This window comes from Metopolophium dirhodum, chromosome 9 (assembly GCF_019925205.1).
Source record: "Metopolophium dirhodum isolate CAU chromosome 9, ASM1992520v1, whole genome shotgun sequence".
Lineage (NCBI taxonomy): Eukaryota > Metazoa > Arthropoda > Insecta > Hemiptera > Aphididae > Metopolophium > Metopolophium dirhodum.
In genome coordinates this window covers 22,583,688-23,052,809 of record NC_083568.1, presented here as the reverse complement: position 1 = coordinate 23,052,809, position 469,122 = coordinate 22,583,688, and the positions used below count along the sequence as shown (strand labels likewise).

Here is a 469,122-nt window from a genome sequence, read left to right as displayed (position 1 = left end):
GAAGGCACATCATTAAAACGAATTAAACATAACGCATGATATGGGTAATATTTTTTTATTAAAGCTAACAATTATTGAACATTATTAAACGTCAGCGGAAACCGTTGATCAATGACCATAATAGCCAATAATTGTTGTCTATTAAACATTTAATATTTTCGTGCCATGTTCGTGATTCAATATTATTATATATGGTTGGACGTGGCTGGATGACGGCTTTAGTGCAAATGTTGTTTTTTTTTAAGTATTAAATTATTATACGAGTTTCATATTAGGTGTAAACGTGTAATGAAATACATTATGTTTACCAACTATGGTGTGGCAGTACGTACCTATATACTTACAGAGAAAATTTAACAGTACATGTATAATGTACGTCATATTAACTACTATATATGTAGATTTTTATCGTTTTTATTTCTTTACAAAATATAGAGTAGGTATGTACCACGGTTGTATCGCATAATAATATAAACAGTACCTACGGAGAAAACGTAATAATATATACGTAAAATACATTAAAAAGAAAAAAAAATTACCGTAAAACGATTCGGAGATGGAATTTTCGTGTTTCACTTATTGCTCAAGAACTACGCGTGTATCGTGTGGGCGGATGCTTGATTTTCGAAACCAATATACACGTTATTATACCAATATGGCTATAATATGTACATCGAAATAGAAAATGGAAAAATAAACGCAATGGTAAATGTTAACATTTTTTTTTTTTCACAGTAGAATGAGAATATTGCGTGGTTTTTTAACAGTAAACACACATTATCTAGAAAAGTGTCTGAAACGTTTTTAAAAATGTTATTTACTTTTTATATATTTTCGAAGTGAATAGTTCATAGGGAACAGCCAACAGTTTGTGTTTAACACATATACCTACACCACTTTTTTACAATTTTAACTCTAATATTTAATCAACTAAAAACAATTATTATAAAAATGTGCCCCGATCAATCCCTCGCACATGCTGTGAAAAATTAATATATCTTGTCAGGATGCAAATTGAGGTAATCGTTGCGAATAATTATTTGGAATAAATAGAGCTGTCGGTTTGAGTATAAAATAAACGAAAGTACCTATAGGTACTTATATTTAAATTGCATCATAATATTGGTTACAGTTTTTGTTTTTCTAAATTATTATCACTCTACGATTGAATGACCCGACCCGAGTACCCGACAGTAGTCGACAACCAGTCAAGTTCGATTTTATTATTTTAATTTCAATCAAAATTAAATATCCATTATTCAAGTATTCACTTCTGTGGCGTGTATCAGTATACACACATGTATTTTTTTTTTCATTGTTTGATATTTTTCAAATGACAGCATACATTTTTAATTTCACGTTTCGAAGACGAATAATTTCGAACTAATATTATAATACGTAGTTTATTAGTTATACGCTTATAAATATAGAGTTGAATAAATTGGAGTGACACTGCAGGATTGTCCAGGATTACCCAGAAAAATGTCAGTCGACTACTTCGCTTACCTAAACATATTTAAACAATTAATTATAGCTTATTATAATATTATTATATTAATTATTATTAACCGATCGTTTGAAATTCGATTTTTATGCATAGAAATGATGAACGAAATATGAACCAAAATGGTCAATAAAAAAAAAAAAACTAGGAAAAATATCATATTTTTTTAATTTAATGCCATTAAGTCGTGGTTTCAAATCATATAAAAAAAAATAATTCCAAAAACGTTTAATACTTTACGAGATAACGATACTGTTAACTGTTAAAATAATCGCCCTATAATGTTGCATGACGTATAATGATGTTTTTTTTTTTTTTAATTTCATACATGCAATATCTTCGGTGGTGGTGATCAGGATCATAAATCTGTATACAATGAGTTATTATTCTAACGAGTATAATTTTGCTGGTAAATGTCCGGCGGCGGGCCGAATTTTTTATTTAAATTATTTTTATATAATACGTATTATGTGTTTATCATTAATCAACCAACGGCGCGTAATTTTGAATTTTGTCGGATCATGGGTTAAAAATCACGACCGGCCTCAAAATCCAGCGGTAATCGTCCACAAAGTTACTCGGTGTCCGCACCACGCAGGACCCCTTCCACACATTGTTGCCGGTTTAGCCGCGAAAAACGGTGATCGACGCCCCGCCGAAAAGACGGCCCTAAACGTGAAGCCGTCAACCGAAATATTATAATTATAATATTTTAAACGGTTAATACTTTACAGACGGCGGTGGCGGGTGTGTGCCGACGGCGATGATGTCCTCGGCGAAAGTCACGGAAGACGACTCTGTGACCGCTGTCGACGGTTTCCGACCGCGGTCGCAGTGTACGGCGATTAATGATGACCGGGACGAGCGATAATTTATACATAATATGATATCATTTTTTTTAATTGTCGAACTATAATAATAGTTCATACTGGAAGTTCTTAATATAAAAAAAAAATTATATTATTTTCTTCCGACACCGATACAAAATATATTGTACGAGTATGTATAATATCTTAATATTCGGTCCGCCCGCAATCAGATTTCATCGTCCATACTACGACTATATAATAATATTCGCGCTCGCTTCTCCGACCAGTTACCAGTAAAAACAATAATAACAATTATAATAATAATAATAAAAATTACAGTAAAAATTATAATCATACAATGTCTGTTCACGAGTCCGTACGTGTTTGCAGTATATGCGAGGACAGTGTTACGATCCGTCAGCCAACCCACCACGACGCGAGTGCGTTTGATCACAGATGTTGCAGCTGCAGCCTGAAAATTATAATAAACATAACACTCGTAACAGCCGCCTCCGTCGTCGCAGAGTGCAATATAGTTCGACCGCTCGACACCGGTGCAAGTGTTAGGCGATTTCTCTTCGCTCACCGCGTGTAGGTATACTGCAGCACTCGTCACGTTCACTCCACCTGGGAACACAAAATAATATGTAAAATTTGGTGTGCGAATTACTGCTGTGCACACGTCATTTGACGTACGCAATCTGCAGGTGATCACCGCGGCGCATTATTGGTAGTTTATTTCGATTTAGGTACCAAACTCAACGACGAACGTTTTCAATTATTGGCATATTGTCAGCCACCGATATATTGTTTACGATCGGCGTGCGTACGTAATGCAATTTATTTTATCGTCGACGAGTAAAACCATTTTGAATCTCCAAAATGCGAGTCGCATACAGGGTGATTCACAAAGTATGTTCACCCCCCCTTTTTTCCTTCAATAATGCAGTCGGGTTTTTTTAATTTTTAAATATACTTTAAGACCATATTTTCAAAATCTTGAGATTTTTTGTACTACTTTTAAGAAGTGCCCTATGGTGAAAATGGGTTTATAAGATGGACTATAATCCTTAATACAAACATTTTAATAACTAAGAAACTACTCATTTGAATTTTAAATAAAGTACCTACGTCAACATTTTCAAAAAAGTTATCCACTAATTAATTTACAGTAAAAAAGAATCGCCATAAAGAACAATACTTATGTACTTAATACAAAAATGCATAAATTTGAAAATATGGTTTTTTGAGTACCTATATTAAATTTAAAATTTCCAAAAATCAGAATTTAAATAAATTCATTATTAAAGAAAGAAAACGGGGATGAGCATGTCTGGTGAATCATCCTGTATATTCAAGTCCCCCGACCTCTCCGCGACGTTAGATGAAATTCGCAAATCGTCGCCAACTACTCTGAGGTGCAAAACGATTTATTTATGCGTTTCCCATTCGTATAATATACATAGCTGGTACCTGTAATATTATCGATATACTTTGCATTTCGTATGGTGAAGCGCATTTCAACAAAATTACAACGACAAACCGTGCTATAATAGGTACTGAGTATTTTTATTACATAGTTTACGGTTGTCATCGTTAACAAAAATAAATATTATATACAATAATTGTATTTTATTTGAGTACATAGGTACATAATTTATCTTTATTTCCTCTCGGAATATTGTCAGAAAGCTACTTCATAATGTAATCAAAACGAAAGATAAAGAAATTTCATTGGTTTTATATTAAAACAAATATAACTGTCAACCGCATTTGCTTGAAGCCGGCAGCTAACTTTTAATACATAAGTAGGTGCTAGATACTATAAATACATCAATATTAAAATGTATAATGTATAATATTATTCGTTGCTGTTGACATATTATTATGGAAAGGTTACTGAAAATAACGCAACGTAAAATTATAAATTGCAAAATATGAAAAATTATTGTAATTCAATCAAAATGATTGTAAAATAATCGTAAAATTATAAATTACAAAATATGAAAAATTATTGTAATTCAATCAAAATGAGAGGTATGATTAAATAATAATTGTATAATTATCTATGGATTGGCGTATTGTGTATACTGTATACTGTATGTGTCCTGGTCTGACGCGGTGGCTGGCTTCAGTCACAAAGTTTTCTGAAGCCGAGCATCAGCCGGCGTCACTAGTTCCCGGATGGGTAACCGCACGCCGAGTTTTAGTGACAAATCCTCGCCAGATTAACACGTGTTCTAACCAACCGTGCCCTACCCCCAAACCTAACCTACCGAATAACCTTCAGGCTATAGACCATGGACGGTGAAGCATTAACTCAATAAAAATTAAAAAACATATACTGTATGTACGAAATAAAATATATTCAAATATGTTTTTCCCGAATTTTGTTTATTTTAATCATTCTGGTTGATGTACAAACTCTAGACACGTCGTAGCTCCCAAGGGTTGGTTAGGTTAGCCTAATAAACGAGAAGCTCAATTTTTTTTAGTTTAATAAGCTTTTATAATATCACATTATTGTTGATGTCGAGCACATAGCACAATATTTTCTCTCACTTTATTTGCGTATGGATCACGTACGGACCCTAAAGATACAACCACGGACTAAGATATAATAATGGACTGGAAACGACATAATCAGCGGGGGTCGGGGGACGGACAAGAAAAGGTGTCACTTAGCTGATAGAATACTGTTCTTGAAGTTTTCAGCGTTACCGGTGGTTTTATTTGGCTACACAATTTGTATCTTAGTCCGTGTTAAATGAAGAGGGCGCTGTGAACTCCAGGAACACAGGCGACCCCCCGCACTTCGCTTCTTGTACATACATTCGTGGCCGTGATAAGCTGCTCGTTTCCAGTCCATTATATCTTAGTCCGTGGACACAACAGACGGCTAGAACATTCGGGAAAAAAACCGAACACGCCGCCGAACAGTGTCGCGTAATGTCTACGCCTGCGATGCGATAACGGCCTATAAAATATACACCTATAATGACGGGCACGAATGCACAAATAGGCATATATGCGTATAGAGTGCCGTCGGTTTTATAATTTTTTTTGTTTTTTTTTTTTTTTCGTTATCATCGTTATTTTATTTTTTATTATTTATTTTTTATTATGGTTACCATGCTCGCGATTCGGAGATTTATCGTCGTCGACCGTCGCGGCGACTCGACAACAACAACTTTCTCGGCCGACCGGCGGTGCGCTCGCGTAATGGAATCATAAAAGCGGAACAGTCGCGAGTATAGTCGTATAATAATAATAATAATATGTGAACACGCCGCCACTCGATAAAATACACACATCACTGTCACTGCCGCCGCCACTTTTATCGTATGTGTGTCATACGAAAGCCGATTTTCGGGCCGCGTCGAAAATGCCCTTTGTCCGTCGTGTTGCAGTGATATCGTACGATCGCGAGACCGACATCGTTTTCGTATTGTTGTTGTATTTTTTTATTTTTTATCCTATTACCACGGCCGTCCAATTATTGAACGTGGCGGGTTTGTGTGTTTTTTTTTTTTTAAATTCAGACCCTACTATGTTACCCAAACGTTATCTGTGAAACGAGATACAGTTTTCGTGACTTCGCGCGCGTTGATTAGTCGCTTTATAAAGAATCTTGGATAGGTACTCGTAAAAAATGGATAAAAACGGTTTCAGGATATTTGATTCAAAATCGGTTTCGTACAATAACTTTTGGCCAGACCTCTTGTCCAATTTATATTTCAAATTAACTTTAGGTCTCTACTGTAAAAAAAAAATCAAATTTCTAATCAAATAAGGGTTGAGCAGGTAGTCAGAAAATAAGAATAGGCATTCTAAATCAAATAATAAAATCATGAATTATCCCAGAGCTGTGAGAAGCAAATATTTAAAAAGTATAATATAGCAATTCACATGAAGATCAAAAAGATTACGAATAATAATATTTTTTATAATAAAAAAAACCATTGGAACCGCTGTCTGCCATGTCTGTAGAATATATTTCGAATGTACCTCGTCAAATAGTAGGTCACTGTAATGGATGATGTATTTAATTTGAAGCGAAAAAAATTGTGACAATGTATTTTTGATATATTTTGATGTAATTGCTGTTAGATCAACTTATAAGGAACCTTGTATTCAATTTTCAAGCTTTTTTAGTTTCTTATTCGTAAACGAAAATTTCATCATGCACAAACCAAAAAAAAGATGACGTTAGACACAAAGAAATACATCATTGTAAATCCAATATATTTATCACTCCACTCAGAATCTAAAATGTTGTATACAACTTCGCCAAATCCGAGAAAAAAACATCACCAAGTAAAAAAATATAATTTATTCAAATTATAAAAGTTAGCAAACGGTCCCACTCACGATCACGCTGCGTGGTTCATTCAAGGACATATTATGTTGGTAACAAATTTACTTAAAATAATTAGACAATATTGGACCAAAAAAATGTTGGACTAAATTAAAATTAAACGAACATACCTAAGCATAACTAATCATTGAGAAAATAACGAATGGACTTAATTAGGTCTGACGTTTAATCACAAAAAAAAACAAATAATATTAATATAATTAATTTTTGCGTTTTTTCGCTTTTGGTGAAGCCCGGAAAAACTTGCTTGGTAGTTGGTGATTATTAATAGAACAGCAGTGGTGTCTTCCCGTGTATGGATTAAGTTCGTAAATACTTAAAATTTCAGAATTCACCTAAGTACCGCACGTGTTATGGATTTTACAACGTATAGCAACATTTGGTTAATATTAAGTTTGCTATAGGAAAAATATGGAGTTTTCGTAAATTATTATATCGTCGACTTTCGGCCATGATTTTAGCCGGTCCTGAAGATATATTTAATCGGTCAACTAGATAATTTTGAATCATATTTTTTATCATTTCAACTGTGATACAAAATATATACTTTTCTATATCATTCTCCCCCCCCCCCCTCACAAAAAAACCGGAAGCATAAAAATAATGCAATATAATTGAAAAATGTAACAAAAATAGTGTTATAATATTTTGTTTCTATTCGCGGGGTTTCAGTGGAGTGTTAATATATCAGTTATTTGTTTACATAACAGCCCACACATATCCTGACACTTTTAGAATTCGATTGCTATTTGTTTTGATTTTATTATAACGATTTTGGTAGTTGAGAATTTGATCAACTTATTTCGTCATATTATTTGATTATTAATACACTGATTATAACATTATTTATTATGGTTTTGTTGACATTGGAATCAACTACACTACGAAATAACGAATGGATAAAATACAAAATTAAATATTTGTATCCTGTCGTGGCTTGTTGATATTCAATATTTCAACGTTATAAATATTATAATAATATAAGCTATAATCCATCATTTGGTCGCGGGGGTCCTATTCAAACTCTGAACCCCTACAATGTCAATCAAAGCACTTCTCCTTGCCCATCGATACTTGTAACATATTGTTGCAATATACCGATTGACGCAAAATAGAATTCAATAGGTACCTATATATTAGTGAGATACTATAGGCACCTAGATTAAAATAATTAAAATGTAGTTAAACTGATTTGACCATTGACTAGGTACAACTATAAATGAAAGGATGAACGTGCATTACATTATACCAGTAACTTATGCGGATGGTCGTTTGAAATTGTTTTACGGTTTCCGAGAATATAGTATGTGTATTTGAGTTTTAAAATTTAGGAAGTTAATTAATAATTGTATACAAGTATGTTATGAGCAATTTTTATCACACAAGTGCATACGCTGTATAAATTAAATTGTGGTCGTGAGGATTTTTTTTATATCAACTCCAAGAGAGTAAAATCTGAGAACTTATATTATAACGATTTTAGAATGGTGAGAACTTCACAATGTGTGTATCTACCTATAGTTATATTTAAAATGGAAATTCTATTATTATAATATGTATATTACAGTTATTACGTTCGAAACTGTTTTTATCGATGACCGTAAGGCATAATATACTAACAATCATAATATTAATAATAGTAGAAATAGAAACGTCTTAGTCCGCAAGCGAAATAGTTCAAAAACAAGATATATACAATATACATACGGTATTATTAAGTATTCAAATTTAAACGTATTTTATAGTTAAAATAGTGCAACTTTGTGTTACAAAACGGCAAAAGAATTTAAGTTTCAAATATAATGTAATATTTTTCCAAATCAATTATAATTATGTAGACCCCGCTGAGTCCAAAGCAAGAACAATATTATTACAATTTACTAATGATCACGTGAACACACTTTTAAAACTCATATGAGCTAAACTAAACTGATTATTATGGTTAAAAAAATAATGTTTGTATTCACTGTTGAGATGTTGATGCATGTCTTATTAATAAATGATCATTATTTAAATAAGAGTTGGAAAAACGTATATTATATAGTCATAAGAAAACGAAATATTTGTCATCATTAAATTATAATGATCAGTCGAACTTGCGATGAGTGAAATACACCTGACAAAATTTATTTTCCGAGTTGTGTTTGTTTTTTTTTTAAATATAATATACAATGCCTATTTCAGAAAAAAATTATAACTATTCGATTGGTCAATAATGTCGAAAATACTAGCAGGCTTGTTTTTTACCGCACATGTACACCGCCACTAGGCTGTATGATTCAACTCATTTAAGTACTAAAGATGTATAATATATGTATTATGTAATCTGTACCAATAATATTGATATTTTATAATATAAATAAAAAAATCGTATTACGTAATTGTTATGTAAGTAGGGAAGTACCTATATTACTAGTACTATGAATCGTCAATAACCAATATTAAGTAAAATTATTATTAGAATTAACTTATATTAAATATTGATATATTATAAACATCTAACACATTTTGTTTATTGAGATTGCGCGTTTAGTATTAAACGATTATATAGGTACAGCTCTAAATATAATATCTGGAACGAAACAAACAGGTTCTGCGTGTCTGAATTTTGGCTGATTTTTTACGATATTTTTTATTTTCTTCTTATCTCGTTTTCGTGATTTTATTACGTTAACCACCGCCGATTTATTGTATTATTATTGTCTCGGCGTACTATAACCATAACCAGAGGTAGCGTCCGACAGCGTCAAGAACTTCAGTGCCACTTTATAGTGGCCTGTTTACGGGATCGGATGAAGCAATCGCATTGACAATCTATTACAGATCGATGTCTCCGCGCGATCTTCGACATGATACGCATTATTTTTTCCCGGCAACAAGTGACAATGTTTATCAAACTTTCGAAAACAATTATTTTATACTTGTTGGCTGAATTCTGGAACGTGCTGTGAAAAATCCAACGTACGCCGACACGCGGTGGAACTTGTGTACCTGCAAAACGATACTCGAATACCGTACGAGATTCCTCAGCGGCTATATCTGTGCCGCCGTGCAATAAAATGTGTTTTGTATTAAATAAATTTCAAAAATCACTTTTTCTCACGACGATCGTTCCGAGAATTACCTGCACCGTCTTAACTGTTGTAGTCCATGAATACCCGCGCCGTATACATAATAATATTATAATATCGTTACGTGTGGGCAATAAATTAAAATTTATAAAAAAATAAATAAAATAGTAGTTGGCTTTATTATTTCCCAGAACTTTCCACCTGTGAAAGATCTAATAATCGACCATATCTTAGGAGAGACGGCTGTCGTCGGTCGTTTCCTGAATCTATATTACACGACGTACAAGATTGAGGTAGGCAGTTACGCCTGTTAGTAAATATTTTGAAGGAATGTGAAGGCAGAAATCCGCTCAAGTATATTAAGCAGTAGAGAAGTATATGCAGTGGTTTATTGATATTTTTTATTAGAAATAAAGTTTTCGACTTTTAGGTCATTATTATAGCAGTCTATATGAATTTACATAATTTATATAATTTTAATTCAACCAAATGTAACTTAAATTATTTAAGTTCAATGGTTACATATCGTATTGCATGATACGTAATATAGATATAGTTTTAATGGTAATATCATAATATTGTATTTTGATATCAATGAAAGTTATTGGCCCCCGCGGACGTCTCGAATAAACGGACCGCTGTTCTGTGTTTATAAGTTGCAGCTTCGACAACCGAACTCTGTTTTTAATTTTTATCATAATATTTAAACTCGTGTACGTAGATTATGCACATTCGAATTATGGATAAAATATGCTACACGTTTTAATTTCCGTTTTGTTCGTCAGCGTGCGTTCAAATCGAATACGCGCAGGTCCTATTATATACAAATTATAATGATTTATCGGTTGGAACGAATCAGCGATCGGCATAGTTGATACTGTCGAGACCGAAGTAAATTGAAAACGACGTTTGGTTTATATGTTTTCACTAATTTGTGTACTTAGCGTTTCCACCTAAATCTACAGCTGCTATGCAGTGAGTTATAAATATTAAAAGACAATATTATCTAGTAATCTACGAGTCATCAGAGGATGACTGTCTAGTAATTACTAATTAGGTACTCGACGTCGACCGTAAACGACTCAGCAAAACCAATATTCTTTTTAGGCTAGATTATTTAAAATAAAAAATACAATCTATTAGTATATAATAGTTCAGCTATTTTAATTTTAAAAAAATGTACTATGGAATCAAATATGTATGTAGAAAAAATTAATATATCCACATCTGACAATAATATGACGTGTATGTGAAACATACGTCTTAAAAGACAAATTATAAGTCATTAAAACTCAAAGTAATGCATTTTAAAATGTACTGTGAATATTTAATTTATTATATTTTAATACGTAATAAACTAGGCATGCTACTTGTATATACTTATACACAAGGAGTTAGTTTAGGATTTGTAATATAATTAAAGGTTGACAACTTTATGAGATTTTTAAAACGTTGTTTTATTCAGAATTTAGATTAACGTGTTGGTACAATAACACGAGTAAGTAGTAAAAATAATTATAATTATTCGATAAACAATTTTGGAAAAGAATATTATGCATCCGGTTTTACGAATGTCTACCGAGTCAAATCCGGATGTCCGTACGCTAAGTACCGACATTAAATATTATCTTATGTTATGTATATAAATATAAGTATATACTTATATAGTTATATACTATGTCATGAATACGAAAATTAAATTATTTAACTTCGGTTCTTCTAATTCATTCAGACAGCGGGATGATAATATAATACGGTCCTATAGAATAGCTAGTAATAATATATGATTGGACGTTACTATATCAACGCTTCAATCCATAGTCAATGAGTTGATTACTTAGTTCAACAAATGACAAATTGTGTATTGAATATTAAATGGTTCGAAAAAATATATTGTATTTATTATATTATAATTGTGTATTTGTATAGATTGAACTACAGAATAGACGATACAACTGTTATTTTATGATAATTTTACTAGGAAGTGGATCAATCATTGCCTACCCATATTCACTATATTAGCGAGATTTGCTTTTCCGACACGACCTAATGGCGTAAATCAAAATACTACACACTGGTCACTGACACAGTATTTTGATACGTGAGATACTGAGATATATTTATTACACATTTACATCAAATAACGCAATATACGAGTATATCAGTGAATTTATAAGCAATATTTTACACGTTGTTGGCAAGACATGTTCGATAATACGTACATAATATTATATGACATAAATCACGAGTGATAAACGATACATTTCGTATACAGAATAATAATGTCCAATATATATAAATACATAAATGAATTATTTTTAATAAAATAAGTAATAATATGAGTTCAAAAGGTATTACATAACGTAAATACGTAAAAAAAAACCAGTTATTGTTACGATTACGAGGAAAATCAATGTTTTGTTTTCAATCATTTTCCACCGTCCGTATTTGGTAATTTAAGTACCTATTGAAAGTTTGAGATGCGATTTGCATAAGCAGTTTACAGATTTAACAGTGCAATATTGTCAAACAACGGATACATTTTACGGTTATGACTGAATGTATATAGTGTAATTGGAATTTCGATATCATGTATTTTGATGGGTGTAACCCTATACACAACACTAATGGTTATCACTTTTTTTTGTATTTAAAAAAAAGTGTACGTTTGTAATTCAATATTTACATCGATAAATGTCTGAGTTATTGTAAATTGTAATATTATAATTTATAACAAAGTATTAATACCGACGGATGCGATCATATTAAAAAGCTGAACGTTACCTACATATTAAGAGTTGTAGGTAATTTTTGTTCATAGGTACTATATTATTAATTAAGATTAATAATTTTGATTTGTTTAAATATATAACAATATATAACTCGGAAGTATTTTGCTAGTTATCAGCACGTCAGAAGTCAACTACTGTGCATAATCAACAAACTTACAATTGGCGCAAATAGGGGGGGGGGGGGCTTGGGGGGGACTTAGTCCCCCCAAATGTCGGTAAAGTCCCCCCAGTTCAAAATCTAGTAACACTAATTTTTATATTCTATGGCCTATGGGGAGGGGCTTGAGTCCCTCCAAAAAATTTAGTCGATTTGCGCCTATGATTAACTTACCAACAATAATTCTTAATCTCAACCTTTGTTAAGTAACCTACCTATAGTTTACGAATAATTATATAAAAACATAATATTATGAACATCTATAGCAATGGACCACGGAGGTACAATAATTATTATATGTCATCCGAATCTTTGGCGCTGATTAGTTCTGTTCAAGATTACATCGCTAATTGTATTTACACGTTACACATAATATCATAGCATATTATTATAATTATGTTGGACGCGTCTCCGACGTGTTTTCAGAGAAACGCAAAAACGATGACGACGTCTTCGAAGGAAATAATAATAATAATATGATTTCGACGAAATAAAAAACCATTACCACGAACGATGGAAAAAAAAAACCGGCCACGAAACTGAAATAATAATAATCTGTATGTACTTGGGTAGTTAAAGGTGTACCAACTGCAATATATATATATATATGATATATCGCACAACAGTATAGCGTAATGCGCGGGTATGTCTATATATAAAGGTAATACCATTGAGTATAATACTGTAATATATTGTATAACACATACTCAATGGTAGTACCTACAATAACGACGATAATGATAAGGACACGGTTTTTACGATAGCAGGAGGAATAGGACGACGCACAAGACGCGTGTGGGTACACACGCTGAGGATCTCGGGGTGCGGCGCGTGTACTAATATTGCGAACACCGACCGCGGTCGTACCGTGATTCGATTGTCGGGGAAGACTTCGCGCGAGAGAGAGCGAGGAGAAAAAAAATGAGCGGAAGACGGTATTATAATAATAACATTACGGCACCTCGGGTTCGGTATAATAATAATAATAATAATATGTTCACAAGTTCGGTAACCGCTTCGTCGGCGATCGTGAACGCTTCGGCGGCGGCGGCGGCACACGTGCTCCGGCGGTCGAGCGACATTGTGGCGCGCGGCGTGTATACGAAACCGTGTGGCGCGTACAACTACAACAAGCAGCAACAAGCTCCGCCGCGCACCGGACAGTCGTCTGTCGGCATCGTTGGCGCGCGTACGCATTGCCGTCCAAGCATCCGCGCGGTCCACATCCGTCTCGTCGGCGGTGTCCATAATATCATTCGCGGCCTCTCGCGACCCTCTGCCCGCCCCTATTCGACGTCCGTGTCTCCGAGCCCGTCGCGCTTCCGGTTCCGGCCGAGGCCGATCGCGCCCATGTGATATGCCCGGTTCGCGTCGTCATCATCGTCATCGGTATCATCGAACGCGGCGGAATGATGGCCATCGGCGGCGACGATGACTCCAGCAGGTCGGTTGAACCGGAAACACGCGACGCGCGCGATACACAACAATGACGATAATATTATTATTATTGTTATTAATGATTCTAATCATTACGTATATTATAACGAATCAATTATTATTATCGTTATTGTTGACACTACGATATTTTTGTAACACGTCTATAAGGTATAGGTACGACTATTATAAGACATAATAATATTATATACGTCTCGCGGAGTGGTACCGGACAGAGATACGTGGTGGTTACGATTTACGATACATCGATCTATGAAAATCAATACTATACAAATAATAAAAAAATAAAAATAATAACAGTCAACATTTCTGTGTGTAAATAATAATTGAAATATATTTTTTAAATTTTTCTAGAAAAATATTAATAAAAGGTATTATTTATTTAATTTATTTAAGAGTTCTATTTAATCGAAACTCGTATCTGTAATCAATTGAACACATTTTGCTGTTACTAAAATTACTTTTTTCACTTTCATTACGAATGTAATTAGTAGGTACCTACTTACAAATAAAATAAGTTATTACGATAGTAGAAATGTTTAAACTAAACGTATATAGGTACATACTATAAGCGAATGATACACATGTACAATATAAAATAATATAATACGATAAGCGCATTGAATATTAAATTATAATTTATATTAAAATATAAACTAATTAGATCATTAAATCTTAAAATCTTACACATATTTTGGCCCATATAGCTAATCAACCTGAATGTTAACTACCTGTCATAATATACCTTAGTGCGCTCAAATTTGTCATTGATATCGCGCTTACATGACTATTACGATTTGATCTAATCACGCTCAAACGTCCTAATTATTTCCGATAATTTGATATTATTAGTGGTTTTTTAGTTTCTTTACGAATGTATTTAACGTTTTCTGCTGTCCGGTGCCATCCCGAATTATCCCATACGCGTTTTCGTGTCTTCACCAGGTACCCATGAATCGTTCTCACCGTTCGTTTGTAAATCGTTTGCTTTGTGCCACGCACTGAAATATTCACTCGTCGTCATATTCTTTCTCTACTGAACATACTATTATTGTATAGCCTACTGAAAATTATATCATCAAACGAAATGTGTGTACCGCGAACTGTCTGTGGAGATTGTCTATCTCCTCGAAAAATGTATATGCTCTGTTCAGAAGCGAAATCGTATAATGACCGAAATCGTCTTTTATACTATATGATACATACCAAATTTCAGTAAGTCTTAATGATACGATTGAAGGATTATAAAAATAGTATGATATAAACAGTAAAAAAAAATTGTTGGTACTCATTGAATTACTGATGAAATTTTTCACGGAAATCGTCTCTCTAAGGTTAAAAATAAATAAATTAATAGGTACTATCCGCTGAAGTACCCATCAACCTACTAATACTGCATACAACAGTTTCGAATAATATACTACCACATTAGTTTTAATATAGTGTATTATTTAATTAAAAACCATATTATGTGCAGTGGAACTTAACCTGGAGATAAATTGAAATTGAAATCGAATATCTGCTTTACCGATGGAATTGAATTTACCGTGGCAGAAAAAACCCTTTTTTAATGTACAGGGTCTAACGATTCTATAGATAAGTATAAATACGTATATACAACAGCATATAGCGTATATTAGTAACATTTTAATATTTTATTGATATAATTTTAACAATTATCTAAAAACTTAACTGTATTGTAACAATACAATTATTAGCATGATGATTTTACTAGAATTTTATTAGAAGACCGTTTTTAAATTTTTCTTAATACTGAAATACAGAAATAAACCCATATCAAACAATGTAAATTTAAATAAGTTTTGTTTTAAAAAAAATATATACAGGTATTGTTTGTGAATGCAATTTAAACACTTCTTTGAATTGTTTTATTTTTTTTTTTTTAGTTTCAACTGTAAACACAAATCTTTTTTAATGCTTCTAAGTAAAAACTAAAAAAAAAAAGCTTTATAATATTTGTGTGTGGGTGGTTAAAATTTTTCAAAAACATATTAACATTTTCAAATTACTTTCTCCATCTTCAAAAGAAATAGAAAAGAATACTTCATTAAAATAATATTAATATAATAATATACTGTTCGCGAGAACAAAACTGAGTTTTTCATTTTAAAATATAATAGTCACGACGTTGGCATAAAGGCTTCGTGTAAAAGTGAAAATCTATTTTACTAGATAACAGAATATTATAGTACATTTAATCGGTATAATAAAAACACTGATAAGTAATAACTAATAACAAACATCAGCCTTGCTATACGTTTAAATATCGTTGTCCAAATGAAATCGAACGGTGTATATTTATATATATTATATATATGCGTGAGTGTTGAAAAATTGCAATATCACAGTGTCCGTCCGACGACATTCATTAATAAAAACAAGGTCAATATATGTGGTGGTCATAAAATATGGATAAGATCGAATAGACGCATATAACGGGTTTCATACGTGATCTATGCTTCAGATGGATCATTGAGTAACGGTGCCCTAAGTCGCTTTCTATACATATAAATGTGTGTATAATCCACCTATATATGTATGTATGTATGTATGTATTTATGTATGTATGTATGTATGTATGTATGTATTTATGTATGTATATAGATACACTGACTTTTCACACTACAATGCATTACATGCAGCTTGTATGATATATATATAAGGTATTTAGTCAATTTCATTATGTACAAAATACAATAATTGGATCTGAGAAATACGTATAACCATCATGACTCATTGACAAAAAAATATGTTTGTTAGATTTAATTCAGATTTTTGAAAAAAAATATAGTAGCTTTCTAACACTAAGAATAAACACTATGTGTACAAAAACAAGTCATGTGTTATATACAATGTCATGTCTTAAGTACACAAGGAACGAAAGTGAAAAGCACATAGGTATTTTACTAATTTTATATAAATGTTTTACATTTTAAAACTGAATATAAAGTTATTTTTTAACTACCTAGTCTTTTTTATTGTAATATTCAGTAACATAATACACCTAATAAAATAATATTGGATTATTAATTCGTGGAGCATTTTTAAGATTATTATTTTGTGTGGGGCTTTCTCAATTAAAAATTTAATATTTTATCTAATCAACAATCATCTTATTATTAAACTGTATAGGTATACGATTGATTATACATAAAATAAAATTTATTTTTATTTTTAGGTTAATCCTTACATAACCTACATGCATAACACATAGATCTGAATTAAACTTTATTTTTCAATTTTTTTAAATATTCAATTTACAAGGATACAGGATTATTTAATAATGTATCTTGTGTTCTTGTCGGCCTCTTTTAATCATTCAGCCGTTTAATAATTTAATTTAACTCACTGAAGCAAACACATTTTAAATCTAGCATAATATTATGTAAAATATAATATACTGTATATTATAATAATATAGTTTATATAATAGAGATCGGTGACGAAATAGCTAAGTTGACCAGCAATAAATGCAACACCAAATAAAATATAGGTCGGTACGTAAATGATTTGTAACTTCTCGTGTTAATGATTTATGTATATTGTATTTTATGAATAACATTATTATACTTAATACAGATGAACAATGATAAGTTTGAAAATAAAAAAATTGAAATAATTCCCTTCCTATTTATGACCGTATCGAATTATAATCGCTTATTCGATAAGTCCGCCCCGATTATTTATATTACATTGTAATATCGTATAATATTAATATATCGTGTTGTCTTCATGCGTGTGGTGGTTTGCAACGATGATAGTAATATTATAATGTGTAACGCAGCGCATAAATCGCACGAAAATAATTAAAAATGCATGCGAATTCACGATCGCATCAAGAAAAAGAAAACATAATTTGATTAGTTGTCCAACCCGGAGAGTTTGGCCTTCTCGCGGCGGTGTCCAATCGATAAATCATCGTTACAGAAATCCTGTATCCCCCAGTTGCGAGATCGACTTAAAAATTATTATATGCACATCCAGGTCTGATTATTTACAAACTCCGCAGTAGATAGCTTAGTTTAGATTTTTAGAACATCGTGTTTCGAACAGACGTTTTCAATGCGTACGTCACCGATGCGGTAGTCGCATGTTATTATATTATAATATTATCGAAGTCCGATTTCGGCCACTAAATCATTAGAGGTATAGCGAAATCCGTCTCATAAGCTTGTTCTTCGAGTATTAATTCTATAAATCATAAGAGAGACTAAGAGAGAGAGAGAGAGAGAGGGAGAAATATAAAATAATATATTCTATACAAACTCACTCGTATCGCAACGCTCCCGGCTACGCGTTAGACAAAACGGTGTTTGGCCGAAGGTGTATGATCTATAAGTTTCGATTTCGACGATCGCGTCAGAGTCCTCGTCGATGGTTAAAATTTGAACTGAATATTATTATTATTATTATTGTGTTTCTCCATTTTGCTGATGCTGTTTCGTATATTAAAGTTGTACAAGCTGCGAGTCCGGGACGCGACATTTATCGTGCGTATTGTATTCAACTGCAACTGTAAATACAATATGTAATTTTCAACCTCGACACGTACGTCAAAATGGAAAATAATACAATAATAACAATACCCCGCGATACTTTTGACGGTAAAATGAGATTCGTGATTGACAATGATATTAAAAAAAAAATAAATATATATATATATATATACATCGAGATCAGGGTGAAAAGGAAAGAAATTGGTTGAAAAAAATGGGTTTACCACGTTTAGTGTATATATTATTTGCGTCGTGTCGTCGCCAAAGGGTCTTTGAATTTTTCGAATAATCTATATGTGTTCACTAGGGCGTGTAAAGTAAAGAAACTGCACTTTCATAAATGAAATACAAGACATTATAGAAATTGTTATACATACTAACTTACCTTTGGTATAGACGGTAAACAAAAAATTAAATTATAATTTGTCACGCTTGGGTGTATTTTTTTTTTTAAGATTAGAATCCTTTGATTTTTGGTCTACTTCGTATTTTGATATCACATTGTTTCTTAATGATCAACATACAAGTTGAATTATTTTTGTTATACTATAGTGTTAATAATTACTAATTATATATTATTTTTTGCAGTGATCAATAAATTTGAACTATATTTAATAGGCATATTATTTGATTGAATATATTGTCACTACTGTAATCTATATATTGACAAAAATGTCCACGATTTCAATTAAATATTTTTAACTAATAAACTATTAGGTATACAACTTATTTTTGAAAAGCTCAACTGTTTTTAGAAGGGTTGTATAGCAAATCAAGTTAGTATCACTTTAGGAAGTTTTATATTAGCATCATACGAGATTATTTCTAATTCATTATTTTTTGTCGTTTAATAGGTAGTTGTTTTATAATTTAATTGGCATGGGAAATTCGTAGATAAACTTAGAACTTGAAAATCTGAGATTATTAATGAATAATGATAAATTGCCATTGTCGATGTAATGTTTGTGTTATACTGTTACCTTAGTAGGTTATAATAATATAATATAACACAAGTAATACATGTAAATCCAGGAATATGTAGTTTTGAAATTCATTTTCTGTATTTTATGGTTGCAAACTACCCATGACGAATTAAACTCAACTACAAAGTATATATTATTATTATGTAAAATTATAAAAAAACACATTTTAGTTCTAGATAGTGTTTTGTTTTTGTATAATAACCACGGTTTCAGCATTTCCGGGTCCGGGGATTCTATACCTACTAACTAAGACATTTATATTATAAATTTAGTATAAGTATACTTAAACATAATAGCAAAACAAAAAAACATTAAATGTCTTTTAATAAAATTAAAAGCGTAGGAGGATTGAATAGAAGAATTTATTAACTTCACGTTCACTTAATCGCGGCATACCTATATAAAATTGTTTTTATACGTCCAAAATTATAATATTAATTAGGTTTTAGGATATTTATAAGGTAAACGAAATTCCAATATAATTCTTACAGTGTTTTTTATGTGATATAATGATCGCGTCTAAGTAATGATTTGACGTAAAATATTGAACAACAAATCCGAACGAGTTGTTTCTACGGTGCTCTTCAAAAGTTTCTGTACTAATAGAAAATCCAAAATGTACAGTTCGGTTCGGACTCTATATCTATGTAATATTTTTGTATTTTGTAAATAAATAAATAATAATAATAATATCGTTATAGGGGAATTATTGAAACGATTAATTTTTCCAACCTTTGTTGACGTACACCTCGTATACCATTGCAGTCTATTTCAACACGATTTCGAAATTTTTAGTCCGGTCGATAAAACTCGATGCAACCCCGACGACTGTAGTAAGTTATCTCGGATCAAAGAAAACGACCGTCGATAATACAGGAACGCGATTTCGAGACGGTAATGTGAGACGAATAGTGGAAAAACTCAAAACGTGTTGGTGTCTCGTTGACCAAAATATCGAATTTATACATAATATTGACGTATTGAGTGAGACGTTTTATGAAAGGTCCGCTCCGTTTAAAGGTTTAGGTAACTCCGATATAAGTTTTATCACTGGTCGGTGGCAATCAAGTTTCGCACACATAAATCCTGTCCTCGTATCCTTTACTGCACTGTTATATTATTGTCTCCGATCGTTTATGGCGCCATCGCCGGTGTTTTACCGCAGCTGCCGTGATCGTAGACTAATGATTTCAGTCAACGGTCTATCGGCTTCAATAATATTATGTCGATAACTTTTTAATAACAAATTTTATTTCGTCGGAAGAGTATAATAATATTCACATCTACCAGCACAGCCAGAAAACGCCGTTCGCATAATATTATTGTGCGTGACTTTGTCTTGTCGTTTCGGCCGACACATTGATCTCGAAGGCCGAGTCTGTTCATTTGGATAGACCCATATAATATAATTATGGCGACGAACAACACATCCGGAGCACGCAGACGGACATGTCATAAAAACATAAACCATTCGATCACTGACTTAGGGATGATAATTTATAAGAAATAGGTGCTCATTGCGACCCACCGCACTTTACGTTTTGTACATACATTTGTGGCGGTGATAAGCTGCTCATTTCCAGTCCATTATATCTTAGTCCGTGGTTATCACGTCAAAACACCTAATTTTTCCATTTATTCTACAGTGGTACCAATCGTATTGCCAAAATAACCACAGTTTCACAGAACTGAACCAAATCGATTTGGCGAAAGCGCTTCGATTGGCTACATCGGAATGGCGACACGACGCGGGACATGGCGATTGGCGGGACGGCTTTGTTTACCGCGGCTCCAGCAGAGTAGGGCGATAGCAATTCGTTTTATTTTATTTAATAAATTGTACCGAAATATTATAATATGAGTTAAGCTTATATTGTCGTGCGGCAGTGGCGGATCGCGGATGGTTTTCAAACCAACGATGGTGTATAGACGTGTATGGTGAACGATAACATTTTTTAAAAAAACAACAAACCTCATAGACGTGTTATAATATAATCTTATAGTAGACGTTCGATTGACGTGCGCCGTGCGTCGGGTGACATTTTCCCTCTACTATTCGATATCGGGTCTTTACATGCGAACATTTTATCCAGCTTCCTGGTTTCGACTTTCGGAATCTGGATGATTCCGTCTTATTGATAAATAACCTGTATAAGCACCTGTATTATATGTAAATTATTATTTTTAAGCACGGATAGGAGGAGGGAAAAATGTCACTCGTGTCGGTGCGTGTTTTGATTGAACGGCTGTCATCGCGCGTTCAGATGTGTGTGTGAACTTTTTTTTACAATATTCTGTGCCCGGTGGACGCGTGTCTATTGCAGCGGAGTGGTGGTGAGCGGCGGTGTTGTCGTCGGAAGCGTCGGCTGCAACGGAGGACCTGGTCTTTTCCGGTCCAGGAGCCTTCCACACCTGTTGGGTAACGACTCGGGCGTGGGCGGCAGCTTCAGTGACGGCGGCGGCGGATGTCCGGAAGGTGGTGTCGGCGGCCCAGGAAGTGGCTACCACGGCGGTGGTGGCGGCGCGCCGTTGCCGGGCCACTGCAGCAAGTCGCAACCGGCCGGCCTGTCAGCGCTCGGCGACATTCGGCAACTGGTCACCCTAAAGCAGCACTACTACCCTGAGGGTGGCTGGGGCTGGGTGGTGGCCGCCGTGGCCGTGGCCGCACACCTCCTCACCCATGGACTCCACCTCGCGTCTGGCGTGTTCGTCCAGGAGCTGGTGAACAAGTTCGGACCCGGCACCGTGGTACCTGCAGGTACTGTATACTACTTACATACCTTATAATTATAATTTAGTGGTTTTAATGAATTATTTAATGTTGCGTATATACCACTTGCACACTTCAAAATAATTGTGAACTGAAAATGCCATATTATGCGAGATTACGCGGAGAATAAACTCAATAATACATCGTACATTTGGCACACTGAAAATTCCAACCAGAGAATTTTTTTTTAAGGTTACTAGAATTATCTCTTGATTTCCAAACTAGGTACATTAACTCGAATTGCCTCTCACATTAGGTAATAGACCCTTTAGTACTCGAATTGCTTCCAATAAATGTAACAATATATCGAGAGTATTATAATATTATCTCATTAAATATTTATAAATACCTACAAACTAAGATTATTGTTTTATTTTATTCGAGATTTTGTTTAAAGTCTTAACTCGGGCAACAGTTGGATTATTTAATAAGTTGAACATAATATGTTGTATTCGTATACAATTTTGTACAATCCAAACTTAATTCCGTCCCAAATCAAAAATGTTAGGTACAAATCTTTTCATATAAGAACCCCCCTTTTTTGCTATAAATTATTTAGTGGAAATTTTTTTCGAACATTTTGATGTTCCTAATTCAAAATTCGAATGAGTAGTTTCTTAGGTATTAAAATGTTTGCATTAAGGATAATAGTTCTTAAAAATGGTTTTACATAAATATAAAATAGACATAAAATTGGATCTATAGTATTAATTATACTTGGGCCATTTTTACAAATCATTAACATTGATGGATTAACATTAATGACTACAATTTTCAAATCATAGACGCCATATCTTATAAACCTATTACCACTGACCTATTATCCTTATAACACAAAGTAAAATATCTTAAAAACTACTCGTACGCATTTAAATATCGATACGTAAAAAATTATAAAAAAATTATCTAATGTATAATTTATAGTCGAATATAGGGGTCTTCTCACTTGAAAAACAGTAGGTAGTAGAAAAAATTTCAAGAATTTGGAAATAATTTGGGTCTTAAAGTATATTTGAAAATTTGAAAAATCAGATTGTGAATAACTGTATTATTGAAGAAAAAATGGGTTGAGCATACTTGGCGAATGCCCTGTATATATACGTTTTCTTATATACGTTATTTTTATTTAGATATATTGATTATTAATATGGGTATCTTATAGGAGGCATTTTGAGAGGACCAACATTGTGTACACGAATTGCCTCCGACAACACCCGGAGGCAATTCGAGTAAAAATAAAACTTACCTATAGATTTGGGAGGCAATTCGTGCGATGCGCATTAGTTCACAATTATAATAATATTATGTTAATGGCTGGAAATGCGTGTGCCTACCAATAAAATATAATAGGTACCTACACGGCACGCGGCATAAGCTATATCAAAAACACATTTAAATGCACTTAAATGTGCTGTGCCGAAAATTCATTCGGTAGACCCTTTTTCAACCGTTAACAAACGTTACCTATATGATATTAGATTTAATATATATTAAAATATTTTCGTACAATTGTTTCGTGAGCTTTTGTGGAACGGGAGGGAAATGACGGTACAAGATACATTTTCGGGGAATATGCACGTATACGCTGCATTTGTTGTCGGGGATCGCCGTGGTTTTAAATTCGATTAATAATCCCCCGCCGCGGACAGGGTGTGCGATCGCTCGGATGGTGACTATTATTTTGGGCGGAAAATCGTGCGCGACAAGTCATTATATAATCATGGCCGTCGTTGGGGTGGGGGGGGGAGAACAGCCGCTGCAGGTAAACCATATTATACCGATGTCATTCTGCATTCGACTTCTGTGCGCGTTTTAATCACAGTTCGACGGTCACTTCATTCGTGCGCGTAAGTCATCATTGTCATTCCAAATGAAATTCCTATTGGAAAATTGAAGGCGAGGCGAGACGGATATAATGAGGCGGTGAGGCGTAAGCCGTGGCCGAGTCGTCGAATCCCCTTTTTTTGGATTAAAGAACCTTATACAGGATATTTATCACGTTTGATCCTCTGAACGGTCCTTCTAATTATACATCCCTCGCGGACTTTAACGCCACGTAGTCGCACGTATCTAAACGGTGAAGAATTTCCATTATTCATTGAAACATATTTATATATATATACTAGCTAGGTAGAGTACCGATCGAAATACATTTTAAATTAAATTATCATCGAATGTTTTAAATTTTTAAATTGGATTATCTCGCAATATTTATTATTAATTATTCCTAAGCGTGTGGATGACGATTATTAATGAGTTAATAATGACCCAATGGTTTATTGACAAAAATATTATGGAACCCTAATATACAGCGCACGCCGACACACGATTAAAAAAAATAAATCATATCTCTATTTTACGTGACTCTTAGCTCGGGATTATTGGTTGCTCGTATGTTGTTTACATAGTATATGTGAATCTTTGTAAAATAAGTAAATTACGTGACCTTTTTAATCGTAAGAAAAATAAGGTATAGGTACGTTACGAGATATATGTTTTTTAAAACTAAATTCTAAAAAATCTAGCTAACCTCCAAATGTTTAGTGTATTATGTAATTTAATTATTTCAAAACGTTATAGATAAAACATAACTAGGTTTAAAATATAATAAATTTTAAAATTTTGTTACTTGAAAAACTCGATAGCAGCACCGCATATATATAAATTATAATCATGTTTTGTGAAAAACAAAGAATGTTTGTTACTTTCCGAACTTTTATTTTACTATGGTTATCGAATTTCGTCAGACAATCTGGGTTAAGTATAGTAAAACTAACCGATAATCTTGGCAAATATTATTTTAATACATTTGACGCAATTTTAATGAAATTTGAATAAATAAATAATAAAGTAAATACCTATCCATATTATATACTTTACTATCATACTATAATTATCGATAATGTACTTTAAATTATAATAAATCTATCAAAATATATGAACATGATAATTTAATTTTTTGATGGTTTATGTAATAGTTTTATGTCTTATGTAATGTATAAAAATGTATTGACTTTAGTTATTAGTCATTACATTGATTGGATAATTTATTTAAATAACTATTAGAGATATTAAAATAAATTATTTTTGAATTTAATAATAATAATTACTTTCTTGCTTCAATAAAATAGTAAATATTACAATAATCATAATAATATTTAATATTCTAAAATAGGTACCTATTTTAGGGAACTGAGAATTAACAGGTAAACTGGTATATTATACAACAATTAAAAACATTTTTTTTCAACTTGAATTTTCTCCTCCAGGTTTTTTTGAAGGTAATTTCAAAATTAAATTTTAATTAAATAGTGGTTTCTAAAACATAATTTAGTATATTTAAAAAAATAGATAAATCATAAATAACGTATAAAATAATAATACCTATAAAGCAATTAATATCTTTAATTCTTTATTTCTATAAGAAAATAACTTTACTTTTATCAGTGTTCAAATATTTGTATCTTTTTTTATGATAAAATCGTGAGACAACTCGAGTATATGGGTTAGGCAATTCGAGTGACCCATTGTTGCTTATTTTCTCAACGATAATTGAAGTATTTTTTTCAAACTTTTGACAAGATGTCATTTGAATTTTGAATTGCCTCCATTCAATTGTTGTTGAGAAAATAAGCAACATTATATATATACCTACCGACTTTAAAGATATTATGCCTCATAATTTATATGTGAAATTTAGTTGTGTATGATGAAATAAAAAAAAAAAATTGATTTGAACACTCATGTTAAATTTATATTAGGTGGACGATAAAATGTTATTTAATTACAGTTACGACGGAAATATATTAGGTACTTAATTCATATTAATTTTAAACTATTAAGTTATTCTGCATTTGTCGTGATCTGAACATAGCTAGCATATCATGGAACAGTGTTATAAATATTGTGATGTGTTTATATTTTAAAATACAAACAAATAACGATAAGATAAACAAATCTATAATAATAACATATTCCTCAAAAAATTCTGAATAACTACTCTTTTCGTAATAACTTTAACGTCTCATATTATTGATGATTGACATTTTATAAATCTGATTCTTAATTACAATAACTTTAATAAATAATAACAACATCCGTTTAATGCATGCTGGGCGATGCAATTAAACCATCGTGAAATGCAAACGTAAATGATTTACTTTATTGGACGCTATTCATAATATTATGTTATATATTTTTTGTTATACTTGTACAGATGTAACCCGTGATGGTTTCTGCAAATATAATCAAGTATGTGGTTTAACTCTCGGGCTCAAATAATCTACATATTTTATATAGACTCTATATTGATTTCAATTTATCATATTACTAAACTGGTTTCATTTCCAGTTTTCATGGATTTTATTAATTTGTGTTCGAGTTACACTGTGTTTTTATATTTAACAGACATAAAATAAATAATATGTATGTAGATTTGGATTACGAGGCGAGTAACGTGGCCTAGATATCGCGGTTATGAGAACATTTTATTGGTGGATGGAAAAATATTTTTCGAAAACCATCGAGATTTTTGTACTAAATATAATACGCATGCGATTAATATGCAAATGTATCTTTTGATTTTTTTTTTATGCATATAGTTTTTACTTTCCATTATTTTATAATAGGTAGGTATAATATTATAAGAACACCAGAAATAATAAATTGTAATTTAAAAAAATAATATTTAATGTTCTAATAGATAATTATAAATTTGAACGTGACAAACAAATTAGTTGAACAAAATAATTACTGTCAAAATATTATTATTATTATTGTAAACGCAGCAGAAAGGTTAACGTTGGGAAACGTGTTACGACTTGGCAGGTCAAACAGGTGAATATTATAGTTTTAGTTTTGAAAGAGCCGCGTTTCATGGGTGCAGTGATTCGGCACGTCGTCAGTCGGCGTGTAAAAAACTGTAAGAAGGATCGTAAGACCCAAAAATCCTTTTCCAACAGCCAATTAAATATTATCGGTGAATATTTCGTCGGTTTCTCGTCGAGTTACTTTACCTACTAAATAGAATCATATATAATACAATAATATGATCAATAATTTTATTATAACATATTATAATAGACATAATATTAGGTCGATCGTAACGATCCTGTCTTAATAATACCTATATCGGGTACCTATATACAAAATTACCCTCAGTCAAATTTCTCACGCGAATTTAACAGTTAAATAATTAGGTATAATACCTCTCTATGTAAATCGGAAGGAACCGATTCCTATCGTATTTTAGATAAGAAAAAAACTATTTTGTTTGCCGCTCAACTCCGGCAGTGGTCGTGTCGCGTGACATTCTATAGGTATACGTGTTGAAGAAGACACAATATTGCTCGTGGAGCCGTGGAGGACGTCTCACACGAAGAAAATGGACCGCGTGGACATTACGATAAAAAAATATAATAGTATAATATAATTATAACAACGCGCAATTTAATATTGTATTTTATCCGTCTTAAAACGTGGGGCCGAACACGAATGTGTATAGCGCGTTCGTTGTTATTATTTTAATATCAACGTCAGTTAATAAAATGAAAAGCGACGGATGATTTATGCGCTCTCGCCGGTGGTCGTTAAGCAACCGGTCCGGCCAAAAAGACAATAACACATACACCCACTGGCCTTACTGCTGTGTGCTGCCCGCGTGCGTAATGTATTTACAATTGAAACGGTTTAGGTGTATCCTGGAACAATAGTTTCGAAACCGTCGTCGTCGTATTATAGAAGTTGTATATAGTCGTCGGCTCCGGCTCGGCGGATTATCATAAAACAATATAATAATAATAATAATAATAATAATAATAATATTATACGATGGTGTTAACAAGACATGTGGGTACACGAAAACATAATGTTTAATAAACGAACATTTATACGGTTATATTTTATTCTTTGGAAACAAATTTTTTTTCGACACGAGAAAAATCCAAAACTCCCGCGCATGTACGTAACATATAATTACCTAAGTATTATATCAGCAACGGACATGACAAGTAAAAACTCAATTAACATTTATTCTGAATATACGTAGAACGACCGAGCAGAATATACTATGCATATAACGCGTTTGGGATATACATTATAGTGTTATACATACATACGTTTTTTTTATTTCGCCTGTTCGCCTATAGTAGATAATATATTATTATACACCATGATTTACGCTTGCCATAATTTTTTCCTCTTAATTTGTTTAAATGTTCTGATTTTTGGAATGCTTTGACGTACGTCGGTATTATAATATTATTGAATAGAGAAACATGGGGGGGGGAATGAGACACATAACGTTTAACTTGATATAAATTCTTCATTTTTTATTAAAAATTTAAAAAACCTATACTTAAATGTTTTTTTTTTTGTTTGAGCCACAACTACTAAGGGTATTGGCTTACAATATTTACCACAGTATTTACATTATGAGATTAAATATAACAGTGTGAATCTTACAATAGAAAATATGTTAGAGCAGGTAAATTATACAAGAAGGCTTCTTGAAGAAAAAATTAAAAAATAAACAAAGAAAAAATTAGATTAAATTATATAGTTTAGTTATTATTCAGAATCTTAGGATTTTAGTGATGTTTTCTTGGATAAGTTCCGATGCTTCGTATAGGTGTTCAGGTATGTTTAAAATAGATAAATAGCTAGCTGAACAGTTGCAATAGTAAGGTATATCGTATATGCCATGTTTCACTGCTAGAGCTTCTCCACAAGTTGAACATTAAACTGGTTCTTTTCGTCCCTAAAGATAGCAGTATTTTAGCCATAACTAATAAGTATACTTAGATTTGTTATACCATCCAAGGAGTGTTCTGTAGTAATACAAATGAGAACAACTTTTTTAATGTATACTTTCAAAGCCTAGTTTTTTTTTATGTATCTAAATTGAAATCTGATAACGACTTGTTTTTGAGTTTGTATATACTGAGGATAAAATGGCCATGTGATAATAACTATGATGGAGGATTTGGGGGCTATGATGAATTAAAAATGATAGTAATTTATATTTTATAAAAATTTATACAAACATTTTATAATTTGTAGAAATTGTCTTAAAAGTATATTTTAATCATTACTAGAATAAGCTATATTACATTTGTTTTTTATTTTATGATAATCCATTATTATAGTGACTTTCATCCATAGTTCATACGGAATAATACTTGAAAAAATAACTCAGAAACTATTCGTTTGAATTTCAAATTACATAAATCAACACTAAACACAAAAAAAAATGAATACTTTACAATTGAAAAAAAAAATTGAATTTTTCATAATAAAAGAAAGAAAAAAGTTTGTATCAACACCAAAACACATATTTATTACTTTATTAGTATGAAAAGTCTTAGTATAAGAACTTGAAAATATGGTCCTTAAGAAGACACGTCACCCGCATGTGCTGTCTGTCTCCGTCGAGTGTTTTTTATTTTAATTTTGAAGTGAGTTATAGCGTATAAAACATTACAATAAAAACACTCAAAATACTAATTTTTAAGTTAAATATCAAAAAAAAAAAACCCTTCCGACCAACTACAGAATATTATATTGTTATCTTTTGAGTTTGATGATAGCTCATTTTCGTATTAAAACTAACGAAACTTAACATGATAATGGCTGAATTCGGTATATTACACACTCGTAAGGCGAAGACAACAACACAATATGCGGATGAGATTTATTAAAAGTATTATAGGTACCTACTCGAAAATTTCAAAAATCAGAATTTGAGTAAATTATGCATTATTAAAGGATAATTAATGACGGGTGTATACCATTTACTAGGTTAATCTACACGATTATCATTATTATAGTTGTAGGTTTATATTATCATCCGGTACACGACGTGAGCTTGACCATGACGTACTATACAACGGACAACGGTACGGAAAAGATAATAATTTAAGGTTATTGCATTAGCCGGTGGGTAATAAAATATATTAATACTAATAGGTATAAATGTATAATGTTCTCGTGAACGACTTTTCATTTTTTTTTCTGCGGAGTGTATTATTAAATTGTATATTTCCAGACGAATTTGAATACGAGAATTAAGCAAAATTGGTTATTGTTAGTGAAATCTATTCATCATAACGTCGTATCGGGTCCGTAACAATAATATAATATCACATTATAATATAGTTCGTACCTAGTGCATGTCTTCGGCGTGAAAACGATAATGTGTATAGTTCTCTATAATACCGAACGTTGTTATTACTCGTAGCGATAATGTATATAATTAGGATTTCAGACATATTTGCCTCGTCATATAATATTATTCTTTTTACACCCGCACACGTTGGATTATATTATAAATCGCCGTCGTCGAGTGGTTTCCACACAAGTACTGGGTACCGCATTATGTTATTATTATTATTATTATTATTTTTTTTTTATTATTGTGTTACCGACAATAAAGTCCCGCGGTTTCGTACAGCGCGAGGTTTATTATAATTAAAAAATAAATAAATAATGACCGATTATTAATTAGGACATTTTATACTCGCGTTCAACGAGTATTATTTAGTATTATTATAATCAAATTGGTAAACGTTTTCATTAGAAACTCAGATATTTTTTCGAGGTCATCGTCGATAAAATGCCGACATGCAGCAAGGAATTTACCCGGTAATAGTCATGGTGGATCGTTGCGGTGGTTCTTTCGCATCGCTGTCGCTCGAGTCCGCGATAAAAATATAATATCCTAACGCTGTCCTAACGCTGCTGACGAGAAACAATTATTATTATTATTGCGAACTGTCGACGAAAACGATTTTCTTTATTCGGTCGCATGCAATGGTATCATAACATTTATATCGCAGTCGAAATCGCCACCGTCGGCGATGCATACTTGATGTCATATTATATTATTTATTAATATGCCACAGAATAAAATATATTCTGTATTAATACGGTTGGCCGTGTAACGTACCATAACAGTAATAATAATTTTAACGACAATAATAGTTATAGTAATAATAATTCGTACATGTGAGTTTTAACGCAAGGCAATGTCTCACATAATAATATAATATTATTATTATATTATTATTGTAGTCCGCCTCCAGCGCTGTAAGTATATAGGTAGGTAGTATTAGGTCGATCACTGCTATTCGTATATATTAATATTGGTACTGATACTCAATTATTACGACAGTCGGCTACTGTTGTATATACTTATTGTGTGCAGAGGGGGGTTTCCGCACGAAGTGTGTGCAAAAGTCATACGTATAAGATATCGCATGTGTCGTAATACGTCGAGCGTACTCCACCATTAGGTGGCTATTATATTTTTATCCCACGAGATTAAAACACATTTTTCGTTCAGCGATTTCGTTGACATTTCAATTCCAAAAGCCGAATGATATAGTTCAGGAACAGCTTCAATTCCTAGATTACAATTTTTTGTTTCTTTGGTAGCGCCGCTATTCGTCGTTTTTGTCGGTTCATTCAAATTTTTTTTAAAAAAATGTTAACGCACCCTAAGAAAATACTAAAATAACATTACTACAACAGTCGTAAGTGTAAGTCCCGTTTTCATAAAACTGGCATATTTGACGAATTGGCTCGAGGTTTTCCTTTCAGTGCTTAAAGATCGATTTTGCAGATTTTTCTAACTAGAAAATAAAACAAACTAGCGTATTATGAGGTCCCCAACATTTACATAGAACTATATCGTGATGATGATTGAAATGAATAACTTTTTTTCTGTTTTTTGTTGCGTAGTGGTACCTACTGCATTAAAGTAGTGACTTTTAACCACAGATTATTGATTTTTATAATAATATTGTAGTACACCTGAATATATTACGGTTTCCATATTTTATACATTTATGTCCCCTTCTTATCCTTTAATAATACAGTTATTCAAATTCTGGATTTTTAAATTTGTTAGTATATTTAAAGTATATTTTAAACAAATGTAATAACTTAGACATTTTCATACATTTGAAGGTCAAGTGCCCGATGGCAATGCAAACTTCATTTTTTCAAAATATGAAAACCAATATTTGTGCTGTAAATCATACAGCATTCAAAAGTTGTTGCATATAAATTCAAATTTTAACGAGTTTGTGTGTTATTCAAGTTTATGTCATAATAATAATAATTCTCATTAATGGTTTTGTAATTTACAAAGGTAAAATATGTAGTCAGCTAGTACTTATCAAGCTAAGATATTTTTACGAATTATAAAAGGCAAATTAATAATTATATAACACAATTTAATATCATGGCCACCCATATATTTAAAACCTAATATGATGGACTAATATTATTCTAATAATATATTATAAAGTTTAATACAATACAGAAAACACTCATTCAAATGTCAATTTTCTACGTAAAAATCAAGCTAAAAAATTCACAACAGTACACAATTTAAACGACTTATGTAATTATTCAAAAATAATCTGGTCTTAAAATTATAAGGTATAATTAAAATTTCCAAAAATCAGAATTTGAATGAATTCAATAGTTAAGTTAAAAATGGGGGTAAGTATTCCTGGGGAGTCACCCTATATATATTTATGTATTGTCTTATATATTATATACTTTCAAAGTATTGTATCGTTCAATGTTTATTCTATAAACAAAACGGTACTTGTAGAATATTCAACAATAATATTAAACACGGTTTATAATAACACGACTTTCTTCAAATTTATTACGTAAAATATCATAATATTATGTTCTTACGTACAATATCGACTTAAGTACACAGGTTTATAGTAATATAGTATGTTTTGTTACTGATTGATTTATACTATACAGTGCCTGTCGCCTGTGAGTCTTATAACAACAATAATATTTTTTTTTTACTTTGGTACATTAAGGTTCAGACTTCAGTTGTAAAAAATGGTAATAAATTCTGTTCTTATACAATATAATAATACGGAATACATTCACGGATTGTATTTAATATATTAAGCTTAAATAGATATTATATAATAATATGCTTACTTTTCTATATTTTATTATGATTAAACGATTTTTGCCTGTAAGTCAAAATTTAATAATGCATAAAATGTTAACCTGTATTTTCACACTTATAGCTTAAATAAAATATGTACATTATACATTGTACATATACTAAATTAAATTTAAAAAAACCGTTAAGTATAGGTAACCGATCTGTTGTACTGTAGGTGTCGAGTGTACATTGCCATAAGGTAGGTCACTGTAATGGATATGTAACACTTGAATTCATTGTATACGATGAAAATCGTTTTTGAGCGAAGATGCATTATTATTTTAGTAACCATGGTTACCAAACACGCAGTTTAACAATAATAATATAATTTTAACAAAATATAATGGTATTTTTTTCCCTAGTTATTTTAAAAAGTGTTTGGAAATGTCATTTGACCCACTAAATAACAAATTAGATACAATTTGCTACAGTTTGCTAAAAAGTGTCTTCAAACATACACACAAATCATTGTAAAACAAATACTTATCTCTCCACTCAGAAACTAAAAAAAAAAAATTTAAAACTTTTTATACAATTTTCAATAAAGGTATGTTTATTTTAGCTGTTTTGTAGATGTTAATATGACGTAGAAATTAAATTGAACCAACAAAAAAAAAAAAATAATAATTTACAACACGAATGTTGTTAAGAAACATAAATCTATTAAATAGATCTAAATTGAATAAATTAAAACTTACCATTTTAAATGTATAGTTGTATACCGTGTAGAAGGTAAAATCCCATATAGCGACTTAATTATTCTTTCGGAATCCTGCAGAGTTAACCGAAAATAGTTGTAGCGCGGTGAACGAAAATTAGAACTTTTAATAGAGTGGATACGAATAACGTTTCTATTATAATAATAACGTCACGCCGGGTTGCGTACGTCGTTCATTTTGTTGCGAAATAAAAATTAGATCTTAGATACTTCTTATAGTGAATGTTCGCGAGTGTATGAATGTAGAATAGATAAAATATGATTTATACCGGACGTCGCGTACACGGTGCAAAACGTTTAGTGTCGTGGTTACCAAACCAGGACCTAGGGCAATAACAATTGTGACTCTAAAGATATTATTATTATTATTATTATGTTATCTGATCTTGCCGCCAGACGTAATCTCAATAACTTTTCGGATTAATGTCCGTTTTATGCAAAACACGTTCCTGTTGTTATTGTTCCGCGCGTCCTACCCGTATCTATAAGCGAGATGGTTAAAAGGAAAAAAAAACGTATTGGTTGATAATTTACTGATTTAATACCGATTTAAACAGCATAATATTCGACATTCGCGTATGTTAATTTTTCTACCGAGTAGATCTGCTGGTACCTTCTTTGTAATATAGGTGATAGGTGATATGTGTATAATATTCTATAAATAATTAAGTGGATTATCGTTTTTAATTATATTTTCCGTGCACTAGCTATTAATATAATGATATAGTGTAATGTGATATGATGTGATTAAGGAATTGACCAGAAAATATTATACATATAATTTGTCGTCGAGTTCAGAATGTATAATAATATTATATTATTCGACAGTTAGACTATATAATATGCATCGTTTTAATAGCTCATTTCGATTATATAGTCATTATATTATCAAAATGATCTGATAATAATCACTATTATCGTCAAAGCAATTTCATAATAACCACACCCGTGGTTCAAGCATAATTTATGTTTAAATATTTACTCGTAAAAAATCTATTGCATAATTTATAGTGAGTTCAATTCTTAACAAAAAAAAAAAAAAAAAATGTGACTTAAGTTAATTTTGAATGAGTCGTCTTTGGGTTCAATAAATGTACGCATAAAAACTTTTGATGGGTCTATATAAGAAGTATACCCAAAATGAAAGTAAAAAATTATTATGGACTTGGCACTTTTCTTAATAACATTTTTATATAAAATTTTTTACCTTCCAACCGGTATCCCTTGAACGTAAAGTTATAACTTATTATTTTGTAGTCACTCATAAAATGATTTATGATCGTTCATAACTCGATGATTTTTAACGAAAAAAATGCTAAAAATGGTTGGTACAAAACTTAATTAATTACGGTTGTTTATTTTTTTTTAAAATTGTATGTAGGTTCTGACGTACTGTCTTAACAGTCCATCATGCTGTCAAAGTATCGAACACGTATCATAAATTTATAGCAAAACGGATTTATATAATTTTGTAAATTTATTTTACTTGAATACTGCTCTATGAATTATTCCACTTGAATTAACTACCTAACCATTAAATTATAACTATTATATTATTTTCATGTTTTTTTCATTATCGATCTTTTTGATGATCTATTTTAATCCACATTACTTATAATCGTTATAGACATGTGTTATGAATAAACACGTGGAAATAATGGTCTACGGAGTACGTTTCTTACACTATAAAATAAAAATATCAATATCTGCATTAAACGATGTTAAAAGTGTAAATATTGCCTATATGCTGTTCAAATAATAATAATAAAAGGTAAATTCTGTAAAATGCTGGTGAAACCGTGTTTTATGGGTTCCGTTTTTACACCGACGTCAACGGCATAATATAAATCGAAACAACGTTGTATACAAATGGCGTACGATTAAATGTATGTATAGGGCCTAAATCTACCCGTATATTGCCGACGCGAGATTGACTATATAATACGTCCATTGGCCATTTCCCAAAATCCGTTTTGATCGTAAACTCACTCTCCCAGCATGTGTACCGGAAAAAAAATATAATCTATATAAATTTTTGTTCTTTTATAATACGCGTATATTATGCCGTGAATATATCGACGGCCATCGATGGGGGATCTTTGCGTATAGGAAAACATAATGTGGTTGGCGCGGAGAATATAGTCGATTTGGAAAAAAAAAGAAAGAGACGTTAAACCGTATAAAAGGCCTCGATCCTTCGCTATATATTTTCGTCCGTCGGTCGGTGAGTTAGTGACATAACCAAGGGGTTTCCTGTTAATATAATACCTAATATATATATCCGAAGATTCATATTGGCCGGTCGTTCATCACGCGAAACCAGGCGACAAGTTCAATTTTAGAAGTCTATACAGCCGCGTGCTTTAACGTTTTACTCGGCTGTTAAGTTTGATTTATCGTCCAGCGAGAATTCGTTTTGTCGTCCGGAATACTATTGTTTTTTTTTCTTCAGATTTGAGCCCAGCAATGATTTTTATCCTCTGTGCACAGATAGACGAGTTTGATTCTATATTAAATTGTTGAGATCGAGTTAATCTCAAACGTCGCATTGCCGCGACGCAGTAATGCACAATGCTTAATTGAAAATGCTGTTCCGCGGGACAAAAAGAAAAAAATATTATCTTTATAATATAAAATATAATATAATTGATCATATTATCATTATATTATTGTTATTGGATGCGTTTAATAATAATAATAATAGTAAAAAAATGTCCAGATACTACAGTACAGTAAAATTTTCGTACGTCACTGAATTTCCGTCGTTTGTGCTACTTTCGAACGACATTATAATATAAGTTCGTTATATCTACCTATACGTCGTATACTTCGCTATACTGTAGCTTGCTGTAAGTGCCTTTCAAAGCCCGGTCTTTACGCCGCCGTTTGCACTGCAGTTATCCATATTGTAATCGAACGATCTGCCTAATCTCCGACGAACATCTTCACTGCACTTCCGGGGCCGTAGGAGATCTAGATACGTGCCATTGTTTAGCAATTCGGTGACGATAATGCAACACCGTCGACATTATTGCTTTTCATTTTGCACTAAACGTTTACGTGAGTAACAATCTATACGATATATCTCGTGTGTAATAATCACGTGATTCCCACTTAATACACCAACGATCGACGAAAAAATACCACCGCAGTAATATTATGCTTAATTTATACACAAAAAAAAAAACAAAGAAAATAAGTATTGAATTATAATCTGCGTTCTACTTTAATTTTAAACTTAAAAAAACGAAGTAATCGTTATCCAATTGTCATTAATTGTTTTTAATTTATTTATTTTTCGTAATTGTAACCTGTTTTTATGTAATGGAAAAATCTTAAAAACCTAACCTAACCTATAGTGAGATTATCTATCATAATATTTGTATTATGTCAATATTAGTGCCAATTATGTATAGGTATTATGTACCTATATTATGAAATTTTTAGTTTTTGCAGAAAATATAGCGTTTTACTTTACTAAATCCTCTCCTGTATCACATTATTAATTATATTATTATATAATCTAATAGTACAGCTGAAATATACATTAATAATTTTGTATACAATAATATAATATTATATAATGTTTATTTTACGAATTTCAACCATTACAATAACAACAATGGCCTCTTGACTTTGTGGTAAGAAATAAGCTTTTATGGTTTGCAAAAGGGTAGTTATGTGCAAATGTGCAATAAATGTGTGGTGATACACACATAACTCTGGAAATTACATTCGCATTCAAATGCATTAGGAAATAATCCCTTCGGCGGAAATATGACTTTTTGCGGTCTCTGCTATATACAAAACCTTTAGAATTTCTATCCATCACTTGTGCGAATTCTGGCTAATAAAATTTCAAAATCTCATTTCGTCCAGTTTCATTAAATATTTGGACAGTAATTTCATTATCATTGTATGCGGTTTCCGAATGATTGTCAATTGTGGCAGGTTTTAAGTCATTATTGTCAGATTCCCGGTTGGTTGTAGTTGATTACAAACATTCCTGCGACCTCACACCAACCATTACTGTTACACAACATATGTTCAGATAATACAATTAAATTGAAAGGTTGGTGCCGTAAAGATAATATTTTATTGGCGTGAAAAATATAACTTTTGAATGATGACTTAGCTTTCACAACCAAAAATTTGGGCATTTTATATCCTCCCAATAAAATATATATCCAACAATGAATAAAAGTTTGGCGTTAAGTCTTGATAATATTTTAGTTTTACATAACGTACAAAATGCATTAAATACAGTAGTTTATACACAGTAAAATAGTTGTAATAATACTAATAATATTATAACGAAATGCCTTCCGATTTTTATTGCAATCATATTATAATAGTATTATTATATGAATTGCAACGTTTAAATAGGTACATAAACAATACATAATATTTTACAAATTAACGCAATATATATTATTATACAAGTAGGAGGATGTTTCAGCGGGGAGAGTAACATATCATATTATTTTAAATAACTGATAAGCTATCAATCGACTAATATTTATAGTTCTGTGTAGTATGTTCTCAGTTTACTGAAAAAAAATGTTTACGAATTAGTTTGTAACGTTAGCCTACATTATTATATTATTTACAGTTATTTTTCTGTCCAACACCGTTTATTCTAAAACGGCTGCACATAGAAACTTGAAAAACTAAATGTTTTTAGTACCTGTTAAATTTTGAACCCATAAACATATTATGGTGCGCAACTTTTTTTTACTGACCCCCGTAAAAAGATTTCCAGAAAAACCGGTAAAACAAGCACATAATCGCTACACTATAATATGATTAACGCTTCAACGATAAAGTTAATTGTTATTAACCTATTATAAACATATATTGATTTCTATTTTTAGTATGTAGGCACAATTTGGTTACGAAAAAAAACTAAATATTCTTTGCAACAATTTGTTACTAATATTATATTTAATTTCGAAAACAAATTGTACTGTCCTCGTTCTTATTAGGTTGGTTCTCGCCGAGTGCTTTGGAATACATATATACCTATAGTTTGGCATCTTAAATGTTGTGTTTATGCAACGATAGAATGTAAATTTGTATGACTTGTCAGTTATCACTTATGAGTGTATTGCGTTCAGTTCAACTCTCTGTTTTAGTTTTCAAAGATATCCAAATGTTAACTAAGCTGACGAAACGACCAAAGTCAGATGACTAATTTATTTGCATTCAAAGTAACCAACACATACAATAAAGTTCAATACAATTTATTGAACCTTTGGAATATTTCTTTGATGCCCTTTGTATTTCCTACGTTATATTGTATTGATAACACTTCGAGAGGATGAGAAAATAAAAAAACGATTAAAAACACCACGCATTTCTATCCAATTTATATTTTATGTTTTTGCGCGTGCAATATAAATTTGTAAATGTATTTCTATAAGAAGATTCAAAAAATACGTGATGAAAATGTTAAAGTGGGGAGAAAAACATAAATTTAAAAATATACTAGATTGTCATAGGGGGTCTCAGTGTGTATTTTATTGGTCACGTTTATTGAATTTAACGGTGTTGTAAGTTGTGTGAAACGCTCGTCCCATATTACACTCTGTGGATAAACATCTGAGCATCCAATTTTCCTACTTTTCCTTTGGCCCTTTCCGTTTAATTTCACCAGCATTACATGTCTGTTCAATCTCGATTCTAGGTTCTCTTTCGCGTGTTTTTTGATTTGCATAAGTATATCACTTTAAATGTCTGCGTAGATTTAAGTGTACTTGAGTGTGATACTGGAGTAGGGTGTTGCACTACTCTCATAAATCCCGCCACAATCTGAATCCACCGGCATGTGTCAAGAACTAACATTACACAGAAAACTTCAACATATATGGTCATATGGACATAAACATTTTTTTTTCGTGCTACAATATCCCAAACAAATTCACTACTCTTCGCGTTTTGTAATTTTGTTTTATATGCTGTAAATGCCACTACTGCTATCCAACCGCATTTTTTGAGATCATATCTTCGGCTGCATGTACTTATAATAGACTTAAACAAATGTATTTTGATATTATATATAATATTATAAATCATTATTCAACACTATGATTATAAATATATTTTCAAAATTAAATGCTTAAACATATTTAGAGCTTCATATTGATACTGATATTTAAAAATGATGTGATTAAATATGATTTTATTTTCATATTTGTGATTAAAAAGATCATTTGAAATTGTTCATTATTGCTCACTTTGGTTTTTGTTGATATTATAGTGGCCTTTGTAATCGCATTATGTTGATATGGAAATGTATTTAACCTATTTATAGATATATGTACTTATAAACATATATATTATTTAAAATTAAAAAATAATGGTAGGTACCTATAGTGTATATTATTAGTCTAAGTTATAATTTAAAAACCGATATTGAAGAATATATACTATATAGGTACTATATATATTTACAAGTTACATAAATGTTTCTCGTCCTTACCAAACCAGGTAAAATGTTGTATGTCCGTGGTAAAAATTATAGTTGTTATAAATATATTATATCATCAGATATGAATAATATACGATTTGATGCTAGTTTTAGAAGAGTATAATCGCGTGCTCACTTTAGACATAGCCACATAGCCACATAGATCGACATTTCTTCGACTAATAATAAAAAAATCACAGACAGAATCATATGTATTAGAAATTGAGGACTAGCAGTAATTTAAAACGCGACTTTCGAATCTCTGAAAATTTATCGAGGAAACAGAAAAATAAGAGTGAATAAAATGTAAGCAAGCATTTTTTTCACTGAACCTTGAATGTTTTGTGGTGAACAATTCTCTGGAATCGTTTTTTGAACTCAATAATTTATTATTGCTTACAATTATAAAGACCCACTCAGTGATCTATCTTATACATTTTAGTATCAGTATTTTTTTTTACTCGCTCATTAAATTGTTTTTCACGAAACGTTTAAACATAAAATTAACTTTAAAACAGTGGACATTCCTCGCACGTTTTAAAAGACAGTTTTTTTTGGTAGGGCCACTGTGGTGTAGGCGTTTTTAAAAGTGATTTTGTGAAGAAACTTGTTTTAGTAGTTTTTTTCAATTTAAAATGTGTTGATAGTTTGCAAATTAATAATCTTTAAACTATAATTTGTATTAAACTGTTTAAAATACGTACGCTATTAGTTAATTATATGCCATCAATAATTAATCAAACTACTCAAGTGAATTTTAAAACATATTTAACACAAAAAGAGTATCCAAATTTATAATTTTGATGATTTGATGATAACAAATTGTGAACATTTTGTCAAGGTATCAAAGTAACATATCCGATGTAATGCAATTATTTTGGGAGCTACGCGTACTGTTCATATCAACATTTCCATGGAAAAAATATGGTTGAACTTAAAATGAAATTAACTCTTTCTCCTCGGCACTCGGAATAAAAATTACATTACATTTCTATATATCTTTAAAATTATTTTTATAGTAAACAACAATTATTATTTTTCACCTGCTTTTATTAATAAATACTACATTATTTTTTTATACATACATTTAACAATATTTATTAATTACATTCCTTTGTAATAAAACAATAATTACTTATACTGTTGTAATTATATTGATTAGAATTATTCTGAATTCAGTAAAAAATAAATATTTCCATTTATAGAAAATTACCTATATATATTCTTCGTTTAAACCTGATATTTTATTAAAAAGAAAGTAAAGAACAATAATATGATCTTGTTGTGAAATTCACATAATAATATATGGATTGGAATTAGTATTACTTTCTTAAGTTCAAGTACATAATATTGTGAAATTTGGAGCGTTGATAATATAAGTATACATTAATTGGCGTACGAAAGGTTCCCCCCCACCACCCCATATCAATCAACTTCTTTAATTTTGTTCAACAGTTATATTCATTATTTTATTTACTAATTTTTTAATGCTTATTTGATAATTTAACTGTAATAATATAATATACGATTATAAATAATTACAAAACTAACAAGTCCTTATTACTTCCAAAATGTTGATTTAACCCCACTCCCTCTCAAACCGTATACGGTTATATTCTTAGTTATTTTATTAATACGTATTATTAATTCAACAGTTTTTGCAAAGACAATATAAAGTTTTAACAATTGATTTATCCAATTAAAAATTATTTATCCATTTAAAAAATAATGAAATAGTGTTATTTCTTTGTTTCATTATTTTTTAAATAAACATCACAATAACGATAATATTAAAACGCATAATTTATTTGGTTTTAGATTGAGTTTTTATTCTAGCGTATTTTGTTATTGGTTTTTTTTAATAATTTATTTATATAACCATGGTGGACTCATGTTCATCAAAATAATTTATAACATGATTATAATTTGTAGATTTTTGTTTTATGTTAAACATACCACGGTAATTATTAGATCATTCCACAACTTAATTAAACTGCAGGTTTAATGTTGGATAATTATACTCTAGTGAATAATTTTTTTTTCAAATCTGACAATAATTATAGCTCACTGTCACAGATTATGTGTTTATTATTAATATTGTAAAAACTAGGTCCATCAATTTGGCGAGTTTACATTTTACCGTTCAATCATTTTAAATTCCTATTAAAGCTGCTATAGAGTGCATTGTTTAATGATATTGTTTGATCAGAATAACTTTAAGACATCTTATTTAGTTCACTAATTTTATGGATAGGTTGTCTTAAGACTCAAGCAAACAGTTAAATAATAACAATCCCATTCACACCAACTACTATTACATAGTTTTAATGTTTTTGGAGTAAATACTGAATGACATTTCTGTATTAAAAGTTTAGCGAATGCTATAATTATTTTGTAAAAATACACGAACAATTTAATTAACTATATAGCCACCTAGCAGATTGCAAAAACATATTATACACGAATTCACAGTTTACAATAATTATTGAATAAGTATTATTCTAGTCCAATAGTATAAGTACCTATTATAATGGTTATTGGTAATATGATGGATTGCCAATATTAATTACGTCTTGACCATTTGAATAACGTTACATAAAAAAAATTTGATTGATAATATTTATTTACATTTCCATTTTTTTTTATATGATATTTCAAAAAAGTCTTAATAGCGCCTTTAAAAATAATTCAAAGCAACAATAATCGCTTTCATATATTTTATAATAATTTATAACTATTTCACTTATACCTATTTATTAAACTAATACATAGAAACCTTGCATTTTTAAAGGTTTAACAATGATGAACAATTACCATTGTTAATTATCTAGAGAATTATTTTTCAGTGATCACTGAAGAGTGGTATTTATTTTTACGCAGTAAAAGTTAACAATATTGTTAGTTTTGTATTGATATTATAGAACGAGAGGGGCGTTTAATTATTGAATACATAACATTATGTCCCTTCACCAGTTTATCCTATAAAATACTATTTTCCTTACACAACGGTTTGTATATAATACAGCCCAACAGGGTATCCCACTTGTGTCTCGTTTTAATCTGATTAATATCGTTATTAATATAAATTTGGTGGTAATGAAAGTGCAATTTATTTACGTATTTAACTTTTGTGTCAATACACGAAACTCTAATATTGACAAAAGGTTTTTAAACACATCAGAATATTATTTCAAACAGATAAAAATACATTTTATTTTCTGTATTTTTTTTTATTTATTGAGTACTTTTTGAGTTGAGTACCCTCAGAGTACGTGCCTAAATATTATTCCACAATGCTTACCCCCTCCCCAAGGCGATGCTGGAATAGAATACAACAAAATACAATCTACAATTCTTATCCGTTGCTGTCTCCTACTGGTTTGAAAGTTGAAATATATTAGGACGTCATCATCACTGTCAGATTTTGTCATTAAAAAAATGATCTGTCACTTACTCCGACAAAAGATAAAAATGTTTCTTCTTCTTTTTTGTTTGTCTATATTTGGATTTAAAAATGATCGATGACACAGCAAATTTAAATACCCACAATGCGTGGTAATAGACTATATGGGTTCATGTACAGAATCCATGATAGAAATGTCCATCTAAATCAATAATTGATCCACCCGAATACTATACGAGTTAGGAAAACAGCACTCTGTGAACATACTAAGTTTCTGGGTTCCATACATAATTTACGATCAAAACATGTAATATGACCAGTAATTAATGCTATATTGCCTATTCATATTATTCAATGTGTTCAAATTGACATTACCAAAACACTAAACACATATGAACAACCCTTAAACCAAACTGTTAACTGCCGTATGAAATAAATAAGTAGACATAGCATATAGTTTAGTAATACATTCTACTAAATTTATGCCAAATTACCAAATTTTGTTTTATAATATATAATATATCATAATATAGTATTGGAATCGATATAATAAAACTGAACATTTACCGTTTATCTATTTAGCAGACGAATTATCTTCTAATTGGCAAAGTATAATACAAATTCATAATAAATAATTACATATCAAAATTCAAGTACATAGATAACTACAGTTAATATATTAAAACTATATAATCTTAAATTAATTAATTGTAACATACCTATTACCTATTACCTACTAGTAAACTAAAATAAGGCTAGTATACTTATTACTTATGCATAGTAGTACCAATTATTGGTTATTATGCATAGGACATTTTCAAAATAAGAGATTTTAGTGTTTGTATCGTTTTATCTTACAAAATAAACATATATATCCTTTATCTAAGTATAAAGTGTTTGAAATGTATAGAATAAGTAAATTACATACAATTTTTTTTAGCATATGAACTGAACGATGAACGTAGTGATTTTACGTTTTATTTCTTTGTGTTATCACCTATTGGAGCAGTAAAAATGCTTTGATTTTCACCTTTGAGGGTGGTTTCTTGTCGGAAATTGGATTTGGATTTAGTTGCACTTGGATGTAAAAAGTAATTGTTTTCCAGTACTTTTCAATACAACTGAAAGAATAAAAAAAATTAAAATATAAAACGTGATTTAAAACATATATTATAAGATCCCACATAGGTTTTTTTTATAGTTATATAATATGCATGATTTTATTTAAAATTTTTTAGTTTAAATGTTGACGAAAGCACGAAAATCTTTAATTTTTGTAGGTAGCAAAAGATTGAAAATTTAATAAGACGTATCTGCTAAGCAGTTTTTCAACTGAAATTTTAAAATCGTATACATATATAACATGTTAAAATTAAAAACATAGTTTTAATGACATTTAACGAAATTAGATATTTAAATGCAAAATAACAAATTTAGTTAAAAGTAATTCAAAAATACTATTCTTGAGAAGGCTTGAAATATTCACTATTTATATTTATGTATAATATTATTATATTTTATACAAACAATGATATTTTCAAAACATCTAGATAAATAACATTTTAAGCTATTGCCGAAATAATATTTATTTATACGTCGAACCTATTCATACAGTTCAACGGTAAGTCAGCAATGACTCAAAACACGGCAATAACAATAATATTATTATTTATTTATTATAAATAAATATTATAGGTAGGTACTAATATAATAATTAAATATTAACAACATTATAAATTCAATGCTTTTGTCAAAAAATAGTTCAACCAACTGTATTAAACTAATATTAAAATAAATTACTCTAATAGCATTATAAATATATCATAAAATATACTTAATATAATATCAGACAGTTTTTGCTCAGAATCATTTTCGAGTGCATTGATTTATCACTGAATTCAAGTTTAACACATACATTATAGTGACTTCCTGGATGACAAGATAAACTTGTCTCCTACTGACGGACTGTAGAGCGGTTGTTTAAACTCCCCCCCTCATCAATCGAAATTCGTTTAAAATTATGTATATAATATGTAATATAGTCAATTCGTTTAAATTATATAAATTATTTAGTTAAACGGTGGCTCAACAATTATATGGTATTATTATAATATAAATAATTAAGCAATAGATTTATTTTTTACACATAGCAACAATAATATTCGTGGTCATAAATAAGATTATTATCATGTCATAAATTAAAATTCTTGAACCTGTTTTCAGTTTTATGAGACCATATAATCAGTATTTATAAGTACTTAATGCAATAAAATTAATCAATAATAATAACTTCATTATAGCGTAGCAGGTAGGTATAAATTAACAAAGAACTTACGGTGAGCAAAACGCATATACGCGTACTTTAACTCACTTTCTCCGGGAATGAAAGGCAAAAATCTTGCCACGAATATTGGCAGGTATATTAGACTATATTATTTCCGCTTGATTTCGATCTTCACGAATTGGATTCATAAAAATGAATCGATGTGATAAAGCCGTGTAGGTTAGGATACGAGTTTTAAATTCCTTTTAGTGACACTATATAGTCAAACCTTTGCAAAATCGACCGTATACACTGTACCTACCTGTATTGGTCTGTATTACAATAATGTAGTAGGCCAGAATAATATACAGCTGGTTTTCAGCACATAGACGTAGGTAGTGCACGATATTTTAATATACAGGCTAGTTATTGTTTTATTGTGAGACACTCGTTATTTTTAAAACTATCAACATTTTTTAAAATATATTTTTACCTTATTTGATAAACAATGTAGTTATAATTTGACCACAACATACATCATTTTAGATTTCACATTCTGAAAAAAAATATGCTTCTGAGTATATTTCAGTGTGTAAAATTCAAATATCTAGCGCATTCGTTTCACTATATATACCTACTGGTAGTGAATAACTTATACACCTATATAGGTGGATATTTAATTTTTTAATGGGCTTAGTCGAGTCGTGGCAAAGGAGTACTCCGAAAAATGATGGTCAACTCTTCGGTTTTGAATAACAAAAATCTCTCTTTATAATATATTCTTTAGTTTTCATTATTATCTATCGCATCTATAGCGTTGTTATTAATTAATCGGCAAATAATGCTTTAATGTTTCGTGTGGACGGAAATCGGGCGGAAAAACTCGTGTCGATCCGATCGGCATAGAACCTAAACCTATTCGTATCACGCAGTTTGATTTGGGACATCGTGTTTGGGGAATTCGTGATATGATTTATTGCTGATTCACCCGAATCACGTAGCCATACTGATATAGGTACACACAATTCATACAATATGTAAGTACGCGTCGCCTCCCCCCCTCGATTTGTAAATGTTTACTGTCCGGCAGTGATTGAGGTAATCGCGTTTGTCATGATTAAAATTCCGAGAAAATGTGTGAAAAAAACCTTTTTTATTGCTGCTCGTTGTGACAATGAACTAATACGTTTCAATTCCACAGACGGTTTGTCGATTGCGTTTTCGAGCACTGCCATATGGGTTTTGCGTTCAAACGTAATAGCTATACATATATACAATATTACAATATAGACGATAAAGTTTAATTTATTCATCGCCGTTACTTCAAATGGAAATTTCACAAAATAAAATAATTCCTGTACCTACCTATTTGCCTTTCAAAAAGTTATAAGGGAGAAATAATTAAATCGAAGTGTGAGATTTTCGGTAATTGTATAGTAAAACAATAAATTACGATATAAGGTACTATAGTACACACGAAACATCAATATAGTTAACGTTTAACATTCGTTACTGAAAAAGAATGATTTGTTTATCTTAATACAATCGTTCGGTTTAACTTTTAAAATGTGTTTAAACACAAAAATTGCTTTGACTTATCAACTTGAATATTTTTTACTACAAAATATATAATTTAATATTGTTTCTTATTTTAACCTAGGTTATTTTAAAAACCATACTATTATACTATTAGGGCGTTGTTTTTTTAAGTTAAGTTTTTTAATTAATACTCTATGATAAATTGTAACCAAGAAGAACTACTGTTGGGGTGAAAATATAATGTGTAAACTATTTTCTTGCCATTATATTATTATCATTTACTTGACGTTTTCTAAGGCGCGTAACCGTAATGTTTAGTTTTCAAAAATATTGAATTATAATTATTTAAAATCGCAACATCACTATAATATAATGAACCGTTTTGCAATATAAATATTAAAAAAAATATATCGTATGGCTATAATTTTTAGGTACCTATATTGCTATATATCAAAGATATTTATTACATTAATGGTTTTTTTTATATTTGATAATTTATATTTTTCAGGTAAGAAGAATACAATTTGCTTATGCTGAAGTGTTATACTGTATATTATTATACAATCTAAATTCGAATTTTCTGACATGTCAACAAATCGTAAGAAAATCATATACTTTTTTAAATTTTAAATAAAAAGTTAAGTCATAAATAATATACGGTGTTGTCAGATTTATAGTCTACCATGCAGTATTTTACATTCAGAGCAAGGTAGCGACATAATAATAATATTATCGTTTTGAATGACATTTTAGTAGTATATTTAGTATATTCAATTACCTACCTAAAACATATATAACAAATTTTAATAATAGCATTTAAAAAATAATATTTTTTTTGATAATTTATGTCTAAAAATTATCTTACGTGACAGGAATGAATTAAATGTTTACCGAATTTATCAAGTTTTAGATTTGATTTTATACCCTCAAGACTAGTATTCTATTATATTTTTTTTTTTTTTTTTTTTTTCTATTAACGTTACAAGGCTTCGACTTCTCAGGTCATTAGTCTATTATATTTATAATGTTAAAATGTTGCGTACTCACCTATACCCATCAAAATATTAAAACACGCTACAAGCAATATGCGTTAACTTAGTAAGACAAATTTCTTTATCAATTATTAAAATTATTTAATTAGGTACATATTAAAAACAAACTTTATTACACGGATCTGGAAATCACAAAATAATTATGTTGTACAATGGATCGTGTTATTATTTTTTCTATTATTGCATTACAAAACGAAATTCATCAGCAAAAATAAAAATAAAATATACAGGTGGAACTGAACGACTTAGATAAGTCATTTCTATACGTCTATTAAAATGTGTTTAAAGACCTGTGGGCGTACACGTTCGAATTCAAATACCATTTTTGTCTATCACATTCACATATTCACATATTTTTCATATTCAATTTAATTTAATTCATAACAGCATACGAATAAGTATTATGAATAGAATTCATATTTAATCATACTCTATAACGTTCCGGGCAGTCATATTATTCACATTATAACTGTTTATAGTTTTTACTTTATAATATTTTTAACTACACCGTCCAAATCGTATTAGAGTTGATAGTTAAATTAATACCAATATGACTATCTGAGGTATACATATCCTGAAACATAAATAATAATAATATTTACACTTTTTAAAAAGCATAATGCGTATGGCCGTGCGAGGAAAATGCATAATTTGTCCTTTATAACGGGTGCTTAAAATTAAAATGTATAAATAAAATGAATATATTTTATATATTATTAAAATAATATGAAAAGAGTTTACGTTTAAATACTGTTTATATGCATTACAAAATAACTTGCCTATAGTTATTTAAAATTGTAATCCTATTAGCGCATTATCATGTTTAGGTGGAACTATAAAAAGTTTAGGTAAACAATAAGTTTAAACATACACAGTTCTTAAAAATATTTATTAATATATTGAAAAAAAATAGTTTATATAAATCGTTAAAAACTATCTGTTAATATAAGTGCAAGACATGGTGTTTTTGAAAAATATTTCTATTAATTTTATAATATTGTCTTTGGTCTTATAGTTAATACGATAATAATATTTTAATATTTCGTACATTTTGTAAATCTGTTTTTTATTTGTATGTCATTTGTACTGTTTTGTACTGTTACCAGTCTTACTTATATTACTTATATTTTATTAGTTTAGGTACTAAGCCCTGCATAATATTTCGCGGATACTTCGTTTTCGTGTATTCAACTCTCGGATAATTTCACGTCACGATATGCATTTTCTTCTGATTACGACCAGTTATTTTCGAAAACAATTATTTACAATGTTATTTGGATCATTTACATTGCTCAAACACCATAATATGTTATAATATTATTATGTGACTACTGACTATATAATGACTCGACGAGTTATAAGAAAATATGTTTCGTTGCAAACGTCGTCTTAAATTATTCTTAGGTATAGGTACCTCATAAAATATGAATTATTTATTACGATACCTTTATTTCATCTTTTTTTCCCGAGTGTATATATATATACATATATATATTTAGCACGTGTGGACTTGTACATTGCCTACTTTATGGCCTCTTCTGGACAATAACGATAAGTTTCACGTTACCTCGCAAACGTCTGCTGCAGTGTTATTCGATTGCTTCGGTGAATATAAGTATCGTTCGCGTGTGTAAATACCATTAGGCGTTTCAACCGGTTCACTCCGTAGGAGACGATATTAGTAGTTCGTTCGTGTCGGTCGGACAACGACAATGGTTTTCGTGCAGACTCACCAGGAGTCTGTACCCGCAGGCGTTATTTTGTCAGACATATGCGATTGTTATTTTTTGTTATTCTTCGATCTCATATCAATCGCCAAAATATCGCATACGTAATATTAGTATTATATTAAAAAATAAGAGTTTTGCGGCGTCCCGGAGAAATTTTTTTAATAGTCGTAGTAAATAATATATTGATCGCTTGTGCGTTCATAAGGTACAACAATTTATATAGGTGACATTTATTTTTTTAGCTCCTCAATGAGATTTATTTATGAATGGAGCAATAATTATTGAGTTACGTATATTTAATTGACGGTTTTTGATAGGAATAATAGTTATATTGTTTATTTTTGGAATTGATGCATTGTACATGATTGTTGTTTAGAAATTTTATTTCATCAAATTATTAAATTAAACATAATGCATTCGAGTTGCCTCATAAGTCATAATTAATAACGTCCATACCAGTTATAATATTATTATTTGTGTGTTGCAATCAATCATTCTTTATAATTAATGTTTATTTTATTTTTTGTCGACATGAATTTATCAATAATTAAATGTGTGTCTTTTAAAACTGTTGAATATTCACAGTATAAACAAATATATTTATTAGTTTTCATAAATCCACGAAAGTGATTAAAACTGAGTCTTAAAATATTATTATTAAATAAATAAATAAAAATAGTTAAATTAAAATCGAGTTAACACGTAAGAGTATTATTATTTTTACCACAACAATTAATATAGATTATTTTAACTTTAGTTAGCTTTATTTACAAAATCTATAATAAATGCATAATAATCATAATATAAACTATTTTATTTTAATAAAATCAAATTATTGAAACATAATACATTGTCATCATAAATAAATATATTAATAGAAGTATACAAAAATGTATTAACATTCCGTAATAATATACGTACCTAAATAATATACGTATGTAGATGCAACGTACAACACGTAATATCTACATATACTTCATTAACATAAATAAATAAATATAAGTACATTGAAACCTTTATTCGAAGAGACCATTCAAATATTCAAAAACAGATACGTCTTATTAGTTGATGGTTTATTTTTTTTTTTGCGGCATAAAAGTAATACTTTATTTCTTTAAACATTCTTGACATTAGTCATTTTTATTACACGGATTATTATATTACTGATAGTAACTATTTCAAAGCGATGTTTCTGTAAATTTCAGTAATTGTCTTCCTACGGCTTTTTTTTTACATTTTATGTATCGCGTTTATATCGCACTGTTGTGTGTCATATACAATATTGCAATCGCATACTAATAGTATAATAATATAAGACTTTTCTTGTGTATCGCTTAATCTGAGCTTCACACGTTCCACTTGAATAAATTCCACGTGTGTGTCGAGAACTTGTAGTCACGACTGGTTATGTTCATGAATTTTAAATATAAAACGTTGTAAAAAAAAATTCAGAATAATCAAAATATAATAATAATAAAAAAACAATCTTGATAACACCATCTAAAAACGGCTACCTAAATTAGATTACAAATCCATTATAAAATTGAGTGTATTAATAACGTGCGATGTCCATTTTGCCACAGTTTTTACTAATCACAATAATGCAACTGGAAAATGTAATTTAAGAAGTAAATCGTTTTACTAAAGATTTAATAGACTACAAAGGAATAAGTGTCTATTTAAATAACAGCATAATGAATCTTAATTATAATAAAAATTTAAAATAGTATTAATAACTAATATTCTATCTAAAATCAATACATTATATTTTGTAATAACAGAAGTAAATCAATGTTTGAATTTTTACTTTATTTTAAATATTTAGTTAATTATATTACCTACCTACTTTAATAACTAATAATAGTCAAAAAAATCAAATCCAATAAATTATAAAGATTACATTAATAATATAATTCAAATAAATAAAACATATTATATAATTAGTTTCATTCCTATTTAGTTTTATTTTAATTTTAAAATACCTTTATTTTTTAATATTTGTTCAACTAGGTACCTTAAAAATAATTTACAGACATATTTAAAACTGTTAAATTAGATAGTAGATTATATTAATTATTTAAGTCTGAAAGATTACTAAATAAGTCATTTTAGAAGTTAATTGATATTTTGGATTGTAGGTACCTTCTTAAAAAAAAATTTAAAAAATATTGCATTTTATTTTAAGAGAAGTTCGTACAGAAACGTACACTAAAAAACATAAAATGTTGTATCTAAAATTAATGTAATTTACCTATTCTTGACCTATTCTGTGACATTATACACTTTTAGTGTTTATTTTTTATCTGTAATTTATTTAAAAATGTTTGTCTTGAAAAATGTATTGAAATGACAATTATTAGGTTGTATACCAATTTTCTAAGTAACATACAATATCATAGTTATTAATTATGAATTCAAGTGCCTAAATTGACGAAAACATTAATATAATAATATATTTGTGGTTATAAATATTGGTCCTACGTAATTATTTAAATGTATTAGTTGTATTATTATCTTTGTGTCTATAATGGGTCGACTGATATTTAACAGCAACGGTTCAACAGCCAACAGGTAGGTATATATTATCATGCACGTTGGTTTACGACCACTGTCTGTATCTAGATTCAGCATATTATACTTTCATAATATGTTCAATCAAAAGTAATATTCTATTACACACGATTATTCAAAAAGTATATACGACTTATGGTTACGACTGGTCACAATAGTTCACTTATTATGTACGAGAAAATACTTGTGTTGTTGTTTAAATGGCCTTGTGGCGTTACAACATTTATTTCCGATAAAGTCGATCATATATTTTATTATAATATAACATCAGAACGGTTTAAATTTAATGGTAGTCCGAAATTTGGACTGTTTACGCAGTAGTTTACATGAATCCCGAGGAAAAAAAACAAAGTGATAATCTAATCAGAGAATTAGCATTATCACAAAATATAATATTATACAATATATATACTGTGTTATCAATATTATAAAAATTATATATACATTAATTATACAATTAATTAAATATTTATTTTATCCAATTTCAAAACTGGGCGAGTTAGTCATTTTTTTGAACTAGTTAAGTCAAATTACTTTAATATAAAAAGTAACTAAGTTAGAATATAAGTTAGTTTCTGAAATTTACCAAATTTCAAACTTAGTTAGATAGAAGTTAGTTTGGTGAAAATTGTAACTTAAGTTAGAGTAGAAGTTAGAAATTAGTTTAAAATATAAATTTAAAAACAATTTTTCAAATGTAATGCATAATATAAATTAATTATTAAGTAGGTGGGTAATAACTTTCTAATTAGTTAGTGCCCTGCTTTGTTACTTTTTATTATACTAAAATTATATATGTATATATATATTTGTTTAAATATCATTTAATAAGAACAATACAAATATTATTATCATTAAGTAACAGTAATAGAATAAAGGTTAGATAATATAAATAAGATATATCGCAAAAATGTTGATTATATTATCAATTTGGTTTTTTTTTCCTTGATTTTTTTTTGTATACCAGTTTACAATGCTCATATTATTATATACGGAATGTAAAATATCTTCATATGCATATTATTGTGTTCATATGAAACTATCTGAAGGATTACTTTAGAATTAAGTGGAAGTTTTATTTCGGATTTGGTTTAGAGTGTGTCCAAGCTTACGCAACGTGATACGTCGCTTTTTTTAGTTTTTTTTAAATGTGACGAAACCCTCTTACTGATAAATAGATAAATTCAACGTGGTTTTTACTGACATTTTTTTTGTTTAAAGTATCTGGATATTTTAGAGTTTCGGACTTAATAGGTGCCCGAGAAGGTACTTCTGCGCCCCTAAATGTATTACATTTATAATTCATATGTATTAAACCATATTTATTAGACTTAATCTAGGGCCGATTACTTAAATTATAAAGATTTAATGAAACCAAAGATATTATTGTAGTTATTATGCTCTGTTATATTTCTTATGATTTTAATATTTCACAAGAAAATATAAGATATTAATGTACACTGTGTGTAAACACGTATTTTTGTTGAAATATAAACATATTAATTGTACATTTATAAAACAAAGTTTATTGAATAATTTTTTCTACTGTATTAATTTCTTTACTAATTTATTACTATAAATACGTATATTTATATGTCTATTAACTTAGAATATTTGAATAAGTACCACTTAATCGAGCTCTTCATTGAAATATAGGTATTTGTATTTTTGTAAAAATTTACTAGGTTTGTAATAATTTTGAGTTATTATATTTTGTGAAAACGCGTACTGTGAAAATATTGGTAGTTTTCACTAGTTTTGAATTAAACTGAGTACCAAAATTACAGAGAATTTGTATATTTTAGTTTCATAAGCTGGTGGTTGTAATTATAATATTATAATCAGTGTTATAGAATTAGTTATTTAAATATGACAATAATTAGAAAAAGATATTTAAGTACTAAGTACAAACACGTGGACTACCGTTATCGTGTGTTATCTGAAAAAAAATAGATGGTAAAATTAGCACAACTAAACACACATATAATTACAGCGAACCCGTTGAGTTATAGCTTATTACAAACCCGACTTTGAAAATAAATAAAACTGAAATCTGACATATTGATAATTGAGCCAAATTAAAGGAAGCAAACCTGCCCCAAGGCACGAGTTTTTAAAAATCCCGTATACAACTTTACAGTACTTATCTACATAATATGCTTAAGTATATTTATTGTATATATAAATTATAACTTATGGTATAAAGACAGGAAAAATACCTAACCCAGGGTGCAAAATTTCTGAATCCGTATTTGGTTAATAAAAATTGACCTACTTATTGAACAGTCGCTTGGATTGACGATGTAATGGAATTTTTATTATTTTATAATCTATACATTTGTCCATTAAAAAAAAAAAAAACATAATTTAAAATAATTCAATCATTAAAAAACTATGCGTTAACGGTTACACGTTAAACGGATACACCATCATGACGTACAATAATATTTCGAAGCGTAAACCCGCGTAGGCCCGCGTTTCAGAGAAACGGTTTTTGACGTTGACGTCGTCATCGATGTTATCTCGAACTATGAGTGTGGTTTCATGAAAATCCGCCACTTAGACACGTAATAGGTATGAGGACGTATACCGTATTATATGCATAATGGAAACGGTAAAGAGGACGATAATTATTGTTGAATAATATTATGAAGGCACACGATTGGAGTGACGCAATCGCCAAAATATATCGATAAACGACAGGTATATCAATGATAACGATTGTTGGTGCACAGGTACGAAGATAAGTACGCATCCCCTTATTTTCGTTGTATTTTGTTTCTGTATATTATAAAGAGTTTTAATTAGAAATCATTTCAGACTTGACATTATACTGAATAAGCGACTCTATTTGTTAGTTTTAACTTTATTTGTACCAAATTCAAAAATGTGAATCAAGACCATTTTTATGTAGGTACTTATTTACATTTTGCTACCCTATAGGCTATTTGGTGATGTCAATGCGTGGTTGTCGCGATGAGCGCAGCTTATAGTCTCAATTTTTTTTTGGCAAACATGAAGTGTTTCAGTATTTTTCTGCGAGCTTTTTTAACTGGTCACATTTTCATAAATAATAGCTCGGGGTACGGTCGTAATGAAAATTTTTTTAAAACTGGTGGATGCAGGATGAAGGTTGACATTATTTTATTTACCTCCATTCCTATCTGTGGTTACTACAAAGGTCTGTATTACGGTCGTTAATAATTTGCTTGCTGATATAATATTATATTATCATCACAATAATATATGCTTAGCCAATAACACGTCGTTAACGTATACGTGTAAATCGTAAAACGAATTCTCCCGATGCATTGGTACTTATACTGCAGGGATGGGTGGCGTGATGGTCAAAATATGATGGGCTAGGGTGTGAGGTCTATAATAATAATAATATATGGTGGCCTGCGGTCTGTACGAACATATTGTTATCGTGCCAGCGTGTACAAACGGTTGTATTTTGTACCGTCAAATTGACCGATCTCCGTGTGCACTGCTGCCGCGGGCGGCAATATTGTGATCGCACAAATCTTTTTTTTTTCCGACGCGACAGTACTTTTCTCCCCTATTTATTAATTTTTTTAGTTTTTCGAAGGGTTTTCTCCCCACCGGAAACACTGCGAGATTTTGACAACGGTATAACTACCAGTGTCCCCTGAACGTCAACTGTTGTCTGTTGTGCGGAGACACGTGTGCCACATTCCATACGACGGAAACAGTATAAACATTTTTTTTTATCGCCGTTCGCACGAACTTATGCGAGACGTACAGAGAATGTCAACAGAAATGTCAATCATTGAAAAATAGGCATAATGCTATCGTAATACATATTTTCAGTTTGTTACCTACATATTTTTGAATTTTCAATCCGTGATGTAAACATGCAGGTGTCAGCACGGGGTAATCAAATTGTTGGTGTTTGCACTTATACAGCGATCGTTTAGGCCCTGATTAAGGATTAATGCTACTGATTAATACATTCTTGCTACCCATTATCAATAAAGACTCTTAAGACTTAGAAGATTTTTTTAGTAAAATAACTAAAACTTCTTTTTTGATATATATATAATATATTTTATGGAGAGTGATTTTAATACATTTTGAGTTCAAACTGTTTGTTCTATTTGTTGATCATATAATATTACATGTGCACCTATGTCGACACTAACATTTTTATTTTTATAGTTTTATAATGACAAAAAACAACAATGTGAGTATATATAATTTATAAAAAATAATTAATTTGCGTATCTCGATCGGTGCTACTCTAACAATCTATATTATATTAAGTGGTATATTTACCGCTATCTAAAGGCTAAAACGTATACTATACTCGCGGAGCATTTATCTGTAAGCTCGCCAAAAACACACCCTAACCAATATCATATCGTCTTCGAATCGAGATTATTTAAAATTGCTGCACGTCTAGTATACCTACGCTATCCGTATACGATATATACCCACACGCTACGCCCACACGAATAATAAAATACGATGATAATAATATGTAGAAAAATATTTTTGAGTTAATCGACGATTTTACTGAGATTTTACTGGATTTTCCAAACTATATAATAAAACACATAATGTAAACGATTTGCATGACGTAACTAATTTAGAAATAAACATAATTTCATATTTTTTACATTCTCGTTTTTAAAATACGCATAATAACAAATAACTAATAGTAATTTGTTATTACTATTAATTACAACAAACGTAATACGCTTTAGATATGAAAGATAATATTCTCCACCAAAAACAAACTTCATCCGCATTATAATGAGTTAACAATCTAGTTTATTTTTTATATTTTTGATAACAACTACAGCCATCGAAGGAGAAGCAACAGAGACTACAATTAATTTACAGGATATTTAACCATATAATTAACAATATAATGGTATCGGTAACCGGGGAAACGGAATTCGTGACAAAACCACGTAGTCATTAGAGAGTGATACTCTTTTCAAATACCTAATTATAAAATTAATCCAAATCACACAAATGTATTTGTTGCATATTGGATGTTTCTGTTATTAAAAAAAATTAAACCACGAGGTTCAAAATCCTCTCGAGTCCCAACATTAATTTGATGGTATTTATGGAAACCTACGACCAAAGTTGTATTTGTTATTAAAATGTCCCTCGGCGCGTAATAAATAATATAGATTATTGTAGATTCTGAACGTAGTGAAGGAGCTCTATTGGGCTTACGAAGAAGGGTTTATTACGCCTTTTTTTTATTTTTTAGAGGGCAGTAAAAAAGCTCAAAAAGTTCCATGCAGTCTGTAGATTGGAAATTGAACAAAGATTTAGAGGGGTCATTTACCGAATTTATATAATACAATGATTTATCATTGCTTTCAAATTAAAAAAAAAAACCTCCCCTTATAGCCTACAAACCGTATCTGTACATTTTGTTTTATTAAATTCGCTTTTCTTATTCGCTTTTATCCGCTCATTGAAATATATTGTGTTGATTGCATAACGATAAGTCTTTAACTGTATTAAATCATACATCGGATGGGTATTAAGTACGACATAATCCAACCGGAATACGGTTTAATATTATATAGGGATCGGCTGAAAAGAACCGCAAACCGGTAGACCAATGATGATGACCATATATTAAATTGATAATTTATTCGTTCCTCGGGGCGTTGACATTGTGCCCGCGATAATGACGGAGTTCAATAATATATTCGTTTTCATCCACATGTCACCGCGTGGAAAGTGTCACGAGCAATTTATTTCATTCAAATCGCTGTACTATTATACAGTTGTCCGCGCTTCCTTTATAATATTCTTCTGCATTATTTTTTTTTAATGCCTATTATATTCATTACGCGGTTTTCTCGAACTTCCATTATAATAATATGGAAGCATACGATTTGTTCTGATGCAAGCAGACAGTAACGATTCATTCTTATTGAAAATATAAAATTTGAAATCGATTTGCTTTATAAATTGTGTATTTGTTTTTAACTTTTATGTTAAAATGCATTATTGTAAAACACTAAAAATATATTATCACATTGCTTTCTTTAACCTAATCGAATGAGTCCGTTCTAAATCTGTGTAACTATTATTATTATTTATTGTTCTCTATTTTTAAATTAAAAACAAAAAAAGTAGCCTTATAATAATACTACTGAAAAATTATAAGACGAGCATTTATTTGAATTTCAAATAGCAGCTAATAGAGTTTATAAGTTGAAATGGGGAGGGGGGGGAGGTAATCAAATAATTGTCTACGTTGAGTAATTGAAGACAGGTCTTAACTCTGAAATTGTTTTAATACGTAATTAGCATTTTAAATAACATCAATTTGGTTTTCTCCCTTAACGACACAACGGGTGGAATAAAATTCGTGGATATTTAAATACCCACAAGACGCATAATTTTGATTAATTCGATCTGTGGTTTTATTTCTGTGAACGCATATACTATGGGTGAATAAACATGTTTTTGTTTGATATTTTATGAAGCTACAATTTAATATGTATTTCTTTATTATTTTTTTTATTTTGTGCACCTTTGTATAACAATATTACATGCATAAAAATAATAACAATAATAATAACATTTATAAAATTATACCAATATAATATTTGAAATATTGATATGATTAATAAGAAAATATTTAAGTTAATCCTGTGAATTTAAATTTAAATTTTGAATTAAATTTGCATCGATTTCTGAGTGTATCTACCTATAATGCATCATTAGTATTATAATATAAAGTATACCATATTATATTTAAAATTTGTTTCAATAATTTGATCAAATCGTTAAAAAAAAATAATTTTGTTACAACTGCAGTTGAGTGAGCTATAATTTGCATACCACAGGTTTTGGTACATTAATGGTAATAATTAAATAATAATTAAGAAATAATCGCATTTAATAAATCTATCTTGAGCGAAGTTTGATTTAAGCCACACGTGCTTGAATCTCTCAATTTCTCCGAAACAATTTTGTAGTTTTTCTTTATGCCTACGATAACTATCCAGAGAGTGGAAAAATTACTTTTTCAAAGTACTAACTAGACTCGTTTTCCAATCGATACATATTAGGGCTACTTGTAAGTTTTGGCACTGATTCTCCCCAAAAAGTGTCCACTAACGTATAACAGAAAGATAAAAATATCATTGTGAAACCACCAGTAAATTGTGTACTTACTTGTTTCACAGTACATCATTACAGTAATCATATGATAATTTTAGCTACATTATGCACGTATTCGAATACTTTTTCTACTTTTAAATATTTATATTTATACATTCTAAGATGGTTTTATAAATACTGATATATTATAAAAACTCTAGATACATATTTTTATGGTCGTCAATGCTTTTATATAGGTACAAATACCATAAACAGAACGTATAATATATTAATATTTTATGATGTTTGTATGTATAGATTAATATTGAAAATAGAAAAAACTCGGGTCTGTCGTCTTTATTCTGAAAGTTTTGAAATGTATGACAAATCGCTAATCAATAACGTAAGCGCCGTGTCAATAAATAGCAATTAATCACTCGGTTTTTGCGTGGTAACCTCGTCACTGGTTTTTGGGAGGGGCTTTAGTGTCAGAAAAACTTGTTGTCCCCATTCCACAACACCGTCTTCCTATGCATTATGCATACTTACTGTAGAGGATTACCGTCTGGAATTTTTTTTTAATGGATAGTTTTCTCTTAAACTTTTTTTCATCCCTTTTGCATGAAGAAAAATAAATAAATATCAAACATACAAAAGAGCGTTAACAGCTGAAAAATATTGGTACAGACTACCAGGGCTGGGCTGGAAAATAAAAATTGGCCCCTGGGAAAACAGAAAATCCAGCCCCTAATAATAAAATATTTATAAGTTACCGAATTTATTCAAGCAGCCCAAATTTTCGCCAGTCCCAGGTGTGGGTTGCTCACCGGCCATCCTTGCCAATCCACCCCTGCAAACAACAGTAGAATGATTGGACGTTATAATTATTAGCATCCAATCTATTATTTTCTTGTACCTACTTGGGCATTCATGGCTAGAACAATAATATTATTATTTTTATAATATTTAACATACATACCTACACGTGTATAATACAAACTTACCAGTACCATATTATAATACTAAAACATTTTGAGCAATTCGTTTTTACATTTAGTACAACCTAACCTATGCCTATTATTTGTGAACTTTGACCTATACAATACGCTTGCCTCTATACATCGTATATTTTAATGAAGCCCATCCTAATATCATGAATAAACAAAAAAATATATATTTTTTATTGAAATATCAGTTGAGACTATTTTTTTTTGTTTATATATATTTTGACAATACAAGTACCTATATTACTACTATAACTTATATTATTAATTTCTGTGTAACAGTACGCAGGGTTAATTAATTTATCAATGTTCATATTAATTTTTTTTAATAATTAAGGGGCGACATTTCAATTATCGAAAATCGTTATATTAGTTATTGCTGTCATTTTTATTTTTTATTTTTTTAGTAATATTTGTTAAGTATATTATAAGCATTTAGGTACCTTGTTAATTTAAATGGTCGTAAATCGTTTATGTCGTATTATAAGGAATTGTTTTGTGATATAAATCAACATGGTAATAAAATTCAGGTCAATCTACTTTGAGCTCCGAAGAAATTTGAAATCGAAAATGAATCGGATTACTAAAGGAGATTTTGCTGGTTCTGTCATTTATGAAAGAAAAAGTTGGCTAACACCCAAAGTAAAAACAAACCCATATAGTAGTTGGCTCAATATAGTATTTAGAGAAATAAGTACTACATATTATATAGGTTAAAAGTAGTTCAGATCTAGATTACCTATTGGACACCTTGATAGCCGTTTTTTCCAAATCCATTGCATAATGTAAATTAGCCAAACAAAGTAGTTCGCAACACTCGTGTTACGTATTATTTGCATTAATTTAATATTTATTTTTCACTTACAGGATTATCAATAACAATACTTTTTGATGGATTAAAAATATTAATTGTGAGACTGTAGTTTGTACGGATAACGGCAAGAGTATCATAATATATCTGACGAAATGGAAAAATGTCAAATTTAATAACCACGAACAGGGGTCGTTCAAGAGTATTCCGTTATGTATTACATTAAAAACCCAGACGATAGTGTTTTTATGGTTTTTCTATATTAAATTGAAAAATGTTTAATTGTCTTTTTAGCCGTATGTTTAGTAGGTAAAATAGTTCAAAATTGAAAATGTTGGGTTTTTAATAAGTACATTCGGTTAAATGGCTTATGATTGGACATTTTCTTTTTATAGACTGAATTTGAGATCATAAAAACGTTAATTATTTCTGAACACGTACATTGTGTTAATATTATATATTTATATTTACTAATATAATATGCTGAGTGTATATTATAACATAATTTTATATTTTAGGATTAACAGGTTACACGGGGCGTTGTATAGGCAATTTTACTACTTTTGTGACAAAGAAAATCATATTTTTAAATATTAGAATATTATTTACTACAACATAAATGAACGGGGTTAATTTTGGAAGTATAATAATTTCACTGATTCTTGTGAGTTATTGAATTACAATTTATTAAAATATTGTAATATATACAATTTTTAATAACAACATATAAAATAAACACCTCGAAACTGTGGAAATAAAATATTTTTCCTAAATCGCGGCTATAAACTATTGTAATTTGCATAATATTATTATATAGATAAAGATAAATGCACTGTATAATATCTATTGTATATTATGTACAATTTAAATCTAGTAAATTTATATTTATTTGTTTAATGTATTTAAATTCTTTATAAAGTAAAAATACCTAATAAAGAGATAACATTGGTTATCCCATAATCGATATCGGGATTGTTTTCTTGCAAACGGACACTTAAGATATCTAATATTTATTTATAGTTTCCGTCGTATATCCGAAAATTAACTTAAATTCTGACGTTCAAGAAATTTCAAAAGGATTCCGAGCTGTTGTGAATTTCAATTCATTGAGATTAGAGTGTAGCTCTACCCGGGCTATTTACAATATTGTAATAACGAGAAAACGCGTTTATTTTATTATTCATTTCAACTATTCAGACACGTTCAGTGAATGCACTCGTATGTATGTATACATATTATATACCATATAAAGCAATATAATTTCGTAAGCATTTTAATATTTAAGATAACGGTTTGGGATTAATGAAAATCGTTTATGCTACGACTCAGATGGTGAAAAATGTATCATATCGAAGATTTCGAACTTTAGGAACAGCGAAAATTAATAATTTCAACGCAATTGCTTTTAGTTGCTATCAGCTATACTTAACTGCAGTTGGAAAAAATTTTCAATATCGGCAAATTGTTGGCCAATTATTATATTAAGAACGAACGCCATGCATGTCACTCGGTTACTTACGCAATTACATAATAGACATTATAATAAATTTTAAACCGCGACGTTTTACTAAATTATATGAAGACTTTAGTAGCGTTACGGATATGCTAATACATATTACTATTATACTCGTACGTTTTTTTTTATTTTTTTTTATTGAACTTAGGCCCGGCGAATATGGCCATTAGCTGTTGTTGGGGTTATAAACTGTGGTAGGGGTAAGGTTGGTACGGTAGGTTGATATTACGATTGTTTTTATGGTTGTTACGGTAGGTGTATGTGTGGCAATGTTTTTAACTACTATGAACCCGGGCGGTCACCCATCCGTGAGCTAGTAGCTGTGGCCGTCACTTACTCCCAGTCGCATTCCGCGACTGGTAGCAGCCAACGTGCCACGCCAAGCCATACCCGTACGTTTACTTCACATATTAAATGTATTAATTGTTTTTATCGTTTTATCATGAAATTAAAAGTAAGCGCACACCTGCATCCGACGCATGCGGTTCGTCAGTTTTAGTATGGTTTTGCAATACAAGGCAAAATAATTAATTGTCTCGAGTCTCAACAGTACCTATCAACGAGGTGCTTAAATTAATTATCGTAATAATTTTATACGGTGTGTATATAAGACAAGACACGCAAAAAAACGTAAATAGGGCTTTCAATTTATTTTTATTTTTTTTTTTAAGTAGGGGTGGGGGGCTCAAACTTTCCTAAATATTATGTTTTTTACCTTTGACATCTTTTGCAATATTAATAACATTATTTTTATGGTGGTGTTATTATTTATATTTTATTAAAATACGCATAAGTTATGTTATAACTCATAATTATAATTGTTTACAGTATTTCCTCCATGTGAATATTCCGTTTTAAATATCGTTAAATTGTTACTATTTAACAGTCCACGCACTAAATATAAATAAAATAACAAGTTATAATACTGTTATTTTATGATTGTGCATCTTATATGGTCAATGACATACAGCAGAGTAGAACCCACTTGTCCACCTTTTTTATACTTATAAATTCTAAAATAATCAAATATTAAATATTTTGTATTATAAAAATATATAAATATTCCAAAACTTAACGTGACCTACTAAAAATATAACTATGACCCAATTCTCGGGTCGCGATCGAGTTCGGGAACCTCTGCCATATCTGATTGTACCGTTTTTGTAGGCGTATGTAATTTGCGTCGGAAACAAAACAACAAAAAATAAATGCAATTTTCGCCACGTCTTAAAATTGATTTTGGTAATTTGCGTTCCTTTTTTTAGGTTGTATTTCACGCCACATAAAATTAGATAAAAGTCATTATGTAATCTGAGCAATTCTATATCTAGGTACTCCAGTTTTTGTATATTTGTATTTTATACCGGAGGCTGTCTTTAGCAGCCATCTGAAGAGCGTCAGATTTGTTTAGTCGTATATCGTATAAGATATATTATGACGTATAATAACAGTTATTAAACATGTAATAAAATGTGAGGTTAAAAGTTTAAAATAAGTATTATTACGATTTATTTAAATATATTGTAGTATTATCCACGTCTACGGTTAACGAAACGTTCATGTCTAACGTTTATTATAAATGAGCCTACTTAAGACTCCACTTCCGTAGGGTATAATAATTTATAATACTTTCTCGTCGTATCACATATTTTGGTAATTACGTGATTTAAGTCAGATACAAATAAAGTATAATAGAAAAGTTAAAGTTGTTCAAACTTTTTGCATACTTGTAAAAAAAAATATGGGCAGATGATTTTTATTGCTGTCGTTGCGGTTGTCATCATTTAAATGTATTGTTATTTACAAGAATTTGGCTAAATTTATGCTCGTGACTTGTATTCTTTAAACACGTGCAATGTCATTAGTTGAAAAAAAACAATATATCGTAAATATTTGCATATACCGACCAACATAAATCAATAATATATTATATGCAACGTAATTTGAGTTTGGACATTACGTTGATATCATGCGGGATTAAAATTAAAAATCATTTGTTTGAATTGTTTAATTTTTTATACGATTGTAGTTTAAAAATTTAAATATACCAACACTATAATAATGTCTAACGTCAAATCTTCGACCCAACACTTGCACGTTTATTTATTTGTATTTGAAAACATAAGACGATTATTATTTGTATGCTACATTAGATTATATTTTGTTGTTCAAATATTTGACAGATATTTTATGGCTCAATAGGATTTGATTTAAGTTTTTTTTTACGCTCCTTCGCTGAATTCAAATATTTTGTAACATATCTTATTTGCTATTCCAAAAAAGTTTACAGTTTTTATTTTTTTTTTACCAACTTCTAAATTTCTCTTTTTGATATTTACTTTTCCTATAGTCTTCCTGTATTTGACAGACAGCGTCTGTGAATTTTTTTTTTATGAATTTGATATAATATGTCAAACATTATAACTTTGTTATAAACATAATATTTACTCAAATGTACGCATATTTTTATTATCTTAATTTATTTATCACAGTATCGCATAACTTAAAGTATTTCACCCAATTCTATGTATATCGTAAATAACCTATGTCCCATATAATATATATACATAGTATATCTTACGGTATTCGCTCTCATGTGCATATCCATCCGCCTATAATACCTAAGTATGTCCAGGTCCCCTCCTTCTTGTACTTAAAAAACTATTCAAACGTTTAACGGATTTTAATCATTTTCAACTTTCGTCTTTTAATGTATTATAATTCATCCGTCTCCGAGCTTAGTGAAAGGAGGAATATAACAATTATCAGTATTTTTATTATGAGTGTCATTTTTATAAAACACTGAAAATTATATTCATCGAGATTCGTGGTTGCTTGTAAGTACAGAATAATGCAATTTATTATTTATATTTAAAAAATAAAAATTGGTATATACTGGAGTTATTGACGGAAGACACACACACACATGCGGTAACACGGTTCGTGTTCTTAATAATAATATCATAATATATATTATGTGACAATATGGTATTCGTTATACGAAATAATTTAAAAGAAAACTTTTTTTTTCCGTTCACGAATAAAATAAAACAATAATAAAGTTGTAGAAACGCAGTCTGAAAGTGAAAAAGACTACGGGAGGGAGATTTGTATTTTACGACCTTAACAAACAAATAATGCGATTTACTAGCCTCCGACGACCTCTAATCACCCCATGTCGATTTACGTGTATAATATACGTATATGTATCGCTACACACATATATAATAATATGTATGTTGTGTATTATGTGCTTTAGCGTGCACAATTCGCTCGTATTAGTTTATTTGTACGACATCAGTTTACCAAGTCGTAAACGGATCGGCATAATGAAACACGCGAAACCCTCTGGTAAATTGCCCCAGGCTGTTAGGTAAATGCGTATTTAAGTACTCCACGCTGTATCACAATATAATGCCTACTCTCCGATATAATAATAATAATAATAATAATATGCTATATGACGCATCGGTGTGGTTGAAAATTCCATTACGTAGCATTAAACCAAGAGGTCTATCTCATATTAATTCGATATCATATATAGTAGTATAATGCATGCAATACAGTACATTTTCAATGTTTTCCTCTAAATATTATAAATTACGTCGTGATTATACGTTCCATTTAAAAATCGATTTAAACAAATTAATAGTTAGGGAGATGAAAGAATATTTGATAAAACTCACATAAAAGTTTATTTTATCGTCTCGGTATTAATATAATTTATTTTTTCTAAACATACAATATAACGGAATAATGTTTTAAACTAATTGAAAACAATTTATTTTATAATAAACTATAAAGTAATTTTTTTTAAAATGCTTATCCGGTTTTAACATATATTATAACACATATTATCTAATACGGATGTAGAACCATCTAATATATTATACAACAATGAGATTATTCACGTTTCAATAACATTTTAAATCATGTTATCAAACGTGTAAAATATATTATCCTAAATTGCATATTTTCAATAGGTAAGTTCCTAGATAAAAATTCATGTAGTCGAATGAAAATACCTCCTAATCATGGGGGTAATTATTTGTGAAATTGTTTTAAAAACAAATTACACAACCGTAGGTAATTGATTAAGTTTCCCAAAACAGTGGACTCGTTAAGTGAAGAAGTTTATCAATTGTCCCTTACTCCTTCAACGATTCACTAATTTTAAGTAGCGTACTCGCTGAAATTTTATTAGCCCACAAAGGCTACTATTTAAAATAAGTAAAATGTGGATTATCTTGTACAATACAGAATGAACTATCAGCTACGTATAGTATAATAACGTTGAATAGAAAATTGTTAGGAACTAGATATTCAAGTACAAATCCAAAGTTTGTGTAACGACTTTTCAAAAAAGAAAAAAATTACACGTCTGTCAACGTTCACAATTTAAATGTATTTAACGTAGGGACACATTCATTGTTCGAATATCCAGATGGACGTATGGAGCGGAAATTTCAAGGCATATCCTGCTAGTATTTTTGGTCAATGTATGTTAATGTACTTATGTTTATGTATTTTTAGCCAACAAAATAAAAAAATGAATATTATAATAATAATAAAATTTTTTTTTAAATCGGTATTTCCATTTGTCTCGTATTTTATTTTATTTAACCATTATAGAAACATTATTTTAATATTAAACAGTTATAATTGTATATTAGGTAAGGAATAGTTATACATGTTAAATGGTTTTCAAGAAGTTAATAAATTATTTTGAAATTGTTGATATTGAAAATAAAATAACATTTTTTATCGTATTTTCAATAACTTGGTAGGTATTTGTTTTATTTTGTTTACCAATATTTTATTCACAGCATAATTTATTTTAAATCTGATTTGCTATTGTTTAATTTGATATTGTTGAGTTAAATATTTTAACTAAATAAAATTCTTCCCGTGACTCTACTAATAATATTTAAATTTTATTAATAATTAAACGCTTCAAATGTATTTTTGTTTATAATATTTTGGGACTACTAAATACTTATGATTTTATATTATATTTGGATAAAGTAGTTACTTTAATTACTTTATAGTTTTTAACTATAGCTAAATAGTTTTAAGTTCTGAGCAGAGCGATATTAATTAATAATTTTACAATAATGTGTGTTTTTTTTATTTTATTTTATTTTGTACTTGTGTATATTATTTGATTTTCTTTAACAGCATCTTTGATCATAGGAAAACGAATCTACGTAATTGTTAGTTTAAGGGGTCAAAAGTAAAAAATGTCCAATCATTTTCAAAAGTGTGAAGAAAAACAAACAAAAAATGAACAAGTTTTAACAATTTAGATTATTGTTCTATAAATGTCAATACAATTGTATTCGCTGGGTCTAAAAAACTTAAAATTTAATACAAGACTCATAATTTGTATTTATAATAGCAATTGATAAATATTAAAGATCCATATGCACCGCGATAACAAAATTTATCAAAAACTTGAAAATTTTAAAATGTTTTATAGTTAAAAATTATAAAATGTTCATTTTTTATAGCTATAAGGATTGGGAATTACAACATACATTTTCGTAAATAGATCATACTAAAAGTCTATAAACGAAATATATATACACAGTTATTTTTTACAGACATTTTAAGTTCAAATTTGGACAAAATTACATATTATTAAAACCAAGAATAACGAGTTTGATTATTTTGTTGTAATTTAAAAATATTATTCGTGTGTGTGTGAAACTTTTAGTATATTATTATATTTTATACACATAATTATATTTCAAATGTAATTTTTTTTTAGAAAAATGAATTTATCCAACTGTTGTACCTACTACCTAATGCTTAATAGTAAAATAAATGACTTAAATCACAATAATATCATCAAATATACTTAATTATATTATAGTCTGACAGCCCAGACTCAGAATCCTTTTTCGTATACAATGATTTTATATCATTGAATTTTAAAATAACACCATCCTCTACAGTCTCCAGTGACTCACTTGTTACCTACTGTACAGCAGAGAGACACCTACTTAGATACCTCTTTAAAAAAAAAAACACTTCTTGGTCTGGTTATTATAAGGTCTGTTAAATTGTTCATACCTTTTTTTAAGATAATATTAATAGTGACTAAAAAAAAAAAGTGAAATTTTTGCTAAGTTGTTCATAAACATATAAATCGTAAAATGTCAATACTTCGTAGACGTTTAAAATTTGATTTTTAATCTACACTTATTAGCATTTAGGTTGAATTTACAAAAACGTACATTTTTATTCTACATTTTCGATTAAAATGTTTAGTACAATTTTTGAAAACTAGATTGTACAGAATATCTACATATGTAGACAATCATGATTGCTTTTTATTTTAATCTTACATATTATATCATAAAGAAACGCTAAAAAAATTTATTACCTTTCTCAGTATACTGTTTTAGAGGTACTGATGTTTGTTTCATCATTGTTGTTATCATTTTCCTGGTACATCTGAATAGGTACCTGCTATACGTATGTTTCTTTTTTATCGCGTGTTTCAAAATATAAATTTGACCGGCGTCCTGGATAGGCAATTTAGCTACACCACTGTTTGCATTAAGAGTCTATTTCCCCGGTATAATGATAGTTTTCTGCTACGTTTTAAAGTAATATCAAGATGATGAGAATGCCTCTTGCGCTGAAAATGTTCCCTCTACTTTCGATAATTAAATATAATGAAATATATAGAAGTCATGTTAATAAATAGGATGCCTGCCTCTATGTGTTAGATTAAACTATATTATGTGTATATCTAATGTTTTTTGTAAATCAATTATTTATTACGAAACAGAGTTGATGATTTGCTACACAATTTTAACTTTTGATAATATATTGCTCGTGTTTGCTGTTCCATTCATGTACAATTCCTAAGAGTGGGTTATCCAGATAATATTATGATCTGTATACATTAGGTATATAATATATAATATTGAAAACGATTATTAATTGAATAGGTAGGTACTGAAATAATATTATAAATTATTGTTATAAGTGGCGTATATAAATGAGTCACGAATAATCTTCTCAAAATGTGTTATATATTATTTTATTTAAAAGTAGGTGGGTTTTTGGATTATTTCATGTCATGTTTTATCGTAATAATAATATTACAATATCATGGAAATCTTCGTTTAGCGGTATAAAAATGCAATATTAACGCAAACGACTACCACTAGATGGCTGCTGAAATGTACAGTGTCGTAGTCGCACAGAGAGCGTTATCTGGTTCACATTACGTGATCGTCCGAAATATATTATTATCGCTCAGCCTTCGAGAAATACATATTGCAATCGTGGAATTGTATCAAAGCAAATGACCCAATGAATCTTCGCGTGGAAATAAGAGAATCGTTCACATTTATTTCCGGAACATTTGAGACAATTTATAGTGATTTATCGTGTCTAATGAAACTACTAAAACTCAAGCAGACGATTTACTTCGAGCCAAATAGTGTTCCCTTTTAGCGTATCGTTTTTATATTTGTGAAATATTATTCCCATTGATTTGTAACCCTTGGAGTATTTTAGAATTCGATAACATCAAGTCAACGTTTATTGCTCACAAATGTGTAGTTAACGTCACATGATTCGCAATTTTTTAATACGTAATTTTTATTTTTATTGTAATTGGAAATAAATGTTTTATTTTAAACAATAGTTTTCACTATAATATTATCTTAAAACGCAGTCCACGACCGACTGTTTGGTATTTTTCTGAGCATAGGTTTGAGTGCCACCAACTCATTTTTGATTGGAGAAGTTTTTCTATCCCCCTGGAATTTATTCGAAAAATTTTTAACTTATCGTCTATGATTAACTTTATATTCAGTTTTAGATTTTTTCAAATAAAACATAAAAATATACATACTGCAGAGATAAAGAAAAGTAATTTTATTACAATAAGATGTGACTATAATAGATAAAAAATATTGTCAGTGATTATATTCATTTGGGAATAGGCGGGAAATATAATAGTGTTACTTTTTTTTTGTCGTTGATTTACATTTTGGTAATAGCCATAGTTTTAGCTAAAAATTATATTGTTTTCTATAATGGATTTGGACAACGCTAACTAAATTGTTGAAATATAATACGATAGTCGTGTTTAAAATTGTACAAATTATAATATATTATGTAGTCCGCTACTCGCAATGCGTATAATAATATATATTGTGCTCACCCCTCAAGCACGGCCTTTGGCTTTTCATGAGATGTAACTTTTGTGCCTAATTTTTTTATGCAATTATTGATATAAAGTTACAAGAATATACAATTATTATTGTATTGCGTTATAAAAATGTACCTATGCTCTGATCGATTTTCATAATATTTAATTTCAACAGTGTTCAAAACAGTGGACATAATTTAAAATCAAATCAAATCCGTTCCTGTATAGTATATAATATTGATATTGTGCTGTTTTTCAACACCGTAGTTATTTATTCCGGGTACGATTTTTATTTTTTATTATTGAATGAAAATAATTCTGAATTTTAAAAGAAAATCTTGGACTTTTTCGTAGACTTTTTCAATCGAACTTCCCCATACAAGCAGTATATTTCTATACATATATATATATATAGGAAAACAACTGAGCGTGGAAGAACGATACATGTTATACTCTTCGGACGAACTGAAGTTTTAGTTTCTATAGACGAGAGTGCGTACGAAGTATACACATAAATCATTTTGTATTCTCCACGGTGACTTGGTTGTGGACATGCCAGACAGATGAACGGACACACACGATAGGCATATGGTATAAGGTATATCTTTATTTATTTTGTAAATTTGTTACATACTTTTTTTTTAGAAACCTATAAAACAGACAGTTTCCTCGTGGCGAATATACTGAATGACTTTTTTCCAATGCGACTCTTGACATAAACTACACTACACTCGTTAATTTGTAACTACTAGCCAATGTCAACAATGTTGATTAAGAACAGTAAAAAAAAATAAAAACTCGTTAATTTACCCTAGGTTTTACATTTTTTCGGTGTAAGAATGCTGAAGGTTGCTTTTGGAAATATCGATTTACTTCGTAATTGTATTTAGATTATTCTAAAATAATATATAATATTATATAATGGTACTAGCTAATGATTATCGTATGTTTACAATTTATTACAACTGAGGTCTTCAACTCGCCATATATTTATTTGAGGCTCGCCAACAGATTTTAAGCATATAATAATATTTGTATATTCATTATACGTCAAAATAATATTATTGATAACCTATTTTTTTTTTTGCTTATTATCATATAATATTCTTGTGTATACGGCTAGCGAGATTTTTAAAAAACAAAAGGTGGCCCGCTGCCTAAAAATGTTGAAGACCCCTGGTTTAATATAAGTACACCTACATATTATATTACCTTTATAATGTAAAAATTAATTGTGTGTCGTAAAAAATTGGCTTTGACCTCCGAGTAAAGTATTTCATGGTGTTGAAAAAAAATTAACCCACTAATCGCTTTGAGTTGGCCAACTCTGTAATACATCAACTCGAAAATTTCATAAGCATATTAACATAACAGTAACGAATTGCTACAGCGTTGTCAATGTTGTCATCTTCCGCTCAAGCGTAATTAATGGATTGTTCTTATTTTTGAAATATTATGCGTTTTAATAGTTATTAAATGATTTTGATTTATTTTAAAAGCACCTAGTTAATAATATATTTTACTATTATTTTTACTCTGCATGATTAATTATCGTTTTATTCATGACATTTTATCAACCAACTTTATGATAATTTATTATCATTACAAGGTGTTCGATAAGTTAACTCGAATACAGCTACAGAATTAAAATATATCGCACGTTCGGCACACAAATTATTTAAGTTTACTCTTACGAGCGCGTTTAATTTCATTTCCATTCCCTCGCATTTATTTCGCAAAACAAATGAAAATTACTGAGCACGTAAACACATATTATACAAACATGAAATAGGAACAATATTATCATTATATAATATTGTTAACCTTTTTAGACAACATTTTCAGTCGAAACATTTTATATTTTCGCGTTTCTTATAATGATGCGTACAAATGTACTGCAGTATGCCTACATATACAGAATGATATTACTGATAATGATATTTACTATTGTTCTTAATACATGCATAAAGTAAATTAACTCGTCTGAATTTCGATTTATACAGAAAAACAGTATTATAAAAATCATCCATCTACCGTATAACAGTACCAATACAGTAAAAGAGGGGGGGGGGGTTCTAGTTTGAAATACGAGATTAAGTAGGTATTTTAAAATATCGTTCTGCAACCCCCCTCCCCCCCACAATATAAAATAAAAAATTTCAAAAATCACAGTACGAATGTGTAGTTCAAAGGTACAAAACACGAGTTCGTATTTGGTTAATCACCCTGTAGATAACGCTCCATTGAAGCCAAAAGTATACACTCGCGGTGGCAATAATAATATATAATAATAATAATAATAGGTAATAGTTTTTATATTATTATTATTATTATTATTATTATTACAATATGTAGCGTTAGCTGCGGGGGACCAATCACGAAAATGACCTTCCTCCTCCTCGTCCTACTCCTTCTCCTCATCGCGGCCGATCAACGTCAATGTACAATGTAGCATAATATTATAATATATACAACGATGCACACCGTAGTGTCTGACGGCTATTAGAAATCATTCTGCCGTAATCCATTTCCTATCTAAATATTCTACTCACGCGTGTGATTAAGAACACATTATATATTGGACCGTCGCCGTCGTCTGCAAGCGATCCGTCACCGGGTGCAACGGACGTGAGTTTGTGTTTGTTGAAAAGAATAATAAATAAAGATAAAACGAAGTAAAAGGTAAAGGATTATCGATGGTCGGAGCGTGGTCGGGTTAGCACGTCGCATGGTCCGATGTACCTACATAATTCATAAAGTCAGGACTAATACCTACCTACTAGCTACGGTCTGGCGGGGCAATGTATGCTGCTCTTTGCCGTCACGATTGCCAAACGTATTTTTTAGGTATCGATTTAGGGGGTAATACGAAAAAAAACCCCCCAAATAGAGAAACAGTACCTATGGTATAACAATTTATTGCTATATTCGTATCCATCAAACAAAATACTGAACTTTCACGTGCCTCGACTATAGTGGGTGTTTTATAAACACGCGTCTTGTTTTCTAGTTGATCCGAAATTTTGTCTCCACTTGTTTTTTTTATCTGTAACGCAATTTTGACACACATTACACGTACGCACTACGCGTATAATAATATTATATCAATAATATTTCATAAAAATATTATAATTATGTGAAAACATATTTTTAATTTTTACTAGTTGTCACCCATTCAATAGCCAAATAAGGCCAATAAGATTCGTTTTTACAAACAACTGTTAGTACGTGCATAGCAAAAAGGTATTTTAGATGAATAAAATATATTGTTATATACAAATAAATTTTAAGAACAGTCGTTTGATAATATACTAGATTAATTGTTTTATCATATGTGAACATATTTTAAATATTTGTAGAACAAATTTAATTTAGTAAATTTAAATTTAACAGTCACATTCCATCTAATAGACAATTTGTAATTAAATTTTTACAGAATTCAATTTCATTTACATTTGATATCCAGCAGTAGAATTGTATTTTAGATTTCGTGCAAGTAATCTATCGGGTGGCACTACTGATTGCTCTCCCTTATCTGTCAGTCTCGCTGTGTAAATATCTTAAATCAAAATTACTTATTGTACAGAAGTTGTATAGATTGTAATTCAATATTTTTAATAAAAAAAAAAAGAAAAGATTTCGTACAAAAAAAAAAACGCAGAAAGTCTGTTACTGTACCTGTGCAATTAACAGTACTTATACAAATTCATATTTTTACTACGCTAATCTATTTTTATTTTTATTTTAACTTATATTTACTATCAATTATTCTTATTGTTCTCTTTTTGTAACATATTGAATACCAAAAAAAAAAAAAATATAATATCTATTTTGGTTTTACGTTTCAGTTTTTGCATATTTAATGGTAATGGATATAACTTATATGAATCGCACGTGAACATTTGAATGGTAAAAGTATGTCGAATAAATGTTATGTATTGTGTTTATTGTTTAAATTTTTGTCTTCAGATTTTATAAATCGTTCATTGAACAAATGACGGAAAAAGAAAAACAATTAATAAATACAATTTATGAACACTGGGGTTGTACGGAGCACTTGGGGGAATAATTCAAAAACTTTGACCGACAATAATTATCTTTTATAAAGTATTTTTACCCAAGAAAACATTTAAAATTGAAATGTAAATTTTACTTTGTGCCTAAAAAATTAACTCCAATTAAAATAATTATTTTCTGTGCTTGTATTTTACGTATAATTTTATATTTGTGCAACGAATGAACGATCACAGTATAAATAATTGGGGACATCGCCTGTGAGGCATATTTGTTGACATTTCAACGCAAATATTGCTAATGGCATTGGTGTCTGCTGCAATATAAATGTATGAAAAAAAAATTGATTTTGGCGCCACTGGTTTTCAAAATGTAATTGTTTACGGTTTTCCAGTTAAACATTTTATTTAGTACCCATATCAATTTCAAAAAAAAAAAAAACCTAACCCTATATACTCTAATGGCCTACTTAACAAAACACCCTACTCCAAACATATTACTATGTGCTCGGATCATGTCCACATTTTGTTTTTACATTATTTCATTTACGGTTTTGTGAGTTGGCTTTTTAATTTGTGGAAATTATATTTTTATGAGTAACGTGAAGGAAATCTAAATTATGCAAGGCTGGGCATTAACGAGTTAAAAAGTTAAAGTTAAGTTAAAAAGTTAATTTTATTTTAACTTTTTAACTTAACTAGTTACTTTTGGCTTTTCATTAACTTAACTGTTAACTTACTAAATTTCTTTCTTAATTAACGTGAAATTAACGAGTTAATTTTTCATTTTAAGAAGTAAGTTAAGTTAATTTATTTTGTTTTTAATTTTATAATGTTTCACTATTTCAGTTTATTTCGTTTTCGTGGCAAAAAATATGTGTCGTAAATTGTTTAAAGTTTAAAATTTGTATCATTCGAATCTAACTTATATGGAAATACTGTATGAAGTATTAACACTATATTCTATAATTTAGTTTTGGGTTGGAAAAAAATTAAGTACGCTAGCGTTGTATAAACATATTAACTTTTTTTTAACTTAATAAAAAGTTAACAAAACGTTTGTATTAACTTTTAACTAAACTGAGTTAACCTATAGTTAAATTAACTTTTAACTTTTAACTTTTTGTTATTAGTGCATATTAACTTAACTGAGTTAAAAAAAATCATTAACTTGCCCAGCCTTGAAATTATGTGTTCCTAATTATTAAATTATATGTAGTTTATGTTTGTCTATTCAAATCTATCTTGATACAACACTATTTAATTTTACTTACTATATTCTTGATTAATGAGTTAATACGCAAAATAAATTAATAAAATAAATAAATTATAATATTTTGTTGAACAAAATAATTTAGAAAATGTCCTATATACACATGTTGTTTTAACAAAAATGTTATGTAAGCACACTTCCTTCTTTTATGTAAAATCGTCAAGTATGTATTGTGTTGTAATTATGTACACAATGTTACTATTGGTATTTGATAATATGATCTTAATTTATAAAATACAAATTAACTATTGTGTTAGATAAAAAAAATATATGTATCTATTATATATTCAACGTAAAATTCTTTCTTATTTAACTAATACCTACGTATATTATGATTAGGTAAAACGTTTAATGAAGACAAAATGACTTAGATTTCTATAAAAGTTATTAATCACATCACATTATATGGTATTATGAACCATAAACAATTTTATCATCCTAATTTATATTTTATAATAATGACGTATTCATGTTGATGTCTTATAATACCTTGTTTTAATATCACTACAGTGCGTTGTGTAAAATATATTATTTTTTAGCAAAAATATTTAGTGGTTAAGTATTATATTTCTGCCTACCTGCTAAGTTTATATTCTTTTTAATTAAAATAAACGTTTCTATTAGTTAAATTAATATTTATAACGAAAAAGCTAATTACATTTTACGTTAAGAGATAGTTTATACAGACAATTTTGAATCGTTTATTTTACGAACATTGCATATTTTATAAGTACAATGTTTAGTTTCAATTTAGTTTTAAGGTTTAACTATATTATATTTATCCAACACATGCACTGAATACTGCACATACCTCAGAAGTAAATATAATTAATATAAATTGCATTGTATCCACATGTTCGATCGAATAAAGTTTCATAATAATAATTATTGTTTTATGGTGTGTGTATACATAAAGTACTTATTTTATTATTATTATATAAAATCCATTAATTTTTAAAGGTGATTAAAGTATAAAACTCTATAAATATTATAGATCGTATCGGACAAATTTATAGATTATATTGAGAAAAAAAACATTAAGCCGTTTGTGTGCGTAAAATCGACTGTTACCCCCTTCCCTCCAACCATTATCGAACACCAACGTCCAACATAACCAACACTAACGGCTGTTCTTATGATTTATATTATTATAGTCGATAAAAATACCGATCCATCTGATTCGTAAGCTCATAAAATATATTTATATTTGTACAGGATGTATCTCATACCGTGTCCCTGTACATGTCGTTTTTGTTTTGTTTTTTTAAATAATACATATAATATTTATTTTCGACGAAATAGTTAAAAAAATATATAAATTTGAAAGCTGCATTTTTCACTCGTTCAAATTAATGTTCCTAGATATCAAATTTATCTCTATTTTCAAACACGGTTCCGGCATTTCTAAAAATATATTAGCGATCTGTATAAATAGATTCATCGGTTCAATAGTTTATATACTAACCACGGTAGTCCTATTTATTTTATTAAACTAAATAACAGTTTTAATTAAAATAACTGAAATCTAAGTCAACTTTACGAGTGTACATCGTGTGTTAGCCTTCCAGAGATTTCTGATTTTACAGCCACAAATATAATGCAATATACAGTAGTTTGATCATTAAAAACAAATTTCAACCATTTTGACGCTAGAAAATGGTAAAAGCTAATATATTTTATTACAGCCGTTTTGTTTAAAAATCAAAATCATTCATTACTTTACTAAACAACGAACAGTTGTATAGTTGTTTGAGTGAAATGTTCTGCTTATAATAATAACTTAAATTATAATGGTATACGATTGGAAATTATGCTGAACGGGGCGTTATTTGAATCTTACACAATAATCACAGTAAATTACTTTACGTACGTTTATCATCGTTTTGGACTAAAAAATTGCAAATATTATTTTAACATTTATAACCCTGCAAACACTGCGCTCTCGCTTATGATAAATAATCGACACTTATTGTACCATCCTGTATAGTACACACACACACATACACACTTATACTATTATTATAATTTATCAGCTGCAGCAGTGAACAATGCATTCATAATACACGCCCCGAGATATTAATGTTATAATATTCGCTTCTAATATTCCGTTAACGAGAATTTTTTTCCCACCGCAACGCAAAACAGCTATAATATATGGTGAATTGGCTGTTGCGATCTTTGGCGTTTTATACTGAGGGATTTCGAGTGGCCAATAAATCCGCCGCGAACACGCACGCAGGCTCTGCGCGGTGAATGGGTGAAGTGGCGTGGGTGTCGCGTGCTATAGTGCGGTTTGGCGGTCGGGGGTGGTTGATGGCGTGTGGAGGGTGGAAGTAGGACGCCTCTGATGACGACGACGACGACGACGGTATATATTATATTATTATTTTTATATGTGTACACCGAGTGTGACGGATAGGGTTCGTAATAATAACGGATAGGATTAATGGGCCCCCGAGGATGTGCCCCCCCCCCGACACCATCAGCGTAATCGTCGCGCAGTGGTTATATAATATTATAGTGGCGGGTTTGACGCGTTTTTGTTATTATTATCATTGAAGTCATTATAATATACTATATTAAATATTATATCACTGGCACGCCGCGTATATAATACTATATTTGCCAATCTTTCGTAGAACTTCGGATGCGAGCTAGAGATGTAGCAAAATACGGATACGATCAGACATATTGTCAACGCTCGTCGACCATAACATAATTATTGCGACGTGTCTGCAGCAGCTGTCGACCATTATTACGGTCGAGCTGCAGTGAATGATTTTCGAGCATAATTTCATATTATTTCAATGTACGCATATAACAATATTACGATTTGTGATATTTATACAATCGAATACAGGCGATATAATCACACGAGCTATTATCTATACCAGCAAATATCGTGAAATTGTTCGGATCTACTATTTCCGTCGTAGTTCACATTTCTAGTTACCAAACCTATCACCTATATACGGGAGAAAAAAAATATTTCTGACATATGATGTCTGTGCGTGCCTATACTTATCGCGAGTTATTATTTATTACCGTATGTAAGTGTTTTCGGTTTCGGCATCTAAATTCTAAATATTACTGTGATAGAAAAGAACCTGACCGGTCGCGTCCAATATAAATACTATTACTGTTATGTTGTACACAGTATATTATTATTATTATTATTATTATTATTATTTACCATACGATGATGAAAAAAAACCACGTCTGATACATATTATACGGGTATATAACACAACATACCTAGGTATTGTTTATGTCAAACAACCTTATTTATATTTTAATAATGATAATATATTATTCATCGTTCCGTATCATGTGAAATACATAATATTTTCATAAATAATCGCTTTAATTTTTGTATTTCAAGTCAAACCCAATACGTAGTTGGTCGTCATGTCACATGCCTACTGAAAAATACGCTGAAACGCTCAGACAAACGTCGATGAGATAATATTGTTTAATCAATTATTTAAACAACATAATATTGTGATACCTATATCTACCTACTCGAATTAAAAATAATAAACGTATTACATGCGAGAACGACCTATAAAGTATATAATAACGTAGCGTGTAATCGCAGAAGAAGTTCATTTTTTTATTACTTTATAAAACCACTATTTATTTATAAATATAGTGGTATAGTATAATACATATTATTATAATAACATAAAGTATCAAACTTAATTCAAATAGCGTGTGTGCATTGATTTTATGAAACAATTACAGTTACGCGTACACGCTACAACTAGAATTTAATTTTACAGGTTTTAGATACGTAGGTTTCAACGATTTAATAATTAATCAAAAATTACTGCTAGGCAGTGATTCAGTTGGTCTATTATTGAACTAGCCTGTTCAGAGATCGTAACTGTTGCAGTGTTCATATTTTATTTGTATATGATGCAACTCTATCTATATAATATGCAAGTGCTTATTATCCGAGCGATGTGAAATCTCACAACTGTAATTTTGAATAACAAATATTATAAAACAGTTATACTTTAATAAACTGATTTCACGTTATATATTATTCAATGCAATAGGTACATACTGTCTACATTAGAACGATAAAAACACGTATTAGAATAGTACCTAATGTCTGATATTGAATAAGTTCTATAGAATAATAATAATGTTCTCGTGCGATCTGATATTTATATCATAGTGTCAGATTTGTTTATTTAATATGCATCATTGTAAAAAGGAACGATCACTGCAACAGCTAAATTATTTCAAGTAATGATTTCAGAAAAGTCACTCATATAGAAATCGAAAGCGTCTCATCACTATCGTATAACATTATTTATTATACACGAATAATAATAACGGGCAAATATTATATTATCATATATTATTATATGTATGTGGGTAGAATTTAATTTTAATGTGTGTGTAATTATAATTACTAAATGTTAAAATCAATTGAGGCAATACAACAACTATTATACAGCCAATAGTGATTTTGGATTGCATGTTCAATATAGTTGATTAGTAATTAAAACTTAACAGGTTATGTTAATGCAATCTGCGTGATCGGCGTACAAAGATTTGTGAATTCCCACACATCAGTTAGATGTTTACTGTTTTGACAAAGCAAAGGGATTTGGGCACACGAATAATATTCTCATCGTTATCCGTATAAAATTATAAAAACCAAAAAACCAGTTTTGAACGGATGACATTTTTTTTTTGTTCGTCTACGCGCTTCGTCACCGGAAAACGCTTTTAATGGAAACTCGTGTGTGTGTTTTCAAAGGACAATAAAAAAAAATAAAAATAATAGAACAAAACAAAACTCCACTCTACTCGGAGTGTTTTTGAAAGTTATTGTTTCCGTGGAATAACAAACTATGTTAATTTGTCACTTTTTCTTTGGCGTTTAGCCAAGCAAGTGCCAGAAAAACCGTGATATTCTATTGTATTTATTTTTTAATATTAACGGCAGTGGTATGAAGCTCCAAGGTTTCTTCATTCTATTTCTCATTTCGTTTTACCTATTCACAGCTAAGTAATTTTTTATTTATTTTTTTATTAATTTATTAAATTAATTGATTTACCGTTTTTCTCTCAAACTCTCGGCTCAGTTTAAATCATACTTAAAATTGAATGAATTAATATTCAAATTAATCCGTATTTATAAATTAGCCAGTGTATTTTATACTCACAGTAATAATTATTATTGTATGAATAATACTGCGTCCCGGGTCAGGTAGGCCTCACGTAGAATAATAAATTATTGGAAGGACACAATAATATTATATTATTACTATCGATTAAAATATTAAAATATATACAACGAAAACGATTTAAAAATCATAATATTATTTGTTTAAAACATATTTATGCAAATAAACGTCAGGTAGGTATACATTACGTATTTTTTTTTTCGCTGTGGCGAGTCGAGATTATTATAGACAGTCCTACAGTTAATTAAAATGTATAAAGTTTTACCTATATAATACGCTCAAAGCTATCTATCAAAATTATAAATATTAAAAAATATACAATTACATATTATTATTATCTATACGTACTACTGCAGGTTCGCTATTTTGGTGTATACATATATACACATAATATTTTGATGAGATGAGTAATGGCAGAGTAATGAGATTTTAACCGTTCATATTGTAATAATAATATCTCGGTTTTTGTGAATTGGATTATTTAAAAAAACACACACATAATAGTATCATATTCGTATACGACGAGTCATTTCAAATACGTTATGTTATAAGACGTTCATTTGAAAATAGATTCATTTTATGTATATTTTTAATCAACTAAATAGTTGTTTAGCTTTAGACTACCTTGAACGGACCTATAAGCGGTAGGTACCTACCTAATGCCATGGTATCATAAAAATCAATTTATTTTTTTTAATGATTGTGTGTTTAATTAACTATTTAATATTATTATCCATATCAAAGTTATTATTGGTTGCTTTTACGTTGTAGCATAAAATGATATAGGTATAGTAGGTAGGTAGGTACTGTTATAGTGGTGGTACTGTCGAAAATACATAATATTATAATACATATACTTAATTTTACATTAAATTATAACTATATAATATATACCTATACGTTTTTTAATATATTTTGGATCTGCATTCTCGCAGCTATTGACCAATAAATATACGTTTATTAATAGTTCGTATTATGATGTATTACCTATTATAATATTTAAAGGAATTTGTATGATACACTATTCAAGCCGAAGTAGATTTTGTTGGCCGAGTGTCAGCTTTACAGAACAATTTGAATAATATTTTCTGAACTACCGTAAACATTGCACTTTGTTGACATATATCTAGCTAAGTGTCATGTTCTTTCTCGAAACATATTATTAAGTTTAGTATTTGTATATTATTAGGTTAAAACTGGAAATAGAGACATCATATTTTTAGAATCACATTAATAATCGACTACTGCCGCAGTAGATCTTTTTCTCATGATGCAACTAAACTATTTTTTCTACGCATTTTCGCGGCACGAGTAATCTTTTGGTTTCCTTTCATGCCGGCCTAAGTGAAATTACGTGGTTTGCTAATTTTTATCATTAACGACTTGTATATAAACTGTCAGTTTTAATAGGCTTTAGCCTTAATGAAGACACTATAAGTTATCGGTGCATGAATTAGTGTTAAAAACTGACAGGTCATCGCACGTGTTTGCTTTTTTCAATCCCAGATGAAATAATGATAATTTAGTGCCAAGAAATTGCAAATAATATATTACATAGCCTGCTCTCTAATGACTATAGGTAAATCCAACCGAAGTTTGAACTCGAGAGTGAACACAAAGAGTAAATTATAGGTACCTATACCAATCTAATATCGTATAAATCCGTTTAATTTTCATAGTAGGAACATAAATACCGTTTCGCGTATAGTTGCGTATGCATAATACACTCATAGATAAATCTATTTAAATTAATTAAGTCCCACGAATGAGACGATATGATAATTAAAATACCTATTCAAAACCTTGTATAATAGTTCATTATATAGTTTTAAAATGTATTGTAAATTACATTTCTGTTAAATCGATTGACATTACTTAACGTGAGGTAAAATGTGTTGCTTTTTACGGACTCACCAATTATACATACATTAATCAGGTGCGATTATTTAATGTGCAATTCGTGACTTGCAGCTAAATTTTTAAAATGCACTTGTACAATCATTGTAATTAATTTATGCCCAAAGTATTTCTATATAAAAACTGAACTGGTCCATATAGGTTATTTTTAGTTTTTTTTTTTTTTTTTAATTGGGAGCATAATTATTGCATTTATGTTATACTCGTACTAATATTATAATATGTAACATACGGGCGTTTTCGTTTTTAAATATAAAATATATTTTTAAGCTCTGGCCGAATTAAATTTGTTTAAAATACAACTACGATAAATCTTATAAATCTATGGACCTCATTAACTTTGAACGTGTTTTTATGTGAAAAATATAAAAACTAGGTATATTGATGACTGGTAACATAATACTAACATCGTACAATTTCGTATTATTTTTAAAAATATCAAATTTAAATATTATTAAAAAAAATATGTGGGAATTTATTATTCATTAATTTGTAAATAATTTCTAACGTTTTTTTTTATTACAAAATTAAAATCACAATGCCGTGTATTTTTTTTTTTGTTTATATACCATGATATTATACTACAGCTAGTCTGAGTTCTTTCAAAACTTACATATCCAGGGAATATAGGGATAATCTCAGCTGGATGTTAACTTCGCACATAAATTTGCTTAATACAATTGACATTTTCATATATATATATATTTACAAGCACAAAAATAAATCCAGATTGTAGTTGTCCAAACATCAATTTCGTCGAATGCGTGTTACTTAAGAAATAAAAAAGCAAAGTTATGAGTTTGTCAGAAAAATGGCAACCAGAAAATAAGCGTATTCACATGACATAAAATAATAAATACAGTTTGGTGTCTGCGAATTGTCATTGCGGTTGGGGGAGATAGGAATCGTTAAAAACATCCCTAAAATGGTACAGTACGTATCCGACCAAGGAGACGGAACTTTTGCGCTAGGCTCGTTGGCGCCAATTCCAGTTCATAAATAATAACTACGAGAATAAAAATAAAAATGCCTACTACTTTTTCTATTATGTAGAAGGACCATGGTAGTGGTTGGTTGGTCTCTGTCGTACTCGATGATTTTATATCATTGTTAATATTATTATTATTATGATCTAGTCGCAGGACTGAGATAGAAAATAGAATAAGAAAACGAGCATAATATACAATATGATATAAATGCATTACGTATTTTATCTATCGTGGTCATGTGACTTATCGGTGTTCGGAATAGGAGTGTCTGCTTGCATATAATAACAGCAGTGCACAATTTATTATAATATCGTATACGTCGCACATAAGCCACCAGCAGGCTATGTGTAGAGGACAGAATTCCGTTGGTTTTTAGCAAAACTTCTTTGGTGCCAAAACCGAAAACGGACCAACAAATCAACAGCATATGGAAAACGCTGAAAGTTGAAACTGTATTATACTCGCACAGCCGAATAAACGGTCCGGTGCTTGTGTATGCTTTTAGAATTTATTTGTATTTTATTAATATATCAACCTTCCTTACCGACAACATTATATTATGTTAAAATAATTTGATATCGTGTTGTTACATTTTTTATGCTATTCGTTTACGAACAATGTGCTTTGGTTATTATAACAATATATGTTTTGACATTTTTCCTTTTTTTTTTTCCAGGTGAGTGATTGGCTTTTTTTATTGATATACCGATGGATCGTTGAAATTTCAGTACAACCGTGTAAGGTATTTTTTATTTTATTAAATCTTTTTATTTTTAAGTTGTTTTTATTGATTTTTATTTAGAATTTAAAAACGTATATGCATTAGTGTTAAGCGCATAACAATATTATTATTAAATTTTTGGAGCAATCACTTACTTGTGTACCTATATTTATCTAATATAATAATATATAGTTAATACCAATTTTATAGATAAACGTTTTTGGTTTGAAATACATTTAAGAGCATTATTCAACGCAACTATTATAACTAGTGACACGCGTCATATGTATTTAAATATGTTCATTACAAGTACAACCAATACCTATAAATTATAGTAGTTGTCGTAAGACTCATTATAATTGCCTATTGCCTATACAAAGTATTGTTAGTACCTAGTAGTAACGATTAGTATAGTATTTAATGGACGTGTTAAGTATTTATATTATTACTATTAAACGAACTACTAAGAACAATACAGCTAAGGTGTCCAGATGTAAAACAAATCCCACACACAAACTATATTAACATATCGTGTTGTAGGACATCGTCATCGTAATACGTATCGAATAAAAAAAAATTTAAAAAATAAGTTTAACAAACAAACAAAGGGTATTACGTTTTCGGAATTATCATTCATGCGGTTACGTTTCCGTTTAGTTAAGCAACCGTGTCGATAGAAGAAGTAGAAAATAATATTGTGCTTCCGTTGGGTATAAGGTAGTAGTATAGAGATTCTCGTTTTGTGGAATGCCTCCCGTGCACGTGCTCGTGGAATTTAATTAAAAATACCTCCATAGATAATATATAGTACGCTCGGGCATTAATGCAACGGGAAATTAAACAAACCGTAGTTTTCGTCGAGTTTCAGGATAATATATGGGGCGATAGGGTTGTATAAAAATCCCTGACAAGTATTAACCGATCGTCTCCCAACGTGTCGCCAACCGTCATCCCGAAAATCTAAATGTGGGTCTCGTTTTTTCTAACCCGTATGCGGGCACTTGTGTTTTGTAATTTTTCTCTTATGATACCGCATAATATATGCCGCGGTATATCATAATATTGTATTTTTATTTAATGACAGCGTCGTATGTGTACGCACATTTTTGTTTTTTTTTCAACAACATATTATATTTTATTAATATGAAAACTTTTCATATCTCTTACGATTATAATATTATTATACTATGTATAAGGACGACATAAATCACGACGATGGATTAATTCGTTCATACGCTATATAATATTATTATAACAATATTATCATGACGTACATAAGTTTGACTCTTGGTCATAATATAATATTCGAATAAATAATACATTTGTTTATAAATATCTAAACGTCTGTAATTAGCAGACATATACGGTTAGTTATTACACTGTTTTTTCAAGAAATAGAATTTATATACACACAATCTGGTGCATCGGTACCTGTTATTACGTTTTTATTATTATTATTATTATTATTATTACTATTATTATTTACCCTGTAAGGCATATTATTTCATTATACGCTGTACTTATTTTCTCGTGACGGACATATGGGGCGGAGACATTAAAATGTATATACGAATGATGACGTACGCACGCTGGCGTATATAGAAGCAGCCAGCCCACGGCTGTTTGATTTTCTTCTAAAACTAACAAACACGTCTAATGCATCACAATTATGTATGGTAATTCGGCTTTCAGATACGGAATAGACAAATTGCTAATAATTATATTTATTTTTCTCTGTGCTTAAATCACGTCGTCCAGCCCCCCCCCCCCCCCATGTGACGTATAATATCCTTAGCGCTTACCGCATGCAAATTTAAACAATCATTATAGCAGACTACTACTCGTATTAATTATTCGCATATAAACTCTCGTTAGATACCTATACCTACATATACGAACTCGACAAAACGACTTACATGTGCACATTAAAGAAAACAATATTAACATGCACGGATTATAGGTAATAAATGTACCTATATCGTTATAAAATGTAGGTACATAAATAAAAGTTGGACGATTTTATGTCTTCATTATTGTACTTTTTACGATGGTGTAAGTATACGGATGGTATACTTCATAAATATTATTTTGAAAAAAAAATCGGTCATTATATAATGATATAATATTATGATAATTATGTCGAATTAAAAAGAGTTAATGCATGTTTATAATAAATAAAATACCGAAACCTTTTTGTTAAAACAACAGCAGTCTGCTGTTATGTAGGTACTCGTATTTTTATTTTATTTTTAGTCGTCATCGTTCGAGGTCGCTATAAAAATTACCACTTTCGTGTACATTATTAGATATAAGTAGCTAAAAAAAAAATTACTAAGTCCAAATGGGGTCAAATCCGCTTTATAATTTTTGGTTTTTATTATTATCCGCTATTTATTACCTTGTTGTTTTTGGCGTCAATTATAAGGATTTCTGATGGCCGTACACGCACATGCCCCATTTGGGACCTTTAACCTCGGGGTTAAAGTTCGATACGGTCAGCGTCTAATTTAAATACAGTCAACAATAATTAACATTTCATCTTTAACATATTAGTACCTATTGTTTTGTATACCTACGACAAAATAGTCTCATATTATGCTGAAGTGAGGCAATTGGTAAATACATAAAAGATTTTCAGTTTTTTAAAAGTATAGTTTGCATACAAATAAATTAAACCTATTGCCGCCAGTCCTATATCACATAATAATTTTTTCAATATTCCAAAAAATTCCAATCGTAGTTTATTACTCTAATACACGTTGTTATTGACAAGGAATTAAATTTTACATTTCTATTTAGTCTTTGGTATTAATTTTAGATATAATATTGCAAATCAATCTTATGCAGTTTGAACAAGAACAAAATATTTTATAATATTAATAACCATACCATTGTTTATCACCTGGTATACTTTTACACAATTGTCTACAACCTATCCACACAAACGATTTCATAAAAAATTAAAAGGACTTCTTATTCCAGTAGATTTTCAATGCGTGACTTTCGTGTTTATATTCAAATTAAAACATTAAAACCTACCTAATCAATAGGTGTTATGAAATTTTACGGTATCGGTGACTGGCGAATTATAATTGTATATCTTATCTTTCTTTATTGACTATTATTTGATTATAATACTGATAATTATTACGATATTACAAACGCGATTGAATATAATAATATTTATTTTTTCCTTTCTATCGTATTAGAGTTTCGGTAAATACTGCAAAAGTGCATTCATCCTAAAAAGTATATAATGTATAGCAAAGTCATTAAATATTTCGTGAAAACAGTGGATTGTGGATATATCTATTATTATAAACGATTACATTGTAAACATAATTTATTGAACTATTTATATTTTCTATAATTTGTCACTTGAGTCATGTACATACGTTGAGTATCGAGGGGCATCTTTGTAGGTAATGAACAAAATAGGTGATTTAGATACAAAAAATATTTAGTTGGATAAATGTTAAAAGTTATAAATAAATCAAATACTCATTGGCTTAAAAAATGATAAACCATAATTAATATAACATTAAGTATTGTGGGTAGGTAATTTGAATGACTATAAAGTATTACAACTACCTACATATGTACCTTTTTTATAAATATTAACTGATATAAACGAATATAAATCTTCAAAATAGTATATCGAGGCAGTTCTTCAGCCCTTATACATAAAGTGTAAGGCCTTTTTATAGACCTCTTTTTGTATCCGTCTCTGGTTGCGTATATGAGGAATATTCATGATATCACGATGACATTGAAAAAGTAACATAATTATAGTACCGATATATTATTATAACGGCACAGTTGCAATATGCGCACGTTGAGATTGATTTTATGCCAAATAACCATGCTATAATATCATAATAATAATTAATGGCAACGGTACCTATTTATGTTGAATATACCTCAAAACTATTATAATTTACGATTATTAACTATATAACCATTTGTTAGCCAATTCTCGCCACTGTGGTTTAGTTTTTGGCTAACAGTCATATTATTATATTATATAGCATCGTTTATAACGTTTTGAAGAACATATTGTAATGTATAATGTATTGGTATCAGAGTTATCAACCATTTAAGTTTCAACCACATTTATGGGTACTTAACGTTGGATTCGCAAAGCTGTCGTAACTACAAAACAACTATAATAGGTTATACCTATTCAGGCAAATTTTATCAGCGGCCGTTATTATCTATTATTACGAATTATCATACGGACTTCCAAGCGACCTACGCGGTCGGGCCAAATAGCATCTCTTGACGTGTCTTCGGCATAATTTTGCATTAACCAACTTTGAACTTTGACGTTTCAAGTCTGCACGTGGTGCCTCCACGCACTCAGCCGCCGTGCAACGGTTAAAGCTCCGTCGTGAAAACATAAAAACCAGAAAAGCGTTTCGTGACGCATATCATTACACGCACACACATACACACAATAGCCATAACATAATATAATATTGTTATGATAAACGCTGCACATACACAACATTATTGTAACATTTAACTGCACGGACACACACTCGCACGCACACTCGAGGCAGTGTCGTATTTTAGTGGATTGGGGGGGGGGGGGATATGAGTGGATCCCCCACAGTTGAGCCTAAGCTTTATTTTTTAAATTTTTGAATACGCATTATAAATAAAATTAAAAATTGATTTTATTACTATAGATATTGAAAAAAAATCAATTTAATAATCTTAATCGTGGGGGTACGCCCTCAACTCTCCTGTTCATTTAAATAATATTATTACATGCCACTGATTCGGAGACACGATGCAAGACCGAGACACCCGATAATTAATAATTATCACACACTTGGCCACTCCCCATCCAACAGGAATCAAGCTCGTATAAAACCATAATATTTATTATTATTATAATGCCCACCGCGCCGCGATGGTGAGGGAGGGTTGTGCCGCCGTCGCGGCCGCCGCGATCGCAGCCGCCGCCGTTCGAAGCTCGCAACCAGTGAGCAACACTCCAGTCTCGATTACACTGCCGTCGCGTTCGCCCTGACGGTCACCAGTGCGCGTCCGCGGTGGACATTTTTTACGCTCGTCACGGTGTGCCGTCTGTCGTTTTTCTTCTTTGCACTGTTTTATTTACATATTGTATCATATATATATATATATATGTATATACACCTACGTATACGATAGCGATATTTGACGATGGCACGTGCGCGAGAGTCGTTAAGGTTTTAACATCCGATTGCGCAATTTCGGAAGAAAAACTATTACAATATTTCGATCTAGTGCCGAAAATTACGAGTTGTCAGCTATACAGGCGTAGCGGGCACAGTTTCCGCGTCCATGAGGTAATCCGCCGCACACTATATCCGGCATTGTTTCGTCTTTGTAATAATATCATAGGACGTGGTGTCTGTCGACGGCGTGTGCACGCGATACCGTCTGCTGCGGTTTCGAAACCGATTTCGATATAGGCACCCATGTCGGTTTTTTTTACGTTTTCGACTTAATTCGTTCGGGTCATATTCCAACTCAAATCCGGTTTCATTTCTTCGCCGTTCGTCCTTTCTAGATCACCGTCAAACCGATGGCCAATATTTTATTCTTTTTTTTTTCGATCGTTTCACCACGAAAACCGGGTCCCATTTTTTGTTAAATTCGAATCCGTAACACCAAATTTGCCCGAGTAAAGAGTTTTTGAAAATATCATGTTACATTGTTTTTTTGCAATCGGAACTTTAGTTTATTTTCATCTTTTACCGTGCCTGTAAACTTTTATATGCTCGATTTTAAATCGTGTAATTCGTTACAGATTTTTAATTTAATTTAAATTTTATCTTCATCATTAAGTTATTAATGTTTTAATAGTTGATTTAAACTTATTACCTATATTACTTTTAAATAGTATTATATTTGAAATTTGTTATAATGAAAATCACGATCAATGATTTTAAATATTGATCTTAAATTAATTTTGTACTTCATATTTACATTAAAATTTTAATCCATATTTTTTTGTTTAAATAATAAATTTACTGTATCATATAAAAGAGAAATCCTATGTGTAGTTCGTAATGTAAGTATCAAACAAACGTTAAAAAACATGATATGATCAAGGTGATACGAACTTTCCATTACCATGTCTATATAGTATAGAAATATCTTTAGGTATTCTGAAATGAACTTTTAGGCATGGTAAATAGTTCATTTTGTCAAGGTTTTGGGTAAATAATATAGATCTATTTTTTCTTATATATTTCATTGCTGTATGATATATTTGTTGTTGTTCGGGCAAAATCATGTCGATACTGTGTCTACCTTGTATTTAAGCTATGATGAGTTAATTCGTTCAATTTTTTTTGTTTTGAAAACCAGCCTCGTACATAATAAATAACGTATAAAAAACCGATAAACAGGTTTTGAAGATGTAACGATGACCGCTCAGGATGGGGCGCAGGAGAATAACAATAATTGCGATTCAATATACACGCCTCCCGGGACGAGTTTCCTTTGATTCATAAATTCGGTTAGCTGAAAACAGATCAATCCCCAAGTTTCGTAGCGTTCGGGTCGTGCACACGTCACACCTATATTTAGCAGTCGGCTAGAACGAACTCTATATTTATTTTATAAATATAAATTATTATGACCATTCTAGATGATGGTTTGTATACTAACCTTGAACAAATATTACTTAAGAAATTTATGGCATAAAAAAAACCCGTAAGAAATTACTATAACATGGAAAATAAAAAACCATGCGTTTCAATAACTCACGTGCAAGCCTTACGCGTCGGAAAAACGATTAGACGTAAACGTAAACAATCGCGATATAAGCAAAAAAAAAATTTGCTAATTTATCTTACGTATATTATATAGTTTACCTATTATAGTACTAATATTATATCATCATATTACTATCGAAATTCGATCGTTTGATTTCGACGAAATTTTTTCGTGTTTTCATAAACACTTGTTTTACTTTAAGTAATTTTTTTTATGCCTTAATTTTTTTCATCTTCATAATATACTTAATTGTGTATCCCTCGCCCCCCCCTCCCACCGAATCGCCGGTAATCACTATGGATCCGTATTGCAGTCGGTTGTCGTCCAGCGACAGCTGCAGGGGCGGTGGCGGCAGTGGTGACGAAAACGAACGGCCCGCATAGTCGGCCGCCACGCAGAATCAGTGGCGGACTAGTGGCGACCGATCAGCCGACCGACCGACCGACCAACGACAACGGTGGTATATAATATAGTGATATAAACAACGACAGTGATCGTACAGTGGCGACGGAATGGCACACATGGAAGCAGACTTGGACTCGGGGCTGGCAACGTGCAGTGACCTGCCCAGTTGCAGCGAAGTCCTGTGTCCGGTGGTGGTCAAAACCGAAGTGCCCACCCTCAAGCAGCACTACTACCCGGAAGGTGGATGGGGATGGATTGTCGTGGCCGTGTCGTTTGCTGTGCACGTCCTCAACCAAGGGCTGCACATGTCCTCCGGCGTCATGCTTCCGATTGTCGCGCGCAATTTCCCTCACGCCTCTTTCGGATCGGCAGGTTAGCTTCGCACACGTTTAACATAACATAATATATTACCTAGGTACTTACATTTACAAAAACTCTCGTCTAATCCGACTTGGTACTTGTAAAAAAATATGTTTTGAGTACAATGAATTATCGCGCATTATTGCATTTTATAGCAACTATAGAAACGAGTAAAATGCACATTGTTCCGTGGCATATTCAAACTAATTTGACGTAGAGGCTAGATGTCCAATGTCTTGCATGTCCAATCACGTTGATAATTTCATGGAATCTGTGATTTTTCACTTAAACGAAAAACGATTAAAAATGTATTAAAAATTTCATAGGTTTATTTGAAAGGAATACATACACAAACGAATTAACTAGGTAGGTCATAAAAAGTAACTATTCATTCAATATGTAGGTATATTTTAAAATTAGAAGATGATTCACTTTCACTTAATGATAGTTCGGTAAATGTTGCTAAATTCATTGAATATTTTAGCATACTATTTTACTATATTATATTTACATAAATCCTAAGCATAGATGGTATTGATAAGGAGCACAGTTTTAGGTACATTTATTGGTTTTGTATTTTGTTTTCCAACTTTTAGTTTAAATAGGTTTTTCTTTTTATTATTTATACTGCAGGTCGTGTTTTGAAAATTTACGATTTTAATATTATTTTTTTGTATTTGTTTTTTTTTACACAAAAATTGAAAAATATAATTAAACTTTTATGTTTGTCAATATTACCAATCCATCAAGTCATTATATTAATTTTTCAACATATTTCACATCGTTTATTTTTTATATCTTATATTAGCTTAATTCCTCACGTTCTTTTTTTTGGCTTTTCATTATCACAAAAATATATTATGTATTTGGTACGCAAAGTATTAGTTGTTGTAATTAATTCATCAATCAATCGCGACTCGCCCATCAATTATTGTTTGTGTATATATTTAATGAGTTTATTGCATATAAGGTTCTAGTTCACGGTTATTATAACTTATAAGGCCATTTTACAACGCATGTGTTTGAGTGCTATTAAACTTTTACTATGTATATCTGAATCGTGAATAAAATGAGTTCGGAAACACCGTAACTATCCGATTAGATAAAAAATGTTATTAAAATATGTATAAATACGGATTTCGGATATCCGACATTTTACAAGCACCGAATATTTTTCCGTTCGCACTATAATTACGCTGAAATGTAATGTCTGCAGCTCTTACTCACAAACTTGCTGTTCGAAGTTGGTCTGGTTTTTAGGATTTTAGTCACTCGTAGTCCAGGATTTTCCTCAGTGGTGTTGTGTGTCTGATCCAGTCGTCATCCGACGGCGCATTTGCGATGAAACGTCAATAACGGCTGACTCGATGTCTAGATGTACTTAGTTGAAAATTTACCATCGATTCGAACTATCGGGGAGCTCTCAGGAAGGCATACACGAAACAACAAACTTCGTCCCGGATCTCTGAAACCCACCCCCCCTTTACACGTTACGTGACTTATTGTCTGACAACCCTCTACTATATGCTACACATAATACACATATTATATATATATATATATACGCTATACTTTTAACTTTGAAATCCTAGAAAGAGAGTAATCGCATTCGAGAAATCCCGAAAAGTAACACGATTGGTTTCTCGGACGGCCCCATATAGAATTATTTACTGTGTAGTATACGTTAATAGGGATTAGGAGTTGAGAGTTGATTAATTGTTTAGTTTATTATTTTATCTACCGCGGTTTTGAGAAAATAACAATTGTTTTTTTTTTTAGTACCTATAAGTACTGGGCTGGTGGTTTGGTTAGATATTCTGTATATATATTTAAAATTGTTTTATTTCAAAACTAAAATCAAACAAAATGGCCAAAAATATTATTAACTGTTTTGGAATGTTATCGAAAATGAACTGCAGTGATTATCGTTATGAAATATTGGTTGCGGATTCGAAAAAAAATAATGTTTGTTAAAATATATTTTATAAGATGTATAACTCATTTATTGATCTACAGTAATTATTATTCTAAACAAGTATAAATATCGTATACGACTTATCGATGTAAAATAAATTTAAAATTAAATCGTACGTATTAATATTATTACATAATATATTATTATTATAATATAGTGACGGTGAAATCGCTTAAAACTGCACCTAGTTTTTATGTTGCGGCTTGTGCATCGGACGCACACATTATAGGGATATATTATACCATACAAGTGACTCGTGTTTATCTTTAAATCGTTATCGATCGTGTAGGATATCAACATGCATATAATATACAACATTACAGCGTATTATATATGCGATATACGAGCGATTAAGTACAGACCGTGGTCTACTGCTGCAGATATCCTCACGAGATAATCGATGATTGTATCGTCTGAGTAACTATCTGCACGATTTAATGCTCCGACGGTCTCCAGTGACTTTTTTAAACACTAATGTGGTTTATTATGTTTCAATTTAGCATGCGTATTTTTCTATTCGATGAATAATAATAACCATAGCAAGTCTATTATAATAACGCGTAACGATCGATTTGAATCTATATTATAGTCTTATAATAACATTGTGATGTATTCATAAATAATTACCGCAGCATAATACGTTTTGAAAGACACTATGATATTTAGTTTACTGCGCAATGGTAATCTTACAAAAACAAGCGACAACGACTAGCAATTCACTTTCTTGCATTTCTCGAGGAGTGAGTTTTACAGTTGAGGAAGGAAATAAAGGAAGGGGAATAAACTTAAATGTTTTTCGGACGATATACGCAAACTCCTCGATGCGTATAACGTAATACATATATACTATATAGCATAATATTATTATATTATATACATATATATTTATTTGTAATAAATTATCTTGACAAAATATAATATTACAAACTTAAGAAGTTCGTTCTATTATTATTATTTCTACTATCGTCGTTCGGTAAACCATCATCTATAATAATTCTGTCTATATGGCCCGTCTATATTATATTCTGCGGCGATTCGAATTCATAAGGCTATTCAAACAAACTGTGGCATGATAAAAATTGTTCGGGATATTTGTATTTGCTAGAGCGATTTTTATATATTGTATTAATAGAATATATTTTATTTTTCGTGACAAAATGTATATTTTATACATTAGGTGCGTACACTAAGGCGATGTTTTTTTTTATCGCGTAGGTTAAACACAAGCCCGTCCGCGGATTAGGGTTCGTCTGTGTTATTGTTATATATTATGTATTATGCAAATACGCGAGTATAATGTATTAATGTATATACATATTAATGTACAAGCTGGGCGTACTTAGGCGAGTAAGTGCCGCAATCAGATGAAATCGCGTTAGGTAGGTATATATATATATATATATATATTATATATACAGACATACCTATTTAATAGTATATAATATATATGTATATGAATATTATTTGGGGCCAACTGTAATAAATTTTCGGTCGAGTTACATATGCAGCAGCGTGTAACCTTAATTAAACTATTTTAACGCGTATATTATACGTATTGTTGCCATGTATATTGACTGTTGTAGTCCTGTGCACAGAGTACATGAACATGATACGACCCGTCAATAAAATATTTTATTATTATTATATTCTGCAACGAGGAATAAAATACGATTGTTTTTATCGTCGTTTGATATACTTTCAATTATACCCAATACACTCCAGCAACCTACGCCCGCCGCCGCCGCGATGTCTCGAACTTTGAAGTTTTGGACGATGTTCTGAATCCGCGTGTGCTCCGGAATTTTTTTTCTCTCAAAGATTTTTTCCCGTTTGACTCGTCTTTTCAAAGTTCCGGGGCACGGAGCGATTATGGTAATTTTCGATGGAAAAAAATTTATATGTATATACGACCGACGTGTAAAACTCCGGGTGCCCTCGGGGGCAATGGCGGCCCATTAGATGGTTCGTTTGATTCGGAAATAATTATACGTCTCGTGCGCACGCGGCGGAATGAAGAAACGTTAGCGCGTAAATAATAACGACGACTATATTGCCATACACAGTATATTACAAGCTATATATGTACCTATATTATGTACACATGTGTATATGGCCAGAAAATGTTTTGACAATTTTACCGTCCGTATCGGTATGGAAAAGAGAGTGAGAGAGAGTGAGAGAGTGTGTGAGACACGGAGGATGGAGATCAATTCGGATTATTTTTTGTCGCAATTCGTATTTTTTGTCTCGATTAGTATTTTTTTTTTTTCAAACCGTCTCAATCGGACGAGTGGATAAGGTCATGTCGAGAAAGTGATTTCGTCGTGATTTATGCAGCTCTATAAATAATAACTGTATTATCTGTCCAGTGTACACGCGCTATTCTGTATATTATGTCTCCTCCAAATATTGACGTAATCATCAAAATAGTAATACCATGTCGTATATTATTGTCGAGAAAACAATTTCTGCAGTTTACACTCAATAAAAATAATATAATATAACCCAGCCGGCCCACTAGCACGGCATACGTCAGTACAAATGTACAATAATATGGTTAATGCACATCGTTTAACGGCCTGTGATTCGAAGATGATTATTAAATTTCACCCCGGATGAGTAATTGGCAGAAATTTAAAATTTTTCTTCGAGAACAAACTGTCTTCCATCTTGTGCACAATATCATAGTGTACCATATCGACGTGTTAATATATTATTTTCACAGTACGGCGGACAAACCAAATAATACTATTATTATAATAAACCTACGCTCCCTTAAACACGGTAACGGTCTAGATGATAAAAATATATTATAATAACACATCTAACATTTGCGGATACGAACCGATACCTGAAATACATAATATACGCATTACCTATACAGATTTTATTATTAGTAGTAGTAGTAATAGTTGTAGTGTATGTTTCACGATCGACCAGTTTGTATAATATTAGAAGTACATCGTACAAAATCGCATCTCGAGTCGTTGTGTATATTTATAGTACGCGCTTCATTGTATATTATATTAATATTATTATTATCTTACATCAGTAATTAATAATAATTGTTTGTGTGTTGTACAGGCGGGGTTGGGGTACAACTGCGCGGTACCTATCCGTAGCACGTGTGTATTTATAATATTATGATTATTTCGTACGAGTATATATACCTATTGTATAGAAATTATATAATATTATACCTACCTATATACTGTTTTAATTAACAGCTATAATATTATTATACCTGCACTTACGTTATTGTATTTGTAGTATACTGCTGTGGTGCGTTGCTACTTGATTTATAATGTGCAATTCAACTTTATGCAGCGAGATTTGTGTCAATCCGATAACGTCGATACGTTTCAGACGGTAAAATATGTTCATCCATTGTAATTTAAAATGTCACGTTTTTCTAATAATTCATCGGACACTCGCGCTTGTGACGCTCGCGTCGACGATGAAAAAAAAGAAACAGAAAAATATACGGTAATAATAAATAGACTTAAAAAGTAGGCGCGGACGGTACAACACTTCGACGATACTCGTTCCTATCGTAGTTGTTGACCACTTTTCGCTCTTCTCCTCGGTGCGATGCATGCGAGTCATAAATTATTACTAAACTCTTCGACATTTGAACGCGACGATCGATCGTCACATGAATAAACGATTGTGTACGATGAAGGATCCATCGGTCGAAGATGATCGATATCTTGTTAAAAACCAATAGTATGTCCGCCGTTGTTGTTGTCACCTTTGTTTCTTATGATGGTTTTATAATTTAGTGCTGAAAATTCTGAAAATTAACTATCATCGAGGATTGACGATATACCTACACCTGTATAATGTTATAATCGATTTACAATCCATCGAATTACATTAAACGTTTTTGACCAATTTTACTTCTCTGCAAAACGTTATCTGTTCGGTGAATTTCACCAATGCCATTGTTCGTATTCTAGGAAAATTAAGTTATTGTTATCTATATACTAAAAAAATATTTTTTGCACCTACATACAAATGTTTGATATATTCTTGAAGTTTTCTTCAATTAATTAATGTCGATGGTAATTTTTTATACATTAATAAGTTAGTGGTTAGTTAGTTAACCGGTTTCAACATTTTGAAATTTATCTATAATTATTTCTGGGATTTAGTATTTTTCCGGAATAAAAACAAGAAATTTCAAATTTTGATTTATGTATCAATCTTACTTGATATCGAGTTAATAAAAACTAGCTTCAAAGTTACTACTTTTCTGGTGAGAATATGTATAACGATGTGTTAAATATTTAAATTGTTTATTAATGCAGTACATTTTTTCACTTATAAAATGTTCAACTAATCAATTTCATTTTAGAAAATTTAACAAAATGTATACACTTGTTTTTATACAGTGATAATATAATCCGCAAATAAAAAAAAACTACGTAGTTATAATAAGTTATAACCATAAAACGAACAATTAAATTGCGTACAAATTTATTTTGGTATGCACAATGTGCTGTCGTGTATCACAAATTAAATTTAACATAATTGTATAATATAATGCCACAAATAATATTCTTAAACAATGTCATATTTTTATAACATGTATTATGGAATTCTGTATTCATAATAATAAAAAAGATACAATTTTAATTTTAAAATCGTAAAAAACCATTCATTTATCCGTATGCTCTAAATAAATTAAACTAAACGAGTTTTTGTGTAATATTCGTTAGTTTATTATTTCCTGGAGTTATATGAAGAATCCATCTGATTTTTTTTTTTTAAATTAAATAATCTAATTTAACTATCTAATAACTGTATATTATATTACATTATATTATATTATATTATACAGTATTTAATAATTTATGAAGTGCTTGCATTTATGAGTAGGTAGTTAGTTATTTTATGGATACTATTAGCACAATATATTATTATCCGAGAAAAGAGTTAATCGTTATGTACATCGTACATGTTTATGATCTACTGAATATATTAAATGCATATTTTAAAATAATCTGTTTACAATTACTCAACTTCAAAACATAATATATTATAATTCCTGAATGGGGGCGATTTATAGATAATTTCTCAGCAATATTACAATTTAAAAGTTTCAATCATGTAACTATTTCATAGTTTTTGATATTCAATACATTATTTTGAGTGCCTTTTTTTGGGGTTACAAATACTGAAATACGTGGTAAACGTTTATTATAATAATACTAAAAAATTAAAATTACGTTATTTAAATTTGAGTAAGGTCGAAAGCTTGTGGGTCGGTCATTCGGGGTGTCCACCCACGGCGGAGATCGAAAACCTCAAAGCACGTTGGCTGATACCGAGCAAAGTGAACGAAAGTCATTTGTTTTATTTGAATTTTATGCCAACAGTTTTTCTATTGAATGCGTATAATAAATCAAAGTTCTCCCTTCCCCTCTCCTCAATCGCAACTCAACGACCGTTGACCAGTAACCTGTGTAATCGCGCAAAACCACATCTCCAGTGACCCTCGGGCTGTTTCTCATCTCGTGTTTACACATTATAATATTATTATTATATTATAATATACATGCCGTGTAGGATACTTCGAACATTTCTATTAATATTTTATTTCATTTTTCTTGAGCATTTCAACCTACCCATTAAAACGAGAATTATTTCCATAGTCGTGAGGTCCTATGGTCAGTGTCGTTTTCCTTAAAAAAAATAAATAAAAAACACACACGCACACACTTATTAACCACTTTGTAACAAAATGCAAACGTATAAATTCTCATTAAGGTCTCCGCAGCACGGTGACGTGTTTACATATTATTCTTCGTGTTCGGTTAAGGCGCTCGTTAGCAATTGTTTTGGTTTTTTTTCTATCCTATCATTTCTAAATTAAGTGTACTCTAATGAGTGTTTTGATAAGTTCACGATTCTGTTTGCAAGTTATATACACCCATGACAGTTGCCAACTGCGAGCGAACCGTTATTTCTAGAAAGGGTGATGGTAATGAAAATAATATATATATATATATAGGTAGCTCGTCGTCTGATTTTGAAGTATTTTTCAGTGCCGCACGAACGCGTGCTGTTTTGTGTATGATCATTAAATCTTTAAAAAAAATTGACATAAATAAATATAAATAAATTTACGTTGGTTAAAAGATTTTCGTTATCTGTTAAGAACTCAAACAGAGATGGAAATTAACGTTTCATACAATGTTAATATGAACTTAAACGTTAAATTTGTAAAAAAAAAATATTATTAATTATTTGGATAATTATTAAATTAGTACACTATAAATAGGAACAGTAATCAAATCAAATAATTTAGGATATAATATGTGCTTAAACTATATAATATACATCAATGACAAAAATTAAAATTAAAACATACAGAAAGTAAATAAAAAAGTACTTATATCTTCTAATTTCAAATTTCCATTTTCCCAAATTTGCTTGTATTATTTTTAACATCCGTAATTGTATAAAGCTACAATAGTACGTTATCAGAAAAAAGGATATATTAATTATTATGGAACACATTATTTTAATTTATGTTTGTGAGTAATGCTAACCGATACAATACATAAACGAATGTAGTACAAAGAGTAGAGCAAATTTTTTATAACATCAGAGTTTGATTAAATTGCGATAATGCTCGCATCATATTTTTATGGTAACATTATTAAAACATAAAAAAATCTATTGGATCTATTTACCTACGTTCTATTATAGACCATCCGCGTTGAACCGTCAAAACGGACTTTATCTCGAAGAAACGTCATACGACTTCAACAACAACAATATTATACACAACACACATAATAATATTATAATGTACAGTGCATACGTATAGTTTTCTCGCGACGCCTACTTCCTGTGCACGTCCGTCTACACACTATATTGACGTCGTGTCGAAACAGACTGTTATATTTCTATTATTCCGCCCAAACACGCCTTATAATACTGCGTGCAGTCTCCTGCGCTGTTCGGGGAGGTGACGACGACGACCGCGACGATGACGACGACGAGAAGGACGAGGAAGAGCTGAAGATATATACCCACGTTTTGGCAAAACCTTCCTATCGCAGGCGAATTGTATACGCGTAATGTTTTCAAGGGGGTTGTGTGGGGGGGGGGGGGTAAGCGTTTAGGGAGAGATCGAACTGCTGGATAACCGGCGCAGCAGCTAGTAGCTAGTATATACGCGAGCGTCTTCCGAGAATGACCCTCTTAATTTATCGGCCAAGCAGCCCCGAGGAGTAGTGCCAAATTGAACGACGTCCACGAAACAAACGATAAGAACTCTCCCCCCCCCCCCAAGTCACTCTCCGTTTCCTTGCAGTTTCTAGCGCTATACCCTATATCGTCGAGAATCCCACCCTACCTCAACTCTCGAAGTTTTTCGTGAATCGTGCGCGTCTGAGAGTACGTACCTACCTGTGTATTATACAATTAGGTAGCTGGTACCTATACTTTAATATTATTAAAGTAAAACGACAGACACGAATGAGACCACCTGTACGCGTACCTACGCGTCTAAAAAACCGTTATCAAAAGTTCGAATTAATAGCGATTATTTTTTATGTAATTTATTAGCGTGTATAACTTGACGTATACACTATACATATCACTATATTATATTTTGTCGATTTTCATTAATTTTGCATAGCGTTTCGCTGAAACTATGTTTATTACCTACTCGGTTTACTATTATACCGTTTTATTAACTTATTTCATTAATTTGACGCTACGATGAAAGAACAGTTTTTGGCAAACGCGCATCACGAGGAACGGCAGAAAAGCAATTTCATTACTTCGATGAAAAACTTTTTGGTATCCGATTTCTAGTTAGTGTATATAACTTTGACATTTCTATTGGATAAGATTTCCGATCATCGAATTCCCAATATTTGAGAAGACTTTGTTTAGTGACAAAGAAGACGTCGCGTCGTATTATTATAAATCTGAATGTAATTTCAATCCGATGTCAATACAATATAATATCATATTATACTATTGCGATATTCTATTATATTTGATTACCTATATACGTACTCGTTCTACAGACTTTTGTTGCATACGCTAAGCCTACTTTGAAGGTTCTGATCGCGAATACGACGTATGCACGCAAACGTACAGACACCGCGATCGTTAAAAAACATATTTTCTTCGAAAATAATTGGCCACAGAGACCGGTATCAATTGAATTGGCTGCTAGTATTGACTAACATTCACTTCAGCCGTTCTAGAATCACGATTGTGCTCGATCGTTATCGATACCTTTTGATCAACACGAGAGCGTTTGTAACATTGTCAAACCAACGTCACAATATTGTGAGAACGCGATCGAAAATATACCGACAAAGTCTCCATTGTTAACAAAAAAAAAATACATATATATAGGTACCTAATACCTATACCTACCTATGTACATAAAATATAAATAAATTAAGTGATACATACATACTACATAATATATGTAGGTATACTATAGTGTACTATATACATACCATATATAGTATATTATACACATTACTATCTCCTACGCAGAAACCGTTGTAAGATTCTTACGATTTATAGGAAGATTTTTTTTAAAGTTAAAACTTCGTTGCTAATGAAGTTTGACAGTTAAAGGTATATCGTTATCGTTGTTATTATTATTTTTTTTATATATCGAAATTATTCTTTTATCGATTTTAAACTTAGTTTTATTTATTACCTATAGGTACTGCAATATTCGTTTAATTAAAAAAAAAAAAAAGTTTTGAATCAGTATTTTACGTGTATAATATAAAACCAGGGAAATTCGGAGCATTGGGACGGTAAAGCCACAATAAGTATAAATTGAATTGAAAACTCGTAAGGAAATAAATTTCAAAATATTATAATAATATAATTATTATACACTTTTGATTTTATTTTCGGTTTTTTTAAATAATTTTGAAAAAAATGGTTCCAGCAAAGTTTCAGTTTTATGACCTTTGAAAGGTGTAGTTATAGTTTAAAACTATAAATAAATAAATTGTGATGGAAAAAAAATATGTATGTTTGGACTGGATTAACAATGAAAACGAAAAGTTATCTCGTCGATGGACGTGGACATTTTAACTATATTAGTATATGCTCATTGCACGTACGCCTATAATATTATCATATCATCATCGTCATGTTTTCAGAAAAATATTTTGAACCGACGTAACAATCAACAGGCTCATTCGTAATGGAGTGATTTCGAAAATATATTATATTTTTATTACGACTCTGTGTATATATAGGTAGGTATCCGCGATCCGCCATTTCATCATAGGACGTATCGGAACCTGAGCATATCGCCTACAACTCGAAGTACCCATATAATAATAATTATTATTATTACTATAATACTGTATTTAATTTCTGCACCGGCGTCTGACGTCCACCGTATAATTTTTGAAACCGGTCCGGAATTACATTTTGATTTCTCCTGACGAATGGCGTACAATATTATACCTAGCCGAGTGTACCTACGTGCTCGCGCATCGCTGCTCGTGAAATCCGTATTAAAACGTAATAATAATAATATTACGAGGACTACCTGATTTTATAATGCCGATATCGAGAATCTGTTTGGAATATCTGCTCTTAGTAAAACACGTGATTAAATATTATTATTATCGACTCCTTATTTTCATGTCATGACAGCGATTAAACGGATCTGTTAGCTGCTGTCCCGAACAATTGCAACGATTTCGGTTTAAAGGCCCCCCGCAATGGTCAGTGACTACGCTAGACATAATTGTTTATATTTCACGTCTAGTCATCGAAATTGTGTTACAAGTGTAGTCCACATACTAGGTACCCGATTTTAATTTTGTTCTCTGATGGTACCTAGTTTTGAGTTAAAATGATACAATATTTAGGTAATATATGTTTTCGTTACCCACATTATATTGTTGTATATTTTAAACAGAGTATACTCTATTAATAAAATCGAAAAGCCAAAGTGGATTTTCGGTATTCCGCTTTTCCACCATGACGTTAAAAAGGCTTCCGCTTTTGATCCACCATCTTGAATTAATTATTTCCGTTGTAATGTGTACGTTAAGTACGTGGGATCCGTAGGGTATGCACAGGAGAGTCACCCTATAAAATATGATGCGCCCACAGCTGTGCGCGTCTCGTCATGTGCGTGGACGTCCATTATGTAAATTCGTTGTCAAAGACGTATATTTTTTGTGTGCTATTACAATACCGTTGTATGCGCCTGCATTAATTATGATTATATCATACAGACGATATAGTTTAAAAAGAAATCACTTATAGGTAAATAAAATACTTTTGCATATAGGAATTAAAAGATATGTCAATAATAATATAATTTTATTTAAATTATGGCTTTGTTGAATATTAATTGAAGCCCTAACTAATAAAAGTAAGTTTATAAACAATTCGTTTAGCGCTAAAAAAAAAGATGAAATATAACAAGGACAATAATATGTGACGTTTATAGTGTGGCGAGAGAGGAGAGACATAACGAGAACATATATTTTTACTTTCGAAAATACAAATATCGACCAAGACGTTAACGCTTGTGTGTGTGTTTTCCGTTAAAAAAACTAAATCCCCTTGTAAACTTGAGTAATATTCCTATTGTCATAAACACTAAAGGCGTAAGTCAAAATGATCGTCTTATCGCGCCGTCTGCACGACGGACGGACTGCAGAACAATAATTTGTAAATGGAAGCAGTATTACGATCACCGGTAGGGTATTATTTCGATCAGGTTTTCTCGTATATTCGACACGATCCGTAGTGGTAGTCATCGAACGTGTAATATAATTGTTAATTGTTATATAGACATTTTCTAGTCACTATACACAGTACACACTGTATATCTGTAAAAATAGTACAGGCATATATTATTATATTTGATCACTCGAAATGCGGAAGTGGGGGTTTTCGACTTTTTAGTGTTCAGATTTCCCGATCCGACAATAATATTGTAGTGATTAACGATTCTGGTCTGCAACTCCCTCGTCGTACCCTCGTACGTATTTTAACGTACTCATATTCCTTTCCGAAGACACGGATTTTTCGATTGATTTTAGAAAATTGACCTCGTCTAGTTCATATTGACACCAACGGGAGTGGGATCAGAGCGTGTATAAAATCGCCAAAATCGTTACATTTTCATCGTCTGTGTCTACGTTCCTCAGTCCTATAGTTCTCTCTCTCTCTCGTCCCGCTATAATAATTCGGATCATGTCACTCCTCGACGCTATAAATATAGTAATGTTACGAGTCGAGCGTCGTCGACGTCACCGCACCGTCCAGAATCAGAACGAGTACGATATGGGGATTTGTTTTTAATTTATCCAACAGTGTAACACGCAGAAGATTATTATGAGAATTCGTGTTTTCTACGGTAAAAATATTTAGATCTGTTTACGTTTTCGTGTGGTGTTTGCCCAAGTCCTTATAACATAACCTCCGAAACATTCAGCTGTATTGCGTATATGCCAAAAACGTTCGCGTACGAATATCGATTTTCGAAAAGCCGATGTAAAACGGTTACATAACTATAGTCATATTTTAATATTCGTATAAGCGTTTTAAGTTATGATAAAAGTAATGGGACCGCCCGATATTAATTGTGCCCCGCGAGACTTAACCACACTAGCTATATTATTGTACCCCTACGTACATTTAAAGTTTATAAAAGCTTGTTATTAACAAACTGTTTGTTCAGTTTGTAGTATATGCACGCCGAAATTTACGAAATTATATTCTGCTCTCGAATTTCTCACTACGTAAACGTGGCTATCGTTTAAAATTGAATAATAATTTAACTACGAAAATCACTTATAAGTAGATACGCTTATAATATAGACGTAGGTATTTAGGTACCTTCCTAGGTATTTAGGTGACTTCCTTTTAGTTCATATAGTTTCTTTTACGTATAATAGTATATAATACTCAAAATTATAAGCATATATTACCATACAATATTTTTTAGAATATAATATGATCATCCCTTCATGAGAGGGGTAATCAATAATTAATCGTAAATATATGATGGTGCACTCACGTTTTACGAGTAAATTCCTTTGAATAAAATAAATCAACAATATTATTTGAATGTGTTTAAATTACAGAGATGATCAGCTGAAGCTGTAACCAACGAATAAATTTAAAAACAATTGATTTTGCATTTAAAAATAAATAATAATAATATTACCTATACGAACATATTATTGTGTTTTTGCTTTCCTAAAAAGTATACTGAAATCCTACATCATGGTGTAGATGCTTGTCTTGATGTATTGTATATTTGAAAACATACATGGTAAACTAGGGTAATAACAGACACAAAATTCAAAGTAATAATGTCCTCTGCTCGCTTTAGAATAGTGCGCTATGTGCTATTAGTTATTTAAACGTGCACATTATGTAGTGCTTCGATCGTGTCGTCAATCCTGCGACTTTCCTGTGGGACAAGAAGACTATAAAATAATATAGATACGACTCTACAGTCTTTATCCTCGTACTCCGTATACACATGCTCTCCAACCCCCAACTTGAGACAAAAATCCCTGCGCAGGACTGCGATATAAATATTATTATTGTCTAGCAACCGTCGTCGTCCTTGAACTTTTATCTCCTGCGGGCTAAGTCTTGTCACAGACAGTTATTATTATTACTACATTATTGTAGTGTTTAATATTTTATATATATATTTATCCTACTGAAGTGTCACCTGGCGTGCCGTAAATCTAAGATATCGCATAGTAATGTGTGTATTATGACGGTTTACTTTTAGCTATCGGGCGCGCGGGTTCCATGCTATATTATAATATACTATTTACCTATTTGTTTCAATTTTCGTACAACAACAACAACAACAATCATTATTAATTATTATTATAGAAATATTTAGACTGTCGTCTTGCAGCTCCACGTGGATATTATGTGCTGTTTTTTTGCGGTCGTATTTTTATCGCTGGTACTCGGTATTGATTTAGCAATTAATTATTTTTGAAATGCCGACAAAACTATTGGTGGAAAACGTTTTCGTAAAAAATACACTTTTTATGTTTTATAGAAAGTTTAACTGATCCTATAATCCTCGGCTCCAACGTTCTATTATATAGAGTATCATTTGACACAGTCATGAAGCAAAAATATCCAATAAAATTAATTTAAGTATAAAATATATACAAAAATACAAAAACAGCGATTTCAGAAAATAGAAAACAGCCAGTTAAATTACCATTTTCTTATCAGAAAAGAGTATCTGAGAATTTACAATTTTACAAGTTTTTTAAAATTCATCCAAAGCCCTACCATGAAAAAGTAACTAAATTTGCGAATTATTTGGTTATCTAATATGTAACAAATCTCATCAAAAAAGTAGTGGCCAAACATTCAGTAGAACCAAGTTTGACTACAAACGCACGCGAGTCATTTACATGCATCAACAATAATATTGCTATTCATCCTATTCGCGTTTATATTGTTTTCAACCGTAAATGCTAAAGTTTAACGATGGTCGACGTGATATAACTTTACTTATGTTTGTAATATTGTATTAAACTATTGTTTTTACATCAAAGGTGAATCATGGACCTCAGTGAATTCTTAGTGCGTCCATAATTTTATTGTTGGTGAAAATTTAACGATAACTACACCAGCTAGATAGATAAATAGATAATAATATATATACCTTTTTATATGTATATGTATATGTATATGTGTGATTACATCAAACAGATATTTCACTACATTTTATGCGATGATAATATCACAATATTATTATTTCTATATATTTTTTTTCATCGTAGGTACATGTATTATAGTATATACAGTCTTGTAACGATATCTCTGTCCATTATAATAAGTACCTTTAGTACCTACCTAGGTAGGTATATTATGTACAGGAGGCAATACCCGTACAGAATATCTTACACACGGCATGTGTGCAATTATCCAATTATCGGTACTCAGAAACGACGGAAATCGCGTGCGATTTTTACGCCGTACGAGAACCGCATTCGATTTGGTACCGATCGAAGAACTAGATTTTCGGACGGACAACCATAATTGTCTTCCGAGTCGGGTACCGAACTATTTACGTCGATCAATGTACATACCTTGATCACGAGACCTTAATTCGTCCGCGCTCTAAGACATTATTATAATAATAGGTAGGTGGTAAAATTTACGAAAACAATGTCTAAAGAACACGTTTTACACTGTTGTCGTATAATAATGTGCTTCGTAAAAAAATCATATTTTTCACATTCTCGTATGATTTATTTATTTCGCGTCATTTAACGACCGGCATAAAATATAATTTCATGCAATTTCCATTTTATGTACCTATTTTTATGTTACGCGCACGGTGTTTAATATTCACTTAAATGCAAGTGAGTGAAATTAGTATAATAAAACTGTACATTAATAAACCATTTCATAAAATGTACGTAGTTAAATTATACCTGTGAACTCGGCATTCAGCTTCGGGGTTTTAAATCGGTAGGTAATTGATTTTTACAGAGAATTAATTACTTATAACACATAACACCATAAGTAAAATATTTTAAAATTAATAAAAATATGGATCAATAACACGTAGGTACGTGTTATTATATTTTATTGTCATGAATAATTCATAGACTTTAGAAGAAAAAAAAATGTTTTATGTGGGTATTTCATGAAAATGTTGAACTTTTAGACTACCATCGTGGTACTCAACTGCTACCACGGTATGAACCTTCAAATAAATTGATGATACATTTTCGATTTCCGTACGATTATAAACCGTGTGTCTATACATTTGTGAGCATTTATATGCTATCTTATTAAATTGTATTTTTTTTAATTATTGAATATTTTTTTAACCAGAGCTTATTTGAAACGAGTTTTGTCCGACGAGACTTACTTACGATTTCCACGAAAACTATTTTGACAATTTAAAAAAATTTAATAACGTTCAATTTGCTTTAAACTAAATTCAACTGACTTCCTGGAATCAAATGTATCATAATAATATGTAATATGCATTCCTTTGCAGTAATTATTTTATAAAGATATACGTCTTATACAACCTTATGACCATATTATTATGACTCATGACTGATTCGTGTTTCGTGATTATACGACATTGTTAATTGATATTAAAATAATAAATTATGAGTGCTTCTTTAACCAACGAATACCAACAAAACGTAATCTCTGCCAGTTTTTAAATTTTTCAAAAAAATAACCAATACAAAAACGTGAACATTTTGATTTTTCAATAATATTGTAATACAAAAACAATTATTTTGAAAACCCTTCAATTTACCAATCATTGTTACAATTATCACTCGTATTCAAATTTATAATTTATTATTGTTATAATTTTTATATAATATAATTTAATTTCAAATCACCTGAACTCTATGGTTCTATTTTGAGTTATTTCGTAAACGACCTTGATTTTGAAGCAATCCGATTCAACAACAGGAATATTGGGATGGTTATAAAACACACCAATAATTTCAGATCTCTTGTTTCTTTTAGTAATTTTTTTTTAAATCCGTGTTAGCGTCTTTTATCGCAACAGATTATATTTGTAAGTAAAACAAAAAATGCATTGTTGTTTCATGTCTTTTGTTATTATTTTTTTTTTTTTTTTTGACCTCGTGGTATACGGATTCAACGAACCAGAAATAAACGATTGAAATGTATCTTAGAAGAAAATAATAATTAAGTTTATATTTATGTATTTATATGCACACACACACAAACACAGACACATATATTATATTAGGTACATTGTAATTGTGTATTTTAATAACACCATGTTTTAATAATATAATAAACCGGTCGTATATTTTGCTAAGCGGTCTTTAAACATTTTCATTAATCACTGCGTTAACAGTTGATGGTAGTGATAATTACCGTTCAAAATTGTTTTTAAACTGGCAATAAGCGTAATACACATTTTTTTTTTAAAATACCATGTCATATTACAGGTAATTAAAATTCCTTTTAAGATATTTTTGATTTCTTTGATGATTGTTAATTATTATTTATCCAAAATGAATGATTACCTTTTCTCGTCTCTCTTATGAGAATTGGTTACCCTATAGGTAGGTAGGCACCACATAACATTTTATTGTAACGTATTTATCCAAGTTTCTTGATTAATTCCTCGCATAAAACGTGCAGTTCTATGAATAATTATAATCGTAATTAAAACCCCGAACCTACCTATATACGCAATTTGTATTTAGTTGGACCTACCTACTATTTTTATTAATATTATTTTATGCATACCTGCCAGATAGTATACCAATGATGCGGTTACCGTCGTTGTAATTTTTATACACTAGGCGAATAGTGGAATTTTACACATTCCAACGAAAAGCATTATTATTTTTGGTCGCCCCATTATGAAAATACAGTATATTATAATATCGTGGTGGTCCAATCCTATAATATGTGTATAATATATTATAACATAAAGGATTAACAGATATATATATTATATTATACATATAGCATAATATGCATATACACATAATATGATATGTACGTTAAAACAACTTTAATGGACGACGCTGGTGTTTTTAACCACTATACATACCTAGTAATATATATATACCCAATGTAGTAGTAATAATATAATATAACCGGAGGCCGCGGCGTTGATTGTTCCCATCTAAATTTTTAACAGAACCCATCGCGGCTGACAGCTACGAGCTACCGTGTTGACATATAGGAAACTGGTAATAGAACGAAATGTACACGTAGGTAATTGTGTGTGTGTGTGTAAGCAATTTACGTGAGTGGGGTGCCCTGGTACTGAGCGATGAAAAAATGTCGCACATCGAAAAATTGTCCTCATTCAGTGCGCACTATACGCCCGTTATTGTATATAACTGCGCGTGGTATATATCACTATTCATCGAGTTGTGTTTTGAAGCTCGGACAATATTTATAATCGTAAGTTATGATAACGCGACGCACTCGTGGGCCCTAGTGATCATATGATATTATATTGTGGCGTATTCAGAAAAATCAAATTTAGAGGGGGAGGACCCGAACACATTTAAAGTTCTAATAAATATATCAACATAATAATATTATATATAATTAGGTCCTATAAATAGGTCAATCGCATGCATATAATTGCAGTATGCGATTTGTTCGCAAATAAAAGGTATTATAAAGTAATAATTTTAAATACATACAATTAATAGTAAGTATTGTTGATACATAAACAAAATGTACTAAATATAATTTATAAAAATCGAATACGCCTATATAGAATCTATATTTGTCGACTATTTTCTCCGGAGATAACAAATATTGAGTAAAGCTTGCCATTCATTATCTCTTCTCCCGTTACATATCACAGATAGTTAAATATATTCTTTTAAGCCGCGATGAAAATGATCTTTATTTAAAGAACTAATATCTTTATATTAGTTATGGAAATTGTTGCATTTACAGTTAAAAGTCTTTCAATACTAATTTAGATACAATATTGTATATTATATTAAAAATACTGAGTTTATATTAATTTCCATGATTTAAATAAGATACCAACAGGTGGTGAGACGGCGTAAATCTAATTTATAAATTGATTTATATAGTAGCTAGTATTGAACAAACCATAGAATACAAACTATTATTGTTGTAGTATTAAATAATTTCTATAAAAAAGAAATCTTCTTTATTATTTACCAATAAATTCATATCATATAAATGAGTATTATGGTAGTTTATAATTGGTAGTTATAACTTATAAATGATTATTGTAAAATTTAGTACATCCACGTGACTAATAGGGGTGGGTCACGGGACACATACCCCGTAAATACGCCCATGGGCCCGACTATATTATAATTGTTGTACAATAATAATATTAACAATAACGCTATAATCTACTATCGGGGGTAAGTTTTTCCAAATGTATAAACTCGCGAGAAATTTTGAAGCGCACCCTGATCGCATGATATCGCGGAACAACTGAAATCCGTGTAAAAAATATATTATGGTACCTACCTACGCATAATAATTATAATATTAAATTCGTCCGTACAGAAACCGGAAAACAATTTGACCGGTCCGTCGTGTCGACGCCAAAGCGAAAACGCTGTTATACGGCGCCGCGATGTTCATGCTCTAATATTATAAGCGAGTGTAAAAAAAACTAATTGAAATAGCATAATATTTTATTATAGGTACACGTCAGTGCGTGGACAAGTTTCTTCGCCATGGCACTATACTTAGTGTAAGGTCGGGTGTCCCGTCATCTCATCGTAAATAATTTACCACATGACATTTTACGGCAAATGATTGATCGCAAGATTGTTCGTGGCAATTAAAATGAACTGGGTACATATAGAAACATATCGCAACTTATAACAGTATATATTATAGTGGCTATATTTTCTTATTAATAGCTACAAAATTCATATTTAATTAAAAATACAAAAATAATAATAGGTATAATTATAATAAAAACAACTTACTGTACCGACTTACAAATTTACAAAAGTATATATTACATATAACTATCTGTATAATTTTAAACGTAAAAAATTGCATGGTTATAATATTATCTGCCTATCAAGTTCATAGAAATTATTTTAATTTAGGTGCGTACCATTTGCCCACATTCCCCAAAAACTTGAGCTAACAATGTTTGAAACGCATTGCCAATATAATGTCAGCGAATTACAAAAATAGATTAATACACTATATATTACCATCATAGGTTATAATAATATTATTATACACTATATTATGGTACCTAAGTTATAAACCCAAACGAAATATAGCGACTAACTCAGCTGATCAATTGATCGGCGATTCACGATCAATGGTCTTACGATAAATTTGTCTTTTCGATCAATAGTGTCGTTCGGTATTACGTCGCATGATTGCACGATTGATTGTCGTGCGGTGAATTATTTGCGATCGACCGTCGGCCTCCGTACTGGTCGTTGAACAAAATATAAAGTGACCATCGGCACGCGTAGTCAGGTCGGATTAGGTTAATCTCTACTGTTTATCCCGAAACAAAATGTAAGTTTTATATTTAAATCGAATGAAAATGTTCCGAACACGCATTTGGCTGAATCGAGCGTCAATCATGACGTCGTAATAATATTATGATAATGATTTGATGAAAACATTTTACCAGGCTATGAACGAGGTTCGTTTGCATAAAAAATGGGCCTTACGGCTTCAAAATGTGTATGCTTATGGCTCGATATGACCGTATACCGCATACGCGGTAAATAGGTTTCATCGCACAGTCAGCTTAGAGTGCACACGCGCAACGATGCAACGACCTCGTTCGCGTTTCCGGTTTCTAGAACCTTTTTTAGTTCCGCGCGCTGGCCCATCGGTTCTCGCCGCAGTCGGCCCTCGCGCAGTTCGGTCTGCACAAACGCGGTTCTTCCGTTTTTGTTTCCGTTCCCGATAAACGATAGTATAATAATAAATTCACCGAGGTTCCGCTCGATCCGATCACTTTTCGATAATCAACATAAATCAACATAACATTATTTTAAACCGTTTGCTCATGAGTATGAGGCGAAAGACGTGTGCCGATGTGCAGCCTACACGCCCAGCGGCGTTTTTTTTTTTTTTTTTTGTCGGTTTGCTTACCACGTTTGGGGGTTTCAGCGATTTTTCAGCGCTAATTTCGTTACACCCAGCCGTGTCAGGAAATCGAAGTCTCGTTCGATCGTTCCTATAATAAATAATGTGCAGTGCGTCCGCGTACACATATTATAATAATGTTAAACGGTGTTTTTTTTTTATTTAACAGATCTTTTGCATTAAATCTTGAATAAGTATTCAATAATCGATTTCGTTTAGTTTGTTATTATTATGCCACGTCATTTTCAGGACCATATTTGAATTATTTCAATGCCGCGATTATAATAATATTACTGTCACGAGTATTTTCCGCAAGCGATTCAGCGGCACAGTTTCGATTCGACTGGTTCGGACGAATTGAATTAGACTACGGATTTTACTGTGCACACGATAATATGTTTTTAAATATTTCTATGCGGTCTGGTAAAACGTTGATATATTTGTAATCGAATGATTGTTGTATAAATTAATATTTGAATAATAATATTTAAATGTTCATCCGTGTGAAAACTCGACATTTTATAATGAACATTATTTTTCGGTACTCGTATTCGACATTTAATTATTTTAATCTTGAAAACGTAGTAGGTAGGGTAAGTTTACACATTTTAAGTTTGTATGCAATTATTTCGTAAAATGGAATAATTATAGACAGTTATTATAATAATAGTATTATATAAAACACCTTCCTGTATTATTTAATATTAGTTAATTAAGTTTAGCAAAATTATGTTAAATTAAAGGAATAATTATTTTAGTATCTTAAGTTTGTATTCCTAAACATATTAATGAGTACCATGTGTATGTTGCGTTATTTTTAAAACATTTCATAATTATTAATTGCATTGTACAAAATTACAGGATGGTCCATTTTACTAATTATCAGAGTTGATTTTTTGTGTACACCATAAATGAATACTCAGTGAGTCACTGAATTTTCCAAAAATTTAGCGTTTTAAAAAAAAGCTTTAATAACTAAGTAAGCAAATTGAAAAAAAAAACAATATAAAAACACAATTTTGACTTGTTAGTTGACAATAATACACTAAACTACCAACTGAAGCAAATGCAAGAAATTATATTGAATATTATATTATTTCATATTTGTGTGATCAAATAAATAATACAAAAAAGTGCGCCAACTAATATCGATTGAACTTTGAAGAAACTCAGATAATATGTTACATTACCTTACATTTTGTTAAATCTGAAATCATATAGATAAACTAAATATATATTTCTCATTAATTGTTTCGTAAGGATTATGGTTTACTTAAAAATAAATAATTAGGTACTTAATTTCTTAAAAACTCGTGCCAATAAATTAATTGCAAACATGTATATTCTGTTACGTTCTTCTAAAAACATATCATACATAGCATACACTATAAAAGGGGAAGTCAATGTGTATGTATATGTTGATACAGATGAGTAGCAAACCACAGTTTTGCCAAAAATGTAATGTTGTAATAAAATCACTTCAATAATAATTATCTAAGAACATTTTATTTTATCAAAAAACATATTATATCCATTTATTAGTTTTAATATTATAGTTTGCTTCAAGGACCGAGGTACACCGATTTATAATGATAATCTTTATTGGCGGAAATTAATTCCAATGTACAATACATTCAATCACACTATAGTCTACTTACATTTATAATCGTTTATGATAGGTACTAATAATAGGCTCATAATACATCAATATTATTGATAATACATAATTAATATTATGTGGCATAGTCAATAGTAATATAATAATAACGAAGTCAATCACTTGTTCTTTTTTTTTTATATTTATTAAGTATTCCTGACCGTCAGGTAACTTTTTAATTAGTTTTTTTTTTGAGGCTTTACAATTTATAATACATAAAATTATTTACAAAAATTTACATTGACTTATAAAATTGTACTTATAAAAGAACAATAAGGATGATAATATAGGCATAATATTTATTTATTTTTTAAAATTAATGTTGTTAAGTGAGGACATTATTGGGACAGTCAACCTCTTAAATTACTCAAAATGATGTTGGCATTTGGCACATGTATCATACACATAGTCTGTGTATAAAATCATCTCTGTTGAACAATTCGGGCAACGAATCCTCATCGCAGCCGTCTAAAAATGAATAATTACATTACATACAAATACAATCAATCGATATGAACACGTTATAGTAGTATAATATCAATATATATATAAGGTAATAGGTTTGATATAAATTAATATTTTGCGCACAGTTACCTAATAGTAATTAATTATTATTATAACTAGAAAATCTATAGTAAATATTATCGTAAATATTTATACGTTTGATGGTTAAGCTCTTGCCTCCCGCCAATGTGTCTGCATCTCTATATTATGTATATGTATGGGTATATGCGTGTAAAATGTGTATGTGTGTATGCATGTATGTATGTATGTATGTATGTATGTATGTATATAGTATATATATATGTGAAAAGTGTTGTCTGTGTCTGTGTAATCATTAAATAAATTATTACAATAATTTTTACATTATCCCGAATCTGGAGCCTTCCTAAACTGCCACAGATATAGTACAGGTATTGCAGCAATTAACGGGGACATTTTATCGTCAGATTAAGAATTTAAGATGAGTGTATTTACGTCATTGCTCTGTAGCATTTCACATTTCCACCTAAGTAATTTTCTCAAGTCGATTATAACCATCCAATAGGTACCCATCCTATCTTGCCTTCACATCGCGCAATACTTTCAAATATAGAAATAAGAGTGAAATACACAATTATTAGCTATATATATCTAAATATGTATTATAATGATATCGATGATAAAAATAGTGTAGAATTCGTTGTTAAATATAATACACACCATTGATCTATAAGCCCTAACCGCGCCCAGACAGCATTTTGTAATGATAATATTATAATATTATTATAATAACATTATAATACTAATATTATAATAAATTATAAATTATATGAATAATATTTTTGAACAAAAAATTGCTGTCTGGGTGCGATTTTCGTATTTTCTCTTAGTTAGGTAAAAATGTTACCAAAGAATTCTCGATGACATTATCACCATCTGTGTGGTTTCCGCTGCTACTAGTGCTACTGTCGCAGCTGCTACTGTCACTGCTACTGTCACTGCTACTGTCTTCGGCTTCCCCGACACCGTCAGTCGATGTTTCCGAGTTTGCCTAATAGAATTTAAGTTTTAAATATTAAATTAGACAAGTGAATCAAAAGGAGCCTGGAGCTACTGTAGGTACTATTGTAATCACTGGGGTTAGTCAGAAGCTAAGACTTCAAAACAAAAAAAATACATACCTTAACCAATACTTTGGTCTGGTGCTGGATAGGAAGATGAAGTCCTCCTATGTCCACGCGGTATTTATCTGCAACATTATTAAGAACATGATATTATTAAATATTTATATCATATTAAAGGAAAACACAATGACGTATTATTATGATCAAAACTCCGCAAACGTTGTGTTATACATTTTAGACAATTAGATATTTCGGTTGATTCTCTGTTGATTTTCAAACTTATTCAATGGGAATGATATGTATTCCGACCATCAAGAATTTCGTATCATCGTAGTTTGAGTTGTGAAAATAAATGTACGGAACGAAAAGGATGCATCCAAATTGAGTCTTGAATTTAAAATTGTCATAATATTTGGCTCCGGAATTATTTTAGGTATTACACTAGTTTGGTCCCTAATGTTTTTTGGTGTGTACTACACTTTTCTAACATTTTCCTTCCCATTTTAACAGACTTAGGACTGTCTATGATGTATTTAAACCAAACGAGTCACCGAGTTTTGTAATGCAACTATTATAATTTATAAACATCAAACTGTCTCACTGTACCTACACGTAGCGTCCACCGGTAGGTTTTTCTGTAAACAATTTCTAAGAAATTATCATATTTTAACAGTTCTTTTTTTTTCTTCATATTTTAGTTTCCCATTGTCGGTTCACTTTTCTGTGCCCTGGCGACTAGCATAATACATCTATAGCAATAGGAGTTCATTAAGTACGGTAATCCGTGTGCGAGCATATTTACCACAAAACCACATATCTTATATCCACATAATATTATATAATATTGCGTACAGGCGAGCGGAAAGCGAGCTCGCGTGAGTGTTATATCACATTATATTATGTATATATTGTACGTGTTTTGTCGAACGCGATTTACACCAAACGAAAACAACCGATGTACAAAATATAATAATATTATGTATTCCAAACTCGGCTCTCGCGTGGTCCATATTATAATATTATATCTACCTTTACCTGTTGCGCATTAAACAATATTGTTAAGAAGTTTCCAAAGACGAAGAAAAAAAACATACGCGCGGACTTCAAAATGTTGCAGTGGTTTGCTGCGAAATATCGCTGTTCTCAATCGCGTTTTTAGTACAATCTCCTACATAATATAATTAGTTTATATTGCTATGGAATAAGTATATATATCACGATAACGTTATCATGTTGTACAGTTTTATCTGAATAACAGTGATAGATTTATTCGACAGCATTAATATACTACAATCATCAAGACCAAACTATTTGTAAAATAAAATACTATAATACATTTTATATGTATATACAATAGGTATACATAATAATATATGAATTCTGCGGCACCGAGAAAGTGGTAAACCCAATCCACTCAAAGGTTTAAAATCATTGATTTAGACTTTACTATGTTGCTCTTCCCATTTCGTAAAAATATTCTTCTTTCTTTTGGATTTTTAATAAAAAAAAAAATATTCTTATTTCGGGCGCGTGTACACTTTTGCAAAAATACGTGCTCTCATATAATATAGGTAGGTAATAGTAGAATATCACATACGACCATAAAATGTGAACATAATATTATAACCAATGTTATTATTTTTCAAGCGTTTTTAATTAAATCAAAATTAGTAAAAATACTGTAATAAACGATAGTATAATCTCAAAAATATTGTATTTTAATTAATTTTAATTTTCAAAAGCATTTTACCAAAAATGTATTTATTATATCACACCGGTGGTGAATCTGACGGGTGGCTTAACATAATACTATTAACGGATTAACGATTATTAACACAAACGTGGTTTTGATTTTTCGTTACTAGTCTGGAATTGATTTTTATAATTTATTTAATAAATTCTATTAATATTTATTATTATTATTTTATTAACCAGACAGCAAAGCAATACTTTTGAAAACTTGCACATTTTGTCTAAGTGCTGCGTGATTATTACATTAAACATATTTAAATTTATTTTCAGACTATTATAACTACGTTATATCTTCACAGCCAGTGTAATTTTAAAATCATTTTTATTTAAATTTTTTTCGCAATTCTAATTTAAGCTTTATATTTTATTTAATTTACAGGTTACACGATTTTCAACAGTATTATTATTGTTATTAAGCGTTTCGATGCGTTCGTTTTTTTTTTTTATTTTTAATAGTTTAATAACACGTCTGTGCTTACGGAGTATAATTTAAACGGTGAATATTAGCTGAAGTAATGGCTTATCCTTATGAAGGAGCAACGTCAATTCGTCGAGGGCAATTTGCTGATTATATCGACATAATAAGTTAATGACATCTTCAGCGGTTAGTCCCTCTTTTTTTTCTCCTTAATAAACTAACTCACGGCAAGTTTAAACTGGGCCCGGAGATTTGATCTTTTAGCACATTTTCTGTTCTCAACCAATTATTTATCCGTCTCCTTATAATATGTAGTCGAGTCAAAACACTGTGATCGACGAATCCGATTATAAGGAAATAACGATATGGTTTGTATGTTCCATTACAATATTAAAATGTTTTCTACTTATATAACAACATAATCCGTTAAGTTTTAATCGCCGCTAATTTGTCAGCGGATTGGATAATATCTTGTAAGTAATATAAAAATATGTACCGGGTATACATTAAATGGATTATAAAAACGTTTGTAGACAATAAGTTAGTAAAACTTTTATTGTACGATTATAAAGTATTTTCGCAAAAGTTATATAGGCACTCGCGTGTGCATTTCCCTCGGAGTATATTACACGGCTGGCAAATAAACAACTACACCGATTCCTATAAAATACATTTATAAAGATATTATCGTAAAGTGTGAAATGTTTTTATAAAACATTAGTGCATTTCACATGGCTATACAATGTAAGTGGATGTTTTAGAAAAAAAGAAAAAATACTTTTATATTTATAATAATATTATATTGTTGTAATGTTAGCTCCCAATAGCACGAATTATAATGTTATAATTAAAGACCGGATTTATATTCTCTTAAAATACCTTAAATATGATGCTAATATTCTCGAAAAAAACCTTAAAATATTCTCATTATATTCTCTTAACAATTTAAAAAATATGCTGAAATATGCAAAATATACAAAAAAAAAGCAAAAATATGCAAAAATAATCAATAAACATCATTATATTTACTTTAATATGCATTTAAAATTTTTTTTTTTCAATTTTATATTAATAGTGAGTTAATTATTAGGTATTTAAAGTTTCGTATTCTAATGGAATATTATTGCACTTTAGTAAGAGTTGGAAATGATAAAATAAAAAATTGTAAATGTTCAAAAAAATTTTTCCTGGGTACCGTAATATTAAAATTAAAAATAAATACAAATTTTTTCTCACAATTTACGAAATATTCCAAAATATGCTAAATGAGTTAAATATTCTCTAACCCATAAAATATTCTCAAATATGCAAAAAAAACTTTTTTCTATGCATTCAGAATTGAACAAATCATCCACATTTTTTACTCTCATAAGACTGCATAGACCCAGTAACGATATGTAAAAACATATAAATCCGGTCTTTAGTTATAATATTTCGTCCGTCTCATTATCTTAATTTATTTTAAGTAAAGTGAACCTTAAACGTTATCACTATCAGTTCAAAAAATACGACATACCTTTCAGGTAATATTTTAAAATTTTTTTTCCAAAGAAAAACCCTTTATATTGTTGTACTGTGTTATTATTAACGATAAAGAACATTAAAATAACAATATGTACGTAGTGCGTACACAAATTCTTTCCGCTTTTGATCAAAACTGTGTATTGTATACGCATCGTTGAAACAACGGTTAGTATAGGTATCTACTTCATTCTATAACTAAAACAAAAATTCTTATAATCATAAAATACGGTTTTAAATTTTAAAAAAATAATACGTTTGGCTTTGGTAGTATCTTGCATCATATATTTTAATATTATACTATATTTATTTGACTCATATTTTCAGAATACCTCTATATGTATATATATTCTGTATATACTCGTTTCAAAGATTCTATTCGGTACCTATAATATTATTATGTTCATAAATTTATCGTTATAGAAAAAAATAGCACGATAATCAGATAATTCTAGAGTAGTGTTGTTTTGTTTAGAGATTTAGTGTTTTTCGTTGTTGTTCGACTTTCAAAGTGTACAATTATAAAACAATTTCCATAGTTTTAATCACATCGCATAGCAGTACCTGCAATAACAATTAAATCTATCGAATAAACGAGTAAATAATAATACCACGCCCGGAGGTGATTTGATAATATTCGTTCTGAGATATTATAAGCGTTATTATAATATATAAATATATAAAAAAAAAATCGAAGACGACGTGGAGGGCGTGGAGGTGTTATTTAAAAGTTATAATATTATTATGTACCATATTACCCCATACGAATATTATATATATAATATATGTACCTATATTATATTATAATATACTAGCGCGAGTGTATGTCATTATTATTATTACTTTTTTTATTGCTCTCTATAAGGTTTAACTTATTTTTCGTTTATATTCGTACCCATATTATATATTTACCTATACGCATTATATATATTGGAGGCACACATATTATACACTCATAGATAATAAATATTTTCTTCGGCCATTACGCCGGGTTACCTCGGCTATAATTTCGTCGGTTTAGCGCGGTCGTGTGTGCACGTATGTGTGTGGGTGTGTTTTTAAAAATAAAAATATATATAGGTATATAATAATATTATTCGTATGAAACACGTTCGCAGAACCAGAAAGTAAAGTTCAATATATCGAAAAGGATCTATATAATAATAGTATGTGCCCTTTGCCCGGGCACCGGCTAGCCGTCATCCGACCGGGAAATATCGCAAATCATCGAGGACGCTGGCCGGTCGCCCGGTCGTATCGTTTAAATTATTAACACGGCGAATTGGGGGGGGGGGGGGTAAGCACCGTACCTACCACCACCACCCGAGCGACTACGACGGGACTTCTCCGAAAGAGGGTGAAAACCTTTCGGACCCGGTGTATTTCACTCGGCGACCCACCACCGGACCTGCACCCTCAGCGGTCTGCTTTTTGCCAACACACACATATCATGATATTAATATACACCGACGCCGATTTTTCTATTGAAAACCGCACCATTATCGACCTATATATTGAGCACGAATCGGCCGTATAACAGGTAATAATGTTACGTAGGTATACAATACTAGTGCTGCAGCTGGATAACTCGACGTCCCGAATCCTGCTGCATAGTGAAGTTGATTTTACACATTACCGTGTCGTCCATAATATATTTTATTCAATAACATTATTTTTGTAGAAATGTTTAGGACATGGTTAGGGGTTGGGCAGTGTGACCTTTGATAATTTAAAGTTTTAAACATCGAGTATAACCATTTTACCTCTGTAAGTGAACGTTGATAAGTTGAATTTTACTGCCGTAACATGTGGTACTTACATTAAAAAGATATTTTTCACAGCATTCGGTCATTATTGGAACATTCAGATTTTAAAACGACATGTTAAATAATTATTGACGACACGATAGAGTGTAGAAGTCACTTACATGGTTTTAGCTGAATAATACCACGCCATGAACAAACCTGGACCTTATAATATTATGAAGTACATTATATCTTATATACAATTTGTTTGCGGTAAATATCGGCGATTTTGTGACAGCAATGCAGTAGATTAGCTGAGTTTTTGTGACATAAAAGTGACATGTAAGTTATTAGCGACATCCATTTCCACCACCCCACTACAACTAACTTCGTCCAAGTCCTAACCAGGCCCACCCTATACCCGTCTATGTACGAGTTTATATTAATTTTATGACGATAATAACAGTTACAACCACAACAACTACAACAAAAATACTTTTATACATCGACGTCATTATATATATATTATAAAACGGTTGTTGCATTACGCGTTGGGTGTTGATGGAATACTACGTAGTTAGAGGAGTTCAGGGAGTTAGTTAGGGGAGTATATACAAAATCCGAAAATATCGTGTCCGAACCCCATTTTAGGCAAACATTTTTTATTGGGCCTATATTTTAGTGGACGAATACATTTCAGTCGGCAGTATTTCAGGTGAAAAATAAAATACGTTTCGGACAAAATATTTATCAGCTAAAAAATGATTAGGTCAAAATATTTTTGACTAAATTGTTTTGAGCTGAAATATTTTCGGGTAAATATTATTTGGTTTAAATATTTTTCGGCTAAAATAGTGTTGGCAACATTATTTTCGGACTTTCTCTAGCTCCTCGTCAACAGTGGTGACCAAGAGGTTACATGATATTATATAATTATATTATTGATAACGCAAATCAATTTTTACTAGAATAATACTCGTAGCGGTGAGGGGAAACTTGTTTAAAACGATCGGATGACCTAACATGGCTAATTATTATTAAAATATTTAAAATTAAAAATATAAAACATTTGAGTTACCCGCCACCTGAGGATCTGCTTCAACTATTTGCATGGCGTCCTGGAATTCATGATTATTTTTAGCGAGCCTTGTTTTTTAAAATAATTAATTAGTAGTTCCGAGTTTACACAAATATTCAGTATAATATTACTATGTTGACTCTGATTGGCCTGATTAGGCTAACCCGACGCGAGGAAACATATGAGCAAATACTATAGATACATGAAATCACTGATCCTAAATGAGTTTTCAGGTGCCTATTCAGGGAACATTTATCAATATACATTTTCCCATACGTGATACATTTATAGAACTTTTTATACATTTAAACACAGTGTAATTGAGCTATGCGTGAAGATCGTCTGATTTTTAGGACATGTCCGACGTATACAGTGGACGCCCCCCCCCCCCCCCCAACACTTCCCTGGATATTAAAAGGCTACTTAGGTACTACCTATTGTATATTATACAAATATAATTATAGTTGAGCCCAGTCGGGGTTTCTGTTGAGTGGTGGCTGTAGTGCGGAGAAAATCGTGGTTGGAATGTCACTAAATATTATCGTCGAAATGCGTCGTTGCGGTCTAACCACGGATTGTAATAATTCCGCAAACAGAAAATTATCTTGTGGTGAAACCGTCGCTAATTCGTATCACTGTCATGTCGCATAATATATCAGCTTATCAACCGCACTGCCGTGTCACGATATGGCCGTTAATTACGCATAATTGTTATGCGTCCAAATTGTACTGGCGCTAATCGTACGTCGGTAACGGGGGTCGGACCATCGGGCAATCTGGTTATTCCCGAAGGGCCGCGTACTGACAGGTTATGGTGGTCGTGCCTGTGGTACTCCGATGTATCAACGACTAGTTATTTGTTTTAGAGACCGTTTTTCTCTTGGTTTTTTTTTTTAGAAACTAAAATATAATAAGTTATAACTGTTGTTGTTTTTGCTTTGGAAAATATGTACCTAATAATTATAATCGTGTGCAAGAAATCAATGATCTCAATCGGGTACCTGACCCGTTATAAAATATAATAATCGTTAATTTATTTAACAATTAGGGCTGTTTGGTGTTTATATATTTTATTTAAGAAAATGTATGTTAGGTAATGCACTTTTTAGTTCTTAAATAATATTTATAATATTATTATAATTGGATGGTACCATTGTACCAACGCTGGATGATTCCCCCTATCTTGTGCTTCATATGTTATTTGTATTATATATATAGTGTTATGTCAGTCATCTAGTTTACTTATTGTGTCATGCAATATATAGATTGTAAATTTTCTAAAATAAAAAAAAAAAATAAAAATATTATAATATTGTAGTATTTCGTGAAAGATATAACTCATATTTTAATATTTTGATTTAATTTCATGATTATTGACTAATGATAGTGATAGGTATTATGATAAATTTAGTCAAACCGTGGTCTATTGTTCTGTCTAGTGGTTTCATTTTTTCATATCTATAGAATTCACCCCACATACGGCCACGTTTTTTGAAGCATTGCATTAAAGGTAGGGGGTAGATTTTTGAAGATCCATTCTATATCAGTAGAAGTGGCGGTGGCGGCAGTGGGCATCGCTGTAGTGCTATGGGGGCTGCGGCTACAGAACAACTTAGAATCTATTACTACTTTCATTGTTACAGCAAGGGTGGCCTCGTTCCGAGTTGCTCGGTCTAACATATTATATAAATATTATTAAAATATTTAGTAATCATTATGTTTTAGATGAAAAAGATATTACTTACTAACTCATATTTTAATATTTTAATTTAATTTCAAAATTATTGACTAACAACTAATAGGTAAGTGATAAGTATTATGATAAATATAGTCAAACTGTGGCCTATTGTTATGCCAAGAGATTTAATTTGTTTTATATCTGTAGAATTCGCTCTACATACGGCCACAATTTTTGAAACATTGCATTAATGTTACATTGGTACGGGGTAGGTTTTCGGGGATCCAGAACCCAATTTCATACTACTAACATTAAGTATATTATACTGTAATTTTATTTATGCCCATACCTGCATATTATACCAAGAAATGAAAAATATAACCATCTTATAATCTTACACATGTTTAGTGTATACATGAACGTCAATCGTAGGTACATCATTTCAAATAACTTACAAATATAATAATAATATATAAGATAAAACGTTATGAAAAAATAATAATAATAATAATAATACGAAAACATGTATTGACTACAACTCAAACGCGCCGTTGCATGTATTTATCTTAGAGATCGTAACTGGGTAAATAAAATATATTTTTGTTGTTTTTATCACGACTTGTATATTTATGTTCTCCTGTAACATTTTCTCTTATCTGTGTGTATGCATGTAAAAAAAAAATACGAAACAAAACGAATGTATAATTATATATACATATTGTATATTATTAGAGAGAGAGAGAGAGAGAGAGATGCCTGTAAGTTAACCGATAACTTATGTGCATTTTTAATGTCAAAGCGAAAATCGAATAAAACGCGTATACGAAAACTTTAATAAGTATTATACACGTCTGGCGAATAAAAAAATTATCTCGGGCACGTAATGATTTTAATTGGATTTTTGGATGAAACACAGTAAAAGTATTAATATCTTTCTTATTATTATTATTTATTTTTTGACTCGTCCGCCGCCGTATACCACTCGAGTTCTACCATCGACGGTCGTAGTGCGTGCCTTAATTTCACGGCCCTGTACGGCGTGTTTAATTAACGTCGGTCGATGCAAAAACGTCGTCGTGTTCGTTTTCTCTCACTCCGTATAATTGTATTATGTGTTATACTGTCCATAATATGTACCACAATTTTATTAATATGTATATTATTATGATGACGGGCGTCGGCCGCCGTGTGGCGTGGTCGGAATCGGTTATTTTTGACGGTTCGCAGCGGGCAGTATATGCATGATTTTCGTGATTATTTTAAGTTTTTGTGGCGAAGAAAAAATGGCGATGAACGGACGCGAAAATTAACGAAAAAATCGTCGGTACAACATAGTATTATTTTAATATAATATTTTGTGGAGACGTGAGCTCGGTTAAATTTGATTATTTTACCGCAGTTGTTAAGCTCGAGTGACACCTTCTTAATTATAAAATATGTTTTTAAATTCTAATGGCTTCTTTGGTAACTTTTATTTAGGTGCTACTTTTACTTATGTACTATTATTTAGTCTACATACGACTGTTTAATATATGTACTGCAGATATAGTGCTGCTGTACTTGATTACAAATTTGTCATGGTTGCCGGTTGGTATATGCATATAGCCATATATAGGCAGTGATTATGGGGAAAAAGTGTTCATATAATATTATGTTTAGGCACACATTTTAAATAGAAGTTTTGAAAAGATAATGAATGCAATTGAACATAGGTAATAGCGAGGTGCCGAGGTATAGGTATTTCGTATGATTTTTTTTCGGAAAAATTGAAAGAAAAATAACAACACCAGCAGAAAACAATGCAATGTTTACCAATTATTAGTTTATCCTAAAACGTTTTACTGCTGTAAATTCCACATCTCTACACTAACACGCAGTAGGCACGATAATTATAACATAATAATAATAATAATAATATTAAGGCCGTCGGGCGAAGGACTCATTGCTGCTGCTGCACCCATTGTCTTTGTGCTCGCATATAATAATATAGACCGGTCGATAGCCCAACGTATAGTCAGACACGCGTCCACGGGAACACGACATTTCGTCAACGCGACCAGAGACTATTATTATTATTATTATGATACACTACCTATTATATTATATAGTCGCGGCAGTTGTATAAGATGCACACACAGTATTATAGGTGTACCTAAATGCACGTAATACATAGGTATTGTGTGTATGTATATATGGGAAAAGAAACCTGAAATGCCGAGCAACCGCAGAAGCGAATATCCCCTCGGGACGGACCAGTTTCTCCGCGCGCCGTATACACATAGTAATAGTAATAATAATAATATATAATATTATAATACGGTGTCAAATATCAGCAGCCTACATCTCGGCACTCTTAATAATTGGCCGAATTTACATTATACACATATTATTATTATTATTATTATTATAACGCATAGGTTAGGTTCCTATACATTTTTTACTCTTTTACCTCCTCCCGTTCTTTTACAAAATATTGTAATAACGATATCAGTAATAATAATAATAATATCGCGTCGGTACACCAGCGTGTGCGCACAGTGTGCACGTTGTATTATTATTATTATTATTATTATTATTATTATTATTGTAAAACATAACACTATTATAATATGATAGTATTATGCCTTTCTACACGCCAAACCCTTCTACACTTAAATTTATCATATCTGTGTGAGTGTGTGTGACGTAGGCAAAAAAAAACCACAAAAACCGCGCTGTCGTCTGCAAGATCTGTACCTATAAGGATGTGATACCTATTTCGGTCGTAATGATCGTTGCCGGGCATCATTATAATAATATTATGCCCACACCCTATAAACTCGATGTCGACGTCATCGTACACCAATGATTTTAATATTAGGGCTGACAATTTTTTATGCGATGTCGATACTTTTCCTAGTATTTTTCTTAGAACGCATCTCTGTGAGTACTTAAAGCTTTATTATTGAGGAACCCGATTAGTTAAATGATTTTTTATTTAGCATTTTTTGACAAATTTCCTTTTTTCTAGTTTTTAGAACATTTTCCACAATTTGTTTTTGAAGCGAACGTAAAAATATCGTAGCACACAATTCTTTATTTCAACGATAACCAGCCGGTGATATAGGTATGCTTATAATGGTGAGATAGTGTCGAACGTGTAGTAGGTATGAAATACTCGTAGGTTGACGATTTCATATCTTAAAATAATTTAAGTGACGAAAATAATAGGTACTTCTAGTTTATTGTCTTGTAACACGTTTCCATTATATAATTTTTTTTAACTCTAAGAAATACATTTTTAATCCATTTTTACAGTGCAAACTGCAAATGTTAAGACTTTCAAGGCATCTATTTTGGAGCACTAAAATCCTAGCTCTAATTATATAATTGTGTATAGTCGAATATAGATGCTGCCAATGACGCACGGTGATCCGTGACTTCAAAGTGGTAAATTGAATATTATATAATATGATGTATAATTCGAGGTGGGTGGGGGAGATGGATGGGATGCATTCAATAGTCTAAAACGGAACACACACACCCTTAATATATTTACCCTACATGACGCATCGGCGCGTTTCCGTACGGCCCGAAGCCGTTCTATTGTGTTGTCGGTACAGGTTATGTTATATGCCGTATACAGGTAAAAAGGTCTTAACAAATAATAATATGACATCGAGTGAAAAACTATTCGGTCGATTCGGATATCGTTATAAGTGTGTATATTTGAATGCGCCTGCGTTGCCGTGTGTGTGTGTGTGTGTGTGTGTGTGTGTGTGCGTATAAAACCAGCAGATAGATTAAAACGTTCCGAGTAATTATTATCTTATTTGTCGGTCGCTAACGAGCTGCGCGGGCCGTCGGGTGTATGAACACGAGCGGACGAAACGAACGAGTAAAAAAACCACGAGAACAAAAATGATATCGTAACCCGTTTAAAATATATTATATTATACGGCATGCGTAAACAGCTCGGGGGACACGATAATAATAATAATATTACGTATCCCGGTGGTGGAGATATACGATACCGGGGGCGGCGCCGTTTGATAGCGGGTTATTATGTCAGTCGTGCGTCGTTAAAAAAAACTTATACGTATTTATCTAGGCCGTTTTGTTTTGCTGTTTAAATATCATGTTTTTTTTCGCCGCGTTATTGTGTTTTATTTCCACTCGACTACCCAACTTGTACGCATAGTAATATAGTATTATAGTAAATAAGTATAATCCAATGGTATTGAGTAGGTAGGTATAATTTTAGTCGGAAGTCATTATCCTTCAACTAGTCCTCGAGTACAGTTAACTCGTCAATATTTGCTAACGGAAATTGATTGAAATATGCATTTTCAATTAAATAATCATTGTTGGTCTGCAATGATGAAGATAATTAATCATTATTTGAGTTTTTCATAATATCATTTAACGTATTTTCAATTCTGTCGAGTTTTTTTGTATTTTCCCTAGTTTCATAATTCATATTATTTGTCATTGTCCGAAAAATATATGCACAATTAATATTAAAACATATAAAGTATAAAATGTATATAGGTACCTATATAATATTTAGGAACATGTATAAATATGTAAAATGTATTAGGTAACTCTGATTTTTACATATCTGACGCGGTATCACGTGTAATGAACTTATACGTTATGCTCGCACAATACGTTATAATTATAATACATATAGGAGTTTCACGATTCACATAAGTGGTTCCACAACTCACAAAAGTAAAAATATAATATTTTATCTTTCCAATTCATATAAGAGGCACAGAATTATATGAAAAACAATTTTTTGACTCTAGATACTGTCTATTCAACTGGTATGTTGAGTGCTAGAATATAACTCAATTTTCAAATTTTTGCTTGGTACCTACTTAATATTTTTAGAAGACAATAATTTCATAAATCGTTTTGATGCACATTTACTCAGGAGTTACATAATGATTTCTCAATAAAAATAATCGACAAACTAAAACAAGTTATATGCATCGTGCTTATTAGTTATTATAATTGTGTACCTATTTACAATGTAAAATCGATATCCAATAATTAAATGTACATGCGTGTTTTAGTTGGTGAAAAAAAAATGTAAAACGTGTTTGTACTCATCGTGTGCAGTGTGCTATAGTATAGTATGCTTTAAGGAGATTGATTTTTATTAGAGATTTTTAAAATAATATTTTCCTTCTTAAAACGTCATGATGTAAATACCCATTTGACATTATAAGAGAATATAGTATGACGTGAGTATAACAATAACGATATATATTATATCACAACTTGGACACACGTGTCAAGTCCTAAGCTCCTAATTTGTTGAAATATTTATATCATAATATAATATTGTATAGGTACGGGACTTTAACGCACGTACAGACGTTTTTTTAGCTGTGTTTAAAATCGAACATTATACAGATTACCGGTTACCCACATTAATTATAATTATATCGTTGAAATTTTCGGTAAACTTGTTATATAATGCAAAATGCAAATTGGTATTCAATAATTACGACGTACTAATTAAGTATTAGGGTGATTGTAAACTCGGCCACGTGAAAAAAAATGTTCAAAAGGCCTACTGTAAACTCAGCCTGTGTTTATTTCAGGTAAAAATTATTTAGGTGTAAACTCGGCCCGGGTTTTTTCCAGATAAAAATTACGTAAATAAAAAATATACATATAATATTTTTGAGAACCATTTACTTAGAGGACACCATTGGGAGGCGATTCTCATTATCCTTCAGAAAATTATTTTCATTTTCATATTATTATTCATAGTATGAAATTCGTTATATAAATATAAAATTGTGTAAACATTTAAGTAATATGGTTCAGTATAAAAAAAATAAGTAAAATATATTTGCAGATTATTATGTCGTGCTTATTATATTTTATTGGTCAAAATTATCGGGCCGTTTTTAAAATCTACCTAAAACTCCCGGGCCGAGTTTACAACAAAAAAGATCCCAATTTACATTTGCCCATATCCCTATAGGTGCAATGATCCCAATGGCTTTATCGAACTCTCGAAATGCCAATACTTCATTAACCAGTATGTATATTAAATATATTATATTACCTGTTATTATCATATTGAAACCACGCCTACCTTAAGATATTTTTCTAACGAAGACTGTCGATTGTGTCCCAAACTCAGGTAAACCATTCCCCCACACGGTCGATAGATTGCAAAAAAAAATGGTCAACCTCATATATATGGCCACTATAATATGGCGTGAAGATCTATTTAAACACGAATTTATTTTTACTTGATTAGCTTACGAAAATTTGATATAAAACATATTTGTCATTGACACCTAATTTTAAATATTATATCTGTAAATTGTTTGCTAATAACGCTGAGCTTGGGAGTTGTACAAATAAGAAATGCTTATTTTATTTTAAGACGATTGGAACGGAGTTATTTTAAAATTAAAGTTTTTTATGTCGTTAAAGTTTTAATAGTAGTTAGTAGTTACCTACTTTTAACTACCTAATGTAATAAATATTATTCATATTATTATAAATTCATAATCATAATTTATTTAATAAATCTTAAATAAATTTTTAAGGAATCGATGATTTAACAACTATATAATTACTTAATTTATCGATCCATATAACAACGAATATAAGTATGAAAGTCATATTAAAATAGTGTAATTGATTATTATTGTTTAATATTATTTTTTTTTTTTTTATTGATCTTACGCTTCGGCAACTATGGCCATTAGCTATAGTGGTTTGTTTGTGGGTTGTTAGTGTCGGTAGGGGAAGGAACACGTGTGTGTTGGGTTTTGGCAGAATTTTTGATTGGGCACCTGTAAGTATCTGCCATGCCCGGGTGGGGGATGGCGGCACTTGTTCTCCAGACACCGTGACTTGCACGGAGAAAAATGCCGCCCGGTGGTCGAGGATCGAACTCGGCCCGGCTGTGCCGAATCCGTCGCGTTAGACCACTCGGCCACCTCGTCCCCCTTAATACTATTATACCCACAATAGGACGCAATCGGAACATAAAAAATGCAAAAATAAATATTTTACCTATCCGCATATAAAATATATTATTTATCATATTGTTATTGTAACATTGTAAAACAATTAAAATTGACACATATACGTAATAATACAACTAAAAAAATACGCAACTTTATACTCAGTGTTGACGAACTATCGAGAAACTCTGAATGGTTCGCAGACGATAGACTAGGTATAGAGAAATATAATTGGTACATTACAAAAAATATAATTTAATATTAGATACCCTGCAGATTTTTTTTAATACCTGCATCTTGTTTATACGATTTCTGGCAGTAAAAACTATAATAATTTTTCATCTGCTATCATGGTGCATCGGATCGTGAAAACGTTAAGTTACAAAGTAGATACGAACAATATTTATCGAATCATCATACCGAAAAAATGTCTATCATAACGCATATTATAATTATCTATATCATATACACATATTATGTGTGTGCGTGGGTGTGTGTATCTGCAGCGGCGACGTTTTGTGGCATAAAATACTAAGTGTACATAACTCACAAAAACGACGTTGAAATTAAACGGTCTTGCGATATGGCTCCGGGGCGCTCGTAAAGTCGACGGGTGGGTGGTTTGGATATATGGTGGGACGTGGTGGGGGGGGGGGGGGGTGTCCGTCCGTTCGTCCGTCGTCATAATGATATTATATACGTATACGATTGAAATAATCATCACACGCTCGGAACTCTGCAGCTGCTGATGCTGCTGCTGCTCAGATGTGTTATTACGATTTCCATTAGAAAACAAGGATCAACCGCACACGTACACACCGAATATATATTATAATAATATGCTATTATATGCACGCGCTCTTGCTGGTATCGGATCGGATTATCACGACGGACGGGCGCGCACACGAGTTCCTCTCCACCTCTCGCTCTGTTGTACACGCGTTTATTATTGTTATCAAAAGAAAGCCGAGAAAAATAACGCGCCCCCTTTTTTTTTCGTTTAATATTCGGATAAGACACGATTTCACGGGCACAGCATTTAGCACTTTAGATCAAACTCTAATTTTAGACATTTGTATAATATGTATGCTCGAGAAGTTTATTTTCGAATAATTAGTTTATTATAAATTTAAGAATGTTCCGCTTAAGTGAAATACATTTTTTTAAGTTTTTTTTCAAATTAATTGATAGCACACATTTTTTTCCGTAAACTGTAAATCAGATGATTTTTTTGATATTGTTGATATCAGTATAAAATAACTGTTACCGAAAACACCTCTCTACCAATACGGGGTACCGCTCCTCCATACATCCCTATTCCCTAATACTCGATCTCGAAAAATACCACCCCACAGATTTCACAGATTGTTGCGTGCATTTTCCGTTTACTATTAATTATTAATGGTGTGAGACGTACCCGCAGCGATAGCGGTAGACAGTGATGTACGCGTTACGATTTGTAAGGTTAGTGGTCATTGGTAGTGGTGTGGTAGCCTTGCAGCAGCTGTTGCACTCACAAACGCCGTCACCAGGGCCCTGACACTTATAAGAATTAACACATACCGTATACCTACAGTAATATTAATATTTGTTATATATTCGGAAATTGTTGTGTTATACATTTGTGTTTCCCTTAAATATAATATATTACATATCATGTGTGGCCTAATACTCAGCTAATAAATGTTATTACGTCATATATCACGAAGCCGATGGACACATTTGACCAATTACTAAACACCCGTTTTTTCTTCTTATAATATATCTTACCCCTATTTTCGGTATAGGACTTACTTTGCTGCGGTAGTGACGGTGGCGTGTAGTTAGTCTCTGTGACTGCGCTTGTGGATTCCCGATCTTGTGTGAATGTTACAGCAGGAGTGGCCTCGGTGTACGGCACAACTGGTTCATCGTGTGATGTATCGGTGGAAGTTGCTTGGTCTGAGGTATTATATAAATATTATTAAACTATTTAGTAGGTAATCATTATGTTTAAGATGGAATAAATATTACTTACCACAGTTTAATAATGGCCTTTTGTGTACTTGCATAGCTCTTTGCATCTGTATACTACCTCTAGTGAAGCCTATTGTTTTAAATAATTTATTTAATAACTCTGAGTAAATTAAAATATATGCTGTGTTATTACCGTGAGCTTTTTTTATGTGTGAATATAGGTTGTTTTTTTGGGTGTATCTCCTTGAACATACTCCGCATTTAATCTTTGTGGTGGAATCATGCTTTAACATATGTACTCTCAGACATATTTTTTTTCTATAAAATTTGCCACAGATAAAACACTTAAATTCATCCATTTTTAAAAAAATTAACACACAAAGCTTAAAAAATAAAACGTAAATGTATATAAATCTGATAGCAGCGTTTTATACAGTTGCTCTCTAAAGACTGTTTGACCGTCCTTTTATTGTAAACAACATGCTGGCCGGTGGCGGACCCTCGTTGCTTTTATTTTATTACATAGTAAAAAAAAGTAGTGGGAGTAACAATGATTGAATAGTATTAGGAAAAAATGCACATATTCGGGGTGGTTCATATAACGTACACACTCGATATTTCAGAAAAAAATACTTTTATTTCTTTTATCGTTATATCAACGTAAAAGGAGGGTCGAGACGGAACCTCTCAGCGGGACAGTCCGAAACTGGTTATTTGTGACGAAGAATCCTCCCCTAGTGAAACACGTATCACCAGTGCACTCGGTGACGACCGGTCGTCGTCGACATTCCACAACGAGAACACATGTATTGTGTATACAGACTGATAATCATGTTTCCTCCGTTAAACACCAAGATTGAAATGTTTTTTGTGTTAATGTTTATTATTATACACATTTATTAATTGGTACTTTTCTGTTCAATTTGTTTAAAGTAGAGCTCATCAAATTTGTGTCTAACGAGATAGGTATTGTCCAACACACTATTTCAATAACATAATCGGAGTATCGGAATAAAATATTATTTCTTCACCTCATAAAAAGAAATGAGTTCGATTGTAGAAGAAAAAAATTACGATTTCGATAAAAACGTTGTACGACGAATATGAGTTCTGGCTTTAAAATTAAATACTGACTGTGAATAAAATACTAATGCCAATCAACAACTATACCAACTTTGCATATTTTGATACCACTATATTCTTAAAGCACCATTTTTAATAATTTTAACTTCGTATAAATAATTTATATGAAAAAAAATTGAAATAAATAATATGTTGGTGCTGTTGGCGATATTACCTGTAGTCCATTAAATATTATACCGCAGTCACGTTCGTCTAATGTATTATTTTGACTTGGGTAAACGTGGGTTTGAGATCGTATACACCGATACTAAGGTTTCGTGGCATATGGAGATGCATTCTTGGGTTCACCGCTGAACAAACAAATCCCAGAGATAAAGGCAAGCGAGAATTGTTGTCCACATACGATCATCAGAAGGTTTCGTTGTTGCAAGTAATCAATAACGTTCGAATACAAAACATTCCAACGACTGCCATATTATTGAAATGAAAGGAATGCATTTAATGGGTGGAATACGAATTCGGACGCGTTACCTTACTATGACAAAAGATATGATTTTGTAACCAAAAATACGAACATTTAGTGAATCGTTGCCAAGTTGTGTGAGTGTGTGGCTCAGTCTATATACCTAACCTATCAATTATCAATTTTATGTCCGGCTTATCGTCCCAACGTCTTAAGGAGATAATATGAGCACACTACAATATTTTATTTTTCTCTCTCTGGCTCAAGTACAACATAGACAAAACGCGTTTACTCATGAATCATTATTTTTATATTTTTAAGTTATCTTAGAGTACAATTACCTATTACAAAAACAATAGAAAATAATACTTTTGAAGGTATGACATATCAATTTTTCTAAATATTGTCAAAAAACAGTTTAAATTTACAACATTCTTTTGTTAATTTTTAAAGTTGAATACAAAGTCAAATAAGAATAAAATATAAAATTTATATGTTATACCCTCAAAAATATTATTTGATTTGCAACATTATCGCAGTATTATTTATCAATTTGGATAAAATTGTCTGCAATCGTGTCATTTTCAGTGGTCCATTATGTTATACAGTAACCGTCAAGAAACGTGTTCTTAAAATAGATCTTCGACAATAGTGTTACACCACATTTTACGAATAGTTTAAAATAATATTAACATTACCCAGAGAAAATACAGTGATAGTAATGCGTAATGACTTATGGACAATGGGTCTTACTATTTCGTCAAAAAAGACACATTTCCCGTCATGTCATGGGAAAAGGAAAAAATTACTATACGGGTTGGAGACAAAATTGGAATTTATACATTAACCAATATCGTGAAAATAAATAGCCTAAAAATTTAAAACATATTCGTGAAAAATACGTAATTGATAAATTTGCACAGGAAAACAACAACCATAACTGATAATACTTCTGATTCCAATATAGAATTCTAATTTGACGACTAAATATTTTAGTAATATATATTTGATAGTATATTGTAAATAAAATATTACTGACGGTTCTTGCATATACTTTCCTATACTTATTTGAACGCAAACAATTGTAAATAATTAAATTAAATTATAATAATAATTTTAAAAAAGGGAATAACACTATTTATATAATATATTGTGTGAATATGATGACCTAAACATGGCTGTTTAAATTTAATATGAAGGTTCACGGTGATATAAAATTAAATTAGCGCGCGAACATTTGCTCTGCTTTGCGGAAGGTCGTTTGCCGTCCCAGGCAGGTTGGCGGGGTGAGTTACACTTGCGTATGATACGATCGCGTACGGACCTTTTTAACTACCTATTACGATTGTGTGCATATGATGTACCTACCAAACTTATTGCTACGTCCCCGTTGTTTACAAAAACAAAAATATTTTTGGAAAATAACGTTCAACTAATTTTTATGTCAGAACAACAATTAATGTTCCAAAGTTATCACCGAACGTTCAACGCTTAATTTTACACTTTTATAATCCAACAATATATTTTGAATATCATTAAGTCATTTAAAGAAAAGCAGTCTGAAAAGAATATTAAAATATTCACTATGAATATAAATATAATTAAAGCTGTTCCAACAAAAAACCTCCAACAAATGAACCATGTAATGCAACAACTATACAACCGATTTTAAATAGAATATGAAATTGTATTAATTTTTTTTAAGAGACATAGTTACTATAGATATACTATACCCATTTTAGACCCTGAAAAATCCCGGCGCAATTTACTATAATTGTTTTAGAAACCAAAAAATCCCGGGCGCAATATTTACTATTGTATATTTACTACCTGCTCAATGTGGGTGCAATTTACAAGCGCCCCTCATAATATTGTGGTACCTAGCAAAAGGGACAAAGTACGTAATTGTGAATCACCGGTTACAATAACTAGCTCGATCTTGTAATAGGTAAACGAACTGGTCGACAGACATATAATATACTATTGATGTCAATGTATTAGTTTTAAAAATCAAACTTCGTTTTGTACGAAACACTCGTCAAAACCTAAATAATATACGAGCTGATACAATATTTCGAACTGATATGCAGGCATAAATTAAAATTTTTGAAATTGTTGGTGCTTATTTCAAATGAATAATTTTAAAACGACCAACGCGTCGTGAAAACCATCGAAGAAGAAACTATAATATGTTTTAACGGAATTCGAAACACAATAAGATATATTGACATCCTTTGTAATGTTTGTACTGATCTATATATTACTATCATAATATTATGCGTACATTTTGCTTGACAATAATTGAATTATTAAAACGTCACTACATAAGAAGAGTGTTTTCTTACTTCAGACTCGTCGACGTCGTTATTGTTACGTATTTTATATATAAGATAGGCGAAGGTACACACACGAGCATTGACAAAGTACGACTGCTTTATTTATCATTACGCACGACGGCGGACACACATAATAATCACATAATGTTGTATATATATATATTTATCGTTACAGATAACATATCGGAGTATCGGACACACCGTACAATGTACATACATAACATCTTTCCCTTCTATATAATTTTAGTACAATAAATTAACTTATACAAAATTCATACAATTTAGAAAATAATAATAATGATTTAACATTTACAATTTTACACAATACATAATAAATATAACTTAAAAATTTAAATAGATAAACAATATATTTTTTTTTTTTTTTTTTTTTATTATTCAAGTTCCCTTGGATGTACCTCATCATTTAAATAACTCTTTTTCAATTTGTTTACATGCATTAATCTGATTTTATCACCAACCCGGACTAAATAACTGCACGTTCCCAACATTTTCATTATACGTCCAGTTAACCATTTCTGCCCTTTTGAATTATTTCGAACAAGAACTTTATCATTTATTTCGTACTTAGTAACATTAATATTTTTATTCTTTTCTACAATATTTGGTGGTTTTAATATGGACAAATGATTTTTTGGTTTAAAATTATATATTAAATCTGACGGACTACAACCTGTGCTTGTTGTTGGTGTGTTACGATATGATACTAAAATATTATTAATTTTTGATTGTATTCTTTTTACATCTCTCTCTACACACAAACTCTTTATTAATAATTTTTTTATCGTTTGCACTCCTCGCTCTGCCAACCCATTAGACTCTGGATTGTATGGCGGCGAATGTACTAGTTTTATACAATTTTTCTCACAATATGCTTTAAATTCATTTGCGCCAAAAGGTGGACCATTATCGGTTACCATTATCTCTGGGGAACCAAAACGACAAAAACAATTTTCTAAAACTTCGATTACTTTTGAAGCCGTTGTACTTCCCATTGCAAAACACTCAATCCATTTGCTAAAACTGTCAACAATGATTAATAATTTAACTTGATTTATTTCTAGAAAATCGATGTGTATTCTTTTCCAAGAATCTGATGGATTTTCCCACGGAATATACACTTTCTCACTAACATTCTTATCGTTTTGATTACATTGGCATTCCGTACACGTCTTAATAAACTTATCTATATCAATATCGATATTAGGCCACCATACATACGACCTTGCGAGCATTTTCGAACGAACAATACCCGGATGGTTTTTATGTAATAACATTAATACGTCTTCTCTTAATGACTTTGGAATTACTACGCGATTACCTAATATCAAACAGTCATTTACTAACGATAATTCTTCCCGTCTTTTATAATATTGTTGGCAATCTGATTTTAACGACTTTACCCCCGGCCAACCTTCTTTCGTATACTGACTTATTTCTTTTAATACTTCGTCTGTACTCGTTTTTTTGCTCACTTCCTTATACGTTAAAGGTAAATTTTCTAATAATAAAATTGAACAAGCATTTTCCCCAGTATTACTACTTATACAATTTAGACACATATTCGATCTCCAGTTTGAATATAACTTATCTAACCAAGATCGACCTACTAAAACTTTTTTTACAGAGTTTTCCGTTATAATTAAATATAGTTTAATATTTTTTTGATTTGACATCTCGACATTTACAAGTGTTTGACCTAAAACCTTGACTGGTTCACAATTTACAGAACTTAATTGAATATGTTTTTTTTCTAATTTACATGAATTATTAAAATACATATTAAAATATTTAATCGGCATAACTGAAACCGACGCTCCACTATCTACTTCAAACGGAATAAGCTTATTATTAACTTTGATTTTAATCACAAGTGGATTTCCCCCACTATTCTGAGACACATTATTTACTAAATCAATAGACTCTAAATTATTTTTAATTTTTGTCTTACACATTTTCGACGTATGACCTTTTAATTTACATGAAAAACATTCCCACTCTCTGGCTGGACACGTACGGACATCGTGCTTCCTTCCACATCTATAGCATTGACCAAACTTAAGACTTCGTGAACTTTGACTGCCGTGCTGAATTGACTGACCATTTTTTTGACCAGGTTTTGACGACTTCCCAGACCACGGTTTTCCACCAGAATTTCCGTTCCACTTGAGTTCCGACTTCGATGACGAATGTGTTTGACGAGACACATTTTTCCCATTATTGATAAAATTTACTTGTGATTTATTGTTCATTTGTTGTGTTTGATTACAAACCAACTCCGAATCCAAAGCAATTTTACATGCTTCTTCAAACGTTAGGGACTCTATACCAAGTAATTTTCGTTGACACGATTCATCACTTATCCCTACAATAAGCCGATCTCGCAGTGCATCGTTTAAAAACGAACCAAATACACAAAAACTTGATAATTTTTTTAATGCTGTTATGTACTCCCGAGTTGACTCACCCTGGTTCTGTGTACGTTGGTTAAAAATAAATCTTTCACTCACTACAAGACGACGTGGTGAATATATTTCTTCCAATTTGGACACTAACTCGTCGTATGACTTTAATTGTGGTTCCTCCGGCAAACAAGCATCTTTTAATTGACTATATGCTTCCGAACCAATGTATGCGATTAAATAGGACTTTTTATCAGCCTCTTTAACTTTTAAAACGGTCAACTGCGCGTTTAATCGATCTAAATAATTACTGAATGATTCCGAACCCGGTATGTATTGCGAAATATTCGACATTATAATCACAACAAGAAAATTAAATAATATTTTCACCGAATTTTCATCTTCGTCGCCAAATGTTACGTATTTTATATATAAGATAGGCGAAGGTACACACACGAGCATTGACAAAGTACGACTGCTTTATTTATCATTACGCACGACGGCGGACACACATAATAATCACATAATGTTGTATATATATATATTTATCGTTACAGATAACATATCGGAGTATCGGACACACCGTACAATGTACATACATAACAGTTATTAATACTCATTAATTACTATTCGGTACCTACTTAATTTAATTATTCTTTCTACGGACGATAGTGCCGTACCTACTTTATTATTATATTATTTTATACTGTTGCGCACTCGAACAATGCCGGCAATATCGTCGAATTTTCACGATTTTAAATATCGAAAACTTATAATGTCCTCTAACGGTCGCGAATTCTCGGCGGTTTACATATTTTAACGCAGCGACCGTTATAATAACAATACGTATATCACATTAAATCGTATTTTATTTATCATATGTTATTCTAATAATATCGGTGGAGTAGTGTCGATAGGTTAGGACCTATACACCGAACTACCCGTAAATCTAACCCGTATAGTGTGCACAATAATATAATATACCTATTGTATTACTATGGGATCGTATTATAATATTATATACCTACGCTGCTTGCTCTGTCTGGGACCGATTTTTCAAACGGCTGTTTTATTAAAAAAAGTCGATTATCTCCTAAGCATAAACCAAGTTAATAAACGGCTGTTCATCAGCACCCAATTTATTTTCGGTCCGACGGCGGCGTCGAATGATTAACCGCGAATCGTCGAGACCTGACGATATGTATATAGTTCGGTATCGACTCGATTAAGTCGAACACGGCACGCGCTTACATTTCTCTGGCGTCGAGCAATATTATTAAAATTGCTGCCGACAGTCGTGATTTTTTCGACTGCGTGTGTAACAATATTATAATATTATTATTAATATCGACGATCTACGAGACGGACCGGCCCCGCGGGGAGCGTATATATATTCTGAAATATTATCATTATTTTTGAGACGGTGTAAACGACGCTGACAAAACGCTTTTCGTCGACTTTCGGCGGACGCGTAATCAATTCCGAGGCGAAACCGTGTTTCCCGTCGAATCCATTAATTACGTTTCTAATCATCGTCATCGTATATAGGTACCTGATATTATATATATGCGTCCCGATTCAGTATTTTGTTTTAATAACACACACTCACATAAATATATATAATCTACATAATATATAGGTAATGAGTACGATGTATATTATAATGAATACGTGTGAACATTATCTCTACGATTCGTATATTTATATATTATTATACTTCTGCCCACTGACGACGTCACGACGACGACTGTCTTAGGTGTATTATAAGTATTCAAATAGTATTATTATTATTATTATTATTACTATTATTATTATTATTATTATTATTATTATTATATAGTAATATACGCCTGGCGTCGTCGTGGGCTCTGAATATTATTGTATACAACACACTACAACATAATAATATTATTCCGACGCGGAATTTTTATTAGGTACTAATAAATTAATATATCAAGGGAACATGACGTTTCCATTTTATCGCATTAAGAACGCTTGCCAACACGTATGTGTGTGTATATAATATGATATATATGTATATATAACGCGTACCGCAGCCGTATATTATATTATGATTATTATAATATTAGTCGTGTACACGACGAGAAATTACTAGAATTATTATTATTATTATTATTATTAATGTCGCGAGGAGAATAATATGATATTTTTTATAACACCTACTTTATTGATGTTCCACTGCGGGCAGACGATCGATATTTTATCGGTAGATTTGTGCGTATGAAATCGTATTTCGACGGTTGCCCTCGTAAGTCTGATTTAAAAATTAAAATTAAAAACCTAGTGCTATTTAAAAAGTATCGTATAACGCGCGTAACAGTGCGCGTACGACTCTTCGTATATAATAGTTATTTCTGTATAATATAATTTTGCTTGTATTTTACTATTTTTTTTTTTTTATCCATTTTATTACGTCCGTCTTTAATATTCGTAAATTAAGCTTAATCCCGTTTAATCACACCAAACATTATCCTCGTAGCAAAAATAGAAACGAATGAAAATAGTTTCGTCTGCGGGACTTCAATAAAACTCCTTCAGCGCGTACACAATTGCATCAGGCAACCACAGCAGTGCAATGTTACATTTGCAAATGCAGTTACGTGGAAAACACTAAAACTTAATAGTATAAATACACCGTTAAAAAGAAGAATTTAGTATCAGCTTAGAGTTTAGAGCCAAAGCATAAATTTGGCCACAAACTCCGAGATAAGATTTATCTAGGACGCGTCCGACATGTATACACAAATCTAGTTATATTACTGCAAGTGTAACTAAACTTGGCTCTTCCTAGGAATGACGTTCAGACGTTTAAATCTTCGGTTGAGACACTAATCCATCGGGCTATAGGTGCAATATGATGTCAATTACTGTAAAATATCAGCAGCGGTAAATTTATCTAGATGTATTACATAAATATAAATTGTCGGTTAATATATTAAACAAGCAAATATTTCCAGCGTAATATTAATTGATAATTGCCAAAACTTATCATTGAGCGATCGACGGATAAACGTCATTAATACAATATAATATTACATAATAAGTCATAACGTCACTTATCATAATGACGAAACGGTTTGGAACGAATTAATGCCACCCCCTTCAAAGACGGTGTATGATGGCGTATTTATTTAAATAAGCATTTAAAAAAAAATACTTAGATCCGAACGGTTAAGGTGCAGGAACATGTTCGTCAATATGTGAGAATCTACGGTTTGACCAACGGTATCAGTACCTAGGTAAAATATTGTATAAAATCGAAGATAAAACTCGCACGGTTTTCGTCGTTTTGATTTCATACGTCGATATCGCAAGTGCATATTCTATTGTAATATTCTTTAATGTGATTTAAAAATAGTAATATTGCATTATTATACTATGTGAGCTTGTATATTGTGATAGCCAAGAATTCGTTGGAAAACGATTTGTTTAAGTCCGACGTTATATTAAATTTGGCTGTTAATCAACCACAATGATAATGTATTTTGTGAGTATAATATATAATATTATAATGTACATCAAAATGTGAGAACAACTCTCTAAAATGTGAGTCGTCACGGAACTGGCTAGAAAAATGTACACCGGCAGTTGTAATAATTACGTCGTCGAATTGTTGCTTTTCATATTTTTGAATTGATCCAGTTTTGATCAGTTCGGTGTTTGTATTGCCATCAATTCAAGTACGGTCGGATGCGATAATAATACCCAAAGCTGACGCGACACTATTAATCATTTATAGATCTCGGAAGGGTATATTATCTCGAGCTAAGCTCTTTAACAACGTGACGTGCTTTTTACATTTTCAAATCGACTTTTTATTTTTACAAGAGATAAATGTCGTATACTATATAAAATGTTAGATTTAATACACTAACGGCATAACGAGTGTTACGCTTTCCGATGGAATATTATTGTACGCCAAATATTTGGCGAGGACAACTCAATCGAAATCCCCAACGTCGTTATTAAAATAATATTATACTGTGTTGACTTGAACGATTGTTAATGCGATCGTAAATCCGCAGCACGTGCGCATCTACCGAAATCGCTCCCCGGGAAATAGAGTTGTCGCTAATAAAATACAATATTATATTATGATATTTATATTTTTTCATCTCCGTTGCAGTCGTATGGCAGAGACGACGGGATAACTGTTCGGAACTATTATCGGTTGTCTCGTAATGTATGATAATATTATTATTATTATGAAGACGATACGACGATAACGCCCAGCTCTTGCAAGCCCGCAAAACCCCGTCGCAGATGTTCCCGACAATATTATATATTATACTATTTATGTGGAAACCGTAGTTTCGACACCGTACATAAACACGCATTATAGGTACATATATATATAAACGTATAATATATATTATATCAGTACATCACAAGAATAGCTAAATATATATATAACGTAATATATGGTGGAAAACGGAAAAGTTGTGACGTACTGCACACGTATATTACAGGGCGATTCACTTAGAATGAAACCCAATTTCTTAATTTTAACTATGAATATTATATTATATTCTGATTTTTAGTATCATACTTTCAAATTTTTGATTTTTTTTGTATATTATAGGTATACTATAGGTACTTAAGGAGTTGTGGAGATACATACTACTGTTTTTCAAATGAAAATTAAGAACCCACTTTTTTATTGTTAATTATTTAGAACATCATTTTTTTTTTAAAATATTGATGTAGGCACCCTAATGGCTAATTCAAATTCGAACTAGTAGGTTATCAGTTATTAAAATATTTATACTAAAGATAATAGTCCATAACAAAAGTTTTAAAAAAATATAAAATATATTATATAATATCGGATCTAGCATCTGTTTATTATACTTAGACCATATATTTTATAAATTATGAATATTGATAGTTTAATATTAATAATTACTATATTATATTTAAAATTATCGAAGCCACCATTTATTTCAAAACAATTATCATAAACCAATAATAACTTTATTAGTACAACAAGTTAAATAAATCAAAAACTACCCTTTCGAATTTTGATTTTGATGCCACAACATTTTTAGAAAATGAATCTGATAATCAATTTACTGTAGAAAGGGAGATTTGCATTTGAAAAACATAAGTTTATATCTCCTCGACTCATTTAAAAGTGTAAATAAAAATCAAGAATAAGAAAATATTATGGTCTTTATGTACTTAGTATTTAAAAATTTCAAAAATCAAATTTTTAATAATTTCATTATTGAAGAAGAAATAGGGGGAGGGGAGGGGGAGTATACTACGCTGTACGTGCAATATATACGATCCTCGTGTATTTTTCCCTCGACAAAACCCTTATTTACTCGTTTCCATATTATAATAATATAGTCCACTGTACAAACCATATAGTATGACATACCTACTCCAAACGATATTGACACGCCGCCGTGGCTCCGTCTTATATAACGCATTATATATTGTAATATATACGCGCATTATAATATTATATTGTAATGCCGTATCCTTTACCACACATAACATTATAATAATAATATATAAAATATGCACAAACAAATATAATAATATATTACTGGCACACAATATTATATTATATTGTATAATATATATATATATATATTATATAATATACATATATTACACGCCGTGGTACGCGATACTCGTTTATGTACAATAATGCTGCAATATCTGTAGCGTAAAAGGGTCCGTACGTGTATATTATATATATTTATAGGCGGGCGTGCGCCCCGTAAGAAAGGTTTTTCCGTCCTCCTCCGGTGGGTGGCATAAATCACACACATATAGTCACGGGTTTTCGACTGCGGCGGGAAAAACTTTCGGAGCCGGGCGGACGGGCGCGCGCGCCACTGTAAAAATTATACCATTGCCACGCGATTCACCCACCGGCGAACATGATAATAATATATAAGCCTTGCCACTGGAAAAACGGAAAAGTCGGTCGCGTTTATCATAGTGGCGTGGTCCGCGGCGAAAACTCTATAAATAATATAACGATAAAATCGAGATTATCACTGCGCCGCCTGGATCCGCCGGGGCTGCGTGTAGATCGCGGAGCAGAATTCCACCAACTCCCTCCCCCCCCCCTCCCTCGCAACCACCCACTGCCCTTTGGGAAAAATCAAACTGTATATTTTTTAAAAGACGCACGGGGTTTGGTTTGACGAAATCAAGTTTTTGTGTTTAGACCGACAAAAATAAAAATATTAATATGGAAAAATAACGGTTTTTTGTTTGGAAAAATTGGATATTGTTATAAGCCACGGTGTTTGGAATTTTGGAAATTTCGCAAACGATCTCGCGATCAATTTTATACCCGAACACGTAATTCTATAATAAAACTATTAAAATGACTCTAAAAAGTTTTTCACTCCGTCCAGGCGTTAACGAAAACCACGAAATTGCCATTGGCCCTTAAATAATATAACGGCACACCTGCGAAAACCGATTAATAAACGTTACATAAATCCCATTAATCGGCCGAGCAAATCGACCTTAAAATCGCCCATTTAACCGTCCATCTATGTTGATTTGTAAATGGTTCGCTGTAAGTATTGATTTTTGCTCGTTATCGCGAAATAAATAATATTATATTATATTATTATTGCACAGTATTCATCAAACGATCAGCTACGGTAATAATATTGAATCTTTGCGACCCTATTTACAACCGCCGAAGGAAAACGAAATATTTTATTTTTATTCTTCTCGTGGCGATTTATATAATTTTAACGATGTCGTCAATACGCTGATTTACCTACGCTGTTTACACAAGACATCATATTTTCTATGAATAGTATATTATAATTTGCAGTATATCGTTCGCCAACTATCGTACGGCGAACTGCACGTTAGCTCCGGGGCTATATTATTATGTACAAAGCGTGAAATTGTTTACGGATTTGTTTTGAATAAATAATAATAATATTCGATGATTTATGCGCTACCGCCAAAAAAAACAATCGAAGATAAATGGCCCTATATTATATTATTATTAATATCGGGAGCGTATAAAATCGTTATGCAATTAAATAAATCGTCTGTATCGCACTAGCCATCTTACTATTCAGCAAACTGATAATTATTCAGAGCAAATAAAACATTTTTAATGACGATTGTTTTTTTTTTCCTACGTCTCAGTTATATTGTTTTATTATTGTAATGAGTTTCAATCAAACGTAATCTTATCATTATAGCGTTTCAGACACAATAACGCAACAAAATAATACAACAAAACGAGAATGGACACCATTCATCCGTTCAAGAGTTAAATGTTGATACAGTTATCGTGTTGATCTACTTCAAAGTGGGCATTACACTTAATGTTTAATTTCAGACGTTGTTTGTATTTATAATTCATAAGCGTTTCCCACTGCGAGGAAATTAATTACAATTCAAAGATTAACATCAAATTCTCTTCAACGTTTCTATACAAAATATAGAAACATTAATAATATTGTTCGCACTGTGAATAATATATAATATTTTGTATAGTACGTTGCTTGCCTTAGTAATGTACATTTTTATTCGATTGTTAAGTTTCAATGTTTTTCGACTCACGAACAAAAGCCAACCCCGCCCCACTTCCATCCCTAACATGAACATCGTAACCTCGTCTTTAATTTATAATTATACTTAATATACATATAAATATCATATCCATCCCTCGCAGTTACTGCACCGTAAGTCGTTGGCTAATTTAATGCGATCATTATAGCAGTGTTTTCCACATAGTACTGAATCACACGAAGACGAACTAATATTATATGATATAATAACGTAGGTATGTTATGTTTGAAAGAAAAGTCGATAAACGTTTACGTGGAATACCTATATTTATAACAATTTGAAATTGATAAATTATACAATAAATAAAATATATATTCATTGAAACTGTACAGACACATATAGTATACACCGCAATGTTTTATAAAGGATGAATTTAATATAATAATATACGTCTTCATAACTACAATGTTAATAAATAATTAAAATTATTTTTGTTAACCGTTTTTTTCATACTCAGATTTTCTTTATTTTAACGTTTATATTATACAATATTAATCTTCTTATTCCATAATAGTAATACTGACGGTATTAATGTATATAATAATAAAATATGTATTTCAACGTCAGTTGGTGGATATAATTGTCATCTCTGTAAAATCTATTCGTTGGTCAACCATAGTGTTTTTTGCCCAATAGGTCATATTAATATTATGTACTTAATAATATTCATACTCGTCTGAGTGTTAATCCTTCGTATTTCCCCTTCGTTATATTAATAAATATTTTGTAGATACGTCAGTATAATATGACACACAAAATAGTTATAATATAATAATATTAGACTCGTCGAAAATTGATGTTAGTTTGTTTTATTTTTAATCGATCTCAATAACTGCAACTTTTCAGCCGCTATCAAGACACTTTAAATTTATATTTTTTTATTCTGTCACACATAATAATATATTGATTTGTTTTATAAAAAAATTAACATTTTAATGTTAGGAAACGATGATATTCGATATTCGGTTAAAATGTGTTGTCCTGTTGGGCCAATTTCTGTTTTTTTTTTTTTTTTAGTTATAAGCATAGTATATTTTCATGCATAAACATGTTTTTATTTTTATTTAAATTGACTCCACACCACTTTTTCAATATAATAAACAATGGTGACTATGAAAATTATTGTTAAATCGCTACGGAAAATCGATTGTACTGTATATACCGCGATGCCGTTATAAAGTTACAAAACAAGATGTATGTGCGTAAACTGCAGACAACGACGTAAAGGAACCGTCGAAGAAAATTAAAATTGATAACCGTAATGGATATAACATAATAATATAAATAATATGTATAGACAGTTCTCAGAACTCGAGAATTGTTTTCCACACAAACTTTTTCAGTCTTCCATAAACGATCGGATGACATTGCAAGCAATAAATGTGTGTGCGTAACGGATAAAAAACAACAACCACGAAAAACTACGAAAAACCAATAACTTTTTTTTGTCCAAACGGCGGCTTTCTGCAAGCTGAAGTAGAAAACACTGCGGGAGCATTTAACTTAGAGAAAAAAATACGGTGCCTCGAGATCTCGTCATTCGGCAATCTTCGGTTTTATGGCTTCGGTTATTACACGGTATTTTATTACGACAAGCTCATAAATTTCTAGTCAAATTCGTGTTAAACGCGTTATTAAAACGAGGCTATAGAGATACTATGAGGTACAATGATAAACCCGATCCAACAATAACGACTATGATGATGATAGTAATAATAAAAAAACACCTACGTATCAATGAACTCGATAACTTACTACAAGTATCCAACTGTACAGATGCGTATTATAAAACTGCAACTAAAAACGATCGACCTTAAAATAATAACCTGCAAAATATAATAGTTGAATAGTATATGGTGCGACGGACCATTAATATGATACCTACGGGGTGATTTACGAAGCAAAATATTACTCAACCAAATATTTTCCTTTAATAATGCATCTGTTCAAATAATTATATATTTAGTAATTTAGGAAGTATACCAAGAACCACATTTTGAAATACGTAGATTTTGTATACCATTTAAGAATAGTGTCCCGAGGGTGACATAAACTGAGTGAGAAACCGCTCTTGTTTAGCAGATGATTTATTTTTACATTTTAATGTTTCTACATAGAAATTCAAACGAGTATAGTTTCTAATTTATTAAAATGCCTGTAAAGAATAATAGTCCTTAACAATGGAATATACTTAAGACATAAAAATAGATGTAATCTTTATTCTAGTATACTATTATTATACTCAGACAATATTAAAACATTATATAATGTCAATAATAGATTAAAACTAATTAAAATAATTTTAAAATCCCCGTAGCGATTCACCTTTCATATTTTCCAAACATATTGCTATTAAATATTATTATCCTACATACACAACGTTTAATAACTCAAACACTGTTCGTTTGAATTTAGATGCATAATTCTCATTTTTAAAAGTATACTTACAATATATCGTCTGCTCAACAATTTACAGTAAGAAATTATGGTGCTCATTTGAAAAACATTAGTTTGTATCGCCACAGCCCACAGGATATTCTTTTATAATGACATAAAAAAATCGAGGGAATTTGAAATAGTGTACGGTCTTTAATAAAACTTAAAAAATTTAAAAGTCTCAATTTGAATAAATATATTTTGACTACAATAGGGTAAAATGAGGATCAGCATGCTTGGTGAATCACTCTGTATACGAAGTGATCAGAGATATATTATGTTGTAAAGACCGGGGATAACGGTTTGATAAAAATCGTATGGGTTTTCATCTATTTTCGTAGCATGAATAATATATTATGATCGCGCCGCATAAGCGTCACGAGTATATTTACAATTTTCTTTTACTTCGCAGACATTCGTCTCCGTTATATAATACTTCGTCACACAACTAACAGACACGATGTCCGTCAAACAAAATAAAAGTTTAACTGCTTTTAATTAACTTTAACGCAGTTTAACAGCCATTACGATAATGATCTGTCCTAAAAACCATGTTTTTAAATTTCTGTTCCAATATAAATTTTTAAACGTGTATATTTGATTGTTTTCACTGTTGGTATACTGCCGAATCGTTAAAAGTAAACCCGAGCACAGTATAATAATAGGTTTGTTCAATAAAAACTCGATTTAATTAAATCAAATTATTCACGATTTAATTCTCTTAAAAAAAAAAAATATATTTTATTCCGAAGAAAATATATTTTCTAATCGAAAACACTGAAGCAGCAGAGGTCCTGTGTAACGAGATTAATCTGGTGTTTGTTTAATATCACGTGAAATTGAATTTAACTCTTGAGTGTTGTATTGCCAAATAAAATGGTTTTCTGATCATAATATTACCAATCTCGTGTGATCCTAGTGTTGTAGGTACTACATAATTATAGAGAATTCGTATTGATTTATGTAAATAGTGTTTATTTACTCATTCGTTCTTAAATTGAAAAAATAAAACACTTAAACGGTGTATACTTATTTTAATTCCTGTTTGGTCTTATGTATATAATTTTGATAAATTGTATTTATATTGAAACGCGTAGATATTTTGTACAGTGTGGCATTTCAATTTAAATGTAAATAAATTTAAAGTTGTTGACGTTTTACTTAGGCACATTTTTATAATCATAATATTATAATCGTTGCTTTGCTTGGATCTAGGGCAATTTTTAGATTTGAACAACAATTTTAATATTGAAATAAACTGTATTTACGTCATATTATAATATTAAAGTAATGAAAATTACTATCAACTGAGAATTTATTAATTATAAACTTGATTAAACTATGTAAAATACGCGAATTATGCAGTAAAAGTTTATTATTACTAAATAATACGCTTTAACGAAAGTTTATAAAATAAAATTAATAACAGTCGACTAAATGTTTGTAGTACGAAAAAAAATATATTAAAATAAAAACTATTAGAGTACCCACACAAAATAGGTACTTATAATAACTAATTTATTAAACACCAATTCAAAACTAATGTGGTGTAATAATTATTATTCGATCCATCGTAAATAATTAAAACTATTATTATTAGCGTCAGGTACTGTATATACAAATACAAATAATAAAGTGTATGCATAATGGGCGTAGTATTCTATTGTTGTTTTTCAAAACATAGATATATGCTCCCAAATAGAGCGCTGCTATAACTTTTTTAATTCAATTGTATATTGGCTAAAAACTCGAACCATAAATGATTTCGTCCTCTCAATCGAACGTTGAAATAATTTATTATGTTTTTCATGGTTATGATGGTTATGACGACCTTCGGTCATCGTTCGTCACCTGTGCCATATATGATCAAATTGCGCTCACAAATTTATCACATTTAACATCAACTGCCTTTAATTGTTTAGCTATCCTAATCACATTTTGCCTATAATAATTCTAATATTCGATCATAGAACGCGAACGATTGTACAATATTATATTGTACGATTATTGTTTGTAACTATCTGAACTATCAAAGTTCCTGTATAATAATATCTATATATGATTTAACAGAAGAAATCAAATTTAAAAAAATTGTATTAATATTGTTACCTACGTTGTTCAAATTATTTTGTAATAATATAAATATGTTTTGGTAATCCATCCCTAATTAAAATATCCCTAAGAGCCAAGTCAAAGCATTACGAAAAATCACAACTTGATAAATAACAGTTTTTTATGATACACAACTTCTAACTCATTAGTCATTAGCATTATAATACGAGTATTTATAACTCATAATTCATAATAATATATTGGTTTTTATTTGATACACATTTTATAGTACCAACATTGCATATTTGTTGGTAGGTACGTTTTAATTCTCAAAAGTTCGCCTACATATATTATACTATTTATACCTATAGATAAATATTTTGTCAAACGTTTAAAATTTAAGCGAACTTTTCATTTTATCTTTTGTTAATAATCATTGTAAGTTTATTATTATTTGGTGTCTCATAACTTGTCTTTACGCATACAAGCTAAGTACAAAAGTTTATTTTTCGAACGAGTAGAATATAATATTAACAAGGCTGGATATTAGTACATTCCACGGTGATAATAATAGTATTACGTGTGTATAATATTATGGTGGTCCATGTTACCTACACATACAACTTTAATATTATTTTCGTTATGATAATAGCATATAAATAAATAAGCGCGTGTTGTAGCTACAAACACGGTTTTTGCGGAAAACGTAGTTTGTCATCTGTTTTATGTAACGTCGAAAGGAGAAAACGATAAAACCGTGTACACGCGGAATGAACCCAGAGAAACCTCTTGCTATATATACGATTTTTCGTCGTGTATATGAATGTGTTTTTTCGGTAATTTAGGAAACGATGCGTCTTCTTTATTGCTTTCGATGCACACGAAAGTGCATTGACATTGTGTTTATTGTTCATCCCGTAAAATACCCATTTTATTGTTAACGGTGCGCGATTTTTCTTCTGCAGCGGGCCTTTCCCGGTTGGCTCGATAACGTCTCGGGATTTATGGTTTATTTACTTAAACGTTGTCGTTTACTCTTTGCCCGGAACGAACGGGATAATGTATGTCCATTAAAAGAAGGAAACTAACTACCAACTACAGGTTTATGTCGGTTAAAACGTTGTGGGCACGATGAGCTGTGCATAATATTATAATATTATAATATGCGTATATCTAAATCTATATAGATGTGGTGCAATTCGCACATCGGTAAAATATTTTTATTCGTTCATCGGTTGGTTTCTTCATTATTCGCATTCTGCGCGTTACGCTTGGTGCGAGTGGGACATATTTTTTAAATACAACCATATTATCGTTTTTTCGTTACGTTATAATATTATAATATTGTCAATATGGAGAGAAATCATGTTATCTGAGTAATTATTTTATTATTTTTATTACGTTCGGTTAGTTGATCAAAATCCTAAGAAAAATAGTCTTAAAAATTCGAAATCAAAATCCAGTATTATACTTATCACAATCATAATTGTATACGACTTATTATAATACTATATTCTAGTAAATGTGCAAATTATAATATTATCTTTCTTTACAATTTAATTTATTACCTACTGTTTACAACGGCTTTGAAAATCTAAATCCAAGTCGTTTTTTTTTTTGCTAGTAAACCCTGTATACAAAATATTATCCTCATTGTAAACCTGTCCTCGTCCCATCTCTACGTACAATAGCTGTTAAATAATAATATCTCTGTACTTAAAATACCCCGTTAAAAGGTTTTGGTAACAATATATTTAACTACAGAATGAAAAATTATACGAATAATAAAATATGCAAAATGCTTGAAACTAACACTATTTCAGAATATGTATATTTACTTGACGAAAAACGGTCAGACCTTTAGCAGTTTATCAGTATAATATATAAATGGGTCATTCCTAATGAAGATTAACATTGAGGATTTTGGATGAAATCTCGCGCACGATAAATGTTGGGTCAACGAGAGGTTTTGGCTAAACGTTAACATTAAATGGTGACCGTCATATTATAAATTATACCGGTCATAATTGTTTGTGTTCCAGAACAATTTGTTTTCGGGCTTGGGTCAGTAAATATAATATATAATAATATTATGGACGTCTAGTAATAGAAATCGACAAAACCAAAACAGAGTATTTTTTTCTTCTTCTCGCCACGCCGTTTTCGAATTTCAAACAGAACCCATTCTATTTCACAATAATTAATGTCTTTAGAAAATTGTTCTACTAATCTCACAGACTTTATGACATCACTATAATTCTCGGTTTGATATAACAATTATACCAGACGTCAATATCGAAAACGATGCCAAAAAGAAACGATAATAGCATTTGAAAGTCAAATAAGTACATCGTTCGGATATCAAACTTGACATAATATTATTATTTTAGAACGGTTATTTAAGTACTAAATATTTTGTATGTTAGTAACGTAGGTACAATAATATGACGTGTGAAACCATAATACATTATTACGCCCACTATTGTGCGTCTTGAAGTCGATTTGTTCGAATTCCCGCGATAAAACCTACGTTTATTATAAGTATATTAGAGAAAATTAAAATGTATAATTTGAGGTTTAATGTTCGTGCATTAAACGGCCATTACATAGTACATTAAATTGTAATCCAATTTTATTATATATTATTATAGTAAGCTGGTCGTGATTAAAAGTTAATTTATTTTTACAATATCTATAATTAGTATCGACCGGCTTCATTAATAAATAAAAAAACACCATTATAAAATATTTACAAAGATACCTACATAATAATATAATATTTATTGAGCATAATTTTATAATATAATATTATGTAACGGTAGTAAACTGCTGTGCTTAGGTTTACGTCTCGGTTGTTATAATGTTTTCCTCTGAATAAAACAGAGAATAATAAATTACGATGTTGTATATCGTGTTCAAATGGTATTATAATATCAAGTTACAATTTGAGTACAAAAGTACCGATAAATAATTATACCGAGTTAATTTCTGAAAACGAAACTGTATTATTTTTTACTCTATAGCCACGGTACGAAAAAAACATACCTAATATAAGTACTTATTTCAAATGATCAATTTAATATACTGATGTAAGAACAATAGTTTTTGTTCAATGCACTTTGTAGTTTGTGTTCTACAACAATTTTGGAGTTTTTGTCGATTAGTTTAAGTGCTCCTAAAGTCCCAAACACATGTGGTATAGACGTATTATAGCGTGTGTACGTGTACACGGTACTAGGTACTTATATAGAGATGTAATTTTGGGAATTACAAAATAAAGAGAAAGAAAAGAGAGGACATCGAGCTTAGATGAAAACTAGATTTTGGCGTGACTATGAATGTCAGTGTGTTTTTTCCAAATTCAAAACAATTTTTTAAAGTTACAACGCAGTTATACTCTTTGAGTTATAACCTAATTATATCACGTTTTTTGTTCGTATGAATTTCGAAATCAATAATTTTACTTGCCATCATTGTTCCCTGTAACAAAATGTACCTACCTAGTATCTATGTACTTTATGAATTCACTGTTCGATAAATCCACTCGTAGCGAACCATTAGCAACTTTACACTAATATTACCGAAAACGCTCTTACGGTCATATTAATTGTCGTGGTACTGTTATTAGAGTTTACGACGACAAACATAATATTATATTACAAAAAATGCTCCTATAGTTAAGATGATTTCGTCGATTTCGATAGTCAATAATAATGTATAACGTTTCGCGTTTAGCCAACTATTATATCTCATGTTATAATTTAAAATTAATTCACATAATCTGTTAAATTAATATTGTAACTGTGTATACCTATGGCTATAATGTTATCTAATGAATAATAACTTATCATGAGATATGTTAATCTAGTTTCAATTGTTGATATTTTGTTCTTAAAAGTCGTAAAGTATTAATTTAAATAAATAAATAAATACGTTTAAACATCGTATCTAGGTAATAAAATAGAATACCAGTATAAAATTCATGGTCGGCGCCTCGGCGGTAGATTATTATACGGGTTATTGAAATATTTTCGACGACTGCAGCCAAGTTGTCTCTGTCTCCCTCTCACTTTCTTATACACACACTCGCCTATTGTGTATTATTATTATCCATTACGTCGATCTTCATCGATCGTATTATCTTCATCGTTTTGGTATACCAATAAAATACCTAGTTCAAAGTGTAATTACATTAATTATTACACCACAAATGTATATAAATTACACACTATATAGAATTAACCGACACAAAATGTATACAAACTATTGATACTTTTCGGTTCCGTCCGAATTATTATATATTACTAAAATGACGCACAGTAGTCGTGTGTTCTGTCAAACTTTCGACATTTTTCACCATCAACACATGCGAACTCAGACATGAATATTATTATTATATTATTTATTTTATTGATAAAAACCTGTTGCATTACTGCTCAACCGCCCCCCCCCCCCCTTCATCCAATGAAAACTTATCCATAAGGAATTAAAATCCTTCCCGAGATAACTGTTATAGGTACCTATATATTATAATCAGGTCACCCCGAACACGTTACAAAGGTATACGGTATACAAGGTCACCTACGAGTTTACCGATTTCCGGTACTATCGATAAAACCACGCGGGTTAATCTCCAAGAATAATTTATACGCGTTTATAATTATGATAATATATATCATAAGCCAACAGCAGCCACGGATTGAACGCTTGCAACTGTCCCCCCGGACAAATCCTTCCGACGGGATTATCGACATGTTATTATGCACCTAGTTTGTCTACCTACATGGTACTTTCCTTTGATACAGGCTATAGGGTGATACATTTCTAAGGCTGTTTTTTTTATTTTATTTTTTTACATTCATTAACACTTAAATATAGGTATAATATTTTGTTGTTTTCCAACCCACATTCTAAATGTTTAAATGCAATACACAACTATTAAATCGATATTTATTATGTTTCACACATCGAAATTTTCAGAAAAATATTCTACTTCTAGTGACCAGGTTATAAAGTTAAAAATATAATTCGTCTTTGAAAACGAAAACTATAGGTATACTGTACAGGATGAAAAATAGAAAGAAAAAATTGTTTCTACAAAAACGTAGTATTTCGAAAACTATACTATAATAGGTATATACCTATACTCTAAGCGAACGTTTATCGTTCGAAAGAAAATACAAACATGTTATTGTAAAACGAGTGTTTGGAGTTAGTAGCTTGCAAACGGACCACCCCGTATAATAATACGTCGTATCTATAGCCACCTACGCCGATCGTACACCGATAATATTAATAACAATAATATATTTAAAAATATGTAAATGTCCCGACGACGTTAATAATAATAATAATAATAATAATAATAATAACGAGGTGTTTGTATAATATGCGTAAGTTAACGTTTTTTGTGTTTGTGCAGGATGGCTGGGAGCAATGTCCACGGGAGTGGCGCTGTTGCTGTCACCGGTGACGATAGCTTTTTGCCGGCGGAAATCCACAAGACTGACGGCCGTCATGGGCGGCCTGATCACTGCGCTGGGATGTCTCTTCACCAGTTTCGCCACGCAGTTCCATCAATTATTCTTCAGCTACGGCACCGTCATCGGTAAGCGCATAATATATATTATACGTACTATAGGTACGACAACGATAGTACAGCGAATAACTTCGCATAACCCTCTAATCGACAAAACATCTTTAACCGAGTTAGAACCAGAGCGGTTTGGCTAATCTATTTAACGGATTTCACTATATTATAGTACGAATTATCGATTTATTGTCGCTCACGAGACATCGTAATATTATGGAAGTTTTACTGTACGTTATAATAGTATATTAATATGTTATATTTGAACGGCGTATTTTATGATGTAATATACTAATGTGTGAACAAGCGGGCGCGACGATTCGTTTTGAAGAAGGTTTTTCGCCATGGTGGGAAATCAGAAAATCGCAGAAAGTCGCGTATGGAAAATCGAGGCGCAATCGTGTCGAGCCTTTCGGATGGGTTACGACAAAAAAAGAGACGAGTTTGGCGGCGCATGCCTGCCATTGCTTGGTCTATGCCTAAGTCATACTGGAATTTATTTGGGGGAAGGGCGAAAGGAGACTCGGTCTCACTACTTCTGACCCATCTCAAAAAGCACCATCTTTAAAATCAATATTAATATAGGCATATATTATAATGTCCAAAACATGCGGCGGCGGTCTATTGCGTATATTTCCGTCCGTCCATAAATTGTGCGTTTTATTAGACATTAATAACATAGCGACTTCTTAGTCCCTAAATAGAGAAATGTCCATAGGTCTGGAGAGAGTAGCGCATATTTGGGTAAATAAATATATGTTCCGAGGAAACGATTAAATTGCATGTTCACTGTCCTTTCTCGATTTCGTTATTTGTATGATATTATCCCATGATACTTGTCGGATCGCATAAGCCATCATCAATCATGCGATTTGACATTACGCGTTAAATGTTAAAACATTTTGGTTATTAACTTCGAGTGAAATATTTATTAACGCAAAAGTTGTTTTCGTGAAATCGAGGGTAAACGATATCATAATAATAATATATAATAATGTGGTTGGTGTACACACGAGCGCGTTTATGCTCGATATTTATTTTCTGTAGAACGACAAAAGAATCAAGGACTCCTTGGAAGAAAAAAAAAATGCGAAAAGAAAGGGGTTCCTGTTTAAGTAGAACGTTTTCCGCACCGGTCTATCGTAATAATCTACTGTCGTCGTTATCATAACCGACCACAGCGGTGGACATCGAACGGAAAAAAAACAAAAATGGAAAACAATCTAAGTATCAAAATTCGACCGTTTCGTCACGCGACGGGCGTATGCGGACTACGCTCTACGATGGCGTCGTAGAGACGTGACCAAAATTCAATTGCTCACCATGGTATTATCATTACGACACGATGCTGTTGGTTTTATATTTTTTTTTTTTCCGGAACACACTCACTCGACCGCGATAAAACGTCACCGGCGACGAAACATATTATTATTATTATTATACGATACCTTGTGTACGCGTGCTGCAACGATATTATAACGCATTAATGGTTGAACGCCAAAAGTCACCAAAAAGTTGGGGACGAAAGTGATGTGCGACCGCGTAAAATTATTATCGTAACAGCAGTCATTCGAGCACAATCGATGACGAAATATTATTTATTATTATTATTACTATTATTATGTTAGGTATATTATGCCTCACGTGTCACACGCCACGTTGTGACACGATAGGTATATCATAGGTACGCGTCACTGCTTTCACCCGTCGCACGTATATAATATCCAGCCAAATACAGGGTGATCGCATATCACGCAACTCATACCCACCCCATTTATTTCTCACACATTTATTTAATTTCAGATGTGTTGACTTTTTGAGCATACTCATAATGTCCTTATTTTTAAATACGTAGATTTTTTATATCGTTTAAGGAATGTCACGAGGTGACAAAATATGTTACAATAAGTAACAACTAGTTTTTTTTCCAAATGACAAACGTTGTTTTTCTGTAAATTGTTGAGGAGATGAATTTTTCAATAATTTTCATGTATAGGTATCAAAATCGAAATTCAAATGAATAGTTTTTGAGATTTTTACATTGTGTACTCATGATAGGTTTAGAATTTATGGGCTTATGATGATTTTTAAAACGTTTCATAGTTATTAACATTAATGTTAATTTATTATAATTTCAAGATTTATAAAAACTGTCAAATATAAAACAGTTTAATATGTACTGGCTAGATTAAATATTACATAATATATATTATAAATTCTTAAAAACCATTTTTAAGGATTAATTATCCAAGTACATCAACATTTTTAAAAAAAAAAAATTGCTAAACGGTTTATTGCAGTAAAAAGGATCATTTTAAGAAAATATTTTTGTATCACCACAGGGCACTGTTTAGATGATATCTATAAATAAAGTAGATACTTCAAATATGGTCCTTAAGTATAGTTGAAAATTCTGAAATTCAGAACTAAAATAAATACATTGTTAAAGGACAAGTGTTGGGTGTACATTGTACATGTTTGGTGAATCACTCTGTATAGAAGAAGAAGAGATGACCGGACTGCTAATGCCTTTCGTTTTTTTTTTTTAATTTTCGTTTCGAACTCCATGCGCACCGACGTCGTCGTGGTCTGGGCAAATGTGTTTGAATAACAATTGTGTGTCTCGCGAGGTATATATTATGATAATAATAACGATGGTAACAATAATAATAATAATAATAATATATTAATGGAAATGTATACTACACGAGCGCAATGCACAACAATAGGTATTAGGTACACGCCGTAGGTTATAATGTGCACATGATATTCTGTGAGTCCGTATTGGAGGTGTAGGTACTGTCTAGGCAGGTAGGTACTTTGTCAATTTCTCTTTATCTGACCACGAATGCTATTACAACCGTTAATGCATGCGCATCTGTATTATACATTTATACAGGTCGTTTTTGTCGCCGTCAACCTACATTTTTATGTGACACGGAACACAAAATCTTCCGAATTCGGTAATCGTTCTTCGCCTTCAGTGCCGCTCGATTGCGCACTTTTACCTTTTTAACTGCGTAAAAAGCACCAAACGATTGCGCACACCAACTAACAAAAAGTTAAATTCGAGACATATTTTACCTTTCCAATAGTTTGTAATAGTTGAAAACAAATTTGAATACAATAAAATATGAAAGCGAGTGAAGTTGCCACTCCACATAATATATTGTCACATTGACTTCAAAGCTTCACTAATGTTTTTTTTTTTAATATAAAATATATTTTAACGATTGTGTGGTAAAAAGTTGTAAACACTTTAATTGTTTCATAATATATTGTATTAGTGTTGTCACCTGTCATCGACTAAATATTCGATTTGGTATATTATAATTGTAATAGGTATTATTATTTATAGTATAGTTAAGAAAAATTAATTAACACCAATGTCTCTACCACATTATCAAATACAAGAATTATTCGTCGACTACTTGACTACACACTCATATGAACAAAATAAATTGTATTATTATTTTAGAGTTGTAAGCCCATGTACCTAACAACCTTTGGAGACGCGCATGAGGTGATTATTTATCACAGTATATTTTTAATATAGTATAAATTATTTTGTGCATTTTTCGTACTCCATTGAGCAATGTTATCCTTTTAATAATTATCGTTCAATCACAAAAATGCCAAAATATAGTTTGTTAATTGTATAACACAAATAAATTAAAAATTAATTAATACTTATACTGTAACAATAAATTATTAATATAGTGACCTAATATTGACTGGACAACCAATTCTTTTATAATTTCTAATAAACATTTGGCAATTAGGTACTAAAGTTGTATTAAAAATATTATTATTATTTAAACAGAAAAAAAATCACCTAGCGCGTGCAGCTATGTGGTCTGATACCAGTATACCACGTGCTTCACTAAAGGTTGAAATATTACTATATTATGTATCAGGTATAGGTATATTGTATATGAAAACAAATTTGAAAAGGATAGAAAGAATTTTCAAATCCTGTACTTGGAAAGAAAAACTGTTCGACTGTTGCTCAGCCATGTTGAGATTTTTTCAGATTAAAAAATGCACAATCGTGTATACCTATACTTTATTATACGAGGACCGTAAAAAACGTAATTTTTTTGAGTCGTTATTTTATGAAATATAATAAAACATAACATCAAAATTCTTTATTTTTTCCCCATCTCTATATTTTGTACACTTCGTAAAAGTCACGTTATTATTATTTTCGAATATATTATGCGTGCACTACGACGGCTCATGAATATTAAAACAAAGAGGCCATACCACGACAATAATATATAAAATATTATATATACATCAACTGTTATCAATAATCGTGATTTGATTGCATCATAATAATATTATTCATCCGAACGATTTCGTATCCAACAGCGTTATTTATTTTGCTGCCGCCACACATTAATTTAAATTAGTCTACACACTGTACGCGCATAGAAAAATAAGTACCTTCTACGGCTTCCCATTTTTTTCAGAATTCCTCACTGTTCACTGTTAAAAAAAATATTGCAAAACGCATGCATTTATCATTTTGATGTTTTTTTTTGCACAAAATCACATAGTAGCATATATTTTAAGCTCGTAGCACGCGTAATATATTATGTTATTTTAGTGCTTTACCGCGTCGTGTCGTGCATGCGATTGTATTGCGTACAAAAATAGGATACATTTTTGTTTGAATAATTAACTGAGTGTATTGCGAAACTACGAAATATAAGGGGCTAAAGGGCTTTAGAACCCTTTCGCCACCCCGCTGGGCAATGTTGTATATAAATAATATAATTGTGTATACATTTGTATAGTATATTAGGTATTCCATACATATAAAATATAAATAAAATTGTTAATATTTTTATCAAATCGTATCAATTGTGTTATATATAATCTATATTATGTAATAAAATAATTAAAATTGGTCAAATTATTAATTAGTAATTAGGTAGGTACCATATAATATGCACACGTATACTATACTTACATATCATATGACTAGAGCATAGTCTAGAAGCTTTAAATTCAACCATTTTTTCGAAGTTTCAATCTATCTTCCTGCAGGAAGTATGTTTAATTTACTACCGGTTTTAGTAGTTTTTATAGTTTTGCAAACAAGAATAATGTATTTCATTTTTCGCGAAGTATTGACATGTGCGTGTGCAATCGAGAGTTGCATCCGGTGGTGGTTGCCCGACGAGGCATTATAGCGATTATCAGAAACACATACTAATGTTAATTTATTACTCACACATAGACATAGCCCAAATGTTCTTGTCCAGTGTATTGTCTAAATATTACTCCTTAAAACATGATACGCTGGAACTCCCTTAAAATAATTATCCATACAAAAATACAAAATAAAATACAATACCATGGTTTTTTTTTCACGACGAGTTAAATTATAGTTGCTTGAATAAGATTTTGAACATTTGCTGCACTGATGACAGATATCACTGTGTTTTTTTATTCATGACGAATTAGATCATATTTACGTGCACAAGACTTGGGACATTGTTTACACTGATAGCGAATGTGCGCTTTTCCATGTTTCTTTATACTGTGTTTACGAGTGTAAGTACACCTACACAATTTACACTTTAACATATTAATGGAATGAGAAAAAATGAGAGACAATATGGAAAAAATAACGAGTAGGTAGTACGAGTATACTACCTGTACTAGTCAGTTAATTGGTGAACTATAATATATATAAAAGCATTTAACGCGGTTGAAAATGAAAACGAGAAACACGGAATAGAGAGTAGAGACAAAGCGAGGACTATAATAGCTGGCAATGGTAGCTGTGCAGTGGAGACACGAATAGTTACTACTGACGCTATTATTTTTGCTTGTACGACAGCAGTTTGGTTCAAAAATGCACTTGTCTGGCGTCCCCCGATAATTAGTAATTAATTACTATAAGAAGCATTATAATATTATGTTCGTTTAATAATGGATTATATTATATTATTATACCAGGATCGTTAACAGCCAATAACTAACGTCATACTATGCGATTTTAATAGTATGTATTTATTATACTAGGTATATAATGTCCTGTGGCTTGGCGTGAGGCTTTGTAGGGGAGATATTGAAAAATAAATAATTTTGGCTTAATATCATTGTTATTGATACTCATATTTAGACAATATTTTTTTTTTTTTTTTTGGGTAACCCGCAGCAACATAGGCCATTGGGTGTGGGGGAGGGCACTGTAAGTTTTTGAATTGGGTAGGTTGGTACACGTGTGTGTTGTGTTTTGGCAGAATTTCTAATGGGGCACCCGTAGGTTTCTGCCGTGCCCCGGGTGGGGGGATGGCGGCACTTGTTCTCCGGACACCGTGACTTGCACGGAGAAAAATGCCGCCCGGTGGTCGAGGATCGAACTCGGACCGGCTGTGCCGAATCCGTCGCGTTAGACCGCTCGGCCACCTCGTCCCCCATTTAGACAATATTATATCAATAAATAAGAAGATTTTTCTTAATAGACCAGAAATAAACGTACCGTAAGTTAATTTACTAAACCGACCAATATATTCATGTGAATATTATGACCTTTTTAGATGGATGGATTTAGAATTATAATAATTTCATGCTATTATAAATTAAATACAATTACACAAATATAAAAAAAAAATTTAAATAAGTCAAAGAATAAAGATTTAAATAAATATGAGAAATCGTTGTCTCCGGAAGCTATAACTTGTAGAGGAGACAAGAGTCCGTATTTTGTAATGTAAAGTATCCCAGTTAACATGGTGTAATTTAAATACATGACTAATTATAGTAATTAACTGTACTTATATTTTTTTATGATATTATACATTATACGTGATACACCGCTAGGTTGTACTTAACACAATACCTGATTAAAGCAGTCGATATCTGAGTAATAACAGAATATGAATTAATGATTAATGATAACTTAGTAATAACAGATAATGATAACATGCAAGCGATAGTTCCCAACGCGTGGTGTAGGGGTAGTTGTCGTGGGTAGGTAGTGTGTGTGTGTGTTTATGGCTGCCAGAAAGGTGGTTATAACCGGTAGAAGGGGTAAAAGCATGTAGGCTACACGACATATCTGCGTTAGGTAGTGTGGAAGGTGGAAGTAGTGGAAGGGTGGCCCTGATGGAAGTGGTACTGTGGTAGTGTTGAGTCCAGATTTCATACCATACTATCAAAAATATGGAACTAATTATTTTCTAATTATTTTTTTTTTAAGTATTTAAAATATAACCACAATGATCAAAGCTCTGTCGAAAATTATATTTAATAACACTATACAATTGTTCTACCTTCTAACTAATAAACATATTTTTAAAAGTCACATAAATTTAAGTAAGAAATTTGAGTAGCCGCAGTTAAATGGATCACCCCATATTTATTATAGGTACTTAGGATGCAGCGTTATTATATTATACGAGTCGTGACGAACTTTCAGTCAAACTAAACTTCGTACGTTTTTAATGACTCCAATGACTCCGGTTATTTTTCATCTCAAAACCCAGCGACAGGCCAATTTTTTCAGTTATGATTAAATTGCCCGAATCAGAAATTTTTAAACTTTTCAGCTAAGGAAAAAAACTGATTTAAACCGGGAAACTACGAGCATAAAAACAATTGAGTTTTCTGAGAACACACTGTTTTTGTGGTAACTCAGATGAATTAAAATCCGGCTTTTCAGTGAAAACATCAGAAATACATCTAATTTAAAAGTAATTCCCATTATAGTTATTTCAAGTGCTTTTTATATAATAACTGTTGAGTAAAAAAATTTTACCGGTATACTTAAAGAACTTGTGACACTTAGGATCAAACGACAGCACATTAACCGAATGAATAAAAATAAATTGCACATGGAAATCGTACTCAAAGCATTGAGTGAACAGAAATTATTTTTTTCTAAGTTACTATAATGTCATTGGCGGGTTTGTATTACCGTATTCCTTTAACTACATTGCAGACTAGACGTAATATAAAAGTACAAAATATTATTTCGTTCACATGATCGATTTACAAAACAAAGTCTTGTGTTGCAACTAAACTATTTAACGTATACTGAGATTTATTTTTTTTTTCACAGCTTGATGACATAAATAATTCTTTAAAAACCCTTAATTCCTGTTATTAAGACTTACAATATATCTACCTTATCTCTCAATATCACTTATAAACTCATTAAATATTACGTAATCGAAATGTATATTATAAGATTTAATACTATTGTATACTATTAGGTATACCATTATAATTGTCAAGCTGTAATAATGTAAAAAAAGACTTACAATAACTCACCTCGTGTTAATAGTTTTTTATTAATAATAATAGTTTATGTTGTTTTAAAATTCATTGAATTGCGTACGGCACATGAAGGATTACGATGAGCAGATTTAAAAATATATCTATAAGATAATATGTGAAGTGATGACTGATGTTGGCCCAACAAAATATATGGTCATTAAAAAAAATATATTGATAAAGACTGAACGGTGTCTGGATAAAAAGGAACGAGTCAAAATAAATACTTTTCGAGAAACATAGAAAAGCGTTCACTCTTGTAAAGTATTAACTGTATTGACTGTAATTATTGCATTAATTCATTTTTCATAGATCATTGATAAGTAGAATATACAAAAATGAAAATATTTTAATAATGAAAACTGGGGGAATTGTATTTTCTAGATATAGGGAAATAATCGATCAATTGTGAAATTGATTTGTATTCTTTTACCCACGCACCGAGATCCAACTAAAACCATCGCCTGCATAAATAATATTTAAATGTCTTACTTTAGATCCATCATAACGGAGAATAAATGTCTCGGAGTATTTTTTTAAAATGGTTTATTCATTTTTTAAATTAAAAAAATGTATTTTTATAATTTTAAATTTACTCTTTAAACTCAGAGTTGCTACATGAGAAATGCTAATACGTCTGTACTACATAAAAACGTACATACAGTTCAACACTATACACAAAACAATATGTTATTTTTTTAAATGTAATATATACAATATACATATTCATAAAACAAACTGCTTAAGAGCCTTAAGATTCAATTTACATAATATATTATGTAGGAGAGCAATGTCACCTAAAATATTCAGATTAAACCAAAATAATTATTCGTGGAAGAAATAATATTGCTGGATTTGAATAACAATATATATTATATAGACAATAACAGCCACTTTATTTTAATGACTATATATTGCTATGAGTACATATTATTTTACATATTATATTATCATAAGGTGTACAAAATTAAACCTGGTGAACTTTAAACTAAATATAATATAACGTTTCAAGTTATAAAAAATAAATGGGTTTTACGTGGTTTAATTTCACAGGTCCTCACACAAGTAAAGCTCGTGACCGCTGTTTTAATTTTGTAATTTGTCCATTTATAATTCACGCAAAATCCAAGTACTGATAGTAGCCATTAGAAATTAAAATAAAATATAAATAATATTTAAACATACCTATTTTATGCTTTTAAAGTAATAGCAGCGTATGAGAAGTGTTATTATTCACGTGGGTCATAACAATGAATGTACAATAATGATCGTGGTGTTTAAAAAGAAAAAATAATTCAAACAATAAATCTTAAACAGAATTACTTTACGATTAAGATCTTTTTTAAAAGACTTTCGAGTTCAAGTGTACAATAAAGTAATTCCATTTAAATTTACATTTTTTTATTTAAACTTTAAACGCTTTATACCTAAATATAAATCTACGTTTCGAGATTTGAAAATAAATTATGACCTACCATAATTTGATTAGGTAATACTTAAAGTGGTAACGTGAATACTGAATAATGTTATATAAATAATATTATTGTATAGAAACATTGAAGTTACATTTAAAAGTCATGAAAGTACCAGTCATGTCGGACTGTTCGAAAATTCGTCAAAGGACTTGGTTTATTTCAAATAACAGACTATCGATCGCTCAAAATATGTTGTACTTATGCGCATTTCAAAAAAAATCTGTGGGATTCACTGTGAAAAAGTGAAAATAGTCATTAATAAAGTTAAGCAGTATAATTGGTTTAGTAATATCATCAACCAAAGGATGGCGATCCTGTCAATTATTTATCAAGTCTCCGTTAACGCATCACGCAATGATAAAAACTTTAAGACGACGAAAATAATATATTGTTGATACTCAAATAATTCTGTATAATTAGCGATCATTATTATGTTGTATAAAGAACTATTTAAAGATAACGGATAATATAGGTTCGAGTAATTTTTACTACAGTGGTTCCAGCAGACTTCTAGCAATGTCGTGGACAATAGATTGTTGTTTAACGAATGTAAATAGAATTCAATAGTCAAAACGAACCACCCGAAACGAATAGCTCGTGACAAAAGTGTCTTCTGAATGTAATTTAAAGGGACGGGCTGAGTTTGAATGAAAAACTTTGAATTTAGGTCACATGGGTGTTGAATTTCGTTCAAATGTTGTATTTAAGTGAAAAAAAACCACTTAGTTCCAGCATGATTAAACGCTGTTATTATTATTATATCTATACACGAATAATATGTCTTTGTACGCTGTATTTAATTTGAAAAAATAAAAATATTTTTCGAGAGACTATAAAATTATTAATTACCATAATATATAATAATATTATTATAGCGTACGCCGTTAATCCTGCACGAACGCGCGCATAATATATTATTATTATATCGCAGATGACAGACAAATTAATATTAGGTATATTATAATAGTCAAATTTTCATCAGACACGATGTCTCGAAATAGAATGTCATAAAATATAATTTATGTTTTTAAAATCGAGAACGTCCACTTTTTGAACTATTATACTTGCATATCGGGGCACGTGGTGCCATATATTATAATACTCGATCCAGTGATGTTATATGGTAAAATCAATAATAATAATAATGGTATGTGTGTCAAAAGGAATAAATAAACCGTTGTGATATTTTTTTTATTATTATTATTTCCACACAAAAACGTCTATAGAAGAGCATGTGAAAAAAAAAGTTATTCTCTCCTAACAAATTTGGAATTAGCATTTTTTTTTTCACGAACACTCATAATATAATATTTGCGTCTGAAACATTCAATTCGAGTTCCAAAGAAAATCCGTTTTATTACGATGTACCTAATAATATATATATATATAGATAATACGCATTTTACACCGTTATCCTTTTTGTTGAGTTTCTTCGAAAAGTATTTATTTTTTGCATTACACAAAATAAAGCTCATATTAATATACGGTAATATTATGGCCAGCAAAGAAAGCCTATATTACGAGAAACAGATAAATACTAAAGGTTGTTTTTTCTAATGCATTTTTTACACAACAGATTTTAATATTTTGAACTTATTATTAAAAGTAGGTACCTTTTTTTTTAATAACGACGCGAGTTCTATATTTCTATACGCATAATTATTTAATAATATACCTACCTAGTGAAATTAAACCTGAGTTATTACGTTTAGCCATTTGAGTTCTCACGAAAAGTACCGAAGGGTGGTAAATTGTTTTCGAACTTTGGCGAAAAAGATAATAATAATACCGTGCACAAAAATCCTGTTTTAATTGACTTATCAAAAACTTCTTCGACGACGAAAAAAGTTTAAAGTTTGAACTTTTGCCAACCATGGTCGCGACTACTGTTCGCAAAACATGGTACAGTTATATGGTAAAATTTTTGATCGCATTCTATATCCAGCCAACAAAACAAAAGTTTTGTGTTCCCTATACAACATAATGTACACAAGTCAATTATTCTGTTATCAAACCAAATCAATATACAAAAAAACCTAAATCATTATCCAATTATTATTATCAATGTTAATTTAGCGGAAAGTTTGCTTCAAATGCATATCGATATCATACATAGTATATTTCCATATAGGTACTTACACTCAATTTTCAATATGTTGATCAGTAATATTATAATATACCCTCTAACTATAAACACTTGACAACTAAATTATATTTTCTGTACAAATACATGTTACTATATTGGTGTGTTTAGTAGTGAACTTTGTAATAACATAATATTATACTAACCGAATGCCGTAATTTCCAATGAAAACGAGAAGAAAGCCTCTCCTCTACCCACCTCAAATTAATCCGCGGCCCAGACCCTACTGATACAGTCAACCTATTCAAAAGGGTATATCAACATATCCAATATCTACCATACAATATTATAAAATACTTATGTAATATATTTATCTTTATTTTAAGCCATTTCACTTGTATCCGATACCTCCAATCGCCGTTGTTGCCGCGTATATACTTTGTAATAATAATAATAATAATAATAATAATAATAAAAAAACTTTGTAATTATATGTTGAATTACGTAAACAATAGTATGAAGCAGTTGATTTAAGTTTAATTCCAATACAAGTTTAAAACGACGGACAAACCTAATTAAAATAATCTATTTTAATTTTATTCCACAGATTAGAAATACGATCTAGCTGAAATAAACTTAGTTATATGTATAAAAAAGAAATGATATCCAACCTAGGTTTTGATACTTAGTAGAATGTGATTTCGAAAACGATTCTGTTCTATCGAATATAACAATATTATCAAAAACAACGTCGGTACACATATTATTATCAACCGTTATTAAAATGGTGGATAGCAGTATGCCGTTTGAGTATAAGTTTATCTCTTAAGTAATTTCTTTGCATTTCTCTCAAACGCTGTAAATAATTTTCCTAAGAGTTTCTGGGCATAAGCTTTAAATCGGTTCGCCGATGTATAATAGTGATATACGACAATTACTATTATATATATGCATTTAAACCATGAACCGTAGCTATATCAAAATAATATGCATAATAATTATCGTTTAATGTACCAATGTTATACCTATAAAGGAACGCGTACCTACTATATAATTTTTACTTAAGGACTAAATTACATAAAGTAAGAATGTAATGGGTTAATTTAATAAATCCGTAAATCCACGCAAAACTTAATAACGCGTATTACATATGGGTAGCCATATAATATAGATAATTGCGTATGGTTTTCAATTAATATTCGGACTAATAATAGTTTATCCGTGTGCTGCAGTAGATCAAATCCAGAGCTTCATTTAAATTCAAAAAGCATACCATACCAGGTATACGATATAATATTATACTTGATCCATTTAAGTGTCTATACATCTATTCATTTCAAAAATTCTTTAACTGTTTTGTAAATATTATTTCTTTATAGTTTGATGAATTTTCATTACTAAAACAACATATAAAAAAAAACAAAAATATGTAACACCAGCGTGTCGTGACGACACACTATTAGCACTTATAGCGAATAGTGTGTCGCCACGAAAAATGTCATTATTTAAGTTTGTGGTCATTTATTTATATTAATTAAGTTGAGGTGTCGTCGTGAATTAAGATATAATATCGAGAACCACTGAGATATGTCTGAATCCAAAAAAAAGAAATATTCTGCTTCTTTATAACAATATAACAAAATAACGATAGTCTATTATTTTGTTTGATTGGATTTCGAACTTTTTGAAATTTGACTTTGAATAAATAAATTATATAATATTGTTATCTATACTATTTTTAATAATACTTATCTCGATCGATTCGTCTGATTTGCGTTTCATCGCGCAGCGCTGTTCGACCGACCGTTTAACGCTGTTATCAGATCCATTGAGAATTTTCATCGTATTGTTTTCGCCTGCGGTTTTTTAAAACGTATTTTTACGGTGCCGTTGAACTTAAAGAACAATAGCCTTACACGTGGAAGTAAAAGTTTCGTCTACACAAACACAGTATGTAGGTACCACCGGTGGTTAATCTTTTGCCAACGCCGCTTTTACACAGTTCCAAAACAATTCAACAATGTCATATGTTTGCAGTGGACCCTCAAACTTTTTACGAAAGCTTCGTTTTATAATAATCTCGTGCGGAGGCCGAATTACATATTTTTTTACATTACGGACGTCGTAATTTTTCGTTTACGGTTACGTCGGGCTTGCGTAACCGCACGATGGGGATGCTGCGTTGGGGTTTTCGCCACCATTTTTTTTATGGATCCCCGTGTTTTAAAACGTTCGTAAATTTAAATAAATTTAATGGTTTCACGATGTACGAGTATACACTATATTATTATAAGAGAGTAGGGCTGGTGTATCCATTTTACGATTATATTTTTAAGTGTCCAATTACATAAAACGTTTATTTTTATTTTTTAAAATAATAATATTATATCCTCCTTTATACTTTTATGTGTACCTCTTAATATAGTAGTGAAAAAATTATATACTTACGTCGCCAGCGTTCTAATGTGTGTTGAATAACGTGGTTTTTATTAGTGTTTTATAGCGCGGTATTCAATGTTTTTGATGTACCAACAGACCAAAAAAATCACGTGCGTCGTAAATAAAATATAAATGAAATAAAAAGTCGCCGCCAAAAAACATTCTTTTTTTGGCGGTGACGATTTCACGAACGACTTTTCCTGTAACACCACGTTTTACTAATAATTTTTTACGATTGTAGCGACGAACATAACGCACCAACATGTTACCGTTACCCTAGCTTGTACCACAAAGTGAACATTTTTCTTCAAAACTGAAACTACCATGGTTACCGATTCGTAATCACAGATATAGGTTGAAAATTGCAAATATTATGTGGTTGAAAATGGTTACGATCGGTTACTAACCCATAGAAGAAAATTCAAATTTCAAAGTAATTTTTTGTACGTAACGGTGCTGGCGTAACGTTACAGTAGCCGGGAATTGATTAGGTTACGAATTCCAAATCTTTGGTTACGAATCGGTTCGTTCTAAACCATAGTAGGTATCTATTCGTATTGAAGAAAAACGTGAACTTTGTGGTGCCGGGGTATCGCACCTGTGACAAACGATAATATTATATTATCCGCGTAGTGCGCCCGTTTGCGCCCGATTTTTTGTCATTCTCTGAGACCTCTCGCTTTTTATTCAATATCATTAATATATTATTCTCACATGTGTTCGTTTTATTGTCGCGTGGGAACCTGTGCACATGGATCGTCTGCAGCGACGGTGTCTATACGGTGTAATAACAAGCACGTGCCGCGGCGATGATGGAGACCGAAAATCCTTTTAGGAGACGTCGTTATTAATCCGGCGTAGGCGCATACACGGGAAACCTTAATGCCCCTCAGGGTGACTTACGCACGTAGTAAATAATAACAGACGTTCGAAAACCGACGGAGCTCATCGGGCACACGTTACGGTGGCACGTTAAAGTATACGGCCGAGTGAGTCCTCCATAATATGCAATATGACGTACTCGTCCTTCTCCTTTTACGCTGTCAATCCATATATAATCTCTTCCTTTCTTGTCTCTCTCTCTCTCTCTCTCTTTCTCTCACTCACTCCATCTCTCACTCACTACATCTCTCCCTGTCTCTGTATTTCTGTGTCCCTCAGTTTTACCTCCGTATCCGTGGTGCTGTATTATATCCGCATATACAGCGCAATAAATAAATTCTACTCACCAGCGAAAAAACTAAAACCATTTTTTTTTAAAATATATATTATGCAAAAACAACTTGGCATGAGATAAAGTGATGTTATATAGGTACGCAAAATAATGATATTATTACAAAAGACGGAGACAAATCAATGAATATTAATAAACAGTAGATTATTCTGGTAAATGGTTTGAAAAAAGTTTTCATGTACCTATTAAAAATTGCTTTTAAATAACTAAACACTCGAAAACTTGCTATCGAGATTAATAATATTTATCATTAAACGTATAAATAATAATATTTTTGTTTTTACACAGAGTAGGAAAAAGTACAATATTTGTTTTCCTGATATATTATTATAGTCATATTGACGTCTGGCTTACTTGACACTAATGTTACTATATAATAATAATCCACCATGCATTGTTATAAAAAAAATAGTGTTTATAACGATTTGTTCGCTTCATGTCCGTTTCAGGGATCGGAGTGGGCATGACCAGGGATTGTTCCACGCTGATGGTGGCGCAGTATTTTAAGCGGAAACGTGAGTTCGTCGAGATATTCATCGTGTCCGGCAGCGGGATGGGCATAGCCGTCATGTCAAGCTTCATCAAAGGAGCCATAAGGTATGTGACGATAATGACCATGAAAATGTTATATTGAATTCAATATTCATACCTTTTTTTTTGTTGGTTTTTTTCGATGATCGTATAATATATTTATACGTATGATATTAGTACCCACCACACCCCAATAACGATATCGTATACGCGATGGACGGAGACAGACTGGCCCGCGAGTTTATAGGTGGCGGGCGCCGGGAGGGATCGATTGCCTCGCGTGGCGACCAATGTTTAGGGCTTTTTTATGTGAAAATTCAATGAAAGCCAAGTTTGGTTATTAGTTTTTTCCTCATATTTTATTATAGTTAAATATATATTTAACATAATGATGACACAAAATCTAATCATGATTTATTGGCACCCCGTAAATTAATTTCGAGACGATTTAGGAACATATTTTCCAAGTGAAACTGAAGACGTCCTAGAAATGAAGAGCTTCAAGCTACTATAAAACATAAAATATTATATTGTTTCATTTAAGATAATACAAAATATTACGATGTGATGCGTATTAGAATGTTTATGATCACAATAGTTTTATAACGTATCATAATATAACACTGTACAAATCACCAATGTGTATAATGATTCATAATTAATAAAAAATATCTCAGTAGATTTCAAAACTCAGCATCATTCATACCAACCACGGAAGAATAACATAAAGCGCTACACTTGTTAACAGTTCCAATTTGGTTTTCGACAAAAAAGTTTCAATTATAAAAATTAACAAGTAAAAAGTGATCGACATGCGATCGTACAAATGCTTTTCTACTTTTATAAAAATTAGTTAATAAGACTTACGAAATATATCAAAACAGTCAAACAATTAAAATATATTATAATAAATTATTAAATAATAATTTATTTTTACATCAAGTATAAACTTCTGTCGAAACCGAACGGCAAAATACATTTTTTGAAAACTATAGTTTATATAACTCTATTATAATATGGCGAGTATCGGACACGTATCTTTAGTCCCCTCTTCGGCTGTCATGTAGAATTGTAAATATCGTCCTTTCGAACTCAAAACCTTTCACTATGATATCTTCATTGAAATAATATATTAATAATATCCCTATACGGAGATAACGACGGGCAAACAATATTATTTAAAAAGTGCTGATACTGGAGTTTGGTGTTTTATTTACACTCAAAAGCCGTGATAAATCACGAAAAACGATTCTGAGTGGAGCCAAGCCAAAAATGGTCAAGATTTATGTAAAACCGCACTTGCTCAAGTTCTTTCACCATTATTTTGCGGTTTTCCACGAGCTTCTCTCGAGATTTTTTTATTCCCGCGTTATCCGGATGAAAAAAATCACGAAAGCACACATCATTGTAAAATCAATACCTCCGATATCAATGTTAAAAGTACCTACTTAGGAATATATACTGAATATTCGACATTTTCCCGTTTTTATGATTTCCCTCAACTCGTTAAAGGAAAATATTGTATAATTTTTTTTTTTAAATTCTAGGGCGACAATATTATCGACACAAATTAAACTGATCAAATTTTGGTTTACACGCAAAAACTATATTATTATTAATGACGTCTAAAAACATTTTACGATATGATGGTGTTGTTATATAGTATCTATTTCTATTTCCAATTCATATTCAATTATTTTACGGATTTGTTGGTTCCTTAAAATAAGCGTACCGCGTAAAAACACTTCTCTTTTACCACTATTGGCTATACAAAAATTGAGCACTTAAATATTACAAATTAAATATTAATAAAACAAAATCTGTTCTGTAATCGGTCTACCAAATTTGTTCTTAACTAAATTCTTACAATAAACTTACGATATTATAATATTATACATAATAAAAAAATCACAGTATAATTTAATAAAAATCTATTACCGATGAAAAAATTCAATAGTCTGGTATGAATAAAATCAGTGTGTGAAATTTTAACGACAATAAATAAAAAAAAAGATAAATATAAAGAAGGTCTATAAAATACCTACCTATAAATTAAAATCTAGTTATTTGGAAAAAATTGATAAACTTATCATTGTTTCTGTTCAAAATATTATACTTATGGACTTTTTGACTTATATTATGTGTAATTATTGATGATTTGTTTTATTAACTATGGCTATTAAATATTATTATTATTATTATATCCATGTAATAATCACACGTATATATTTACGAGTTTGTATTACAACTATTATAAACTGTATTTTAGAGTAAGTACAGAAACAATCAATATTTTTAATAAAAAGATTGCTTACCGAAGTAAAGCTGCAGTTGCAAATCTTATACTATATTATGATGGATATTTCAAAATTTCGCAAAACAAGCTGAACAAAAACCGTTAAAAAAATTTAAATTGAAAAATTAAAATCCGTTCTGCATGGGATCACGACGACGGTCTGGTTCGCGTCGGTCCTTTAAAATCCATTATTTTTAAACGACCCGGCCCCCGGTCGTCGCGATAATAATTTATCGACGTGTCCCCCGCGAATGTCCCGTTCATCAATATCATCACGACGATTTCACTGTATAATATTTCAAAACATCCCCCCCCCCCACACTTACTTAATAATAATTCGATTGCGTTGCAGCGCCATCGGCTGGCGACTTGGACTCCAGCTGGTCACCGCCACGGTGTTCACCACGTTCCTGTTGGGCACGTGCTACAGGTCGGCGTCGCTGTACCACCCGCAGAGACGAGCCATCCTGCATCTGAAGAACCAGAAGCGGAAGATCAAGGACAAGAACAGGCACGACGACCGGCCGCCGTTCCTAGACTTCACCACGCTCCGCAGCAAGACCGTCCGAATCCTGCTCGTGTCCACCGGCATCAGCGCGTTCGGCATAAATACTCCGATATTCTACCTGGTCAGTGTCGTCTATTATAGTTGGGTATATAATATATAAAATGTATATATTGTATATTATACCGATTGGTTATTGCTTATAAGATAATAGTAGTTAACTATTATTAGATAATAATTTATAATCGCACGGTAATCGTGATTCGGGACTTATCACATATAATATATTATAATAGAAGTCTATCGATATGTATTTAATAAAATATACATTATTATAATATATTAGTTTGTGTACTAAAACAATAACTTGTTGCTAAAGTATGAACAAAACATCGAAATCCTTAATAAACGACAAAATTATGATCATATTAAAACTTTACATTTGAATTATTTGTACGGGCGCATATACTTTAAAACGTACTTGTCTGTTATACTAACCTATATTTTACTATGGCCAATATGCAATCGCTATAAGTTCTGAACGCTGAATACAAAATAGCCACCGCTAGAGACATAACTATACCGTGTTTGTATACCTACCATGTGGTTATGGTACCACTTACATTGTGGTGTACCGTGTCGTCGTATGTGCGAATGACGTTATCGCCCTTATACGCGGCCGGCGAATCGGAGGCGGTAAGACGACTGCGGGAGAAAGGAATAGAGATCAATATATTTCCGGAGTTGATAAACTTTTGCCAAACACACCGAATGCGATCGGAATAAAATTTAATTTTTCAACGTTACGCTTTTCGATTGTCATCATATTTCATATTGGTTACACTTTGGAGTTTTATTTTTGGAACGTCTATACACACACATACACATAAAAACCCACACATCCCACTACGGCGCTGCTAACAAAACATTAAATAACGACAACTCGACTGTGATGGCGGTTATCAATTTCATGCATGCATTCCATATTATGGCAGCGCGGAGCGGTAGTTGGGTTTTTCTTATACGTTTTGTCTCTCTACTTGTTTATTTGAGTATTATATATTTTTCATACATGACGTGCGTGTGTTCAAAACGTTCAAATTGAATTCACGACATCCTACAATTGTTGTCACATTTCGTTTCGTCTCGTAACTGTTGAAGTAGGTAGGTACTGCATTTCCACCAAATTTTTGAATTTTTTCTTTTATTTTGTATATCAAAGAAGAGTATATATTAATTTAAATGATATATCGATCACATCGTTCAGTCACACAAAAAATATTCATGTAATATAATAAACCTACTGAAACAAACAAATAGTTTTTTACTATCAATTCTTATGTAGTGCTGTAAAACTATAGCGTTTAATTGCGAATAAAAAATGATTTTAATAATTATGATGGATATGGAAAAACCCTATTGTACTTATTTCAAAGTTATTATATTCTTAGCATGTCCTTGGGCGTAGTGATGAATAATTAAAATAGGGTATAAAATATGTAAAAAGGCGGCTCGAACGTTGGCGAAGTGTCCAATAAAGTAAAATTTAAATTAAGTAACGGGCCTGAAACCGCGAGGTGCGAGTAGATAATATTTGGTCGGGGGAATCAAATAAAGTGCTAAAATAGTTCGAAATACTGTCTGCAAGTACTACGAAATTAACCGAAATGAGAACAAATTATACCAGTGAGACGAGCACTTAAAAACAATAGAAGTTTTAGATTTAGGCGCAATTAAGTGATAAAAACAAGATACAAGTAAAGTTTTCCATCGCGCCGCCGCCGTACGACTGGACACGATTTATGCGCACTCATTCGTCAGCCCAATATAAAAAAGGATTAGTCGTACAGTTGTTTTATGGGCTTTTACAACGCCAAAGCTATTTGTTCGGTTTACGACTGCGGATTTCAAACGCATAAAATAATTTTTGATTGCGAAATACCCGGAGTGCAACGAGTTCATAATATACACACACATTACATGTTATATTGTATATATATATATAATATGTTATATAAACGCGGACATGTAGCTACAGCAGATATCGTTAAAATTATAAACGCCCCCTCCCCCTCCTCCCATTCCTGTATCCCACAACGCAACCGTAATGGGGTGGGAAAGGACGTTTTAATTGTGTCTCGGAGGCGTACCTTTGATTGCGGATAGGACGACAACAACGACGACGGCGACGACGATGAATACGATTAACTTAACATTAATTTTATTATTTTGAGAAAATGATGTATTACTATATTATTAAACGGGACCAATGAATTCCTGCGGCGAAATACATTAACCCCGAGACCGCATAGAGTACTATAATATACAATAATGTGTGTGTGTGTGTGTACGCAGTAGTAGTATATATTATATATTATGTCCTAGTTGTAGTAGCGAAGCAATATAAACGACCGGAGCGTAGTAGTAAAGCACTCGACCGAGTGTAGAGTCGTGTGCATACAATAATATAATGTATACGTGTATAAAGGATAAACATGATATAAATCTCGTAAAGTATTTCGCGATCGTTTCGTTTTTAATGGACTCCGGAAAATATATTATTATGTATAGTCGTATGTGTCCCGTCGTTTAATACGTTTCCACGTTACTTGCATTGTACTCGTAATTATACAATTTATAATATATAGTTCATATTAATATTACTGCGCCCGCGTCGAGAGCAATAGCTGGTCTGGAGCTCGCGGGCTGCACCGCCCCTCGCCCAAAGCCCAAGGACTCCGATATAGTTTCTCCGATCAGCCTTCTATAAATATATTTAGCATACACACATAAAAACTTCATTACGTATATAAATAATGCGATGTGTGTGTAGGTCATAATAGTATATTATAGTTAAGTATTGATTTAAAACAGTTCCGAGATCACTTCAACGGTACCCTATATAGAACCAAAACGTTTTCAGCTATAACGAAAGTTGACTGTTGCGGAACACGGACCACCCAAACATGTAGGTGCCATTTGGCGTAGGTACTTAACGAATGCTACAAATGTTTTTTTTTCTTTTGGCAACAACAACGAAATAAAAAAAAATGCGATAAAATACGACGGATAGGATATATAATATAGGGGTTGCTCGTTCCGGCTCCACGCATGCGCCCGATATCGTCGCACAGGACACGTACATAGGCGGCGCAGTACGTGCTCAAAATACGAGTATAATGCGCCTACACTAGAAAACTAAAAACGAAATACTCAAAGACAAGAATTGATATTAACGGGCCGACAATATATTATTTTTACTGATTTCGACCGATTTTTCAGGCTCACCAGGCCGAAGAGGACGGACTCGGCGACTCGGCGCTGACGTTGCAGGTGCACATGGGACTCGCGTGGACGGTGGGCTGCGTGGCGTTCGGGCTGATCGTCGTCCGGAACTCGGTGGAGTGTCGGATCGCCAGACAGTACCTGTGCCAGGCGTCCGTGTTCATGTGCGGCGTGTCCATACTGGCGCTGACCACGGTCCGCGGTGACCGGCAGGGGTACGTCATGTTCGCCTGGGTGTACGGCATGTTCTGCGGCGGGTACCATTACTCGCTCAAGATGTACACGTACGAGAGGGTCCGGGCCCGGAACTTTGCCCGCACGTGGGGCTTCGTCCAGTGCTCGCAGGCCATACCCATCGCCCTAGGGGTGCCAATATCCGGTAAGTCATATACGTAATATATGTATAGTATTTTAACCCTTTAAAAAATTACTATATTATGCCACCGATCATCAGGTGTGTAATAATTATACATTGTATGAAACGAAACCGAACGAAATGCGAAAAGTGATGAGAAGTAGTGTTCTTTACTCGGCCAGTTAACACGACATAATTACAGAAATATCTCAGGAGTCTGGAGCAGAGGGTCTAGGTTAAAACTATGGACAACTTCCCGGAATCTGGGGTCGGTGTCGTGACTCGTAATTCCGGTTCCGGTTTCGATCTCTTTCCACGCGACGCGGCATAGATGTGCATAACGGGTAGTCAGAGGTCGCAGAAATAATAAAGCGCTCTCGTCATACATTGTTATTGTTGTTGTTGTTGATATTTCTGTTGGTATTATTATTATTATTATTATATGAGAGCAGTTGTTCGTTATAATATTTGACCACGCGTCATAAAATTTAACGACTGCGAAGTCGTGTTTTTCGAAAGAAAAAAAAAGGTACCTATTCGCGACCTAATGACGTAGTAAATACGTCCCATACGCATATACATAGACGCGTGTAGTATAATATAATATTACATCGTTAGGTTATTGGTATAATACTCGCGTAAATCTAGCGCTCAAACACCGTTCGCAACGTTACCGCGTGTTACCGCACTTGCTCGCATTTATTATAATAATATATTCCGCACGGCATGTATATATACGACGATATTCACATAATGTATATATATATATAAACCCACGTGCAATGTTATCCGTCGTAATATCGCAATAACGTACAACAGCTGAGTTCGGGTTGAACGCATCGATTCGGGAACGCACAACACAAAAACGTATAATTTCGCGATAATATGGTAATTTCGTCTCAAACATTTGGCGCGGGCGAACGCATATACTCATATTATAATATTATAACGTATGGTCATTACAACGTCCACGTGCTACCTACCCTGTACCCACGTCATTAGAAATACGATTTTAATGTGGTTTCACCCGAGAACGATAACTGAGCGAGGAAGGATAGTTTCTCGGTTTAAAAAAAATCGTTTTCCCCTTGGTTTTTTGCGATATTATAATTTTATTATTATTATCTAACAGCTATTTTTTTCCATGTCCAGGTTACATCAACATCGGCTACGGCTCCAAGACGGGTTACTACTTCAGCTCGGCGTGCGTGTTGCTCGGCAGCCTGACCATGTTCTTCATCGACCTGCACCGGCGGAACGTGGCCCGGCACAAGCACAACGAGTCGGGCACGAAGAAGCTGTGCGTGTCGGACTCGTGTCCGCAGCGCCGGAGGCTGTCGTTCACCGTCGAGCCCGAGGAAGTGGTGGTGATGGAACCGCCGCTGAACATGCAGGGCGTCGGGCTCGTCGGCAGCGCCGGTGGTTTGGGTTTGATGATGGGCGGGGGTGGGAGTGGCGGCAGTGGTGGCAGCGCCGGCGGGGGCGGTGGACCCAACGACAAGCCCGAGCTGACTTGCATCTCCGAGGAGGGCATCGCCGACATGGATCTGCCCGACAACCTGCTCGACGACCTCGACTACATCGGCGACTGCATCACGTCGTGCAACAAGGTGGAGAACTACCTGATGCTGAGCGAGTTCGAGAACAACCTGATCGCCGAGATGCCGGTCATCATGGACCGGAAGGGCCGCAGGTGGTCACTGGCCAAACAGGCGGAAGAGGAGACGCCCAGGGGCGGCAAGTGGCGGCTGGTCGCCGGACACAACAGCAGGATGATCACTGTCATCGACGAGGCGTCCGTGTAAAACGACCGCTCGTAATAATATTTTATATTCATATTATATTGTATTATTATTATTATTATTATTTTTTTATTATTATTTTTTTTTATTATCATTATTGTTGAAGATGTGTTCATTTTATTTTTATTTATTTGTTTACTATTATATTCTTTTATTTGATTAAATTGTAAAGTGACACATTATACGTTTGGGGGTCGTCGGCGTTACACGGATGTTTGCGGCGATCGTTTTTTGTAATCAAAAATAGTATAATTATATACTTTAAGCAGATATGACGTCATACATTAAAGGAAAACAGTTGACGTTATTGGATTTTTTTATTGTATAAAATTATTTTTTTATTTATATACGAATACAGTAGTGAGTAGTTGTCTAAATTAAATTACATGTTTGCCCCTTAAATTAAAATTTTTATACTTAATCGATATCTGATATCTATTAGGTATCTACTATGATAATATTATAGACCTGCGTTGACGTCATATTATTATATTTAAATTATATATTATTATTATTTCAACGAATTTGCTTGGTTTCAATTTTATCCTATTACATGAAACGATATTATTTTATATATTAATATCGTCAAACTGTATAAAATAATTTAATTACATAATATTATTATTATAGTACTATTATGTGTCATTGGCTGAATCTGTGATCTAACTAATTTATTACCTATAGGTATACTGTTATTTGTGAAAATTATTTTTGCTTACGGTTATAGTTGAATTCGATACAATTTTTCATAACTACAATAATATTATTATATTATGTACAATAAGCTTTTCTTTTTTTTGAACTACTTAATAATGATAATAACACTACTAATACGTGACACATAAACGTATTGTATGAATTGTATAAAAACCACCGCCAACGTCACATGTACGCATTTTGTAATATTTTACATAAAACTATAATAATATGTAAATGCTATTTAGTAGATCACATGATATTATGATGTTTTTCATTACGCATTTTACGGTTTTCGTTCATTATTTATTATCATGATAATCTTTTTTTTTTCTGCCACAGCTTAACTCTCGAACATTATGTATTGCCGTGTGCTATTAAAATATATTGTCAATTTAAACTCATTGATCGAGAAAAAATACAACTAACGAGTTCGATAAACCTATTATTCGACGAAAAATTCAATAGTAGGACGTGTAGGTACTGAAGTTGAAACAGAAAAATAAAATATTTTTGAAATTGTGTACCTAAGTTATTTCAATATTTCATAACCGAAATTGATTTGTACACTTGGTGGGTACTTTGCGAAAATTATTGTAAAAATCTATATGGTTTTAACAACGTCATTACTTCTTTATGTATTTCATGTCAATAGTTCAGTCAATTATTGCCGATTGGTCATTAATCAAAAACTTAATTTTATGTGAACGAAAATCAAAATCCAATGATGGAAAAAACAAAATTTATTTTAATATTATTACCTAAGTGAATTTATCAATAAAAAGAAAACCCACGATAGAAGTGTAATTTACTATAACATTATATGTCGTCGCACGCATTACATAAAAAACAACAATGTATAGCGATATGCAAATATATAATAAGCAAAACATACAATAATCACAACACTTTTATTAATTATAATATGTACTTTTAAAATTAATATTCGTAACTAATTTATTATTATAGTGATATGATATCCACATACAACGACAACAATTATAAATTAAATTATTCATAATATCTAATAACCTAAGTATGTCACTACCACCATAATAATACATATAAGTGATTTAATTAACGTATACCTATTCAATTTTTTTTATTGTCAAGAAATGTAGAAAAAAATCGAAATATCTTCATTGTATTTGAATAATAACATAATATTATATCATTATATCAATAACTATTAAGATAATGATGACCTTTTTGCTGAAAAGGACATTGAAAACTCATTTTGAAATTCGTTCCTTATGTGTAATTTAAATTATTTATTTTGTTATCATTGCTTACATAAAACTTATACAAGTACCTATGTGCAATTTTATTTAGCGAATTATTTATTTTTTGTATAGATAATTTTTATAGCAATATTTTTCTTATCGCTAATATAATAACATTTAAATTTAATAATTTTAGAAGTAAATGAAGTTAAGACAAATATCCCAAGATTAACTTTTACAAACGCAGGAATGAAAATTATTATGGAAATAATTGCATACAGAGTGTGTGCAACAAATTCTAAATGGTCTTTGGATAGGTGGAAGTGTAATAGTACCTTTATTGATAATACATTGTATGTTCGAATCAAAGTGATATATGTTTTTGGACACGGTTCATTCTAGACTGATCTTAGCGATTTAATTTCAAACTAAAAAAATTTTGTTTATTAGTCTAACATCGATAGGTGCCTCTATGTACATCATGTCGGTATCATCTCCTAATTAATACGTCGCATTATTTTGTAGTCAAATGACAATAACTTTTGGCAAGCTCTTAACTCGCCAGCTCCTTGATGATTATAACTTAAGCGTAGTTGTGTATACCTAGTGTGTCGCTATAGTTATTAAGCATTGCATTTTAAATGATTTGAACTAGATAATACGTCGTCATAATGTTATTATTGTTTTAGTATCCACTTTATAATATTATTGTAACGTAATGCTGAAAGTGATTTTGTTCATTATATTATATTTTGTCGTTATATATATATAAAAAAAAAAAAATGAATTGGTCCTGGATAATGTTTTATTACTAATGCCGTGTCATTTTGTCGAGTGAAAACTCTGTTTATAATTGTGATTACGTCGGTTTATAATATTGAAGTTGAATAAAATTTGTACTGTACAATAACTATTATTTTAAATCGTATATTATGTATTTTGTTATCCCACGTGTTGCATAATATAGCTAATGTGTAACGTCTTGTCATAAAATATATAATTGGCACTCAGACTTGTGGAAGTTGTAGTCTGCTTGAACTGAAGGGACTGGAACCGGTTCTGGAACCGAAACCGGAACTTAGGTACCAGAACCAAACATGAATTTTTAAATTAAATTTGTTCTTTTAGGTTCAAAAGCAAAATAATATTATCTATCGTAATTTAATAGTATTACTGTTTAGTGTTTTGTGTATAAACTATGTATGTCGTAAGAGTTTTCCAATATTTTTCATGCTATTAATTAAACCAGCATTCTGAATAGGTATTTAAAATTATTATACTTTTCAGTACCTAAATTAGCTGGAACCGGTAACAAAATTATTTTGAACCGATACCTTTAATTTTTACTATCAAAAAACCAGAACTGAACCGGAACAATAAAAAAAGCAATACAATGTACCTATTCATAATATAAGTCATTTAAATTGAGCAACTACATAAATACACAAAATATAGAAAATCGTGCAATAATGGTTTATATTATTGCAAATTAATATAAAATATAATAATAATAATATGCAAATTATAGAAAAATAAGTATATTTTTCCCATTGTCTAGGGGTTTCTGTTCCAGTACAGTATTGAATGTTCCAGTACAGTATTGAATCATTTTTAGACTATTTAGATTTTCTGCTTTTTTTATGGCAGTTATAAATTTTCAATTATTTGGGTGAATATAATTTTAAATAGCTGAAAATCCATTATGCAATCCATAGGTATATCGAATAATTGGTCTTTGTAAGGTAAAATTACACATATTCTTCAGCATAAAAATTCCAAATCGTTATTGAACATTTTTCCATTTTTGGTGACGACGTGGTACTCAAAACTGTGTTTATTTTATTTATTATTTTTCACGGGCTGGGCCGTTTTTACATATAGGTAGTCGATATTATCATATGCAGATACCTCTTTATGTGCAATTTCTAATTAAATTTGCAGATAAGATGAAAAAAAAAAATTAAAAAAACACGATTAACATGGTAACACATGCATAGTTTTACCACAATAGAAAACCTCAACAGATCTTAATAATTAGTAAAGAACAGTTCAACTCCTTCCGGGCTTATGTTATGGAATTTATGGTCCAGTTGAGTGGCCGGGTTTGAGAGAGGAATATTGCTTCCGCTGTGTTTATTCGTCGCATTAGTTCTCACGTGAATAATACCCACCGGTAGAACATAACATTAATATAAGCGGTGTTTGGTTCTGGTTAATAATTACTGTTGTTACCGACTCAACAACACATATTGTAACAGACATTTGCTCGGCATCTTTAACAGGGTCGTGGGGGTTTTCTACCCCTCGTCTATCATTAATGCACATACATGCTGGCACCCGATCATGCCAATTTTATTTCGTCAACCTCAGTTAATGAAGAGTAACCACGTGCACCCACTCCCGGTATAATATAAACTCCTTCGTCGTCCTATTCTTGTGCAGCCAGATGTAGCGAAACGTACTAAACAAATATTTGTAATTAATTTTGTCCGTGATAGGGAATGAGTAAATGTTTGTTTAGTTCATTTTACGTGCATCAAACTTGATGCAGATTCAATCGATTATACTTTTCACATTAAAGTAGATAAAAAAAAAAAATTGCTTTCGATATAAAGATATGACGAGCCCAACATACTAATAAAACACATTTCAAAATCAATTATCCGTTTTTTTCAAAGACTACTCAAACTCAAATATTAGCATAAATAATTATAAATAATTAATTTGAATAATGATGAAAAAAATGTCGATTGGAAATTACCTAAGTGTCTATTTATGTTTACGTCCACATCAAAAGAACGGTTTTTTTTTTCAGTGTCAATGTAATTTAAAATTGCAGTTTGATGTTTTAAATGTACTAGCTGCTATATATGTGTGTTTTTTTAGCTGTCAGCTATTTTTACTTTTTTGTTTAATTTAATCACTGACATGGCACTGCTGCAGAAGCCTTCCAATCGATACAGTTGCAAATAATATGTATACCATCCACGGCAAGGCGGTAAGATGCATAAATATTCTTTAAAATAACAATTATTATTTATTGTTGGTCCGACGTTTCGTATAACGCCATCTACTAAACGAATATTCTCTTACAATATAATAATATCGTTGCTTCGCCAGATCGTGTTACGGGTGCTTAGTAAAGCATTTGTAATTTTGCTTTTTAGAAATCAAGGACTTCATTTTCTGGATTTCCTTTCGATGTATTGATAATCTAAAAGTGGATTCCAAAAATGTCACAGCGATGTCTGAAAAAAAAAACCATTTGATGTTTGAAATGTACTGTGTTGTGTCGAGGTGTTTATAATTTAACTATTATAATAATATTGTGCATATTATAATGAATATCGCAGAATTAAAATTTAAAACTAAAGCAAACTATTTTATTAAAAAACAAATATAAAATCGTGTCTATTTCTCATTGACGACAAATACATTATGTCATAATATTAACTTGATAGAACTATCGACTGAGGATCTGGTTAAAGTCTTTCTGGTTCATTTGACACAAATCGTAAAAAAAACTATTTCATTGGGTCCATGATTTTAAGCCACGAAATCTAACAGTAACTAATAAACTTCGAGATTAAAACTGAGTATAATACTATAATCCCTAAGTTATAACTTTAGTACGACGAGTAGCTTTCGCAAATAAAACGTAACTATTATTTAACTATTTCAATAAACATTATACAATATTAGTATTATTACTATTATAATATTTGGTTGTATTTCAGTTGTAATAAAATTACCCACCCGAGTCACTTAATCAAAAATAATATTTCAAATCATCTCAAATTTATCTTAACACTCAACTTTCCTTGATATACTTTTATCGTTACACAAGTTAAAGTTTTTAATAGAATACCGGATGGTCTATTAGATAATTTAAGGCTTTTAGTGAAGTTGGTAAACTTAAGTTGGTCTAGTTTCTTCGTTTTTATATTAATGACTTAAAAACTTTTGAAGTAAGCAGGTAAACACATAAACAATAGCAGAGCTATTAAGTACCTACGTAGGGTTTTATTTCGAGAAAGATTTTTTTTCTTTCTTTAAAGACTGATCACACATCGTACACTTTAATACATTATAATATTGTATTTTTATACCATCTTGAATTTAGATGAGCACATAAATTCTGTAATTAAAATAATATACTTTGAAAGATAACGCTTTAATTGATCTTAACCGAATATTAAGTAATATACATTATTATTTACTACTGTTGAATATTTGCCATTTGGCTAGGTACTGCTATAATATTACAAATTAACAAAGTATTAGTGGAGGCTATTTGCATAAATATTTTACTAAGAAAATGTTGTGGTGTGGAGGGGAGATTTTATTCGCAGTTAAGACCTAATTATAAATTTATAAATGTACTGTTGCCCATACGAAAATTTAGTCCTAGAACCGCACCTGTAACACTGCGAGTTTATTTCCTAACATACACAATTAAACTAAAAACGTACAATTTATTTTTATTAAAATTATTAAATGAATAGTCAAAAATTAGAATTTTTAAAAGTGATAAAAAATAAAAGAGTTAACTCCCCCCACCACCATTGAAGTTATTTTTTTTACATAAATTATGGTATACTATCGTATGACGCCGATATGTCACTTCTCCTCCGGACACTTTGTATAGTATATTCAATATTTTACAGATTACCAACGAACGAGTGATTAATTTTATTAATGTCTCTATCTGGTGCAATATAAATTATGTATTTTGGGAATATTTCGGTTTTTAAAGTTGACATATCGATATCGATATATAAATGTACGAACAATAATATTATTTCCTACGTGTTACAGTGATCAAGAATTTAGTTTTCAATAATTAATTGTTTTATTATTATAATTTTTAACTTACTTACGCGAAGTATTTACAATAATTCTCCGAAACCAAATGATTGACTGTAATTCAATTAATTCTTAGTCACGTTATTGGGAAGATAAAAATTTGACCAACTTAAAACCCCAAGTAAAATTTTAAGGAGTATTTGACGGTTATTAAGACTTATCATCTGGATTGACGAAAGTCGATTATTGTCGTGCCAGATGTGTGGAGGTAGACACGGTATCACGATAAAACGGTTTTTGTTTTATAATTTTCGTATTATTACATCGTTTTTCGGTACGATATGCGTGCTCTAAATGTTTAATGTGCAGCCCTTTTATCAGATTAAAATTCAACTTTTTGCCTTACATAAAATTACGTTTTATCGCGCACAAACCATTTTCCGGCAAGACGTTCGTATAAAACGATGATGGCATTAGATTTTCATCAAACAATGATAATACCATAATAATATTCATAATTTTATAGCTATAATATACTTGTGGCGATATGGTCTAATAACAAGTACACGGAAAATAATAGTTTACGTCTTGTCGAAGCATAATAACACAACAACATCTTTACTCGCGGACTCACGCGCTTAAACATTGTAGGTGCACATCGTAGGATCCAGACCATCGAACAATATTTTCTGTTCCGCATTAATAGACACTGAATGCGTCCAATGCTCGCAAACGTCTCTATTATTGTTATTATCGTCACACAGTGCATACTATATTATATCGCTTATCAAAGCGAAAATAATTTATCGTTTACTTACTTACCTACTTGATCATCGTATGGCGCTAAATTATATATTGCATGATTATAATGATATGGTACGTCCAACATATTATTACAGGGGAAAACAAATTACCTACGTGACGTCCTTATTTAGCACTCTTCTCCGAAACAGTGTGTAGATTTATTTTTCTATAATAATTTCACGGTGTAAAAAAGACGTTTCCGCTATTATAGGTACTCAATGAACAGGATATTATGTTCTGTCCAATTTAGGTGACTAAAAAAGCGTACCTATACACGCGAAACGATCAAAGTTCGTCGTATGCGAAGTGAACGTCACATTTCGCGGATAAAGACGATTCAACGGAAATGGAAACGACACAATACTGTCAAATTATATGTGTTCCAATATAAATAATATGATATAAAAATCCGTATAAAATCCATCCGTTCACCATCGTGTCAAAAATAATAATAATAACAAATAATACATTCAATAATATTGACTAATAGGGATATACCAACTCTCGGAGAAATCACGAAATTTCCATATATAATTCCACTCGTGCAAAATATTATTCAATTTTATTCTGTGTTTAAATTTTTATATTTACGAAACCGACCATCAACAATATTTTAATATTTTAACTTTAATTTAATATCCAAAAATCAGTCAACGTCTGCTTGCAAGTCTCTGCGATGACACGTTCTTATAAAGACAAACCTAAACATATTCTTGTTAGTTTCTGAATGTTACCTATACGTGAAGCTATTGATTTTGCAATTGTATGTGCCTTTTTTCGTTTAACACTTTTTTAGGACAGAAATAAAGTTCAAAAAGTTTCAAGCGTCACCTATATATACAAAGATTGTCAATTGAACTTAGATTTTGTTTTAAACAACTTATTTTTTGAATTTCTCGGTAGTTTTCGAGAAATTCATGAAAAGCAATTTTAAAATCAATCCTTACCTAACCAAAACGTTTGGAGCAAACTATTTTTCAATTTTTCGGTAAAATGGTTTCTACTAAAAATCTTTGTTTGAATCCAAAGATAATTGAATGGGTTCAGAGTTTCAAACGTAATAACCCGATCCACACATTCAATTTTATATTTCACTATTTTTATCTATTGGCAAATTATATAATAAATTGAATTTTAACGTAGGCATCTACTAAATATAAAATGTAAAATTATTACTTCGAAACAAATATAACTTAATCCAATGCTCGTAGGTGCCAAGCATAATGTCTTTGACAATTTTACGAACAAAAATTCCAAGAACGCGAGTGTCTGTAATATTACGGGATAACGACTTCGACGCCACGTCTGATCGATCGCAAGTGGATTATAATAGACCACGTTCAAAACGAAATTTGTCGCTTTATTCGTAATTTTTAATTTTGTTTCACTAATAGCCTGGTACCTATACACATAATTATCATACTTTGGTATATACCTCAAGTGGGCGCGCATAATTTAATTGACAACGCTCCAAGCAAAATTATTCAACCACGATCACAATACATTTATATTATATAAACTACAGTTTCAATGTAATATGTAACCATGGTAACGTACACGCAGAGTCTACCGGTGGATCATCTCGGGGGAGCTGTCTGTTTGAATTTACGGTGGATTCTCGTTTGGAAGGAATAATAATAGAAAGACTCTGGAAGATTAAAAGGATACCTAAATATATATATATACAAAGTGTACATTTTATAAATATATATAGAGATATTACAACACTGTGCGGGATATAACATTTACGTTTAAGCTGTTTTTTAGATTGTATTACAGCGAAAGTATATGAGCTATTATGTGGCTTTGTTTTTAATTTATGTTCGTCAGTCGGCTAAATGGCAACCATATATACCTAGTACGTGTTTCAAGTTCACTTGTAACGTATAGGCACCTACTCGCTGACCAACACGATGCACACGTTTGGTCGATATTGCGAGACCAGAGGAGGTTTGCGATGCTTCGATTAAGACATGACATTTCGTAAACGTACGTAAAAATGTTTCCAAAACGAGTTTAAAAAATAAGACGCATTATTATACTCGGACGGGATTTTAACGCAGCTGTATTTTGTATTCAATTTTTATTTTTTTTTTAGTGTAGTACGACGATTATCAATATTAGTCTTTAGACGTATTGTTGAAGTTGGAATGTTGTTACGCTCAGAAAATACAGCAGAGTAAAAGAAAAATGTGCTGTTTACTTATTTAACTAGCCATTACTTTCGGTCCGTACGAGGAAAAAATTGATAAAACTCTAGAGACTACTTCGCAACGAATAATATAATATACCAACTACAGGGGCCTAATATTATTATTATTATTATTATTATTACTATTACTATCATCTCTTTAGGATTTCTAGACTAAACCAAATAATATGACCCGTGAAAACATTTTACATAAAAAATATGTAAATACGAGTTATATACCGTCGTGCCGTATATAGTCGCGTCTCACCGGAAAGTAATAGAAATTCTAAAATTTGAACGGATCCGGTGAATATATATTAATATTACCTATATATATATATAAGCGCGCGGGTATCTGGTTCGCCTACCTACTATTAAATTTCCAATCGATTGACAGTACATATTTTATATATGACTTATTGGAATATAAAAAAAATGTTATACCAACACATAATATAGTATAATGATAGGGCGTAGTAGAGACAAACGTCGTTTTAAAATCAATAATATAATATACCTATATAGGTATGATACGTGTGCAAGGTTTTGGCGTACTTGGTTTTTTCCTTTCCGTCTTTATTGCATATAATAATAATAATATCAAGCAGCGTATAGTATTACTACTTCGCAGCGGCGCGGTTGATACAGTGGCTGTTAACTCTCAGAAATAAACATCAACATTCGAGATGCACACTATATCATGATAATATTATGTAAATATATATAATACACCTACGCATTGCATCAATCGACTAACTGTTCAAATGATAATTATGATGATTGTGTGTCATAACGTCGTGCGCGAGTGACCTATTTATATTATATTATAAAACAACAGTTAATATTATATAACATTGTACGGAGTGCGTTTCACGACCCTCTGTGACTATTTTATTTATTTATTTTATCTCGTTACAGTTTTTTTTAAAAACGATTTGTTCCTCGCCCGAAATGTCTGAATTCGTGTGGTTTGGAAAATCGGAGACACCCGATTATTATGGGTTCAAAGGCCATTGTCAATGACTGACGTAGGTATAATATATCGTTTATATTTTATGAGTCGAATTTTGAGTTTCCACTAAGCAAAATTTAAAGCACATAGGCACACACAATCATTTGCGGGAGGATTAAAATAATTAGCATCAATGGCACGGTCACAAAAAAATGCCATGCCAATCAATATAATATATTATGATTATTATTATTCCAAGCCGTCTATTATAATATAATGCTCGTAATGAACCCGCTCACAAAACGGCCGTGATGTATTGTTTTGCTGAATCCAAAAGCTCTTAGCTATTTGTTTTTTTTATTATCATCATAATAAGTACAGCTATGCAAACCATGATTTATTTTTTATGGATGACGAATAATTTATGTTATTTTATTTTATCAGAATTCCAGTGAACTACAACACTGGTGTAACGGATCTCGCGATGAAAGCAAATACTTGTAATCCGCAAGATGGGTATAATCAATTATACATATAATATTATTTAAAAACTTTAAATATTTCTTATTGAAAATGTATTATATATCGTGTAGAGTTAAGCTATAATCGGGTACCTACTTATCGATTCGAATGCAATATTGCAATTCACTATTCAAGCGTTAAAATCTACATTCTATACATTGATGCATTATAGAATAATATACCTAGTACTATATAATTTGGAATAAAAATAAATTACAATGAAAAAAGTACAATTATCGCTAATGGTTTGTCATCATCGAATATCCATCATAGTAATAGCTGAGAATTCAAAAGAGTTAGGTACAAAAAACCAAAACGGTCGTAATAAATAAGTAAGAACAAAAAAATTGTGTCAATCGTTCAACATTATTACTGTCTACTCAATTTTTCAGTAAGTTGTAATAATTATATGTTTTTCGAATAAAGGTGAACGTTAATTGAACTTTACAACAAATGTATATATCTTCTATGTAGTAGAAGTTATATTTGCATAACGCAACACATATTTTTAGTGTGTTTTGTGTTTACATTGTACCTAGGTGCCTAATTAGTTTAAAATATGCATAGCATTTTGTATATACATATAATATAATATGTATTATTTATTAAATTCTATAAGTCTATAGCGGAATACATCAGTCCATATATATTATAATACCAGTGAACATGAGTACCATTCAGTTAAAGTATCATTACGAAGAAAAATAAAAACATTTTTTTTTCAAAAAATAATAATAATAAATCAATAAAAATGTATTTGATGAACCTAACATTCATAGATGCAATATCATGTTATATTATTCTTTTAGCGTTCCTGATATATTTCGAAAATTTATTGAAATTACAAAAATGTATATACTTCATTGGGTATAGTATGTATATTATTTAAAACTGAAAAAAGGAAAATCGTATATTTTTATTATTCTAAAGTAAAAGTATTGATATTTATCTGACACATTTGACTCTTTTTAGTTTTTTTATGTAATTTTTAACAAGAATACGCGTTTGGTTTGACTTAATTTTGTATCAAACAATAACATTTGAAATAAAGGTTGAGTCTAAAGTAAAATTAATTATTATTATAACGTCGTTCGGTGTATTGTGATGGCGAATGTTATTTGTTGTTGTGATATCGTATCGATCATATGCCACGAAGCTATTATTAATGCCGTGAAATAATTCATAGATAGTATAATATTGGATTTGATATTTGGGAGTGTTATTGCACTAACATAATATAATATGTCATAATATTATGCATAGCTATACCTACTAACAACTCACACGGACATGTGAGGCCGTCACTACAACACTCGCTCAACACTTGATCTTGGGGTTTTAAGGTAACTAAGACCTGTAAAAAAAAAAATATATATATATAGAATATTCAATACATAATACAAAATATACAATGTAATACATTAATATAAGGTAAGACCTAGAGAAATTGAAAGTGGTTGCCTAGGGGAGGGAAGAATCCTGAACCGACAAACTTGGAGAGTTGTGAGGACATATTGTTATTATGATGATAATGATGATATATGGGTGATTCAACAAACATATTCTCTCTCTTTTTTTACTTTAATAATGAATTTATTTGAATACTGATTTTTAGAATTTTTAAGTATACTCTAAGACCATAATATTTTAAAATTAATGAATTTTTTTGTACTACTTGTGGACCTGTGGCGATACAAACTTCTGTTTTTCAAATGGGAACCCCCTGTTTTACTGTAAATTATTTAATGGATAATTTTCTTAAAAATGTTGATGTACCTAATTCAAAATTCAAAGAGTAGTTTCTTAGTTATTAAAATGTTTGTAGTTAGGATAATAATCCTTAAAAATGGTTTTGCATAAATATGAAATAAACATAAATTGAATCTAGTATTTATTATACTTAGCCCATTTTTACAAATTATTAATATTAATGACTACAATATTTTAAAATTACCATAGCACCCATATCTTATAAACCCATTACCATGGACCCATTATTCTTAGAACACAGATTTAAATAACTAAGAAACTACTCTTTGAATTTTGAATTAGGTACATCAACAATTTCAATAAAATTATCTACTGTGTAATTTATAGTTGAATAGGGGTGTTTTCATTTTAAAAACAGAAGTTTATACCTCCACAGGAAACTCCTTAAGTAAGTAGTACAAAAAATCTCAATAATTTAAAAATATGGTCTTTAAATAGTATATTTAAAAAATCAAATTTCAGATTTTGAATAACTGCAGTATCAAATAAAAAAGGGAGTGATCATGCTTGGTGTATCACCCTATATACATATTTGTATGCATGGTGATTCTTCTAAGGGTAAAAACTAATTTTCACAAAAATTATTAACGTTAACATGGTACGCCCAAAATATTGTCCACTACTCACTATAGCTACTTTGCTCATTGATATATTTTCAAATAATAATATGTACTTACTACTCGTGAGACATTCAATTTTTATGCACAGAAATTCTTAGAAAGATAAAATATAATCTTCTTTTTTTCAAAAAGGTTGTTTTTTTATTACTTCAAATTTTGCGCACCTGCCTTGAAAAAATATTTACAAAATCTTTAACACTTGACTCGAGAGATTGAGTGTTTACCTTTGAAATAATCATACTGCAGCCGAATTATGCGTAATATACGATGTATGACGATCATTGGCGGGATCATGATACGTTTACTTCTGGCTGCATCCCGCGGTTGAACTCGCGTTAAGTGTATCAGACATTTTTAATCGTACAATTTCTTTAAATAATAATATAACCGCACAACAACTAAAATTCGCATTAATAAGTTTCACTGTCCGATGTTCTGCCGTCCACGGCCGTCCAGACGAAACCTATATGCGATTAAAATGCACACGACAACTAAAATATTTTTTCATACCTAACGCAATAATATTATAACGTGCGGAAGTGCAGTGGGACCAGTTTCCAATATTGTATATTATATTATTACAGGGTCGATCCCCAGCCGATTCGTCCCTGCCGGTCTTTTCGGAACATATTTTATTTATGAATTATTATTGTGATCACTGTTTTAATAGTAATAAATAATAATAATAATAATAATAATAATAATAGTTATAGTAATATCATGATGGATGTTTAGTGGATGACCCGCGTTCGTCGTGGACATGAGCTGCTGCTGATTATATCCCGCGTGTACACAATGGCGATAATCATTTTCAACGTTAATTATTATTATCATTATTATTGTTTGGTTATGGGGTCGCGTTAGCATTTTACTATAATAATATAACACCTCAATGTGTAATTTAATAATAACGCCGGCACACCACGGCGAATAGATACTACTACAGCCATGCGATATACACCATAATGCCATAATGGCACATCACGCCCATAAAATAACAAAAATAATAATGTTATATCAGTGAACTTTTATTTATAATAATACATTCCTTTAACAATCGGTTTCAGTTAAATTATCTCGATCGTTAGTGACTAAGTTTTTTAATAATTTCAATATCGCTTCATCATATTATTAGGTATGATGTGCGACGTGATCGGGAATTCTAAAATCTATATAATATTATAACACTAATCTGTGTCTTATCTCCAACGATTCTCGTAGTGAAATCACCACCTTGCTTGGAACTCGAATTTTTTAACGACCTGTACCTATAAATGTAAACAACATTTGTCGTTAAAGTCATTATTCAAAATTATTTTCAAAAATATATTACATTAATTTAATATTAAATAATACTCTGAAAACATGTGCGATTTCCCCCGAGGAATGTCAAAAATTCAAAGTAATTTAAACCGTCGAAGCATAAAGTACTTTTTACCATATTATAATAATAATATGTTCTGAGACAATAAAAAAAAAAATTTAATTATACACTTCACAATTATACGGTAACGGCGTACCTACCTAAATTAATAAATTTGAATACAAAATACGATAATAGGTAGGTAAATATTTTATACAATACGGTGGTATAATTATACTATTTTGTATATTTTGTGTTTCTAGAAAAATTTAAATGTACAATCGATTTTCAAAATGGTTAGATACTCTTTAATAATTACATGGAAAATGATGTTCAACTTGTTCGTAATAACACATATATTCTAACCCTGATTTTTGAAATCTTTACTTAAGGAACATTTTCTCAAATATTTATATTTTTTGTATACCATTTCAGGAGTGTCCTGTGGTGAAAACTGTTTTGTTTCAAATGAGGACCAACCTATGTTACAGTAAAATATAAATCTGATTATCCTATGACATTTTATTCTTCAATATTTGTGTATATTCTAATACATTATATATATATAATAGTACAGAAATTAAAACATACATTTTGTATGTCAAAAAAATATAACATACTATTATAGTATACAAAAATAATATTTATATTCAATCATAATTTGCGTGAATGATTTTAATAGTTTTAACTAGGGCAAAGACTTTTTATAAAATTATATCATCATTTTTTAAGTATTAAAAAATTTAAATGGTCAGAAATTACTATTTTTATTTTTCATCAAAAATATTATTAGAATTTAATCAGTATGTACAATATTTGAGTAATAAATTTTTAATAGTTTTATAATGTATAGAAAAAAGAACAATAACATTTATTTATTTGTAGAGTATTATATTATATTATATTGTTTTAGAATAATTTTAGAATTTGGATCAAATCAAAATTTAAATATGCACTTTACTTCTAAACAAATATGCAAATGCCTAAGGTTCCCAGCCTTACTTAAATTTATTTTTTATTTACACAAAAAAATATCTAGTTTCCTTTATAAGGTATTCGTTTATTATTTACATGTCAGATTATCCCTACAGACTGTTAAATAACCTAAGTCTTAAATAATTAAATTTGAAACATTTTACTATTAAATATTTATTTATTCGTAGAAGTAGGTAACTGACTCCATATCAAAGTGTAAAACATTAATTACAACTTACGATAGTAAAAAATCTTTTTTTTTATCAATATTTGACACTAAAATTAGGTCATGAGCTTTGTAAACTATCTTTGAAAAACCAAATCAATATTATGTTGGTCAATAGTTATACTTACTTAAAATATTCAGTTGTCAGAAATCCATATTTTTATTTTTTACCACGCTATTTTTATGCAAACTTCTTTTAAAATAATATTAGATTTGCTAATGCTAATGCATATTTCAATTCAGCACATTTAACGACGAACTTAAAAAATAGCGTTTTAATTTATCACCACGAAGAACAAAATTATTTTTGACTGACGTAAATAAAAAAGGTTTTCATGCGAGAATGATAAAATTATCGTTCGTACCGCATCGACATTAAAACAATATAAAACTACTATTTATGGTAACACGCAATGTTCTTCAAAGAACGAAAAACAACGCTATATTTGTATGTTTATTAATTCAGTAGCATATTATAGATGATTAAAGTAGGTCTAAAAATTATCCAATTTGTTTCTGTTTAGCCAAATAATTCACAGTAATTTTGATAATTATTTTATATTATCTGATATTGAAGTGTAAAACCAAATGTAAGTAATTTGCGCAAAATTTCGAATTTTCAAAATTATTAAAGTTTGCCATTTAAATCACTGAGACATACTAAATGCCCTTCAGATTATGCAATGCAATACATGTGCATTCGTATAGTAATTGAAAGTAGTATAGTTATCTTTTGTTTTTCTCAATTAATTTTCCGTTTTAAAAATGATTCAATATCGTAATTAGCAATTTAAAATAGCTTTTATTCTTCAGATTATGTAAAATGTATGGTGAATGGATCGATTTGCGGCTTTAGTTGTTTACCAACTTGAAAAGCACACATTCAAAAAACTTGGGAAGGCGCTTCGCTGTAGGACTCGAGTGTATTTCGTCATTGAGTAAGTCACTGTAGTTATAGAAATTTCGTTAAATTTGAATTCGATGCTAAATCATTGCATACGAAAAAGGATTCTGCGAGGAGACGGTGTGTAAAGCTCTATTTCTGAGGATACCTTAAATAATTTTATTTATATGACTATTGAACAATTATTTTAATTTTAGTTTTACGATACGCTGAGCCAATTGTTTTGCCAGATACACCGCATATGTATAATATAATAAAATTTATTTTTATAATATTATATCGTATAATTTAAAATTAAAATAAACAAAATTTGTTATATACTTGTAGGCAAATGGGCAGTACCACCTACCGTAGAACGATGTGATATAAAATTAAAAGCCTAAATATTTTTAAAAGTAAATCGTGTTTAGGCAATCATAATTTAATAATGATGGTGAGATGTTTTATGTTTCTATTATTTTCTAATACTTTTTGAATAATGACTAAATAATAGCAAAGATCGTGTGATGATAAATATTAACTAGGTATACGTCAAAATGCTTCAATGCTCATAAAAAGTGTATGCCTATTTATTATTATTTTTTTTTCAATTCTAGTAATAAAAAAATTACGAGAAATTATTTATTAAACTTTTAATCTTTGGGTGTTAAAATTAAAAATGTTACGAGATTTTAACTATAAAATAAATTACACACTTTCCTAATATTAATAAATTCCATAAAAATGTGAATTTTCAATGCCTGTACAAAAAAAATTCTGACTATGCGTTATGACAAGGTCAAAAAATGAATAGGTGTATACGTCTACAAATAACACAAAAATATCCAAAATATTTTGAAAATTTTACCACATGCTATTATGAATAAAGAGTGAACATTTCAAGTATCTTAGCTATTCATTTTTGAATTATAACATAAAAAAAAATATTTTTTTTAGAAAACTAGTTTACGGAAATATTCTGTTTTTTCTAAATATTTGTTTTATTTTATTTCACGACTATCTTGAAAATTACTGCTTAATTTTTACTTTTAATCACTCAAAGCACTAAACAAATTCAATTTTTTATCAGATGCACACCTTCAACAAGATTGAAGCGTTTTTACATTTCTAAATGTGACGTTAGACAAAAAAAACATTATTGCACAACCAATACATTCATCGCTCCGAATCTAAAATTGTCGAAATTTACTTTAATAACAATAAATCTGATACACTATTTTATGTTGGAAAACTCTTGAAAATCATATATTATGTTGAAATATATATATTATATAATTTTATTTCAAAAAATGTGTTGTTTTCGCATACAAAACTATCAACAAAAATATCAGAAACGACATTTTCGTTGTGGTTTTTGGATTTATGTACGGCTTTCGAATATTATTCGGCAATATATACAATTTATAAATATTTAAATTGAAATGTATATTATAGTTCGCGTTATTAACAAACAATAATTACAATTTCTTGTTGTTGGTTTGTGTATTTTAAATTCAAAACAGTTTTCATATTAAAAACACCGATTATTACGACAGTGTATATATAGATTAACAACTATCAAAGCTTATACTTCACAAACCAATCGTCGGACAGTTTTATAAATCAAAACGCTTACATTTTCCAGGTGTAACATTCTCTCACAAAATGCATAAGAAATCCTAAGTCAATCCCGATAATATGCAAATATATGCACAACTGAAGTATATTTTTTTCTCATTAAATAATAAATAAATATACGCTTGCGTCGACGCTTTTGATCATCCGTCCATACTTACATTTAGATATTTTAATTAAAATTTCCATTACCGATTATATACTTTAATTTCTAACGTTTGTTGGATTACGTTCGATTTTAATGAGCAGCCAGAGCTTATAAAGGCACACAATATAACTACCAAACCACAAATAGTTACTGCCGGCATTCGATAAATTCTGCTAAACCATGAAGATCGTCGTCATATTATTGTTATGACGATATTATGACGTGACCATCGTAGAAATTAAAAATCGTCTCCGGTTCGAGTCCAGTTGTGTTTGGGGAATCTCAATCAATATTCCTACAAGACGAAACACATCGAAATTCTCATAATTTGAATTCCAATTATTCCAAACGTGTTACGACTTACGAGTCTATTCATGACCCGATGACTTATACATCAGAGACGTTGTACCCGTGGGGTACCCATGATGCTTAACTGTTTAAGACGTGTTCGTTTGATTCTATATTATTATATTTTGTACGTGCTCTCCGTTTGCTCATCGTTTGCAGCGTAATAACAGTTTAATAGTGCGTTTATCAAATAGATACATGTCTTTTTAAAATAAATTATCAAAGGTTGCGATGCACGATACTTGCTTGCAATTTGGAGTGGGTTGAACGTCGATTGTAACCGTCCCGGTAACTCGATGTATTTTAGGTACTATGATAATATGTTTTCGACCTAGGCCATCGTCTATTCGAGATCTATATATTATCTAATAAACATACTTACAATGTGTTACAGTGATTTAAATTGTCGTGACTGAAAGTGGAAAGGTTCTAAGCGATTTACTATAATCTCCGAAGAAATAGTCTATTTTCATCGTCTGGACCTTAAACAATGTAATAGTGCGCTTAACAAATACATGTCTTCTTTAAAAAAAAAAACTATCGTACAAGGTTGATGAGAGACATCACTTGCTGGCAATTCGGAGTGAGTGGAACGTTGATTGTAATCGACCCGGCCACTAACTTTATGATATGTTGTCAACAGAAGCTATATTTTCTATACGAGATCTGTATAACATACATACAAACTTATATATCACATATAATCTATAGTGACGGCGATTGAAATTGTCGTGACTGAAAGTGGAAAGGGTCTTAGCGATCAGTGCCGGATTAAGCGGGGGTGTTGGGGGTGCATTTCATCGGGGCCTCAAGAACCAAGGTTGTATCAGGTTGAAATCCTACATTTTCTAACTTTTCATAACTTTGTATTATAAAATGAACAAATTTTATTATTTTAAGATGTGACTGAATAGTGACAGCCATTTATTTTGAATGGTTTGAATTTTAGATAGTGCTATTTATCATTGTTATTGTTTGTTTTAAATATTTATTTGTCTTCACATTAATATTATATACAGTATGCATCGCATACTATTTTCGTATAATCGTACTATTTATTTAATCTCGGAGGCTCGCGCAGTCGCGCTAGTGCAGTATCTTGCTGGACGAACTAATAAGATAACCGTGGTTATAATTATTATTTATTGTTTAATATAAACGGATTATGATTTACGGACATGCCTTGGTGCAATGTTATTGGTTTTGCGGATATGTTATTTTGTACTTTTGTCAGTTTTATTTTTTGCGTACCAACTCAATATTATGTTAATATTTCATTTGCTTATTAAAAATATAAATTAGGTACCTGATATAATTTACCCGCCTATACACTATCTTTTATTGACTTTTGAAAAAAAAAAAAACACGTCTAACAGACAATTTGAATGTCCATCGTGCTCGCGGGAGTGACGTGACGGCCTGCGGGGGCGGTCCACGCCAAGTCGTCGGGGTCTGCACAATATCATAATATAATCATATCTGTTGGCCTATACGTATATTATACTTACATCGTCGCCGCGTATACATAGGTAAATCGTACCGGCGAATCGTCCGGTGTGGACGCAAGCAATAGGGTAAGGCGCCGCGAGAAAAGCGAAGCAGAGTTTCCCGCGCGAAAACGCTTCGGCGGGACATCGGACGGATACGTCGCTCGGCGGTGGCCCTGGGCGTGCGCACCGGCACCGGAGGGACCATTTCGCCAGGGGCTCGGCACTACTCCAGTCGATCACCGAGGTGGCGCGTGTCATCGTCGTGGTGCGCAGCCCAAGAGTCACGAACACAGTCGTGTGTATATGTGTATGTGAAATGCACATGGATTATATAATAATATCGTAAGCGACCGTCGCGAGACGTATGGTGCGATATAGTTCGGTATATCGCGAGAAAACCGCCAAGAGCGCCAATTCAATCCGATCCGTTTCGGCGTAGTCGGTGTGTTGATACGACGGAAAAATAGCATTTTGAAAAATCACTCTTAGCGCGGATCGGTCGCCGCGGTATAACAGGTATAGGACCTACGTATAGTCTGTATCGTCGTGCTGGTCGTACCAAAATATCATCGTTTTCCATCGAGTGAAGAATTTTCCCGTGAAAATCTTTTCGCCCGACGTACAATTTATACGTATACGATAATAGTCGTCGTACGCGTTCCCTTATATTCACACTTGTCGGTTCCGTGCGATTGAGCTGATTTTTAATCTGTAAGTATTAACCTCTGTGATAATATTACGTATACGTCGTGCACTAGTATTACGATATTGGACGTACAATATGATAAAGATTGATATTGTTTATCACTGCAGCGGACTAGCAGAACACATTATTATATACGTCGCGTGTATAAGAGATGCGCGTTTTAGATATAATTTAATACATCGTATCTTCATATTCTGTTTATTAGATTGACTTACGTATCTGAATCGAGAGCGATATTTTTGTTTATTTTACTTTAATTAAATATGTTTCACTGCGCAAACTTGTTAAAAACACTTATGATAAGTATTTCAAACACCATCAATTGAATTTGGAATACGTACATTCAAGTATTTTATTCCTAAATGTATTCACATAATACGCCATGTATAATATAATATAATTTTTTTCGAGTATGATGTTTATTAAAATACGAAAAAATACCTTTTCTATTATGATTTATGATATTAATTATTATTTAGCAACTAAACAAGTTTTCTTCCATTTTTTTGGTACTGATTGTTGATTAGTGGTATTGTTGGTTATACAATTTCACTAAGTACACCAAATTCACATAAATAATGTGTGAACAATTAATTTGAGACTGGACAATTTTACAAAGTTGATAACAAAAAAAATTGTATTATTATTTTTGTAAAATCATAAACGTAAAAAAGTGTAATATCAAAAAAGTATTTTGCATTTCAAACAGTAAAATAAGTACTTAAAACCTAAAAGTTTTTGAAATATATCAGGATAAAAGTACAAAAATTGTTTTCTAAATAAAGCCAACGTTGTATTTCAAATTTGAATACTAATATCTTAAATTATAATCAAAGTTATTATTATTTTATAGTTTCCATACTTTGAACTTTCATTCAAATTTACTTAACTAATATTATACAATTATATAGACTCAGGTTTAAATAGTAAGTACATATAATACATAAAATAGTTTTTTAAAAGACCAGTAAATAACACTGTAAATGTAATTTCTGGAAATATTTCTTTCATTAATAAACCAATTTATTAATATAGTATTATTTACTCAAGTTGAATAATATACGCTCAAATGTTAACTAATATGAAAAATGATCGTATACGTATTTTAAGTTATAACTTTTGAAATCATGTTTATTTTAGTTAACATGTGATTATCAAAATTAATAAGATTAAAAAAAAATCTATTAAAGTAGAATATATTAAAATTATATTACATTAATACTATCATCGGTTTTTGAGAAAACTTAAGTGTAGATATTATATCAAAGACTAAAAATGCTGATGTAATGCTAAAAATATTAGTGCAAGTGCACTATTAATACAAATAATAAATTAAATCTAAACACACATATAATAGTATATTGTGCTAAAACACTAATTAATTATGTACAAAAATATAAAGTAAATTTAAAAATTTAGTTGATAAAACATAATTTTTGAGATTGTCATTAAGGATTGCACATGTTTCAATGATCCTCAAGAAACTATTCAATTGTACATCGTCATAAAAATACACTCTTGTCTAGTACTCAACTGTCTCGTTGCCCTTTATTCTCAAACACACTTTGGACCATGTATAAAAATTTATTCTGTTACTTTTATTAAACTAGAGTTTTAGAATAGTATATTAACAAATAATAACTAGGTGTACTAGGTAGCAGTGAAAAAATATATGTACATAAAAATATGTGTTTTAATGAATAATCATAATGGTAAATTTAATAATTCCATTTATAGGTGCCTACCTAAATAAATATTATATATTGTTTTAAATTTTTTCACAGTATAATATACATCAGAATAAAATTAATTTGGGTCCTTGAAATAATAATGCAGTTTTTGGGTTTTCTCAGTAGATTTTATGAAAATTGTGAAATAAAAATGTAAAAAAGAGAGACAAACCTGAATGTAATTTACAGCAAAGCCATTAGTTTTAACCAAATTTATTTTGATTATTTCGTTGTGATTCGGGTATAAAAAATTCAGAACACTTGACATTTTTATGAATTATTTAAATAAGTATGGTATTGACGTGATATTATTTTTAAACAAAATATCCAATTATTAAAATGTCAAAATTGTATTAATTTTTCAGTATTTTTTATATAAAATTTGCAATTCAAATTTTGAATACCTTCAATTTAACATGTACTATAATGTGTCAGTTTAAATATATTTATAAAAAAAAACCGTTATTAAAAATAAGTAAAATATTTAAGGTTTTATAAACAATAGAAAAACTATCCTAACAAGATGGCTAAGTTTATTTTTTTTCGTAGAATAGGTTTAATGTTATACATTATAATGAAAATATCATCGGAAAAAATCAAATAGAAATGCTCAAATGCATTTGTCGATGTGGCTATTTCTGATGGAAATCTCGGAAAATGTCAAATTTACATATTGTTTATTGAATGTAAGTTTCGTTAAACGCAATAATTTAGCTCTCCTCGATTTAAAATTAGTTATTCCTCTTTCCATTAACACGTTGGTTCCAAATATTTATTGTACATTTTTATTTATTTCAACTTTGACATTGTGATATGTTTGGACGTTTTTGATAGTTTTTATAAATATATAATATATATAAACCTATATTTTTTATATATCCCCTAAATTAGCGTCATATATTTTTACCGATTTGTCATCAAAATTGTGGCACACTGAAATGTAATTTCACCAAAAAAAAGTTCACGCTAAATCGTCCTTCCTGAAACGTTCTATAATCTAGATACCTGTGAATTGTGATACTATTGGTTAGGTTATAACATGGTAAAGATTAAAATATGTATAAAAGAATAATAAATCATTAAGGTTAATAGCAATCCTTCCACCGGTGGCTACCACCACAATTTATGCTAAAAGCTATGTATTAAATTTTATTTTAATACCTACCTACTATTAAAAAAAAACAAAACATTTTTACGTTTTGCCTATCCCTTCGTTAGTTTAGGTATGTATAGTAGTAGGTATATACTATATAGAATAGAATATTGATCGTGGCCACGTCACTGCATTGTATTATTAATTTTATTTCAGTAAATTAAATTCAATATTTTAATTTTGGCAGGTAGTAGCTAATATGTATCCAAATTGAAAATCCCATTCAAAATTAAATAACTAGGTTTATAGGTCAAGTTAATGTTATCAACAAATTATAAAAAATAAACCATCGAAAGTTGCACGAATATATTAATATATGAATGGGAACGTAATATTATAATGACAACATATAATATCAATAAACAAAATTTAGAACAAGATTGTTTATTTTTCAGTTGGATAAATTTGTGTTTTTCGTAAAACATTGAAGAATACAAATTTTATACTTAATATAAAATTAACCTAATCGAATAATTTTACAGTTAAATGTAAGCCTGTACCTGTGTAGTGTTAATGCGTTAACTATGTAGTTAATATAGTTCATTAAATATTAATTAATAGATATGTATATATTTTGAGCGAGAATTCATGTTTGAAATAATTGGAGAGGAATACATATTAAACAATGTAATAATTATTATTATCTAAAATTGAGCATAATAACTCTTATTAAACTATAGTATATATATTTTTCTAATATTACAACTTTAAACATTTTTAATAATATTAAATTGTTGTTATATATATAAAGAAAAAAATAAGATAATTTTCTTTCCATTCTGTACGTACGTATATAATATAGAACTTTTAAAAATAATATATTTTTCGTATTATTTGCTGCCCTTAAGATAGTGTCACCCGAGGCCCCCTTAATATTTGAGAATTGTATAGATTTTTAATATCAAATCAATTATTATTGTGACTCCAAGTCAAAATGAAAAAAATAATTACAAAAATTGTCATGTTTAAAATATTATATCAGTAAAATTGACATTTTCAATGCAAACGACGAGTAACTTTCCGATATGTTTAGAATTTTCATTAATTTACGATTGAGTTGACGCAAAACGAAATCGTTTGCGATCCATTAATGTTCGTCGTACAGTATAAGATACACGGCGTTATAGATTACGACGTACAGCTCGTAGAAGTCGATATGAACATTTTTATAATAAACTGTGTCTGCTTATTGTTTGGAACAATAAATTGTCTTACTCGATGTATAAAATATAAACTCTGTAATGTTTAGTTTACTATCTGGATAATAGTCCCGTTTGGGTCTCGGTATTGCTAATATGCCAGTCGTCACTATATAATAATATATTATGTGGGATGATCAATTTTAAAAATAATTTCATAACGATGTAAGGCGAGTGAATAATAGGGGACCATTTGTCGATATATGTTAATACTCTTATAAAAATCGAGCCCAATTTGCCGAGCGATTCGCATTGTATTCTTGATATTCCGGCCGCGTTCGCCCGTAGCTATTTGTTTTCCATTTTCAGTTGATATCGCGTATCTTTCAAGAAAGCCCCACTACGTGCAGGACAATATTCAAAACGTTCCCGGCCATTATTGCTTTTAGGACATAATATATTGTAGGCGTATTAGATGTGTATATATATATACACATACGCACGGGCGTATCGACGCGTACTACCGATTAAATAATATTATGGTAAAACGAAAAAATGCCCACCGAGTTTTGGCCGAACATTTTTCCCCGTCCAGCTGTAGCTCCGAAAGGTTTTTTTATGATATTATCATACACAGTGATTCACCAAACACGAACACCCAGATTTTATCAAACCATTACGGTTTTTGGAATTTTAAAGCACCACACTCTTTGAACGGAAAAAAAAAATCTGAACAATATAAAATATATTATGGTCATCAAGTTCCTATTCTAAAAAATAATCTAAAAATCAGGATCTGTATAAAATGTTTGTTATCAGAGGGGGCAAAAAATGTGAACTGAGCATGTTTGTCGAAACACCCTGTATACGCGTAATAAATATCATGTAAATATATGAAAAGTTGACTCACGGTGCACGGGCCGCCCTGCAGTGGTATTTGGGATTATCTAAGAACATTTCGAGTTTTTATGAAAACGGCGAACGGAATATGTTACAAAAGGCAAAGAACGTTTTCATCGCAACATCCACAAGTGCAATATGTCGAGGGTGCGCGTAATAAATGTGGTACAGCTTATTTCGTGAAAAATATCAAATACCTACTACATGTCTCGTACATATGTGTACAATTTTTATTTCATTTCTTCGCTTATGTTTATTGCGCAAACTGTTATGTTCAACAACGAATATAATAATATTATGTTGTTGTTGTATGTGTGTGTGTGTGTGTGTGTGCTCTACATTCTATTTGAACGAAACACTGAACGTGGTGTGGTGCAGCGCGGCAGAGGTGCATTCATTAAAATGGTTAAATTATAGGTTAAGGGGATGAGAGTGATGGCTAGTGGCTGTTGTGGTAGGGGGGAGGGGTCGAAAAACAATAAATTTAATGATCAAAACTAATTGAATTTGTGGACGTACCAGTCTGAGCGTGCGTTACAACCAATTATGCGTACCTACCGACTTTTCACAAGTGGCGATGAAATCATGTAAAACACAATATGGATTGGGTGTATAGATATATAGGTAATAACTGTTCTAAATCACTGGTGATTAGACGGCCGTCAGTCACGCTCTGCAGCAACGAGATTAATCAAAAACATATTTATATATATGGTATAATATTTGATATAATCTTAGATATTCATTTTAGTGTTTTGTTTACCGTTTTATGTTGTTAAACCCACGCAAATGTTCGGCACGAAAGTTCGACAAAAAGACGAGAGAAAAAAAATAAACTAGTTTTGGGTCGTAATTCGTGTAAAGACGCTGTAAACTTTAGACATCCTATTAACACATGTGTCACCGATGTGTGTCTCATCTATCAAGACTTTTTTTATCATTGCAAATTTTTTCGATACTTTTCATCGCTTATCGACACGTGTCCAAAATTCCTCTGGAAAATAAAATAATAAATAAAATAAATTGTCACGCACATGCATTCAGCGCAATTCAATACAAACATTAAAAATATAGTCGAACTAAAGCAAATAATGTTACAATCAATACAATCGCTTTCATTTCGTAAGGTGCATCGCAATGATTACCTGCCTATGTTGTGAAAAGAATTGAAAATTCCCTCTTTTAAAATATATATATATATATATATATATATATAATATAATAACATATACTACACTGCAGAGCTTACGGAAGTATGTTTCGTTATTATTATAATATTATTCTGTTACGTTAGCAAATTAAACGCCGATCGGATACAATGGAATTTTTAAATACAATTGCATCTACCTAAAGCCACGGTTGATTGTCCGTAACATATTTTTAATTTAATTACGATAATTCGCTATACAACTACTTAACCGTTTGCCAAACGAAATAAGTAAAACCGTCGAAGGAATAAAGGAATAATCTCAAAAATGTCAGGATATTCGGCCTTTACATCGAAAACCCTTTGACGGAGTTTAATTTAAATACCAAGCGTTAGATGAAGATATCCACAACGTCAGTCACTTGACCTTAAAATTTAAATTCTAAACTTCGTTCACGGTTTGTTCGATTAAAGAAATCATCGTATATCTGCACTTTAAAATACCGTGCCTACTTATATATTATTATGCAATAGTTTGGATGCTGAAAAGTTGGTAAATTAGTTTTAGACATTGGTAAAATCGTTAAAATAACTTAAAACAATTATACACATACTTGCATGGATTGTAGACGATTGAAATCTAAAATTAATTCTAAGGTGAAACCGATCTGCTATAATGCATAATATTTCAATATTTGTTTGATAGTTTTAATTTAAATGATTGATTTTTATAGAATGTGATAAACTTTCAAGTCATGCAACATTTTCAAACTATAATATAGATACTATAGTCTATAAGCATTTAAACTAATAGGTACCATAAGATGAATTTAAACATAATAACCGTAGGGTAATTATTATTAAATGCCTTCCAGCCAATGGAGAAAAAATGAAATCCTTAAAAATGTATAAATATTAGTTGACAAAATATGGTAGGCACCTCATTAAATTAAAATGTTCTATGTCACTATATTATAATTTGAATAATATTATTCATATATTTTATTTGTACGAGTACACAAATAATTGATCATTCAGTACAATTAAACAGTTTGAAAAAAATAATATTAATTAATTGCGCGCTTTTACTACAAGTCGATATATAACCCATGATGAATATTAATATTATCTAATATAACAACAATCACAAATATAAAATATAAATTTATAATATAATATTTATAAATAAATACTTAAAATATTCACCGAGTGCCCACATGATTTTATTGCGAAATTTACGACTTATATTCCGTCCATATAATATAATATTATAATAGCTACAAACAAATGATGGAAAACAGGTCCGTTGGCCAATCCTGTGTAGGACTACCTACTACAGTAGTTGTAGTCGGCAAAACGATGTAAAGTTAAATGTGTATTTAGTTCCGATGCAAAGGTATACATAGGACCAACGATGGAGTACAGATGAGCCGCGACAAGAAAAACAAAACTGTTGGATTAAACACTATAACCGCATCGGTAGACGGTCGACCGGATGCAGCGCGTGGAATAGACTATAAAAAAAAAAAAACGCCTTACTCGCGGCCGTGTAATATTGTATAATATTAACCACGTATACCATGCCTACCTCTTGGCCACGGTTATTAAAATGTAATTATCGACGAAACGCTCGTCTAGTGCGATCGCGTGGAACTTTTGACCGCGTTGCGGTTTATAAATACGTCGGGCGGATGTGCGCGCGACGCGACGATCGTGATTTATAGTTTGTCGGAGCTTTTCGCGCGACTCCGAATTAAGAACAGTATTGTCCGCCGGTTGAGAGAAATAAAAGAGTAAAGAGAAAAGAGATAAAAGATATAAAGGATAAAAAATAAAACATAAAAACGTCTAAAGGGCAAAAAAAAAAAATTTAAAAAAAAAATGGAAAAAAAGACTATAGTCGGTAAAAAAAATCCTATTGTTTCGGTCGCGCAAACGATACACGAGAAATGGATTTGCGTCGGTCGCGGTCGGACGGCGAGGGCGATGTGAACACGGGGGAGGGGGATAGAAGGGGGGGGGGTTGAGATGCGAAAGACTCGAGAGCGGTCTTTCGCGACGGCACAATAGGCGTGTGGCGTGTAAATAGTGCGTAAAACTTTTTCGTCACCTCTTTAAAAACGATCTCGACAGCATTACAAATATGTAATCCCTTTCGATTGCACTGCAGGTACCTATATAATAATATACGGAGAAAAAACCGAACCGAATAAAATATAAAAGTGAAATTCGCATCACGGGGATTTGCGAGTGTGTGCTCTTTTTTTTATTACAACCGCACAACCTTCGCACGTACGCGGCCGACTCGATTGGTACACAAAACTGTGGGTAATGCCATTTTTAATGTCGTTCCGGCGACATATTATAACAATACGAGACTGCAGTATACGAACTAAATGAATCATTGCTATGGTGTACCGTTTTAAAAGGGGGAGGGGGGGTGTGTACAATTTCGTACGTCGTAATTGTGAGACAATCTCAATATCCGTCGTGCTTCCGGACACACACAAAACTATGGCGCATTCGATCCCAGATTTGGGAAATGGTCCGTCGAGTTTAGTTTGACGGAATAGAGGTACAAAAACTAGATTTGATTTGATTTCTCTATGCAAGTAATTTTGGGTGTACTTAATGTACAGTATACGTCATATAACACCGTACCTGCGTAACTAAAAGGGCGCATTCCAAAAAAAATAAAAAAAATATTAAGAATTAATAAGATACGTATCCGGAGGGATAACCGTAATGAGTTTTTAAGAAATATCTAAAAACGAAGTCGAACGAGACGTTTCAAATTACGCGTTCAAACAAATGTACCTAGATACGTGTACAATTTAATATGACCGTGATACCGCGAAGCTTCCGTATTTCCGACAACTTGACTGTATAATATTATAGAAACGTTATTATATATTAATATTATAGTTTGTCCAAATATGTATTTGAGAAACTTTGAACGCCAACGTGAATTTCTCCGTTTTAATAATATTCGATTTGAATGAACCAACAAAACCCGTGAACGATCAAAAGTCTCGAGCACTTACAGAAATCGAAATCTTATTAATTCTAAAAGTCCGAGGTATAACATAATATTATACGGACAAGTTTTCGATTGAATCTCGATGAACTATATAACGCATTGAGCGTTTCTGTACGGCAACCATAGAGGCCAGCGAGGTGTACAACTTACATGAATATTATATTAAATTATCGGACGTACGCGACCGCCTTTTTTTTTTTTCTTCCCGTTGGATTTCGTTATAATATCGTTACCCGGTCTTTCGAAACCCAGCAGCTGAAGCACCGATAGTTATGCGACTTTTTTTTCTTCGAATCGAAATACGACAACACTTATTGGTGTGAATTGATCGTTTGCAGTGTAATATTATTACGAAACACATTGTGTCTCCTTTTTTTTTCCTATACCTACCGTACGTAACATTATTATTACGATTGTTTGACGGCTTTTAACTATATACGTACCTTTATTACACGCCTACTACAATAATATAATATTACATGCATATACGTAATTGTTTCACGTACATTTTCAAATCAAACAAAAACAGTCGGGGATCACGTACTATATATATACCTAACTACGGAATAATGTTGACCGTACAAATTTATCTTAAATTTCAGCCACTTATACTTTACAAGTGGTACGCGGGGTAACTATGTTTTTTAACCTTTTTAAGGGGATTGGACACCGACCGCTTTCAACGAGTTCAGTGCAGGCAATTTTCTAAGTTAAGTGCGAGTCATGCGAACGTGTGCGTAGTAAGCGATCATTGTGTGTGTGTGTGTGTGTGTGACCGTAATGTAAAAGATATATAGCGGTGCTTCCGCACGTGCACATAAACATGTTACCAATCTGTGGTCGACAAGTCCTATTATTCACTAAAACCGTGCACTTTTTGTCCATCGTACCGACAAATAAAGAATTAATGCGATTTGAAATCTGAAAACATATTCGTTATAAGGTTTACTAATGCCATCATCGATCATTACCACGCGTAACTCGATATTTTTTTCCAACACCGTAGGTAACCTATAATAATTAATGTTTAAACGTTTTTTTTTTTAATTTCTACATTTTAAAATAAAATCATAGGAAGGCAACGATGGCAGGTAATACCTACTTAATATAAGAGTTGAAATTTGAAAATAGTGGTATGATCGATCTCGAGTAAACACTTCATAACGAACATTCAAATATATTTTCAGAATTATTCCTATCTCAGACGAACCATGCGGGTTTCGTTGAAAAACGGTCGGTATTGAATCGCTTGAAAAAAAAAGCTACAAAAACATCGATTCCGGTCGAAATTTGAACCCGCCAACCTTATAAATCGGTGAGCGTCCAAAGACGATGAAATATCATGTACGGATCGCGGCGTCTTAGATTTACACCACGACTGCACCAGTACCGTGTTGCGCTACACCCACGACTCACAACTCACAAGCTCGTCGATTGCCACTCGGTACACACTCTATGTAAATATTTCAATCGAATATTTTGAATGCGACGGGGGGTAACGTTCAACGGGGGCACAGTCATTCGGTTTTGGTTGTTATATTCCGCTGTAGTTGTAGATAATAATATTATGCGATTCGCCAAGGGGGGTGCGGGGGTGAGCGTAAAACATTAGGGCATTAGTACATTATTACTACCCCCACCGTTAATACCTATATTATACTATATTGTAATACTATGGTGCGTAAATTATTATTAGTAATTTAAGAGATGACTTGCGTTGCACACTGCACAACCCGAAGGTAAACGCGCGCGGGTATTCGATATAATAATATAATAATAATATTAATATAATACAGCGGTGGTTTGACGTGACCCATTGTGCTACGCGTCCAAAGCTATGGCGTGTTGATCTCTGTTGAATATTTATAATATTGTAATATATTATTATTATTAATATATTATATTATACGGCCGTAGTTTTGCATCGCAGTTTCCGCCGTGAATGATGCGATACCGAAACCGACGGCGACACCTCTTCACCGCGGCGCATATCATATTTGTACAGAACGATCCAGTCAGTGCGTATGACAATATTAAATATTTGGTTCCGGTGTTTTATGTCGTTTAAAACGGTTATTGTTTTTACGGCAAAATCATTTATTATAATAATATGCGATGCTCAAAAAATACCGCCGCCGCCACTTTTGTGTTCGGGATTGAATATAAATCATTTTGAAATATAACGCGTGCGAATGGTTCTAATTTATTTTGTTTTATTTTTCGGTAAACAAATCACACTGACCAGATCGTGTGCGTTAGAATTTAACAGTTGTAATATTATGTGTGTATATAATATATTATATACCACACGGAGTGATGCCTATTTTTTGTTTCCGCCAAACAACTGTGAAATACACCCAAAACATACTATTGTGATGTGCATAATATTGTGTTTATAATATTATAGCTAGTACACGCGGTGATTTTTTTTAACCCAAACACCAATTTTTTACAATAAGTATTACCGTTCTTGGAAATATTTATTTTATAATATAATTTAAGTCATAATAAAAATTTAATATTTTTGAAAATAATAAATAATTTTATTTATAACGATAAAAATTATTGCAAAAATATTATAATTTTTATTCAAAAATGTTGATTTGCAATGACCCATAATATTGATTAAAAAAGTATTTCCAAAACATATTTAAACTTTTAGATTAAGTTAGTGTACCTTTAAAGTAATAATAATTGTTTACCTATTGCGATATACGCTTAAAAGTTAATAATGTATAATGTAAAAGTCACATGAATAAAAACGTATTGAAATTAATTTACAAGAATTATACAAACGAAACTTGATATACGAAAGTCGGTCAAATAACTCGACCGAATGGATGTCTATTTATATTTTATTACTTAATGTAAAGTTTAAAAATATCTAACAATAAATGTAATATTTGATGGACGCGCATAAAAAAAACACGATACAGACCGGAGGCTTACGTTTCTCTACAGGTTTTTTCTATCACTCCGTTTGAATACATTCTTATTGAATTAAAATAAAAATTATGAGTTTGATACAACTTCTGAAGTACGAAGTGCGTTCAGTTACCAATCAATTGAAGTGCGGCCGTATGAAACTTTTGCGCATTTTTTATTGAAGTGAAAAAAAATGCGAAACGTAACATTGCAAGAACAGCAATATCAGCTCTATCTGGTACCACTCGGTATCTAAAATATGTATTGCGGTGAATTGTATCGAGAATTAGACCGTACAATAAAATATTAAAAACAGCTGGCTGAAAATATGACTGGTCGCGACCGGGTATATAAAAGAATATAATACGAATCATGAACTGGAACGGACTTTATGAGATTGAAAAAGAGCGGCGAGAGAGGAATGCACCTATGTCGACATGATAAAGAACGGGCAATCAATAAGAATAGACGGGGAATGTCATATATATTGACTCAGAATCACGCGGATAAAACAAATAGAGGAATTGTCGGAGGATAATTTGAAGGAGTAAGTGGGAGAAGTAGAGTGTGCGGTCGCACCGGAGACTCGAAAAAGAAGTTATTGTTTTTCTACAAAGTTTTATATCGCTGAACAAAGGTTGAGTCGGTATGGCCGTTGCACGCGATATACCTATCTCTATATAGCAGATGACAGGTTCGTCCAATAATTGGATCACATTTTGCCAGTGGGGCGGAAATTGGACCGAGAAATGTATTAGATTAAAAGAGGGATATAGGTAATAGCGTATATAGAAATAATGGAGGCTAATACCAGGCCAAACTCTACAGTTTTCGCTTAGGGTTGGACGATTTGATTGGTACGAAATAAAAATTAAAATATGTCAGGGAAAAGTAGAACCGTCGACGATTGAGATACTCATGAGTCATAGTTGTTGTCTAAGAGGCGGGCTCTGCTCCTCACAAATTTCACATGTACATTTCATGTCTCTCGTTTGAAAACAAAAATTAATAGCAACATTGGTTTCAAAAATTATTTCATAGCATTCAAAATTGTATGTATCATATTATAAAATAACAAAGAAATTCCTTATAAATAAAGTAGCTACATACTTAGTATGTAACAAGTAAATACCTGTCGTGTCCAAGTATAAAGATATCATTATAACGGGGAAAATATAATATGGTAGCCGGTAGAGGTACGAAAAAATACAAAAATAAGGGGTCCACACCTAGGTCTATATTTATATAGTGTGCATATTTCTGAAAGTATTTTTCTGAAGACCCTATAGGCTAAAAATGTTTTCATCTCCATATATTCGTCTCCATTATTTTATCGTTGATTTGCTTTCTCTTCGGCAACCATGTGTTATGCAAAGACTGCACTTTTTGTTCTGCTTCTACCGATGGACAATATTCTTCTGAACACCGTTCGTTTTAAACACAGTAAAACAGCGTAGGTATTTTGAAGACACGTCTTGTAAATATACATTTACGTTAAGGTTCGCAATTATTACTATCTCGCCCAAAACCCCGAATATATACGACCCGCGATATATATGGCCCTTTATTACGACCCGCGAGCCGTGGCATGTCGTATACCGCGAGTGTTGTTCCGGTGAGTGTGGGACGCGCTTACTTCTTGGCGAATGATTTAACGGCAGCCAATAGTGTAAAAACGAACGAACGTCATTAGTCATCGTCAACAGGTCATAATATTATTACTATAAATAATATTATTATTACTGTTATTTGCGAACGGCGCGTAAAACGCGATTTCAGCGATACGCGTTTCCGACGGATTTGTTAAAACATCGTGGCTGGCTGGCTGCAATTACAAAGTTATAATTAAAGTCGTTAGAAATTCGCGGAGACACAGTCGCGAATAACGTGCGTACATGCATACATAGTCATAATTAAGCTTATCACTTAATTAAGCCCACATATTTTCTCTGGCTCGTGTTAAATAAATAAACGCATAATATACTTCTATAATGTCTAAAAATGTTAATTAAACCGCGGTCGTTGTTATTACTTGTACATTATTTTGGTTCCGAACGAAAATGTCCTTTCTGTGTACGTTGCGTTGTTAAACGCAGACTGTTGTCCGCTGTGGTGCTGCAGAGTTTGTGTCCCCGGTGGCTTTGCGGTACTGATAATATTCGCACCGTGATAATACCTCGGATATATTATACAAAAACAAGATAGCCGTCTTGTCTTTATACTACAGTTGTGACCAATGTTGAAATCGGCCGCCATTTATAAAGCAGGCAATGTTTACATTTATCAACATGCATATATATTTATCTATACATAATATATACTGTGATAATATTGTACTGTAAACATTGCCTGCTTTGTAAATGGCGGCCGACTTCCATGACAAGAAAGAGACGGCTATCTAGTTGTTGTATATGTGTCTATGGATAATGCATAATATTATTATTATTATTGTAAAATCGCGGTCGTGCCTGCGCAGCGACGAAAAAAACGCGATTCTCGATTAAAACATCTGATCGCGTCGCGTTCTCTCACCATACACATTACACACAAAACATGGAATGTACCTAATCGCGTAATCATTATACATTTGTGTAATATGTAGGTATATTATTAATTGTAAAAGGACATGACCTATCAAATTAACTCGGTGGGTTTTTTTCGCCAAAACCATCGCGTGATTGGGAGTTTTGCGTTGTTTTCGGAGGATATAATATATTACATTCTACAGGGTCTTCCGAATGTAGTCTGTGAAAACTGCAATGGCGAGGATGGCGTTAGGACTAGACATTGTAATCTCTCACACCATTTTTGACACACGACATGTTGAAAGACCCTATGAGCACACGTATATTTCATACATACGCAAGCGCAGGCCACACATTTATATTATATGATATGTTCGCAATCGTTAGTGTATAATAATAGGTTTTGTGTGTGGGTGTGTGTGTGACAAGGGTGAACGAAAAGCTTTCAGCCTATATGCTACGTCCTACATTGCGTTTATTATATTATGAGTGGTACAAGAAAAACACAAAAGTCAAGTACCAGAAAACGTAAGCCGCAGCAGCGTTATAAACAATAGTCAAGATATTAATTGTAATAATACCGTATACTGCGCCGTTCCATATAATTAATTGTATTTTTTCGCATGTATACTTAAAGTGTAACCATAAATCCACATGTCCAATGTTTCGTGTAGTTATTTGATTATATTACTATTGCTTTGTGACATGTAGTATTCTCTCACGAATAAAAAAAAAACATAATGAAATAGGTCTTTTACTATAGAGGGACCTATATAGTAACTTTAATTTGTTTTATGGAACTGAAAACTATCGTACTCGTATTAAACATGATATTATGACGTGTGTTCATCGTTATTCGAACACGAGCTTATCGTTATTGACTATAATAACGCTGCCTGAAAATATTTAAAATATTTTTGTTGGATATCATATTTAAATGGTATCTACTTATACACAATAAAATAATAAATTAAAGTTTGGCCGTTTTGTCGAATAAATGTATTCTGGCTATAATATTATATAAAATAATATTATGGTAACTTATCTGACACAAAATGAGTCGTAGGTTGGTGGATTGTCCCCGTACATCGGGAAGAAAAAACCGGAAAAAACAATTCTATTAACTTTTCGACCATTTTAACGTGAAGCGATTTGAACGGTGCTGTAAAGAATGCATAAGTCTTGCGTCCTCTGCCTGATAATGTTCGATATGTATGCATGTAAGGATGTAAGCATCAGCTCGATAAACCTCTGCGACCGACCGTGGTTTGTAATATGCTCACGAATTGTGTGTAAAATGTCGAGTATCAATTTTTGAAGTTCAAACGTTGAACGTTTCAATAACACGACCAGCCGTGAAATACTTGTGTGTAAGAGAATGTGTTTTTGTACAGAGATAAAATTCATTTTCTGCAGGTTTTGAATTTCATGGTGCAGAATTAAAAATACTACGCGTTTCTGGAAAAATAAAAAAAATGCAAAATATCTGTGCCAAAAAAGACAAACATCAGAGTTCACGCATATTTCGTGTGTTATAATATTATAATATTTCCGTAACCTATCTACCGCGTTCGTACAATTTTCATATTTCTCTCGCCAAACACGTTCTACACGGACTATTGCGTATACTCTCCTATCTGATTTATGATCTTATACCAGACAAACGAATTACGTACCTATAATTTAGTCGGTTACGATGCTGTTATAGTAGACCATTTCTGACGGTTGAAAATTTCTGAAAAAATGTATACCTGTAAATGTCCAATAAAAATATAATATGTCTGGACGGGCCAGCAGCATCTATATAATAAAATATTGATACATGCGCTCGGTCACCGATATAAAATGCACACCTAAAATATGAGTGCATAAGTAGTTCGATCAGCAGTACAATAATTTATTTATTAATTTATATATAGAAATAGTGAAGTCTGAACAAACCACATTAAAGAAGGTGTGTGCTTAAAAATAATAAAATAATGGTAACAAAGGTGCCTTGGTAAAAACGAGCTATATTTTTGGTTTGATCCAAATAAATAATAGTTATTTCCAAAAAATAATAACTCACAGGACTAACAATAATACATTTGTTAATTAAATAATATTCGGTCCTTTTGGACCAACAACAATATAAAGGAAATAATAATAAATAAAAATATACCTTTTAGAGCTGCTTTAACGATAATAACAAATAATAATAATAATAATAATAATAATAATAATAATAATAATAATAATAACAATAATAACAGTTACTCACAATAATATGTCTGTGCGAAGAATGGCCAGACGCTACTTGTGGGTACTTAATAAAAATTCACAATAATGGCTATAAGAGCCGACACAATGTTGCATATTATACAAAAATCACAATAATATTATATAATAGGTACATGGCCACCTAGATAATGAATGATTGGCCATTTGAGTCCACGAACAGTACAGTAAGCCACTAAATAGCTATTAGAGGTGAATGAATAATATTATAAAGAAACACTAATAGATGAAGGTATTGAAGCTTTCAATAGAATATATATTATTTTATTAGTCGACTGAAAAATAACAAAATAATAAATAAAATTTGACTATTCGAGGTGATTATCTCATGATAAGTGGAGATCCTCCTACACAATTTAACAATATTAAATAAATCTATGGCGATTATCACACATTTTTGGTATAATAATATGTAACACACTAAAATAGTCTAAAGAAATGTTTTTCCATTACGTGTGGTTCGGATATCGTAAGAGAATTAACTAACGAATATAGTAGTTAAATAAAAAATTAGAACGTGGAACATTCAATAAGTTGCAATAAAAACAATTCACTAATTTTCAAGTTCAGCAATTTACCAAAATATGTTCAATATTAGACATTTGCAAACTGTATAGGTTTTTTGATTCACCTGTATGCGAAACCTGTAGAGTATCACTAATAGTCAAACACCTGCTGACGGAATGTTATAAGTACGAATAAAAGCTCAGAGAATCCCCCCTCTCCATCTAATTATTGATACTACGCCTAAATAAAAAGCATAAGTACCAAATATATGTCAAACAAATTTTTAAAGCCCAATTGTGTGAGGGGTGGCTTGAAAACGATCTAAATGTATTATTATTATTAAAAAAACCAAACTGTACAATTAATCTAAAAAATAACTAAACCAAAAAAAAACTTTAAATTGAGTTAAAAAAAACTCTACACAAGTAACATGGTCCATGCAGCCGACGTTTATATAAATGATCAATAAAAAAAAAAATTCTTGAAATGTTCACTTAGAAAACAGGAGATGTTCTTTGAATCGAGTACAATAAATGACTTAGGGTTATAAACTGCAATATAAAATTAATGTCTCGTTTTAAGTATTATAATAATAATAATAATATTATTATTATATTATGGCGGGACGTGTTTTCAAGTATAAATTGTTGAATTCCATAGTAACGACCAAGTGTAATCCAAGTGTATTTTTTTTATTATTTTTTTTTATTTATATTGCGTTGGGTACGTGGGTCTCGCGTGGGCTGAATATGGAAACGTTAGACCCACAAGCGGGTATTACAACAGATACGAGTTCCGATCGATAAGCGACTTTGCAGCAGGTAAAAACCTATAATACCGCTAATAATAGCAGAGGGCGCATTAAGTACCTTAAATTATTGGATCGCTGCACAACTGCAAATTCGGCATTACAAAGGAATATATAATTATGTTGTATCCGTAATAATAATTGTTTTGTGTATCGGCCAGACGCGGTGTGTACCTACCTACGTACAATGATTTACAGTGCGAGCGTAATATTATAATAGCTCACCTTTATGGTACAAAATAATACCTATAGAGGTAAGCCTTCGGAACAAATAATATTTATTTTTATTTGAACAGTATTTCCCTCTTTTAAATTACACAATAATTACCGAATCGTATAATACCCTGCCTTCGTTATGATAGAGAAAATATACAGAAAGGTACGCAAATAACACGATTAAATTCGTGTCCAATACTTAATGTTACGAACGACGGTAATAATAATAATATGCGTCCTAATAATAGTTATTACTTATCAATAAACCTCATGGGGGTAAAAAAAAGAAAAAGAAACGTCACCTAAAAAGCCGTCTAACTCGACCTCAGTGTCTGCCGATGACCAAACTACGCGGTACAAATAAAAAGCACTTATTTGTAGGAGATGAGAAAAAAGAAGTGTTTAACCTTTGTAGTTCAGTGTACCTACATTTTATTAAAATTGATCCTCAGCATTAACCTCGAGACACGAACTAAGCACGAAGACGTCCTATAACGTCGATGTGGATGTACATACGCACACGTCAGCGTACGATATAACGCCATAGTCATTACATCGCCGAATTTTTTTTCGCAATATTTCAGTAATTTTTACCCACAATATTCAAAACCGGATAATTTGACGAACTCGTTCGGGTTTTCAAGTCTAAAATATTATCGATAAGTATAGCTGGTACAAACCACGAATATTGTCACCTAGTATATACATAATATAATAAACCGGCGGATCGCGATTAGATATTTTACTATTTATACAACGACGACCAAATATTTAAGAACGAGAACAAATAATCAAATGTCAAAGCATCGATTATTTAGTTTCGATAGAAAAGTCTCTAGTCGACGGTGAAAATCACACACTGGATAAAATCGTAGGAGTACAAAAAATAAAAAACGCAACTCATTTCAAGCACAGCGTAACGCTTAACTGCGTGGGTAATACCCATAATAATATGATATTCATATATTACATTTTGCGACTAAAACGATGTGGGTGTAAGAGTTTCTCTGGAAATCATGAATCTATTAATTTCCGGATTTTTACACGAATAGTATTGTTTATTATTACGTTATAATATTATATTATAATACGTCTTATACCTACCTTTTTATTTATATTTATGAAAAACTTGAAATTTCCAATGAATCCAATCTGGAAAAACTCAAAAGTTTTTAATAATTTTGATGGTTATCATTTAAATTATTAATTAAGCTTAAAGGTTAGCTTTCAATAGAAATATACTTACAGAATATTATACGAGTTTTCAACTGCGATCGGGTCCAGCACAAAGCAAAACTAATTCAGGTGAAGAACTTATAATAAACTTATATTACTTATAAGTTGTATTACTTATACTATACTTATATTTTATAATTTAATTGCATTTTAGTTTTTAATTAAGTCAGGTGTCACATTATTCATTCTTATGTAATATACGACATTATTATTAAATCAAAAATATCATACCAAATCCAAATTAAAAACCAATAGTTCATTAAACTAATATTAATCAGAAAATTGATTGAAATATAGTTTAAATGTAAATTATATATAAATGTATTTATCAAAAATCAACTCCAAGGGTTTTACGATAACTTATTTGTCTTTTATTTTAACCAGTTAGTGTTTTCCGTAAATAGTTTTCCTGATAGAAGGAGTGCTTCAAAAGTTTCGTATAAACCACTCTATAGATTAGAAATTGGACACAAATAGTACTTTAAAATTGTCGTTTTTTGAAATTCTCGTTAGTTAAACAGAAAGTTGTCAAAAAAAATAATACTGAAAAAGTTCGACACAACTTGAAAATTTACAGCATGTTAGTTGTTAACAAAATCGATTTTCACCATTTTTCCAGTGTAATTCAGACTAAACTTTCTCAACCAATCATATTTATAATTGTATTTTAAGGATGTCATGATTATAATTTTTGAAATAATATTTATTAACACAAATAACTTTACAATTTTATTTACTAAATGTATTTGCATATTGTTTCATGTTATAATATAAATGTCTGCGTTTTAAATAATGTAAAAAATGCTTTGAATTACAGTAAACCATGTTAGGATCGTAATCCAACGCAATTTATTAAAATGAAAAGGTACATACATCGACTTGTGCAAAACCACATTGACTTGAGCAAGACCCTTTGCATTCACAAATAATTTTTACTATTGTGAGTGAAATAATAAGTAATTTAATATTGCATTGGCTTTACCGTGATGTCTGTGTACATTTTTGATATTTGAATGGGTTATTTTCGGAAAACATGCTCCCGAGTGATAATCGATCGGATATTCTTTTAAGAATTTCCATATATTATAGAAAGACAATATTGAGCATATAGTGGGTACTTTGAATAGGACTTTTTTTCAAGATATATAAACAAGCAGTGTAGCGATTTTCAGTCTATGATTTCCACCTTGACCACTACTGTGAAAACTGAGCTCCACTCGGAGTCTCATTTTTCAATCGCATCTATGTATCATTGATACATCAAATAACAAAGAACCAGCACCGGTTGACTGAAACTTTGGCACTTGAAAAAAAATGTAACTTCGTTAGTGCCACTTTGATTGTTATCGTTTAACGTTGACCCTATAGTCGCCGTGTATAATTGAATGAACCGAAAGCTATATGTATACTTGTTGTATAGCCAATCGTCAATGGATACGTCCAATCAATTGTTGGAGTTATATTATGATAGTGGGGCGAAACTAACCAAACAATCAGAATTATTATAATAATATATTATTCATGTCTGAGGTCAACATCTATGCCGAAATGCCAGAAGGCATTATGTTGATTATCGAGCGTTTAGGTTGATTCGCGATAATTTAGTTTATATCGATTTTTCGTCACAATACGTAATAAGAACGATAACAATAATTCTTTGATTGTTGCATTTAACGGGTGAACTCCATTTCAAGGTTTAAAATAACAATAATAAATAATTTTTATGATTCAAAACTGAAAATAATAACTTATAGCGTTATTCGCAATAGTGATTTTACGATCATAACTCATGAGTCGGTAATTTGTCTCGGATAATCTATAAAACATATTTTTTTATTTAAAACAAAAACACATCATATGCAATATTATTATTATTGATCGTGTTTAATATAATATGTTTGTAAAGAATAGGAGTTAGGTTAGGTTAGTATGTGCTAAGCAAAGGGAAAATATAAAAAGGAGCAATATAAGCATCAAGATTTGAACGTTTATAAACTAATTTAATTAAAAATATGAATGTATTTGCGGTCGAGTTGTATGAAAAATCAACAAAATAATATAATTTTAAAAGTTTAGGTTTATTATAATTGTGTTTTAGAAAGGTAAAAGTTTAAAACTACCTATAGTACGAAGACAGGCACAATGATATCAATATAATAATACTATTATAGGTGTGTCTTAAAAAAACGGTAGGTAGGTAGGTATATTATTATAAAAATACATTGAATATTATGGAAATAAAATATAATTGTTTTGAGCATAAAAAAATATTATTTTATCTAAACCACTTCATCGGCATCATATGCAAATCATTATATTATACCTTATACGAGCAGCCAGTTTACTGTCTATATAATTCTTTAATCTTCCTATTCTCAGAACGCCAGCTTCAGCAAAGTATATTTAAAATAGAAATTACTTTGTCGCCAGTAACAGTACCACGTAAAAATCTAGTGAACACATTTCAATTTTAACTTAACAAGTAATTTAAACAATACACGCATAACACATAGGCTTCGTTGGGGTAAAATTTTAAATATTAAATTGTTTTCATCAAAGAATAAAAAATATCTACAACGTACATCGTGTGCTGTAGAATATTTAAATTTTCATAACAAGTATTTAATCCTTCCCCGTAAATTATTCAATAAAATAATTACTAAAAGCCAAAAATACACTAAGAATTTATTATTATTATTATTACATTTTTCACATAGATCAAGTGCTTAAAATGTTTAATGTAATACGTCGAGTCTGAATGGTATTATTATTCAATGTTATGGTTAGGTTAATAGTTTAATATTCTTTTTTTTAACATAAAATATTTATCAACTAATTTGTAGAATCGTTTAATTGAGGTAATTTATACAAAATAATTTTTTTGTTATGTTTACACTTTATAATGATTTATTATATCATTTATTATAACATCCATAAACAGGTAGGCAAAATATTTTAAATTTGAGTAAACATCGGCTTGATAACTTTTTTTTTATTTGAATTCATGTTAGGTATATACAATAACAAAACCCATTTTAAATTACATTACGCCGAAAAAAAAACAATGTTTGTAAAATTTACCCAATCTATTTTAATTCATGAACTTTTGTGTAAACGTGGGCGGTTGAAAAAAAAAAGTTTTATAGAAGTTACGTCAATGTAGTTAACTAAATGAATAAAAAAAATTTAATCGTTCAATGATATTTTCAACACCGTAAAGCATGATCGTCTAAAAACAAAATGTTCATGTACCTACGGCGTGGACTTAAAATATAATAACTAGTGCGTAATGTGTATAACACTATAATAATAATAGTAATAATAATAATAATAATATGAAGTTTCTAAATTACTTCGGAACTAAATTTACACGGAGACGGAGAAAATAATAAGCTGGTTTGATGTCACTAATCTTATGGCTCGCGCAGTGCGTCGTCCAAGTTTGAATAAAGTTACGCCCAAAAGGCAAAAGTCCAAATGCGATCCGAAACGCCCATAAACCGTTTAAATGCGTTCGCATTCGAAAATTCGTCTGGGGCATTTTTTCCCGCGGTGGACTTGACAGACTCTGTTCCGGTCGTGGCCTCCGGAACACAGTAATATATAATATAATACAGCCGTGCGGCCTTTTCGTCGTCGTCGTCGTCGTCGATATCGTACAGGTACGTCCTCCTATCGTTACACTGTCATTGTCGTCATAACACTATTTAGGGGCACTATGGTACAGTATAATCGCGATCGATGAGATTTGCGGCGGCGCGAATTGTGGTTATCGCGGAAACGAGAACGAAACCATCGCGAGCGTTCCGTCTACGGCGCGCGTAGCGCTCAAAATACGTTACGAACAGAATAAGGCCAGGCTATATTATATCCGATTTGTTGAAACAAACAGACGTAACAAAAAGTTACTTTCGGCATCGCGGTTAGTTAATTAATCATCGCCGGGCGGACGCGGCGGGAAATAATATTCGCACTGTATACTGTTGTTCCATTCGTCATTGTTCCTCATCGTACACGGCCACGAATATTTCCCTCCTCCTCCTCCTCACCGTCAATATCACCAACGCCGCCGCCGCCGCCGCAAAACCCCGACGAGAGTGTTATTATATTATATTATATTTTACGCATATTGCTGTATATAGGTGTCTCGTCTCCCCTCGTCGGCTATTAATAATAATATTCCCGCACGCCTATATAATATTATAATATTTATTATTTGCAGACCGATTTATTCGCGGTCGGCGATTAATTACCAATAATATTATGTATATTTATTGCGTTGTAATAACTTTAAATACCGAAAAATTTTATACAATGTTAGCGAATTTATAAATTATATGAATATTATTGTGAGCTTCGTTCTATTTTAATTGGTGACTACATTATACCAATACAATTATAATATTGTAATATTGTTCATATTAATTTACTCAATAATAATTTGAAATGCCTTTATACAGATTACAATATAAGGCAAAATTATTATTATTTCTATTGTAATTTTTTTATACGATCATTAGTTGTATTGTTATAAGCCCTATCTTCACTTATTTCTTTAACTGTTGTCTGTTTATGGTTATTTATTTGTAAAAATGTCATGGAATTGGTCTGATTTAAATACATAATACTAACGTCATGATAATCACAAAAAAATGAAAACCCGCATTTTTATTTTAACAATAAATTATACAGTTTTAAAGTTGATAAAAAATCAATAGGCAGAAAAAATTCTAAGGGGTGATATGATACTCTCATCTTTCCTCCTATAAGTACGCTCCTGAAATGTATATTGTAATTGAATTTACGTGTATCACGCGTGTAACAGAATATTTCGTTAAAATCTATACAGCAAATTTGATAGTGCACTTTGTTAGACAAACTTTTATCTTATGGGTATTTTAGTAAAATGTGAATGATTTTTTGTATAGCTACATTATCGTCTAAAGTTCTACCAAACCGATTTTCATGATTTTTTTTTTAAGTGTTTGGTGAGGAAAGTTCCAAAAATTGATTAATTAAATAGTCGACGGCGTCTTGTAATACTATCAATGCCACGTGGCTTATCGCATCCAATGTAGACGCACACAATATGTTCATAAGACCCACTTCCTAAGTCTTCTGTTGTGTATCTTTGTTGACATGGTGTATAATAGAGGGTTCCTCACAGTGACGACGGGGCGATGCGTCAGCATTACCGTTAGTATGGGGTTTTAATATTTCCACACACCGTACAAAATATTTGCACGGGTCAGCTAAAACTTTAACTTTAAATATTGAAAATAATATGTAAGGATGACATTTGGTAATAGCATTGATTTAAAATAGGTAGTCAAAATTAAATTTATTTTTTTAATATTTTTATGAGAAATTGTCAAGAGGTAGTAATTGCAATTCTTATATTCGTATAGAAGAATAAAATTCCAACAAATAACGAAATATTTCCAACAATGTCCAACAAACTCAACTAATGCACGTTATTGGATACTTAAGTATGGTATTTTAGAAATCTTAATCGTTAGCTTCAAATTTGTGATGTTTTTCATACGTATAATACAGTGCATTATATATCTAGAAGTTCAAAAACATCTATCATCATTGTACTCATAAGTCTATAAATAATTAATATCCATTTATGAATATTAGTATTTTTCTCGTTACAAAGTGTAGCTAAATTGCCTATCCAAGACGCCGTGTTACTATACATTTTTTATTGAAATGGATAAAAAAAAAACACCGAACGACATTATACTAAGATCCTTGTAAAATATTTAATTTGTTTAGATAGAAATCACACCTGATAAAAGAAATCATAAGTCTAAAATCCAGAGTTTATTTTATAACTATAAAATATATTGTATTCAGTATATTATTATATTGTATTAAACAAGTTTATAAATAACGTAATTTTATATTTTCGTCTTATATATTTAGTATAAAATTGTTTTTCCGAAGACACCCGACGCCCTTACACTTATCCCCGAAGGAAAATCTAAACACGCCACTGATCACAGTCGTTATCGCGCTTATTTCTGTACATTACATCATATTACACCTACAATAGCGGCACCCCTTCCAGCACCTGTACAAGAGCGATTTACGCCCTGCGGATACGCATTCACGCCCCCCCCTCCCACGACATACTCAGATATCTCACATAGTGTACGCAAACAGCACTAAAACTATCCTCGGATTTTATTACCAGGAGTACAAATATTCGAAGAAAATACCTTAATAATTGCTGCCGGCATAACGCGACCCGAGATATTTTTTTTACCGACAAGGGTTGACAAAATATCGTAAGACGTCACTGCCCCGCACGTTATATAATCATAAATGTTACTAATATCATCTTAATCGTCATCATCATCATCGCCATCATTGTCAGAGATTCGTTTGCCGGTCGTACGTGCGATGTGCCAGTTACATATTATGGTATGCCCGTTTCGCGCGCGCCGGTTACTTCCGCTTCGTCATTTAAAAAAAAAATCATTTTTTTTTATGCGGGCTCATTGGCGTAGGTACTGCCCACATGATATACTATAATATCACATGGTTTTATTATTATGTGTAACACCTCGTGGTTTTTTTTTTCTGTCCATTCAAGACGCAAATAGGATATATTTTGTATTTCATCATATTTATAAAACGTATAACGCGTAATACTATTATACCTAATGCTCATTTCGGTTTGTTATTTTTATCGATAACGCGCAGACACACTACGTAACGCATACGGCGCTTCCGGATATTAACCGTCAAAATGATTGATACACCGCCGACGACATCACCACCAACACGGTAGCGACGACGTGTCTCGTTCTTTTCGTCCGACGAGAATGACATTATTACACAGAGTACGTAGAGTGAACTTGGGAGGCTTATAGAGTCTTCGTCCTATTAAATAATTCCCAAGCCTGCCCCCGAAAAAAAAAGACCTTCTTGTAGAATATCATTATTTTATGACACAATAACACACCTAATAATGGAACATTTCGTTTAAAATTATTTATCATTTTTATACTAATTTAGTCTTGTATTCAATGGTTCGATTGACTCGAGTCTCATTGCAGTTACGAAAACAATAAATTGTATTAAAAGTATTAGATAGAAATTTAAAAAACCAGCACGTTTCTGATATATTTTGATTGTATAAATATTACGTTTGATCATTATAATATTAACTGATATTTACAATAATTTACGTGTCACAAGTCCTCACCAATTGGATATTTTTGGATGAAAATCGATGAGTCGATAAGAAACACTAATTATATAGACTCAACCCTTTAAAAATAATATAACATTAACATTAACATGGTAAAGGATATAATATATGTTATAAATTAGTTATAAAAGATTATCGAACGAAATAATTTTGGGGGGGGGGGGGGGGGTATCACTCCTCTTGAATACGACACTGGTAGCACGTGCGTGAAAACAATCTCGAACTCGGGCTACGAATCGGCCTCGTTACAACAACAACAACAACAACAACAACAATAACAACAACAATAATGATAATAATATTAAATGTTTACTATACACTACCACGACTTTAGCCAATAGTAGTTTCTTCGGCGGCCTGTCGATGACAATAATTATTATTATTACAGCGTGGCACTCCTGCGAAACGTATTTTACTGCAACGGCCGACGACTTGACGTCTCTACTCCTTAGCAGTCTTTCCTCGCCGTCCGTCGGCTAATTTCCCGACGTTCGGATTGCCAAGAGTGCACCTCGAAGAAAATTGCGGGAAAACTACCGTGGATGGCGTCGAAATATACGGCACCCGGCGCCCCCGTTTCTTGACGAAATCGATTTCGGTTTCTGTCACAAGTCGCTCGTATAATATAATATTCACAAGATCGTAATAATAATAATAATAACAATCCTTCGGAGATTGCCGAAACGTTCACTGATACTTATTTATGGGTTATAATATATTGTGCATAAATTATGCAGACGTCTGAGGACGGTCGACCGACTATTATTAGTGTCGTATATTAATTGAGTATTGAAAGTGCGTGTATTACTTAAGGTGTCCGTAGTCATGGAAATTGTACGACATTAAGACCCACAGAAAACGTTTTACAAGCTTATTTATTACACATAGGGTTTTAAAATTTCATGAAATTTATTTTCTTGAAATATTTCATGAATTTTTCATGAAATATTTCATTTTGATGAAAAATAAAAATAAAATGTTTATTATACCTAAAAGTTTATAGTCGTCAACTTCTAAGTGAATATTTTTAAAAGTTGGTTTATCGTATGAAACAAAAAAAATATGTAACATGTTTATGTATAATTTATAAGTTGTTTAACAAATCTATAATAGTCATTACAAACTATATGATCTAAGTATTAAATAATGAGCCCAGAGCACCTTCACATCACTCAGCCACATATACACACATATTATACGACTTTTGTACACTTTATAATTACTGAAAATACACTATTATTTCCTTCATTGTTGGAATTGACTTCAACTTTATAACAAACCATTATCTTTTGGATCGCTGATATACAATAATATTTTAAAACTCATGTAAAAAAATGTCTTTATTCTCAAAACAATGCCAGGAATATTTTTCAGCACTATATAATATAGAATATACAAATATGAAATAATAAACCAACAAAAATAATATGTTTTTTTTTAATTCTAAGTGTGTAATCAATTTATTGTGTCTAATCAACTATAACCGAACACGTTTAAAAGTAGAAAAAATATTTTTCATAATTTCATTGAAATATTTCATGAACGGTGAAATTTTCAATTTTGAAATATTTCAATTGAAAAATTTTAAGTGAAATATTTCAAATTTAGAACCCTAATTACACATCATGTTCCAAGACAAAAATTAAAAATATCGAATTCCGTTAAAAGCACAACCATTTACTGCGTTTAATGTTCGAACAACTGGGGCATTTTTTTTTTAAAATTGTATGTCGTTGTCGTCGCAGGTATAATAACTTAAATATGAATGTGAGGTTACTCAATTTTTATTTTAGCCTGCAGATATTTTGTAATTTTAGTTCAAAATATGTAATTGTTAAATACTTTTAACGAGCAATTTAAATTTTAAAATAATCATATGAACAATATTCAGTACCGTACCTTTTACAATACATTTTCGCCGTTCCTCTGCATTCAATTATTTCGTTTTTAACTTATGTGTTTTAATTTTAATTAAATTTTTTTCATTCATTAATTTTTTTTTTAATCAAACGGAACCTTTATTTTTTTGCGAATAAGAGTATATTGATATATACATGTCTCATATTATCTTCCAACTAACTTAAAGCTTATAATTGTATTTTTTTTATACTTAATATTTATTAAAGGTATTTGAGAACATAATATGAAGTGAATATACAAAATTATATACTAATATTTTATTTTATATTTTATACGTCCTGCTCCCCTCGTAAGTTCAGAAATAACCATTATATTAATTTCGTTATTGAAACATCGTAGCGGGTATAGAAAACGCGTACCTATTCAAAAACTTCACTTATTTATACATCATACATATATTTCTATGAACCATCAGAATCTGAAGGTAAAATTATTGTACGATTCTCGATGAAAAATATCAAATTTAAATTTAAAAATATAAAATATCTATATTTTGTTATAGTAAGTTGACAAATTTGTAGCATTTGCATATTATAATATACACTAGCATATTCCAATTAAATAATGCACTTATTTAGATTAAATTAATTGATGCTACGTTTAAAAAAAAATGGCTAAACAGTGTATGGTATTAAAAATGACAACATGTCAATTTAATAATTACGGCGATAAATAAAACATTAAATTAGACATAATACGTACACGTCATAGTTAGATATTACACCAAATTAAATTATTGAATAATTATTATTATTTGAGAGACAGCTGGAGTTAAATTATTTAAATATGGGCTACCGTTAAACATTTTCCACAAATAAATCATATTATGTATGCATACTAAACCCTTTCTTCATCAGCCAATTATTATTTGTAATATAGGTGGCAAATATTGGTTTTTTTGTGTCATGTGAATCAAACATAGATATGTTCTCCATATTTTTTTTTAGAAATTTACTTGAAATAATTTTGAAGTCTATACTTTAAAATATAATTAAATACATAATGCAGATAAAAATAGGAATTTATAATAACTATACATATTCTCAGTTAATTTACTTTGAAATTGAAATAAATAAAGTAGAGCATTTAATTAATCAAAAATTATGATACATGTTCACTCAGAAGAAAATAATTATAAATGTAGTCGTAATAATAAATTAGCCCACGAAAATTAATTGAATATAAAGTGAACTATAAATTTCAACGATAATTAATTTTCTTGCAATAGATTGACCAATTTGTAATAAAAAGTTAGATTTTTAAATGTTTAATCAATTATATGTTGTAGTACTTACATTACGTTTGTAAAAATCTGACATTGAATGCAAATCACTTTCCAGCTTGTGGTCCATGAGTTACAATAGCAATTAATTCATTTTCGTAAGATATTTACTGATGCCCTGAACTCGACATAATATATGGTTATAAACTCATTATTCTGTAAACATATCGACTTTATAAAATTTAATTTAATTTATCTACTTTCAGTTTTATTACGATTTTATAACTTTAAATATATGCTTTATTCTAACTTAAGATTAAGGTTGTTTTTTACACTAGAAACAAATTGAAAATACTCATGCAAAAAGTACTTATTAAGACTAATTAGATTAATTAGACACCAAAATGGTTGGTTTTGAATTTAAAAATTCGATGAATAAAAAATTACAAAAGTGAATTTAATAAATAAAAATTTGTCATTTGAGACAATTAGTTATCTTACTTATCTTAAAAAACATAAACTACACTGCCGAAAAATAACAGTTAAAATTACAAATGTATTATTCTCGAATTCTCGAAAAAGGGTGACACAATAACCACAAATATTTAAATTACTAAGATAAATAAAATTGCTCTAAAAACCAAAATGACGTATAGTTTGTATACGAATAGTGCATAGATTTTTACTGCACTCCACTGCATTATCATCCAAGGTTTAAACCTACCAAATTACTTGAATAAACTGTCTACTTATCTTACCAGTCGCCTTAAAGTGAAAATTGGAGCTTGAATGCTAGATAGACTTGGCGAGATGCCAAGTACCCAAGTGACAAATCTGTTAACAATAATCCAGAAAACGCCCCCGTGGCACAACTGTCTAAATATAGAAATGAAAAATTACCTACTCGAACCTTATCTCGACTTGATAGAGCCGTAGGACTTGTGTTATCTTTTTGGCGAATGACTATAAAAGGAATTAACAAATCGACGTGTCACACTGAATTCTGTCTTGATTACCTCCGTGCTGACGAAAATTCGGCTATACCTATATTTTGATCTTGAGATGATTGCAAATATCTTAAGATAATGACTTTTACCTAGTACCAAAATCAAATTATCAACACGGGATTTCGTGAACACCAAAATATACAGTTTTGTAACCGATATCATCTTAACCAATTATCGCTAATGGTAACACTCAGAAGTTTAATCTGATGTTTTCGTAACACCAATAATAATATTATTAATATAGTTGCACGTTGTTCGATTATAATATGCACTTCCCGCTTTTTGGTATTAGACACGCAAGATAATAGTAGACGAACAATAACATTTTACTGGTTAGTTTTAAATGCAACTTTTTGTTAAATTTCAACCGAAATACTACGAAATGTTAATTTGAATTTCACCATGCACCCTCGTCTGTGATAGTAAAAAAAAATATTATATAATATATATATGATTATCATAATAAAAAAAATCCAGATTAATGCGGTTTAGTGACGTGAATATTATGCAGATCAACACGCGATTAACGGTGAATAATGCGTTTTCTTTCTTCGTTTTATTTATTATTTCGTTCCAGCTATCAACGCTCGAGTGGGAATCCAATAACGTCTCCAGAATTATTATGAAAAAACAAAAAAAAAAAAAAAACAGAAAAAACCATTACTGGTTGTCAACGTTATTGCATTATTCAAATGAGTCATTAGAAGCTAAAACGCAAGCGCGCTCGCCAAAAACTTCATTTGTATTCTACGGCACACGTGAAGATGAATTATTATTGTCGTAATGATTTTTTTTTTTTTCATCGACACGAATTATTATAAAAATTAAAAAGCGCGAGTAGACTAAACGCGGAGGAAAAAAACACCGGGCGGACATGATATTTTTATAATCGATATACACGGCGCGCAAATGTGCTGCTCTTGTCGAACAAGACTTACAGGCAGGTGGGGTAGGTGGTGGCAAGCAGGAAGGTGATAATAATATGAACGGCCGCGCGAGCATTTATGTACCACAATAATACATATTATTACACATCTACCGCGGTATAGGTGTCGGCTGCAGTAATGGAAGCGTTTTGTTAAACGTTCTTTCTATCCGGTGGGCATAGGCGCCTACACACAAAATATTTTTTATTATTTTTACGCAACAAAAAAGAAAGTAGAAGTGAAACGAGAACGTATTATTTAAAACGAAATACTACTTTGCCGTCATTTTTTGTTTGCTTTGACTTTTCTCTTAATCTGCCATGAATATCGCGTTGTTTGTGTACCTATATTATACAAATACAATATCACAATATACAGAATTTACCTGCGTATTTCACTTACGCTGCTGACATTGATATCGTTGTCGCGTTGTACGTTTTTACTCGGCGCCGTGTAACGAAATAGAATAAAAAAATAATATGAAAAACGAATCAAGTCGCATATCAAACTAAACGTGAGGCAAACACATGCAATTTTTTCGAATTGTAATATAATATTTATTTTCAAACTCGCGATAAACGGATTTGTCTGTAATGTGTGTGTGTGTGTGTGTGTGTCGTATACAACTAAACATAAACTAAAATTGTTGGCGGAAAAACTGCACTATACGGAGTGCTATCATAAATATAAAACTAGTATAATTTAGAAGGTCAGCAAATAATAACATATATAGTTATAAATTTGTATAATTTTTTTATCGATGTACAAAAAGTTTATTAAATATTGCATTTTTTAACGCATTATTGTTATTCGATGATTTATTTTTGAAGACACATATTGGATTCATCCCTTAGGATCACCTGTTACACGAAATCAAAATAATATTTAAGGTGAGATGAAGCATAATAATAGTAATTAATTATTAATTATTACTATCCAACGATGTAATGTCACAATTAAAATTAAAATTAACTAAAAAAAATAAACAACAAGTACAAACGGATATCTTTATATTATACTTAAAATAGGTAGATTATTGTATAATGTATATACGTATATACAATATACATATATATATCGATATATGTATGTGCGCATAGTGAAATGAAATGAATTCTAACTAGGTACCAACCATGGTGATTAGGTGTGTATAATTATTAAGTGCGTATAATATTATAAAAACATTTCTCGGCCAAAAACTATTTCCAAGTTACATGACATTATTGTTCTTTTATTTATTTCAATCGAATTTATCATTACCATTTGGCGACATAAATAAATCGGGATTACACGAATACCGGTGAGCTATACGAATCTAAATCCAGGCCTCTCTCTTGCAGGCTCCAAAGTCTATAACTTTAAGACACTTAAATTTTATATTAAATCGCATCGTACGATAAAATAAATTATGAATATTATCTCGGTTGCGTGTTCGTATATTGTGATTCAATCGTTTTATGTTACGGCGGAGATCCGCGATTACATAATATTTTACGTGCATCGTATTCGGTTATGTTTTCCGCAGAAATCCGAATTCGAATGATGGATTTGATGATGGATAAACGAACGGCGCACGATCCGCAGCCCTCCGGGAGGGGTTCTATTTTTTCTTTTCATTTTTCGTCATTAGGATGAGTATATAATAATAATAATAATAGTAGTAATATACAATAGGCGTGCACTGTATTCTTAGGCGAGTCTTATGAGCACTCAAACGTGGTATTTTTAAGGCGTTCCGGCACGGAGACTGAACGTGAAGTGTGTTAGTTATAATTTAATCGAGTCTATTCTCAAGAGACATCCATTGGTTTTTCAATTATCTACAACGTATATATGCGTATAGTTTGGATAGTTCCGGGTCGATAGGGAATCAAGATAAGGGCAATAATATCGCGGGGTGAAAAAAGTTTAACAATCTTATTGTCGGCACATTCGTTTCCCATTTTACAGAAGTGATTGGCTTCAAATAAAAATCAAATATAATATAATATTCTAATCTTACTGCGCATTCGCTATAAAATATAATATTATTTTGGCACCCGAAAATCGCACACGGCTTATTTTTTAATATGTAAATTCAAAGCACATTTTTTATTTTTTTATTTAAACCACAATACCGAATCTGCCGAATTTAATTCAATAAACAAATTAATAGATACAAATTGCCAGTAATCGGTAAGCCCGTTTAATTAATATAGTTTAAAAAGTAATTTGTTTTTCAATTGGTCTGCCAAAAAGTACATATTAGAGATTTTATAAAACTAAATATTGGTAGTATCAATATAAATTTCAATGGATCGATAGCTGTTTTAACTATATTCAATTTAAATTCTCCGATAATATTTTATCCATGGTAATTTATTACGTCTCGGGGGGGATATACAAGCATGGTTAATTAATGATAAAATATTATTGTGGGAAGAATAACAAATGGCAATATCAAATATCTATTATACTTAGGTGGTTAAACATTTTAAACTCGATATCCTAGAACACAATTTTTAACTACACAACAAATAAGTATAAGTAATAGTATGACAATTTCAAAAATGGGCCTAGTAATAAAATTATGAAATATTTAATTATTATTATAAAAATGAGTTTACCTACAATAATAATATACTTATCTATCAATGGGTACTGTTTTATTAGCTATATTGATTGTTTTTAAAATCACCAATAATATTTAATAGTTTATAGTTATAGTTATATTTATAGTTTCTCTTTGCAATTGCAATTACAATAGTATAATGATATTATTGATAAAAATATTAATATCAATATACTTGATATTTTATACTTATACTTATAAAAATAAATATAATTTCAAAGAAAGTATTTTTTATTTCTACATGATTTTTTACACGTTTGTTGTTTTATAACCGTTTAAATTTTGTTTCCCGAATTTTTAATAGCATATTAATAGGTGTGCGTTATATTCGAAAATTTAATTGAGTAGTAAGGATAGTTGATGGTCTCCGTCTTAATATTTTATGATTTGGGTTATAATTATTAACTTTGCATCAATATTTAAAAAAATTCAAGTGTCTATAAACTTAGTTAAAATAAAAATGAATAAATCATATTATCCTTATTGATTTGTATTTATTAATATTGTCAAACAGCGCGGTATGACGTTAAATCATTCACTTTGGTAATAATACACACCTTTTCAAAAAAAAACTCAACAATAAAAAACAAAATGTGAGTTATAAGTGTATTACTTATATAAGTGAAGAGATTAAGTATATTAACATAGTATCCTTTGAGAACAGACACCTGCGGAATCTTTCCATCACAGACTTAAACCAGAAAAAATATTTTCAAATAGCACTTATCCGATTTCATATCAAACGTTTTCAGTCTTCGCGCGATGATTCGTTGTATAGAATTGCTACCTGAATTATAAAATAATATCTTTTTTATCATTGTAATAATATAATGTGTAAAATCATAGTAAAAATTTCGTAAAAAAATAATCATTTATAGGTTATCGATAAACTGGTTAAAATGTTTACAATACATTTCAATATACAAAATAATATACAAACTACGTTTGACAGTCGAACGAATGGTATGAAATTTACAATGACTGACAGCATTTCCGCAAGAATATCTATAAACAGGAACGTAATAGTCGGTTGTGCCGTTTCTCTCGATGTGACGTTTTTGATCGTGATATTTATGAGTAAAATAGATGAAAAGGAATCAAATCTTATCGTATTTAGAAGGTTACGAAACATATTATTATCCTGAGTGTTCCTTCTATTGCCTATATTGTGAGCGGTGCAACAAAGGTTGTAGTAATTTCAAAGGACGTAGGAAATGGTTTTAAAGACCCTTTAACCTTATTATATACTCTCAATGATCCTTTATTCAAATGGTCCAAACGAAAATATCTTTACACCACCGCGGACGTTCAAAGGTCAGCCGTACTGCACTAATATAATACAAAATGTTCAATTCATAGGTATACGCACTAATGAAATACTGAACAAAATAATTAACATAAATGTATATTAGCGATCACTATTTGTTGATTAATTTTAATAGATATTAAAATTTTACGGACCCGCGAAAATACCATTAGGAATCTTTACGCACGGACAACCGTGGCTTTTATAATAGTGTAAATTCGTTATTTTAATTAATTTGCAGAGCAAAAAGTATTTAGGTACGTCTGATAGGTCCATACGAATGATAAAACATTTTTGTTCAAATCAATCGACAAAATAACTTTATCAATCTATATTTCCACTCGGTACATATTTTGGTATAATTGCCAACAATATTTTTAATCCATAACATAATACCTGATCGTTATACATTTTTATATTGTTTTGATTTTTTATAACTCTGTCCATGAGTGAAAATGGTATCATATTATCATTGAATAAACGTGTTGTTTTCCACGGGCACTATAAAAACGACGTTCCAGTCAGTTGAACTTTATCCAGTCAAGTGTACTCATCATATAGGTACTCTGCGTTATGGACGATAGGCCGTAAAAATTATAAACATATGTGATAATATTTGTGTATAATACACCCCTCCAAAAAAATGTAATAATGTTGTATGAATCAAGCACTTGAAACGCCGCTAAAACTGAATAAAAGCATAATAAAACAGAACAAAAGCCAACCGTTTTGAAAATCATTATTTGTTGTTTAAGAAAAATTGAGTTAAAAATTATTTTGCGAGGGACACTATTTTTAAATATTTACTGTACCATTGATTTTATAATATATTATTATTATTATTATTATATATGATATTATAAATACAAATACTGGGCGTAATGCATATACCTACAATCTCACAATACATTTTAATAATTCATGTTTGTGCTGTTGTCCCAATGGCCGCAATACCAATATAAATATATATTATAATCACATATGTATACAAAAATGAATCCTCCTCACAATAAACGCAAATTAGTTGTTTATTCATCTCGTATATATACCAAAGATAGTCTTATTCTATATGCATATTACACGTATATTAATTCGCATATTTTGAAATTCTTCAGGTGGCTGTTTAATGAACTCTAAACTCTAATTAATCGACTTGTATATTAACGATATTTTCTTCTCCTCGGCAGCGCAGGGTCGAAAGGTACTTTATTTTTGTGAATTATCTTCTCGTATCTACAGCTGACAAAGCGTCGTCGAATTACGATTAAATAAGCAGGTCGTTCAAACGTATATCGAATTCAAACCATTAGTTTGTTTAGACTGTCATATCGTGTCGTCTTTGAAGCGCGTTAACCGTCGAACGCCTTCGGGAGAAAATCGTTTTACCGAAACGATATTGTTGTTGTACACGCGTTCGTTGTTTTCAAACCACATAATGCTCTAAAAGTCTAAAACAACACGAGTGTCTAATGCGGCTTTAATAGCTCCGCAGGTTTGGGTTATGAATTTAAAAATAAAAACGTTTAACATGAGCAAAAATTGACGAGGAATAAAACACCGCTCGTCGATCCGATCGCGTGCGCGCAGCCCGGTTAATGGATTTTTCCATTATAAAGAGATTTTACCTGGTGGGAAAAGAGGAAATCGGCCGCGTATGTGCATTGTGCGTTGCACGTGATCCGGTCGGCCGACGTTTATGTATAGGCAGAGGTATACAAGGCGACCAATTCACTACAATATTAGTTATAACAATGATATTGATAATGATAATACTGTGTGGTACAACAGTTGTACGACTGTGCCGTAATATCCCGCACGATCATTAATCCCGAGGACCGGCATGACCGGAAAAGGGAGTTTCCGTCAGGACGTTATCATAACACGTTGTAATATTTTTGTATTCATAATTTATATACGAAAGGAACCCTTCATTCTCATTCGGTCAATACGCATTGTTATTATCGTATATCGAGCACATATTAACATTCGGTGTCATTCTGCAGCAAGCGACAAAAACACAAGAGAAATAATAAAAAGTAAAACTGGGTATAATTTGTAAATGCACTCCGATTGACAATTATTATTATTATCATAGGCGCCAATCCATTAACATTTCTGAGGGGGGGGGGGAACATTTTTACATCAATGTGGGGGGGGGCTCCGATCGAACAACTAAAAAACTGTATATTTTTGGGAGGGGCTAATGAGATATTAGGGGGCCTGTGATTTTTATATTATAGTACGTTTGAAAAGAGTAAAAACCAATGTATCCGCGTGGGATGTGTAGTTAAGGTTAGATATGGATCTATGTCGGGGAAAGGGCAAGGGGCCGAGGATTCTTCAGAGTGCACACCAACACAGCACACATAAATATTTCCAATTTTTATTTAAAGAAATATTTAATCTCATAATTTGATAGTATATTTTAAAAATAATATCATTTATTCGTACCTATACCTATTTTTTTTTTATTATTATTATTGGTTTATAAGGTTTCAACTTCTGAGGCATTAGGCTACATACAATTTATAATTATGCATTTTTCAATTTATAACTTTGATATAGATATAAAGAAAAATTTAAAGATAGTAGGTACATATTATACCTTTACGTCTTGTTAGTGAAGGATTTTAAAAATGTACAAGATAAATATTTGTGTGGAGTAGGTGGTATACAATATCCAACGCTCTATAAAACAGCGGAATGATGTACTGACCAAAGTTATGAAATAGGCCCGAATCTAACCAGATGCCGAAACCGGAGTCCTTTGACCACGGTGGTCGACGGTCTCAATATCGTTCACGGTATTCTATATTTGCTTTGTACTTGAAAACGAAGGTAGTCACGTGAAAAAAATACTCCCGGATGAACGGTTATTATATCTCGTTAGTTCTGAGCACACCAGTTGTAAAAAACGCTTTGATTTATAAGGCACGGTAAAACCATACAAACAGTATATATTATTAAGGTGCATAACGTCCAGTATGTGTGGCTCTTGTTACAATATATATATATGAGTTTAAGAAAAATTGTTCCTCTAAATTTATGTACATGCGTTTGATTTATTAATATTTTAGTCATTTTTGAACCGATATACATAGTTTATAGCGACTGTGATGATTAAATTATTCCAGTTGGAAAAGGTTGTATTATTGTGCCCTTCTAATATGCCATTTACGACGCATAGCAACTATGGCAGTCCGTAGGTATTAGGTACTGCACATACTTCATAGGTACTCATAGGCGCAACTAGGCGGGAATAGGAGGCTTAGCACCCGAAAAACGTTGCCTTAAATTACGTGAAAAATCGGTTAAGAACGAATGTGCTGCAAGAGTGTTATTCAAATTCGACAATTTTGATTATCAAAATAGATGTTTTCAATATAATATTCATTAAAGAATGACGATAAATTGAAAAAATATAGTTTAAAAGATAGATAGTGGTAAATGTTTTCCGATCAAAATATATTATAATATAAATATTTTATACATACAAATATCAATCTAAGTTTATTTACTATGAGCCACTTACAACTAATACATGCAAACTACAAAGTTAGTAGAGTGGGTACCTACTAGCCGGGTGTATGTGAAATCCCACACATAATAATTAAGAAAAAATATTAAGGCTACAGCCCCTCCGACAAAATTTGGTCATATATATAGTTGCTCCTATGGTCGTAGTGGAAAACTCGACGGCAAGTGTTTGGAAAGTTTGGTAACCCTCTCATCGATTAGTGGTGTCGATCACGAAAACGCGCGCCGTTTGCTTTGATTTAATTAGTGACGAATTTAATGTATATAATGCATGTTGTCGAGTGCATTCGGCAGATGTTGTTGTCTTTGACGGTCGGTTATCATCGAGACACGTCCTCCATCTCAACCTACCCTTTTCCAAACTAGTAAAGACCCACGCTAAAGAGGGGGGAGGGATACGAAAATTCGGGGAACATTCTAAGCCTGGATTGGTCGTGTTGATTTCTTCGCGTTAGACATTTATTTTTTATTCGCAAAAGACGTTCAAGGTACGATAATTATTTCCAAAACGCATATACAACAAAAAGCGTATACAGCTATAATAGCTCCCCTCTCCACCCCCAAAACATTGTTGAAGGTCGAACAGATATCGTTTTGTTCGAAGATTGTTGTTATTTTAATGTGTATAATTTATTACGAGAACGTAAGTTGGACCGTAACAATTAAATTTGCGGTAAAAAATATATATACGTATATGTAATTTCCCGAAACATTTACAAAAGACGATTATAAATTTTGCAAGTGCAATTTATATGATTGCCGGGGAGCACAACAGTTGGCCGGGACCGACTTCGCGTTCTATACAAATAGACAATGCCAATCGATTGAAATAACATCGACCTTTATTGTTTGTTCGTCCTCACCAGAAGACTCGTTTTACTGTTTATAAAATAGGTCACTATAACCTTATATCGTCTTAATAAATTTATAACTGAATTACCAAGTTTTCCACACAAGGATGAGATAGGTTTTTTTTTTAACATCGTCGACCCTATAAAATATTTTTTGCTTTATAATATTATTTCGTAATTTCTAAATGTAATAGAGAAACAACACTATAGCATATATTTTTAACGCGTTGTTTATGCCGTCAGAGATCCCTCGAACCATTCAAGTTGAACGTAGTCGTTTTATTGGTTTTAGTATATAAAAGCATTATGAAGTCATTTTGTTTTCCTCTATGGACTATGACTCATATTTGTCCGTTATCTACATCAATATAATATAGACTTTACATTCGCGAATCTTCGGAGTAAGTATCATATTCTACATATTTACCATTACTCTACACTCGTGTGGAAAATATTTCGATTTGAAATATAATATTATGACGACGCATTAAACATTAGGTACCTATTGAAATTTATCGTATTATTCCGTCCACTAAACGATTAAATAGTTTTGCGCATTCAACGGCGTTGGTATTTGAACTCGAAACATTCATCACTGCAGATCTCGTATTTCCGACTTATTCGTCCCACTTGTTCTGTAAAGAACTTCGTTCTACAAGAGTTATGTACATATACTTCGCGAATTTCACTTTAAATATTGTCTGATCTCAAAACACACCGCCGAACGCCGATACAGCCACCGCGTGTTTCTTATACGTTTGACGTTGAGATTTCTTTTATTGTTCGCTTACTTTTCAGGGAATTGTATCGTAAAGTTTTGGTTATTATTTTGTTTTTATATAAACGTTCGGCAAACGTTTTAATATAGGTACGAAAACAAAGACCAACTATTCAACGTATTCAAAAAATAAATAAATGTAAACACACGTTGCTCTCGCTAGATTTTGCGCAAAGGAGTGCTGGCATCTGTTTGGAGTGAAAAGATTGTTTTATTTTTTTTTTCCTATACATAATACACTGTTATCACAGATTTTCTGATTATTCTGAATTTAACATAATAATATTATTATTATTATTATTGCAGTGTCTCCGTGTCGCGTTGCAGTCCAACCACGTCAAAAAATAGTGCATTCTACGCGAGTATAGGAATATCCAACAGGATAACTTCAGATTATTCGTATTTACACCAAACTGCAAGGACAAATAATATTCCTTTCCGTCGAACTGTTCGCGCATAAAATAATTCAGTTGCGTGTGTTGTACAATATTGCAATGTCGAATGGATTACAATAATAATAATAATATTTAAATCACAACATTTTTGCGTGGTTTTTTTATTCTTTAAATCCGATACCACGTGTGCAAATGTTGATCATTTTTCCAAATAAAACGAATACAATGAAACATAATAATGTTGTATCCGTCAAGTGATCATCATTTCCATATTTTCATACGTTTGTCGTTATTAAGTTTCTCGTTATCGATAGTTTTTAGTTTTAATCATTCAATTATTGTATAATGTAGGTATATTTTCCGAAGCATTCGATCTCGATTTAATTGCTATACAGGAGTTACATTTGTTGACGAATATTTATATTTTTACAAAATCGAAACTACTAAAACTAAAATATTTGTAAATACTGTTTTCATTGTTCAGAATTTATTATGTGTGTAAAAAACTTTGCGATTGAATCGCGTTTCTATTTTTTAATTCCATAAATTTGAATATTATATTATACAGTACATTTTTGTTGTAATTAATTTTTAAAAAAAAACCAATTTTATACCTGCTGATAAAAAATTTATGCATATGTAATTTTGTTTTTAGCTAACACAATTACATTTTGAGCGGAAAAAATCAATTTACACACCTCAATTAATTTCATTGTTAATCAATAAAAAACAAAACTATATTATAACCGTGCGAGACTTTGATATCATAAACAACGTGTCCACAGTGATATCGTAAGCATATTATCATATATCTTGTGTAGTCCTGTTGTCTATGACCGGTCGAACCACACACGACTTCCAAATATTATCATTGTTTAATCGCAGATAACGTCACACGTTCTGCGACGGAAATTAAATTGCTTTATTTCAGCACGCTTTTAACGTACCTATTTATTTCGTTGTGAAATCAGATAAATTATGCATTTTTTTTTGTTTTACTTTAGTACCCGAAAAAGGATGGTTTCATTTTCAGAAATAAAACCGTATATCAAACATGTTTATACTTGTGCGTTGCATATAGTTTATTCGAGTACGATAAAATATTAATGGGTACGAAACCTCTTACTGGTATTACAACGATTGTTTTATTTAGTTTCTAAACTGTGTATCCGTATCGCCGTATCGGGAAACTGATTTATCAGCTATTTCACAAAGAGATTTGGAGGCATAGAAACCGAACGCTTTTCCCCGGCGTATAATTCATTGCATTTTTTTTTTTTTTTTTTATCATACACAAATAATCGCGGCTGGAACATACTACCTATTATCTCGAAGCGTTGAAACAATACAAGGCGGATATAGAATTTCGATCACGTTTACCTACTACACTACTTTGCTCAGTTTAACGTAGGTGAAAATAATTTAAACTCGAAATTCAGACAATAGATTTAATTTAATTCAACTGAAGTACAACACGAGATTTTTTTAACTGTCAATAACTATATTTATATTTAATTATTTACCATAGTGTAAAACTATATTTTTGGTAAGTATAAAAGCATATTTAGTAATCAGTCCATTCGTTTTAACGTTTCGAATGTACGTCTCAAAATATGACAAGAGACGTGCAACTTGGTTTTATACCACAGATTTGTGTACCAACAGAGTTGTCTGAGAAAACTTGTCATTAAAATCACATTTAGATATACGTTTATTTAATCAATATGATATGTCTACTAACTTAATACGTTTATGTTCTAGTAATATATATATATATATAATATTACTAATATAGGTATAAGGTACATCATACATGCCTATTGTACGAATATAATATAATGTATCTGATGCTCAGTTTTTAACTATTTCAATTTCCATACACATAATGTTCATTTTTTTTTTTTTTTTTTAATATTTTTACTATAAACAATTGAAATGTAAGCGTTTTTATTTTTTTGTGTCAACATTCAGGAAATGGAAAATTCGAAAATTCGATATTACAACAATACGCATTTTTTACGTCGTAATGCGTAATGCATGATTATATATATTATTATACATTATGACCTTTGTACAATAATATGTTAAAGGTGATTTTGGATACAATTTTTCAATAATGTTTTAATGTCTGTGAAACTATATTGGAATATAATTTGTTTATTATGACGAAATGCGGGTAAGGTAAGGCCATCGACAAAATAATTTAAAATCGAAAATTTAATATTTAGCTAACAAATTAGGATTTCACTTATCTTGAATATTATTTATCATGCTTATTTATGTCTTTTTTCTTTTTAATTAAAAAATAAAAATAAAAATATTCCTAGTTTTTTAATTCGACGTGCTCTCGGGGATATTTGTCCGATTAGTCAAAAACTGTCAGACGCCGTGTATTCTTTATCAAACTTGTCAACAGTTAAATGATTTATTTGTTACCTTGTATTTTTGGTGGATACATCTACACGATTGGCCTTTTATTACACAACTCGTTGTTGATTAATTACAATTTAATCAAGTCGGTTATATAATGGTGACGAACCCGGAAATAATTGAACAGTGTAATGAAATTATTATTGTATGGCTATAATTGAGTGATTTGAGTTTCGTAAATTTATCATTTGTATGGAATGCTGGTAATCTTGAAGTTTAAGATGTGGTCATCCTATTATTTCTTTAGAAAGCTTATTTTGTTGTAGTGGGTCATACTATTAATAACGTGTCGAGATTATTATTGTGCTCCCAGGAAAATAATACAATATAACGTGTTTTATTCTTATTCGATTCCAACAAATGTCATACTAACTATTCGAATAAATAACACAACGATATCGTTAAAAAAAAATCCCACGTCAAACCAATACATTTTTAGAAGTTACGAGAAAAAACAAAAAAGTATTATCTATTATCGTATAAATTACATTTAGGTATCTAAACTATACACTGTTATTGATTTTGTTGAATCATTTATAAAATGTGATATTATCGTGTGTTGTGTATTTTTTTTGTTGAATGGACTCATCATTATTGATTCACTTTGATATAATGTACTTTTAAATTATATTTATTAAAAAAAAATTACAATAATAATTATACGAAAACTATTCAATAAATATATTGTATTGTGCCTTTTTTTTAGACTTGAGAGTTGAGATACAAATTATTATTGTTGGACAATATCATAATCATAAATTACAAAATCTACAAATGCACTTAAATATTTTATTATGACCAACTTTCGGTTTTCATGATTTTGACACCATACAAATTAATCGTTATATGTATCTATGTAGTTTTCAATTCTTTACCTAAAGTATTCAATTTGATTATTAACATAATCAATCAACAATAATTAAATATGTAGATAACACTCTTGAGTGTGAAATGTGGTAGGTACTTACTTATTTTATTTTCAAATACGTATCGGAAATGTTCAAAATAAAACCAGCCAAAATCGTTGTATTTCCTATTAGAGTCCAATGCTGAGGAATTATAATTAAATAACAATTTGTAATGACACCTTCCTATACCTGACTACAACTACTGCAATAACGGTTTACACGCATATTTAGTACTAAGTACGAATTAATAATAATTATAACGCACGTTATGAACAATATTAAATACAATTATACCTGTCATCTGTCGGCTCACAACAAGGGGTTCGATATTGTTGCGACACTAATGCAAAGCCAAAGATAGATGGTGCCGTAATTAAAACAATTTACAGCATTGTGTCTAGCTACATAATATTATTATTATTGAACACTGTGTGTATAATACGATGCCAAGTAAAATTTAATCAAGTCCCAAAGTGAATCTAACAATTTGAAAACGTGTAATTAAAAAAACCCGTTGTAACATTTATAATTGATGTGTGGAAAGGGTTTTACAAACAACTTCTCTGCAATAATTGTCAACGCAGTTGATTTTATTATAACTTATAAGCTTCCATTGTCGACATGGTGTTCCCGATATTATTTTTTTGCCGTGTTCGCGTTGGAATCGATCGGCCAGTGAACTATACCGTATAATTGAAAATTATTCATACAATTCGTGCAAAACTGGAAGTTATAAATCGTTGGTACATCACACCTAACAATCTATAACGAATAAATAGGTACTATTCGTTAACTAATATTAAAACAATTTTGAAATATTTAAACAAATATTAACAAATACTTTTTTCACGTATATGATATTTTTATAATTATAAACACAATACATATTCCGTTTTTGGATTGGCGAGGTTGGAAAACAATTATTGTATTATCATTTAAATATGAAATCATTTTTAGGAGTAGAAATGTGACCAGGAAAAAAGTTTATTGGCAACATACCGCATACGTCATACGCTCATTTATGAAAAATTAAACAACGACTATGATATACGTAGCTACAACGCCTATCCAAAATTCTATATTATTATTATTACGTAATTATTTAAATAATAAAAATGTAAATGATACGTAGAAAACAGATCAGATGACAGTATACTAATGCATTTAGTTTTATTATTATTAAAATATAATATATACATCGACCATTTTTAAGTTCTGTAACAGTTCGCGACACTACTTAAATTAGTTTTAATAACTATTGTTGCATTAAACACTGAAAACCCAGAGTAATAGCTTATCTTAAAAATGTTAACAAATCTGAAAATTTATTAAAGAAAAAAATTAAAAATAAACATTTAAAACAAAAACAATATTGTCCCTTCAAACTAACCTAACCATAACTACATATTGTACAAAAAGAAATTCAAACAAATATATTGTCATAAAAATTAAAAACTTATTCAAACTTGTACCCTTATAAAAAAAGTTTGACAAACGATGCATAGTATTTTTAAATTTATAGAAAAAAAAACATTAAAAAATGCGTAACTTTGTTATAAGCTTTCAATTTATTTCAAATAAAAATTGCAAATATTTGAATAACTATATATTATAAATTAAAAATTATATTTGCCCCAAAAAACTTCGAATTTTTTTTAAAACTTTTTTTGCATTTATGTGATATTGTTTTAAACAATTTATAAAAATAAAAACTATTGAGAGGTGTACTTACAATTTTTTTAATCATAATAAATATGTACCAATATCGATTTTGTTGAATATGGGTATGTCGAAATTTCACAATGGATTTATTATGTATTTGGTAATTACACATTGTGTTTAAGAGGTACACTGATGATAATATCAAAAGAAGAACATTTTGATTGATACTCTAATTTTCCATTTAAAAGATATATTGCTACCGAATGCCTAGTTGTTGTATTAATCCAAATCTAATATCATGTTTGGGTATATTAATGTAACACTAAAATTACCTAAATAACATTTTTATACCAGCAAGTGGTTTTTGACAGTATAATATCTTAAACTATAAAATAAAATATTACTGTTTCATATAAATATTGTCCATTCTAACATCGGTTAATTTATTTTAAAAATAATGTATTTCATATCCATTAATTGATCTTCTTTGGATATTTTATTTTTAATACCTTTCAACAGCAATATATGTCATCAAATATTTATTTTGGTTTAGCCTAAATCTACTTTTAGTTTGAACAAATCAAGTAATTGTATTTTTTTTTTATTATATTTTTTATAAAATGTTATTTCTTTGACTAACAATTTATTTAATAAGTTAAAGGAATATATAAGAGGATAGGTACGCTGTCGTTACAAATAGAGCTCCCGTTCTCAAGAATTATTGTAAATAAATAACATTCATTGCAAATCGTTTGATGCTATTTCACTAGTTCTCAATATTATACTTACCACAATAGTTACAAATTTTTATTTTATTATATTACTGTTATGCGTACCTATATCACTGCAATGAAAACATATAGTTACACATTTAGTTGTTAAGTTCGTGTACGCATACCGTAAAAATTGTACAAAGAAATAATTAAATTATGAAATGGATGAAACAAAGTAGGGTTTTATGTAAAAATGTATACAAACAAGCTTACAGGTACAGGTGATAAATAATCGTTTATTTATAATTATGCGAGTACCGTTGACATTATTACATTATTATTATTGTTCACGATATTCTAAAGTACATATTATTATACCATAATATACGTATTCTTATATTTTTGCCGTAAAAGATTAAACGTATTGTGTGTGTACCGTGTAGTAAACCATTATAATCACCTATTAAACTATTGTTTTGAAACTCGTTGTTAGTGTGTCTTTGTTACTGTTAGGTACTTTTAATTCCACAACTAGTTAACATAATTTTAAGCTCACACAGGGTGCCATAAGGTTATTATTTCATTGTTATATAAGATCCTCAATTTAGAATTAAATATCTATGATTTTAAAGAAAAAAAATATTTTTACATGATTCAAAGAGTTGAATATTGATAAAAATGAGTGAATTTTCACAGTGCATAACTGTGATTAAAATTTGAAATAATATTATAAATACCAAACTACCAATTCAATAGAGCGTATTCTATAATTACAAAAAAAAACATCCTGCTGCAGAATATTCTAATCACAAAAAATACTTTAGTTTGATTGGTACAGGGCGTGTTGTATAAATATTTGATCATTATATAAGATTCTCAATTTAGAATTAAATATCTACGATTTTAAAGAAAAAATATATTTTTACATAATTCAAAGTGTTGAATATCAATAAAAATGAGTGAATTTTCACAGTGCATAACTGTGATTAAAATTTAAATAAATATTATAAATACTACCAATTCCAAAAAAATACGTCAGTTTGATTGGTACAGGACGTGTTGTATAAGTATTTAAATACTTATACATAATTATGATATTGTGATATCTGTTTCTAAAACAATGACAAATCGCCCAAGCTACAAAAATGTTTGTAATAACAGAGTTCGGAAGACACGTGAGTTTAAATTTGTTTGTTGATTTCGTCGAACGCGAGAAAAAGCTTCGTAAAAAAAAATCTACCCCCTCGAGGCTTCAAAGTATCAACAACACTTGCGTGGTTTCCAATCGATATATTGGGTTACTCGATATTATTTTTTTTTAAGAACTCTCTTTCCGTCATAAAAGAAAAAACCGTTTGCAGACAAAGATAATATAAAAAGCGTTTTAAATGGGCCACTTATCAGAACCGTACAAAAACACTTTGTTTTTCGAAACCTTGAGAAAAAAACAAGACAAAATAAACGATGATGATGCGTTGCGTTTAAGAAATTATCATCGCGAGCCTATTGCACCGACGCGGTCGACACGACGTCCACTACAACTGCGATAGTTACCTACGTTACCGCGACCAGAGTAGGCACTCTCAAACCTTATTAGGTATAAAGTGTCAAGTGTCCGACAGCCGAAATATCGGAGTCGCAGACGACCCGCCGAATACAATATGCGACAAACACAATAATAATTATAATATTACATTATACAATACATTGTAATATCGTGTTATAGCTGATATTACACGTATGATAATGATAATGTTATTATCGTATCACCGCTGTGCCCGTCGTCGTCTTCGTATGCGTAGTTAAATTCTGTTGGCGGGACGTGTATAATATAATATTATAATATACGCGAAGACCTACCTATTACGACAGTGTGGTGGATGATTATAACCACGACAACAACAACAATAATAATAATAATAATAATAATGATAATCGTGATGGACACATTATTCCGGAGAAGAGCTGCACAACGTCTGCGTGCGAGTCCTTCGCGAAATATGATCATATACATTATATAATATAATATGTATGACGTATAATGTATGTATACGATATATATATATATATATAGATATAGTTACAGCAGTTATACGTGGCTTTGACAGTTTGCCGAGTTGGCACAATACAATGCACGTGGGGGCCGTCGGACTGGAGTCTTGGACTCGGGTCTGTGGTGGGTCTGGGGTGATTGTGACGGGGTTGGCAACGGGGGTAGTAGTGCGGGTTGTTTCGGATATACCTATATATATATATATATACGATACGCGACGTCTTGGGCAGGACGACTGCTCGTCATATTGCGGCAGCGAAATACGAAATGTCGATTTATATTAATTTCGGCCGTCGTTGTATATTATACGCGATTGCCGTACGCCCCGGGCCTCCAGAAACTCACACCCCCCCCCTCCCCGCCACGCCAACCACCGGAATCCGGGAGGGTTAAATTGTCTCAAGGAAAACAATACGGTTGAACCATAAAATATATATAATATACACAATACACATTATACGCCGCCAACGCGGTGGAAGAGACGCCGAATTCGAATGAGCGATAGCGTGACCGACAATGCGCGAATACGTAGGGTGACGGTTTTCAGAGTGACCACAACAACGATGTTGTGGTCGCACAGGTGTAAGTAATAACAACGGCATATACCACGATTGGCGTGGGCGGTAACCATAGGATTTCCAATACCCGTGGCAAAACAGCCCTTGGTGGGCCTTAGTGTTCTTACAATCGCGGTCTCGTTAATTTTTTTTTTTCATAATAATATATACTAGATATGCGAGTGACGTAAATTTACCGGGTAAATAAATTTACCTTAAATTTTATCAATTCTATTTTTACAGGTAAATTATTTTTTTACCCAAAATAAGGTTGTGTGGCCCTTCTAATCAAATGCAACCCAAAACGCCTATCCCGAATCGTAGAGAGATATATTTTTTATCAACTGATAATAAATACCAATAGTTATTATACCAATCATATTTTCTGTTTTTTCGACACTATATATAAGTAAAAGTTAAAAGTAAATAAATATAGATGTTTTTACTTTTGAACATAAAAAAATAAAGGAAATGCTGTGGTAATTTTAATTATTTATTAATTGTATTATGAATAATTAAATATTTAAATATATACTGATACAGAACAATAGATCCATTTTTAGTTCTTTATTGTTATTATTAGAAGAAACTAAATTCGTCAAGAATACAACAATAGAAATAACAATCGTATTTACTAACAAAAGAGGTACCTCTAAGATGTTTTATTATTTTACTTTAGATTCTATTTTATAATTTTTATCACTTTAATGGTAAATTTACCGATATTTTTTTTTACGTAAATTCTCCATCTCTGATTTATACACACCGACAAATTTACAGAATGCAAATATTAAATCAGAAAATCAATATTGAACAAAATAATAAAATAATTAATACAACGACACCCACTGAATACTAAGGGTTCCCACCATTACCCATATTATGCGATTTAATTTTAATACACATCACATTGAAAATAAATATAAAAAAAAATATTAATAATGTTTGTACACAAAAAACTATTGATTAATGATCCAGTAAAAAAATAGTACTTAACTAAACATTTTTTTATTTTTTAGATATAAGGAGAAAGTAAAGTTTGAAAGTTGATAGTGACCCACTAAGAGTCTTTCATCGTAGCTACTATAGCATCCAGGCCTACTAGTATACTACAACACACGTCTTGGAAAACATTTTCGTGACTTTTGATCGTATACGTCGGTTTTTTTTTCATTGAAAGCTACATAATAATATTATCTCAACTGCGAATAGGCTCATCTTTATTTTTTCTCTGTCATATCGATCGCATATACTGCCTTCTATATACCGTAAAGTTATGACTGTAAAACGTCAAAAACATTATCGACCGCGTTACGGCGATATCGCGCCACGCAGTTGTTTAAATTCTAAAAAAACCTCATCGAACATATTAAAATAATGATAATTTTAGAATAAAATATGATTATCGCGCACAACTAACGATACCTAGCTAGGTACCGAAAACACGCGACCGAATTCAAAATTAAAATATATTACCTATTCTACGATATTGATACAGAATTTTATGTTAAACACAAAATAACATAAACGAAACGCACGCAGATACGACGTAAAACTGTTATTGTAATAATTAAGTTGCACGAATGGATGAGATAATAATATTATGATATATAATATTATTTATGAGCGCAAAGGCAAAATTAAAGTAAATACGACTCGCGTCAGAGTCAGACGAGTGAAGGCGAGCCGTCAGTGTAGGTAAGAGTATACATCGTGGGGTGGTGCAGAAATAATATAATACAATATAATAATGGTCGTGACGGGGGTGACTTTTGATTTTCGGACGTCAACCTATAGGCAATCGAAAATATTAGAAAATTTTCAATTTTGTTTTTTTACGAACGTGCACGGTGGAAAACGTTCGGAATTTCTGTCCTCGATAAATAACAATAGTTATAATTATCATAACTATTCGAAATTCATAGATCGGAGGAGTTGGTATCGCGGTGATGCGACGAGTGTGTTTAAGAACAAAATAAAACGAAACTATTTCGTGACCTAACATCGCGTTTGACCATTTGAAACATTAGATTCTTGAAACGAGCCCCAGAGTGCTATATCAAAATACTCGGTTATCAACGATTTCAGAAATAGTTTTTGTTCGGACATTTTAAAATAAAAACGATGGGTGGCCCGTTTAAGTCAATAACGTTTTATCAAATCAGAGGAAATCGTGAAATAGACTTGAGGGAGATAAAAATCACGAACATACATTGCTCTATATCTAAATTATAGAAACAACCACAACGCCCTATATTTTGTCGGTGTGTGCTAATAATAATGATATAATATAGGTAAAAATATAATAATCTGCTTGCGAATAATTTGATAAGGTTTTTCAGTTGTTTTATGTTCCAGTCGCAGGGAGTGCCTACATACGATAATAATATTATTATGTAGGTAATAGGTATGTGAGTGTACATAGGTAATCGATAGGACCATGAATTATTAATTTTAATCAGTGTTTTCATAAACGAGTAGAGTTTGATACGTAAGTCGTTTTGACGAAGGTCTAATTATAAAAAACAGAAATCCCATACATTTTTATTTTATGTGTATATAATAATTAATTTATCTCCCTCGACCTCCCTCAGCTCGGCCAAGCTCTCCTCTCTCTCTCTCTCACCTTCTCTCGTTATTCTGTGCTAGCAATGTAAAAAATTTAATAAAACATCGGGTTGACCTGAAAAAAGATGAAAAAAAGATGAAAAAAAACCACTAAAACCAAGAACCGCTCAAACTTCAAATTATATGGTACGGTCAACGAGCGCGACGTTAGGTCGAGTCTTGTAAATAATTCCTCGCTAAATTATCAACTATACCGGATTTATGGAGCATAATATTATATTAATAGATCGTTTTATTTATTCGCCACCTAGTTACGGCGTAAGTTACTAATAATTATTATTGTTTATCGATCCGTCAACGTACTACTGTGATAACTGATAATATTATTACGCTAATCGCTGTGTTAAACGATCCACACTATAAAAAACACTGTAATTATATAGGTACACAGTATAGATGGTATTTCGTATATTCGGAACGAGAGGCCGTCGTTGCAATACTATAACACGAATGCCGAATGTTCCAAATCGTAATTATAAAATATTAATAATTATCTATCACTGCAGTTAGCTACCTTTTATTATTTAACCTCTTCCCACCCTCGTGATGTCCGATATTATATTATCGACTTAATATATATATATATATTTTTTTTTAATAACGATACAAAAATTATTACATTATACTCGGTTGGTAATTTTCATCTGTCCAAATGGTTTAAGTTTTTTGAACTCTTCAAAGTTTCAAAGTGTAATATTAATAAGGACGAATAATATTACTACACGACAATAATAATTATAATATTGGTACGCCATTTTGTTTCTCGTCATCTATAAGTTCATAAAAAATAATATGCGGGTGTCCCGTATACATCTGCCACCAGCTTTTGCTGTTTTTATGTTACCAAACACTACTAAATATGTGGAAAAAGTCTAGAATTCGTCAGGGAAACGCCCAAAAATTGGAAAATATTCGAATAAAAAAAATATATATATTTGAGAACAATACGGTCTGGCAGAGCCAGTCACAAACAGCGCTTTCGGTTAGACACACACTCCACCCTGCACATGCACACACAGTTTTGAGCTTACTGAGCCGCACACACGACACAACAACACAGCGCGCGTATCGATTTCAATAATAATTCAATTAATTTTAATGTTCAACTGAAATCATTTCTGTCCGACTGTGATTTTCAGACGATCGTCGACATGCCGCCGTGAGCGAACGGTCTGTGCGCGTGTGGCGGCCGGACCGGAAACGGTCGGACGATGTAGCCGGTGGCCCGGAAACAGCGGCGACGGCGACGGCGGAAGTCGCAGACGTGCGGAGGAGGAGGAGGAGGAGGAGAAGAAGAGATCCCGAAGAGATCGGTGATAGCAAAATGTTCGCGGCGGCGGCTGCGGCTGCAGCGGCGGTCAACGATACGACTGAGGCGGCGACAACCGCGGCGACCGCGACCACGGTGGCCGCGACGACGGCGTCCGACGCTCTGGCCACGGTGGCCGCGATTGGAGCGACCGCGATTTCCGGTGGCGCCGTGGACGGATTTCTCGACAACCTGGCCGACGAGGCGTGGTTCTGCGCGTACGTGGCCAAGTGCGCGGCCATGTGCTTCATAGTGGTGGCCGCGCTGTTCGGCAACCTGCTGGTTATGGTGAGTGTGATGCGTCACCGCAAGCTGCGCGTCATCACCAACTACTTCGTCGTGTCTCTGGCCCTGGCCGACATGCTGGTGGCCATATTCGCCATGTGCTTCAACGCCAGCTTCGAGCTGACCGGCCGCTGGCTGTTCGGCCGGTTCATGTGCGACGTCTGGAACTCGATGGACGTGTACTTCTCCACCGTGTCCATACTTCACCTGTGCTGCATCAGCGTGGACAGGTACTACGCCATCGTCCAGCCCCTGGACTACCCGCTGATCATGACCAAGTCCCGGACGGTGGTCATGCTGGCGTCCGTGTGGGTGTCGCCCGTGCTCATATCGTTCGCGCCGATATTCGCCGGCTGGTACACGACCGCCGCGCACGACCGCGACAGGGCCCGTCACCCGGACGTGTGCGCGTTCGTCGTCAACAAGCAGTACGCTGTCGTGTCTTCCAGCGTGTCGTTCTGGGTGCCGGGCGTCATCATGCTGTTCACGTACTACCGCATCTACCAGGAGGCCGACCGACAGGAGCGAATGCTCTACAGGTGCGTACCACTCGCTTACACCATACTCTAGTGCAGGGGGTCTTCAACCCGTGGCCCACCTTATCTTCATTTGAGCCCCGCTAATACGTTACTTAAGTATATAGCTTGTATTTTATAATAACTCGTTTTTATCACGAATGCGGTTTTTTTATAAACAATAGGTGGCCCTCCCTTCCAAGCCCTCTGCCGTTTTGAAGTGTATTTTACAATTTTTTAACAACCATAGTGCTATTTATCAGAATATAAATATATTATAATATAATTTCATTATTATAATTTTTTTTCTCACTTCTCTTTTGTTTTTAAAGATAAGTACTCTTGCTCTACGATGCGAAGTACTACCTCAGTGCGTAGAGCAATATTTCTAGTAGTATTCCGCTATTATAATACCTGTAATCTCTATTATGTTTGAGACTTATCATTTGACCGAATTTCAGCTGAGTGCTGCAAACTAGCTATATTCACATTTATGTTACTAAGAAAATGTTATAATATTTATGAATTATGTACAACAAGTGTTTTGGGTATCCATCTGTATAGTATTTCATTTTAGATTTTTTTTTCGATTAATTTAAAAACAAATACATTTTCGTCGACGGTCGAGGTTTATAAATGTGTGCACGCAATTCGAAAATTGAAAGTACTACTCTTTTGTTTAGTCGTACTTCTTATAGTTAATACTATACGATTACGTGTTAATATAAGACACGGAAGGTGAGTGCTAGTTGTGTTTGTCGAGCCAGAGAAGGATTTAGCGAGAGAACTGCGTGTGTACAGTATTTTCAACACAAGTTTAGACAGTTTCGTATAATTATTGCTATTACAAAAACAAAAAACAAAAACACCACTGCGCTAGACAGTGCGATCAGAAAATATACCTATGTACACATTAATATATTATATTATTAACCACGTGTTTACATAATATTTTTATTTACCTAATTCGTTTTTAACAATGTAGATACCTATACTAAATATGGCGTATAGTACCCGCGAGTTATAATTCAAATTAATGTACATTAGTTCCGATATAATGTTGTACGTAAGATATTAAAATATATGGTAATGTTTCTAATGTGTCCAACTTGCAATTTGTTCATATTGGTACATTATAAAGTTTATAATAATAACACCTACCTACTAATATAATAATATACTATATAACGGTTGGCAAACGTTTAGTTTTATCTTCCGCAAAAACTTTCGAAAACACAAAATAAATCCGATGTATTTATTATAATGCATTATTTATTTATTAATTTATTTACGCCCGGCAGGGTTAAAATACGAAGTTAATCAGTTTAAAAAAATACTATAGTTTAACAAAATTACACAATTTTACAGTATACAATTCTACATGGCATATTATAATGCAATTATATTATACCCCAACAGCCGAACAACATCAAATGTAATCAACATTTACAAGAGATGTTATAAAATTTAAAAAAAAAATTAAATAATAATCATAATATTAATTTACCTCACAAAATCTGCTGTTCAAAATCGTTCTTATGTAATACATCGAGGTTAGGTGATACCATCATAATATATCACCACACATCATCCGATATCAGTCTTATAATTAAAAATCATTAACTCACCTAGTCATTTATTGACAAAATTCTATCAGCACACTGCTAAAGTAAAATAATATTTCAGAACAAACTATGATTTCTAACTGTTGTATACATTTATATGATGGTAATTTTTCTTTTTTTTAATCGATTTTTTTGAAATTGTTACATAAACGGTACACATATAAATTTGGAGTTGTATAAACTGCAAATGTAGTTGAAGTCAATGCCAAACACATTTTCTCGTCGATTTTAGCTCAGAACTTCAGGACGGTTGTTTTTATATTATCATATTGTTCACACTAACATTTTAACGTAAACTCTTCTTGGAAGTTGGAATTAATACAACAGAAGATTTCGTTCGAAATTAATATTATTTCAGTCGTTCCTTTTTGTTATCTAATGTTATTTAACATAATTTAAGTGTGTTGTTTGTAATATGAAATTTAATATTTCCAACTACAAAAAAAGATAAAAGAACACCCTATGAAGGTTGAATTGAACTCTATTTTCATGATTAATTTTACAAACAAACAAAAAATCATGGTGATATAACAGCATACAATTTAAGCTTAATAACTGTTATGAATTTAACCATCATATCGTTCTCTAAAACCTAAACTTATCAGCAACTACTGTATTTTTCCATTTTACAGTTATTAAATTATATTTTACCTACTTATGTGTTAATAAATTACATTTCAAACATAAATTGTGTATACTTTTCACACGAAAACATCGTTCTGTTATGATTCTCATACTTATTGGCCAATCTTGAATGTATTCAATTCATAACTATTCATACCGTTAACCACCAAGGAAGTAGATATTAAATGCACATGCTTCTTCGTGATTGTCTCCCAGTTTAAATTACTTAAGTTTTGATGCATAACATCTTACCTATAGGTATTTAAGAATAATGTGGTATATGTATATGCAAACGAATTATAAAAACCTCATGAGACTGATAGTTAATACTAATTGATAAACTAATTCGATGAAATCGTAACATCGTAGGTGATAAATCTAATTTTAATATGGTTGCGCAAAAGATATTTTTAAAAAAATACGGTGGTCCTTCGTGTGGCAATAACCAGCCTTATGAAATTCATTAACATTAACAAGTGAAGTTTAAAAGAAAAAAGATTTCAATTTAAAAAGATTTTATTAATTAAAAGTAGATGAGAATGTTTTAATATAATTAATGTTTCTTATATTTTTTTTTTTAAACTTAACAATAAAGTTACATACGTATACCTCATCGATGAAAATTTAATCGAATAAAGTTTCCAAATTAATTAAATTAATGTTTATTTTTAAATATTATTACACCGATAATATTTGTAAAGCTCCGCCGATAACTCTGACGTATTTTATATTGAAAATATTTCAAATCTAACAGCATCATTATATAAAATGAATTATTATAAGTTCATATTATTCATCATCGATATTTTAAATATATTTAGTGTGTTAATATACGTAAACATAAAATAACAAACATAATATGGTCGACCACCCTCACGTCATGACGTTTAAAATTATTTCGACAAAAGACGACTCTACACTAAAATTATCTCGAGGAAATAATATTTCAAAAAGCGTTGATTCTAAAGATATTATATCTGAATAGGTATTGAGACATTACAGAAAAAATATTTTTAAAAAAAACAAAATTTAATTCCGGCTACATTGCATATCATTATAAATGTATATAACAATAATGGTTTGATGGACATTTTTGGATCACCTTGCACTTTATTATACTTTAATAATTCTATAAATAATACTTAAAAAATGAAAAGGTAAGAGTATTATGCATACTTACTCTTAAAGTGCCTAAGTATTATTTCAACAAATATTTGCGATTGATTTTTTTAACTCTTATTCGTCTTGCAATATGAGTGTAGTACCTACAATAAAAAAAAGGATCTTTTAAGCTTTTCAATAAGCTTTAAAATAAAAATAAAATACATACATAACGTATACTAAACTCTGTCGTAACGAAAAACGGTTTATTACAACAAAAACAATGACTTCCAACACGATACTGTCATGGTATGAATAATATTTGAATTTAGATTTTGCGATTCAAACACATACTTAGATTGAGAAATAACTATTGAATTTATTGCTTACATTATATTATGTTAAGTCAAAAAAAATTATTCCTTGTTGTATTTATCCATCAAAACTGATTAAAACAATATAAGAAATTATATCATTTTCCCCAACAAAGTGAGAGAGAATTATTAAAAACAACCATTAAAACTTTCACAAAAATACATAAAAGTTTTTCTTTAATTTAAATTATTTCGCATAAATATTAACATAATATTGTTTTTTTTTTTTTAAACTATCATATAATATGATAATTTTAAAATGTAAGATGAATGTAAAATAATATGTTGTATGTGTATTAGATTACACTAATTAAATCAATTTGGAAAAGTGATTTGATCCCGTTACAATATTACAAAATAGTCTTTTCACGTGTCAAATGTTACTCATTATATAAAAACTAAATTGTGTTGTTTATTTTAATGAAGTTGATCATAATGTATTTGTAAAGCATCCTAAAAATTTTTTTTTTAACCGAATTTATTGAAAAATATAAAGCAATATTGTGATTCGCAAACAATATTAGCCTGTGATTAATTCTAAACCTATAAATGTTGTCATATACAAGAGCGAGATTATAACACATAAACTATAAATGTGTTTACATTATAGTGTGTAGATAACTATATCAATTGTTATAAGACATAACATAATTATAATAATTACGCCAATTTTAAAAATTAAAAACTTTTTTGTATTTGCTTTTTTATCAAGAATTGGCTGACAACTTTTATTTGATCTTAAGTTTATCAACAACTGTAATACTTAATTTAAAATGTAATTTCATTCTGCTGTAGGGAAGAGCATAGGATGATTTACTTACCTCGGTAATATGCTTACAAGATATAAAAATAAAAAAATCTCAACAAAAATGTAATGTTTATAAAAAATGACAAGTGTATCATTCACCTAAATTGTAGTTATATTAAATTTGATATTATATTATAACATACGTATAAAGTAGGTTACATAACATAATGACAGCTAATAGTCGCTGGGTTTGAGTTCAATAAAAAAAACAGTGCATTATAATATCCACTAGAACAGCATATAACTTATTATCCTAGTAAAACATTGTATAACAAAACGTTTGTATGGTTAACAATTTGGAAAAATTAGGTTTAAATTTTTTATAGTCAGTTGTTCATTTTATTCAATATAATGTATTGCACGTAAACTCAATTTTAACATTAAAAATGTCACAACGAGCATAATGTGGGACTTAAATTGAAAATTGCTTAGGTTCTTCATTGTCCGCTTCTTTAGAATTGGTTTCAACAAAGCTTTTTTTTTTTTTAAAAAAAAAGTGTTACACAACTTACGAAGAATACTGAATGTATTTGATACCACCAGTAAGACTTTGTATTTACCATTTTACGTGGTTAATGTAATTATATTCATTATCAATTAATTGTATATGATTAATTGTGTGTGATATTATAATATTATGTATTGGGTGGGATAACGAATATAATTTTAAATCTTGAAATGTTTAATAATAACAAGCTTTGAGCAATTATAATGATATTATTTCCCCATGTGTATTACATAAATATATATCTCTCTTGATTGAAGATAATAAAATATTTTATTGGCTTTACGATTGAATTTTACTATTCGAGATTGTAGAAACTAAATGTTTAGTTCTTATTTTATCTCAAATAGTCAAAACACATAATATAATAGTAAGTATGGTACTTAAAGTACCTATTTACAAAAATAATTGATAAGAAAATATTCACTTAATTCACCCTATAAAAGGTACTTTTAATATTATGTATTTTAAATTCTTATTTATTTTATAAAATAATTAATAAGTACCTGAAAATAATTTGAACTGTTTCTATAGTTTAAAACAATAAAATTTAAATGTTGTTTTTATTAAATGCATAACCTAGTAACCTAGTTACTTAGTAATACGTAATCTTAATCTCGATAATGCAATAATTTTTGGTAATTAAACGTATGCGTTTAATATTGGGACTTATGATTATAATTAATTTTTTACCTTATTTTCAATAATCTACATATAAAACTAATACAATGTATTTATCTATACCTACGTGGGTTAATTTTGCGTTCCTCTATCAACAAATTAACTAAATGTATTTAGTTTTACCATTTGTGTACAACAATATTTTATTTACGAATAATTGGAATTTGGAAATAGGTTTTTAATTCTTGAATTCTAATATTCATGCATATTCATGTATAACATGTTTTCATATGCGATTAATTATTTGTTGCTACATTTTTTACAGTAGCTTTTTCTTGTACTTTATTATTAAAGTAAATATAAGATTTTGAATTATTCGTTTATTCTACTTTGAATAAGTTCATTTAATTAGATAATTAAAATCGTGTTTTGTTCGTTTTTATCTATAATATTTGGTTGATGTTAAAACATGAAGTTTCCTACAAATAATTGAATCCACTCGCATTATTTAGATGTAATCTATATCTGAGAGTTCTTTCATAATATAGATTGTTGTTGTGTTGATATTGTAATTTTTGTTTTATGATTTTTTAATTAACAAGTCATTTTTTGAAGTCCCTAATGGGTATAGTAGTACTCGAATTAGATTTAAACTTCAAATTTACCGTGATCAATTACATTAATATTTACTAATGTATACCCAATTCGATAAATAATATGATCCATAAATATCAAAAAAAAAAATTTCCTATATAGATATTAAAAAATAATTTGTACTTAACTAAATTTACTTGGATGGAGTGTGTTTATAACTATTTATAAAACAAAAATATTATACACAAGGTACTCTAACCAAATTATTTAATTTCAATTAATCTGCATGCATGATTTTACAAATAAAATTTAAATGATTTATAATAAATTATCACTAAAGCTTTTGGTTCGCATAATAGTTTTGCGTAATGAGGACGATTATTTAGTTTGTCAAAAATCATTTTTTTTTATACCATAAAAATAAACACAGTTCTTCTCGGACTATATTGTTCCAAAATATAAAACTTTGATTGATTAATATTAATTAAGATAGCTACTAAATTATCTTGCCCCCCCCCCCCGTATATCCTCATTCCTCAACCTACTATCTTGGCCCTATTATTGTCACTAAAAAAAGTTAAGTAACTCAAAAACTACTCGGTGGAATTATGATTAGTGTGCATCAACATTTTTGAAAAATATTATCTATACTTAACAATTCATATGTTGTAAAATAAAGTTGGTATCCCCAAAGGAGTACTCCTTGAATAGTAAAGAAAATCTAAGTATTTAAAAATAAGATCATTAACTATAGTTAAACGTTTAAAAAATCATAAATTCAATCAATTTTATTTTAAAGACAAAAAATAGCAGTGAGAGTGCTTGTTGGATCACTCGTAGGTACTCCATTTGAAAATTTAAAAGGTTTACTTAACCAATACTTTACAAGAACAATAAAGTTTAAAATTTTCAAGATGTTTAATTTATTGAATACGGTGTTGTCTTAAAGTTTATAGAAAACAATGTTCGGGTGCCTTGAAATAGAATATACTTTGCTATATTGTAAGACCCTGCGTTAATGAAAACCAAAATTTTCTCAATACTTCAACAAAGGTTTGGCCACAAATTTTATCTCAGATCTCGGGTTAGTCAACTATATTCCTGTATTCATTAATTATTTTTGGACGGTTTCCATTATGAAGAACAAATTGTATTTATAATTCGACTAGCTGCTTCTTATTTTGTTTTATGTTTATTCAAAGTAATATAACGTTTACTTCAATTACAACAATCGGGATTATTTAACAGCTAATATAACTCAATGCCAATTTACATCTCACAACAAACGTTTTGACAATATCGAAAGTTTATGATATTTTTTTATTATTGCATAATATCGAAAACCCAACTCAAATCTAAAAACATTAATATTTGAAAAAATAAATAAGCCACTAATACGGTGATTCATCAATTTATAATTGAGAGTGATTATTACGACAACCATAAAATTAATAATATTTTTAACGAACTCTCAGAACTTTTAGTCTATATGTATAGTACATAGGTAAAGATTAATTATTAAATAGCACAAAATATATTTATTTTTTTTATAATTTGCGTTCCCTCCTAGTTAATTAGTAATATTACATTTTCCTGAATTTGGATAGGTAGTTATTACTTTTTATTACGATCGAGACCATAAATCGAATTTCAATGGTTTTCTTCCTTTACTATTAATTTTACAAGTTAATATCGTATTTTGATACTAAAAGTATATTTTTTTTTATCTCGCATGTATTGTTTTTAGACGACCTTTCGACATTTTTATGGCACATAAAAGTAATATTACTACCGTAAAGATAGTCTGCGCTTCTGCGGTATTTAAAGCACCTATTACGTACGGTATATAAATAATTACACGGATCCAGTTTCATCCACTAAAGTTATTAGTTAGACAAATGTATAATCAAATATGTTTTATAAACATCGTCTGCAGTCTGTGAAATTACTTACGCTTCGGAGAGACGGATACAAATTATCTTTCGCATTTTAATAAAATAAACGCATAGGTACGTATTATTATGTATATAGGTAGGTATAATATGCGAAAAAAACCTTAGCCCAAGTAATTTCATCATAAATATTACCTGTTAAAAAATAAAGAAAAAAAGTCGATTAAATGTAAAGCAACGAGAGTACCTAACAATTAGATTACAAACTGTCTTAATTTATTGCCCCCCTCCCCCCCCCCCCCCCCAACACACACCACCAACACAACACCACCACCACACAGAACTAAACCACCTCGCGCCACTACCGCGCCATCTTTCGATGAACTCGTAATAATTAGTACGTCCTCTCATTTCGGATGTTGTCACGGAAAAAATAGCGGAAACCATTTCCTATCTGGTGTAAATGATTATTACTATTATTATTATTATTATTATTATTACCACTTCTGCTATTACTGTTGCTCGTCCACGTCGTCGACGACATTCGATGAGAGATTAGTACCTAGTCGTTCGGTGGCTGCGGCGACTGGAGAATGTACTCCACGCAGCTGACTTAATCTCGTCTCGGGCAGGAGAGACCGTGAACACCGTTTTCGAATTTTACCGTATCCGGAACACCCAGTGTAATTAACGGGCAGATTAATCACCTAGCCGTTTCGGCGGAAGCAGATAGATCCATTAAATTGCTGTGCGACTATTATGGGCGCCCGGCCGTGGGTAGACTCGATAGGGGGTGGGCGGGGGAGCGGTGTGGAAACGACACGCCAGTGCCTCTGGAGATGCGTTGGCCGGAGACGTCGATTTCCTCGAACTTACCTCCAGACCCCGACAAAACTACTGCATAAGTCTCACTCGAGGATATTAAAGTGCGACAATATTCTTAACAGCGGTACTTCAGTTAATCGTTCAGTAAATATTACTATATACGTACCTATATTGGGTTAGGCGAGTGTGTGTGTGCTGTTGATGGTTTCGAATTTGCATTTACAGTTAATTATCCACAACAGTTAAAACATAAAATACTGCTGAAGTTAATGCACTGAATCGAAAGTGTTTACCCATACGCGTTTTTTAGTATGATAATTATAATATCTTTACGGTCGTTAGTAAATTAAATCCGTTTAAATTATATCAAAAATCGGATTTCATATAATATTTCGGCAACTGGGATATATTGTGTTGTACAATACTATTATGATTTATGGCCAATTCAAAACTTTTTATATTATATTTTTTTATACTTGTTATAATATATTATTAAGTCTTATGAAAGTGTTTATATAATTTTTAGATACTGAGCGTGGCAATAAAAAAAGTGTAAAAAAAATAGTAATTTTTACGCAAAAGCAATTTTTGAAAAAAATCGATTTTATTATTTTGGTGTAACTCAAAAACTAATAAATAATAACCGTAGACAGTTTTCGCCAAATATTTATATTAAGACTTTCCATAAATTATTGTGAAATGTACAAAATATTTTGACTGTTTTTGTGCAATTTATAGCCATGCGAAATTTTTCTAATTTTGTAAATTATTATTCAGTTAGGAATTCATAACGGTTTTTATTTTAATAGCTAACATCAGACACTGCAATAAAAGATTCACAACAAGTTTTTCTTCTTTTATCAAAAGAAAAAAAAGTTCACTGGGAAGTTATGCTATTTATAGCCATAAGACATATTTTTTTTAATTATTACATTTCATTATTCATACAAGTATGCTAGAATGACACAACGTCTATGCCCAGAACCGTTTTTCGTATGCAATGATTAATTATCATTGAATTCAAATATAAATATATAACACATCCATTGCAATAACATGCTCGACAATTACTGTATAGCAGAGTATTATTCACTTGTCCACCTTTTTTAGAATGTACTTAAAATAAAAAAAAAATTTCCCATTAGAATTTTCTTTTTAAGCAGTGTTTGGTGTCTACATTATAGTTATAAGTATACAGTAAATTAAAAAATAAAAACAAGAATCTGTTGTATTTACGAGTTATTGAAAACAGCCAAGTTAACTTATACCTACCATATAATATGACATTAAAATATTGTAAATATGATCCTCGTCGTCTTTGTAAAATGTCTATGATTACTTACGTACCTATAATATTCATGATATTTTTTCGCAACTATTACAATTTTCATGAGTTTCAATTTACATACCTATATTAAAACATCTCCATTATATAACTTTAAAATATTGATATAGTATGATTAATATATTAATTATTATATAAATGAGTACATCCAACTTTTGATGTTAATATGTCTTAGGAAAATGTTGGAGCACTTTTTAGTTTTCAACTCCTCTACCAAATAAACAAACTTTCATCAAATCTCACCATCCTCAAATTCTATTTTTCACGGCAATTACTGAGAATTGTTTAAAAAGTGTTAATTTTATATTACTACCTGTAAGCAACACCTTTTAACATACAGGGTGTTCAAAAATTACGTTTTGTTATTTTATTCAAAATTATAGACCAGAGATACAATATCCCCCTAACATTGTGAACACTCTGTGTGTAGTAGAAATAATATACAATTTTTAAAGCATTTTCCTCCCTAAAAAAATGTACCCACGTCATTGTTAATCTAAAATGATAAGAATAAAAAACACTAAAAATGGTAGGTAATTAAAATGTTTTATGTGTAAATCCATTATACTACAAAACTAAATTCATGTTTCACTTTTTTTGACCTCATCAGATTATGTTTAATATTCGTTAACCGAGAAAACTTGTGTTGAGGTAACGCAAAAATATTTGTGGAATTTGGCCAAAATTTCGCACACTCGTCACACACATACACACGCACATACATACAAACACACACACTATATTATTATGTAATGGTTCAACCCTACACGGAGATTAGTTCATGTCCTGAACATTAATTATGTCAAACGTGAATGTAAATATAATTTTCAGTATTATTAAATGGTGCAAGTATTCAATTTAATGTACCTATTACTATATACTATAATAAATATATTAAAATAAGTTCAACAATAATTTTTATTTAATGATATCATCAAAGTTTGTTTTAAAATTCAAAACTAAATAGGTTACTAGCTATTTGGGTATGTGTTTGATCAAATAAGTGTATTCGTTTTTATTATTTTACTTGACAAATGGTTGTGTATTTTATTGAAATAATTTTTAAGTATAAATTGATGGCGTGAAGTTTACAGTGTGTTTTTATAACTATGCTGCTATGTGCAGTTATTAAAATGTTACCGTCTCAAAAATGGCGGCGATTACATGGAAAATGAATGTATAATTCTATCCATTTTTGTAACTTACATAGTTAAAAAAACCCTGTATAGCGGTAATTCGTTAACGATTATTGTGTCTTATTTTCTTATTTTTCAAGTCTTAATAGTGTAAGTAGTTTATTATACACACAGTTATAATGGTGGATATTATTAATTGTGACAAATAAAGTTATATTAAAAAATAAATAAAATTCGTAGAATATTAGGGAAAAATTAAAAAAAAGAGAAGCTATGATATACAAATAAAATAAAAATGTGTGTATATTTATTATACCAAAAAGATATTTGTGACCAGCCAACTTATTTATTTTGTCGTATTCTTGCAGTGATCATTTTAAGATTATATTTACCCTGTCTATAAATTTTTAAGAAATCAAGATTATATGGAATTAATATTTATGATCCCGCATCGTCTAGAACCAAACTTTAAAGTTTCTTACAACAATATAATAAAAAATCTATTTTAAAGTATAATGAAATATCTCTTTAACCTTCATCGTTGAATGTTTATTATGTTTATGAAAATCTAGTTATGCCATTGATATACTATATTATATATAGTATAATATAATAAAAGCTTTAGAAAAATTCTGAATTTTTTATTCATTTATGTGTGCGAAAATATTGAAATTGGATAATTGTGTTTTTGATAAGTTAAATTACTATACTAAATCTTCCTTGCTTAAATTCTATTTTAAAACAATATAAGACCCAATGTGTATAATCTTAAAAACTCGTTATTGGTTTTATTTTTTATTTGTCTAACTCAAGGTTAATGGAATTACCTTGTTTCAATTCGTGCTTTGAAATCCTCAAGTCCTCTCAGATTGTTTTTATACAGTATTATGGATTTACTCTGTTTGTTTTAAGTGAATAAGTTTCACAAACGAATGAACTTAATGTTTATCTCTTACCTATCATGTCGCGACGATTGACCAAACGGAGAACGCTTTATTTTAAGCGCCTCATTCTCGTGATGGTATAATTTCGGTCGATTGCTTTTAATGAAATCATCGTGATGCTTTCATCATCAAATCACTATAACAATCTATTAGAACTGGTAGAACACTAACTAATGTATTTTATAAATTAACCATAAAAGGTGATTTTTTTTTTAATGTATAATCATATCATACATTATACAGCAGTAATTGTTTGTATTTAATCAATCGACTTGAATTGAATGATCGTGACAACACTTTGATCTTGTTAAATGTTAATATAGAAAAATATATATTTATTCTATGACAGTTATTTTGAGTTTAATGTCTTAGATATTTAACATAAATGTGGCACATTTATCAATCTTGTATACAAGAAAAAATGTAACGATATTTACTTCGTTAAGATACTATAAAATAGATTAATTTAAAAAAATATACAATATTATATTTAAACTAATAAACTGCAAAGTACTATTCCGATGTTTTTTTTTTTCTTGAACAAATTATATTTTAATGTTTTCATCCACGAGCATTTTGTAGTATAAGTGAGTGTATACTTTTAAATTCATTAAATCTCCATTTTACGCAACGAATTTCTAAGAAAATCTCCAAGATTCACAGTAATAGATTTAAGTCACTTAACCGACAGAAATTATAATGATTTTTATTTAAATGAACCATATTTCTGAATAGACTTTTGAATTTTTTTGTCCCACACTCGTGCGTACTAACAACGACGCACGCGATTATAATATGCCTTACAAGACAAAAATGATATTATAATATAATATTACCATGCATACTATAGTAATGTGACTATAGTGTTAAAATATAAAAAAATTTCGTTTGCACGACGAACCACACGATAATTGATAACGTATTTTCTCCTCCGAATTAGGTATTGAACTCCAAACAAACCTTACCATTATTATTATTTGTATTATTTACCTTTGAAAATAATATAATAATTTATTATATCGCAAACTTATTTAGTAGTTTAGTACCTACTTATACATACATAATAATATTATTTTATACAAGTACCTAATATCGGGCGTAACACCGTTTTCACCATCACATACAACTCGTTTCTTCGTTTCTGTATTATTAAAATCTGTCATACATTAGTTTTAATTTAAAAGACAATATATGCAGTCAAGATCCGAAATAATATCAAAAATTCACCAACACTGCAGTAGATAACTTATTTTTGTTTGACCCTTTCTACGATTGAATGCGGGCTCGACATCCTGTTGTGATTCATCATCTCGCATATTGTCATATTATGCGCATGTCTCCTGAATGAACGATTCACGATGATCCTTTCAGTGACACATTAATTTTTGTTGAGTCTTGGAAACACAGTTTATTTGAGTTACCTACTAGGTAGGTACTAATAATTTCACCTGGCTGATTGTTCGCTAGCTATGCTCGTCCAAAACGAACGTACCCACGCTCTTCTTCGGATGTTAATTTTGATTCGACAACTAACTTAGTTTGACTGACTTCGACCTTTATCCACTAGACCCACAATTAATCGATCGCCACAAACGTCATCTAAAAGCGCACCGAATCCGCAGTATTTCCAGCCTTAATTTATTTAGAGCTCCAATTAATTTCTATACACTAATAAACCGTTTCTTCCAAATATTAAATTATGACTATTAAATTAGTTCATGGAATTAATTATTCATCCGGTGAATATGTACATACTTTAGGTACCTATTCTCCAATCGATTATATTTTTATATTATCCACTATATTATAATAATAAACAACTAAAACATTAACTACTCGACGATAACAGTATTTTCTTCTACTTTTACAGTCATGTAATGTTTTTACATATTTTTGCGGTGTTCAATTACATTTTTTAACTACTCGATAAATGTTTTATTTTACTCCGTCGCCAATCATTTTTTTTACATTTCCAAGAATATACTATACTTTACGAGTATTCTACTTGTATATTTCGAATTTAATAGCTTTAAGAATTAATACATTTTGACCTTAACATAAAAAATGTATACGATTGTGCTGTGAATTGTTGCTGTGTTATTCGAATACGTACAAAAAATACCATTTATTTTCAAATCAAATTTATTCATTTAAAAAAAAGTCTTTTCAATATTATATTGCAGGTAAATTAGATCACTAAAATCGAGTTCAGATGAGTTATAAATCCGAACAACGATGTTTAAAAATCTTAAAAATAGGTCACGTAATGTCGTATAAGTCAAAATATACACCATTGCGCATTGCTTTGGTTAATAAAAAACGATTATAAATATTAAATAAATCAACAAATGTCGTCGACTGTCGTTAATTCGGTCAGTAAGCAATTATTATAACCGACGACCGTGCTATATTATATTGAATCGAAATCGAGAAACATAATGATTACTGCTCAGGAATTTCGCCGACGGTCCTACACATAGATAAAATCACATTCCTATCGAACTTTTCCGAACTTTTCCGAACGAATCGCACGTCACGGATGAATATATTCGTCCGACGGAATTCCAGCGGGCATACAAGAATGTACACGTCTGCTCTGGGAGTGCCATATAATTTCGCGACGGCATCCAGCTATAACCAACCGGTAAAAGAATACGAAAATGGAGATTGTCTGAGTACTGCCAGACGGTTTGTCTCGTGAAATTATAGACGTGCCGTAATGGAAAATGTCAATACGATCCGTACACGTCGGTTAGGTCCGTCCGTCTCTTTTTCTATTTTGCGCGTTTTTATTTTTGACTGCACCACGGCACGTTAAAAGGCCAGGCAGACTCGGTGTCGTTTCGCAAAAAAAAAAAAAGAATAATAATATAATAATATATTATTATGGGTAGATATTATAATAATATTATTATAGCGTAACGATATATTTTATAGCCGCATTATCCCGTGTCTGACAATACGGTCGTGTAATAATAATATTAATGCAACATCGCATTTTCTCTCTACCGCGGATCTCACTGCATTACTTTGTTATTACTGTATATATTATTATTGCTAGGTAAAGTATGATGTGCTTTACTATATATATAGAACGCGTTCACACTTGACAAACGTTAGACATCGTTCTGACGTCGAGGGTCGATAAGAATTACAATATTAATATTATAATATGCAAATATTATGTGGTATTTAAACTGATGTATTCGTAGGATGTCTTCATATATTACAGGTACTGTCAAGCTGAACACAAAAATTTAAAATTCAAACTAGGTTTGGATCGGTCAGAATAACACGTCTTGGAAAATTATGTTTTCACTATAGAGTTATATTATTGACAGAATAGTTTTACCAGAAGATTTAATATTTTCGATACTCGCATAATATGGAGACACAATACGAAATTATTTATCTATTTATTTATTTTTCGAACATATGGGCAGAACCCCAAAGTTATTCTTTAAAGTAACTTTTTAGTTCATTTATACAACAGTTAAAAAAAAAAAAACATAGTTAATACATAGGTAAATAACTAAAGTATGTAAAATAGACTAGGTAATAAATTATGTATTGTTATTCCAAATCAACGTGTAATCAGAACCAAAAGGTGCTACCTCAAAATATCAAATTGTTTAGGAAAGCAAATTTAAACTCCAAACTGTTATGTTTTTTTTTTATAGAGAATGAACCATTTTTTAATGATTGTCAAATATTATAATTATCAAATAAAGATTGTCAAATCTAAAAATCACCACAGTTATTTTGCGTTAAGTTAAATTTGTTTTTGGTTATAAACTTAACGCAAAGCAAAACTTAATGTAAACCATGTTCAGTTACAAAACAAAAATGTCTTCAGATAGGTAGCACCTTTTGGTTATTAATATATTTTTTCACTTAGTTCGTACTTTTATTGTTCTGAATTTAATGTATGTTTCCCGAGAAACAAAATTCGGTTGAACAATAGAGGAAATGTGCTGTGATGTCGAAACCAAAATAATATGATGATACAATTATTTATTTTTTTGATTTGAATTAATAATATTATAGTATATTATGATTATTGTATGGTTGACACAACGAATATTAAATAGTACGTATTTTTTAATATCACTAATTAATTGTTGTATCATGTGGATATAACCTATTATTAGATTTAACACTCAAGTTAAAAACCTAAAGGTTCTATCCAAATAACTAGGTATTAAATAAGAACTTTATACATTGTATTGATTTAGCACCTTTGAGTCTCTGGATAACGCTTTTAATAATGTGGAAAACTAAGGCCTCAGTAAACTTTATGTATTAAAAAATAGATTGTCAAAAAAATCGATTTAATCTCTTTGGTCCTGAGTCCACGTAATTTCATGGTTGTTACTCTTCACTCATGTATATGTAACATCACGGTTTAAAATTTTTTATTTTTTATTTAATACAACTTTTAGATATTATTAGATTAAAAAAAAAAGTTCTAATGGTTCTACAATCCAACAAAAATACATCAAATCATAACTGTAATTTATAATTCTTCAATTTGGAATTCAGATATCATAATTTATCGGATTAAATTAAATCCTATAGTATTTAAGGAAGTTGGAAAGTTGAAAAGCTTGAATTTTTCATTGTGCCGTGTGATTAAACATTTATGAAATATAACAATATTATGTCCTCTTAGTTCTTACTCTTATTTCGACTTGAACTTAAAGTAAGTTATAACGTCCTCTGTGGCTGTACTGGTAGATTGTTAATTCAAAATAAAGGATCAATAGAGTTTATACGGTCTGAGTACTTTAAATATGTAAATACTCTTAAAACAGTCTAAACTATGAGTATGTTTCATAAGCTTCATCTTGTTGCTCGGCTCTTAGTATTAACCTTACGCCCATTATGTGAAGCTTATGTATCCTAAAGTAGGTACTATAATTTCGAAACACATAAAGATGTTAATAGTTCACGTAAGATTATGTGTTGATTAAATTCAATTTATTTGGATAATATCCATACGATTTTTATTGTGAGAGTGTAAAATATGTACCTACCTATTTCAAAAAAGTTGGAAGCGTTTTTTTTTATTTTATGATGTCAATCAAATTTTATATTGAATGAATAAAAACCCGAATGATTTCATCAAACATAAAGATGATAAAATAAAAAATGGACATTGTGTATTATGTACACGATTTTCGTGAACATAAAAATGAAAATTATATTCGTGACTGCGTCAGACGCATTAAAATAAAACAATAATTTATCCTTTGCAAGATTGTCGATAATGATGGTGTAACCATTGAAAACTTGAAAACGATGATAGCCGCTTACAAATCATGTATCATATCATAATTCATATTATCATATACTATATTCACTGTCGTAACTGAAGACGACTGGTCACCGGGGGAGGAGGGGGGTGTTAATTTGAAACCCTTTCCTCTAACTATAACTTAGAGAAACAAAATTATATATTGAAACCTTAAATTATTTCAAATTTCATATTTGTATAAAATGACTACATTATCCTGTCCGATCATAATAAATAAAAACAATAACAATGGCTTTCAAATTTAAATGAAATTAATAGCAAAGAAGCTTTTTCAAGTAATTCTATAACCTATACACCACATTATGCTGCCAAGTAGGACTTTCATGCATTTGCGATAATGACCACGATTATACGACAGACTATATTATAATATACTAACATTATCAATCGTTAATTAAAATTCCATATCAATATAAGTGATTATATTAAATGGCGTGCAGCTGAAAATTAAATTTTATAACCAAAATACGAATTCAGAATTATTATAAAACACCCAATCCAAAGATCATTCGATTGATGAAACGAAATGAAAATGGATCAAATTAGTCACTATACCTACTAGAAGTTACTTCTAAAAACCATAGGCCACTTATACGACTATAGTCTGGTAAATAGTAATCACCTGATTATTTAAAAAATAACTTTTTATTGACACGGTAATATTATTTCTAATATTTTTTTTTATAAAAGTCGTCTATAAAGGTTCAAACGTTTTAGATTTCTCCGGGAGCTTTGTGACATGTATATAGTGAAATTATTAGCAAAATATCGAAACAAAACAATGGCACTAGGGAATATATTCGACCGAGATAATTTTGCTCCAGGACACCAAAGAATACGAATGATTTCGTTCATTCGAATCATTTTCCCCGGAGTGAACTAAAAATAAACGACATTCGTGATTCCAGATATTTATTATTATATGATGACGAAAACTAACACAATATTTCTTTTGAAGGAGAAAAAGTTGTAAGCCCAATACTTAAAACTGCAGGTACCCGAGGAACAAGTACTACTTGACTTTTTTGCGCCAATGGGCGTTTATAATAAACCCAAAGACACCGAGTTTTATTCCATTCATATCTTACGGTAAAAACTACAAAGCAAAGGATCCATTGAAATATGCCTTTCGGTTTCGATGATAATAAAAACTGAGGTTTATATCAAGTTGAATTCTGTTCGTTTGTAAACAATAATAACCCACAGTGCTTTCGAAGTCACTACAACACTAATTTATTTTATTTTTAGATATTGAAGTTAAAAAACATTTTTCTCGACGTCAGTGCTTAATATATTGCTCAATGATTGGCGACTAGAAAAAAAACGAAAAAAATACACATTTAAACTTTCAGTGCGGGCACTATACAGGGTGTCCCACTGAGATCTGACAGATGAAATAACTTTTGTTCTAATTAATATTTTTAAAAAATTTCTTTTAAATATAATTCATAGACTATTGCGCTACATTTTTAGTATACATTTTTTATTTTTTATTTTTTAATACTGAAAATAAAAAACTTAAAAACTGATAAAAAAAATTTCCAAAATATCCAAAATAGCCAATTTGTAAATCTGATTTTCAGAAAAATGTATATCGTAAAAACATTTATTTAAGTCGAGTGGCTGATTTTTTACCATTTTTTTTAAATATCAATATTCTTGTTAAGTAATATACGATCTAGTTTATGTTAGAAACATTATAATTTCAAAAAATATAAATCATTTTGAAATTATTTTATATGAACATTTTGTAGCATAATTTCAAAATGATTTATATTTTTTGAAATTATAATGTTTCTAACATAAACTAGATCGTATATTACTTAACAAGAATATTGATATTTAAAAAAATGGTAAAAAATCAGCCACTTGACTTAAATAAATGTTTTTACGATATAAATTTTTCTGAAAATCAGATTTACAAATTGGCTATTTTGGATATTTTGGAAAAATTTTTTATCAGTTTTAAAGTTTTTTATTTTCAGTATTAAAAAATAAAAAATAAAAAATGTATACTAAAAATGTAGCGCAATAGTCTATGAATTATATTTAAAAGAAATTTTTTAAAAATATTAATTAGAACAAAAGTTATTTCATCTGTCAGATCTCAGTGGGACACCCAGTATTGTATATAATATGTATAGTTTTATTTATCGAATATCTAATTAGGTGCTGTTCTTTGAAAATCTCAGTGTTGCAACACGCCAGATTTAAAAATATTATAAGTATTAAGAATTCAATCTGTGACATACACAAAATTGAAAAAAATTTATAAACATGTAAACGCCCTATGCCTGGTTTGTAAATGCGTTTGTACGTAACGTATATCATATTTGCCTTACGTTTTTATTTAATTTAAAAATAATTGAAAATATTTATACAAGAACTGTACCTAAGCGTTGGATTTTATTAATTTATTTTACGGATCAACCATATTATTTAGTTGTACGCACAACGATATATAAGTAAAATATTATTTATTATTCCAATTCAATGAAATTATATGTAGGATATATATATATAAACACAATGTATAAAAAAAATGTACGTAACCGATTCACTTATTAAATTTTGGTTTAACGTAAATCATTTTCAAACAATAAATTCAATTTTATCGTACACTACTTATTACTATGGTTCTGCTCAATCGTATTTATACCATAATAGAAAAACACGAATAGAATATTATTGATAAATGTTTTCAGTTTTTCGTTATTTTTATTTTCGGTGATCGATCAAATCATATTTTAGTATGAATAATAATCAAACCAAACATTTAAGATTATAGTTATAGGAGGTGCACGACAATTAATATTAAACATTATGAACTTATGTGATGGAATATTATTCGGTCTATCGCATAATCGAAGCCCGGTAAACTTATTAATTGGAGTGTCCGCGAAGCCTCGGCTCTATTTTTTTCGTAGGTTTTACTATTTATTTATTATTACCATGAAGTAATTATGGAGTGATATAGTAGTGTGCAACAATACAACCACGATTTTAAACATTGGTGATATTGATAAAATGTAAAAACTATTATCCACTACCCAGATTATACAGCATGTAAATTAATTGGAGGGTCAGAAGCAGTATTATTTTTATAGCTACTGACTTTCTAATTGATTTACATACTGTATAGGTACTCGGAATTACTAGAGTTCAAAATGTTCACCTGAGTTATGACAACGCGACGAGACATAAATCGTTTTGAAATAATAATCAAAGGTCGTAACGTAGACGTTTAAATTAATACATTGCAAATTGTCCGAAAAACTCCTTTTAATTTAATATTTTTTTTTTTTTTAGGGGGGGGGCTAATTTATGATTAGGAAGGCTTAGCCTCCCCCCCCCCCCCAGATCCTCGAATGGGTGTATGACACTATATTATAATATTCGTATAGTTTCAGTATATTATATTTACGTACAACCTAATACCTATAATACCTACTGCATACCTACGTGATTATTTATGACTGTGTGATCGGGGATTTATAATATTATAATAAACTATACCTACCCACATGGGCGCTTACGTGCTCCGTAGAAGTAAACTCGCATTAATGTACGAAACATTTCTCAACGTAACCAAAAACCTGATGTCTTTTATGAATGTACTTTTTTTTAAAAACATTGATGCCAAAAAGTCAATGAGTAAAAAAAAAACTCACGACAGCGTGATAAATCGATGAAGGAAAAAACCCATTGCTTGTGTCTTACAGAATAATAATATAGTGTGGATATCAAAATCGCATTAAGAATACAAATAGGTTATGTGGCGTTAATGTAATATTATTTCATTTTGCATTACTCGGCGGACAAGTATTGTACGGAACACCTTGATAAGAGTAATGGAATCCTAAAAAGTTTTAAAAATATGAAATAAGTCTTAACCATTGAAATTTAAACTTTCTGAGCTGGCTTTAATTTCTTTGTGCTGTTTCTATAACAATAATAATAATATGAAATCCCGGCAAATAACTTTCCGTACATTAAATTATTTAAATACTAATTTTGCTCATGAGTTTAAATGCGTACAAGATACTCCTAACAAATGACGCAAGACAACTTAAAGTTTAAAGTTTCTGACTGTTGTCATAATTTTATAAATTGAATTTCTATTAATGTGTTTTAATATTTTAGACAAGACTCATATTTATCAAACGAAGTTTGAATAAGAAAAATAGAAATGTATTTAGATATTCGATAAAATTATAAAAACATATTTATATTTAATAAACTTAAAAACACGGAAAAATTATTTCTCGAGGTTTCCAATGAAAACTACTTTAATCACACTTTTAATACAATAATCAAATTTAAATTTACTTAAAGTAATGAAAATAACATTAGATGGTCAGGTATAATTGGCTATTCTTACAGCAGTAGTTTGGTTGTATATATAATATTATATACCTACTTAACGTTTATAATGTATAATCAATTTAGTAATAAAAGAACTCTTGGTATACAATATCGATATTATTATATCTGATATAGTGATACCACAAACCAAGGAAACATTTTTATTTGATACTTGTGACTATATTTTATTATAATAATATTACTAATCTATTAACCACAGTTTTACTACCACATATTTACGACTTACAACTCAATGTTTTTAATTTATCGGAATTTTTCCTTTTTATAAAAAGCTAAAAACAAACATTTTTAAATCATATATAGGACATAGGTATAGTATAAACAGTATAGTAGATATTAGTGATTATCTTTAAACTGTGATTGGTAATGTACTAATGTACATAGGTACCTAAATACGAAATGGAAAATTATATTTTGGAATAATATGAACAAATAATTTAAAAATATATTAAATTATTCATTATGCATCGAGAACTAATAAATTCCACGACAAACAACTTAGGTGTATATACACTTTTGGCTTGACTTTCCCATTCTTTCGTTGGGTCTGATTTTTGATAGTCGATGTATAAAAATCTGAACATTTAGTTAACATTTTTTCACTTTAGGTGTATAGGTACACACATTTTTGTAAACGTACATTCCAATTTCAAATCGCATACTATAAATAAATTACGACTCAATGCTTATGCGAACACAACGCACATAAATATACGTATAATACCTGTACATATTTATTTATTTATTTGTTCATTAACTATTCCTAATTAGAGCAATAACTTTTTTTCAAATGAAAATAAAATACTATCTGCTGCAGTAAATAACAATTCTAAAACTGATACATTTACATTAGTAAACTCACGGCGCATATGACGTCATAGATCCATCATTTATGTATACCTACCTAATAAAGTAATGTATTGGGGAGAGTATTATTGAGTGAACATTCATTACATAAAACCCTGCAGTGTGCTTGTGCGACGTTCAGTGTCTGTTATGGTATGTACGAATATATTCGATAGTAATAATATATGTATTACTATTGAGCATGATAAATTTAGATTTAATCTATATAGATCAAACAGGTAGAAATAATAAAAAAATGATTGACAAGTGTTAAATTTTTATGTAAAACAATAAATATCTCTATAGGTAAATTAAATCTAAAAAATGCAATGGTGATATTTCAATTATACTTATATTTTACATAAAATCATGACAAAATAATTGGTTAAACAATCACATTTTATATTCGTGGTAGACGTCAAGGGACGTCGATTGTTTTCTGTGAACTCTTTTTTCGGGTAGAAGAAATACCCACTCCGAAAGACTCTCGTGAGATAGAAGTGGGCGTCGCATGGGGATGGTACAGCACTGTAGTGGTTGTTTTTCGATTTTTTTTTTAGTAACTTATCCTATAGCGTAAGCATAACTTACTACCTGCAATCGTCAGAAAGTGCGCTCGTTAAAACACGCTCACAATCGTTGTTCGAATTTGGTTGTTTTCAAAATGTATCATCATTACCACATCGCACTTTCCTGTCACAAAGTGAGTAGAGCGTGACCAGTGGCCAAAATCAGGTCTCGTATCTTGTCCGCCATTTTAGTTATACGTTTATCATTAATAACCGTAAACCAAACCGTTGTACACCTGCTATGGTTTATATACAATCATAATGCCAATATTTTTTTAATCAAAGTTTGCGTGTTATTTAATAAAACAATTGCACGGATTAAATTTATGTACAAACAACAACAACAACAACAACAATAACAAAAAACAACCTTTTCGTATAAAATTCAAACTTGCTACCTATAATGAAATATACATTTTTTAAATAATATTATGAAATGGAATTGCACAATATAATATCTAGTATGTACAATTGTCCATTATAAACAAAAATACCTACATTATTTTATATTAATATATTATACCACGCTTACCACATATACTTTGATCAACAAAGCAGAAAAATATAATAAACCAACTTATTTTTAACGTAGGTACGTGAGAAATCTAAAATAATGAAACTCGGGATTTACATTTATTGATCAACAACTAAACCACTTACTATTATAACCATAAACAAAACTCGAGAATTTCGCCACGATAATACGTTTGAATCATTATTGTGGGTTGATGTTGTTCACACGTTCGTGTTCAATTAAATGTACCTACTTATTATAGTATGCTGATGACGTCTTAACACGACTTTGCAGTCTACATTTTACGCTTTTTATAATGATGGAAAATTACTATAAAATAAATGCAATAGGTAATACTTATACACTGAACTTGAGTTAACCGTTGGCTGGTGTGAGTGCGCTACATTAGTGGTTGTAACGCAATGTATTTGAAAATCATTGCATCCGTTTAATATTGCAGTTCTGCGCTCTGATCGAATTTCACAAGCTCTATTTTTTTGGTAGTTTTATACTAACAGAAGGAGCTAAGGAAATCGGAAAGTTACCGGTTCAAAACACCAACTAGAGAGCACTTGAAGAGTTGAAACTATTATTCAATATTCGTTACTGGAAAAAAAATGACTGAATACAAAATAGAAAATCAATACACATTCCGACGATTTGTTTAGAATCAAGATATTTTTTGATTTGTTTCCAAGTTCGCAGTGGAATTAACTATCGTTACAAATATAACGAATATAGACAATATGGGCAACATTGAATTTTTCGATTACAACGAGGGGAATTAATATTTCAATGCAATAATTAGGACCACGGAATATAGATTATAGACGTTTCAGATATTCGCAATAACGGAAGCATACGTTTTGAACAACATTTTGTTTTTGAGTGCAAACTTTAAAGTTCATATTTTTCAAAGCTTACTGACAGAGTTTTAGTTGGTGGTTTTGTTAAGAGAGTTGGACAGCTTAAAGACAACGTTTCCGTACTATATATTATGTATTTGCGGTTAAGATTTTAACTTTTTTCATATATACCAATACAATTGTGCGAGTGTATAAGGTTATGAACTTATAAGATATATATATTGATATATTATAATCGTACGATTATAAAGAAAAATAATTTATATTCGTAGATATTGAAAAGTAACTATGTAATATTAAATTTTGTTCCTACATTTTATCTCGTATTATTGTATATTACATTTTGTACAGTTTCATTAAAATTGATAATCTGTCATTTACACTTTTTTTAATTAAAATTATTCTCTAAAATATCTGTTCAGAATAATACTGAACTTGACGCACATCAATATTTTCCAACCATCGAATTCAAGTGTGAAACGCAACATTTATGTCCTTAACGACTCAGCTGATTGTATTCAAATACCGGTGACAAAGAAATTATTAAAAATAAGTGAACTTATACAAATCATATTGGTATACTAAGTAATATTAAATTGTAATGTTATATGAACTAAGAATATTTTATTTTCGTCTAATTTATGGTTAGAACATTTTAGATTTCATACGGTGCACACATCCACCCGTGTATCCTAATTAAAAAACTGTCCAACTAAAGAATTTTTCAAACAATCATTATCCAGTTAGAATTAACGTAGCATAAGAAAACGTTGGGAATAAACGTAAAAAAGTTTATATTCATATAGTGCTAAATGATAAAAAAAAATTTAAAATAGGATAATAAGTATTGATTGAATTCAAAATAATTTTGATTGCGAACGAATACTCAAGGATAGACGATAATACGAATACAACATTAACCATGTATAATTAATTGTAATCATACAATTTTCATAATATTTAATTTGGATATTTGGTAACTTGTAACAAATGATTATGTAATTCTTTTAAAATGTTTTAATTTTTCATTGGATCAATATAACTGATTCGCTTTTTAGAAATGAAAATAAAAACCAAAGGTCAACGGATCGTCAGTGTAGTGTAGGTACATATAATTATATGATTCTACGACAGAATTTCCAAGTAAAAAGGTTTACGTACGAAATGTTCGTTAAAAAACTACCCCGTAAAAAATATGCTGAACTGTATGCCCCTAAAAAATATCCCTTACTTTAATGTCCTTTATTAATATCATATTTGTTTGAATAACTCGCGCATAACATACAATATAATTGTACATAAACAGCAAAAAAACATAGCCATATAAATGAATAATAATATTAAAGACAATAATATGAGATATAAATATGTTTATAGATCCTACGGGGTTTCTGGAATAGTTTTTAAGTTAGAATCTCGAAAGGTAAGTTGAAACGTCGTTGTGCTGTCTATATTCACTATTAAGGATACCGAGTTGCTGGATATCTGTGTTCATCATTGACACATTTCACATCTTTTACTAATTGACTGTTTAATAATATCTTGAATGACCTACATTTTTAAATCATAATTTAATAAAAATACAGTACTTAAAATATTTTACATTTACTTCAACAAAATATATTTGACTGTACGATATAGTCATAATATTATTATCCCTTATACATATTACATATTGACCAATCTATTAGCAACAAATAATGATGTATTTTTCGAAATTTACTTGGTACATTTAACTGCACATCTAAAAGTGTCAGACTTCAATGTTTTATTAAATAATTAAAAAGTTTATTCCTAAAACTATTTTGAATCAATTACTCGTTATTAAAAGACGAAGCAACGTAATTATTTCTTTGAGAAAACTAATATTGCTTTCTGAACTTTTGAATTGTACATGACGTACTTGCACAAACGTATATAAATTTAATAAACTATAGACTATGACAAACACTGCTTTATAATTTATTAACGTAACAGACAAAAGTATTAAATTAATTATTTGCGATATACATGTTGTGAAGTTTTTAAACCTGTGTTTTGACAGCCATGAACAATTAGCAATTTCTTCAGATCCTAAAGTATAGCACGTGCTCTGAAATTTCATGCTAACCGTCGAGGTTATCAATTATCACGAACACGATTTCCGTGTGTCTCGTATAGTCGTTTGACATTTCGTAGTATTAAATTAAGCTTTTCAGTTTAACTAAAAACTAATTCCACTGACATTCACATCTTGTGGTGGTGGCTGCTGGTAGAAGAAAATGCAATACAATAAATAAAATACAGTAGGCGACCATAAAGTATAGGGCAAAAAGCGAACGATGACAGTGAAATACTTAATTTAAATTATAGAATAGATGTGGATAAGGTGCGAGCCCGTGAGTTGTCCGTGCAACTGATCTTTTTCTGGTTCGTTTGGATCGTCCTCTCGAAAAGTGGCGCAACAAAAGGTGATCAACAGAATGGAAGGGCGAAGCCTTGGAAATAGAATAGTTAAAATCGTAATGTATTTTACGAAGCCTGTTGTAGAAAATCGTTAAACGTTATCAAATATTATCATCAAACAATTATTATCCAACAAAATGTATTTATAGCCGACTCGGTGAATATTATATGATACTTAGTATAATAGTATAATATTATTATAAAAATACAGATCACAGCTGATGACAATATATCAATAAGTGTCTAACTCGAGTATAATTTACAGACTTATTAATTTGCGTTGGTATATGGTCATGAAAATTTAAACGAACATTTTTGATAAACGCTTCTATAAAATATTTTTTTCTTTATAAACGAGAATAATTCTCAAATTATTTGTATAAAGTGCAGTGGTGTGTTCATTGATCGTTTCCTACATTTTACATGTCACTCTTTCATCCATAGAATCATATTTTTATAAACAACAAAAATCTTTTATAAATTATTTTTATTTTTATTTTTATTTTTCCCATTAACTCGGAATATTTATTACAAATTATCTTGTATTACAATATTGTTTGAAAATAAGAAGTGCAATTTATAGTTCGGAAATTAAACTGCCATGTCAACACGAGACGTATTCGAACTATCTTTCATTGAAAATAATTTAATTAAACATTTACTTATCGGTGAAGTGAATATATTTACCGTGTTACCTGCATATTTCGTAAAGTTAAAATGTATCAATTTACTTACTATAAATTATTAACGAATTTAGGTTATATTCTAGATTAAATTGCCTTTATATACGTGTAATTAAAAACCAGGAAATAATCTAAAACTTAAAATTAATTATTTGCATTAAGGGAATTTTTACAAAGGAGAAAATTATATTTTGATAATTATTGTAACATGTAATGAATAATTTTAGAACATCAAATCTAAAAATAATTGCTCAACGGTGTCCACTGAAACAACAATGTATATTATTATTGTATTATTTTAAGTGGGTTAACTCGTTACATAAGTTATTTCTAAGTAGTTTTCTCAGTAAATTAATTTAAAAAATAGCACGTTAATATTCAATAAAATCTATGCATAATAATACAATTAATTATAAGAATTGATAAATAAAATCAAAAAGTCGGGCATGCTATGCCCTTATGTGGCTTACACGTTTTTGTTTTTTTTTTTAAAGGATTCTTACGTATATTTTTTTTAATTATTAAGAAAACGTACTTCTATAAGAATTCAAACAATTTTATCAAGATGGCATAAACGCTTTACTGAAAAATTAACCAGTATGACATTAAGCCGATACGAAAACGTTCTTATTTCTGTTTAAGCTAATTGTTTAATAAATTCCAATATAATAATAGTTACCATAATATTACCTATATACTTTATAAACGTTATACCTATTATACATTATTGCTGAACCTAAAAATGTAGAGGAAACGCTAGTATAAATTCTAATTAAAGGCCAATTGTTTATTTTTATGAATATAATATATTCAGTGACTTATCCAAATTTAGCGAAACAATTTAAATTAAATATCAAAATATATTGTCCGGAAATTAGTTATTTAAACATTAGCTTTTGAAAATATATTGTAGAATTTAAACAAAAACCAAGTTATTACAGTTTCTAGAAATAAGAATTAAAGTTTAAAAATACGTAAATCGTTCCAATCATCAAGTCCTTGTAAGACATATTATAATTTATAGAAGTAATTTCAAACATATTATGGATGCATATAATATTTGGTTGCATTCACTTTTTTACATAAAAATAGTTATTCGATGTCACTTTGCCAAAGTTCATGAATTGGAAATCTTGGTGACCTATTGTGAACGAGTGCATAAGCTTATTAATTTTTCAATTATCTTTTTTAAAACTCTAAACAGTTATTTTTTTCAATTTTTTAATTTATAACTTTTAGGGAGGTATAGTTGAAATAAATACTTATATTTGAATAGGTAATCAAATATTTCAATAAATTTATTACGTGGTGTTATATTTTCAAAATACCAACATTATTTTAATGATAAGTGGTCTAATTGCTCATAATATACCATTATAATATTAGGTATATATAATTTGTACTTAAACAAATCTATTTTAAATTGTGTGCAAAAGAGATTTTTAAGAAAAAGTTTAATAATCATTAATGAGTTTATGTTTATTTTAATATGATATAGTACCTATAACAGTTTAGTTTTTTTTTTTAAATTTAAGTTGAAGAGTTTTAAATTAATCTACCTAAAAAGGCATTATACAGAAATCATTTGAATTCAAATAATAAATGTGGTTTTTTTTATCATTGACCTCCTTTTAAATATTGATTGGTTAGTTTCGTTAATAACCTTTATTCAGTAGTCCAATACGTGAGTTTGAAATGACAACGTTTTATCATCAGTGATCATTGTATTTTGTACCCAGAAATCTATAATGTCAAAATATTTTTAAAAAAGTATAACGAAACGTAGGTTCTTTGTTATGCTTTAGAAATAAAAAAACGACCATTTGTTGGTTTTTAATTGTATTTTACTGTAGTACAACTAATTCTACTTTCCACTTTTAAGGGAACAAAGTAATACACAGTAATAATAATAATAATAATAATAATACACAAGACTTAAATATTATATTTTAATTGATTGTTAGGTTTCAAAATATCATAATCATTAGAATAGGTAATACATTAATACTATACACATTTTCGGCATATATTAGATCTTAAAATTCATTATTATCAATACCAACTGTTGCTTTTTATTCAACTATTAAAATACAATTAAGTCTTTCAATCTGGATTTTTTGGTCTCGGTTTTATTATTTTTCTTGATTTGGTAGTCAAAACGCGTGTTGTAAACTTTGTTAAAACCAATTACTTTTCAATTGTGTACTCAGCAAAATAAATTCGTTTTACGGTTAATATCAATATAACGTTTCAAATCACAGTTAACATTAATAATTATAATTAAACCTTCACCTTTCAACGCAAACACTGTAAAATCATATTAAATTGTACACATCCACCTAATATTGTTGAATGTTTGTTAATTTTATGTACGAAAAATGTGATTAACCAGAGTTAGTGAAAGCACCTTCACGCCAGCCAGGCTTCAATTAATTATTTGGACTCAGAAATATATCAAGTTAAATCATATTTTGTGGAATTAGAAATAACAAGTTTAATCGTATTTTCTAGACATAGAATGTATTTTAACATTATAAACTATATTCCACACTCAAAGAATATTAATAGATAAATTATTAAATAAACAATTTCAAATATATTTTATGGACTTCAACTTTTTCGACAAAGAGCTACATCCTGTTCCATCAACGATAGCCACTCAGTACTTGTGGCACCACCGTTACAATAGTTATTTTTTTTATTTTCTTCTAAAGTCAATTATGATTAAAGTATTGAAAAAAACGAAGTTTTAATCTCAAACTTTCCTAATAAACCAGTAGCGTAATAAGTAGGAATGATTGATTGCATGTTTACCGAATAACCCAGACTAAGAACTATTTGAATTAACAATTTGATTTACACAGATATATTATACCTATTAGGTGTACCGCCTTATAACATTTAGGTTATACAAATGAATCACTTACCAGTTACCGCATATTTGTATTCTTTCAAGTTTGACTTTCTTTGACAAGTCAAGTCCAAGAGAAGGTGTGAACACTGAGGTGGCCGACATTCAATAACAGGAAGATCAGCTTATAAATTTGATATTTTTGGTCGGAAAATGTCTCGTGTCGGTCGTTTACACAAAATTTTATGAATTTATCTACAAACGGATTGCATTCGATGTTTGGATGTGGAAATTAAAGAACCCGTGATGGACAACAGAAACAGAATTGGCCCCTACGTCGTTGGTTTCAACCGTTCTGCTACCTATCTTACCGACGATCCCAACGATTTGCAGTCGTCCGAGTTAGTTCACTGGCGGTACCTCTGCAGAATGTCAGACAACTCGTCGTCTCTAGAGATACTCGACTCTGAGCTGCATACCAAAGTCCAATCTCTCAACCGTCGGATCGTAGTCAAGAACGGTTGAAACCAACGACGGCGGCCGCAGGGACCAATGTCGTTTTTATAGTCTGTTACGGGTCCGTTAATTTCGTCCAAACGTAGAACGCAATCCGATTGTAAACGGCTAACACGAGAAAGACTCCGACCAGAAATATCAAGTTTATAAGCTGAACTTCCTATTGAATGGCTGCCGCTTTTGTTGGCATCATTGCAGGCTCTCCAAGTTAAAAGTATTATTTTCTTATTCCTTAATAGACCACTGTGTAAAGAATATACAACAATAATAATATATAAATATAATAGGTCCAATGATATAATATTATTATATTCGTATATGCCTATGAAAAACGATTCTGAGTGAAGACGGTTTGTCGGCTTGTAATATTAATAAGTACAACTTATAAGATTATTGTTATTTAAGTAATTTATTCTACTATTACTTATAACCAATACAGTAAGTTGAAATAATTTTTGACAACAAAGTCGGATTTGAAAATGTCAGTGTGTGTACTGTGTAGGTATACGTATATAATAAAATAATAAACTTTAAAAGTTTCAAATACCCACGAATAATATTTTTAAATTACAAAAAAATACTAAAATCGTTTATTCTTCGTTTAAATATCTTATTTCGTCTAAATTTGAACTTAATATCAATAAAAAAAAAAACTGTGTCTGCGATAACAGTGAAATCAATTCATTTATCTCCGCTCAGAATCTAAAATGGATAATAATAAACTAGTTTTCAACTTTTAACGACACATCATAAATTATAAACCCATTTGATACATATAATTGTATCCAAAAATAATATAATAACACTTTAATTATATTTAAATGTAATATATCTAGAATATAACTGATGCAGCCAATAATATACGTATATAAATATTAATATTTGAAAATAAACCTTAATATTATTAATTAGTAAATATTTTGATTTGTGATGGTCATTAATTATACATTTTAAATTAAATTGTACATTTTTTTCCATACCGACCTGACTGTATCCTAATAGAAAAAAAAAGTATGTAGCATTGATCAAACAAAACCAATATAAACACATAAAGTAGCGTATAGTAATAATGATAATATAATATATTGTGATATTTACACGATAAAAATAACGAACCATTGATCGTTTGTCCTGTAACACTCGGACTAGGTATGTATAAAAGGTACATAAATTATGCTCATCGTGTTGTTATTAATAATGAATTTTTTTTTTGGTACTGAAAATATCACCGGTACGAATGTCAGAGGCTTTGCTGCGCTGACACGTATCTACATACCTATTATAGTTATTTTAGTTGTGGTGTATTCAACACAGATCATTTTTGTTTTGAAATCTCCTTAAATCCATAAACCTGCCGCGGAAACATTTTAAGCCCTTTTCTAATTATATACCTAGTTAATATATATCAATGACTTATGTGCAAAAATACATCACATCACATTACTTTAAATTATACAGTTGATATTTATATTATTATAGTTACATAATTCAATTTCGGGATCTGGTGGTACCTACCTAATATAGTGTATACAACACAGTAATGGGAATATTATAATTAAAATTAAATCTCTGTATTCCAAGACTTACCAAAAATCATAACATTTACATGAATATAGTATGATTTAAAAATTAAATCTTTCGAAATAATACATATTATTTTCTATAGACAATTTCATAAAAAAGATATTATTGCTGCCTAATTTTGAAACAATTTCTTTGAAATAATACGCTATATTACCATAGTAATTATCCAATAAAAAAATTCTTTAGGGTATACAAAAAAAAAACTATCAATTAGATACGTTTCAACGTCGTTATTCCTTTTATTGTAGGAGTTGCTTTTTTAAATGAGGTTTTCAATGTCTACATAGCTACCAGAATCCAGAGTAATACCTAGCTAGATGATTATTATTATCATTATTATTACTATTATTATTATTATGACCTGACACAGTACATACACATTGTCTAGATATACCGGAACTCGGAAACCCCGTCATCGACGTAAATGATTAACCGTCGTCAAACGGGTAAGCACAGCGAGTTTCAGCTAATGAGTCTAAAACTGAACACGAAACGATTTTTTCCCCTCGGCCTAGGCTAACTTGGACAACAATAGAAGTTCTGGCGGTGTTGATAGTGGAAGGGTGGAAAAGGTCCGAAACAATTACTCAGTGTAGAAATCAGAACGAAAGAGAAAGTAATAGCAACTATTTTCTTGTTAAAAGTTATCGGCACGAAAAGGATTATACAGAATAGAAAATGCTTTGGAAAGGTCTCAGCTAAAATGAAATTTCCCCCAGGTAGACTAAGATAAAAACTATATTTTAAATCGTTTCAAAATAAATATTATTTTTTTTAACAAAATATTATCTCCTTTTTCAGGTTTTTGTGTATTAGTTATGTCAACCTACAGTGTATTTAAATACCTACCAAAATACAATATAACACAATACTCACATATAATTTCATATACATTTTTTAATAATTGTGACTTGACTTCCAATAAAAATATGAAATGACATTAACCACACAAACATAATATTAAACGAATAAACTAATTTTTGATTTTTTACAAGCTTATAAATTATTTGTCAGACTGCTGTGCGATATTCAATGATATAAATTTAAATTTATTAGAACTGTTTTGATAAATTCAAGTCATATTTTATGTTACAATATTTAAACTCATAACTCATATAAGAGTCATACCTAACATAAATCAAGAATATTCTGTTGAAATGTACGAACTAAAAGCGACAAATAACAGTGGATTTGGATACTGCAGCAGAGGTATCCATTTCCAGTGTTTCTAAAAACTTAGTTATCCCTCAATTTGTAAGCTGGGAAGTTTATATTATGATGACGTGCAACGTTTAAAGATTAATAATTTACTGCATTCGGTCAAATTTAATCGGGTATAATCATCGTTTATGTTTAGTCATTGCGTGCGATGGCAATAATATATATTGGCCTTACAGAATCACCTCTGTTAAGAAAAAAATTAATTTTAAATTTAGCACAAATAAGACGTTAGACGATCGTACAAAAAAATATTTAAATTTCAATACCTATCATTGATTATAATTTATAAATATTTGTACTACAAAGTATTACTAGACAGTATTTATCATCAACGGTATAATACCTTTTTAAAAAACGATTTAATTATAATTATAAAATATTTCAGAAATAAACAGCACATTTTTAATTTACGGTAGGTAATCAAAGAAAAACAACTGTATTCGTTTGCAGGTGGTCTGAAGTTAAAGTAAAAATTTAATATAGGCACGTTGTATTATTTTGAAATTAAACATTATTTAGCTTACCAGCAGTTACCATCTTAAGTAACAATAAATGTGCGGCTTATCATGATTAATGGTTAACACTTATGCTGGTGAGTGTAAGCAAACTTTCATAAATTAGTATGACTTTATTCTAATAGGAATTTCACATTTTTTTTTAATGTTTGCGTTAATACCAACTAAAATCGATAACATATACCTCTAAGGCTTACAAAATATTGGTATAACGTGTACCATAATAATATTATCTATTGTTGTTAAAAAGCTAAAATTACTGTAAATATAACGATGTTAAATCACTGCAATTACCAATGTGCATATATTTTTTTTTTTTACGTTTATAAAGAATAAATACAATTTATGAAAGGTTTTATCAGTTTGTTTCCAGTTAGTGCAGAAATAAGTACTTACAAATGTATGGCTGCACATTCGTAAAATTCGAACGATTTGTGTACATTCGTAAAAGAAAAAAAAAATAGTAACTCGGTAGTCGGTTAAATTGTATTTTCCTTATGTCACGCAGCCATTTCACTAAAAATTAGATTTTCTGGGTATGATTCCCAGTGGCGTATCCATGTGTGTGTGTGTGTGGGGGGGGGGGGGGGGGGGTTCAACCTCCTTCCGAAATTTAATGTTGGTACGGCATTTTAATACGGTGATTAATTTATAATATTAATTAAATATATTTTTTTCATACCCCCCACCGGAAATTTAATTCCTATATACGCCACTGAATATTACCCCGTGATTATGAATAAAAACCATTAAAAATCACCATAATGTTATGCAGACATTGCAGGATTTCATTATTTCCGAAGGCGGAAGGTGCACGAAACGTTAACAAATATGATAGACGTCTGTGTCAGGAATATATCCCAAATCACATTCCGTTCCGCTTCACAATTAATATTTACTGTCAAGAAAATACACAGATTAATTACACTTTTTTTTGTGAAATTAAAAATTTAATTATTAACATTAAATATAATTATGTTTGTAACAGCCAACAGAATTTAAGATTTTTTTTCTGCTTACATAACATATTTTCAGTATCCAGTTGGTAGTTATCCTTTTTTTCAAACAATTATTTTTTATTAAATAATTTTACGAATCTTTGAATATATTTTACATTAATTGCATTTTTAAATTGAATGCAATTAAAGTGTTAGTTAAGTTCGTATAGTCCCGATTATTTGTAGGTAGGTACCTAAGTAAAGTATAGTACATTTTTAATGTACCTGATTACACTATTTTACTTTAAAATTAAATCTATTTTATTTAGTGTTTATATTTTTCAAAGTCAAATAAGATAAAAAAATATGAAAAATTTAAATAATTAAAATAAATTGGTTTGGTATGCGTTTTATGTTATATTTCCTACTAGTATAAGATAAAAGTTCATTAAAATGTGTTTTACCTCCATTCATTAATTGTGTTTATTTTAACATAATATTAAAAAGCGAAATATGAACAATTGGCTGCAATTAATTAATTTTTATAAGCTTACTTGATTTATAAAATTTAAATAGGCACCTGTCTGGTATTTTATTTTAAAATCAAAATAACTTGATGATTATTTTATAATATATGTAATGATTAACATAAGATCGTACAGATTTGCTAATATCAATACTAATATTATTGTCAAATTCACATTATTGAAAATAATATAGTATAGTAATTTTAAATTTAAAAAAATTAAATAGGTATAGGTAGTATATTATGATGTAGTGTACGTTTGATAAATTATTCAAATACATATAATAGGTCGTACCAGGTACTATTATATACAATTCACAGTACACCAATAATTTACTGCATATAAGAATCGTTAGAAATCATTGAATTCTATCGTTTTTTATTTAAAAACAATTTGTATTTCATAGTCATAATTAATTTTAGCAACGATAACGAAAATAACACTCTTCAAACCTCGTAACTTTCTAATTACTGAACTTCATTAGTGAATATAAAATGAAATAAACAAACAGTCAAAGTTCAAATTTCCATCACTAAATAGCATTAAATATGACTAGATATTGTAAAAAGCATAATATTATGTCAGTTTCAACTTACCGGGTGCTAGGACGATGTATTATTAAAAACGATAGGTATGTGAATGGAATAACATTAGAACATAATATAATGATTGTGTTGTAAAATATTTTATAAGTGTTTGCACAATGTATTGTTTCTTGTCAAAATGTATTTAGAATGCCTAGTACAATAAAAGTTTAGATACTTAAAAAAATAAAATAAACTTTAGTATGTTTAGATGTTGCGTATAAATTATTATATAATTTTTATTGTTTTTTCATTATCTTATCTTAAAAAAATAAGTATTTTTCTTTGCATATGAAATGTTAAATACATTAATGATAGGTGACCTCTACTTTAACAATATTGTATGATGTCAGTCTATCTACCTACATAGATCTGTAATAATAATTATACTTTGATGAACAACATCCCTTCAATATTAATAGGTACCTCCTTAATAGAATATACCCTGGTGCTAATGGACAATAATACATTTAACAAAGATAATCAAGTTTCCATATATTAATTTGACCTATTATTTTTTTAACCGTTACTGTTATTTAATGCAATTAGAAAAGACCTCAACGTCCCATTACCTAATAATTGTTCTTTGAAAAACTTGATATTTCGCCAAGCTAATTAGGACTAAACAAAATGAAATCTATTATTCTACTCACAAAAAAACTATTAAATCTAAATAATATTTTGGAGAGATTTGTGGGATTAAATTCATAAATAATTAACACATAATATTCTATATTATATTATACAAGATTAATACGGTAAATTATTCATATAAATTATAATATTAAACGGAATCAATATTTTATAACATAATATTATAGTAAAAAAATGCAACAGCCTGCTATAAGATCGTTAAAATTTTAGAATCCAATAATCATCATAAATAACTATTATCCTTAAAAAATTGGCATCCATTGGAGTTCAAATAAATATGACTAAAAAGATGAAAATTACCTCAGATGACAGATTCATTTAAATATTTCGTGGCTATAAAGTCATCGTAATATTACTGACTGATATCGTAGTCGGTGAAATTTAAAGTCGTTTTTATTAAATGTAATACACGCCGCGAGCAAAATAGCATACTGAGAAAATCGTAATGAACTCCGTTTTTATGTCACCTCAAGCATCATTACATAAAGAAGAAATTGAAGAATTTCAATAGTAAAAAAAAATCTAATTCAAGTTTTTTTTCAAAAATATACAACAGCAGTTCAAAGCTATCAAAAAGAAAATCCAACAAAAAAGGCACCTTAGGCACCAATCATTATACAACGTCAACGGTATTTTCCGTTTGTTTCGGACATTTTTACACTTAAAATTATTGTTTTCAACAAATTGCATTGAAAACGCTTTATACGTGTAGAGCACCTATTATAAAAAAATGTAAATTGATATCTCACAGAAATAAATATTTGAAGTATAAAGTATAAGGAATATAATTAAGAAATTGGTAATTAATTTTTTTCGAAACTGGGATGTTAAAATATTTTTAAGCAATACTATTGTGATAAAATACGGTTATTTATTCACTCTTTAACTAGTCTGTCTGGGCACCCATGCCATTTTGTAATTCAAGCCCTAAAATTTAAGTCCCAGATCATAGACCTCGTATTTTAATTGAGGTTAGGTACTAGAATTAAATGTAATTTTTTTCTAATATACCTGTGGTAAAAAATAGATCATGTTTCGTGATATAAAAATAATAAAACGCACAATATTTTAAATTAGCGCGGAATAACTACTTATTATGATTATAACAGTAAGATGTTATTGACTACAAAAGTACAATTAATAATAAATAATTATTGCAAGTAGATATTGATCCAAGATATTGTATAGTTATTTTATGAAAATTTGTTTCATAGACAACATAAAAACTATACTTGGTGTATGGTAAGGAAATAATAACAAGTAGGTAGGTGTCAAAATTTTATGTGGAGGTGTCTAATGTCATAGGCAAAATTTTGAACTTTAGCGCCACTGGTAGTTAGTAGTTACTACTAGTAATTATATAGGTACCAACGATTAATATGTACATGTATTGTTAAGAGAGGGCCCAATAATATTGTAGCCACCCCCGAAATTCAGGTCTGCACACGCCTATAGATATGAAATATATATTACAGAATTAAATTAAACTTATTTATGTCATAATATTAAAATATTTATACAAGAATAATATGTAAATTGCTTATAAGTTTCAAAAAATAAATTGATACCAAAAGTCAATAAACATTTTTAGAAGTTCACATATAACATGAGTTTAAAATTTAACAAGTCTAATGTATGCAGTACATAATACTAGTAACTAGGCAGTACCTAGACAATTTCACTTTTTAATTTAAATTTTACCCAACACCATTGCAGTTGACTTGCAAGTCTAGTTTACATACAAGACTACAAGGGCCGTCATTATGTCCGTTGTAATAATTGGACTCACCCGAGTAAGTGCCCAAACTCCGGAAGAAATATACACATCGCGAACTAAGTTCCACTCGAAACGATGCGTTTCACCTGTCACCTACTCGCCCCCTATGCATCTTTCGCAAGACATTTATCATTTGCACTGAGGGTCAATTAGTGAGGGTATGCATTTTTCATAAACATACTTGACCGCACAAAAAAAAACCTGTTATCATTTTATTCCGTCCGTCGCAAATGAGACACATTCTCCTCACAATCAACTGAAAATATAATATATATATTATTACCTTTTAACAATGTAACAATGACAATATATTATTATGGGAACTGAATACCTAACAATGGTTTTTTTTTATTCATTAATAACCAATTCGCTTATGACATATTTTTTTAAAAATGTTCACGGATCAATTATTTTATATTATATTTAAAAAAATGATTTTTGTATTCGTGCAGTATTGTTTTAAACAATAGTACCTATATTACTCCATGCAATACCTATAATTATTGTATATATAATAGCCGATCTGTTAAAATATAGGCCAAACTCGTAAATGGTTAAAAATAATTTATATCAAATATCAAAAATATGCATCTGTTGTAAAACTTTTATTATTATTTACAATTCATTTTATTTTCAATAAAAATATTAAAGTGATTAGTAATAATCTACTTATTTTTTTAAGCATAAAATATTTCTTAAATTTATTTGAATATTTTAAAAATAGTTAGGTATTTAAAACTTAAGTTGAACTATACCCATGCTTATTAGAGGAGTCAGCGCAGTATTGGTTTTCTCTCTCTGACCCACGCACAACATAGCAAATTTCACGTTCACAATAATAATTGTAATCATATTACTTTCTCAAATTAGTGTTTAATTACTTTTTTATACAATTTAAAGGTAAGATTATAATACAGGGTGTCTCATAGACGTTTTATTATATTTTAATTTTAAAGCGAGTTAAGAGTATTTTAAGATTTAGATACATTTTACTATTTTAAAATACTCATAACAGTCATAACTCGCTTTAAAATCAAAATGTAATATAAACGGCTATGAGATCTTACCTTTAAATTTTATAAGAGGTGATTTCACTCTTGTTTTATAAATTAATATGATTATAATCATTATTGTGAACGTAAAATTTGTTATGTTGCGCGTGGGTCAAAGAGAGAAAACAAATAGTGCGCTAACATCCTCTTAATCGCGCTTGAATAGGAAAAACAAGGTAAACAATTAGCAACCATTTCAATAGTTTTCCTTCAAATAATAACAGTAGGTATTAAATCATAAATAATAAGAAAAGAAATATTGACCTCGAGAGACTTTATACTACTGCTTTGCAGGATTAATGTCATTATTATTGAGTTCGATTGATAGAAATAAGACTGTGTATAGTTTATTAATTAAATCCAACGTTGGTATAACTTTTAATCTATATTAATGCATTAAAGGTATAATTTTAAGGCATAGTTCCTATTTACAATACGTAATTGTACTACGCTTATTCTTACAATAATATATTGTTCGTAGTCAAATCTCTATGTCCAGTAAATGCCATTTCAATAAAACCGCGTTTGACAACTAAACCTATCGTTCATCATTAGTGGACGGCCGATCAATATTTAGAAAATTAATTTTCATTATTCTATGTGTAAATAAGATGAGAAAGTGGTCGTTCGGGTTATTCCTCTCACTTTACCGCTGTATTTATTTTTATTTTTTTATTTTTTGGCGAAACGTTCGATCGGTATGTTCGCCGCGGAACGAAGGATTCATTAGACTCGAAACAATTAATTTATAATTAAAACGTCAAAGGAAACGGATAAAGTGCTGCGCAGCCATGAACGCGACCCGTCTAAATATTACGTTACTTGTAAACATGTCGTATAACCTCAACAGATCACTGTAAAACATCACTCCTCGTTTAAGAGACGAATAAAAAAAACGAAACCGGCAGGTAGACGCCGCCGTCGTCGTACAATATAAGCCGACAATATTGATTATGCACACCGCCGAATCACTGCGCGATTTGCAAAGGCCTCGTGCCAACGATGTGTTATTGCGATAGCGGACGAGGATCGAGTCGCGTATGGTAATTGAATTTGCGGGCGATGAAACATATTATTATTATTATGTCGATGGTGAAAAACGATTTCGCGTAAAAATCTGTTCGTTGCAATATAATATAACATGGAAACATAATGTAAAGTTGCACAGTATTGAATATTATAATATGTGAACGCGTACTATTGTATTCACGTGGACCACGAGACATGGTCATAGACCACAATACGTACCTAAGTTGTGTACCGCGTAATATATTTAACAAAACAAAATATTTCTAGGTTTTTTGAAAACAATAAGATCTAAACTCCGACGACTACAATGTACAGTATATACACATAGGGGCTTATAACCTTTTAATCGTTATTACTGTATATCCCGGTCATTATAGCACGCATGAAGTACAAAGTTTAAACTTTCACATGGATAATAATATTATTATGCCAAAAAGTTCTGTGCAACTAAAATTTGGTTTTCGACGAAATATTATTACTACTCAAATACATTTTTGTTTTACATTTTATTCGCCATTAAAGATTTTTATACATGGATCCGGAAATCGGATAAAAATGATTTATTACGCCGTTTATTGCTATCTATCACATTAACATTGTATCTTACAGAACATCCATAAAAAAATATTATATGAAAATAATACATTTTGAATACATTCGGAAAAAATGAAACACTTCGAATATTGGATAAAATGGATACGATAATTTCACAACATCGTCTATTTTAAATCTTCAACTTTTCGTTCTCAGTGTTGAGGTTTCTGGGTTGTACATAAACAGTAAATATTGTATTATACCTAAAAAAGTAAACAATTGTCAGCCAATGGCCCAGATAACATGGCTTATCTTGATAAAAAAAAAAAAAAAAAACGAAGTAAATAAAACTTTTTCAAATTAAATCCATCAGCGTTGTTTTCAAACAAATAACTGATGACAAACACGTGTAATATTATACTGTTTATTTATATACATAAAATAATTAATTTGAGGTATACCATGCTTCAAACTTTTACAGAAGAAAAAGTAAAATTATAAAACTATTAAAATATCCTTCTTACTTTACTCGGTACTTAAAAAATATTTATTTATTATAGTTTATAACATATTTTAAGCAATATCAAAATATACCTGCGATTTCTACAAAAATATTAAATAACGATTAGTTATTATATTTCACTCAATATCTTAAAGTTCAAATAATATACTATATATGAACTTATGAATATTATATTTTTTACTAATATAATATTTAACAATTAACGTTTTACAAATAATTTTACACTATTTTGTATTTGATGAACTATAAACAATTTATTTACAACATTCAACATTCCAAAAAAACTCTACCAATATTATTTGGTTATGTATGAATCTACATACCTATACATTTTAATTGTAATTACCAATACACGGACAACTCCCATTTTGTCCCATCATTATTTGTTTCTTGCAAATTAAAAAATAAATACACAATTTGACCTTTGAAGTAGGTACTCGTAATAGAATATTTTTTTAAAAACTAATGAAATGATTTACTATTTTAAATTCACTCATATAAATTAAAATAAAACATGTTCAACTATTCGTTCAATGTTCAACTTTTGTTTACAATACGATTTTCAAAAAAACTCATCTTCAGCAATTAAACTTAAAATTAAATAATAATATAAAAATAAAATTGATTTTATTTAATAATAATATTACGTAGGTATTAAAATTAAATAGTTTATAACATTTTACATTAAAATAACATTAGGTAAGTGTTATTCTTCGTACACACTTGGAATAATTCCATTATTAATATTAAGTTCTTATTAAATACCAACTGAATATAATATTTCATATTATATAATTAATTTCGGTAGCTGTGGGATGTGGACCACGAAAGTCATCATAAATTGTGATATTATGAAAATACCTAACATATTACAATAATATATAATTATAAAAAATATGAACCCACGGGATGTACATAATATTCTTACTCATAAGCACACACTTAATAATATATATAATTTAATGGAGGTGTTTTGCTCGGTACAGTTGTTTAACAATCATTATGCAAAGACAAACAACCTTTGTGTGGCTTTTAAGATAATATGAAACGTAAACGTAGCTGCTTTTGTTAAAATTATAACCTTAGTCGAAATAAACTACCGTAATCAATTTTACGCTAATATTCTAAACATAATATTGCGTTCCACTTAAGGAAGACAAAAAAAAATTTAAAGGTCCCTTAGCAACATTAATTTTTCTGAATAACATTTCTTACTTTCAGACCACACTTTGGCAACTAAAATTATTATTAAGTAGGTACTATAAATAAAAAAAATTTTAATATTTCTTCATTTACAATATTATACTGCATTAAAATTATACGTTATTTTTAAATTTGATGCAATAAGTTGTATAATGAATAAATGCAAATTTTTAAAATTAAAAAATGTTTTTCGAGCTTCGAAAAATTAATTTACTTGTTAATCAAATAAGAGACAATTAATATAATAGTATATTAAATAGGTAACATACTAACATAATATATACACTGTAATAATAACCATTAACCAAGCTGTACATAGTGGATCAACAATTATTAATATTTTATTATATTTACTAATATTTTTCAAAATTATTTCGCTCGTGTTTAAATATTTATAAAATAGTATACCGTGTAATATTTGTTTGAAAATTTATCATAATATCATCGCCGTCATTCGAAAACCGTTATGAAAATATCCGAAACCACAAAATGATAAGTCCAATAACGGACGTGCCTTATATTATATGACTTGAGCGCCGTATGCCCGTATTTCATTAAAGTTAAATTCAACGAGTGTTAAATTATTTATGGTGGATATCGCAGTGAAAGTGTAAGTAATTGCTTGCGTAAACTGTCCGTATTTTATAGAATTTTCTCCCGCAGTCTAGGCCATCGAATGAGGCTTGTAAGTGTTCCCGACGTTTTATTTTTCCGGGATTTAAGGTGAAAAATGAGGTAATTTATTTTTTTTTCATTTGATGGGCTACAAATTCCGGTGCATGATATAAATAAAACAAGCTCAAACTCAATAATTCAAAAATAATGATAACAAACAATTTTTCACGTACAAAACAACCATAGAACTATTCAAAATATTGTATCCATCTAATAACATCACTCAAAAATGTATATAGGTCTACACATTTTTACACGATAGGTGTCAAATTATTTTCCTGTAAAATCATACCGCACCTACAAATACAAATATTCTTCCCAAATGATGTATCAACGCGATGTATTTGTTTTAACCATATTATTATTAAAAATCCACCCATATAGATTTTAGTGCAAAAACAACAGAACTGCAATTAGCGTTTTACGTTGAAGACTTGATTGTAGTATACAAAGTTATCAGCTAACGCACATACATAGTGTGTGGAGTATGAGCTGAAAACCACAGTTATTGTTCATCGCGGGATCTAATAATATTGCAGACTTTCACGGTAAACAGAACTACAGATGATGACTTTTGATTTGCGAGGCATCGAGAGGGTGCAGTGCAGTCCCTCGGAGAGCGTCGATCGTTCGTCCCGACAAGTGAAATCATTAACGTGCCAAAAAGGTTGACTTTGTTGATTGAAGATAATCGAAATTCCAAATGAACATTTTCACGAGACAATAATAAAAATAAAACTGATTCGGATACATACGACAATGTGTTTTAATGCCGAACGCCATACGCTTTGAAGAATAGAAATATTGAAACTATAAAACAGCGCCAAAATAAAGTATAAACAAGTGGCAATAAGTAGAAAAATTAAGAATATAATTTAAGAACTTTTTTACATTAATTGACTAAGTATGCTTAATACATTGAAAAAAAAACTTTAAATATTTCAAAATGGTTTTATGCAATTTAAATATTGATGATAATACTACACAAAGAGGTTATCATCTTAGTCGTCAGTAAATGATAAAATATATAACATTTAGGTAGGTATCTTTTATTTATTTATTATTTTCTTATTAATATTATAATTCATCTTTTTTTTTACTTAATGTAAATTTAATTTTTCTACCAGAATAATAGCTATTTGTTTAAATTATACAATGAACGGGTTTATATAATTATCATTATTATTACCTAGTCACGTTAAAATAATTAAGAATTTAAATTTCATTAATTTATGAATAATGATGAAATATGATAACACAATTTGAATATTTTTTCACGTTCAGTAATATTAGTATAAACAACTGAGAACATCTCACTGTTTTTACAAGAAGAACAGTGCCACAGCAATGTTTTAAAATCATTATGCACGAGGTGTGTGTTATTACACAAAATGGTTGTTCGAAACTGAGTATTTACTATAGTTCAGTGATATTTAATATACCTACCTATATAAAAAAAAAAATGGTTTTATTAGTTTTTCCAAAACTTAAGGGAAAAAGATTCGAGCTTCACGTGTCCAACCCTAACGAAGTTCGATCAATCAGTTTTCAGGAAAATGTCTAAAGGGTTTCATAAAAAAAATACGTTTGAAACAACAATTATTTACAAACCTGAAACTTATTCAATATACTCTTTCATCTTACCGGGTACACGCATTAACCAACCTATACCCGCTATCAGTTTTCAAGTTTCAGGTCATTTGAACATGCCATTTTTGTCGTTACACATAATTGACTATCATTTTTTAATTTTGGATAAGTTAATCTACAACGTTTTATGTCGGTGCATTTTAAAACACGTTCAGTCTAATTACTTAAGCCGTATTTAGAATTTTGGTGCCCTTATGTTAAGGGCAATGTTAAACAAATAGATACAAATGATAAAATATAATGATAAGTATAAGACCTTACTCGTTTCTTATATGCATTGTGCGGTACCATTGTGTGTATATGCGTTTACTATTTCACACCATTTCCAATAACAATATGATAAGTACTTAGAACATTTTTTAATTTTCACTCACAAGTCACAAATCGACAATAATACATTACGCCATTATGATTAGTGAAAGTAGTTGTATAGTTACCGTTAAATATATTAAGTAAATATTGTATTGCCACCAAAGTTCAGTCCATGCGGGGAGGGGCTATTACCCACCCTAATTACGGACCAGGTGATTATTCACTAGGGGAAACCGTGATTAATTCTCATTCAAAAAATACAAAAGTATTTCATTTGGCATGCCCCGTACAGGGAACTTATCATTCTATAATAATATTATGCAATATATTTATTAAAATGTATAGGAACATCGCTTGGAAAAATAAAACCCTTATTTTGATATGTATTATTTGCATGCGCTTCGTAACTTTTTGTATAGGTACTTATATGATATACCATACACATAGTTTTACTATATTTTGTGAGCCTTGTAGGACTATATCTCGGCAGGTAGGTGCAACGTGGAGTTATTTCTTGGCACGCGGAGACGTAAAACACTATAATAAGCACGTTATTAAAAACAGTTTTCCCCGGTTTTCCGGGTTTTCAGTTATATTGAACGTGTTAATTTATTATGACGATATGACATCATAGGCTGTATACAAGTAAGCATCTTATCGTTATTTCCGTGTCGTTAAATCGTACGGATCGGTATGTGTTGTGAATATAAACGATTTTTCTTCAGTCTGATAGGCGTTCAAATATCTGACACATGATTAGAATGAAAACTAAGCGGATTTTGCCATTTTTCAATTTACTTATGGTAATTTTGAATTCAAGTGGAACGAAAACATGTCACCGATAATAACGTATAGTGTACAGTAAATAAACTACCGGTACAGTCTTCTGAAATAAAAAGCGAGTTTATAATATTTAATATACAAATACGAAATGTATGAGCAGGTACGTAGATAGGAATAGCTCAACAAAGTAATGAATATTTTGACTGTGACGTGGCCTTTATACTTTCCCGCCATATCGCCCCTCAATTGCGCTACCGATCTTGTTTATACCGTGGTTCATGCACCCACTAAAATAATACATATTCAAATATAATATATAACGAATAGTAATTAAAGAAAATTTATCAAATTGATTTTTCGAGCTATATGTTTAAATACTTATGGGTTTTGGTGATTTATTTTAGTAATAGAACTGTACGTTTAGATTATTATTTTTAGTAAGAAAATACATATTTAAACATATAGCTCGAAAAACCAATTTGATAAATTTCCTTTAATTACTATTTGTTTTATATTATTTTCTATTAGTAAAATATGCGAAAAGGGTTTGTTCTCAAAAACATAATTATACTGTACAATAATCAAAACCCAGTTTTTGCTGTCAAATCACAGAATGAAAATGGACTTCAATTTTTAATAACCATATTTTGTTGAATATTTATAAATTGCGACATTTCAGATTGTAGAATTAATTAGGTATACATTTATAAGACCAAGCTATATAAGTACTTTAAGGCTTAATTCTTAAAATAGCATTATTAGTTATTTGAATTCCGTTATTGTATTGTATATTAAGAACATTTCGAAGTAAAATTAAAGTAACAAACATTGTTTTATTCTTTTGGAAATAATATGCAAACTAATAAAATGCATGTTTTACAACTAATTTGATTCGTTTTATTTTCAACCTATTTTTCATTCATATTATACTCCCGATTATTGTCACTGTTACAAAATTGTAGTAACCCAACTTTAACAAGGTACTTTATACCATAATCTTTTGATACAAATATAAAAGTGATTTGTTTTTATTTATATATTATTTTTAAAATCATTTCGCACTGCTACCACCATATTATTTAGGATAAATAGATACGATAAGTTATAATTTGTTGATATTATATTTATCAAAATGTATAAAACTACACTATTCTAGCTGACCTATATACAAATTATTTCAATCCAATAAATTCATAAAAAAAAATAATGGGGAACTATAGTTCATGGTGAATCCATAATAAATGGTCACAAACATTTGGTTTTTCTTTAAGGATTTACCTGATAAGTAATTTATAACTCTATAAACTATTGACAAGATTAATTTGCATTAATGTTCTGAAATATATAAATCGTCATTAAAAAAATAAAAGTTTTAGTAAATATACGTTTTCTGGCTTTTAATTAAGACGTTAAATATGCATTAATCATATTTAAGTCTCATTTCATAAACTTTTAACAGATCTAATATCCAACAAAATTAAAATTATTAGATTACTGAATATCTCTAACATTTCAAATTTTGAGAACCAGGATTATTCAGAAAAATATTACAATACTATCATACGAAGTCTAACATAATATGTAACAAGATAATAATTAATTTAAGGTTTAAGATGAATATTTTATGATTTCATCGTTCTTGTTTAGTTTTTTTATAGTTGTTTTTATTATTATTAATTTATTTATGCGTTCAATGGAATTTAAATCTTTACTGTACCAATATTATTTATTACATTGATAAATATGTGCATATTAAATTATACGAACCTATACTATCTTTATTTTAACAGAAAATTCAAATAGTATAATTAAATAATAAATCAAGGCGATATCAAAAAATTGCTATTTGATCGTCATAAACACTAATAAAGTACCCGGTGTATCTAAAATATAGTACTCTATTTTCTTATCACTTTAACAGCTATTTAAGCCATTACAAAGGCTCTATACTTAAAATTTAGTACGTGCCAATAATTTATCATTATCTGTTCATCTAAATTTTGATTTATAGTAGATGTCTGGGAATATAGATTCTTCTAGATAAACTATTGATACTTTTCCCATCTTTGAGTTGGAAAAGATTTGGTGTGTTTACATTCTCCTTAGCCTAAATATTGACCGAATTAAACAAAATCCACTTAAACAATGTTTGGCTAATAAATTTGAAACTTTCCAAAAGTATTTTATTACGTCCATAACTAATAAGCACACACATGACTACGTTTATACGATATTTCAGTGTCTGTCTTTAAAATTAAAACAACTTATATGATATCATATGTGTATAATATTGATTAAATAATTATTGAATTTAAAATCGTCCGATTTGTATAAAACTATAAAAAAGTGATTGAGACATTACAGATATTTTATTGTATACAATTACACAGTCATTATTTTCTGTAAATTATTTTTCTCATGCGAGTCATAAAGATACAAAATTATTTTTTCGTAACTTCGCTTGTACAATTTGTTGAGTATTGAATATTGTGACTTGACATTCAGAAAAATAGATTTATATATTTACTTAGCTGTATGTTATTATATAATATTTTGAATCTCATTAAAAATTCGTAGGCATTCAACCATATAGTAGCCTATACATTGACTTTTTAAATTTATTGAGTTTTTTTTTTCTTATAAAATGGACACTAATTTATTACCTCGGAATAACACTGTAAATAAAAACCATAGATATTCGGTTTTTAAAAGAGTTTTTATACTTACATAATTATATAATTTGGTTTAAGTGTAAAACGTAAGGATTAATATTACATTCAAATTACATTTGATATTACCTATCTGAAACATTTTATTTTTTAGAATAACAATTATATAATACATACCAACGATGACAATAATTTACAAGATGACAAATTGTATGAATAATAATTTATTGTTTGTTGATGTTTAAGTGGCAGTAAAAACAACAATTAATTTTGTATTACATAAAATGTATTTATTACTCTGTATTCACTATTCACTAATTACTTTATAAATTTATAAAACCCATTTTAAATATCAAAATAAAACTGTTTGAATATAAATGTTATTAAAAAACTCAAAGAAATTAATAGTGCCTATTTAATAAGCTTGTGAAATAGTAAAATTATTCACGAAAAAAAAGATTCTACATTTATTATTTCTTAAAAAAAAAGTGAAAATGTCTCTAATGTATTCTACCTTAATAGAATTATAAATTGTTTACAACTAAATAATCATTTGAGCTATGAAATACATATTTTATTAAATTCTAATTTGTTCGTTACAATCTTGATGAAAAGGTGATTCTTCATTTCATACTATTTCATTTTCATAAATTACATTACATATTAATAATTTAATCAACTTTATGCTATTTTATATTCATTTGTCGACTCGATACCATATAAATATTATGCAAAGAAATGTCTTTTCAAAATGGGTATTAAATCGAAATTACCGTGTTTATATTCACCATAAATATTAAATTTATGATATGTGAAAATGTTTAAATCGAGTTTAATAACGGTTTAAGTTTGTGATTACTACAGAATAGCAAAAAATAAATTTATTAAATTTGTGACGTTCGCTGCAAATATTATATAAGGTTATCGAAAAGCTGAAAAAATCTGTATTATAATATAATAGATAATACATTTGCTATGCATTATTGTATTATTACTAGTTTAGACAATTATTTTATTTTCAAAAGTATTGAAAAGAGTAAAAAATGTTAATTCAACCGGGTATAAACGCCCTTAATCATATTTTTTCCTGATCTATATTTACCTGTATTCAACCTTGATTGGAAGCATTGTTGTTACAATAACCAATCTCCTTCTATATTTTATGATATTATATACATATGTACATTGTACCTAGGTGGTATTGTTGTTTTCGTTTGATTTTATATACATAATATGTTTGTTCAAAGATATTTTTTTTATGCATAAAAGTTCTAGTGTTGACTAATTTCATATACCTACGTAGGAAGGTATTTCTAAATATTTACATTTCCATACATTGAATATTGACTGGTGTAAATATTATTTATGTGAGTTATCAAGTCGATATTCAAAACTGCGTTTCAATATTTTTGTTTCAAACACAATATTGTCCATAAAATCGCGGTAAAGGTAATTTTATAAAACGAATTAAATTGTTTATTCACATAATCGAATTAGATGTGTTTATATTATTTTTATTATAAAATGATTGGGAATCGATCACAGTCAAATCGTTTACAATTATATTAATGTATATTATCTATTCATTTTAAAAAAATTTTAGATTATATTACTTTTAAATAACACGAAATATTCATTAAAAAAAAATTATTCTATATTATAATTGTATAAATACATAAAATGTTTTTAATTGTACTTAAAAAAAGTTAAGTAATTTTTTTTAGGAATTATTTTAATCCATATTTCGTACGAGAAATATTTTACGAAAGAAAAGCCAAATAAAATTGATTAGTGGAGGGTACTTTAAACGTTAAGTAGGCCACTGCTTTGGGCATGCCACTTCACAAGCGTTATATTTTTACCAAATTGAAACAATAACTATCATCATAATCTGTACCTAAATAATAAAGAGGAAAATCATTTTTTTCATTTTTTAAGATTGATTTAAACTTAACGTAGGTGGTAGGTACTTAATATATGGATGTTTGAAAGGAAATAATAAAATATATTTAATGGAACTGTTTATAAATACATTTAAAAAAAATTGAAATATAATTATAGAAATTTTTTAATTTTATTATGCAACAATCATAATTGTATAACAGTGATTAAGGATAACTGACTTAATATTGTTATCTCAACAAAAAAATTTTAAATTTATATTTACTGCAAATACATTATAACTAGTCTTTCATGCGGACTAAGACAAACAGATTTTTTTGAGAGTGAATGAAAAAGAGAAAGAGTGTACGAAATCTCAGTATTCTTATTCATAATATATTGATATTATACTTTTTTGTAAATAATTTTTCATCAAATACAACTTTACTATACTTTTGTTGCACGCGAAGAAATAGAACAAAAAGTAGACAGAGAAAATAATTTGCACAGGATAAAATAATATGGATTTCTCTTTTTCCTCTTTCTTTTGAAGGACCGAAGTACGGAGTTTTTCCCCACAATAAAATTATGTTGGAAAAGAATATCTGACACAAAAGAAAATCATTTGTGTATTTTTCATAAATAACTGTATCTTTTCCGCGAGCTATACTAAACTGTATATTTGAATGTTTAAGATATTTACTGACAAATAATATACTGTAGTTTGTAATTATTTCAAAAATATTTTCAAAATAAATTTGCTTACTTTCTTTATTTTGTTTATGTTAACTTAATAACAATAATTGAAATACAAACTAATGTTAATACACCTTTTTCGTATACCTACTGCAAAATAGAATTTAATTTAATTTGATATCGATAAAAATTTTAATATTTTAAAATTTTAATTATTAAATCATAATTTATAAGTGGTGGCCTAATTAAATTGTATTTATAGTTAAGATATATCGTTATTTTGATAATTCAGTAAATATACTTTTGATATTTAAAAAAAAAACAAAATCATAAATATTAATTAACAGCGACTTATAACCAAATAAATAAATAAGGACAGCCTTCTTATGAATGTGTAAATACCATATACCATATTGATGCATCAGTATATATTTTGTAAAAGTTTCCGGATACTTAATCTTAAATTAACCTACTTACCTACTCTGCGTACGAAAACATAAAAACTAATTTTCATTATACATCTTCGTACCTGCAAAATGTGCATTTTAAATAATTTACTGTATTTTTATGTCACCGATTACAATTTTTACTTCTTCAATCTAAATCTCAAAATATAAAATATGGTAAGCGCGAAATTAACTACTAATTTATTATTATACTACGTATATATATATAAATGAGTTGAATTTCATTCATAAGTCAATTAGGTATACCTATAATTTTTTTAAATATAACATTAATAGTTCACTTTACCCGGTGTAAGTCTTACGCATTCAGATTAAAAAGGATACAATTTACATAAAATGTATGTATACTTATAATTAAAATAAATACATTAAAACATTATCTACACTTTTATAAAATTATTATAATCTAATATATAAAAATCTCATGGTTTTAGTGGTCGCACTCCTCCGTAACGGCTCGACTGGATTAAATAGCAATAGCTCATCATAAGCTATCAGATAATATGAACCGTACTGGTACATGAACATAAATCATGTTTAAAGAAAATAACTAAATAAGGAAAATTTAAATTCCTAAAATCGTGTATTCATGTTCGCTACCTACCCGTTTTAGATTAATATATGGGCCAATCGAGATGGTCTGAAAACATTAATGAGAACATTTTCAATACGATAGTACCAACAGTGAATATAACTTGTCCCCGTTACACTTAAGAATTCATTTTGACGTCATGGCAATTCATCTCGATAACGCCATGACGTCAACACGTCTCTACCTCGATTTGTTCAATCACTTTGACGAAAAAGCCAACAGGCATAAAACACATTTTCTGTTTAGAAAAATATATATTTTTTTCTTAACAATTTGGTCTCCAAACGCATTACGTTTGACAAAACGTTTTATATGAAGTGAAGAGTATCATAACAACAATACTGTGTTTTTTCTATCATGCCTCATCAAAAATAACCGTGAACTCCATACAAGGTACCTATCCTGTATATATAGCAGCTAGGGGTGTACGTGTATCTATAGCGGTGCTTATAGGGCTGTAGCCCGACCCTACATTTCAAGAAAATTTAAAAATGCTTTCAACGTTCTGTGAACGTATTACGTAAGATATAGGTAACCGTGTATTCAAATTGTAATTTGTATAATATTATAGAAGTTGCCGCAAAAGTCTAAAATGTTATATACCTGCGGCATCGGCATAATATTATATGCCGAACACTACTTTTATGAGGGATACTACTAATTAAGCCTATTCCTTATATAAAAAATTATCATCCCCCCCCCCCCCCCCCCATGCAAGAAAAATCAAAATCCCGGCTACATACGCCACTGATCCGAAAAAAGTTTGTATAAGTATTTATTTTTTGTGTTTTTTTTTTGCCGTTTCCAGGAGCAAAGTGGCCGCCGCGTTACTGAACAAGCACCTACAGATCAACGGCATAAGCGCACTCGGAGCGCTGTCGACTTCGGATGCGGTGAAGGACGTCGACGTGGAAACGGATCCGGACTCGGGAGCTTTTCGACCAGCTGCCTCGAGTAACAAAATGAAAAGGGAGCGGAAAGCGGCCCGCACCTTGGGCATCATTATGTCCGCGTTCCTGGCGTGTTGGCTACCTTTTTTTACATGGTGAATATTATAATATGATATTATGTATTAAACTATATAATATACCTACATGATAAGTTATTATATACATTTTTTTTCACATAAAACCGTACCTCTTTTGCTTTGTCCCGGAGTTTTTTTAAATGTTTTTTTTTTCATTTAATAACTTGTACCGGTATAGTACTCGACGTACGTTTTTCGTGCCTTCAGGAACCATCGGGTGCATCTGCGAATTTTTTACCGCACTCGAAAAAATTATTTAATATTACAAGTCCGGGCAGGTGTTTCCAATATTGGTTATATATTTCACACTGCGGGAGACAGCGATACACAGTTACGATGAAACAGTTTTCACTCGTAAGCAACAACTAACAACAAAATTCATTGAACATCCGTAAAAAAAAATTGTTATATATACGTGCGTGCAGCCCAAGCGAAATTAATGAAAAAAGTTGTAAAGGTATACGTTAATATAGTATCGACCATACTATATTTTCCATTACAATGGATTTTTTATGTACCAGCGTTGTGACATAAATAATACTATTTCCTAGGTATTTTATAATTACAACAATTAGGTATATAAAACTTTAATGATATAGTTTTATCAGTACTTAAACTAGGAAATATCACATATTGTATGTACCTCCCCTATATTATAATAATTAATAGCTAAGGGTTGTGTAACAAAAACCTCTTATTTTTATTTTTAAAATATAGAATATCATCTCGATTAGTTCAGAACACTTGAAGCACTTTTCTATACAAAAACTATTGAAATACAGCATTTGAGTTTCGGATCCCACGTCAAAAAATATTATATCCTTCACCACCTCTCTCATTGCAGCCATATTAAGTTGGCGACCCGACCCATCTCTCATCACACCGAACGCCATCATACCTCACACGCCACTCCACATAATAATATGTGATATTATCTGCATATTAATTTCGTTAAACCCTAGACATCTCTTTTTAAGTCTACCTCGTCAAAAATATTATAAACGTATATTTATAAGTACAAAAGTTTCAGAATCATATTTTAATAAAGTTTCAACTAGTATAAAAATATATAGATATAATATTATAATGTAAATAGAGAGTGAAATATCTGAGTATAGGTAGATATGCCAAGAAATCAATATACATTTTCATTTTTCACACCTACTGTGCAATACATTTATTAGGTAGTACTATTTTTATAATATTATTTTCTTTGCGTGCAGTATCAATGTCGAATCAATGAAAAAATTATTTATTATTCATTAAGTACTTATACCTACTAACTATTTAATAGCCATTTGATATTCTCCAACGACTTTTAGAATTTAATCTATTTACACGTGATCCCATTTCTCTAACCATTGAAGTGGATGTTACAAACTGTGAAGCAATGATAAATTATTTAATTTAGAAATCATTCTGAACAGATACCAGTTTACCCGAAAAACGCCCAAATGTTTTAATGTGGATGCTTATTTCACAGTTTTTCGTTATTTTGTCTACAACATAGACATTTTTACAATTAAATAATTCGGTTCTAATTTATAGTGTTGAAACTTGTAAGTTTTTCAGCTAGTGAAAAAAAATTATTCTTGTAAAAAAAATTCACACTTTAAATATCGTAAAATCAATAACTCTGCTACTCGCGGCCTAACACGTGACACGTACCTATTCAGTTTATTTTTAAAATAAACGCTATCGATTTTTCGTGTTTTTTTTAGTTACCTCTACTGTTTACCTTCATCACTGCACATCACTGCAAAAACGATTTCCCGTGTTCAATGTTGATTCGACGTTTCACTTCAATGAACTTGGTATCGAATTTGTTTAACATCAATGCACGAACACTCGTTATTGACAACTTGTTCTAGGCCAACATCAGTAAAACTATACGGAAAAAAAACCTACGCATAAAATGTACGCTAAAATAGAAACACAATTTTCCAGTATCCTATTTTTATTTATTCACGCTGTATACCATTTATAAACAAAACACATAATGATGTAGATTAATATTTCCAAATGGATTTTTCATTTTTTTCCATGTCTATTTCTCAAAAGTTGGGCATTAAAAACAAAAATATATAATATAAGATGTAAGAACAAAATAAAATGTGTTGTGTGTTGTATTTATATACTACATTGTTTTCTCTAAATTCTTATCGATTACAAATGTAAACTTTAGCTACTAGTTAAAAGTTAAACAGCCGATTAGTAGTGTACCATTTATTTTATGTGCCCTCTAGATAACACGCTTGACATTAACATTAATAACCTGACCCTTACGCAGCCGGTGCAGTTATCTATATTATTAAAGCAAGTCAACCAAATGAAAAATCCAGACTTTTTTTTGTTTTTTAAGTTTGTTTATTTATTTACCTACCTATACATGTACAACATTACTTGTAATACTTATATTTCCAAAACGAATCCATTCGACGGTAATACGATTTTTAAAAACGTCTCAACGAAAACCGAGGGGATTTTAATTAAAAAAATTGTAGGATAAAAATAATGATTTCCAGATGTTCAAGATCTATAATAATATATACTAAACTAAGATAAACTCTTAAGTGGTTTCCGCTGCATAAATGAAAACGGAATAAAAACGTAGGTATTAGATAATATAAAGGCATCATTAATAATGATAATAATTGTTCTAAAGGCTATCGTAGCAGAGTAAACCACATTTTCCTTTACAAAAATACCCCCAGAGTTGCAACACTGTGTAGGTACAAGATGTTTGGCTGAGGTTTGAATTTTACGAAGAGTAATAACTTACTTATAGATAACGTCTGATATTCCACATACGTTGCTTTTAATGTTCATATTCTATTATTGTCCTCTTTTTACCAAATCATCCAGTGAGGATAAAGAAGCGGAGAAACGGCTACGACGTGATTATAAATTATCAAGCACCGCGATCATTATAATGTACGTGCGTGCGTGTGTATATTATTATTTTTTTTATACTTTAGAACTTGAGCGGAGTTTTTTGTTTTCAAGTTACAGTGGCCCACCACACTTTCACTCATATTTTACTCGTTTGGTCGCTTCCTAAGTGTGCAAAATATTTTTTGTCTTGGTTAGCGTAGAACGCAACAAATTTCAAATAAGAAGTAGGTATATTTCATACATATTTCATGACTAATGCAATGACAAAACAATAAAAAAAGAATATGAATCTTTTATATTCGTTATTTTATCGACATTTATTTTATTAGATAATTTATTCCCGCCTCCACCAGTCACCCTTAAATTATATTATTGAATTAATATTGAAAATATTTCAGTTTACTTTCCATTTTCTACATCTGCAACGTTTAAAACTACATTTGGATTGTTTTGCTTACTACAGTTAGTAAATATAAATAATACAAAATACAAAACGTATTCCTACTGACGTTTCAAAAGTCCAATTGTTATAAATTATAATATTTCAAATAATCGCCTTTGAATGTTGAGTATATTTTTGAGATTAAATCGATGAACTAAGTTTACTCGTTTCACCGTCTAAGTGATTTCGAAAGTCTTTCCCAATTACATTACATCCTGCAGAATAAACTTACCGCTTCTTTATTATTTATAAAAGAACACAAATATTTAGTTGATATTTTCAATATAATTTGGTATTCCTAACATCTTCCCGTGTGCCTATATGTTTATCATATAATTGATTGAAAATAAATTCATCATTAACATAATATTATAATACTAGGTAATGGATTAACGCGAAGGTATACAAAACTAATAACCATACGGCTAATATTCTCCCATGACGAAACCCACACTTTGGGTCTCCTCTTATATAGACATAAATACATAATAATTTAAATATGTTGATTAATAATTAATTTTAAATACACAAAACACTACCTTCCTGGGCAATATCTAACGTACGAAGAAATAAAGATTTATTTTCAAATTTCGCTTTATAATAATATAGGTAGGTACCTAATATTATGGCGTACATTATTCGTTTTGACGTTTGCCGAGTTATATACCGCGTTTGAGAGTTGCATGTTGTGCGTGGGAGTGGGACCTATCCCAGACGTTGGTAGACAATATTTTTCGGGATCTATTTTTCAAAGTGCACCATCCCCCCCCCCCTTTCCCCTGTCTCATATAATATGACAATCTTAATAATAATAATTATTAGTTATTGCAATAAAATCGTATACAGGTATTTCATAGCATGGTCTATATATATTATAAACTATATGACATATATAACTCATCAACTCGTGAATGCGATTGCTGCAGGTACATGATGAGCTCGCTGCTGGAAGGTGGTTCGTGGATGCCCCGGTGGGTGACGGTGCTCGTGTTCTGGGTGGGCTACTTCAACTCGGCCCTCAACCCGCTTATCTACGCGTACTTCAACCGAGAGTTCCGGGTGGCGTTCCAGAAGACGCTGCAGAGCTGCTGGCCCAAGTCGCCGCCGTGGTGTCCACCGTGCCTGCGCCGTCGGTACGAGCAGTCTCGCAATGAGACGGCCACGGCGACCGCGGCCTTCGGCCAGCAGAACATGTACAACTACAGCAACGTTTCCGAAGTGCACTACATGAATCCGGCGACCATAGCTCTGCTCCAGAACAACGGCGGAAGTGGCGGCAATGGTGGCAACGGTTGTCGTACCGAACAAATCGTTCTATAGATTGATAAAAAAAAACAAAAAAAAAAAAAAAACAATGTATATGTGCCTATAATATAGCTAATTTTTCTCCCCGAAAATATACGCGGCGATCTGCATCGGAGCACTGGACAGACGAAAAACGGGTATATAGGGGTGTCGGCTTTTAAAAACAAGGGGTGGTGGTGCAAAGGTGCAGACACATCGAACCGAGCCGGTTAAAGTTGATGTTCAAATAAACTATGTAATATTATATAATATTATTATGTAGAGAGAAAATCGTTCTTCTAGGTAAGCGCTGGTGCAAGTGATTTATAATATATTATGTCATTTAAAAATTAGCAAAACACTTCCTAGTCTGACAGACACTGCGAAACTCCTGCTGCACGCAGACCTAAACACTGCTGTGTGTGCGCGCAACTGGTGACTATATTATTATTATTTGTTCACATATTATTATGCCTACACAATGTATTATAATAATTTTACCGTTAAGGCTAAAAGAAAATAATAATATTACAATAGTGTCAATTAAAAGTTTCCCGTGGTCACCAATGGCGTGAATTCAAAACTTAAACCGTAAATTCCTTCAGCACAGTCACAATACATTTCTGGCGGTGGTGACACTTGTGATTTTATTGATAGCACGGCGAAAGACCATAGTTCTATCTTGTATCATAATATAATTATTATTATTATATAATATATTCGTCGACGATATTTCATTGTTGGTCTGTGCGGTATGACAGCGCGCAGTGTGCGCGACCTTTTCCTTAAATAATTAAACAAATCTCTGACTGTTGTCGAGTCTCGTCGTCGCCAACTCAAACAGCCGAATAAAAAATATAATAGCATAACAATCAACAATATTATTATTTATTATAGTATAAAATATACACATATTACAATTACAATTATAAATATTAGTCCCGTTTTTCACGCCACAACCCGATCATAGGTGTTCATACTTCGTTTGCGTATTTCTATAATACCTAACAAACGCAATTTACAATAAAATGACCGCACAGAACCCGATAAAAACGAAATTTACTAAAACGAAAAAATTATTGCTTAGAATATTAATGTAATTCTGTTATTGTAATACAGCCGAGGTTTTTACACTAGTAAAAACTAAAATTCATATTTTATATCAAAAAAATAAAAGAAAAAACTATTTTTTATCGTGTTAAGTTACCTCTTACTGTCGTAAATAATTAATAATGAAAAAACTCTGCATTTCCTAATTTGGCACTTGGTGACCTATTTTTACAAATGCAAAAAGTTTAGCATGAAATAATTAAATATTTAATCAGAGACACACTTGTTTCAACTTTCCTCTTTTATAACGTAAAGTGGTTAAACAGCATAATATTGTACAGTTAATCTATATACCTCCCTTCAGACATTTTTAGTTTATTAAAATAAAAATAATAAACTGAGTCACTGATGTTCTCTGAGTGCCAGCACTGGCCGGTGCCACTAGTTCCCGGATGGGTGACCCCCCCGGGTGCTAGGTGGCAAATCCTTACTACACATACATGGGTTGAGAACCAACCGTATCAACCGTATCAACCGTACCCACCGTAACCCCTGCTAATAGTTAACAGCCATAGTTGCCGGGCTCAATATCAATAAAAAAAAAAAAAACTTCTTTTAAAATATAAATCACAATATACATTATATCTGTTTATATTTATATCCATACAGATGCCTTCCTTCGGCCAGTGTTATTTTTTTAAACAAATATTTAAACCGTCAACGTTTTTATAAAATGTATAATATAAATAAATACTTTTTTGTTCCCTGGCTTACATATTATGTAATAAAATAGATTCATGCAAGTTACATTTAAAAATACTAAGCATACCTACGATAATAATAATTTATTAAAATTATCAATTATATTTTATGTAATATAATAGGTACCTACGTATATAATACACTAAAACTTGTAGTAAGTATGACAAAAAATTAACTATAAAAGTTAATTACCCATATATACGCAATTTAATTAATCAATCAATAATACAAACAAACTAATTATCTATTAACTATCTACTTACTCAAAACATTTTATTTTGGTTTTTTTTTTTAGTTTTCATTTTACAACGATATAAATATATGGTATTGTACAAATTCAATTAAACTCTTATTTATTTAAAAACATTTTGTAATAAGTAATATATCAAACCTAGACTTCGGTTGGTTAATGTAAATTGTTATCGTACATGTGAGTTACGAATAATAATATTATCTTTTGATTGTCTGTTAAATATAGATAGATACATCGCACAACATTTTTTTACCATTTTAGGTACATTAATATCAGTTAAATCCTGCAGTTGAAATCGTTTTGACAAACTAAACAAGTTTAAAAAATCGGTAATTTATAAGAGAATGCAATAAAAGATTTTATTATCCATTGTCTGTCCATCTCATATTATGTAAATATAATAAACAAAGTTATAAATTAATGTCTTTCGAATTTTCAAAATTGTGAATCCTTAAGTTAAAATAAGTAATCTACAAGTTTATATTATTATTATAAATATTAATATATAAAAAAAAGTGTGTAAAATGTATATTATATTATTATATTATCTATGTGTTATTTTTACTCATTCGTTAAAAAAATATTTGAATTGAGCATCCTTATTTCACGTAAATTTATTATGTTTTGAAGTTCGAATACATGTAACATGTTTATGTTATTGTGTACCTATATTAATATATTATTGAATATTTTAATTATTACAAACATAAAAAACTCGAGTAAATAGATGTAACTATAATTTTTATGGAAAGTCAATTTTTGGTTTAAAATAATTAAAGAAAAATATTTACTTTTTTCTCATCTATAAAAGTAACTACGTCTTAAATGTAGAATTTTAATATATACCTAATTCAAAATATCATTAAACACTATCGTAAATTAGTCTATGCTACGTGTGAAAATGTGTTTACGAGTTTTATTTTATGTACTCGGTAATCTGTTATAATAAATTCAGATTTTGTACTGTATAGTGTATAGGTATGTCTTGTGAAATTATAAAATACAGATATTTCTGTTGAAACTCATACATTTTGACTCTTAGTGAGAGACTAGGTGCCACAGTGGCTTGCTTAGACCCCTCAAAAATAAAAAAATAAACAGTTCTAGTTACGCATATGACGAGAGAGAGTAAAATAAGTATTAACATCACGATTCACGAGTAATAATAATTAACAAATGAGGGATGATGATTGGCTACATCTGTGACTCTGTATTGACTGTATCATTTTGGGCATAACTATAAAAAGAACTACGAGGGATATGGATATTTGTTATATTACACATAATGAAATAATGAGGTGATTATGAAGTTTTTCGTAATATATATCTATAAGAACTCATCTGACAGTTTTGTACAATATACCTACTATATGTTAATAAGTAGCTAGGTACCTAACCCAATATTGTACAGGAATGTTTATCATCATGTTATATTATTGTACGATTGAAAATCGTCGGTAATTAAATGCACTTAACTAATAATACTATCTGTAATTGGGTATACCTTCCTTATTGGCCATCATAATATCTCTGTGTTTTGGTTTTAGCTGAGCGTGTATTGCGTGTGTGTGTTTATAATAATATTGTATCTTTGTTATTAGGTTGCTGGATTTATGCCGGGAAGGATGTTATTAGTTAGTAAGTATTTACGTTAGTAAGCGTTTTGGTTTAACATGTACGTGTCCCATATTATGTGTTTCCATGTATGTATAGGTTCTGTGTTAGCGAGTTGCTTATATCATTGGTGTTGGTGGTAGTCCCGTTTGAGTGAATTTCGGGGGAGTAAACTGTGTTTGTACAGATTTTGTTTCGTTAACTTACATTTTCTGAGACAGGGTTAAACCAATAAGAGGGTGAAAGTGGGTTAATGTGTCCCTGTACCTACTTACAGATTAGATGAAGTATTTAATGGATTTTCATCGTGGGGCACTATATGTGTAGGTAGTCATCTGCCAAATCTGCTTAAATAATTTTATCATTGATGGGTTGATCTGCACATCTGCTGTTGGCACCACAATACATGACAACATATGTGTGCATTGATCGAGTATGACGTGAGGTGTCGTGGGTATGAGATTTCACCTTGTTACAACGACAGCATTAGTGTATATATTATGTATACAACTTCTATACTAGGTATCGAGTAAAGTTTAAGCATGTAAATACTTTGTCAATAATTGCGTCACGTATGAACTGAATACTGATTTGTATAAACGAATGAAATGAACACTGATTGTATTATAGACAAATAAAACCAAGCCTCTTAAAAAAAAATTTTAATGGTTTTTCTTATCTGTAGATTGAAAATTGTTTTTAAATTGCAAAGTCGAAGAAAAAGTACAAAATCTTTCTGACACACATAATATTATGATAGTATAATCAATACGGTGGAAGAAATTTTCAAATGTATCATAATATTAAACTTAATAGTACATATTAATATCTATTTAGCAATAATGAAATAATCTGATGTGCAAGTTTGTTCGATGTAATGTTACCTATAATTTATCATATTATTACCTACCATATTATTATATTAAATAATGTTTACAGTTAATATTATACAGTATATTTAATTATAATATAAAATTATTCTATAACAGACCACTCCGTGTTATCTAATAATTGTACGATTAAAATGTGTTTATAGTTTTGAAGTAAAATATATTGTATATTATGCGACCGTCCTGTAGCAATATATTAGTAATACTGTAAAATATTATTATATTATACAGAATACGCCTATAATAATATCCTATTAATGTAATTTATATTTTTTGACTTTGCGCACCTACAACTGTGCGTATTTGAACCTACCTATAACTGCTACGTTAAGCTTTTACTTGATTTAGTTTGTTTTTTTTTATGTATGAAGGTAGGTACCAATTAAAAATTACAAAATAATCAGTATAAAATCGTTAATATGAGATTATTGTACGTGTTAAACAACTAATTGGACCAAAGCAATATGTTACAAAATAAGTAGTGAGATGAAAGTTTTTAAAGTTTTTACATTATTAATTTTCATGACAAAATAAACAAAAAAAAATCTAAAAATATGTACAAATTATCTTAAAAATAATAATATTTAAAAATGTAAGGGTAATATTTACATGTAAATTATAATATTATAATCTATTAACACATTTAATACTTCGAAAATTCATTACACATATAAACTGTCATAAGACTTCTCATCTTGTTTATACACTATTTTAATATTATAACAGTAAAATAAAATATGTTTCATCGTGCATTGATTGTATGTAATATACGTTACGATTTACCATTTACGACTATAAATATATCTGTTTTATATAATATGATTAAACATTTACATTTCGACATTAATTAGTAAGATACCTTTTAAGTTATATGTTTATAACCATTAGCATTATTTATGTGTTTCAGTGTTTGTTATTTGTGTCACATTAATGGTTGTTATTAAATTTAATAAATATTTAAAAATATATAAAATTCATAATTTGATATCTACACTGACCTAAACTGATGTTTAATAACATAAATATTTTTAAAGTCAAACAATTACACGCAAAACATTATAATATCAGATGCATGATCAATTTGACGCAAAATGATATTAAACTGGTATAAAAGTACATTACCATCTTGTAAATTATATTGAAAATACAAAAGTTAATAAAATATGTGTGTATACCGTAATCATAAAATATGTGTATTGCAAAAACGTGAACATCACATTCTCATATTATGATTCTCGTGAAATCCAAAACACTTTTGTAATATGAAATTTTGACCTGCCCGCATATTATATACATAATAAGAATTCATTACAAATACGGTCCAATTGCAGCAACAATAAGTAACAAAACTCAAAAGTAATAATAAAACACACAGTTCAAACCATAAAAAACAAATACATGAATTCACGAAAAAGTAATATCAAATTACGTTTTATATATCTAAGCTAATATATAAAATATGTATTTACTTAGATTTATTAACAGCGTTTTCAATTTTAAAATGTTTGACAAACATAATATGATCGTGTTCGTGTATACAATTTCTAACACACAAAATTTAAATGGAATTTTCTATTTGCGTTCTAGTTGTCGTTAAACGTAAAATATTACTTTCTTAGATTAGTGGACAAGTTGGGAATAGTACGAGTATTTATATTTTGTTTGTATTATAATAAGTGAATTTTGCTCTCAGTTTCTCAAAAACGTGTATCTAGTGATACCTATTACCTATACTGTGTAACTATAAAAGTAAAATTATTCGATGAGAAAAGCTGAGCAAGATGCCAAGATACACTTTTATTTTTGCTGAGGATTAAAAGCAAGTATGAATGTTGAAAAAAGTTACTTTGCTACCTATATTGTTTGTTATCTAAAAGTTTATTTTTTTCATCCATATAATAAATTAGGTACGTATTTTAAGACGTACCTACTAGTGGCGCACATAGGGGGGTGGACTCCGGGGTCCATAGTATTTTATTTATTTTTTAAAGATTCCCTGACATTATCATACAATTTTAGGTAATTAAATACATTTTTAGACCCCCCCCCCCCCCCCATGAATAAATCCCGGTTGTACTCGGTACCTACCCCCTATATTCAAAAATTTCAAAAATCCTGTATTGTTGAAGAAAAGGAGGTGAACACCCTCTAATCTTTACATAAAATATATTATAACATAACTGATTGGGTACACCGCGTAATAAACATTTTATACCTCAGTGCTCGACTTGGCAAAATTAAAGGACTTTTTTACTTTTAAAAAAAAGAACGTCCCCATTTCTTGTTAAACGTTATTGTGACGATGGGGTTATGCCCCCACACCCACACTAATAGGTACTCTTTTCAAATCAGATAAAAAATATTTATAAATACCTAATCAATTAAAAAAAAAAATACAAGTTAATTTAAGACAGGTAGGTACTTACTGTAGGTATCCAAAGACAAATTGTTGATAAAAATGCCACCAAATCGAGCACTGCTATATCTACAAAGTAGATTTTAAAATACTGTACATTTAATGTAATGTACCATGGTTGGACTTATTATAATACCCACTGTGAACCATGGTTGGTGCTGAGAGTGCAGACTGCAGATTATATGGAGGCAAGAGTTCATACTTCATCATATATTTTGTTCATACCACGGAATATTCATCGTATTATCTATGGGTATTATTGGTATCAGTTGATAGAATTGATAACATTGATATCAGTTATCATTATTTATTTTGAATTAGAAAATAATTTTTTATTTGTTGTTTTACAATGTTATTATTATAAAATATTTTATTTCATTCTATACTTTAACAATATTTTTTGGAGAGTTATAAGATTAAAATTATGAAAAAAAGAGTCGTAATAACTGGTATGGGTGCCATTTGTCCTGCTGGTGCCAATAAATATACGTCTTGGAAAAATGTTTTGTCGGGAAAATCATTTGTAAGAAAATTGGACAATAACCTTTACAAAAACATTCCTTCCAAAATCGCAGCGACTCTGGACGGACTGGAGAATTTACCAGAATCAGTGCCCAAGAGCAAAGTACGTACAATGGCTCCTTCGACTCGTCTAGCTCTAATTGCTGCACAAGAAGCAGTTGATGATTCTAAACTATTTTTGTCTACAGTCGATAAAGAAAATATCGGTGTCAGTGTAGGCGTAGGAATGGTGGACTTAGAGGATGTGTGTCAAACAGCAAAGGCTTTAGAAATTAGTTACAGTAAAGTCAGCCCATACTTTGTGCCACGCATTCTACTCAATATGGCTGCTGGCCAAATAAGCATGACTTACGGTATACAAGGACCCAATCATGCTGTGTCTACTGCTTGTGCAACCGGAGCCCATGCAATTGGTGATGGTTTTCGTTTTATTCAGTATGGACAAGCAAAAGCAATGATTTGTGGTGCTGCTGAGTCATGTATAAGCCCATTGTCAATAGCTTCTTTTTGTAGAATACGGGCACTATCTACTCAAAACGATAAACCAGAATTGGCATCAAGACCGTTTGATGTAAATCGAGATGGTTTTGTTATCGGTGAAGGGTCTGGTATGCTTATACTAGAAGAATTGGAACATGCTCTTAATAGAAACGCTCATATTTATGGAGAAGTTCTGGGTTATGGTCTATCTGGTGATGCTTCACACTTAACAGCACCACCAGAAAATGGCCAAGGAGCTTTACTAGCCATGACTAGAGCCATTTTAGATGCTAATTTAGATAAGACACAAATTTCATACGTAAATGCACATGCCACTTCAACCCCGGTAGGAGATGCCATCGAATTAACAGCAATTAAAAGACTTTTTAATGAGCACTGCATTAATGTACATGTTTCATCCACAAAAGGTAGTCATGGTCATTTACTAGGATCTGCGGGTAATTTAGAGAGTATTTTTACAATTCTTTCTTGTTATGAAGGTGTCATTCCACCTACAGCAAATCTAAACAACATTTGCAAAGAAGCTGAAAATTTAATTTGTGTTTCTAAGAGTCCAATGCAATGGAAACAAGAAAAAAGAATAGCAATAAAAAATGCATTTGGTTTTGGAGGTACAAATGCCTGTCTTTGTTTTTCTAATTTTATTTCATGATTACAAAACTAGTAAACTTTTAAACCTAACTATATGGATCACAAAATGCTAATGCTGTAAGTGATTTTTGATGTCCTTCATATTCACGTTCTATATTGCCACTTTCTACGTTCCATAATCTCGCCATGCCGTCTGATGAAGCTAAACAATAAGAAAAAAAATCATGAAATGTAATATTATGTATCCACTATAAAATGTGTAAAAAAAAATAGCACTGCCGATTAATGTAAAAATGTTGATGTATTTAAACCTGTTAATCAAATATAAAACTTAGTTTTATTATTTTACTATAATAAATATCTATGTTGTTGGATCAATACTTTACTAATTAACTGAATTAAAACAATAATCTAAATTAACTATTCAATGTTCTTCGTGCACCCGTGTGCATTCATACAACAATTGAATAAGAGTAATTTTATGAAAACGACTGTTTTGATGATTTATGAGTTATTACTTATAAGTTCACAAAAATTGTATAAATTACAATTATAGATTTAAAGATATACTCCTCTGTACAGAGTAGTAACTTTTCATTAATAAAATATATGAGTATATTTTTATTGTTTATGTTATTGATTTTTATTATAAAATACCAATAACATATTTAGTTAAAAATTCATGTTAAAAATATATAACTCTAGGCACTATGCATAGAAATATGATTAGCTTTAAATATAATAGTTAGGTTATTTTAAAATATTTGTATCACTACTGCCGCAGTGCCAACCAATTCATGTCCAGTTCAGTCTAACTGCTGTTGTTACATATTATGGTAATAACTAATAACTAATAAGACTACATCCAATGCCAGCCAACAATTGATGTCAATTATAGTCCATAAATATTCTTAATGTAAATTAACCATAGCTCTAATTTGTTATTAACATTCCCAATAATACCTGTTAATAAATGTTCTGAATCATTACTAAATGCGGTATCCCACACCCATCTCTGCCGCTCATCCTTTAGTTCTTGTTTCAAAGAAAAATCACTAGTTTTCCAGATAAAAGCTGATCGATCAGCCGAAGTTGTTACCAACAATCTATTAAAATTAAAGAAATAAATTACTAATTAATATAATTACAAGTCAAAATTCTTTATATATTATATGCTTACGTTGAATCAGGACTGAATTTACAATGAAGAGCATACTTCCTGTGGGCATTCATTTTGTGCTCTGGACTTAGTCTAGTACCATTGCCGTTATAACTCCATAGGTAACAGTTTCCTTTATTATTTACAGAAGCAACATAATTTGCACTAGAATCAATAGCCACACATTGTATAGAAGCATCAACTTCAGGTATCTAAACTTATGAAAAGTTACAACAGGAAAAAAATTAAAACTGAAGAACAACATTAATGTATTACACTTACAAGTTGTTCATTGTGATCAGTTTTCAAATCCCATAAATGAAGCAAGCCAGACTGATCACCTAATATTAACTCGCCTTGATTAGGATGAAGACATATACTAGTAATAGGTGCAGTTGTTTGAAATATACGCTGACATTGCAAATTTCTAGACCTACACAAAATTTATTATTATAACTAAATGTTATTTTGTGTAATTTAAAAACATATTTGGTACCTTAAATCCCACACACGAGCACTACAATCTTCACCACATGTAAACATCCATTTACCATCTTCGTGGAATCCAACACCAGTAATGTTTTTTGATATCCCTTCATAGTTTAAGATTGGATTTGGATTGCTTGAATTTAAGTCATACATACGAATATGTTGAAACCCTGTAAAACAAAATATCACAAATACATAAATAAAGATGAGATTTAATTATTTAAAAAAATTACCTGCAGCAGCTAAAAGTTGTCTGTCGGGTGTGATTTCTAATGCATTTACTTGCTAAATTAACTGGTCAAGGATTCTATTCACATCAATTATTTAAAAAAAATTATAAACAAAATACTTATTTTAATATAATAATTGGTTAAATCATGTAAGACAAACTAATACAAATGTTTATGTCATAGAACATTCAATGACTCTTCATATATTAGGTACACTGCATTTCAAGTGAATTACATGAACAAAAATAATGTATACCTATGCTTATTTAAAACTATTTGCAATTTGATTCGTTCAACTTTTATCTAGACTAAAAAGTTCAACAGATTTAGAGCAAGAATAAATATTTACGATGATGTTTTTAAGGATACAGAATCTAAATGTGTTAAGCTTCTATTGCAAACTCCCGTATTTGCATGCCATAACTTAATCGTGTGATCATATCCTCCAGTAGCCAACAGTACCTTTTCAGTTAATGTGTTGTCTACCATTATTAAACTTTAAATTAATACATTAAAAAAAAACATCTGAATGAATAATTTAAAACATTTTTTTTTTTTTGTTTTGTCGACAAGACTAATAAATCTAAAATTAATTTAACATTTTAACATTTTTAATATTATGAAAATGTAAAATATTGATATTTAATAATTGGACGTAAAAATATATTATGAAAATACGATTGAAAAATCTGAAATATAAAATATAAATTAGGATTTAAGACTTAAGAGTTATGACTTATGACTCAAATAATGCTTTTATTTTATATATATATATGTAGGAACATATTAATATAATGTTATTTTTATTATCTTCGTTCGTATCTTACTATATTTCTCCATATTATTATTATCAATTTAACAGTTTGTCAATTTGCCCAATTGGACATACGGGCGGCAGCAAGAGGCAACACTGAAGAGTCCGTCTCCTTGTCTCTATCTCACTCACTCTCACGAATCTCACTCATTCATGGTGTACAACATGGTGCAGACTGTTGACTGATAAGTTATTAAGTTACAACTTAGAAGACTACAAAACGTAACTATAATAATATAAAATTAACTTTTATTTAACATTTTAGTTATTTCATAATATAAGAGATTACTGAAATACCATAGAACAATACTGTACTACTGTCTACTGTTGTCTGATAGTAAAAAGTATTCCTTCTAATTTCTATAGTCGATAGACCATTGCTAATTTCTATTATTTTTACAGCTTATACCTATGACGTTCGACCGAGTGGCGAGATGACATGACAATATTCTTAAATAACACAAAATCTAATGAAGATTTAACTAAACCAAAATGGCTAACAAAGGTAAATGGGAAATATAAATTATTTAACTATACTTATACATATTGTAAGATAATAATGATTAATAATAGGTATTTGAGTCTACCTACTTTGTGAAAGTTGGTGGATACAATATTGTGAAATTAATAAAAATATTTCTAGTCAAGATTACAATATAAATTACATTTGAACATATTATTCTTACATTTAACTTTGAATTAAGATTGTTACTTGTAGAATTTATTGGAATAATATGTATTTTAATGTTATTAAAATTAGTAACTATATAGTAAATATTCATGGAAATAGAATTATATTTCTACAATACTATTCAGAAATGATCGCCATATGGTAAAATTAGAGCTGTTACCTATTACATTGAACAAACTTATTTTTGCTTTTATAGGTGGTCCTGAAACTGAAGAACAAACCAGATTAAGGTTTCAAGTAGAACTCGAATTTGTACAATGCTTAGCTAATCCAAATTATTTAAACTGTAAGTTAATTTTTTACAATAATATTTACAAATATTTTTAAAAGTGTATTTCTTATTTTTTAACTGTTCAGTTTTAGCTCAACGTGGTTACTTTAAGGATCAGTCTTTTATTAATTATTTAAAATATTTACTTTATTGGAAAGAACCAGATTATGCAAAGTTTATTAAGTAAGTATTGTTAATATTCAAACGTTATACCTTTAGATAGATTACTGATTAACTGATCATATTAATAAAAAATTAGTTTGTTTATGTTATATAAGTTATAAATTTCATCAAATAATATATTATAGGTACTATTATAAAGTAATATAACACTATTACATTTAACTGCTTGTATAAAATATAAATTATTAATTCATTAACACATTTTAATTTTTAACTTACCTTGATAAATCGATCATCTATTTTTTATTTTTTTTAACATTACATACTGGTAATCATTTATATAAAATTCTTGCCAAGCTTAAATATAAATGGAGAGTTATTAAGTGTAATCGATAGGACTGAATTTGATGATTTTGGCCTTATGTTTTCAACAAATCATTTAAATATTTTAAATTCCATTGATTTAAATTTAATTTCTGTAAAAATGTTGTGTTCAATTTGTTTTACTTATGAATTACCTATAATCTATATACTATGAACTCTTGTACGTATTAACATATTGGTGTATGAATATTGAACATCTATAGGTATTGTACTTATACTACCTACTTTTTTAATTTATAATGGTCAACTATATTATATTTATTATGAGTCAATTTAGTAATGAGTCCATAATACTTATTTTACAAATTCATTTACACAAATTTAAAAGTTTTAAAATATTATATCATGTATATACACCATTATGTAATACATTAGTTCGCGATCGAGCTAAATTTGTACTTTAAACTATTTTCTTTGGTCTTGTAAACCTTCAAATTTTGGTCAATTGTATTAACTAGGTATTTTATAATAAGATTATGTGCTTAGTCTTTTTAAACACGTGTCACTTCCACAAGACTATTGATTTTATTATAATATAGTATACTAGCTGACCCGGCAAACGTTGTTTTGCCATATAAATAATTTCCTAGTAATTTCTAGTGTAAACTAAAAATAGCTTGGAAGTATGAATTTAATTTGTAATAATTTATGTGGTTCGTTTGGCATTGGCAGCATTGAGCCCATTTTATGATAAACTTGGCCTCTGATTTTGAATGTAGAATTGAATTGTTGACCATTTGCATTAGTATTTCGAACTATTTCTGTTGCTCCGAATGATGTCATTTGAAAGCATGAATTGAATCTTCGAATTGACTTCAGGAACTCGTTAGAATCTGGATCCGTGCCGATGAGTAAGCCGATCAATGGTTCAGGTGGTGTTTCAATTTCAGGTAGTTGCACTTTTCCTGACGCGCAACACATCCCAGCTGGCTCATTTTTGAATTTCAGAGCATGACAATGCGGACATTCCTTGTCCATAGCACCAATTACCACTTTTGAATGAGCATAATATTCAATATCGGGCTCATACTGGAATGCTAGACGCGGGAATGAATCAGATATAAATGCTCGATGTACCTGTTGTCGTTGTTGATCATTTGTTCTTCGTCTTTTGACTGTGAAGCGGCGTGATTGTCGTTGTTCTAATCTTCTGACTTCATTGCGTTCAGCTCGTGTATCTTCTGGCTCTTCTTAATGCAATTGCGCCATTCTGACACGTGCATCAGTATTTTGTTGCTGGATTTGTTCTTCTGTTCTTTCGGATCTGTTATTTCGCAAGTTTCGAGCTTTACTTGTACTGCGGCTCAAATCAGCCCCTTTGCGTTTTCTTGGCATTGCTCACTGTACAAAACATCTAATATATAAAATTCTCGTGTCACAGTTTTTGTTGCCATACATATTGTTTATGCATCAAGTGTAGTAACGTTGACAATTGTACATAATGTATGTTTTGTACGGTGAGCAATGCCAATAAAACGCGAAGGGGCAGATTAAAAGGAAAAATGATTAAATTACTAAAATGTCTATTAAATAATAAGGGTTGATCGTAGAAGGGTGAAAATTGAGGATTGTATGTATTTTTGTATGTTGTATCTATTATTTTTTTTTTTTTTATATATATAACCAATACCTTAGCAACCATTTATAAACAATTATTTCTACCGTAAATTATCAAAATCCCTGTTTGAGCACTTCTTTTATTTTTTTCTGGACAACCCTTATCACTTAGGGGTATGAAAAATAGATGTTAGCCGATTCTCATACCTACTGAATATGCACAAAAAATTTCATCAAAATCTGTCAAGCCATTTCGGAGGAGTATGGCAACGAAAACTGTGACACGAGAATTTTATATATTAGATTATAAAATTTTAAAAATAATACATTTTAATCAATTAAATGCAAATCACACTTATTGCCTATCAGTTTGATTTTTATAGTATAATCATCAAGGCTGGGCATTACCGAGTTAAAAATTAAAGTTAAGTTGAAAAGTTTATTTTTTTTTTTTTTTTGGGTAACCCGCGGCAACATAGGCCATTGGGTGTGGGGGAGGGCACTGTAGGTTTTTATATTGGGTAGGTTGGTACACGTGTATGTTGTGTTTTGGCAGAATTTCTTATGGGGCACCCGTAGGTTCCTGCCGTGCCCCAGGTGGGGGGATGGCGGCACTTGTTCTCCGGACACCGTGACTTTCACGGAGAAAAATGCCGCCCGGTGGTCGAGGATCGAACTCGGACCGGCTGTGCCGAATCCGTCGCGTTAGACCGCTCGGCCACCTCGTCCCCCCAAAAGTTTATTTTATTTTAACTTTTTAACTTAACTAGTTACTTTTGGCTTTTCATTAACTTAACTGTTTAAGAAGTAAGTTAAGTTAATTTATTTTGTTTTTAATTGTATAATATTTCACTATTTCAGTCTATTTCGTTTTCATGTCAAAAAATATGTATCCAATTGTTTAAAGTTAAAAATGTATATCATTTGAATCTAATTTATATGGAAATACTGTATGAAGTATTAACACTATATCCTATAATTTAGGTTTGGGTTGGAAAAAAATTAAGTACGCTAGCGTTGTATAAACAAATTAACATTTTGTTATTGGTGCATATTAACTTAACTTAACTGAGTTAAAAAAATCATAAACTTGCCCAGCCTTGATAATCATCAATCAGTATACATATTAATTAAGAACAATTAAATGTATTAACATTTATTAATTTTAATACTGAATATAAAATCATAACATAATGAAGTATAAATTTATACTTTTATTAAATTACTTTAAATGTACTCACAAATATTTTTTTTTATTTTTACAGGTATCCTATGTGTTTATATTTTTTAGATCTTTTACAGCATGAACCATTTAGAAAAGAAATAGCTACCGCTATTTGTTCGAAATTTATTGATGATCAGTTGTTATTGATTTGGCAACATTACACTAGACGGAGAACCAAATTGATTCATACTGCATATGAGCACAATATGAATATGATGAATAAATCTGGTGCATCGAACATTGGACAAGCACAAACTAATGGCACAAACGGAATCATGCCAGCTTCTATGCCCATTCCCAAAGTCATGCCTCCTTAATTTATCATAATTTATCGTTTAAGATTATTTTATAACTTATCATTGTATGTATTTTTCCACATATGAAATGTGCATTAGGTTTTTATGTTAATAATACTGTGCAAATGTAATTATAAGTTGTTTATCTGAAAATAACTTTAAGTATTATATAATATTATATATATAAAATGTATTAAATTAAATTCTGATTGAATTGTATTAAAGTTATTTCTTTAAAAAAAATATCGTTATTATAATTTGTTATTTTATATTTGAAAATTGTACACGCATAGTATAATACATTAATAGTCAGTAAAATGTTATATTTGTAAGTAATATACTCAATAGCAATTTTTCAAATATGAGATACTTAATAAATATCAAATCAGTGTGTAAAAATTAATATAGTATAAAACGAGTATAAAATAACATAATACTGTTAAATGTTTCTTTTCTCAAACACTACTTGTTATACAATTCAAATCAACTCCATCAGGTCTGTAAATTATTGCTATCAAAACAAAATAAGTTTAGACACAACATTTCCAAAAAAAATGCTAAGTTTAAAAAACTATAAGATGTTCACAAAGCAACACATGATAGAACAGTGCATGTTACTGTAGATTAAAAATACTATTTATAATAATATTAATTATATTGTATGTTTCGGCAATAACTTCTTCTAATCTTGATATGCCATCTCTAAAATATAATGTAAATTAATAATTTACATTATATTTTAAATAAATTAATACAGTGGCACAACCAGGATTTATTGATTGGAGCGGAGTGTCCAACATTTAAAAATTTGTTTATTTTATTAGCTACTGTTTTTTTGTTCCTATCACAAGTATATACATACATTTTGTCGCATAATAAACATAATTATTCACAATTATTTAATACTTAAAATATCAATTTAGTTTTAATAACAATGTCAGGGAATCTTTAAAAAATAAACAGTTTGACATTAGCCGAGGGGGAGTCCCTGGGGGCGCCACTGAAACAAGTTTAGTAAGTTAACCATTTACCCTGAGATTATTCCATACCTACTTGATTAAACTAAACTGAAAACTGGTTTTCAATGTAAGTTAACTTCCCTGAAACAAAGCATGACATGATTACTAATGGATAAATAAAAGAAAACTAATGTAATATATTATTATAAAAATTACACCAACAAATAGGCTTTATTTTACAATATCAAGCAAAATATTTAATCAACTAAATGTGGAACCCAAGGAAAAATAATCAAACATAGTAAATAGACTTAGGCTAGGGTGATACCTACATCTCAGATTTGCTAGGACACAAGTGATTTTCAACCTTGTGTCCAGAGGAAGTGTATGAAAAGTCTCGAATTACATACTTTAGTTGTTGGAATACAGTGAAAAATTATTGTATTAGATAAAAATTTTAATTCATAATTACATTTTGAATTGCATGCACGCATGATTATTAATTTATAACAAAAACCTAATTATAAAAATATAACTATGGTGCCATGTAAAATATAGGTATACCTATTATTAGTTATTTAAATAAGCCATTCACAAGCATAACAAAAAACACCGGTAATCCTAGAATAACAGGCATTACAAAAAATAATCAAGCAATAATTACAATCGTAGGTAGGTACCTATACAAAAAACTTATGCTCTAAGCAATGTTACTTACTTACTTGCATGTGAAGAATTTAATAAACATCATCTAGGCTATAAGCAAAGCATCAATTGTTATTTGTTTTTAACTAAAATTAAAATACACATAAATTTACTTACTCATATCTAACATACTGTAGTTGAACATATAAATCATAACCACACATTATTTTAAACATTTAGGACAAAGATACCTACACCACAAAAAATACATCAGAGTATGACTTGCGAAAAAAATCCAAAATATGTGTTAGTATGAGGTCCCTTTTGCACTAGTAATGACGAATGAAATGATTCTAACTTGTAAGTAATTGTTCGTCCGATAGTCTTCTCCCAAAACTTATTTTATATAAAAAATGTTTTCAGTCAAATTGTTATTCAACTGTCCTTTAATTACAGTGTTCGGACTTATCTAGATAAATTTATCTAGATGAATGTCTAGATAATTATTTGTTCATCTTTTATCTTATCTAGATAAATAGTTACAAGGTATCTTAACGTTCATCTTAGATAATTTTTTTATTTATCTAAATAAATTCATCTAGATACATTTTTTATTGATAAAAATCGCGAAATTGTACAAATGCATTATAAATATTTATACAGATTCTCAAACAAAGTTTATGGTTTATAAATAATGTAATTATTTTTATTTATTATTATGTTCCAAGTGCCCAACTAAAATATACCTACTTAAATTTAAAACCCATTTTAAAAAAAATTGTATCTTTTTTTTACCTAGATACCTAAATATTTATTTATCTTTATCTTTATCTAGATAAATATGAGTGAAGTTATCTTTTATATATATCTAGATACATTTGAGTTCCATTATCTTTATTTTTATCTAGATAAAAAAACAATGCGAATATTGCGGCTTTAAACTATCTAGCTTAGTTTTGAAGTTGGTTCGGAATTGCTTCTACCACAAAAATCACTAAAAGTAAAATTTGTTTTAAAAAGCCATCAACAGGTATGTCGCCCACACATATGTTCGAAAAAAAATAACATTTTCCAAATTTATTTTCGTTCAACGTATAGATCGCTATTTAAATAACTTGTATATCGTGGTGTTTGGTATCATAATATAAGCTCTTTCCTTTCAAAAATCGAAGTAACACAAAAGTTGTTTTAAAAACTGTTTTCAATTCTTTTCTTAGTTAAACAAACATTTTTACAATTTTTTTTTGGCAAAATTGTTATTCGACTGTCCTTTAAACTTTCTAGCTTGGTTTTAAAGTTGATTCGGAATTGCTTCTACCACAAAATTCACTAAAAGTAAAATTTGTATTAAAAAGCCATCAACAGGTATGTCACCCACGCCTATGTTCGAAAAAAAGTAACATTTTCCAAATTTTCAAATAATAATATTGTTATACAATGAAATCAAAATTTATTGATCACACATATCGAGGCCCACTTCAAGGGCATTCGTGGCACACCGGTTGAAAATCACGGGTCTAGATCAAAATTCATTATTTTATATTTTTATTAAGGGCTGTACTTACACAACTGAACTTGAAATAAAAATATAATAATTTATTCTTGTTTTTATGTATATTTATCCTTTGGCCATCTCTAATGCATGCAAATTTTACTCTCCTGTGAATAAAATTATGTCGATTGGTAACTCTATGACGTGTAATATTGATTTATTTAACAATCAAATTACTGAGTTAACTGCTTCAATATATTTACTACAAATTAAATAAACTCAATCTTGTTATAACTTTTAGCTTTTTGTTAAGAATTTTTATTTTTCTTCTTTTTTGCTAAATAATTATATATTTAATATCTTTTATTTTAATACTTAATAAATTATTAATTGATAGATATTGTCATATTGATTTAATTTGTATATATTTATTTCTAGTTGTTCGCATTGATACTGTCACTTAATAAATTGTAAATTGGAATATTTTCCGTTATGAAGATTATTATTATTATAAATGTGAGATATCCAATAGGTACTAATTTATTTCATGATAATATTTAAAAGTTAAATAGGTACCAAATTAAAAATAATAAATAATATATTTACACATATACGTATGCGACGCAGTAACGCTATTATGATTAGGTGAATACGATTTTGTATAAAACACTATACACAATGAGGTCCATTTCAATGCCCCCCCCCCCCTTTCGAAATTTGAACTTCTGACCACGCCAAACGTTTGTGCATCGTTTGTGCAGAAATGTGCACCAAGTCCAATCGTTTGTGCACAAAAACTGAAAGCTCTATCCCTAAAACAAAATGGGGGGGGGGGGGCATTGAAACGGTAGCCCCCCCCCCCCCCACATTGAATAATTGGATTTTTGAATGTGCCAAACGTTTGTGCATCGTTTGTGCAGAAATGTGCACCAGGTCCCGACGTTTGTGCACAAAAAATCCCAGCGCTATCCAAAAAACAAAGTGAGGGGTATTAACACGAGGGTCTCCCTTTTTTGAAATTTTAAATATTTGTCATATTAATTAATGTTGTTTACGTAGGTACCTAATAGGTTTAATAGAATTTTACTATTGCCATGTAAACGTATGACAAATAAAATCTTCAAATATTTTTAATTTATCAAGAAAGCATTATCTTGTTCTAATGTTTTTGATTTCAAAATTGTATGAATAAATACAGTTTTTTCTTTATGCATTTCTTTACTTTATATTTTATATTATATTTTGCTGATGAAAATGTATTTATGGACAGGTACCTCAACTCGACGTTGCTGTATGTCCGGTCCAATAATGTAAGTTGTAAGACATTGTGTATATTTTAATACAATAAAAGCATAGAAAAAAATAATTAATAGACTATATTAATATAATACCTACTTAATTAATTTAATATACCTAACCGTACCTATACATATAAAAATATTATAATAATATATTATTTATGTTTGAATTCATTAGAACAATGGCGTATCAGACGTCGCTCCCAAACCGGTCGACATCCACCTGCATAACTGTGAGTTGAAAACGTCTATATTTAAAAATTGTTATAGTATAATATTTATCTAATAAATTAATTTTCTTTAGCATTCCGCAAAAATGAGCGGTATAGTTTGAAAACTTACCAAAGTTATCTGGTAGATGTCTATACGTTGGTGAGCAGCCGTCGCACATAGGTCTGATGTACCTATAGAACGTTATTATTGGATCGGTCATAATATTACGTTGAGAAGTTATCTGTCCATAAACTTATTTTCAGATTTGTAGACCAATTCCGTTGCCATTTTTTAATTATTCTTTGTTTTTATTAAGGTTGAGGTGTAACAGCATTTTAGGGGCTATTGTAATTCCCACTTCCAGGACTTTATCATACATACAGCCGACAGCCCGATGACCTACATTTTTGTGTATTCTGGTCTACCCTATGATGGCCGCGAAGTAACGATCACGTCACCGTTTATCAGATTGCCCAGTTTGTAAGAGTCTCCAACAATTTCATCGGATAGGTACGCCATAAACCGTGGCATAGCGTTGGGCCAGCATCATTTTGTCCGGATCAATATCTACAAAAATTACGTCCCAATTATTAGAAGCTAATAATATAAGTACTTAATATTTATTGTAATATAATATAATATTAAACTCATTATACCCAGTTATTACGATTAAGTAGAAATAATATTTTTCAAATAATATTACAGTGTCTTTGTCGAACAGTCAGCTGTACGAAGTTTCCGCAGTGCCACAAGAAGGGTCGACGCCGGTCGCTGAACATGGGAAGTCCTCAAGTCCACCTAGCATCGTATTGATGAATCAACAATACATCTTACATCTTACATCTAACATCTTACATCTTACATCTATCATTGCAATCTTATAATTATTCACCTGAATGCATGTAATCCTGAATGTACAGTTAATTTATTACTATCCATCTACAAAGTCAACACTGTATTAATAAAAGTATTTATTGTTAAAATAAAATTGAGTTCTATATTATTTGTAGGTACTTAAAAATTATTTGGGTATAAAGGAAACATGTTTTAATCATACAAAATTAGATAAACTAAAAGACAAAAATAATAAGTAAATACGTCGTGTAAAAAATAGTTTTTAATTAATATAGGTAGGACAGGTACCTATTATGTAGGTAGGTACTTATCCAAAACTCGTTTATCAGGAATTAAATAAAAAGGGAGGTCAATTAAAAAAAGGTGGGTAAGTGGATGTCGCTCTGTTGTACAGTAGGTTACAAGTGGGTCACTGTAATGGATGGTGTTAAATTTGAATTCAATGATATAATATCATTGTATAAGAAAAAAGATTCTGAGCGAAAACGGTCCGTCAGCCTATGATATTACCAAGTATATTTGATGATATTATAGTGAATAAAGTAATTTATATATAACCTATTTACGTGGAACCTTGTTTTAAATTTTTAATCCTCAGCTATAAAAGTTGAACATTTTATACATTTTTAACTACAAAATAATTATTAAATTATAAATTTGATAAATGTTGTCAAAATTTGAACTTTAAATGCTTATAAATAAAAATTGAGCCTATGTATTTTTAATATTTTTTAACTGCTATTAGAACGATATATCAGCAGCCTTATATTAAATTTTCATGCTTTTTTACCCAACAAATACAATTTTATTGATATTTATAGAAAAAAAAAACTAAAATAATTGAAAACTGACTATGTCCGTAAACAGCTCAAAAAGAATCAAATTATTTTCAAAATTTTATCGTGTATAGAAAATGCTAATATAAACATTCAGTGAAATTTTTAAGTATCTACAGTCATACGTTTTTTAATTACAACAAAATAAGAAAATCGTTACATGAGAAATCGAGTGAATATCAAATGTTGTAAAAATATGAATTTCAAACGTCCATAAAAATTTAATTTTACTTTCTTGTAGACATTTTTTTTTTGATATAGGTAGGTAAACTTATGTATAATATTGTATTACATTTTCGAATCTTAGATTGAAAAAGAAAAATTTTTATGAATTCTCAACTCAAAATAATTTGATAATTTTCGTGATTTTTCCGTATTTTGTCAATATTTGAACTTTAAATGCTTATAAATAAAAACCGTGACTAAGGATTTTTAATTTTTTTCATCTGCCTTTGAAACAATAGCCTAGGAACCTTCTATTAAATTTTCAAGCTTTTTTAACCAACAAATAACATTTTATTGATAATTATAAAAAAAAAACTAAAATAAAATGGAAACTGAAAATGTCCGTAAACAGCTCAAAATAAGTCAAAATATTTGGAAAATGTTATGGTGTATAGAAAATGCTAATATAAGCATTCAGTCAAAATTTAATGTACCTACGGTCATTTGTTTTAGAGTTGCACCAAAAACCAAAATCGATTTTCTCAAAAACGGACTTTGCGTAAAAAATTCCCGTTTTTCCTTTGTTTTTTACGTCGCTTTTAAATACGATTTATAAATATACCGTATAGGTATACTGAGTACTTATATAATAATATATAAGTTCTTTGGATTTATCATAGTAAATAATATATTTTATGATATCTATGGCAATCGTCAATTGTCGAAATTCGTCGGCGACGGTTAACAATTCTAATAATTTCAGCAATACTAATGTATTATAAATTATTATAAATTCGCAAATTTTGTTTGATCAGGTTATTTTCATAAAATATTTCGATACTTTCAAGTTTCAGCTCATCGGAGTGAGATGAGTAGATGAAGATGGATGAAGATAGCTTCTTCTTCGGCGATGGTGGCACTCTAGCTACGTTTCACCGGAAAAGTAGATGTTTACGAGTAAGTTTGTTTTCATATTATTACCTACTATTTTACATTTACTTTTTAGACTTAAATTAAATATTTATTGCCACGGACAATCTGTTAACTAGGTGACGTAGAAGCATTTATAAGTTTAATCCCAATAGCGCAATGTATAAAATACGCGAGACCGTCTTCGTTTTACCACGCCAAGTTTAATACGCACCTTTTTGCATGTTATACTATGTGCCGGGTATCACCTTAGGTTTGCGCGAAGTATTTAAAACAATATAATGTTATTAATCTTTATATTTTATATTTTTATATACATAAATACATTATACACCTCATATATTTTATTAGCATACTTACACCTTTTTTAGTGTAGTTTATACCCTAGATGGCTATAGATATAGGTATTAAATGTCTTGCAATTATATATTTTACTATAATTATTAATTTCGTTATAATATAATATAACAATACACTCTAAATTAAATTAGTTGTTATCAAGACAGACAGTCTTAAAACAAACTCTTTTCTGGACGTTTTCAAAACGTATTATGCTTAAAAAAAATTGCACAGTTGTCGTAGCAGTCAGTTGCTAGATCAACCCGTGTGACATCAAATAGGAATTATTCTTGTTTTTTTAAATAGTTTTTTCGAAAAATATATGTAACATGTATAGCTCATACAATTATGAATTTATAGTTAATGGAAATGCGGATGTTTATACTTCATAGATATTTTTTTAATTAATAATCGTGTAAATATTACCTACTCATCACTAGTATAAATTTTATTATATTACGTGTAAGATCACCAACACAAGGTGCAGACTGCGTTTAAAAAATTAAAAACATGAAATAAAATATAAAATAATGTTGTAGTAGAAGCTGGAAACTGTAGTTTATTTTAATTTATAATCCAATTAATGTAACCGAGAATGTAACTATTAAATTCATCATTGAATGATTATTCAGAGATCACTTTGGGATAAATGTAAATTAAATTAAAAATAATTAAAAAACATTTTGTGAAAGGAACAAGATTACTGCTAATATTTAAGTCTTAATTATTATTAACAAATAAATACAAATAATAGATTTTTTAATAGCTTTTTACTATTAACATTCAGTGTAAATATAGTTTCTGATCGACTTACCAATATGTAATAAACCTATATGTAATAAAATAATTATTCATATCAAATAATCCTAACAATTTAATGCAAGGATTCTCATAAATTGATCTTACAGCAGCCTTAAAATACCAAAAATACATTTGTACATCATTTACAAAATTTTAGTTCCCTATTATGGTGTAGGTATTAATACAAACAATAAATTGCTATTCGAAAACACAATTTCGTATACCTATTATTATTTACTAAATACCTACAATTAAATTAAACTAAAAATAAACATATGGTTTAATTGAATCTTTATTACGAATACTTATCGTTTACACAGACCACAAGAAAAAATAATTAAAAATATTAAAAAAAAAAAACATACATCATTGTAAAAATATAGTTGGTATTATAGTATTTGATGAATTTACTGTATACGTTTATGGCTTTATGTTAACTCTAAAATCCAGTAATCACATTTTTATTTAATAATTCATAAAATACAATATGCTCTTATAAAAATATTCTTGTGCTTCTGATATCTATTCACCACCTTAATCAATAATTAAATTGATAAACGAAAATAATAATTTAAATAATACCTATATCATATTATTATAACTCAAATTCAAAATTATAAACTATTTTGGTTTATTGTCATATCAAATTTTAATGAACAAATTGGTCCTTAACACAGAACTCTTTGATATAAAAAGTTGCATTATATTATATCCGTGGATTCATCATATTGACGTACCTAGTATAATATCTATCGTTTATTTATTTAATCTATGGCAAATCTCAAAGTCGTTGCAGAAGACACAGTCGATTAAAAATTCTAAAATTTCAATTAGCAAATAAGATATGAGCAAAAAACTTACTGCGTTTCGTATAATTTTATTTTTCTTAAATCACAATATTATAAGTTCTGGCTGTATTCTGGAGCGTTTCCTCATGGGCGTCGCAGTTCACACACGTCACGGATTCCGCCGAAGGAGTCGATAATTAAAGTAAGTTTGTTTTTATATTCTTTTGGGGCTTAAATTTACTTTTAAGACTTATAACAAATATTTTATGTCACGAAAAATGTGCTATCCAAGTGTTATAGGCGCATAATTTAGTTCCAGACTAGAAATGTATAAAATATTCGAGATATAAACGCCGTCGTCGTTTTTCCAGTCCCTGTTTGTAGAATAATTATAATTAATAGGTGCATACCTATACAGGGTACTTAATATAAATATATAAATATTTTGGTTTAATTTATAGAAATATGTGTTATGACTTATAACTGATAATAGTCATAACATACAATTTTAATTAATAACTGGTAATTTTTTTTCCAAATACAACGTTAAAAGTTATAGGTAACTATTAATTTAGGGTCACATACTTAACTTCTATTGTTCACCTAATATCTATATTCTATATCATAGCGATTAGGGATGTATAACCATGTACACATAAAAGTATATTCACGGAATGGTCAACTGCCTATCCTGACGTGTGCGCACTTATGAATAATATACCTACTCATATACTCGTATAGGTATATAAATATACCTATATAAATAGTGTAATACTACATACACGAATGTGTTACCTATTATGTCCCTAAAAGTTCAACAGTTATTATTATATTTATTTATTTTTTAAATATAGGTAGGTACATTACAAGACTCTAATTAAAATCACATTTTTTTTTTATTTTTTTGAACACAATGTTTTAAAAATTATTAATTAATATATAATTTATTGGTATAGTACTAAATAAATTAATGAAATAAAACAAACACAACTACTATAATTATTAGTAATAATAATATATCCACGTATAAATTATTAAAATACAAAACGAACAAATGAAAAACGATTCTAAGCAAAGATATCGTTAACTAATAAATAATATTGAGATTAAAGTAATTTAATTTTTCGGTAGAAAATCAGTATAAATATGAATTATAAATATTTTTTTATTTCCATACCATGACGCGTGTGTGAAAAATTGTTTATATTAAGTGTTTAAGATGTTAGATTTCGGTTCGGTTGATTGTCCACCCCCTCACTCTTCCGCATCAATGCATCAGAAATTATTATTTATAATATTTAAATATAAACTGCATTTTCTGAATTTTCTAAAACATTGCTTTCCAAGCAAAGAATTCGTTTCATATATTATCAACGAATTGAAAAATGAAATTAGAACATTTATATGGGATAAAGTCAATTTATAAAAAACTTATATACAATTAAATAAAGGTAATTTTTTTTCCTATATTTCTATTTTTTTACGTACCCATTATGTTCGATACTATAACTTCAGTCTTCAGTTATAGAAAACAACACTTGCCAATATGGAATTACTGTCGAATTTTTTTATTTTAAAATATTAAATAGCATCTGATCGACTGATGTGCTATAATGAAACTCAAAATATAACGAATACACTACCTATACACTTATCTAAATTCTATTTTATATTCGTTTAAATTGGACTTTTAATTTTTCTGGCCATTTTATTAAGCTTTGTAATATAAGTGCATTAAATCGTATTTTTCTTATTTTTAATGCATTTAAATCCACGTCCTATTTATAATTTAACGTTATTTTGTATATACCAATCGATTAGTATACACAATAAAAAATATAATATTATTGATGGGTTAATAGGTTGATAACTATTATGTAGGTAGGTACAGTTTTGTAAGTTCAATGTATCGCTCTTAATTCATAAAGTAGCTAAATGAGTCAAATGATTTTGTCAAGGGGTGGGGGGGAGGATATGGCTGATTTTTTAACATGCACTATTTCAAGGGCTCTTAACCTAAGGGGCGCACCACTCTAAGGAGGAGTGACACAATTTCGTAAGGGTGGGGGGGGGGGGGGGGGGAGTGAAAATGTTAAAAAAAAAAACACGAATTTATTTAGTTATTTTGTTATTTAGGTAATACATATTAATTAATAGGTATTTCTTAAATTTTTTTTATTATTTTATTTGAAACATTATTTTTAAATAATAAATATTGGGATCAATAAAACTATTTTTATATAATTACTATTTTATATCAATTAGAATTTGTTTATAAATCAAATAATAAATAAATGGTTATCAAGTAAAAAAAACCGTTATCTATATTATAAATTTGAATTCAATTTACCGCATTTGCGTCTAGTAGAAACAAATAAATGTTTTTTTGAAGATAATGTAAAAATATCCATCATCCATCGGTTAGGACCATATATATATTTTCTATGATTAGGACGGTGAGGTTATAATTATAAATAATCTATGGCAAATGACAATCGTCTGAGACGAACAGCGATTCCAATACGTACTCACATATTTTGTTCCATTCTGGTTATTAAGCTAGGTGCCTATTTTTATAAATGTCATTAATCTCAATACTTCCAGACTGAACTTTTGGATCGGATATATGAAGACGCGCGCTGCATTTTCCTTGACGGAGACGCACAGCTCTGACACTAGACAATATTATACACTCAAAGGGACCGCGTTTCGCCAGAAGAATAAATAATTACGTAAGTTTTTTCCTACTACTCTGTTGACGCGGTAGACCTAATGTAAATATTTATTGTCAGACAAACTTATATACCCGCTAGACGTAGAGTAGTTTTTAAAATCCAGTTGTTATAGGTGTACAAAAATTAGGATATTATGAAAAATACCTTAAATTATAATACTTTGCCTACAACTGTTAATTTATTGTTATAGTAGAATAATTTTTAAAATTTTAAATCAATGATTAGGTAATGCTTTTATAAGTAGGAAGGTAGGTTTTTATACCTACCTAACAAAATAAGAAAATACATAATGATTAATGTTATTTAATATGATTTGTAAGTACATAGCAGATTATACCTATCACTTGGTGACGATTATTTTTGTTTTATACGTTCTTCGTAATTCAGTTCCGTCACGATAGTTTTAGTTTTCGTTAAATGTGAAACATACATTTTCTATGCATACGGGATACGGGCATTAAATATTTGGGTTTTAAGAGAACACCTCAAACGTACGTTTTATTTTGGGGGTTTTACGGGATATACCTATAGGAAATTTTCTTCAAATTTTCACATTTCACTATTTGATATTGTGATATTATTTGTACCTAGGTTAAGTTTCTGTTTTAGAATCGATCGATATGTATGTTACCTAGGTATACATCACATTCTTTAATTTAAACTTGTGGTCTAGTATATGGTTAAAATTGGCATGCGACCAACAACTGGGGGCTTGTTCTGGAAAATTTAAATGATCTAATAAGGTTCATCTCATTATTTGAATTAAATTAATTTTTAAGCGATTGTTGTGTTAATTAATTTTTTAATTTATTTCATTCAACACACTCGTCTCAGTTTTCTAGTACCTCTAGATTTCTCACAAAATTCATATCGATCATCTCACAGCTTTCATATTCAAAACCAAAAAAATATGTATTTTTATCTTATTTCAATCTTTTTCATCGAACACCATTATATATTACAGATCATAAAGATACTAGTATTGTATACTAGATAAGTTTCAATTAGCGAGATGTAGAGAGAGATGGAGATGGAACGAGATGTAGACGGATGAAGATAGCTGTTTCTTCGACGACAGCGTGTGCTGCAGTACAGCTAGGTTTCACTGGAAGAGTCGATGTTTATGCGTAAGTTTGTTTTTATATTATTTTGGTCTTACATTTACTTTTTAGACTTGAATTAAATATTTATTGTCGCGGAAAATCTGTTAACTAAGTAACGTAGAAGCATATACGTTTACTACTGCCTGCCAAAGGCGCAATGTATAATAATAATAAATTATACGCCAGTCCGAACAATCCAAACGCTGTCTTACTCGTAGTCGAGTTCTAGTTGATAACTGACTTGTGAATAAATGTAATTTTTGTTAGGTATACAAATAAAACTAATAAATCCTTGAATACAATATTTAAAAATACAAACTCTGTGTAATAAAAATTAATATTAGGTATTTATTGGTAGGTTTATATAATATCTGTAGACTGTAACGCATAGGTCATTAGAATATTGTAGAACATTTTACTGCATAAGATGCGTGTTATTTCAGAAATGGTATTCGCCAGTGAACATTTTCAAACTGGGAATAATATATCATAAGCAGATTGAAATGTGTGAACGTTTCAGTGTTTCGAAGACTACGTTTCGTAGCAGATTTTGATTCCGTCACGGGGTATGTATTTTCTTATTACTCAGTAGGTTTTTTTTTATTATAGTTAATTGATCAGGGGATGTATTTATTTATTTATTTATTAATACGGACAAAAGTCCAGTTCACAATATATTTGTATAGATAACAATAATATAATATAATTAAAATATTAACATAATAAAAAATGAAAAGATTAACACATCGAATAAAAGTAATAATAATAATAATAATATTAATAATTATGATATATATATATAAATATTGCCCGAAAATTTTCAATATTTGTATTTTAACTATACTGGTATAACACTATTCGGACTATCAATAAAGTCGTGTTCAAAATTAGAAAATTGGTGAGGTATGATATTTTTTTAAGCAATTCTTTCGAGTAGGGAATTCGCTCAATGATATTTAAATATTTTCACCGATAATTAAGTACGATGACTTGTAGGTAACTAGAGACTGAGTGAATAGGAATTAGGAAGTGTGTGATATGGCGAAGATAAGGAAATGGGTCAACAGGATTTCAGAATGTTTGGTGTATGAAAGGGAAAGATGAAAAAGAAATGTAAGGTTAGGGTAGGTAAGTGGAGTCACAGTAGCAGATATGAGAATAATAAGTAAGGTGTTAAGGTACAAAGGAGATAGAATAAGAAATTAATTAATTAAGGGTAGTGTAGGGTAGTGTACATATTGTAGTGAAAACAAGAGAGAATAGGTTTAGGTGGTTCGGTCACTGTATGATAAGAGATAGTGAGAGTGGCTATAGAAGTTAATTTAACGGAGAAATGATGGGCGAGAAGACTGAAGAAGAGATGGATAGACAGAATACCGATCATATGGAGGTGTGGAATGAGAGTGGCTGAACCTGTATATAGCTGTGAGAGACGGGGGAAGAAAAAGTGTAAAGGTAGAATAGTTATGTTAACAATGCCGAATACGTAGGAAAAGATCTTGAATTGCAAAGGCCCTATTGACTCTTTGGCTTCAACGTTCATAGGTTTACCTAACTAACCTTCTTATGACTCATTAGGACACTTTGAATAAAAAGATCCTGAGTTGCAACCTGCAAACTTAAGTGTTTGATTATCGAGTTGATCCTTTGATTTGCTGACACCTTAATCCTTGTTATGGATGAAGCCCATAGATAATAAAGATATGGATAGTCCACAGGGGAAAGCAATTGAGGCTCCTTTATATTGATAGTCGATGGTCGATACTCGATATAAGTATACTTTATTTGGCCTCAATTTATTGTTCCCCTCGAAGACCGCTGATAAGACCATGATATGATGGAGCCATACCCAGCTCACTCGTGTAAACTTGTTGCCGGTTGGGATGTCAGCGCACTATTTGTTTTCCATCTTTGACCCACCCGTAGCATACCAAATGTACGATTAAGAAAACACTAAAATGATTGGGTCAGAGAGAGAAATAAATGGTGCGCTAAAAATCTGACATCCTCTTAGTGTTATCAAGTTGAAGAAGCAGTTGATTGTTGACAATTTGACATTTAACATTAACTGTGGTCAGTGCCGTAACTAGATTTGATTGGGCCCGTGTGTGAAAACTCTGTTGGGCCCCTTTTTCCTAAAAAATTTACTTATTTGAAAATCTCCATATTTATTTTCCTAATAAGACATTTTTTTTTAACAATAAGTATAACTTGTAGTTTAGAAACAACATAAAAATTAAATAATTTTACATATAAATGTGGGTAAATAAATAATATAATTATAACTCTTAGGTAGGTAAGTCATAAAAAATATTTTGAAATTTGAACATCATAAATGTAATTGAATAAAATAATAATATTAATTAAAAATGTTAAAAGTATAAAATTTTCAAAACTAAATTATAAGCTATCGAAGAAAATTCTTTTTTCTTGCTTTTAAATTTGCAAAGTCTTCAATGATTTTGTCTATATTAATATTTTCTGCTTGAAGTCTTTCAATGTTCAGAATAGCGATGTTAGATAACCGGTCTTGACCTATAGAGTTGCGCAAATAGTTTTTAATAAGTTTTAACTTTGAGAATGACCTTTCTGCTGAAGCAGATGTTACTGGTATAGTCATAAAAATGATTATACCAGTAAAAACATCTGGAAGTATGGAAGTTAAGTCATCTTTGATAATGATATCTCCTAAATTTTGAACAGTCATTTTTTGAAGTGAGTTTTCTTGATAAGTTGATGATAAATATGCTTTTAAAGAGATGATTTGTCTTGTAAAATCTGAACTTATATCATCTTTGTATTTAATGGTAAAGTCATACGCTGATTTTATTAAAAGTTCTTCAGACATTTCTACTAATGTTTGAGGAATAAGTATACTAAAATCTTCACAAGCCATTTGTATTCCTTTAAACAGTTTAAACCTTTCTCTAAGTTGCATCAATGTTGTATCAATTACTTGGTAAAATACATTTACCTTAAAATTATCTTCAATTACTGTAAGTCGATAATCACTATCTACTTCGTCAAAATGCTTTACAGCAAATCGTTGACGCTTTTTATCAAATTTAAATGGTATATTCCATGTTCACACAATTTTCTTGCGTTGTCAGTTATTTTTTCGTACTCTTGTCTCATTTTTCAGAGATGAATTTTTGAAAGATCTGAGTGGGCCCCTAAAAATTTTCTTTGGCCCTGGGCCCGTGTGTTCCACACACTTAACACACCCGGTTTTTACGGCACTGACTGTGGTAGGTATTATGATTGGAAGTAAAAGTAATTAGCAGGACTGTGAATTTAATGTGATGAAAAAGTGTTAAATATTTGCCTGCATGTATGCACTAAAAACCGGCAAATATATGCACTGAAATATTCAAAAATATGCACTTAAAATTCAAAAAAATACTGAATGAAAACGTTTTTATTAACATTTTTTTAAATTAATAAATTATAATTCAAATTGGTTTACAAAAAAAATTCTTTATTTACACACTTGGTAGGTAGGTATGTAGGTAGGTAACGGATAAACCGAAAATATAAAAACATTTTAAGAAAATAAGCATAAATACGAAGAAATCATGAAAACATGCAATTATATTAACTAACCCAAAAAAAAACGCATATTGGTAACGGTGTTGTAATAATAGGGATCTCCCCAAAAAATTACGTACTAATAGTTTAAACAAATCATAAAGGCCAACTGTAATAAATATTAATTTATGAAAAAGTATATTAAAAAGCATTATTATTATAAATGAAACAAAACTATGAACCATGGACCGTGACATAATATAGGTATTTCTATATTTTTAGCTCCATAATTTCTGTTAAAATATTAGGAAAATGTATTAAGTACCGTAAAAGTGCTAAATTTGAGCTATTACTTAAAATATTATATCCATAACAAATTATCATAGAAGGTTAGGTACTGTTATTCCACATACTTATTATAGTTTAATTTAACTACAACGTTCTAGTAGAGTCTGATAAAATTTGGTTCCACGACTTTGATCATACAAACTTTAAATACTAAACTATGGGTCTGAAATTTAGTTTATATAGATCTAAATAATCCAAAACATATATTGCTTCAAAATATAAAAATAAAGTGTCTTGTATTGTAGTAGGTAGGTAACTTTCAAAAAAAAAACTAAAAAAAATAATACTTGAAAGTTGAAATCTATGTATAATATACGTATATTGTAATTAATGTTCAAATGTTTACTATAGTACACTATAAAAAATTAACTTAAGTTCAATATAACACATTATAACAGGTGTTCAAATAAACATTTCATACCAAAAATGTTGTTTATTCACACAGTCTCTCTTCAATTTTAAATTTTTCTTCAAATCATCTACAAAATATAAATGTTTAGTAAATTGGAAGACTTGATTAAGTATTTAATCATTTATCTAAAAGAGATGTGCCGGGTCGCCACATTACTATATCGAGGGGCCATGGTGCAAGTGTCATCCATAAATATCATAATTAATAATCATAATTGCCTCAGTAAGTTGAGGGACCGTAGTTAAAGTGCCGTCCACCAATAAATGACCCGAAAAAAAAACGATTAATTCAAATATAGAAGGTACTTATATCATATACTTTTATCAAAGTATGATTGTGTTAGCCACAGTCTTGTGTAAATTATATTGTCTTATGTTTTCCCAATCTAATAATACAAAATACTGAAAATTAATGAAATCACAAATATTAGTAGGTACAATAGAGAGACTGTGCATTGATTTACAAATTTGTCTTAAATTTACTTTTTGCATAGAGAATAATATGAAGGTGGGCTGGGCATAGATGCTGATAAATCATTAATAGAGAGTCCAGTGTATCTTTCAGACAATTTTCTTCGGAGGGGCAATTATAATACGTATTATTTTATTTACACAATATCACATTATTATACTGTAATAGGTAGTCTGTTATGACTGTGAAAATTATAATTAAATAGATACGTCATACCCAACATTTCGCATAAAGTTTTACATACACACATAGTATTATTATTTTTTTTTTTTTTAATTGATCTTGAGCCCGGCAGCTGAGGCCATTAGCTATTTTTAGTTTTACTGTAGGTTATTAAGTCGGTAGGGGGAGGAACACGTGTGTGTTTTGTTTGGCAGAATTTCTAATGGGGCACCCGTAGGTTTCTGCCATGCTTCGGGTGGGGGGATGGCGGCACTTGTTCTCCGGACACCGTGACTTGCACGGAGAAAAATGCCGCCCGGGGGTCGAGGATCGAGCTCGGACCGGCTGTGCCGAATCCGTCGCGTTAGACCGCTCGACCACCTCGTCCCCCCATAGTATTATTATATATAACCTAACCTTCTTTTTAAATACATGTATGTTAAGTTCAATATAGGTACAAAAAAAAAAATAAATAATAATAATAGCTAGAAAAAAACATACTTTTTAACTTACTTTTTTATTACCTACACTGAAAAAAAATCCTGATCATATAAAATAATACAAGTATAAAGGTAAATTAGTTCAGTATAATTAAAATATGGCAATACAAATTCAAGTTATTTATTTAAATAAGATAATCATTGAAAAAAAAATATTTAATAGATATACCTACAATATGACAAAAGTAAATATACATTTAAATAGAATTTATACCATTAGGTTAGGTATTATAAAATATATTTTAGTAGGTACATATAAATTAAACTTTTTAACTGCCTTAAAACTATAAATTTAAGAATTTAGATTAACTGCAGACCTTTTAATAATATAATAGTTTACCTTATTATGATTGTCAATGCTTTGATGCTGATTAAAAACTGTACTAAATTATTAAACAAATATAATTTGATTTTTTATTGTTTTATACAAATTTCAATGAATTAGGTACACAACACACAGTAACAAATAACACAGTGACAGTCAATACACTTCACCGTTTAGACTATAGTAAAGTAATACTAGTAATAGGTACATTATCACCGTGAACAACAATGATACACATTACAAACTAATGAAATACCTACGTATAAATCTGATAATATTTTTGGTGTTTAATAATTTATAGTCACCGGTGTCCTATAATATTATCTATGTGATTAGTGATTTCTATCGGGGAAAAAAAATTATAAATAGAATACTGTGTTGACTCTTATCGGATGTACCTCTAATCTATTGTTGGTGATTCACTGTGGTATAGAATTTACATTTGTCTTCTGACTATTTGATTTTTTTTTTACTATTCTTCAAATTTTTCTCCGGGGGGGCACTAGACATTCTCCGGGGGGGCCTTGCCCCCCCCCCCCCCCCCCCCCCCCCCCCCCGGAGAAGTACCCGAAAGAAACACTGATAGAGACGCGTTGATCGCTTTTATGTGCTTCAAATTGTTTACACGAGTGAGCTGGGTATGGCTCCATCATATATAATAAAGATATAACATAATGGTCTTATCAGCGGTCTTCAAGGGAACAATTGAGGCCGAATAAAGTATACCTATACGAGTATCGACTATCAATATAAAGGAGCCTCAATTGCCTTCCACGGGAACGCGGCCTAAAATGTATTTAACATAGGCGTGGACTATCCATATCTTTATTATCTATGGGCTTCATTCATAGCATGGATTAAGGTGTCAACAATCTAAGGATCAACTTGATAATCAAACACTTAAGTTCAGCAACCTGCAAATCAGGATCTTTTTATTCAATGTGTACCTAATAAGTCATAAGAAGGTTAGTTAGGTAAACCTATGGTTAGTTGAAGCTATGGTAATGATAGACGACTACCATCACCGGTCGTGAGCTTTGCGATGATCTTTTCCTACTAACTATCAAGGTATTCGATATTGTAAACATAACAATGAAAGAAAATATTTAAATATTATTAATTTGGTTACGTTAGGTTAGGTTAGGATTGGGCAGGAAATTAGATGTTAACTAATTATCATAGTTTTTAGCACGGTCTTAAAGACTGTCAGCAAGAGTTGTACCAGTATAGTTATTAAAAACTTAAATACAGCCAACATTAAATAATGATTTTTTTACCACAACAAATTATAAAATGTATTTTAAAATATAACAAAATATTATTTTATCAGGGTTTTATAAGGTTTTCAATACTTATGAGTTTTTGTAAATAGAAAATGTATAAAATCAATAGTTTTAATTTAATATATGCTTTTGTGTTTTAATATCCTATTGTCAAAGAATTCTCAGGGTTTCCTTTCCACATTTTTTTACATTGTACTAAATCTAATTTTTTTCCGCACATATTTACAAAGACTAAAACAAATATCTGACTATGTTTTTATTTGCATTTAGACTTTATAGTTTGTAATTTAATATTGACTGTAGACCCACCAAACACAATATTATTTTAAATTAAACATTTTATGTCCTTCATAAATTACAATCACATAGTAGAGTCCGAGCAGGACCTTTTCTCATTTAATTTCTTTTCATCCTTTATAATTTACATTCATTTTTATACATTTTCTAATACATATATTACCGTGATACACCTCTGATCATAATAACTGTTCGCATTATTATAATGTAAAGAACACCTAGTTTTTGGATTGTAGTTAATGTGTATTGTAGTATTTAGCTTCCAGCGTATTCTTTTGTTTAGTGTTATTTCACCCAGATTTCTCAAACAATTTTTTTTTCACTTCATTGAACTCTAGTAGATTTTTTTGTATAAATATTTTTCAAGATTAACCGGCTATACCTAGGAGTACGCTGAGTACCTGTGTACATAATATATAATTTGAAAAGAGACTGGCTATGTTCTCTCACGTTCCCCATTAAATTTATTTCTTTATATATTTAACTTTTTTTAATTCTTTTATATATATCTTTTTTTTAAACACTAACAACCTGGTGCAATATGATTTTTTTTAAAAAATTTTATCTGCTTCTTAAAATGCGTTTGCCTGCGGGCGCCAACACCCTCCTTCAATATTTTTTTTATGATTTAACCTCTAGCCAAATTTTTTAAACATTGACAATCTGGTACCCTTTGAATAATCCTTGTATAATGAATTCAATATTTTAAATAGTTTTTTCAGTATAATATTCTGGGTATTTTAGATTGTACTTTGTAATGTGTAATCATACAGTTAAATTTATTCAAAATATTTTTTTGGTTTCCTTAAATGCATTTGCCTTTGGGCGCCAACACCCTCCTTCAATTTTTTTTTTTTTAGTAATTCAACTCTAGTTGAATATTTTGTATTGACGTGAAAATTGATAACTTGGTGCCCTGTAAATAATCATTCTTTAATGAACTAAATGTTTTGAATATTTTTTTCTGTTTACGATTCTGGGCATTTTAGTTTGAAGTTTGTAATGTGTATTCCTACAGTTAATTTTTTTCAAAATATTTTTTTGGTTTCCTAAAATGCATTTGCCTGCAGGCGCCAACACCCTCCTTCAATTTTTTTATTTGGTATTGCAACTCTAGTTGAATATTTTGTATTGACTTGAAAATTGATAACTGGGTGCCCTGTGAATAATCATTCTTTAATGAACTAAATATTTTGAATAATTTTTTCTGTTTAATATTCTGGGTATTTTAGATTGTTCTTCGTAATGTATAATCATACAGTTAAATTTATTCAAAATTTTTTTCTGATTTCCTAAAATGCATTTGCCTGCGGGCGCCAACACCCTCCTTCAATTTTTTTTTTTTTAGTAATGCAACTCTAGTTGAATATTTTGTATTGACGTGAAAATTGATAACTTGGTGCCCTGTAAATAATCATTCTTTAATGAACTAAATGTTTTGAATATTTTTTTCTGTTTACGATTCTGGGCATTTTAGTTTGAAGTTTGTAATGTGTATTCCTACAGTTAATTTTTTTCAAAATATTTTTTTGGTTTCCTAAAATGCATTTGCCTGCAGGCGCCAACACCCTCCTTCAATTTTTTTTTTAGTAATGCGACTCTAGTTGAATATTTTGTATTGCCTTGAAAATTGATAACTTGGTGCTCTGTGAATAATCATTATAGAATGAACTAAATATTTTTAATATTTTTTTCTGTTCACGATTCTGGGCATTTTAGTTTGAAGTTTGTAATGTGTATTCCCACAATATAATTTATTTAATTTTTTTTTTGGTTTCCTAAAATGCATTTGCCTGCGGGCGCCAACACCTTCCTTCAATTTTTTTTTTATGATTTAACCTCTAGTTGAATATATTGTATTGACTTGAAAATTGATAACTGGGTGCCCTGTGAATAATCATTCTTTAATGAACTAAATATTTTGAATAATTTTTTGTGTTTAATATTCTGGGTATTTTAGATTGTTCTTTGTAATGTGTAATCATACAGTTAAATTTATTCAAAATTTTTTTCTGGTTTCCTAAAATGCATTTGCCTGCGGGCACCAACACCCTCCTTCAATTTTTTTTTTTGGTATTGCAACTCTAGTTGAATATTTTGTATTGACTTGAAAATTGATAACTGGGTGCCCTGTGAATAATCATTCTTTAATGAACTAAATATTTTGAATAATTTTTTGTGTTTAATATTCTGGGTATTTTAGATTGTTCTTTGTAATGTGTAATCATACAGTTAAATTTATTCAAAATTTTTTTTTAGTTTCCTAAAATGCATTTGCCTGCGGGTGCCAACACCCTCCTTCAATTTTTTTTTTTGGTAATGCAACTCTAGTTGAATATTTTGTGTTGACTTGAAAATTGATAACTTGTTGCCCTGTGAATAATCATTTTCGAATGAACTAAATATTTTGAATATTTTTTTCTGTTTACGATTCTGGGCATTTTGGTTTGATGTTTGTAATGTGTATTCCCACAATATAATTTATTTAATTTTTTTTTTGGTTTCCTATAATGCATTTGCCTGCGGGCGCCAACACCCTCCTTCAAATTTTTTTTTTATGATTTAACCTCTAGCCAAAATTTTTAAACATTGACTATCAGGTTTCCTTGAATAATCCTTATCTTTAATGATCTTAATATTTTAAATAGTTTTTTTTGTTTATGAATCTGGGCATTTTAGTTTGTACTTTGTAATGTGTATTCCTACAGTTAATTTTTTTCAAAATTTTTTTTTGGTTTCCTAAAATGCATTTGCCTGCGGGCGCCAACACCCTCCTTCAATTTTTTTTTTAGTAATGCGACTCTAGTTGAATATTTTGTATTGCCTTGAAAATTGATAACTTGGTGCTCTGTGAATAATCATTATAGAATGAACTAAATATTTTGAATATATTTTTCTGTTCACGATTCTGGGCATTTTAGTTTGAAGTATGTAATGTGTATTCCCACAATATAATTTATTTAATTTTTTTTTTGGTTTCCTAAAATGCATTTGCCTGCGGGCACCAACACCTTCCTTCAATTTTTTTTTTATGATTTAACCTCTAGTTGAATATTTTGTATTGACGTGAAAATTGATAACTTGGTGCCCTGTAAATAATCATTCTTTAATGAACTAAATGTTTTGAATATTTTTTTCTGTTTAATATTAAGGGTATTTTAGATTGTTCTTTGTAATGTGTAATCATACAGTTAAATTTATTCAAAATTTTTTTCTGGTTTCCTAAAATGCATTTGCCTGCGGGCACCAACACCCTCCTTCAATTTTTTTTTTTGGTATTGCAACTCTAGTTGAATATTTTGTATTGACTTGAAAATTGATAACTGGGTGCCCTGTGAATAATCATTCTTTAATGAACTAAATATTTTGAATAATTTTTTCTGTTTAATATTCTGGGTGTTTTAGATTGTTCTTTGTAATGTGTAATCATACAGTTAAATTTATTTAATTTTTTTTTTGGTTTCCTATAATGCATTTGCCTGCGGGCGCCAACACCCTCCTTCAATTTTTTTTTTTAGTAATGTGACTCTGGTTGAATATTTTGTATTGACTTGAAAATTGATAATTTGGTGCCCTGTGAATAATCATTCTTTAATGAACTAAATATTTTGAATATAATTTTCTGTTTACGATTCTGGGCATTTTAGTTTGTACTTTGTATTGTGTATTCCTACAGTTAATTTCTTTCAAAATTTTTTTTTGGTTTCCTAAAATGCATTTGCCTGCGGGCGCCAACACCCTCCTTCAATTTTTTTTTTTAGTAATGCCACTCTAGTTGAATATTTTGTATTGACTTGAAAATTGATAATTTGGTGCCCTGTGAATAATCATTCTTTAATGACCTAAATATTTTGAATAATTTTTTGTGTTTAATATTCTGGGTATTTTAGATTGTTCTTTGTAATGTGTAATCATACAGTTAAATTTATTCAAAATTTTTTTCTGGTTTCCTAAAATGCATTTGCCTGCGGGCACCAACACCCTCCTTCAATTTTTTTATTTGGTATTGCAACTCTAGTTGAATATTTTGTATTGACTTGAAAATTGATAACTGGGTGCCCTGTGAATAATCATTCTTTAATGAACTAAATATTTTGAATAATTTTTTCTGTTTAATATTCTGGGTATTTTAGATTGTTCTTCGTAATGTATAATCATACAGTTAAATTTATTCAAAATTTTTTTCTGATTTCCTAAAATGCATTTGCCTGCGGGCGCCAACACCCTCCTTCAATTTTTTTTTTTTTAGTAATGCAACTCTAGTTGAATATTTTGTATTGACGTGAAAATTGATAACTTGGTGCCCTGTAAATAATCATTCTTTAATGAACTAAATGTTTTGAATATTTTTTTCTGTTTACGATTCTGGGCATTTTAGTTTGAAGTTTGTAATGTGTATTCCTACAGTTAATTTTTTTCAAAATATTTTTTTGGTTTCCTAAAATGCATTTGCCTGCAGGCGCCAACACCCTCCTTCAATTTTTTTTTTAGTAATGCGACTCTAGTTGAATATTTTGTATTGCCTTGAAAATTGATAACTTGGTGCTCTGTGAATAATCATTATAGAATGAACTAAATATTTTTAATATTTTTTTCTGTTCACGATTCTGGGCATTTTAGTTTGAAGTTTGTAATGTGTATTCCCACAATATAATTTATTTAATTTTTTTTTTGGTTTCCTAAAATGCATTTGCCTGCGGGCGCCAACACCTTCCTTCAATTTTTTTTTTATGATTTAACCTCTAGTTGAATATATTGTATTGACTTGAAAATTGATAACTGGGTGCCCTGTGAATAATCATTCTTTAATGAACTAAATATTTTGAATAATTTTTTGTGTTTAATATTCTGGGTATTTTAGATTGTTCTTTGTAATGTGTAATCATACAGTTAAATTTATTCAAAATTTTTTTCTGGTTTCCTAAAATGCATTTGCCTGCGGGCACCAACACCCTCCTTCAATTTTTTTTTTTGGTATTGCAACTCTAGTTGAATATTTTGTATTGATTTGAAAATTGATAACTGGGTGCCCTGTGAATAATCATTCTTTAATGAACTAAATATTTTGAATAATTTTTTCTGTTTAATATTCTGGGTATTTTAGATTGTTCTTTGTAATGTGTAATCATACAGTTAAATTTATTCAAAATTTTTTTTTAGTTTCCTAAAATGCATTTGCCTGCGGGCGCCAACACCCTCCTTCAATTTTTTTTTTTGGTAATGCAACTCTAGTTGAATATTTTGTGTTGACTTGAAAATTGATAACTTGGTGCCCTGTGAATAATCATTTTCGAATGAACTAAATATTTTGAATATATTTTTCTGTTCACGATTCTGGGCATTTTAGTTTGAAGTTTGTAATGTGTATTCCCACAATATAATTTATTTAATTTTTTTTTTGGTTTCCTAAAATGCATTTGCCTGCGGGCACCAACACCTTCCTTCAATTTTTTTTTTATGATTTAACCTCTAGTTGAATATTTTGTATTGACTAGAAAATTGATAACTGGGTGCCCTGTGAATAATCATTTTTTAATGAACTAAATATTTTGAATAATTTTTTGTGTTTAATATTCTGGGTATTTTAGATTGTTCTTTGTAATGTGTAATCATACAGTTAAATTTATTCAAAATTTTTTTCTGGTTTCCTAAAATGCATTTGCCTGCGGGCACCAACACCCTCCTTCAATTTTTTTTTTTTGGTATTGCAACTCTAGTTGAATATTTTGTATTGACTTGAAAATTGATAACTGGGTGCCCTGTGAATAATCATTCTTTAATGAACTAAATATTTTGAATAATTTTTTCTGTTTAATATTCTGGGTATTTTAGATGGTTCTTTGTAATGTGTAATCATACAGTTAAATTTATTCAAAATTTTTTTTTAGTTTCCTAAAATGCATTTGCCTGCGGGCGCCAACACCTTCCTTCAATTTTTTTTTTTGGTAATGCAACTCTAGTTGAATATTTTGTGTTGACTTGAAAATTGATAACTTGGTGCCCTGTGAATAATCATTTTCGAATGAACTAAATATTTTGAATATTTTTTTCTGTTTACGATTCTGGGCATTTTGGTTTGATGTTTGTAATGTGTATTCCCACAATATAATTTATTTAATTTTTTTTTTGGTTTCCTATAATGCATTTGCCTGCGGGCGCAAACACCCTCCTTCAAATTTTTTTTTTATGATTTAACCTCTAGCCAAAATTTTTAAACATTGACTATCAGGTACCCTTGAATAATCCTTATCTTTAATGATCTTAATATTTTAAATAGTTTTTTTTGTTTATGAATCTGGGCATTTTAGTTTGTACTTTGTAATGTGTATTCCTACAGTTAATTTTTTTCAAAATTTTTTTTTGGTTTCCTAAAATGCATTTGCCTGCGGGCGCCAACACCCTCCTTCAATTTTTTTTTTAGTAATGCGACTCTAGTTGAATATTTTGTATTGCCTTGAAAATTGATAACTTGGTGCTCTGTGAATAATCATTATAGAATGAACTAAATATTTTGAATATATTTATCTGTTCACGATTCTGGGCATTTTAGTTTGAAGTTTGTAATGTGTATTCCCACAATATAATTTATTTAATTTTTTTTTTGGTTTCCTAAAATGCATTTGCCTGCGGGCACCAACACCTTCCTTCAATTTTTTTTTTATGATTTAACCTCTAGTTGAATATTTTGTATTGACTGGAAAATTGATAACTGGGTGCCCTGTGAATAATCATTTTTTAATGAACTAAATATTTTGAATAATTTTTTTTGTTTAATATTCTGGGTATTTTAGATTGTTCTTTGTAATGTGTAATCATACAGTTAAATTTATTCAAAATTTTTTTCTGGTTTCCTAAAATGCATTTGCCTGCGGGCACCAACACCCTCCTTCAATTTTTTTTTTTGGTATTGCAACTCTAGTTGAATATTTTGTATTGACTTGAAAATTGATAACTGGGTGCCCTGTGAATAATCATTCTTTAATGAACTAAATATTTTGAATAATTTTTTCTGTTTAATATTCTGGGTGTTTTAGATTGTTCTTTGTAATGTGTAATCATACAGTTAAATTTATTTAATTTTTTTTTTGGTTTCCTATAATGCATTTGCCTGCGGGCGCCAACACCCTCCTTCAAATTTTTTTTTTATGATTTAACCTCTAGCCAAAATTTTTAAACATTGACTATCAGGTACCCTTGAATAATCCTTATCTTTAATGATCTTAATATTTTAAATAGTTTTTTTTGTTTATGAATTTGGGCATTTTGGTTTGAAGTTTGTAATGTGTATTCCCACAATATAATTTATTTAATTTTTTTTTGGTTTCCTAAAATGCATTTGCCTGCGGGCGCCAACACCCTCCTTCAATTTTTTTTTTTAGTAATGTGACTCTGGTTGAATATTTTGTATTGACTTGAAAATTGATAATTTGGTGCTCTGTGAATAATCATTATAGAATGAACTATATATTTTTAATATTTTTTTCTGTTCACGATTCTGGGCATTTTAGTTTGAAGTTTGTAATGTGTATTCCCACAATACAATTTATTTAATTTTTTTTTGGTTTCCTAAAATGCATTTGCCTGCGGGCGCCAACACCCTCCTTCAATTTTTTTTTTTAGTAATGTGACTCTGGTTGAATATTTTGTATTGCCTTGAAAATTGATAACTTGGTGCTCTGTGAATAATCATTATAGAATGAACTAAATATTTTTAATATTTTTTTCTGTTCACGATTCTGGGCATTTTAGTTTGAAGTTTGTAATGTGTATTCCCACAATATAATTTATTTAATTTTTTTTTTGGTTTCCTAAAATGCATTTGCCTGCGGGCGCCAACACCTTCCTTCAATTTTTTTTTTATGATTTAACCTCTAGTTGAATATTTTGTATTGACTGGAAAATTGATAACTGGGTGCCCTGTGAATAATCATTTTTTAATGAACTAAATATTTTGAATAATTTTTTTTGTTTAATATTCTGGGTATTCTAGATTGTTCTTTGTAATGTGTAATCATACAGTTAAATTTATTCAAAATTTTTTTCTGGTTTCCTAAAATGCATTTGCCTGCGGGCACCAACACCCTCCTTCAAATTTTTTTTTTATGATTTAACCTCTAGCCAATATTTTTAAACATTGACTATCAGGTACCCTTGAATAATCCTTATCTTTAATGATCTTAATATTTTAAATAGTTTTTTTTGTTTATGAATTTGGGCATTTTGGTTTGAAGTTTGTAATGTGTATTCCCACAATACAATTTATTTAATTTTTTTTTGGTTTCCTAAAATGCATTTGCCTGCGGGCGCCAACACCCTCCTTCAATTTTTTTTTTTAGTAATGTGACTCTGGTTGAATATTTTGTATTGCCTTGAAAATTGATAACTTGGTGCTCTGTGAATAATCATTATAGAATGAACTAAATATTTTGAATATATTTATCTGTTCACGATTCTGGGCATTTTAGTTTGAAGTTTGTAATGTGTATTCCCACAATATAATTTATTTAATTTTTTTTTTGGTTTCCTAAAATGCATTTGCCTGCGGGCACCAACACCTTCCTTCAATTTTTTTTTTATGATTTAACCTCTAGTTGAATATTTTGTATTGACTGGAAAATTGATAACTGGGTGCCCTGTGAATAATCATTTTTTAATGAACTAAATATTTTGAATAATTTTTTTTGTTTAATATTCTGGGTATTTTAGATTGTTCTTTGTAATGTGTAATCATACAGTTAAATTTATTCAAAATTTTTTTCTGGTTTCCTAAAATGCATTTGCCTGCGGGCACCAACACCCTCCTTCAATTTTTTTTTTTGGTATTGCAACTCTAGTTGAATATTTTGTATTGACTTGAAAATTGATAACTGGGTGCCCTGTGAATAATCATTCTTTAATGAACTAAATATTTTGAATAATTTTTTCTGTTTAATATTCTGGGTATTTTAGATTGTTCTTTGTAATGTGTAATCATACAGTTAAATTTATTCAAAATTTTTTTTTAGTTTCCTAAAATGCATTTGCCTGCGGGCGCCAACACCCTCCTTCAATTTTTTTTTTTGGTAATGCAACTCTAGTTGAATATTTTGTGTTGACTTGAAAATTGATAACTTGGTGCCCTGTGAATAATCATTTTCGAATGAACTAAATATTTTGAATATTTTTTTCTGTTTACGATTCTGGGCATTTTGGTTTGATGTTTGTAATGTGTATTCCCACAATATAATTTATTTAATTTTTTTTTTGGTTTCCTATAATGCATTTGCCTGCGGGCGCAAACACCCTCCTTCAAATTTTTTTTTTATGATTTAACCTCTAGTTGAATATATTGTATTGACTTGAAAATTGATAACTGGGTGCCCTGTGAATAATCATTCTTTAATGAACTAAATATTTTGTATAATTTTTTGTGTTTAATATTCTGGGTATTTTAGATTGTTCTTTGTAATGTGTAATCATACACTTAAATTTATTTAATTTTTTTTTTGGTTTCCTATAATGCATTTGCCTGCGGGCGCCAACACCCTCCTTCAAATTTTTTTTTTATGATTTAACCTCTAGCCAAAATTTTTAAACATTGACTATCAGGTACCCTTGAATAATCCTTATCTTTAATGATCTTAATATTTTAAATAGTTTTTTTTGTTTATGAATTTGGGCATTTTGGTTTGAAGTTTGTAATGTGTATTCCCACAATATAATTTATTTAATTTTTTTTTGGTTTCCTAAAATGCATTTGCCTGCGGGCGCCAACACCCTCCTTCAATTTTTTTTTTTAGTAATGTGACTCTGGTTGAATATTTTGTATTGACTTGAAAATTGATAATTTGGTGCTCTGTGAATAATCATTATAGAATGAACTATATATTTTTAATATTTTTTTCTGTTCACGATTCTGGGCATTTTAGTTTGAAGTTTGTAATGTGTATTCCCACAATACAATTTATTTAATTTTTTTTTGGTTTCCTAAAATGCATTTGCCTGCGGGCGCCAACACCCTCCTTCAATTTTTTTTTTTAGTAATGTGACTCTGGTTGAATATTTTGTATTGCCTTGAAAATTGATAACTTGGTGCTCTGTGAATAATCATTATAGAATGAACTAAATATTTTTAATATTTTTTTCTGTTCACGATTCTGGGCATTTTAGTTTGAAGTTTGTAATGTGTATTCCCACAATATAATTTATTTAATTTTTTTTTTGGTTTCCTAAAATGCATTTGCCTGCGGGCGCCAACACCTTCCTTCAATTTTTTTTTTATGATTTAACCTCTAGTTGAATATTTTGTATTGACTGGAAAATTGATAACTGGGTGCCCTGTGAATAATCATTTTTTAATGAACTAAATATTTTGAATAATTTTTTTTGTTTAATATTCTGGGTATTCTAGATTGTTCTTTGTAATGTGTAATCATACAGTTAAATTTATTCAAAATTTTTTTCTGGTTTCCTAAAATGCATTTGCCTGCGGGCACCAACACCCTCCTTCAAATTTTTTTTTTATGATTTAACCTCTAGCCAACATTTTTAAACATTGACTATCAGGTACCCTTGAATAATCCTTATCTTTAATGATCTTAATATTTTAAATAGTTTTTTTTGTTTATGAATTTGGGCATTTTGGTTTGAAGTTTGTAATGTGTATTCCCACAATACAATTTATTTAATTTTTTTTTGGTTTCCTAAAATGCATTTGCCTGCGGGCGCCAACACCCTCCTTCAATTTTTTTTTTTAGTAATGTGACTCTGGTTGAATATTTTGTATTGCCTTGAAAATTGATAACTTGGTGCTCTGTGAATAATCATTATAGAATGAACTAAATATTTTGAATATATTTATCTGTTCACGATTCTGGGCATTTTAGTTTGAAGTTTGTAATGTGTATTCCCACAATATAATTTATTTAATTTTTTTTTTGGTTTCCTAAAATGCATTTGCCTGCGGGCACCAACACCTTCCTTCAATTTTTTTTTTATGATTTAACCTCTAGTTGAATATTTTGTATTGACTGGAAAATTGATAACTGGGTGCCCTGTGAATAATCATTTTTTAATGAACTAAATATTTTGAATAATTTTTTTTGTTTAATATTCTGGGTATTTTAGATTGTTCTTTGTAATGTGTAATCATACAGTTAAATTTATTCAAAATTTTTTTCTGGTTTCCTAAAATGCATTTGCCTGCGGGCACCAACACCCTCCTTCAATTTTTTTTTTTGGTATTGCAACTCTAGTTGAATATTTTGTATTGACTTGAAAATTGATAACTGGGTGCCCTGTGAATAATCATTCTTTAATGAACTAAATATTTTGAATAATTTTTTCTGTTTAATATTCTGGGTATTTTAGATTGTTCTTTGTAATGTGTAATCATACAGTTAAATTTATTCAAAATTTTTTTTTAGTTTCCTAAAATGCATTTGCCTGCGGGCGCCAACACCCTCCTTCAATTTTTTTTTTTGGTAATGCAACTCTAGTTGAATATTTTGTGTTGACTTGAAAATTGATAACTTGGTGCCCTGTGAATAATCATTTTCGAATGAACTAAATATTTTGAATATTTTTTTCTGTTTACGATTCTGGGCATTTTGGTTTGATGTTTGTAATGTGTATTCCCACAATATAATTTATTTAATTTTTTTTTTGGTTTCCTATAATGCATTTGCCTGCGGGCGCAAACACCCTCCTTCAAATTTTTTTTTTATGATTTAACCTCTAGTTGAATATATTGTATTGACTTGAAAATTGATAACTGGGTGCCCTGTGAATAATCATTCTTTAATGAACTAAATATTTTGTATAATTTTTTGTGTTTAATATTCTGGGTATTTTAGATTGTTCTTTGTAATGTGTAATCATACACTTAAATTTATTCAAAATTTTTTTCTGATTTCCTAAAATGCATTTGCCTGCGGGCGCCAACACCCTCCTTCAATTTTTTTTTTTTTAGTAATGCAACTCTAGTTGAATATTTTGTATTGACGTGAAAATTGATAACTTGTTGCCCTGTGAATAATCATTTTCGAATGAACTAAATATTTTGAATATTTTTTTCTGTTTACGATTCTGGGCATTTTGGTTTGATGTTTGTAATGTGTATTCCCACAATATAATTTATTTAATTTTTTTTTTGGTTTCCTATAATGCATTTGCCTGCGGGCGCCAACACCCTCCTTCAAATTTTTTTTTTATGATTTAACCTCTAGCCAAAATTTTTAAACATTGACTATCAGGTACCCTTGAATAATCCTTATCTTTAATGATCTTAATATTTTAAATAGTTTTTTTTGTTTATGAATCTGGGCATTTTAGTTTGTACTTTGTAATGTGTATTCCTACAGTTAATTTTTTTCAAAATTTTTTTTTGGTTTCTTAAAATGCATTTGCCTGCGGGCGCCAACACCCTCCTTCAATTTTTTTTTTAGTAATGCGACTCTAGTTGAATATTTTGTATTGCCTTGAAAATTGATAACTGGGTGCCCTGTGAATAATCATTCTTTAATGAACTAAATATTTTGAATAATTTTTTGTGTTTAATATTCTGGGTATTTTAGATTGTTCTTTGTAATGTGTAATCATACAGTTAAATTTATTCAAAATTTTTTTCTGGTTTCCTAAAATGCATTTGCCTGCGGGCACCAACACCCTCCTTCAATTTTTTTTTTTGGTATTGCAACTCTAGTTGAATATTTTGTATTGACTTGAAAATTGATAACTGGGTGCCCTGTGAATAATCATTCTTTAATGAACTAAATATTTTGAATAATTTTTTCTGTTTAATATTCTGGGTATTTTAGATTGTTCTTCGTAATGTATAATCATACACTTAAATTTATTCAAAATTTTTTTCTGATTTCCTAAAATGCATTTGCCTGCGGGCGCCAACACCCTCCTTCAATTTTTTTTTTTTTAGTAATGCAACTCTAGTTGAATATTTTGTATTGACGTGAAAATTGATAACTTGGTGCCCTGTAAATAATCATTCTTTAATGAACTAAATGTTTTGAATATTTTTTTCTGTTTACGATTCTGGGCATTTTAGTTTGAAGTTTGTAATGTGTATTCCCACAATATTATTTATTTAATTTTTTTTTTGGTTTCCTAAAATGCATTTGCCTGCGGACGCCAACACCTTCCTTCAATTTTTTTTTTATGATTTAACCTCTAGTTGAATATATTGTATTGACTTGAAAATTGATAACTGGGTGCCCTGTGAATAATCATTCTTTAATGAACTAAATATTTTGAATAATTTTTTGTGTTTAATATTCTGGGTATTTTAGATTGTTCTTTGTAATGTGTAATCATACAGTTAAATTTATTCAAAATTTTTTTCTGGTTTCCTAAAATGCATTTGCCTGCGGGCACCAACACCCTCCTTCAATTTTTTTTTTTGGTATTGCAACTCTAGTTGAATATTTTGTATTGACTTGAAAATTGATAACTGGGTGCCCTGTGAATAATCATTCTTTAATGAACTAAATATTTTGAATAATTTTTTCTGTTTAATATTCTGGGTATTTTAGATTGTTCTTTGTAATGTGTAATCATACAGTTAAATTTATTCAAAATTTTTTTTTAGTTTCCTAAAATGCATTTGCCTGCGGGCGCCAACACCCTCCTTCAATTTTTTTTTTTGGTAATGCAACTCTAGTTGAATATTTTGTGTTGACTTGAAAATTGATAACTTGGTGCCCTGTGAATAATCATTTTCGAATGAACTAAATATTTTGAATATTTTTTTCTGTTTACGATTCTGGGCATTTTGGTTTGATGTTTGTAATGTGTATTCCCACAATATAATTTATTTAATTTTTTTTTTGGTTTCCTATAATGCATTTGCCTGCGGGCGCAAACACCCTCCTTCAAATTTTTTTTTTATGATTTAACCTCTAGCCAAAATTTTTAAACATTGACTATCAGGTACCCTTGAATAATCCTTATCTTTAATGATCTTAATATTTTAAATAGTTTTTTTTGTTTATGAATCTGGGCATTTTAGTTTGTACTTTGTAATGTGTATTCCTACAGTTAATTTTTTTCAAAATTTTTTTTTGGTTTCCTAAAATGCATTTGCCTGCGGGCGCCAACACCCTCCTTCAATTTTTTTTTTAGTAATGCGACTCTAGTTGAATATTTTGTATTGCCTTGAAAATTGATAACTTGGTGCTCTGTGAATAATCATTATAGAATGAACTAAATATTTTGAATATATTTTTCTGTTCACGATTCTGGGCATTTTAGTTTGAAGTTTGTAATGTGTATTCCCACAATATAATTTATTTAATTTTTTTTTTGGTTTCCTAAAATGCATTTGCCTGCGGGCACCAACACCTTCCTTCAATTTTTTTTTTATGATTTAACCTCTAGTTGAATATTTTGTATTGACTGGAAAATTGATAACTGGGTGCCCTGTGAATAATCATTTTTTAATGAACTAAATATTTTGAATAATTTTTTCTGTTTAATATTCTGGGTATTTTAGATTGTTCTTTGTAATGTGTAATCTTACAGTTAAATTTATTCAAAATTTTTTTCTGGTTTCCTAAAATGCATTTGCCTGCGGGCACCAACACCCTCCTTCAATTTTTTTTTTTGGTATTGCAACTCTAGTTGAATATTTTGTATTGACTTGAAAATTGATAACTGGGTGCCCTGTGAATAATCATTCTTTAATGAACTAAATATTTTGAATAATTTTTTCTGTTTAATATTCTGGGTGTTTTAGATTGTTCTTTGTAATGTGTAATCATACAGTTAAATTTATTTAATTTTTTTTTTGGTTTCCTATAATGCATTTGCCTGCGGGCGCCAACACCCTCCTTCAAATTTTTTTTTTATGATTTAACCTCTAGCCAAAATTTTTAAACATTGACTATCAGGTACCCTTGAATAATCCTTATCTTTAATGATCTTAATATTTTAAATAGTTTTTTTTGTTTATGAATTTGGGCATTTTGGTTTGAAGTTTGTAATGTGTATTCCCACAATATAATTTATTTAATTTTTTTTTGGTTTCCTAAAATGCATTTGCCTGCGGGCGCCAACACCCTCCTTCAATTTTTTTTTTTAGTAATGTGACTCTGGTTGAATATTTTGTATTGACTTGAAAATTGATAATTTGGTGCTCTGTGAATAATCATTATAGAATGAACTATATATTTTTAATATTTTTTTCTGTTCACGATTCTGGGCATTTTAATTGAAGTTTGTAATGTGTATTCCCACAATACAATTTATTTAATTTTTTTTTGGTTTCCTAAAATGCATTTGCCTGCGGGCGCAAACACCCTCCTTCAATTTTTTTTTTTAGTAATGTGACTCTGGTTGAAAATTTTGTATTGACTTGAAAATTGATAATTTGGTGCTCTGTGAATAATCATTATAGAATGAACTATATATTTTTAATATTTTTTTCTGTTCACGATTCTGGGCATTTTAGTTTGAAGTTTGTAATGTGTATTCCCACAATACAATTTATTTAATTTTTTTTTGGTTTCCTAAAATGCATTTGCCTGCGGGCGCCAACACCCTCCTTCAATTTTTTTTTTTAGTAATGTGACTCTGGTTGAATATTTTGTATTTACTTGAAAATTGATAATTTGGTGCCCTGTGAATAATCATTCTTTAATGAACTAAATATTTTGAATATAATTTTCTGTTTACGATTCTGGGCATTTTAGTTTGTACTTTGTATTGTGTATTCCTACAGTTAATTTCTTTCAAAATTTTTTTTTGGTTTCCTAAAATGCATTTGCCTGCGAGCGCCAACACCCTCCTTCAATTTTTTTTTTTAGTAATGCCACTCTAGTTGACTATTTTGTATTGACTTGAAAATTGATAATTTGGTGCCCTGTGAATAATCATTCTTTAATGAACTAATATTTTGAATATTATTTTCTGTTTACGATTCTGGGCATTTTAGTTTGTACTTTGTATTGTGTATTCCTACAGTTAATTTCTTTCAAAAATTTTTTTTGGTTTCCTAAAATGCATTTGCCTGCGGGCGCCAACACCCTCCTTCAATTTTTTTTTTTAGTAATGTGACTCTAGTTGAATATTTTGTATTGACTTGAAAATTGATAACTTGGTGCCCTGTGAATAATCTTTCTTGAATGAACTAAATATTTTGAATATTTTTTTCTGTTTACGATTCTGGGCATTTTAGTTTGTACTTTGTAATGTGTATTCCCACAATATAATTTATTTAATTTTTTTTTTGGTTTCCTAAAATGCATTTGCCTTCGGGCGCCAACACCCTCCTTCAATTTTGTTTTTTAGTTATGCAACTCTAGTTGAATATTTTGTATTGACTTGAATATTGATAACTTGGTGCTCTATGAATAATCATTCTTTGATGAACTAAATATTTTGAATAATTTTTTCTGTTTAATATTCCGGGTATTTTAGATTGTTCTTCGTAATGTATAATCATACAGTTAAATTTATTCAAAATTTTTTTCTGATTTCCTAAAATGCATTTGCCTGTGGGCGCCAACACCCTCCTTCAATTTTTTTTTTATGATTTAACCTCTAGTTGAATATTTTGTATTGACTTGAAAATTGATAACTGGGTGCCCTGTGAATAATCATTCTTTAATGAACTAAATATTTTGAATAATTTTTTCTGTTTAATATTCTGGGTATTTTAGATTGTTCTTTGTAATGTGTAATCATACAGTTAAATTTATTCAAAATTTTTTTTTAGTTTCCTAAAATGCATTTGCCTGCGGGCGCCAACACCCTCCTTCAATTTTTTTTTTTGGTAATGCAACTCTAGTTGAATATTTTGTGTTGACTTGAAAATTGATAACTTGGTGCCCTGTGAATAATCATTTTCGAATGAACTAAATATTTTGAATATTTTTTTCTGTTTACGATTCTGGGCATTTTGGTTTGATGTTTGTAATGTGTATTCCCACAATATAATTTATTTAATTTTTTTTTTGGTTTCCTATAATGCATTTGCCTGCGGGCGCAAACACCCTCCTTCAAATTTTTTTTTTATGATTTAACCTCTAGCCAAAATTTTTAAACATTGACTATCAGGTACCCTTGAATAATCCTTATCTTTAATGATCTTAATATTTTAAATAGTTTTTTTTGTTTATGAATCTGGGCATTTTAGTTTGTACTTTGTAATGTGTATTCCTACAGTTAATTTTTTTCAAAATTTTTTTTTGGTTTCCTAAAATGCATTTGCCTGCGGGCGCCAACACCCTCCTTCAATTTTTTTTTTAGTAATGCGACTCTAGTTGAATATTTTGTATTGCCTTGAAAATTGATAACTTGGTGCTCTGTGAATAATCATTATAGAATGAACTAAATATTTTGAATATATTTTTCTGTTCACGATTCTGGGCATTTTAGTTTGAAGTTTGTAATGTGTATTCCCACAATATAATTTATTTAATTTTTTTTTTGGTTTCCTAAAATGCATTTGCCTGCGGGCACCAACACCTTCCTTCAATTTTTTTTTTATGATTTAACCTCTAGTTGAATATTTTGTATTGACTGGAAAATTGATAACTGGGTGCCCTGTGAATAATCATTTTTTAATGAACTAAATATTTTGAATAATTTTTTCTGTTTAATATTCTGGGTATTTTAGATTGTTCTTTGTAATGTGTAATCTTACAGTTAAATTTATTCAAAATTTTTTTCTGGTTTCCTAAAATGCATTTGCCTGCGGGCACCAACACCCTCCTTCAATTTTTTTTTTTGGTATTGCAACTCTAGTTGAATATTTTGTATTGACTTGAAAATTGATAACTGGGTGCCCTGTGAATAATCATTCTTTAATGAACTAAATATTTTGAATAATTTTTTCTGTTTAATATTCTGGGTGTTTTAGATTGTTCTTTGTAATGTGTAATCATACAGTTAAATTTATTTAATTTTTTTTTTGGTTTCCTATAATGCATTTGCCTGCGGGCGCCAACACCCTCCTTCAAATTTTTTTTTTATGATTTAACCTCTAGCCAAAATTTTTAAACATTGACTATCAGGTACCCTTGAATAATCCTTATCTTTAATGATCTTAATATTTTAAATAGTTTTTTTTGTTTATGAATTTGGGCATTTTGGTTTGAAGTTTGTAATGTGTATTCCCACAATATAATTTATTTAATTTTTTTTTGGTTTCCTAAAATGCATTTGCCTGCGGGCGCCAACACCCTCCTTCAATTTTTTTTTTTAGTAATGTGACTCTGGTTGAATATTTTGTATTGACTTGAAAATTGATAATTTGGTGCTCTGTGAATAATCATTATAGAATGAACTATATATTTTTAATATTTTTTTCTGTTCACGATTCTGGGCATTTTAATTGAAGTTTGTAATGTGTATTCCCACAATACAATTTATTTAATTTTTTTTTGGTTTCCTAAAATGCATTTGCCTGCGGGCGCAAACACCCTCCTTCAATTTTTTTTTTTAGTAATGTGACTCTGGTTGAAAATTTTGTATTGACTTGAAAATTGATAATTTGGTGCTCTGTGAATAATCATTATAGAATGAACTATATATTTTTAATATTTTTTTCTGTTCACGATTCTGGGCATTTTAGTTTGAAGTTTGTAATGTGTATTCCCACAATACAATTTATTTAATTTTTTTTTGGTTTCCTAAAATGCATTTGCCTGCGGGCGCCAACACCCTCCTTCAATTTTTTTTTTTAGTAATGTGACTCTGGTTGAATATTTTGTATTTACTTGAAAATTGATAATTTGGTGCCCTGTGAATAATCATTCTTTAATGAACTAAATATTTTGAATATAATTTTCTGTTTACGATTCTGGGCATTTTAGTTTGTACTTTGTATTGTGTATTCCTACAGTTAATTTCTTTCAAAATTTTTTTTTGGTTTCCTAAAATGCATTTGCCTGCGAGCGCCAACACCCTCCTTCAATTTTTTTTTTTAGTAATGCCACTCTAGTTGACTATTTTGTATTGACTTGAAAATTGATAATTTGGTGCCCTGTGAATAATCATTCTTTAATGAACTAATATTTTGAATATTATTTTCTGTTTACGATTCTGGGCATTTTAGTTTGTACTTTGTATTGTGTATTCCTACAGTTAATTTCTTTCAAAAATTTTTTTTGGTTTCCTAAAATGCATTTGCCTGCGGGCGCCAACACCCTCCTTCAATTTTTTTTTTTAGTAATGTGACTCTAGTTGAATATTTTGTATTGACTTGAAAATTGATAACTTGGTGCCCTGTGAATAATCTTTCTTGAATGAACTAAATATTTTGAATATTTTTTTCTGTTTACGATTCTGGGCATTTTAGTTTGTACTTTGTAATGTGTATTCCCACAATATAATTTATTTAATTTTTTTTTTGGTTTCCTAAAATGCATTTGCCTTCGGGCGCCAACACCCTCCTTCAATTTTGTTTTTTAGTTATGCAACTCTAGTTGAATATTTTGTATTGACTTGAATATTGATAACTTGGTGCTCTATGAATAATCATTCTTTGATGAACTAAATATTTTGAATAATTTTTTCTGTTTAATATTCCGGGTATTTTAGATTGTTCTTCGTAATGTATAATCATACAGTTAAATTTATTCAAAATTTTTTTCTGATTTCCTAAAATGCATTTGCCTGTGGGCGCCAACACCCTCCTTCAATTTTTTTTTTATGATTTAACCTCTAGTTGAATATTTTGTATTGACTTGAAAATTGATAACTGGGTGCCCTGTGAATAATCATTCTTTAATGAACTAAATATTTTGAATAATTTTTTGTGTTTAATATTCTGGGTATTTTAGATTGTTCTTTGTAATGTGTAATCATACAGTTAAATTTATTCAAAATTTTTTTCTGGTTTCCTAAAATGCATTTGCCTGCGGGCACCAACACCCTCCTTCAATTTTTTTTTTTTGGTAATGCAACTCTAGTTGAATATTTTGTGTTGACTTGAAAATTGATAACTTGTTGCCCTGTGAATAATCATTTTCGAATGAACTAAATATTTTGAATATTTTTTTCTGTTTACGATTCTGGGCATTTTGGTTTGATGTTTGTAATGTGTATTCCCACAATATAATTTATTTAATTTTTTTTTTGGTTTCCTATAATGCATTTGCCTGCGGGCGCCAACACCCTCCTTCAAATTTTTTTTTTATGATTTAACCTCTAGCCAAAATTTTTAAACATTGACTATCAGGTACCCTTGATTAATCCTTATCTTTAATGATCTTAATATTTTAAATAGTTTTTTTTGTTTATGAATCTGGGCATTTTAGTTTGTACTTTGTAATGTGTATTCCTACAGTTAATTTTTTTCAATATTTTTTTTTGGTTTCCTAAAATGCATTTGCCTGCGGGCGCCAACACCCTCCTTCAATTTTTTTTTTAGTAATGCGACTCTAGTTGAATATTTTGTATTGCCTTGAAAATTGATAACTTGGTGCTCTGTGAATAATCATTATAGAATGAACTAAATATTTTGAATATATTTTTCTGTTCACGATTCTGGGCATTTTAGTTTGAAGTTTGTAATGTGTATTCCCACAATATAATTTATTTAATTTTTTTTTTGGTTTCCTAAAATGCATTTGCCTGCGGGCACCAACACCTTCCTTCAATTTTTTTTTTATGATTTAACCTCTAGTTGAATATTTTGTATTGACTTGAAAATTGATAACTGGGTTCCCTGTGAATAATCATTCTTTAATGAACTAAATATTTTGAATAATTTTTTCTGTTTAATATTCTGGGTATTTTAGATTGTTCTTTGTAATGTGTAATCATACAGTTAAATTTATTCAAAATTTTTTTCTGGTTTCCTAAAATGCATTTGTCTGCGGGCGCCAACCCCTCCTTCAATTTTTTTTTTTAGTTATGCAATTCTATTTGAATATTTTGTATTGACTTGAAAATTGATAACTTGAGGCCCTGTGAATAATAATCCTTTAATAACCTAAATATTTTGAATATTTTTTTCTGTTTACGATTCTGGGCATTTTAGTTTGTACTTTGTAATGTGTATTCCTACAGTTAATTTTTTTCAAAATATTTTTTTGGTTTCCTAAAATGCATTTGCCTGCGGGCGCCAACACCCTCCTTCAATTTTTTTTTTATGATTTAACCTCTAGTTGAATATTTTGTATTGACTTGAAAATTGATAACTGGGTGCCCTGTGAATAATCATTCTTTAATGAACTAAATATTTTGAATAATTAATTTTTTAGTTATGCAACTCTAGTTGAATATTTTGTATTGACTTGATAATTGATAACTAGGTGCCCTGTGAATAATCTTTCTTGAATGAACTAAATATTTTGAATATTTATTTCTGTTTACGATTCTGGTTATTTTAGTTTGAAGTTTGTAATGTGTATTCCCACAATATAATTTATTTAATTTTTTTTTGGTTTCCTAAAATGCATTTGCCTGCGGGCGCCAACACCCTCCTTCAATTTTTTTTTTTTAGTAATGTGACTCTGGTTGAATATTTTGTATTGACTTGAAAATTGATAATTTGGTGCCCTGTGAATAATCATTCTTTAATGAACTAAATATTTTGAATATTATTTTCTGTTTACGATTCTGGGCATTTTAGTTTGTACTTTGTATTGTGTATTCCTACAGTTAATTTCTTTCAAAATTTTTTTTTGGTTTCCTAAAATGCATTTGCCTGCGGGCGCCAACACCCTCCTTCAATTTTTTTTTTTAGTAATGCCACTCTAGTTGAATATTTTGTATTGACTTGAAAATTGATAATTTGGTGCCCTGTGAATAATCATTCTTTAATGAACTAAATATTTTGAATATTATTTTCTGTTTACGATTCTGGGCATTTTAGTTTGTACTTTGTATTGTGTATTCCTACAGTTAATTTCTTTCAAAAATTTTTTTTGGTTTCCTAAAATGCATTTGCCTGCGGGCGCCAACACCCTGCTTCAATTTTTTTTTTTAGTAATGTGACTCTAGTTGAATATTTTGTATTGACTTGAAAATTGATAACTTGGTGCCCTGTGAATAATCTTTCTTGAATGAACTAAATATTTTGAATATTTTTTTCTGTTTACGATTCTGGGCATTTTAGTTTGAAGTTTGTAATTTGTTTTCCCTCAATATAATTTATTTAATTTTTTTTTGGTTTCCTAAAATGCATTTGCCTGCGGGCGCCAACACCCTCCTTCAATTTTTATTTTTAGTCATGCCACTCTAGTTGAATATTTTGTATTGACTTGAAAATTGATACCTTGGTGCCCCATGAATAATCATTCTTTAATGAAATAAATATTTTGAATAGTTTTTTCTGTTTACGATTCTGGGCATTTTAGTTTGAAGTTTGTAATGTGTATTCCCACAATATAATTTATTTAATTTTTTTTTTTGGTTTCCTAAAATGCATTTGCCTTCGGGCGCCAACACCGTCCTTCAATTTTGTTTTATAGTTATGCAACTCTAGTTGAATATTTTGTATTGACTTGAATATTGATAACTTGGTGCTCTATGAATAATCATTCTTTAATGAAATAAATATTTTGAATAGTTTTTTCTGTTTTGGATTCTGGGCATTTTAGTTTGTACTTTGTAATGTTTATTCCTACAGTTAAATTTTTTCAAAATTTTTTTTTGGTTTCCTAAAATGCATTTGCCTGCGGGCGCCAACACCCTCCTTCAATTTTTTTTTTTAGTAATGCAACTCTAGTTGAATATTTTGTATTGACTTGAAAATTGATAACTTGGTGCCCTGTGAATAATCTTTCTTGAATGAACTAAATATTTTGAATATATTTTTCTGTTTACGATTCTGGGCATTTTAGTTTGAAGTTTGTAATGTGTATTCCCACAATATAATTTATTTAATTTTTTTTGGTGTCCTAAAATGCATTTGCCTGCAAGCACCAACACCCTCTTCAATTTTTTTATTATGATTTAACCTCTAGCCAAACTTTTTAAACATTGACAATCTGGTGCCCTTTGAAGAGTCCTTGTTTACTGAAATAAATATTTTAAATAATTTTTTCTGCTTAATATTCTGAGCATTTTAGTTTGAAGTTTGTAATGTGTATTCCCACAATATAATTTATTTAATTTTTTTTCTGGTTTCCTAAAATGCATTTTTCTGCGGGCGCCAACATCCTCCTTCAATTTTTTTTTTATGATTTAACCTCTAGTTGAATATTTTGTATTGACTTGAAAATTGATAACTTGGCGCCCTATGAATAATCATTCTTTACTGAAATAAATATTTTGAATAATTTTTTCTGTTTAATATTCTGGGCATTTTAGTTTCTACTTTGTATTATGTAATCATACAGTTAAATTTATTCAAAATATTTTTTTGGTTTCCTAAAATGCATTTGCCTGCGAGGACCAACACCCTCCTTCAATTTTTTTTTTTAGTAATGATACTCTAGTCGAATATTTTGTATTGATTTGAAAATTGATAACTGGGTGCCCTGTGAATATAAATTAAAAGGCAGTTATAAAGGCAACTGCCTTTTAGGAAACCAAAAAAAATTTTTAAAAATATTAACTTTAGGAATACACATTACAAAGTACAATCTAAAATGCCCAGAATCGTAAACAGAAAAAAAAATTCAAAATATTTAGTTCATTAAAGAATGATTATTCACAGGGCACCCGATAGTCAATGTTTAAAAAGATTGGCTAGAGGTTAAATCATAAAAAAAACATTGAAGAGGGTGTTGGCGCTTGCAGGCAAATTCATTTTAGGACACCAAAAAAAAATTAAATAAATTATATTGTGGGAATACACATTACAAACTTCAAACTAAAATGCTCAGAATATTAAGCAGAAAAAATTATTTAAAATATTTATTTCAGTAAACAAGGACTCTTCAAAGGGCACCAGATTGTCAATGTTTAAAAAGTTTGGCTAGAGGTTAAATCATAAAAAAAAAATTGAAGAGGGTGTTGGCGCTTGCAGGCAAATGCATTTTAGGACACCAAAAAAAAATTAAATAAATTTTATTGTGGGAATACACATTACAAACTTCAAACTAAAATGCCCAGAATCGTGAACAGAAAAAAATATTAAAAATATATAGTTCATTCTATAATGATTATTCACAGAGCACCAAGTTATCAATTTTCAAGGCAATACAAAATATTCAACTAGAGTTGCATTACTAAAAAAAAAAATTGAAGGAGGGTGTTGGCGCCCGCAGGCAAATGCATTTTAGGAAACCAAAAAAAAATTTTGAAAAAATTTAACTGTAGGAATAAACATTACAAAGTACAAACTAAAATGCCCAGAATCCTAAACAGAAAAAACTATTCAAAATATTTATTTCATTAAAGAATGATTATTCATAGAGCACCAAGTTATCAATATTCAAGTCAATACAAAATATTCAACTAGAGTTGCATAACTAAAAAACAAAATTGAAGGAGGGTGTTGGCGCCCGAAGGCAAATGCATTTTAGGAAACCAAAAAAAAAATTAAATAAATTATATTGTGGGAATACACATTACAAACTTCAAAATAAAATGCCCAGAATCGTAAACAGAAAAAACTATTCAAAATATTTATTTCATTAAAGAATGATTATTCATGGGGCACCAAGGTATCAATTTTCAAGTCAATACGAAATATTCAACTAGAGTGGCATGACTAAAAATAAAAATTGAAGGAGGGTGTTGGCGCCCGCAGGCAAATGCATTTTAGGAAACCAAAAAAAAATTAAATAAATTATATTGAGGGAATACAAATTACAAACTTCAATCTAAAATACCCAGAATATTAAACACAAAAAATTATTCAAAATATTTAGTTCATTAAAGAATGATTATTAACAGGGCACCCAGTTATCAATTTTCAAGTCAATACAAAATATTCAACTAGAGGTTAAATCATAAAAAAAAAATTGAAGGAAGGTGTTGGCGCCCGCAGGCAAATGCATTTTAGGAAACCAAAAAAAATTTTTGAAAGAAATTAACTGTAGGAATACACAATACAAAGTACAAACTAAAATGCCCAGAATCGTAAACAGAAAAAAATATTCAAAATATTTAGTTCATTCAAGAAAGATTATTCACAGGGCACCAAGCTATCAATTTTCAAGTCAATACAAAATATTCAACTAGAGTCACATTACTAAAAAAAAAAATTGAAGGAGGGTGTTGGCGCCCGCAGGCAAATGCATTTTAGGAAACCAAAAAAAATTTTTGAAAGAAATTAACTGTAGGAATACACAATACAAAGTACAAACTAAAATGCCCAGAATCGTAAACAGAAAATAATATTCAAAATATTTAGTTCATTAAAGAATGATTATTCACAAGGCACCAAATTATCAATTTTCAAGTCAATACAAAATATTCAACTAGAGTGGCATTACTAAAAAAAAAAATTGAAGGAGGGTGTTGGCGCCCGCAGGCAAATGCATTTTAGGAAACCAAAAAAAAATTAAATAAATTGTATTGTGGGAATACACATTACAAACTTCAAACTAAAATGCCCAGAATCGTGAACAGAAAAAAATATTAAAAATATATAGTTCATTCTATAATGATTATTCACAGAGCACCAAGTTATCAATTTTCAAGGCAATACAAAATATTCAACTAGAGTCACATTACTAAAAAAAAAAAATTGAAGGAGGGTGTTGGCGCCCGCAGGCAAATGCATTTTAGGAAACCAAAAACAATTTTTGAAAGAAATTAACTGTAGGAATACACAATACAAAGTACAAACTAAAATGCCCAGAATCGTAAACAGAAAATAATATTCAAAATATTTAGTTCATTAAAGAATGATTATTCACAGGGCACCAAATTATCAATTTTCAAGTAAATACAAAATATTCAACTAGAGTGGCATGACTAAAAAAAAAAATTGAAGGAGGGTGTTGGCGCCCGCAGGCAAATGCATTTTAGGAAACCAAAAAAAATTTTTGAAAGAAATTAACTGTAGGAATACACAATACAAAGTACAAACTAAAATGCCCAGAATCGTAAACAGAAAATAATATTCAAAATATTTAGTTCATTAAAGAATGATTATTCACAGGGCACCAAATTATCAATTTTCAAGTCAATACAAAATATTCAACTAGAGTGGCATGACTAAAAAAAAAAATTGAAGGAGGGTGTTGGCGCCCGCAGGCAAATGTATTTTAGGAAACCAAAAAAAAATTTTGAAAGAAATTAACTGTAGGAATACATTATACAAAGTACAAACTAAAATGCCCAGAATCGTAAACAGAAAATAATATTCAAAATATTTAGTTCATTAAAGAATGATTATTCACAGGGCACCAAATTATCAATTTTCAAGTCAATACAAAATATTCAACCAGAGTCACATTACTAAAAAAAAAAATTGAAGGAGGGTGTTGGCGCCCGCAGGCAAATGCATTATAGGAAACCAAAAAAAAAATTAAATAAATTTAACTGTATGATTACACATTACAAAGAACAATCTAAAACACCCAGAATATTAAACAGAAAAAATTATTCAAAATATTTAGTTCATTAAAGAATGATTATGCACAGGGCACCAAATTATCAATTTTCAAGTCAATACAAAATATTCAACCAGAGTCACATTACTAAAAAAAAAAATTGAAGGAGGGTGTTGGCGCCCGCAGGCAAATGCATTATAGGAAACCAAAAAAAAAATTAAATAAATTTAACTGTATGATTACACATTACAAAGAACAATCTAAAACACCCAGAATATTAAACAGAAAAAATTATTCAAAATATTTAGTTCATTAAAGAATGATTATTCACAGGGCACCCAGTTATCAATTTTCAAGTCAATACAAAATATTCAACTAGAGTTGCAATACCAAAAAAAAAAATTGAAGGAGGGTGTTGGTGCCCGCAGGCAAATGCATTTTAGGAAACCAGAAAAAAATTTTGAATAAATTTAACTGTATGATTACACATTACAAAGAACAATCTAAAATACCCAGAATATTAAACAGAAAAAATTATTCAAAATATTTAGTTCATTAAAGATTGATTATTCACAGGGCACCAAATTATCAATTTTCAAGTCAATACAAAATATTCAACTAGAGTGGCATGACTAAAAAAAAAAATTGAAGGAGGGTGTTGGCGCCCGCAGGCAAATGTATTTTAGGAAACCAAAAAAAAATTTTGAAAGAAATTAACTGTAGGAATACACAATACAAAGTACAAACTAAAATGCCCAGAATCGTAAACAGAAAATAATATTCAAAATATTTAGTTCATTAAAGAATGATTATTCACAGGGCACCAAATTATCAATTTTCAAGTCAATACAAAATATTCAACTAGAGTGGCATGACTAAAAAAAAAAATTGAAGGAGGGTGTTGGCGCCCGCAGGCAAATGCATTTTAGGAAACCAAAAAAAATTTTTGAAAGAAATTAACTGTAGGAATACACAATACAAAGTACAAACTAAAATGCCCAGAATCGTAAACAGAAAATAATATTCAAAATATTTAGTTCATTAAAGAATGATTATTCACAGGGCACCAAATTATCAATTTTCAAGTCAATACAAAATATTCAACTAGAGTGGCATGACTAAAAAAAAAAATTGAAGGAGGGTGTTGGCGCCCGCAGGCAAATGTATTTTAGGAAACCAAAAAAAAATTTTGAAAGAAATTAACTGTAGGAATACATTATACAAAGTACAAACTAAAATGCCCAGAATCGTAAACAGAAAATAATATTCAAAATATTTAGTTCATTAAAGAATGATTATTCACAGGGCACCAAATTATCAATTTTCAAGTCAATACAAAATATTCAACCAGAGTCACATTACTAAAAAAAAAAATTGAAGGAGGGTGTTGGCGCCCGCAGGCAAATGCATTATAGGAAACCAAAAAAAAAATTAAATAAATTTAACTGTATGATTACACATTACAAAGAACAATCTAAAACACCCAGAATATTAAACAGAAAAAATTATTCAAAATATTTAGTTCATTAAAGAATGATTATGCACAGGGCACCAAATTATCAATTTTCAAGTCAATACAAAATATTCAACCAGAGTCACATTACTAAAAAAAAAAATTGAAGGAGGGTGTTGGCGCCCGCAGGCAAATGCATTATAGGAAACCAAAAAAAAAATTAAATAAATTTAACTGTATGATTACACATTACAAAGAACAATCTAAAACACCCAGAATATTAAACAGAAAAAATTATTCAAAATATTTAGTTCATTAAAGAATGATTATTCACAGGGCACCCAGTTATCAATTTTCAAGTCAATACAAAATATTCAACTAGAGTTGCAATACCAAAAAAAAAAATTGAAGGAGGGTGTTGGTGCCCGCAGGCAAATGCATTTTAGGAAACCAGAAAAAAATTTTGAATAAATTTAACTGTATGATTACACATTACAAAGAACAATCTAAAATACCCAGAATATTAAACAGAAAAAATTATTCAAAATATTTAGTTCATTAAAGATTGATTATTCACAGGGCACCAAATTATCAATTTTCAAGTCAATACAAAATATTCAACTAGAGTGGCATGACTAAAAAAAAAAATTGAAGGAGGGTGTTGGCGCCCGCAGGCAAATGTATTTTAGGAAACCAAAAAAAAATTTTGAAAGAAATTAACTGTAGGAATACACAATACAAAGTACAAACTAAAATGCCCAGAATCGTAAACAGAAAATAATATTCAAAATATTTAGTTCATTAAAGAATGATTATTCACAGGGCACCAAATTATCAATTTTCAAGTCAATACAAAATATTCAACTAGAGTGGCATGACTAAAAAAAAAAATTGAAGGAGGGTGTTGGCGCCCGCAGGCAAATGTATTTTAGGAAACCAAAAAAAAATTTTGAAAAAAATTAACTGTAGGAATACACATTACAAAGTACAAACTAAAATGCCCAGATTTATAAACAAAAAAAACTATTTAAAATATTAAGATCATTAGAGATAAGGATTATTCAAGGGTACCTGATAGTCAATGTTTAAAAATTTTGGCTAGAGGTTAAATCATAAAAAAAAAATTTGAAGGAGGGTGTTTGCGCCCGCAGGCAAATGCATTTTAGGAAACTAAAAAAAAATTTTGAATAAATTTAACTGTATGATTACACATTACAAAGAACAATCTAAAATACCCAGAATATTAAACAGAAAAAATTATTCAAAATATTTAGTTCATTAAAGATTGATTATTCACAGGGCACCCAGTTATCAATTTTCAAGTCAATACAAAATATTCAACTAGAGTTGCAATACCAAAAAAAAAAATTGAAGGAGGGTGTTGGTGCCCGCAGGCAAATGCATTTTAGGAAACCAGAAAAAAATTTTGAATAAATTTAACTGTATGATTACACATTACAAAGAACAATCTAAAATACCCAGAATATTAAACACAAAAAATTATTCAAAATATTTAGTTCATTAAAGAATGATTATTCACAGGGCACCCAGTTATCAATTTTCAAGTCAATACAATATATTCAACTAGAGGTTAAATCATAAAAAAAAAATTGAAGGAAGGTGTTGGCGCCCGCAGGCAAATGCATTTTAGGAAACCAAAAAAATATTTTGAAAAAAATTAACTGTAGGAATACACATTACAAACTTCAAACTAAAATGCCCAGATTCATAAACAAAAAAAACTATTTAAAATATTAAGATCATTAAAGATAAGGATTATTCAAGGGTACCTGATAGTCAATGTTTAAAAATTTTGGCTAGAGGTTAAATCATAAAAAAAAAATTTGAAGGAGGGTGTTTGCGCCCGCAGGCAAATGCATTATAGGAAACCAAAAAAAAAATTAAATAAATTATATTGTGGGAATACACATTACAAACATCAAACCAAAATGCCCAGAATCGTAAACAGAAAAAAATATTCAAAATATTTAGTTCATTCGAAAATGATTATTCACAGGGCACCAAGTTATCAATTTTCAAGTCAACACAAAATATTCAATTAGAGTTGCATTACCAAAAAAAAAAATTGAAGGAGGGTGTTGGCGCCCGCAGGCAAATGCATTTTAGGAAACTAAAAAAAAATTTTGAATAAATTTAACTGTATGATTACACATTACAAAGAACAATCTAAAACACCCAGAATATTAAACAGAAAAAATTATTCAAAATATTTAGTTCATTAAAGAATGATTATTCACAGGGCACCCAGTTATCAATTTTCAAGTCAATACAAAATATTCAACTAGAGTTGCAATACCAAAAAAAAAAATTGAAGGAGGGTGTTGGTGCCCGCAGGCAAATGCATTTTAGGAAACCAGAAAAAAATTTTGAATAAATTTAACTGTATGATTACACATTACAAAGAACAATCTAAAATACCCAGAATATTAAACAGAAAAAATTATTCAAAACATTTAGTTCATTAAAAAATGATTATTCACAGGGCACCCAGTTATCAATTTTCCAGTCAATACAAAATATTCAACTAGAGGTTAAATCATAAAAAAAAAATTGAAGGAAGGTGTTGGTGCCCGCAGGCAAATGCATTTTAGGAAACCAAAAAAAAAATTAAATAAATTATATTGTGGGAATACACATTACAAACTTCAAACTAAAATGCCCAGAATCGTGAACAGAAAAATATATTCAAAATATTTAGTTCATTCTATAATGATTATTCACGGAGCACCAAGTTATCAATTTTCAAGGCAATACAAAATATTCAACTAGAGTCGCATTACTAAAAAAAAAATTGAAGGAGGGTGTTGGCGCCCGCAGGCAAATGCATTTTAGGAAACCAAAAAAAAATTTTGAAAAAAATTAACTGTAGGAATACACATTACAAAGTACAAACTAAAATGCCCAGATTTATAAACAAAAAAAACTATTTAAAATATTAAGATCATTAGAGATAAGGATTATTCAAGGGTACCTGATAGTCAATGTTTAAAAATTTTGGCTAGAGGTTAAATCATAAAAAAAAAATTTGAAGGAGGGTGTTTGCGCCCGCAGGCAAATGCATTTTAGGAAACTAAAAAAAAATTTTGAATAAATTTAACTGTATGATTACACATTACAAAGAACAATCTAAAATACCCAGAATATTAAACAGAAAAAATTATTCAAAATATTTAGTTCATTAAAGATTGATTATTCACAGGGCACCCAGTTATCAATTTTCAAGTCAATACAAAATATTCAACTAGAGTTGCAATACCAAAAAAAAAAATTGAAGGAGGGTGTTGGTGCCCGCAGGCAAATGCATTTTAGGAAACCAGAAAAAAATTTTGAATAAATTTAACTGTATGATTACACATTACAAAGAACAATCTAAAATACCCAGAATATTAAACACAAAAAATTATTCAAAATATTTAGTTCATTAAAGAATGATTATTCACAGGGCACCCAGTTATCAATTTTCAAGTCAATACAAAATATTCAACTAGAGGTTAAATCATAAAAAAAAAATTGAAGGAAGGTGTTGGCGCCCGCAGGCAAATGCATTTTAGGAAACCAAAAAAAAAATTAAATAAATTATACTGTGGGAATACACATTACAAACTTCAAACTAAAATGCCCAGAATCGTGAACAGAAAAAAATATTGAAAATATTTAGTTCATTCTATAATGATTATTCACAGAGCACCAAGTTATCAATTTTCAAGGCAATACAAAATATTCAACTAGAGTCACATTACTAAAAAAAAAAATTGAAGGAGGGTGTTGGCGCCCGCAGGCAAATGCATTTTAGGAAACCAAAAAAAATTTTTGAAAGAAATTAACTGTAGGAATACACAATACAAAGTACAAACTAAAATGCCCAGAATCGTAAACAGAAAATAATATTCAAAATATTTAGTTCATTAAAGAATGATTATTCACAGGGCACCAAATTATCAATTTTCAAGTCAATACAAAATATTCAACTAGAGTGGCATGACTAAAAAAAAAAATTGAAGGAGGGTGTTGGCGCCCGCAGGCAAATGTATTTTAGGAAACCAAAAAAAAATTTTGAAAAAAATTAACTGTAGGAATACACATTACAAAGTACAAACTAAAATGCCCAGATTTATAAACAAAAAAAACTATTTAAAATATTAAGATCATTAGAGATAAGGATTATTCAAGGGTACCTGATAGTCAATGTTTAAAAATTTTGGCTAGAGGTTAAATCATAAAAAAAAAAATTTGAAGGAGGGTGTTTGCGCCCGCAGGCAAATGCATTTTAGGAAACTAAAAAAAATTTTGAATAAATTTAACTGTATGATTACACATTACAAAGAACAATCTAAAATACCCAGAATATTAAACAGAAAAAATTATTCAAAATATTTAGTTCATTAAAGATTGATTATTCACAGGGCACCCAGTTATCAATTTTCAAGTCAATACAAAATATTCAACTAGAGTTGCAATACCAAAAAAAAAAATTGAAGGAGGGTGTTGGTGCCCGCAGGCAAATGCATTTTAGGAAACCAGAAAAAAATTTTGAATAAATTTAACTGTATGATTACACATTACAAAGAACAATCTAAAATACCCAGAATATTAAACACAAAAAATTATTCAAAATATTTAGTTCATTAAAGAATGATTATTCACAGGGCACCCAGTTATCAATTTTCAAGTCAATACAATATATTCAACTAGAGGTTAAATCATAAAAAAAAAATTGAAGGAAGGTGTTGGCGCCCGCAGGCAAATGCATTTTAGGAAACCAAAAAAATATTTTGAAAAAAATTAACTGTAGGAATACACATTACAAACTTCAAACTAAAATGCCCAGATTCATAAACAAAAAAAACTATTTAAAATATTAAGATCATTAAAGATAAGGATTATTCAAGGGTACCTGATAGTCAATGTTTAAAAATTTTGGCTAGAGGTTAAATCATAAAAAAAAAATTTGAAGGAGGGTGTTTGCGCCCGCAGGCAAATGCATTATAGGAAACCAAAAAAAAAATTAAATAAATTATATTGTGGGAATACACATTACAAACATCAAACCAAAATGCCCAGAATCGTAAACAGAAAAAAATATTCAAAATATTTAGTTCATTCGAAAATGATTATTCACAGGGCACCAAGTTATCAATTTTCAAGTCAACACAAAATATTCAATTAGAGTTGCATTACCAAAAAAAAAAATTGAAGGAGGGTGTTGGCGCCCGCAGGCAAATGCATTTTAGGAAACTAAAAAAAAATTTTGAATAAATTTAACTGTATGATTACACATTACAAAGAACAATCTAAAATACCCAGAATATTAAACAGAAAAAATTATTCAAAATATTTAGTTCATTAAAGAATGATTATTCACAGGGCACCCAGTTATCAATTTTCAAGTCAATACAAAATATTCAACTAGAGTTGCAATACCAAAAAAAAAAATTGAAGGAGGGTGTTGGTGCCCGCAGGCAAATGCATTTTAGGAAACCAGAAAAAAATTTTGAATAAATTTAACTGTATGATTACACATTACAAAGAACAATCTAAAATACCCAGAATATTAAACAGAAAAAATTATTCAAAATATATAGTTCATTAAAAAATGATTATTCACAGGGCACCCAGTTATCAATTTTCCAGTCAATACAAAATATTCAACTAGAGGTTAAATCATAAAAAAAAAATTGAAGGAAGGTGTTGGTGCCCGCAGGCAAATGCATTTTAGGAAACCAAAAAAAAAATTAAATAAATTATATTGTGGGAATACACATTACAAACTTCAAACTAAAATGCCCAGAATCGTGAACAGAAAAAAATATTAAAAATATTTAGTTCATTCTATAATGATTATTCACAGAGCACCAAGTTATCAATTTTCAAGGCAATACAAAATATTCAACTAGAGTCGCATTACTAAAAAAAAAATTGAAGGAGGGTGTTGGCGCCTGCAGGCAAATGCATTTTAGGAAACCAAAAAAATATTTTGAAAAAAATTAACTGTAGGAATACACATTACAAACTTCAAACTAAAATGCCCAGAATCGTAAACAGAAAAAAATATTCAAAACATTTAGTTCATTAAAGAATGATTATTTACAGGGCACCAAGTTATCAATTTTCACGTCAATACAAAATATTCAACTAGAGTTGCATTACTAAAAAAAAAAAAAATTGAAGGAGGGTGTTGGCACCCGCAGGCAAATGCATTTTAGGAAATCAGAAAAAAATTTTGAATAAATTTAACTGTATGATTATACATTACGAAGAACAATCTAAAATACCCAGAATATTAAACAGAAAAAATTATTCAAAATATTTAGTTCATTAAAGAATGATTATTCACAGGGCACCCAGTTATCAATTTTCAAGTCAATACAAAATATTCAACTAGAGTTGCAATACCAAAAAAAAAAATTGAAGGAGGGTGTTGGTGCCCGCAGGCAAATGCATTTTAGGAAACCAGAAAAAAATTTTGAATAAATTTAACTGTATGATTACACATTACAAAGAACAATCTAAAATACCCAGAATATTAAACAGAAAAAATTATTCAAAATATTTAGTTCATTAAAAAATGATTATTCACAGGGCACCCAGTTATCAATTTTCCAGTCAATACAAAATATTCAACTAGAGGTTAAATCATAAAAAAAAAATTGAAGGAAGGTGTTGGTGCCCGCAGGCAAATGCATTTTAGGAAACCAAAAAAAAAATTAAATAAATTATATTGTGGGAATACACATTACAAACTTCAAACTAAAATGCCCAGAATCGTGAACAGAAAAATATATTCAAAATATTTAGTTCATTCGAAAATGATTATTCACAGGGCACCAAGTTATCAATTTTCAAGTCAACACAAAATATTCAACTAGAGTTGCATTACCAAAAAAAAAAATTGAAGGAGGGTGTTGGCGCCCGCAGGCAAATGCATTTTAGGAAACTAAAAAAAAATTTTGAATAAATTTAACTGTATGATTACACATTACAAAGAACAATCTAAAATACCCAGAATATTAAACAGAAAAAATTATTCAAAATATTTAGTTCATTAAAGAATGATTATTCACAGGGCACCCAGTTATCAATTTTCAAGTCAATACAATATATTCAACTAGAGGTTAAATCATAAAAAAAAAATTGAAGGAAGGTGTTGGCGCCCGCAGGCAAATGCATTTTAGGAAACCAAAAAAAAAATTAAATAAATTATATTGTGGGAATACACATTACAAACTTCAAACTAAAATGCCCAGAATCGTGAACAGAAAAAAATATTAAAAATATTTAGTTCATTCTATAATGATTATTCACAGAGCACCAAGTTATCAATTTTCAAGGCAATAAAAAATATTCAACTAGAGTCGCATTACTAAAAAAAAAGTTGAAGGAGGGTGTTGGCGCCTGCAGGCAAATGCATTTTAGGAAACCAAAAAAATATTTTGAAAAAAATTAACTGTAGGAATACACATTACAAACTTCAAACTAAAATGCCCAGAATCGTAAACAGAAAAAAATATTCAAAACATTTAGTTCATTAAAGAATGATTATTTACAGGGCACCAAATTATCAATTTTCAAGTCAATACAAAATATTCAACTAGAGGTTAAATCATAAAAAAAAAATTGAAGGAAGGTGTTGGTGCCCGCAGGCAAATGCATTTTAGGAAACCAAAAAAAAAATTAAATAAATTATATTGTGGGAATACACATTACATACTTCAAACTAAAATGCCCAGAATCGTGAACAGAAAAATATATTCAAAATATTTAGTTCATTCTATAATGATTATTCACAGAGCACCAAGTTATCAATTTTCAAGGCAATACAAAATATTCAACTAGAGTCGCAATACTAAAAAAAAAATTGAAGGAGGGTGTTGGCGCCCGCAGGCAAATGCATTTTAGGAAACCAAAAAAAAATTTTGAAAAAAATTAACTGTAGGAATACACATTACAAAGTACAAACTAAAATGCCCAGATTCATAAACAAAAAAAACAATTTAAAATATTAAGATCATTAAAGATAAGGATTATTCAAGGGTACCTGATAGTCAATGTTTAAAAATTTTGGCTAGAGGTTAAATCATAAAAAAAAAATTTGAAGGAGGGTGTTGGCGCCCGCAGGCAAATGCATTATAGGAAACCAAAAAAAAAATTAAATAAATTATATTGTGGGACTACACATTACAAACATCAAACCAAAATGCCCAGAATCGTAAACAGAAAAAAATATTCAAAATATTTAGTTCATTCGAAAATGATTATTCACAGGGCAACAAGTTATCAATTTTCAAGTCAACACAAAATATTCAACTAGAGTTGCATTACCAAAAAAAAAAATTGAAGGAGGGTGTTGGCGCCCGCAGGCAAATGCATTTTAGGAAACTAAAAAAAAATTTTGAATAAATTTAACTGTATGATTACACATTACAAAGAACAATCTAAAATACCCAGAATATTAAACACAAAAAATTATTCAAAATATTTAGTTCATTAAAGAATGATTATTCACAGGGCACCCAGTTATCAATTTTCAAGTCAATACAAAATATTCAACTAGAGTTGCAATACCAAAAAAAAAAATTGAAGGAGGGTGTTGGTGCCCGCAGGCAAATGCATTTTAGGAAACCAGAAAAAAATTTTGAATAAATTTAACTGTATGATTACACATTACAAAGAACAATCTAAAATACCCAGAATATTAAACACAAAACATTATTCAAAATATTTAGTTCATTAAAGAATGATTATTCACAGGGCACCCAGTTATCAATTTTCAAGTCAATACAAAATATTCAACTAGAGGTTAAATCATAAAAAAAAAATTGAAGGAAGGTGTTGGCGCCCGCAGGCAAATGCATTTTAGGAAACCAAAAAAAAAATTAAATAAATTATATTGTGGGAATACACATTACAAACTTCAAACTAAAATGCCCAGAATCGTGAACAGAAAAAAATATTAAAAATATTTAGTTCATTCTATAATGATTATTCACAGAGCACCAAGTTATCAATTTTCAAGGCAATACAAAATATTCAACTAGAGTCGCATTACTAAAAAAAAAATTGAAGGAGGGTGTTGGCGCCTGCAGGCAAATGCATTTTAGGAAACCAAAAAAATATTTTGAAAAAAATTAACTGTAGGAATACACATTACAAACTTCAAACTAAAATGCCCACAATCGTAAACAGAAAAAAATATTCAAAACATTTAGTTCATTAAAGAATGATTATTTACAGGGCACCAAGTTATCAATTTTCACGTCAATACAAAATATTCAACTAGAGTTGAATTACTAAAAAAAAAAAAATTGAAGGAGGGTGTTGGCGCCCAAAGGCAAATGCATTTAAGGAAACCAAAAAAATATTTTGAATAAATTTAACTGTATGATTACACATTACAAAGTACAATCTAAAATACCCAGAATATTATACTGAAAAAACTATTTAAAATATTGAATTCATTATACAAGGATTATTCAAAGGGTACCAGATTGTCAATGTTTAAAAAATTTGGCTAGAGGTTAAATCATAAAAAAAATATTGAAGGAGGGTGTTGGCGCCCGCAGGCAAACGCATTTTAAGAAGCAGATAAAATTTTTTAAAAAAAATCATATTGCACCAGGTTGTTAGTGTTTAAAAAAAAGATATATATAAAAGAATTAAAAAAAGTTAAATATATAAAGAAATAAATTTAATGGGGAACGTGAGAGAACATAGCCAGTCTCTTTTCAAATTATATATTATGTACACAGGTACTCAGCGTACTCCTAGGTATAGCCGGTTAATCTTGAAAAATATTTATACAAAAAAATCTACTAGAGTTCAATGAAGTGAAAAAAAAATTGTTTGAGAAATCTGGGTGAAATAACACTAAACAAAAGAATACGCTGGAAGCTAAATACTACAATACACATTAACTACAATCCAAAAACTAGGTGTTCTTTACATTATAATAATGCGAACAGTTATTATGATCAGAGGTGTATCACGGTAATATATGTATTAGAAAATGTATAAAAATGAATGTAAATTATAAAGGATGAAAAGAAATTAAATGAGAAAAGGTCCTGCTCGGACTCTACTATGTGATTGTAATTTATGAAGGACATAAAATGTTTAATTTAAAATAATATTGTGTTTGGTGGGTCTACAGTCAATATTAAATTACAAACTATAAAGTCTAAATGCAAATAAAAACATAGTCAGATATTTGTTTTAGTCTTTGTAAATATGTGCGGAAAAAAATTAGATTTAGTACAATGTAAAAAAATGTGGAAAGGAAACCCTGAGAATTCTTTGACAATAGGATATTAAAACACAAAAGCATATATTAAATTAAAACTATTGATTTTATACATTTTCTATTTACAAAAACTCATAAGTATTGAAAACCTTATAAAACCCTGATAAAATAATATTTTGTTATATTTTAAAATACATTTTATAATTTGTTGTGGTAAAAAAATCATTATTTAATGTTGGCTGTATTTAAGTTTTTAATAACTATACTGGTACAACTCTTGCTGACAGTCTTTAAGACCGTGCTAAAAACTATGATAATTAGTTAACATCTAATTTCCTGCCCAATCCTAACCTAACCTAACGTAACCAAATTAATAATATTTAAATATTTTCTTTCATTGTTATGTTTACAATATCGAATACCTTGATAGTTAGTAGGAAAAGATCATCGCAAAGCTCACGACCGGTGATGGTAGTCGTCTATCATTACCATAGCTTCAACTAACCATAGGTTTACCTAACTAACCTTCTTATGACTTATTAGGTACACATTGAATAAAAAGATCCTGATTTGCAGGTTGCTGAACTTAAGTGTTTGATTATCAAGTTGATCCTTAGATTGTTGACACCTTAATCCATGCTATGAATGAAGCCCATAGATAATAAAGATATGGATAGTCCACGCCTATGTTAAATACATTTTAGGCCGCGTTCCCGTGGAAGGCAATTGAGGCTCCTTTATATTGATAGTCGATACTCGTATAGGTATACTTTATTCGGCCTCAATTGTTCCCTTGAAGACCGCTGATAAGACCATTATGTTATATCTTTATTATATATGATGGAGCCATACCCAGCTCACTCGTGTATACAATTTGAAGCACATAAAAGCGATCAACGCGTCTCTATCAGTGTTTCTTTCGGGTACTTCTCCGGGGGGGGGGGGGGCAAGGCCCCCCCGGAGAATGTCTAGTGCCCCCCCGGAGAAAAATTTGAAGAATAGTAAAAAAAAAATCAAATAGTCAGAAGACAAATGTAAATTCTATACCACAGTGAATCACCAACAATAGATTAGAGGTACATCCGATAAGAGTCAACACAGTATTCTATTTATAATTTTTTTTCCCCGATAGAAATCACTAATCACATAGATAATATTATAGGACACCGGTGACTATAAATTATTAAACACCAAAAATATTATCAGATTTATACGTAGGTATTTCATTAGTTTGTAATGTGTATCATTGTTGTTCACGGTGATAATGTACCTATTACTAGTATTACTTTACTATAGTCTAAACGGTGAAGTGTATTGACTGTCACTGTGTTATTTGTTACTGTGTGTTGTGTACCTAATTCATTGAAATTTGTATAAAACAATAAAAAATCAAATTATATTTGTTTAATAATTTAGTACAGTTTTTAATCAGCATCAAAGCATTGACAATCATAATAAGGTAAACTATTATATTATTAAAAGGTCTGCAGTTAATCTAAATTCTTAAATTTATAGTTTTAAGGCAGTTAAAAAGTTTAATTTATATGTACCTACTAAAATATATTTTATAATACCTAACCTAATGGTATAAATTCTATTTAAATGTATATTTACTTTTGTCATATTGTAGGTATATCTATTAAATATTTTTTTTTCAATGATTATCTTATTTAAATAAATAACTTGAATTTGTATTGCCATATTTTAATTATACTGAACTAATTTACCTTTATACTTGTATTATTTTATATGATCAGGATTTTTTTTCAGTGTAGGTAATAAAAAAGTAAGTTAAAAAGTATGTTTTTTTCTAGCTATTATTATTATTTATTTTTTTTTTTGTACCTATATTGAACTTAACATACATGTATTTAAAAAGAAGGTTAGGTTATATATAATAATACTATGGGGGGACGAGGTGGTCGAGCGGTCTAACGCGACGGATTCGGCACAGCCGGTCCGAGCTCGATCCTCGACCCCCGGGCGGCATTTTTCTCCGTGCAAGTCACGGTGTCCGGAGAACAAGTGCCGCCATCCCCCCACCCGAAGCATGGCAGAAACCTACGGGTGCCCCATTAGAAATTCTGCCAAACAAAACACACACGTGTTCCTCCCCCTACCGACTTAATAACCTACAGTAAAACTAAAAATAGCTAATGGCCTCAGCTGCCGGGCTCAAGATCAATTAAAAAAAAAAAAAATAATAATACTATGTGTGTATGTAAAACTTTATGCGAAATGTTGGGTATGACGTATCTATTTAATTATAATTTTCACAGTCATAACAGACTACCTATTACAGTATAATAATGTGATATTGTGTAAATAAAATAATACGTATTATAATTGCCCCTCCGAAGAAAATTGTCTGAAAGATACACTGGACTCTCTATTAATGATTTATCAGCATCTATGCCCAGCCCACCTTCATATTATTCTCTATGCAAAAAGTAAATTTAAGACAAATTTGTAAATCAATGCACAGTCTCTCTATTGTACCTACTAATATTTGTGATTTCATTAATTTTCAGTATTTTGTATTATTAGATTGGGAAAACATAAGACAATATAATTTACACAAGACTGTGGCTAACACAATCATACTTTGATAAAAGTATATGATATAAGTACCTTCTATATTTGAATTAATCGTTTTTTTTTCGGGTCATTTATTGGTGGACGGCACTTTAACTACGGTCCCTCAACTTACTGAGGCAATTATGATTATTAATTATGATATTTATGGATGACACTTGCACCATGGCCCCTCGATATAGTAATGTGGCGACCCGGCACATCTCTTTTAGATAAATGATTAAATACTTAATCAAGTCTTCCAATTTACTAAACATTTATATTTTGTAGATGATTTGAAGAAAAATTTAAAATTGAAGAGAGACTGTGTGAATAAACAACATTTTTGGTATGAAATGTTTATTTGAACACCTGTTATAATGTGTTATATTGAACTTAAGTTAATTTTTTATAGTGTACTATAGTAAACATTTGAACATTAATTACAATATACGTATATTATACATAGATTTCAACTTTCAAGTATTATTTTTTTTAGTTTTTTTTTTGAAAGTTACCTACCTACTACAATACAAGACACTTTATTTTTATATTTTGAAGCAATATATGTTTTGGATTATTTAGATCTATATAAACTAAATTTCAGACCCATAGTTTAGTATTTAAAGTTTGTATGATCAAAGTCGTGGAACCAAATTTTATCAGACTCTACTAGAACGTTGTAGTTAAATTAAACTATAATAAGTATGTGGAATAACAGTACCTAACCTTCTATGATAATTTGTTATGGATATAATATTTTAAGTAATAGCTCAAATTTAGCACTTTTACGGTACTTAATACATTTTCCTAATATTTTAACAGAAATTATGGAGCTAAAAATATAGAAATACCTATATTATGTCACGGTCCATGGTTCATAGTTTTGTTTCATTTATAATAATAATGCTTTTTAATATACTTTTTCATAAATTAATATTTATTACAGTTGGCCTTTATGATTTGTTTAAACTATTAGTACGTAATTTTTTGGGGAGATCCCTATTATTACAACACCGTTACCAATATGCGTTTTTTTTTGGGTTAGTTAATATAATTGCATGTTTTCATGATTTCTTCGTATTTATGCTTATTTTCTTAAAATGTTTTTATATTTTCGGTTTATCCGTTACCTACCTACATACCTACCTACCAAGTGTGTAAATAAAGAATTTTTTTTGTAAACCAATTTGAATTATAATTTATTAATTTAAAAAAATGTTAATAAAAACGTTTTCATTCAGTATTTTTTTGAATTTTAAGTGCATATTTTTGAATATTTCAGTGCATATATTTGCCGGTTTTTAGTGCATACATGCAGGCAAATATTTAACACTTTTTCATCACATTAAATTCACAGTCCTGCTAATTACTTTTACTTCCAATCATAATACCTACCACAGTCAGTGCCGTAAAAACCGGGTGTGTTAAGTGTGTGGAACACACGGGCCCAGGGCCAAAGAAAATTTTTAGGGGCCCACTCAGATCTTTCAAAAATTCATCTCTGAAAAATGAGACAAGAGTACGAAAAAATAACTGACAACGCAAGAAAATTGTGTGAACATGGAATATACCATTTAAATTTGATAAAAAGCGTCAACGATTTGCTGTAAAGCATTTTGACGAAGTAGATAGTGATTATCGACTTACAGTAATTGAAGATAATTTTAAGGTAAATGTATTTTACCAAGTAATTGATACAACATTGATGCAACTTAGAGAAAGGTTTAAACTGTTTAAAGGAATACAAATGGCTTGTGAAGATTTTAGTATACTTATTCCTCAAACATTAGTAGAAATGTCTGAAGAACTTTTAATAAAATCAGCGTATGACTTTACCATTAAATACAAAGATGATATAAGTTCAGATTTTACAAGACAAATCATCTCTTTAAAAGCATATTTATCATCAACTTATCAAGAAAACTCACTTCAAAAAATGACTGTTCAAAATTTAGGAGATATCATTATCAAAGATGACTTAACTTCCATACTTCCAGATGTTTTTACTGGTATAATCATTTTTATGACTATACCAGTAACATCTGCTTCAGCAGAAAGGTCATTCTCAAAGTTAAAACTTATTAAAAACTATTTGCGCAACTCTATAGGTCAAGACCGGTTATCTAACATCGCTATTCTGAACATTGAAAGACTTCAAGCAGAAAATATTAATATAGACAAAATCATTGAAGACTTTGCAAATTTAAAAGCAAGAAAAAAGAATTTTCTTCGATAGCTTATAATTTAGTTTTGAAAATTTTATACTTTTAACATTTTTAATTAATATTATTATTTTATTCAATTACATTTATGATGTTCAAATTTCAAAATATTTTTTATGACTTACCTACCTAAGAGTTATAATTATATTATTTATTTACCCACATTTATATGTAAAATTATTTAATTTTTATGTTGTTTCTAAACTACAAGTTATACTTATTGTTAAAAAAAAATGTCTTATTAGGAAAATAAATATGGAGATTTTCAAATAAGTAAATTTTTTAGGAAAAAGGGGCCCAACAGAGTTTTCACACACGGGCCCAATCAAATCTAGTTACGGCACTGACCACAGTTAATGTTAAATGTCAAATTGTCAACAATCAACTGCTTCTTCAACTTGATAACACTAAGAGGATGTCAGATTTTTAGCGCACCATTTATTTCTCTCTCTGACCCAATCATTTTAGTGTTTTCTTAATCGTACATTTGGTATGCTACGGGTGGGTCAAAGATGGAAAACAAATAGTGCGCTGACATCCCAACCGGCAACAAGTTTACACGAGTGAGCTGGGTATGGCTCCATCATATCATGGTCTTATCAGCGGTCTTCGAGGGGAACAATAAATTGAGGCCAAATAAAGTATACTTATATCGAGTATCGACCATCGACTATCAATATAAAGGAGCCTCAATTGCTTTCCCCTGTGGACTATCCATATCTTTATTATCTATGGGCTTCATCCATAACAAGGATTAAGGTGTCAGCAAATCAAAGGATCAACTCGATAATCAAACACTTAAGTTTGCAGGTTGCAACTCAGGATCTTTTTATTCAAAGTGTCCTAATGAGTCATAAGAAGGTTAGTTAGGTAAACCTATGAACGTTGAAGCCAAAGAGTCAATAGGGCCTTTGCAATTCAAGATCTTTTCCTACGTATTCGGCATTGTTAACATAACTATTCTACCTTTACACTTTTTCTTCCCCCGTCTCTCACAGCTATATACAGGTTCAGCCACTCTCATTCCACACCTCCATATGATCGGTATTCTGTCTATCCATCTCTTCTTCAGTCTTCTCGCCCATCATTTCTCCGTTAAATTAACTTCTATAGCCACTCTCACTATCTCTTATCATACAGTGACCGAACCACCTAAACCTATTCTCTCTTGTTTTCACTACAATATGTACACTACCCTACACTACCCTTAATTAATTAATTTCTTATTCTATCTCCTTTGTACCTTAACACCTTACTTATTATTCTCATATCTGCTACTGTGACTCCACTTACCTACCCTAACCTTACATTTCTTTTTCATCTTTCCCTTTCATACACCAAACATTCTGAAATCCTGTTGACCCATTTCCTTATCTTCGCCATATCACACACTTCCTAATTCCTATTCACTCAGTCTCTAGTTACCTACAAGTCATCGTACTTAATTATCGGTGAAAATATTTAAATATCATTGAGCGAATTCCCTACTCGAAAGAATTGCTTAAAAAAATATCATACCTCACCAATTTTCTAATTTTGAACACGACTTTATTGATAGTCCGAATAGTGTTATACCAGTATAGTTAAAATACAAATATTGAAAATTTTCGGGCAATATTTATATATATATATCATAATTATTAATATTATTATTATTATTATTACTTTTATTCGATGTGTTAATCTTTTCATTTTTTATTATGTTAATATTTTAATTATATTATATTATTGTTATCTATACAAATATATTGTGAACTGGACTTTTGTCCGTATTAATAAATAAATAAATAAATACATCCCCTGATCAATTAACTATAATAAAAAAAAACCTACTGAGTAATAAGAAAATACATACCCCGTGACGGAATCAAAATCTGCTACGAAACGTAGTCTTCGAAACACTGAAACGTTCACACATTTCAATCTGCTTATGATATATTATTCCCAGTTTGAAAATGTTCACTGGCGAATACCATTTCTGAAATAACACGCATCTTATGCAGTAAAATGTTCTACAATATTCTAATGACCTATGCGTTACAGTCTACAGATATTATATAAACCTACCAATAAATACCTAATATTAATTTTTATTACACAGAGTTTGTATTTTTAAATATTGTATTCAAGGATTTATTAGTTTTATTTGTATACCTAACAAAAATTACATTTATTCACAAGTCAGTTATCAACTAGAACTCGACTACGAGTAAGACAGCGTTTGGATTGTTCGGACTGGCGTATAATTTATTATTATTATACATTGCGCCTTTGGCAGGCAGTAGTAAACGTATATGCTTCTACGTTACTTAGTTAACAGATTTTCCGCGACAATAAATATTTAATTCAAGTCTAAAAAGTAAATGTAAGACCAAAATAATATAAAAACAAACTTACGCATAAACATCGACTCTTCCAGTGAAACCTAGCTGTACTGCAGCACACGCTGTCGTCGAAGAAACAGCTATCTTCATCCGTCTACATCTCGTTCCATCTCCATCTCTCTCTACATCTCGCTAATTGAAACTTATCTAGTATACAATACTAGTATCTTTATGATCTGTAATATATAATGGTGTTCGATGAAAAAGATTGAAATAAGATAAAAATACATATTTTTTTGGTTTTGAATATGAAAGCTGTGAGATGATCGATATGAATTTTGTGAGAAATCTAGAGGTACTAGAAAACTGAGACGAGTGTGTTGAATGAAATAAATTAAAAAATTAATTAACACAACAATCGCTTAAAAATTAATTTAATTCAAATAATGAGATGAACCTTATTAGATCATTTAAATTTTCCAGAACAAGCCCCCAGTTGTTGGTCGCATGCCAATTTTAACCATATACTAGACCACAAGTTTAAATTAAAGAATGTGATGTATACCTAGGTAACATACATATCGATCGATTCTAAAACAGAAACTTAACCTAGGTACAAATAATATCACAATATCAAATAGTGAAATGTGAAAATTTGAAGAAAATTTCCTATAGGTATATCCCGTAAAACCCCCAAAATAAAACGTACGTTTGAGGTGTTCTCTTAAAACCCAAATATTTAATGCCCGTATCCCGTATGCATAGAAAATGTATGTTTCACATTTAACGAAAACTAAAACTATCGTGACGGAACTGAATTACGAAGAACGTATAAAACAAAAATAATCGTCACCAAGTGATAGGTATAATCTGCTATGTACTTACAAATCATATTAAATAACATTAATCATTATGTATTTTCTTATTTTGTTAGGTAGGTATAAAAACCTACCTTCCTACTTATAAAAGCATTACCTAATCATTGATTTAAAATTTTAAAAATTATTCTACTATAACAATAAATTAACAGTTGTAGGCAAAGTATTATAATTTAAGGTATTTTTCATAATATCCTAATTTTTGTACACCTATAACAACTGGATTTTAAAAACTACTCTACGTCTAGCGGGTATATAAGTTTGTCTGACAATAAATATTTACATTAGGTCTACCGCGTCAACAGAGTAGTAGGAAAAAACTTACGTAATTATTTATTCTTCTGGCGAAACGCGGTCCCTTTGAGTGTATAATATTGTCTAGTGTCAGAGCTGTGCGTCTCCGTCAAGGAAAATGCAGCGCGCGTCTTCATATATCCGATCCAAAAGTTCAGTCTGGAAGTATTGAGATTAATGACATTTATAAAAATAGGCACCTAGCTTAATAACCAGAATGGAACAAAATATGTGAGTACGTATTGGAATCGCTGTTCGTCTCAGACGATTGTCATTTGCCATAGATTATTTATAATTATAACCTCACCGTCCTAATCATAGAAAATATATATATGGTCCTAACCGATGGATGATGGATATTTTTACATTATCTTCAAAAAAACATTTATTTGTTTCTACTAGACGCAAATGCGGTAAATTGAATTCAAATTTATAATATAGATAACGGTTTTTTTACTTGATAACCATTTATTTATTATTTGATTTATAAACAAATTCTAATTGATATAAAATAGTAATTATATAAAAATAGTTTTATTGATCCCAATATTTATTATTTAAAAATAATGTTTCAAATAAAATAATAAAAAAAATTTAAGAAATACCTATTAATTAATATGTATTACCTAAATAACAAAATAACTAAATAAATTCGTGTTTTTTTTTTAACATTTTCACTCCCCCCCCCCCCCACCCTTACGAAATTGTGTCACTCCTCCTTAGAGTGGTGCGCCCCTTAGGTTAAGAGCCCTTGAAATAGTGCATGTTAAAAAATCAGCCATATCCTCCCCCCCACCCCTTGACAAAATCATTTGACTCATTTAGCTACTTTATGAATTAAGAGCGATACATTGAACTTACAAAACTGTACCTACCTACATAATAGTTATCAACCTATTAACCCATCAATAATATTATATTTTTTATTGTGTATACTAATCGATTGGTATATACAAAATAACGTTAAATTATAAATAGGACGTGGATTTAAATGCATTAAAAATAAGAAAAATACGATTTAATGCACTTATATTACAAAGCTTAATAAAATGGCCAGAAAAATTAAAAGTCCAATTTAAACGAATATAAAATAGAATTTAGATAAGTGTATAGGTAGTGTATTCGTTATATTTTGAGTTTCATTATAGCACATCAGTCGATCAGATGCTATTTAATATTTTAAAATAAAAAAATTCGACAGTAATTCCATATTGGCAAGTGTTGTTTTCTATAACTGAAGACTGAAGTTATAGTATCGAACATAATGGGTACGTAAAAAAATAGAAATATAGGAAAAAAAATTACCTTTATTTAATTGTATATAAGTTTTTTATAAATTGACTTTATCCCATATAAATGTTCTAATTTCATTTTTCAATTCGTTGATAATATATGAAACGAATTCTTTGCTTGGAAAGCAATGTTTTAGAAAATTCAGAAAATGCAGTTTATATTTAAATATTATAAATAATAATTTCTGATGCATTGATGCGGAAGAGTGAGGGGGTGGACAATCAACCGAACCGAAATCTAACATCTTAAACACTTAATATAAACAATTTTTCACACACGCGTCATGGTATGGAAATAAAAAAATATTTATAATTCATATTTATACTGATTTTCTACCGAAAAATTAAATTACTTTAATCTCAATATTATTTATTAGTTAACGATATCTTTGCTTAGAATCGTTTTTCATTTGTTCGTTTTGTATTTTAATAATTTATACGTGGATATATTATTATTACTAATAATTATAGTAGTTGTGTTTGTTTTATTTCATTAATTTATTTAGTACTATACCAATAAATTATATATTAATTAATAATTTTTAAAACATTGTGTTCAAAAAAATAAAAAAAAAATGTGATTTTAATTAGAGTCTTGTAATGTACCTACCTATATTTAAAAAATAAATAAATATAATAATAACTGTTGAACTTTTAGGGACATAATAGGTAACACATTCGTGTATGTAGTATTACACTATTTATATAGGTATATTTATATACCTATACGAGTATATGAGTAGGTATATTATTCATAAGTGCGCACACGTCAGGATAGGCAGTTGACCATTCCGTGAATATACTTTTATGTGTACATGGTTATACATCCCTAATCGCTATGATATAGAATATAGATATTAGGTGAACAATAGAAGTTAAGTATGTGACCCTAAATTAATAGTTACCTATAACTTTTAACGTTGTATTTGGAAAAAAAATTACCAGTTATTAATTAAAATTGTATGTTATGACTATTATCAGTTATAAGTCATAACACATATTTCTATAAATTAAACCAAAATATTTATATATTTATATTAAGTACCCTGTATAGGTATGCACCTATTAATTATAATTATTCTACAAACAGGGACTGGAAAAACGACGACGGCGTTTATATCTCGAATATTTTATACATTTCTAGTCTGGAACTAAATTATGCGCCTATAACACTTGGATAGCACATTTTTCGTGACATAAAATATTTGTTATAAGTCTTAAAAGTAAATTTAAGCCCCAAAAGAATATAAAAACAAACTTACTTTAATTATCGACTCCTTCGGCGGAATCCGTGACGTGTGTGAATTGCGACGCCCATGAGGAAACGCTCCAGAATACAGCCAGAACTTATAATATTGTGATTTAAGAAAAATAAAATTATACGAAACGCAGTAAGTTTTTTGCTCATATCTTATTTGCTAATTGAAATTTTAGAATTTTTAATCGACTGTGTCTTCTGCAACGACTTTGAGATTTGCCATAGATTAAATAAATAAACGATAGATATTATACTAGGTACGTCAATATGATGAATCCACGGATATAATATAATGCAACTTTTTATATCAAAGAGTTCTGTGTTAAGGACCAATTTGTTCATTAAAATTTGATATGACAATAAACCAAAATAGTTTATAATTTTGAATTTGAGTTATAATAATATGATATAGGTATTATTTAAATTATTATTTTCGTTTATCAATTTAATTATTGATTAAGGTGGTGAATAGATATCAGAAGCACAAGAATATTTTTATAAGAGCATATTGTATTTTATGAATTATTAAATAAAAATGTGATTACTGGATTTTAGAGTTAACATAAAGCCATAAACGTATACAGTAAATTCATCAAATACTATAATACCAACTATATTTTTACAATGATGTATGTTTTTTTTTTTTAATATTTTTAATTATTTTTTCTTGTGGTCTGTGTAAACGATAAGTATTCGTAATAAAGATTCAATTAAACCATATGTTTATTTTTAGTTTAATTTAATTGTAGGTATTTAGTAAATAATAATAGGTATACGAAATTGTGTTTTCGAATAGCAATTTATTGTTTGTATTAATACCTACACCATAATAGGGAACTAAAATTTTGTAAATGATGTACAAATGTATTTTTGGTATTTTAAGGCTGCTGTAAGATCAATTTATGAGAATCCTTGCATTAAATTGTTAGGATTATTTGATATGAATAATTATTTTATTACATATAGGTTTATTATATATTGGTAAGTCGATCAGAAACTATATTTACACTGAATGTTAATAGTAAAAAGCTATTAAAAAATCTATTATTTGTATTTATTTGTTAATAATAATTAAGACTTAAATATTAGCAGTAATCTTGTTCCTTTCACAAAATGTTTTTTAATTATTTTTAATTTAATTTACATTTATCCCAAAGTGATCTCTGAATAATCATTCAATGATGAATTTAATAGTTACATTCTCGGTTACATTAATTGGATTATAAATTAAAATAAACTACAGTTTCCAGCTTCTACTACAACATTATTTTATATTTTATTTCATGTTTTTAATTTTTTAAACGCAGTCTGCACCTTGTGTTGGTGATCTTACACGTAATATAATAAAATTTATACTAGTGATGAGTAGGTAATATTTACACGATTATTAACTAAAAAAATATCTATGAAGTATAAACATCCGCATTTCCATTAACTATAAATTCATAATTGTATGAGCTATACATGTTACATATATTTTTCGAAAAAACTATTTAAAAAAACAAGAATAATTCCTATTTGATGTCACACGGGTTGATCTAGCAACTGACTGCTACGACAACTGTGCAATTTTTTTTAAGCATAATACGTTTTGAAAACGTCCAGAAAAGAGTTTGTTTTAAGACTGTCTGTCTTGATAACAACTAATTTAATTTAGAGTGTATTGTTATATTATATTATAACGAAATTAATAATTATAGTAAAATATATAATTGCAAGACATTTAATACCTATATCTATAGCCATCTAGGGTATAAACTACACTAAAAAAGGTGTAAGTATGCTAATAAAATATATGAGGTGTATAATGTATTTATGTATATAAAAATATAAAATATAAAGATTAATAACATTATATTGTTTTAAATACTTCGCGCAAACCTAAGGTGATACCCGGCACATAGTATAACATGCAAAAAGGTGCGTATTAAACTTGGCGTGGTAAAACGAAGACGGTCTCGCGTATTTTATACATTGCGCTATTGGGATTAAACTTATAAATGCTTCTACGTCACCTAGTTAACAGATTGTCCGTGGCAATAAATATTTAATTTAAGTCTAAAAAGTAAATGTAAAATAGTAGGTAATAATATGAAAACAAACTTACTCGTAAACATCTACTTTTCCGGTGAAACGTAGCTAGAGTGCCACCATCGCCGAAGAAGAAGCTATCTTCATCCATCTTCATCTACTCATCTCACTCCGATGAGCTGAAACTTGAAAGTATCGAAATATTTTATGAAAATAACCTGATCAAACGAAATTTGCGAGTTTGTGTTACAACTCATCCGGTTTAACGAACTGTCCGTTTATATTTATTATTTTTTTGTTCACTGAAATCAAAATATACAATATATTATATTTATAATACAATAGTATTGCTGAAATTATTAGAATTGTTAACCGTCGCCGACGAATTTCGACAATTGACGATTGCCATAGATATCATAAAATATATTATTTACTATGATAAATCCAAAGAACTTATATATTATTATATAAGTACTCAGTAAACCTATACGGTATATTTATAAATCGTATGTTCTTTTTCAGAAATCTTTGTGATCTGCAATGCACCTATTCTGATTTCTATTTCAATTATAGTTCGCATGCCAAATTTAACTATACAAACTGGTCCGCAAGCTTATAGACATTCTAATACATTCTCCCGCCAGTGCCAATAGACAAAGTGTTTGAGAAGTTATATTTTTTTGGTACCTAATTAATTTACAATATGAATTATTATAAGTTACCTATGTAGGTACTTGTCCAAAACTCGACTACCTGTAAATCATTGGTTTTTATGGTATAGCATTACGAAGTTCACGATTTTCGGTGTCTTACACACCTGTACAACGCTTAAAGTTTACCGAGCTTAAGTATTACAAATTAATTTTTTTTTTAATCTAGGTAAATCAACGTTTTAAAATTGATGATGCAAAAATAATTCTGACACCCACCCATGGTGGTTTTACATAACAAGTCGAGGGATGTTTTTGATTTTAATTGTTCGAGCAAGCGCAGTGTGGTACACCGGGTACATATAAAAATACCAACAATTTCAATTAGTTATAATACATATAACTTAAAAATAAGACTGACCGCCAAGTTCAGACTTCCCTATCGTTTTCAGTTAAAAACTAATGATTTCCGGCAATTATTTTAGACATATCGTTCTTAATTCGTTGTTACTTGTAATATATACATATGCCTATTTTAAAAATATTATTCGTGGGTAATTGAAACGTCTAAAATATATTATCATATACAAATACGGTAATAAACAAATAATAATAATTCAACTTAACCGGCTACGGTATTAATAATATTTAATTATATCAATATAAATATAGTATACAATATCCTAGGCTGACAAATCGTCTCCACTTAAAATCGTTTTTCGTATACTATGATATTATATCATTGAATTCAAATTAACCACTATCCATAACAGTCACCCACTTGTAACCTACTGTTCAGCAGAGTCACTTCCAATTTTTTTTTTTAGATTCTGAGGGAAGCGATGAATGTATTGATTTTACAATGATGTGTGTTTTTTTTTATTTTTTTTTGTGTCTGTCAAAGTTCGTTTTCGAGAAAATCGATTTTGGTTTTTGGTGCAACTCTAAAACAAATGACCGTAGGTACATTAAATTTTGACTGAATGCTTATACAGTAAAACCTGTGTAATATGGAACCTGAATAACGTGGAAACCTGACTTTTATGGAAAAATGTTACGGTCCCGGCGAACCTAATGTAGTTTTAAATACATTATTCTTATAGTTATTATTCTTATTACATTATTCTTATAATCATATCTAATTTTGTATGATTAAAATATGTTTCCTTTATACCCAAATAATTTTTAAGTACCTACAAATAATATAGAACTCAATTTTATTTTAACAATAAATACTTTTATTAATACAGTGTTGACTTTGTAGATGGGTATTAATAAATTAACTGTACATTCAGGATTACATACATTCAGGTGAATAATTATAAGATTGCAATGATAGATGTAAGATGTAAGATGTTAGATGTAAGATGTAAGATGTAAGATGTATTGTTGATTCATCAATACGATGCTGGGTGGACTTGAGGACTTCCCATGTTCAGCGACCGGCGTTGACCCGTCTTGTAGCACAGCGGAAACTTCGTACAGCTGACTGTTCGACAAAGACACTGTAATATTATTTGAAAAATATTATTTCTACTTAATCGTAATAACTGGGTATAATGAGTTTAATATTATATTATATTACAATAAATATTAAGTACCAATATTATTAGCTTCTAATAATTGGGACGTCATTTTTGTAGATATTGATCCGGATAAAATGATGCTGGCCCAACGCTATGCCACGGTTTATGGCGTACCTATCCGATGAAATTGTTGGAGACTCTTTCAAACTGGGCAATCTGATAAACGGTGACGTTATCGTTACTTCACGGCCATCATATGGTAGACCAGAATACACAAAAATGTAGGTCATCGGGCTGTCGGCTGTATGTATGATAAAGTCCTGGAAGTGGGAATTACAATAGCCCCTAAAATGTTGTTACACCTCAACCTTAATAAAAACAAAGAATGATTAAAAAATGGCAACAGAATTGGCCTACAAATCTGAAAATAAGTTTATGGACAGATAACTTCTCAACGTAATATTATGACCGATCCAATAATAACTTTCCATAGGTATATCAGACCTATGTGCGACGGCTGCTCACCAACGTATCGACATCCACCAGATAACTTTGGTAAGTTTTCAAACTATACGGCTCATTCTTGCGGAATGATAAAGAAAATTAATTTATTAGATAAATATTATACTGTAACGCACTATTATGCAGATGGATGTCGACCGGTTTGGGAGCGACGTCTGATACGCCATTGTTGTAATGAATTCAAACATAAATAATATATTATTATAATATTTTTATATGTATATAGGTACGGTTAGGTATATTATATTAATTAAGTAGGTACTATATTAATATAGTCTATTAATTATTTTTTTACTATGCTTTTATTGTATTAAAATATACACAATGACTTACAACTTACATTATTGGACCGGACATACAGCAACGTCGAGTTGAGGTACCTGTCCATAAACACATTTTCATCAGCAAAATATAATATAAAATATAAAGTAAAGAAATGCATAAAGAAAAAACTGTATTTATTCATACAATTTTGAAATCAAAAACATTAGAACAAGATAATGCTTTCTTGATAAATTAAAAATATTTGAAGATTTTATTTGTCATACGTTTACATGGCAATAATAAAATTCCATTAAACTTATTAGGTACGTAAACAACATTTATTAATATGTCAAATATTTAAAATTTCAAAAAAGGGGGACCCTCGTGTTAATACCCCTCACTTTGTTTTTTGGATAGCGCTGGGAGTTTTTGTGCACAAACGTCGGGACCTGGTGCACATTTCTGCACAAACGATGCACAAACGTTTGGCGTGGTCAGAAGTTCAAATTTCGAAAGTGGGGGGGGGGGGCATTGAAATGAACCTTACACAATGTAACAGAAAGGACTGACAGATTAAATTAACTAGGTATATCTAATATCTGTACTACCTAATACTTAACTCTAACTGTCCATGTAATAACTTTTATATTCATTTTTTTTAATTTTGTTTAATTTTATGGTTATTGTCAATATTATAGTAATATAACAACAACAAAAAATGTAATATTGATAAGAATTACAGTTATTGCATAGTTATATTTAATTACATTTGTCCGCCATTCTATTTTACGCCCTGTACCTATATAATTCTATACTAATTGCAACAGAATTTTTAATGAGAATAACAAAAGAAGTTTTTAATTAATTTAACAAATTAATAAATTTACATTGCCCGAATGAAATCATAATAATTATTGTATGATTGAACGGCGCCAAAGTCCAGACAATCTATACACTATGCGCTACATATCTTATACATATATAGACCAGTTTTGGTTATGGCTACCTCAGTATAATAATACTATTTAGTTTACAACGCACAATTATTATATAATATTGAATACATTAATGTAATATCAGAGTGTTATAGAAATTATGGAATGAAGGTAAATTGGTCGACCTCGAGTTACCTATCGTTAAAAATGTTTTAAAGGACGTGCGTATTCTATTAATCGGATCCCAAAGGTATAATATGAATTGCCATAAATTAACGTGTTAAACTAAATACATATAATATAATAATTTATAATATTATCTTATTGATTGCATTCCAGGGTTATTGAAACAACTATCCGATTTCTGTTCCAGTTGCGTTTGCAGTTGACTAAAATATAGAGATGCCGTATTTTATTATTGGTACCTAATAAAATATTATAATAATTCGTGTTAATATATACATGTATAGTATAGAATATAGATACATCAAAAATACTTTAATACTACCTATCATAACTTGTTGAAAAACCCAGTTAGGGCATATAAATGCATGAGTTCGCGAGTTCATCTTATTTTTGCTTATTTTCTCATTTTAATAATATGCTTTTCTCATTTGTACATTTTCTTGAATTTGGACGATACAGTTTTACAGTTGTAATTTTATCGCAGTGGTAATAATAACAGGATCATGTGTTAAACCCGGTCTGGAGTGGCATGCAATACCGTAACCTGTTGTTATCGCGTATCTACATCTGTGGACAAAAGTCAAACTTGAAACATCTTTAATCTTAATAAAATATTAACAAAATTAATAAAATATTAAACGGAGAACAAGAAAACGTTGGTAGTTTAGATATACCTGAAGACTTAACAAGTAGTGATATGGCATATTTCAAGTATGTCCCTACCACGTCAGCTGATGTAGAGCGTTCATTTTATTATTTTTATAAGTCCATTTTTTCAAAGTCATTTTATAATTACAATATTTATTTAAATTAAACATTTTTTCATCCAGCATATGTGGGTATAATTTTTTTTCAAATTGCATATTTTTAAATTTTATAGTGCATATTTTAAAGCATATTTCACTTGTTTTTAGTGCATAAATGCATGCATATTTAAGACTTTTTTAGTGCATGAAATGCACAGCCCTGGTTATAACTATTATAACTTGTATAATAATTTTGTTATTAGTAATTCATTACAAGCGATAAGCTGTGTCACTATCATAGATTATAGACTAAATTTACCAAAATAACATTTTTAATTTCATGTACATATTATATTTTTACCTATATGTACAATGTACTATGTATATAGGTACAGCGATGTTGATATATTTTATATATGTTATATTGTTATCAAATATAAAAAGGTACCTATAGCCTATAGGTCACGCGAGCAAATTGGCTTTAAATATGATAGTAATTTGTCTTTACGATTATTTCATTAATACAAGTTTTGCACCTGCTGAAATTTAATGGGATTACGCCAATGTAAGTACGCATATTTATCACTCGTATGTAGATACAAAACTGATGAGTTAGTGCATACCTACGACCTACACATACATTTTGGGTTCTGCCTACACGATTTGTATTTACTAATATAATATTATATGTACGTGAACGTCTCGAACTCTCTGCAAAACCATGGTTTTAAATCCCATGCAAACGATAAAACGAGATTAGATGTCCACGAAGATACGCATCCCTCCCACCAACAAGTAACCGAGTCGATTTCAAACCAGTGGCAATTTTTTGCAACTAATTTTCAACTGTTTACAGATATATTATTAATCAATTCCCAAAGCACAATATGAATTTGCATTTATTGCAGGTGCCTATGCTAACTATTGTCAATTGAAATCTGATACTATTATAAGGTAGGTATGTAGGTACCTACTAGCAGGGCGGCGGCATTACCCACCAAACTAATAATTAATAAAAATATTATACTATTTTTTTTATAATGTTGATTACCTATTAAGGTACATTACACCTACTATACTACAGGCCTGTAGCTGCTCTATACAGTATAAAATATATATTAAATAACTCAACGACACGATATTTCCTTACTCGATTTCCTCCTGTAAACCTCGCCGATACCAAACACTCAATACCGAGTGCAGTTTTCGAAGTGATAAAATAAAAAGAGTTATTTGTTGTACACGACGCGTATTTAAAAAAAAAAAAATTTTGCACCATATCTATATAATATGTTTACGTCATTCGTATATAAGTTATATAGGTACCTATAATTAAACATTAAATTGTAGACAACACGAATACTGGCCTAGGCTAAATACCCGAATTAGGTAATTTCGACAGAAACATAATAAATTAATAACATATATAATAGACAAGATGAATGATACATTAATTAAATTCACTTTTCATTATTCGACTTCTTTGCACGAAAAGTGGAATATATTATCTAGGCGACTAGGCCCGAGGCCACTGAGTAAAATATAATAATAATATGCCAAACCAAAAAATTAAATATTAATTCGTAAGAACTGACGGAATAATCAAAGCGTCGTTCCAATTACTTGTTTGATAAAATATTTATTGTCGAATTGAAGACAATCAAAATCGAAAACTTGTATTTATTTCTTGTGATACATCAAAGTAATAAATTCACTACCTACTTAATATAGTTACACGCCTATATCATTAATATAGATAAATATTAGCACGGTCAATAGTTTTATTATTAAAAAAAAAAAACATGCAGACACACACACACACATACATACACAATATAACATACACGAGGAATGATTATATAAATTTACTATTCATGAAAACTAAATTAGAACCTTGCAAATGGTCAAAAAGATGAAATATTGACGTTCATATTATATGTACACAATATGCATTTTCACCAATAAAAATTTATTATATTAAGCAAACTTTATTAATATTTTAAAACTAACATGTGAATGTACAGGTCGTGTTGTTTTGTTTGATCACAACAAATGGTTTTAATACTTTCACCGTAAATGACTTAGTTTACGCCGTATGAGTGTATAATACAAAATATTTCGATTGAAACTTATGCATCCATTTGTTTTTATGATTTTATCGTTTGACTAACATAGTTTTTCAAAAAAATGTCGATCACAAATAAAGACTTCTACGAAGATATAAGATCAACGTTAATGCTGTACAAAATTTTGGGACTGACGAGCCTTAAAAATGTATTTTATGGTCGAATAGATTTTCAATGGGGATCTAATCTTTTATGGCCATTGGTATGTATTTAAAAACTCGTTACGAATAGGTAGGTGTTATGTATAGCCAACACTATTGTAGGTATTATTATTTATAATATATCTATTACCTAGTAAGTACTAATTAATAATTATTATTACCTACTATCAGATTATATTTTGCAAGTCTCTACATATTGTAATGTATACCAACATAAAAATTGAAATGTTATTACCTAAGTAAACTTTTACAAGTTTACACTTTACAATATACTATAACTACCTAAATATTACAACTAAATTATTAATCAAGCAATTAAAAGCAATTGAAAAATACTCGTATAATTAATTTCGATATATTTATATAACTATACCTACAATCTACCCATACGATTTAATTTAATTCTCTATTATTTAGTTTTAAGCTCTACATTTAAGTACCTACTTACCTATATATAATTTCTAAATAATAATTTGTGTAATCCTCATCCAAACAACGTTGGATGTTCATAGATATTTATTGACTAATATAGATGAAATATGAATGATATATAAATTAGGTACCTACCTATATTAATTATAATTTATAAGTAGTGTATTAACTATTTTGATTTCGGAGCAATGAGAATTTTCAAATTTTTTTTCCAGTTTGAAGTATAGTAAAGATGATTAGTGATTAGTGATTACTATCAATTATTCGATATACCCACTTCATTACTTGTATAGGTAGAGAGTAACAGAGTTTTTGTAATAATGTCTTTTCTAGTTTTTTTTGTGGTAGGTACTAGGTTGATTCTGCTGCATTCAGTTGAAGTATAAGTTTAATTGAAATATAAGTTTGATGTAAACGCTGAATATTTATAACTTGTTATTTGTATGTCTATTGTATAAATATATAATATAGAATACAATGTAATATTAAAACAATATGTCACTCTAATATTTTACGAAATGTTATAAGTGAACAATATCATTGATTATGAAAAAAAAAAACATAATAATATATTAAGTAAATATAAGTATCTAGTTGATACACGAAGATATAGAATAGGAGATCTGACCACTGTGATCGAATACAGACGACTGAACGTTAAGTATTGTCATAATAACCGCTATAAAAATATGTAAAATAGAGTCGAACAACGAGTTAACCTTTCGTTAATAAACATTGATTCAATTAAATTAAATTAGAAAGTTAAAAAATTGCTGTTTGTTATTAAAAAAAAAAAAAAAAACCAATCGAATATACCGAGTTGAAAATAAGCAATAAATTCATCTAATACATATTTTAAATTTAAAATAAATGTTATTATTTTATATATTTTTTTTTTTTTAGTAGAATTTATACAATCTGTAAATTAGATTTTTTATAATAAGAATATGAGCTATAAGTAATAATAACAGTTGACATGAGTTGCTTGATAAAAGGAGTAACCCAGCGGCTACACTTTACATGATATTATTTTATATTGTTTAAACAATTGTGTCTTTTTATTTTTGAGTGAGATCAAAAATGAAAATTCCTAGTACTTTTAAAAATAATTGGGGAAAAAAATACGAACATTTGTTAAAATCTTAATATTATTATTAAAATAATTATTAGGTAACCTCGGTCATCAAAATATTCGACCGTCCTCGCTCAGAATCGTTTTTCATCATATACAATGATTTATCATCATTGAATTCAAATTTAACACATCCATTACAGTGCCAACTCAATGACGAGGTATACTTGACACCTACTTAACAGCAGAGCGGTTACCCACTTGATGATTTTTTATTCATTATAATAATATTATTTGTATCATGTAGCCAAACAATATTATTAACCTTCGTGATTATTTAATCAAAAATGTAATATTTTGTTCTAATTTGAAGACAAACCGCTTTATTTTATGCATATAGGTAGTTTTTTTTAATTATCCTTAAAACTAACAACACATCATAATAACTGATCTGAAATTCAAAAATTAGACAGCTTAAAATGTCTGCTGGAAGCTGCTTGAAAACCTGAAAAAAACATTAAACAGTACGATAGTACGATGTATTATTGTAATGCCATAAAATATGAATAATATTGCGACACGCATTTTTTATGAGCGGATGTAGACATTTTTAATCACACCGTGTTTTCAATATTTGTCGATCAAGGTAACGTACATAACGCCATGCTATTTGCTGGTGTTCAAAGCCATAAGAAATCCAACGGCTACTCTGTGGTTTTGGACGGTAAATTTCATGCTGAGGGAACTTCTAAGTCAACTGACGTCGATCTACGTCGACATGCGTTTGCCGAAAATCATCGAGAACACAAACCGGTTCGACTCGAAGTACGGTCGGCCTACGGAACAAAGAACTCGCCCCCGTTACTACGTGGTCGCCTATCTGGGATGTACGTTTACGTTGCTTGCGTGCGGCTGCATCGATATTTTGCTTAACAAAATATCGGCCAAAGTATTCTACGAGTCGATTTTGAGGTATGTAACGATTGCATCACCGATATTATATTAAAATATTTATTATTAGGAACCCACGAGCAGGCGCAGATCTAGAAATCTATAGAATGGTTTCGAAACGTGGTCAAAGATGTTTTTTTAGAAAGCCGACAAATATTAGAGCAGATAGTTTTTCAAAATCATTACAAATTATGATAAAATCAATCTCCGCCACCAGTCAGTTTTTAGGCAATGACCTATATTGTTGGAGTTGTAATTGACCGAATTCCAATAAAAATAAATGTATAGCTAATTAGTTTATTAAGAAACTAGATTATATTATAAATACAACATTGTATAAGACGTTCATGGGGGGGGGGGGTTAATCCCTTATTACCATATAGCTCTTACCCCCCCCCCCCTCCGATCTGCGTCTGAAGTCGCACACATACGTATTACGTATAGTAGATGGGCACACGGCACTGTTGAAATCAGTTATTAGGTGTGTTAAAGTCGAACACATTTTATTTAAAGGACTTACCGACATTCGTAATCGTGTATAATATGAACTGCAGTGAAGAAAGTAGTTTATATTTTTTTTTTTCACACGTAGGGAAATTGACCAACAGAGACAATAATATAGGCAGGTACATGTGCAGACGTGGGTGTATGGTGTTTTCTTATTATTATCATTATACAATGTTACATAACGTCGTAATATTATTGCCTACTCGAGTCTATAGATTATACTTAACAACCTATTATTGTTAAAATATTTTTCTTTATTTCATCATGTATTATATCGGCGCTACAAAAATAAATCGCGGCCGTACGGGTTACATAAGTGTGTACACGATACAGTATAGCACGTAGGTATATTTAACTGAAAGACAGCACACACCGGCAATGGAGCTACAAAATACTATAATTATATTATTATTTCTTTATGAAAACTAACACGGGACGCGTTTCTACTGACGATACTGTGGTGGAGTAGATTTGTCGAGCAAAATGTCGTCGTCCGGTACTCCGATTATCTATGAACAAAATATAGAACGCAACATTTTTCAGCGAACGATTTGTAATGTCCGTCCGCAAACCCACAAAAAATATAACATTATATCGACCTTTCTCTTTCTTTTTTCATTTTTTCCTACCGTTTGCTAATTTTTATAATACATTAACACGACACACGTAGGGCATCACTTTTTCTGAGACACCTACAGACTTCAGAGCGTGTCAATTCGTCGCGGGACGCTATACACAATTACTTAGCCACCATAAATATACGACTTACGAATCTCCTTCCCGAATCCCGATCAACCCTATCTAGCGTCGCCGGTCTCAAAATACCGAATGCCAAAAATTGGCTACTTATATTTGCATAATACACGACAGCTATTTTTTTTTTGCGTTGGGTGCTGTTGGGTAGGTATATCTACGATCTACCTATAAATGTTTGTGCCCCACTCGCCAAGCCATATTGTATTATTGTCTTTGTCTCTGCAAATATGAACCACCTATACAGTGTGCCCCAAAAGCACCACATAATCATCCTTGTTATCTCCGTGGCAAATCAGTTATATAATATCTAAATGAGGTTTTTTCAACAAAAATAATGTGTGCCATTAAATCGGAATTTGTTTTGATTACTATGTACCGTTAAATACAGCACTTAAATAATATGTATCCATCTTGTATATAGGTAGATGAGTGACGGTATCACAAAGATACTTAGGGCCTCGCGGGACTTGGGAGTTGGGACACACTGTGGTATATTGTTAATAATATCATAAAATCATTGTATATCATGCGTATACCTGCAGGCGCGGATCCAAGGGGGGGGGGGGGGGGGAAAGGGGCCATGCTCCCCTCGTAGACTGGTGAATTTTCTATTATATCTATTTTCGGCAGCCGATAAAATGCATTGTCCGTTTTTATCGTTCGCCGTCTGGGTTTTAAATAATAATATTTGCTTATTAGCTTACATAGTATGTACAATGTTTTTATTAGACTTAGGCTGAAATTTTATTTAAGATGCCCCCCCCCCCCCCCCCCACCTCCATCAATATGTTCTAGATCCACGCCTGTATTATACTGCTATATGCTCGATGGTTTTGTCATTTATTACCGCGCAGGTACATGAGTTCGATATTTCCGCTGCTGTACTTGCTGTTCTGCGACGAGATGTGCATTCGCTTCCGGTCGTTGCGCACGCGGTGGCGCATGGAAGTGGCCAAGGTGCTCGCGTCCACGCCGCGGATCACGTGTCAAGTAATGGAATCGGAGCGGCTGGCGCACGCGCAGCTCTGCGACCTCGTCGAGGAGGTACGCGTGGCATTCGGGCCCCGGATCACCACGTACCTGCTTTTCGTGTTCCTCGAGCACCTTGCCCGGTTCTACTTCGACACGTACGTGATGCCCACGTACAGGTACAAGCACTCGGCGCTGGAGAACAAGGGCGTCAGCATGCTGGAGTCGTTGATGTTCCTGGGTCACGCATGGATCGGTACATACCTGGTCGCCTATCTGTCAGACACGCTCACCGAATCTGTAATTAGATCCATAATATTTTGGGTAGTACCTACGTCACTGCGGGCACAAGACATAACGGCTGCAGAGATGGATAAGCCCCACTGGTGGGGATTTGATTGAATTTTAGGGGGGCTTTCAATGTTTTTTGGGAGTGAGTATGCCCCCCAAGCACCCCCCTCCACCAATTGCCACCTATCATGAGAACGATACAAAAATAGATTGATAGACCCGTATAGAAGACGGCACATGGCACATAAAATGCGTGTTGATTTCGTGAAATAATGGTTTTATTATTACACCTTCAGCGAACTGAGAGTTGAGACAAATGCCTTTTTAGTTTTTCAGAGTACGTTTGCCCACTGCAGTATGAAAATAAAATTACAGATCATGTTTTTATTGCACATGATGCAGGTACCAGGTACCTGGTATCTACATGTATCTACAGTGAATTCTACACAAACGTTGAAACGTCATAAACTATAACTATCATTTAAAAAAATAGAATATTATACACGAACATGTTATAATTATTAATATTTTAATAAAAAACCAAAAAATAATATAATAAGGTTAACCATCCGTTCACCATTGTATTATGGAATGTTTGCTCGGCGTGACACGCACAATTACATAACAAATATTATGTTTGTGCAACTACTCGTCACTGTACTGTATACACTATACAGTGTACCTGCCGTAATAGTTGTTCGATATGTAAGCTAACCTATTACACACGAAATAATAATATATTGTTGGTATTTTTCCTAAAGTTTCATATGACTGTGTAGTATTGCAATAATATCAAAATCAAACATTATATTAAAATATCGATATTTTCAAAAAAAATTTTGCTTAAGGGTATAAATTATTTAATTAAAAATTAAAATAACGATTTAAAAAAAACACATATTTTAAACTATGAAAAGCAAATGTTTTAAATGACGAGATATGCAAAAGTAAAAATATGATCAATTAACCATGCGGATTGGTCATGCTCATTTGGTCTGTCGACTATCGTCGTCAAAAAAGAAAAAGGCATAATAACCTACGCGGCTACATGTTTGTTGATGTTAATTTTTACAATCCACGCTAATAATTATAACAGCTAACTTTAAAGACATCTTGGGTGATAAATATTTTATGAATCCGTGACACATCAACACATGCTTTAACGGAGACAAGTAAATTATTATCAGACACAGTAATATCCCTACTACGAGCTTTGAAGAGGAACGCTCGTCACTGAATGGACTTTAGGGGGGCTTTCCATTATTTTTAGGGGGTGAGTTTTTATAAATCCAAAAAGGAGGTATATGTCAAAAAAAAGGTTGAGAATCTCTAGTATAATCTTATTTTAAATATTATAAAGTAATTCGAGACCACCGATATTATATAATATATACTTACGTATAACACCTATGTACACCGCAATCATGTACGCACAATATCATCATTATTCGAGATCATATTACCTGTCTCATTAACGAAATAGTTTCGCCTGACCACACGAACATTATTTAAACAACCCTGGTATCCGATACAAAAATAAATTTTCAACTATAACACGCGACCTCCTAAGCCATCCTCTAACTAAATAATAATATAATAAGGCAAACTTTTTATAAATGTAATTATTGCCAGGAAAATCATTGTCATTAAAATAATATTATATTATACAATTGTCTATAGAGCAAAGAAATAATAACAGACTTAAGAAACATACCGATATGGAAATTACCTCAAGACTGCTCTGAACAGGTATATATGACTTTTTGATTTATTTTAATTTTAATTTTAAACATTTTTACTATATAATTTAAATCTAAAACTATATGATTTATGTTATAAATAAAATCTTATACAATCGTATTTAACGTTTCAATCATAACAGGTATTTAATTTCCCTTTCTAGCTTACAAGTGACATTAAAACTATAAAAATAAATATTTTTACGATTATGGGTTACCTCCTTTACTTACATGTCAAATGTTTTTCGTATATTTATATTTTCATTTGTTTTAACCGCTTAAGAATTAAAATATATTTATTAAAACTCCAAATATCTACAGGTTGTAGACGAACATATTTTAAATTAAAACTCAAATGGTTATTTAACATTATAGTTATCTCTGATTTCTTTTATATTTTCCTACAAAAAGCTATTAAAAAAAACTTTTTTAAACATTGTTTAAGTCTTGTTATTGATTAGATCTCACTCTTTCGGCACAGGTGGATTTTAGTTTTGGAAAGGTTAACAATAACTTTTTGTTTTATTTTATATGTATATAGTATTATACGTATGATTACTATGTGGATAGATTGAAATCAATAAACTTATAATTAATAAAAATGATAAAAAAATATCGTCTTCCACCTTAATCATATACTTTACAAAGATTAAATAACATGTTTACTGTTTACGATGCTCAAGTTATAATAAAATATTAACCATATTTTTTTTCTTCAATAATATAAAATACTAAATACCAGTTATCTGTTGATACAGTTTAACTTAATATACATTAAATATTGCACAACTAGAACGTCTACAATTTAATCAATACAAATATTCATACCAAACACACATAATATTATATTGTATAGTTTTAGATTTTGTCAAGTTAATGTAATACGCAAAGTCGTGTATAGGTAGGTTTATGTATTTTAATGAATGTATTGTGCACTGTGCAGGTTACTTTCTTCATGTCTCAAGTACAGAATTCTCAAACCGTTATTACAGCTTCTGGTCTATTCACGGTCAATAAAACTATTTTATCGTCAGTAAGTATAATAGAAGCAATAAACGATCTTAATATAATAAATTGTTACTGTCGTCATTCGTGTAATGGTGTTCATAAAATACTAGTCGAATTGATTTTAGGTTTCTTTTGGTGCAGCAAATAAATTGCATCTGACTCCTGTGCTTAATAATAAATTATATTATTAAAAAATATTACATGAAAGTATATGCTTAAGGCTAACCAATTAAACCAGGCCAATATAACATTTAAAAACACTCGAAAAAAATAGCTTTAGGTATAATATACCTACCATGCCTACCCTACTATTCCCAAAACACATAAATTATTAACAATGTTGACAATCGAAACACTTAAAATTGTATTGTACTGTAAATAATAGATTTTTTTTATTGCGGTTGAAATATAATTTTGCGATTATTTAAAACCCATCACTATATAATGATCAGTGTTGCGTGTACTGCAAAACGTAGGTCCTATCTCTCTACAAAAAAATAAAAAAACAATATTCAAGTCTTCGTGAGTGACGAATAAGTTCTAAGAATATGCGGACACACGTCATACTAAGGACGGCGGGTAAACATGTATAATTCACTCCACCCCAAACTACTCGGGTGAAGTGTTGTGTAGACACGTGTTATTATTACAGTAAATATTATAATACTTACTATAAAATAATATGAGGCATTATTATCGCACTCGAATAACAATATTGAATACTCAGGTGGGCGGGGCTGTTTTTGTTCTTCAAATTTCCAAATTATTTGAATTGTGTATACTTGTGGCAGTGTCTATACACAAGTGCAAAGTACCCTTTTTCTATACATATTCATGCGCTATACATACAATATTGAATACACATACTCGTGTGGCACTTTTCAAATATTAGCTACCATAAAAAGTGTTTTTCTAGACAATATTACCTATACATGAAACATTGTAAATGTTGTAAATCCAATAGCTCTGGATGTAAAACGAGCATAATTATTATAATATGATATGGCTGTTTCTCATAAATCGTACGGGAACGCGAATATTGTCACCACACGTTTGCGTGTAAGAGATACCAATATATTATAGACATTAAGTGGTTTAAATGTGTTGACAAATCGTACATAACGCCAACGCGTTTGTGAATATTATTTTGCGTGGCATTGTACTCATTCAACGATAATTATTTATACCAACGTACATAATATTATATAGCAACAAGTAGTTCAGAATGTTTTATGTAATGATCAAAAATTATTTGAATATAACACAGCTTCGTTTTTTTTTTAATTTTCACGTAATAACGTATAATATTATAAAATGTTAAAATGTATAGGTACGTATTAAATCACATTCACCAAAACGAATCTTTTACAAATCATATTTTTTACATGCCATCAATATGTTTTTAAGATAGTAATATTTAAAATGTGTAAAATATTGTTACGTTTCGCACAACATGTAGGTATTATATTATTATGTATCATTATTCAATATTATTCATTAGTATTACTAATATAATATAATACTTATACCTACCCATATAATTGAACGCTCTGTAATTTATTCTCGCCTAATTATATTATCAAGGTTCGTTCATACTACACTGATACATATTTTAAGATGCAAACATATTTTTTGACATTCTAATAATATAATAATGATAATTTTTTTTTTTATTAAAAATATTTAATTACAATCTATACAACATCTGTACAATAAGTAATTTTGATTTAAGATATTTACATAGCGAGACTGACAGATAAGGGAAGGCACTCAGTTTTATTACTTGAAATTAAAATCTAAATTTTACATAATATACTGTTTGTATATTTACGTTCATTGTACACCGTTGTCACTAACATCAGTATATCACTAGATCAGTACACTTTTTCATTATTTAATGCTATGGGTTTGGAGTCACCAAGTCTCACAAATTAAATTTGAAATTAATTAATGTAATAAATAATAATGTATGCGAATATATTTCGGTGGATTATCGTTGGATTATTACCATAAAATATAACCTATAATATAGGTACCCGTATGAAATGTAAAATCGCATAATATAAAGCATGAATCGATTTTAAGTAAAATAAATTTAACAAAATATTATTATATAGAAAGTGTAAGATTTTATTTCGATGAATAAAAATTAATACATTCGGTTGTCATCAATCATTTTTAAATATTTTAGGAAATTTTTTGTTGGAAGTATTTTATAATTTGTTGTGTCCCATTCTACATTTCAAGGTTTCATTCTAATAACTATGCTATCAACCAACCACTCCGTCTATGTATGCAGATAGCAAACTTGGATCCCAAATTCTCTTTTTTATAGACCATGTACCATGTATATATCATTTGCTTAATTTGATTAGTTTAAGGTATTATTTAATATGTGTTTACTCTTTTATTTCTGTTCTTTATATTTTCTACCCAAAAGTTATATGGGCATTTATTAAATAAAAAATAAAATTTTAAGAAGAAAATGATCGAAAAAATAATATTATTACTACCCTTTAAATATTCAAACACAATTGATTATTATATGCGCGATTACATTGATAGTTAATGACTGTAAAAAATAAATGCAAAATCTGAAAAATCTGAATTAAAAATAAAATAAACACAAAGTGTCAATGTTAACATTCGGCAAATAGACATCACTAAAATAAAATATTTTCAAGTTTTCATAAGCATAATATATTTTAATACTTGGGTTTACAACTCCAAGAGATGATGAAATAAGTATATGTTATTTGATCATTGTACATCGTTTACCAAACATGTATAATTAAAACCAACATGATATTCAAATAATTTAAAAGCTTTAAGACATCGCAATTATATGTATCTAAAAATAATCGTAAGCATCTGTGATACCATGATTGGTGCAGGTAGTATTATAGGTACTTATCTTCAATTACTAGAATAGAAATTTGAACAGTTAAGCGTTTAAAATTTATGAATACAAAGTTGAATTACTGCAGTACTGCACGTTTTATTGTAATTTATACAAATATAGAATAAAACCTATAGAATAAATACATAGGTATTCGCAGTATTTACTTATAACATTATATGTACTTTCACTGTCATTGGTTAATCGGAAATTGTCTATATAGGTACACATTATTTTTATTTTTATTTTGATATTTGTATAGAAATTATGGTACGTGTGTACTGTGTATAGGTACTTAAATTTTGGTCAACTCACATTTTTGTGTTTTTTTTGTTCTTTTTTTAGATAATAATATCATTGGCTACGTACATTATAGTACTCATACAATTGGCGCCAGACTTGGGACGCGTATTTATCGAATAAATTATGCAATATAAATAATAATAAATAATCATAATAATCATAAGTTACGAATACATTTAGAAATGTAATTTTACTAAACAATAATACACTCGCTTACTTCCCACGCACACAGTGGCGACTCAGCCGATGCACTCTTTGGGGCACGCCCATGAAATAATGAAAAATAAAAACACGTCTCGAGGAATTTTTTCGTACACTTCAGGCATTCGTTGCCCTTCAAAAAATTCATATTAACAATCACCATCGCATATTATATTTACCCGTTTGGATTGATCTCGTTTTGGTCTGGTTAAGCATTATTTCGCCCAGGAAGTCAAACACTACGTAAATGGAACGATCGGATTTTTTTTTTATGATTATTATTATTTAATTTTACATCGATAATGTTTCCCTCCATTATCTTCGGTTCCTTAGGGCGTATCCGTTAACCTTGCTCGCAATGCAAGGCAATCAGGACTCGGGCGACGATCTTTTATAAATACGCTATCCACAGACACCAGATAGTACAGTTCTCGTTTACTAGTTGCCGTAGTACAAGACAATATTGAAGAAATCATGAGCCGATTTGTCGTAAGTACATTGTATAACACTATAATAAAATTATATATTATACTATTATACTTTATAAACTCCGCGGTGTCTGTATATAATACATTTGAATAGAGACTTCGTTCGATCGATAAAACTATTGAGTTATATTTTAAAGTGTACGACGATGCATTTATTTTAAAAATATTCTAAGTTACATTTTTAAACAAAAACACTTTGAAAACGACCGATAGCATTTTAACTGCAACTCTAATTCAATTCGTGCCATGCAAGTCTTGTTCACTATAGTACCTACCTATAATATGAATACAAATTATTCTCGTTTATCGATACTTTAAGCACATAGTATAATATTAAATATATGATAAAATCTAGTTGATATTGATAAAATATTGTTTTAAAATATACCTTTTAACGTTTCAATACGATACACTGATAGTGCTAAACACTAAGCCGTTTTCTTTGGTACGATACACTCAAATCGAGAAATATATTTATATGATTTCACTGCGGTGCGTATTTTTAAAGTTTCGAATCGGGTCTTATATGGCTTTTGTCGTATAGTTATTATATGATATTTTAAAGACGTAGAAATCGATATAAGTCCTTTAAAATAACATATGTTCGAAAGTTGTCGGCCCAACCCCGCGATATTGTACTTTGTGACGATCGTTCTTACACCACATACCCATGGCGATTGCAGGTATTTGTCTCGATGGCGTTGACGTCGGTGGCGTTGGCAGCCCCCGCCCAGCAGAACGCCGCCATACTGACCGACGCCCGGTACCTGTCCAACAACGGTCAGTTCGGTGCCTCTTACACGCAGGGTGACGGTGTGGAGTTCAAGGAAGAGGCGGACGCTGAGGGTAACAGACGAGGCTCTTACAGTTACGTGGACCCCAACGGCCAGAGGCGCACAGTCAGCTACACCGCCGGCAAGGACGGTTTCAAGGCCACCGGCGATCACTTGCCGGTAGCCCCGTCTCCAGTCGCTGCACCCGCCGCACCCGCACCGAAGTCGGGTTCATGGCAACAAGACCAATGGTGAGTACACCACCGGCTACCCATCTTCTGCCCCTTACCCAGTCGAGGGTCGTAGTAGACCGGTTGCGGACATTTAACTTTTCGGACTCGATATAATAAATAGAGGGCCGCACTCGGCAGCGTAAGGGACCGCGATGCACACGCCCAATTTTTTTTTCTAACATTTTTATATCGCGCGCGCCGGTTGAAGTGACGGCCAATTACGAGCGTCGTCTATAGCTCGGCTGACGACGCGCAATTTGCTAGCCGTGACAGTTTTATGAGTATAGAAGTGCTTGTTTCCATAATAGTTTCTGACTGTTGCTGCTCGCGATCTATACTTCAGCACGGGTGGACGTCCACGGTCGTAATCGCGGCACAGTTCCAAAAAGTATAATATATATATGAGGTTAGAGCGCGAGATCGCTACCATCGTCCGCGCACGTGTGTACATTGGTGGTACAATAATATCCGTGACTCTCGGTGGGGGGAGGATAAGTGTTTTATTTTTAAAAAAATTTATCCGATATAGGTACTCGATAGTATACGCGTTCACATTATTTTATTTGCACTTTTCGTTCATAATTATATAAAATATATAATTTCAATGCGCGTTCTACTATACCTACCTATATATTATAATATTATAGTCGTCCTCTGTATATAGGTACGATTATATTTTATACGTTTGCAGCCGGATATAAAACAATATAATATTATATATAATGGTGGATGGACGCGACGTATATGTATTATAATAATGGGTACTGTTTGTTATTATTTCCAACACTAAAACGATGGTCTTGACATACATTATACAATTTCTATAATGCTTAACAAATAATTACAATTTTATTATTTGGTTGAAAATGGATTGTTAATTGTTTGCCGCATTATTATGACAGTTTAAAAGTTTAAACCATATAGGTCCGTCGTAGGCTGTATCCTACAAACAATTACAATACCCTATATAACGTCCGTTTTTCATTTCATACTCGTATTATTAAACTGCCTATATTATTATACTATGCTGTCCTCTACCTATGGTGAACTTTAAGCCGAAACGTGAGTTTTTATTTTTAAATTTATTTCGATTTTATTTTAGGTCTCAAGCACCAGCGGTCCCAAACCAATGGAACCAAGCACCAGCGGTCCCAAACCAATGGAACCAATGGAACGCAGAAACAACACCCAAGTACGACGACGGACAGTGGAACCAATGGAGCTCAGAAGCCGCATCGAAGTCCGATGATGGCCAATGGAACCAATGGAGCTCAGACGCTGAAGCAGCAAAGTCTGATGACGGCCAATGGAACCAATGGAGTTCAGAATCGTCTAACGACGGCCAATGGAACCAATGGAACTCCGCTCCATCGACTGCGGCGCCAAAACACAGTCAATGGAACCAATGGAACTCCATCCCAACCACTGCCAAATGGAACCAATGGAACTCTGCCCCGACCCCACCGCCCACGTCATACAACGTCAACCACGCTTCCGGCAAATTCAACTTGAACAGATCTCCAGACGGTTTCAGCTACACGTTCAGTCAAAACTGATGCGCACCTTTAGCTAAGCCCTAAGCAAAATACTAAATGTAACATATTGTTCTTCAATCGATTTGTTTTTTATATAATATTATTAAAGACTAGTCCACGTTAAACAAAAAAATTAATAAAACAATTCTATAAAATATATAATACAATTTAATTATTTCTTTCGTTCCTGCGAGTTACAACATAATACTTATCACGCATAGAATATGGTTTCCGGATTATCCGTCGAAAACGTCATTAATTATACCTACTATACAAACAAACGTTTTCCAAGTGAACATTTTTGAAACGGTTTTCGACGTCGATTTTCACAGGTAATTCTCCGAAACATAAAATATAATATTCATGATCAATAAAATAACAAAAAAAAAACTCAACAACAATAACAACAATTCGCCGAGTTTTCATTCGCCAGCAGTGTACGCCGCATGCGATGACTATGGACCCGCAACGTCCACGGCGGGATCGGAACAGCCTGTCTTGTTCGTGCACACGAACTGTCCTTTGGTAGTATCATCCTGTCCGGCGAGCTGGTCGATATGAGGCACTGGAGTTTCCAAAGGTATTTCGTCCGTGGTCGCGTCAGTAGCGTCATCTCCATCGTATTCCCAAGTATTATCTTCCGTTGTACCATCCGACTCGGTCGTACCAATCGTGTACACCTCATCACCGTCGTCCGTCAAGGAGAAACTTGGATTATATCGATCGATGGTACCCAACCGTCCCGGAGCACATCTCGATGTCGTAAGTACTAAGAAGAATACAACAGATTTCGCCTGTAAACGATATAGCAATAATATATTAAATTTTTATTGATATCTAATGAAATAATTCATAGTATACGTCGCACGCAATTTATGAATAATCTCGGTTTCGGTAATTATAATAATAATAAAAAAAGATATTAATTGTATGTACGATTAGATCTTTTACTTACGAACAAAGATTTCATAGTAACCGAGAGTGCGAGAAATATAATTTGAGCATGAATTCAGTTGCCCCCGGGCTTTTATAGGAGCACGGATGAAAAAAAACAACAAGTGCGCTCCAGATCACGTAGTTCAATGTCAACTGGTCCATATGCGTATCTAAACAACCGACATTGGGCGTATTCGTCGTTGCTGGTTTTAAATATTTTATTCGTACAAAATAATTGTTTCGGCGTAATTGTTTTTTAAACATTTCATGATATTATTTTACGCTATGTACATGATATTATTGCTTTTTTTATTCCTGAAATTTCAGACCTGCAAGACAAAAGACTACTATTACGTCATATTTTATTGCTTATTATTGTTCAAATCTTGAGTTAACACATGCAGGTATGTACGCGTATACTTAAACTACCAGTGAGTAATGTTATATTTGTCTGTATTTTTTATTACTCCCTTGATTATTTCTTTTATCTTTATTTTAAACAATCAAATAAAAGAGGTGTTCACTATTCAAATATTTTTAATAGTTGCTTTTCCTATTGTAAAATAGATAACACAAAGTCGCTACCCAACTGAAAACAGCTGTTGAACTATTATGGTTTAAACGTCTGACTAAACAAAAGAATAATATTACGAGTGTAAACTTAAAAATAATAGTTTGTAGTTATGAAGTTAGCATCAAGCGTAGACCAAGAGATAAAAGTGGGAATATACGTTTAAGAACTCCATACGTTCTTTTTACTGAATTTCTGATTATAATTATTGATTCGTTATATAGCTCTTCAATATTTTCTCTTGAATTTATAAAAGGAGTCATAATATGACTGGTATTTTTATATTCATTATCTGCAACAATTAAGCTATTTCCCTATTTACCATTAGCAAGTTGATTATGAAAAATCGAATTTCTGAAAATTGTTTGATAATGGCAAGATCCTGGTCAGCGAGCTACAATATCCATTATTTTTAAATCCGGTGAAACAACTGTTAAGTCGTTTAATGAAAAATATAATTTTTGGTTTCGAAAATACTCAGCATTATGACTTCCTAAAATGTTATTGTAATTATTTTATGTGATACATAAAAAATATGTATCTGCTAGGTAGTAAAAAAGAGTAAATTTGTTCATAATATGCATCATCATAAGCAATATTTCTCATAATGTTTATTTTTATATTAATTAATCGTGTAAATTATTTTCATAATTAGGAGGTAAAGTATATATTATTAATAGGGAAATTTGAAATTTATCAATTGAAATATTTCAAAATTGAAAATTTCACTATTCTTGAAATATTTCAATGAAATTATGAAAAAAATTTTATGGAATAGTCCTGCAATAGCTGTGCTAACAGTCCGAATAATTATACAAGCAGAAGATTTACTAACACAAAGAAAGTCACCTGCAGTAATAAGAAAACTTCATGTTGCATAGAATCGCGGTGCAAGAATAATTTGTAGACGCTATAGACGCTATTGAACAATTCCTTAAAAAATATAGAGAAATTAAAACATATTTATAAATTATTTAAAATTATTAATCGGAATCAATCTAAATAGTATTGACCGATTCCACACGGAAAAAACAAAACAGTTGTTTGTACTATAAAAGTAGTAGGATTGACTGTACATTATAATTTCTATAGGGATAGCTATAAGATTAATCAGATTTACTAAAATTGAATAGTCAAGTTATTATAGCTATTCGAACTGAAATATGCTATTTTAGCTATATTTTTTAGTTAATTCAAACATTAAAAACTGCATTAACTATAAAATATAGTAAACCCAACCATAACTAATAACTATATTTCTATATTAATAATAAGTAAATAATTTTAGTTATTTTATCTATTAAATAGTTATATTTACTATAATTTGTTTAACTATAATATTATAGTAATTTTTTTTTCCCGTGCAACATATAGTAGGTTGCCATTTAAAAATAGTAAGGTGTATCATATTGATATGGGATAATTATAAATAAATATAGAATGGTGTAACGAATGCTGATTTAATACTTGCAAATACTTGCAAACTTATATTTTAATTTCTTAAATATAACCTTACTATTTATGTACAAAATAGGAAGTACCTATAATTACTTTTATAATCTATTTGTTTAAAGAAATACATTTTTTTTTCAAAGTTTTTCAAAGTTTCCCAAAGAAACATATGTAAAACGGTTTTCAACTTCAATTTTGAAAGGTAATTCTCTGAAACATAAAACATATTATATTTTATGATCGAAAAAAAACAACAACAATGCACCGTTGTACCAAATTTTTATTCACCAGCAGTGTACGCAGCAAGCGATGACGATGGACCCGCAACGTACACGACTGCAGTAACGAAACGGAAGTTTTGGGTAAATTACATTTGAAAAGTAATAAAATTACGTAACTTGTTACTTTAAATATTTTTATTTAAATTACATTCGTGTACCCGACATTATTTTTACCACGTTACGTTAATTTTTCAAAAATTATTACAAAATAAGTTCATAATGAATATATTATGTAGTAGGTACATTGAGCTGATGCCTAATTCTATAGCAGAAAACGTTGGAAACGTTTGATAACAGAGAAATTCGGTCTGTCTTTTTGCTGAAAAATGAAGTAAACGTTTGTAAATATTGCGAAAGCCATGACCCAGCGTTTTGTCTGTTCAGTTCCAATAACCAAGACCTACCTGGGTATAATAATATCAAACATTTGTATGTTTTATATATCTGTGGTATGTATGTATTTTACTAAAACAATTATATAATATATAATCGTGGTTTTCACGGACTTATATCACAGAGTACCATTGGTTTATTTATTTATGGCTTATACCACAATTATACCAAGTGCTTATGAATTTCAACCTTTTCAGCGTTTCAATCGTTGGCGTTCGCACTACAAAACGTTTTCCACTATAGAATTTGCTCGTTAATGACTTAATGTTTTACATGAAGAATATGCATAAGTATTAATTCCTAGAATCTTTAATAATATTTTTGATTATTATTTATTATAAAAACTTTTGGAGTCGTAAATAAATGTTATTGATTTTAATTTTTCTCTTATATCCTAGCCCCTAGTTTTTGTCTACATTCGTAACTAATTTCAATAACGTCGAAAAAACACGTTACTTCAAAAGTTACTTTTAAAAATTAATTTCGTTACAATTGCGTTAATTTAAATACAATATAATGCAATTACCACAGCGTTACTAGAAAAGTAATTTCGTTCCATTAATTTGTAATTTGCGTTACGTTACTACCCAAAATTGCGGAGTGACCTGTATTATCCGTATACAGTGTACACGTACTGTGCTTTAGTAGTACTATCCTGTCCGGTGAGCTGGTCCTTATCCTCTTCGCTTTCCATAGATATTATTTGGGACGCAAATTGTCCGTTCGTGTCATAGGAATCATATACCCCTTGGTCAAGGATAAGTATCGAATATATAGATCGATGGTACTTCCTGAAACACATCTCGATGTCGTAAGTACTAAGAAGAACACAATGGATGTCGCATGTAAACGATAGTAATAATATATTTTATTATTATTAATATCTAATGAAATAATTCATATGCGTCGCGTGCAATTTATGAATAATCACGGTTTTGGTAATTATAATAATAATAATAATAATAATAATATAAAATATGTGTAAGTACGATTAGCTCTTTTGACGGCAGATACTTACGAACAAAGATTTCATGGTAACAAAGAGTGCGAGAAAAATAATTTGAGCTTAAATTCAGTTTCCCGCGGGATTTTATAGGAGGGCAGATGAAAAAACAACAAGATATCACGTAGTTCAAAAGTCAACTGACCCATATGCGTATTTAAATAATCGTCATTGGGCGTATTCGTCGTTTTAAAATATTTTATTCGCACAAAATAATTATTGTTTCGGCGTAATTGTTTTTTAAACATTTAATGATATTATTTTATGCTAGGTATACATGATATTTATTATTGATATTTTTTTATTTCTGAAATTTCAACCCTGCAAAACAAAAGACTGCTATTACGTCATATTTTATTACTTATTAATGTTAAAATCTTGCATTAACACATATAGCCATACAGACATATATACAATGACGTATACAACCTTTGCTCCTTCATATAATTCAATTTGACTTTAGTTTATTGATTTATGATATAAAAATATATAATAATATTATAATATATTATATTATTTATGTTCTTTGTACTTACTTTAGGCCACACATTCTCGTTTATCGTATACAATTGATTACTATGTAAATGGTATATAATATCATAGTGCTGTACGTATGATTGTGATCATTGAGTAGTAGGTACCATCGTATGAATATTAATTTAAACACATTATACTAATGTAACTGATTAATCGATGAAAATTAAATAAACGCACTATATGGTTTTATAAGCATGTACTTATAGTACTGTATATTATGTAGACCTATAAAAAATATATAAATAATATTTGTATTTTTCATTTATTGTGTGTCTGTTTTTTTTTGTTTTTTTTTAACTTTGACTACATACTATAATAGGCTATTTTTTATTACCTACTCGATTTAAGCTATTTAAGCATTAAATGTGGAAACTCTTGTTTAAAAACTCTGTAGGTACCTACTTGTTTTATAATTTTACTTCAATGCGAGTATGAAACTATAAAAACTCATGATTTTGAGTTTTTTGTTTAATAACATACAATATGATGTTGCATATTGTAATCACATAATCTAGGTATTTGATATTATTATCTGCCTACAAGTATCATGCTGAATAATTGTGTCACATAACAAAAATGTAGCACTGAATAATAAAATAAAAGTTTTTAATTATTTTCACTTGTATATAGGTATATAGACACTTTGCATAATCCCATATTTGTAAAACCAATTGGGATGTAAGCCAATTGATTTTATTATCATAATTTTATTTTCTGCATTCCAGTCCATAGTTTATAATTTAAATACACATAATAAACAGGAAAAATATCGTTAATTTCTTGCAGAAATATTGCCAATATTACACAACGTCGTAAGTATACTATATTATAATAGGTAATATTTTATATATACACATTTTTACTTTTATTTATATTTTAATCCAATACGCATCGATGATCAAATACACAATCTATTTACGTATGTTGCGCATCGGATCATGAATGTTTTCTTTAATATTTTAATTTTCAATTGCATATTACGAGTATTTAAATTACTATTATAATATAATATAAGTATTCGTTGCATTATAATTTGTAACATAAGTAGATTATTTATTTTAAGACATTCATGCTTAATAGTCCTAATAATAATATAATATAAACATTAATTGGATTTAATTATTTATCATGAGTGCGTATTAGAAATATTATCCAGGCAACATTAACTGCTAATTTATATACTTTAATACCAAATCAAATTGTATAGGATAGGTAGGTACTTCTCTGCTTATCGTAGACCAGAGTTTAAAAAAGAATATTAATTCTCTAATTACATTTCATTAATCATGTGTAAGTATTTTTTTTAAAAAACCAGGAAAGTTGTATTTCTGTATAGTAGGTGTCGAGTGTACCTATCGTCATTAAATAGGTCACTGTATTGGATGTGCCAAATTTAATTCAATGATAAATTATTGTATACGAAAAATCACTATGAGAGGTGGCCATATTTCTAAAACTATTTCATTGTATATTTATATTGCAAAATCATAGCGCATATTTAATATAATAAAAAGTCAATTCCGAAGTACTGAAGAAATATGTCAATAGTAAAATAGTTTCGTGGTATAAATAGCTAAAATATCTTAAAAATAATTGAAAATATTGAAAATTTCATTGTCTGAACTAAAATAATAAAAACGTGTTGGTGAAAAGTTTCGAATTCTTATGAATAATATTTTTTGAATTACAACATAATTAAATAACTACAATTGTTATTTTTCGAGTTTAAATATCCAATTTCGTTAAAATTTGAACATAATATATGCATTGAAAAACCAATGAATACATTCATCGTTCCGCTCAGAATTTAAAATAATTGAATTTTAATGTTACATATTTTATATGATATTTATAGTTTTAGAATATACAAATCTCCTTAAAAGCATTAAAGGACAGTTGACATACCAAATCAATTTGAACATATTAAGAATAGTAGACGTGTAACATTTGATTGCAGGTTTTGAGAAATTATAGACAAACATTTGTAAATGAAAGTATTGTATTAAGACCAACTGCAAGTAAAGTTAACTATCTGCTAATAGACCCTTAACCCAGAATTAGATGCACAATAGAGTATTCACCGTATTGATAAGCTACTGTGAGGACTAGACCTATACTAGTCCTAGTCAATGGCTCAATTCAAAACATCTAATTTACAGCAGAGCGGGTTCCCCATGAGAGATTATTATTATTTTTTTAGTTTAAATTATGTAGTTACATAAATATATAAATCTATTTAATAGGTACTTACTTACTAAAAACATAGTTTAACGATAATTTATATGTATTTTAACCAGGTATGACGATTTAATTTAAGTTATAACCCTTGGAGTAAAATAATCACTTCATCTACCTGGCATTTTTTTACCAATCCAACTCAAGTACGGCTGCCTCTCGAGTGGGGGGCTACTGCAGTGTGCGTCCTTATATTCGGAGACAATGATAAATATTGAATAAAAATACGATTCTGTGTGGTGTACGGAGTGAACCTGCCCAAAATATGATCAAGGTTTAGTTAAAAAAAAAACAACAGATTATCTGGAAAACTACCAAAACGTTTAAGATATGACCTATTTAAAATCTGACCTGTGATCAATTTTAAATCCGTATGGATGCTGTGCTTGTTGCTATACCCAAATGTGTTTTCAATACAGAAATAAAACCATATTATTTGCCTGGTATAGCTTTGCGCTCAGTATTCTCATTTAGTCTATATACCTAAGATAGCAGAGTATAACACCGATCGGCTATCGTCTGGATGTAGGTATACCTAATACATATAGGCTACAACATACCTACTACAAGTTCATTATTAATAATATTATTTCCTAATACACATAATGTATATTATATTATTATTGAACATGAAATATATACAATCAGCTTAACGAGCGTTTAGATATTGAATATATCCGACCGATACAAATTGTCCATTCCCATTGTAGTTTATTATATATTGTAATTTTTTTCAAAAAACAATATTTATTTGTAGTGTACTTAATGAGTTTCTGTACCCACGATAAAATAACAATGTGCCAAATCATAAATCAAATAATATTTGGCAAAATATCACCAGCAATATATAGGTATGTCAAATAATATAATGGAATTATGAATAAATATAAATAATTTAAATAATATGGTTGCGTAAAAATCCGTCCACAAAAATGCTAATATTTGGCCTGATATTTTAGTTTGTTCTATCATAGTGTGCTTTGAACTTTGAAGTTTATCTCATACGATATGATTGTTCAAATATAGTTTACACGTCTTGTCTATAGAATAACCATATTTATTTTTGCATGTTTAAATTCAATACCAACGTAGATACTGTATAGGCGTCGAAATCATGAATAATATATTTTATGCATTACAGCCTAACGATTAAACACTAATTAAATGTATAATACGCAGTATCTATTACGAATTACGATATTTATATGACTAAGTCAACTGAACTGATTGTTTTATTGGTTGGTCCCTTGCGATTCCGCTTTAGACAGTTTTCACTGCACATCCATTTTTATCACATTTCTGGGAACATTTTTGTTTTATTTCTACAAAATGTAGGTACTCATTTTTTTACAATCTTATCTTTACGTCTTTTTACAATTTTCGCAATATATGTCAAACTCAAACATGTGTTTATCTTGTTGATTCTACCTAAAAAATAAGACATTAAAGAACAATAAATTAACTTTTTTTAAGTTTTTGACTAAGGAGGATACAATTTTGAACCTGATAAATGAACTACGTTTAAACCCACGTTTTTTTGGTATACAATACTTCTTTAGGTTATATTTAAGTTTCCTAGTTGAAAAACACGAATATGTTGTTCAAAACAGTAACTTATAAAATGTTATTATAATATTATTCACATTCAAACGTACATTGGTACTATTAAAGGTGAAACGAATAATACACTGTTATTTTTAAAGTTAAATGTCCGAATAAAAAAAGGTTGCTCCTAATTATTGTGTGATTGATGTTGGTTATATTTTTTTTTTTTGTTAAATTGTACCTTTATAATATTTTTCAGATGTCATTAATGCTATAACGGTAATATATGTAATATGTATAGCCTACATATATTTACTTTATTTTAATATTTTAATTTTTTTAATACAACTTAGTAGTTTGACCTCGAACTTTGTATCCGAATAAATGGCTTTTTAAATACGAGTAACATTATTATTAAAAAATAAGCATGAAGAAACGTAAATATATTAATTATTTACCTTACCTTATACTGTGTATGTTTTGTAATATAGCGGGGTTAGCGATCGGTATAGTATAATAATTCAGTTATCAATTAATAGTATGAATTCTTGAAATCGATTGTCGTAAGTATCATACCAATTGCATTTTACATTTTACTATACCGGTAATGCACGAGGACGTTGGTTTTATGTAAGTAATATTGAATCCTAAATTAAACGGCTTGTTTTTTTAAAATATGAAAAAAAAACTATTGTTTATATTATGTCATTATTTTAGTGTACTGCGTATGGATATATTTTTCAGCGTTTGTGGAAATTTCAAGAAACCTGTAAGTATAACATTTAATTCTTAAAATATAGAAACATCAAACGATTTTAAGTAGAATATTTTTTTATTTTTTTTTTTTGATCTAATTAAATTAAACTTCAGCAGCTAAGGCCATTGGTTTATTCTTTTCCGTAATAATGTATAGAATCGGTTAGGCATAGGTTACATAACTTATATAAAATATTCTGATAACGTAAAATTTGAATATATATTATAATAATATATTATTTGTCATTCTAGTAATTTATTATCAGACTTTTACTTTATAATCAATAACTCAACTGTGCATTATGCATTCGTAGGAAATGAACATTGCAGGACATTGAACTTTTTACTTTTAATGAAATGTAAGCGTATTAAAAAATAATGACGTATTTTCAAAGTTTTCCGGGGATAAGATTTTAAATCCAATATCAATCATTTTCGGTACCGCCTATTTGAGGTAGGGCTGCTATTCGTTTTTTTTATCAAACACACTCGTATACCACTATGCCTTGGAGACAAGGGATGAAATAATTCACGCACATTGTGTGTTGACCTATTTCACGTAACAGCTGAAATAAAAAATGTTCTAGAAAACAAACTAAGCAAAACGAATATAGTCTAGTCCAACCTCATAGGGTTAATGTATTAATAATAATAGACCGCAAACCAACAATGTGACACGTTATATATATATTATTTACAATGCATTAGTCGTCAAAACTATGACAATTAATACGTTTGCAAATATTTTCGATTTTTATTTCGTACCAAGCAAACCTATATAATATAATATGGTTACTTATTACACTTATATTGGCTGAACTATTTTGTCGTATTTCAATTTATCGATCGCACGTCCCCAGTCACCACGACTATCATCTACGCTTCCGCTCTGAAACGGAACAAAACGGATCGTGGGTTCTTATCACACGCACAGCGTACAAATAATATTGATTTATAAACATTTAACGTTCACACACATATATCATATTATTTGTATTTCGTTCCGGGGGACAATGGAAACGAGCCCATTTATTCCGAGATAAAACGAAACGTTTTAGTCGCTCGCAATCCGTACCGAAATATTGTCATCGGAACTCTAATAGGATAATATAATATTGTATTATTACAGTGACACGATGTGGTCGAAAACCGTCACTTTTACTGTTTACCTGTGGCTGCTGGCCGTCGCAGATTTTCAATTAGCTTTCGCCGCCCAAGAGGCCACGTGAGTATATTGTGCATTTTGGCATTTATCTATTCTGTGATTTCAGTGTATTTCTTAGCGTATTTTTCCATTCGTCGAAATCGCGAGAAATATAATTTTATAATATATTATAACAACGGGAGAAAGGCCAAATAATTATGACATAGGTAATAGGTATGAACCACACTACCAACGTAATATGGATTTTAACCGATACAACAACTACTGATAAAGACATAATAATAGATACACATTGTTTCCGTGTAGGTAACGTAACCCGGAAATCGTTTCTTTTGGTATAACTAATTCAAATTAAGATTAAAAAAACCATTTTTAACATTTAACTATTAACAAAACTATAATCACTAGTCGCTCCTGAAAATAATTATTTTTGTGTGTCACGTAACACTTGGTCTTTTCACCATCGACAATATTATAAGTAAATAATTGTAAACGATAAATCTGTAAATAAATATATAATAATATGTATAGGCACGAAGACATCAGGACGGCAATATATTCATTCGCGCACTCGTTGCGCGATAACGTGGACAAATTGGAGAGACACGAACGGCGCGAGAAACAATCGGGTGATCAAATGCAAAACATGCTGTTGACGATCGTGAACAAACAGAGGGATCAGTTCGTAGAAGACAAGGAACTCGAGACGGCCATCAAAAGATTGGAAGAAAGTATGAGCGCATTGACGAGAGCAGAAACAGAAGGGGTGAGAAACTTACACAACGAAAAGACTTACAAATTAGTAATTAGGAATAACACACTATTAGAGAATATTATTCTCTATCGATGTCGCGGTTTTCTACACATCGATAACGTCGATATTTTTTATCGTTTAAGATTACGATAAAACCGTTGAGCTTAGAACATTATAATATGTCTTAGTGATATTTTTCGAGAAAAAATTTTAATAAAACGATTACAATTCGATTTGCTATTTAACTATAAATTCCGAAATCCGAGTCGTTACTAAGAAGCACGCGAGAGAAGAGTTAATCCGATAGATTATAAATTAAATAAAAAGAAAAAGCGTTATGAATTTAATTTGTATTATTTTAAGGCTTCAAATAAAATGAAAATAAAATAAAATAAAATGAAAACAAAAACCTAAGTGAAAAAATATCCCATGTTAGAAATGGTCGTTCATTTTGAAATTAATTTTCAGACTGCCGATAGAGACAGCACGAATCTTATGTTGGAGAAATTGGACAAGCTTATCGTTTCCGGTGAGGCTGAGGTCAAGTCTATGTTGAAAGAGGACCAAAAGTCCACCAACCAACTGTACCGAGCCTTCGACAACAAGCTGACTACCATGTCAGAACAAATCAGTGCGTTACAGTCCCGATTTGATTCTCTGGAACAGGCTCCCAAGTCCAACGTGACGAACGAGGTCATCTTTGAACTGCTGAACAAAATTATCGACCAGAGCTCCAATAACAAAGACACGGTGTCGGAGCCCGCGAACGCCACGTCTCAGCTGGTACAAGAGACCAGACACGTGGTCATGGAAGCAGTCAAGTCGTTGTCGGACCGGATGGACGACGGCGAGCGGAAGCGCGCGGTGTCGGATGCCAAGCTGACGGAAGTGGCCGAGTCGGCCACCGCGTTCCACGATGACGTGCAGAACAGCTTCCGGTTGATGTCGAACGAGGTGAAGACACTGTCGGACGTGGAGAAAGTGCTGGTGCAGACGGCGGACAACGTGCTGGACACGAAGCGGAGGATTGAGTACGGCACGCACCAGATACTGATGGAAGTGACCGCGGTGATCAACGACCGGTCGAAGGAGCTGAACGACTCGGTGAACGCCGGTCTGGAACGGGTTTTGAAGACAGTGCTGGACGCGCAGTCCGTGGGCATGGCCAACCTGAGCGTCAAGATCGAAACGGAAATCAGCCAGGTGTGGAGGCAGATCGGAATCATGTACCAGACGCTCACCGACTCGGCTTCCACGCTGGCCACGCTCCAGCAGCAAACGGACATGTTCGTCAACAGCACGGCCACGTCGGTGGAAGGCATGAACGGAAAGGTGTCGGCGATCGCAGGCCGCATGACCGAGGTGGACGAGAACCTCAACTACCTGCTTGGACGGTTGTCGCTTGTCACGCAGGAGTTCAAGGAGATCAAAGTCGGGCTGGGTGAAGCGCTGGAGAGCATCAGGGTCGGGCTGCAGGCGGTTCAAGGCAACAAGGCAACAGTGGACCTGGGCCCCGGCCCGAACCCCATCGACGAAGAACCCTTGTCGGAAAACCTCAACCAGAACATACTGTCGAAAACCGTTTACACGGTGACTTAAACAATTAGGCAATTATTATTATTATTATTATTATTATTATAACAACATTATAATTATTATTTCATTTACATTTTTTTCTTATACAATACTATTGGTACGTCCAGCAAAAATTATTACTCTGTCTTTATTGCATTGATTAGAAATAGAAAAACCTTTAAAATGTTACAACATTTATTTATAACAAAAACATTTGCATGCATAATTATATTTACTTCGTTTTGTTTTGATGATCTGGAGTTGGCGATTAAAAATTATAGGTAATTATTTAGTTTATTTAAGATTATCGTAAATTGTAATGATTTTTTTGTTAAGCTATAAAGTAGGATACGGCGACGACCAGATAAATATAAGTATTAATAGTACACCGAATAATGGAGAAAAATCTACTAAAAATTATACTAGGCCTTCCTATAATAATATGTAATAATGATATAACTTTTATAAAAGGAACCATTTTTACTAATATTATAAAAGTAAGGTAGCTTTAATAATTTTTTGTACAAATTAGGAATTTAATTTTCAAGCTTCGACATTTATACATAATGTGTGTATTGCAAAAAATACATTTTAAAATGTAACAAAGTTAATAGCTATAATGTTTTTAATTATTATAATGATTATATTTAATATATAAAAGTAGTAATGTATTCGATCTTCTTAGCTTCTTGCATGTTTAAATGATCGTGATAATTTTTATTATTATTCGAGTTTGAATCGTAAATATTTTCTCGATTTATTTTATTGTAATGTCTGTAAAAATAAGTACATTAAAATCTACTAAACACCATATCATTAGGACAAGTCCATATTTAGACCTGTTCAGTGCTTGAAAAGTGACATAACTCATAACACAAACCAAACTAGGAACAATATTACCGTCCTGTAAAAATAAATACACCGGCCAACATTAAATAAAAATATAAAATACGTCATGTAAGTATCTAGTAATCAAAATTCAAACATATACTAGTATCCAAAGTGTGTTTTTTTTTCCGATTGGAATCATTGCGTTCAGAAAACAATATTAGGTACCTTAAGCTCTCCAACAAATTATTAGAACTGATTAAGAGGACGCCACACGGGCATTAATTGTATTGTATCCGTCTTACGAACGTAAAACATGGAAAAAAGATGTTTATTTATTTAGTTTAAATAATTAAATTTTGCTCGTAAGGTACTTACTTATAGATACATAATTATTTATTATGATAACGACCAAATAATAAATCACTGAAATGTGAAAACTACTAAATAGTAAATCAACTTAACATAGGTTTATATATTTAGATAATATACGAATATACGATCATCATAGATATCGGTATTCGGTATACGCTATACAGAGTGTAACAGATAGAACTGACTTTTGGAATAACTTTTGTTCTAATCAATATTTTAGATTCGGAGTGGAGCGAGGAGGCTAGTGGTTTTACAATGGTGTTTATTTATTTTTTTTTTAATCATGTATACAAAATATCTACCAGAAGGAGTGCTTCAACATATAGTACCTTATCTTTTAGCAAATTGGATCAAGATGGTACTTTAGAAAGGTCATTTTTTTTATTTTCTCCTATGAATGTCACAGGAAAAACCACCGACAAATTACAAAAAACCGCTAAAAATGTGATTTTAACTTCTAACGCTTTGTTCATCACCATAGAAACGAATACAAAATAATAATACCTATTATAATATAAATTCAACTAACAGGATATAATAAATAATAACAATATCCAGACTGATAAACCGCCTCCGCTCCGAATCGTTTTTCTTATACAATGATATTATATCATTGAATTCAAGTTTAATACAATCCATTATACATTGACTCACTTATAACCTTGTACAGCAGAGCGACATCCACTTACCCACTTTTTTGTTATTGACATTAATCTATATTCAAAAACTCTAAAAGTAATAATACAAACATAAATGAGAAAAAACATACTTTCATTTAATTTTCAAGTGAATTAGAATTTTGATTTCATTTTAAAATGGTTTTTATATATAATTTATAGCCATTTGCGCTACACGTGTAAAAAAAAATAATATATTTATTTTTTAATACTGAAAATAAAAAATTTAAAATTTAATTTAAATTTTTTTGAATAAATTCAAAACGTCCAATTTGTGAATCTGATTATAAGAACGATTTGAATGGTAAAAAAATGTATCTAAGTTAAGAAGTTTATTTTTTAGAATTTTTTAAAATATCAATATTTTATTCATAAAATTAATTTGGTAGGTACACAATAACTTTTTTAAAAATATTATTTTTGGAAATTTGCTAACTTGGGTATATTTCTTAAACTATTTACTATTCATATAATTTTCACAATTTTTGTCATATGCTTAAGTAGCATAAAGTTTTTTTTTTTTTTTGGTCAGTCCTTTCTGTTACACCCTGTATAACAAGAGCAGCCAAACGGTGGATCGCGATCGGCTGGCCGATCTTGGACGGTTTAAAATCGATCCCCCATTTGTTAGAACTTAACTTACTAACCTGTTTGTGTGAAATGGAATTTATTTTTCACACAAAAGTTATAAAAGCTGAATACAGAGCTAAGCTTTCTGATGATTATTTAAAGCAGCGTCTTCGTTTAGCAGTCGGGGACTATTCCCGGATTATAATCAACTAGCCAACGATATGTAATGACGCGTTTCGACGCCAACAATATGATGTGTATTTGTTTTAAAATTTAATGTGAAACACTCAGTTTTATATAACTTTACATTTTTATATTATTTACATGTATGTTTAAAATTAATAGTTGCAGTAATAGTGACTAAGTAAACGTTTTACCATCCCTGCTATACAAGTACTTTATATGTAACTATTTTAGAATTGATTTATACATTTTTTAAATAGGAATGTAAGTATATTTTATCAAACATTCAATAAATAATGATTTTTGAAACACCATAATTAAAAGCCCAACTGAATACATAAAGAAGACCCAGGTCTAGGCTCTCGTCCTGCTTCACAATCCAAAAAAGAATCTGACCGGAACTTCCATCTCGTTATTATTAATTATTCATAATTGTTTTGTTAGATACGTATAAATTAAATATTAAACTCATAAGCCTTGCCCATAATCTATTCTCCATTATTACAGATATACATATATCAGATATAATAATAAATAAATAAATAGGGTCAGCAATCAACAATCAGCGCAGTATATACAAAATATTTAAAAAAAAAAAAATGTTTTATATATTAGTCTCTTCATAATGTTTATCAACGTGTATAATTTTATAATAGTTCACTTTATGTCAAGTGTTAGATATTAAGATTTATATAAATAAATACTAACTTCAACGTATATACAATGTTTCAAAAGAAAAATCATAAAATATGTACATTTAATTCACAGTGGTCGTTAAATATTTTGTTTGTCTTCGCTCCAAAGACTCGATATTCGTTAAATCATTAAGAACTTGTAGAATTTTTCAACGGTTTCATCGCTTCCAATTCGTTTGCTGAAATACCGTTTGATTCGTCTGCGCTGGGTCCCGAATTCCACGATAACGTTTTTGCCGTTCCGAATATTAAAAATACTATAGCGCCACACATGTAAGTCCCGGCCAAAATCCAAAATACAATGCACCATTGCTCAAATGTTTGCTGCAAGTATATGTAAAATTATATTCTTAGTATTATTATATTGACAGATATTGAAGTATTAAATGGTAATTTAGTGTTTAATGCGCATGTATACTAACGTTGTTATTCGTTAGTTTTCCCACCAAGTACGACGACAAGGACCCTCCGAACGAAGACAATGTATTTGCCATTCCAAATATTGTGCCTGAAATAAAGTGAAATTTCACATTAATTTAGTTACATAGTAATTCTTTTACAAGCTGTTAGTAATTATTATAATGTACCAGAGAAATTTGGAGCTATATCCAAACCGTTTCCCAGATAACCACCCGTCACTGCTCCGTTCAACGTCAATGCAATAGTGAATATCATTACCGACCACACTTGGTTGTTTCCAAAGTACACTTGTAGGATCATCAAAATGCCAGGCGTAAATACTCCTGTAAATTAAAATGTTGTTTTTTTTTTTTACTTGGATTCAAAAACACGATAAAGCTAAAAATACACGTAAAAATGTATACAAGATACTAGAATAAAATTATTTAAATGAAAATTTTAAATTACCGATAAAAGTGAAAATTTTTCTAGTCATTGTTTTGGATATTTTTTCAGAATTTAGAAGACGATCAGCAATTATTCCAGCGAACAACGCCATAAAATATTTACCCAAATAAGGGAGACTAGATAGAAAACCATTCTGAAATTTTGATAACGATAAATGTATTATTCTATTCTATACTTTAATAATATCATAAATTAAAAATAAACATGAAGGATAAAACATCATATTTATACTTTATCATATATATATATAGTAAATATATACCGATTTTATATCATAATGAAGTAAATACTTCATATAAGTAGGTAACTGATTGACAATAGTGAAGTAACCAAAGACACTAGCTCCGTGTGTAATAACTATGGCCCATACAGGAAATGACGTAAGTATTTGTATCCATGGCAGTTTTTTTGGCTGTAAATAATAATACAATAACAAAAAATCAATAAAATCTTATAAGTTACAATTATTGCAATTTATAAGTGGATTTAATCAAAAATTGAATGAACATGTTAAATAAAATAATATTATTCTTATCCGTTCTAATAAATTTTAAAACACAAGTATAATCTGTGTTATTCAAATTTCAAGTACTCTGTGGTCTACAAAATAAAATTTACTAATCATTAAATAATATATGAGCTTGGTATGTAAATCTAACTGTAGGTTTGAATATCATATAAAAATCGTTGTATCCATTATATTTATATATAATATATTAAAACGTATTTTTTTTCTAAATACTTAATATTTATCAACGTGATAAATTTTTGATTTTATGTTGTTGTATATTATACTATACAGAACAAATATTAATTGTGGCTCATTATTACCTTTGTACCAGGTTTGCTTTGCTTGGCGATTTCTGTTTCAATATAATGTTTTTCGTATTCGGTAATTCTAGGATGATCGGCAGGTGTCTCAAAAACTAAATTAAACCACAACGTGGACCATGCAAGACCAACTAATCCCGTGATATAGAATGCCGATTCCCATCCCCATGCAGAGATTAGTATACCACAAATCGGTAATGTAATAGCTGCACCTAAAGTAGAAGCTAAAAATTCCAATACAATTACAAATAAGACAATTTTTAAAAACAATAAAATATATAGCTTAATCGATATAGTTTTGAATAAATTTAAATAGAAATATCAAATTCTATAATATTATTTTACACTGTTTTAGTAACATTTTTATGCCTTGATGGCTTGATATATATGGAAAATGTATCAACATTGATGATAATTATAGGGTAGTCTTAACGCATTGAGGTGTGATTTTTATTCAAATTTAATAAATTGGTTAAAAAATATAATTTATATCAAATAGTTAGATATAAAATCTAATAATTCTATGATTACATCATACGTAACTTGTATGGCAAATACATACCGAATAATTGAAATATTTCATTTTTCATACTACGATATTTTCTTAATATCCATACAACTTACTATTACCTGTATACCCACATAAATATAATTAATTATACCTTAACATAGGTATAATGATTATTAATCGCTAATTCATTACTTATTTATTTTTTAAATAATTGTTATAATATGTACTTAGTATTATTTATATTTTTAGGTTTAATGGATAACAAATTAAAATTTCTTCCCACGACAATATAATAGTTTTATAACGATTTGAATTAATTAAGAAACGAGACAGTGTAATTGACAAATTAATGCAAATTAATTTTAGTGTCAGCATATTAAGCTAAATTTTTCTACATACTATACCGAGTGCTTTATAATTAATCGTCAAGAACTCAATTTTTTTATAGCAGTTAAATAAATTAATAAACCTTGTTCCTTTTCATATACGTAACAATAGGCAGCATATTATAAGAATTGACACTAAGTAATTTTGTTGTATAGCCAAAAATGAAGAGGTATAAATAATAAATAATCATCAATAAAAAAGTTTTAAAAATAGTATACATAATTTAAAAGCTATAAAATGTAAAGTAAAATGCCATAATACCCATCATGTTGGACATGAACTTGCTACGTTCATTTGGTGGAATCCAATTGGCAGCAAGTGGTAATATAGCCGGCCATGTTACTCCCTGAAATATGAAAAACAAGTTAAAGTTACATAATATTAAAATATAAAAGGAATTATGTGAGAAGTTTTAAATCTATCGTTACATTTAAAAAAACCCTAAATCAAATTATAATGTAAAAAAAGACCTTTGATAAACAATTAAATCAATCGCCCAGTTTTCTAAAATATATTGAACAATATACAACATGACCAAATACAAAGAATATTAAACTACCTTTCATTTTATAAAAATCTAGCTGTATAATCTGACTTCAACATGAAAAAAAAGACAAACATAAAATACGGCACTATATTGGTGCATAATATTTTCTAACGTGGTTCGAACTACTCTTTAAATTTTCCTAATATTTCTAAAAACGATCTCTGAAACTTTTGTTTAAATTAGTTGACTAGTTTTTGAGTCTATAAGCTACAATTTACAAACATAGGGACATAGCTTTTTCTTTTACATTTGAATAACAAATAAATAATTAAATTTATTTTATTTTATTTGAAAAAAATCGATAGAAACGCTTGGCGGGTGGCTAATGTCTATACCAATTTTTTTTAAAAAGGTTTTCTGTAACTAATGGCAATCTCTATATAAAAAAAAATTTATTAGATTTTCATGAAACATAACGAAATTCATTTGTGAGCCACTCTATAGCACCATGTATAAAGGCTTAAAAACAAAGCAAAGAACACTAGGTACCTGAATCTCAAGGAATATGCGTGCAAAAATTGGTGCCAATTGGTTGGTTAGTACCTATCAAAGTCTATAAGCCCCATACCTACTTTTTTAATTTGTATAGAATATAATGCATATATTATAGATGTACCTATTATATAATATCTACTATTTTTAGTCTTGTTTGTTTTTGATCAATTTTTAACTATATAATAATATCCACTATTAGTAAGTTTATATTATAGATTTTTAATTAATTATTTGAATATGTTTGGCATTCAAATAAATTGTTTCCTATGTGTAATATGCACACTGCACAGCATACCTAAAATTAGAACAATATATTCCGTATACCTAATATGCACACATTAATAATAACAATGCGTCATTCTAATTTAAAAACATTTTTATGGTATTAAATATACTAAAATATACTCACTAAAGTAAATCCTAAAAACACTCGGCAAAACATAAGGCAGTATATACTAATTTTTGCAGCCATAGGTGTTAATAAGGTAACCATTGACGCTAGCAGCATAGAGTAGCCGAATACCGGTCGAGCTCCAATCATTTCGGCCAAACGACCACCTGGCAATTCCGTAAGAACATAGCCCCAAAAGAAACTGCCTAATATCATATTCTGTTCATACTCGGACCAATTAAACTTCACAACACCCGGTGGATTAGATTGTGTCCAACTCACAGTAGCCTGAAAAATAAAAAACATCAATTACTTATTGGAAAATAAATATTAAAATAAAAAAATAGACATTAATATACCTAATACCTAGTTTCTTTAATTTGTATTAGAATTGTTTATATTCTAAAATAATTTTCCAATAATTATAAGTAATTATTATAGACTCGTGAGGGCTGTGGCTTTCTTCCCCATCCCATTACGTCCCCTTTACTATACTTACTTAAAACTATTAATTACTAATAATTATTATTTACCACATTTGAATATTATTTATTTTAGTATAAATAAACCAAACTCGTGATATCTGAAAAATATTATAGGTACTTCACATTTATTTTATGGTTTCTTTCTTAAATGCCTAGTCAAATAATTAATTTAATAATACCCAAATCTTAAATATAAAATCATAATTTGTTTTATGTTGATATATTATTATATACACAGCAATATTTATTATTTGTGATTGATTTTACTTGAAACATTTATAAATTATTTTATTATTTTTTTTATTAGTTAACCCGCAGCCACTTAGGCCATTGGGTGGTTTTTAAACTGTGGGGGAGGGAACAGTAGGTGTAAACACGTGTGTGTAGTTTTTGGCAGATTTTCAAGTGGGCACCCATAGGTATCTGCGATGCCCGGGTGGGGGATAGCGGGAATTAATTTTTAATATTTAATTTATTGAATTTATACAATTTATTGATGCCTATCAATTATAATAAATTCACCCAATAATAATAAATTACTTTGAATACTTTTTTCTCGTTATAATTTTTTAATATTACATTATATGAGTTGTAAATATGTATACCTATTAAAAATGAATGTCTCCTGTTTTTTATAAGTAATTTATGAGTTCAATATGAAATATAACCGATAATTTCTTATACTTCCTACTTAATCAAATGTAATTTATTCAAATTGACATTAATAAAATAGTATATACATTTGAACAAAAAGTGATGAAAACAAGTGCAGGGCACTATGGAACGCGTGTATTAAATTATGATTAATCATTTTAATTTTCTTCTAATTTTTTACTTCCAAACCCATTGAAACTTTATTACAACTGTGACAAATTTTATAAATAAAAAATAATATTATTATTTTGGTTAAAGTACCTATACGAAATTAGCACAGTAATATCGTTTTAATTCCTTGTTTATTTATAACATATTATCAAAGTGGCATATGTTTTTATACAAAACCCTATTGAATAATAAAAAAATACATAAAGACAAAAGTAATGTCCCTGTTAAAATTTTTTTTAGAATATCGACAATGATACTGGTAACCGGGGCAACGCAAGTCGATATGTCAAGACGAGTGGATAAGCACAACGATATTTTAAAATATGATTTACTTAGGTATAATGTATATAATATATGCATTGACTCATTTGAATCCATAATTTACAATTACAATTTTAGTTTATCATATTGTAGTCATTTATGAAATATACATACACAGTACACACCTATGTAGTTATATAATTGTAATACATAAATTGTATATATATATATAAAAGTAGGCAATACGTTCATTTATATTTTACAAATAATTTAGAAAATCAAGCATACCTTTAAATAAATAAAAAACATAACGGTATTTATTTTTTTTTTAAAAACAAAACCTGATCCTTAAAATATATTATACAATTCACATACCTACATATACTCTTGGTATCAGGTTTTATGATAATTTATAGCATATATATTTGCACTAATCGGACTAAAAAATCTGGTTTTTAAATTCCACTTAAGAAACTATAAAGTTCAATAAAAAATAAGTCACTCTAAATTTCGTAAAAATGGATGCTGTTATACTTGTTATAGTATTACAAAAACAACGAAATGAATGGGACGTGACAAATTATAAATTATGTACCTATTCTGTCATATTATGTCCTATTCTATATTATTTATTTATAATAAAAAGTTTAAAGACTAATTTGTAAGTTAAAAATTAATTTTAATTGCCATACGGTCACAAAAATAACTCTAAATAGTATTAATTACGAGTAACATGTTATTTCAAATTTAACTAAAAAATAAAATGTGAACACGAATATATGAGTACCTACTTCATTTTTATGCAATTGTTTACAGTTGTATTCTACTGTAATTTTAAAATTTAAATAATTGAAACTTAATAATGTACAATAACAAATAATATACCTGGTACTTTTATAAATTCTTACATTCTTATTAATACAAAACATTTTATACACATAAATTATACCTACCTATTCATTATACTTACAGTAACAAAACTAATGAACACATTGTAAATAAAACATGTAAGATGAAAATATAATATAGAGAAAACGTTAAATTATTGTAATTGTTTTTTCATTGCTTTAAATTACATAATTTTTTTTTGTATGATACTTTGAATATTTAAAGATTTACCTTTTAAGTATAAATCTATAAGTAATAAATTAATAAAGTTGTATCAATAAAATGGCACAAATGAGAGTACCTAATAAGAAAATTGTACTTCCATATTTACAAAAATGTATTTATGAAATTATAAAAAAAAAATTCCAGGGTTTTAGTATACAATTTTAAAATGCATGTGTATCATTATAATAGTTCAAGGTTGAAAATGTAACATAAAATATACAAATACAAAAATTTGTTTCATCGCCTATTAGTATAATATTTAAGTCTATATAGAATACGAATACGAATACCTATCCCAACATAATATTGTTTATCATTAGGTAATAAATAATTAATGTACTAGGTAACGTAATTATTATAAAAAAAAATTGTAGTCTACAGATGTAAATTTATACCGATATCAAAACATCGAAGGTCGTCATAATATTACAATCGAAAAAAAATCTGAGCAAATCAGTTATAGGTATTATATGGTTATTAAATAACATAATCTATATCGTGATCTGATGCCCTAAATTATTATTGATAAATAATAAGCTATATTTTCACTACCTCAGGGCTCTTAACCTAGTAAATAGAAAACATAATAAATTTATATTAGCCGTCAATAATTATTATATTAATTATTCAATATAAACAGTTAAACATTCATAAATCAGAAAATTCAAATTACAGCTAATTTTATATTTTATCATTTATAAGTAGGTACCCTATATAAAGACTATGGATTCGGATATTTAAAATAAACTATCTACCTACTTATCATTGCAAAGTGTCATCGGAGTTAATTTATAACAGTACAATTATTGTTCAAATGCATGGATGATGGATCATCACCTAATGATTAGATTCTATCCTATATTATTAAACATCATTCACATATTACGATTATTTTATTATATGCAATTAATTAATATGACATCATATACCTATATTGATTATGGATATAACTAATATTATACACCAATACTAAAATTTAAATCATTTTCTAGATACTCAATGGTATACAAAAGGAAATCAATTTAAGAAAACTATATTTTAAACATCAATTATTCAAATTGTTTCCATCAATCAATTCATTCAAAACACATAAATACATAAATTATAAAATTTTAATGTATGTACCTAATACCTTAAGTATTCTTATGTAAGGAATGTGTTTTAGATTTTGAGCGGAGCGATTTATTGGTTTTACAATGATGCTATGTGTTTTTATTATTTATTTATATTTATAGGTACCTACTACCTACTTTTCATTCAATATGATTTAATTGTTTTAAAATTAAATTTTATAGAATCAAAAACTTTAAATAGTTGTCTAAAAAAAATATAAATAAATATACCAGCCAAATATTTATATTAACATTTTCTAGACATGATAATATTATTTTAAAAATGTTGCTCATTTTTGAATTTTCTACTTTGATTAGGAAATATTTGGCTCATTATTATGTATTACAAAATTTATTTTTGTGAATAAAAATCTTCATAGTTCAAAACAAGGTTCCTCAGAATTTTTGCTTACAGCAATTCAAAAATAAGAAAACCTAAATCGTCACAATTTTTTTATGAATACCTATTCTATTTAAAATGTTGACATCATTTGTTAAAATCGCGGAATTATTCAGTAGATATAATGTGATCAGTGATTATGATTTAATAAAGTAGACTTTTAATTTGATTCTGTTGTATTTTTACTATTTAAAGGATTCATTTTTTTTTATAAAATCCAAACTGTTAACATTTTTTTCCACGCATCTCCCCTCTCTCTTCAACAATTACAGTGATCAACTCAAAGACGAGATACACCAATATACCCACTATGTAGGTACATTGTACAAATTTCTTACAGCATAACGATTTCCTCGATTTTCGATAAATAAGTGTAACTGAATTAAATTTTCGTGGCATTCAAATCATATAAATGACTACTGATCTCCATATTCTAAAGATTATAATACATTAGGTATAATTATTAAAAAACTATTAAAAAAAATAAGTGATCCATTCAATTTTAATGAGATATTTAATCTAATACTGTGGATTAAATAATTAATCAAATTATTAAAATTCATTTTTTTTTAATATAATATTATGTTGATATATTTATTTAATTTAAAAAAATTCGCATGAAGAAAAATAATCGAATAACATAATATAAATGATACTAGGCATAAATGATATATTTATTATTTACAACAAATTATTTATACCAAGCAGTTTAAAATCTATATAAATATTAAATTATATTTTTAACATACCTACCTAATTATTTATGAACCAAGTCGTACTTTGATCACAATGTGTATCAACTCTTTGATTTATCTTCAAAACATTCTCCAAATTACTAAGACGTAATATTTTATATTAATACTATTTATACAATCATACATAGTTATAGTTTGGTTGTTTTATACTTTTATACTTTTTTTATACTTAGTAACTACTTATAATGCAACAACTAACAATATAATATATAGTCTATACAGATATAATAATATAGTCTTCTTGTGCCACCTATTTTTATTATTTTGGTTTGATTTTGAATATTTTAATCTAAATTGAAACTAAATGTAGAATTTCAAAATGCTGTAGTTATTTGATCACATTTTTAACGTTGCGAAGTAAAAATAAATTAATATTATTACAGCTTTATGTCAGTGAATTCTGATGAGAACAAGTATCAAGTCACCATTTTAATAGAAGAAGGCGAAACGCTACCTTTTATAAGGATATTGATGTGTGTTACGCAAAGAGATTAAAATTATATAGTTATATGATATCATATAGCATTATACTGGTAAGTTTCAAAGGTCCATCTATTTTAATTAGTCTTTCCTTGAACGCTGTGTAGTTACTTCGAAAAATGTATTATAAATTACATCACTGCAAAGTGCAAAGGAAATTTTCCTATTGTTACACTTTCATCCTTGACGCAATCTGATATTCTAATAATTTACAATACCACATTCTATAATCGTTTAATAATAGTTGTTAATTTAATGTTATTCGAAAATTCATTGTAAACATTCGTAATTTATTTTCCAAATACACTACCTATGAGTCCTATAAGTAACTACTGATTATGATGAATAATAAGTTTACCAAATTCAATAACGAATCTAATGCATGCCAATACCTATTGGCTATTACCTACTAATTAATAATACCAAAGAACAATCCCAGTAAAATATCTCGTGTACAGTTTAATGAAGTAAACTAAAGTATGGGGGGAGGGGGGGTGTGCTCCCGTGTCCATCTCGTACCCAAATGATTTCAAATTTAAAGAAAGTTTCGAAATGCCCCGACGGTTTTGCCTTCCATGAATTTATTGAATGTTGGATAATTTTAGCACCTACGAGATTTTTTTATCTCAATAATATGTAAAAAATTATAAACCCAATAAAAATTGTTTGAATATTAAATAATTAACATTAAGCCTAAGACATTAGTCCAATACATTTCAAGAATGGTATTTATAATGGTGTATACTATAATATTTACCATCACTGGTTTACGTATCTTTCCTACGTTTTATTATTTTACTAACTACTTTCTGGTAAACATGATGAAAATTATTTCGGTGTACTTATACAAATTAGGTTGTTTCAACAAAGTTCATAAAAATAGTAAAATTCTTAAAAATGAATACTTTCACAAATCTTGATATTACTCATTACCAATTATAAAAGGTTTGTTATAGTAGGTACCTACTTTTCATTCAATATGTTTAGATTGTTTTCAAATTAATTTTTATAGAATCAAAAACTTTAAATAGTTGTCTAAAAAAAATCACTAGGTAATCTGCAGTATGATTATTAAGTTATAAAAAATGTTACATTTATATTAGTGTTATTGTATTATTTTTCACTTATAAATTGTATAATTTAATTTAGTAAGTAATTACAATAATCGTCCATATTATTGATTTTTTCACTTAACGTTCTATATACGCCTTTAATCGAGAGCTTTTGGTTGAGGTTATATGATAATTGATTACTATTATTACTCACTTGCCTACTACATTTATTTTCCAATGGTTTATGCTATTGACCTATTGTCATAGTATATAAATTATAGATTTAAAACAAAATCTATAACTTAAAGTATAACTTGCTATAATTTATGAGTTACGTTTTTCTGAGTTTATTAAGGTTATAGAAATATTGCACTAAAATGGTCAGAGTTCTAGTCAAATTGTTCTAATAGATAATCGATATATTTTATAAACAACACATTATGTTAGAAATTTAATTAAATTTTCTGAGAAATGTTTTCACAGAGACAACAAAAATAGAACCAGATTTTAATAATAACGTCATAGAAAAACCAATGTTTTTGCTTTGGGGCGCATCCAAAAACTTTTAGATTTCGTGCCAATGATGTAAAATAACTGACCAACAATGTGTTGTCATAAAGTAGTGAAATTAAATTCAAGGGCAGTGTTTCTCGTAATAACCGATATTTCAAAGTAATATTGTTTAAAAATTAAAATGCTTCAATATGAAACAATAAATATGAAATTAGTTACATCACTTATAGGTAATATATAAACCAAACCTACAATCTACAGTGGTACATTGATCAGTTTAGTTGTTATGCCCCGAGGGCCCGAACAAATAATATTAGATGTACTTACATTGGTATCATTTAAAGGTGAAGTTGAAAAATTAGCGGCTTGTTCTATCGAGACATTCTGCTTATGGTTAGGTACCATGTCTACGATGGCAATTGTAAAGTTTACTCGTAGCATATAATTGACCATAAATCCAAATAAAACCATGAGATTTAATATTCTTGAACAGTTCATCGACCCTATATAAAATAAAAATTTGTCAACACAACTTGTATAGGCGTATAAGGCGTATCGTATTAACCATTAAAAATACTTACGGGTTTGTTTAATGACCAATCCAGTCTCCACGTTGGCTGGTTCTTCTTTCTTCATTTTTCAAAAGTTATAAACTTTTAGAGTTTAAAAAAACGATCACTTTAGTCCTAAAAGTATCAAATAATTATTTTTAGTTACAAATTATGATATAACAAAATTAATATAATATGTTTAAATTTTTATTATCATTTGAATATAAAACAAATAATAATATGTAAATATACAAATATGAATTGAAGATTGATATCGCTTAATTATTTCGTTTGAAAACATATTCATAGATAAGGCGCAATTTTTGCCTAGTCCTACATTTTAATGCATATAAATTTATTGTTTATATCTAAAATATTAGACTTTGAATGGTTTAAAATAGGTGATTGAAAAAGTTTATTTGTATTATGTTACTATACATACCTAACTATAATATAAATCACGATATCATAAATTCTCGATGATTGAATTTTAACATTTTACATTTAATATTAAACAAGTAACGTATATGTATTAGTTTCAATGAAAGTTATATACTAATGGTTAAAATAGGTATTATTACAATAATGACAAATTATATTAATAAGACATTAAATGAATGACCTTATAAATTATAATAATGTATACTATGTACTTACTAAAGTTACAATTTTTATTTCTTAAAACTTAGAAACACGAAAGGACTAGACATGCAATATGTTTAACGTTTGGGTTTATTTAATCAATACAAATAAATTTATATTAAGAAATTCTACAAGATCTACCTACAATTTAGTTCAAATTACCTATAAGTTCAAGAACTATTATTTTTCAACAAAGATAATGTTGGACTATCTGATTACTACTGTAAAGAAACTTAAAACTTTGCTTCATTAAATTATTAAATAGTAATTAAGAAACAAATATCTTTACATTAACTAATCAAAAAGGGAACTTTTTCGTGGATTAAAGTAAATTTTTTATTCAAAATATTTTAGTCAACGGAAAAAATAGTTTTATACTTTCAGTGTTAACTATAATTATATAGTACTTATATAACTAATATACTTACTATAATAGTCATATTACATATTGAATGTATTCATTATTTGCTAATTTAACCCATACATTAAACGATAAAAGAATTTACTAAATGTATAATCAAAATATTTTGTGTAAAAGAAATATCAGTAATACGAACATCATTTACTATTATTTTCAAGTTCATTGTTGAAAGTCGATATGTCTCGTTTGCACGGAAAAAGCTAGGTCAACCTACATTATACTTAGTATTTTTGTAAGTGTGTTTCAAAGTTAATCAATACAAATTGAGTAAAGTATACATCACGAAATAATAAACAAATTTAAATAAAACACATTTGTTCTATTATTGTGATGGTATTAATTATATATTCTACACTTTTTGAGATTCTGAAAAATAAATTTAAATTAAATTGTTTTGTTAATAAAATGTCTACGATGTCTAATAATGTAGATTTACTCTACTATAGATACATTTTAATTTATTGAAGCCACAAATGGTCACGACACAAGAAAATAATTATATTATTCACAACTTAGACTTCGAGAAGAAAATCTATACAAATCACAAATCACAAACAAAAAATAATTGATAATCGAAAAAGATAAAAAAAGAATATAGAAATTAAATAGTACGATGCAATTCCTTCAACCAAGTTTGAAAATTAAATTTTCATAGGATTACACCTAAATTTGTACCAAAAAAATATTTTTTTTTTGTAATAAAACTAATATGTGACTAATATAAATTATAATATTGTAAAAATTATGAACAAAGAAATAATATACTTTTTATAATTTTTTCAAAAAAACCATGTTTTTGTGTCGATTGTTATTAATTATTACTTAGTAATTACATAATATAATATACCTACCTACCTACCTACTTAGCCTATCTACAATTGATTGAAAACCACTAAATCAGAAAGCCACTAAACGGTTTAATTAAATTATATGCATTAAATATTTAAATGTATAAAAAAATTAATACATTCAAGCTAAACTTTAGTGCTTACAAGTGCGTGTTAGTAGTCAGTATTATTCGAAAACCTATATTGTCACATATACTGATATATACCTAACAGTGAAATGCACTGTCTACAACCGTGCCACCGTGTATAATTTGTGTACCTACATATTATTATTTTTATATATCTTGAAAGACAATAAATTATACAAAATTTAAATTATTAAATTATGTTATTTAATATAAATATAACTCGCTGTTTAAAAAATAAATATTTCACCACCTAGTGTCCTAGTTTATTAGTTATCGAATAAAGAATAATCAATAATCGTATACAAAATCAAGAGTCAAAATATGCACAGTCGTACGTAATATTATAGACATTTAACCAATATTACAACGTAAATTATCTTTACTATAATTAATATTATATAGAGTTAAGATATAAGAAATTGTACTGTTTATACCTATACTATAGTTTAAAACATATTAAAATTAACTGCTTAAATCATAAAATATTAAGATACCTACCTACCAAAGAAATGTTTTCCTTTTGTGGAAAAAGAGAAAGGAGCACTAATCGATCTCATCTCTATAAAAGAGATCGACTTGTATTTGCAAAATGTCAAATAAATTGAATTTACAATAAAATGAATTTCAGTTTCAAATAAAAACTTGGTTTGAATATTTTTTCTAAACGTTTTAGTTATGCATTTAGCTAATATTATATAATACTCTCAAAATAATAAACAACATAATATTTGTACAATCGTATATATTATACAATATACATATACAATAATTGTAATTTTTGAGAAGCCAGTAGGTTATAAACTGTAAATATAAAATGTAATCTGTTGTTTTGTAGATAAATAAATAAAAATATTATAGTAATTGTTATTTATTATTATTTGTAAATTAAAGGCTATAGTATATAGGCTATAGATCATAGAATATATTTTTATAAATAACTAGCCGAACTATGAAGCATCCGTGGACTATGGTATGATTCAACTGATAAAATCGATATACCTAATATAAACTGGTTAGTATTTAATTCTCACAATATTTTATTTAACTATAAACAATAACTATACTCAAAAAATATAATAAACATCCGAAAATAAGCAATCCAATTTTACCATTTTCTTTACTAAAAACAATATTCCACCGTGTACCTAGGACCGATTTAAAGTAATTAGTAAATGTTTATTGCTAGGTATATAAATTATAATTTATTATACAAATTTCAATTGGATTAACAGTAAATAAGGAAAAAACAAAATACATGATAGTCTCGAGACACAACTGAGGCACAATACATATTTAGTTGTAGATAGGTAACTACAGTTTTGAAAGGGTGACAAATTTCAAATATTTTGTTCTTAACATTAACAAGAACGCCAACAACCACAAATAAATAAAACTAGCAGCTAATTGATGCTATTTGAGACTAATACCCTTCATTAAGTCAAAGAATCTCTCGAGGAAGACAAACATAACACTATACAAAGTGCAGCAGGTAACTGGTAAGACCAATCAGCAATAGCCATAATATTATATGATTGTGGTGCATAGGCTACAATAAACATAAATGAAAATAAGCTAGCTACTACATAAGAGAGAAATATCCTTAGAAGGATATATTTGGACCAAAGAGAAACATCCAAGGAGAATTATACAAGATAAAGACAAACCGATGAATAGAAGAACGGAGAAACACAGATATAGTTGAAGTTCTCCGGAGTAAAACTAAGCTGAGCCGGTCATGTATACAGATCAGAAAGTCCATATGTTTGGCCACAAGATGGAAACTGAACACAAAACGGCGGTTGTGATTAGAAAATGGGGAGCAACTATTGAATGAGAGGGACAGATGGTGATGGACTGTCTAGACGGCCTAGTAAAAAGCTAAGTAGAAGGAGATAATTTATCAATTCTAATATATTATTTCGTGGATGTACATAAACGCTGTATAATCATACAAAAAAACGTTGCTATAATTGTTAACAATTAGACCTGTTTATTACTGTTTTTTTTAATAATAACATAAATACTAAATAAGGGAAACTATGATTCAATTAATTAATATATTAAATAATATGTACTTACATTTTATTTACTAATTTATATTTTTCTTTACAATATTATTTATTGAAACTAGTGTAGATAAACGTTGGGTAAATTATATAGTTCATTGAAGTATTGAACTTCAACAAGTATCGTTGTAACAACGAAAGTAATAGTTTGTAATAATAGTTTGATAATATCCAATAAAATAAAAAAAATACTCATATTTTACTTACGTTTTTATTATTACAATATAAATATGCATAAATACACATTAAAATCAATTTAATAATCGAAAATATTAGAAAAGTAAATCATTTTGTGAAAATGAGCGACTATATTAACAAATACCCACCTAAAATATTATGCCATCCTCAAAAAAATCGGTATCCAACCAAAATGCGTCAAAAGTACAGCTTTTTACGATTTGCCATGTATCATTAAATATTAATAAAAATATGACTATAGTACCAATATGGCAATATACATATTTTTATTTAGGTAGGTCTAAAGAAACTTATTTTCTATTCTATGTGAAATGTGAATCTTGAATACAAACAATAACCTAATAAAATAAATGTATTATTGTATTCTGTAACTTTGATACATATATCCCAAACATAGGCACCAACTAGACCAAATTGGTTTTGTAGTGGAGGGAGGTTGTAGCACTCATATTTTTTCTTTATTAATCTGTCCGTATATCTCTTTCAATACTGAAAAAAGCCAAATTTGAGAACATTCGTGGAGCATAGGTGCTCGTTCTTGGACAATTTTTCACTTCATTGAAAATAAAAGTGATCGTCACTTATTATAGTATTATTTAATATATATTTACCTAGTTATGTCTACGTAATAAAATAAAAAAATGTAACATAATTCAAAGCATAAATTATACAACATTTTAATTTATATAATCTAAAGTAGGTATATTCGAGTAGTTTGATAAGATAAGAAACATCATAAAATGTACCTTTTAGTATAGTTATACAAATAGCAAAAATAAAGTTTTTAATATAAGGTGGGTTAAAAAGACTACAATTGCTAAATTCTTGATTTCATAATAAAATAAACTATTAAACCCAAAACCTATAAGATTAATTCCATTTTAATAAATATTATCGATAATAGAAACATTTAAAAACTTAATACTTAATACTTCATGTAATATTAAACCTAGGTAAATTATTATATCTTTTATGAAATAAGAAATTATATGGATCAATAAACTAAACAATTTAAATACTTAATTTAACAAAAATTCACTAGATCAAAAATGACTATTGAATATAACATTTCACAATCAATAATCAAAACTGTAAATATTAGTTTAGTATAAATTATTAAGAATACATTAAAAATTATACTTTGAACTTAAATTGTATAGGCGCATTTTATAATATAGATTATATCGATCTGTAAATGTTTTTGATTCTTAATTTAATTCGACTGAATCTATAACTGCTGATATTATCACCATTGGCATAAACTACCTCGGATAATGTGTACACATTTACACACGATTATTAAATAGGTAATTCATACATTTTAAAAACCTTATTGTGTAGTTTGTGTTGAATTAATATAATTAATGTTAGTTTAAAGTTGTTTAACATCAGACAAGCATCTAGTGCTTATATATATTATTGTAATCGGTAATATTTTTCAACTATCAATTATAATTATTCCACTAAATACCAAGGTAATAATTCAAACGTGTAACGGTGTAACACTGAGTAAGTATGTACGTAATATGAAATTATATGTACCTATAACCTATGTAAGCATGCAGAGCCGAATTGAGGATCAGAACCGCTCTGGAGCAATAAATATTTGGTATTCATTATCAACGAGCCATTAAAACAACATATTATATTTCATGTATACGAATATGTAAAAGATATCGCCATACAAATTTGCAGCTAAGTTAAACCGGCCCTGTACGTATATATAATATATATGTATATGTAACTGCTGACTACCTGCACGAGATACACGAAAGAAATAAACGTTTAGTGGCATAATCGTATAAATATCCTATTAACTTAATCCAAACATTATAAAATAATGAATCAATTCAAAATTTTAACATCATCTTTTATTTTAAATTGTATCTGTATGTAGGTATTTGTTTATCCGTGATTCCGTGACTACAATAATTGTTTATTCAGATGTATATAAATATAAAAATAAAAACTATATAATAATAAACCGATCGTAAATACTGTGGATAATGTATATAGTATAATAATAATAATATGTTTGTAAATTTTAGTTGTTTTTTATTGTAATTACTGCAGGATATAATATGATGTATGATGATTATTAATGGTAGAATCAAGAACACTTGTCACCACCGAATAGGTCGTACAGATAATTTCTTCATATCCATAAGAAACAGAGAAAACGAAAGTAGGTAAGTAGGTAGGTATATCAGACATCGGTGTGTGTAAAGAATACTTGAAAAAGTAACTTTTTGGAAATCTGTTTTAATGTTAAAAACAAGATACTACAATATTAATCCCGTTTGTATTTGAATTTATATTTGCAAACAAAAGTAAATAAATATTTTATTATAGGTACATAACTACAAAATAAATATAATTCATTATTACATATATTTAAATATTTGCGTAATTTATAAGCCAATAAAAATGTTGCATTTGAATTTGATGGTCAACAAAAATCCGTTATACCTACATTTAACACGTTTATTTTTTTTTATCTAATATCTACTTCATAATCTTTTAGTAAGTAGAAAAAATATAAATAAAAGTAACGTGTAGTTCGGTTAAACGGTGATGTACGATATACCTACCTACCTACTGTTATGTATATTCCCTGCTTATTTAAATTAAAAACCACCTAATGAATATTATTATGTTTACTCGGAGAAAACGCATAAAACGATTGATATTGTACACTTGTATGCATATATACTAGCTCTACCTATACACTATTGATCAACGCGCACGTGTTGTGCTTTTTTATTAATTATTTATTTTTAATTTCTCGCATTATAAATTTACTATAATAGTCAGCGGTGTATACTGACTGTAAATCTATTGGCGGTCAATGCGAGCTCATACGCTATTATTAAGCACATCGCGGAGAGAAGAAAAACTACATAAAATATTATATTATATTATATAGTATACCAGAGTGTTATCGTACTGTTAATCAAAATATAAGACTCACGGTTTATGTAATTTGGGCCCAAATTGCGAGTGGTTAAGATTGAATAAAAAACTTAAAAAAAAAAAAATTTAAAAAAAGAAAAACTAAAAAAGATTATCACAGACGGACGGACGACTAAATACACACGCGCACACGTGTGTTCCACGCAGCAGCGTACGAACGTAGTGGTAGGATTCGCGTCAGTAAAGACGAGAGGTTACAATATATGTATTATTATTATTATTATTATTATTATTGAAATGGACGACGGCGACAGCAGCGGCAGCGACGATATTATTACAAAGTGGTCGGCATAAACTGCACTGGGACACACGCGCGCACTACAGCGACGGTCGTCCTGCACTCCTGCTACAGGTGCGTGGCGCGAACACTCGGAATAATAAATTTTCTCAAGAGTCGTTATTATAATAATAATATTATATTATTATTATCGTCGGACGGCCGAGAGAAGACGACGGCGGTAGCGCGGCAAAAACGAATGGTAAAAAAAATATTTAAAAAAACACCTCGTCTAAATAATAATAATAATAATAATAATAATAATAATATGTATAGTATAGAGCAATATTAAATTATTATTACTATAAGTATCGTGTGTCTATATAATTTGTACGCATATACAATACGGAGTGGACGTAAAACGGCGACGGGTCGTGTTGTTATTTAGGCATTACCTACATTTATTTTATTAAAATATTGTGCGCGAAACAATAACGGAGCGCGCGAACCGCGGCAGACACCACACGTGAAACCGTGGCACTGGCAGGCGAACTGCCTCGGGCGCGCGCGCTCTCGTCGAACGAACACGAAAAATATTATGAAAAATTAAATAACCGTCGCGCGCGTGTCTTATTCGGTTGCGGCTTCGTCGTCCTCGACTCTCGGAATCGGCGGGCGGCAACGGTGCTCGACGCGTTATGTTTTCCGCGCGCCGACCCAGAGACCTTGTTTTCAATTTGTTTCCCGGTCGAATCGCCGCTGCCAGTGACCGACTGTCATTTTTTTTTTTTCATTATTCTTTCCAATTTCCTGTACACGTATTTTCGTGTTCAGCGTGGCCCGAGCCCGCGTGCAGCGGTACGCAATCTGATTATTAGACGCCTTTATACGCCTATGTGGGATAATGATTTTTTTTTTTCACTCCGCCCAGTATCATGTTATAGATCGAGTATACAGTTATTTTAATACAAGGTTAGTGGTTAGTGTAGGTACCTGCCTGTATGGTATATTATAATACGTAGGCAGGTGCCGAAAATAATCGTGATACGATACGACACTACGAAAGTCAAGGCATATTTTATTTTTTCAGGGACGCAACTGCTCAAGTACAACCATATAATAATATAAAACAATACTTTGTATTATTATTATTATTATTATTATTATTATCATCATTATTGCATAACATATTATTCGAATGAATACTCGCGCGGCGCCACCGACGATTAACGGTTACGACGATATACATAAACCGAATAAAAAAATACGCAATGTCTGTTCTTTCCCGCTACGACCACACGCAACGGGCGTTTTTAATTTTTGAGGATTACATAGAGCCATTAGCCACATGTTATGTACTATGTGTTTATGTAGGACGTAGGTATTATAATTTATTGTAACATCGATTGATTTCTGCCACACGTCGTTTCGTGCGTATCGTATGCGTTTCGTGTCGCATCAATAAAATAATAAATTATAACATTAAACAACATTCTCCCGCGGACGGCGTGAAACTGCGATCGCACGGAAAAAAAATGCCGCCGGCATACAACAAACACGGCGGATTGCTGTCACGTGACTGACATGAAGGGACATTAGGGACAAGTATAGTGTGACGGCGGCGGCGGCGGCGGAAGAGACAACGATAAGGTCTGGGTGTCCTGTAAGTACGGACACGACACGTCATAATGTGATATTTTGCAATACGATTTTTCGACGTGAAGTATGATATTTAATATTTTTTATATTATATTATTATCATCCATACGCATGAATCATATTATTATATTGTGTACACTGCTCATAACTATAACGACACTGTCCGAGACGCCCACCGCGTCGTACGCGTGTTTACATATTATATTTAATATTCTTGTATATACATATTTTCCGTGTATGAGTAATGAGTGACAGTTTTAACGTTGCGGTTGTCGTCCGAAATTCGAATTAATATCATATACATACGTATTTGGTCTAAAAAAATGTACTACGTAAATGGTTTATTTTTTTATCCCGTTGCTTCGCGGTGACTCCTATACAATTCCGCGAACTGCGAAGCCGTTAGTATGTATTTTGCTAATAAAACTGTTATTTTTTCAAAAAAATGTACAGCATTTAATAATAATATGTCATAGAGTTTATTTACTATTTCTTTTTCCTGATTTTCATAATAACAACATAATATGCAAATGATACCTCGTTGTACGCATAGTAAGTAATAACTAATGTCATTGATTATAAATACTATTTAGTCATTAGTATATTAATTATAATCAATAGTGATAAATACTTATAATAAATTACCGTTAGGTATTAATATTTATTTAATTCTTGATTATTATTTTAACCTCTGCATGTGCCGAAGGGCCGAAAATTTAAAGTAGGTACTTACATAGTTACATACATTTTTTAAATAGATTATTTACTCTTGAACTTCTAGTGTTCTATTGTTTAGACCAAATAATTAGTAAACTTTTCTTCAGGTTTGCACTTCGTTGTGATTTCTACAATTTCAAAGCTTTAAAATATTTATCAATTTAGGCCCGATTTCACCAACACAGTTAATCACGGTTAACGCTTAATCGGCTGATAACAGATATTTAACCAGCCAAATTCGGCCGATTAAAACTCCGGTTAACTTTAACCGTGATTAACTGTGTTGGTGAAATCGGCCCTTAATAACGCAATATTACAGTTATATAATACCTATGTTTTTATGTATTTAAATATTTTTATGAAATAATACCGTATAAATATAAGTAGTTATAATATTATGAATTGAACTATGTATAATCGACGGTGATTGCGCGTGAAAAATATATTAACTGTCACTTAGTCATACAATTATGCGGAATTAGTTATACATAGGAATATAGGATATAGGTATACCATATACGAGTACACGCCAAAAGAGAGAAAAAAAACTCTAAACTACCAATCAAAAATAAGTCTTACTATAATAACGTGTTATTTCAATAAGTGTTGAAAAACAAGCTCATGAAGCGTACCTACATATTATATTAAACCTACTAACACCCAAACTACTAATTTCGATCTGCCATAGAAATAATATTTATTCTAAATTGTAGCAGTCTCTATGTGGTGCTGGGAAGGATCGTTTTCCGCGCACGCCGTAAAAGACTATTGCCTTCAATGGCTAATGAGATATCATTATCTATTTGTTGTTGTTGTTTCTTTTAACTAAATTCACTAATTACTACAATTTTATGTTTCTAAATGTTATCAAAATTTTATATTTATATTTCTTATTGTAATATTAATTGTTGTTGCTATAGTATCAACTAATTTTAATACCGTTAGTGTTGGATAAAACCATACGAGAAATTATAATTATCTATTTAATATTTACGATTAAAATTACCGACTATCGTTCAAAGAATTTTAAATTAAATCAATAGTGACTATCAGGGTGGAGAATTTTTATTTATTTTTTATATGGACATACCTACTTTTATTTATAAATTTATAAATTAATTAATATTAATATTATAATACCTACCAAGTACCTACCTGCAATAGTACAAAAAAATAATTATTTAACCATTATAAATTATGATTTGAGATTTTTACTTTCTAATAATCTTTTACAGGCTGTACCTACCTACTTATCGGATATTTAATTTATTTACATTTTATTATTTCTAATTTCTATACTTTCTAAGGTACCTATATTAATTGCTATTTCTTATTGAAATTCAGTTTATTTTCTTTTGTTGAATTTATTTTACCTATTTAGTTATGTAGCATTCAATAATAATTGTAGCCAGCTGCAGGTGTACAATTAATTTTAACTTGAATGTTAAGGATGTTACTGTGGTTACTGTACCCAACCTAACCAATATTATATGTATAATATACATAATAGTAGATATATATTATTATTATACCAGGTGGTAGGTATAATAAGCCTATCCCTATACATACGGAATGATTTTTAAAGTACGGCCAATACCTTTTAATGCTTAAATTATATTTTTTATAGCATAGATCCCACTAAAATGTATGTCTCGTAGTTTCGTACGTCACATCGTTGAAATCTCGTATGTAGTGTCCTACGAAATCTTGTAGTGTCCTAGTGGCTAATCACTAGTACCTACCAATTACCTATAAGGCTATTTTGCATTATTGCATATTGTGCAGAATAATAAAAGGTGACACGAGTACCTGCACGACATGAGTTAGGTTTATTACCTTGGCGCGCGCCTTGTTTTTACTTAGAATCCTCGGGAAACTGACAACGCGTTTCGTCGGACCCGAAATGATATTGCTCGCAAAATTTATAAGTATAGGTAATTAATACCATATTATATTGATTAAATACTCGTTCCGCTAGAATTTTGTCGCACTGCGCGCATTTCATCGATATTACGCTAATATATACATTATACCTAAAGTATAATAAACGAGATTGCTCAGGCGATGATGAGTGAAACGGTTTGATTTGATCAAGAATCGCAAAAAATCAGACAGCGCGGCGCGGCAGACGCAGAGAAAAATGATCACTGACGTAAAATATTCGGGTTGCCTGCTCGCGCATAAATATAGACGTCACCAGGCCAGTCTAGGGGTATCGCGATGGGTACTTTTGCTAATCCGGAAAAAAACTAACTAAATAGACAATTTTTTGTAGATAATTATATTTTGATACTCCAAAATGTTGACTCTAGTGACGCTCATGGGTAACAGTATCCATATATATTCAAGACCATCCATATTATAATGGTTTACTCGTAAACGGGTAACCGTGACATTTTCCGTCGGTCAGTCTTGCAGAATCTTGATGGAAAACTATAGCAGCCCACCAGTTTTATTCTGCATCAGTCTGTCACACGCTGTCCAATTCTCAATCAAACCGCTTTCCGGCTTTCGTAACGCCGTTCCTGATAGGATGTTTTGTGCGATGTGACATTCCAACGAAACAGGTGATTGTAAACTCTCCCGGTTTTACTTCAGTACTACCAAATAGTAGCATGTTAACTCTCCGGGGTCTAGTTCAGTAATACTAAATTTCATTTAAAAAAGTAAATTATATAAGTATAAAAATCAATGCCTTTAGTAATTAGTTGGCGTGGGCTATAATTATAGTAAAAATACAAATAAAATGAAAAATCGTAAATAAATCAAATATACATTTAAATTTTATTTAAAAAAAGTCAATTATATAATAATAATTATTATTATTATAATACCTAGTAAGAAACACAAAAGAAAACTGTGTATGATAATACGAACATACAGAATTTAAACAACTAAAGGTACCTAATCTAATCTACCTATCAATTTGTTGGTCTATTATTTTTACTTATTTTATTTTGTTTATTGTAACTTTGAATTTTTATGTATACTTCAGTTTGAAAATCTTTATAAGCGTTTGTTGTTTTTGAAGTTAATGATATGATACATTGATACTGAAATCCACAGCTAATTCATAGTGTAACAACAACATTTAAAACAACTCGGGAGAGTTTACACATTTCCATCAGGTAAACATAATATTGACCCGGGAGAGTTTACTTGTTTTGAAAATCGGGAGAGTTTACCACCGCCCAACGAAACACTTTACCCGTTTCCCGAGATTGCGTCAAGGTAAGATGCACTATATCAATCATCAATATTCAATGTATATTCACAGCCTCACAGGTTCCTCGTTACAGACGTACTATTTAGATGCCTCTATACTACCATTATTTAGGATTTATTGTAATTGCACTATGCCACTGCAACCTTGATCTAAAAATCACGTGATCGTGCCAAGGAGATAAATGAAAAACATAATCATATATATTTAAATTAGTGTTGTAAATCATATTTTCTTGTATAATAATATTTAATGTAACTTTTTTGAGACTATAACTAGTAACTGCCTACAATGTTACACTTATTAGTTATTACTTATTATGAACAAATGTCTACTGCAGAGTAAATAATTATTAGGGAATACCTATGCATTGTGAAGACTTCTCAACAATATTAGTTACCTGTTTCATGAACTGCAAATTATAATATCAATAAATAACTGTTTGAATTCAAAAGTGTATTAAATTAAAAGATGTAAAAGTGCCAATAACAACTTTAAAATGCGACGAACACGCCTCTGTTGTTTATATCCGCCATTAGTCATTGTAATTACTATTAAATATCAAAGCCTATGGGCTATGGGCAGGTTATAATTATAAGTTAAGATTACTGTACTTAAATGCTAAATGCACGCATGAATACTCGATAAGACTTGTTTTACTAATATGCAAAGAAAGTAACTGGTTCCAATAATTTAAAAACTAATGTAGTTCCACCCAACTTTAATTGCCTATTAATGATTGCTCCATACGATATCGATCAATAATACTGGGAAATTTTCGTGCCTTATTTAAATTTATTAACTTACCTTACTAGTTACTATATACAGTTTACTTATATCTATTTTATTACACATATGCACTTTGCAGTTTGCAGGGAATACCTACTTCGTCATCTGCATAACTACTTAGGAACATTTACAATTACTTTTAAATGGA

General features: G+C 30.0%; 14 protein-coding genes and 2 long non-coding RNA genes across 21 annotated transcripts; 9 read left to right on the top strand and 7 right to left on the bottom strand.

The window, feature by feature from the left end:
* The first annotated feature begins 13,778 nt into the window (after nucleotides 1-13,778).
* Nucleotides 13,779-186,638, top strand: LOC132951576 (monocarboxylate transporter 2). 2 transcript variants are annotated; one of them, XM_061023347.1, is made up of 7 exons: nucleotides 13,779-14,155; nucleotides 21,991-22,424; nucleotides 159,240-159,425; nucleotides 175,383-175,530; nucleotides 178,113-178,389; nucleotides 181,548-181,929; nucleotides 183,058-186,638. In XM_061023347.1, the coding sequence occupies exons 1-7, from the start codon at nucleotides 14,121-14,123 to the stop codon at nucleotides 183,708-183,710; spliced, it is 2,115 nt and encodes a 704-aa protein (XP_060879330.1). In that variant the 5' UTR covers nucleotides 13,779-14,120; the 3' UTR covers nucleotides 183,711-186,638. The 2 variants fall into 2 exon arrangements, with proteins under 2 accessions (XP_060879330.1, XP_060879331.1); XM_061023348.1 differs by lacking the exons at nucleotides 13,779-14,155; nucleotides 21,991-22,424 and adding exons at nucleotides 90,891-91,235; nucleotides 92,987-93,450.
* LOC132951577 (homeotic protein spalt-major-like) lies at nucleotides 115,848-135,936 on the bottom strand. The gene is made up of 6 exons (XM_061023349.1): nucleotides 135,631-135,936; nucleotides 135,499-135,567; nucleotides 135,276-135,422; nucleotides 118,364-118,431; nucleotides 118,090-118,233; nucleotides 115,848-117,167 (listed from the first exon to the last, which is right to left on the bottom strand). Exons 1-6 carry the CDS (start codon nucleotides 135,794-135,796, stop codon nucleotides 117,063-117,065), a joined length of 699 nt encoding a protein of 232 aa, XP_060879332.1. The 5' UTR covers nucleotides 135,797-135,936; the 3' UTR covers nucleotides 115,848-117,062.
* On the bottom strand, nucleotides 139,399-142,335 carry LOC132951574 (uncharacterized). The gene has a single exon (XM_061023346.1). It carries the CDS (start codon nucleotides 142,199-142,201, stop codon nucleotides 139,712-139,714), a length of 2,490 nt encoding a protein of 829 aa, XP_060879329.1. The 5' UTR covers nucleotides 142,202-142,335; the 3' UTR covers nucleotides 139,399-139,711.
* Nucleotides 186,639-204,604: 17,966 nt separating the features above from the next.
* On the top strand, nucleotides 204,605-323,770 carry LOC132951861 (octopamine receptor beta-1R-like). Its single transcript, XM_061023878.1, has 4 exons — nucleotides 204,605-205,070; nucleotides 258,537-259,530; nucleotides 313,568-313,804; nucleotides 318,050-323,770. The coding sequence occupies exons 2-4, from the start codon at nucleotides 258,722-258,724 to the stop codon at nucleotides 318,441-318,443; spliced, it is 1,440 nt and encodes a 479-aa protein (XP_060879861.1). The 5' UTR covers nucleotides 204,605-205,070; nucleotides 258,537-258,721; the 3' UTR covers nucleotides 318,444-323,770.
* Nucleotides 323,771-325,701: 1,931 nt separating this feature from the next.
* Nucleotides 325,702-327,349, top strand: LOC132952103 (3-oxoacyl-[acyl-carrier-protein] synthase, mitochondrial). Its single transcript, XM_061024256.1, has one exon. The coding sequence runs from the start codon at nucleotides 325,817-325,819 to the stop codon at nucleotides 327,065-327,067; it is 1,251 nt and encodes a 416-aa protein (XP_060880239.1). The 5' UTR covers nucleotides 325,702-325,816; the 3' UTR covers nucleotides 327,068-327,349.
* On the bottom strand, nucleotides 326,960-329,659 carry LOC132952104 (target of rapamycin complex subunit lst8). The gene is made up of 7 exons (XM_061024257.1): nucleotides 329,254-329,659; nucleotides 328,888-328,939; nucleotides 328,662-328,824; nucleotides 328,448-328,598; nucleotides 328,187-328,377; nucleotides 327,970-328,112; nucleotides 326,960-327,208 (listed from the first exon to the last, which is right to left on the bottom strand). Exons 1-7 carry the CDS (start codon nucleotides 329,371-329,373, stop codon nucleotides 327,093-327,095), a joined length of 936 nt encoding a protein of 311 aa, XP_060880240.1. The 5' UTR covers nucleotides 329,374-329,659; the 3' UTR covers nucleotides 326,960-327,092.
* A 154-nt stretch (nucleotides 329,660-329,813) lies between these two features.
* On the top strand, nucleotides 329,814-334,459 carry LOC132952105 (mediator of RNA polymerase II transcription subunit 31). Of its 2 annotated transcripts, none has more exons than XM_061024259.1 (5): nucleotides 329,814-329,920; nucleotides 330,101-330,203; nucleotides 330,586-330,675; nucleotides 330,747-330,843; nucleotides 333,990-334,459. In XM_061024259.1, the coding sequence occupies exons 2-5, from the start codon at nucleotides 330,191-330,193 to the stop codon at nucleotides 334,264-334,266; spliced, it is 477 nt and encodes a 158-aa protein (XP_060880242.1). In that variant the 5' UTR covers nucleotides 329,814-329,920; nucleotides 330,101-330,190; the 3' UTR covers nucleotides 334,267-334,459. The 2 variants fall into 2 exon arrangements, with proteins under 2 accessions (XP_060880242.1, XP_060880241.1); XM_061024258.1 differs by having other exon boundaries at nucleotides 329,850-330,042.
* A 15,352-nt stretch (nucleotides 334,460-349,811) lies between these two features.
* Nucleotides 349,812-350,342, bottom strand: LOC132953031 (uncharacterized). Its single transcript, XM_061025580.1, has one exon. It carries the CDS (start codon nucleotides 350,340-350,342, stop codon nucleotides 349,812-349,814), a length of 531 nt encoding a protein of 176 aa, XP_060881563.1.
* A 46,777-nt stretch (nucleotides 350,343-397,119) lies between these two features.
* LOC132953029 (uncharacterized) lies at nucleotides 397,120-397,650 on the top strand. Its single transcript, XM_061025579.1, has one exon. It carries the CDS (start codon nucleotides 397,120-397,122, stop codon nucleotides 397,648-397,650), a length of 531 nt encoding a protein of 176 aa, XP_060881562.1.
* Nucleotides 397,651-407,589: 9,939 nt separating this feature from the next.
* On the bottom strand, nucleotides 407,590-413,897 carry LOC132952756 (uncharacterized). Its single transcript, XR_009665509.1, has 4 exons — nucleotides 413,539-413,897; nucleotides 410,119-410,363; nucleotides 407,965-410,035; nucleotides 407,590-407,868 (listed from the first exon to the last, which is right to left on the bottom strand). It is a non-coding gene; the product is annotated as an uncharacterized LOC132952756 (long non-coding RNA).
* Nucleotides 410,520-424,141, top strand: LOC132952753 (uncharacterized). Of its 2 annotated transcripts, XM_061025169.1 has the most exons (6): nucleotides 410,520-412,870; nucleotides 414,980-415,305; nucleotides 417,402-417,816; nucleotides 419,488-419,556; nucleotides 420,490-420,579; nucleotides 423,799-424,141. In XM_061025169.1, exons 1-6 carry the CDS (start codon nucleotides 412,730-412,732, stop codon nucleotides 423,874-423,876), a joined length of 1,119 nt encoding a protein of 372 aa, XP_060881152.1. In that variant the 5' UTR covers nucleotides 410,520-412,729; the 3' UTR covers nucleotides 423,877-424,141. The 2 variants fall into 2 exon arrangements, with proteins under 2 accessions (XP_060881152.1, XP_060881151.1); XM_061025168.1 differs by lacking the exon at nucleotides 423,799-424,141 and having other exon boundaries at nucleotides 420,490-420,702.
* A 150-nt stretch (nucleotides 424,142-424,291) lies between these two features.
* On the top strand, nucleotides 424,292-427,158 carry LOC132952754 (uncharacterized). The gene is made up of 3 exons (XM_061025170.1): nucleotides 424,292-424,446; nucleotides 425,129-425,469; nucleotides 426,554-427,158. Exons 1-3 carry the CDS (start codon nucleotides 424,432-424,434, stop codon nucleotides 427,005-427,007), a joined length of 810 nt encoding a protein of 269 aa, XP_060881153.1. The 5' UTR covers nucleotides 424,292-424,431; the 3' UTR covers nucleotides 427,008-427,158.
* On the bottom strand, nucleotides 427,132-428,110 carry LOC132952755 (uncharacterized). The gene is made up of 2 exons (XM_061025171.1): nucleotides 427,942-428,110; nucleotides 427,132-427,780 (listed from the first exon to the last, which is right to left on the bottom strand). The coding sequence occupies exons 1-2, from the start codon at nucleotides 427,954-427,956 to the stop codon at nucleotides 427,442-427,444; spliced, it is 354 nt and encodes a 117-aa protein (XP_060881154.1). The 5' UTR covers nucleotides 427,957-428,110; the 3' UTR covers nucleotides 427,132-427,441.
* Nucleotides 428,111-428,197: 87 nt separating this feature from the next.
* On the top strand, nucleotides 428,198-431,334 carry LOC132952757 (uncharacterized). Of its 2 annotated transcripts, none has more exons than XR_009665511.1 (3): nucleotides 428,198-428,326; nucleotides 430,089-430,675; nucleotides 430,817-431,334. It is a non-coding gene; the product is annotated as an uncharacterized LOC132952757 (long non-coding RNA). The 2 variants fall into 2 exon arrangements; XR_009665510.1 differs by lacking the exon at nucleotides 430,817-431,334 and having other exon boundaries at nucleotides 430,089-430,307; nucleotides 430,463-430,763.
* Nucleotides 431,335-436,425: 5,091 nt separating this feature from the next.
* Nucleotides 436,426-440,860, top strand: LOC132952752 (uncharacterized). The gene is made up of 5 exons (XM_061025167.1): nucleotides 436,426-436,569; nucleotides 436,657-436,708; nucleotides 437,825-437,920; nucleotides 438,392-438,626; nucleotides 439,083-440,860. Exons 3-5 carry the CDS (start codon nucleotides 437,832-437,834, stop codon nucleotides 440,211-440,213), a joined length of 1,455 nt encoding a protein of 484 aa, XP_060881150.1. The 5' UTR covers nucleotides 436,426-436,569; nucleotides 436,657-436,708; nucleotides 437,825-437,831; the 3' UTR covers nucleotides 440,214-440,860.
* Nucleotides 440,861-443,406: 2,546 nt separating this feature from the next.
* Nucleotides 443,407-463,167, bottom strand: LOC132951763 (sialin). 2 transcript variants are annotated; one of them, XM_061023700.1, is made up of 12 exons: nucleotides 462,950-463,166; nucleotides 462,368-462,418; nucleotides 455,124-455,228; nucleotides 454,870-455,045; nucleotides 447,565-447,834; nucleotides 446,375-446,459; nucleotides 445,216-445,439; nucleotides 444,647-444,796; nucleotides 444,385-444,517; nucleotides 444,105-444,260; nucleotides 443,940-444,025; nucleotides 443,407-443,841 (listed from the first exon to the last, which is right to left on the bottom strand). In XM_061023700.1, the coding sequence occupies exons 3-12, from the start codon at nucleotides 455,176-455,178 to the stop codon at nucleotides 443,647-443,649; spliced, it is 1,530 nt and encodes a 509-aa protein (XP_060879683.1). In that variant the 5' UTR covers nucleotides 455,179-455,228; nucleotides 462,368-462,418; nucleotides 462,950-463,166; the 3' UTR covers nucleotides 443,407-443,646. The 2 variants fall into 2 exon arrangements, with proteins under 2 accessions (XP_060879683.1, XP_060879684.1); XM_061023701.1 differs by lacking the exon at nucleotides 462,368-462,418 and having other exon boundaries at nucleotides 462,950-463,167.
* Nucleotides 463,168-469,122: the final 5,955 nt, after the last annotated feature.

Coding starts and splice junctions, on each gene's coding strand:
- LOC132951576 (XM_061023347.1), top strand. CDS start 14,121: ATGATGGCCATCGGCGGCGACGATGACTCCAGCAG. Junction 175,531..178,112: donor TTCATCAAAGGAGCCATAAG/GTATGTGACGAT, acceptor ATTGCGTTGCAG/CGCCATCGGCTGGCGACTTG. Junction 181,930..183,057: donor CCTAGGGGTGCCAATATCCG/GTAAGTCATATA, acceptor TTCCATGTCCAG/GTTACATCAACATCGGCTAC.
- LOC132951577 (XM_061023349.1), bottom strand. CDS start 135,796: ATGGATGAATTTAAGTGTTTTATCTGTGGCAAATTTTATAGAAAAAAA. Junction 135,423..135,498: donor AAGGCCATTATTAAACTGTG/GTAAGTAATATT, acceptor ATAATACCTCAG/ACCAAGCAACTTCCACCGAT. Junction 118,234..118,363: donor AGACCAAAGTATTGGTTAAG/GTATGTATTTTT, acceptor AAATTCTATTAG/GCAAACTCGGAAACATCGAC.
- LOC132951574 (XM_061023346.1), bottom strand. CDS start 142,201: ATGCTCGTGTGTGTACCTTCGCCTATCTTATATATAAAATACGTAACA.
- LOC132951861 (XM_061023878.1), top strand. CDS start 258,722: ATGTTCGCGGCGGCGGCTGCGGCTGCAGCGGCGGTCAACGATACGACT. Junction 259,531..313,567: donor CAGGAGCGAATGCTCTACAG/GTGCGTACCACT, acceptor TGCCGTTTCCAG/GAGCAAAGTGGCCGCCGCGT. Junction 313,805..318,049: donor TGGCTACCTTTTTTTACATG/GTGAATATTATA, acceptor CGATTGCTGCAG/GTACATGATGAGCTCGCTGC.
- LOC132952103 (XM_061024256.1), top strand. CDS start 325,817: ATGAAAAAAAGAGTCGTAATAACTGGTATGGGTGCCATTTGTCCTGCT.
- LOC132952104 (XM_061024257.1), bottom strand. CDS start 329,373: ATGGTAGACAACACATTAACTGAAAAGGTACTGTTGGCTACTGGAGGA. Junction 328,378..328,447: donor CTGATCACAATGAACAACTT/GTAAGTGTAATA, acceptor TCATAAGTTTAG/ATACCTGAAGTTGATGCTTC. Junction 328,113..328,186: donor AAATTCAGTCCTGATTCAAC/GTAAGCATATAA, acceptor TAATTTTAATAG/ATTGTTGGTAACAACTTCGG.
- LOC132952105 (XM_061024259.1), top strand. Junction 330,676..330,746: donor TAATCCAAATTATTTAAACT/GTAAGTTAATTT, acceptor TTAACTGTTCAG/TTTTAGCTCAACGTGGTTAC. Junction 330,844..333,989: donor GATTATGCAAAGTTTATTAA/GTAAGTATTGTT, acceptor TTATTTTTACAG/GTATCCTATGTGTTTATATT.
- LOC132953031 (XM_061025580.1), bottom strand. CDS start 350,342: ATGCAACTTAGAGAAAGGTTTAAACTGTTTAAAGGAATACAAATGGCT.
- LOC132953029 (XM_061025579.1), top strand. CDS start 397,120: ATGCAACTTAGAGAAAGGTTTAAACTGTTTAAAGGAATACAAATGGCT.
- LOC132952753 (XM_061025168.1), top strand. CDS start 412,730: ATGTCGATCACAAATAAAGACTTCTACGAAGATATAAGATCAACGTTA. Junction 417,817..419,487: donor CAGACACGCTCACCGAATCT/GTAATTAGATCC, acceptor AATTGTCTATAG/AGCAAAGAAATAATAACAGA. Junction 419,557..420,489: donor CTCAAGACTGCTCTGAACAG/GTATATATGACT, acceptor TGCACTGTGCAG/GTTACTTTCTTCATGTCTCA.
- LOC132952754 (XM_061025170.1), top strand. Junction 425,470..426,553: donor TCATGGCAACAAGACCAATG/GTGAGTACACCA, acceptor ATTTTATTTTAG/GTCTCAAGCACCAGCGGTCC.
- LOC132952752 (XM_061025167.1), top strand. CDS start 437,832: ATGTGGTCGAAAACCGTCACTTTTACTGTTTACCTGTGGCTGCTGGCC. Junction 437,921..438,391: donor TTCGCCGCCCAAGAGGCCAC/GTGAGTATATTG, acceptor TAATATGTATAG/GCACGAAGACATCAGGACGG. Junction 438,627..439,082: donor CGAGAGCAGAAACAGAAGGG/GTGAGAAACTTA, acceptor ATTAATTTTCAG/ACTGCCGATAGAGACAGCAC.
- LOC132951763 (XM_061023701.1), bottom strand. CDS start 455,178: ATGAAGAAAGAAGAACCAGCCAACGTGGAGACTGGATTGGTCATTAAA. Junction 455,046..455,123: donor ATTGGTCATTAAACAAACCC/GTAAGTATTTTT, acceptor TATTTTATATAG/GGTCGATGAACTGTTCAAGA. Junction 444,261..444,384: donor AAAAATTTTCACTTTTATCG/GTAATTTAAAAT, acceptor TTTAATTTACAG/GAGTATTTACGCCTGGCATT.